The following is a 527,590-nucleotide window of genomic DNA, read 5'->3' on the forward strand; positions in this document are numbered from 1 at the left end:
AAGCCTTCAAGATGAAAATATATACATAGACATGTATAAGCAAACCGTTATTTTAATAGATATGAAATGACTTTGTATTATGAAATTTATTAAAAATTGGTTTTTTGTAATGTAGGGATGGCAGATAATTTTTTTTTCTTTGTGTGTCTAAATTCACGTTTTCATAACTAAAATGGCTTTAGAATATTAATAAACTGAATAAATAATTAATTACATAAGCAATTTATATCTTAGTATAAAATGTTAAAAAAGTCATACATATTTTTACATATAAGGAATTGAATATTAGTGCCCAGGGGTGTTGCTAGCTATCATAATTGTTCTTCTTTTTTTTTTTTTTAGGGGAGTAAGAGGGGGCTTAGCCCAAAAAATTATCACATTTATAATTACTTGAATAAATAGCTTTATTATATATATACCAGCAGAGGGTTCCCGCGTTGCAGGGATATATAGAGGGTAATAGAAACAAAGAATGAAGGTAGAAGTAAAGAGAAGGAGAAAGATTTAGAAAAAGGAAACAAGTTTTATTTTTGGTACAAAATAGGCTCTTCATGATCTCGGAGATCCAATAATATACCATAGGAACATTCTTGGTCATATATACTTCAATTTAGCAAATTTTAGACTGATCTGTTTGACCATTTTGGTTTTTCATATGTGATAACACCAAAAACAGACTTATAAATATATGTAAGATGTGATAAAAATTGGGGCTAATGCTTTAGCCTCCAAAAAAGTGACTAGCGACGCCACTCCTAGTATCACAAGAACTGTGTTATCATTAATTAAGTACAATAGTAAATTTAGACTACTTATAATTTGTTACTAATTTTCTGGAAAATTATTATTTTATCGGGTTTTCTAACAGATATTAAGTTTTCGATTCATATTTTTGATATATTACTTTTACCTTTTTTCTATATTGTTTTTAATTAATTTGAGCAATATCGATTTAATCAAAATATTTGTTTGATATAATAACTGTTTTATGATTGGATAGATTGATCTTAACTTTCTTTGAATTGACAGAAATTTACTAATTCTATAGTACAAATTGTATTGTAAACAGTATAACAAGATTTGTACAATACAGAAGTGATTGTTTTTATTACATTATCAATAAAGTTATTTGTCAAAATGATGACTATGGTGGTTCATATGCCAAGCCAATTATTTTGATTGATTTTTAAGCGTGAGTAATATAAAATTTCTATTTAAATTGTACATTTTTTATTCAGTGACCTTCATTCCAATTTTTTTTTTTTACATTAAAAGGATTGTAGATAAATTACTTCTTTGTTTGATAATACCAAATATACTTAATTTATCTTTACTTGCCTTTGATTGGACAAAGTCTTCGTGGTTATTCTTGATGGATTGACGTGGGATGGAAACCTAAATCCATTGTTTACATCAGTGTTTCTTAACCAAAATACTTTTATAACCCAATATAAGATTTGAAAACAGATACTCCGTGATTAACTTTTTTTTTTAAATATTTTATATTTTCTCCCATATATAGCGTACTATTTCCATTAGAAAATAAATTATTAGACTTTTTACACAAGGATATTACTAAATTTTTGTGTTCACAGGTGGCACTGAAAGAAATAATTAATAAATATATTATCAAAGTTGAAAACATGATATTGTCATCGCTAGTTGTCTTTGTTAATGAAACAGCTTTTAGCCATTTTCCTTGTGAAGCCTTAAGACACGAACTCCTTGCAACTCCACTATATAATTATACAAACTCAAATAAAAGCGTTGTTATGAAACCTACTTCCATAACGTAGTGGTTTGTCAATCAAGATGGACTTGCCAGTCCACTGCCATCGGCATTACATACAGCTACTACCGCTGAACTTTTTAAAAATACGTCACTTGTCATAATAGATGTAAGCATAAGAATGAATGGAGCTTCAGTACCTATTATGTTATTGAGTCCTATGTATAAGGTGTGTAATCCATCAAAAAATTAGTCAAGTTCTTTTTGGAAATAGGTTTTGTTAATTTTGTGGTAAACCACTGGGAAAAGTACTACATTATTTACTTGGTTTACAAGATACATAATAGAAGACGAAGTATCATAAAATATCATGTAAGGTGACTTGTCTATAATCTATGTCCTTCCTTATCTCTAATCTACTTTATCCAACATTGTCATCACTATAAGTGAGTTAAAACTTAAAAGTTCAAATCAAATCAACATATTTCTTCAGACGATAGAATCTGTTTAACTAGTCAATTTTATTAAGAATTAAACTGTTATTACAAACAAATTTGGTTCAATTATTTTGATTATTCTGTATTTTAAACTAGAAATTAACATTTGCTATTGATTAGAAATAATAACTGATACAAAAACTTAGAGAAAAATGACATTTTGAGATTAAAAAAGGAAAATGCTCAAATATATTTTATTATTTTTTCCTGAATTAGTTATTATATAAATGTTTTCCTTTTTACAGCTGTAGCACATTTCTCCTCACCCTACTATAGAAGCACCATACTATTCAATGTGGCCAACGCTTGCTCAAAGACAAATTCCGTGAAGGTTGTCCGAAAACGGCCATTGTGCCAAAGAACATTGATGCCGGGCGTGAAATGATAATGCAAAATCGTCATGTGCCATACTGTGAGATAGAAGTATCCTTGGGCATTTCTTCCACCAGTATACATTCGATATTGCATATACACCTGGCTGTAAAAAAGATTTGTTCTTGTTGGATCTCGCACGATTTGATAATCGCTCAAAAGAAGGCTCCTGACGATTGGTGTAAAGAAATGTTGAAAAAATACACGTGCAGAGCTTCAAAAGACGTTTATAAGATCGTCACAGGTGACAAATCATGGAAGAAAGAAATTCGAAGAAAATGGTCGCCTGTTTCTTCGGCAAAACTGATCATGCGGAGACTGTTCGACTTAAGTATCGTAGGACGGTCAATTCCGAGTGGTACATCACAATTTGTTTTCCTGAAGTCTTCGAAGAAATACGAAAAAACAACTAGAGAAGACGAATCATTGTTCACCATGACAATACAAGTTCTCACATATCGGCTCAAACCAGCGCCTTTTTGACAGGCTAAAATGTCAAATTGATGGGTCATCCACTGAACTACTCTGACTAGGCTGCCAATGACTTCTGTTTATTCCCGCACATCAAGAAAAAAATGCGTGGTTAAGATTTGTCGTCACCAAAAGACGTTGTTGAAGCGTTTAAAAACCTTCTTTTTTTTTTAGTTGTCTCAATCGGAGTGGAAAAAGAGCATCAACAATTGGTTTTAGTGCCTACAAAAGTTTTATAAATCATGCTGGAGATTACTTTGAAAAACAATATAACCATTTTTGATGATAATATTCGCATTCCGTGTCAAACAAGGACTTACACTTACAGCTCCCGAGCAACCCCTTATTGATACTCTGCGTCCTTCATGAACACACACACTAGTTATTACTTTATACTTAGATGTTTGATATATTAAATATCAATGAAAACAGCTTAGGAAAATAAAAAACTCAGATCAGATTGCCAACTAGAAAAAACCTCTCCCGCTTTATAGAATATACTTTATACAACTCTGGGTATAAACAACATTTTTTTCTATTTTTTCGACAAGAGTATATTTACTGTTAATCTCTTCAATATTTAGTCCATATAAGATAAATAAAGGTACATAAATGATAAAGTGAAATAAATTTATCGCACTTTCATCTTAGGGGATTTAAAAATAGGAGAATGTTGTTTATAATTAAAAAAATCGATGTATACTACGAAACATGACCACACTGGAGTTGTAACATTATAAACCTAGGGTGATTCCTTATTGATAACTGATTGTGAATGTGTTTTCCCCTTTGTATTTTATTCCATGGTGAGAAGATGGTATTGATTAAATTTACAGCATTTATTTAATAAATGCATTAAAAGATTTCCCTAGAAATGGTTTCACGCTAAGAAAAGTATTGAGGGTTAAATAATATAATATATTTATAGATGTACCCCTCTCATATTAAGTATATATATTTAATATATTCATCATAAGGTTATTAAATTGATAAGTATATAAATCTATATAATTCAAATGAAAAAAGGTTTAAAGAAATATATAATAATAAATATAAAAACTGTTGTTTGAACGTTCAACATTAAGTAAATACGTAAGTAAACATTGCTTTTTGAAATCCTAAGAATTCATATTTTATAGGTATCGTTAAATAATAGTAAAGGGTTTTTATAGAAAAATATTACACATAATTTATATTGTTTGTTTATCTCATTTAAGACATATTAAATTTCATTAAAAATAACTATACAATTAACACTTTGTAACAAAATTCAGTTTTTGGAATGCTTGTCGGGTAAAAAATATATTTATTATTGTAATTGAAACCATAAAAAAAGAAAATCACCTCTAAAATTTTCAATTGCAGTAGATTTGGCCTTTAAAAGTTTTTTTTATAACTTGCGTTTTAAGTATAATTTTAAGATCAAATAAATATATAAATGAAAATGTAAAGTAATAACAGTTGATAAAAAATTATACTAGCATTTAAAAGATGAATATTCATTATGATATTTTGGATACAATTCCTACAAAATAGGTATTATCATAGAAAAATCAAGTAAAATGTAGGAATTTAATTGGAAATAATTTTTTTACATTGCATTATATTATAGCTTAAACTAAAAAATAAGTCTTAAATTATAACTTCAAAAAATTGCCGGTAAAAAAAGCTTAGTTTTGATTGATTATTTTAGTTTCACCTATATTTCTTATACAATACAACTGTCAGGTTGCGTGAAAATATTTTAAAATCAAATAAAAATAATTCAATTATTCGACTAATTCTTAGAAATAATAAATTCATATTATAGTGGCAGGAAAAGTTCTAAATTAAATATATATGAGTCGATTAAATGACTGTATCTGTAACTAATACTAATTAAAACAGTGGATATGAAACATATTTAGACTAGGATTAATATTTTTGCCTCTAAAATATTAATTACTTATAAGAATATTTTTCATTTAATTATATCTTTGTAATGTAAATTATATATCTGCTGTTAAAGAAAAATAGAGATTTGCCACAGTTTGGTGTTGCAATTGTCGCCAATCTCCTCTAAATGATTTTTTTCACAGTTGATATGTGTAGTCAAATAATTTCCTTGTACTATTAAGGTTAGCACAGTAAATTTAGACTTTTCTTAATAGATTATACTGATATTCTCATAACTTAATACAAAGTACTCACGCAGTTGAAAATAGTAACACTATTTACTCTTTGTCAATTGAATTAAGACCTTTTATCAACCTTTGTTTAAAAAATTTGAAGAAAAAGTTAAGGATAATTAATTTGAATTCAATACTAATGTCAAATAATTACTTTATATTGCCACAACAAATAATATTCTATTTTAAATAATTATTTGAAAAAATTTAGTATGTTTTCAAACTTTGATGCAAAAGACATGAGTTTAAGTGATTTTTCTATCTTTAACTTCAAAATCATATGATAAATAAATTTCATATCAACCTTTTCAAACGAAAAAGTAAAAAAAAAAGTTATAAAATCATAGGGTAATTTAGCCTTTTTTATATTTTGTATACTATTAGACTATTTTATTGTTACAGATCAGTAGAGACACTTTTTATACGTAAAACATTTTTTATTATATTTATTAATATCAATGGTACATGTGGATTTGTACAGAACTTAAGTTAACATAATTTGAATACCTAGGAGGAATTACGTTATACTAACATGAATAAGGGTGTTATCTTGAGCTTGGACCTTTAAGACAAGAGATACACCAAAAAACAATCAAACATTTTAATAAGAAAAGAAAAATTTAAATAAAACAATCATATTCTAAATATTTCAAAACATAGTAATCAATCCATTTGTCTCCTTCGATGAAAGTGCCCATACCTTCTAAATTAGTGATGTATCAAGCTGAATCAATTAGTCTGTATTTGATTGTGGCAATAACATTATTCCAGGAATCACTACCCATCCTTTGTATTTCTTAAGGAGAATAGTATATCTTTTACAGAGGACAAAACTATTGTTCTCAATTTTTCTTTAATAATCTCTGTCAATATTTCAACTTATTGGAAGTTAGAGGTTTGGCGCTGAAAAGAGCGAATAGCCCAATTTTCATAACTTTTTCGCCATTGCTTTGTCAACAAGCTGACCAAAAGTATTGTCTTAAGGTATTAACATTTTCCACCTCCATATTAAGAGAACCAAATTCAAGTAAAAAGGATACCTGAGGACACTAAACAAAAGCTTGCAAAATATTTTGTTAAAAACTTTCTACAATCATTAGAGAGATTGTAAATAATTTGATTGAGATATAAAAGTGAAGAAGTTAAAATAATACATTCGAGATTCTGTTTAATCACTCCAAATAGTGAAATTTTTTTGAAGGGCATTAACAACTACTAAGGCCTAATATTCATAGAAAATAAAACCAAAATATTAAGATCAATCAAAGTTATAGTACTTCATACCCAACTTACAAAAAAAAAATATAAATATAATGTAAAAAATAATAATCTGTAACATTGAAAATCCGACACAGAAGCTATAATTATACACTCGTAGGGGGAAAAATATATGTGGAACAAGATAAATTGAGGGTAGTTATCATGAAATACAAGAGGAGAATAAAAAAATGATCTCACTTCATCCATTATAATCCATAAGAAACAAAAAAAATACAAGAATGATAATAATTGGCACCAAGGTTACATATTTCTAAGGATATATATATGTATGTACAAACGTGTACAAAGTCAGCAGAGCAACTTAAATGAATGATGTTTGGTTGAAGGGGAGGAGTGGGGGCTTATTGGAGAAAAAAGGGCCAAAGTTCAGAAATGAAGTACAAAGTAATATATAAAAAATGAAAAAGTTTTCATGGGTGAGAATAAAAAAAAGAGCAGTCATAGTAATATAATCTTGAAGGCTTAATTAGAAAAGTTTATAATATATATATACATGTTTTTTTGTATTTTTTGATGGATCAGGTATTAAAGTTGTATGTACAAGCCCTGTGTAGGTTAGTCAATATATAGGTAAGTATATGTATAGAATATATTAAAAAAATATAACGAAATGATTGATTTAATTCACGTGAGAAAAATCATTTAGTAAAATATATTACATATTTGTATGAATGGTAAAATTATATATGTATAAACCATTAATATATATATATTTTTTGTAAGCAAATAAGTAAAATTCGCTTTTTTATAAAGTTCTGAACAAAAATGAACTAATTTATCATTTTAAAGAATAAAAAAACATGTATACAGGGTGAAGCAACATAAAATAACTTTTTTCATTATGTGTAACAATCAAGCTTTAAAAGTAATAACGGAGTGAGCATGTTTTCATTCATGAAGTAAAATTATAAAAATTAGGAGAAATACAGTTAATTACTGTCATACATTGGAGTAGTAAAGAACATGCTTTTGTTTTCAAAAAAAAAAAAAAAAGTTGACAGAGTATCTTTCTAAATTAAACAAATTATAATTTAGTATTTGAGTGTTTGTTATGGAGATTTATGACAATCAGCTCAATACTTGAATTTTTAATATATAAAACACAATTTATTTAACTCATTTTAATTATTTGAAATTTGCAGAATTTTTATAGACGAATAATATCACTGACTAAATTGCAAAAAGGACAAAATCCCCTATGATCATTATAAAACTTTAAACCCACTTCTAGTATTCCTGAGAGTAGGTAATACTTAAACCATTTTTGTGCCGCTGACAAATATTTGTTTTTTTATAATTTTAATGCTACCGACCCCATATCTTTTTATTTCTCTCCTCTCCAGGTATCCCAGAAAAGGGGAAATGGTTGGCTTTTTAAAACATATTTTAATTTCATGAGTAGACATCAAAGAAGCTCTGAAAGGGAATAAAGGTCTTTAGACTACACTAAATTTCGCACGAAAATGATGTTTCGCCATCTTATTTATTAGTAGGTTAGAACCCAGGACATCTGTTAAGATTTCTAAAGAGATTGTATCTACTTCCGTGAGGCTCAAACGTTCTTTGATGGGTAGCTCCCAATTAAAAGATAACTCCATCATTTGAGTCACATCTCTCGTTCCTTTGCATCTTTCATGCGCTTAGAATAGGAAGCGAGTAATTTATATATTCTACCATAATTGGCACATGGATTTTCTAACAAATAAAAATATCTTTTTTCTAAGAAAATTTTGAGGGTTTCACACCAAAACTCTTCATTGTCCCATATTTTCCTTATCCAAAAAAAAATCAAAACCTTTCAGATCTCTGATATACTCAATGCAGATAAACCTCCCGTATTTATTTGTCCGTGCAGCCTCTCATATGAAATATTTTTCTTTTTCTTTAGATGGAAGAAGGAAAACTCTATCTCATTTAATTTTTTTGTTGTTCTCTCATCCTATGTAGTGACCAACATTCTCTGTAAAAAGTAATAGTTAAATCACTTGAAAAGTGACATGAATACTCCAATTTCTTCTTCATAATAAGTAGCCAGAACACTCCATTTTGCTCTTAATTAGTCTTAAATAATGTATACATGTATGTACACCAACGCCAAAAAAGTATAAATAAAAGAAACACCAAAAAACCATAATCACATTTACATTTTTGTAACACAATCACCGAGTGGAGGTTAATTGCAAGAACCATAAAAAAATGAGAGAAACTTTTTATCCATCCCTTTAATTACAATAAAATATTTTCTAACGATAGACTAATGAACCAAGTTGTATATAAAGGTATTTATAGATTCTCTATATATCTGTGTGTGTGTTACTAAGACGATGCAGGAAATAGATTCAATATATATCACGTCTAATCGAGAAAACTTCTTATTTCTTGATTTTTTTATTAAATTAAAAGTAAAGGTGATTTATGATTACTTTTTGTATACATTTATTATTATTATTTTTTGTTGAGTTCCTTCATTTTTAGCATGGCGTTATTGATAAAACAATGTCAAATTATTTTAAAAGACAATGTGAGCACATTTCTTGTGCTCATGAGACGACCTAGTTTCAGTGATATTTCTATATTTAACAATACTCGTTTATTGTTCCTCAAATGATTTATATAATTGGTATATGGCTTGATCTATTACTTTCATAAGATAAAGTATATTTATTGCAGTAGTAAAGTAGATTAGTTGTGATGTTGTATCTAAAAGAAGTTCATACCTTCTGTAGCAGATCTATGAATTTAATTTAACTTATAATTTTAGATTATTCACTTTTTTTGCAACATATCTCAAGAAGGCAGGTTTGGCTTGTTTTTTTGTATCACCATATACCATTGAAAAAAATTATTCATGATAGTGTTTCAAAAGCTATATTGGATGTCTTATTATTTCTTTTGAGGGGGGAGCTGAAATTCCTGTTTGTCCAAAACCTCATGCTATTATACAACTAAAAAGCTTTATTGTGAGTGGAAGAAGCTTAAAAAAGATAGAAATCGTACATCTAAAACTCATCAATCGAATACAATTACCTATAAGAGTAAACTGGAAGATTTATTTGACAATGCACATAAAAATAAACTCATTCTCATGAAGAATTCATACTGGAGATAAATAATTTATTTTGGCGAAGAGAGAGAAAATACGTCGCGGATATATTGGCGTAGAAGAGAAAAGCCATACTAAAAAAGTAATAAAACAGCAAAGAGGCCAGATATAGAATCCAAAAGGCTAAAAAAAAACGATAACATCTACTCAAAAAAGAATTTATTCCTTACCAGGATAGTGACGAAGAAAGACTTTGGTAGATAGTGATAATTATGAAGTACATTACAGATCACAAAAAAAGTCAAATATTGTAAGTCCTGAATAGCTCGATCAATAGACAGAGCAAAGCTATCTGATTGAAATGCATCCTTTTTACCTGCATCAACAGTTAAAAGTATTGGCAAAAGTATTCAAGATTTCAACATAATCAGATCAAACGGAGGGCAAGGATACATGAGAGAGATATAATATACAGTAACTTGGAAAAAAAGTTCTTTCATAAATCTCCTTTAACTTTGTATTGGGATGGCAATGATTGAAGGTCCTCACAAAGAGAAAAATGGTCAATCGTGTACCTATAATTTTATGTGGATCTAGTATTAGTCTACTTCTAGGTGTTCCTAAGTTGGCCTCTGGAACTGGCGAGGCCTAGGCAAAAGCTATTTATCAGTTGCTAGAGAATTGGAATGGCAAACATTTGCCGAGAGCCCTATGTTGTGATACAACAGAAAGCGACACTGGGAAAATCAAAAGTGAATGTGCACTAATTGAATCAAAATTGAAAAGAAATTTTATATACTTACCCTGTCGACATCATGTATTTGAATTGGTTTTAGCAAGTGTTTTCTCCATTTGTATGGTCCTCTCATCTGGGCCTGATATTCAAATTTTTAAAAGGTTTTAGAAGGAGTGGGAAAAAATCGACAAAACGGATTTTAAGTCGGCAATGACTAATTATTTGAAAATTATTTCAGATATGAATGACAGTATAATTTACTTTGCTAAAAGACAACTCCTTAGTTTTCAAGAAAGAAATGACTATAAAGAGTTGTTAGAACTCACTATCATTTTTCTTGGAGGTATTCCTTCTCGAGGTATACACTTTATTGCACCAGGAGCTATGCATCAAGCTCTTTAGATGAGCAAGGCATTGTACACTCTCAAGAGTTATTTGTTTGGAGATCAACTCAAGCTCACTGCTAAGGAAATTAGGGGCATCCGAAATATTTCTATTTTTATAGTGAAAATATATATCTGAGCTTGATTCACAGCTCTTGATGTTATATCAACTCTACGACAAGATCTTGAATTTCCGTTAATCTTGAAATTTTTTGAAAATACAAATTCAGAAACTTCAGAACCCGCAAAACAAAAAAAATTCAAGGCATCTGTGGTATTGAAACGATCATAATATGGTCATGGCATTTTTTGATCCAAAAGTGTCATGTCAAGAAAATAGAAATATGGTCAAAGCAATTAAAATTCGGAAATACCCATTAATCCATCTAAAAAGAGTAATCATATCTGCTAATAGTTAAGAGATAATAAAAGAGGAAGATAAAATTTTCGAAAAAAACGTCAATTTTCGAAAACATTAATTTCTTAACGCGCCCACTAAAACTTTTATTAAATTGATCCAAATTTGTCATTCATTTATATTTACCAAATGCATATTTTAAGCTCATGACGTGTCGTGTACATGAAGAAAAAGTTTGCTCCTGTCTAATTTTTTTTTTTTTTTTGTTAACGCATCACATATTTTAGAACAGTTGATAAACTATTTAAAAATGAAAGCAAATAAATTTAATATTTTGTTTGAAAACTCTTGCAAGTTTTCAAAATAAATACAATCCAGATTCAAATTACAATAACTGAAATAACTTTTCGTCCTAAGATGTTTAAAACATTTTTGTATATAAGTTTAGTGTTATAACAATAAATTATAATTTAATTTATGCGCTTTTAGCTATTTTATCTTAAGGTTAACCTGTAATACATTTAGACTAAATTAGTAAAAAAACCTTATTTGTTTTAAAACAACTTGATAAAATTATTTTTCATGAAATAAATGGTGCTTTTTACCTTTGCACCCTCCTTGCAGTGTTGCTCACTAAACAATACATAATCGATATCTTTTAATTATCTTCCAAATTGCTTTAATTACCATTAATTTACTAAAAACAAAACAAGTGATCTGTAAAGTTTTTATACCTGTCCAAAAACGCTAATCTGTTAAAAAATACATTTATCTTTGCAATAACAATTATGTTTGTATGATCTTTAGATCAATGTCAAGGAAGTACTTATATTGTTTACCAAAATTAATTGATTGCCCAAAACAGAACTGATTTCATGATATCCTTAATTACAGGACAAGATTAATGTAATTATTTTTTCGAATAAAAGAAACCTCTCATACTAGAACATTAAGATTATTCTCTGTGAGCATTAATGCGTTAAAAATTGGATATCAGTCCTTAATATCTTATGAATCCATGAGAATATTGTAAGAAAACTTTTTATATTATATTTTTATAATTTGTCAAAGAGCTAATGAAAATAAACGAAAAAAATCAATAATTTAATGAAGTAATGAGTATATGTATTGTGTTTCCACTTTTTTCTGTTGTAATATTATTTTATGGTAAAACGTCAAATTTTGAGTTCTCAAATGCTTGCTGAGGGCACAAGTGTCACATTTTATCGTAACTGAGATGCACAACTGAGGAAGTTCTTTGATTCCGACAAAGGGCTTCTTGTGCTATGGGATTTTCTGGGTATCATTTAAGTGATTGGAGACTCTTTATTGATTGCTCAAAAAGAAGTTTAAAGTGTGTTTTACTTCACAATGGTAACATATATGGATGTATCCCTATTGGAGACTCAGTCTCCATGAAGGAAGAGTATGGAATCATCAAAATAGTACTTGAACAATTGAAATACTTCGATCACTAGTGGTTAATCTGTATGGATTTAAAAATGGTGAACTTCCTTTTGGGTCAACAAGGAGGTTACACAAACCCTTGTTTCCTTTGCTACTGGGGCAGTAGAGCTGACAAGGATCACTGGGTTAGAATGGAATGACCATCAAGGCATACATTGGTACCTGGAGGGAAAAATGTCATTAATGAACCACTAGTTGATCAAAAGAACATCATCCTTCCACCATTGCACATCAAACTCAGTATTATGATGCAGTTTGTAAAAACTCTTGATCACAATGGTGATTGTTTTCAATACATATGTTCAACCTTTTCGAGTCTTAGTGATGCAAAGAAAAAGGCAGGGATACTCGACGGACCCCACATCAGACCATTACTCAGGGGCATACATTTTATTAAGAGGATGACCACTGTCGAATCTCGAGCGTGAAGTGCATTTACTAATGTGGTGCAGGGTTTTCTTGGGAACAAGAACAACGACAATTACCAAGAGATTGTGGAATAACTTTTCCTTAGTCTACGAGAGCTTGGTGCAGAATTAGCATCAAACTGGACTACTTACACGGTTACCTAGACACGTTGCCAGACAACCTTGGAGATGTTAGCAACGAACAAGGTGAGAGGTTCCACCAAGAAATAAAAGTCATGGAAGATAGATATCAAGATCGTTGGGACTAGCATATGATGGCTGATTACTGCTGGAGTTTGATGAGGGATCATTCAGATGCTCTACATAAGAGAGCGTCATCAAAAAGGAAGTTACCCCAAAAATGAACAAATATGTTTGTCTACAAACAAAAATAAACTGTTCCTGCATCTTCTAGTTTGACATAACATTCTAAGTTTGTAATAATATTGAGTTTTGTCGAATATTTAGTACTTTTATGTTTTGTATATTTTTTTGATTTTGTATGCTTAAACAAAATTAGATTGTTATGTCTTATATTGAAAAATAAAATAAACTCTTTTAATCAACCTATAGTTCAAAAACCTCATGTGATAACCAACAACTAGTGACGCATTGAAATCAACAGCCAATATGCAATTAAAATTACAAAAAACAAAAATAATGTATTATTTTTCTATTATAAATTAAGGATTTTTGGTATGTGTTGTAGTATTTTTTCCTCACCCTGTTATTCAAAAACTTGATGTGATAGGCAAAACCTAATGACAGATTTGGAATCAGCAGCCAAAATGGAGTTAGATTCACTTTAAAACCCCCATGTAAGAAAAATTGTGTTGGCCAGTGTTATCCTTTGATAACCTGTTTTAAATATGGAATAAAAGCAAAAGTGCTGGAACCATAGGAACCATGCTCCCTGCCCCCATATACTTGATTAGTCTAAATATAATATTTTCATATTGTCATTATAAGTATTTGTGACTATGACGTTACTATTAATAATCGAATTTCTCCCCACTTCCAAATACAATCCGGGGATGCTCGAATATGTATGAAGAATTCCCGTATATAGTGCTCCCTGATGTAAATCATTTACATTTTTTGATGTAGGAAATAACAATGTAGTCATATTTTTGAAATATTTTAGTTGTGTAAACAGAATTCACTTTATATAGTGATCCCTGATGTATATCATATACCATTTTTTAAATAAGAAATAAAAACCTTGTCTACTAAGGAAATATTGCAGGTGTTTGCATATAAAGCATCGAACGTGTATACAGGATGCACTGTATATACATAGTACTCCTGAATATAAACCATGAACATTTTTTTTCTAAGAAATAACTATGTAGTCGTATTAATGAAATATTGCACGCTTGTTCATGTAGCATTGAATATGTAGAATTGTTTCTATTTTTTTGTTATTGCTCTCTTTTCTATATCATAATATATATGCATTATATTTATATGCTAAGAGATTAATCAAATAAAAACACTTTTATATTTGAAAACAAATAGTTTTTTTAGTGACCTTAGAGACCAGAACTCATCAGTAATCATATCATAGTTTCTTATGATGATTATTTCATTTTTGAAGGAAAAACATGAGATATGATATTAATTTAATTTTTTTTTAGGAGTTATCTTCTTTATAACTAAATCAAAATATGTATTTTAGACAAAGCTTAAATACTCCGGCAATGCAGGTACCACTTCTAATAATCAACATCTTTTTTTCTTGATTTTCAAAGAATATAAAAATATCAGTATATCATAAAGCAAGGCAAACAACACTTGACCTGTTATTACGTGACACCAGCACTCTCTAGCAATCTATACTTATCTATCCTGAATATGTCGAAAGATTATTGAATAATAAAAAAATAGGCTATACCATATTTTATTGTCAATATAGCAATACTCCTTCTGGGTCCAAGTCTTGCTATACATATGTATTTTTCATATTAAGTCTATTTTTTTAAATCTACCATTTACATACAAAAATAAATAAATGTCAATTTGAAGCATTGACAGTCTTGAGAAAATCTTATAAAAAGTATTTTAATATACGCGGGACTATTTATCCAGTTTCATACATATACGTATTTAATTTGAAAATAACTTAATTTTATTACAAAATATGCCTTAGTATTGATAATGATTCGATGCTTATTTTGTGTTCAAATAATTACAAGTAAAATTTACATAACTTAAGTTTCAAAAATTGTTACAAGGTTTAAGCAAAGACAATTAAACGTACTAATAAAATAAATTAAGAGCAATGTGTATCTTATTGACACAAACAATAACTTTGAGCTTAAATTTTTATTTTTAAATAACACAGATTATTTTTTATCAAAATTATGTCCAGCGATTATATTCCCAAATTAAAATAGTGGAAAAAATATTACGGAAAAAAAGTTAAAATAGTTATTATATTTAATTAAGAATTCAAAATTTGATATATAAAAGTGAAACACAACGTCTAAACCAAATTAATATATAGTTAAAAAAACAAAAAAAACTTTGTTTTTAAATTTGTGGAAACTTGTAATTGAAAAACTTTCATCAAAGAACTCATATTTTTTTTTGCATTTTTCATTGACATTTTTACTTAAAAATCAAATCCTAAGATTAATTAAAAATTTCTTCATTCAAAAACTATGGAAAACAGTTATAAGCTATATTAAATTATTTACAAAAATTTAAAGATAAATGATGTCAAGCAACTTTCTAAAAAATTTAAAGAAGTCTGTAAAGATATATTTTAAAATATTGATATGACACAAACAAAGGGTTACCCGGCATTTCTTGGGCGAGTGTTAAGGAGTTCTTAAAAGTCTTAAAATATAGCACCTGTATATTATATGAAATGTACTATTATAAATATTTAAAAAATGTATTATGAACTTCAAATAACATACTAACATATATGCATAAAAATATGTCTATATGAGAAGTCCGTCTTTTATTTTCGTAAAAAAATGTCAAATAAAAATTGTCAATGAAAACTGCATAAAACTGTTTTCAATTTATTTTGCAAAAAAATATTTAGCAGAATTTATTAGCATTGTAAAGAAAAATATAAAACTAACGAGACTTTTTTCGTACATGCAAAATCAAAAAGGCATAAAGAATAATGTCTTCAAAAAAATAAATCTCGATAACTGTTTCATTTTTGAAAATATTACATAAATAATGCAATAATATTTTCTGGAAATTAAAATGTTGAAGTTTATAATCTTATATTATATAAAATGTTATTAGCCTTTATGCTTTAAATTTTTGTTCTTAGACCAGTTTTAGATAGAGTAGTAAGTCCCCTCTATTATAGTACGAGTCTAAGTCGAGCTAATTTTTATTTTGAAACTTCTTTTATTCTCCTTACATGCCTCTTTGTACCATCTAGTTGCAAAGAAAAAAGCTCATACCCCCCCCATTGATTTAGCAATATAGACAGTTTTTGATAGTTATAATAGCGTTACATTTTTGGAAGAAAGGTACTAATAAAGTTGTTATCTTCTAATGTTAGAGCATAACTGTAATGGTGGAACAATGTGCTAAACCCGTTCGATAAGTGTACACAGTTTATTATTATTTTTTTTTAAATCCTAACTCAAGGCAAACAACAGTTAAATTGCCAAGGAAGGAGACCACAACTATAGAGTTCCTAAAGTATTTTCTTCTAAAAATTTTTAGAATATTTCCCCGCAAAAGATACTTCCAAAAGTTCTTGAGTTATATTATTCCAATTCCACTCAGATCTCAAGTAGTTGTTATTATTATTTCAAAATATTTCGTTAGCGTTGAAGGTCTAGGAATTTCATTAGTGTTCCATCTATCTCTGAATAAACTTTATGATCAAAATTGCATATATGTAAAAGATTAGTTACTTTAATAATTATATATGAGTTCCATAATTGTACTTTCTATCATCTATAAAAATTGAGAGACTTTACTAACTGTGCAGTTTTCTTTATCCAGGATGAAGTATATTAATTATTAGATATCACTGTATCTCTCCCTTTCACAACATGAAACATATTGGTTCTTTATTTAGCACATGGGGTAGATACTGAGTAGATGTAATCATTGTTTGATATCTGTCCTTATTTTTCTACACTAATTATCAGGCCCGACAAAATCTCAAATTAAGACAATAGCCTCCATATTTCGGATTGATTTTATTCTTAGAACTTTTCCAGTGATTATGATTGATATTGTATCATGTGGATAAATATACATACTTCTTCAAACTTTTGTTGTCTTTTAGACGTAAGAACAAGGAACCCACGGGAATAATAAAAATAATTAAAACTACAGAATCTCATTGCTTAAATCAACGTTCTACTTTGAAGATTTTACAGTGTTTAATGAACCAAAACATGTATTGGAGTTAACAAACATTTTCATAACGCTCTTATCATGAATTCTCCAAAACTTTTTAGGGTTTATGAAAGTAAAGATATGAAACAGAGTCAAATGCCTTTTCAAAATAATGGTAATTATAGTACAATTTTTAAAAATGTCGAAAGTTGTAGAGTCTTCTTCAGTCTTGTTACAATTACTTTTGAAAAAACTATGTATAATGTGTTTTGGTGTATGGACCTGAAGCTCTTATAATCTTCTTTTTTTGGGTATTATAATTAGTTAACCATCATTTATTATGTAGGAATGTAATCTATTATCAGGATCTATTCAAATATTTCCTTTAGTATTGGTGTAAGTTCATAAGCATAAAGCTGATATAATTCATAACCAAATCCTGGTTAGCCAGTATAAATTTACTGGCTAGCCAGGCTTTTTATTGTATAAAAATAATTTATTTATCGGACAATTTATCCAACAAACAATCCAATGCTTTCTGGAGAATCAACATGAATATAATTAGAAAAGTTGACTTTTTTTTTTGTTATGTACGCACAATCTTAGCATATGTACATTTATTGGTAGTACTTAGTAAACACATAATCACTGCTCAAAATAAACTAATCAAGATTAAGAAATTGAGGAATCGAAGTTAAGTTAAATAATTTGATATTTTTTTACGGGAAATTGAAACTTTGCATAGTCAATTCTGGAACAAGAACCAGGCCGATGTGAAGAATCCTACTACGATTATAAACTATGTATATAGTGTGTAGGATCTTTTGGTAAAATAAATATCACTTGAATTTATAACACATTGTATTATATTGAACCCTATATTCAACAATTCAAAAATTCTTGGCATATATAATAAAAAAAAAATATATATATTAATTGCAATGTCACAACTTTACGGAGTCTGTCAAAACCCCTAATTGGCTCAATATATTCCTGCTATATTACAACAAAAATTCATAGTTATGCTCAACTATATTACTTGTATGTATAGTCAAAAATTATGGTGGATATTTTGTTTAAAAATTCATTATTTATACATTGCTTTGACAGAGACAACGCCCAATTATATGAGAATGAATTAATCATACTTTACATATTTTTTTGCAAGGTTATACAATTCATTTATTTCAATAGAAACTTGTAAATTAATAAATATTATTTATGAATTTAACCTATAAAATTATTAAAACGCAGTTTTTATAGAAATCACAACAAAACTTATATTTTTTATTTATAGTCCATAGCCTCTTACAAAATTGTTTTTATGGAAATATATCAGACTATAAGGATTTTGAAAAGATTTTTGGTCGTAATATATTCATATTTATATATATATTCACTTACAAAAAATTTCTATTGCTAAGTGTAAATACAGTTATTTTTCTTTGTTTGAGGGATTTAATCTTGTCTATGTACATAAGTATATAATAATGTCAAAAAAGGAAGTATCTAGATCAACTCCACTGTTGTGTACTATTATGGTTTAAATGGCATCATAGAAATAGAACAACTATCTATTATATTGATTGGATTTTAATTACTTTTGTTATGGTTTGTGTTTTATTATAAAGGACAAACTATAACCATCTAGGATCTATCAAATATTTACAGACTGATGGCATTTAAAAATCCTATATCCTACATTTAAACATAACTCGGATTGCATTCATTTATATTTGTCTATGTGATGAACTCTACGATCCCCAGTTTCAAATTACAATAACTTGAGATATTTTGGATTTAGAGGCATTTTCATGCCCCCACATAATATTAAGAGAACAGTGATACGATATACATTTAGTTTGTTACTTCAGATTGGACGATCAAATTTGAAGGTTACAATTACGACACAGAAAATTGGACCTAATTTTTTTATTTAAAATAAAAAATAGAATCGCGTGATTATTCTCTTTTTTAATATGTGTGTATCACAAACTCAGATATTGCTGCAGATTTTAACTTGACAGATTTTCTAGGGAATAAAATAGATTTTGTCTTTTATTCATCTATTTATTGAGCAAAGAATTAAGTAAAAAATTATCTCGTCCCTTTTGACTGAAATCAGGTGATAAAAATAGTTTGTACTTGAGAAAACAATGTGCACACCAACTTTAACACCAATCAACAGAAATTTGGAACAATGCAACATTCAAAAAAATAGCCAAGAATATCTTGAGGCAATCAAAAGAAGGTTTTTTTACGTCGAGCGAAAGATGCTTTGAATACAAAATCCGAGAAAATACTATCCGAGACTCTGGAGGTTACTGTCAAGTATCTTAATGACGAATGGGGAATTCGCTTTTCTGTCAATGTTCAAAATAAACAACCGATCATATTTGTGGGAATGTGAATATTTATTTAAAATATTTGGGTCCGTAATTAAAATGTATAGTACATTATTCAATAAACAACAGTGTATTAAGATTTCCTCTCTACTTCATATAATGAGAGAGTTGATGCAATTATTATTAAAAAGCAATAAATAGTTATAAATTACGGCAAGTAAAAGGAAATGACCTCATTGGAATTTTACATGTTGGTAATCTTGATACAAATGTTTTATTGAAGAATTAAACTCTTTTTTTAGTTAATCGACCAAACTGTTATTTCTAAATATTTATTTTAAATATTCTTGATTTTGCACTATTTTAAAATAGTCTTTTTTTTTTTTCGTTTGTCTGCATATTTTAACGAGTTATTTTTCCAGTATATTGTGTTATATTATAGTAAGATTGTAAATGTTTAAATGCATGCTAATAAAGGCCAATAAAATAAATTATTATCTTCTTTTAATATTATAATAGATCCGTTTGCAACGAAGACATCCCAATATGAAGGACAATAGGTAGCTAGAGGTAAGAAACTCCACCAAATTTGTAAATCAAATCTAGGTAGAATAAAAATATTCAAAATGATGGGTCAAACTTCACCTCGGACGCTCCCTATAACCACTTGCTGGCAGAGGAAAGTAGTTATGTTCCTGCTGTGATTAAGATTATTTTTCCGTTTAAGATAATGGTGTTTAGCTTGATCATAAGTGCCGGCTCACATGTTAAAGTTCTCAATTTGACCTTCTCGATGTACTTGGACCTTCTTAAAAATACTGTGATGCCGTGGTTGGAAGCAACATTCAGATAAAAGATTTATATGGATTTATGACTAAGCGCCTTGTTATTTTGCAAAAACTGTCATGCATTACCTTGACAACCATTTCAATGTAGTTATTAAAGCTGATGAGTGCCCTTCCAACAGACCATACCTTAACCCGTCTGATTTCTAGTTGTAGTCAGAGCTTAGAAGTAAAGTAAACAAACATAGCTCCTTAAGATCCTTGAAACTCTTTGAGGAGAGGAAAATATTCGCTTCAACAAGAAAGATGTAATGACGGCCTGCTCAGCTTTTATGTCCTGTTAACAGTTGGTGATCAAAGCCAAGGAAATGATATTGAATGATACAACACCATATTGTTCAATTTAAATTTCATCTATTATAAGTTTGTTCTTAAAATGCCATCAACTATTGTTTAAACTAACTTGAAAATATTATCTGTATACTTCTGCCCACGTTTTTATTTTATATATAATTCATATTACTTTTAGAAAAAGTGAGTTGGTTCTTTAGATTTGTTAAAGAGGTAAACTCTTTTATTTCAGGGCTCATTGCACATATCTTTTATCTTTATTCATTATTCATGGACTTCAGAAATATTATTACAACAAATTTAAATTGCAATAAAAAAATTAATATTAGGCTAATAATAACATAAAATATCTTGTTATTTTTTCCTTTCAAAAAAAAAAAATAATAATCAATAATAAAGGTCCTAATCAATTTTATAATAAATATAGCAAATAAGGGAAATATATAGTTTTTTATATGAGAATGCTACAAAAATCCTTCTTATTTATTTTTTTATGATTATTGCAAATAAAAAAAATTATTATTTTCACTGTTGCGTTTTTACATCTTTTTAAGGTGGATAATAAACTTAAATGTAAACAATGTTTAAAAAAAGGAAAAGTTGGTACATACACAATAAAATACCAAACTCATTTATTTTATGTTTAGAAACATGAAATAGGATATTTTTAGTATAATAAGGGATTTATTTGTAAAAAGTAATGGTTGGTTTTGTTTGTTTTTTTCACCACGTTTTCCTCTTTTTTTCTGATTGCCTAAAGGCATTGCAAAATATTATGTTTTTTATTGATTCTTTGAAATGCATTATGTACATATATCTTAAAATTGCACACAACTCTAATAAATAAAAATTCAAGACCACTTTGCAAAAAATATAAGATTGAAAAAATTACAGTAGATTGCAGCAACAAGTTTTAAAAAAATATTTATTTGCATAGCACATGAATGCAATGTACTATTCATCTTTTTAACAGTATGAGCATTTAATGTGGCGTTATGATTCTTAAAAAAATTGTCTTTTTGAAAGAAATGTTGAGAACAAATTAAAAAAAAAACCTCATACATATACAAAAAAAAATATAATAAAAACCTTTAGATTAAGTTTTTTTAGATATGGTTGGATTTTTTTTTTTTTTTTTTTTGTGTAATGATTATTTCCACCAATATCTTCATCGTATCTCTCAACCTTTTTTAAAAAACAAAATGAGAAAAAAGGCCCAAAAATATGTCAAGGCACATCATAGAAATAACTATAAATTTCTAAACTGTATTACTGTTAATTATTTTGTAGTTGCAAAACTTTTTACAACTTAACAAATATTATCTGAGTCCAACGCATTGGCCATTAACATTGACTACCACATATACCATGTGTGCACAATTAGGACTCAAGAGGCCAACAGGAGAAAGATATCAAAGAATGACTCGAAGCAAGACCTCTATAACCTTCTAAAATTAAAAAAGCTATAAGAAAGATATACAGAAAGAAAAGTTTGTCTTGATATTTACCTATAAACACAAGTAAAAATATATGGAACATTCCAAATCAAATTGCTACCAAAAAAGAAAATTATAAGCCCCATCCACAAGGAAATTTAATATATAGTGTCTATCTTCACAGTCAAATTCTAATATTTTTTCAAACAGATTCAATATTTAAAGCTGTTTTGGTGCATTTACCTATAATAAAATGTTATAGTCGATATCTTTTGTTACAATATTTTTCATTGATTTTGACCGGAATAAACAAAAAATTGCCTTGTTTAAGATAAATTCAAACTCTACTTTTATAGTAGATCTTAAAAATAGAAAAAATTTGGGAAGGTTAAATTTAGGTTAACTATGGTATTAAGAAATATTCATAATGGTTAACGAAAGAGTAAGAAAAACAACTTATTCTAATACGACAACAATTCTCATTTTTCTGTTTTGAATGTGATTCTATTTATTATAAAAATGTACCAATACGTTTTTAGACGAATTTTACAATCTTTGGTATGTGTTTGTTATTTTTGATCGAATTTTAATTTTTATCATCAATCGGACTAACTAAAGGAAATCCCGACCTAATATTTCCATGGCCTTTATGAGCAATCTAAGATTAACGGTTATTATATAGCAAATATTAATTTTCATAGCGAACTTTATTTTAAACTAAAGTAAAATTTATTTGTTTTTCATAAAACTATTCAAATTTTTTATTTTTTTTTCTGAATTGGACCAGTTCTAATTTTACTTATGTAAAAAAAATTATTTTCATCACACTATTAGTAAGAAAATCTATAATTTATATACAAAAAGAATAAATGATTAGTTTGAAACATATCTTTAAACATACCTTGACTATTTAGGCTATAACAGTACCAACAAAATTACTACCATGAATACAAAACATTTGTTGGTCTTAAATCTGCATAAAAAAGAATCATTTGTGATGGAAGTGTCTTAAATAAATTATGTAAATGAAAATTTGTATCCTAGAAACTTGTTAGACTGTTTTTTTTTTTTTTTTAATAAAATAATTTGTAAAGGAAATCATAAAAGAAAAACAGTTTTACAATATGTAATTTAAAATGAAAAATTATCAATCTCTCTTCGCAATCTACCCACCATTCTGTCCAATCAAATATGGCTTCCACAGCATTCAAATCGTTATTATAGTAATATTTTTGATTATAAATAGTAGTTGAACACACACTAAAACATTCCTAGTCATCATAAATACATATATACAAAACAGTTGTTAAATAAATTTATTACTCAACTTTATATATATATTTCTAACGCCTATTCGTTAGCATAAAAATGTTATATTTCATAACATTATTATTGCTACTTTATACTTATAATATTTTTTATCGTATCATTGTAGGTATACTGTACGTTTGCATATGTATACATACTTCTTTATCATCGATATACAAAGAAAACATCCGTAAATTATGACTATGTTTGAATTTATAAATCACAATAAAAAAATGAATATTTTTTATGTGAAATAGATAAAAATTTATATTTTATATGATTTGTATGCTTTTTATGTAGGAGTACACATGACCATAGCACTATAATATACGTAACTAATATATTACTAAAGGAACTGAGATAAATTTTAAAAACAAGCTTGAGCTATAAAAATATTTTTAATGACCATTCTTTATATACTGATTGTAAGAAGGAAAATCATAATATTTGGTAAAAAGTTCTTCTTCAGTTTGACTATTTTCATCAAATTCAACTATATACTCTTTTAAGACATTAGGCTTAAATAAATTAATTGCAATATTTAACACAATATATATTACCGAAAAACCACTTCAATCAATATGATAAAAATGAAATATGAATATAATTTGTCATATTAGCTGTAATATAAATATTTCACCTTTTTCCAATAGTGCGTTTTATTAATTTGTATGTGGCGTAGTAATGGAGCAATTGGTATACTATGGATAGTGTTAGAAAAATTAGATTTCGAACAAAAAAAAAGTGATCAGACAATTTAGTGATTGTTAAAATAAGTATTGTTTGTGTGCGCGTCAAAAAAGGCCACCAGCAAAGATAATATATGCCATATTTTACAGTTTTGCTTCGCTAAAGGCAAACACATTATCCAAGTGGCAGAAAATGTTTATAGTGTCGATGGTCATAATATACAAGAGCTATTCACACGCAATTTTGGTTTAATAGATTTTTTTCAGTAATTTGGATAATAGAAATTGTTGAGTCTGACCGTCATGTAAGCACAGTTTTCATGGGCATACAAACTCTTTTGTAATTTATACTTATATATATTACTCAAAAACAAGTCCTATTCAAAATAGAAAAATACTGCTCAAATTGAGAATTACAAAAAATAAATCACGCCCGTAAATGCAAATCTATATATTTACGTAAATTAAGCGTATCTGATATAACTATTTTTGGGTTTTTCCCCCTAAATAGAGCCTCTCAAACTGTGGGTGTGGTCTTGTGGCCTTCATTAAGGAGGAATAAAAAATGTATAATAAATATTAATTTCAATTCCTATTATTTACACTGTGTAACCTAAATTTAACCTTCCCAAAATTTTCCTTTTTTTAAGATCTATTATAAAAATAGAGTTTGAATTTATCATAAACAAAGCAATTTTTGGTTTATTCCCGTCAAAATCAATGAAAAATATTGTAACAAAGATAACAACAAAATAATATGATTGTATAAAGATAACAAAAAAGAAATAGGCCATAATAAATGTTCAAAGATAAAAGGACACATTTATATAAAGTATTTTATGCAGACCATTACATCATTTATTCAAATTTAAAAATTACAAAGTGTATATTTGACTACAAAGCAAGGAAATATATTTCGCACCACATAATAATAAATCAAATAATTTATGAGCCATGTTTTTTAACATAAAAGATTCCATATTAGCTTTTTCAAGCATCAAAGACAAACATAACTCTTTCACTTTGACATAAACCACTCAATGAAACAACGTCAAATGATGACTAATCTCTATATTTAAGTACTTATTATTATTAATATTTGACCGCCAACTAATAATAATTTACGATATATTTACAAGGATTTATTGCTTCCAATGCTTAATTCTTCATGCATGATCTTCCTCTCTATATCCGTAGGCGTATATTCTAATGAATATTTATAGTATTACGTATGAAGCAGGGTTTAATTTTGTCGGGAAACATAATTTTAAAACGATAGGATCCTGTTCGTAAATATATATTTTAACAAAACAATGTTACACTTTTGGATATTTAAAACAACATTTACTCTTGTTATCTTATTCGAAAAAGATGTTCTATTAAAAATAAAGGGATTTCATTATGTTACATTAAGATACAAATTTGAGTATTTAGTGAGTTGATATAAATTGAGTGAAACATATGTTTTTTTTTACAAAAAAGAAAAAAATATATGAATGTCGTAAAAAAATATTTAAATAGTAACATTTTTTTTTACTTTGAGCCATCTAACGATTCAAAAATAATTTATTTCTGAATCTGAAAACAGTATATAGTGCTTCCTGATGCATATCATGTATAAAGGAAAAAAGGGATTATAATATATAGTGATGAAACCCGTATGTATTTCGGGTATGTTAAAAAACCCAGAAATCCAAAAATAAAAAAATTAACATTCCTTAAAGTAATTTACGTATATTTGCCTTAACTCTATATAGTAAGGATGTCAGAACTTTAAACTCAGTGATTCAGTGCCGTTTGCAGGTCCTCCAAAGGGTGAATAAGAAAATTGCTATGCAAAAATTAATTTTATTAATTAAAAATTTAATCCACACTTAATTTTGCGAAAAATCATTATATTATTTGTGTTGGGTGAGGAGAGCAACGGGAAGGAATTAGATGCTAAATACCCTGTTGAAAATTACTCCTTGAGCGTAGTTAGTATCAAAAAGGTAACCCTGACAATTTAAAAAATGTTTGGAGGAGAGCAGGATACAATCAAAAGAAAATAAACAAGAAGATTAGAAAGAATTACTCGAGAGGAGATGAAACTCAGAACTCAGGAATTAAATAATAAAGGCAATTTCTAAGGAAAATATAATGACCAGTCTAGCCCTACCAGTTTATTTGTAGTTAGTTAGTTGCATGTTAATAAATAACCTGTATACACGTTTGCACTCACTCGGTCCTATCTTTCTCTGGAATATAATAGTAGATCCTGGCGAAGAGCCTGGATATCTAATTATTCATCATTTTAATAGGTATCTAAACATGACAGAAAAAAATATCACTGTTAAGATTATCAATTCCAAAAAAAAAAAAAAAATGGGCCGGTTAAAAAATAAATACGATTTACATCATTAATTATATACAAAGGCACTCTTTAAAATGAATAAAATCTAGCAGGCTTTTAGTTCAACTCACATTTAAAAGAAAAAGAGAGGAGTACTTTATATAACATTTAAAAAGATGAATGGGACTTAAAAATATGTTAAGAGAAGAGCTAACGAAATGTCAAGACTTAGATTGTTAATATTATTTTTTATAATTGAAGAAAGAATGTCCAGTATTAAGTGTGAGTGTGCTCATGAAAAACGTAGAGTAACATCAAGGGTTTGTTGGGTAGACAGCTGATATATTATTAAAAATGTCGAGTACTACTGTTAGTAATAAATAAAGTGAAATGTGAGGGTTTCTTTATATATTTTATTAATAAATTATAAATTTGAAGATAGTCTGACACATACATTCTCAATGTATATTCATATAATATTTATTCAATATTGTGCAACTATATTTTTTTTTTAGATAGAGTTCATATTTTTTCATTCTTTACCCGATCCAACCTGCAAAAAAAACTTAAATGATACGTGATGAATAAGCTAGTTTTTAATTGAGCTGGGGGTTTGATGATAATTATGAAATACACAACACGTCCCACGGGATAAAAGTTAACTCGCTTTGCACATATCACTAGAGTCGTAAGAACTTTAACTGTAGGATGCTTCAAGTATTTATTCGAATTTTATTTTTTTAATTTTATTATTGCTTGTATAAACCAGATTAAAAATTGTCTATAGAACTGTGAATCCTTTTGTGTTTAATGGTTTGGTCGTGATATTATGCACTTTGTATGGTTACGAGATAATATAGTTTTTTGAAGGGCTTAGTCTTTTATTTTTAACTATTCCATATTTACAACTACCATACTCTTGTTTGTGTTTCAATATATAATTTAAACATTAGTGCTGTCAAATATGAGTATGGTCATAATTGTGATACTTTGAAATCTACATATTCTGTCAGGGGGAAGGCACTAAAGTTTAAGAATAAATTATCAAAAGAGTTTGTTAAATAATTTTGAAATGTAAAGTGATTTTTTGATAAATATTACCAGTTTATTTAAATGTTTTGTTATTTAACAAAACTATTCTTCATATTTAAGATGTTTTGTCTATTGTTTATAGTTTTAATGAGTTAACACAATAAATTTAGAACTATCAACACCAAGTCTTTCAAATTACTTATTGATTTATTTTTTTTGTATTCAATTCGATGTATATTTCATTATTGTGAACATTTCCTAAATCATTTAAAATTTCACTTTTAAAATATGATTAAATAGAATGGGCACTCGGTAAAGTTCAAACCTCTGCTTAAAATTATTTCTTTAAAAATTAACATTGATATCTCCTAGATGTAGTTCGTTAAAAATGTGCAAGTTTGACCCCCTATGGGGACTTCAGATCTTGACATTGTTTGTATTAATATAATTATTTAGTGCCTCTATTATACCCACAAAATGACACTAATTTGAGTGATGTATTTCAATTTGTTCCTAAAATATGGTGGATCATATGTTTTTATCGATTAAATTTAACAATTGCACACATATATAATCTGCCTACAAATTTTTATCAAACTCAGTTTTTAACTGATTCTTTAATCCTATTTTCAATCAATTAAACAAACCAATTCTAAAATATAGCCTCCTTTCAATTTAGTTGCAGAGGCAATAAAAATTACATACTCCAAGTCAGTTGTGACTAAATGTAGTTTTAACAACCAAAACTATCTTTATGACAGCTCTGATTTATATGTCACTAGCAAAGAGTAACCCGGCTTTGCTCAGCCTAAGGAAGGAGCGGGAAATCACATTGACAATGGTCAATGTAATTTCTAATTGATCGTTGGACCCCTTCACTACGGGCCCTTGTATATTATAAATTTATATGAAATTTATTGTTATAAATTTGTTAAAAAAATTGAGTTTTTTACCAATATATATGTGTAGTGATAACGTAAAAGCAAGCTGGGATTTTTTGATGAAACAGAGAAAAACGTATTATAAGTTTTTTACTTTAATGTTACACCAAAGATGATTTTTTAAAGAGTCAAATAAAATATTAAAAAAACTGTCCAACAAGTTATTAATATAATTTATATTTGTTTAAATGTCTACATTGATATATTATTTACAAGTTTAGTCAATTTCATCTTGCGGTATTGGAACTTTAAATCGAACTTTGATATCATCAATATAATCCATTTCAGTTAGTGAAGTATGCTCGTAACAAGCTCATTCTTATTTATTTTCGTTATTCTCGCAATGTGAATACTTACACACTCTTCTTTAATTATGATTGTCACGTCATGATGTCTCAGTATCTATTGAGAAAAGTATTCAGCCTTACTTTTATGTTATCGCCGCACATATGGATGAAAAAGTTCATCTAGATAAGTATACATCTTTATTTTGCTTGTCAAAAAATCACCAAATTGAAATTTGCGACAAAAATTGCAAAAAACTGTTTTGCATTAATTTTGAAAAAAAATTGTAAATTTTTATTATTAGCATTGTAAAGAGAAACAAAAAAAACACCAAACTGTTTTTCGTACTTGCAAAAGTTATAGAGAATAATATCATTAAAAAATAAGAGTAGATAGTTAGTTCATTTTAGAAAAATTAAGAAATAAAATGTTCTAGAAATAAAAATACGATATTAGACAGGGTCTGCCAACCATTGTATGTCCAAAATGCATCATTTTTTGGCAGTTTTTCTTAGAAATTTAAAATTGCCGTTTGATGAAAAAAAGAAAAAAAACAAAACAAAAAATATTAAGAAAAAGTAAGATATTTCAGTTAAAAATTCATATTTATGTGCAAACGAATTTCCAGACAAATTTGTAGAAACTTTATTTTAAATACGAACACAATATTTATTGGAAGTCCATTTTTTTGCACCTGAAAAAAAACATCAATTTTCACTGATTTTTTTTTTTTTTTTCTGTATATTTCTTTTTTTATTTGAATAAATCTAAAAAAATTGTTATTCTTGTAGTCGTTTTAATAAAAACGCCATTCACTTTTTGATTTATAACTCAACCCCTTATCCAGTCTCACTGAGCTCAGTTTTTATGTTTTGGGTATAGAATAACCCTCTCTTAAATGATCCCCCCACCCCCAAATCATACCATTGTTTTTATTTGACCAGGTTCACAAGAGAGAACTATGCAAAAATTCAGCCTCCTAGGTAAAATAGTTTGGTTACTCATAAATGACACAAACACACACAAACTCTATTATATGTATATACATATTATGAGACTTGTTATACTTTTATGGATATTTACCAACATTTATGTTGTTATTTAAACCATAAAACACGAAAATAACGATTTAAATTTTCAAACGGAGTGCATTTTGCCTTTTAAGTTTTTTTTTAAATCACGTTAATTAGTATAATATAATTTTCAAATAAAATATATATCGAAAAAAAAAATTAAATTATTAACAAATGATAAAAAACAGTCCAGCATTCCAAATCATGAATACAGTTTCTACATAATTTGTTAAATTATACAAAAAAATTTGTAAATGAAAGCTTATACTTTTATCTATTGCTGAAACTAAAGAATAAACGTTAAAATTACAACTTGAATAGATTGGGTTATAAAAAATCAATTTTGATGGATTTTTTTTTAATTCTACATACTTTTAATTTTCTTACACAATATGTTAGGACGTCAAAACGCAGACTGTTACTTAATGCTCCTTTTCTCATTACTATGAAAAGGTTTAGTGATCATTTTGTTTCCACTGTTCTTCTTAACAAAAAAAATCTATCATTTTTTCATTATGAGCAACTATCAAGCAAAATGGCAGTGCATCTCAGATCTCCTAGATGCTGGAGTTGATATGATGAAGACTACGGACATTGTTAAGTGTTGTAGCGGTCTGGTTTTTAAGTTGGCTAGGATGAAAAAAATGGAAAATACCTCTCCAGGAGATCAGGAAGTGGATTGTACAATGCAAAGAGGGATACTAAATTCATGTTCAGTTTGGAGAAGTTAAGATCTTGACATTGACATTAAACTTTGATTTTGGTGAAAATTATATTTAATAAATTTATATAAATTGAACAACTGTCAGTATATGTATGAGGGTCTTTAGAGCAAAAATTACGAATGTTTTCATTTTTCCTTAGTTCATTCACAAATTTAAAAAAAAAACTTTTTTTCGCATTAGATGGCAATAGTTTTTTTATTAAAAAATTATCAAAGAAACAAACACTCCTGCACCTAAAATGTTCGGAAAATTCAGTTGTCAATTTGGCATGAGCATACTAAAATATATATATTACCTACATGGATGTGTGACAGTCTGTAGCTTGGGCGAGGAGCATAAATTATTAAAAAAAGTTATTCTTTCTTATTTTTAAATGAAATAAAAATTCACTTTGAATAATATAGTTATATTTAATGTAAAATAGTATTATTGTTTAAGGAGCTGTTTTATTTTGTCGCAAGAGAGTGCCATTTTCTGTGGCTTCGTTTACAAATAAAAAATATTTTAAACAACGCTAATTGCTTATTTTAGATGCTATTTTATTAGAAGGATTACTTGGAGGAAAATGCAAATGCTTTTATATTTTCTTTATTGGATAATGGATTAAATTATTTGAGAGGTCTAAGAAATTGTTTATTAAGGTTGAAACTTTGTAAACCCTCAATAGGCATCAGAAAATCCTTTGGTGCAAACAATTTTCTATAATTTTACTGACTCCTTTTTCGACCTCATAGGACCAATTCATAAATTTGAAGACTATATTATATAATGTGCTCTAATTTGTGAATTAAGATTTATTTGTTTTAGTTAAGAAATATATACCTACATACAATTCATTTATTCCCATTCTAATTTACATAATCTAATTCCACATAAAATACCTGTATATAATGTTTAGGTATTCATTTATCAATCAGTTTATCGTTTTTGAATAGTGAACTTATTTTTTTGGGTCACAATCTAAGAACCAATTTTTGCCCTGTTTTTGATTTACGAACTGTAACTTATGTAACAGATTAGACTTCATATGACGTTATTCTTGGTTGATGTTCACAATTTTGTTACACATTGTGGACGTCATCAACAATTCATTTATAGGATTGAAAGATCGAATATCGTTAAAAGACCACATTCATTAAAATCATAACGTTCTTAGACCGATCCAGTATTTTCAGACCGAAACTCATCCCTAGTATTTATGTTGTACTACAAGGAGAAGCAGCTTTATTACAAGAATTTTTCTTTCTTTTTAATACATTTTAGATTATATAGGTTAGAGGCATTACAAAAATTACATTAAATTTCTTTTAACGTCTGTTGGGGATTTCATTTGCCCTCAGAGGAGGGGGGGAAACAGAAGAATTACCATATATGTATGTATAATTGTATAATTTCATACTTAGACTACTACTTTTCATGGAGTAAAATTGTCGTAATGGCTTTTATATCCATTATATTGTACTTTGCGTATCTTAGTTACAAATAAAGTAAAGGTGATATAAGGATCTGGATGTTTTTATATGGTAATATGTTCACAATATATAAATATGAACGTATTGATGATATAAAGTGTACTAAAATCAAAAATAGGGACATATTTACATCTTCGAAACTCTATTAAATTAGGAACAAAGATACACAATAATTAATATTAATTATAAACTAATACTTATATACGTGAGTGAACCAATTTAATCTATACATATTTATGAAAAGAAATACTAGAAAGAAACGATGCATTAATATTTTAATTGACAACTCAATATAAATACTGGGTCTAACAACTTAATCTGGACCCTCAAATTTTAATTCGATTGATTATTTTGTTTGGAGCTACCATGAGTCAAAGATCAAAAGATATACTCAAATTACAGAGTGTTAACTAACGGCTAATTGTCGAAACAGGCTCACGAACTTCTTTTCTACATCTGATTACTTATCAAATCTCTGGGTCTCCCGGTTTTTCTTTTTTCTTTTCCACTTAATTTAATTAAACATATAATATTTCCAATTCTCTTGCTTATGTTTTTTTTCTTTGTATGATTATTATTTAGACGTCACCTGTTTTCTGTAATCCTATCACAAACTTTTATGATTTTCGACTACTCTGTAAAGAGTTGTAAATATGATATTTCAGATGTTAATACAGCATTAAAAAAAGAAAACAAAACTAATAATAAAAATAATAAAATTTAAAAACACTGTTCATGTTGCAAATAAAAAAATGTATATCTTCACATTACCAAGAAGCCTCTAATCCACTCCATCATCATGGAATAGAAGACTTTCGATCAGGCTTGTGTTGTATGGCTTACAAGTGGTTCACAACTCATTTTTAGACTGTTATTGAGATAAACATTGACTGCACGGAGTTCGTCATATTTTTAGTAATTGTATTGTCTCCTCAGTTTTTGTTTTTGAATAAATCTTAAAAATAACCATTTTATGTTCATTTAAAGTAGATAGATCAAACCCACTGGATCTTGTTGTTATGTATGCAACTATTAGGGCTGATTTGATACATGTGTGTACCACAGTTTGGTTTGGTACGACCCTTCCGGTTCGGTACTTTTTACTCTCAGTGCCGTACGTAACTATATATTAACATATTAAATATTTGCCTATTAAAAGAATTTGGTTATATTTATTTATTAGCTTTATAGAATATACATAACATACAAATATTAATAATCCTGAAACAATTGCGTTGGTTATTATTTTTTATAAAAATTGGCGATTTATGGAGCATAAATACTAGTACGTAAAATGGCTTTACAATTATGAAATAATGCTTCATTTAAAATAAAAAATTAGAGTATAATAGCTTGACAAACATTCAAGAAACACGTTTCATGTTTAAACTGTATATTTGTATTTATCAAGGGGGAAATAGCTTGAAAGGGAAGTATTTTTACAAAAAATAAACAAATGCACTTTTGTCTTTCTCCTTCTTGAGACCGTAAGACTAAGGGTATATGGGATAAAATAAGAGAATAATAATATTAATTTGCATAGTTTTATATCTTTATGTACATAAACGTAATGCAAAGTCGTGAAGGTAATGATAATATCTTCACTTAGCTACAGTCATTTAAGAAAATGATGCACATAGTTTTAAAACTTCTTTTTTTTTTACTTCTTGCACGGATGCAATGTAAAAAAATGCTTAATAAATGTCATAGTTTCAATTCTTCAACCACAATAAGTGTGGTGAAAATAAAAGAATCGTTTTTATATGGAAAAACTTTAAAAAGAAAATAATGAATGCCAAACTGATCCCTTTATCATTTTATGCATGAATGTACGTATGCATATAAATGTTAGTGATAAGCCAATTGCATTACTATTTTTCTTTAATATTGCCGAATAATACATTTATATAATGATTTTGTGTATATTTGAAGAGTCCATATATTATAATAAATGTGACGTTAAATTAAATGTCAACAGTCATTGATCTGTATTAAGCAGTCTTTTTTAAACTTTTGAGTGTATGCCTTCCTCATTTTTTTAATTGATTCAAAATTTAAAGAAGTTTGGAAAATATATCCTTGTGTATTTTTGTAAGCCAACTTCATTTTGACAGAAATGATCTTGTGGTGAACAAAAAGGATAGTACTAGTGTGACACATGTTAATAGGCCACTCCTATAATTAAAAAGTAACAAACAAGGCTCATTCAGTCCAAAAAGTTCATTGGTTCCATGAATTTATATAAAAGTTGCATTAATTTATTCGCAAACAAGAAAAATTTACTTGTATTATGCTCAGCACTTACTTATCAATCAGTTTTTCTTTTTAATTATATCTTTCACACTTTGGTGTAGCTGTACTTAGAATACAAATTCCAGAATCTACCAGAAAAGACTTTTGAATTAGACTAGACGCTGTTATTGACGCCAAAGATGATTACATTGAATTAAAATATATTTTTTTAGCACGTAATTTAATTTAATTGCGTTCAATTTAAATTAAAGAAACTTATTGATTTTTAAACAGAGGAGGAATCCTATATATATATATATATATGTACGGTGAAAATTTGACGGGCTTATAAATTTCTTTTTTGTCTAATTTAGAGCTAAAATGTTTATTTGTGTTAGTAAAACGAAATTACCCCTGGCATTTCAGATTATTTTAATTTTATCTTTCGTTTAAAAAAATTGAATCATCGATAGTTTAATTGTTTTAATTTTTAGTTTGCAGCATCCCTTTGAAGAACACACGCCAGATTTCAGCCAGATCAGTATATTCGTTTGAATGCCTAATATAAAAAAATCGACCGATCTGGATAACTGTTGGTTTGTGTTCTTCCAAGTGATGTACTAACTAAATATAACCTCGATGAGCGTCAGTTGTGTAATCTCCTGGACTTTTCAAACTACCCTCGTCCATATTGACCAATTGTTAAAATTCAAAATCGAATTTGAAACTGAATTCAGACTAAATAATCATTATTTTATTCAAAATGGTAGTATTGTATTATTGTATGTATATATTTACAAATGCTTAGCTAGAATGGTATTTTTTAAATTTAACTAAAATTAAAACAAGAAATTTTTGTTGATCCAAGTAGCGTTATACTTGGCCGATAGCACATAAAACTATATAGAACCGATTGCCATGAAATTTCGACAGATGTCTTTTGAAGATTGGTAATAATTGAAAATAATTAGAAAATGTGCCGTCCATGTGTGAAGCCCAGGACTTTTCAGTTCATGTGATATGTACTTTTATGAATAAAAAAGGGCTTTGTATTTCATTTTCTGGAAGTAAATAAACTATAAAATGCGTATTTGCATCAATTTCCGAAAAATTATAATAAATTACTTTGAGACAGCAAAATTAGACCCATAAATAAACGTGACTTTAAGAATATACTAATAAAAAAAATACTATTTTTTTTCAAAAATTATCCCTAAGCTTAAAAAATATATTACAATAAATTATGGAAAATGGAAGTAAATGTGTGAAAGTTAATTTTTTTTTTCTGATGTTAATTTTAAATAATGGCTTATATTATGCTATACACTTTTATACACATACATACATACTTTTAATAGGAGTTGCTACAAACATACATTCATTTATAAATACTCAAATATTTGTATCTCTCTCTCTAAAAATTAATTGATATTCAAACAATGTTTTGAATGAAAAAAAGTTTTTTTTTATTTAACTCAAGTTTGTCATCATTTATCTTTCAGTATGTACAATATTCATGTGTTGGACTTTTTTGTTTTTTTCGGCTAAAAAGTTAATATCAATTTAAATCAAGAAACTTTTAACAAAATATTTATGTTTATAAGCTTTATATAAAATAATAGAACAAGTCTAATAAGTATTTTTATATGGAACCTTGATATATATTTTGAAAACGTTTTTCATAATATAAATTAATTAATGTTTTGTCTAAAATTATTTTTATTTCTAAATATTCACAATAAAGATGAGCAAGCAAACAAAAAATTTATCAGGCCTGTGGAGTTGCTGAAATTTCAGGCCGAGCCTAAGTCCAACGTGCACTTCAATATCGATTCCCTTGTTTGACTTGAAATTCAAGATCAAGTACCGAGTTTAATAGTTCTCGAATCTGTCAAGTCAAATACTTGGGTATATATATGTATACGTGTATTGTAATCTGTAATCTATGGACACAAACGAAAAAAATATGGAAAACAATTATCATATTCTGCAAAGTGTTCCGTTTACAAAGTAGTTGTGCAGATCGTGGCGGAGGTAGCAAATACTCCAGAGATACCATGGAAGACCAAAATTTCGTGCAAATAGCTTTTGAACACGAGTATAATCAATGAAGTAGTGCCTCCGTAAAAGAAGCTATTACATCAGACCTCACTGTGAGTATTTGCTCGATGAATACCTTCAAAAAAAATCCCTGAGATCTGAATGTATGAAATGTTGCTAGAAATTTTCAAAAATAATATGAGTTATAGAAACTTAAGTAATATAGTTTTGATTTTCATAAGAACGAAAGGATGTAATTCAAAACAAAAACTTTTCGTTTCAATTATGTATATTTACATGTATATATATTTGATTAGATAAAATAATTTATAAAAAATAAGTATTTACAGATCCCTGCTTGCTCGTTAAAAAATAATTACATTTACATTGATAGCCTCTAGTCACTTAAACTGACTGAATTCCATAGAAGAGAACAAACCTTCGACACTCCCTTGTAATGGTGTTTTGACACTAATGTGCACATTAAGTTACGAATGCCAAGGAATATTTGGAAAAATCTTTGTTTATGACTTCAAAGGCTGTTTTTTCTCAAAGGCAATGCCCATTCTCAACATTGATGATTGCATCCTTCATTTTATTTTTTTCTTGACCTTAAGATAAATTTTTAAGGAGTACTCTTGCAACAGATTGACAAAGGCCTGAATAAAAAACTTTTATTAATAATACAAATCAGAAGGAAGGACTCGGGACTCATACTAAATTTAGACGAGTTTGAGGCGTAATAAAACATAGCAATTCTGAAAGTCCGATCCCCAGCCTTGGTTGTATCAGTATCTAATTTAAAAATAAACAAATTAGCAAACTACCACTCTTTTGACATTCACCGATACAAAATATAATCATAAAGAGAAACATTACTTATTAGTTGAAAACACAAATTTCTAGATTCTTTATCTGCAATGCGTACTTTTAACTCTACCTCTAAAATTCACAAGTGATTTGGAAGGTTTTATCGTCATTTCCAGTCAATAATGGTGTATATATATAAATATCATAAATATTTAAATATGACTCTTCTTTGCTCCTAACGATAAAGAAATGTAAGGTTACCCGAGATTTAGTCATTAACAGTTTATGACTTTCTTGATGTAATATTCAATTTATCATTAAAAATTTGATTTATATTAGTACATACATTTTCTTATACTTCTTATTACTTTTATAACTATTGAACTTGAAGTATATTTTTTTCTGTCTCGTATTCGTTACAACAATTCTTATTGTTTCAATAAAATATTATTGAGATAACAAATAGTTCACTGAGTAATTATTATTGATCAATAGTAGACATTAACTAAGTCTATAGTATTAATGTTATGTTTTATTAAAAGTGTAGCTATACATTTTGCTTAACTTGTTTTGGAATAGGATTTTTGCACTCATCATCAAAAAAATACAACCATTCCACGTATATGCTTCAAAAAATAGAAATTATAAATTCAATAACTATGAAAATATTACTTCCAAAAAAAAAAATATGATTCAAACAAAATCAAATTCAATGCATTATCTTCAACCTATATGAGGAGTTATTTTCTGTCACTACGCCATCCGTATTATATTACTGATCCCTAGACTAATCCCCAAATTTTGTTACTTGATTACCTAAGAAGTGAGATTTTAAAATATATAGCTTGTATCAATAATCTTTGAAAGATAACATGCACTATCAAGTTACTCCACAACATCTCTCGAACTTCAAAAGCAACAAAAACCTAGAAATGTATTTAAAATTGTATAGTTATAATTCCTGGCTCGAGCATTAAAAGTCTGTCAAATACTAAATCATGTATAATAGTGCACTTACTTCGATAAATAACTATTTCTTAAAAAAATTAGATATTGATAGAGATGGTATTTCATTTATATATTATACAATCATAAATGTAGCAAATATACACCATCAAAAATTATGAAATTCATTATCACTTGGTAGAAACATTATTTCAAATGTTCAAAGTTATTTATTATAACCCATACAAAAACTAGAGATCCCTTGCATAAATGATAAAATTATCAAACAAAATTTTATTCTACAGTATTCACCTTTGCTTTTTTATGAAAATCTTGAAAATACTTTTTTTATACATATTGAGCTACTATCAATATGGATACGAATTTAAACTAATAAAAACCACATCGTAAATCCTACAAATGAAATGAGAGATATTTTATTATAATAGTCCATTGAAGATTGACAAAGTTAATAAAATTCTACATCTAAATTATAGCTATTTCAGAGAAGTTGAACCCCGAATCATACTAAGTCACTGGCTCAGAGTTCACATACTTTAAGACAAAAGAAAATAACTCGAGTAAGTTCAAAAGTTCATGAAACAAACTCCATAGCATCCTTGCCAGAAGGTAAAACCTACAGAGTGAAATATTAAATGTATCCAAGATATTGATATGATATACTGACAAATAATTCAACTTATCATTTCCCAAGACTGATTTGAAAATACTGATTTAGGATAATAATTTTGAAACTTGTGTTCATAGCCTATAAGGAAGGTTTCTCTTTTTAATTTCATTATTTATTATAACATTTAGTTTTGTTAGTTAAATATTTATTACTGCTTGTCATACATACATAAAATAAAATTGTACAAATATAAGACAATGAACAGTACCCGCAATTGGGTATTTGTGCTACTATAGTAGATTCTAAAACCTAGTTTACATTAAAATTTTGCTCAGTAATATTTTTCATTTTTTTATGTTTCATAAATTTTAAAATAAGAAAGTCTTTGTTTTCCTAATTCAATGCTTGAAGTCTCTCGTAAGATAGGGTGGGGTATCTATTGATGGGATGCACTTTGCAATTCCATACATACATTGCAAGATGAGTTTTTATGTCTTTCCACTTGCTTAGGTGGGCTAGAAAGATCCATGTCCAGGGTAGACTTGTACAATGAGTCTCAATTTTCTCTTCCAAGCTTGATACACTTCGACATCGGCTTATGAAGTGTATGTTTCATACTTTGATCTTTTTTATATTGGTCACACAAGTATTGATAGAGGAAGTCATGAATTACCTTCTTTATGTAGTTGGAGGCGTCCCAATAGTAAACTGATTTTGACTCTCGGTACCTTTCTTTGCAAGATGGTCTGCAAATTCATTTCCTATAATGTCAGAATATCCTCAGTACCCTTTTAGATGTATATTTTTCTCACTTATTCCATTGAAGATGGTTTCTTTACATTTTAAAACTTTTTACTGGTAGTTAGTTGATTAAAGATTGCAGCAATTGCTGATTGGGGGTATGGTCTGATTATTAAATTGTTCAGTATTTTTTCTTTCGTACTTGAGAAGAGCTTCTACACCTTCTCTTATGGCAAAAATCTCTGCTTGAAACACAGAAAGCCATTTATTGAAAAGTTGATGTACAACCTTTGTTGATGGACCATACCGCCCAGTGTTTCTGTTTTCGTTCTTAGACCTATCAGTGTAGATGATCGCGTCACTTGGTTGATCCATTCCGACTTGTATAAGTATTTTATCACTATAGGACTGATGCCCAAGACTTTTTGGAAGATTACCAATTCCATCCTAGGTATCACGTAAGAAATACTTCGTTCTCCATTTTGATTTCGTTGCCTGTTCCTTTATGTATTTGTCCAAGGGAGCAATACTCATTTTTTACAACATAAGGGGGAGGATTAATGTCAAAGATGTGGCTGTCAAGGCATAGCTGTTTTGTTACATCATAATGTAGCTACATAGACAACTTTCAAATAATTTAAACTAATTCAACAACCCCATGCCTCATGAATACATTTTATTTGCTTTCACGAATAAAAGTACCTAACTTGTATACAATACACGTAATTTATGTAAGATTTAAAAGACAGGATTTACATTTATTTGTGCAAAACTCTCCTGTACTATGAATTCAAAGGCCAAAGAAAAACAATATTACAAGTCAATGAACTAGTAGAAAAAAAAGACAAACAATTGAGGTAATCACGGACAGGTTAAGAAATTCAAGGCAATTCGCATTATATCGTGTCAATAACTATTCGTTGACTATGTTTCTGGGAGGAATTAAAGTTACAAAAGTTCTAATAAAGTTTAAGATATAATTCTGCAAATCATGTGATAAAACAGTTTTTTAGTCCGTTTTATATATCAATATTAAATTATCCCAAGGTTTTAAGTTTTAAAAGCACATAAAACGACGGAAGAAACAATATTTTTATATTTAAAATTGCACCTATACTTCAAACAATTGTTTGTTTTTTATATGAAGAAGTTTTATGAATAAAATAATGAATTGTCTAACTAACTCCTTGGCTATTTTTTTAAAGAAGAATGTCACCTGTTTTTTGGACTTTATCCATCATTTTAATTAAATACTCTTCTTTTTTTATGTGCCCTCCTTATTTTGCAAAATTGAATCGTTGAGGTTTGAAGGTATGCAAAATTACAACAAAAAAAAAGTGAAATTGTTCCGTGCCAAATTTTATTCGTTCACGATGTGAGAACTCCCTTAATATCCCAGTGATAATACATACATTCTTAATATTTAGTTATAAAATCAATATTTTGATGCTATACCATCATAATATTATTTCCTTACTATTTTCAGTCATGAGTATAAAGTATTTATAGTGGCATAACCTTTGGACATGTAATAAAATATTTTTTTCAAGTATTGTATTCTTTGCCAATTTGTAAGTTTTTCCACTGAAGAAGAAAATAAGAGTATATAATTCAAATAGTATACCTTTTTTTAACAGTGAGAGACATTATATGAACAGAACAAGAAATTCTCTGGAGCTAGAAAAATGCTAAGTATCACCCCAAAACAACATTCCTATTGTCAAGCATGGGGTCGACACAATATATTTTGGTGGATGTCCCTCTGCTTATGGTAAAGGACGACTTCTTCCTACGGAGGGCAGGATTTACTCTCCTCTAGTATATAATGGGTGACAACCTCCTTTCGTCAGCGCAGAATAGCACATAATTATTTTTTTATAAATGGTGTATAATAGAGTAAAGGGTTGTACCATGGTTCGGTTCATTACGACTCTTACAGTTTGGTTTGTTTTTACCCTCTGCAGTGTGCCGTCCCAGTCTTAATGTATTAAATAATATTTATTTACAAAAATAAATCAATTAGCTTTAGTAAAAGAGGTGACTGAATAGAGGTGAGACTTTTCTATCAATTTTAAATTTAAACACATACATACATACCTACAATAGAAAAATAAGGAATCTAATATACACTCACAAAATACATTTTATATCAAAGCATAATCCTTTTTAAAGCCTTTAATCAAAAGAAAATTAATTAATTTATCCTTCAAAGAGAGATAGAAAAGAAGAGGAAATTAATCCAATTGACTAAATAACCCTTTATAAAATCCTTCCACTTCTTCAGATTAATTAATATATATATTTACAAACCTTATAGAGGTATTGTACGTACATATATGTATATAGTTATATTTGTTTAAAAAGAACATAAGGGTAAAATGCTTTGAAAATCAAAAGTACACATTTAATTTCTGCATGGCAAGCAAAAAAAAAATGCTTTTCATACATATTATCTTCTACTATCCATTCTTATTCTGTCTTTATATATATATATATTTACATATTTATATTGGTTTAATTGAATACATTTACTTATGTGCATAGCTAGGATGGGGTGAAATGTTTGCATTTTAGTTTTCACCCAATAACTCTTCAGATTCAAATATTAAAAGCTGAGGACCCAAGACTTTCAGTAGCATTTAATTGAAATTTAATCCCCGTTGTTTTTAATTACGAGGCTTGAAAATGCAATCAAGCGGCAGTTGAAACAAAAATAAAAAAGTTTTGTATTCATTTATTGTCTTTTTTTGTGTAAAAATGTCGGAGTAACAACAAAAAAGGCAACGGTAGTGCAAAATCCATTGAGCAGGTGTCAGTGTCAAATTGACTTCAAAGATATTCTTCATCTCTATCTGGACTGCCTACAACATCCAAAAGTCAATAACCGTCATATGCAAGAAGAACAAAATCTTATTAAGCAACAATATGGCTGACCTTTGGCCTGCCACTATGTGACCCTCATTCACACCTGATCTAAAACCCTGGGACTTTGAAGTTTGGAATTTTTTGGAGAAGAATGTCTACTGCACTTATGCTCCAAATTCCAATTAGATCCGAGCTGCCATCATGACAGCGTGGTACGCCATGAAAACGGCCCTCATCGCCAAGAGCTGTCATTCTGTTTGCAGTTTTCTCGTAGCCATATTTGCTTGTGAAGAAGGGCATATTGAATAAATAAAAAATAAAGCTACGCATAGTATTGAATCATATCACCAATTGGTTTTGAGTTGTCTTTTCTTGATTCCATAAAAGTATGTTTTTGTAACACGATATTGCCAATTTGTGGTACCTACTATGCATTAAATTTCGTTTGAAATATTTAAAAGTTGTTCATACTGTTTTCCCTATTAAGTTGTCTAATACTAAGTTGTCCCTATTGAACTGTAAAAGTTGAATCAAATTTATAGTATTAGTTAAATGTTTTGGGGCAATTAATACCTTAAATAATATTAACGGAAGAAGTCATACTATTTATAGTTCCGAAAACTCTAAATAAAGAATTAGATAAAGCTATATATAGAGTAATCTAATCATTAATTTTCAGGAGCTATTTTTTTCCATAAACAAATTAGTCTACCCAAAAAAAAAAAAATCCAAAGTGGGCCTACCGACTTAATATTAAAATTGGATATAAAAGTTGACACTGTCAAAAATATAAGTAATATGCTTTAAAATTGATTTCTCCGTTTACTTCACACATATCTTTAATTTTATTGTGTCTTTGAATTAAGATATTGCATTTTCCTTGATATAAGATTAAACATTGGAAATTCTTCAAATTGTTAAATTGATCTTGTTTCTTTCTTTTTAAATTGACTTCTACATACAACAGAAAGGTAATTAACAATTTTATCAAAATTTAAGTAAGATTTCTTGAATGAAAATAACTTATATATATTTTTTTTAATATCAATACAGCCTAGGTGTAACATGTGGCTTGAAGAGTCCTAGGCTTAGCAAAGATAACATTTTTTTTTCCGATAAAAATCGGCTTTTTATATTCAATGCAAAAATATAAATATATATTTTTTCTATTATTTTAAAATGTAACTAATCAAAAATTAAGAGTGAATAGTTTTGTTTTTTGGAGGGGGGGACTTAAGTACAACTTTATTTCAATTTAGTATATCAAGAATGATATATATAATGATGTGGTAAACTCACACTTAGTGCATAACAGAAAAGGAAATCCAGGTGTTAAATTATTATTTTCTAGGGATGTTTCTTTACTTCGAGGAAATCATGAGTTTACTTCACCTTGTAAATCTTGCGCGACAATCTCCTTCCTTCAAATGAGAGCACTAAACATAAATTATGTTACTGCACCCTGTATATAGATTAACCGATTTATATTTGATAGAATATAGAAATTGTATTATAATAAAATATTTTCTTTTTTCACTACTGGCCGTGATTTACTTTTTGTAAAAGCAAGAATGAAATTAGCCTTTGTAGCTTATTTTTATAAAAGTTTGGATTAGTTTACTTGTATTCTTTGTATATATATGAATTGATATCCTTTTTTAATTTATAATAGATTTTAAATTTTGTAAATAAGTGTATAAGCGTTTAAGGTCTCAATTACAATGGGCTTATGTTTATATATATGTGAAGCCATCACACGAAATTTACTGCTAAAAAGTATGTGAAAGGAGAAAAAGAGGTCTTTATATTTCTAGCTATTTTTGTTTCAGAAGAAAAGAAAACACTATTCTTGCAACATGAAATTCCACCATTTTTAGACAGAAGTTCTAAAAACCCCAATGGAAATTGTGTTGCTTAAAATCTTTAGTTTTATTTGAATGTATTTTTTTAAACGTATATTGCTTCAGAGGATCTGTACTGCCTATATAGCGTGAAGTTATATTATAAGGACGAATAAAAATTTATTTTGGTAACATTAGGTTCTTAACCGGCTTATCTGAAATAAAGTAAATTTCTGTATTGTTATATTTTAAACCCTTCGATGCCAACCTACATGTGTGCGCGTCTAAAACTGAACACTCTAAAATTTTTAAAAATAGTTAAATAATTTTGTAATTTTTAAAGTGGTTGACGAATATATTTATTTTACATGAAAGATGATAGACTTTAGCTGGTCCTTGGACTTGCATTCGACTCCCAACAGTATCCTCTTTAAACACCCAAACACTGCAAAGTCAAGCGGCAAACAATCAGGTCAGTGAGGCGGCCAAGAATTCTGATCGAAGAAGGCTGGAGTCTCGATCTGAAGGAACTCTTGACTAAAGTTGCTAGTAGGGTAGCTGACACCATCCTGCTGCCACCACCAACTGTCCCCGTATGTAGCCCTGGCCCTAGGGAATACTTTCCCCTTCAAGTATTGGCAGTATGTCTCGGATTTAAGCCTCTCGTGGTCCTCTAAGAAGATGAGATCACATTTTTGACCGTCAGACGCAACAACAACCAACATCAGAAGGTTGGGGCAGTGCAATTCCTTGCACACATGCATCATCATCCCTGCCATCGAGAGACTCTGCCAGATAAAATCCGGTGTCGTTGGCCACCATCTCGCCTAGGCTGAAGGACGTCTCATCACTGAACAAAACGACGTCATCGGCTGGCTTTTTCTGAAGCTTGTTGAGAAGAATCTTCGACCTTGTGTTTTTCCTTGTCTAGAGGCTTGAGGGCTTGACGAGGGGTTCTCTTTTAGACTTTAATGCCAAGATCTTTCTTAATTAGCCGCTCCATGGTCCTTCTGCTGACGTTAAACTACCTGAAGAGGCCGCTGACGGTGGCCTTGCCTCTCTTGTCCTCGACAAACTTTTTCACGGCAGCAACCATTTCGTCCAACCTTCGAGGGCTGGACTTAGATCTTGTGGTCGCCGCAAAAGTCCCTTTGGCTACGACGCTGTAAACAGTGGTGCCTTGGCAATTTCAATAGGGGTGTTTTTCTCCTCACGGAAAGTTCCAAAATTGTGACTTGACGTCTTTCCATATTATCGGCTTTTGGTTCACTGTTGCTATTCACATTTTGATGGAGTTTTTTTTATAACTAGTCAAGACCCTTGCCTCGAAGTATTAACTGGTTGCAACTCAATAAAATCACGAATATGTGCATGGCGTAAAATTTAAAGAAGTGTTCAGTTTTATACGCGCACACCTGTATTGATATAAATAATATAATTTCGTCATGACTTCAGTAATTTTTTCTTTATCAATTAAAAATCTCTCTGATATCCAAACTTAGGAGCATGGAGATGTCACATTTTGTATTGTAGATGTAGAAGAAGGACGTAGAATTGAAAAACCTCCCGAAAATGGTTGTTGTTGTTCTCTATGGCCGTGGGATCCAAAAAGAAAACAAAACTCCTTGTTTTAATTGGTTTAATTATGTATGTGCTTCTTTTCGGCAAGATCAATGCCTAAAAACGTCTTCTTTTTCTTCATCGAGTCATGACACTTATGTGTTTGGACCTTTTGGTGCCCTGGATAGGGAAGATGAAAATATCAAATTCCAAATTAGCGGACAGGGAGTTTGTCTGAAAACTGCTTCTTTCCTCATGTCTATGAGAAAATCTAGAGTTCAGGAACTTTACACTCATTATTTGAAATATAGGTTCACTCCTACGCAACATAGGTTAACTGGAAATCTATTTAATAACCCGTACAATCGAAATATTAATCATAGAAAAGAAGGTATTTAAATTTTTCTGGAAAATTTAATAAAGAATCATGGTATTTTAGTACCTGCAAAAGTTGCATTTCATTATGATCTTAAAGCAATTCGTTTCCCAAATGATTGGAATAGGGAATTTGTACATAATAAATATAAACAATCATGTTTGGATGAAGGATACGATAAATATTGCAGAATATAACCTTTTTAATCGTCATTGCAAGACTGAGTGTCGTGACTTAGGTATGTTAAGATTTAAATATTTTTATTTTAACTAAGTAACAATGATCATTCCTTTATACGAAAATAAAAAGGAAAAAATAATACAAGGTACTATGATGAATATCTAAGCAAATTGAACTCCTACACTACTCCCCATAGACGATAGAGTGAGTAAAGAGATCGTCTAGTTAGTAATACATAATAAAAGGCATCATAAAAACATTGATAAACAAACAAATAGTCGGAGATGTTGGAAGGATACATGGAATTCCAAATCCAGGTCAAAGTCTATCCATCCAGACATTGTCAGTTCTTGATTCAAAGTCCAATTTATAGTAACGATTGTGCCACCTCCTTAAACGGGCCCAAGAAAATTAGAGAAAGAGACTCTTTTATAGGTTTATTTTTAATAAAATAGATTTTTTTAAATTGTTTGTTAATGGGTCCTTCATTCAAGTGTCTCGGAGGAATGTTTGTTATTTTCTCCATTGTTTTAAAGAAATTTTCAACGTCAAGGTTGCCATAAGTACAGGTGGACGCGTTAAAAAAATTAAAGGCCATCAATCCTGAGCGGCCTTTGAGTAATTGAAAAGGTGAATATTTATAACCGGAGTCGATTGGTACTGAGCTCCTTAATCCCCATAAAGTTGCAGGAAGTGCATTTCTCCAGTCTTCTTTTCCTACCAGCATTCGTACTACTAGCCCAATCTTAAAGGATCTGTGGAAACGTTCTATCAGTCCATTGTACTATGGATGATACAAGGTTGTGTTCTTGCTGGCAATCCCCAGTGTCCCGCTAACACCAAATTCATAATGAACTTGTGAACAGTGCCAAGGGGACGAGTCTTCAACAGTGGAAATATGTGAATTGCTGTGTTCTTTGGCCGCAACACACATTTGCGTCAACTGAGTGGTACTGAGCTCTCAAGCACCCTTGCTGGTCTTTAGGCACATTTCTGATGAAGGACTCCCGTAGTAAATGATGACGCAAATCATTGCTGTATTCCTCGTCAAGGAGACGCTCAACTTCATCTATTACTTCTCCAGGGGAAAATTCTCATGAATGGCACAGCATATCATAAACTTTTTTAACTTTATCTGAAGGCGGGAGACCATATTTGTATAAAATTGCATTTTTTGCAAAATCATACATGAGTCCTTTTTTTTAATAAGCTATTAAACAATATTTGGTCCGTTTTTCATTGATCTTCCTCATCCAAAAATCCAGCTCAATTCTTCCAAACCAATTTTCCAGATCCATCTCCGATAATTTTGGAAGACGAAGTTCTGCTACAGCAAGAGTTAAGTTGCTGACCTCTTCCGCTTCGTACTTTTTGTTCGATCTGAGGGACATTGTCCGCATGGTGTTGACCATTAGAATGATATTTTTTAGGAGGTTTTTTAGGAGGCATGATATCACGTCGGGGTCACCAATGTTAAGATTTAAATATCTTTATATGAAAATAAAAAGGAAAAAATCTTTCTTGTAATTACCTCACATATGTAGAATATAATATAAGACGGAGAAAATAGGAAACATTCATTTCATGTAATATTCTTTATTTTCCCTAAACACAGTCTTTAAATTATGTTTGGCTTGAACCAATGTGAATTAAGGACAATATATGTATCAATTATGTTCTAAGTAACTACTTTTTCTGAAGACCTTTTTCATCAAAATTAAAACTTTAAGCATATAAATATATATTATAGTCAATTACAATAATGGAGTGAGAATTGAAACTCAAAGAATTCAGTTGAATTATTATAAAAGAGGGTCCTATGAAGGTACGCAAGAAGTCAGCTATTATTGCTAAACAAGTTTTGGCTCTTCTTGTCTGCATGTGGCTTTTAATGGATTTCTTGATGTTGTATGCAGTTTGGATGGAATCTGTCTCTGCAGCCTTTTGGGCACTGAAACAGGCATAAAGGACATTGTACATGCGTTCGCTTTTATTCTGTTACTTTCACAAAGTTACACTTTAAGACATGGGATATAAACAAAAAGCATATTTTGGTTCAAAATTCAAAACCTCATAATTCAAAATAACGGGGGAAACTCATAAATAAATGTTATTTTAAGCTTTAGGTCCCCACTCTGTATAAAGTATATGGATTATATATGAGTAGTTTCGAAATATTTTATCTTTTTTATTCACCCTTTTTTAATTTTGTGTATGTTCATATACTCCAAAAGACCCCATGTAAAGCTTCACTTAACCCATTTTTGAGTATGTGTGTGGATTTTTATTGAGTAAAACACATGTTTCTAAAATTTGAAGAAACATATACATAACGTACATCCTTATCAGCTCATTCCTTAATAATTGAAATAAAAATATGTCTGTACATTTAGGTAGTTGATCAATAGTTTAAATGATTATGATCAAGACCTATGATAATGTCAGCTCTATGACATGATCTCAATTTTTTGTTTTTAAGCAAGGCATGGAAAAGTAATGCTTCTATAAAAAATCAATCATTATAAGTAGGGATAATAGAACCATAAATCAATTTTATGGATTGTTAAACCATCCGTTTTAGATCTTTTCCATTTATAAATGTATGTATGGATATTAAAAGAGTACAGAAGAAACTCTATTTGACCTTTCATTGCATTAAAAAAATACTACGAATAAAAAAACATATTTTTTTGTATATTGGATCAAACATTGTGAATAATAATTTTTTAATAAAAAATAATTCATACATCACACGGACGTCACAAGGCAGAAAGAAACCCACTTCCAAATTAATTTTTTGTTAATTTATTTTTAAGAAGTCATGATTCATGGCCTTTAATTTTTTTAACGCGTCCACCTGTACTTATGGCAACCTTGACGTTGAAAATTTCTTTAAAACAATGGAGAAAATAACAAACATTCCTCCGAGACACTTGAATGAAGGACCCATTAACAAACAATTTAAAAAAATCTATTTTATTAAAAATAAACCTATAAAAGAGTCTCTTTCTCTAATTTTCTTGGGCCCGTTTAAGGAGGTGGCACAATCGTTACTATAAATTGGACTTTGAATCAAGAACTGACAATGTCTGGATGGATAGACTTTGACCTGGATTTGGAATTCCATGTATCCTTCCAACATCTCCGACTATTTGTTTGTTTATCAATGTTTTTATGATGCCTTTTATTATGTATTACTAACTAGACGATCTCTTTACTCACTCTATCGTCTATGGGGAGTAGTGTAGGAGTTCAATTTGCTTAGATATTTGCTCATGATCATTAAACCTAAACACTTTTGTTTTTTTTTAAATGATGAAGTTCTGTGAATAATTCTTATTTAAATGAGAAAAAATACCAAAATAAAATTATAACTTTTTGATATTATATTCTTGAACTAAATTTAAAGAAAACGTACTTATTTTTTGCGAAGTTTTGAAGAGGAAAAAATCATAAATCCACTTGAAAGTAAACTTAGTCTGAAGAAAACTCATTTGGATTTTAAAAATATGTTAAAATTTCATTGGAGGATAATTTTTTGTCTGCTTAAAATAAATCAGTATTGCTACTGAGCTAGAAACTTTTGAAGAAAATTACTCTTTTGAAAATGAAAGAACTATAATTAAGGCATTAAATAATATCCTTTGATTTCTCAATATATGAAAATTGACCCTTTATTTATCCTTTCACAAAATCTGCCTCATAAATTTCAAAAGAATTCTTTTTCTATGTATTTGGTCATCATTGTTTTCTGGCCTTGCAAAAAAAGCTGTATAAATTACCTGTTTTTTTTGTTTTTTTTTGTACCATGATTGCCTCACATAAAGGAAAATCTAAATTGCATTTAATTTAATATCAGCCATAAATCAAGTTTATGCATCATTATGTACTTTGTATATAATAATTGTGGCTTTAAAGCAATTGATTTTTGTTGTATGGAATATACCTGGCTTTTTATGTTTTGAGTTAATAGTATGTGGATTAAAAATTTATAAATGAGTCTTATTTGTTTGATTTTTTACCTCATTAAAGGTCGTTCACAAAATCATGGTGTATATGAATCCCTTTAGCTATATGCAAAAAAGGGAAAACTACTATTAAATTCCTGCCTAAAAACACTTATTTTACCCTCTTTTAGTAATCATACTTTTTATTTAGCTGTTAATGAACTGGGTCAAAAATAAATCTCCAAACTAAAATGTGTTTCATTACGTAATAAACAGTTAAATGATTCTAATAATTACGTTGTTAAATTTGTGATTTTATAAGTTAAAACATTAAATTTTTATTTTTGATAACAATTTCTATGAGCTCTATTATTTATCTTATTCAAACTGTAGGAATTAAATAAGTGTCCATAGGTTTTAATGAAATTACGTGAATTACATATAATAATAACTACAAAATTACTTTTATAATTCTATTTATTAACTCTATGTTACTTTTCTAAAAATCCTTACATGAGTTCTTCTCTGAAAGTACCAAATCAATATTCAACACATTACGTTTCACTTTTTTAAATTAATTGTAAAGTTGGATAAATAAAAAAACTGCATCAAACATATTAAAAATATTTTTTTCTTTTTAATATTGCTTTAATAGGTGGGATGGAGTTGCGTTAATTAAGTATAGTTAAACATTATAATATTAAAATTGCTCCATTTGACCTAGGAATTGTCTTTGAAGTCTATATACATCATGTATATTTCATTTTCTAAAAAGGACCGCTGTATGAATCTACGCACATTGAATTCAAGAGAATAATTTCTCTTGAATGTGTTATTTATTTATCTACGTATTGTATTGAAAAGTATTGCCGATAGAATGTAGATTTAAAGAAATAAAAAGTCATTGTTATAAATTCCGGGTGCATAATATCCCAGTTCACTACGGGAGGGTTACATATTATATATAAGTAATGTAGAATAGTGAACTTTCTATGACGTCAATGATATAATAAACCCGAAGAGACGCCATATTAAAAGTATAGTTTCTTATACATTTGATCTAACGAATAAAATAATTTTCAAAATATGAAAAAATAAACTAATTATATAATTAATGCCTTGAAGACAACGGACTTCTAGGATAATGTTGTAATGTAAAAACACTTTATTTTTCAAAAATAAAAGGTCTATAAAAAGGGGGAAAGGAGATTGAACTTCTTACGTTCTCACAAAAGTACAACTACTTATGTTTTACAATTATAAAAATGGATTGTATATTATAATAGTTTATTGCTCAGTTGAAAAGCAACATAATAATAAAAAGTGAGTAAAATAACACACAAATAAAAAATTCATTCCTCAGTGAATGAAACACATAATTAAATTCATGTTGGAATTTTCGCAATTAACTTTATTGCTTGACATAATTTAAATATATTTGTTGATTAAAAATGTTAAATATATTTTTCAAACACTTTTTTTGCACACTCTGAATATTAAATTATTTAATTAAGTGCTGCTATTTATTTGTGCAAATTACTTATTTATGTTCATTGGTTTTAATGAAATAAAATTTAAGCAGGTACATAAATAATATTGCACAAAATGTTTAGTATTTAGCATAAATGAGATGATACTGAAATACTATGAAATAACGTCTTGAAGCAACATATTAACCAATAAATGTTTTTAATAAACTTAGGGCATTGTATGGTGATCAAAAGATCGTAAAATCCAATGAACAAGAACCTCCCAATTTTAATTACTTTTTATTCTATCGAATAAATGTTTGAACTTACCATGTAATTATATACTTCTCAACATAAAATAATCTTGTTCAAGTCTTTTATCAAATCCCACTTAGATCTGTTTGACTAATTCAGTAATGAAAAAAACTAAAAAAGATACAAAAACAAGACATACAACATGAGGCCCAGATTATAAAATTTAATATCAAATTGTTTTAGTCATTCATTGCTTTCATCCTCCAAACTATAAGTGCTATGTCCATATTTCAGAAATTTTTGTTGTAAAAAACTATTATTATAGAATTATTAGCCAATAAATCTTAAATAATTTGCATATTACGTGCATATTAAAACTTTTAAATCAAAGAATAATTCGTTTAAGTAGAAAGTGTTGAATAATTAGTTTTTACTACCACTTGATACCAGTGATCTAAAAAGAAATTCGTCTATAACTCTAAATTAGCTAGTTATCCAACAAAGCCAAAAATTGAATAACCAATAGAACCTCAGTAGATCATCGACAACGCGCTTGGAACAGGTGATTCTCTTAAATTCAATGTGTGAACGTTCGCGCCCAGGTATATTTCCTAGAGAAAGAAATATACTTTATTTGTATGTATTTCACCAAAAGATTCCAAGGTTAGATGAAGTAAATATAATACTATAAAGTTTACTAATACTTAATCAGCCCAACTCCATCGAACAAATTAAAGGAACTCAAAAAAAATAACGAAATATCATGATTGTGTAAAATTCTGAGTATGCTCAAATGACCAAATAAAGAAGTGAACAAAATCTTTGTCTGGAAGATAATCATTTCACAGAACCAAATGATAATTTTATCATTCGTGAACATTATTATTTAAACTAGGGTCAGTCCCAGCCCCTTTTCAGAGTTATAAGGGGTTGACGAACATACAAACTCTTGAGACTCTAACCCTTACGAGTGGCTCTGCAAAAGGACTATCAAGCTTTTTAAATATTGAAAATAACTCCCCAATAAATCATAGATGTTGCTTTCCGTTTTTGATGAGCACACTCACACAAAGTTACTTAATACTTAGATATTATTTTTTTAAGAATGAAATAATAATGATAACAACATGAAAAATTAAGAAAAACATTATTACGGTTCCCAAAACAAAACCTACAGCTTTAAAAAAAAATTATTATTTAAAACCATATATATATAATGAATGTCCTTTATTTTATTAAATAACATGCTGAGCTCAACCACATGCGGTCGTTGCTAAACGTAATCTAAAGTATGAATTACTATACTACATATATGGATGATCATAATCTACGCAACCTCTGAAGCTTACCTTTTCAGTTAGTTATTCAAAGGATGTTCTTTATTACTGTTGTGATACATAGGACTTTAATAATGTCATTAATTATATATGTGTGACTCGTAAAAAGTAAAGGAATCAGTTCCTGAATAGCAGCAAGTCTTAGAAAGTCCTTATTTCTTCCTCAAATCACAAGGCAGATATGTAGCTCCTTGATTTTCGTCATATGGGATTCAAGATATCAATTTTTCTCCAAGACACTAAGCGTATTTACTTAGTTATGCATGTGTTCGCGTCTAAAACTGAACACTCTGAAATTTTTAAAAATAGTAAAATAATTCCGTAATTTTGAAATTGGTCGACGAATTAATTTTTTTTACATGAAACATGAGAGTCTTAGACACATGTATATTCAATATGACCGCCCACGTTCTCCACTCCCAACTCCAGCCTGGACCGGAACTTGCTGCATGACTTGGCGATGAAGCTCTGGTCGAGGTTGGCTCAGGCATTTTTGAGGGCAGTCCTTGGGCTCATATTGGACTCCCGACAGTATCCCCTTTAGACACCCAAACATTGCGAAGTCAAGCGGCCAACAATCAGGCGAGTGAGGCGGCTTTCTTAAGCTTGTTGAGAAGAATCTTCGACCTTGTGAGGCGTTTTTCCTTGTCTACAGGCTTGAGGGCTTGACGTGGGGTTATCTTGTAGAACTTAAGGCCAAGATCTGCTGACGTTGAACTCCCTGGAGAGGCTGCTGACGGTGACCTTGTCTCTCTTTTAGGAAAATTAGTGCACGAGTTTGCAGATTTACATACTACAACGTAAATACATAGGAATATATCTTTATAAATGCAGGTTGAGTTTCAAGTTATCAACATAACCGTATGGAGATATATCATACTCTATGACTATTTATATACGGCCTAATAAAGTAATATGGATTGCCCCGTGAGCCGAAGGGAGTTTCCCTTACCACAAATGGAATAAGCCTGTCAATGACTCCTCCTGAGTCATTTTCCTTAACCCATCAGTGCAAACCTTACTTTTATCCCTTGGCCATGACTCCAAAGGCTTTTAAAATCAAACATTCATATGGAAACTGCTTTCCTCATTTCATAAACTGTTGATCCCATCATTGACTCGGCATAAGCCTCCTATAAATATATTTTATGATTCGGAATTTCTGGATTGATAATCTCCTAATTATATAAATTCGACATTTCAAAGTTTTCAACTAGTATAGAATTAAAGCTTCAGTAAAAACGAAAAATCCTATGCTGAAGAGTATTTGTGAACTCCTTAACTTGAAGTATTGTATTAAGATCATTATTACATTTCAGATTCAGTGATTCTGAAATCTTCATCTAAAATAATAGACACTGTGACTGGTCAATTTAATTGTTATCTAAAACTTCATATAGTAATTAAGAAACTTACTTTGACAGTGATTCATCCATATTTCAAAAAATTTATGTGTTAATTTAGAACCCAACTACAGTGAAATCTAGATACCTATAATAAACAAATTTAAAATTTTCATTTTAAAAACGTTAATATTGCATTAATTTAACTAAAAACCAACTATTTACATAGTCTGTTTTAAGTAGTTTCTAGTTATTTGATTTTAAACTGCAAAACCCATATAAATAAGGATATTTGTTCTTAATATATTGATAATTATTTTTTATACTTTTATTATACAATTTTTAAAAGCTGAAATATATTGTTAAAATTTCTTATTGGTTGTGTTTGATAGTTATTGTATGATAAAAAGCTGTTTTATAATTGAATTTTTTAAATTATTATATAAAACAATAAAAATTAATTTATTTTTTTCAGCGAATGGTGTTTCACAAGTTTGTTTGAACATATATATTCTGTGTGAAAATTTTCGTCTTTGAAATGAATTTTAATTTTTTTAACATATTAAATACACTATTTTCGTACTATTTTTGGGAATGATGTTCCTGTGCATCCAAATTTAAATAATAGAACTTCCGCAGTTATGTAATTTATTTCCACTTGATATGGGCTGTTATAGAAATAACAAAAATCTTTATGCACAGGACTCAACTTAAAATTGAAAAAAACAAAAAAAAACTCAATCACTTGGTTCATTATACTAATCATATGATTACACTCGAATAATAAATGTTGGGATGTCTCTAGTGATTGTTGACAGAAGAAACATGTTCTCTTTTCAGATGTTTTACCAACTTACTACCCAAGGTTAGTAAGTTGGTAGAACCACTCTGTACTTCATCCAAAATAATGAATAGTCTGTCATCCTACTAACCCCTCTAATTATCTCTCTGACCGAGGCATTAAAAGCACCCATATCTTTATTCTTCCTTATTTGATCAATAAATAAATTTTATTTTGATTTGCGTTCTCAGTCTATTGTTTCTTATTATTTTCATACAATTAAAAAAACTACCCCTAGGGCCTTACCATTTTTATTAAAAACCTCTCCCAAGAACGATATCTTTCTTTTGATAAATGTATCCAATATATGTATGTGTCCATTTATTATTCTCAAAATCTGGTCCCTTCTATTCCATTCAAGGTTTATATTTACTATCAACTAATTTTCGATCTCAAAATATTAGAAAAATTGTTGGGTGAGGTCTTCTAAAATGTATTTAAAAAAGATTAGTAAATTTTAATTTTTAAATCTTTTTACTTTTGCAAATAAATTGACTCCATGTTCAAATTTAAATACAAATTCATTATAGTTATTATGCTTCACAAATTTTTAATTTAGTTATTTCACGTAAATTTAGTTTTTAAGTACAATTCTATTCTACATTTAAGTGTAATTGTATTTACTAAAAAATTAAGAGAATTATTAAAATAAACTTAATAAGCAACTAATTTCAATGTTATAAAATTAAGCATAAAGGGAATTTAGAAGATTCATACGGATACTTATGGTCAGTTATATTGATATTGTTTATTAATATTTACATTATTTTTAAAACCAGAATATTCCAATGTAAGACTTGTAGTTCACTCCCTGTTTGAAAATTCAAATACAACTGTTTATTTATATCATCATTCAATGTATTTATGATGGACTATTAAAGAGTTTACATATTTGTCCTTCTTTATTATTAGTAGAAAAAAGTGAGGTTTTGTGGTTTCGTTCACTTTTAAAAAAGCCACTCATCCAAGTATCTAGGAATTCCTGTCTAAAATTCAAATCATTATTTTGTATATTATATATTTTCTCCCTTTTTTTTTCATTTGCATATGACGCTTTGAGCCATGGCTACACATCCTTGTTGTTGTTAAAAATGTGTCCTTCCCAAAAAAATAACCATACAAACTTTGTTTTATAAATGTAGACATCCTACTTCTTTAGATATGTACTGTAGAAATATTCTCCATTCTTTATATTGGACAAATATTTGCAGAAGTTATTCCACGTTATTATTAGTTTTTGAAATATTTGTATAACTTTAAGTTGATGGCTTCAGTCTACTCAACATCCTGGAAAAAGTGGACTCGTGAATTTAAGACTATCAAAAATTATACAAATGTTTGTTATAAATAAAAGATAAATGATTAAAAATATTAATTATTTACCAATATAAAAATATTAACTTTTGTTACTTGTAGAAGCAGATTATATAACAACAAATTAAGTTAAGTTAATTCTGAAGTAAATTTCTGAACAAAAATCTTTATTTTGTTATCCTACAAGAAAAAAAACCCCAATATTCTTTAAAAGTTATTTTCGAGTGTAAATATAATGGAAGTTTAACTATTTATTAAGCTATATTTGGGTAAGAGAAGATCATATTTTCATAGTTTTAATATCTCCTTAAGTTGTACATATTTGATAGTATTTCAAAAAGATGTGAGGTTAATTAAAAACCAGTCAACGACATTGTTCAATGTCAGTGTTTAGATATTTTTTTTTGTTCTTTTTATAACTAATGACCTCCATTTAAATTGACATTAAATAACTATTATGATTATTAACATTGATCAATTCTTTATCTATGACATAGAAAAAATGGGTTTTGATTTTAGAGATGTCTAATAAAATACATACATTGAAACGAACATAAATGTCGCCACTTATATTGATTGTATCATGGAATTCGAGAAACATCCAATAGTTAAGCTTACTTTTTGTCTATATTTTCCCTTTTAAATTAATTGAGTAAAAAATACTCAATTGAGTGTAAATACAAACTCACGAAAGTAAATGCTAAATTATTGGACGAAAATCTGAGCAGCACTCAAATGACTGTTACATAATATCTACATAGCATAACGTTCAAAATGGCTGAAACTTTGGTGAGCAACTGTAAAAAGATGTTAGATAGATGTGACTAGCTTTTAAATTTATTTGTGGGGTCATCTTTACGTTGAGGTCGGAAAACTTTTCAGATCAAACTTGTAATTTTTTTTTTTTTTTTGTAATGGAATTTTTTGACAAAAAAATGCGAAATTTTGCATTACAAGAATATTATTTGCTTATGAAATAAAAAAAAAATATATAAAAATATGATAAACGTCTCTTCTAATTTAAAAAAATGAAAAATAACAAAACATTTCTTTATTTTTTTGAAAGAATTGATCTATACATCCAAAAGTATAATAGTTTAATAAATTGAACATGATAGGAAGAGGACATCTGAAGTATAGATGGGGATTTCTTCCCTACAGAAATTCATAAACATCGTTGGTGGTAAATTGTTTGCATAATATTACTTTGAAAGAAACGGCATATTTGAATGTACGTAAAAACATGTATCCATCTATACAACTTTAATAACTCATTCATAAATATGGATTGTAAAATTAACATTATAAAATATTTAATGGATTATATTTTATGATTTATTGGTTATAAACATTTGCTATTTTTTTTTTTTTTTTTTTGGAAAAAAACCAAATTAATAACAATATATTTAAATTAATTAACAATTATATGCATTGTAAAGACAAATTGGATAACTATAAGCCTTTTCACGTGGCATCCCTCTTTGAAAACTTTCCACCTTGGATAGGATAAAATATAAATTCTTTGAGAATTGAAATTTAATAAACAGTAAAAACATTTTCCTTCAAAAAACTTCAAAAATATGTCCATTTTGTTTAATAATCGTATTAATAACATTGCCTTACTTAAACATGACTTCATTTTCAATATATTATGCAAACTTGGACATAATTAAAGATGCTGTATAGATAAAACAAGAAATGTTACTGCATTTAAATTTATAACAAACCAAAAGACAATATTTTTGGATGTTCTATATTAATTTTGTTTAATTTCTCTCCTTTGCAGCATTATAATAGAGTTTTACCGTATAAGTAGTGACGTAAATCGTGTGTATTTTTTTAGGTGATCTTTTTTATTTTTGGAATGGGTAACTGAAGAATGAATTTACTTTTGTTTAGCTATTCTTATTATTATTTAACTCTTGTGTAGTGACTTCCTTTCCTATTACATTATATTCAAAACCTAATCGAACAATTGTGTGCGCTCATAAAAGACGGAGATTTGCAGATTTGCTGCACAAAATATAATTGTAAATTCTTTCTGGACTCCGAGTAGAATTGAGAATCGACTTCGAAGTAACTCTTGCCAACGTCATTGTTTACTTCCTTCTTCCTCTCCTCCCTCGTCATAGCTGATTGTAGATAATCTAAAGAAATATCATGACAGCTAAGCTGCTCTCCTCTAAAATATTCTTCAAATTGTGAGAGTTAACATGCTGTTTTTTTGGATTTTTTTTGTCTACCATTAACAAAATACACATGATTTTTATCACAATGTATAAGCCCAGTCTAATCAAACAAGTATCAAATAGCATTACGAATAGTTTAATCTATCTTTATAGATATACTAGTAGTAGTATCCAGCATTGATTGGAGTTATTAGGTATCTACGAACAGACACAGTGTGCTTTAATAATATAGAAGATAACTGCTTCAGAAAACCTCACTGTTTTTTTCCGTTTTTATGAGCAAACTAACACGTAGTTACTCAATACTTGAATGCTCTCACCTCAAGAATGAAATGATAATAATAACAGCTTAAGAAAAAAAGAATAATGGTGAGCCAAATAGTAATAACTGACTCAGCTTAAACTACACAAGCTTATTGTTAAAATGAGCCCACATATGATATTTAAGATACACTAAAAATGACTTTATATAATCTAAACATAAATTTATACCGAAAAACCTCGCCTTATTAATATATATATATATATTTTATATATAAAACATATAGGTGTATTGGTGACTTCTTTTTTTTTGTGAAAAAGTAACAAAAATGCCTTACATTTTTATGAAGAATCTTATTTATTTTTTAATTCAGCATCATTATTTAAATATATTTGATTTAAATATAAACATTATTGTTTTGACTAAGAAATACCAAAAAAGTTGAAACAAATATATTTTTCTACATTAAAAACCAAGCTCTAAATATTGGCTTATTTCATATACGTATGGATAAAAAAACATGGAGAAACTATACATTACAAACTTTAGTAAATATGTACTATCACAAATGAAAAATTAATGGTAAAAATATTTATGTGTACAGTGTCTTATTTTTTCTCTGAAGAATATTTTTGTGTTTTTCAGAGGTTTTCATTTGTCTTTTCGAGAAATTAATGTTTGTATTTTTGAGAGTAGCAAGTTTTATACTTTTTTCATTGAAAAAAAAAAAGATTAATTAGTCTACAGCCACATGGTATAATTATAAAATAAATGTAACTGATTAAAATATACATATATATATTATAGAAATTGATCTCATATTTTACGGTAATGAAGATTAAGTTTTTAGATACAATCTACAATTACAGAAAATGAACACAAAAACAATCTTGAACATAAATCAAAAATAGAAATCTACATTGTATTCTTTAATTCATAAATCCATAGAATTAGTGTTGTATCTATCCTTATTGATGACTTACGACTAGAGCCCTAACTAGTTCTGTTCTGCATATCACTCCTAAAACTTATAAATATTGGTCCTTGATGACGTCAATCAACTTATTATCAATATCAGAGTAATTGCAGCCTAAATTTCCTTAATATATACGGAGTGGGATTTGTGTTTATTTCCTCTCTCTCACGGATGTTTGCAGCTGATACTATAAAACGTTATGCGAACTAAGCTGTTCTCCTCCCAAAAATTCTTCAAATTGTCAGGATTAAAGCAATAATTGTGGTTTTATTTTATTTTTACATACTGGAAGGACATAGAATTATGGATCACTGATTATAGTTATATTTATTTAATCCGAACTAAAAAAGAATATTGCTGTACTTGAAATTGTTAAGACTAAAAGCATATAATCAGAACTAGATGTTGTTTTTATTTTTCAATATTAGTTTTAATTTTATATCTAAGTATTAAGCAATTAAAATCTAAAACAAATGGAATAATACCATAAAAATAATTAATATTTAATCGAATGAGATAAATAATTCATTTGTTTGTAAGCCTCAAAGGCCATCTGATCCTTGTATAAAATTTAAAATATTTTTTATATACAAAGGATTATTCAAATTAATTCTTTCATTGATATGAATGGTTTTTTCTAAATAATCTATAAAGTTTTTATTAGTACATAAATTATATTTGTTGACAAAGAAAGTAATATTATAAATAATAATAAACTCCAACAGAGTTATTATTAGTCTATTGGCATCCCTGCTGAGGTAGGCATCGACTAAAGAATTAAATGCATTCAAATCATTTATGCTTAATTTTTGTGAATAATACTTTCAGTTTTGAATTTTCTTGAACAACAAGAATAATTTTGTAAATGCAATAAAATAAGTATTTTTATTACAAACAGTGATTAATTGAAAAGTAAAAGAATAACTATAAAAATGGATGTAAGAGCTGAATCTTTTAGTTTTTTTAAGGAAAAACTCTATTGAATTAATTTATTTGAATACTCCTTAATCAAGATATCCAAACTTGCTACACAAAACATATGAATATTGAGAATGTACATTATTTTAAGAATCAACTGTATTACAACTAAAAATTTATTTTTATTGACCTGATTATTGAGTTCTCCATTAGTAAACACCCTCTTTATAACACGGTTAATAAACTGGATAAAAAAGATACTAGAACAATAAACCTATTTAATCACATAATCAACAGTAAACGGTTATTAAATTACATCATTTTTTTTTATATTCATTTTGAACTATTCTATTTATTTTGCACTAGCAAATACCAACTAAAATGCTAAAAATACTTCTATGAATACACGACATTTAAAAAAATCACCATTTTAAAATAACCTTATCATAAATTCGGGGATTTTAACATGATATAATGTATTATTCTTATTTTCAAATACTAGATTTTTATTTCTATGTAATATTCTTTACATTAGGCGAATTTTGAGAATCTAATTAGCACCCAATAGTTTTTATGAGGTTGCGTACATAATATAAAATAATAGTAACAATTTTACCTTTTTGTGGCTACCGTTGTACACCTCATTCCTCAAACTGAAAAAAGAAGAATGCAAGAAATCAAAAGGAAAAACAAAAAAATTACATTTGAGTTACACAGTCAATTTAATGCACTAAACCACCACTTAAAATTCCTAAATATACAAATTTATCCTAAAACAATGCATTATCACAATAAATAAAGAATTGTAAATAATTATATTTATGTTTCAGGATTATACATAAAAAAGAATTAGCGGTAAAATGCAGATTCAAAAGGAATAAGAAGCATTTTTATACCTTTCGAGTTGTATAATATACCATTGGGTTAAATAAACTAGAATTTTTTTAATTTCAATTTTCCTTCTTTCAAAAGAGGACGAAATCATTTTATACACAATAAATACAAATGAATTTTATCACTGGAATGAAAATATACGGCTTTAATTTTCTATGTATACAATTTTTTTATAAAGTAGTATTATCATTACTAATTATTATCAAAATTTTATGGTATGGCTTATATATTTTTCATTTTATATAATTAATAATAAATCAAAAATTGTTTTTCTTTTCACTGTATTTAATAGCTTTTTTTTCTATTATTGGCCTTCTTTATGGATAAAATATTGTAGCGAATATCATGAATCTATATTTGGTTACCATGAAAGAACCGCTAAGATACTATATTAGTGCAAAAAATCGGATATCGATGGTATATTTTGAATTTAATATGTTTTTCTTTTTTATCTATGGTTTTAAATAAAAACAAACAAACATATGTATTCATTCAAAAGCCATAAATATTAATGTACCATTCGGTACTATAATTATCTATATTTTTTATCCAATAAACTATGTTTGCTAATGGTAGTTTTGAAGATTGAATACACTCAGAATGAACCATCAAAGTAGTTTTACTATTAAAACGAAGCATTTTCACGTCATACATGTAACTTTTACCTTGCATTCTTTATCCAAAAGTAAAAATAAATAAAATAATAATATATATGCAAGATGTTGCTAATACATATGACATTTTATTGCAAACATTAATCATGGATATTTCATTTATTTATAATTTATGATGAAATACGTTTTAAAAGCTTCTTATTCATATAAAAAATAATTAAAAGTAGTTTTCTTTCATTTCTTAGTATCAATTTTATGCTTAAATAAAAGTAATAAATATATTTTATTCTTGTTTCAAAATATGATTGTTTTTATGTGCTTTATGACAATTAAACTTATCATCATAGAAGAAATAGCTTTGTTAAAACATTTGAAAGTATTCATGTCCCCCTAATACGAACGCTGTGCTGCCATTACTGGCTGCCTCTGTGCCAGATGCACAGATGATTTTTCAGTTTAAGAAGACGCTGAAACAACCTATTTATGATTATGCTAAGGCATTCAAGGAGTCTGATGGGTCGGGAATACCAGCAAGTTTGACTCATAATCGTTTTGGACTTATAAATTTTAATAGATTTATGGTATACATGATAAAAATGAATGTATTTTGGCGTCCTAGCTGACCAGATATGAACCGCTTGGAAAAAAATGTAAACAATAGATAAACTGTAGATAAGGTTTTTGCAAAACCTTTTTTTTTTTAAATATGGCCACTGTCATTATCAATCACAGTCTTTAAATGTCGCCTGAAGGCCATGGAGGAGTTGATGATAAACTTTTTTGACAAGTTGCCCCATGCAGTTACTAAGGAGTACTTCCGTGAGTCCAAATTTGGGTGTGAGGCCATGTTGATTTTCCTCTCCAAAGTACCTCATATAGATACATGCAGTGTGTTCAAATCTGGTGAAGAAGGGACCATATCGTTTTGGATTAGAATTGAGCGATACTATCTGCTTATAACTTTTTGCACTCGGTAGACGTGTGAGATGGAGGCTGTCCTTAGTCCACAGGTAGTTTCTCTTCGGATAGTTGGCCTTTATCCATGGCAAAATGGTGTACCTACTAGCCTTATAGTAGGACTCCTGTCCGATTTTCGGGCCACTCTAGAAAAAAAAGGAGGTATCTTCTTTCCATCAGAGACCACAACGCTGAGGACCTTTGTTTTGGCTGGATATTTGGTGTGGTTTATCCCTTGGACCTCTTCTTTTGTTTTCTTAAAAACCAGGCTGTATAGAGCACTAAACAATGTCCATAATCTTCATCACATTAATCCATCATCTATGAGATCTGAGATGCGCTGACTTTTAGCTTGTTGCTCTCTCATTATGATGAAATTATTAGTTTAGTTTGTTTATATAAAACGGACGTATGAAACAGAATATCCAAAAATAATAACTACCCTTATCATAGTAATGAGAAAATTAACATAAATTAACTGTGCACGCTTTACTGCCCATCCCTGTACATTATCCTTGATTTTTCGAGATTAAAAATTTCCACCCTGTAAATGAACATTTGTATTATACAAGAAGTTTGTATAAGTTTCAACCATTAAATGGGACGGCATTATTAAATATGGATTTTTTTAGTATATGTGACCAAAATATAGCAATGATTGGATTGATAAAAATATAGTTGATATATTAAAGGAGTAATACTCAAACATTGATGAAAATGACTGATTTAATAAGTTATGTCGGACTTTATAAATTTATAATGCCCTCAGTTTTATTAAATGTAAATATATAGATACCAAATAAATAATTATAATAGATCAAAATGAAATTATAGTATTTTATGCAACGTTGTTAATTAAAATGGTAGGTTATGTAAAACTTTCTGAAACACAATATACGAGTATATAAAGTTTTTTACAAGAAGGAAAGTTGTGGTTTTTTTTAATACTTTATCCTCAAGGAGGTTTGAGAAAAGCACATCTGGTCAAGAGTTATATGATGGTGTCCAGTAGTATCTAAAAATGGATAACAGGAGGAGAAAAAAAGTATCTTATAAATGTCACATAACTTTTGGATAGGGAAAAAAAATGAATAGAGGAAAAGTTTGAAATGCCCCCCACATCATACATACTCGTATATTTTATGAGTATATACATATAATATACCCACGTACACACGAATAGGTAATAAAGACATTATATCCATCTCCTTGGGTTTGTATGTGACTTGGTGTATCTGTATAATTTATACTTACTCCTGTCTTGATCAATAAACTTGTATGTTTGTATTTGAATGATATATGTAAACAATCACAAGGCATGAATATATGTAGACAAATTGTGTGCGAGTAAGATTTTGATTTTGTTAATTCAAAATAGAGATTATAACGAAGTTATATATTATGAACATTACCATAAGTTTTATCATTGTCACGTTGTTATCTTTAACGTACCACACAACCTTTCTCCCCCAAAAAATGAAACCAGAAAAGCCCCTAAATCAGTTAATAGTTAATCAAATAAGTCAATCATATCAATTATTACTTATTTCCTAATAATCTTTGTCATATTATTTATCCACAATTTAAAAAAAAAAGATATATATTGAAGTCCTAAATAGTATTTTATTCGATGTTGTATTATAATATTGCTTAGTAATATTTTATTAAATACATAGCTATACATTTCTATTTATATATTCAAATAATAACTACGCAATATGTATGGTGAGGGATCACCAATAGAAATGTATTAATGTCCTTTTGAAAAAGGAGCATTACTATAGTGGTTATTACTTTGTTTATTTTCCAAAAAGGGGTAATTTATGAAATAGTCATGATGTATCAAGTAAGACGAGGAAACTGTCAGCTGACAACTTCAGCAAGATAACACCGTCTATTAGTAACAGCTCAAGAGGATATAGTCGATATTTACGGGACCTGAGAGTTGTTTCCAATTTTTCCAACGTAGCCTTCCAGTTTTTTGAAAGCATTATAGAGCCATGAGTTTAAGACACTCTATACAGGGTGGTCTATGGAAATTAGGGCACTTTACAAATATAATGTCAGTAATATTACAAGTCTTTAACAAATAAGTAGAAATAAAACTTTATTTGTTCCCATTTTCCTTGAGAAAAATTGTTTCTTAATGCGCTCAACCTTATCTAACGACACTGTAGATACCTTGTGGACACTCTTATCACTCATTCTCTCCCAGTACTCATTCATGAAGGTGTTCAGGGCAGCAATATTTGGGTGGCAGATGGCTTAAGTCAGGGATGGTTGGGGTCACATTGACTTGGGTCAGAAGTCCAGCCTGTTGCTGTTTTCACATAGGTGTTTCCCGTATGGGCAGGAACACCATCCTCCTGGAGGACAACTGCACGGCAAGGGAAAGAGTAGAGTATGTCCTTGAAACTTTTGAGCTGGTGAAAAATGTAACTGGGAGTTATTTCTGCCCAGAGAAGTGCAAAACTCTTAGTCTAATAAAATTTTATATTTATATTTTAAATGATTGACTCATATTTTGCTAATAAAAAAATAGAACTTCCATATAATTCACAAAAACACGGAAGTTTATGATATATTTTTTGTTCACCTGTGGATTTGTCAACTTATTTGTCTTATAAGCGCCCTGAAAGTTTATATGTAGAATTAATATTAATTGTTTTTAAAACAGTGGTGCTTAAACTTTGTACAATGAGTACCATTTAAGAAAATATAAAGATCTCCATCTATTAACTTTTGCATTATTACTAGTTTTAACATAATGTTATGCAACAAATTGTTCTTTACTGTTTTTACTGTCAAAATATTTAAAATATTAGTGAAAGGTTAAATATTGAAATATTTCTTAAAAATATCCTAAACATTGATATATTTATTGTATCTCTCAAAGTTTCCTTTAATAGGAGAAGCACTTTGAAATTATTTATTTGATGGCATAGAAATTCTCTAACACACTGATTTACAAATTTTTGGTACGCATACTTCTAATTGTATGCGTTTGGCCTATAATGTTACATGGAAAAACGAACGTCAAAGATAGACACCATAAGTTTAATAGAAATACAAGGTTAGACAATCATGTAATCGGGCATGCTCGAATTTTCATTGTGATTTATTGTACCGACTGCTTGGCCAGACAGATAGATAGTGAGACACCATGCAAACACTCATAGTCTATGAGGTCACTATTACTAGAATTTTCAATTTGATATTTCGAACAGACTGGTGGGCAAGAAAAACAGATTTTGACAAAACACACAACCCCTCAAACACTCAAACACACGTCACTAATAAAATTGTGGAGGAACTGAAACATTAATCGTACACGCGTGATGGTATAATCTTGTATTTCTATTAACCTTGGACACCAGCATAAAGAAAAACAAAATAATTTACCGTTTTTCTACAATAAAGGGTACACTAGCCAGGCAGCTGAAAATCTGAATAATATTTATAGTTGTTATACTCTAAGAGCCAATTACGCATAATTTTGGTTTCATCGATTCCGTTTCGGTAATTTTGATTATCAGAAATTCAAGGCCAACTATAGAAAATATAGACAAAATCATGGAAATGTTCGAGTCCGACTGTCATGTAAGCACTGTTTTTATTACCAAGGGGATAACTATATATAGGAAAAAAGTCCATAAAAATTAAATTTATTTTTACTAATCCAAATGTTTCCAACATTTTTATAAAATAATTATTAGAACAAGATGAAATCAATATCTCACTTTCGAAAAATAAATTAGAGTGGTCGATTAATAGATATGAAAAGATAAATTTGTTCTGATATATAAAATTATATATTACAATTTTGCAGAAAATGGGTTTTTAGGTAGAATGCTTATAAACTTAAACAAATCTGGAGAATTTAAATCAATTCTCCTGTAATCTTCAATCCTATAATATATTATTTTTTTAAATTATCTATCAGAAAATACCAATGGCTGAACTATATCACTGATAAATCATCACTATATTTATATAGTATTGTTTTTATATTTATTATGTTTTATTATAAAAGGGTAATTTTTTTTAAATATTTAAATCAAGTTAAGAATAGTATAAATTGTATCATTACTCCTAATTTGATGACTTTATTACTCTTAAATATTTTTCAACGGTTTTATTGCCTTATTTCGTGATACTTAAATAAAAAATTCCACCCAAAACTTAAGTTATGTTTAACTTTCTTTTCATAAAGAAAATTAAAAAAATATATTAATTATAGCTTTTTCATTTCTTAATTGGTCATTTTTTTTCGTTATTTTATTAATTATCAAAAACATTTCGGTTAATAATTTGAAAAATGAATTCATTATTATGAAAAATTATATTATTTTTAATTTGAAAATAAAATTTATACAATGTTTTAGAAGAAAATAATTCATCACAAATATATTAAGTTTATTCTTCATTGATAGTTCAATCAAATCTTTACTATTCAATCACTTTTTTTTCAAAAAAACAAGCCATCTCAAAGTACTAATAAAGTATTTAAAGTAATATTAATAGGTAGATTTATGAGATAGATAAAAAACATTATCAGATATATATATATATATATGTGGGTTTCACCAATGCACTTATAGTCTAAATAATAAGCTACTTAGTAGTTGGGTACATCAATTTAAAAAAAATATTAACAATCTTTTATAAAAGGGCGTTTTTGACTCATAAATTATCTTATTAATAGTTATATCTTGCTATACTAATAATAAGCTAATTTATGAAAGCAATTATATGTGAGTCATTATTTATATAGAATTTATTTTGTGTAAATTGGTTTTAAAGACTCAATATTTGGATAATAATAATTTGCAATTAAAAAAAAATTATTTGAATTAGAAAATGTAACATATTCTATTTTGATACAATCACAATTTAAATTTAATGAATAAAATTTAACCATCAATTTGCAATTCTAGGTTGGAACTATTTGGGGGGGGGGGTATATGTTCAATAAAAGAAACCCATCTCACTCATTGCAAGAACCTTTTTAATGAGTCTTTTGAACTCTTTTTGACACTTTTGCCCTCCCCCCTACAGCCCTGATGCTTACCCCCTCAATTAAACCTTTTGGTGCTTGGTGCATGTAGAGGGGGAGACCTGCAGTGTCAATCATTCAAACACAGAGGCCCTCAAAACCACTGTCAGCCAGGACTGGTACACCATGACATCTACAAGTCATCATTGCCGTTATGAGCGGCTACATTAATGATTAAGTGAGCTCACACAAACACCTATTTATAGTATAATTTTGTTGAAATTCTCTTTAATTAATAAATTATATCTTGTTCAAGTTTTAAAATTCAAAATGTTGAAAATTTAAACGACAACTCCATATATACAATTCAATGCCAGAAAAAATAATAATATTACAAATAAGTACAAACACATGGCTAAATAATGCTAGCAAAAAGGTTTAAAACGCTCTACAAACATGCAATCTTAATATTAACATTGTGATGCTCTCTATATATATGGTTCTAGTACACTTTGTCAAAACCGATTTTGTCGAACAGACAAAAAATAATAACAAATACATCTGATAATGATTCATGTTCTATAATATAATTAATAATTATGATTTCCATTTATTATTCTTAAATTTTGAGAAATGATAAGTATTTACCAGGAATTGTAATAATTAAGTGTTTATTAATTTATCATTAATTCATTTCAGATACCCTCTTTTCATTAAATAATTTAAAAGTTCATAATTTATCAATTTAGCACAAATTTAGCTTAATCAACACAATATAAACCGTGCACAGATACCTTTTTACCGAACTGCACTAATGCCTAAACAAAGTCTGTTCTTTTTATTATTATGTAAATATGATTTCTATTCATGTTATTTCAATTTTAAAAGATAAAATTGTAAATTACTTAACACGAATTGCATTCAAATAAGTTTTCATTATTTAATAACTGACTCCTTTTAAACTGTCTCTCTTCATTTAACAAATTTTCTCCTGCTACTTAAGTTGACAGTTTTCATGATTTTTGTTTCAGATGTAACAATAGCGGCTCAAGCAAACTGTTGAAGAGTCGCCATAATGAAATAAAACGAAATTAATTATTCATCACATATTGCAGTTCCTGGAAAATACTTAATTAATAAGCCAAATTTAAACTTAGGTTTATATAAACAGAAATCATAATTGTATTGCCGCGTGAATCAACATACAAATATATCCTTATGCAAAATAGGTTTTGCCAAATTGTCCGCGCATGCTACTTGCACATAGGTTTTAAAAAAATACTTACAGATTACCTTAGATCGTATTATCAGAATCGACCATCGGATTAATGGTAATATGTATTTAAAGTTGAAATATGTAATAGATTGAAGCAAACTTCAGAAATTGTGAGATGTAGGTGAGACTTCTCTGTTAATATTAAAGTTGTATTTTGATTTTGTGTTTTTATTGAAAGTAATTTCCTTTTTTTAAATAGGTATACGATCTTATATGTATATATTTATATGGGAAAGACATAGTGGGAGTCCAGAGATTACATAAACTCACGTCTCATAATTTGAAAAAAAAAAAAAATCTTTATACAAATTAAATTGATTCTCTTATCAAATCAATGGTCTCTCTATACAAATATGTATATAACCCCATCTTGATTCCCCAAAAAAATATATAAAATAAAACGTAAATTCAATTCTACCATCTCAATAAAAAATATTTATTTTGCTCCGTTCAATGCAACAGATACTACACCAACAATAAAAAGATAAATGTAGCATTAAATTATATAAAGGGGGAAAATGGAGATAATCACTCTTGGTGGTCTTAAAAAGGGACTACGGGAGAGGGGTTATATCATTAATTATTCTCACCAATGGTTATTGAATGTATGTACGAAATACTTGTATGTGAAAATAATACAAAATGTATCCGCCATGTGGCTCAAACAAATAAGGAATCACTCCGAAATGGTGATATTATCAAAAAAAAAATATATATATATATATATTTAGATTTACATACAGGGTATACCTTAAATACTGTAAATTGAATAATCGCATATAAGTTTTTTATTTATTTCATTAGTACTCGAAAATTTTGCCTAAATCCTACTGAATATCATAGCAATAGATGACCAAGGAAAACTTCAAAATGGTTAGCAGAAATGACAACCTTGAGTCTATTAGAAATTGCATCACAGTAGGCACAGGCAATTTCCCTGGAAATGGGGCTCAAATCCCTAATTATGGAGTCTTCCAGTACATCTAAACTAAGATTGTGCTTCTTGCATAGTTCTTCCAAATTGGACAAGATTTCAAAGTGGGATTCAAATTCGGAATTGATAAAATCTTAAAGTTATTGCTCCAAAAGTTGAGAAAATGAGTATCTTTCCATTTTTTTGATCTGTTTGTATGTGTAAAAGTGAGCCCCATCGTGATAAAATCTAAGCCTCTTAACTGAAATGTGAATTAGCTCATGGTTAGAGATTTTACTCCAGGATGGTGCCCACGTGCAGATTCAAACAATACTTAGTCAAACTATCATCAAACTGTACAAAAAGTATTATTTTTTACTAAATCTTATAATTATAACACTATTTGTGTAAATCGATGGAACTTATACAACCTAACATACACATTATTAAAGGCATGTATTTGAAAAATGATTGATTTATTTTTGGTATAATTCTTATTCGTAAGATTTAAACTTAATACTTAAAAAATTTGGGGTGGCATTAAAATCTTTTTTCCCTGAAAACAGTGTCTCTGTTATACCCCTTGTTTCTAGAAATCTTGAATAAATAAGGTTTTAAATCCTAAGCCTTTTTTAACCTACAAGTTTTGTTGGTGTAGCAGTCTTAAATAGTGTTGTCTTTTTTTTGCTGTTGTTTTTTTTCCTTAAGCTATCATCATTCTGTAATATTTGAGGAAAGAACATATAAGTATGAAGTGTAACTACGAGTAGCTGGGCTCATGAACGACAGAGTAAATATGTGAAGTGAAGGGGGTATTAACACAAGTTTTTGACTAACTCAGATTTGATTAGAGGATCCAAAACAGAGTAATTTCTTTTTATTCCTAGCTTGATAAGGAGTGGGACTTGAGTTTATGTCACTCCTCTCATAGATGCTAGCCGCTAATGTAATAAAACATCATGACAGCTAAGCTGCTATTCAACAAAACATTATTATATTTTTGGAAGTGTATAAATCCTTAAAATTTTAGCTTTTGGGATATCTGGGATAATATGAGAGTTTTTTGGTTTTTTTCACCAACATTTTTTAATCAGTTACAGTCAGGAAGCTATAAATTTTAGAGTAGATGTACTTTCATGTTCTACATTAAAAATTATTGACACTAATTTTAAGCACACAAAATTATAAAGAGTTTAAGGGTGTTTTTTAAAACTGCAATTTATATTACCCCATGCTCAGGGAAACAAAATGGTTTAATGTTTTTATTTAAACACCAATTACTTCAAAATTCATAAAGAGTATTATTTGATTCATAAAATGACTAAGAAATCACATATAATGTGGGCAGCAAGATCTTGTAAGGCTTAATAACGACCAGACCTCTTATTTTGCAAAGCTTGACAAATATATGATAAAATTTAAAATTATGCCAGCTCTGGATGCATCTCCTACAAAATGAAGATTTGGAAGCCTCATGACAATATCAGAAACGTACACAGTGCCATAGCAATATTACCTCAATTAGTGGGTATCGTATTACGTCACAGAGATATTTTATATACAGGGTTCAGAAGCAAAACGTGGACTAAATGATTGATTTTCTAAAAATGTCAATAATTTTTTATTTTTTTAAATAATTTTGAAATTTTTTTTACAAAACTTCACTCAAAATGGACACCCTCAGTAGCAATCACTGCCTCCACACTGCGGCAGGAAGCCTTGCATGAGTTGATTATGAACTTTCCGGACAAGTTGTTCCACTCCACAATGGCTTCCTTCAGGGAGTCCAAGTTCGGGTCCGATCATCCTCTCTCCAAAGTGCCCCACACAGCAAAGTCCAACAGGTTCAAATCCGGCAAATATGATGGACATATGTCCTTGGGCCAAAAATCAGGCATGTTGTCGGCATAGAACTTCTGGCATTTGGCCGATGTGTGTAAGGGTGCACCATCTTGGGTCCACACATAATTGTCCATTGGGTAGGTGGCCTCGAGCCATGGAAGTGCGGTCAACCTCAGTACCTCGTAGTAGTCCTCCTGCCCGATTTTTTCCCCGGCCTTAAAAAAGAAGGGAGGCAACTTCTTGCCGTCGGACGCTACGATCCCCAGGACCATTGTTTCGACTTGTACGGAACACCTCCTTTACCTCCTCCAGTGATCTCTCGGGCCAACAGTCGTTCCGACGGTAGTAGACCTGGTCCACGGTGAAAACCTTCTCGTCAGAGAAACTTTTTACGTTTTGCTTCCGAACCCTTTAGTTTATTATATTTATCATCTTAAAATTAATGCTTATTACCAAATAATTATCCACATTGTATTCTATGTTAAATATTTTATTTTTGTTTTCACAACAAACTCAATCCATTATTAGTCTGCAATTAAAAAATCTGTAAGAAAAACAGAGAAAAATAATAAATGCATACCGTCTGCACATGGGTGGCACAATTAGTTTAAATGCATTATGGGCAAAAGATGATGTCATTTATTGTCATATATAAAAAAAAGTATCTCTAGAATGAAAAATGTAAGTTAGAGTTTCTCATATTTCCCAATTACCTCCTATTTTATAATCTTTATTTGATTTGAGAGACTTATATTGGACCTGATATGACAATCAAATTCACTTTAAAGGTAATTTGCAGCACCTCAAAAGGGTTAATTAAAATAATTTGCTGATAGAAACTGAGGGTAATTAGTCGATGATTACAAACGTTAATACATTTTTATTTTGTAAAAACATAAATTCAGTTTTTTTTTTATGGTATCATGCCATTTTTGTAAACTACGACAGCAGTTCTTTCGGTTAGTCATAAAAATTAGTTTTATATTCTTCGAATAGTGTTAATTTTTTCTTAATACTCTTTCAGGAAATAAATTGTATTTGTATGTACAAAATAATCAAATAATAGAACAATTTTTTGTCAAAAAAATTAATTAATAAAAGTTTAAAAGGAAAAAGCCTTGGTGTATGAAATAAAAAAAAATTAAGATTTTTAATTAAAAAAAATGTACAACAACGAATTGACAAAATACAAAGAAACATTATTCTTTTTTTAAATCAGAACTAAATAGTTGGAGAGAAATTTAAAGTATTTAATTTGATATTTGATGTCGTGTGAGTCGTTTTTAAACATTTTATATACAAATATATTTTTTAGGGTTAGAAATAAATAAAAAAAACGTATATTAATAATTATATAGTATTTAAACATATATTTGTTTCGAATAAAAAAATAATTCATATAAATATACAATTGTTTCATTTTGACTATATTGAGTTTTTATTGTTTTTTTAAATTTAATGGTGTTTACTGTTATGATTTAAAATACATAAAAAGGTGATGAAATAATGGATATTTCGATAAATCTAATTGTGGAATGGAGACAATATATTGTGACCTCTGGAAGCCTTTGCATATGACATTGTCTTGTGTCCGCTTTATAATCCCATTTATATGCCCGGTATTTAAAGTTGCTGTGTTGCAGCATATAATAATAAAATTGTTCCAGGCAATTGCTATGTTAATTTGGTAAGTATTAAGCCATATACCTTCCTTCAGACACTAAAATTCAAATTAAATAAATTAGAAACTGGATGTGGATATATAAATATATTAAAGTAAAAGATTAAGTATTATCAAAACTTGAATAATATGCATAAACTATAGACATAAAACTTAATACATGTTAAGATTTAAATATCTTTATTTTAACTGAGGAAAAATGATCATTATTTTATGCGAAAATAAAAAGTATACAAGGTACTATTATGAATATTTAATATCATCTAAACAAGTCTAACTCCTACACTACTCCCCCTAGACGACAGAGAGAGTAAAGAGATCGTCTTGTTAGTAACACACAGTAAAAGGTATCATAAAAACATTGGTAAATAAACAAATAGATCCTTCTCCAGTTGTAGATCTTTTGCGTCTTAAAGTCGGAGACGGGGGAAGGATACTTGGAACTCCTAATGCAGGTCGAAGTCTATCCATTGAGACATTGTCAGTTCTTGATCCAAAGTCCAATTTATAGTAACGATGCCTCTCAATCCCTTTAAACGGGCCCAAGAAAATTGGAGAAAGAGACTCTTTCATAGGTTTATTTTTAACAAAGACGAATTTGGGTTTTTTTAATTTTGTTAATGGGTCCTTTATTAAAGGGACTCGGAGGAACCTGTGTTATTTTCTCCATTGTTTTAAAGAAACTTTCGACGTCGAGATTGCCAGAAATAAAGGTGGACGCGTTAAAGAAATTAAAGGCTATGGATCCTGAGCGGCCTGTTAGTAATGGAAGGAGTGAATATTTAGAACCCGAGTATATTGGTACTGAGTTTTTAAATCCCCATAAAACTACAGGTAGTGCATTGATCCAGTCTTCTTTTTCTTACAGCATTCGTGCTAATGGTCTGGTCTTAAATGATATGTTCAAACGTTCTATGAGTCCGTTGGACTCTTTATCATACGAAGTTGTGTTCTTGCCTGCAATCCCAAGTGTTCTAAAAACACCCATCCATAATGAACTTGTGAACTGCGTTCCTCGGTCAGACAAAATGTTTTCTGGAACTCCAAACCTCGAAATCCAACCACTCAAAAAAATATTGACTATTGTCTTTGAGATTATATCTGGAATAGGTATCACTTCTGACCACCTTGTGAAACGATCCATAATAGAGAGGGCATAGCGCTGTCCCTGAATTAGTGGGAATGGACCGATTATGTCTACGTGAATAAAGGAAAGTCTTTCAGATGGAAGATCGAAAGAAGGCGTAGGTTTTGATGTCTATAAAGGTTTGGTTTTCTGACACGCTAAACACTCTCTAGTGAAGTGTCTGACATCTGCTCGCAAATTAGGTCAAGCATAAGAAGGTGAAACCCTCCTTAACGTTTCTTTGAATCTCGGATGATTGTCGTTGTGTACAGAATGCACGATTCTTTGACGCAATTCTAAAGATGACACAGCCACACGGAATGTGTCAGCATTAACAAAACCACCAAGTAGGGTTCCTGCAATGTATTTAAAAGAAACTAAACTTAAGTAAATTAGTATCCTGTTTCTTTTGATCCTCAATTATATCTTCGATAAAGGTTGGGCCTATTGTGATGTTATTTATACTTCTAGAAATAATGTCTGCAGTATGATTTAATTTTCCAGAAACGTTTTCGATATCACAATTGAATTCGGCTATAAATGCAAAAAGTACGGAAAAAAGAAAATGTTTGATGCTTTCTTTAACACTTAATAATTCCCTATCAAACGTAGAATATTTCTGTTGTGTCGTTGAAAGAGCTCTAGACCAAAAAGCTAGAGGTTGCCAGTGTCCATTTACCTTTTTCTCGAGAACAACTACCATCCTTGTATCAAATGCATCTATCGTCCGTGCTAAAGACAAAGAACTATCTCTGAATGCAAGTTGTGTACTTTTAGACAAACTATTTTTAATACATTGAAAAGCGTGTTCATGTTCAGTATTCCAATTAAACTTACCATTTCTCTTTAACAGGGGGTATAAATCAACTGTCCATTGAGACAATCTTACGATGAACCGAGAGTAATATTGTGCTATGCCCAAAAATCTATGCAGCTCATCTTTTGGTTTTGAATTTGTTACTTTTTGGATTGCCTTTACCTTACATTCTAGAGGCCTAAAATCTTTCGATGAAATAAAATGTCATAGAATGTCGGCAAATTTCATGAAAAACTCAAATTTTTTAGGGGAGAAGATCATACCAGCTGTTTAAGTCTTTATAAAACCACGTTCAATGTTTTCCAATTCTCATCCATCGACTCTGAAGCGACAAGGATATCATCAAGGTACACAAACCCATTAGAAATTCCTCATAGAATTGAATCGATGAGTCTCTGAAATATCGGAGCAGCATTTTTAAGACCAAAGGGCATCCTCAAATATTTATATAAGCCAAATGGCCTGATGATTGCAGTTTTATTTATAGAAGTGCTATTCATAGGTACTTGGTTATACACTCTGTGTAAATCCATTTTACTAAAACTGTTATACTTTTTAGATTAAACACCAAATCTCTTAAATTTGGGAGGGGAATACCGATCGAGGTCCGTCATCCTATTTAATTGACGATAGTTGCTGCACATTCGCCAGCTTCCTTTGGGGGTAGGTAACGACGTGAATAGCGGAAGAAAAATTAGAATAAGACGATCGTAGGATTCCTTTCTTCAACAAATCGTTGATTTTGTCTCGTACAAAATTTAACTTCTCACCATCTAACTTGCGTGATTTCGCAAAGCAATGAGTACCTTTCGTCTCGATAAAATGTTCAACTCCGTGAGCTGGATAAGTTTCAATGAAACTTTCATTATCATAGGCATCATTATGTTTCAATTTGATTTCTTGAGTCTTCGATAGTTCTGAAATGAAGCACGGTTCATGTCGGAATAACTTTTTATTGAATATATCAACTCTAAATCTGAAATTATATAACAAATTTGCACCCGAAATTGGACAACCACATTGCACCGCAATAAATTTCCATTGGAAATCTCCTAGATTTTCCAGATTGAGACTTAAATTTGTTGTACCAATAACATCAACAAGGGCTCCTCCATATCCAATAATAATAAATATTTTTTCTCGAACAAGACTTATACATTTTGTAAATGGAATAACAGACACTTGCGCTCCTGTATCTACTAGAAAGTTAATTAAATTTGAATTGTCTTTCACGAAAAAGAAGTTTGATGATTTATTTACATCCTAGGTCCCGTGCAACCGACGGCAATTAAGTTTTTTGAAACTAGCTCCTGAACAGATAGTCGTGTTCATTCCAAATTTAGAATGATAATAGCAGATATATTTTTTCTCGTTAGATTTAGTAAATTTGGACGTGTTATGAAGAGGTTTTTTGAAAACATGATTGATAGGAAGCGAAGCAGACGAGTCTTCAACAGTGGAAATATGTGAATTGGTAAGTTATTTGACTGCAACACACATTTGCTTCAACTCTTCAACTGAATGGTGACTATGCTCTCAAGTACCCTTGCTTTTTAGGGGGCATGATATCACGTCCGGGATACCAATGCTAAGACTTAAATATCTTTATTTTAACTGAGGAAAAATGATCATCGGAGATACTTTATCCTAAACAAGAGGAACTTGGTTTCTTATATATATAGTGATGGTAATTGAATGAAAATGAATCCTAAGAAGAGAATCAAACCAAATTATGACTCCACTTCTTCCTTGGGTAGTAATATATAACACTATATACTACAATTATGTATATATTCATTGGCTGAAACTATAATGTTATCGATTCACTTTCAGATCCAGATAAAAGGCTTTTGATGTAAAATATGAAATAAAGATATTTTAAATACAATTTGATACTACAGCATGATAAAGTTATTGTCATAAATTTAATATGTCAAAAAAAAAATAACACATTTCAATAATTGTTTCACTCCAACTGAGATAATTTGTATTTTAGATGTGCTTTAAATTTTACAATTGCTAAGATCAATAATTATTTTATCTAAATCTATACGACGCGCGGTATTAAAATAATAATTATTGATATTATTACTTATTATAGTAAATGACGTCATGAATTTGACATTAAAATCGTACACAATATTAAAATAAAATTGTTCATTGGCTAGTACATTCCCATAATATATAGGGTCACTTTAAAAATACAAAATCGATCAAAAATCTTTGGATATGCATTTTTTTTAAATAGATCATTATATTGTATTTATTTTTAAAATTTCGTGAACTTTTTTTGAAAAAAAAAAAAATTGAATGGGGGGCTACGGCTAGGTGGTGGGGACATTTGAATTTTTTTAATTTTTTTTTAATTTAAATTAAACATTAAATCTTTTTTCTAAAATATAAGCCATCATATTTCTTATCAGTATGGATGATTAATAAGTCATAAGGTTATGAAAAAGTGTGTCGTTTTTCATAATTCTTCAGACTAAAAATGGAAATTTGTCGAGTTCAGAACAGGAAATAGAATCAATAAAAACACTTTTATTATCATCAAAAAACTTTTACATAAGTTTTGTTTACCCAACTTTTACTTTGGTGAATGTTTGAAGAGTAAAAAATGATTCTAAACGATAATAGTCTCGAATGCCAATAATCCCAGTGAAAAAAGCTAAGATCAGTTTTGAATTCTGCACTTAAAGATAACTTTGGTTTTTGGCATTAATTCATTTGTACAAAATTTGTGTTCCCCATTGTTATTTTTTTCATACTTAAAATTTGGCTGTGACGAATAAAAAAGGATAAAACGGCTTAGAAAATTAAACTTTTAAATATTTCATATTAATTATTTTTCATTTGTTTTTTTCCTTTGTTATACTTAATTATTTTGTATAAAAATGGCTGAAACATTGAGATGAATAATAATAATAAAAAATTATAAAAATACCAAATTTAGGGCTGTAAATCCTAAGCTTTTTTTAGCGTGCGAATATTTGTGGGTTTCAACTTGAACAATGTGTGTTTTTATTTTATCAAGCTTTTATTATTTTAATCTCGTTCTTGATAGCAACTAAGCATTGAGTAACTACGTCTGAGTGTGGTAATGAAAAATGTAGATAAAACTGAGTATTTATAGAGGAGTTGTCCTTTATTTTATTTTTAAAAAGTTTGTCTGTTCTCCAACGCCTAATAACTCTGAGTAATGCTGCCCACTACAGTCAATAACATACTAAGGTCTTGTTTATTCAAAAATGTATTTTCTAGGATAGATATAGGGGAAACAAAAATGAATAAAGATGTAGTTCTAGTAACAAATGTAAAGACGAACTTCTGATCTTTTATTGAATGACATATTAATCCTGTTTTCCTTCCCTTGAGCTTTGAATGATATATATTAAACTCATTTGAGGCTGGTCATTCCACCCTTGAAGCATCCTTTCAAAATTAATGGTTTGTAGTTTTCCCTTTGATGACTTAATAGATTAGTTAGAAGGGGTTGAAAATTAGGTTGATGTCTAATGGATGTAAATGAATGTCATTTCTTTCTTATGAATGAAAAAGGGGTAAGTAGATCTTTTTTTTTCTTTTTTGAAGGGTTAAAGAATAATGATACTGATAAGATAAGTTGAATGGAGTAAAAACACATTGTTTTTTTGGTTCTTTTCCATATCTTTGGGGCTTAAAGAATACTATATTTGTACTATTCTAGTGATTTTATAGAATTATATTGGAGGATTAAATAAGGAATAAAGTCATTAAAAATTAAATATATTTTCAGATTGAAAATTTGAGTGTACATTACACAACAATTTTTCGGGTAGCTACTACAGTACAACACTCATGGCACTCTAACATAAGGGGGGGGGGAATTATATATTAACTTTAAAAATAATTTTAAGTACCTTCATTGTTAAGCAAAATCAATATTGGAAAAATATAAAGCCTTATTTTTAACGAAAAATAGGAAAGCTTTTTGTTATTTTCCCGTAGCACCTATTGTATTTTGTTTCCAACATGGAAAAAGATTTATATATATATATATCGAGTGGTTTGTATAAATATGGCTGTTATGTTTAGTGTATACTTAAAAATGATGCATTCAACCTTATCAAACCTATAAATAAATCAAATGACTACACATTGGAACAATGACAAAAATCTTACAAATCTGTGAACATTTTTAACCCAACTCAGGTGATGGGTTAATTTATATTATATTTATGAATATCTCAATTTATATGTAATATTTTTTGAATTATTTTTTTCTGTTCCTGGTAGTACTTTATATCATATTATACATTATTTAAAAAAAAATCATCATTACTTGGGTGACACATTACTAAACAGTTTATCTCGAATCGAGAGTGATAATACATTCAAAATCTTGGTGAATACTTCGTAAAGTTTAAGATCTAGATATAAAATTTTATTGTTTTAAAAATTTTTCTTTTTTTTTCCACAATAAAGGTATTATAAATCATTTTTCTACCAGTTATAAAAGCATTAAATGCTTTTTAAAAGTTCCCGGTCCTTCGTCCAACCCAAATCTCATTTCAAAGCGTTAATTTTTTTTTGGTATTACTTCTAGAGTACCAAAAAAGTTTGCTTTAACCATTCTTCTGATGAAGATAGTAAGGGATTTTTCAAAACACTCAAGTTCTTCCATACAAGGTAATTTACAGGTGTGCGCGTCTAAAACTGAACACTCCTTTAAATTTTACGCCATGCGCATATGCGTGATTTTATTGAGTTGCAACCGGTTTATACTTCGAGGCAAGGATCTTTACTAGTTATAAACAAAGTTCCAGCAAAATCTAAATTGCAACAGTGAAAGAACAGCTAATAATATGGAGAGACGTCGAGTCGCAATTTTGGAACTTTCCGGTCGGGGAAAAACTCCCACTGAAATTACCAAGGTAAGGCAGCCGCACCACTGTTTACAGCGTGGTAGCCAATGGAACTCCTGAGGCTACCACAAGATCTAAGTCAAGGCCTCGAAGGTTGGACGAAATGGTTGCTGCCGTGAAAAAGTCTGTCGAGTACAAGAGAGGCAAGGTCACCGGCAGCGACCTCTCCAGGGAGTGCAACGTCAGCAGAAGGACCACGGACCGACTAGTTCAGAAAGATATTGGTATTAAGGTCTACAAGAGAACCCCTCGTCAAACCCTCAAGCCTGTAGACAAGGAAAAACGCCTCACAAGGTCGAAGATTCTTCTCAACAAGCTTAAGAAAAAGCCAGCCGATGTTGTTGTTTTGTTCAGTGATGAGACTAAGATCTGACGTACTGGGTGTAGAAAAAGTACAGAAGTTCATGATGCTACCCATCCACTCATGTACAATATTACATGTATGGGCCAGAGCCCCGTCCTGCTGAAATACGTACGGGGCTTTGTTGGACTTCTTCATGATCTTAGTGATCTATGGGACCACATTCCCTTCAATGCCATCAACTAGTTGGCCACGGGTATCCGTTATCAATAGGAAACCCAATTGGAGGCATTTTTGCTCCAGTTGATGCCACAGCCCCCAACATCATCTCAGAGGCCGGATGTTTTGTCTTGGCGACTGTCTTGATGCTGCTGACAGCCTTGCCAAAGTGTACACCACGATCATTTTGTTTGTTGTAGACGAGGTGAACGGTAAAGGTATTTTCATCAGAATTAAGCCGGTTGCTGTTGTGCTTCAGATCATTCAAAAGTTGTTGATATCGCAGAAGACGGAGTTTTTTTTATATTGGGACAGAAGCGGCCTCTCAATTCTTCTAAGATACCTTTCTCCAGCCTTTTGGATGGACTTGCCCACAGTAGACCAATGCACTTTTTTCTTCTTGGCGTACTCTAACCTCTTCATCCTTGAGTTAACCTTGAAGACCTCCAGATGTCTTCAAGCTTCAATTTGGTGGGGTTTCCATTCTTGGGTTTCCCCGTAAGGTAGTCTCCATCAGCAAACAGATTTATGACCCGACAGACTGTGGCCTTATTGACGTTTAATGCCTTTATGATGTCTGTGGTGGTCCTCCAGTGCAGATTAAATTGCCTAAGATGGTTTTTCTTGCATCCATCGTGACAAATACATAAATTTAATTTACAGCATGTGCATCAAACAAAGGCTAGAATCTAAACTATTCAAATTAATCCGAACTTTAAGATTTAATCAACAACACCCACTGAATGCTGTAATTTTAGTAGGTCTCATCGTAGAACTGGTAAATAACTCCTTAAACTTAGCTGTCATCATTAGAAGGCCAGTCTGTTTATGAGCAAGTACAAAATTTGAATTTATATAACCCATCGATAATTTTTCGACAGTTTTATAAAATAAAAAGTTTAAAAATATATATTTTATTAACTTACCATGAACAAGTAAGTTGGTAAATTTATGAAATCTTATACAGTTGTAGAACAATATGACCGGTAACTTTACTGTGATATTTTTTGCAGTCGGTAATTTTTCTAAAGGATATTTTGTCGCAAGACATATTCGGGGCATTTCTGTGTTTTTATAAAATAAATAAGGATTATATAATAAATAAATAATCAACAAAAAGGAATAGTTGATGAGTTATATTACCGTTTCGAGGAGCACAAGCTCCAATCACAAAACTTGTTATAGTGCAAAGTACCATTTCTGTTGAGAAATTCCTGTTAGTCCACTCATATGAACTTTGTTCAATTATAAAACAATAAGATTTGTCGTACTTATAACTTTATATCAACATCACGTGGTAGTTTAAGCAAATTCTTCCACTTTGCAATAATATTTGAAATACCATAAATTGATGGATCGGATATATATATAGAATTCAAAATCAAAGATAAACAAGAAGAATGATAAAATTCATTAATCAACAGTGGATAACTTTTTAACTAATCTGATATATATATAATCGATATACAACAGTAAAATTTGAACAGATATTAAAAAAAGGCGGCAAAATTATAAATGGCAAAAATGTAGGCGGCAAAATTATCCGTGGATATTTTTTTTGTGGCAAAAATACCTAGAACCGTGAAACAAATATACAAATCTGTTAAATAGAAATTAAATATATATTTTTTTTCAAATCGTTCACCGGATGCGGTTTTACACATATAGTATGAAGAAAATTCCAGCATTTTTTTTTCTTTTTTTGCATAATTGTAATAATACCTACTCAGCACATCCATTAGCCTACTTTCAAAGGAAATCCTTAACAGACGTATATCAATGATTATCTTCATCCCTACCCAAATATATATATGCTATTATCATTATGATTGATGATGCCGGCAAATGGATATTTTTTTAATCAGCGAAATCTGGTGAATAGAAAAATGATTAGTTTGATTTGTTTTGGAATGATTATTTTTGTCTCTATTACATTGATCATAATATTGTAGTAAAAAATATTATTTACTTAGGAAAGGAATTCAGACCTTAGTTCTAAAAACGAAGGGCGACTTTTTTTTTATAAAGACATTATCCAAATAAAACTCAGTATTTATTTAGTTATATACTGATATACTATGTAGACTGTCCCTTTTTTGTCAAAAAAATAGTTCCCTTGCACTAACACCCTTTTTGCTTTTAACACTAATAAAACTGACTTTGGCAAATTTTGAGACATGTAAAACCATTATTGGAGAAGTGAAGCCCATGTTAGTTTGGAAAAAGTTCTCTTTTTGGGTCATATTAGGGACTTTTTAGGATTCTTGTACCGTTCAGCGAGACAGCGACAGCGAACAGTTGAAATTCAATTATTGCAAAATAAGGAAAATCTTTGTAAAGCGAACTACATTTTATGGAGTAGGAGGTGAAGAATCTCGACTCAATCGACAAAAATTACTCAAATAAGTTTCGAATAAATTATATTATAAGTTTGTACTCTATATTTCTATTTATGTTAATAATAAAATTGTGTTTTAATGGAATTAATGAAGGAAAAATTGTTAGTGATTTACTCAATGAGAAGTGATCTCCTCCTTCCTCATCCTCAGACCACAGATCGACTCCGAGCAATATACTTTATAAGAGGCAAACGCACTTTTTTTTCCTTTTGAACTTCCATTTACTTTTATGATTTTCCGAAGTGTCAATTGTCCGAATATTTTGAAAACTCGAGATCTTCAGCTTTTTCTCCAATAATACCATATTCTTCGTATTGTAGAGTAATTTCCTAATTTTTAAAAAGGTTGATATAATTTAACTTCAACTATCCCCTGTCGCTGTTTACAATTTTGAGGTAGGAAGAGAAAGTATGACGTGTATTCAAACTTATAGAATGTGGCCCAATATTTTTAACTAATAAACCAAACACTAAAACATTTAAAATTGCAAATTTTTACTCTTATTTATTGGAAACGGTATAAGAGGCCTCAAAATGGACAATTTTGTAAAAAACATATAATTTTTTATTCTAAAATTGCAAGGAGCTCACCAAAAATGGTGTGTGAGCACTCAAACTTTGCTTTTCCAGCTGAAAAAGTATATGTGCAGGAGAAGAAAAATAGTAGCCCAAAAACGGGACAGTCTAATACAAACGAACAATGTACCCGTGTGTTCATATATTTTATTCCCTAATTAGACACAAAAACAAATAATAAGGGCGTGTTGTAAGTACAGTCCAATCTTAGAAATGAAGATATTTACCTACCATTTTCTTTGTTCTTTTTGTTTGCTTGTCTACAACTAGGAGCCCCGAATATTATTTTTTTATACCAAATATATTCTGGTGCTTTATTGTATAGACAGTTTTTGGAGTGAAGCGGTTTTTTTTACTCTAATATTTTGAGTAAACTTGAATATTAAATCTGTTATTTGTGAAATGACTATGTTGTGTGGAAGTTGTAACAAGTAGAATCTGAGTGTAAGTATGAGAAAAACTAGTCTGAATGTAAATCTCCGTCTAACATCGCGGCTCTAGACAATTGGCCAACAAACCTTTCTGCCGACAGGGACCAAAGAACCACATAATTATTTTGGACATTTAACCAAAGGACGATTTGGGAAATTTTACCAAAAAAGTGATAATAAATATATACTGATATATGAGATTGTATATTTTAATTCAATTTAAAATGAAAGTATGTCAATTAGTTATTGTTTATATTCCATATATGTCATATAGGTATATTAATTAATGTTATTTTGTCAAAAATATTTTTTTATTAATTAATGAGCATTATATAAACTATGTGTTTTTTTCTAATATGATAAAAGGAAATTTGAATAAGTTATTTCATTTGGTATAATTGGTATTTATCAAAGAATATGAATATTACAACTCTATATATTCTTTCAATGCAATTTACTAATTAGAATGATAATTCGGCTAAAACTACATTTAATTGTAAAACTAATATTATTGTAAATGTATATAAAATATATATACATATTTAATGACTAAAGAAACGGCTCTGAACCAACTTATTCTACAATTCATGTCATTATTTAATTTGGTTTATTTTGGTATGTTTGGGTTGAACCAAATCTATGGGAGGTTTCAGGTATTCAACGATTTCAGGTAAAGATTCAAAATACATTCGAATCACACTAATTAATCGTGACCGGTTAGGCTCTGTGCAGTATCGCCCTGGGAAGTTCTGCCCTAGGAAGTTTCACCCTCATACATTTATTATGGAATAAATGGATCTTCCACATATAATTTAAGATCTTCCTTTACTTCAACTTGAAGGTATCTGTAATTAATTATGCAATTATGGCATTTGAGTCATTAAATGAAATAATTGTTGTTTCTTATTATTATGAATTCGAACCGTTTGTTATGTTCTATTTTAAAATATATTAAAATTGAATTTAATGCGCTTATTTTACACTACTGAATGCAAAAACGCATTGCAAATGACTTCAATTAGGGGGAGACTAATTTAAAATCTTAAGGTATATGTGGAAGATACATTTATACTATAATATATAACTGAGGACAAAACTTCCCAGAGCAGAACTTACCAGGGTGAAGCTGCCGATGCGTAACATCCTAGAACCCTAATTAATATAACTATGCTATATATAGAATATAAACAACACCTCTTTATCATACTATGATTTTAAATTGCATTAAAATATGCCATTACATCTTTCAATATATTTAATAGTATTTTTCGGCCAAATGTCCCAAATGGTCCTTTGTCGAAATGTCTAAACAATATTCAATCGGCAAATTGTCCACTTACGTAAAATCATAGTCCTTAAAATTAAAACCATTTTTGCTGTAAAATACTAAACCTTTGACCTTTGGTTTTTATCTTTTCCATTAATGTGTCTTTAGTAGGTAAGATGGAGTTGTATTAGTTCAGTATATTCAGTGTTCGACAGCCACACTGGTCTGCTAGGCCGTCGCTAGTTAAAAATAAGTCTGGCTAGTACAGAGTGGCCTATATTTAGACCGTTTACCCATGCCATGCCTTAACTTAAATACCTTGGGTCGTCGTTGACTAGACATTGAAACTAAATATGATGGGTTTTTATACACAGCTGCTCACAATAAAATTTAAAAAAATACATTATAAATAAAAAATAAAAATTATTATTAAAATTTTTGGGAAAAAATGTCTAAAATCCAACACTATCCACAAAAAATTAAATGTTTTTAAAAAAAGAAATTGAAATATTAAGTTTAATTTAATCTCTCATAAATAGTAATACAGGTGATAATAATAATTTTACAGTTAAAATATAGTTTTTATGGAATCGCCATAGCTCATGGACAGCAAACTCGGGAGTTATTTTCTTGAACTTAATGTGTGTACGTTCGCGATCAGGTGATTCCTAGAGAAAGAAATTTAATTTATGTATATGGATTTTACCGAAATATTCCTAGGTTAGATGGAGTAAATGTAAATATTTTCTTATACTTAATCAGTGCAGCTCCATCTAACAAATTAAAGGAACATTAAAAAAATAGATATATACATATAGTTTTAGCAATAGTAGATCTTTTGAATATACACAGTTTTGAATAAAAAAGTGTTTCCATTATTTAGCCTACTTGATCATTTTTCTCTGCGTTCCACTTTTTCAAAGAATAGACGCTAAATGAAAAAAATATTGAATTTAAAAATTTGGAAACTGTATTTGGCCGTTTAAAACCGTTATTATTTTGATATTTTATCCTAACTTAACTTGAACATGTCAAGATTTAGATTTATATTAATTCAAGAAAGAAAAACTATCGTACCCATTTTACTTCATAAAAAACATATCAAGCATAAGCTGTCCCAGAATTAGTTTTAATGACTAATCTCACCAATTTTGAATTCTAGAATTTACGGCAATCATATGGAACCAACTATTTCTTTCTAATAGAAATTAGTTCTTGAGTGTAATTTTGAAAACTTATTTTTACCAAAACACTACTTGATGAGTTATTTTGTTTCTCCATCTATGTTAAACAATTGACAATTTAAATTTATTTTCTACATGGTTATCTACAATTATAAAGAATATAAAAAGGTGCACGTGCCTTTCAATTTTCATTGACTATATTCACTACTCATTTAAATAAAAGGATAATCTATAGATAAAAGAGGAAAATCATTTGTCTTAATATAATATGTATATATCAATAAAATGAGTAAATTGATAAAAAGTTTCGATTTATTAAATATGTATACTATTTGATGGTTATATAAATGTACAGAACATTGTTCAGTATCAAATACCTAAGCTTACTATATATAAACTAAGATAGTACCTTATATAATTTTTAATTATATGAGTATTTTTGGTAGGCATTTGTGACAATTTTATTTCATAGTTTGAACTTTATAAGTGTATGTATGTATAATATACAATAACTTTAATTTCATGGCTCAATGACTATTCAACGATGTATAAGATATTTATGTTAATTTATATAGAGAGAGAGGATAGTCTACAAAATATGAGGGTTTTTTTTAAAGAAAATGTAAATTATTAGACATTACCCTTAATCATTTTTTCATTAAAAAAATGATTATAATGATTAAGATACAAAATGTTGCAAATTATAATATTGATCATTTATTTTAATTAAAGATTATCACTAGCCCAAGGTTAATAGAAATACAAGGTTATACCATAACGCATGTACGACTGATGTTTGACTTCCACAACGCTTTTGATATTGACATCATAGTAAATGAGTGGTTGCGTGTTTTGTCCCAATATGTTTTTCTTACCTAGTAGTTGGTACTATAGATTAAATTGAAAATTCTATCAAAAGTGACAGTATAGACTATGAGTGGTTGCGTGTTTTGTCAAGATCTGCCTATCGGGCCAGTAGTCGGTACAATACATCAGATTGAAAATTCTAGCAATCCCGATGACGTGTTGGTCTAACCATGTATTTCAATTAACCTTGGACTAACCCAGTAAAATCATGCACATGAAAAAGATTTGACATTCTATTAACAAAATTTATTGTATCGCTGCTAAAGCATAAAAATACCATATCATGTCACATTTCAAAAAAGTGAGATATTCAACATCTGTCAACGAAATTGATGGGATTAAATCTATGTGACCTCCATACTATGGGATTGTTGGAGCGTTTTATGGATGGAGATTGTTCAGCTGCAGTGACATTGAGAAGTATTTTTTAGAGAGTGATAATGATGCTACCTGGTACTCGGCCTTCGGAGCATGAAACTGGGGGCGAGGTTGGTGCCCCGCTATGGGACCACTGCCGTTTTAATCATTGACTCCCTACGGTCGTGTCTGCTACTTCCTTTCCTCGGTGTGGTTGGGGAAAGAAAAATCTCCCATCACTTAACTGTATGCTATAGGTCTTCCCACTATTAAGAGGATAGAATGAGCGTGAGGTGTAGTTAATCATGTCTTAACTCCGGTGATCCGGATTGTTATGGTTTTCGGATCCATGAATTTATGAAGAGACTCCAGGAATGTGGATGTGGTTCCTCACTTCCCATCAATCCTACTCTCCAGATCAAGATGTATTTTTCTTTTGTATATGTGAGTGAATTATTTTGGTAATTTTAATTATTGCTTTAGTCACCCGTTTGGTGTTGCTTGGTGATTGAGGGGGTGGTGTTAAATTCAATTTAGTATTATGTATTTAAATAAGTTAAAGGAAGGATACTCTGTGATAAACAAGCAAGTTATAATAGTTTCCTTACATCTCTTAACTGAGGCGGAATTTTGCAGAAAGGTTGTGCTAGAAAACTAAAAAATTCATAAAAACTTTTTTGTAATATTACAAAGATGGATAATAGTATCTTCAGGTATCACACATCGATCAAACAGAATAACCAAGTGCATCAAATATAAGACTTAAATATAAAGGACAAAACTACTATTTTTCGAAAATAAATCAAGACTCCTCCTCAAAAGTCACTTTAACCCATAAAGAAGAAAAACAAATAGGTTATGAATGTAATTGTACATATCGTAAAAAGTTTTGGAAAGAGTAATGGCTCAACAAGAAACCCTTTTATGAACTAAAGGTGAGTTACCAAATATATTATGGATGTACAGAATATATTTACACGTGATACCTGCATAATGTATATTCAGCTTATTTCTAAGATGTTTAGGTTATAATCTTCAAACCTCAAAAACTTTTATTTTCTAATTGAATAGGTTTTGTCATTTTTGTGAATTTGTATGAATGAAAATAGCATAATAAATAAAATTTTAGTAGTATGAAAATTAAACACGTTGAATTTTCTCTTCCTCAAACATGGAACATTTTATACCCTCCATGTAATAAGATTATTGTCGAAAGCGTTGTGTGCAAAAACTAACAGGTCATAATACTTAGTCAGCAACGGTTTCAAAGATATTTAATTTTCTAGGGCAAGAGTCTAGAATAGACTTGAAAGGAAGTATGTGAGCCCGTGAGTTACTCATATTATTTCCAAATTTAACAGGAGAATAGGAGGAGTTGATCTATTGGATGCCATAATGGATGTCAAATAGCAATTATACAAGTAATTATTATTTGTCTTGAAATTTTGTTTATTTAAATTTAGTGTCTTCAAGACACTCAAATAATAATTCACTTGTGAACATAATTAAATATATATTAATAATAACCTCTTCACTCGATCAGTACAAAAACAAAACTCTTTTATTATTATCAGTACTTGTATAAATTAATAATAAAAAGGATGAAGAAACAGATCATCACAAACTGGTAAACTCCAGAAAGTTTTATGATAAAATAATAATAATTAAACGCACCACATAAATACAAAATGAAGGTAAATAATTCAAAAATATTATTAACACTCAAAATTTGAAAAATAAAGTTTCCATTTATTAAAATAGGTACAATGACTGATATATTTTAAGGACACGGTAGAACATAGGTGAACTAAAAAAATATCCATAACTTGGTGTATAAGTGATATGAATAAATTATAATTTAAAATCAACCAGTAATTAATTAAAATATATGAAAGATGAAATCAAATAACATCTTTCATAAAATAATATGTAGAATATAAGAATAATAGCATATGTTAACCCATCACGTTTCAATTTCTTTAAAAAAAAAACCATCTATTTATAACCAAACAATAGGGCCCTTCAAAACATCTATGGATCTGTAATTATGTACACAACATAATACACATAGGTAATTTTATAAGAATTATTTATAATAATCCGGATAAATTTATGTTTAAAAGCAAGTAATCATTAATTCCTTGTTAATAAATTAACTTTTTGTGCATTATAAGCTATAAAAATGGTGAGTAGGTTTAGGTTATTTTAAATAAACTTATAGTTATACATTTAAAGAAAGTTAAAATCGATTCTAAGACTCTTTTGGCGAGAACCTTTTTGCCAAAATCCAAATTGCTGAATAGCATATTATAGAACGAAAAATGTATATATTTGAGGTATGATTCACTTGCAATATTACGAGTATGTAACTGATTCTCATTCATGCTACTCCAATCATTAAAAAAAAAGTTTAATTATTTGCCATGAAATACAATGATTAAGTATTTATTAATTCTTAATTGATTTATTTCATTATCAAGATACTTCAACAGTTGATTTGAACCGCTATTAGAACCGTTGTAGCGGTAATCATGACAATTGTCCAACAATTGACGGCGTTACCTTGCTTACACAAAAATATCGAGTATATTTTCTTGTCACCTATTGATGTTTGGATTTCTTGGGTAACTACTTTTTGTATTACTTTTTGCAGAGACATCTGTTCCTTGTATAGTATAATTTTCTGGTCCACTAACAAACATATTTTTTGAATTATGGAGTCAGAAACTATACTTAATAAATGAAAACTAGATAATTCCATAATTGCATAGTAATGCAGCATGAATCATCATTGAATATATTTATAATTATTTTCAGTTAAGTCAAATCATCTTTATATTTGTATTGATCAACAATATGGATGTATAATATTCAATGGGTTGTCACAGCGTTACATTTCTAAAATAAAAATGTACCTTCTATTTTGTTGTCAAGTGTGAATATTTCTTTCCCCCCTCATCATTGTTCTGAATGTTGTTTTCTTGAATTCGAATTAGATCTTTTTAAGAAGTGAACCATTCCTAATAACTATTAAATAATAAATTTTATTTGGGAAGAATTGGCAAACTACCATTTGATTTTAGGCCTATATGTTCTTCCTTTTTATAGGAACGGTTACATGATACAATAAAGGTAATGACGTGTTCTGATTTCCTCGAGTAAAATGTGATTTTTGTTATATACAAGTGGTAGTTCCCGGCTTTACCTAGAATTTTAGGCGTTGATGAACATATAAACTTTGCTTTAAAAATATAAATGATAACTCCACAATAAATTCTAAATGTATGATTTGATGCACCGGAGAGTACTTCAGCTCGTTCTTAACCTAGTCTAATGTAACATTCACTTTTTTTAAATTTTATAAAAAGGAATTTCCTCTTTCTTCTTTTTTAATATGAGTTGACCTACACGCTTGTGAAATTTTATTCATTCTTACATACCGTTCTTATCAATTGAATACGAATACCATCTTTTTTCTTTTATTTTTAATATGAATTTAATATTTTAATAATTATTACTTAGTCCGGCGTTACCTCACTAACCCAAAAATACCCCATGTATTTTGTTGTCAACTGCTGATTCCCTCATTTCTTGTGATATGTCATGGCTATTTCATAATTTCTTTCTTTTTTTATATAAATTCAATGTGTTTAGTTATTTTATTCTTATGCTCCGTTTCCAAAAAAAATATGAAATATAATTTCTTTCTGATTGTAGTTAATTTAAAGATAAATTGGCCATTTTATTATATATCTGGATAAAGAAAACAAAAATGAGTTACTTTCAACATAGATTCATGCAAACAGACAGACTTTGCTTTATTAATATATATATAATTTTTCTTTTTTTAAGGAAATAGAAAAAATAAACCAATATGTGTTTATAGTAAGCAAGCTCTTCTCAATTATTGCACTATTCTTCATTTCATAATAAGAAGTTATTACTATTTTAACGAATTTGTACTCAACCAATCAATATTCAGAACACAAATAAGGAGCGAAAGTTGTATGAAAAACAATAGGAAACAAAATAATATACTTTAAAATTGTATGTGAGTAGGATAACACTCTGAGAGTATTAACTCCAAAAAGATCCTTAGAAGTTATTTGTCAAAAGTATTACATATAAGTTTCTGCAAAAAAATTTACTGAATTGTATTTTTTTCTTTGGAATCAAATAATTAATCTTTTGAAAATATAAAAAAATCCAGAAGTAAAATCAAATATTAGTCCCTAGAATTCACGTTGTTAAATAGAGAATACTCATAATAATTAAGAACAACGAGGTTATTGATTGACTACCATACAATGTGTGTGTGTTGTTGTTTTGTTTTTGTATTTTGGGAGGGAGGAAGTACGGAAATTCGAGGAATGACTAGTTAAAATTTAAATACTTATACTTATGTTGTAATTAATAATAATAAATTGATTTTTCTATTTATTGACTTGAAAATCCGTAATTTCATAAATATTTCGACTAAGCAACACAAAAAAGGTAATTGGTTGAATAAAAATTCATGAAACAAGCCCAATTGAACCGACAACTTTCTAACTCTATTTGGAGGAAAGGTTGAAAGATACAAGGAAAATTGCTCTGTTTAGTAAAGTAACACTTTAGAAAATATATTTACCAAGACATTGGATTTTGAAACAAAAGGTACAAAAGTAATAATCAAATTATGGAAGGGTTCTTTTTCATGTTTATACTATAAGAATCTATACTTTATAATTTTTGAAAAATCCTGGTTTTCATTTTCTGGCCTTCTCTTATCACTCGTTTCCAGATACATGTCCGATTTGGAGTGGGTATATTTTATATTCCTTCTCATACAGACGTTATGTGTCTTATGGGTCGATATATTATTTGTGTACATCAGTAAACTTGCTGTTGTGATTTCTGATCTTGGTTTATTTGACTTGTATTGCAAAGATGAAGACAATGAAGAATAAATTGATTCTGACTCAGGCAAATAATACTCTTCCGACTCAAATTCATTTTCATTAGAAGAATAAGTTTAAATTGCTGGTCCATGTTGTTTTCTTGGGTTTAATAATTTTAAAGGTCCCTCTTTGACCGTAGCATTACTAACCCTCCCACTACTCTTAATCTGCCTCTGTTAGAGTTTTCTTGTGTTCTGAGCATTTCCATTCTCTATTTACGTTAATGACATCGAATAATAGAAATAGTGAAGTATTGAATTTTGCAAATGAATTCTTTTTGTTCTTAAGACTGGGATCAATCAAACAATTGATTTTTCCCCGAATAAGAGTCCTATTAGAGAGAAGGAAATTAAGAATTTCATTTCAATGCAATTCTTTATCTGTGATAATAATTTTCACTCCATCTTGTCCTTTTACCTACTAAGTAGAAAAGTGCTGGTCCATGTTGTTTTCTTGGGTTTAATAATTTTAAAGGTCCCTCTTTGACCGTAGCATTACTAACCCTCCCACTACTCTTAATCTGCCTCTGTTAGAGTTTTCTTGTGTTCTGAGCATTTCCATTCTCTATTTACGTTAATGACATCGAATAATTTTTCATATCTAATATTTAAACGATATACAACTACAAATTAATGTTTAAAATATATATGCTAAATAATTAATCTATTAAATAAAAAATCTTGTTTATATTTTTTGATATAACAAGTTGTTATATTTATTGTATCACGCAACCTCTTCTCTGAAAATAAAGACGAAAATAAGAAATAATATAAAGAAATTATTTTTAACTATGAAATAATTATTCAATAACTGTAGGAAATTTTGAAAGCTTAAAAACAACTTTTTTTTATTCATTCCATCAACGTCCAGAACACTGATTAGCAGAAAATCAGCCGGAGCATTGTCATTAATATATTGTATTTATTATATATTTGGTAACGTAGTGATTTCATTTTTAAATATTCATTTTAAATATATTAGATGAAGTTTTCCATAATATTTCTTGCTAATTCTTCCATTTTTTTTTTAATAACGCCTATATCAATAACCTATTCAACATGGCGTCACTTTAGTACATCATACAACATGTGACATCAATGAAAATGTTTTTTGATGGTACTTTTTTATTACAAATGATTTGATAAAGCCATATGGCTGCATTATATGAATGTGACTCTCAGGTTTGTTTTTTTAATAGTTTATATTGCCTTTGTATATATATTTTTCAAATCATGAGATAAGTGTCTTTAAAAGTTGATAATAAATTATATAAAATATCATTATGTAGAACACGTTTATAGCTAATTAAATTCATTCTACCTAATATCATAAAAACAATGTCATCAACAAATAATTTTTTCCCATCATCATTTTATGATGACACTTGAATTTATCGGAGAATATAATTTAATAGAACAACTAACTCTAATTATGGTACAATAAAGAAATTCTTAAATAAGGTAATATAATATATTTTCACACAGACATGCATGTTTAGATTACTATTTAGTAGTCATTGTTTTTTCTTAACAAACAACGCTTTATGTGTAATTTAAATACAATCTGAAAATATTCAAAATTATAGTGCTTGGTCGAATTCAAAATTTGGATGATTGAAATCGATATGACTTTAAGTAAGGTGATGATACTTATATTTTACTTTGAGTTTCTAAAATGTGTTTCGAGTTTGCTATGAAGAAACTACCTAAATAAGAAAAATTAGGTTGCTGTTAAAGGAGATAAACAAAAGGGTGGTATGAAAAGTTTCCGACCTATAAGTGTAGATGGCAGCACTCATAAGTCACCTAATCACACAGAAGGTAAATAAAAATATAAGGTTCGATCATCATGTAATAGAGCTTGTTAAAATTTTCAATCTGATGTATTGTACCGACTGCTGGGCAAGACAGACAAATTTTGACAAAGAACGTAACCACTCATAGTATATGACGTCACTACAACTAGAGTTTTCAATTCAATGTTTCATACCAACTACTATGCAAGAAAAACAGATTTTTACAAAACACGCAACCACTCATTTACTAAGCGTGGTGGAGGTTAAACATCTGTTGTGTATTGTGTAAAATTGATTGAAATCCCTGAGGTTAAATCGGAAGTTCGGAAATCGGGCTCAATAATGTCTGAAAAAGAAATTCTCGTTTTTTTACATGGAAATGAGGGCAAATGGATCCCGGAATACAAGTGAAAGATATTGATGTAACTCCAAAAAAAGATGTTACAGATGAGGGCGTAATTGAATTCGGATTTTATTTAATTTTTAGATTTTATCTTAGATTAAGGATATATATATATACATCAAAGTATATTCCATATAAATTAAAAGAAGTTTCAGCCATTTCGGACGCACAATTGTTATATAACAGTCGTTTGACTGAGTTGATGTGAATTATTTGTGAAACTGGAAAAAATTGAGTATCACTTTGTTAATGCAGTTTAGGTACAATAAATCAGAGTTTTGCCGCCAAATAATTACTTTAGATGAAACTTGGATAAGCCATTTTTACACTGGAAACAAAAATACAGTCCAAACAGCAAAGACTTTCAAGTGAAGAGGCAGGTATAAAGAAAATATTCCAAAAACATAATGAATCAATTCTGTCATAATTATTGAACTCTCTACACTTTAATACTATTTGTATTAATCGAGAATACCAAAAAAGGGGTAATGAGTAATGAGTATATCTGCTACATCATAATTAGTATTGTTTCCTTTCCTTAAAAACTATTTCCCCAGCAGATGAGAAGACTTTCTTACAAGAAACTGAAGTTACGGGTATTGATAAATTCATATTGATTCTTAAATAAAACATAACGTTCATAACATATAAATATTCCAAGGGACTTTGTCTACGTAGTTAAAACTATCAGTTATAAACTGTAAGAGTATGAGGTTTTATAACTATTTATAAATTGTATAATAGTTATAATCTGTAGATGCCTACCCTTTGTTATGAATAATTACATAAAAATATTTATAAATTTGGCGCTTTCACTATGGTATTTTTAATAGTTATTTATAAATGGGGATTTTGCAGGAATAATTAAGTATTCTTTGATATCAAAAATAAATAACTAGACACTTGATTACTCTAGACTAATATAGATATTTCGAGTTTCCGTAGTTTGAGTTCAAACTATGTACAGTTTTTCAAAATATATTTTGGACAAGTTCGGGTACTTTACAAAAAAAAATCGTCTTTACTTATGTCAAGTATTTTCCGAGTTCGACTAAAACTCGAATCCAACTCTACAGATATACATTTTCGGCAAGGCTTAATGACAAAATATACACAAAAAACATAAATATGATAGTTTTAAAAATCCAATTTTTTGACAGTTTTTGTTATCTTGATTGCACATTTTTTATCTTTACTTTTTTCATCTTGATATTTTTCCTTTCTATTAAACTCTTTTTTACTAAACTCAACTAACGTAAATATTAAAAAAAAACATTTAAATGTCTCGTGTCCGTAAATTGAAACAAAGGCAATAAGGGAGTAAATACTTTATGAATGGGGGCAACACAATAGTGTAATATTTCACTAAGGAGGGATATGATAGGATGTATAAGTTTAAAACACATGTTTTTACTTAAGGTATTAATTGGTCGGTTAATTTTTCTTCATGCTTCACTTATTTAAGCCATAAATGTGTAAAAGATCCATACTACCTACCTCTATGGTTCATTTGAGGAGGTGATCTCCTTCAGATAGTCTTAGATGAGTTTGATAAGTTAGCTACACTTTACGCCCGAAAATTATTTGTGTGTAATGGGTAGAGTTGTAGAAAATATGAACTGTCAGTAGGCTAAAGAAAATAAATCAAAAAGTGTAATGGTATCTCTGACAGTTTGAAAAATGTTTGGGAGGGTATTATATTAATTACGCTTTATTAAATTATCTACTACTCGCTACGAGAGGAAGGAAATAAATGAAAATAAAACTTTATTTGTATCAATGACATAGATCAAAACATTAGTGAGGAGAGCTCAAATTTTCGAGTAAAATAAATAAAATCACTCGAACTTTTGCTCATTTATATAAATTTGTATTACTTTTTCCGTTTCTACGTCTTATAAGATAACATCAAAAAATTGAGAATTGAATAATAATTTAGAAAAAGACGATTGAAGTTATTTCTGAAAATAAGATATTCCTTACTGTATCTGTGGCTCTCTACTTTCCTTTATTTTTAAGTTTGCCTATCATGTAGCTGGCCACTCAACAAAAACGGGGACGTCAGTTCCCTCAAAGACACATCTAGCTCCTTCGATTGTAGAAATTACGTTGGAAGATAAATCTTTTTTTTTTGTTAAAGTTCTCAAAATCTCACGCAAACATATGCTCAAAACTTGAAAACCCTGTGTTCAACAAAATTACAAATCTCTAAAACAGTGGTTCCTAAACCTATTTATATTAAACTAAGTTTTTTGATTTGCCCCTTCATATTACTAATGCCATCTAAAACATAGAATATTTGTTTGTAGCCTGACTGCCCCTGCTGGGTCTGGCCTCCAGATCCCCCCCGAAACAGCCTCTGGACGATTTGTTTTAACCATAAGGTACATGACCATAACTTACACCAATGTGTAGTACAATATCAGGACATCATAAAAACCAAGACTGAAAAAAAAAAAAAAAATTACGTCAGAAACTTGAGTACAGACCCCAATAAACAATAAAAACCCGTAAAAATTACATCTTTTTCACCCCAAAAGGTTCATGTACAAAACTTGCATCAATATATAGTACTATGTCAGAACATCATACAAAAACAAGACTGACAAAACAATTCCATCCCAAAAATGGGGGCCAACCCCCATTTAAAGTGCCCCCAAAACGTTTATTTTATGGTTTATTTCAACCCATAAAATAACTGTTTAGAACTATTTCAGGGCATTATAAAAACCATTTTCTGTCTGGGCAAATTAAATTAGACCCCAAAAAGTACCCCCCACACACACTCACACACAAATTCAAACAATATTTTGATTTAGTCATATCAAGATATTATAACAATCTCAATTTAATCCTATTTTCAGTTACACATTGTATTATAAACTTTATAGATACATATTTAAATAAAAATTACAAATATGTTTGCCATAGATAGTGTGGATTTAACATCTCCTCTTTCACTTTCCTCCCTAGTATTGTATAATCGTCAACATGCACTTAAAAAAATAATCAAAATAAATATAATTTCATCAAGATCATTTTCTAAACAATGTCACTGATCAAGTTACTAGTCAAAAGTTGAGAAGATGATAGCTTGGCTTGTTTGCTACAACAGATAACACTCATTGCCAATTCAGGAGATATATGCTATAGCCATAAGGTTGTTAATGGAAGAGTCGTTAGAAGTATTTGTCAGCATTGGTTTTTATGATTTCCAGACATTGTACCATATATTGGTGCAATTTTTGTCCATGTACCTTATCGTTAAAAAAAACACAACTCCAGACGCTATTTTCAGGTGGGGGGGGGAGTCTGGAGGCCAAACCTAACAAGGGTGGTCAGGCTGACAAAAAATATTAAATGTTCTAGGTGACATAAATAATGTCAAGGGGTCAAACCTTCAATACCTTATGGGAGGAAATCTTCCGTAGCAGGCTCCCAGACTAATTAGCACTTAATATTATCTGATTTGCATTTATTAATTTAAAATGAATAATTAAAAGTAATTTGAACAATTTGCAGAATTGCTTTTAGATCTTATCAAGTACAAACGTTACCTTCTGGTTTATACACTGAGAAAGTATTTTCTAAAGGTGGTTAATTACTTAAGTATAGATGATAAGTGATATTTGGACCTTCGTGAACTATTCTATTTTTATTCACTTCCATCCTTCATTTTACTCAAACATCTTTGCGTCCATCAGTGAACCCACCTTAGGGAATAAATATCGTGATGGAAACCAGATTTACTACCTAACCTCATCAAGGGGTTTAATAACATTTTGAGTCTTCTTCAATACATTATCGTCTCTTCTTTATTTATAAAGCACGTGCCTTTATGTGTATCTCCACCAAATCATCAAAATGCTAATAATAAAATATATTCAACTAAAATAGATAATTAAACTAATTTTTTATACCTACATAAACACATGAGATACAATCTTCGATTAAGATTACGCAAAATCCTATGACAAAAATTTGGCTCAACAATTAGTTTTAATAAGTGTTTTTTAAAGGATGAATTTAGGGATCAATTTTGAAGAAGTATCTACTTCGGGGGTCGCCAACTTTTTTAAAGCTGAGGGCTACTTTAAGATTCCCAAAAGGCTTGAGAGCTACCACCTCCAAAAATATGTATAAACTAATCAAGAAATCAAAAGCATACAATATTTTTAGAACAAGTCCAGCGGGTGACTAAGACGAATCCAACAAGTGCCCGGGGTGCCTTAATTATTATGAATAACTAAGAATAGATTTTCGTGTAACTCCTTAAATACGGTTAAATAGAGTCATTAATAGCCAAGGTTGTGCCCGGTTCAGGTTCAGCAGTTTTATCGTTGTCAGTTCTTTCATTTCAATGGTTTCGGTCTTGATTCAGCTTTATTGGTCTCGGTTCAGCTTTATTGGTCACAGTTCAGCTTTATCGGGCTCAGTTCAGCTCAATCAGTCTCGGTTCAGCGCTATCAGTCTCGATTCCGGTATAAGTTCCAGTCTTTGGTTTCTTTTTTACACAATCTCAGTTCGGTAAGAGGTACTCAAAACATTTGGCGTCACTAGAAACCTTATACACAGAGTGCATAGTGCACCAAGTTCCAACCGGGGCCCCAAAAACTAAAGTTGCTTAAGACAATGATTGTCAAAGTGAGGGCCCTGAGTGGAGGCTAGGGGAGGGTGCAGGAACTTGAAGAATTGAGGATTACTTTCAGTTTAAATATACATAGTACACATGTTTCGTGGGGGGCTTAGCTAAAAATGTATTAGTGTAGAGTGGCATTGGCATTGCAAAGTTTGAGAAACTCTGACATAATAAATACTATAGTTATTATAATATAGGCCCCTCACAAGCTTAGTAGCGGGCCTGGATAAATATTCTACCCATCCCTTCCCTCTTTTATTTCCACCGTCTGGTGCCTTAAACACTATTTGGAACCAGGATACATCTTTATCACATTGGCACGTAAAAAAATCATTGGAAAACGCTGCAATTGCACAAAAAAAATGTAGAAAATTCACTTATCGATCAAAGTTAATTTATTTTTAATAATATATATTATATTATCTTTATATATTCTATATAGGAACAAAAGCACAAAAACTGAGACAGATCATCAATATATTACGGTCTTGGTTCTAATTTTTGGTTTCAATTCTGGCGTTTCAAGAACCGGAACCGCTATACCGATAAGGGCACAACTTTGGTAATCTCAAAATGAAATACTAACATATGATTATTATTTCTAATTCTTAATATATTTATTATTTCAATTTCGAAAATAAAACGCAAGCATTCCAAATCTTCTCAAAGTACTATCAACGACATTTTATAATCGAAAGTTTGAAAATACTGACATAGTTGCATCCTATTCATATTTTATCAATGAAATGTATATAGGGGAGAGTGAGGATACTTGTTACGAAGGAGATATCTTACACTGCCAATAACTTTAAAAAGTAAAGTTATCTAACCACCCTGTTATTATACATTTGAATGTCTTCCTTTGTTTATCAAATCAACATAAAACCTGGGTTGCGTAATCCTTATGGTTATAGATAACTCCGACATTGAAATTTTTTTACAAAAAGTAAACATTTTAGTTAAGTGTTTGGTGATATATATTTCTATTATAAAATATGAGATTTTAATTTAATTTTATTAAATGGCATAGTCTAGCATGTAGTTCAATTAATTAACATGATTTTTATATATTATTTATAAGTCATAATATTTAGCTCATATAATTTATTCTGATTCCAACACTATGGAGGAGACTTGTTACATCCCATTTTTACTATAAATACTCATACTATATATATATATATGTGTATATTAGAATTAATTATGTTTTGTTTTATGTGCAATTTCATGTTATACTTTAATTATCAATCATTTTAAATAATAATTATAATAAATTATTTTATTTTTAACTCTTCTCTATTTCTGTAAATATTTTATTTGTTTATCTAATTTATGTTATCATATGTATTTACTTAACGCTGACAAACTGTAATAAAGAGTAAAATAAATGCTTAAATATAGCAAATAGCAGTTTTTACATGTTTTCTCCTGGTGTTTCAAGTATCCTACTTTTGGTTAGTTTCGAAACCACCAATAAATGGCTATTAATTATTACCCTACAGCAAAAATACTTTGGAATTGTTTGTCTTAGGTAACTACGTATGTCATGTTGCCCGGGCGTTGAATTATCATTTAAAGTGTGAAACTTATAGCAGTTTTAAAAAAATTGATTTTTTTGTAACATTTTTCCTCATTCACCCCTAATAATTAGTAACTATTATCTAAGAAATAATTAGCAGTCAGGAACAAGCGAAAGTACAGAAAATCTACAATATGGTAATGGACAATTCATGAAATTCTAGACACATATAGTACTTGTACGCATCTTACAAGCAAATAATAAAAAATGAGTGGTTGATTAAAAAAAAAAACTCCATCTTTTATGAATCATGAAGAAGAAAAAAGAAAAAAAGCTAATCTGCATGCGAGATTATTTCATGTGTCTAGAATTCCTTGGCCTAGTTTGGTAATTATAAATACATCCATATGTTATAACTTTACGTTCTAGAGTCGACTAATGTTGAAAGTTACGCAATATTTTCAAAAAAAATATAACAACAAAACCTCCTTTTTCTCTGATAATTCCTAATTTCATATATTTTTTATTATTATTAATTTTATAATTTCTACAAAATAATTAAAAGAGGTAAAATATAGACAGCTATTTGATCTGATCAAAATTGGACCAAAAATTAGTTAACAGGAATCAAAAAGGTAAAGGGTTTTGGATCCTCTCAACACAAATGTTGATCCAAAAGAATTTCAAACATTGTCGGCGTGACCGTGAGGACAGTCCAGATCATTAAGGCGGCCGAGGAGAATGGAAAATGAGACAAAAGGAAGGCAGGAAATAGAGGAAATTGTTTGAAGTGAGATGCAATATTTATCAAGTCCTTGGAGGCCAAGATCAAGGAAGATCCAGCAGCATTAATGTGCCACTTGGCTAACGAGATCACCATTAGCAGGGCATTTTATGATGATTTTGGCGTTAAGAGATTTGTTAGGACTCCAAGACATCTCCTCGCCGAGAGGATGAAAGCTAATGAGAGATGCAAAAAAAAAGTCCTTCGTTACTTGAAGAGTCATCCGTCCACTGTGAAGATCTTCTCAAAGAGGAAGATTTTCACATTCGTCCAGGTTTTGAACTGCAGAAATGACAGATTTATAGCAGGATCACCTGAAGAAATTCAGAGCACCTGCAAGACAAAACATCCGGCCCAAACAATGTACTTGGGAGTTGTGGCCTCTGATGGAAAGAAAATGGATCACTTTTCCTTCAAACTCAACCAGAAAATCGGAGCTAAGCCTTAGTATGCGGTCCTCAGGTGAAAAATCTTGCCCTGGCTGAAGGTTAACTATCCTGAGAACAACTATGTATCGACCCTAGACGGTGCACTCAGCAATATGGCCTTGAAGATACTGAAATTCTGCATGAAGCACTTTGTTGACTTCTTGGACAAGACATTCTGGTCCTCTTCCAGTGGTGATCTCAATCCCCTCGACTTCAGTGTATGGAGCGTCTTAGAGGGCAAGGTTGGGAAGACGTCATATAGAAATGTGCAGGGGGTCAAGGCTAGCATCAAGAAGCAATGGGTATGCATGTCCGCTAATTATATTTTGGTAACCTTTGCCAGGTTCCAACTTCATTTGAAGGCTGTGATAGAGGCTGGAGGCGGCCATATTGAACCATTCTTGCCAGGTTTCATTGCTAAAAGTTTTTCGATAACATTTTTTGTAATACTTTTATAATAATAAGTTATTAAGGCTTTGGTTTTGCTTCTTGATGGCGGAAAATTTCCCTGTCGCACTCTGTATATCTTTATATATATCATTTTGTTCGATTATTGACGTAGGGAAAAACATACGTACCTTTCCAATTATATCAAAAAATACCGGCATTCGCATTTTGAAGGTATCGATATTTTTCCTATCTGATTCCATATTAAATTATGCCCGATTTCCACATCTCACGTTCATGTACATAAATATTACGTTTTATTTAGGTTCGTAGTTCTAAATATACTGTTTCTTCAATTACATGGCTCTTATTCTGGATCTACCTCTACAGAAAATTGCAATACGAGAGCATATCCATAAATATTTCCTAAGGTTTATATTTGTATCTTAAATTTTTATAATATAAAATATAATTTATAATAACTGGGTCAAACTGGCCTGTAATACTTTGTAGAAAATTCATTTTTATCTACAGTTTAAAGATAGATAATAACATTTGTTTCATTTCCATAACTTTAAGGTCTATTTAACACAAATAAAGAAAATTCAAGTATAAAAAAATCAATAAATGTTATTTTTCGTAGTTTAAATTTGAAACTGGCCTTTTGACCCATAAGACGCCACGAGGTTTAATATTATATAAACAGGATAAATTACTTAGCGGTGTGGCGAATTACTCATGAGTCTAGCTTGAATCAATAGTGTTGTTCAATTCAAAATTATTGTCACAACAACGTTAATGGTATTAAACTTGGTGTTCCACAAGGTAACTTCTATTTCAAGTTACCTTGTTGCTCCAGGGAAAGTCAAATATCTCGTAATTTATATATTTTATTGTCAATTGACGATATTTCTTCTTCTTTCTCCTGCTTAATGTTCTTAACGTTTATTTGTTTAATTTATTTGTTTAGTTTAATTTTTTGTTTTGTTTAATCTCTTTTAAATCTTTCAATAACTATATTTAATATTAATTAAACAGTCGGAAGAATTAGCTAACTACCAATCGATTTTGAAGGGTTTTTTATTTCCTTTCAGATGGAAGGCTGCGTGATACAATAAAAGTAACTTTGTGATATATTATGCGTGTACATGGAACTTATTATCAAAAACTTTACACATTATAATCTCTAAGCATCAACAAGTCTCTCTGTCTAAATAAAAAGGTTCTATAATATAAATTATTCTTGTTTGAGGGAGAGAAAATACTACAACATAAAATTTTATGCTTCCAAAATTTATTATATTATAACAGTTTCACAATAAATTATAAGCAAGACACATTTTTAATCACAAAAACATATTTATTTTAATAAATTGAGTTGTTGAGGATTAAAAATTTTAGATTAAGTTTCATTTTTTTTTTTTCAACAGAAAATCAACACAAAATCAAATATAAATTTGCCATCAAAATGAAAAATAAGTACTCATGTTGAACTCCAATGAATGTATGCATAATTTATTTCTTAAAGAATTATGTTCCTCACATTTAAAATACTAAATACCTAAAACATATGTTTGTTTTATAGCCTTTTAATTTAAAGAAAATAAAGATATCCAGCGACTTAATCTGTGTATTGTCTAATATTCTCTAAAATAAATTATAAAAGTTTAGTATGAAAAATAATTTACTAATATATATATAAATACTATATATTTTTTTTCAAATAAATTTGTTTTATCTTTTATTAAGCATCTTTACAATGTCAATGCTAGCTTTTTTCATTTGTGGGGTATTAGCAAGCTAATCAAACTTAACTTAACTTAGATAAGTTACCTTAATTAACTTTTAACTTAACTAGTTAATTATTTAAACAGCTTTATTTTAACTTAACTATTTAATTTATTTAACTGCATTACCTTAACTTTAACTTAAATTGCTTAAGTTAATTAGTTAAAGTTAAATTTATTTTTTTATTCTCAGTTAAAGTACCAAAAAACTTCCTTGAAATAACCGTTAGTTCTCCATTGATTGAGTTAAACACTGTGTTGACACTATTTGCTTTATCAAACTTTGAAACTGGGTCATTCCACACCAACTTGTTTTTATATTATCTCCGATATTTTTATAATTTTACATTTAGTTTGAAATTCCATAGAAACTCAAAAATCTAAAATTTTAGCCTTCTTTGACCGCCATTTACTTAGTTAATTTCTCTTGGACTGTTTTTTTGTTTCGAAACAGAAGTTTTTGGGAGTTTGAATCTGTATTTTTTTCTTGATCATTCAATAGGATGTAGATAAAATCCCAACCATAAGAGACCAACAGAACAATCTTTATTATTATGCCTTGATAAATCTCTCAATGGACTAACTTAAATATTTATTCTTTAATATTCAAATTATTTTAACTTAACTCACTTTGGGTGAGTGAATTTAACATAAAGTACTCTAAAGTTAATTAATTTAAACTTAACCTGTTTACAAAAATGAAACTCAAATTTAATTTAAAAAACTTTTAATTTAAAAAACATTCAACTAAAATTATTAATATCCAATAAATCAATCTAATTAATTGTGAAGTAAACAACTAATGCATAAATATAAACATTATTTTACAACTGCAGATAACACAGTTTTAAACAATACTGATTTTGTATAATGTAGTATTCGGATTTATTCCGACACCCCAAATATTGTGCTATTATTTCCTCATACCACGATTTTTTATATTATCGTAATAAATTACAAAAATACTATGTATGTAGGTAAACAAGATTTTTATGTTACTAAAAAAGTCCCCGAACAACCCAAATTGTTCTTGTCCCAAAAACTGTGATAAGCGGGTACCCCATTCATTATTAATATTGTGTTCTTTAGCATAAATATCAAAATGTACGGAACAATAAAACATCACTAAACCTCAACACTAGGTAAAGAATAAAAAAATAATACCTTAACATACTAAAAGTAATATTATGTACTCATTTTTGTATACATACATGTATGCATTACTAGTTTTCCTCATTAGGAGGGGGACTAAGCCCCCCTCTAGAAAGTAGCTAGTGTAGTTTACTGCGAACACTACCAACAGACGGAAGTAATGGACCGGAGCAAAGCCAATAAGAAGACCTTCAGATTGGGGGTACAATCATAACCTAAATATATATTCTGTAAGGGATTAATACTAAAAAGGATGTACATAGGTATAACTACTAAAATATATAAACATGTAAACTCTACTTAATAAAAAGGTACATTACTATCTATTTAAAACAAATCCCTACGTCATGAGATAAAAGTAAATAAAAGACAATACATAACAGCTAGCAAAGTCACTGCTTAACTCATTGATTACTGAAAGATCGATCTATCAAGAAGGCACAGATGGTGTTTTATTTGTGAGAAGGGAAAATGAATTTCCACGTATCCCCGAATTCTACTGTTTTATTTATTGAACTTTAACAAAATGGCGAAATGAAAAAGTAAAACAAATTTATTTTGAGGCATTCAATTTTGTTAGTAATTATAACAAATAAAACATTCTAAATAATAATTTCTTGATATGTCCATATATTAAGATAAGAAAATTAAGAAACTTTTCAGTCCTTCTCATGTTGTTTCTATAACTGAATCTTACCCAGGAGTTGACAATCGCCTATCAAATAGATATGAACGTCCTTGTAGGTCATGCTATTGAAATTGTACTAGGTGCACAGAATCCCCTTCAGTGATTCAACCGACAACTGATTCCTCTCCTTGGTGATTTGGAATTGCGGCAGTGAAAAAATTGGCTCTACATTGTGAGCAAGGGTTGCAAAAAACAACAACAAAAAAACAGTGTAATCTTGAGCAGCTCTGAATAAAAATATTTTACTTTTTCAAGAATTTGGTCCACCTATGGTGTGTTTGAAGTTCACTTAATTTTTCATCGCTCATACTTCTCACAATGAATTTCTTAAGATTGATGACCTGATCGAAGCGCTTTGCAAGATGAATTGCCAACCCCTTTCCAGCTAGGTGCCAGCTAGGCCTCAACATCATTCCTTACCACATTAAAATGGAAAACTCCTCCATGTACACCATCCATTTCTCTAAAAAACCAAGAAATGTACTGTACAGACCCTGTGTTCTTCAGCACCGAAATGGTCACACTTTTGACCAAATCCATTATCCATCTTTCGTCCTTGACTTTAAGAGGCTGTAAATCTTCTGTTCATGAAGCATGTTGTGGACCTTGTCAATAATTTTTTTCCCGTCCACAACTTAATTGTTCTCCCTCTCCATCTTTTGAATGAGCGTCTAAAATATACACATGACAGAATACATTTCCATATGTCAATCTCGCTGAACATATGCCTCGAAAAAAGGCTGGATGTGGCCCAGGACCTTGTATTAAAAGGTATTAGAAATTTGTTGATTTACTATGATTCCGATTTTTCTTTCTGAAATTGGTTAAACGAACCGATAAGTTGTTTAAAAAGCGAACAATTTAGTTAACTAAACGAATTCAAAAAAGTGAACGATTTCATTAACTGAACGAATTCTAAAAAATGAACGATTAAAGTGAACCAAACGATTAAAAAAGGTGAAAGACAACAAGCCTGGGGTCTATGCAAGGGTGTCTGCAGGGAAAGTGTTCAAAATATTCTTTCAATATCTCAAGTACACTAAGGGCTACGCGTACCCCCATTTGAGAACCACTGCTGTAATGCATAAATGTATCCTTATCATGAAGACATATACATTTGCTTATCATGAAATACTCAATGGATCTTGGATAACACTTTTTTACTTTGAAGCTCCATTGACTCATGAGTGGAGAAGCGAGAGTGAATCACTTTTCCAGTGTAAACTTCTATGAACCTAACAAAATTTGGATGATTCTCGAAATGGGGTGTAATATTTCAGTGACTAGTAGCTTGGAATTGTTTATATGTAGTAAAATTGAAACATGACTTGTATATAGTTCGATATTCCTCTTGAAAATTTGGTTTTTAATGTGCTGTTCTATTTTAAACTTATTCAAAGCCTTGATCCCATGATTTCAAAAACGGCATGACAGAAATCTAAAAGAATCTTCTGAACTCAATATATTTTTACCTAAATTATCAACGATTAAATAATATATATAGTCAATTTACTTACCCTTTAACGATGTTATATAGATAAAAAATATTAATGAATTTTGAAATAAAGCAACCTTTAATAAATTTTGAAATAAAAATAATAATTTATTAATTTTAAAATAAAATAACATTAATTCTTTTTACAATGAAAGTCTCTTTGAATAAACACAATTAAAAAATTTGTTTGTAAATATATGTAATAAGCGTATTATATGTAAACTATTATTATTATTTTTTTTTTGAACATGCATAAATGAAGATAATAAACTATCAAATTAACATAAGATCTATTTTTTACTAGTACAGTAAAAAAAATTCATTAATGTTTTTATCAAACTCTGGTAAATATGCTATTATTTATATAAGTTGAAATAACATGTTTAGAATTTTGTTGTTCTCGACGATGTCAATGAAGTTATTTTTGGTGTTCTTTATAATATTAAATTCGTTTCTTGGAAAAAACAATTTTGCAATTAAAAAGAAATATTTTATAATATTTAACAATTTTATGATATAGCAATAACCTTTAGATAATTATTAATGATTTCAACGAAAATTATTTAATAAAAACGTGTCGATGACTTAGGATTCGATAAATTAACAGCAATTTGTGAATCCATAGAATCAACTCTCTCTATGTCTTTTTTCTAGAACAATGACAGCTAAGCTGCTCTCCACACAAATATTCTTCAAATTATCAGGGTTACTACGTTAATTTTCTGTTTCTTTTTTTAACATAGCGGCGTGACATATAATATTCATCAATGATAAGATGTAAAGTTTGTATTCAACTATTAATATTCTGGCAGGCGAGTTACAGCCTCGTAGTATGCTCATGTAAAAATATCTTTAAAATATCGTTTATCGTCTGCCTTGTCACGTCACAACATTTTGCTAAGCTGTTATCATAATAATTTAGTTCATGAGTAGTTAACTTACTTTCCTACTACATACAATTATATACAAAACCGGATGAAGCATTTGGGGTTTCTTATAAAATACATAGAGTAACCTTCAGGTTTTATTTCTTTGCAGAATTATAGGACTTCAAGATGTCATGGCCTTCAATTATGAGACTATTTGTGACATATTTGAAAACATTATATTCTTCCTGATGTCATAAATTAAATCATAATTGAAAGCAACGCCACCTTTAAATATAAATAATGGATATTTTCACAAATAAAATCGAAAAAATTCCAATAAGTCATAATTTGTATTATAATTTTTATCTTTATTTTGATTTTATTATTAAATAATTTTCCCAGGCCACCTGTTGAAAAACTCTGCAATAGAGGGATATAGATTTTTAATAGACAGTAACGAATCCTATTTTTACTTATAAATTCTTAAATTTATTTTAATAAGGAAAAAGGGTTTTTATTGCTACAGAACTTGTTTTTTAGGTAAATGATCAATTTCAAAATAATGCTGTCACATGAAAACTCTTCTTCTTCTTCTTAAAAGAGAGAATGAGGAAAATGGAGTACAAATTCTTTTACTCTTCTGTAGTTTTTGGCATTAGGATATCTTCACATTCAAAGAGCTATTTTCTTCTCCTTTTTCCTCAAAAAATATATATGTGAGGGGGAACAGAGAAGAAAGAGAAGGTTCTGTGAGTTGGCTCTCGCACAACGGTTCATTGAGACACTTCAAAGACAGAGGCTGTATTTATGAAATGCACCATCATGTAAAGGTATTAGGTAATAAGGATCTTTATGAGATCATATAAAGTAAAATAATACGGATTTTTCATGAATGGTAGATCTTTGTACTTGTATTAAATAATTTTGAATTATTCAAATGATACGAAACATTTGTTGCAATGAAATTTGGTAATTTCTTAATCGGATTTATTGATATGATTGAATACATTATTATGTAGATGTGTACCCTAATTATAACCTTTATTATAATTATCAACTTTTGATTATGGATTAGAAGAAAGATGTATTTATTTTATTTACATGATAATTGGAATCCATCAAGTAGCAAATTTGCTTAAACTTAAGTGGCAATTTTAGAATATTCCTATGAGGATAAGTGGATATATGTGATGTGTCACAAAAACCAAGCTTGAACAAAAATTTAAATAATAGAAAGTCCCAGTATATTTTTTTACTAAATATATACGCACAATACAGCCTAATATTCATAGAAATATTAATATTTCATAGATATATTTGAGTCAATTAAAAGCTCTGTATTCCAATTTGTGGGATGACTTAAGATGACTAATTGTTTTAAATTTAGTTTATGACTTTATTTGATTCAATTAACATATATATCCGCCGATAATCAAATCTATCATTTTCTCATTCTATTATGGTAACGATTAATTTTGCTATTCAATTGTTATATATGGAATGATAAGATTCCCCAACCCTGGAAGGAGTCGACTCTACTCTTTTGAGGCTTAGGTTGGTTTTGTGTTCTTCTTCGGATAAAGTTTCAATCTGTCATTATTCCAGTAAATATTACAATTCGCGCATCTCTTGTTGAGGATAAAGTATCACGAATCCCTTTTTTTGTCTTAATTCTTAGAGAACATGGAAGAATTTCTGTCTTTAATGAATGAAAATTGATCTAAGGATATGAAAAGCACATCTAAATTAAAAATGTATGGCACTCAATTTATCCAATTGTTTGTGTGTATTAAGTTTGATATGCTTCAATGTTAAAATAATAACTAATGTACCATATTCATGGTGTGATAATTATAAGTTAATTTGTGATCAAATAGATATGTGTAACTTTATACGATGAAAAGACTTTTTCCATTTCTCCCATAGATATATATTTGATCTAAATTAGTTAAAAAATTAGCCTTTTTTTTAACATTCATAAGCCGAAAATAACGATCGAAATCTCTAATTTGATTATTTATAACTTATTCCCGAAACAAACATTTTAAGGGCCTTTGAAAAATAATTAGTTATTTGAGATTACCAGAAATGGTCAATGGACTAATACCAACTATGATCAAAAGAAATAAAAAATATTATATTTCTCTGAAATGGAAAGGTAAACCTATAGTTAAATAGACAAAACAGTTTTACAAATGCCAAACTTTTAAAATAAAATACAGCTAAGATAAATATAAGGCACCTGAAATCTTTGAGGGCCTGAAACCTTCTCATAGAGTTGGCCCCAACCATACGTACATAAATTAACCAAATTGGATATTATATGAGTTTCGAATAAATTTATTTAGGGGCATTTCTGTCGTCCTGAAATATGTATTTACATTTATTCAATAAATTCATTAATGATGGAATTAAAAATTGACAAAGGAATGTACATTAATAATTATTTACATGTTAATGAAATTGTAGTTGGGTTCTTATTCTGAATTCAAATGAATGAATATATAGAGTATTAATATTCATATTCTTTGATAAATATCAATAAATACCATTCTTATTAATTACAAACGTAGGTACATACATATGTATTTAAATTTCATTGTATCATCTAGAAAAATACACATAAAAATTCGTATTAGACGAGCCTATAATAAGTCACTTATTATGGTCCTAATAACTGGACTTAATACATGTAGGTTTAGTTCTGTTTGGACAATAAAGAAGGTTTATGAAGGTTTTCTTTTGCAGAGTAGTTCACATTAACAAACCTTGAGTCTAAGCCAATTCGCAACTTTTCTCAATTCAAGCCCAATTTAATCGCCATTTAATTAATTATTAATTAGACTTTAATGCGACTCGAATCCCAGTTGCGAGTACCAAAACTTAATCTTTATTTGTGCACATGGCATTGAAATTTTTTCCGATTTATTCTCAAAAGTATTTAAAATATTAACTTTGTCTTATAGTTAAAAGGTACGTAACATAAAAAAGAGTGTGCAAAAGGCTTATTTTCCATCCAGAAACTGCATTTATATCAATTTTAATCAAATATCTAATGGAGTCTAAAAATAAATATTGAAGTTCAGTGGTGAACTTTCAATGTTTCAAAACTGACGAAATACATTTTTCTCTCTTTTTCCTTAAAAGAAAAAAGAATGTGAGTGATTGACAAATTTTCAACTGTTTTGTTTCTCTTTCAAACAGGATATCAGAATAGAAGCAGAGCTCAGTTTTTATTTTTTACAGAAGGAAGAAGGAGACCGCCAATTGAAAGATATCAAAAAAGGAATCACTTTTTTAACTTGAACTTTAATTTATTTTATGAAATATCTTTAGAATGAGGTTAAAATTTAATCAAATTTGACTTACAGACCCCAGTTAATTTATTTAACAATTTGCCTAAATGATATAAGGGTACAACTTATATAAAAAACACTGAAACATTTCTGGAAACTGTATATATTTATAACTGATAGGGATTGACCATAAATACATAATTTATTCTTCAAAATTAGAAATTTAGCCTTACGAGAGTTCACTTATTTCGGGCATAACATGTTCATATTTGATCGGTAGTACAATCTGAATATAATATTTTCATCAGAAAATAGATTAAATACAAAGTTGAAATTTTTTCGAAGTGTTCCTCTAAAAAATAAACTTTTGTATTGTAGTGTTAAAAATCCCCAATAAATTTAAAAATATACTTTCAAATTCTAAATTTTTTAAATATTAATTATATATCGATTTTCTCAGTTAAAGAAAATGTCTGTTAAGCACGAAAAAACATCATATTTTGTTACAATGCATATAATTTATCATTTTTGATTATCTATAAAAATCAACTTTAACATGTTGATTTATGTTCAAATCCTACTAAATTTCGTTGGAATGAAAGGATTTAATCAATATTGAAGCAATGGGAATAATATATCCAACTTTTTTAATTAGAATTACGCTCCATAAATATGATTGTGATTCACGGAGCCATAATTTTCTTGATTAATTTCTGTTCATTTTGTAACGATTTTTGAAAGATTAAATGTGCTTGATTTTGCCCTTCCATTGAAAATAGGAAGTAATTTTAGGCTCTGGAGCCTATCATTGGCTTAATTTTCTTTTTGTCCTATAATATAATAAATTTAAGTATAATTTCAATATTAATTTTCCCTACACTAATGTTATTTTAAATGTAGAAAGTTCTCTTCCTTATAGTGGTAATTCATTATCTCTCGCTTATCACTAGATAATATCAATATGATCTGTTCAAAATTTCTACTGTATTGCAAACTTCAAAAGAAAATTAAATAAATACCATTGGATAGATCCTCCTCCACCCATCGTTCCCATTCCTTGGAATTAATATTATTACATTTGAATATCCTAGCCACATAATTTCTGATCCTCTCTTCAACATCATGTCATATCGAAGAAATATCGTATTTTTGTACCTCACTAGTTGTACCGCTTCTCTTATAATCGTAGGATCGTTCATTGTGCAGATACTTCTTTACATCGAAGTCTGTGATAGTGAATTTTGACCTCATGAATCATCGTCACTATGCTCAAGAATACATACATTGCTCCAGATCTTCTACGAATTCATTGTATAACAACAAAGGAGTTCCATAATAAGACAAAATAATCTACTGAAAGATACAGTGAGGAATAGAAAGAGTTAATATCCTTCTTTCAATGCTATTTCATTGAAATTAATGGAATAATAGTCATTTTATTCAAATTTGGGGTATGAAATAAGATACCGAAGAATTATAGCTATAATTTAAAACCTTTATTTAATTTAAGAGACTTATGTTGACCTCAATATGGCCTTTCATACAATTTATAATTTTAATAGCGCGACAATCAATTATGGTATATTTAAGTTCACTTTGCAGTACCTACAATGCGTTAATTAAGATTAATTTGTTAAGATAAATTGACAATAATTTGCCGAAGAATAAACACTTAATTTTTTTAAAAATCATTCTAGTTTGATTTGTCTTGATGGACCATATAAATATACGGCACATATACAAAATGTGAAGATATGAATCTTTCCAAGGTATTAATACAAATTCAGAGATCATGGCTCAAAAATGGTTAGACTGGTCACTCTTTATCATAAAGGAATCAATTTCTTTCAATCTTCATTTTTTCAAAAACTATTTAACTAGTTACTAATTTATACATTCTTCTTATTATTATTTTTATTTTGCCCCGATCTGGCCTGGTCAGTTTTAAGATGCCAATTTCGACTATGGATGAGGGACTATAGGGGGGGGGCATTTTTTAAAACTCTTTTGGGTTATTTCAAATATTTAATTTTCTCAATACATTTTAACAACGACGTTAAAATATTGATATTTAATTTTTCCCTCTTTTTTTTTCTTTTAATAAGGTCTTTAATTATAATGCTCATAATGTATATCGTACATATATATAATTAAAACAATATAAAATGTTTGGAAGAATTGCGTTACTAAAATAAAAATTAAATAAGCATTATAGCTTAAAATGATACTACATAACCAAGACGTAACAACAATACAAGTATTGGCTATATAATTAATAATAACAAGGATAAAAGAATGTAAAACTGGTGATACATTTCTCAATTGAAAACGATGTCGTCATCATAAAATGTTCAATCGGACGATCCTCTTCAACGTCGAATAGTATCGCAGGGAATCAGAAATACGATACCAAATCGCCTCAAGGGCTTAGACACAGCAGCTACCATTCAAGTTTGGGATTTTGAGATAAAAGCAGAATATTTTGCGGAGGCAGATATAATTATTGACCTTAAATCTTGTCTGCAAATATTTCCACACTTAGTTAGCTTTGATGCGATGAGAACCTTGGCACTTATCAAAGTAAAATGTATGTCTTGACTTTCGTGTGACAATTTTCTGGATGATAGACCGAAATGAAATCAAAGCTTTAATTCCCGCATCAGGGCCGTCTTCATGATTTTTTTTTTCACAAGGAATGGCCTTTTTTAAATAAAACAAATCCTAAAATTGAATTGGTTGTAGTCCCCTGTCTAGAATTATACGCCACTCATTATCCTCATATCATAACAAGATTATGGATATTCATCTATAAAATCAAGTTAACGATGAAAACATCAAGTCAGACTTTAACTTTGATCTCACAAAGATGCTTATTGCATGTAATATAACCTAATCCATTGCTAATCATCCTACGTTCAAAAAAATTATGGAGAAATACAAGGGTAAATTCTTCTTTTCCCGAGGAACCACCATTAATTAATGGAGGATATTGGTAATGATGTAATTTATAGAAATACCCCCATTGTAAGTTGTGAAGTTAAGATATTTTTCAGCCTGTTTAGAGTCATCCACACCAAATTGCAAAATGAAACTCTCAATTTTGTACCATCTAACAGTAAGTATTCATTTTTTTAAATTTAATAATAAAATATGATTATATTTTAGCTAAAATTATCAAGAATTATGATACACAACTCCTTAAATGACAAAAACAAGTGCTTAAATGGTCACAACACCGGGCGTAGTAGCTTTGGATGGTTCGCAACTAGTTTTTCTGAGATTTGTTTCTTCACTTAGAGACTTGGGTATGATCATTAGGTTTTCCAATATTACATAGTCAATAAATATTACTTTTTTATCCCTCAAGAATTAGCTATGGTTGATAAGCTCCAAGAAAAGGTGTTCAGAAAACTCATAAAAGGCAAAAAGAGCTGCTTAAATGGTTACAACAACGGGGGTAGTTACATTGGGTGTAGCCTTATAATCAGCAATTGTGCGTATCCTTCATGATAATAGTATGCTGTTATACAAACATAAATAACGGGGGGGGGAATCTTTTTTGATTACCTTAATAAGGAGTAATATCACCGGACATTATTATTTAATTAGGTTTTGCAATGAATCTTTACGATGGATTTAATTCCAACATTTTTTTAATATAATTTATTGTCCCAATTTTATGATTTTTACATTTACTTTATTATTAATAACTATTTAGACCTCATCGATAGAAATATATCTATCCCTTGCACAATTGTATTTAGCAACTTCCACATTAGGAAAAAAGGGTAATGATGATATTTTTGATTAAACTCTATGTCTGGCTTGTGTTTAACACTTAAAGTTAAGACATATTTAACTGAATTCATGTCAGAACAAGAAAATATTATTTGGATTAATCTTTATTTCAATATTCTGTATTTATAATTTATTGTTATAATTAGTTAATTGATTACAATTGTTTAATTTTATATATTTAACATAAATGTATGATGGTTTATTTTTTAGTATGTAGATTATAATTAATTTAAGCCTTCTTTTTAAACTTGGAACTTAAAATATATTTTGAAATACTCTACTTTGTCGTTTCATTAGTTATTATTCTGAGGATGTGGTTTAGTTCATAATGAATTACAATTTCATGGAGTGTTACGTTTTCAAATCTACCATAACGGATAAGAAACGTTTAAGTGAATTATAGGTATTACATCTTCATTAAACATTTTGCTAATAAATACTTTCGTTATACCCTCAAAAATCATAATAAAAAAAAGCAGCTGATAATAACATCAGTATTTTAAATAATGATACCATATGTCTTTCTCCCCCTTCTCCCTGCACGCCTTTTCTCTACAGAATTATCAACTTTACTAATGATATAATTTTATGCTGGCGTAGCATTTTCAAATATATTTAATTAGTATATATTCATATATATGGTTTTATTAAGGAAATGAATCAAGATATGATCATTAATAGATTGACAGGCCTAATTATTTTTCTTAAAACCTAAATGTTATACAACGGCTATACTAATAAACTATAATAATTTGCTTTAAAATTGTAGCAGCTTAATTATAGTGAGATACATTTAAAGTTCTTAGAGTCCTTTAGGATACACTATATTTTCCATTGATTTGTTCAACATTCTTTTCTCTCTCGTCTTCATTCACGACGTCAAAGAATTTCCTTTGCTTTTGCTCCAACTCCTTAGAAAATGAGAGTTTGGTCATGATGCGTGCCATCTAAAGAGAAAAATAAGAACTAAAAACATAAAACCTTAACCTTATATAAATGAATATTGTAAAACTGAATCAAATAAATAATTACAAAATTAAATATATCGATAAAAAATGATATATAAACAAACAGAGGATTTTTAAATTAAAAAACAATTTGCCTCATTTTTAAGCTTTTGCTCGTATTATTTGCCACTAAGACATTTTAGCTTTTTTCAAATTTTATATTTATCTCTCTACAATAAAATTGAAGCTTACAATTATAATTTTTTTTTATAATTTTACCCAATGCTTCAGGGTGACAAGAAGGAATTACTTCGTCTAAAGTACTTGGATTGAAGTCCAAAACTTCTAACTGTCAGCTCAATGTGCTTAGACTTGGTAGAAGAAATCCTTGTCGAAGTAGTATCTCGTATCTTATGGTACCACAATCAATTTGTAGCTGCAAGGAAACCAGATGGCGATATTATTTGTATTATTGCACAGATAACGTAGCTGGTGATCATTTAAATATACGATGAATTACCTCATTCATATCGTTAATATGTATGCATAGCTATGACCAAAAAACAATTTGAGTCAATTCTACCTAAAGAATGAACATTCGATGTGACATACTCCCATAAATTAGGCTGGAGTTTGTGTGGAACATTCTCGTACATCAGGCTTGAATTCAATCGTTTGAGTAGCGTCATTTTGAAAACAGGTTCAACTATTAAAAATAAAATTCAGTGTTAGTAATATATATTTACAAATTAAATTTATATAAACAATCCGTACATTTTATAAGATCATATGATATCAATACAGTACCTGTTGAATTGGCAAAGGAGCGTTCAAGGAGTATACAACGTCCTGGTTTTGTGTCATTTTCAGATGAAGGATATTCTTCTTCTACACAACGATTGATCAGGTGACTATATAGAATGAAGTGTTTATCTCGGTTTTGCTTCTTCAGAATAGGAACATTTTCTGGGGATTGCACCAGGTCTTAAATGCCTCGTTTTCGATTTATTGAATAAAAAATATCTTCATCTTTGAAGTAAACAGAACATAGAACATGCGACCCTTTCGGGTCGTAGTTTTTCTGCCTCAAAACTCGTAATCAAACCTTATTTTGGTATCAATCTTTTGAAAAACAAAAAAAAAGATATATCCGTGCCAGGAAAATGCTTATTCTGGCATTCAAAAGCAGCACAAGCCATGCATTTTCACCCAAAAAAATAATAGTCTTAACTTTTGTTATAATAAGTAATAGTCTAGGGTTTTAGAGGTATGTTTACTTGAATCAGCTAAAGTTAAGCTGTTGATTTTTCAGACTCTCCTATTCTAAGTATAGAGATTCAGTGGCACTCTTTTACTCAGTATAGGAAATACTGTATATCCTCATGTTTCTTTCTTCTCTTTTTCCTTAGAAGAATAAGCGAGTGAGTGAGTGACAAATTTTCTACTGTTTTGTTTCTCTTTCAAACAGGATTTCAGAAAAAAAACAGAGCTCAGTTTTTCTTATTTTAGGAAGGGAGAAAGAGACTATGGAATTATTGAAAAAAAGAATAACTTTTTTTTATCGTGGACTCTCATTTTTCTTGAGATAACGTCGTTATCATTATTGTATCGAGAAACCTTTCCTCCAAAAAGAAACAGAAAAAAGCCCGAAATTATTTGGTAGTTAGCTAAATAAATAAATCATACCAACTGCTATTTATAAACTTGCATACTATCACTGTCATCTTATTTCTTCGCCATTTTTAAAATAAATTACATATTATTAAGATCTACATAATATTTTATTCGATACTCTGTTATAATATTACTTATTAATATTTGATTAAAAGAGTAGTTATTATATTATTTCTATAAAGAAATAGCAAAAATTTATTCATACAAATAATAAAATAGCCAATCTATTTATTATTTAAACGACGAGGTATCATCAAGAAATTGTATTGCTGTTCTTTTAGAAACGGAGCAGAAGTAAAGAATAACCTATTACTTTGTGTATTTATGAAAAAGAATAAATTATGAAATAGCATCAAGGGAGAAGTTAGAATCGACAGCTGACAACAAACTACATAGACTATTTTTGTGTTAGCTATGTAACGCCGTAAGATATAGCTTTAGAATTAGGTTAAAAATTTAATCAGGTTTGACGTATAGACCCTAGATAATTTATTTGATAATCATGTCTTATTTATATGATTTAAGGCTGCAAATTATATAAAAACACAAAAACATTTCTAGATAATGTATACACTGATATTTGATTAGGATCAACCATGATTACGCAGTATATTGGTCAATAATTAGTAATTTAATCTTACAGCAGTTCGTTATTTTGCCGTATAACATGTTCATACTTGCCCGGTAGTAAAAATTAATCATCATATTTTGATCAAAAAATAGACGAGATATAAAGTTTATTTTTTCGAAATATTCCCCTAAAGAATAAACTTTTGTGTCGTATTAGTAAAAATCTCAAGCAATTTATATTTTCAAATTCTAAATTTTTTGTGCATTATTTATTTATTAATTTTCTCTTTTTTTTAAGCTCGAAAAATTAAAAAAAAATAAATATTAAAGTAATTGTCATATACACTATTTTTTTTCAATTGCATTTACCCCCATATATAGGATTTTCTTAATTGATTTCAAATTATTTTTCTCCGCTTTCAAAATATGAAATTGTATTTAGTATGTAAGAGAATGTACAAATCTTGGAATACCCGCTGACCAAACCCCATATTTATTATTGTTATTTAAGTCATAGATCACGAAATAGCCTTTTTTTTAAAATAAAAATTTTAGACTATAATTTCGATACAGATCCATATTTCGAAATGAAATAACGGCATAGATGATAATTGAAGTTAATTACAATGGGGAAAAAATCTAGTATTGGAAAAATCTACTAATTTATTTTATACTATTTATATTCAGGGTATGGCAGCAAAAACGCAGACTGAATAGATGGATTTAGAAATACATCCATAATTTTATATTTTCAATAACAGGTACGAAAATAATGTTAACAAAACATGTAGACAAGGTTTTTGCAAAACTTTTTTCGCTCAATATGGCCACCTTCATTATCAATAATAGCCTATACACGTCGTCTGAAGGCCATGCAGGAGTTGATGAGTCCTCCCATTCAGCCACTATGGATGACTTGAGTGAGTTCACATTTGGATGTGAGGTCCTGTTTGTTTCCTTCTCCATAATGCCTAATATTGAAAAATCCAGTGGTTAAAATCTGGTGAATAGGGGCCATATCTCTTTGGATCAGAATCGAGCTATCAGCGCAGAACTTTTGGTACATGGTGGACGTGTGAGAGGGTGCACCATCCTGTGTCCATACTTGGTTATCCTCCGGGTAGTTGGTCTTCAACCTACTACAAGATGATGTACCTGAGCAATTTATAGTAGGTCTCCTGGGCGATTTTCTGTCTATCCTTGAAAAATAACGGTGGCATCTTCTTTCCATCAGAGGCCACAACACCAAAAAAACTGTTTGGCCAGATATTTGGTGTGGTAAACCCCACGTATCTCTTCTTTTGTTTCCGCAAGCCAACGGTCGTTCCAGTGGTTGTGGAATTGATCAAATGAGAAAATCTTCTTGTCTGATATTATTTTTTTACAACTGACCCATTTGCCTTGACCCGTGTGATGATTTTCTTGCTCCTCTCGATCTTCCTGGCTTTCATGCCCTCTGTTAGAAGGTGGGGTTCTTGTGAAAGAAACACATCCCAAATTGTACATTATAACCCTGCTGATGGTCCTAGGAGCCACTGGATTCATTGGCTTAGTGGGATACTCCTTTATATTTTTCCCCGAACTTAACAAGAACTTTATTCCCTCTTTAGATCATACCTTCCACTTCCTGACATCCTGGAGAAGGCTTTTTCCATTTTTTCAAAAAACCAGACTCCTTCAACACTTAACAATCTCTGTAATCTTCATCATATCAACTCCAGCATCGTAGAGACTGAGATGCGCTTCCTTTTTGCTTGTTGCTTGCTCATGATGATGAAATGACTGTATCATTAACATAGTTTGTTTATGTCAAAAGGACGACTGAAACAGAATATCAAAAAATAATCAATAAATATTTACATATTAATTTGAGAAAATACAAACTAAGTTCATGTTTTACTGACCTACCCTGTATAAGACACGGAATCCATTTATATACCTGATTTGTTGTTGTAAAAGGTGAAGCCCATGGTTACCAATGGGGAGCCTTACATCTGGCAACAAGACTCAGCTCCTTGCCAAATCTCGAATCATTTTAAGTCTGGAATGGCGGTAAGATAATTTTAAAAACTTCATCTCGTCGGAATTTCGACCTCCAAACTCGACGGATATAAATCCAACGATTTTTTTTTTGTTGGGCTCGATCGAAAAATAAAGTAACCGAACATCTTGTTACACCAATGACAAACTTACCCTTCGGATCAAGAACGAACTCCAAGATTTGTCTAGGGACCTAGTGATGACGTCCTGCTAGCACTTTTGGCCTTGCATAAAGACTTAAATGAGGTTGTAGGTAATTTAAAAAAAAAAAAATTTTGGCGGCACAGATAGCTTGTGGACCCTGAAGATATCCTTATAAGCAAATCCAAAAAATATATTCAACTCTTTTATTATATAAATAAATAGTTCATTAGAACTCTTACGTAATCAAGTCATAATAAATTATGGCTTATCTCATAACTTCAATACACTTATGTATACCAAAAAATATAAATTTTGTTGTACATATTTCAAAAAGTAGTGAGTCTGAAGTCATTTTATTAATCACTTAAGATACTTGTCACCATATTTGAATATAATTCTGGTGGGATTTTAGGATTTCTATATCAATATTAAATAAATAATTTTCCAATTACACTAAATCAGGGGTCGGCAACCTATGGCATGCGGAGGCATATTCACTAGCACGCGCAAATTAGAACATATTCCCGTAGTTTGTGTGTATTTTTTACCATTGTTGTTGAGTGTGGCACACTCATTCATTAAAAATGTTAAAGTTGGCACTCCATGTCTCAAAGATTGCCGGACCCTGTACTAAATACTTACAATGTGACGAAACTATATGTATATAAAATCGATTGTTTTAGTATCCATTGACCTTAAATAATACATTAAGTACTTTTTTTTGTTTGAACAATTATAATTATTTTACTATTTGTCAATTGTAAATAATGGTCCAATGCACTGACTTATGTATTAATTTATGTGTTTCATTGATTTAAGTTTTTGTTTTTATAGTTTAACCTTATAATATATTTCATTAATATTCACTTATAGCATTAGTAACCGGAATTATCCGGAGTTATTATGGGTTTGCATTAAAATATAGACGATAACATCTAATAAATTCTCATTGATATTCCCTGTTTTTCATGAGCGTACTCACATGTAGTGACTCAATACTTGGAGGATAAATGTTCTCGCCTCAAAAGTGAAATAATTATTATATTAGCTGGAAAAAAATCATAATATGATGCTTAATTGATGAGACAGGAAGTAATATAGTCTTTCTAGGGCTACCTGGGAGAGCCGTAGCTACACACAGACGATGCTACATGTAAAACGTCTGCAAAATTTTATAAATATGGAATATATATACCATAGAAGATCTGGAACAATTCGTGTATTCTTATTATCCAATCCTGTTGAAACCTTTTAATCTTCTCAAATTGTTATCATTTAGATACTGCATTCCAAATCCTTTATTTATTTCATTAACATCATCTGAATTTTACGAAATCTATTCGAAATTAAGCATTATATGTATTGATTTGGTCCCGTTTTGCTTTACCTTTCCGGTCTATCTCCACGTCTCTCCTTCATCAAAAAAGGCGTTTCTCCTATTTATACTAAATTAAAAGGTTGTGAGATTTAGATTATATGAAATAACTTGGACGTACCTTATAAAACGCGAAATAGTATGTATTTTTCAAAATACATGCAGTGAACAGACCTTAAGGCTTTTTACTTTTTCACTGGAAGACTCCTTCCGATTACTATAGCCTTGTATCTTTTTTTCCTCATTCTTCCGTGATTAGCCAACAATTTTGGTAAATATATTTTTCTCAAATCAGTTAATAAAAACTAGAAAGTTTTGTTTTGCTTACTCATCTATCTTATTGAATGAGTTTGAATCAGAACAAATTGTAAGAAATCCTTTTATTTTCTAATATTCTGTGTATAAATTAATTTATAAATAATATATTTTTTATTATTTTGTCTAAGGAATATAAAAAAAGTTAAATCTGTATTATTTCTATAATTGTTTTAATAATTTCAAACACTATAAAAATAACAATCCATAGCCCTCTGAAAATAAAATACACTAATTGTAATTTATAGCTTTTATACGTTTAGAATATGAAGGTAAAGATTTGCTGCTCAGTACTTGAGGTTTCAAAAAAGTTATTAGACTAATTATCGTAATTAATATAAATTACTTCGGCTCTCCTAAATCCGTTTTTGGAAATTCATTCATATTTTCTCTATAAAAAAATAAATGTTATTTTTATGGATAATCAATTTTTGTTTTATTTACTGAGTGTTTTCTTCATCTTCTGGAAATTCCTTTATTTTTTTACTCCTTTTTTTATTCTTGCTTTGTAAATACATTTGTATCCATTTGGAAAACATTTTTTTTTCTTCATCTATATCGTTAGTTCCATTTATTTTTTTAGATGAAGGAGGGCGTATAACATCGTGGCCATTGCTACTACTATTCTCAAGAATACTTTTTTGATCCCTTTTCGAAATAATAAAAAATGAGTGGATTAGCTCTATTCTATCAAATTAATGTCAAACAAAAGATATTTCTTTGTATGTATTTATATTACAGGGCTCTGCAGATAAATTGGGAATTTTCCATTTTACTATATCCTGCCGCCCATTTTGAATTTACCACTAAAAATGACAATCTGTTTAATGGTCAAGGCCATAAGAGCTCATTGCTGTGCAAAGCTTTTGAACTACTTGAAGCGTAATGGGACTTGTAAAGTCATTGTGCACGTCGTGGATAAGAACAAGTTTGTGGTGAACGCGGATATTAATCTGCATATTGCAAGATTCATCCCCTGTGATCCGACTGATGTTCCACCAATTTTGTAGTTCAAGACTCCCCGAAGGCTTGTATCACCACAAACTGCAGGATAATCGCAGCTGGTTATGTAATCAAGGCTGCCGAACGATTTAGGGAGATGATCACTACGATTATTGAAACTGGGGGAGTTCGCATCAAATGAATCAAAACACAAGATTACTACCAACCATTTCACAAATTATCATAAGATTTGATCAATAAATTACCATGCTATAAATATTATAATTTGCCAATAATAAATTACTAACTTATCTACAAAGCCCTACATATAATAAAATCTCTTGATTACTATTGCTATTACTTTTATTTTATGTTGCAACTTTGCAGCCAAAAATAAATAGAACAAAAGCCAAAAATTAATTGGCAGATACCCATTTCCCCCCCATATAATGATTATTCAATAGATCTAGTAAATGATTGATAGCTTTACAAGAGTTAATTCTAATTCGACGCATCACCATTTAGAATATTGATTAAGGTGAAGAGAGCAGAAACATAGACAGTTGATAACAAAATAGGATATATTTAGGTGTTAGTGAGGAGCGCTGTGTACAACTATTAAAAACTAATAAAAACAGCGAATATTATGGTGAAAAAAACAACAACGATATTTAACTTAAAAAAAAAAATATTAACATTTTTTGACAAAATTTTGTTATTATTTAATCAGAAATTCAATTTCATTAATGCACAGATCAAATACCCTTTTAATCTAAATTTAAAGCCCACAAAAGACTTCAATTGAGGTTTCAAATAAATATCATACATATTGATTCAATTCTTAAGTCCAGGTATTAATGGTTAATAATAATAAATTATTTTCCTTTTTTCATATACTCTTGCTGTCTATATAAATCCTTAAAGTTATAAATATTTACCTCATACTTTCATCTTTGACGAGACCTGTGATGATATGTTACAAAAATATAAAGTTAATTCATAAATTGAATTTTAAATTATTTTTTCATGGCTTAAAAGAAATCATTAACTTTTATTGAAATTTTTTATTCATATACTACATAGATATATATATTCCTTAAAAAACCTTAATAATAAATTTAAAAAAAAAAAAAAATTGTGTTAACTTTAGTCTCACATTTTAGAAGTTGATCTATGTTCAAATGATCATTTTTCTGAGTTTCGACGAAATGAGAGGATTTTATAAATTTCAGTATTTCAGATTTCCTTTTTAAATATAATTTCATTGTCTGCACTAAAAGATTTTCATTTCTAATATCCTAAATTTAGCATGTTACTTCGACCAATCTTGGATTTCACTTTCCATTTTTATTCCAATTTGGCAAGATAAATATTTTGTGATTTTTGATAACTCTTTGTACACTTAACATATATGTAATGCTTATTTAGCAAATAGAAGTTATTAAATTCGTCCCTTGGAATGTTTTTCATTGTCTCTTAGATAGAGACAATCAAAGAGTCATTGATGGCCTGATATATTCGATTTCTTTTTTGATTCAACGTACCCTAAACAAAATAATCCATTGGATTAAGTTCTAGAGTGTTAGGGGGACTATACTTCCTTCCTAATGAATACCTATTAGTGCTAGCACAGCCACTTCAGCGACCTGTCTGAGAAATGAAAATGTGCTAAGTATTTTTACCAGACTAAAGGTTGATCTCCAGCGATTTGCTGGACTAAAGGCAGTAAAATTAAATTTCCTCCAAAATCAACATAAATCATCGTAACAGCGTAAGGCTATTCCTCCTCTGTAAATTCAATCATCTTTATATCTTGAGCAGCTGTCGCCATGATGCTCCTAACTTCACTAAAGATTGTTGATACAACAACATTTATGCCAGCAAAAAAAAAAAAAAAAAAAAAAAAAAAGAAGAAGAGAGACGCCATCAGAAGGCAGCATCATTACTAAACAAGGGATTCGTTTAAAAAAATACAAAATATAGCGATTAGTAAAGGAAAAACGATGATTATTTATCTTTATTTTGTTCATTATTTAATAAGTGGCAGAAGAGTTATTATCTCCATCTAAAAGATAAATTCTCGCCTATCTTTGCTGTAAATTGATTTAAAAATGCATAATAAAATAAATATTTATTAATTTAAATATAATTTTATAATTTTTCCTGCACTAAAGCAATTTTAAATATAGGAGCAATTTTTCTTCTTTGTACCAGTAATTCACTTTATCCTCCAAAATAACATAACAAGCAGCTGATATTAACAAGAGTTTTTGATACATTAATGCTATAAGTATTGCTACTGTCTTCTCCTTCCGCGTTTACATAAATCCCATCCCTAATAATTACAAAATCCCAAGTGCAATCAAGCGGCGATTTGATCTTAACGCCTTGTATTATAAATCAAATTTTTAAATTATTGGATTTTTTCCCTTGTCAGATGGAGTTGCACTAGAAATTAAGCATAAGTAGGAATTGTGATAATTCAATTCAACTATCTGACATAGAAAGAATCTTGAAATCAATATATACATTTAAAATCTATATTTCCTTCTCTAGGAGATACCATAATTGGAACATACACACACTGATTTCAGGCGAATAACTACTCACGAACCAGTTGTCCACTCTCCTATGTTCCTCTACATCCTTTTAACTAAGAGGTAAGAACAAAGTGTTGGAATGAAGACCTCGTTATCCATATTTTTAAAAGTAGTGAGGTTAGATTTTTTTATCCGCTAGGGGCATTAAGTATACCTGAATATTACTCTTTAACTTTTAACTGAATTAACTAGGTAAATTCTGGAAAGGGAAGAAAAAGTTGCATACTTTAAGACGAGAAATGATAGAAAACCATAAAGTGACGTCATTTATGATATCATATAAAGTGATATCTTGCGTTGGAAAATTGTATCAGTAAAACATTAAGTGCATAAGTAAATCTTACCGCGCCAATTAGTGCCCCCAAAAACCAGCATTATATGCAATCAATGTTGCATTATTTAAAAAAATGTTTTAAAATTTAACGGCTTTCATAAGCTGTATTATTGATTGCGATACGTCAACAAACAACGACAATAGACAAAAAAATCAACAGATTGGAAATCTTCTCCACGCCCATTACTCAGTAAAGGTCATCGTGGACATTGTGAATGGCTCTGTTGTTAATAGGAGTAAAAGTGGTTGTGAAGCCCTGGTTGGATGCCAACTATCCCTAAAGGGGATTACTGTTGGCAATATAATTCAAAGTCTGGCCATAACACTGTATGCATAATAACAAATAGTTGTATGGAAGTATTTATATTTGAGCCATTTGATGTACAGAGTGCGAGAAGGAAATTTTCTGTGTCATTAAAATTAATTTGTTAGCGTACATTAAGATTTTATGTAACATTTTTAAGAAATGCTAGGAAACATGTGTTCTTTTTCCTGCACATTGTTTTATTTTGATCAAAATCGAACGTAAAATGAGTGAACAGGAATCAAATAGGCGAAGGGTTTTGGATCTTCTCGATGCAGGTGTTGTCCCAAAAAGAATTTCAAACATTGTTGGGGTGACCTTAAAAACAATCCGGAAAATCAGGGTAGCCAAGAAGAATGGGAAAGGAGTCAAAAGGAAGGCAGGAAGTGGAGGAAATTGTTTGAAGCGAAATGAAATATTTAAGTCCCTGGAGGCCAAGATCAAGGAAGATCCCTCAGCATCAATATGCCACTTAGCTAACGAGCTCAAAGGGGACGAGATTACTATCGGGAGGTCTGTTCATAATGAGCCTTAAGAGCTTTGTCAGGACTCCAAGACATCTCCTCACTGACATCATGAGATTAAGGGGTTAAAGATCAAACAAAGAGTCATCTGTCTAATGTGAAGATCTTCTCAAAAAAGAAGATCTTCAGAGTCGACCAGGTTTTCAACCGAAGAATGACAAATTCATAGCAGCATCACCTGAGGAAGTCCAGGAGATTTTCAACATAAAAAATTTGGCCCAAACAACATGTTTGGGAGTCGTGACCTCTGATGGGGAGAAAATGGATCCCCTCTTCTTCAAACCCAACGAGAAAATCTGGGCTTAGGCCTAATATAAGGTCCTGAGGTGGAAAATTTTGCCCTGTCTTAAGACTAACTTTCCTAAGTACAACTATATGTAGACCAAAGACGGTGCCCCCAGCCATACAGCATTGAAGACACAAAACTTCTGCAAGGAGCACTTTACGGACTTTTGGGACAAGATCTTCTGGAACTCTTACAGTCGTGATCTCAAACCCTTCGACTTCAGTTTGTGGAGTGTTAAGGCTGGGAAGACATCCCACATAATTGTGCTGGAGCTCAAGGCCAGCATCAAGAAGCAATGATCCAACATGTCCGCTGATTATATTGTGGTAACCTGCGCCAAGTTCCAAACTTGTTTGGAGGCTATAATAGAGGCCGTAGGCGGCCATATTGAATAATTCTTGCCAAGTTTCATTGGTAAAACTTTTTCAATAACATTTTTCATTATACTTTTCAAATAAAAAGTTATAAAGTTTTTGGTTTTGCTTCTTGATTGCGGAAGGTTTCCCTGTCGCACTCTGTATATTGTCGACACCAGATTTTTTAAACTTATAAAATGATACAGTTTTATAATTTTTTTTATACGAATGTGTTTCACATTTGCTGACAAATTACACTCAATCATTTTTGATAAATAACTAGAAATATTATCTAAAAAAGATATGTAAGTATCTGTATTAATGAATATAAAATTGTTAAGTCACCAAGTATCAGATGAATAATAATTAAAAAAAATGCGCAAAACATAAAAACAGTAAATAATAGGAATAAGCTGTTATTCTTTTTCTTCTTGCAAAAAACTTACAATATTTATAGTAAAGCAGCAAATAATTTCAATTAAGCTTCAAAGTACAATTTTATGTCAGTTTACAAACTAATAATATGAGTACAAACTTACTAGATTCAGCATTATATAATTGTAGAAGAGGAATTATCAACATTAGCTTGAGTAACATTTTCTTTGTAATATTTTTATGTAAATGATTTAGTCATTTCATTTTTCTCTTAAATGAATTTAAAACAATATTCATTTGTTTATTTTAAACAAAAGGAATATTGAATATAATTGTTGATAAACTAATTCATAGTTATGATGATAGAATCAATATCTAAGGATTTTTAACTCTTTAATGACGGTGGTCCAATAGACTATGGGACCTATTTCAAAAAATATATATATCCTTTAAATGAGTAGTCTACCAAAAAAAAAAAAAAAAAAAAAAAAAAAAAAAAAACCCGCTAATTTTACGATGGAAATAAGTATGGCTCTGTGTAATATGTCCTTTTCGATAAAACTTAAAGAAGAACATAACAATTTTAAGATTGTTCAAGAGAGTTTGGAATATTATATTCCTGGGGGTTAATTTAGTTCTAGGATCATTGGCAGAAGGACAATTTGCTGAATGAAATTTCGTCGAAAGACAATTTGCCAAAATTTATATTTCGCCAAAGGACCATTTTGGACATTTGGTCGACAAATGAAATTAAATTTTTTGATATTTACAATTGTATATTTTAATTCAAAATATAGGGATAGAATGATAAATGGGTATTCTTCATATGTTATATATGTAAATATTTATTATAACAAGAATAAAAATAAACATACATGACAGTGATTCGAATGGGAAAAAGTGCTTATCACTTCTACAGTCTCCTTTAGTAATGATCATTAGATTATTTAGGCAAAAAATCCCGGCATCTTGCATCTTTGACTGATCAAAACTTGGAATTGTAGAAACAGGAGTTTTACCAGTAACAAATGAGAGCAACAATACAACTTTATTATCATGCTATTGTACGCAGGATACATCGATATCATCAAAGCTCGTAACCATCTTGGTAGACAAACCTTTAAGATAACGTGTTTGCGCGGGTATATATTTATTTTGGAGCCTACATCTAAGCCAAAAAAGAAAATTAGGTATTACTATTACGTATATCCAAAAATATAGTTGTAACTACACACATATATATATATTGCAAAAAAGTGATAGGTCATACACACCATGGCCCTACCGGTGGGGTGCATCCTTTAGTATAAATTACAACTTTATTCATTGAATATATAAAATTTATCATCAACCGTATGAATACTTAATAAATATGTACGGATATAAAGCTCTGAATGTTGGGTTTCCTGTCCTCAATTAAGATGTTCACCTTTTTATTTTATTTTTCTTATACAAATTCCTTGAAGAATTTCTATTTTTTTCCTTTTCAAAAATAGAAAGTTGGGAGAAAAGAAAATGAACTGATTAAAGAAAAACCTCCTACCAGAAATATAAAATGTAATTAACATTCCTCCAAAATGTATTTCTTTTCATAACTTCTTTACAAAAACCAATGCTTTCTTTTATTCACAAAATCTCCTATTTTAAAAAAGATGTCTCATTTTGTAAATTAAATAATGGAAGTTCATTATAATTATGACTCTAAGGTATTTGTAAAAAATGTTTGAGAATAATGTTATATTTAGGTGAAAGTAGTCGAAAGGGACAATTTTGTATTGTTGTTGAAAAAAAAAAGAATGGTATTACTGTGTTCTTAGATTAATAATTATGAAATAAAGTATGTAAAGAATAACTAATATAATAGTTGATCTCGTTTTGGCTTTAACTTCTAAAAAATAAGTTTCTTGCAAAATTAAAAGATACCTTTTACGTTAGTATAATTAATTTTCACAATAAAATTGTGTTATGTCTAGAGATATTTTAAATTATACAAATCCTTGCAAGCATAAATTTAAAAGAATAGTATGTGTTTGTAAGTTTTAGAGACGACATAATATCTACTGATTGTGATCACTACGTAAACTACAGTGCTGCTTCCTAACAAATACGTATGAATATTCCAAATAGGATTGAACAAAGCTATACACCAAGTGACAAAATGAAGAGTACGTGGTCAATATTTGTTGAAATATTTTGGCTTGACAATAAGTTTTTGATTCAAACGAATGCCAAACAGAAATAAATAAACCGATTTGGCTGAAAGTTGGTGTTGTGTTCTGCCTAGAGATTCTTCTAACTAAACATAACCTCGATATGTGCCAGTAGTGTCATTTCTTGGACTTTTCAAACGACCCTTCTATAACTCCCGAGCAAAATCTCATTGTTACTCTTCGTCTTTCATAAAACCGCTTTTGCTTTCTAGGATATGTTTTATACACCTCTATCTATAACTTACTTTAACTCATTCATCTTTTTAAAATAAATTAACAAGCTGAATGAGACAGAATGACACATAATAATGAAGTTCTGTCATTCTTGCTATTATAAAAGCAACATCTTGTGTCAAAAAGGATACATTTAATTAAGAAATCGACTCTAGGTAACAAGCGCATTTTGTAACTTTTTTTAAGCTTTGGGGAAGAATAATTAATAATGGTACTTATAGCTTGCAGGATAGCATAATATAGTTTGTATTAAAATGTATGCACATTTCGACTCCTGTCTCTGCTGACCCCTTTCTTACATCTCTGACAACTACCCAATTGTTAAGAAATAAATAATCAAGAATAGTTTCAACAAATTTTTTGAAATACTTTTATATCAATTTTTTTTTTTTATTTCATTTTTCTAAGAAAGGAATTCAAGACTATGGTCTGTTTTTGGAAGATGAATACATCGTCACTATTATTTATTTGTATTTTTGAGAAAATATGTATAATTGTTTCTGCAGATACAACATTTATCTGAGAGAAACTTAAAATGATTATAATTTGTTACTTATTGACATATTTAAGAATATTTAGAGACCTAATTATTGAATACTATTTTTGAAGTAGGACAACCAATAAATGACTAGTAAATATTCAATGCTAAAATAAATATTGAGTAATTAGGAAATACTTGCAAACCATTTTGATATCACTTTTATTTGAAAAAAAATATATATAACACTAAAAAAACGGAATATTGGAGAAACTAAAATAACCCAGAAAACCTTTTAAACAGTCGATTATTTTTTCATTTAATGCATATTGCATACGTCTTTTAACATTTTCTTTTTAAAATTAAAAATGTATATGGTGATAATGAAACGTTCGTGAACTTTTCCTAGTGGTAAACACATTTAAAGCTATTTAAGACAGTTAAAAACAATATAAGAAGAAAACCCGATAATCTATTAAAAAAAATAAAAACAGCCATAAAATCCATGGGACCCTGATGGCCTAAGTTAATTTATTATCAGTAGGATGAAAATGTAAAGATGGTCTAAAATCTTTTTATTTTTTTTTGCAACGGACCATAATACAAAAAAAATATCATTTTTAATCATCAATACTGTAATAGTCTTATTTTGAATGTAGATTTTTTGACTCCATGGGGAGGGGGAGGGAGTTTAGGGGATCATAGCATTACTCTTTTCTATCCAACAATGCATTGATTGTCCTGAAATACAAACAGAAAGTTACAAGTACAAAATGAGCTTTTTGTCATAATTGAATAATTAACGCCACATCTGTGTATAAAAGGATTTATTTTATAACGAAATAACCTTTCTTATATGGTATGTATAAATTTAATAAAATCTAATTCAATTGAATACCATAAAAAATTTTGGCATTCAAAAAATATTCTTTCCTCAAATATTATTTTGCATTTGAGGAATTCATAAGTTCTTTGAGACCTTGTGGATATATTCATTGTTCAATATTGCTTTTGATTGATGATTCTTAAATAAGGTTTCATTTTCCTTTTGTTGTAGAAATTTAATATTTTGTCTCTTTTAAACAGTATTTTTTGCTCTTCTGACGGCCCATCCCAATGATGATCCTTAGAAATGATAGCTGCATACTTCTATCAGTACTCAATCAAGCATGATAATAAAGAAAGTAACAAAAAGAGCAATAGACAATAATTTCGGCCTTAGGCCGCATAAAGGCAAATAAAAACTGCAATGCCCTCCTTTAGATGTTCTTGCACAAGTTGACAAAATTAAAACTTTGCTTTGGCCTTGAATGGAAAAGGCGTTCTTCTGATTGCATTTACCTCCAGAAACATACAAATTATCTTTATAATCTAAATAAAGGTTAAAAGTATAAAGCTTTAATAAATACATTATTTTTGCATGAAATGAATGAAATCTCGCTGTCTCATAATTAAAAAAAGAAAAGAAGGTAGGAACCTTATCCAAAATTTAACGAAATGAATGTTACTCTAGATAAAGTTTAGCTAAAGTACTCCCTGGCTCCTGTAACCATATATTTTTTCCCCCAAATGTTATTATTATTTAATAAATTATTCAGGAAATTATGTTTAAGTATTGAATGAGTAGCTATTTTTTACCAAATTAAGACAAATCAGTCTTTTTCTTTTTTTAATCTTTGGACACTAGTGATATTGGCTCATATTCCAAACTCTTTGATATAAAAGATTATTACGGCCAATCGTTATGACACTTTATCAAGGAAGTCTTCGAAAATATAATTATTACAGTCGAAAAGCGATTATGAAGCGAATAATACATCTTTTATTTAAGAACTAACTCCTCGGCTACAAGAAGAGTAACAAATTGGTATTTTATAAATATTATTGCTGGCTATATATCAAACTAAATTAAGGCATATCAGTCTGTTTGTTCGGACTGTATTATTTTTGTTATCTTGGTCTATATTCAAAACTAGTTTATCTAAAAGATTATAGCATACAATCTTCATACCGCTGTTTGAAGGAAGTCTTCAAAAGTATATTCATTACAGCCGAGGAGCGATTTCGGACCCTTATTAAAACTAAAAAATTTAATGATTTAAGAAATATAACCAAAATCCTGCAAGATCTAATTGAAAAAGAAACATTTTATACATATATACCTAGCCAATTGTTATAATATTAAAAAAAAGTCGAAAATATTGCCGAGTGCGTTTGAAGATTTGTGCAAACCTTTCTCGAAAGAGACGAACAGAGAAAGGAGGAAAGAGAAACAATGTTCGGACTTGTAAAAGTGCAAGTACTCATTAAATTGTCAACACGTGTCTTGATTATTTGTCATATTTATTTACTTAATTGTATTACATCCCAGTAATATTATTTTAGTTTATTGTGTAAAATTCACTTAAGTATTTAATATTAAAAAAGTAAATTCGTTTTTTTTAAATTTTATAGTTATTTTTAAAAACTAATGTTTAGGTAAATATAATAAAACAAAGTTTTAACGACTATTTTATAAAAATAACACTTTCAAATCATTAAAGGATAACGACTATTTATCAGTCGATGCAATCAGTAGCTGTAGAGTGTAGATGAATACCTTAGATCTTTCCGTTATATTTTGTTGTAGTTGTGGATGTTTTGTCTGTCTGCTCTTTCCCTTGAGTGTCACTTGGTTTTCTAAGAAATTATTGTAATGTTTGGAATAACAAGGATCCTCAGTAACAGTAGAGTTGTTTCACATGTCTAATTTATGATGGATTTTTAATGTCCCTTTAATTGGATAGATTAAGTTCACTGATTAAGCATAGGTAAATATTGTAGTATTACATTACTTCCATCTAACTTAGATATATTTTGATGAAATCCATATACATAAAGTATATTTCTGTCTCTGGAAATCACGTGGGCGCGAACGTATACACATTAAGTTCAAGAAAATAACTTCTCCTAAGCGCGTTGTCCAGATGCTACGACGATTCCATTTTTAAATTCAAATAAAAACTTTTTATTATGTATATTTCTTACCACCAAGCACTATGCATGGAACGTTAAAATTACAGGATTCAAAGGGCCTTGAGTAATTTAGTCCCTCCTTTACTGGTTACTCGTTATAAAGGGTGACTCAAAACGAGCAGTTTTTGGATTGTAGAAATAAAACACATAAAATATTATATTATGGTCAAAACTTTATTATGGACCAAAAAACAATCCTTTACAATTATTTTTAGAAAATAATACCCTTCATATGTTGGCCTCAACTGGCCTTTAAAAGGTCCATTCTTTCGTGCCAAATTTTCGATGACGCGTTCGAGCATTGTGTCCGGAATCTCACGAATAACTCGCTCAATATTTGCTTCCAATGCTTCAATTGTCACTGGTTTATCGCTGGTATGATATCACACGATCTTGGTGGCCAATTCACCGGGGTAAAACGTGAAATTTATTACTCACCAACAGGATGTCCAAATAAGTTCATTATTACACGCGCTGTGTGGCAAATGGCACCGTTTTGTTGGAACTTAATATCGTGGAGACCATGTGCTTCAATTTGAGGTACCAAAAGGTCTATTACCATGGTGCGATAACGTTCGTCGTTGACGGTAACGTGTTGTCCGGCAGCGTTTTTGAAAAAATATGGGCCGATGATTCCACCAGCCTACAAAGCACACCAAACTGTGGTATTCAATGGATTAATGGATGCTCTTGATACCATTCGGGTTGCTCTTCACCCCAAATACGGCAATTTTGCTTATTTACGTTGTGATTGAGCAAGAAATGTTCCTCATCATTGAACAAAATTTGGCGCAGAAAAAAAGGATTTTCTTGGAAACGTTCAAGAGCCAATTCACAGAACACACGACGCAAACAAAGGTCTGGCGGCTTTAATTCTTGCACTAACTGTATTTTGTATGCCTTTAAACCCAAATCTTTCTTTAAAATGCGCCAGGTTGTTGCATACGACAAACCAAGTTGTTGAGAGCGGTGGTGAATCGATTCTTCACGATCTTCGTCTACACTCTCGGCTAGGACTGCAATATTTTTTACGCTGCAAGCTGTACGTGGCTTACCAGACAACGGGGCATCCCAGCAAGTTGCTTCCCCTTCAAATTTTTCGATTATTCTGCGAATTGTGGATTCTGAAGGTCGATTATGTGGACCATAAGTTGGCGTAATTTGCGAAAAACTTCTTTCACAGAATGCTGATTTTCATAGTACAGTTTAACAATTTGTACACGTTGTTGTTGCGTATATCTTTCCATGAAGAATTGTAAAACAATACTGAGTAAAAATGACGTATGAATTTGACAGAACTCGCGTGCGCCTGTCAAAAAATCCCTACTGGAAAAAACCGCTCGTTTTGAATCACCCTTTACAACCTCCTGAATGTTGGGACTGTTTTCGGCTACTATGTCCGAAAAAGGTATAAAACCCACACCCACTAAGATCACTCACACCCCCTCATTTACACCCCAAATTTTGGAGCTCTTCTGAGGGGATGTGTCTTTTATAATTTTACCTTGCCTATTTAAAATGCATAAGAAAATAATAGAATAAATAAGAATAATTGATTTATGTAAACATTGTAACTATTAATTTTTGTGAAATAAATGGGGGTGTTCAGAGGGGCCCTTCAAAGTAATTTAATTAAAAGCAGTGGATTTCATCACATTTTGAGCCCGGTAGTAGAAGAAATAGCCCGAAATTTGAAGGAAAATAAAAGGGTTTTTTAGGGTTCCTTACTGTTAGTTTTTGTAGGGGTAGTTGGGTGGGAAATGTCTGGATTGAAATGTTGATGAAAATATTTTTCATATTTTGAAATGAAATATTTTCCGGTTGACGTTTTGTTGGTCGATATGTTGTCTGTCGACGTTTTGACCTACTATCAATATATATCACATAAACAGTAATAATGACAATATATCTTTTAAGTTGAACTTGACATTATTTAAAGATAATATATTTAATTTTTTTATCGTGATAAATATTATTAGAACAATCAAAATTAACGGAGAAACAATTAAAAAAACGAACTAGAAGCTTAAAATACATGGAAATGATATTCATTACATAACAAACATCTGTAAACAAATACTGTTATTTTTACAATTATATTATTTTGAATCTATTAAATACACAAAAGTATGTGATTAAGACATAACATAAGCAATTTTGATATTTGGTATATGATAAAAAATTTAATATGAATAATTATAATTATAATCTGTCGATAAGAAATATGACACTACACAATCTGGGGTTCAGTCTAGAGAAGCACGTCTGGAATATCCTGACACATTTCCAAAGGAACCGTTTCCAAACTTGATGTGACATATGTCATAAGATGACGAGGACTAGATTGTGTACTACAAATGGATTCACGGGCTTGTCGTCGACTTCTATGTACTACGCGTAATATATCATCTGAGGATCGTGAAACGAGTACAAGTTTAGCAGCTTCTTTGGCTAAATATTGACGCCGATGATCGTTTTCGTCATCTTCCAATCTCTTATTCGAACAGGAGGATGAACAACAAGAGAAGCATTCCTCATCCTCATACTCTTCATCTTCTTCTTCTTCTTCCTTAGGCTCTCCCAAAAGAAGATTATTTTCCTCTCGAAAATGCTCGCCCTTGCTTGCAATCCAGGAAGGATAATCATTGGCAGAAGGAGATGTGAATGAAGGAATTTGAATTGACACATTTGAGGTTTGAGGAAGATTACCCTTTTGTATTCTTTGGCGATAGGACTCTGATTTATCTTCATCATTAAATGTGATCTTTTTAGGCCTTTCGAGCTGACCATTTGACTGAGCTTGGTTTCCATTATTGGTGAAAGATGAGTTTGTTCCTGATTTCTTATTTGTGTCATCCATTGAGGACATCAAGGATTTTGAATTGTCTGAAATATTGTAAAAAATATTTATGATTTAAAAACAAAAACGGTATTTGCACTTACGATTTACTTTCTTATCGGTCCCTATCCTTGAGCTAGTATCTACTGCTTTTACTATACTGTTATTAGTTTGATTAAGATGAGAACCGGCAGAATGACTGACATTACCACCTATCAAAAAGAGTAATTTAAACATTGGACAAAAATATCTGTTAAGAAAGTATTCAAAAAATAATTGAAATATATTGTTCAGAGGAAATGATAAATTAACCTGGACAGATTAAGTAAATTAGTTCATTATGTTGTGCAAAAAATATCTCTTTTCCTTAGGAATAACAATACTTGTTGTTATTTGATGGATACAATGTTCTTTTAATGAGAAATTTTCGAGGGTTAAATTTATTTTGCTCACATAATTATATATTGTGCCCAGAAAATGATTTGACATCACTATAAGCATTACTTTAACGTAAATAATATACATTTATAACAAAATGCCAAAATTTTGAATTACACAGAGAAAACATGTTTTGAATTTATATATTTTCACTATGCATCTTTTTCAGGATTTTTAAAATTCAATTGCTAACTACTTTGTTACAATAAATTAAATAATTTAATTGTAGTTTTTTAAATATTCCATAATATTTAAACATCACTGTACTACCTAGAACTAACAAAATTCTCATTTTAAAGACACTAATTGATTTGTGAGGCTCATCTGTATTTTTAATATTTGATAGTATTCTATTGAAAAAAAAAACATATATTTTATTTTAAAGTACAAATAGTCCATTTTAAACATTAATACATTTCTGTTAATGAGAAGAAAAAAGTATTAATTATCATATAGTAGCTATTTTGTAAAAACAATCACCATATTTTTTAATTAAAAAAGATTCGAAAACATTGCAAAAGTAATTTATATCTATATTAATAAAGCAAAGTTTGTTTCTCGTCTGTATGTATGAATGTCTGAATGTATCAAAACCTGTCCTGGGTGAACTTCAAGCTACATAATGTATATCATTAACATATTTTAATCTAAGAAATAACTATCTAATCGTAATAATGAAATATTGCTGTAGAGTGCATGTAACATCAAACGTGTAAAGAGGGAGCACATGTAAATCATATAAATATTTGAGATATAAGACATAATAATGCTGGTGCGTGTGTATAACAATAGTATTGTTTTAGTTTTTTCTTGTTATTAGTCTCTTACGGAAAGTATATCATGATTCATGTGGCTTTTCAACAAATGTTTAAATTTGAATTAAATAGAAAGCCGGCATGTTAAAATAAATTCTGTTTGTTCTTATAATTGTGCGCTCTCAAGACTAAAGTACTTATCAGTCATCCCAACATATTATTTTTGTTCTTTTCAAACTCTTATTATGGTTATTTCTTTCTTGAGGAAAGAGTGCGTATAAATAAATATAAGTATTGAGTAGTTACGTTTGAGAGTGCTCAAGGAAAACAGAGAGTAACACAGAGGATTTCTTGGAGAGTTATGTTCTATATTATTAAAGCAAAAATTTTCTCTGGTCAGTGTCTAGTACTCCTGCTATTATATATATAAACTACACATACAAATAAAATAAATACGTAAAAAAATACAGATTTCCTATGTGTGTTAAAAAACAAAATTGAAAATTTAGTAACCTTTAGTGACAGTAGACAATTTACGTACACTTCATCAGATATCAGTGATGCTTGCATTTGAAATATAGGAAGAAATATAATTAAAACTGTCAATACAGAGGACTTTCGAACCATAACAAAAATATGTATCCCTAAGTAAGCCCTTACGTCTTCTGTAGAGACTTTGAAAACAAGTGGATACATTTTATCAACATAACATAGTTTTGATCAAAGCAATAACTACAAGTTGTTTAGGTTTTACAAGACTGATATAAATATGTGTATTTATTAAAATATGCTAAAGTGTCATACTTACTGACAATACTCGTTGCTACTTTTTTGTAAGCACCAGAATTCATGGTTAATTTTCGAACATTTTTTTCAGGCTGCAAGGAAATGGAAATTATAGTACAATTTTTTTGATTACTTAAATAATTATTTTATGACTTATAGAAAAATATTCAATTGATTTTATATATTAATTGTAGCACGTTACTCTCATAGATTTCCTGATGCTGTTGAAATAAAAATGGAGTAATATTGTAGAAAGTAAATTAGGTTTCACCATTTGATTTTGACCTTTTACCTTTCCCCGTGAATATATCAACTGCAACTGATGGAAACGCTTTTGGCACCTTCGGACCTTGTATGTGAGGTTCTAGCTCCAAACTTAAAAATAAGCTTTGATATTGCTTGGATTAATGGTACTTTTTGCTCGTTATTTTGTTCTAACTATTTTTCGATTGGATACGTCTAAATTTTGTCAAAAGTTCTTCCTTGATTCCTTTAGATTTACAATTATTCTATTATTAACTGTTACCAATCTTTCGAATATAGATAATTCGTTTCGTAAATTCAAATAAATCTTTATTTCTTCTGGTATCTTGGTAAAATTTTTCCCAAATCTGTTGATAACATATTTTACTAGTTTCTGATAACTTTTATCATCTTTCAATTTTAGAGTAAAACTTGACCTTATCTACAATTAAATTATACTGGGATCTAAAAAACTTTTGAATTTTATCCAAAACATCGTATACTTCTATCGTAGAGTCATCCGGTATTCCCATTGACAATCTTACTTTTTCCCTCATATCCATAACCAAAAATAATCTTAAATTTGCTAATTTTTTTCTTGTGGGAAATTTTTAATGCAGGCCAGTTTCCTATAGTCATCGACATATATCCTCCATTTAATATATTCTGTGAGATTCATCTTTCCCCGTAATAATCCAGGCTGTTTAAAAAGAATTTCAGCAGAATTTGGTATATCTCAAGCAACACTTTCTTTACATCCAGCTATTACTACTTTTCTCAATAAATATAAACTGTCTACCAGGTTGTATAAATCCTCACTGTCTTTAATCATAGACGTTGTTTCCACTACTTGATCCTCGTCCTCACTTTTAAATTCCAGTAGCTCAATATCATCATCCAATGCCCTTAGTTTTAAGAGCCACTTCTGGTGATTTATATCCAGGGGTCTCAAGGTGATTGATCCTCTCATATAATTGACCATTCTTGAGCCATGACTTTTGTACATACCAACTTTTTTACTTTGTAATAATGAATTCCTTATTTTTCAGGTCATCCTTATCTCAATCTTTCTTCTCATAAACTTTATTCTCCCGAATAACCTCAAGCACATTTTTTGTATCCTAACGGCTGCAACATTTTGTATATGAGCTGTACGTATTTATTATATACTTACTAATATATTTATATAGGTAGATATATACAGTATAGATATTGGAATATTCATCATGTGAGATTCAACCCAACCTCTACATCATATTAATATACATTTATAATACTAAATACATAATAATGTTTAAAAAAAAACAATTAAATATTTTCTATGATACAGTTATTTAAAAAATATCGAGTACACTGTATCAGTTTGCTGAATATCATACTTTATCTTTCTATCTCGAAATTGGAGAAAAGTTGAAATTTATTTATCTCAACGTTTTAATAATAAGGACGTCACATCGTAGAAAAAGTTGTAGTCCTTCCCATCATGAGATGTGATCTCCTCTGACCTCATTCCTCAGCCCATGGATCGACTACGAGTCCTTCCCCCCTTATACTCCATATGACACAAAACTTAGAACCTCCTTCACATTAAAGGACCCTAAATCAACTTTCATGATTTTCTAAATCGCTAATTACCCCAATTTCTCAAAAAGTTGAGATCCTTCTTCTCCTAATCTAATAATGTATTCTCTGCTTCACTAAGCGAAGTTGTTTTAGTTTGAATAGGTTGAAATGATTGAATTTCAATTATTCGCTTGTATGCAGTCTACAATTCCGAGATAAAAAGAGAAATCACATGACGTCCGGGCAAACTTAACACACGGTCTGAAGAGTCCTATGTGTCACACATAGATGCTCTATTTTTTTTTAAACTAATCTCATTTTCACTAAGTACCCATCTTCAAAAGAGGGGTGTGAAAATTTCATTACAATTTGTTCTTTAGTTTGTCAGTTATTTTGCTAAGTGCGGTGCTTCTTTGTCATTTCCAAAATAATGAATCTTTGGTGCTTTAATTTTACATTACTTCTTGATGAGAAAAAATATCAAACAAGCTAAGCAATGACTTGAAAAGTGTTAAGGTAACTCTGCTCTATAAAGCAAATCTTAAAAATATAAAAAAATTAATAATAATTTTAAAAAGTCCAATTTTGAACGAAAATAACAAAAAAAACACGTGTTTTCTTTTCTAAGCCTGGAACTTTTCACCCCATGTGTTATAAGTGTACCCAAAATATGATACATTTTTGCTAGAATATAGTAATCCGAACTGTTACATATGTAATTTATACTTACTTGGAAGACTATAATATAGATTTTGGGTGAAAATAAGCATATTAGTGTAACATAGGCGCTTAAGGAAATTGATATGCACATTGTCGTTATCTGAAGCTGTAAAATTAGTTATATTAAATAATTTTATAAAATAGTAATACCAATAAATACATTTTTTTATGTATTTCTTACTTTGAATGAGTTACTCGTTCCAAAATATATAACTATGAGTGCGATCCAAATGATGCACGTGGTATACATGGTGAACCCAATAAATTTAGCTTCATTAAAATTTTCAGGAACCTTTCGTGTCATGATTGCGTAGTATGTACAAATTGTGATGAGTATCATGTTGTAGATTTGAGATATCAAAAAGGAGGAATCATTCACATTACATTTGAGTATCACCTAAGAAAGAAATTAGTTCAATTGTATTTTTAATTTTTTTTACTAAGTGTTGGTTAGTTGTTCCATTTAATAAAAAAATCATTTACGGTTGGTTCGGAAAAGTTGTCATTTGCTGAGAAAATAACTTATGTAAATGTTCATTTTTATACAATGCCTTCTTAAGTTCGCACATCTCGTTCAAAGTTTGAATAAAGAACAAAAGTTCTTTATTTTTACTATAAGTATAATCATATTGCATTAATCATTATTTTTCGTAAATTAATTATGCTATACATTATTCTAACCTATAAAAATAATTAATTTAGGTTGTTCCTAAAGCTACCTTATTGAGCAAATAGAGAGAACAACATTAGTAAATGTTGATCTTTCTTCCCTAAAAATATACAAAAAGGATGCGCCATATACAGCTATCATTAAATTTTGTTAATTTTTTTCTCTTTTTTTATTCCTTAGAACGATTTAAGAGAAAATACTTTTTAAAGATTAAAAAAAATGTCTATCAGAAATATTTTATACAAAATAATTAAATATGTCCTCTTAGTATCTTTATTGACTAAGTAAAGAGTTTTGACTTTTTCATAATTTGTTTGAGATGTGCAACCTAAAAATGACATTTTTTTTGCATTAGCCGTAATTGAAATTCCAAGAAAGTTGTAAATCAAATTGCTTTAGTATACATACATCATGTCTTTGAGGATAGACTTTGATGGCGGCAGGAAAAGCTGCAAAGATCCAAATTAAAGTAGCAAAAAATTGCAGTGAAACTAGGACTGAAGTTATCATGAGTTGAGATCGGGGCGATATATAGCTGGGACGACGTGCAGACGTTGCAGCTGAATGAAATATTCGACTTATACGATTCGTTTTGGTTAAAAGGGCTCCATAAGTAAAGCTGAATCCCATTCCAACAGTAAATCTATTTTAGAATAAACAGTATGTCTATAATAATAACATTAGCTTTTTTTCAATATCTATTAATTCCTTACACTGGGGAATCCTTTTCATTTTTTTATTTTATACCACCAAGCAATATTGCACAAAACAATATATACGAAATATTTTATAGACATTGATTGAGAACATACAATACACAAAAAAATTTCCTTTTTTTATATAAATTTATGAGCGTTTTATTAAAATTGCAATTTTACCTTTATAGAAAAAAGATTATCCTTGTGAAAAATAAAACATCGAGAGTGTCTTCTTTAAATCAATTTAAATTGAAAAAAAAAGATTCAAATCAAACGAGCAGCGAAAATATGTATCTACTACAAAATAAGAGGATGTTAATTTTATGTCACAGTTGAAATAATAACATTTAATATTTTGCGATTTTTGCTTTTAAATTATCTAATGACTTCAGTAGGAAATACTTTTTCCCATATCCTATGAACTTAATACCAAACAGGGGCGTTGCTCGCTTTCATCATTTTGGTGGCTTAGCCCCAAAAATTATCAACCGTTAGATAATTACGTATATAAAGGATTTTAAATTAGGCGTTGCAAGGGATATATAGAGGGAAATAGAAACAATGAATGATGGTAGAAGGAGACAGGCAGAGAGAGGGATGTCAAAAGACACAGAAGAGACATATAGAAAGAGAAAAGGGAAAGAAGGTTTTATTTTGGTCAAAAGCAGGCTCTTAATAACCTCATTGGACCAAAAAATATAATAAGAACGTGCTTGGTAATTTTATATATCTACTTACTTAATTTAAGACTAATCTGATCGATCATTCGACTTATACGGAGGATTAAGCCCCCTCCCACATAGGGGATAGCGACACAGCAGTTAACAAGTAATATAATACATCGGTCAATAGGTCCCGGCCCTAGATAGGCATACAACATTTTTGGAGAAATCCATTTTTATTCCTCTATATACTCTCCTTTTAGAACGATACATCATTCCAACGTCTCTATGGCTTTTCGATAACACGGGTGTAGAACAATTTATCGAGACCTTGAAAATATGCCTCAGTTTTGACAATCACTTCCTCATCTGAGCCAAATCTCTTTCCACGGACCTTCCTTTTGAGCTCTGCAAAGAACCAGTAGTTGTTAGGGGGCAGATCTGGAGAATACGGTTGGTGCAGTAGCAATTAACACCCCATTTTATCAATTTTGAAGCAGTTTTTATTGACTTGTGACACGGTGCATTGTTTTTGTGAAGGACCCCTTTTCTTCCTCAATTGAAATCGTTTCTGGGTAGTTTGGGCCTTCAAACGATCCAAAAAGCCGATATAATAGTCGCTGTTGATTGTTTTTCCATGTTCCAAGTAGTCTATGAACAAAATTCCATCCGAACCTTAAAATACAGAGGCCTTGAGCTTCCTAGCCGATGTTTGAGTCTTTTAACACTTTGCACAAGTTTTCTCCGTCTGCACACCACTCTAAAGACTGCCCTTCTAATTTTGGAGTGAAGTGGTTTCATCCATTGTGATGTACCCACACAAAAACTCCTTCCTATTTCATGCAAACATCTCCAAATAGCTCTTTGAATTATCTGCTCGTTGTTGCTTTTGCTCTGGTGTGAGCAAACGCGGCATCCATTTGAAAAACAGTTTTTTCATATCCAAATGTTCGTGTATGATGGTGTAAACACTACCTTTTGATAACTTCCGAGTGTCAGCTATCTATTGCAACTTCACATTGCGATTGTCCATGATTTTCAGGATTTTTTCAAGGTTTTCCGGAATAACCGGCTCATTTGGCCAAGCAGATTGTTCAACATCATCGGTGTCCGTACGACAACATTAGATATCAGCAAACCATCGTTTGACGGTTTTTTTCCGATGGAGCAGAGTATGAATAATATTTTTCAAGTAAGCTTGGGCTTGAACGGTGTTTTTACCAAAAAAAAAAGCAGTGATAAATCAACACACAAAATGCTTTGAATCCATTGTTTTTAAGAATCATAAAAGTGGCGTCACTTAAACCACTGTTACTTCATATAACCTTTTGAATGTTTATACTTCCGAAAAATATTTTGTTAGTTGCGCCATCCGGTAGTTAGGCTTGGGACTTATTCACCGATGTGTTATTCAAAACAGATCAGAGGACTACTAGTATTGGGCCATGGAACAAAAAAAAGGTTTCTTAAGCTTGATCTAATTTTCTTATTAACATTTTTTTTAATTTTCTTTAAGTTTGTCGGTGGTAAATTCTTTAAGTTTGCCCGTACGTCATACTTTCTCTTTCTATCTCGAAATTGGAGACAACAACAGTGGATAGTTGAAATTCAATAATTGAAACCTTTCAATTAGATAATCATTGGAGTTTCTACTGTATATTTATATTAATGTTTGTTTTTAGTAATTTTGTGCTTCAGGAGTTAATGGATTTGATGACATATAAAAATTTTCTCTATGCTTACTATTAAAATCATCATGTAATTATAGTGTAATGGTTCATCGTATGTCCAATAAAAAGTCGAATTGTTTTACTTCTCTGACCTCATGCCTCAGTCCTTGGATAGCCTCTGAGTCTCTCCCCTCCTGGAATACTTCACAAAAGACAATCTTTCAATCTCATCTACATAAAGAGGCCTTCTATTTACTTTTTGTGATCTTCATAAATACTTATTGTCCAAACATCTCGAAAAAGTCGAGATCCTTCTCTTTCTACTCCAGTTATATATTTTTCGATTTACAAAGTTATTTACTTATTATTATAAGGCTGTAATAATTGAATTACAACTATTTACTTTTGCAGTCTCCTATTTCGAGATACTAAGGTAAAGTATGCTTTGTCCACTAAGCTACCACGCTCCATAATTTCATAACTAATTACAATAGACGAAGTCATTGATTAAATTGACTTGCTAAAATAGCATAACAAATAAAGTGTTGTGAAAAGGACGTCTATGTACTTTTTAGAGGATAAATATTTAATTTAGAAATTTATAGCTGGCTTGCCTTGAAATTTATTTATCTACACCTTATAAAATGTTACTAAATTTTAATTATCCATTTTAAATTATATACATATCTGTATAGAGATACAGAGATTATAGAGATTCTAACGGGTTGTCATTGAAACCTGAACACTTACTTATTCAATAATTAGTAAAGGTTGAGTAATTAAAATTAATTCATATTTCGATATATTAAAGCATAAACAATTAGTTATAACACAAAAAGAAATCTGAGCTTTTTCGCTTACATTTTCTAAATACAAGCTGAGAAAATGACACTCGAACGTGATCGACGAATTTACATTCACACACTACAAGCAGTTGACCTTCTACGCCGTTTGCAAGTCCAAAACGTTGGAAAAGAAGAAGGACTCAGTCAAAAAAGCCAAACTGGACCCAAGAACTTAAATAAACGGCTTGGGTATATCCCCTCAAGTCCATGAGGGCCCACACAAGAAATCTCGGGAGTTCACACCCAACTGTCCACAGAGCTATCGAAAAAGGGGTTGGAAAGAGCCATGTGAGGGCAGAGAGGCCCAATTTGAGACCAAAAATGAAAGAAACCCATCTTTTCAATGGAACGAATCTTTTGAATGAGTCTTTAAAGTACTTTTGAACTCGTTTTTGACATTTTTGGTCCCACTACAACCTTGATGCTAAATCCCTTGACTACAAATTTTGGATGTATATCAAGGGGGAAGGCCTCCAGTATCTGTCATATATACACCAAACCCCTTAAAGCTACTGCCAGCTGGCACTGGGACACCATAACAGAGGACTGCATCTGCAGTGGGTGCCAAGCCTTTCGCCACCGCATGGAATCCGTCATTGCCGTTAAGGGTGGCTAGATTAATAATTAAAACAGCTCAGACACACATTATTATTATATATATTAATTTTGTTGAAATTCTTTCGTTAATTGGTTATAATAAATCTTGTGGAACGGAAACATTTAAAGTGTTCAGATTTTAATGCACCAATTGGTATGTTATAAAAAAACTATCATGTGCTTCAAGCTAAAATAATTGTTCAATTTTTTTAATATTAGACTTTGATATAAACTCTTTTCAAAATGTACAGCTAGTTCAAAAGATGAAATGATGGTATACCATTCAACTGTACCTTTGCATGGTTAATGTTCGTTGAGATTTGAGGCCGAACACTCGGTTCAACAAAGTGAAAAAAATCTTACAGCCAGATAAATGTGTTTTTTTTGCGGTCTGGCATGGAGCAGAGTCTTGTTTCCTGACAACAAGGTATCTTCTAGTTTCTCCCAACAAAGTAACAGTCCAGGTTAAAGACATTTGTAATATCAAAATTGTTTCGTCCGGTGCAGACTGCAGCAAGGACAATCTGCTTTTTCCACAATTATGAAAAAATAGTTAGTAAAGCGATGCCAAAAATTATGGTTACCCACCATAACAGCAAATAACGTCCTACCTGCGGATGCACAGCTGTCCCAGTTCTCAAAACTCGTAGTTAAACAGGGACCGCTCCCTGTATTGTGATTTTGAATTAGTCTATGTATATCTTACTAAAAATTTTGGCAAGTACATTAATTCGTATTTCCCATTGCGTTAACTTGGTTTATGGGATAAATAAATTAAAATGTACAGAAAACTATTTAATTACAATTTTGTATGATTTTTGAAATTTTTCAATTTCCTTGTGTATAATCTAAAAAATAATAAGATTTTTTATAACAAAAATACTTTAATCAAACAAAAATAAGAAAAAAGTACTTTATTTAATAATATTAATATATAAGCAATATAATGATAAGACCGTTTACTTTTTTATCAATAGTCTAAAAAATAAAAGGAAAAAAATATTCTTCAAAATAAATAATATATAATTAATTAATATTTAAAATACCCGACAGTATTTTTCTTTTTTTTCACATAAATAATGAATGTAGGAAAATAATCAAATTAGAATTGATTATTTTGAAATACATTTTCAATTTTAAATGAACAATGCTATCAAATATATAAAGCATAATTGATTCATTTTAAGATTGACAAATTGGCCAACATTTGGTTAAGAGTGTGTAAAATATAATTTTAATTAGCTTTTAAAATTCATTTGTAACCCTCTGATAGTGTTACCCTAGCGGTGAGTAAAATAGATAAAAAGAAACTTAAAAATAATGCGTATTGAATTGCATGATAAAAAATTGTATCATTATATTAATTTTGTCGTATCATTTTATTAACTATTTTATCCATTTTGGACTTGTAAATATTAATTAAAATACTGATAATACTTTTATGAATATAGGAAATCCTGAATAAATAAGTCTTTATTATAAAAAAATCTTTTTACATGAGTTTGGGGCTTCAAAAAAAAATAGTTTTCTATTTTTAAAAGAAGAAACATTACATTTTTATTATTAACTTTAAATTTCTATAAAATATTCAATTTTGGGAATCAAATTAGTACCCATAAGCTTTTATTAGATTGCTTTTATTATTTAAAATAATAACCACAATATTATATTTTCTCAAAGAAGGAGAATCCAAGAAATCAAAAAGATAAACAAAGAAACTACTTTTGAGCAAAGCCGTGAATTAAATTCACTATATTTCGGTTAAAAATTGCTGAATATACAAATAAATAGCAAGGAGGGATTAAATAATATCCAATTTTGACTAACGGAGGGCATACTAAATAGTTTATTTCAATACTCAAATTAAATATGATTGAGTATTGTGATGTAACTTATTTTGTTATTAGCTAAATAAATAAATTAAAAAAAAAAAGATCTTAATACAATTTAAAGAATCATCTATATGCTGAGGTTTTGTTGGAAAAAAAATATACTTTTAAAAAAATAAGAACTCGGCCTTTCTCCAAAAATATCAAAACTGAGAATTTTTTTTTCTTTCTGGAAGTTTTAAAATTGATAATTATCTGAGACTAATAAATTTGTTACAAAAAGTAAATACATTTTTAATTACAGGGCGTTAAAACCAAATTAGGGTTTGTGTGTGCGGGCAATTTTTTTAATGATGCAGCTGTTTGACGCGGTATTTTTTAAGGGCAGAAACGTTTTTATATGAAAAAAACTTTAGTGAAGTTTTTTGGCATCATGGCGATATCTGCTTCATATATAAAGAAGGTTGAATATAGAGAATAGGAACAGTGTTGCGCCGTGACGATGATTTTCGTCCACAAGCAAATTGAGTTTTCAGAAAGTTGTGCTGCCTTGGAGTCAGCAAATTGCTGGAGATCCGACTTAGGCCTGAAATGACTCAGGCCCTTTTCATGTCTCAGACAGGTCACTGAAGTGGCTGAGCGAGCACTTCCTTGGAATGAAATATGCCTCCCTCCCAAAAGTTTAGATCAAAATTTTGTCTGGGCTACGTTAAATCTAAAACAAATTGAACATGTCATGTCATCAACGATTCTCAGATTGCCTCGTTCATGGAGATAATGAGTAACATGTCAATAAACTACCACATCAATACTTGCTCCTCCTTCTGGAATCGTATCAAGGTTGTGATGTAAATGTGATGCTGGAGGTAAAGTAATTAAATGAGCTCTTTGTTAACACTCATATGTACAATTCAAAGCTAATTTTCAAATAAATCTGGCGACAGTTGTAGCCTCAGTGACAATTTAAATATTTTTTTTATTCACTGTTTTCATCTTAACACCCTGTATTCATTATGTGTTTGTCCATCATTTTATGTCATATATATGTTACATTCTAAGCTAATTTGGAGTAAAACTGGGATTTACTAAAGTGTTCAAATCTCATAAAAAGCTAATTTTTGCTAATTTGCTTGCAACACATGTTCTTTTCCTTTAATATTTTGTACCATTATTTATCAAATTAGTTGATGTTATTGTACATCAATTTGTTGAGTTGACAGGAAAACCCCTAGAATTGTTTTTAATAAATTTATTTTCTTCCTTGAATGAAGTTAATGCTTGTGTATAAAAAAGCCATAGTAAAGAACAGAAGATTATTTTTTACTTAAAACATTGTCAGCAATTTAAGTATTGTTTACTTTGTTAATGTGCCATAACTGTCAAAATACTATACAAACAGTAGTAAAGCATCCTATAACTTTGTCAAAAAAAAACCATAGTTTTCAGAATGTAAAATTATGATTTGATGAACAAAGTGGGGAGCCAAAACATGCATTACTATTTATTTACAATATTATCCCATTATTTTAAACTGTGAAGTTTCATTATGAACAAAACAACAGCTGAAAATAAATAAATAAACGTTTGTAAGTGTAAATATGTAAGAGCATCAACAAAAAAATCAACGCGTGTTCGATTTCCTCCCCCAATGGAGTGTCAGTACCAAGAAGGCTGTAGAGACCTTTAGCATTTCAATTCAGACTGCTTAAAAGATCAAGAAGTCTATAACAGCCCAATATACCAAGAAGAGACAAAACTTCTTCAGAAATAATAAAGTTGACTTTTGGAGAGCCTTCATCGGCGTGTCGAGAATGTTATTGTTATTAAATCAAAATTAGGTGCGGCAGACATTTTTTCACAAAGTTGTTCTAAACTTCAAAGTCTAGGGAGCTACAGTCAGGGATGGAGGAGGGCTAAATGGAGGCAGGCTAGAAGTAAACCATGGCTACCAACTGTTTTGATAAGTCTAATAGTAATAAAACTATGTTAACAGTGCTGAAAATATGTGTATCACATCAATATTAAGAACGATTTTAATTAAAATATTTTGCAACTTCATAACCCAGCTTTGTATAGTAACACGCCTTGGAATAATAAAGTTTTTTCTACTCCCTAGACCATTTTATACAGAGCTTTTTAAAATACGGAAGGATCAGTATATTCGTGTTCAGTAATATTAAATGTACCTTCAACATTCTTTAAATTACATATATATTCATCGATACTCTTATCAACTGTAGTGTTTATTTTTAGACGGTATAGGTGCTTTATGTAGTGACTAGATGTCTACGTAAGTATTACAATGTATTACTTTCATAATAAGACCCAACAACATGAATTACAAATGTTACAATAAACATATTTATTAGTCAGCGAAGGATTTTAGAGGATTATAAATATATATTTGTTATCGAACTTATAAGTTTTCAAATTACATTTGTTTCTGAAATTTGTCTTTTTTCAAAGAGTAAAACAATATCTTATTAAGAAGTTATGTAATATGATCTTTGAATTAAATTATACTTTTTATTTGCTATATTTGTATTTTAATATTTGAACCATATTTGATCAAAATTATAAATTATTATAGTAAAAAAACATTGAAGTATAAGTAAAGTAGAATTTATTTTTCCATTTATTAATAGTACATGTTAGCATGAAACCTATTATCCAACAGACAGGATATAAACTCTGTTACTAAACGTTCATTTTGAAAAGCATTTATAGGATTTTTATGGATAAGCTTTTATTAATATCTATTTATATTTATATAAATAGATATTAATAGACTTAGATTTGATAAAATATTCAATTCATCTCTAAAAAAACACTCTCATTTACATGAAAGGATTAGGAAAGGCATTTTTTTGTCAAAAAATGGGAATGCAATTTGATGAACTAATAAATGTTTCTATTCAAATGCCATAGGAATATTTTGAAATAATATTTTAAAAACAGAGCAGTCAATGCTCTATATAATTTTAGGAAAATAAAAATTGTAAGTTTAACTTTATAGAATATAGCAAATTATTTGTAAAATTATTTGGTTTTTTATGTGAAGAATATATCTTTTTTAATAAAAACCACAAATGATAGATTTGAAGTGAAATTATGTATAGAATGGGGACTCAAAACTTTCCGTAGTATTTAATTACGATTTTATTCCTGTTATTTTTAATTGCATGATTTCATTTCATGTAAGCAACATATAAAATAAAAATAAACAAGTTTTGGTTTATTCAATGTATGTAACGGTAAATTTTTGGATTCAACGAAAATGGCAAAGCATGTGCAATCTTCTCCACGACTGTGTCGATGCCGAGAAGGCTGCAAATACTTTTGGGGTTTCCATTCAGACTGTTTAAAATATCAAGAAGTCCATTACAGTCTTTTTCAGCACCATAAAGCCAAGGAGAACCAAATCTTATTCAGCAAAAATATGACTGACTTCTGGTCTGCCTCAATGTGGTCTTTCTGCAACCTTGACATAATATATCTAAACTTTACTGTTTGAGTATCTTGGAGAAGAATGTCTACATCCCCTATTAATTCAAATTTCGATTCTCTCAGAGTTGCTATCATAACAGCGTGGTACTCCATGGACACGGACTTCATCGTCACAAGCTCCAATCTGACTCCCGATGTCTAAGGGCTGATAAAGTTTATGAAGGAGGACAGAAAAAATAAAAACTATATGTAAATATACTATTTAAAGATTTCACTAATTGGTCTTGAGGCAACTTTTCTTGATTCCATAAAAATCCCGTTTTTCGTAATATAATCTTACTCTATGTTTGGGTCCCCACTCTGTTTACTTATGTTTATTCATTAAAAATTATTGAAAAATTAAATTTTAAGTACATAAGACAAATAAAAAATACTTTTATATATAAGTTATTTTTATATTTAGACCAATGTTATACTGAAATGACAAAAAACGAATGCAAAAATATTAGAAATGCAAAGTTTAAACTTTTTTTTTTTAAATAAAATAATATTAATTAAAGTACTAATCATCAATTTATAATATTTATGGTATTCGCATAATTTTTTATATCCATAATAAATATTAACTTTTTTCAATAATTACATGTCAATTCCTTACTAAAATATGTACTAGCAATACATACATATTAGGTATATAAATTATGCCTTATCAGAAACCATAAATTGTATATGCACCTAAAAACTTCTGATTAATAGATTTTAGTATGTGCAATGTGCCTATTCCTTTATATTTATTTAGGTTTTTTTTTTGTTGTATAAAGCTTTCTTTTGATAGTAAGATTAAGTAACATATATGTATTGATATCACGTGAATGCCAATTAAAAAATAATATATAACATTGTTTGTATATAAGTAAGCTATTGAATAACATAATTAAAAAACGTCATAACAAATAATTATCTGTTGTTAAGTGTTATTTAACACCCAGGTGAATAAGGTGTTGTTTCTGTTGTTGTTTTTTTAAATTAATTAATAAGTCCTTAAAAAAGCTGGTTGGTTATTTATAGCTACATAAACATATTTAGTTATATATTTTAAACCAATTTTTCACTTTTATATACATACATTTAGAAAAAGTCAAACAACTCATTGGTAATTATAGATTTTAACAAGTTTAGATTTTTAAACTGTACTTGAAATATCTTTTTGGTCAAGTTTAGAGAATAGTTAAGTTACTTTTTTGTTCATTTATAAAAATGAAATCCAAATTTTTGTTTAATTTTTTTTTTATATCAATGTTTATTTCTATGTAAATAAAAACAGTGTTTACATGACAGCTGGACTCGACAATTTCCTTTTTATATCTACATTTTTTACTATTTGTTAAATGGATATTTGATATCAAATTTAAAGCAAGGGAATCGACTAAACCAAAATTGTCAAAAATTGGCTATTATTGTATCAGAACCAAAAACAATATCTTCATTTTCACCCGCCTGAGATGCATTTTTATCATTATGAAAGAAAAAATTTTAAATGTTGCATGCATGCTACAAAAAAATACTGAGTCAAAAAATCATACAACGAATGAAAAAGTTTTTTTAGTACAAAATCTTATCATTCTGACACTATATATCATAAACTGATTGCACTTATATAACACGAGATATACATTACTAGAGTCATATTTTGAAGAAAAAAAAAACACACAATCTGTTCTTCTTAATAATAAACCTTTTGTGAATCCCCGATGAGGGAATAAATCAGTCCTTAATAGAGAAAAATATAAGAGCAATAACTAATCAATAAAAAAACTATGTTTTATTTTTGTAAATTAAGTTCTACGAAAGGCAGGCATTGAAATTTTCATAGACTATGTGTCAAGTAAGGAGAAGTTTACATATAAATAAGATATTAATTCAATTTTTGGTAAATAGTGACATTTGACATTATTTGCTCTTGGTTTATATCCCTTATGTAAAGAAACTTTTATGTACTTTTACTCAGCAAAAATTATAAAATCAAATTAGTTTTTAATAAAATAATATAAAGTCGTTCGGTAGGTGAAATTTAATAAACAGGTTAACAAAATTAAAAAATAAAGTACTTTGTATCAGGAATTGAAATCAGTTCATTAAAATAATTTAGAATCTAAAAACAGTAATAGATAAGGTGATCTTACAATCTCAAAAGTGAATCTCTAGAGCCTCTTGGTAAGTCTTTGTAAATTTATTATTACTAATTATCATATTCAGAGACATTTTTCAAATTATACTTGATGCGGAACACTCAATTATTCCTATTTGAATGTTTATGCAAGTTATGTTTAATAGTAATCCTACGGATATGTATTAACATTAAAATGAAGGAAAAAATGTAACAAGATAACAATTAAATTATTTTTTATTTTTTAATGTTTAACACTCCAAATTTAAATTTTAAAATTATTAGCCATCAGTTTCTGATGAGGGTGCGTGTATTTTATAAAATATAACTAAAATTTTGTAATTTTGTACAACTACACCTGTAGTTGTAGACCTCAGTGTTCACATTAATATAAAGTATAATTCCAGAAATCAAAAGAAAAACATTGGAGCGACTTTTCGGCAAAACAGTTATTAAAAATCAGTAAATCTCGATAAAAATTGGTCAAATATACAAATACATCCTGAATAAGGGATTATCTAAATAAGTAAAGAATTGCATGCAATTAGATTGAATGTTTCAGAAACATGCTTATAAATCTCGTTAAAAATAATATCTGAATCCACTTACAGAGGAATAATTGGCACTTTGATTTGAAACTATTTCTTATTGAATGTATTAGTGAAATTTATTTTAAGATAAGGTGTAGTGATGCACAAAAAAAATATATAGTGAATAAGATAAAGATTTTCCAGGAATGTGGCATCATATGTGTATAGAATGTTAATTATTTTGCGTAAAATGTTAAAATCTATTTAAAACATATATATACGACTTTTACTGTTTATGCATATGTTAACCTCTGTTTAAGTTATTCATCATTGAAGAAACATTAATGCGTAAAAAAGTGCAAACTTTTATTTTGAAGCCGTCGGATCTAATAAATATTTGTTTATATCATTGCCCTCCTTATAGTGAAGTAGTTAACATACTATTTGCGTAATATATCATCAATGCATATTCCTATTTATATATTAATCTTTGGAAATAACATTGACCAGAAATATAAAACTGTTCCTTAAATTTCTTAATTGAAAACTGATTATCCATTGAGGTTAGTTTAATTCTCTTTAATGTGTAACGAAATGTACAATGAAACTGTTTATCAGATTGCTTATGAGTTCAAAAAATTTAGTTTATATATTTATATTTTTGATAAGTGTATCTTCTTCTATTGTTATAATTATTTTAATAACAGAGATATATTCTTTTAAAGTATTTTTAATGTTGATACAGGGTCTTATAATTAAGAGTTTTTGTTTAAAAGTAACTACTTAAATAAAATGATAATCATTATTGCATTATGAAAACAATATCTATCAATTATTTTAATATATATCTATGTATTTGAAAGTACTCACTTTAGAAATAAAATAAAATAAATACCAGGAAATTTAAGCAACAGAAGTATTTCACAAATTTTACAAATTCTGATTACTGAAATTGAATTAAAATTGTTGTATTTTATATTTTAAAAATTAGAAAATTACCCAATATTCATAATTCATAACAAAAAAACTTGAAAAGTTCAATTACAATTAGTTCAATTTAAAAAATAATATGTCAATGCAATTTTTGATTTTGACGGCAGCATACGTTCCTCACTACTCCAATAAATGATAGTAACTGACTTTATTTCTAAAACAACTTCAGAATCTCGTTTCTGGAATGAAATTACGCCGATCTGACTACTATTAATACAGCATGATTTCTGCACTTTATAAAAAAGGATATTATTTTGATGCATCCTGTATAATATACCGTTTTGAACAATAATATTACTTTTAAATTAAAATTTAATTATCCTATTCGACTAATTAAATCTCCATACGAATATTTAAATTTTATAATTTAGCATTCATTAAAAAAAATCTTTATATGCCGTCAATTAAATATAAAATGCATTTGAATTGGAGGGCTCTATGAATACTTATCTCACCATTATTATATTACTTGCATAATTTATAATTAATTTTCTTTTATACAGCCAAAGGTATAAGTACTATTATAATTATATGAAAATAATATGATAATAAATTTTTGCAAATGCTCCCTGAATTTGTGTATTTTTCCAAGGCTGTTATCATTATTCTTGAAGAGAGCGCATAAAAGTATACAGTAATGACTAATGCGTGAAAGTCAAAAAGTAAGACTTGGGATTCATTGAGTAGTTAAAAGTCCTTGTTGGACTCGAAGTATAATTGAGGATTGACATCGGAGTCATTCCTGCTCGATACGTAGAGGAGTTTTTACTTTTTTATTTCATTGCTGCCCGCTGCTAGTTTAATGAAACGTAATGTCAGCCTTGCTACTCATCTCCCGAACATTCCTAAGTTGTCAGTACGTTAATTTAAAGGTTAAAAAAAAAAAATAATGGTAGATTATATTATTTTAAACTATATATGTTTATGGCTTCATTGCCCATTTTTTAAATGATATGTATCAATGATATCGTTATAAAAATGAATTAAATTTTAACATAAACTACAAGATAAATCCAATTGAATATTTCGAATAAAATTGTTCTGCCATAATTCCTTACATTTATTTTTTTGTAAAAAGACACAAAAATACAAAAACTGAATATTAATATTATGAATGCCATAAATTTTTGACAGACTACCATTTGTGAGAGTTATTATAAATTTTCTTTAAGTATTTTTTTGACAAAGTATCGATGTGATCATTCAATATTTTACATTTTGTTCCTATCTTTTTTTGACATTTAATAAATCATTTTTCACCTTTCTTAGATGTGTGTAATAAAATGTGTGATGTATTGATTATTGGTTTGACTATATGTTACGGCGTCACGTTGCTAACACAAATACACACATGTTTTTTATGTCAACTGTAAATTACCTATTCTGACTTGATACGTCATGGCTATTTCATAATTTATTATTTTTGACGAATAAACGAATTAATAAGTTATTTATACTTATGTTCCGTTTCTAAAAGAACCGGAATATCTTCATATCTTTTTGATATCAAAACCACAAGGTTAATTAGAGAAAGCATTCATATGGAAGATTAGAAATTGATTATATTACCCTTTCCTGATTAATATATGTTATATACTTCTAATAAATTTTTTCATTTATTAATTAAATTAGAAAATGATTTTTTTTACTATTTTTTATCTTAAGTACTTTTTTATATATGTGAATCATGTATAAAAAATAACTTATTAAAAGGAAAATATTAAAAATAATATAGCAATTTATCAATCATAATTTTTTAAGCCAAGAAAATATAATTTTATTACTCTTTGTCTCTTACCTATAGACTCAAAGACGAATGGATCGATTGAGGTGATATTTGGAAATTCAGTTCTTTTGTGATAATGCTCAAAAAATAAAAAAATATATATATATATTTGCAGCCAAAACGTACGGGTTTTGTTACATAGAATTTTCTTAACAACTTTTGTAAAAACTTATTTTACACAAAATAAAAGTCTTATTGAATTAAATCTTTTTTTCTAAATTTGAGGTCCATAGTTAGAAAAATATAACATAAATTATCCAATCCATTGTCATATAACATTTTTGTATTGTTAAACATACATATACCAATTTTTACACGAGTTGAAACTCCCCTAAAAACTCCTTTATATAAAATGAAATAAAAATTTATTTATATTTGCAAAACAGTTACTTATTTTTATTAATATTACCCCAATCTTTAGCATAAAACATCCTTGAAGCCGACATGTAGCTACAACATAATTGCAATTTCATAAAAGTCTTAAAATTCGTTTGATTGTCTAGAATAAATCCGGTTTTAATTACTTAGTTTGGACAAATTTATAATTATTACATAACACCACATTGGACAACCGATTTCAGGTCTCAAACATAATTAAATGTGGAGTAATTTGCGTTCAAAGAATGTATAAATTTCAAATTATGAAATTTAATTCAAAAAATAGTTTATTGAAACCATAAACTGACTTAAATACATCGAAATAATATAAACTCAGGACCGAAATGGTAATTTATTTAATTATTTAAGATATTCTGTCAAACCATTTTATGGCAATAATTATATTTGACGGCAATCACTCTTTTCATTAACTCCAACACTAAGTACTTTTTTTTAATAATTTAAAATTCTTGCAGAACTCTAAATTTGGTGGAATCCATTTTGGTAGTATAGTGTAATTATTTGTGGAGTTAAATACATTCAAATAATTTGCAAATTTAAAATTATGAAAAATTATTTTCTGTATAATAAAAATTAAAATCATTAAAGGAATTTCTTAAATCGCCCCAATAAAAGCACAAGAGCTAAATTGTAATTATTTTAATTTAATAAAGTATTCTTTAAAAATAATTTTAGCAATATTTATTTTTTGATAGCAAACGCATGTTCTTCACTACTCAAACTTATAATAGCAACTGACTGTTTAAAAAAATTAATAATCTCGCCTCTAGAATAAAACAACGACTACCCGTCTATTACTTCTACTCCAAGTTGCTATGTTTTCTAAAAAAAATGATGTTATGTTGCCCCACCCTATGTATTAATCGTATATTACGTGAAAAAAATCAAAAATTTCCCCACATGAGGATTAAATTAAAAATTTGTAAAAATATCTTTAATCTAATCATTTTTTGGAAATATATAATTATACAACCTAATATTTGAATATCAATGGGTAAACAGATTGATTAAAACATAATTATTATTTCAATATCAACGTTAACATTGATGCATATATAAGAGGCCTATTCATACATGCTGACATGGTTGTACGTAGGTACATGCCTAATTAGGTTTCAATGTTGCAACATAATTCAAACGGAAAGTTTTCTGCTAATATAAACATTTTTTCTTAGTTTTCAACACATGTAGAATAAATACAATGAAAATACCAGCAGTTTTTCTTAGATTATTTGAGAAAAAAAAAATGCAATAAATTAAATGTATACACTTTATTGGCATACATTTGTGTTGATACAAATAACTTAATTTCCTATTAAATAAATGTGGTATTGCTTAATATAACAAAATATATATCCATGTAAATCCTTTTTTTATAGCATCACATCATATTGATCAATTTTTCTTTTATTTTACATCAATATTATTTGATATATTATTTTGTATTGATGCCAAGTGTATTTTTAAACTTTAGACCAATTTCAAAAAATATTCATTTCAATATAAAGAGTTTTCTTTTAATTTTATATATCTTGAAACATGATTTTTTTAAACTTTTTTTTTACAAGAATAGTTAAGGAGTATATTTTGGATATATAGATAAATTAAAAATAATTTATATCCTTTAATTTGTTGAAATGTGTAAATCAGTTTTCAATATGAGCTCTGAAGGGTTAAAACATGACTGTTTTTTTTGATTTAATTGGTGTTGAAAAACTTTAGTATTGACATTTATAAGTGTACGAGAAATATTTCATAAATTAAGCTTTCATACAATTCTCAAACCACAAATAAAGAAATTTTATTTTAATTTTAGATCTAACTTTTTTAGCCCATTCAAAAACTATCAAAAACTTATATTTTAACTAAATATTTAAAAAAAGTCAAGGGCACTTCTCTTTATTTTTTTCCTTGTATAAAAAAATATTCATTTTGAACTGTCGTTTGCTAACTTTCATATTTTTATCAAATTTCCTTTGTTTTATTCTCTCTTCTTTTTTTCTTCTCTCAACCTTACAATCTCGTTCTAAAAAAGTTTGCAAAGATACATACCAACATGTAGTGAAAAGAATTCGTAAAATATAACGATTTTTATTCTCTTATTTATGTGAAGTGGTTGTTTGTTAGTCAAGTGAAAAAAATTGTTACCAGAGCCACTTCTGGAGCCATAAGAACCTACATGAACAATTTCAGTAAACACCATTCATTGGTTTGGTTGTGATTCCCGGACACACACGTATGCACAACCATTCGTATTTAATATATAGAGAAGAGAAAGATTGTAGTATTATATGCAACAACTATTAAAAGTAAATGGATGTATTTTTTTCTCCCTTTTGTGACTTGAAGCAACACAGTACTAATGTTCGATACACTTTTAATGTTAAATATACAAACAAATATATTTATGTATACAAAGAGTATAACAATGCCATTTACTTCTTTTGATCTATCTACTTTAAATTAACCTAAAAATTGCACAATCGATCATTACAGATATATTTTACTCAATATAGCCTCCGTTGACCAAAATAATAGTCTCGATGCACTTGCTGAACTAGATCCCGATCTAAATACTTAAATTCTAGGACAATAGAGTCAATCTGGGACTTCTTTTTTGTATAGGGACCTCTGTTGACCATTGAATCAATGTATTTTATCAGATTCAGGTCGGGGTGGCTAGGATGCCAAATACCCTTTGACACCTAGTCGTAGCATTGCATCAGGAGCCAATCCTGAGTCGTTTTGGAGGTGTGGCAGGGCATTTGTTAACCCTTTTCCTGTTAATTCCTGTCATCTTTGATACATCAGTATTGATAATATTCAAATTAATGTTCACCACAATAATGACTGCAGCGCACCTACATTCTGCCTTTGGAAATGTAATAGGGTTGAAATCTTCTGTTGTTTGTTACTCCATAGTGGGGGCTTGGCTACTAAATGAAACATTAATCTGTATATTTTACCACCAAAAAATTATTGCACCATTACGTAATTATAAATGGTAGAAAAATCATGAAATCAAATGCGTCATATTTCGTTGTTACAATCTACCCTGTTTATGGGACATTTTCAAAACAAAAATCAGATTTTGCATAATGTAAAACAGAAAAAGTTGTGAAAACACGATACAAAGATATTTACTACAAAACTCGGATTGAAACATAAAATAACTCATAAAATTCATAGTGTAAATGGCTTTTTAAAGGATTTAGTTTATCTATTTATGTTTTTTGGTTCAAATCACGTTTTAGTAATAAAAAAAATATTTAAACTACACTTACTTTCTTATCTGTACAAAATTAATAATACTTAAAACAATATATCCTACCTTTGAATGGTACAAATGATGATCCCCGGAGGTGCAATGAGAATAAATGTGTTTAAGTAACAAAGTAGAAGACCACTGAGTATAACATATGACAATTCCCTTCCAGACGCTCGAACCAACGGAGTATCCCTATACTTTATAAAGATACAGAGGGTAGCCAAGGTAAGGAGAATTCCAATAGTAGATATCACAATGGGTATAATAGCGTAAACAGTTGTCCAGTCCATATACTTTTGTAAATATAACAAAAATAAATATGTTATGATCACATTGGTGTTCATATTTTTACAGAGAGAAAAAAAAAAAAATGTCACTCTTGTTGTAGACAATGTCAAACACAAATATAGTCCGTCAACACAAAAACAGACTTTTATATTTTTCAACAGATTTTTTTCCATTGCAATTAATTATAAATTTAATTAATTCTTCGAAAGAGGCTTAAACTTCCACTAAAGAATCAAAAGAATTATCTATCACACTGATTTGAAAATTAAAATAATGTTCATTCATTTGGAGGACCATATGAACGCCAAATGAAATCTCATAAATCAAATACAAGCTTAATATTATATACGTAGTTAAACTTCCTGAGTACAGAATTCCATATCAGGAAGAAAAAAAAAGAGCAAATAACTACACTATGCAACAAAATGTAGATCTTGGAGCGCCCGCAGGTTCAAATCCACATTTATTATTGTTATTTCAGCAAACGAACATTAAAATAACAATTAAATCTTTTAACCTTTAAAACCTTATTTTTAAATCAAGTTTTTAGGTTATAACTATGATTCTGTGCCATATCGACATGAAATAAATTTATAGATGAAAATCAATGAAAATAACAAATTTCTAAAAAAATTTTAGCGTTTGAAAAATGAATTATTTATTACTTGATCTTGTTTAAATTCAATGAAAAATGTACATAACCACCCAAAAAACGAGTAAAATGATGGATCTTACACAGAAGCAAATATTTTATTAATTTATTCTTCAAGTGCTTTATATCCTAATTGAAAATATAGAATAGATCCTAAATTTCATCTTAAAAGAATTGCCTTTAAAAAAGGTTGATTTTGAATTATTATTAGCACATTTAGTTTTTGGTATTTATTTAGAAATTTTCATGAAATAAGTTGCTTAGGTTGAGTTAAATATAGATCACAATAATATTCAGGGGGTGGGGGAAAGTTTAATTTTTTATGAGTTCTTAACTAATATGATTAATAATTTAGATGTAAGTAGCTTTCTTACTCTAGTTAGAAATAGTTTTTTTGTACATATAAACTTATATAAAATACTCTGAAATATGCACATACTAAAATTAATGAATTCTCTTTCTGGGCCAGTATAAATAAAACAGAAAAATTGATATGTTTCACATTATTATTTGGTCAAATGATCCCATTTGTTACCTGTCTCTCTGCATTCATATCAAGAATGAATTTTGTATCTATTTCTCTTTTGCAGAAAATACAGATCCTCTTTTCATAAGTCTAGCTGTATATACTTCAAAAAGTAAGAGTGCTGGTAATAACACTGTACTTGAACCAGTAAAGCGAAAAATCCATAAAACCCACTTTCTAGACTCCTATATTTTAGTATAAAGGGATTTTCTAGTCCTCTCTTGTAATCTATCTAACCCAAACAGACCGTCTTAGTGAACTTTTACACCAAAATCTGTCTCAGGCATTCATTTTCTATTCCTATGATAAAACAAAACGGACAGTTCCAACTTCAAACTACCCCCTTTTCTATATTTTCCTCCACCAAAAATATCTCCCTCTTGAGTCTTTCTGTAGGATTAAAATTTGATATGTCATAGACTTCCCTACAAAATCCATTTTTTTCTAAATCGACGTTTTAGCTATGCACGTAATCCTTACATTATCTTCTACAGGTTCTTGCCATTCCATTACTATTTGCGTCTTAATTTTCATCTCCCAGTTTACATGAGAGTTCTTATTCCTAAAGGGACTAAAATCATCGAAATGTTGCATCATCTTGGCAGCTTCAGCCCGCTATGTCTCTGTCACACTGAAAATTCCTAAATCAAGATGTGAGTTCTAGAATTTTGCAGGGGAAGAAATCCAGTACATTCCATAAATTTCACGGAATCATCAAAGTACTTTAAAAGGGTGTTAAGAAGTTTAAGGAATATTTATCATATTTGTTAATTTGCGTGTTTACTGTTTTTTTTTGAAGATTGATTTTTAGAATAGTAGTTGAAATTCTAAACCGGAGCATTAAGTATAAACTATAATGTTTATATATGTACTTTGACAAGATTGCTCCGCTTTATTTATATATGTATGTTCTATATAATATATAAACCAAACAAAGAATGTAGAAAAAAATCCAAATTACTCCGATTAGGCCTTTATATATTCTAATGGTACTTATTTTTTTGAAAAATCTTACTCATTTTATTCTTTATTTTGGTTGGAGATTGCATTTCTGTTGGCAAACAACAAATAAACTTTTATATTCATTATTTCAGGTTCACATTGAGTAATCATTTAATTATTATGTTAAAAGGGAACAATTTATTTGGTAAGTTGAGTACACTATTGTCATATATAATATAATGTATAGTATTTATTTTTTGATATTCAATATGTACATAACAGCTGGTCCATTGAAATCAGAACACTAACTAATTCAATAAATAATGAATAGATACTCCGATATATTAAAAAACAAACAATTAGTTACAAAATATTACATTGGTCAATAAGTCCTAGGCCTAGCTACTAGATAGCATCACTAATAAAATATTTTTTGGAAGTAAAAAAATTCAAAAGGTTACTGTCGAAGTTTCATGACATTTGGCTTATTATTTATCGAGTTACAGTGGTTTAAGCGACGATACTTATGTGAATCTTAGCAATTTCGTGTGTTGATTTATCATTGCTTTATGATGAGGAAAACAGCGTTGAAGCCCAATGTAGGCTTGAAAAATGTTTTACATACTCTGTCCCATCAAAAACAACCAGCAAACGATGGTTTGCTGATTTCAAACGTGGTCGTTCGGACACCAGTGATGCTGATCAACTTGGTCAGCCAAATGAGAAAACATTGAAAAAAACTCTAAAAGTCAGCATGAGCAATCGCAAAGAGATAGCTGACGCTCTGAAGTTATCAAAAGTTTGTGTTTACACCATGATACACGAACATATGGGTATGAAAAAACAGTTTTCCAAATGGTTTGCCACGTTTGCTTACACCAGAGCAAAAACAACAAAGAGAAGATGATTCCAAGATCTGTTTGGAAATTTTCAGCCAAAATAAGAAGGAGTTTTAGCGTAGGTACGTTCCAATGGATGAAACATGGATTCACCAATTCAAACCAGAATCAAAACGGAAGAGTGCTGAAGTCATCCAAACACTTAGGTCCTCAAAGCACTATAGGCCAGCTGTAGGACGTCATAAAATAAGACTATATCTGCAACGGGTACTAGGTCTTCAGTTGCCGTTTGAAAGCCATCATTGCCGCTAAGGAGGGTTAGATTAATGATTAAAAGAGCACAGACACACATTTATTTTGAGTTCTAATTTAGTAGAAATTATAGTTTTAATTAATAAATTATATCTTGTTGAAGTTTAAAATTCAAAGTTTTCAGATTTTAATGGAACATGTTATAATAAGTCGATTTTTGGTGGAAGAACGAGCAAAGTAAAGATATGTCAAATTTCCCAATGGACCCTTCCCTATTGTCTGTATTGTTTTTGTGATTTTGTGGAGTATGATTTCATAGTTTTGACTTTGTGAAATACTTCATTTAAAATTGACGTAAAGACTCAACGACAAACAATACCGGCAATTAGAAAGATGTATAGGACAATGAGGCATATTTTTACTTTGCCCCTTAATCCACCAAAAATCGGTTTAATAACTCAAATATTCTTTAGCCTTTTAACGGAACAATAGAAAGATATAAGTTATTTATTAATATAACCAAATAACTACAATTTATTCATAAAACTATAATTCATTGCATTGCATTGTATACTTAAAGTACTTTATTATTTATTTGTAACCATATTGTCTTTGGAGCACAATGAGCTTATATTTTTCCAAAATAACTCATTTTAAGAGTGTTAGTACCCATCTGTTTCAAACTATCTTCCTACATAAATATATTTATATTTAGTCTTTTTCATAAAATAAGGCATATGAGTAGTATATATTTTAATAAGCACATGTATGTACATTCTCTCCAAGACAATATATGAACAGAGTATTAGGCGTTAATAGCCCCCACTACAACTATTCTGTACAATGTATATGTACATATATTAGAGTAACTTCATTCTCAAAGTAATTTGTGTGAAATAATGATGTTAATTTTATAGTATGCTCATTTCATAAAATGATGAGTTGCTCATATTTTTTTATTATACAAAGAGAAAGTAATAATAATTTAATACAATACGTATTTTCTTGCTTCAATTTACTACACCATGACCTAAATAAGCTATGTACAGGGTCCTTCATCTAAATTTCAACATTTTTGGAAAATTACATAAATACAATCATTTTTTCTTTAATGAACAGTTTTAGCCTAGAACAGAACGTTTGCCCAGGAGTATTTTTACAAAGCTTAGCCTTAAGTAAGCTTTAGGAGTGATTATGGCAGCCTTCAGTTGGTCGTTTGTTGTGTATGGAACTTCGGAAAGCTTCCCTTGGGGGGGCACAAAAACACCAAAGTCCAGAGACTTTCACCATGCCACTTCAGCCTTCAATGATGCCTTTAACTGCTTCAAGCAGTTGTTTTGACCTTAATTTAAAGAGGTTACCGCCCATCACTTTAAAAATGGTAATTTTCCACGCGCGGATAGCTCCAGAGTTGCTCCATATTGAATTGTTTTTCTATTTACAACTTCATAAGATAATTGTTTACAATAAGGAATCAAGGTTATACATCTTCTCACTTTTATGTTACTATGTATATTTGGTTTTTAGAACCGATTGATTTACTATATTGATATTTATATGTTATTCAGCATATCTCCTTTCATAAGCAAGAACTGTCTTGTCCTGCCGTATCTATGTTGCAACACACTGGAAGAGAGGTGCAGCAAACATTATTCTCGAAGATGCCTTTAGACTGCAATGCCCAAAAATTGATGTCAGAACTGGAGGAGGGCCACATGGAGGTAGGCCTGAAGTCAACCATATTGTTGATGCAGTAATTTTTCGTTATTCTTGGCTGTGTGGGCCTATAATTTACTTCTTGGTGTTGTAGGCAGTACAAATGAATATGTCGTTTGGCATTAACACTGGTTGAGAAGAGATCGCTCACCCGTTGCCTTTTTGTTATTGATCAGACATTTTTACACTTCGAGAGACATGGGATATCAACATAACATGTTTGTTTTTGTTTTAACTGTCGTTTAGTTGCGTAATGAAAACTCTTAATTTAAATAACAAGGTTAAAACTGTTATTGAATGCTACTATAAGTATTGGGTCTCGGATGTATATATGCCAGAAATTTGTGTTTCAATGTTCAAAATCTAGATATTTATGATCCTTCTTTGGTTATCATTGTTAAAAGAAATAAAGTAAATTAAAATTTTTCCAGTATAAGTAGACAAGTTCCAACTACAACATTTGAATTATTCATATGTACAGTACAGATAGGTACATAGAATATAGTCTTTTGATATAAATGTGTAGGTAATTACTGTCTGGATTTCTCTCTACAAAAGTATATTGAATTACCTGAAGTTCCAAATCATAACATAAAGACTTGTTATTATGAGGCCATCGGCCATTTCCACAATCTTTACAAGTGAATTCATCCTCCATATACTCGTAGTCTTGACACTTTTGGCAAATCCAACAACATGTGTCACCCTACAAAAAAAGAAAGAAAAAAATATCAGAAAAAGAAAGAAGTCTTTGAGGGAGTCAGGAGTCCCAGTGGTACTGCAAGAAATGAAAATTTCAAAATTTCATTATTTCTTCTTTATCTTATTAACTCTGCCAAGTTTCATATAAAATTGAGGTGTTTATTTTTCTGGACACTATGCAAACACATGCATCAAATTAAAAATATATACTTAAATAGAAAAAAAAATCTTGTAAATTTTTATTTATTTTTTAAAAAAATTTATATATGTTAATTAACTTTTATTCAACCTAAACATAAAAAGGAATTTCATGTCAAATTTCCTCAAATCTGTTAAACGTTAGAAATAGGCGGTGATTGTAGGGAGAGATTTAGCCCCTTGATCCTCGATATATTTTTTTATATCTCGGTACAATTGTATTTCCACTTATTATTTTACAAAAATATTTGTTTTTTTAACATATTAAATATACTATTTTCGTAAAATACTTACGGAATGGTGTTCCTGTTCATCTAAATTTATATAACAGTACTTGTATATTTGAAGTTATGCAATTTATTTCCACTTGATATGGGTAGGTATAAAAATAACAAAAATCTTTGTGCACAAGACTCAACTTAAAATTGAAAAAAACAAAACAGAAAAAAAGTCATTCAGTTGGTTCATTATACTAATTATATAATTACACTAGAATAAAAAATATTAGGATGCCTTCAGTGATTGTTTATAAAAGAAACATGTTCTCTCTTCCGATGTTCTAGGATATATACTATTCTAGGTTAATAAGATGGTCACCACTCTGCACTTCATCCAAAATAATGAATAGTCAGTCATCTTACTAAGCCTTCTAATTATTTCCCAAACTAGCCATTAAAGCCGACCATATCTTTTTTTTTCTTTATTTGGTCTAAAAATAAATTTTGTTTTGATTTGTCGAATGAAAGCATTCTCGGTCTATTGTTTCTTATTATTTTCATACAATTAAAAAAACTATCGGTAGAGCCAATTTAGTTTCTCTTAAAAACAACCCTTTTTAAAATTAATTCTCGTTCCAAAATCTCATTCGCCGAAAAATTCATCATTTTTATTAAAAATATATCCCAAGAACTATATCCTTCTTCTGATGGATGTATCCTAAATATATACCAATCTGCTATTTTCTAAAACTGGTTCCTGCCATTCAATTCTTTTTAAAACTTTCTCCACCAATTCCCTATTAATTACTTCATATATTTTCCGGAATGGGCTTATATCCTTATTTATCAGTATAACTTTGCATGCTCCGTTGCCTTTCTCTCCCTCTAATGCAGTGCCCATTATTTAAAAAAATATTTGGTCCAATTTTTTAGTGCATACGGAATCCTTATCAAAAATTTGTCCGAACCATGAAAAAAACATTGTTTTCCAAAAATCTTTAAATCAAAAAACCAAGCCTGCCTAACTTCTTGAGTAAATTAATACGAGTCCAAGATATCATTACAATTCTTCTTTCCGGTTCGAAAAAATTATCACATATTTCGTCAATCTTCTTGCATAAAATATCTAAAAAAATGTGTCTGTTTCAAAATATGAGTTTATTTTATTTAAAATAACTCATATTGAATTCCGTTTTTTAAATTCCTGCCACTATATTCTTGTTTACGAAAATTCCGTACCTTGAAGCTGTTTTTTGGATCTTTTACTTTATAACTTTAATGTTTCAAAAACATTACTTCCATCCAAAGCTATAAATGTTCCTAGTACTTTCATCCGAGGTGTACCATATATACCATTAAAATGAGAAAATTCTTTAAAATCAGCCATTATCTGTGCTTTTTTAAGATTAATCCTTAATTTTGGTTTTTTCCCGTTGCCCTCTGAAATATATAATGTCTGGTTAAAAGAGGTCTGTACATCTTTTTGGCTTCATGAATAAATCATATTAATTTCATCAGCAATAGCTTCAATTTTATTTTATATCCTCCCACTTTTATAAACTTTATATATTTTGATACATGGATTTCCTCAGCTAATGGATTGTAGGCAATAATAAGTAGAGCTGGGAGATGAAATTTCCTTGACGGCATCCTCTATTCAAATTGAAATTATACTATATAAGGTAATAAGATCACAAAGACTTTTTTCCACCATTCTTAAAAACTTAAATTCGAGCCCGTGCACAATTTTTATTATCCATTCGTGTGATATATTTACTATCGAATGCTTTCATAATATGACTCGTCCATACTTTGGAATTTTTTTTAGTTGCCTTTGCAATAGAATCCTTAAATCATCTGAACATATATTCCATGACTTTATCTGGAACAAACCTGTTTTGTGACAAGTTAAAATATGAGGGAAAACCTTTCTTTATCTCATTACTAAGGTTCCATTACAGATTTTATACGACATGTTGAGCATAGTTAAATGCCGAAGGTTGTCTTTAGATCTTAGATCCTAACCCTTTTTAGGTGTAAGAATTAGTTTTGCCATTGAAATGTTTCTCTCAAAAAAACTAATTAGAAATACCTTCCTTGAAAGCATCTTCTAACAACGGGGAAAGAAGTGTAGTATATTCCTTATAATATTCCATTGGAAAGCCATTATGTCTAGGGAATTTTTTTTAGTCAATGCCCTAATAAATGTTATAATTTATTCAACACCAATTTTCTCTTCTAACGACTTCTTAAAAACTCATACAATTTTATAAAGTTAAATATATCACCATTTTTAACCTCGCCATGAAAGTATGCTTAGTTAAAAAACCAGTTTATGCATGACTTTTCATGATAGACAATACAGTCTCTGCACCTGTACATTTCTTGATAAAACTTGGTAACCATTTTGGTCACATTCCTTGGATTTGTCTTCACTCTGCCACACCCTCACATCTTTCCACTACCTATATTTCTTGCCTTGACTAGGAGTAGGTTATCATGCCTTGTTTTCCTTTCCTCGATTAATCTAACATCTAGTAAGTTAGTTAATAATTTATTGCTGTTTACCATAGCACATACATACACAATAAAACTAAACATATATACTGCAAAGAACAAGACCACACAAAGGGGTATATGTGCTACTGCCGCAGAAATTGATCTGAAGTCCTACTTAATTTTATAGTTACTATCAATAATTAGTTTAATTTTTTTTTTACATTTCCGAAATTTAAGAATACGAAGATCTTCCTCCTCTTCTTGCATGGCTTGGTATCTCTCTAATGAGTGCGATGGATATCTGTTAAAAGAGAATTCTGAAAAACTAACCATGCATGTAAATTATTAGCAGTTGGAATACATGCACTTAGTTATGACCCATGTTTATATACCTACTTAGAGCGAGGCTTTATGTTGAGCCGTTACTGGGGTAAGGCTCTGTCATTAAGGCTATTTGAGATTTTCTGAGTTTTAATTCAGAGTTAGCTGCTTTGTAGTGTTGAGTGTTGATATAAGAGCAGCTAATAATTTTTTTTTCTTTTGTTTCGAGTTTGTCCAATAATAGGGGTTCGGCAGCCAAATCGAAGAACATATTCATTTGGGACTGCTTTTTGCCATCACGACTTTTAAATATATAGCCACTTTCAGGGTGAAGTCAATAGCCTGCAGATTTTCAAATACTGTTTGATCCTCATCAAGGTGTAGGATTTTTCCAATCTGTGTTATTTCAGATTTGGTGAGTTCGACCTAACCTCTAACACCGATTGGAAAAATCCTACACCTACAGTAAAAAGTGGTGATCTATGTCAGTAATTACGCTACAAAACAATACCTACGAAGGGGTATCTTGAACGATACACCTCTCTTGCCAGCATTGATGGGAGAGTTGTATCGTTCAAGATAACCCTTCGTATGTATTGTTCTGTAGCGTAATTACTGACATAGATCACCCCTCTTTTGTTGGGGTAGCGGTGACCCTCATAGTTAGGTAACGGTTTTTTGGAGGATTCTGTGGTGGATAAGATACGTATATAGTATGTGTCTATTATTTTTATTCACCACGCAACTCAAAAGAAATTTAATCACCATTTTTTCTTAAAATGTTGATTTCTGTGGTCTCCTTGGCAATTTCTGCATATAGTAATTTACTCTTAGGCTACAATTGGAAAAACTTTTGTTGATCAACCGACTCCTGCTTTTAATTTTGAGGCCTTTTGGATGGAAAAGTTTTATTAAAATAGCCCTCCCTCTTTCGTTTATTACTTCAAGGGCCTTGATTTTCAGTTTTTTCATTCGGAGAGAGCTGCACTTTCTGATTATTATCCTACATGCAGCAAGTTTGTTATTTTTGTTATGAAGTTCCCTGGAACCTTGTTTTCCCATCTAGAGATGTTCTCTTACCCCACTTTTTATATGTGATGGTCGCCCATTTCAGGTTGACGTTATTTCCATTTTTTTGGCTCGGTTTTATTTATATTATACTGTTCACTTTTACTTTTCGCCATCGTCAAAGGCTGGGTGACAAATGGGAAAACATGATCCACTCAATTAGAGAGTGTTTCTTACTTCGAGAAATGCCCCTATTATTTTGCAGAATAAAAAGAAAAGATCATTTTCCTAAATTTCGATTTAAAATCAAGATATTTGTGGAATAAATATGGCTGATGTCCAATTCTGGTTCAGAACAGGAGGAATGTGCACTTATACAACTTTTTAACTTAATAAAAATTGAAAATGAACTTTAAATCCCTCTAAAACGAATTCAACTCCATGGAAAAACGAGTGAACTGTCGATAGTATAAAGGTAGGAAGTCGACTCAATCGAACACCTAATTTAATATACTCCCTTCCAGAGCAGTCTATAATTAATTTTAATGCATGTTACAGCGATTTTATCCTATTTATGCTTAATTTGTAAAGAATATCTTGCATAATATATTTAAATTTTGAATGAGTGATATCATCATTCAGTAAGCCCGTATTAAATTTCCAATGAACCTTGGTATGTTTTTTTTAAAATCTAACATTGCTAACATTATAGCACTATGATCTCACATCTCAAATACTATCGTTTCATAATCGAATATAATCGGAATTAAATCCTCAGATATAAGGAAATAGTCAAGCCTCGAACTCACACTAACATACTCCCCACTTCAAATAAAAAAAGAATGGTCAATTTTTTTAATTTTTATGGGTGCATCCCCCTGATTTCTTTTACTTAATATATTTTTTAATTCTTTCTTTGCATACTTATTGTTAGTATTCTTGTAATTTAATGTATCTCTCTCCTGATCAAAAGCCAGATTAAAATCTCCCATTAATATTACATTTTCATTATTTTGAAGAGTGACAAAAACATAGAATCCATGAACCTATAAAATGACCGATCATCCTTATTAGGCCTGTAAATTGATACGATTTTAATATCTCTACCCAGTACCCTTCAATTTATTAATAGGATAGAGTAGTTACCACTCACGTCCTTGGCTAGGCACATAGGCTTTAATTCCCTTTTAATCATTAGAAAAATTCCCTTAGAAAGATGATTAGCCACTTTTTTAATGACAAAGATCAGCAGAACATTGTACCCAGTGTAAAAAAGAATTATTTGAGTTCATTTCCAACATTCTATTTTCGCATAAAGACCCAAACAACAAGAGATGGTCAATTGTTTTTTATGCTTACTTTTGTCCAAAATAGAATAAACATTACCTGAAATTAACTTTAACTTTAAACTCTACATAACAAAAAATTGGGGGTGGGGGCATACCTTTAAATGATGATTTCTTAAATACACGTAAATAACTTATCTGAATAAAAATATTTTTATGCTGCCACACTTCCGATATCTAACATTTTTTAATATTTTGGATGTTCTGTCACGGTTCTGAAGAATTGGATGCCCTTTTTCTCTTCTTCAAAAGTCTCTAATCCTCTTATAAGATTATTTACAGACTTTATATTGGCTTAAGTTTTCCTCGAAAAATCTGATCTATTTCTTAAAACAATCTTCCAATCTTTTCTTAGGGGTCGTCCTTCGGGACTAGAATTATTTATGTCAAAGATTACCCCTGATAGTTCTTCACTTGTCTTCATAATATTAGTGCATTCTACGTTTCTTTCATCTTCCAGAGATTGATCAATCTTATAAAGCTTAATTGTAGATTTAGCAGTTTTTACATATTCGACAACTGTTACTTCTTCTTTGGTAGAATCTTCATCAAGGTTATGACTACTGGTATTAATGGGTTATTTTTCTTTTTTTTCCCATTCATTTCACCTTCTTCTTTATACTTAAGGTTTCGTTAGTATCCTTCATTTCTGAGATACATTTTATTCTACTAGGATTCCTAGCTCTCTCCTGAAATTTTCTTCAAACTCCCAATATGGAGTGTTCTTTATGCCTATGAACAAAGTTTTAATATGTACATATTTAAACATTTCAATTACTGCACTTCTTTCATTTTTGAAGATAACTCAACTTTTATAGAATTCACGGGAATAATTGCGGGGAGATTTGATTTAATTTAATTTATATTCTTTATATTCCAGCCAGCAATTTGTTAAAATTTTCAAGAATCTCCTTTTTCTCTTCATCTTCGGATTCTCTTCTATGGTTGATAATTCCTATTTCTCCAACCAAATCTACTCAGGATCTTTTTAAGAATCCCAACATTTGTTTCTGAGCCAATATTTAAAATCACTTCTCAGGGGGTTTGAATTTCTCTTAATCCCTTTAAGCCTCTTAATATAAAACCAACATCTTCATTTATTTTAGTTATGCCAAAAATATGTTTAAATTTAGTAATCATGTTGATCAAATTTTTTGTTTTATTAATAATATAACCGGCCCAACTTTTACATTCATTTCATCCTAAATGAGTTTAAGATACTCAAATATTTTCTTGTAATAAATCCTGTAACTGTATTTCCTTGACTATCCCTCTAACCTAATTAAAAAAATTCCAGAAAGGTTTGTCATTAAAATTTTTGTTTCCTTCAGTTTTTCTTCCTTCTTTCATTGTTTTGAATTGTTCTTGACAACATCTGGCAACGTCAAAGTGTGACATATCTACATCTTATACACTTCACGACATTTTCACTTTCTTATTAATACCGATAGTCTCTTCTTTTTCGTTTTCCTCCTCCGATGAAATAGTATTTTTCATATTATGATTCCTTTTTTTGAATCTCTGTGATTAATGGGCTCAGGGGGCATTCTGGAAAATTTTGTGATACCATTTTCTTAGTAACAAAATCCCTCGGTTAACTTATAAAACACTCTAAAACAATAATTTTAAACACAATGCACTTAATCGCACATCTATCCATTTCAAAAAGAAAAGCGTATGCAAAATTTCTTAAGATTGGTATATTTATTACATATGAAGGATATTATCACAAAAATGATTTTTAATATGGTATAATAGAAATTTTGAATTCTTCTTTTATCTCCAGTAACATGCAAAGCTATATTTTATTAATGGGCATAAAAGTTTTGTCTTTTCAACAACATGTTGCAGGAAATCCTCATCAATGAAGAGTCTAAGTATATAGTATTCAGAATATGAAAAAAAATATTTCATTGACTATAAGATAAAGAGACTGATATTTTAATAATATCTCAGGGCTAAAAATATCTGCGGTCCATTGAGTCGTAGTGTCTTTTTTCATTTTGCCTGATGTATTTATCCTGATAATTCTTCGTCCTCATATCATCAAGAGCAACTGAATTACAATTATTATTCATAAGAGTTAGACGAAGTATATTTTAATTTCCTGCTAATTTATTGACAGAAAATCTGAATAAATATTATCTTGAAATATGTTATGCTCAACATGGATATAAAGAAATGTATTACCTGAAACAAATTTATATAAATCAATGTTATCAAAGAAATGTAAGAACAAAAACGGTTTTAAGCTATAAGAAAAATACCACTGCAATTAAGAGTAATGGTTGCATAGTGTGCAGAAAAATGGTCAGTAAAAATTAGAGGAATATAATTCCTTTATGAACCTATTTTTTTTTTTTGCACATTTTTGATTAATATTAATAAATTTGTGTTATCAAATACATTTAAATGAATTAATTTAGTTAATTATGTTGTTTAAAAACTCATTTTGTATATGAAGTAAATGACACTATGATGATATATTAAAATGTATTGCTTATTAACTCCAAGAGTAATTAAAAATGTATGTGCCCTACAACTATTTATTTAGTAATTATCATTTTTATGGGGTCAGAAAAGAATGGAGGCCTTGTAGTAATGAATGTATCCTTATACATAAGGGAAATTTTAAAAATACGTTGATAACCACTAATTTTTTTGTGTACATACCACGTCAAACTAAGTCTTTGGAATATAATGGATTTATCTGTATCCCCTTCAATTTATTTATTTTCAATACTTTAGGTAGATATATTTTAATGCTTAATATTGATAACATAATTATTTGTTTGTCATCCATCTCATAACTTTTGGGGACTTTAAAATGGGTGTTATCTCATAAAAACAGAATAGGTGTGTTTATTTTTGAGATTAATACTATATATTGTTGTAGATATTTAGCTTGAAGTTAAAAGCAACATAAAAATGATTGAATAAATTGGTAATATACAACTTTTTTTAAATATTAATCTTTTTTTTTTTTTTGGCTTGAAAATAATTTTATCAAGCGTTTTTTCTGATATTTACTCATACTTACTAACATGGCTGTTTTAGATGTTAAAAAGTTGCAATTTGACACATTTTAGTTGAATATTATATCAAAATATGTTTTGTTTGTCTGTTGCAAATGTGTGCAAATAAGGATTTAAGGGTAAATATGGCCTTTGTATTAAACAATTTATGTATTAATTGTTTGCTTGATTATTACATGGATCTTATTATTAAAATATCCAAATTTAATATTTATACAAGATTACTCAAAAATAGAAAGCAATTATTTAAATTTTTATATGAAATAATGTGAAATCATCAAAGATTATTAATTTATTATGCTCACAATACATAACATTACGCTTAGATAATCTCGATAGGATCGCGCTATTTAACAAATTTATTCGTACAGTCCTTTGCAAAAGTGTCTCAATTCATAAAATTTTGCTTAAATAATGGAAACATCGTTCATATAAACTAATTGAATAATGTAATCGGCTATTTTGCTGAAATGTTTGAAATAGTTAAGAAATGTATTTATAAAGGACAAACCCCAATTAAAAAGGAAGATAATTGGAAAAAGTATTTTCATTATACGACAATAATTCTGTTAAGGAATTAAATAATGAAAATGGGATTAATTCCAAACAATTTCCTAAGAAGATTGAATTTTCACAAATATAACACATTTTGTTATAATAATAAAATTTGCCATTAGGAGTGTAAAAAATCTCACACGAATAATCAAATTGACTGCCGGTAAATTCATTATAAGAAAAAGAGGAATAAAAAAACTTAATGTAAACTTGAATAACCTGCTTGTAATTTTTTTTATTTTTTGAAATTTGCAAAAACCTCTAAAGTCCAAAAAATAAGTATATCTCTTAAATATAATCTCTTGTTGATGAAGAAACACTTTTAAATTTTCCAAAGAGCCACATTTTATCTCAATTTTATTTATAGAGATATTATATATTATAAATCATGATAATACATTTTGTTATCGGACAAGTATTATGAAAATGAACTAACACTTCCGTATATTATGTTTAGATAACATCAAAATGAATATTTTCATGAACAGAATAGTTTATTAAACACTAGGGGAGAAGGGTGATATAGATTAGACATCATATGATGAAATAGATTATTGTTTTATAGCCAGACATAATTAGCTTCCAATATACCCTATGGGTCATATTTAAGTTTACACCTAAAGAAATGCTTGCAGCTCGAGTTTTGAGAGGAATTTTTACAAAATTAAGGTTGTATGAAAATCATTGCAATTTATTTTATTTATCTTCAAAGACGACCAAATCGAAGCCAAAATAATAATTGTGCTAGAAACGTTCACACACCAGAAGAACTAAACCGAGGTTGTTAATAGCTTCACGAATAGACAGACAGCCGTATAAGGCAATAAAATATGAAACCAAAGAAAGTCTGAGCAATATAGGAAACAAGCAGATAGAACATAGACCATGATTATGTATGACAAAAACCGCCTTTCTAGAAATTCGGCGAGTTCGGTATGGCCAAGAAAATGAATGTGAGCAAGGGTAGGCTTTGAAGAATAATTAATGATGACATGGGAGAAAAATCAAAATCAAGAAGATAAACTTTATTAAAAAAATAATAATTTTCTATGAAGCGTTATTATACAAAAATGTTTTTAATAAATAGTTTTTTTTTAAGTAATGTGTCTGAAATACTAAGGTAGCCTAGATACATTTTTTTTTATTCTCTTCAAGGACTTGTAATAAGAATTAAAGCTGTTATTCGTCAGTTGTCAACAGTCTACTGTATAGTTTAATGAGTGCCACTCCTCGTTCTGCTTGGTCATTGATAACTTTAAAAGCATAAATTATTATATGGAATTTCTTATAATCATAGTTAATTGTCCATAACTTTGAATGGACATATAAAAACTCTTTTGGGAGTTTCAATATCTGAATGATATTGTTTTAACAAAGTCTTCTATTTTTATAGATAAGTGTTTACTTTGAATTTTGGTCTTGTTTATTCTTATTTTTCAATCCAAATAATTTTTTCTTTTTGGATGCCAAACTGACTCGACTATCAAATAGAGTAAAACTTATGCTATTGATTTCATCAATTCAAATAATTAAATGGAGTTTCTGAGGCTATAAGAAAGGATATCCTTGCTTTCAAATATATTTGCAGGATAAATATTCAAATTTTCTGATATCCTCGTTTCTCTTTAGAAGTAAATTTAAACTACTATTTTAATAACCAAATTTATGAATTATACAACACTCCAGACATTCAAAGAGTGTGACGTATTAGACTGGGTAACATAAATTTAATTTCACGGTTTTTAGACATATTAAGAATATTATTGAAACGTCCAAAAATTATAAATAATTATGTGTCGGAAGAATGTTCCTTGACAAAAATGGATAATTTTTTGTCGTTTATCTACAGTGTGATATGATACTTCATTCTTTACAATTACATGCTCATAATTAGTTGTGACTATCGTTTGGCAGATTTTTCTATTCTTTTAGAAAAGTAGCACCACGGGAGAAGAAATATCTTCCTTACATACTTTTCCCAAAAAACTTAATATTTCTTTAATAGTGATATTTAATGATTCCCAGATACTCTTTTTTAATTCAAATTGATAAATAAGCAAAAATCACAAAGCCTATTATGATGAAGGCAAATTATTTCCACTTTTGATTTTTCCATAGCTTCTGTCTTTACACTTTAAGGCTACTTTGGTTGAAAAAACTACAATCCAATATACTTTTGTTCATTTATTAAAAATATTCCAGTATTATTTTGCCTTTTTAACTTTGCTCAAATTACCATCTGTGGTAATTGACTTGAAAGAAAACTACAAAGTATGGCGTAGTATTATTTGTTAATAAATATTCTTCAGATAATTTAATCAATAATTTTAGTACGAGGATAGTCCTATACCAAATAGATTTAAATTTTGAACAAAATTACTCCAGATGTGCATATGAGAAATAGGGAGATTGAAAATTTGGGACACCTATGAAGGACCGATGAATGAAGCTGATTTTACACCTTGAATAAAATAGCGACGCAACCAAAACTAAGTGTCTTGTTTTGCATGAGGGAAATACAAAAACGTTAGACCCAACATAAGCTAAATGTTTTAATTTTTTATTCGACTATTTTGCATTGTAATTGAAATTATAAACATTTTTTTTTCAGAGCAACATGAATATTTGATTAGTAGTCTTAGAAAAATTATAAAACACAAAAAGTTTTATCTTGAACCATTTTGAGGATAATCAAGAATGAAGTCATTTTTCTTGAAAAAAATGGCAGTTTTCGAAACTTTGAGGTCGTTAAGCTACCTCTAAATATTGTTCAATTATGCTCAAACTTTTTGAATTGTATTTTATTATCAAAAGGAACAGATTTTGAAGAACAGAAAAAATATTGATTTTGTAAGCAAGCTAATCAAATTACTTTAAATAAGCTATTCATGTAGCAATTATTTTTAATAACTTTTCATATAGTAAAAGCAAAAAAGCAATTTAATTCTTAAATTACTTTCTAAATGATTTAAGTACCTTATTAAACTCGAATGACTGTTATATTTATCTATGTATTATGTGGATCGTCGTTCTTGCAATTTTATGTTTTTTTCCTTATTTACCCTAAGTTAGACAACATCATACTTACCATGTAAATACTCATCAATTTTGACATGGTTGCGTGTGGTATATACAATAGCAGCATACATTAGTAGCAATGTGTACTTCTTACAATGAGAAAAAATAGGGTGAAAAATACTTTTTAGCAAACAAGCGATAAATTATGAAGCAAAATAGCTACATGACAACATGCACGGCAGAACTTTTGAATTGAATGTGTGTCGGAAGACAGTACACATTATGTAAATGTTCTTCAAAATTAATTTTTGGTCAGATGATGTAAATAAAAAAACGAAGTTTACTAATTATAAAAGAAAAAAAAACGGTTAGTGGGTGTTCCTCTTTTTTCTGTTCATTATTTAATAGGTAATATGTACAATGAAAGGAAATTTAAAAAAAATTTAAAAACTAACCAAAGGTACGAATAATTCCAATAAAATCAAAACTTTGCAAACAATTAAAAAATATAAAATCTAAGTTTTATATACTCTAAATGTACGTTTTTAGTGAATACTATAGATGTACAGTGATAAATTGTTTTGAAACATAATTAAAAGCAATGTTATCAAATTTGGTCTACAGAAACTCACAAATCTTTACTATATATAACATACTTTTTAATTTAATTTTATATGTATATTAAAATATTGATAAAGAAGCTGTTGCTTATAAGTTAACTATCAAATCATATGTTAAATAGGTTACATGTTGTCCACATATCATATGATACAGTTTATTTATTTTTTATTATGGACAAATATACAGTGTTTGAAAAGTCTTTGCCCATGTACAAAAGATGATAATGAGGTTGTACTAGAAAATCTTCAGAATACTTATTTATTATGTATTAGATTTCCACCAGCTTCAATTACAGCCTCCAGACGAGGTCAGAAGACAGTATATACTTTAGCAATCTAAGTACTGTACATCCTCGTTGAGTGGGACTCCACAAAGGTTTTGAGGTTAGTGATGCTGCTATGATGGACTCTACAGACTTTGTACTCAATATGGCACCATATTGATAAGTCTGAAGGATTCATATTTGGGGACTGAGGAGTCTAAGCATCTTTTGGACATAAATTCATATTTTCTTGGTTCCAATTTTATTGGTCTACCACATCTAGGCCGATCCATGAAGCATTCTTTATTTTTTTACAAGCTTTCTGGCCTTTTACACCGTATGATAGTTAACCTTCAGATAATATGACTGTCGTGGACCAATTTGGGAATCTATAACCTTTTTGCTTTTTTAAATAACAATTAGTTTTAATTAATGTTACAACACGTTAGCTAAGAAATCCAGCTTGAGATGATATAAATATAAATATTTGAATGAAACTATACAAAACCTATGAAATGGTTGTCATATAGGTGGCCAAATACTTTTGAAGGTCCAGTATAATGAATAATTAACTAATTAATATGCTATTTGAAAGTGTGATATGTAAATTTTCTTTTAATTAAACAAAATATACTTTGTTTTTCAAAGTGATTACGTAGTAAAATCCTTCGTATCTGAAAATTAAGTCTGGTAGTTGGAAAGAAAATTCATGTATGTGAAACACATTTTGGAACTAACTTGATCGCAAACAATCTTTTGAAAAAATTCATGAAAGATTTTTAGACATTTTGAAGTCATTTCAAAAAATATATTTTTATTTATTAGAAAATATATACAAATAAATTTTTCAAAAAGGGTTAAATCTTTTTGAAATTCAATGACCAAAATTGAAAATAATTAGTACGAAACATTTTTCCCCCCAATCATTTTTGTCAATTAATAAGGAAAATGGTATTGTTATATTTTACAGTAGTATAAAATAGTCATTAACTAATAAATTATTGATCACTTATTATGTGAGTATCTGTTTTATATGTTGTCATTTCAATGACCTATTTTAAATCGATATATTTATATATATATATACAATGATTTTACTGTCATGTTTTTTTACTGCATCAGGAGAGGGAGAAATAAATAACTTGTCATCACTTTATCTGCTTGCAAAAATAAATTGCTAAAATTCTTTTTTATTTACAAGATATCAACTTTCAATTGATTCCGTATAGCACCAGAAATTCATTTCAAATACATTACAAATAAAATAGACTAATGGACCAAAAATATATCTTTGTTTTCTATGAAGTTATAGCAACCACATGTCATTTATTTCATATTATAAACGTTTATACTTAACCAATTTTTATTATTTTTCAAATAATTATTTACAAAAACACAATATAAAAAATTAGTTTTTGCAAACATATCATTTTTTTTTAAGTTGCATGAGTTAATGTTCACTAATGAGTATCATAAAAAGTAAAAACCTCCATTAGTAAATATCCTTTTAATAAAGCCTTTATTGAACTCGATAACAAATAAACCCCAAAATAAAATGTACTAGGTTACGTAATTTATGGATATAGAACGATTAACATAATTACGTTATTTAAATTTTGTATTATTTGTTTACCTATTCCATACACTTTGCATTCGTAAAAACCAATAAAAATACTTGTATGAATATTAGACATGGTGAATAAAATAATTCTTATATGGAGATAATTTTTAGAAAATGAGTTGGGGTTTTCAATAAGATATTGTTATTTTTATAGAAAGTACATTAATTTTTAAATTATTCATCAATTTTGGGAATCAAATTAGTACCCATCAGTTTTGATGTGATTGCAAATTAAATTTTTTCACATTGAAAACAATCTAAGAAATCAAAAGATTACATAAAACAACGAGTTTTAAGCAAAACAATTAATTAAATTTACTAAGCTTCCATTAAAAATTGCCAAATGTATGAATAAATCCCAATCTAGTTATTATAAAGATAAATAAATAATTGTATATAATTTGATTTAACTTTTAAGAGTAATCTTTTAATATTCCATAATACACAACATATCATGGCTTGTATAAGTGAACCGCTGTTCAAAAAGCTGCGTCATAAGCCATCCCCATAGCTTCATTGAGTATCAAGAACCTTTGCTATTCACACAACTCCAGGGGTTTTACTATTTTGGTATTCCACTTAGTTTGTTATGTAAAGGTATGTGTAACTTTAGTGGTGGTTTATGACCGTTATGCGGCTCCTATGCAACAGGAAATTCATTTGTTATTAATACTAAAATGTAAGTCAAAAAGGTGAGCAATTTGAATGAATGTGATGAAATATGTATATATCAGGATGACAAGTAAAGATTTAATAAAATTTACATTAAAATTGTGAATCCTATTTAATAATATTTGAACTACTCTGTTGTATATTGCATCTAAATTTTATCACTTTCTTCAAGATAGACATAAATAAAAAATATATTTAAATATACTTTTTAACATCAAGTGTAATATTTTCAGATAATCAACTTTTTGAACATACCTAATATAGCTAATATTACCTAAATATTTTTACTTAATATATCCTAAACATAAACAGATTCACCAAAAAAAATTCTTTTGTAGCATGTTGTGCTATAATGCCATTTGCTATTGTTGAGAATTGGAATTATTTTAATGTGCTTCTTGTAATAGTATAATTATTCATCACTGTTTTACACTTAAAATCTGTTTATGAGAAAAAACCAGAGTATTCATTTTTTTCATTATAGCATAATCTAAAAGTTTGAAATTTTAATTGTAATTATATTGATATATTTTAGTTCTTTTTAAACCAATTATGTATTTTTGGATATTCATATAGTAATTAATAATAAAATGTATATTTGACGAAGGAAAAAGCAGATATGTAGAATTAGATAATCCAAGGTATCTTATTTAACCTTTAACAATGTTTTAACACCTTATTTAACGATAAAATTCCAAAGATGTTCTATTTGACACCATCACATTTTTAAAATCCATTTTTCCATAAATTTAATCTGAACTAAACTTTGTTATTTCATGACACTTATTAATTTTTTCAACGTAATTATTATTATTTTTTTTAATAGGTTAGAACTTTATTTTATATACTGTTATGATTGCGAAGGATGCTTTTTATAAAATATTATCTCACCAAATGTCCAAATATACCAAGAGTTGATCAAATATGACATTAATGCTTGATAGATTTCTAATTATTGACCATCTGAATATTGTTTTTATTATTCTCTTAAACTGTTTTCATTATCATCTAACTTTTGACGAAAGGACATCTATTTATAAGGTGTAACCACGAGTGGGTGTGCTCATGAATGACATTGAGTAACACTGATAATTAATTGGGAAGTTATACGTGAAAGTTCTAGTTAGACACAAAGTAGAATTGAGATTTGATAATTCATATTGTGTTGTTGGTATATACGGATTTCTGTTAATTTCTTTATTCTCATAGCTGTATGGAGCAAATCTAATAAAACACCTTGATAGTTCAGCTGATCTCCTATGATAAAATCTTCAAATTTTCAGAGTTGCTACGTTATTTTTCGGTTTTTTTTTTTTTACATTGTAGTAGGTTATATTTTATACAGCTCTAAGTATACTTTTGTACAATATTATACCACCATATTGTTATTACTTAACCATTCTTGAATGTAAAGTATAGATTCAATACTATGTCATTAGATAAATTGACCACATAAAAGATCAATCAAGATATAAAATAGTTAATCTGACTTTAAAGGTTTTATTTTTTTGCCTAGTAAAATTTTTTTCTTTATAATTTTGGTTCAAAACTTAAAAAAAAGTAGATAGCAATATTTTCCTTAATATATATAGTATGAACTTTTTTTTTACATTCTTTAAGCTCAAAATAATTTTTTGATAACAACATTGAACATATTACATCATGTTTCATTTTATAATCAAATGTACAAAAATATAAATGTTGTCTTACTATAAGTTAGCTTAGATCTTTCCTAAAAACATATTATATCATGCTTTATGATGTCATTGGATTAATATTTGCCTAAGTTTTATCATATAATAATTTTACAACAAGTTTTGAGCTCCCTTTTAAAAAATTTGGTAAATAATTGTTTTATCTCTCTATTAGGAAATATTGAAATATCCTTGATATATTTTGTGTGAAACATACTATTGTTCCATCTTTTATGTAAATTCTTAATTTAGCATAAAATTCATGCACCTAATGTATTGGAAATGATGTTTAACTATTTTCTCAGTTACTAACAAATTCTAAAATTAGCTATGAATGTTTATCTAACCCCAAGAATGAATTTGAAAACGGTAAATAGAAGAGGATCTGATATGTCTTATTTTGTAGGAAACATATTTTTAGGACAATTTATTTGGAAATAATATATACATTACATTACACTTTAAAAAGGTTTATCTCTAAGTAAATTTGCTAGCTATACATATACAGACAAGAAAATAAGTTTTCAATCTTGATTATTGTGTCAATTTACCATTGACAAACTCTTTATAACTTTAATGGTAGGTTTTTTTAGTAGTGAAAATATTTTATTTATAAGAAAAAAGGGTTGACAGATAGAAAAATACTTGTTTAACTCCAAGAACAACATTGCACGGTCAAGCACGGGGTGAAAACATTATGCATGGGGCTTTTGTTCTTCAGGGAAATCTTGAGCAAACGACTTCCTATCTTAGTGGCGGGTACTGAAAATTGGTCGTGTAATGGGTACAACAATGACCCAAAACATACGACCATATCTTAAGAAGAAGTATATTAAAGTCTTGGAGTGGCTTAAACATTCTCTGAACCTCAATCCCATAGAGTACAAAATATTTGCTTGAGGCAGTTAAAGGTACCATAGATGGCAAAAGAGGCAAAGTGACAGTCAATTTCCTTACTTGTGAATTTGACAGCAGCCATACTGCCATGCGACGCTTGGTGAAGCTAGATTCAGTTTTAATGCCTTCAAGAGAACTTCTTGTTTAGGTTTAAAGCCTTTGGATTGAGTAAAGCGTGTTACTTGCAACAAAATTATCCTCAACAAGTTTGAAATCCAAACCTCTTGGCCTCCACAAAGCCTTGTCTATTCCCCCCTGGACTTTGGTATTTTTGGGGATCTCAAAGGGAAGCTTTTGGAGTCTTATACAGAACAGAGGAACTACCGGAGGCAAACATTATCACTGGTTGAGCCAATCTACAATCAAGCTATGTAAAGAAATGCTGTGCAAAGTTCCGCACCAGGCTGGAACTGGCCATTAATACAAAATGTGCGTATATTGAATATAAATAAAGCGCCTTTTGATTGTGTTTATGAACTAATTTTTCCCAATTTGATTATATCTTTTGAAATTTTAAAAAGTGTTGCATTTTATTAATTAATATACTGAAATATAAAGAGATCATCAGTAATTATGGGGTTGGGAAAATAATTTTTGGGGATGTTTATTTACTATGATGAAAACATTCGAATTTAAGTTTTTGATGCAATGGTCGACCTACGTAAACATAGAAAGATAAAAATTAAAGCGAGGGGAAAAGTATATCTTGTAATAAGAGGATGAGAAAGATTTCAATTTCTTTATCATAAGCTAAATTTATTATTTCATATGCTAGTTTTATACTTTTTTTCTCACATAAAGAGAGTTTAAAAATGAAATAAACTTATCCATATGCAAACTGTTACTGAGGATTAGTAAACATTAAAAGTTTATGACATACTCATACAGGTGTAAGAGTAAGCAACAAAAGTAAAATATAGTTTAAATATAAATACACATACATAATATGTTCTGTGGAGAAAATAAGTATTTGATTTCTCAAAATCAGAACAAATGCTGAATCGAAATATAATCTCCCCCATCTTTCGGGACGAATTATATTTAAATTCCGGTCTGTTAAAGGTATTGTGATTGTCCAAGCAAGTTCGAGTAAAGATAGCAGTAATAAAAGAGTGGCAATTAATACGGACACCGGAAATATAGACATTTCCTCGACAAGAAGGCCCAAGCATGGGCAAGGCATACAAACTTATAGGTAAATGTATATTTTTAAGACTTTACCCGTCTGGGGACACCTGAAAAACATTTCAATACTACAATAATGTATTTATTCATGTAATATGATATAGTTGGGTATCTTTTCTACTTTTATATTTCCCTTTATTCAGCCCTGCAACGAAGCCACTAACTTTATTTAGTTAAGTAATTATGTTATAAGACGGTGTTAATAATTGAGGAATGCTGGCAACGCCGCTTCACATGCAATAAGAATACTAAAAATAATAATCAATCACATATAAGAAATTAAAATGAACTATTTCACTTAATCTTACCGTACTCATAATCATAATTTCCCCAATTTTACAAGGAAGTGAACAAACAGATTTTGGATACTCATTTGGACCAACTCTTATTTCGGATGCATTTAAGTTAGCTCTTGAGAGAATTGGATCTGTCCACATTATATCACTGACATTCATTTGTAATTTGTGATACCATTTTCCAATAATCTGAAATGAAATATAAAAATAGTTTTTTATTCCTGTTTAAAAAAAATATATATTATTCAATTTTTATTCAAGTTTGAGCCTATTAAAAAAATAGATTTTCCGTAAATAAAGATTTATCTATTTGAAAACAATTTATCTTATTTTTTTTTCAACATATGCATAAATAGATATTTTTTGTAAAGATCATTTGCTTGTAAAAAAATGGTATGCTCCTTCAATATTATCAATAACATATTTTTTCTATAATAAAATTATTTCTTTTAGAACAAGAATATATCTTTTTTTTAAAGTATTATATATGACTCTCTAAAGTGTTGATGAAAAAAATATTACAATTGTAAAAAACATCTATTTGAACTTATCTATAAAACTTTCGTTCAATCATTTAGGAAGTTGTTGAAAGTTTTTGTTAAAGAAAATCCTTTTCTATAGAGCTATAAATCTTCCACTAACATATTTTTTTGTCAATCTAGTTCTAAGACACATATATCTGTTCACTAAGCTCAGCTTATGTATGTATATTGGCAACAATTATTGTCGTGTAGTTGTAGTTGTTGTTAAAGTCTGTGCCAAAACTTATTCAACAACAATATGACAGACTTCTGTGGACTCAATGTGGCCCTCCTCCAGTCCTCACCTCAACTGCATCGAGTTTACACTTTGTGGTGTCCTGGTGAAGAATGGCTGCCGCATCTCCCATCTGAATATGGATTTTCTCCAAGCCATTATCGTGACGGTGGGTAGGCCAAGGACACGGCCTTTCAACAGTGAAGGAGGACATATTGAATACTAAATGTAGCTATATATAATGTTTAAATGTATCACAAGTTGGTTATGAGTTGTCTTCGAGTTATTTTTTCTTGATTCTATAAAAATCACATTTTTTCGTAATTTAGTTATGTCGCTCCTAGGTTTGGGTTCTCAATCTGTATTTTTCAATAACATGATTTTTATGCTTAATTCGGATTATATGCAATGACAAATTACAGGTATATACCCAACTGAAATCAATAAATCTTATGTATCCTATTTAAGTTCATGAAAAAAATATTAAAACTTTAGACACCAGAAAGGAAAGAAACCTATCTTCACATTTACAAAATTATTTTGAAATTTTTTTTTGACACTTTGGCCCCACCCACCAACAAACTTTATGCTAACCCCATCGCAAATAAAAAAATGGGGAAGCCCTGCTTTATCCGTCATCCAAATACCGATGTCCTCAAAGGCACTGTCAGCCAGTATTGGTACTCCATGAAAGATGATTATAATAGTAGAGGTGCCAGTCCTTCTGCAGCCAAATGGAAACCATCATTGACACCAAGGACGGCCATATCAATGATTCAAAGAGCTCAAACTTACATTTATTTAGAGTATTAATTTTGTTGAAATTCTATAGTTAATTAATAAATTATATCTTGTTGAAGTAAAAATTCAAAGTGTTCAGGTTTAAATGAACCACTGGATATAATAAGTACACGAGGATCAATGTAAGAAAAAAGCTATTGAATGAGATAAAAATAAGTTATTAGGAAATAATATTAGCAATATTCCTGTTTAGGCAATATAATTATTTATTCGAATGTAATAGGTTCTAAATCAGTAGTGGTACTTTAAAATAGAACTTTTTTTTATTACAACATGGAATATGATAAGTATAAGGAATTATTTTAATTTTACAATTACTCCGTTTGAACTAGGAACTTTCATCAAAATCCATATATTCTGTATAATTCCTTCTCTAAGAACGACCAAGTATCACACCTACACAGATTGAGTTCAAGATAATATTGTATCCTGAGTGATTTTTCCATTGAACTACGTCGTTCCGGTAACCTTTTAAGTCTTCTATCCAAAGAATACGGAGTGATGGAAGAAGAAATCGGGCGAACACCGTAAAAATTGATTTTTACTTTGACTAATAACTTTATTTTTTCTTTCATTAACAGCTCGTCTATCATTTATGAAATTTAATTTCGAAGAAAAAAATATGTGACTTCATACCGGTGAGAAAGTTCAAACACGTTTCAGTGAGTTCTTGGAGATACTTCAAATTATAAACACCAGGATATACATCTATTTACCAATACTCAAAACAAGATGAAGTACATTAGTGATAAGTACTTTTTCTTTAATCCTTATTTGAATGTAAATTTCGCAGTCCACCCTATGATCAAGTCATCCAATTGACTTTAATCTCTTGTTGCCACCTGTTGTCGGTGTCTTAGAGATTTTATTTGAAAATTTGATTAGCTGGGATCAAATTGAAAAGAAAAGGGAAGTATGCATTTTTCAAAAATTACTTTGTGACTTTCTGGGACACACTAAGAGCCAAACCTCGCATAGATGCACATTATTTATGAGATCTTATTGTTCCTACAATATAGTAAAAATCTTTATGTTTTGTACAAAAATATTTCAAAATACGGATGACACACATACAATACAAAAAATATATATGTAAGCGAAAAGAGTTTGTAGGTAAATGCATTGTTAAATTTATAAGAAAGACATTTTCTTTTTGCAAAGATGTAATGTACATACATATTTATTCTTTAACCAATTTTTTTCAACGAGTGTTTGAGAGAAAGTAATACTCTAAGAAATTAAACAGCTTAAAAAGTGCAGTTTGAATAATCTGTAGTTATTTATTAAGTCCTCGGACGTGCAGTGACTCAATGAAACTAATAAGTTCATATAATTAAATGGAAAATGCATGTTGGAGGGAATCAGAATTGTTGTTAGTAGTTAGTAGATATGTGTGTAGATAACCAAAAAAAACTGCAACGATTACATGGTTATTTTTCCAATTGTTTGAAGATTTTGAGATGTTAAGTTATAATTTTTTGTCGTTTTCTGCAATAAATGGTTTGTTATATACAAGGCAGTGCCCCTATCGGTCTAGCGATTCCAGTTATTAAACCACTAGAACGGGAATTGACAAAGTCGAACCTAGACTGCAAAATATTGCTTATCGGCCTCAGTTCTTGTGCTTTTGTTTCTATATAGATTATATTAATAAAATAAATTATATATTATAACAAATAAATTACCTTTAATCAATAAGTTAATTGTCTGAGTTTTATTTCGTGCAATTGCAGCTTTTTCCGCTGATTTTTTTACATAGCAAGGGTGATACAGTTTTATTTAAATCCCAAATATCTAAGGGCTTCTTATGGATATGAAAAAGTGGTCTTAGGCACCAGACGGTGCAAATAAAAGAGGGAAGGGGTGATGTTACATTATGGATCCAGGTCCGCTAATAAAGCTTCTCGGGGCTCTATAATATGATGACTATAGTATTTCTTAATCCAGTGTTTCCCATACTTTACACTACCAAGCCCCCCTACACTTATACATGTTTTCTATAAAGTTCTATATTTATAGGTTTTGCATTTGAAATTGTTGACGCATCCTCTACAAAATATCCTTCCTTCAATGTGGCAAAATGACTATATAAGAGGTAGTGTTTTTAATATTTCGCATATAAACTATGAAAACATCAAAAATGGGGAAGAAGTGCTGTACAATCGATGAAAAAGATTTGTTCCTAAGATAGAAAAATACCTGATTTTATATTATGAAATTTTAATTATTATTTTAGACTTATTTAAGTAAATTTATTGACAAAATTTGAATAATATTTAAGGAATAAAAATCAAATGATTTTGTTCCGTTTAACTCTGAGGTTAGGAAGGATATAACTTGAATTCAATTACATATTTAGCAAATCAATTGGTGGTGAAATATTGATATCCATGTACCACTGGGCCTTTGCTAAATTATAGAGGTCTGTATCAAGGTTATTAACATCAATTATAAAATAAATAGTTGAATTTTGAACAAAATGTTCACATATTTAGATAACTGTCGCAGAGTTGACAAATAAACCGACTCATTATATTTTTCCCACCAATACAGTAATAAGTAAAGGATTCAATATTATGTACAATTCGAAAAAGTACTAAATTTGCTTTTTGATTTGGAAAATATAATGCAAAAAATTTAAGAAACAAGATTAATTGGAATTATTGATTTGAAAAAATGTATACATTACTGGGTGATTAAAGATGGCTTCCTTAAAAATGATCCCAAATAGTCATTATAAAGTTTTGAAGTATGTTAGTAATAATTGAATGAACCAGTTTAATTTAAAAACAATTATTTTAGACTTCAATATCAAATGATTTTAGAAACATTAAGTTTTTTTCTAATATCCTTGTTCAATAAAAAAAAAGGATAAAGGATATTAGTTCTCTGAGTTTTCCCATTTAATTCTCAAGTATTTAAATCTCAACTTTAATGTCTTTAAATATCCGGAAATTACAAATGAAGTCTTACTAGGATATTCCCCGCGACAAAATATGAGAAAAATATTTAAGACCTACAAGTACACTAAAGATATAACCCGTAAACTACCTTCCACCTTAAAAAATTGAAGAATGTTTGGTGAAAATCAGCATGTCTCTCATGACTTTAAAATAGATAAAGTACAAGCAGTTGCTGGAAATAAACAAAAACCACATTCTGTATCTAGCAATGATATAGCCAGAAAATACTCCATTGTGGATTCCCAATTCTACTCCAACTCCAAAAGAGACTTATAACTTGACTATAAAACCTTAGTGTTACTTTTCCGCTTTTATTGACTAATGATTACTTAATACATATATGTTCTCTCCTCAAGAATTAAATAATAAAACATTCCTATTTATGTAGCAGCTATAAGACGTCGCTCCCTCTGACATTATCATATTATTTTCATCTATAATATAAACAATTAAAAAAAATATATATATGAAATATTGATTTCATTTTTGTGTGATTAGACAAATTTTATAGGAATTGTCATAAGAATAACATAATAAATAACTAATTTTTAACTATCAAGTATGTATATTGCTTTTATTTCTCTAAAATAAAAATAAATACTCCTATGTTTTTTTTTTTTTGGTAAATAATTATAACTTTGTACATATTTATTAATCAGTATGACCTTCACGGCCTGTAACCACCAATTTTGACTTTGGGCAGAAATTAATACAGCTGCTTTGGATAAAAATTGGACTCCAATTTGACTCATGTCGTCTTCATAGAAGTCTTAAGCTGTTCCTTTGTTGTATATTTGACAGCAAACAACATGCCCTTCATCTATCCAGGGCTTTGCAGATAAAAATCTGCATTTCCAGTGTTTAGAAATCTTAGGTATCATTGTTGTTGTTATAAGTACCGTCAATCCATGGAAATATTTTTTCTTTGAAGTACTTGATATATGTGGCAAAAATGAGCCTCTTCCCTAGTTCCAGGAAAAACGGATCACATTTTGGCAATCTAATCAAACAACAGTAATAACTTCAAGGTTTGCAAAAAGGTATTTTTTAGCAATCTGGATAAGTTTTTCATCATCAGCACATCCATTTGCTTCAGCAAGGTAGAGTTTCTGCTCCATTTTTTCAATTATAAAAGGTTTATTTAATGATCAACCAAAGAAATATATATATATTGGTTTTTATAGCTGCTAGATAGAGAGCGAAAAAATATTATAAATTGCTGAATCGAGAAACCTGAAAAAAAACCTGAAAATCAAAAGTGTTGCACTTTACGTGCACAGACCTGAATTTTAAAAAACTTAATATTTCTTAAGTTCAAATCTATTTTGGTTTATAGTTTTAATGACCGTTTTTGTATTTTACCATTTTAATAACAATGTAGATTTCAGCCAATGTCGTTCCAAGATCTGAATTGTATTATACCATCTGTTTTTTCTGTATATCATCTACTTTCTATTTTAATTATAATTTATCCTCAGAAAAAAGTATCATTGTTGCGATTTTTAAATTAAATTTGAAAAGTTTACAAAGTAAAACAACTAATTTTGTACAAGCAGTAGATATATGTATTTATAAATATAAATGTAACAGACTGTTTGTCAGGCAAAAATTATTACAAAATATATGACTTTTTTTTAATTTTTTCCATCAATTGTACCATATCCTCAACCTCTTCCAAATAATTCAACCGTAAACAAATGAAGAGTTATTCAATAATAATTTCATACTTTTTTCAAGTTGCTTTACTGTACTTTTAAATTTTATCAAAACAATGTAAGTAAAATTACATTTTTTATCCCATTCCTTAAGGAAGAATAAACATTAAATGATTTAGCTTCTGTTGTGTACTCAATAACCATTGATGATTAAAATGATTGTTGTTCTACTATTTTAAACTAATTAAAAACGGAAGTTAAATTTTCTTATATTACAATATAACTAATTATTCAATTATAAAATTAAACCCTTAACGGATTGATCTATTTTTCAAATCCATGCTGATTTATTGGGGAAACAAATTTAAAAAAAATACAGTTATCTTTTTTAAAATAATCCCACCCTTGAGAATACAAAAGAAATATGCTTGTCCTGACTCCTTCAGAGATAGCAGTTCAGCTGTCAACTTTTGTAGACGGGAGGGGGTCATCAATTATCATCAAGCTCCTGCAAAAGAAAAGTTATGACAATATTGAAGACTAAAGGATATTGGATGAGTGAATGTATAGATCCTCTATAAGGCTAAATCCATGAATCCCTTTCGTAATTCCCCATTGAAGTAATCAAGATCATGGGTTCACATCGATCAAAGAGCCCTTGAGCAACCATTTTGGATCGTAGTTCCTGTCTAATATCATCTATCATTTTTACAGCTTTTATTTTTTCTTGAATATATTTCGAATGTTTATCTTTCTGAGCATTCTATTCCTAGCCTAAACTCGCAGAAATTATTTTTTTTTATATTATATATTCTTTCCTTCTAGACAAAATATCACGTTTGTCACAAAAAAGAAGAAATTGAAAACGAGATTTATGGAGTAACACATGTTAAAGATTAAATGATTATAGAATATCTATAAAATAAAAACTATTTTTTTTTCAGTTAGTTTTCTGCAGGAAGTTTATTAAGTCACTTTTTTGCAAATATGATTATTTGTCTGACAGTTTTCCATATAAAATTCTGCTTTTAAAAAGGAGAAATAGATAAATTACTTAAGTTCTATTGAATGCCAAGAGAAAAAATTAGATGGTTTTGCATGCATAAAAATTATAATATTATATATTAATTTAGATCAGGCAGATAGATAGAATTTTAAACTTTGGTTCAGACAACTTAAGGGTGTAACTATATAAATGGTGTAAATCTTAAGAAGGGGGTGTTCATTGTAATGTTTTAGAACATCTGGGGGAGGGAACATGTATCCTGCAGTTTTCGGCGAAGAAAGTGGAATACTTGAACGACAAGTAAGTAGAGATAAGACGATTCGTAGACCTAGGTCCAAACTACCTGGATACTTTATAAATAAACTTATATTACCCAAAAGATCCGAAACCAGAACCGGTTCGGGGAGTTGAACTTTTTACAGATTTGAAGAAAGATCCAAGGAATTTATTGATATTAAAAACCTTAATCCTGGCTTAAAAATAAGATATTGTCTATATTGAACGTAGAATCTTCATTTATATCGATTAACGTTTGGAGTGTCATCTACATAAACAGTTGCATCGTTAACGTCGTTACCTCAATTGTATCACCCAATCTTTCCTGCAAGAAGAAACAAAAAAACAGCCCAATATCATGTTCAATAGTTGGGAAAAATACGCTAACAGCTTAAAAGAGTTAATCATAATTCAAACAATTAATTATTGTTCAGGGCATTCATTAGGAGAAAAAATGCAGGAAAATCAACAGCTGACTACAAAAAACACTGTATGTATATTTTTTGTTAAGGAGGTTATTCTATGTTATTGTTAATGTGTTATATCAATAATAATAATAATAACCATTCATTATGTTTTAATTGTCATAATATTGGGGCATTCATTGTTTGGAATCAGTTATTTGTGAAAATGTAACCATTGACCAGATCCGATTTTATTACGGTTCAAACATCGAGTAAATTGTTCATAAAACTCGAAACAAATATCCGTCTAATTTTGGTTTTGGATCGGGATTCAAAATTTTAGGTACTCAAATTTACCAAAAAAATTATACTTAATATCCAAACCGACCCGAATCTGAGAAAATGAAGATCCCTCCTATCTTTAAAAGTAAATAGTTTGATAATATTTTATATAAATAATTGTCTATATAAAGGGCGTTAAGATCAAAACGGCGCTAAGGTGTACCTGTGATTTTGTTATGATAAGCTGTCTCATGGCGTCTCTTTTTTTGCTATTATCAACAAATTTCAGTAAAGTTTGGGGCATCATGACAACAGCTGCTCCAAATATAAAAAAGATTGAATTTACAATCGAACATATCATGCCGATTAACAACAATCTCATTGTCTCCATAAAAGAGATAATGATCAACACGGCAAGGAACTACCATGCAAACGCCTGTTTTCCCTTCCAGACCTGGATATGGAGGCAGATACAAAAAATGAGCTCTTTTTCAACATTTTTATGTACAGTTCAACCAAATTTTCAAGCAAATCAACCTACAAATATGGGCTATGTACAAATTCTTTTATTTTTTTAGATTGTGCCGATTTGATAGTGTAATCCTGTATATTTTAAGTCTTATACTACAAATGAACTACATCCACTTACCATAATAAATGTTAAGTTTTTAATGGGAATGGACCGATTATGTCTATAATTCAGATGGAGGATCATAGAACGACGTTTGTTTTAATATCCTGAAAGGGTTGGTTTTCTAACACGCTAAACACTCTCTAGTGAAGTTTCTGACATCGGCTTGCAAATTAGGCCAAACATAAAAAAATGAAACTTTCCTTAACGTTTCTTTGAATCCTGGAGGATTGTCCTTGGGTGCAGAATGCAAGATTCTTTGACGCAATTCTGAAGATGACACAGCCACACAGAATGCGTCAACATTACCAAAAACCAGCAAAAAGGGTTCCTGTATTTTATTTAAAAGAAAGTTTAATTTTAAACTTAAGTAAAGTATAATTATGTTTCTTTTAATTCTCAATTATATCTTTAATGAAGGTTGGGCCTATTGTGATACTATTAAGGAAGAATGTATTCAGTATCATTTAATTATTTTGTCTTGGTGTGCAGGAGGGATTGTGAATGTCAATTGCAGTGATTAAAAATTTATGATACGTGAAAAATTTGAAAACTTGTCTATCTAATGTCCATAGAAAATGTTTTATGCTTTACTTAACACCTAATAATTCCCTATGAAACGTAGAATATTTCTATTGGGTTGTTGAAAGAGCCCCATACCAAAAAGCTAAAGGTTGCCAGTGTCCATTTACCTTTTGCTCGAGAACAGCTTCCATCCCTAAATCAGATCTATCAGTCGTCAGGGTTGAAGATAATAAACTATTTCTGAATGCAAGTTGAGTACTTTTAGACCAACTATTTTTAAAATTTTGGAGGGCGTGTTCGTTTTCTGTATTCCAATTAAACTTTACATTTTTTTAAACAGGTGGAACAAAGGAACTGTTCATTGAGGTAATCTTTCGATGATCTTATAGTAACATTGCGTCATGCCCAAAAATCTATTCAGTTCATCTTTTAATTTGGGAGTTGGTACTTTTTGGATTGTCTTTATCTTACATTGTAGAGGCCTACAACTTTTTGATTAAGTAGAATGCCCAAGTAAGTCTACAGATTTCATGAAAAACTCAAATTTTTCAGGAGAGGGATATCATAAGAGCTTTTTATTAAAAACAATCATACTTTTTAGCTAAGCTACCAAATCTCTTAGATTTGGGAGGAATACCGATCAAGGTCCATCAACATTGATAATTTCCTAGATTTTCTAGATTGAGAGTTAAATTTGTTATACCAATAACATCAACGAGGGCTCCTCCATATCCAATAATAGGCGACAGTTTTTCTCGAAAAAGATTTTTACATTTTTTAAATGGAATAACAGACACTTGCACTCCTACATCTACCAGAAAGTTAATCAAATTTGAATTGTGTTTGATTTAAAGGAAGTTTGATGATTTATTAACAACCTCGATCATGTGCATTAGCCATTTAGTTTTTTGAAACAAGCACATAAAAATCTCAACAGGTAATTGCCCTCATTCCAAATTTAGAAAGATAATAGTAGATATATTTTCTCTCATTAGATTTAGTAAATTTGGACGTGTTATGAAGAGGTTTTTTGAAAATATGGTTAATAGGAGGCGAAGTGGACGAGTCTTCAACAGTGGAAATATGTGTATCACTAAGTTATTTTGCTGCAACACACATTTGCTTCAACTCTTCAATCGAATGGCATTGTGATCTCAAGTATCCTTGATATTATTTAGGCACATTTCTGATGAGGGCTTGCCTAAGTAAGTGGTATCGCAAATCATGGATGCATACGTTTTCCAGAAGACCCTCAACTTCATTTATAACTCCCCAAGGGGAAAATCCGTATGAATTGCATAGCAAATTTCCTCAGTGCAGTAGTCAATTGCTTGGTCTTTTGTAGTAAAAATAAGTTCAAGTCCTTCCGACTTTGCCTTATATTTTGATTCTAAAATCTATAAGTCTCTGTTTTTCTTTTGGAACGAAGAAAATTGGACAAATATTTCATTGAATGTTTTAGGGGCACTTTGGGAAATAGAAGCTTGGGGATGATTTAATTTGGAGGTATTTTGAGTTTTTTTGGAGGTAGATTGAGAAAGAGAGATATGAGGGGCATTTAAGTTTGAGGTATACAGAGAAGAATTTATAGGCTCAAAAGCATTAAGCGAGCTAAGGAATATTATTACATTCGCCAGAGAATCTTGCCATCCTATTTTTATCGAAAGTTTCTACAATTTTTATATATCCTTAAGACAATCCGTTGAACAGCAAAGTAAAACAAAAAATCTTTTGATATTCCATATCTTGATTCGCATATTTCCTTCAACTTTCTTGAAGATTTCATTGCATTATAGTTTCTGGATGTTACATAGACATAAAAAATGTGTACATTTCTGATATCCTCGCTTGACTCAGGAAAGGAATTACAATGCTGACCAACAAACGTTCTAGCAATTCCAGTCTTTCCAGCCACTTCTTAGAAAGATACATCGTTCAATTATATCAAACCCTTTGTAATAAACGGAAAAAATCAAATTAATTCAATTTAAAAAATAATTATGATCCTAGTTTGCGGATGACTTGAGGGTCAATAACCAATATAAAGTATGGTGAAATTTGGATAGATAATATGTAAAACCCTAAAACTTACGTAGGATGTATAAAAAAACCTGCAAGTTAACTGGACAGACTCCGAACTATCTGTGATAAGAATTTGAAGGCACGGCTTTAAATTACGAAATAATATGGTTGTATCTGACGGAATTGAATAGTTCTTTGTGCAGTGATGTGGCTGGGATCTATAATTAAACGTTAAACTCAATAAAATTAGGATACTTTTGCGAAACTTTGCCAAAATACAGTATTCAAATAAAAAATTGGTTAATCATTCGATAATCAAACATTGGTTGAAGAACTGGTTTGAAAATGAATCATATGGTAGAGCTACATAATTCCCTTGTGAAAAAATGTTCAATGGATGTCTCTCTTCATATTTTTATGTATGAATATATTTTATTTCGAATAGTTCAATTATAACATACTAAGAATACTAAGACAAACTTGCTAATTTGACTTTTGCAATTAGAAACTGAATTTTAAACACATCGTGATGCTTGGGGACGTTTCAATAATCCATTAAGAGGGGCTCAAGATCACAAAATAAGCTCCAAGAAGTATACTCTCCACCATTCCAATAATGAACATTAAATTCATTTTTTTATACAATGTGTTATTTAAAAAATAACTTTCACACAATAACATGCCTTGGTTCTATTTTTCACCTTAAAATTTATAAATAAATGAAAAAATATATATAGTTTGAAGGTACATCACTCCATAATAAAATAATAATTAAATCTTTTTTTATCTTTAACTGAATCTAAAAAATACTTTGTAAGTAAACACAAAAATATATATATATATGTTAAATAACGAGAAATTGACCTGCTCTTGTTAGTATATCAAATTTCTAATTTTTGGATCACATCGAAAAGTCATAGTTTGTTGAAATAAAAATAAAAAAGAACCTGAAATAAATTAATATTTTAAAACCAATATAATATTTGCTGCTTGAAAAAATAATTTTCTTAATGTAATATACTATCAAGCCTTATTAATAGCTCATAAATTATTGCACTTGCTATCTTGACAATAAATACATAAATTTTCGGCAACAAAATTTATTTATTATTTATTAAAATTTTATGTAGCAAACTAACACTAACAATGGATGATGGTTAAAATTGGTTATTAACTTCAATGGAGACGTTGGTTTTTCAAATAATCAGTTTAAATTATTTCAACAAAAATAGGTTATTGTTAATAACTATGAATAAATAACAACATTTTGCAATAACAACTACAAAAAATTGAAATTAATACTCAAATTAGGACATTCCAAATATCCCTTTTTTTACATTATTTTATAATTGTCAAACTATCAAATAATATTGAGGACCAAAATTAAAGTGTGGAATTACGTAAAAAAAAAAACTATAGAAGGACAAACAATGATTTGAAAAGTAGTTGAGGAGTTAAATATTTGTAAAAATTTAAATAGTTATTACTTTTTGCATTTGTTTGGAGCATTATTTGAATACCATAAATATATTAGTGAGTATATTCTAAATCTACTACCCAAAAAATTAAATTCTTGAATACTATCTATAGTATCCGGCATTGCCGGTAGGCGTCGATGTACAAAAAAATTTATCTTAATAGTATAGTAAAGAAGTACCTCAGAAATTCTTCGTTTTTATAAGTACAATCTCACTCCTCACTTACTTACTCAATATTAAAATGTTTTTCCTCTTTAGAGTTATTAAAATGCAGCTCACTTTGTTTTGTCTCCAATTCTTTTCAGTTAGAAATTTGTATTCGAGATTTAATGAATTTAATTAACTTTTTGTGTAAGAATCATTCCTTTATTTTTCCATTTAATTTATTGGATTATTTATTTTTTCAATGTGAGGACTGAGATGTACTACGGTACCTCAAAATTTTAATATTGCAGCTCTTATTTTATATAGAAAACGCAACTGCATCAAAAATCCACGGTTTTTAAGTTGAATTCCAATATCCCCAATTTAGTAATAAAATTTACAGAATTTCTTTCGAAAATATATAATAAATCTTAGTGTCTATATCATGCAACAATTAATGTTCGATAGAATAATTAAGTATGAACAATATGATAGGTGTTATTATAGCATTTGATTTTAGTAAAGCGTTCGAATCTATTTATCATAGACATCCCTTTATTCTGTCAAATGCTTACTACAAAATAGTTTTTTTAGTCAAATAAGGGCACTTATAATAAATGGGACTTCTACAATCACATTGGATGGCCTTGAAAACAATAATGTGACTTTATTTTTTAAATAATTTTACGAAGAAATTTCCAAAAAAATCAAAATTATAACATAAATTTGACATTCAAATGATATCTATAATTGCTGTTAGCTCAGATCACACATTAACAACGTGTCCGAAATCGTCTCACCAGCTTTTTTACCACCTCATTGGGTAAAATCAACATTGTTTTCCTTATCCTAGATCTCAGGGATCTTGTGGTGTTTGGGGTATCTTCATTAGAAAAACGTTTAAAATTGTTCAGGACAAAATAATTTGAAGGGTTCAAATCCAGTGAGTTAGGAGAAAAGAACTCGGTGCGACGTACATCCATTTCTTATAATCAAGAAAAACGAGTGTTTTTTTTTTTATGGTGTGACAAGGGGCCGCCCCTGTCTTGCTGGTAGATCCAAGATTGGTCTTTAATGATCCTGCACATCCAAAGAAAGACTTTGTTTCGCATAACACTAATGTAGACCTTGAAATTGACCTTCCGGCCCTTCTTGAAGATGAAAGGTAGTTAATGTACCCACTCCCGCTAACAACGCCAATGACCATAACTTGCTATGGGTACTTGTTCCTATTGATCCGAGGAAAGTTATAAAGACATTTTGCAAAGCACCTTTTGTTCTTCGAGTTATGTTTCTATGTTATGAAAGAAATATTTCTCGTCTTAGAAGTAAAATACAAGATCTTTCATGGAAGACAACCTTGATCAAAGCCTTGTTTCGGTTATCGCTTTTATCCCTGTTAGGTAGGGTTAAAAGCTGTCCATTGCGACGTGTATAGGTGTGATACTGTAAGTAATCAATGATTACTCGATGAACAGGTGAATGGGACACTACGTGGATGGTGTCATTGATTGTAATCATCGATTGGCTCGGATTTTCTTTGTTTATTTTACACAACAAAGTATGACTTTAGACGTTTTTCTCCACATCCAGGTAACAGAGCTTCCGAGAAATCATCGTCAAAGGGTCCTCACTATCCTGCTTGACATGCTTTTTTTTTTTTTTTAATTTTGGATGAATAGAGTAGTGTAATTGACCGCTTTTGCCAAAAACGACTTGTCTATTTTACCATTTATATTGAACAAAAGTGCATACAGTTTTTGTTATTGATAAAAAAGATGTTGTCGTAAGTAAAAATAATGAGTAACCGCATTTACTCTCAATTGTTGTCGATTTGTATTAGAACTGTTTGTAAAGGGATGTGATAAAGTCAGAGAAATTGCAAACGTTTGAAATAACTACCCTTTAGATTTTTCTACTAATTTTCCCATAATTATACTTCTCAACATTTATTGGTTGAATTATAATTAGTTTATCTGAAGCTATGAACAATTTACAGCACTTATTGAATAATAATTTCATTGTTGGCAAGAATTGGGCTAACTAACAACTGTTTTTGACGGGGTTTTTTTTCGGAAAAAACGACGTGTTGGATATTTATAATGTATCTACAGCTAACATATATTAATGAGTTTGATTTCATGTTTGTAAAAGTAAAAAAAATATAAAAAGTCTTAACGTGTAGGGAAATCATTTTATTAGATAATAATATTTATGAAATAAAAAAAACAGAATAAATTATTTTCATTAAACAACTTTTTTTTTCAAAGGAAATTTTCCAAAAAACTTTCCTTTTTTGGACAAACATTAATTATAAAGATTAATGAGCACACTTCTTAGATACAATATATAAAAGTGAAGATGATAGATTTTATGTGTAACAAGTTATCAAAGCATCAAAAAAATCTTTATTATTACTAGATACGGATATTTTGTTGAATTATGTGCTTGTTAAAACTTTTAAATTAAAGTTACGAATGACTTGAAATAAATAGTATACAACTCTTCCTATGAGAAAAAAAAAAATTATTCCGTTGATTCATAAATAAAATGGTAAAACTATCTATTTTGAAAATCATAGTTTACTTTTGTGCCAAACTGAAAATGTAATTTTTTTAATTCCAAAATTTGGCTTTAAAGATCTTTCCACGATTTATTGACGCACGGTCTATAAGCATTTCATCATAATATGAGTAGTTTTATAGCGGAATATTGATAAGATGTAATAATCTGATAATATCATATTTAAAGAAAATTATTATTTGCATTGCATTTTTGTGCAAAACTGATATAGTTCTATTTACTCATTTATTGCTTAATTTTACCTTTACCAATTGTTCTTTCATTTTATGAAGTCCAAAATTATAAACAATTAGGCTGTAATATACAAATCAATTTCTTTTATGACAATTATTAGAAATATATTAACTTTAGGTAGCAGTAAAAAATGAAATTTGATTATGTCTAAAATTTAGAAGCTTTCAAATTACCTCAATAGGAAATATATTAAAATTTCGTTAAACAAACAAATTTAGAGGTACTGCAATGCTATAAAAGTTTACCTTTACAAGTACTTTCGTAAATTTTGGAGAAAGCGAATGTATTCATATTTTCTTTATTCGTTAACGGACTATTAAAAATAGAGAGTGTTTATTCTTTTGAATTGAATGTGCTTAGGCTCGATTCACTTCCAAAGTTTCATTATTCATAAAATATTCATTTGTGAATAATGTATATTTACTTAAAAGACAATTCCTAGTTCAGACAAGGGTGCTTGTATTCCTATAAATATATTTATACATAATCAATACAACTCCATCTGAACAATTCATGGAAAATGTATGCAAAGAATCAAGTTATAAATTCGATTTAAACGGAATCGTTTTTATTTAATGATAAATTGGTTAGTTAAGTACTTCTAGAACGAAAATGTTCCAAAAGATTCCTTTTTTTTAGCATCCCAGGATGTTTATTTTATCTAACCTTTACTTTTGTACCAAAGATACATTATATATTTGAGTCTTGGATATTATATTCACCTACTCCCTTCAATGTGAAGAATAAATTTTGCCCTCCTTGGTCTGATGAAGCTGCACCATATAGGTACAGGAACATAACCATTATATATGACCCATGAAATATCTTTGAAGTCTATATACAGGGTATTGCAAATGTTTTGAGACAATTTGTAACAGTTAATAACTCAGCGTATACTACATCAATTTGATTATTTTTCCCTAGGCTATAGACCGACCCCAGAGTCTTCTCTATAACGTAAAACTCATAATACTAAAATTTATTATCATATTGCAAGAATGACAAAGGCCAAAGATTACATCCTTTTTTGCCACATAACCATCCCCAAACATAACCCAAATGCAATCTTTTACCCTCTAATGGAGAGTCTTGATAAAAGTGATAAGCTCAAAGAAGCACTCAGAAGTTGTTGCCCATGAAGCTTGACTACTGAAGCTGTAGTCATGTCTTTCTACGATCCCGAAAAGTACCACTCCTTACATCTGATCTTAATCTCCTGAATTATAACATCTGGTGGCAAGTAGAGTTTCAGCCCTATACAATCTTAGAATCAAATGTTGAGGCCTTAAATGACTCTGGCAATGAGTAAGGTCTCCCATGTTTTGATTTATACATCAAAAATAGTTCCTACAAATTTGCCGCCACCTGAAAGCCGTTACTGCTCTATACAGTGATCATATTCAAGATTAGTAATCCTTAACATCATTATTATAAATCATACTTTCAAAAATGTTTTGGATATTAAAAGTATAAAAACTTATGAATCACTGTTTCATGTCTTCCTTTTAGTTACAATACTTTTTCACGACCCAGTACAATTTTTCTATTTTAAGAGCGACTAAAAAATATCGCATTGATTTCAAAAGAATAACTTCTTCTGCGCGCGGCGTTCACTATGCTATATCTTATTAAAACGGGATCTATTAGTTACTTAAATTCATTTGATAAGTATCACAACCTGTCTATTCTGACACTTTAAATTTATTTCTTTTAACAAATTTTAATAGGTATATTGACTATTATATTGATGTTGTAGGTTTATAAAATACATTAAATTTTCCTTTTTTTTTATCCGGTCTAACACATTTATTTCTATTTATAAATTTTTAAATCTTAATATTTTTGAATAACACATGCATTTCAATTATTTTATAAAGGCAATAACATTTAATTACATGTGACTGTAATTTTTGTACAATATTTTCTTATTATATAATATATGTCATACGTAATATTTATTACCTTGTATACAGTGTTGTTGTCAGGATTTCGTTGATAGTTATAAATCATATACCGAGCAGGACCATCACCTTTATCATCAAATTTGACTGTGCTGTTGACCATATCTGAAAGAATCATGATTTAATTATATACCTTTTAATAACAATCCACATGATAGTGAAAGTTCATTTTTTTACCGATTACAAATAACACTTTCCCTATTGTTTTTTCGATTTTTTTTAGAAAAAACAGATAAGAACCTTTTTTATTTAGATAATAAATCCTATGGAAATTGAACTCAATAATTTATGTTATAAAAGAATCAATTAAATATTTTTAAAAGTATTTAGGACTTTTTAATAAATGATAGTCTTTTAGTCAATAAGTTATTGAATTATTCCTATCTAAGGAGACCCTTACATAAAAAAAATCATAAGTCTATTTGTGATATATTTTAAATCGGGTATTTCGAACGCTTTGTAACCAGGGAATGTTCAAAATGTATGTACGTAAAGCCAAAACTAATAACTCTATCCAAAATTTGTTAGAAAAATGGTACATACTTATTTTAAGATTTGTGTGTATTTTGATTGACCCCCAACTGAAACTGAACTATTAAGGACAGTTGTAATAATATATATTTTGTACTTTATGTAAGTATATTTTTGCATGATTAATTTTTCATTAAACCTTTGTTATGAACATCCTTTCTATTAATCGGTTCATAAAGTCACCCCAAATATAGAACGTATTTAATTGCAATATAAATAGTTTAAAGATTATAATTATTATTTCAGTTCAATTTTGTACTATTTTATAACTATTCCTTCCATTTTCCACTCGTAAATATCAATTAAAATACTAAAAATACCTCTGTAAATACAAAATATTGAGAAAAATGTATTTTTATTTTGAAACAATCTTTATAAGATTATATTTATATTACGAAGATATAAATTGTTATCCTAATAGTCAAAACATCAAATTATATTTTAAATGAAATATTTGTAATATTTTACGTATTTTGGGAATAAAGTAAGCATTCTTTTAGTCCTATAAGCTTATAAAGTTATCTACTTGATGACGTACCTTCACTTTATTACTTATTTTTTAAACAAGCTCTAGTACTGACAGTCAGGAGGACCGACAGTTTTAAGGAAATATCCTAAGGACTAATACAGCCAGTCTTAAGACTGGACTGGGCAATCCTATGTTATAATTTTGTAGCTACCGTTCTACACCTCAATTATCACATTGAAAAACAAAGGAACGACTTTTAAGCAAAAAACACAACTATTAAATCTACTAAACCTCTATTAAACATACGAAATAAACGAATAAATCCCATATATGGCATTATCAAAGAAATAAAAATAGTATATAATCAAATTTAAAGTTTCAGGAGCATACTGAAAAGTATTTAATTAAAAATATAGATTTAAAAGAATAAAAAGTCTCACGGTGTATAATATCATAGCACGCTGACACAGGGTTTCAATTTATTTAACTATTTAAAAAGTTATGTTTGTACATTATATAATTCTTTTTATTAGTTGGTTGCCCTCGTTTTAGACCAAATTGGTTGCCAATATATATTAGGCCCCTGGTATGAAAGTCTATAACAGACTTTATCAATATTCACTTTTTCTTATTAAGTAAATATTATAATTAGTAGAAACACAAGTTTATGCGTTTCTAAAAACAAAAATTGTTAAGAAATTAGGGGTTTATGAATATTCTTGACCAAGTTAATTAAATTGATCATATATATATGATATTTATATCAAAGAAATATATATAAGACAAAAAAAACACGTTCAAAATTACTTAAAGTTCCTATTCAAACATGGAAATATAACTCTGTTATGTATTTACCCTTCTTGATCCTATGGATCTCTTTCCCCATTTTTCTTTTAATTGTTATCATTACTTCATTTGTGTATTTTATTCATGACTTTGAGTACTTTTTTATTTCTTGATACAAATAAGCTGACAATATTTTTAATATCAGAGTTATATGATCAGCAATAAAATCCAATTTAGAATGGGCAATATGGTGAAACTTATTTTTTAAATTTGAGAAATGTTTAGTTGAAAGGGTCTAAATTTTTTCCTTTTCAACTAAAGACATTGTATACAAATTTTGAACGTTTTTAAAAAAATATTAAGAGGTAGCTCAACGGATCCAAACTTTTGAAATTTTAAGAGTTTTTGCAAAAATGAGTCTTTTTACCTATAGATCATCTAAACACTTCGCGTTACAACAAATCTTAAAATACAATAACTTTAGCAAATAAATTTGCATTCAAAAATATATTATATTTTTTTTCACTCACATTTTGTGCTGTTTGGTCAAAAAGATCAAAGACTACCGTAACTTACATTTTTCGCTCAACGTCCATTTGATGCTCGTTAAAAGAAATGATATTTATATTAACAATTTATTTGATCCAAATTTTAAACAATGGTTAATTTATTACTTGAAATAGAAAAATCAGTTTACTTTACGGTAAATTTGACCTTTTCTGAACTTTTAATGATCTTCTTTCGAATAAAAAGACATTATACAATAAATTTATTTATTAATTCGTAATTGAGTATTAAGAAATATTTATTGCATTGATGGTACTCTTCTTCTAACTTTTACTTCATCCGCAAGCCCAATTAATCAACTACTAAAGTAATTAAACCTTATTTTATTTGAAATTGAGATAACATTTCTGAGTACTGGTATTTAGTTCTAATAGTTTTTAGTTCTAGTGATGTTTTAAACCTACTACTTCAACTGATATTAAAATGATCAAAAGATTTTAAGAAAATTGGCCATCCATTAATACATATAAGTATGATACTGGTATTGAAAATCTGAAAATAGCTAGTCTTGTAGAGGATGTACGATAAAAAACCCTTGATTATGTGAAGAAATGTATGAAAAAAAATCTATGAAGATTTCTTATATCTGGTAATAATAATCCTTTGATGATGTACATTAGGGTGGACCAAAAACCAAAAAGTTAGAAAATCAAATATAATTAGTTATATTTCAATATTATGCATAAAAATAAGGATACAAACCAAATTTCATATGCATGGGAATACGTTTTTAGCTGCCAAACCGGGATTGAAGTATCAATGTTTCATATTATTTTATAATAATTTATTTTTTAGCATAGCATGGTAATTCCAAAAAGTCAATTTCAATAGTGATTAAACTATCATATTTTAAATTGCTATCTATCTTAAAAGAGTTTCAAAGGTATAAAAAGCAGGCCCTTGAAGATTTTCTGTACCCATAGGAAAAAGGCATACAACATGTGAAACTTTGCCAATCGTAATCTTTGTTCCAATTTCAGTTTATCTTTCTATAAAAAAGTTATAAATAATTGAGTCCAGATCAGAAAAAAATGATATCCAATTTATTAAGCTATATCGGAAGGTCATGTTTTGGATGAAGTTGCTTTTAAAAATCCAGGAAGTATAAATGATGCAAGATTGTTTGCTACTCCCCATAAGATTCTACGTCTGTATGCTTCTAAAGAATCTCCTTTTGATAACTTTGTATGTCTGGTAAATTTTGTAATGCTTGTCTATACTACTATGTGGTTCACCATAAAGAAGAAAACATTAGTAAAAAATGGGACAAGGCATATATTTCAAGCAATAAAATTGATTAAAAATCAAGAAGAAAGAGTTCAAAAAATTGCTCTACCAGTTATGCAAGGAAATGCTTATTTGTCTCATGCAGAAAATGTTCTTTTCAGTATGATTTGTGATGATGGACCTTAGATTCGAAAAGCTGCATGGAAAAAAATCGATCTTCACGAGTTATTCCTTCAAAATTGTGCCCTAGAGTGGTTAAAATATCTTCGTTAAATTTTAATTGCAGTCAATATTATGAAATTATTGACTGGATCAAAGTAGAAGTGACTGAACCCCCCATTACAAAATATTTATCCTACGCTCAAATTGATAACAATATCAATAAGTAAGAGCTGTTCATTCCAGAAAAATATACATAGCATACTCAAGCTGTCAAAAGGGCTTAAATGAAATGAAAAGGAATGAAAGAAAATTCAAAATATTAGTGTTACTTACGCTGAGTAGTTATTGTTATTCTTCATATTGGGAAATATGTACAAATTATAAGTTTACCTTGATTGGTTCTCATAAAAACAGCTGTCACCAGCCCTTATTTTATATTGATTGGGACCTTAAATAAAGATTACACACTGGGCTCCTATATTTTACGTAAAAGTACGTACTTAGGGGAAGTGGTTCTTAATACCAGCACTCGCTGGAGTAATTGTATTAATAGAAAGAAGTAAAATTTTGCTCGTCAAAACAAATACAGGTATTACTATATAAAGTCAAGAAAATATTCGTTTTTGGATTTATTAGGGCCTAAAACCTAAAATCGTACTCAATTTTATTTGTTATTCAAATATATTTTTTTATCTAAAACTACTTCTCCATATGATTTGAAATAATATACAAAAAAGTAATTAAGATTTTTTAATTGAATACTTTTTGATATAATGAAAGTCAACATTTTAGCGAAAATTCAATTGAGTGTCGGCAGCTAAAGAAATTATTTTTCAGTGCTGAAATTTTGCATACTTATTTTCAACAGTAGATATCAACTTTTTATTACTAACCATTTATCAACTTCCAAAAAAGTTGTTTTACCGCCCTAAAATGGACCGCACAAATGTAATTCATCGAGTTATAAAATTTATGTAACCTGGTTGCTTTACACCACGTCCAAAAGCTATCAAAAGTTTTTATACTGCCTAAAAATTTAGATGTTACTATCATAATTCCAATTGACAGACTAAAGGAAGGAGGATTGCGCAATATTTTTATGTTTATAGTAAGTGTTTTTCCGAGCCTGGATGTCTGCTCCTCCAGCCTTAAGTGCACCTAATAATGACTTGAATTAATTTAAATCCCTCCTTAAATATTCCTCTATTAATTCAGTCATATCAAATCTAAACATAAAAAAAAATCAAGAGCTTATCGTATATGTCTGATGAATTTGTTGGATTAGTTCTATTTGACAGTGCATTAAGTTCAGAATCAAAAAGACAGATAATAAAGGCCATACAAAAAAAAAAGTAATGAAACTCATTGAAGGTCGGTTTTTACTCTCAAATAAATTAATATACAAAAACTTGAAAAATTTTGCTATAGAAAAATTAAAGAAACTGTTTCAATGTCTGCACCTCTCAGAGAAATTTCTTTGAGATGATTCTGACTTATGGAATGCTCGATACTACTACCGACAAGCTCTTGATAGTATCTTCATTTAACAATTGGTAATGGTCCTGCTGTGCGTGGAATCGGTCTCATTAAAGAATATAGGGGTCTACTAATATTTGATGAATTGTAGCTCCAATTTTTTCTCCAAAGTTGTGGAAGATAATGGAAGCTTATTTGTCCTTAATTCAAGCAAAAAGCATCTTTTAAAATTTTAATTTAGAAACATTTGTGCAATAGAAATTAATATCACTTTATTACGATATATTTAAAATTTAGAAGAATAATAAATTAGAAAAATATATAAAAGTTTTATCATTAAAAAAAACAAAAACAGTTGTGTTATTTTTTATGCTTACCATATAAGAATTTTCCTTCAAAATGATAATTTCAACTACAACTACCGCATAATAGTTTTTAATTACGACTACTACGAAAATTTTGTAAATATAAGATGAATTTAGGTTATATTGGTTTTTTTATCAAAAAAAAAATCAAATTGATCATAATTTAACCTTCTCTGACTACTTCAAGTAATAAATTGACTCTGGCTAATGATTTTAGAAACCATAATTGTTAATATGGATAAAATTTCTTTGAAGAGCAGACATATATCAAAGAATACAAGTAATCCAATTCATGGCCCTTTTGATGATTAGAACAAAAGTTACCCAAAATTATAAAATAATTTCGATAAATTTAGTTAACTAATTTTCTTGTAATATAAAGTTTATTGTAACACAAAAGGTTAAGTTGATATTCAGATCTAAACAATAATTTTTTTGTAGAAAATCGTAATATTTCTTAACTTTGGACCCGTTGAGCTACCTTGAAGTATTTTTCAAAACTGTTTGAAATTTATTTACAATGTCTTTCGCCTAAAAGGAATTTTTTTTACCCTCACAACTTAACATTGTGTTAGAGGAGAGATAGAATAATGATAATGGAATTTCATTTGAATAAAATCCAGTCTATTTGGGAGATGATGTTCACAACTCAGTAATGAAATAATAATTTCACTTGCTAAGGAAAAGAAAATCCTTCTTCAGATTACTAATTCAAAAAAAAAAAAAAAAACGGACCAACTAAAAAATATAACGGATTTTCATCATTTGTACGTTTGTAGAATTAATTATTATATTTTATTCCTCCACAATTTATTTTTCAGTCTCTCAGTCCATTTGGATCATAATTTGGTCATTTGTATCTAGTGACTTCGTGAGACGCAATAAATACAATCAATATTACTCATATTTTTGAATTACCAATTTAATATAAGCGGATTCATGAATGATAATATAATCATTTTATTTTCTAGTCTTAAAAACAGTAAGTGGATGTATGAGTCAATGTTTTGATTTACTTTTTTAATTGGTGTACTTTAATCATATTTCAGTTTTTGGAATAAATAAATGAATGAAACATACAGCATATAGTGGACATTAAGTAAGTCTACTGTATTAATTTCATATTTTATTAAAAGTACAGCTGTAAAAAATATCTTTTTAACCCAACGTAGCATATTTTTATTTCAGATTTATAAAATTTTCTTGCTGAATTAAAACAAGATAAAATCAAAAAAGAAAGGTTCAAAATTTTACAGGGACTTTTAAAAAAAAATTCAAAAACACATGATAAATCTTTGATTGAATTGAGTTAAGATACATTATTAAACTTTTTAACTCTCTTTACCTGATACAATCATGCCACTTAGTACGGAGTATCTCATTTTGATATGTTTAATTCTGTATCTATTATTGATAACATTTAAAATTGATTATATATTCTAGGCTTTAAATTAATATCAGCTGTTAATGGTCCTTTGTGTACCTTTAACACTAAAATAGGTAGATAATTGTCATTATTTATTTTGCATGGTTTGCCAGAAATTGATATAACACATGGATCCATTATATTATATATCAACAAGAAAATATAAATATATGTGGGGGTACACAAAAGAGAATAGCATAATAATAATTAACCAACTTAATTAATAATGACTCGTATAGATTTGATGGGTTTTAATTAGATTAATATCTACAAATTCATTTTCTTTCTTTTTTGTGTTACGTATTGTATTTTCTAAATATCAATTTAATAATGTTAGATTTTTAAGACTAAAAAGTAATATTTTTCCATATTTTGTGTACATTTTGATTAATTTTTTTGTATGTTTCCAATGTAGTCTCACTCCAATTTTTCCTCATTTAAATGTTGTATGTATATATATTAATAACCTGGCATATTTTTATCTTATTTACGGTTGTATTTCGTATCCTATTGAAAGAAATATATCATAAATAAAATCAGAAAAAAAAAAGTCTTAAATAATACCTTTAGTATAAAAAACCAAACAATTTAGTCCATATAATACAAATATATAAACTTTTTTTGAAAACTAAACGATAGTTAGATAGAAAATAGTATCTCAAATGTTTGAAGCGAGAGGGTCATCTAAAAAAAAATCCAGTTTCAACTAATTGTTCCTGGTAATTCCGTAGAAATGGCACTGCCCTTAGTTGTATTGGTCCTTATTTAAATCTAAACTGGTCTGCACCGAATAAGTAAGGATTGACACAACAAACCCTTTACTATTCATATTTTTAAGGTAAAGATAAGGTATATGCTATAAATTATGCAAATCTGAGATATTGATTGCAAATTTATTGTATAATTGACATAGAATGTGTATTTTCTGGGAAATATGAACATGTTTAGTTTCATTAAGTCATAATTGCAGACATAGATATATTGGAAAATGGAAGATTAAGAGCACGCTATTTCTCAAATTGACGGTTGAAACGATTTATCAACCTTTTGTTAGTGAACTGGGATATCATACACCTCTAGATTTCAGTTTTTTATAATACCTTGCTTATGATTTATTTGTATATTTAGCAATTTATGATAGAGGTTGAGTGAACTTTATTAACTGCTTTCCTTAAAAGTTTCCTTTTGCTTTCTTGGATTCTTTTTTTTTAAAGTGATAACTGGGGCATACAAAATGTAGCTATAAAATTATAATATTGTAGCTATTATTTTAAATAATGCATGCAACCTCCTCAAACACTGAATGGTACTAATTTAATTACAAAAATTTAAATAAAGTGATATACATTTCATAAACCTTTTTTTCAAAAAAACAAAATTTAATGTTTTTGCTTTAAAAACATCAAATTATATTTTGTTGAACACCAAACTCAATGTAAAAAATATTATTCCAAAATAACAATGTAATTTACTTATTATTATTTTTTTTTTACATTCATACAAGTAATTTAGCATTTTAGTTGATATTTTCGAATGTAAATGTGATACAATATATGAAATAATTATACTTAATTTAATTGACGTAATCATTATAATTGTTAAACTGTTGATAATGTATTTAAATATGTCCTATGCTTGATATTTCTTTTTGAAAAGTATATCCACTACTGGAGCGTTAAAATACCAATTTTATTCATATAAAGTTATATAAACATTGAAACCTACCTTTAAAATCAACTTTGAGTAAATAATTTTTATAGAAATCTCCCCCCTTTGTAAGCTTTCATAGCAGGACATATCCCTTTCCAGTGTGGACAAATATCTGACTTCAACTTATCTAATGCATGAGCAAAAGCATAGACCCCATCAATTACAAACTGCACCTTTGAATCCTGTTCATATCCTTGCAAATCCAACAATCTATGTATATTAAATATTTATTAGATTTTCAAATATAGATTAATATTTTGTAAAAATAAGGGAAAAGAATAAAACTTCCTACTGTTTTGAACTGAAATAGTTTTAAATTATTCATATATTTATTGATTTTTTAAAAGCTCTACTTCATTTCTATAATCTATTTGTACCTTTGTTTAGGATCACAGATGGGTAAGTTACGTTTATGCTTGGGAACCCATCCACTTCTTCTATGTTTTCTTTTAATACCATCCATTTTGACTCGACAGTTGAACATGTCCTCCCAATAGTCTTTGAACCATAAATTACGAATGTTTGTCTTTGGGGTAAGGGTGTTCATATACTCATCAAATCCTTTTATTTTGTTTGTTTGGAATAATAAAAAGATATTGTTGTTACATATTTAAAGAAATGAAAACGTTTGTGTATAGCAATTTTTAATTACATGAAACGATATTATTGATAAAATATTACTTCTACATTTTAGAAAAAATGATACAAATATTTTAATTTCTTATTGATAATTTTTACAGATGTTGCATATTAAATAATAAACCAAAAATGTTGGAAACATAGTGGTTAATATAGTCATTGTACAATCATAATAGACTTTGTAACATGGCTGGAAAAAAAGGAAGAAGTACAAGATCTTAACATAATATTAAATACTATATTCCCTGTTGGAAGCACATACCTATTTGATGAAATGATTTTAAAAAATTTAGTTAATTGTAGGCATTAATTTAGAGTATCACTTTTTTAGTGTAAAAAAATATTAATGTACGTTAATAAAGAGGGAAATGAAATAACGGATGACTTATTTATATAATCTTATCTATTCATAAAACTCGTGACACTGTTTCGTATATAAAATAAAGCCATACTATTTTAGATCACAAAAAAATCCCCAAGAACCCACATATTTTTTTTAATGCAACTCAATACCTCTAAGCAATTTATATTATTAGTATTTTAATGTTCTTTTAATTAATGGTGTTCCATCATATTATTTTGTATATTATATAATAAATTACAACACATGGGCTGAAAAGTCCTGGGCTTCACATATGGATGGATTTATAGTTTGAACTCATCACATTTTCAGTTAGTACGAACCTTCAAAACACACTTGTCAAAATTTCATGACAATCTTTGTTTTAGTTTGTGAGTTGTTGTACTAAGTGAGACGCTAATTTTATTATTTTCAAAACAACAGATCCAAAACAATTTCGTATTTTAATTTTACACTGTTTTTTGGTGCTAAAATATACCTTTTAAGCTAACAATGCCTTGAAAATTGCTATGGGACTCCGATTCGCGAATAAAATTAAATAATAATAATAATTTTTAAAGAACTAATTTTGAACGAAAACACCTTCTTTTTTTTGTTAAGCCGGGACTTTTTAGCCCAATATATATATTTGTATATATGAGGGATCTAGTGGTTGAAGTGTTTAAACCTGATAGTTCTAGTTTTTTTTTGTTTTGTGATGAAGAACAACTATATTTCAATTTATTGTATCATGAATAAGATATAATGAAGAGGTAAACTGACACCTTAAGTATTACACAACACACACACCAACATAATATTCTCATAAAAAATCTTTTTATGTATCTATCAATAATTTTGATAATGATAATGATGTTCTAGTAGATTTGAATGTGTATGTCCGGAACTTTTGAGGTAACAAAACTAATTTCTTTTTGATTAGGCCAATTTAAAAATATGTCAAATCCGAATATTAATTTTGCTTGTTAAAAATTGGGATTTGAAGAAAGAAACAGAAAGTTCTTAAATTTGATATGACAATGGAATTATTGAGTTATAAAACCATCAAAAAAACTTCAAAAATCTTCTAGTAATAACAATTATTTTCCAACTTAAATGCAGACCGGAATATTTTTAAAAATTGATAAGATGTAAAGTATAAAAAAAATAAAGTCAATAAAAAATATCTCTAAAACGGTTAAATATATCTTAATTATATTTTATTAGGTCAATTTTTGGTGGAGCAATGGGCAAAGTAGAACTATGTCTCAATGTCATATGAACTTTTCCTTATTGCCCGTATCGTTTTTCGTATTTAATGTAAAAGAGAACCGATGCAATGAGGAAATAATTTTTCCCCCCTATCACCTGATTGGCTAATTTTTTTTCTGCATTATCATTTGATTGCCTTACAAAATTAAAGAGTGAATAGAAAATTAAATATGAAGAACTGTGTGAGGCAATAGTAGGAAAAAGGTTTTATACTTCAATTCAAAGTTGAGCCTTAAGTCTTAACTCACGAATCCAAGTGAATTAATATTTTTATGGAGTCTAGTTCAAGTCCTCAGAAAATATAATATAAGAGTACCTTAACTTATATCCAGCAAAATAATTGAAATCACTGTCAAGTACAAGTCGATTCGTGTGTCTTAGCTTTTGAGTCCAAGTCAAGTTTTGAGTTTTTTATTTTCTGATCAAGTTAAGTCGCAAGTCTTGAAAGAGGGAATTGATCAAAGTCCCCATCTCATTTATGAGGTCACTAGCATAAAAAAAAAAATCCTCAAGACTTTCAAAAGTAAGCAAAAATGGATGCTAAATCGTTTAATTTAATTTGATGTTGGACCACGTGAACTTGAATTTTCTGGTTTCTCTTTAAGTTGAAGAAGATAGATAAATGTTCTGGAGTATTTTGAGATTTAATTGCGATGTTTCAGATGTTATTATTTACCCGTATATATTTTAAACTTCAACATTGTAAGATGTCGAGACTTATTTCGGGTTTACATTCCATATAAACATGTTTAAAAAATCTGAACTAGATGAATAATGAGCAAAGATGATTCTATTTTATATTTTCGTAGATATTTAAATCATAACATAATACATATGTAGTTACTCATACAATTGTTATAATTTTTGTATGATAAAATAAATATATGCAGTAAAAGTCAATATATTTAATCTTTATTGCAGAAGTAATTCAACATAATATTTAGTCTAAATTAAGTTTTTATTAAAAAATATAATCACAGGATCAAAATAATTAGAAAATGTATATACAATTACCTAAAATTTACAAGTAATTTTTAAGTGATTTTGCATGTTGAATAAAATATAATACAAATAAGACTGAGAAAATATGTACAAAATAACGCTGAATCTAAATTGTTGGGCCTAATTCATGGAGGATCTGAGTATTTCCTCGTCGAACTTTTATGCATTCTGAGCTATCAAGATGTGAATCACTTCTTTACAGTTGGAACAATGAGAACATAAGGCTCCTGAATTAATGAATCCGCATCTCAACAATGAAAATAATTTGTAACGTATATTTATAGAATGTTAATGCAATTAAACCATGAATGACTTCCCATAATGACGTATAAAGATGATACCATATAATAAAGAAACCATGCAATATAAAAGGCTTTAATAATGGAATGAAATGTAAGACACTTAGTTCCAAATATTAGATAATTATAGTTATATGAAATTGGAGAATTGAACATTTGAAAACCATGTTTGAAAGTCTAGGAGCTTACAACAGTTGATATTTTCCTAACGGCTAGCATGATGAATTAAAGCGGAGTACTCCAGAGATATTTCATATTATCCTTTACTAAGATTACAAATTTAGAGAAGGGAAGAAACAAAGGATATTGGAATAGGAATATTGTTATATATATACTTATTAGATGGAGAATATCTCATTCTATTTCGTACAACAAGGATGATGACGTTTCGTGAATGAATAAGGCAGAGATCAACAACATCCTCAGTATAACTAGGCGAGTAACTCACAAAAGTGACGCAATCTGGCATAAGGCATTGTTTATCCAACAGATATTGAAAAGGGGTAAGTTCAAAAGAGATGAGACCAAGTGGAGCTATGATTTCATACCTCGACTTTCCCCCAATGCTCCAATGCAAAAATTGACCTTATCAATGAAATATGGTATCAAAATTAACAAATTTACTTTTACATTAAATATTCATGTGCAAAACTTGTACTTTAATGTTTAAAGAAGTTCTTGCCAATGGTTTTTGTTTCTGAATTTAACTGTATGGACATGAGGTTGACGCAAGAGGTGGAGGGGGAAGGGAGGCCATAAGCACTTTAATTTCTTAACATTTACAATTTTCATATATCTAGGGATATCAATAGGTTACATTACCCAAATAGTGTCGGTTTTCCGGGGAAATAATTGGATATTAGTATTATTTAATGATAAATTTGTACTATTATTAATTATCTCAATTTTTTTTTTTTTCAAAATTTAATTTTGATCTTTTTTTATTTTAAATATACTCTTATGTCATATTTTAATAAAGAAATCCATATTATATATTAAATTAGAGAGATTATCCTGAAATTCGAGATAATAAATAAAAAAATCTAATAATTGTAGTATTAAGTCCTAAGCATAATGTAATAAGAGACAAGGTCCCAGAAAATGAAAAAGGTTTGTCACTGAAGATCTAGTAGCAAGATTTTTATTTTGGGCCCTTCACTTCCATAAAAAATTGCGCGAAATAACAATATGGAACAGCATTTTTCCTTGCTGCCTAAAACTTACATTTAATCATATTATTTAAGCTATAGGAAGCAAAAAAGACAATTTTATATATATTTATTTAATCACAATTTTAGCGTATAATTTTGATTTAATATTGATTAGATATTTTGAAGCGAAATAACTACATATAAAAACATAAAGGGAATATAATTATTTCATAAAAACATTATAGATAAACATGAAAAATAAATTAGAACATGACTGAATGTTCTAAAATCATTAATAATGAAGTCGATTATTAGACTAATTGTAAGGAGATTAACTCGGATATAAATATATTTGTTATTCATTCTATTTAATTAGTATTTACTGATTAAATAGAAGTGGATTAATTGAACTTATTTATATTTAATTTTGCAACTTTTAACAAAATCTTTTTTATGGTGTATTTATTAAAAGTTGAAAGTGAAACTGAGAAATTGTTAAAATATTTCAATAATTTGTTATTAGATTAAATTATCACCAAAGTCGTTATTTTACATTAAAATATATTTCTGAATCGTAAGTATACTCTAAAAACGTGAGTTGTTAAAAAAGAGTCAAAAGGAAAATCTATTGCAGATAAATGTTGACATGGTTATTTTCGTGTTCTAAGTCTTAAATAACAGTAATAAATTTAGTTTTAGTATTTAGACCTGAGTTTTGTTGCATAGTGTAATCTTTCTTAATATTTTTTTCTGAAAGTATATACAATGATTGTCCAGATTTGATACTGATGCACACTTACACTACACAAATAACACTTGGACATATGCATGTTATATATTATGCAGCAATATCACTTGAAAAAATCACAATTCCATTTTTTATCTTTGAATTTATCTTATATTTTTGTAATAATAATTTAAAACTTTACAGATAACTATATACAATGATAGGTGAATAACTCAAACTTTGGATAACCAGTCAAACAATCAAGATAAGTTTTTTAAAATGTATAGAAAATTTTTAACTTTTTGTTATCTGGATTCTATTAATCTGACTGTTAGTCCATTTAATATTAAAAAAAAAATTATAGATATTGCTTTATTTAATTACTTTATGTAGCAATTTATAATTGTACATGTTGCATTAATTTTAACATGGGACTTTATACACACGTAGATATTTGAAAAAAACTAATTATTCCTTTGAATCTACATTTTATCAAAAAATTTGACGTAAAGTATTATTTTCCCACTTATTGTATTGTACTAAAATGAAAAATACAATATAAGTAATGTTACTGTATAGCCTTTGAAATACTACATAATTACAATCTTAATGCGTATCTTTACTGGATCTCTCTACTATTCATACCAAACAAAAGAGAAGAAAAAAAATCTAAACTATCATTTGGTAGTTAACCAATTCTTCCCAACTATGGAACTAATAACTAATTATCTAATAATTGTTAAAAATTATACATAGCTTGCAAGAGCTAATTCCAATCAAACTTACCAATGTTCAAAAAATGAATTTGAGAAAAATAAGCAAAACATCAACAGTTTACAGCAAAATACACTGTATATTTTTGTATTAGCGAGTACAACATAGTATGAGGCGTACTACAGTAGCAACAAAGTTTTAATATTGTAAGTATTTCTTTTATAATATACGCAACCTCATATTAAACTGAAGTGTATTTATTTGATCACCAAAATTCAAATAAAATAATGAAAGAGGAACAAAATATGTATTGTTGAAACCACTAACTTATGTTGCTAAGATTATTTTCAAATAAAGATTTATTGTTTCTCAATGGGAAATATTTGTACAAGTATTACAAGCAATTTACTTGATATTTACATTTGAGTGCAAAATTGATGGAATCGTTAAAAAAAAATTATACACAGTTTATATGTCGTAATTACTATAATCGTTTAACTATTTATCATAAAATTGAATATGTTTTATTTTTGGGGTTTCTAATTTACCAAGTTCACTAGTCTCATTATCAAAAAAAAAAAAAAAAAAAAAAAGAAGAGAAGAGAAGTGTTATATAGCTTAACAGAATGTAGAATATTATTAATATGAACTAAAACTTTCCAGATTATACATTTTTTCGTTTATACGTAATCAAATAAAAGGCTTTGTTATGATATATGCATGTATGTTAAATGATAAATATGGTTTTTATGAGTGTCAGTCAAAATTTGGATTTTCTTCTTCCGGATTTGTAGAATGTATTTTCAAATGGAAGTGTACGTATAAAACACAAAAAATATTCATTAAAATATTCAAAACCTAAGCTGAATTGTATTTAAAATGGTAATGTAGTTTCATAAAATATTTATCACGATATCGTGAAGCTTGGAGCTAAATGCTTTCTTGGCGTAGACGTAGATTCAAACTTTCAGGATCACTACTTGATTATATATTTTATCATGGTAAGTAAACAGGTTTTAAAACTGGGCACTTACACATAAGGTGTAAAGCTGTATCTATTTTTGAATTGTAGAATTGTATGGTAAAGGTAAATATATTTCTTTATCACTGAATTTAAATATTTTTGTTTGGTTTTATAGTTCGAAAAATTAAATTACATTGTATAATTCCATAAGTTAAGTGGTTCACCATCCTTAACGTAAAGCTCTTCAAGACTATTTTATTTCCAAGTTTTCTCATAATGGTAAATTTATCCAATTATATAACTATCAAATAATATATATTCTATGTGAAGTCAGCAAATTGATTTTACTCTACCGATTATCCTAAGAGTATTTTTTAATATAACCTATTAATTTCATTATATTAAAGTTTATATATATCCTTAATTTTTTTTCTAAGATTTGAAACTAATATTTATAATTAAAATTCACGTTTATATATCCTTTTAATAAATACAAAATAATTTTATTTACATATCTATTCAACAGGATTATAAACACAAAATATTTTGCATAGATTAATAAGTTTGTAAAAGTGTATTTAGTTATTCAACCTTCGATAATGATCAAAAGAGGCTTTTGAGATAGGCTTTTAATACGTAATTTAAATTGAGTTCAATAATATCCAATATGTTAATGTTATAAAATAATAATTAATATTCATTTTCATCAAAGAAATAATAGTTTGATGTTTAATTAATTACAAAAAGTATAAAAAAGTATATAACCAGTTACAATGAAGTTTATTGTACCTATCAAGTTTTTGAACAAATTAAATGTTAATTTTTTATAATAGTTATTTAATTGATTATATTGTTTTCACTCATAATAAGAAATAATGGATTAAGTTTTCTTCGACTCAAAAAACTTCTTGGCTTGAATTAAACCATAATGAAATGTTTAATGAAGCACTATGTAATTTATAGATTGTTTTTGAGAAACTGTACAAGGTAGTGTCGTTTGTTATAACGTTACTATAGTGGTTTAAAAGTACTGACAATACTTTACTAAACTGGTATTGAAACCATTACTTGAAGTTACCCTATTTCATAAACAATGAGTCGCAGATGATGTATTCATTCAAACTTTTTACCCTAAGAAATAAAATTGTATTATTTTTTTAAACAAACAAGAATAAACATTTGTTTTTATTGAAAAATTTCTTTCATTTCTGAGCTTGCCTCACTGTATACAAAAATCCTGTAGACGCCCCTATAAGTACTTGTAATTGCTTTTAATCTGGGACATCAGTGTACCATAAATTTAATATGGGCTTATTCAAAACCTTTATTCTCTATTTTTATCTATTTACTATATGTCAAACTCTAATAAACTAGTAATAAAAGTTTTGTTATTTACAATATCATCATTTTTCCACATTTGAAAAAAAAACTCCTTACCTTTTTATTTTTGAAGGAAAATCTACCTTAATCAAAAATACGTTTCTATATAAACTAAGACATTTATGTTTTAAAGTAGTGTATGCAACAAAAGTTATCTATGCTTGAATTCTTTGTGACATTGGTGTCCCTCAATTTATGAAAGGATTTTTTTTATCAATGACTCAACTGGTATATTATAATTTTTTTCCTGGGTAATATCAAAGGTTGTGCTGATTATATAAATACATTCGGTTGAATTAAATATAGCTGATGGAAAAAAAGGCTAAAAAAGTTTAATTTCAAATAAATGGTAGTCTTACAACTAATTTACAACAAATAAACTGGACAAAATATTTGAATAGTGCAAGATAATATATATTTAAACGAACTTTTGTTGTAACTTTATATGTATTTTTATGTTAACTAACTCATATAAATTGCTTCAAAAATATCTCCTGTAAATTTTTTAATAATTTTTTAAAGAAAATAGTTAACATATTTGGTTGTTTAGGCCAAATTACTTCGAGTTTTATGCAATAGTATTCTCCATAATTATTTTGTGAATAAACTATAAAATAAAAGTATTCATACAAAGAATACATATGAAATAAATAATTATATATAATGTGTATAAAGTAAAAAATATTAAAATATATACTAAATAACTTAACTTATATTTTAAAAAAAGACCCAAATCAATTGATAGCTAGGAAGTTCATTCCCACTGTTTGACTATTCTTTATTTCATAGTAGAATATGTTTCACAGTTTAAAAAGATCAAATTCAAATCTATTGACTTATGAGTAGTAGAAATATTAAAAGCTGACAAAAAAGACTGACAATAATTTAGACACATACCTACAACTAAGTTCTTTATTTGAAAGATTAAATTTATTCTATAACTTGTACAAAAAGGTTTGAAGCATATATATTATATTATTCACACATCAATTAAATCAGTTTTTTCGTTTCAAATAGAAGATGTTTTGAGGTATTTTTGTGAAAGGTAATTGGTAGTATATACGCACTCTATAAAAAAAATATGTTTGTATTTTTTTATTTACATATAATGTATGGTATCTACATTATCATTACAACCAATCTGTTAGGAATACCATATCTGTATACTTATTTAATATTGAACTTTAGTTTGTGAAGTAGGCTAAAGCATTCACTTAAATATTTTTAAAATCATTTTATTACATGATAAATAGTTTACATAAATCTGGTATTTAAATTTGTAATATTCTTTTATTAATTTTATCCACTTTAAACTCGTAAATATCAATTAAAATGCTGAAAATACTTACTTGAGTTCCAAAACAATGAAGAAAGTACATTATTTTTCTGAATTAATCTGAATAACATTAGTCTGGGCTATCAACCATTTATAAAAAATGATTATTTTATTTAAAACATAATATATTAATTACGGTTTGACAACAAAAATGTATACATAAATTTTGATGTGCTTGAGTGTGATATATAAAATTATATCTGATTTTATATAAGGTATGTTTGGAAATGGATAGGGTTGTAGCGAATAAGTCGGTTGATAGTTTAATGCCTCCTTTATTGTAGCCACAATCGTTCTATATTTAGCTCCATATTATTATTATTATCTAGTATGAGCCTGGTGTTTTCATTAGTATTATTAATTATAGGAAAAACCAGTTGTATCTTATATTACATATAACTAATATGTAATTTTAGACTCTCTTTGATGTTTGACTTCATGGTCAACAGTAGCAATGCATACACCTTAATTTGGAAAAAAAAAGATAAGAAGATAGAAAAGACAAAAGAACAGCTTAAAAGCGTTTTAAATTTCCCAAATCTTGATTAGCAATGGCACATTTTACGAATACTTACAAATAAAGGATATTTTTAAAACAACAAAATGTGGGATTTATTCTAAAGGATCATTTAGGAGTATATGAAAATGTTTTGGGGATAATATCTAGTTGAAGCAGTTTGAAGAAATCTCATTTATTTTTGGTACATAAAATCTCCGTTTAATATTGAAGGGTTAATGGTGCGGGGACATCTTATATAAGGTGTCCTTTGACGAAGCTTTTCTGATTCATATAAATGATGTAAATTAGAATTACTTATAATCTTGGATTTAGTAAACGAGAGATTATTTTAATGCATATATTCTATAGGTAGATAAATCCTTGTGTAACAATTCATTGCTAACGAAATCTAGAACAAATCCAAAACTCAAATGTTCTTAAATAATTCTTCTAAGATTAGAGCAAAAAATAATCTCATTTAATATAAAACTCGAAAGATTACCCTAAAGGCCACGCGTTTAGATTCTTTTACAGTTTCTTATGTTATATTTTTAACTATTATCCGCTATTCGCATAGTTCATTGGCCTAACAAACCTCCAGAAAGGCACCTGGAAATGGAATACATCTCTACTTGGATCTGAAGAATGTTAAAAAAAAAAGAAGGAAAATATCGAAGATCAAACAAAAAGAATACTCATGAATAGACAAAATTAAAGGGCCCTGGAAAGTAAAAAAATAAAGTTTCAAATATAGAAATTGAATTGTAATTGTGAACCTTTCACAAATATGTACCTGGAGACTATTGTAGAGTATAAAAATAAAAGCATTATGGTACAACTAAGATGGAAAATGGTTGATTTTAATATAAAAGGTGAGGGTTCATTTATACCAAGAGAAAGCTCATTCTTTAGTAATAAGCTATCTCTCTAAAGCTAGGAGTACTTTCTCCTGAAGTTTCAAATAATCAAATTAAAGTATCAAAGGAAACACAACGAGAAATATATATTTTTTAAATCTTTTATCAAAATCATTTTAGGACCAAAGACCTTGAACTATCATAAACATAAGCTGAAATCTTTTGGGACTTTTTTTTTTGCCTCTAGTGAATACAATAGTAAACTTGCTTCACTAGAAAATAAATGTTATACAGGGAAAAAAAAGAAAACAATACGTTCAGTAGTTTTGTATATTTTAAATTTAGAATAAATGGTAGTTCTTTAAGTATTAGTTTTAAAATTAGTGATATAAATTAATTTCATTCAGGGCTTTACCCAATGCCTATTCTACAAGTTAAAGATAGACAAAAGATGAATATTCAACTATTTATTTTCAATAAGAAAACCTGTAAAGAAAATTTAGTTATTGTTAGATTTATTACTTATATATATATATACATTATTTACATAATTATGGCTAGGTACTCTCTATAATTATATTAATGACAATTATCATTTGTGGAATAAATATATTACAAAAAGTTGTAGGAATATGTAAGTTCGGCCCGTTGACACAAAGAAAAATAGAATAATTTTAATCAAAAATTGAGTGTGGATTACATTGATACTCATCGACAAAGTATCGTCGATTTCAATTTATAAATTTATCTTTTTAACCCTTTGGAACCTCCACAAATTTGCTTCTATTCTTGATTTTTGTTCAAAATTGTGATTCTGTTGGGTTACCACACACATATATATATATGAAAATCCCAATTGTTTCTTTTATGCTTGGTTTTAAATGTATTGATTGTAATACAATGGATACATTATTATTTCAATCGCTTTCGAAATTTTATATAAAGTTAAAATTAATTTACAGATACGTAAAAAAATAAATATATTATGTTAATGCATAAACATCATTAGGTCTTTTCATTACTTAATTGAATTAATTCAACAATTTTTTTGATTAACTTACAAAAATTCTCCGAATGACAAATCAATTTCCTGGGTTCTTAAATTAAGTACCATCGTTTATAAAATACAGGGAATAATTTATTCAAGATGTTGCAAAATGAAACACATTCCAATGTATTTTATATGTGGCCTTTTTAGATATCTGTCTCTTTTGGCAAATTTCTCTGTCAATGGTCTTTAACTCGTACTTTGCAACTTGTCAATATATTTGAATTATAATTACCTAACAGGTGTACTAGACAGAATCTATTTGAATATTATGCAAATATTAGTCCAGGCCTGGTTTATTTATTTGTATTTATTGAAATTTATGAAATTATTTGATATATGACACTTAAATTTGTTGGAAGTGATGTGAACCAATATTTTATGTAAAATTGTTTTACAATATTAATTCATCTATGGAAATAATTATACAAAATATAGTTTTAATGATAATATATTACAATAATTAAAAATATGTCTTGTTAAGACCTCTAAACTAATTTAGTTGAGATTAATTTACTAAAAAATTATATATTTTTCTCCATGACTTAATTTAATTATTTTTGTATTCTGTAGTTAAAATGGATGAAGAAATTACAAAAATGTTAAAAATTCAAATAGAGGAATAGGGAGTCCATTAAGATTGGATATCATGAATTATAATTGGTTTTTATGGAGTAAAGTTTACCCAATTAACTAACTTAAAAAAATAATGTTCAGAGCATTAATTGATCTAGTTTTATATCATACTTTTTTTTCAAAATATAGAATTAATAATGTATTTTATAAAAAATCGGAGAGATGTCTAAAAGTATAAAATTCCCCAATATCAATTTAATTAAATATATTTTTCATTCATCCATTATAAGTACTCAATATATTTTATTCTAAATTTAATTGATGTTAATTAATAAAAAAATATATTTGCATCATATAATCAGACAATAGTCAACCATTTTACATTTGATTGCTTTTGTTGTTTAAATAAATAAATATATATATGAAAAAATACATCCAATTTTTTATTTTAAATTAAAACATAACATTGAACAATAATACAATATAAAAGTAATAAAAAAATTGAACTAAATTATAATGTATAAAATAATAATGCAATTTTTAAACATTATTGTGAAAAGGCATATATGCTATTTCTATATAAAAGTCACACTTTTGTATTCTGTACCACATATAATATGGATACGAAATTTTTAAAAAATTGAGACGTTGTATCTATAAAATTTTATTGTACATTCCAGTTAATTGATTGATTTTTTTTAAAAATCAATCTGGGAGCCTACTAATTTTGAAAGATAATCTAATGTATTTTAAAGATTTTACTCTACAAACCCTTTTAAAGTAAAACCATAATGCATTTCTTGTGACTGTAGATTTTAAAAGAACTTTTGATAAATTTTCGAATTTGTAAAAGAAATGATTTCGTGATTTCATCATTTGAATGGTTGGTGCTACTTTAACAAGGTCTTTGACAATTGTGGAATATGAAAATGAAAGTACACCCTTTGATAATAGACGTGGAGTCAAACAAAGAGATCTAAGCTCAACTTTACTTATTATTTTGTGTATTGATCCCTTAACCCAACGAATTCACATGAAGGATGGTGTAGTTGGTTTCTCTAGTCTTCGTATCCAGCTAAAGTGTCTTTATAGTGTAGATAATCGAACGATGGTTTTCATAGGAAATCCACTACAAACAATAAAATCTCTTAAGCAAATAATGAGTTTTATTAATAATCTTCTTTAATACAATGTTTTAGGAGTAATTTTTTTTCTTACTTTCCATAGTTTTTATTTTCATCATTTTTTTTTTCTTGCAATTTTAAGGTCCACCCTCTTTCAACCCACCCCCATTGACATGTGTGTTTGCTTTTATATAACTCCTTTTTAAGCATGTTATTCGTATTGTACTATGGATTTCATCAATTATTTAATAAATACACAAATGCCTTTTGAAAAAAAAAAAAAAAAAAAAAGATTAAAAATCGTAATTTAAAGAAAGAAAATGTCGTTTGGAAGATGTTTTGAGTTGGAAGGTATATTATTTTGATGGAAAAACGGAAGAAAAAAATGTTCGAAAAGATTATGTTTTTCTTCCCCTCTTCTGCCTTATACAGACACTGGTGTTCCGGAAAATATTAGTAAATTTAGATAAAACACAATAAAACTATTTTTTAAACTTTTTTGTATGGTAAAACTTGATAAAAGCAGGACCACAACAACATTTTAATACCCCTCCATTCCTTTTGATGTTCAAAGGCTTTATAAATATTTGTTGATAAAAAAAATATCGAATAGAGAATTTTTTTTTGAATTACTTTAAAAAATTGAGTGCAATAGTAATACATTGTAAAATCTTGCTGAACGTACAAATTCATCTCTTTCTCTCTATTTATAATGAATTTGTGATTAAGTTGTATTTAAATTTCCAAAACAATTTTGTAAAATATTCTAATATTAAAGTTATCTCAAATTATTTGACATAATTTTTTAAAGTTTTATTGATAAAATATAATTTTCTAAAAAATATCATTTAAAAGTTTATCTTTTAGTAATAAATAAATGTTTTTGTTGCTATTGATTATATCATATATCAACATCAATAATTTTTATGGAGTAATTAAGTACCTTCATTTTGTATTCCAACCTGTCTTTCTACATTCAATTATCGTTTTATGGCTCTATGTAGACATTGTTTATACAACATTAATGATTCAATAGTTCAAAAACAAAATTCGTAGCTTTAAATATTAATTAAGGTATATGTATGTACATACATAAATACAATGTACATTAGGGTGCCAAATTATTGATCGTTTTCTAGAAAAGTAAAAATGTAAAATGCATTTTTTTTTCACATAAGAATATAGGATTTAAAATGTTTAAATAATATTTATAACTATTTAGGTGTAGTTCAAGGGTCCAAAAGCTTAGAATTATGGTTTAATACAATCTGTATACTTAACAGGTGATTAATTTTTTTTTAAAATTTAGTTCAGTTATTTTAATAACAAATATTTTTCATATGCTTAATCGAAAAGATGGTATGTACTTTTCTAAAAATATTCATTTTTTTAATTATTAAAAGAATAATTTCGAGTATTAGTTAATTTGAAGTTTCTTAATATTTTCATATTTAATTTATTTATTACTTAATATTAAAAAAAAACATAAGTAAAAAGTAAAATGTACCTTTTTTATGTTTTCTTTTTTGAGTTTGTACTTCAAATACTTGTAGAAAATGATTTTTCATTATTTATTTGGCTATTTATTCTTGTATAAGAACAACTCCTCTTTTCAACAAGAGCACTACTAAAATTGAGGTACTCCATAATTTTGGCTTTAAATAAGTGAATCTAAGAAAATGTTCGAACTTTGTAAATCGTATTTTTTTAATCAAAATAACTCCAAATTTTACTTTTCAACAAAAAGTAAAGTAGATGACGCACTAATATACATGTGTAGGTAGATATATACAATGTCATTATCACCATATTATATCTCTAATTGACTTTTATGCAAATTAGTTTATTATATAGACATATACATTATACATATTTGCAGTTATTTATTATATATTCATTTTATTTCACTTCCTTTTATTTAAATAGGTGTATTAAAGGAGCTCTCCCGATGGGGGGGTTTTACAACTACGGGGAGTTTCTTTGAAATCACATATTCAATTACTCTTTATTAAAATCTTCATTAAGATATAAATAATAGAATAGCCTAAAAGCTAATTCCTACGTATAAAAGATTTACTCAATGAACTAAGTCCCTGAAATCAATCCCCGTAGGTTCGACACCTGGTCGCTCCTATAGATGGAAATAATAAAGTTAAAATTATATTTTTAGATAAAGTTGTAGAAAATATGATAAAAAAAGGACCTATAGTGACGACGTAACTCTGCCACTTTGAAGAATGTTTTGGAAAAGTGCTGTCATGATGTTTTATTAGATTAGGTGGTATCAGCTATCGGAGGATGGAATTAAACACAAATCTCACTTCGCTTTTAGCAAACGCATAATCCAGAATTACTCGGCTGTCACGGGACACCTCGAAGCTACATAAAAAAGGTAATTCCGATTTAAGCCATGAATGCCCTATTCTCTTAATAACTTGCTATCAACGAAAATCCAATTTCACAATGTTTTTCTCGTTGTTATTAGCAAAAAACTCGGATATTCATTTTTCACAGTCTTCTATTGAGGGCAAATCTTTACCCCCAAGTGCGTTGGTCATAGACAGAAAAAGGTGGTAGTTGTGGACATTTTTTCATAAGGGTTTTATAATCAATTTATAGCACCGGCACAATGATAGGACGGCTAACATGAGGGTCTTTCATGGTATTTTCCATGACTTTATCGATATTTTTGGCAATAGTCCTGCCAGTGCGTGACGCATCGTTCATCTCCGCTACACTAGAACGAGATCGCTCTAAACACTACTGTGCAACACGAAACGTATAGAATATTGGTCCTGTATACATTGCAAATTTTCTTGGTCGCTTTTGAAGCGTTTTTCCCTTTTGGGTAGTAAAAATGTATAATATGGAGAATTTCTTTCTTTGAGACATCAATACTCGACGCACCATAATTCACGGCTGAACTGACCAAGTGCAATACTGTCCTCAAAATGTTTGTATTAATCACACATACCTTTACATACCGTATCTCAAAATCCGATGTGACCAATTATAAACAAGATATATTTCGTTTAAAGAAGAAGGCGGGAAATACGAAAAACTTTTTATCCATCCTATTACATATGAGCATTCCATATTTTTTACTGTTTAATATATTGACCTTAATTTTGTATGTCAGAAACATTAATACTAGTACAAAAATGTTTATTTATACCAAATAATAAATATAAAGTACTGGAAAGGCAATGCGGGCAGGCCAGAAGAATAAACAGTCTTCTTTTGTAGTGCGTTAAACACCTGAAATTCAGAACAAAATATATATATATATATGTATTATTAAATATTTACCATTAACTCTTGTTTATTTTATAGTGAATAATTACACTGTATAATAATTTATATTACATGAATATAGTCTTATAGAGCTTTATCTAAAAAATCAAAATGGTGTGTTTAACTGCTCATATAAGCCGGGGGATAAAAAAAGTTAGGGAATTCTAAGTTTTTCCAGATTCCCAGAACTTTAAACCTTCTAAAAGTACAATTATCTGTTCAAGTAACTTAGAAGCTCCATGTTACTGAGCGACTTCGCCTAAAAGATGATGCTATTCAAACCATTTTCAATGGAATTCCAGAAATTTTGGAAAAAAAAATTCAGCAAAAGAGTTAACGACGTTCTACATAAAAAAAAGGTATGTTTTTCTTCACAATAATTAGGATTATAAATTAAAATTTCATACCAATCTAAATAATCCATCTTAAAAATGTAGATATTGTAATTTTAATGAAATCAATGACGAATGGGGGAAAAAATTGCTAAAATAAACTTTGATAGGCAAAACAAGAAATTATAGCAGCAAGAATTACTACAAAATCTTCGAAACAATGTTGTTCTCAATCATTGTTATTCCTTTGGTGATGTTAAGACACTCAAAATGAAATGCCTGGAAAATACTACCGGCAAAACACATTAAAAACTTGAATTTTATTTACGCAAAAATAATATTATAGAACGAAAGTACAACTTCAATAATAACATCCTAGATTACTAAACAATAATTAATATTTTAATTAATAAATATGTTTATAGAACCACAATTTAAAATATTATAACAAAAATAAAAATAAATAATCCATAAATGTCAACACTTTACTACTTCATTCGGGTAGATAACTTCATCTTCTTCTTTGTTTCTCCTACTCTTCATTTAGCAGACGTATATCTCTTCTAGTTCTTTTATACAATTCATACTTTATCAGTTCAACTTAATTTGAACAAAAAGGAAAAAAATCAATTGGGTATTATTTATTACGATATATGCCTTGCAAATGATTCGGTATATGTATCGATTATAAATTACGAACAAGGTGAATTTAATTAAATCTTTCGAAAGATGAAACTAAATTACGACAACGTCATAGTATATCCTTTTTTTCTTGTTTAACTCCATACAGTATGTAAAATCATTGTACTTATTTGTAAATATATATTAAATAATACACGCCTCTTACTTGCAAAAAAGAAAAAAAAATCTGACATTTCATACATAAATATAATTGAGTGCATAAAATATATTCTTTTTTCATATGAAAAGATAAAATTTCAAATTCATTTTAAATTATTAAATAAATAAAATTAACAGTAAAAATCTGTCTCATGTACCCATTATCAATAATGGATAATGTCATCAGCCAATATTGTGATAACACTTAACTGCGAAAATTATTGGATTTCACAAAAAGAAAAGTTAATTGTTTTCTAAAAAAAAGCCGGATATAATTCACAGTGAAATTATGTAAGCCTTCATCGGCCAGCTCCAAATATGCAACTAAAGTCCCACAGGTAGATACTAGTATGCCTAAAATGAGGGCAAACAATGACAATCACCTCAAATATAGCTTCAGTACCGGGGATGCAACATGCCCCCTCTCCCTGTTTAGGAGGCACATGCAGTATAAAATTGTCAAAACAAGAGATGGCTCCATGCAAACTTAAACACATCATTATTTTCAATTTGTATTTTACTCTGTTTATGACTGTTTCGTCTAAATAAACAAGATATTTGCGTTGAAACTATAGTGGTGTCATTTTAATTATAGATTGAAGTTTTATGCACATTCGAAAGATGCCCTATCTGAAAAAAGTTGGAGAAACGCTACTCGAAAGTCTACAAAATTAAGTATCCAACTATAGTTTTGGATTATGAATTCACAAGTATATAAAAGGTTTATTTATACTTCATTTACATGAATTAAACATATCGATATTAACCCAATAAATGAACATTTACCTATTTTGATAGCTCATATGTAATATATATTACATAAATGATTTATCATTAACTAATAAGTAGATTTACCTATATGTCATTATTTAATCCTAGCACAAAATAGTGCTAAAACAATAAATAACTTGATAAATTATGACTGCGTTTTCCGATTGTGCAAGTAGGTAAAATACATTAAAAATGAGTTATGTGCAATTTTCTACATAACTATAAATCATGACATGCCCCCCCCCCAATTCCACCGTGGTTAAGATACCACTGATTTTATGTACCAACTTTAAGTTATTTAATCTATTGATGTTTTGCATAAGCTTTGATTTTATAGATTTGTAATGTGTTTTTTTCCTATTATTTGCAATAAATCAACAGTTAATAATAAATACTACCATTTCATGTCAAATTTGTTGAAACAAGTATTATTCATTACTTTGAGATATTAACATGGTTCATGGGTTAAATATTAATAAATATTTATTGCTTTTAATTTATAATAAATACTCATAATTATTTTACTAATAATAATTAAGAGGAAATGAATAACTAAAAAAATTTAAATGAACGATTGTAAAACTTTAAACATTATTATTAAAATTTACAAAGGAATAAGCAACATTTAGTTTATGTATCTACTCAAATTGCACTTTAACATATATTATCACTGTATTATTTGACTATTCAACTTTCGTTTTATTTACATCTCTAATTATGAGCTTTTATAATAATAATATCATTTCAAATTTTTGATTTTTGTAAGCTAAATATATTTTCAAAGGATCATATAAAATTTTCATTAAGTTGTATAAAGATGAAATTAATATTACTTGTCAGTAAGTTAAAGAAAAAGGAACTTAAAATGACATTTCAATAAATTAGCTGCAAGTAGCTTTGAGATAAAGAAAATAAACACAAACCTCACACCGTATATTGCAGTGATAAAGGTCGAAAATACTCCGATATCGATCCTCAAATCTACCTTGAGTTTAACAAGGACGTACAATTGTAACTCCACCAAAAATCTTCTGAGTTACGTTTCGTTTTTCATGCTCTATGGATTATGTAATACATAGTATTCTCTCTTCAATAATAAAAGTTAAGTGATGACAGCTTTCAATAATAAAAAATCTATATGTAGGTAGCAACAGCAAAAAGTTGAGTTCTCTTCTATCATAATATTATTTTCATCTATAAAGTTGTATACATATATAGTCAATGAAATAGTCTATATTTTTAACCTTGGAGAGTAACCTTAAAGATTTGTGGCGAATGTTATAATTGTAAGTTCTTGAGAGACTCAGACTAGAATTCAAGATCAGAGTGATTTTTGCCAACATCCTGGATTACTCCCCCCTCCCACCCGTCTCAGGTGCTTGTAGCTGATCTAAAGAAACGTCATGAAAGCTTAGCTTCTCTCCTCTAAATTATTTTTCAATTTCAAAAACTGCTTCCGATTAGCAAAACTGTGTAAATGACGAATAGAAGGAACCTTACGCTGTAAAGCAAACACTTTCACAACATTTTTAGAAATAACGTAGAAAATAAACCAAGGAAATTCAGATAATTTTTAACAATAATAAATTTGAAGAATGGAAAAAAAAAATTATGAAAATAAAATCCCTTGTTGACTTAATTTAATTCTTATCTATAAACTTTATAAATAATTAAGAAACTTTCTTTTAAATGGGATGATTCTCTCTTTATATATTTTAAACAGTTTGTATACATTAATCTTTCATTCCATAGAATACAAAAATACTAAACCAATTTCCTTCCGTAAATAACATGATTTTTTAAACTTTTATTTCTTTTAAATTGTGTGTTTTATACAGAACGGCCAATGCCTTATAATGAATTAATTCATTTTCTTTAAATATATATATGTTTTTTTTTTCACTTTCTTGATTGTATGTATTTTGTAATATACATATAAACATAATAGATGAATAAGTTTACGATCTACAAAAACTCTTTAAAGAATTAATAACAATAAGAGAATAAAGAAATATCCTTTGGAAAAAATGTTTTTGTTATATCAAACTCTATGTATTTGAGTACATATATAAAAAAATATTGTTAAAGTGGACATCACTAAAAAAACATTATGGTATATTTGAATATGGTAGATATCTTTTGAGGGCTTTTTTTACACATACAAAGTTGAGTAAGGTGTATTTGAGTCAGATTAAAAGTCAACCATATCAGATTTGCAGGACAATATATTCTCATATAATTCTCTTCAGTTAGTATTTCTATATAAGACACACATTTCCAGCTAAATTTTGTATTTAATTAAGCAATTACAGGAATTAGGTTAATTAAATTAACACCACATAAAATTGTTAATTTTTGGAATTAAAATCACCATCAAAACGTCTTAAAGAATTAATAAAGAAATTTTAAAGTTGTTTTATTAGTAAGCACAAATAAAAATGTAAACATTTATTATTTTTAAACATTGAAAATATAATTATTTATGTAAATATACAGGGGTCAGAAGCAAAACGTGAACTGAATGACTGATTTTAGAAAAATGTCAATAATTTTATTTTTTGATGAATAATTTTGAAATTTTTTCTTTCAAAACTTTTAAATACGACCTTTGTGAACATGTTTACTCAATATGGCCAGCCTCAACAGCAATCACGACCCCCAGGACCATTGTCTGGTGATTCTCCAAGCCAACAGTCGTTCTGACGGTTGTAGACCTGGTCCAGAGTGAAAATCTTCTCGTCAGAGAAAATTTATACTGTGGATCCATTTGTCTTGATCCACGGACGAACTTTATAATTAATAATTTATGGTGGTGTGGGATACTTGTGAAAGAGGACAACACCAAGTCCTCCTTCACAGCCCTCCTGATTATTCCCTAGTCCACCTCCAACAAGTTAGAGAGGCAATTCATGGATTTTGTAGGGTCCGCCTTGATTTTCTTCTTCAGGTCCCCCCAAAAATAATAATCCCTTTTCAAGTTGTGTCCCCTACTTCCTTCTTTCCTTGAGAGGTCTTTTTCATCCTTTTTCATCTTGGCCACTTAGTAATGAGGCTCCTAAAGTACTTCACAATTTTTATAATCTCTACCACCTTAATTTTGGCATCCAGAAGGTCTAATGTCCTCTGCCTTTTTGCTTCTTGCTTACTCATGATGAAAGATTTGATAAATGCTTATTATTGTTTACTTATGCAGAAAGGACAGGAAATATGCAGGATAAAATCACAAAACCTCCCTATTTTAACTACATAATTTACCTTTATTAACAGTCCACGTTTTGCTTCCGATCCCAGTATATACTTACAGAAATAATTATATTTTGAATGTTTAAAAATAATAAATATCTATGAAAGAAACAAAGATACTTCAAAAATCGGCTACTATATCAATCTATAATTAATTGAATATATGGCCTATTGTTTTTTTTTACAAATATTGTATCTTTTAACATGTGAGATATTAGAGAGTGTTTATTTTAGGAATATTAATTTCTTAGATTGAGATAAATTTAGACTATGAGTATATTTTTGTAATTTAGATCACAAAAATTCTTCAATATGAGCAAGTTTCCTTGTTTGTTTTTTTGATACGTTGATAATTTTTTTTTAACCGCGACAAGAAGATATTTAGAATAAGTATTTTTTAGAGTGCCAGTTTTTTGTTTTAGGCAACCTAAACATTGTATTTTTTAACCCATTACAGATGATTGGTTGACTAATTTATAAATAAATATAGTAATATAAGTTCAATTTACATAAACATTTATTGATGAATTTCTGTTTAAGATGTCGTCCAGAATAGTTGACTTAATATTATATAAAAAAGAGAAGTGTATATTAATTACTGATATTCTATTTTCTTAGGCAAAAAAAGAAGAAAAAAAGTTGAAAATACGGATGTGAACATGACAATTTCTCATAATGTTTATAAATATAACAGGGTATTGGAATAGTTGATATAACAGCTGTCTATGGATGGAAAGTTATATGTTTGAAAGGTGATGTCACATATTAACTTAACGGTAGTGCTTCCGTTATTCTATATCAACCTTATTTATATGTCCTCTGTAATATTGACCCAGTGTCAATCTATTTTTGAGAGGAACAGGAAGCAAAAGCTCAAAATACGACAATGACCTTAATTTTATTCTGTCTATCTCTGAATAAAGGTGTTACAAAGGTTCAATGTGTACGATAAAGGCGTAATTTTAGTGTTACACATGTAAAACTGGCCTTTCAAAAATCATAAGAAAAAATAATGATTATACTGGTAATTATGATACTTTTTCTTGAAGTTTTGTTCACGTACATAAAAAATAAACATCTATGAATATGATTATTTAACTTTTTCATTAATTCCAATAGTTTAATATGAAATAAGTGTCAAATTCAAATATGTACTTATGTTCTACATCTAAAAGCTACTGATAGTAGCAAACAGTTAATTAATTAACTATATCTTATTTGGGTTTCATGGATTTAAAAAAAAATTACGACTATAATTCTCTTATTTGAGCCATACACTATATCTTTAAATTTTTCTAGCTGTTCTATATAACTATGGTCTGTAATGGATTAAAAATAATTTTTATCATCCCAAACAGAATTTATATTCGTGAAGTCAACCTTATTTTGCATGGAACTAAAATAGTTTAAATTATCACAATTATATCCAAGTAAAATTCATATAAAAAAACACTTAAAATGTCAAAAGAAATATGTTAAATGATATGAAAAAAAAAAAATCATACGAGTTATGACTTTTTAAAAGTAATTTAAGTATAACAATTGGCTCGATCTATAATATTTATAGTATATATGCTGTTGAAATAGAGTATATATTTTGGGTTTCACAAAAATGACTAAATATAATACTTTATTTCGGGAAACAACAATTACATTGCAAAAAGCAAAATCTAAAAATGCAAAAGTAGAATGTAAAATTGCCTGTTAGTATGTGATCTGAAGTGGAGTGATACATTTATTAATTATATTTTAATAAATATTATGGGTGTATCTAATCTAAAAGTTTTTAATCATTTTTTTTAAACCCTTCGATTCAATTTGGAAAAATCAATGCTAACAAATTTTTTGCATACACATAACAAAGATATTTATATTTTATACAAAATTCCTTTATTTATTATTTCATTGCAATTATTACATACAAATGTGAAATTAGGCTTATCTGAAATTATTTCCAACATAGTATTTTGAAATTTTTTTATCTTTCTTAATATTTCCTTTTTTTAAATCCATTTAAATTTTTTTTCAAAGATAAAACATAAAAGTGTGTATCCAATTTTTTTAATATTAATTATGAATGTAAAGAAGGAATCAGTTTGACCGAAATATGATGAGTAAAAATACATAAACTGGAGAAAGCAATAATGTATACATAAACTTCTTAATAATAAATGATAATATATAAATTGGGATATTTCTCTATATTAATATTTAAATGATAGTATTTTATCACAAGAGTTATGAAAGACTAAAGGGATATATACATCTACACAGATAATAAAGATAGAGCACTGAGTATATTTTATACATTTATGGTAATTGGAATAAATTTCCTTATATCTAAACAGTTTACCTACAAATAGTAAAATGACACCAAATACCAGACTTATTATTGTAAGAGATATTTTACCTATTAGAAAGAATAATTGGATATTTAATTAATTTTTGCTAATTTCAAGAAAATTCAGACTCGCTAGAAACTATTTAAATATATAAGGAACGACCTTTACTTTACAGCTATTTTTTAAAATGGATTTTCTACTACACTAATCATCCAGTTCTTATGAAAAACAATGACTAATGAAAGCTAAATAAATAAAATTGGTACTCCTCCGCGATCGTAGACATCTGTTTGGATTCTGTGAGTGTGTTTTTCAACTGTTCCCTATATAAAAAAGTCCATAGGGTTGAGGCCTAATGAGATTGGTGGGCATACAAAAAAAAATCTGACAACCGAGTAAACTTTTTCTTTAGATTGTAGCTTTGAAAGACTAATAAATATAGCAAAAGAAAAATTCAAGCCTTAAATTGGATCTGTAAAACTCAATTTGATCTCAGTCGCATAATTAGTTATGACGTTATTTGCTTCCTTTGGCGTCCGTCCGGAACGGAGGAACACAATAATTGCCACACAACGTTCCTATTTGGAGGATATCTTAAGGATTTTGTATTTTTTATTATATAGTTTTGTGACTTGAATCTGATGAGTGCACTTTCACAGACATAGATTTCAGTGTTGCCAATATGTTGAGCTCTAAACTTATTCCGGATTTAAAATCCCCACTCTTCATATTCAATCATTTGGTTTTCTTTTTCAATGTGATAGACTGAAACTACACACACTCGTGGCTAAACCTAACCTAAAGTCATATTCATTATTTTGTATATCTACATCAATTTTCTGTACTTTTTAACATAACGTGCAGAAATTAAATTAGATACGTTTCGATAAAAATGAGTACTCCCTGACAACAACCTTTGTTATATTATTTTTTTTTTCAACTAAAGGAACTCATAATTAAATAATGAAATAGGAAAATCTATTAATTTTACTTTTAATATTAATCGAAGTTAAATATGATTTTTTTTAATGAAGAAATTAGTCTAGTTAATAAATCTACAAGCATACATACTATTTACCTTTGACCATAATTCTTAGAGTATGTCTACATACTCACTGGACACATATATTAATTACTTATACATACATATTCTATATACTGTTTGTAATTGTTTATACATTAATGTACTTGTTCACTCCCCGGAAGAAATCATTTTTTTACAATCTATATATGTATTAAAAACCTTATAGAATACCTACTCACAATGATTCAAAAATTTATATTTACTCAGCTAAGAGGATGTATTTTTATACATTATAATTAGATTTCTGTTTTTTGTGCAATCATCGTGAAAAACATTAATACTTTAAAAGTACTTGGACGCTGCAAAACAATTTAAATATGTATATTAGGTTGTCCCAAGATATAAAAAAAAAAAAATCCCAAAAATTTGAAATACATAATTCTTACTTTTTTTATTTGATCTCAGCTACTCAAATATGCAAACAAAATTATCTAAGACAACGATAACAAGTGCCGACGAGAGCTTAAAGTAAATTTGATGACTTGTTTCAAAGGTGGACTGATAAATTTACATTCAAACGAAGAATACACCAAAAGTACTTATCATATATGTATTTTAACTTATTTGACATTTAGTATGTATATACATGTATGTCTATTGTTTATAACTTAGGTCGTCTAGTTTGGAGTAATTTAGTAAGACATGTTTCAACTTTCTCCGGTCCACCCTACTCTATATAAAGTGATAATGTTGAGTTATCTTTCAGAATTGATAAATAATACTTTTTTTATTCATCATAATAGTATTTAATTACGTCTTAGTATATTTTGAAGACAGTGAGGTTTTATATATATATTTTAAATTTCAAATTAGAAAAATGTTGTGACCTTTTTCGATTTTAACTTCAAAGACAATAACAGACTAGGAGTTCCAAGATAATATTCAACCCGATTGATTTTTTTTCTAATTTACATCTAAACAAGTACAAACTTATTTGAAATGAACTAACAGCTCAAAAAACAATTAAGAAATATTTTACTCCAAACTTAGTAGCTGCATTAATCGGAGAAGGCCAATAAAATTGATTTTAAAGACAAAGTACTGGATGTTGTGGCTTTACTTCGGGACGGAAAATTACTCCTTGCTTTAAATAACTGGAAGATGAAAGAAAAAAGTTTGCCGATTGTCCTCACCTATGGAAAGCAATCCTAGACTGGGAACTCAAAAAAATGTGCGAGGTCTCTGCAGTGATAACACAGCTTCAAATACTGATCGTCTTAGTGGTACTTTTATGCTGCTGGAAATAAAAATTTGAAAAATAAATATTTTTATTTACTAGACGTCCTTATCTTCACGAACAGATTTTAAAAAGTGTATTCGATGTAAAAAATCAAAAATGTAACAACAAGTCCAAATATTCCTTTCTTTCAAAAATTGAAAGATTATTTGAAAAATATAGATTCCTTCAAAATATACTCTTTACAATAATTAGTACAAAATAACTAATATTTGATATAGAGTCCTATTATTTATCAATTCTGAAAGATAAACTCAACATTATCATTTATTTGAGAAAGGTGGACCGAGAAAAGTTAAAATACGTTAGATTGAATTATTTAAATATACTTCAAATTAGGAAAAACAAAAGTTTTACACAACATACATAAATTTATTTAATAATAGTGAACCGAGTTAAAATATAATTATGATATGTACTTTTTGTGTATTCTTTATTTGAATACCATTTTCCGGTCCACCCTACAAACAAGTCATCGAATTGACTTTAAGCTCTCGTCAGCACCTACTATTGTTGTAATAGAGATTTTTTTATTCATAACTGAGTAGCTGAGGTCAAGTAGAAAGAAAATTAAGGGTATGCAATTTTGAAAAATTAATTTTAATTTTATGGGACACCTTAGTGTATATATTGACTTATATTTAACAACCAACAAAAAAAAAATTAAATGGATTTTCTTCTAAACTAGATATCCAATTTGATTAAAACTAGTACTAAATGAAAGCTCATTAATAAAGAAAAAATATTTTTATTCATTATAATCGTCATTGGTTGAATAACGGCCTCTACTCCACCTCGGAAAGAGGATCATGCCCTTATAACAGTGTTCTTTAGTATTTCCAGAATTTCTCCCGGATTTTGGGATTTTGTGTTGGCAATCTCTCAATAGATTTTTTTTTTAAAAAGAGGATCTGTAGCCGTGTTGATCAACTGCAACCACATCAAGAAGTTCCTGATATTTAGTTCTAAAGAATTTGGAGAACCAACATTTTATTAAAAAAATATTACTACCAAATCAGCGGTCTTTGCAGTGTTGCTTTGCTGTTGGTTCATAATCACTTCCAGACTCTTTCAGTTCCTTCTTGACTCTCCAGAAAAAAAAACCTGTCCAGTTTAGAAAAGTTTGCAACATCAATCACATCAAGGTCAATTTGCCTGTGTCACGATTGTGGAAAGAATATTTAGTTCCTCGATGCCATTTTTTTAACTACGCCAAACACCTATCGCTAGCCGGCAAAACAAAAAAGAATATCTTATCTGTGCATGCACTCAAGTTTCGTTATTAAACAACGGCTGCACTCAGTATAGTGATATGTTACGTGCAAAATTTGTCATTTGGTACTCAAGTTTTTTAATGAAGTAAACAAAAAAAGAGACCAAAAACTCGGTAGTGTAACTAAAATATGAGTATTTACTTGCAACGCATCATAACTTATAATTCCCTCTTATTTTATTTTTTGAGTGCATTATTGCATTTTAATCTTCATAAACATTTTTTTTATTCAGACTCAAAAAGTTTTGCATCCACACAAGAAAGAAGTAAAAATGTTACTGTATTTTATAAAATTTATTATTTATTAGAGAAGGGAAAAACAATAATTAAAGTGCACTTTTTTAATAATTCTTTAAAAAATATGATATTTTAATTGAAGAGTTCTTTAGAATTAAAAAAACATCAGTGGATATATACTTGTAAATTTATGTATAGTCCCATTCTATTTCTAATAAAATTAACCTTTAACCACCATAAAATTCTCAAATTTTTTGGAAAAAAGAATTATCGTTCATTACTAAAAAAAACAAAAAAACTTTTGTGTTTTATTTCTTTGAGAAAATCAGTCAAAATTGAAATTTGTTGATTGATTTAAAATAAAAATTTAAGAAGTTTTGGTTAGAATGTTGAGAATATTTTTTCGTCAATGTAACTGAATGACGGTTTTTTCGTAATGTTTATATAAAAATAAGGTCACTAAATTTTATTTGTAACTGTTCAAAAACCCGTTGGTTTAGTCATTCAAAATGTTTGCTTCACTTTAAGATTATGAGTTAGAAAGTATCACTTATTTTGTTTAATGATCAGTTAATTATATACAAGGTGTTGCGATCATATCGTTGCGTATCTCCAAAAATTTAAATTATGACTGAGGCAACATTTTTTAGCGGATTTACTTATAAAATTGCTTGAATTGTACATATGAATGTTGAAAAAGAGTTCATTTGATTTATCCGTCTACAACATCAACCGTAACCTTGATCTGGCCCAGGCGAAGGACCTCTTGTTTGGCATGTTGGTCATTTTCTCCTTAATGGAGGATATCCTAGAGTCCTTGATGTTATGTTATTGTCGATTTTTTTAGATTAAATTTAGCCAATAAATAATCAATCGTATTTATATCCAGATTCCTTGGAGGCTATATTTATTTCCCAATGAAGTCATAACAGTCCAGCAGATGAAAAATCTGTGATCATAATTCTACAAAAGAGCCTTACAAATCTTTTTCATGGCTTGAATTGGGACGCCAGTCACATATGAAACCTCCCAATTTTCAATTTATATTTTTCGGTGAACAAAAATCATTGTCACGGCACAATGCTTTTCCTTCTCTGTAAATTGAATCTTTATTTGATATCTACAGCAGCTGTCGTAATAATTCCCACAACTTTATAAAATATTTTTGATATAACAACATTAGACAGCTACATTGTAAAAAAAGTTCTGGTGTACGCAAGCGCTAATTTGATCTTAATTTCCTTTATTTGCAATTTCATTTATGAAGTTTTTGAGCCCATAAAATTTTCAAATTGCTCAAATAGGGGATTCCACAACTCTTGTATAAAATAATATAGGTATTTCAATAAAGCTGTAATTAAATATGATTTCTTCAATATGTATAAATTAGTAGTCACTAAATATTTAACCAATAATTAGACCCAAACAGCATTTTCTCACACAAAAATATTTTTTTTTACAACACATTGGTCTTGATATATCGTTTAAATTTTTATATGTTGAATACATTTAATATGGTGTTGATATTTATACATTCTGAAATTAAAATTAAGATGTTGAATGATATTTTGAATTAGTTATAAAAGTTACACTTATGTCGATAGCAAATATTTAGAACAAAAAAATTTAACTTTTGTATTTTAATTTTAAGGTCACACATACCTTTCAAGTACTTAGTTATTTTGTATGATTCTTGTCTACTATTTAATTGTTAAATCACTGAAAAAAAATCCAGTTTAAGTATAAGCCAATAATTGTTAAAAATATATTTCTAATAAATTAATTGGTAATAACTTTATTATTTATAACATATTTATAGAAAAAAAAAATAGTAAATTTTTTATGGTATTCATATATCTTCTGATAGAAAATACATATATTCCTTTTTATATTTCTTTCCGGCAAAACTACCCTCTTTCAATATCTTGTAGCTTTGTCCAATGAGTCATTATAAATAACCTATCATCTTTCTGAAGTTTATCAAAACTAACACTTTTCCATAGAATGATGTACCTTAATGAAAAACACATTCCTGAGAATTAATTCTAAGATTCGATACAGTGTTACTACTGGAGAAGAAAATATGAGCTATGTTTACTGGGTCATGGCAAATTTTGAGACACTTTTCTACTCAGCGTATACAAGAACAGTTTGATCCCCTAACCTTCTTCTATGGAAATGTTAGAGTTTACTCTTTTAGTTTGGTTTAAATTCAAAACATTATAATGAAAGTTAAATGTTGCAAGAACAACAAAGAAGAAACCTTGCCTGCCACCAGAATGTTATTGCGGTCAAACATAACTCAACGCAAACCGTATACCGTGTCAAGGAGCATCTGGATTAGGGCGAGGATTTCAAAGAAGCCCAAAAAGTGGAAGTACTAGAAAATTGACTACTTACGCTTTTTTTTAAATTTTCAGGAGCAGTCTATGAGATACATTGATGTAAATATCTGCTGTGTTAAGGCGCATCAGAATGACTTGTGGTATATCTCTACGAGTCCAAAAAGTACAACTCCTGACAGCAGAGATGGAGAAAAAGTGCTAGAAGCGTGTAAACATCTCTTGAATTAGCTCTTGTTTAAATCTTGGTTTTCCTAATCCACACATCTGAATCATAGTATCTGATTGTATTTAAGTATAACGTCAGAATGATGGGACAAAATTCTTTGAATATTAAATGTATACAAAATTATATATAATTGTTGTTTTAAGTATCAACCCTTTGCACAAGCTGGTATTAACTTTAAAGACAGTCCCTAGGTCTGATAGAGTATTTGAAATACTATAATGTTAACTTCTATTTAATAAGTATAACTCCTAATTAAATGAACATTGAAACAACCACCATTTTCTTTGAACCCAATATAACTTGAGATTGATTTTTGCAATACTAATTACTTATTATGCCTTGAAAACAAATCTGTTTTTTGGATTTGTCATATGATCCGTCAAAAAAAAAAAAAAGCAAGGAAATACAATTTTCCTCAAAAATTTCCTTTATATTAGTTAACTAGTAATCTTCCATGTCTATAATTGATATATCTAATTAATTTGTTAGAAGTACCACAACTTGCAATATGAGGTTCGTAAAAATACATGGTTATGATTAAAAATATTTACAAATAATAATACATTTTATAAAAAATGTTTACATAAAGCTAAAATAAGCTTAAAATTAGATAATATACTATACAACTAATTTTATCACTTATAGAAATTTGATAATATAGTCAATAACTGACCTTAATATGTCAATCATAGGCTTATGAAGAAAAAAGCTTTTTCTGTTTTGTAAGATTTTTTGGTTGTTGAAGCAATATAAATTTAAGAAATCATTCAGTGTTATGACAACATAAGTAGGTAATTAGTACATTTTGTATACCTAATATACATATATTAGTTTATTAACTAATTTACTTCCCCTTCATCATAATAATCAGATTCTTAATTGGATAAAAATATCAAAATCATGAAATAATGGCATATTTGTTCTATATTTTAATTAATGACATAATGAATGTATTATAATCTTCATTCAAAAGTTGATCATTCTACTTAACATAAAATATGGAATCTGTAATAATTTGTAAAAAAAATTAATTTGTTCTTTCGATAAACTATATATTTTGTGAAATAAATATTTTTAAGCTAACCCATTTTTTGAAGTTGGTAATATGAAGAATGAATTTTCCTTTTCTTTGCTCTTGTCAAAATTATTTAATTACTAAATTGTTGTTAACTTCCTATCATACTAATTGAATGTTCGTGGGTGCTCATAAAAGACGGAAAGTAACTTTAAGGATTTGATTATAAGTGAGCCCTGGTTGGGCACAGATTACAATTAAAGATCAACATCGGAGTAATTCTTGCTAATGTCTTTGTTTAATTTCTTCTTCCCCTCCTCCTCGTCACAGCTGATTTAACTTAACGCCATAACAGCTAAGATGCTCTCCTCCAAACATTCTTTAAACTGTCAGGGTTATGCTGATTTTCGGTTCCTATTTTAACATGCTCAAATACACAGGATTTTCATCGCTACCTATGGTTTAGGAGGGTTATCTCTACCTCATTATCCTTTTTTTTATACTCCTTTTAAAAGAAAAATTATTTTAACCAATATTATCTTGGCAACTCAGAGTAAGAATAACCAGGAAACCTCTCAGGGTAAAAATATATTATGTCTGAAGAGATTAGAAAATTATGATACTCAGTGGTTTTGGTTTATCAATGATTTAGATTGATTTTGTGACGAAACATTCGTATATACATATGAATTTACACCTAAAGAGACTATAAGGGAAAGAGGCGTCATATAACCAGAGAGTTTTTTCTTATTTATAATTCTGATTCGTCTAAAATTATGTATATGCGCTTTTTCATCTCTGGCGTAGTTCATTGTTAAATCACATCTAATGACTAAGATTCATCTAATCTAATTTGATACAAGTTAACATTCTGGACAGGGTTATGTATATAGAAACATAAACTATTAATTATAACTATAGTTCATAGTATCTTAATCGATAGGGGTGCTCTAGAAAATCATAAAAAAATCTACGAAAGGTTTTTATATTATATATTTTTTAATCGAAGTTACGTGAATCCTAATCATAATACTTGTACATAGTTTTTGTTACTATTTATTTCAAGGATCTTGTTTCCTCTACCTTTTTCTCTCTTTATCTAGACCCAGGTTTAAATGAATTCATATATTTTCATAAAAATATTTTAATCCATTTGTGTATTTACACCAATGATAAACAAAGATATTTATGGCATAACATAAGCTGATTTAGAACCTACGAATTTTTCCTAGGTGTCTTCATTAACTGTTTGAGTAAGATTCAAAACTATCTCCCCTCTAAAATTATGTAAATCCTACATATAAACACAAGTATATGTCCAACAATTAAATTGATTTATTTCGTAATATACATATATTCCGGGTAAATAAAATAAATATATCCTCAGATTATGTATTGATTTATTCATTGTCCATATTCAAAATATTTTTTTTACAAGAACGTAGAAAATTATAAGATACCGTATAAAGGAAGCCAAACTGATAAACATTCCGAAAAAAATATATATATATGGCTAGTCAACAAAAATTAAGCTAGATTTTTTTTTCTCAAAATGGATTACAATTGTATTTGTCGGCGAATTATCGTCAGTTTCTATCAACAAAATATTATTATTTACCCTTTGCAGGTACTGCAAATTACACTTAAAAATGATAAATTGACATTTTTTTGAAAGGCTGTAGATCGGAGCCAATATAAGTCTCTTACATCAAACACAAATTATAAATTACAGCTTTTGGTCAAAACTTACTCAACTAATATGAAAAAAAACCTATAACTGACTCAAATATGTCCATGAAATATTGACCTATATGTATTATTATCTATTTGAAGTAACAAGAATAAATTGAGATCTTGCTCAAAAAAAATTTATGTTAATGCATAAATTTTTATGTAATAATTTTGTAATACTCTGTTCAATCCCAGACTCAATATACTTACAATATCTTGTGTCCAACATATTTTAACCCCACTTTTTATGTCATATACTTCTTGTCTCTTCTTTATTTTTAAAATGGTATTTCATTATTTTTTGAGTTATTAATAAATTTAATTTTGAAATTTAAATTCTCAAAGAATTATTAGAGCGTTCTTCTTATTTTTTTATCCTTTTTATAAATATGAATTCAGGTGACGGAATAAGATTATTAGGATGTCTTAGTCTTTAAAGAATATATCGTTGTTGATAGTGTATTAATTAAGAAATGATCTATCCTCTAAGGTAAATTTTCTTTTTTCCATCACCTATTTTATGTTATAAATTCTCAAGTATAAAATATTATGTAAAAAGAGTATACATTTTTTTTACTTATGTTTATAGTAAGTAATATCTGTTACGACTAAAAAGAACAATTATAGTTTTTTTTGCCAAAAACATCAATTTTTAAGATTTTTTTTGTATGTTCCCTTAATTAGGATTGGTGTTAGTTAATGAAAATGAGCAAATATAATTTTAGCATCATTTTTCTAGAAACTCCATATCTTGGTAATATTTTGAGAAAAAAAATAATTAAGTAAACCGCCAAAATACAACCCTCTAACCCGAAAATAAAATTTTCAGTCATGAATATGTATTTTTTAATTATATTTTTTGAAAGTAATAAGAAGAAACTGGAGAATATGTGATCTTTAAAGCCTTTTTATACTTAAACCAATAGTAATAAAATATTTTTATTTAATAAAGTGTAGTTTTTAAGTTATATAATAAGGTCAAATTCTTCTAAATTTAAATTGTAGCGTGTCCACTATGGTGACCATTTTTTAGAGAGATCCGTCAATTCAATCTTCTGTTGTACTTTAATAAAAGTTATGCTTGTGGTGTTTCAGTCTTCAAATGGCGTTTTTTTACCATTATATCAGTTTGAAAATGACTTATTTTACCGACATTCTCTATTTGTGAAGGGAATCAAAAGTTTCAATTTATTAGTTATGTTACTGATTTTAATTATTTTATTAATGTTCATTCTTTCAAATGATACATACGAATATTATACTTATTTATCATTTTGAAAAAACAGACAAACAAATTGTAGCGCAAAAAAACGGATTCTAAAGGGATTAGAAACACTGTAACGACTTCCAAATCAAATTAAGTATGTATCATAGCTTAATCTTAAATTTTTTGCAAGTGGCTAAAGTAATAGAAATTACTATTTAGTGGACTGCAAAAATCAAATGTACATATAGTTGGACAATTGATAATAAGGGATACTGTTTATTAAGTAAGATAATAATGAAAATATTAAAGTCATTGAAAAATAATTCAATTTTGTAGCAAGGTATCAAACTTCCATGCAAATATAATAACGAGTATATTTCATTTTCGAGGATTGATTGGTTGTATATATAATTTCATTTCCCAGAGAACATATAGATTATTTAAACGGAATAGTGTACAGTAAACATGGATATGCAACAGAAATCCCGTTCAATAGTACAACACAATGAATTCTGACTTTTTTTGTAAATACTTTTTTATTTAAAAGCAGCCATACTTTTCATTTGTAAATTGATTACTCAATATTAACAATTTTATAAAAAATTGTCATTTCTGTATAGTTTCAACTTTGTATGACATCACCATCAATTGATGCTTTGTCTAAGAAATAATTTATTACATTTCTGAATTTCTTTTGGTTAAACAAAATCAATTATTTGGTGATATCAAAATCTTTATATCCAGAGACATAGGTTTTCTGTCGATGGAACTATTCGATCAGTTTGAGAAGAACAATTACTTACACAAATATGCTTAAATTAATTGGAAAGCTGGCTGGCTTGGAAATATCTAGGATATTTCAAAGAATAATTGTTTTCAAATCAAAATAAAATTATATCATTTTAAGTACTAATTTATTTGCAAACATTTGGGGATGTTGCTAATCGTAAGATAGATTATATTAAATAGACATCAAATAATAAATGTAATAACTCGATAAATTTAGAGAAAATCAACTCCCTCAAATAACAATGACAGCAAAAATTACTTGGTAATGCCTATAATTTGAGAAAAATGAACCAATATAAAGGTATATTATCTATAAAATATAAATGGGATATATTTTAGTCCTATTAACGTACTATATAACGTTTTAAAGAATTATTGTCAATAACATTATTAGTATCTTAGGATATTTATTAATAAAGATACTTTTTGAAAATATTTTTACTTCTTGGAGTTGGTTTATGCTCCTCATGGTACAATATCTGCAGTTAAATGATTATGACAATATCATCTCAAATCAACCATGTTTCAACCTCCATAATATCATGTTTTCTAAAAATAAGTATTATTGTATTAACGTACGATATATAAATAGGGGAGAGCTTTAAATAATTAAATAGAACTATATCACGAATTAATACGTGTATATAATCTATTTATTTCCACAATGAAATTCTTAATTGAAGTTATAATTGATTCAGTTCAAAATTAGTAAAACATAAATAATGAATGTGTATTAATAAACATTTATATATATATATGAAATATGTTTGCATGTAACTTCTGGCTTGACAGTTTTATTTCATGTTCAGAAAATTCATTCATATACATTAATAAAATTCCATCACGTAATATACATATAACAAAAAGTGTTTTAAGCTTTTGATTCTGGGAATGAAAACCCCAGAAAATAAAGATATTTAAGTATAAAAAATTATATATAAAAAATAAATAACAATATGCGTCAAAATTTAGCTCTTGAAACACCGGCCAGCTGAACTATTTATATTTAAGCCTTAGAAAACGTCTACGTCAACTGTTATAAGGTTGTTCTTTTCACTTTTTTTTACGAAATGTGTCTAGTCATATTAAAATATAGTGAAATGAAGGATCATAATTGGAAGTAAATTTTTTTTTTTCATATCCAAGGTAAAACTGAAGTAAAACTTTATACGACAATTTGAAAAACTTTGATGTATGAAAATTTCGCTTTTGATAAATATTTTTAGTTTAACTTCTAATTTTTATAAGAAATATTTTATAATTTAACAATGAAAGTTGTTTAAATATCTTCTTAAATAAAATATAATTAAGTCGATAAGTTTACTTAAATATAATTAATAAGTATATTTCAAATATATTGAATATGGAATGTATTTAACAATTCTTAATTATTATTACTTATTACAATAAGTCAACTAATTTACTTAATTACATTCAATTTTGGTGAGTTTTTCGAAACAATATAAATCATATCTGTTAAATGGTCTATTACAAAATAAATTGGTTGACTGAAAACATCAATCAGAAATTGATCTTTTTTATTCAGCAAAACTTTTGAATGTCTACTATAAGAATTATTCATTAGTTTTAACTATAATTAAAATAACTGAAAAGAATATGCAAAAATATTAATTTCCAAATCACTATGGCAAAAACACATTTTGTAGGAACTGTATTTAAGATAACTTAACACACTCTTTATCCTTCAAATACTGGAATATTTTTATCATTTGTTCTTTCAGTTATTGTTTATCTATATATCATTTCACTTCATAATATGGCCATGAATCGAAATTATACTCTAAAATCGGGATTTCTGAAAAAAAAACTTATATTCCAAACTTTCTGTAATTGAAATTTTTTAATAGTTTTTTTCGTGATTTATGGCTTAAATAACATTAAAAAAGTTGGACTTTTGCCAGTGAGCGAAAATACTGTTTTATAGTGTATTAATTGATAAAATTAATATTATACTATTGGACAGTTGATAAAAACCAAAGGTACTACTAACGTTGTGGGGATATCATTTTGACTTATCAGAAAAGGAAAAGGGATCATTATTTTTTTTTGTCATTTTTGGAATTTAGTTGTTAATTTTCTGAAAATTGTACAATTGAAGAAGTATTGTGAGCATTCCTAATTCTCAATGTACTTTTTAGAATACATTTTGATTAATTTTGGATAAAAAAAATGAATTCAAGTTTTTTCTTACACTATAAATTAATAAGGAATAAAATTCAAATATAATTATTTTAATAAAAAAAATCTATTTTTTCAAAACAATTTTTTTAACCATTTAAAAAAAAATTGAATTTTACAAGTACATTTTGTAATATTTTTTTTTCTTTTATTGTTGATATCATATGTATATATTCAATAGATTAGTAAGTGTTTAAAAAATATTTACAACCTAAATAAAATGGACTTTTATTGAACAATATTCGTTTCTCCAAATAATATAAATATACTAAAAATAAATTGTTCATTAAGATGCTTCTATGAAAAATTATCTCGGTTCGTAAATATTGTAGATAGTATGTAATTTATTACAACACCGATAATTTAAAAAAATAATGACCTACCTGTTAATTTTTTAGATTCTAACTCCACTGTTATCGCACCAACAGCAAAATCTTCTATTCCATCAAGCACTGCGGCCTGTTTACCCCAACCATCCGATGCTAGCCAATAAAATCTTCTTAGTGATGTTCCTAATAATTTGCGTGCTGCTTTGACAATCCCTCTGCAAATACAAAATAAATATTAATCAAATTGTAAATTAAAACGAATTAACTTTTTGTAAAGATATTTATAAAGTATTGGACACAATTTAAAAGTCATATAATTTTAAATAGATTAAGTTGTTATTTTTTATCCTTTCAATCCTTAGCCAAGTTTGAAAACAAATAGATAAAAATTTTAAAGTTTTGTACGAATGTACGGGATGGAAACTTGAAATTTACAATTTTTACAATTTTTATATAATTGCTTCAAATTACAATAAAATATTTAAAAACATATAATTACGACGAACGTTGGTTAAATATTTATTCCATTGTGCTACCATCAACTGTGACTATAGTAGTATAATATTTTTGTAAGTAGACAAGTCTTGTGTATGTAGTCTGTAGTCTGAATCCATGATAATCCCATGTGGCTTCATACATACCTTCATCTCAACATTCGGTCAGAATAAATAGTCAAAGGGCTTTGCATATGGGTGCAAGAGTGGCAACTTTGTTTTTTCATCAAAATTGAATTATGTGGCCGTGCCTATAGGAGCTCCACCTTGTTGCACTAAATTATTACCTTAAGGAATTTTTGGCACCTAAAGCAGCAATTTGTCTTGAAAGACTTATATGTAACATCAGCATTCAACTTGTAGCCTTCATGTCAATCAAATAAGGGGTATCACAATCCCATTTGATATTTCAAAATCCAAATCCATGACTGATTCAGATTTTTTTTGTGGTGGTGATAATCCTCTCAGTATCATTTATCTCCCTAAAACTTATCATCTGTCATTAGGACATTTATAAACTGGATCTACATTAAATGATTTTTTTTATCTGAATAAATTATTATATAGTTGGTATAGATTTAAAATAATTGAGAAGTCCTTCGCAACGTTAGAGATGTGTCTTTTGTATGATGTTTGTAAGGATAGACCCCTTCAACATTACCAAGTCGTTACCATGGAGTTGTTCAACTGTTTGATTATTCGCAATGTATGAAATTCCCAGAAATTTAGTAGTATTGACTTGGAAGGGTTCTCTTAATGCTTTTTAACGATTTTTGCCTGAATAATAAGTTTCCTCCAACAACCAACTTTCCATACGAAATTATAATCGCATTCAAACTTATTTAATGTTGTAGACAGTCTTCATGGAGTTTTGAAATTAAAAATGGAGTATGACTTACACAAATAAATGTAAAGCTTGGCCCTTGTTTCCCAATATGTTGATATTTTCTTTCGTTATTGAAATAGAGTTTATATTTTATTGAAATAATAAATATGCGGGATTTTTCAAGTCAGTTACTTAAAATCTTGCATTTTTTGAGGGTGTAAATTTCAAGCATGCACCCAGTATATGATCATGTGCCTAGACTTTAATAAAAGAAAAATGAAATTCTGTTCGTAATTAGAGTTAAAAATAGAAAAAAACCCCAAAAAAAAACAATACAAACTCTCTCATCAGAGAAAGAAAAACTTTACAAAATACTTTCTAATAATAAATACATTTTTGTGAAATCAAAATAATTGCTCTTCTTTAAATAACTGTTAATAAATATTTTATTAATTTGATACTCTCAGTTATTATTCCCCAATATGACCCTTTTAAGTGATTGTACAAAAAGATGACAGAGTAACATACATCAATTACAATTTTATCATGATTATGAATTATTTAATCCAGATATTTTGCTTCTTTTTCTATTTTCATCAAAACTAAGGAGTTAATTTGAGACAAACTATCAGAAGATCTTTTTATTTGACTAAACTGTGTGCTAATATGTATATAAAGTCTTTGAGGCAATAAATGTTAAATAAACAAAATCGTTTGATTATATTTATTTCAGCCAGTGGCAAAAGTCAAAGTCTATAAAAGTTGACTCTAAAATGTATGGAAAATATATAAAAATTAGTTTTTGTTAAAATTAATACATCTGTACAGAGTATATAACATTTTTAAGAATAATTTAAAAATAATGCAATAAATGCAAAAAAATATGTCAATTTAAAAAAGAATAAACTACAAATCGCTTGACGTCAGCCTCACATCCCTGATGAAAGTATTGAGGTATTTAATTCCAAAGGGAGACCGATCTATAATGAAAACTATGCTTTTAGATTTTGCAAGGTATATGATGTTGTGATCAGAGAGTCTCGTTTCGAGAGGCAGCTTTTGTCTGTTATCCAGGGCAGGACAGATAGGTTTATCTTTTTGTTTCAAATTAGATGTAGGTTAATAACATCCTTAATTGCACGTCTATGATACAAATTATTAAGTAAAAGTCTTCTTATTTCTTAGGGATAGTTGTCTTAATCTCCCAATGAAGGAAAGAACAACATAAAAATAACATGTTCTTTTTCCAAGGACTTGATCAAATATTCTTAGGAAGGATTTTAGATCCCAGATACGTACATTAAGATCAAGAAGATATATGTAAAGTTTTCACCATGAAAAAAGGATTTCGTTTTCTAAAACTTCTTTTAATTATGATCAAGTTTCGATTAGACTTCCTTATAATGTGGTGTATGCATATGCTTCTTAAATCTCAGATCGCAAAATATATAAATTCCTAAGTCTAAGTAATCCTCTACCACCGTAAAACATGGATAGATGGACTTATCGAAGGCAATTTTGCGCAATAAACGGAAAGTGAAGCCATGTTATGAAACTAAAAACTTAAACTGTCTTATTTTATCGGAAACATTTTGTTACCTTTTGGGCAAATTTGGGGTTTTAACAGTTTCAAATGATTTACTAACAGAGTAGTGAGCAAATTACGGTTAAAATTTATTGATTAGTGATACCCTGATTAAATTAACAATACATTTAGAAAATGACCTATTTTTAAACTCTAGCTCTTATATTTCAAATGTAATACGTAGAAATTTTTATTAAATACTAAGTTTTAAAAAACAAAACAATGATAAAAGTATATACTTTAATAACACATTTAAAAAAAAAACATCTCAAGATAATATATGTCCTCCATATTATTATCCTCAAAAGTTAACCCGCTGGGATTTTGTCTGCATTATATATATAGATATTTTTTTAGATAATAAATGGATAAACTCTTAGGCATCAATTTTTCAGCTTAAGTGAGTTATATCCAAAAGATGTGTCTCTTTATAACAAACAAATGCACTTTATACCAAAAATATGTCGTATAACTTTTCGAGTGTGAGAAAAAACTCATTTTTTTATTATTTTTTTGATTATATAGTTAGTTACTTTAATACCGACAGTAATAAATTATCACAAAAAGTCTCACCCCATCAATTTACGTGTTCTACATATCAAAGTATAATACACATGATAAATGATGAAATTTTATTTGTGAAAAACATTTATAAATATCATTTTATTTAAATGGTTTCGAATATGTCTTGTGTTTTGAAAAGCATATAAGATAAAGTACAAATAAAACTATTATTTTTAATCTTTTTCCATCGATTTTTATCTCCTTGACAATCAAAACAGTGGTTACATGACGGTCAGGCTCGATAAATTCTATTATTTTATTTACATATTCCATATGGCACTCAAAAAATATAAAACTTTCAAGTATGCTTTTTTAGTGCAAGATACATATTAGTAAAACCATCAATTGTAAAAATAGTTTCTTTTTCTACACCTATTATTTTGTATTTCAACGATTTTTAGTTTTATATAATTTTTCTTATTTGGATTTTACACAATATGTGAAATCAAATATCAACAACAAGCTACACTTTTAAAATATGGTTCAATTTTTTTTTTTCAAAACTCTATATTTACTAATTATGGTAGTTTAACAAGAAAATATTGTTATATATAATTTGTTAATATCTAATATAGATATGATTTTACCAAATAAAATTGGGAATACGTTATTTTATAATTTAAAAAAGATTTGAGAACCAAAAATATCAATCTTTGATAGAAATTTTGTATATATACTGTTTTAAATGGCCACCAATCATTTGAAAATTTTCTATGCTATTTATATTTTTTGAATATCTGACGTGAACATAATTTAAATTTACAAGATATCTTATATTTTGGAAATAGACTATTCATTTTTTAAGTATCACTATTATAAATTATGCAGTATTTAAATAAAATACATGCATATGAATGGATAAATAACACAATGTTTCAGCCTGCAGACACTCCAAGACCTTCATTTTGTTGCATAGTGTAATCGATATAAACCTTCATTGATTTTTACAGCTTTGATAAGGTTAAATAAAATAAATATTACTATTTTACTAGACTAGTACTCTTTTATAAATAAAATGCCAATAAATTTCGTTTCTAATAAGTTACTTTGCTATTAAAATAAATAAATAACGACCTAATCGAAACAAATTCATTAAGAAATTTGTTTTATTTTTATTTTAATATACTACTAAATTTATAACTTAGATTATTTTTGTATAACAATTTGTGTAATTTATTAAAAAAATAAGGAGTAGTAAATTTTTTTTATTATCCTTTCACATGTAAAAAATTCCCACTAAAGATCAATAATTTAAATTATCAAAACAAATCAATAAAAAACAGAGTTTTTTCAAGTTATTTGAAAAAAACTTCAAAAGTTTTAAATTTATTAAAAGGATAGGGAATCAATCCCGTTTAAAAAATAAAATGTAAAATATATCTGGTGTAAAAGCCCATTGTTTCTATGTATCTTGCGATTGTTTTGTTTAGAACTGTAGGAAAAGAAGTCATTTTTGTTCTACAACGGTAAATAATCGTGGGTGTCTTTGCAACTATTGTATCGACTTTAAACTCGTTCTCTCCTCCCATTTTAAGGGCAATGACGCCTTTAGATTTATGATAAACCTATTGGTATTTATATTATCTACCATCAACAATAAAGGTATAACTTGACCATATAAATGAAATAAGTGGAACGAAGATTTAACTGCTTCTTTATAGAAAAAACATTCACGTTCCGCTTTATTTGACTTGCTGGTGTATATCGAGGATGTCACCCGACTGAACCTAAACCCCTTCTGTGACCATGTTATAAAGGGGGTTGAGTGTATTACTTCTGGATTGATTACTTCTACTTCCATATTAAGTTTCTTCCAGCGTTTTGCCATCAAAAAGCTTAATTGTAATTTTATTTTTATTTCGATCATGATTTTTTTCCTTTCCACTGAAAAAGTTCTTGTAAAGAAGGGGATTGGCGGATCTTGTTGTAAGAAATTAGAAACACGGATCATGGAAGTAACCTTTGCGTGAAGAATCCAGTTTGTAATATTTCCTGAAAATCTTTTCAACTCGTCTCATGAAGTTCACATGGGTTTAAGTTGAGTGGTTCATCAGCACCTAAGGCAATTAAAGTACCAACGACTGAGAAACTAGCATTCTATACCAGAATTACCCAAGGTCTTTATTATTTTAAAAGCTTTGTTCTGTCCAGAAAATATTATGTCAGAGAACTCATATCTAGTTGATCTATTGAACACGTATTTGATTCTTTTTGCCCAAAAGTTTTCGCTTTTCATGAGTCTTTCTAGCCTGTTAAGGTTAAATATTTTCCAAAATATTTATGTATCGACTTAATCCAGCCCCCAGCTATTGAGTAAGGTAATGAGGCGGTCGTTGGAGATAAACTGTCGCTTTTCTCCCCAGACAAGGTATATCTTGGAATAGTATATTATGATGTATGTTTTTTGTTTTTTTTGGAAAATGGTGTGTACATCAAGAGATGGACAATTTTGGGAAATACCAATTTGTCCTAGATTCGGAGTTTTTATAATTTGTAATATTCCACGAACTATATCTGTTGACTTTCTTTGTCATCATCTTCCCAATTTTTTGTAATTCTCTTTAATAGTGTGCTCTTGGGATATCAACGAGACCACAACGCCAAGGAGAGTACTTGAAGATGCGTGCCAAAAGTTGGGAAATGACGTTTCAAGCTTGCTTTTTAGAGAGGTGACTAATTCTGTTTTAGTTATATTTAATTTCAGTCTTGATGCCCGTTCAAATTCAGCAAGTTCATCTATGACATTTTTTAACGAGATTTGTATATAACTTTGTGATCCTGTTGTAAAAATTGTGAGATCATCTGCATGTAAAAATTTTTAATTAATTTGTCGTTAATTTTTGGCCTTTCACGAGATGATTCGAATCGATTCTGCAATAGAGATTGTTAATTGCAATCAAAAACAATGAATAAGCGAGATGATCACCTTGTTTTCATCCCCTTTCTATTCAAAACTTCCCCTTCACATTCAGTAAATCAAGTCTTGAGAAAGAGTATCGAAGGACACAAGATATTATATTGATGAATGATGGAGGAATACCACAGCTGTACAATTGGCGATAGATTGCAAAAGATGGAAAAACCAAAATATTGTCAAGTCGTCCTTTAATTCGCATTGAGGACTTTGTGTTACATTAGCAAGTCCTTTTTGGGGTTAACTGATTGAATTGTAGGACCCGAACTTATAGATAAGAATCTTTTATCACTTTTTCTAAATTTGTTGCGCTTTTTTATTAGATGATCCGTCGTAATTGCTGGCTTCCCTTTTAAAGTTTCTTATGACATTTAAGTTGCCCATGCCGACAATCTGTCTCTCGATGGATGAGTGGGTAATCAATGTCTCTGAGAAATAATCATTAGTATCTTAGTTGAGACTACATATAACAAACAGATCTGTGCGATGAGAAAGAAAGTCAATCCCGATTACCACGTAGTCTGGGGCTGACACCTTGATAATGGGTTTAAGTTTCTCCCTTACTTGAAAGTTGTGAATCAGGCTTAGAAGCTTTAGAAATGAATGCAACATGAGAACATGGAAACATATTATAGAAATTATGTCTGGACTCAGAAGTTTACATATTGTAATTTGTTTTTTGCCCTTTTTGGACAAGGCCCAGAGTTGATATTGTAGGATAAAATTGATGACTGCATTATATTTTTCTTGTGTATTGTTTTCTCTCGATTTTTTCTTCAAAAAGATTTCCCGAGGAGATAGAAGGATCTCTTCACATGTTTATTTTGTAATTTGGGGTTTTCTTTGTTGGGCCTTCAGGTTCCTTCTGTAATACCATTTTCCAGTCGTTCCTGACTGGAATATTTTTTAATTTTCAGTCTTTTGGTCAGCAGTAGGTGAGATTGGAATAGTAGAACTTTGAGGTACTCTATGTGTTCCCTGTTGTTGAGTCGAGTAATAATTTTGTTCTTCTCATTTTTGATTTTCAACTGGTGACAATCCTCATCCAGTTAGTGGATGCACTTCTTCTTCTTTTTGGGCTTTGTTACTTTCGACCAAACGAGCGGCGTTCGCTTCCTCTCTTGCTTTGTCAATGTCTTCTTTTTCTTCTAGAAGATCACAATCGATTACACTTTCAATTCTTATAGAAAGACCAATCTTCCATCTAAATTCGGTTACATATTCTTCGAATGTTGTTTTATTAAGGTTAGAGCAGCAACTCTACTTTTCTCCCCAAACAGGTACAATTGAAGGGAGCTTCCTAAAAGGTTTTATTTTAAACTTTAGTCGCCCAGAAATAAATTTATTGAATCTTTTAGTAAGCTACTCTTTTCTTTGTATTTGGGTATCAGAGGTATCACATAGTGTGACACAGGTTCGATTTTTCCAACTACAGTCCAAGTTCAATTATATCTTTAATTACACGTAGTTTATTAAGGATGCTTATATAATTATAGAATATATATTCTTCAATTTTCGCCGGTCCTTGAATGTGCTAGAATCTAAGTAAGACGTTTATCGTTGCTTTCAAGGTGATGATAATGAGCCCTGCGCCACTGTTAAAGTCGTTGATTCTTAATATTTAATCTTCTTTTAGAAGTAGTCCTACTAATACCTTTATGTATGGGCGAACATCTTGGATAAACCCCGTAACAGTTGTTCCTTTGATATCGTTCCAAACGATAAAAATATTGCTCCGGGTAGGGTAAGTATTTATTTTTTAATCCAACGTTAGACTTATTTGGGGTATATGAATAAGATATTTTAACAATTTTTTTAACATTTTCCGTGTTCGCAAGACGGGATACATCGTATTTACTTATTTCTTCTAATTCTTTATTCTTTCCACTACTCAGTCCCTGCGTCGCTTCTTCTATCTCAGTCGCTTTGTATATTACTTCATGTCAGTCCTTCGCAGGAGAGCAGTCTGTAGGTTTTGATTCCATAGAATGAAGATAATAGTTGTACAAGAGATGATTAAGCACAGGTAAAAATTTAAGACAGAAGAGAAGAAAAGAAAAACACGAGTACGTGTCAAGACCTACTGAGTACGAGAAGGGGAAAGAAAGAATAGATAAAAAATAAAGAAAAAGGGGAGCTTGTCTTCTTTATGAATAATACAATATCCTATATCCTACTCCTATACCTCAGGATATTGGCTTCGTAGGGCCCTGAATATAGTTTATCTTCTGTATGAAAGCAATTCACTAAAGTAAAGAAAAACACATCTATACTTTTCAAAAAAAAAAAAAACGTACGTCTGGTTAATTCATCAATTGGTAGAAGTACATATTCATGAAAAATATATTTAGAAAAATATTTCAAAAGAATTGAACATGAAAATCCAAAAAATTTGTTTTGCAATTTATTAAAATAAGACTTGTTTTTAATTTACATTGATAATACACATTTTGAAACTTAAAAAATTTATGAGGCAAAGTTTTATCAAAAAATTATAACTGAAGATATAAAACTACATTTGTTTTAATAAAAATATTATGTTGATGATATTACGATTATAAATTGATTATTAATTAAAGAAATAAATATCAAAATAATTTTTTTAATCTAACTGAATTATTCGTTTTGATAGATTGACATAAGCTGTAATTTACTGCAGACTAAAATAAAAGTTGTACATTTTTGTTTAAATTTTAGGTCCTATACATAGAAAACCCGATCTTTTTTGACCAACAAAACAAATTTGAGCTCTCTAACGTAAGTACAAGACAATAAAGTGACACTTGAACTTGATGGAATAATTTTTATTCACGCACTCCAAGTAGTTGTGTGTCTCAAATACCACCGTCTACCGAAACGTTGGTCAAAAAGAAGGGCCTAGGCCAATCCCCACAAGCCCATGAGGTCCGAAGTAAGAGATCTCAGGATTTTAAAAAACTTTTCAGAGAGCTAATAAAAAAGTGGGTGGAAGGGTGGGGAAACCATTTTTTAAGGCATTTTCTAAATGCCATGAAACCAAAAAAGAATAAATAAGACTATTTTTATAATCAGGGGATCAAATTCTACAACAAATAAGTTAAACAAAAGTAAGAATTTTTTTATTTTGTTAGAAAGTGCATTTAGTGTAACTACTTAACATACATTTCTATGTTTTTATATATATAAGAAAGTATTAAAAAAAGTTAGATAACCTACATGAACAACTTTTTTTTCAACAATTACGTAACGTGTTTCAATGTGCGGGTGACATATCTAATAAAAGTATACATCATATACTTTTCAATAATAAATTTATTCTACAAAAATATATACCGTCATGTATCTGTTTGCTAATGTTTACTTAAAAATGATCCAAACAATCCTCAAAAATGTCATTATTTGGAAAACAGAAATGGAAGCATTTCCATGTTGATATTGGTTTAAAAAACATCCATCTTAATGACAGAAAACAATAATAAAATGTATTCATGTAATAGATTCTAATTATTTGAAACAATTTGAAGAATGTTTCGGAGAAAAGGAACATGAGAAGAAGAAAATAAGACACAAATCCCCCTCCTTATCTAAAAAAGATAGTGAGAGGAGTTATTACTGCAATGTCAATCCTGAATTCTAATTTGAGTCCAATTTCGGTGTTACTTCCTTTAAAGTAACCTTCTGTTAGGAAATATCATTTTGATACCGTGATTAGAGAAAATGATAAAAAATAATCCCAAAAAATAAAACGTATTTATTTATATAATACACAGTTAAACGATATTAATTATTACGTCATTTCAATTTGGTAAAATTTATTTTACAATTTCATCAATTTTACACTAGAAAATATGAATTAAAATTCTAGAAATACTTGTTTAAACATAAGACATTGAGAAAAGAATCCTTATTTTAAAATAATCTTAAAAACATGACTTATTCTTAGAGGAAAAACATTTAATTTCTATTTTTTTAAACAAATATCTATGATATATTCATTACTTTATGTACTATATGTACTTTATATTTAAGCCGTTTTATATATCTATTATTTGGAGTGTACTGTGTAATATTGTCCCAAATAAATATATTGGGAGGGAGTCAGGTAAATTGTCAATAAATAGTTTTACATATACTAAAGTCTTCTCCACCCCTTCCTTCTCTCTCTCCTCGGTCTGCTTTAGTTTTCAATAATTTTTTGTCACATGACGAGGTTCAATATTTAAAAAAAAGAACATCTCTATCCAGAGCATAGGCTTGTTGGAACATAAAACCCACACATCAAGGCGTATTTCTAAGGTTGTTGGTGTCTCTGCATGAGGCCAAAAAGTAACATGCCTTACAGAAGAGATGGTGAAAAAGCGTCTGGATTTTGTTAAATTCCTATTCAATTAGCTCTTGTTCAACTCTTGGCCTTCCCAATTTGCCAATCTGAGCCCCCTGGATTATAGTATTCACAGGTCTGCAGAATCTGACACACAAATTTTGATCCTTATTAGGACTCTGACAATGAGCAGAGGCCTAGCTGAAACTCAATTGCAGATAGTTTGCCACCCCGCAAGCCATTCTTGCAGTCTGCGATTATTATTTTCAAATAGGGATTATTTATTTTTAATTTTAAGTGCTAATTTAATTTTAGTAAAAGTAGAAAAGATTATATTAAATATAAGTCTAAAAATACATGTCACTATTGGAAAAATTGAAAGACAATCTACTTCTTTAATTGTCAATTCCAGCCAATCCTTTTGATTGACCTCTATATTTTGAGTAAAATGATAAAATATGAAGATGAAGCTACATAATCACGGCACAAAAGTAAACACTTGCTCTTAATGCTGTTCAAATTCATCAGAATTAAATGATTTATAATTCAAATCAGGACTAAAATATTGATGATATAATAAAAATCACTTTACGGGATAAAATGTTCATGAACACTTAGAAAACATTAAGAATCGTCTTTAATCAGAATGGCAAGTAAAACTTAATCACTAAAGGGGGAGCTTATTTTTTAATTTTGAGAAATATTAAATTGGGAGGGTGGCAAATTTTTTATTTTAGGAAAACACACCATATATAAATTCTGAAAAGTTTTGAAAAAATTATTTAGAAGTAGCTTAAGGGCTCCAAAGTTTTGAAATTTTACGACTTTTGTAGCGTTACAACAAAATTTATAAAACAAGAAATTTTCTTATTTAAATTTAAACTTGAAAATATTTAATAATTGGTCAACAAGAGAAAAGATTCGCATTACTTTTATTTTTTGCTATATGTCTATCTGTCCACTTGTAAAAGTCCATATTTACTACACATATATTTGGATATTTCCCCAACACAGATTAGGCTGCTTTATTATTTTTATCTCATAAAAATATATAATATATGTACATTAGCAAGATTTCTCCTTTTTCATGGAATTTGAAATAGAAAAATACCTTCAAGCACGGAATATAATTGTCTTATTTGTATTATTGCGCAGAAACCTAAATTACCAAACTTCATTCAAACAGAATTTAAATAAAGCGATTTAAAAACTAGATGGTTTGTAGCGTGTTAAACCAATTAATTTTTAAAAACAAATCATCTATTACAGGTAATAATTTGGAAGACAAATATTTTAGATATCTCTTTGGATTTTCAACATTTGAGTTTAAAAAAATTGTGTAGTTTTTTTATCTATTTAAGCCACTACGAGGTTATCAATGGATAAAAATCATATAGAATTGTAAAAATTAAATCCTTCTTTTGTTTTCCAGACAATTGTAATAAAATTCAAAAGAGTATGTTGAATGTCACCATCAATCATTAATAATGAAATGTTTGACATTCAAACATTTTATAGATTGTCCAATTACAAGATCAAAATCTAGCAAATTATTTTGCAATTATTATTTATAATAAACAATCAAACACTGATCGGAAATATATACAATAATCGAAGAAACTTGAGTAATTCCACATTTCGAACATAATTTTAGTTCGGAATTTACGGATACTTTAATTAATTACTGTTTATATTTAGTTACTTTTAGGACTTTCATTTCGTTATAAAAAATAGTTAGGTAGTTTTTTGATTATATTCCAAATTTCCGAGAATCATCTAAATAAAAAAATTATAAACTTTGGCATAATTAATAAGCAAAAAATTAATTATGAATGAAAAGTTAATTGTAATTATCTAATATTCTTTTACAATTAATGTTAAAAAATAAGAAAAGAGTGGTTTTATATCTTTATAATTATATTATAACTCTAATGACTGTAATTTGCTAATGAATTTACGATAAAGCAAAAATACTTGGCACTATATATCAAGCGAATTTTTGTGATCCGTTGCGTAAAAACTGACGACATTTTGTTATGGAGCATTAACATGGTTGACCTCATTTTCCATAAACCATGCTTTAAATTCACGATGCTGAAGAAAAAACTTCCTATTTTGATAGCTCAAAATATTAAAAACTCTCTTCATTATTTCATCGTATTTATTTCTAATTATTGTGAATAATACTATTTGTCTTATCCGATCCTATCACGGATATATTTTTAGAATAATCAGAATAAATACGAGAGATTTCCACCAAGGTATGCGCAAAATACAAATCTATTTCTATTCTAAACTTGGTAAGAAGTATCTTAAATAACAATAACTATATAGGAATACCTCTTCCCTTCAAATAAAAAACAAATATTAACATGTCCGTATGTGCGATCCAATATCGTTTTTCCTTTTTGTCTTCTTCCCCTGCATCGCGCGTTTACACTTAATTTATTATACAAACAATAAATACTCATAATAAATTAACTAAGTTGGAACACGACTTTCTTTTTCGGGTTCTTTCGGAGTCTTCTTCTCTTGTGGGATTCGATATGATTTGACGAATGTTTCATCTTTCTTTATGATTTTTAGGAACTTCCTATTCCTCACATAAATACGACAATTTTCTAGACGTATTTGGTAAGTTCGATTTTGTCTTTTAATAATCCTTTCCAATTATTCTCATAATTTTGTTGCAGGATTCTGTATTCGAACTCGACTACCAGTATCCAATGTACATAAATCCTTAGTACTGGTGTCGTAATAGAATTTGGATTTATTGAGGATGTTATGCAATATATTTGGAATGTCATGAACTGATTTCTTCAATGCACTACTTTCTGGTCAAATTTATAATCTTAGGCTCTGTCTATGAACTACTTGTTTGGGAGAGTATCTGTACTCGTGGGATGTATTTCTATACTCTATTAGCCCATCTATAAGCTCTTCCGAATCGATTGTTTTTGTCCCACATTGATTAAGGATGTTCTTCATATTTTTTCTGCTGCTTCGGACATTCCGTTACTTTGAGGATTATAAGGACTTGATGGAGACCAAACGATGCCATTTTTTGAAAGAACTCTTGGAAAATATTGGATGAGAAGACTGCACCTTGATCTGATCTCTGATTCTTCGGGTCTTTTTTATATGACAGTGTATTTTGATAATGAAAGCATCCACACATACCAGGTAAGACTTTCCGTTTAAAATAAACAAATTTGTAGACATGGACTCAAATATTTAGTTGTATTATGTCATCAGGATTTAAATTTCTATTGGCATTGTCAAGGCGCTTTTCTTTAACAAGTTTCACAGTTTTCAATAGGCATATCAATTTCATTGTTCGTTCCAGGCCAGAATATTGACTCTCTCGCTCTTCTTTTGGTATCTGTCATTCCTTGGTGCGACAAATGTAGTTTAGCAACGATGATTTTTTGGAACAAAACGTTCGTGTTACTTTCAATACTAAACCGTCCTCAACAGCTAAGTCTTCGATGAGTTTTTCGATGTTCTTTATTTGTGTTTCAAAAAATATTATTGGCGTACCTAAGGTTATATTCAAAGATTAATTAATTGAGATATTTGATCTATTTTGGTAATCTTTGGAATAAGGAGACGAGTCTATCTTCACCTACGAGTTTTTTCGTACCTCAGGTCTCACGTTGCCTAGGACTTTTCTTCTTTTTATTAAAATCTACTGAGTTAAATTAGAACTGCCAACTGCCACATGGGTTATCCGATCCTATCATGGATATATTCTTAGAATAACCACAGAATAAATACGAGAGACTTCTACCAGGGTACGCGTGTATTACACATCTTTTTCTATTCTAAACTTGGTAAGAAGTATCTTAAATAACTATAACATATACATGTAACTTATACATATATATATATACCACTATGATACTGATACTATGATCCATGTATATCAGAACACTTTGAACTTCAACAAAATATAATTTACTAAGTAACAATTGAATTTGAACAAAATAAATATTAAATATAGATATGTGTCTGAGCTCTCTTACTAACTAATGTTGCTTCACTTAACAGCAACGATGGCATACAAGTGGAGGCAGAAGGTATGGCACCCTCCACGGATGTAGTCCTCTGTTATGGTGTCCCAGTGCATGCTGACAGTTTCTTTTACTGGCCAAGGTGACATACACTGCAGGGGTTCTCCTTGACATACACCCAAAAGTAGTAGTCAAAAAGGCTGGTATCAGAGCTGTAGAGGGCCCAAATGTTTCGAAAAAGAGTTGAAAATACTTATTCAAAAGAGTATTGCAACGGAAGAGATGTGTTTTTTATTCCTGGTGTCAAAAGTGGCTCTCCACCCTCACAAGGTTCTTTCCACCCATTTTTTTATAGCTCTCTAGGCAGTCTGTCTGGTATGAAACCAAAGGATATCTTGTTTAGACCCTCATGGACTTCACAAGATTGACCTGGGCTGTTTTCTTTAACTTATCCACGTCCACTTTGGTTCTTTTGACATCCCCCTCTTTTTCTTAAAACGTTGGGGACTTCCAGATGGCGTGGACGATAGTCCTAGAAACTGCTTGGAGTGCACAAACGAAAATATCTCTATAAAGTTTAAAAGTACATTCTCCACTTGCACATAAGCTAAAGAACTCAGATCTGTTTTGTTTTGTAAAGAATTGTTTATGCTTTAATTTATCGAAATATGAACCAATTTCAATCTTTCAACCTTCGTTTATTGTTGAATTAATAATTGTTTATATTTCAATAGACCATCTGCTGTCCTTGTGTATGAAAGTAAGTCAAGATAAACTGTCTTCATTCTCACTCCTTGATAGTGCACTATCCGTAACTTATTTTCGTCGTAAGAATTGAAAGTTTATTAAGAAATTTTTTATTTTTCTAGAAATATATTCATTCGTTGCAGTTCCTTGTAATTGCAACATCGTGGAAAATTCTTCTCGCATGGATGAACTGTCAACGTCAAAAAATCGGTCAAATATTGCTAGTTGTAATATGTATATATTATCTACCGATGCATCAATAAAAATGGATAAGTTTCAGATTTTGTCAGTTTTCAAATCAGAGTTATTTTATGCTCTTATTAAGTGTAGAAGTACGCCGTGTATTTGTATTGCTCGACAAAATAAAATAAATCGTTTGGGTATGTTGTTATCTATCAACATTTTCTGCGAGCTATAAGCGTACATCATTTAACTACATTGTTACTGTTGAGATAATTTTTTTTTCTCCTGAGAGGAATTTCTATAATAGGGCTGTCAAAAAGTAACAAAAATATAAATTATCAAAATGGATTAAAAATCTATTATTTTTGGTTTTCTTTTAAATTAATGTGGCATTACTTTTCATTTTTCAGCGAATTTTTAATGTACCTCTTTCTGCAATAACAAATAATGTCAAAATAAAAGTACTGAGAACCTCTGCATTGAAGTCATAGGAGCACATGTGTAAAATATTCAAAGGAGCAAGTTTAACAAGAAAGAAGAGTTCGGCTCAAAGAATTGTCATTAAATCTAATAAAGGCCCCTCTTATTGAGTTATAAAAAACTCAATAATTATGGGAATGTTTTTGTAGTTGGTAGTTACTTTAAACTTAATTAATTTGATGATTACTAATTTATCGGCAAAGCAGCTGATTAATATGTTCATCCCTGAATAGAAGATAATTCTGTAACATTGAGTAGTTATGGTAATGAAATAATTTGAAAATAATCATCCCTGTCTTTTACTCAATTCTAGTACAAAATGTATACTACAAATTTATTCAATTTATTTAAGGGAAAAAACAAGAACATAAATTCTGTTAATTTTTCATCAATGAGATATAAACAATAAGGGTTTAATATATGCATGGAATAAACATTGTAGCAAGGCTATAGTCCGTAAAGAAATATATGGTAAAAAAGCAATGTAAACATTAATTTCACGGTTCTAAACATATATTTGAAATGGATTGAGTTTGCCCTATAAAGGTAATTTTTTTTAGTGCAACAATCACGATGCCTATCATCTTAACACAAAATTTTGTAATTTGGGAATGTTGTCGATTCTAGAAAATTTTAAGAAAATAATTATACATCTTATGTTGATTCTTGATATCCTACCAAACTGTTTTGATGTTAATATTGTTCGGAATTTTAATAACATCATTAATATAAGAACGTACGTATTGGTTCATTCTTTAAATTGGTAAATTTATGCAAATTATGAGAAATACATAAATTATACATTCTAATTTTTTGCTTTCAAAAAAAAAAAATGAAAGTAATCAGGTTAAAATTGAAGGAAAGTAACAAAGGTTTAGTTATAATCAAAAACACTTTCCAAAATGATTGGAAATCAGGAGTTTTTACCAGGAGCAATAAAAAAATTAAATTTACTTTTTTTAAATTTTATTGATATCCACATCTAGGATTGTAAATTAAAAAAATAATTTTGTTGTTGTTGCCAAACTGAACAGTGTTCATTTTTATTAAAAGCTTTATAGTTATTTTTCATTTTTGACGAGGGAGGATTTAGGAAAAAAGTGTTTTTATTTATGTGTGTGCATGTAAATGAGAGATTATAACAAAAAATAATTTGTTAAGAAGTTATAAGCTTAATTGCTTTTTGGATAAAGAGTACAAAACGAAGCTGCTCGCACCTAATTATGTAAAACGTCTTGACAACTAAGCTGCTTTAATATGAGACATCTTAATTGGTCAATATTAACTTGTTATTTTTTTTCGAAATACCAACTATGCTTATGATCATGCATGAAAAAAATATGAGAAGGAATGAGGGAGATGCATTTGTAGTTGCTACCTGAATTAATGTTTATTTTTTATTTTCCTAAGCTGGGAAGGACGCCATTTGTCAAAAGTGTGATTAAAAAAGAAATATTTTGTTGCTAGTGGTGTGACTCCACCTGAGAAGGAGGAGTGTATGATATTGATTAAGATGGACACGCAGCTTCGGATTCTGTGTTGAATAATTGCATTCGTATGCTTCACCGCGTAGAATACTTCCTGGACCTGATAAACAATGTTCTATAATTTGAAACACTCCTTATATGATGGATAAGTGGCGATAAGCCAACATTCCACATCCAACATGGGTAAAACCATTGGGCAAAACTAAAAATATGAGATGTTGTCTCTATCTCCTTCTTACAGAATGAACATTTTCCATCCTCCGGAATTGCTCTCGATTTATTGGTAAAAAGTGAGAATGCTGCCAGCCTGTACCTAAGCCACTTCTGGTGAGAATTGCTGAAGGGACTTTCAAAATTACTCATGAGGCTACTCTTTTCCTTCTCTTCTTTCTTTTCTGCACTAGAGCGGAAGGGTATTTCACAGCAAGGCTGTTGCAAAAGGCTTCTCATATAAATTTTCTGGAAGCAGTTTCTAGTGCAATATACAGGTGTGCGTTTCTAAAACTGAACACTCCTTTAAATTTTACGGCATGCACATATTCGTGATTTTATTGAGTTGAAACCGGCTTATACTTCGAGGCAAGGGTCTTGACTAGTTATAAACAAAACTCGAGCAAAATCTAAATAGAAACAGTGAAACAACAGCCAATAATATGGAGATACGTCGAGTTGCAATTTTGGAACTTTCCGCTTGAGGAAAAACTCCCACTGAAATTGCCAAAGTTCTGAACTGCAGCCACAACATCATTTACAGCGTGGTATCCAAAGGGACTCCTGGGGCGACCACAAGATTTAAGTCAAGGCCTCGAAGGAAGGCCGAAATGGTTACTGCCAGAAAAAGTATATCGAGGACAAGAGAGGCAAGGCCACCGTCAGCTGCCTCTCCAGGGAGTTCAACGTCAGCAGAAGGACCATGGACCAGCTAGTTGAGAAAGATCTTGCCCTTTAGGTCGACAAGGGAACCCCTTGTCAAGCCCTCAAGGCTGTAGAATAGAAAAAACGCCTCGCAAAGTCGAAGATTCTTCACAACAAGCTTAAGAAAAAGGCCTCACTCGCTTGATGTTCGCCGCTTGACTTTGTAGTGTTTGGTCGTTTAAAGGGGATGCTGTCGGGAGTCCAATACAAGTCCAAGGACCATCTGAAGTCTTCCCTCAAGAATGCCTGAGCCAACCTCGATCAGAGCTTCATCACCAAGTCATGCAGTAAGTTTCCCAACTAGGTAGGAGTTGGTAGTGGAGAACATGGGCGGTCATATTAAATAGACATGTGTCTAAGACTTTCATCTTTCATGTTAAATAAATTAATTTGTCGACCACTTTAATAATTACAGAATTATTTAACTATTTTTATTAGGGAAAGTATGAAATTCCTCAAAACGATGTCACTTGAGCGAGTTGACCAACTGACGTCATCTCTTTGTTTTTGAAATACTCATAACGACTTCTCAGACGAGTATTATTTTATTCTTGAAGAGAGAATAAATATAATCAGTAGTGAGTAAAAGACATACATTAACACCAAAGATTAGTGGAAGAGTAATAAAGGTAAGCAAAGAAGGGATCTGTGTAAGTAAAAAAGGAAAAACGGTTGATGCGTGTATTTCCATAATAGACTTAGAGTAGAATTGAGGATCGACATCAGAGTAATGCCTGCCTTTCTCATTGCCAGATACAGAGTAAGGTTTGTGTTTGTTTCTTTAATTTCATAGCTGCTCACAGCTTATTTCATCAAACTTCATGAAAGCTAAGCTCCTCTCCACACAAACATTTTTCAAATCATCAGAGTAACCACGTTAATTTTCAGTTTCTATCCTTTTAAAATACCGTTGGACAGTATTAATTTCATCTATGGTGATGACCTATAACCCTATGTATAGAGCTTGTTTGTTCTCTTGTTTGTAGAAATACAATGGTAATATTGATGAAAGCTTATGGTAGTTAATTCCTCTAATCTATCACAATTACAAATTGTATATGTATTTGAAGAATATGTGCATAATAAATATATACATTGTAAATTTAGATTGATGGTCTAATCTTTTATGTAATAAGTTCATGTATTAATGCAGTAGAGTAAAGGATAATCATAAAATGAATATATTGGAGAGCAAGCCTTTCAAATTTTCTTTTGATATCATGCAACCAAATATATATTACAGATGTTGATTTTGATCACATTTTCTACGAGGGGATATATAACAAAAATATTAACGAACATATGGAAGCCAAACTAATGGGTTTTGACAAAAACTTTTTTCAAATTATTTTTCAATATAATCTCCATTTCCCTTGATAATCTAGCCCTTGCACTCCACTTACTTCTTAAAAGCTGTCGTATAGTCATCCATAGCGGTGGTTTTGCACTCCGCCTCCCACTCTGTCTTTACATTATTGCCAGTATTGATGTACCCACCAGAGCTCCTTTGGTATTGCAGAATAAGAAGAAATCCGTCAGCAACAAATTTGGTAAATTGGTGGCATGATCAATCAATCTGATGGACCTTACATTGATTAACTCTTAGCATTTCTTGTAGTGTAACTGCTACATGTACAGGAACCCCCTCTTAAATGTCATGACAGATTTTTGGCCCTAAAATATGTCGTTAAACTAGATATTACCCTGCAGAAATAAGGTGAATTCACCTTGGTTTTAAGTGGAATATAATGTTGATAGATGAGCTACTGGTTTTCAAACGAATTGATGACCATCTACATCTTCCAGTTGTCCTGCAGCTTGAACTTGATGTGCCCTTTGAGCCCCTTGGCATACATATGTAAGGTAAAAAAAGGTACATTGGTGTCATCCAGGGACAATAGAGGCGTCCTTGTCTCAAAATAAGCCATTGCAATTGAATTCTTTCCATACAATGGGGTCGATTGTTTTGAAAACCATCTTGCAGCAAAATTAGAAATACCAAGATCATCCTTCATAATTCTTTTTAAGTCCCAGAGAACAAATTAAATGCAAACATGATTTCACTCTCTCTCCATCTGCCACCTTCAACAAAGTTCTTCAATGCCTCTATCATTTTCTGTTGTTGATGGTTCTCTTTAAATTTCGGAACCGTTAGTCTAAAGGGTCCTTTCCGGCCTTAATATCTGCCTAAAAAATTCACTGATGCTGAGGGAATAGTCACAATGAGCAGCCTTACACAATTGGAAACAGGTCTTGGCATCTTGACTAGAATTGACATTCTCCACAATAAAGTCATGAACTATTGCCGTTGTCAATAAGGAAGAAATGGTGGGGGAGGAGGGGGTTATGGAAATATGCTTTTTTAATTTACCACAGGTGGAAATGTGGTAAAAGTTATGCCGATTTTTACAATACAGTAGTGGTGGCTGAATATCACTAAATTTTGGGGGGAAAAAATATACAAACTTCTTAGTTTTACAGGGAGCAGATGCATTAAATTTGTGTTAGCTATCCCTTAGTGGGTACAATGACTTAATTCATGCTCAGCATATTTCATACTAAGATATCCTTAAAAGTTCATTTCTACACTGCAGAATTGTTGTCTTTGAATACGTAGACACATTTTAGTGTACAACAACCAATTTATAAAACAGTTAGTAAACTGGATAAAAAGAAAGCTCAAACATAATATATATTTAATTACATAATACATATAAATGAACTATAATAAAAACTACATCATACAAATGTTGTCTGATTTATTCGCTATTGCAACCATTTGAACTCGTAAATATTAATTAAAATGCTAAAAATACTCGTTTAAATAATATATGTATTTAAAAAAAAAAACATTTTATTTATTTATATAAGTTTATTAATGTGTATCTCACGTTATACAAATGTGATAGCTTTACAATAGATGTTGTTACAACTATACAATTATAAAGTTATTGTATTGTTAGACTCAGTATTGTTTGAGTGTACGTCAAAGATGAACACGGGCAAAGACAAAATACGCAATATGGTACAATTTTTTTCGGTGAAGTTGAAAATGCAAGCAAGAAAATCTGATAATTATTTATGGTCATTTATGGTTTCATTGATTCTGTCCTGGTATTTTTTATGTTAAAGATGTACCACGTTCTAGAAAGGTAATTGTCAAAAATGTATATACAATAATGGAAATGTTCGATTCCAAACATCTTGTAAGCACTGTATTGATTTCAAAGGTGATAAACATTCATGGAAAAAATAATGGAAGTAAGTCTTTTTGCTTATAAAAGACACCGAGTAAATAATAATCTTTATTTTAAAGTAATCTTAACAATATGAGTTTAATGTTTCACCTAGATACAATTTGAAAAACATACAATTTAAGAAAACTGTTTAAAAAAAACTAGTATATAATTCATTTATAGAAGACTATAAATACACATTTTTTTACAGTGCTGTGGAGTTTTTAAATCGATAATATTATAACTTTGTGTCTTAAATAAAAATGGAGTATGTTTACAAAAAAAAATGTGTTGTAATAATTATGGATTATTTTTGAATATGTTTAAAAAAACATGTTTTTTTTTCTTTTTTTCAGAAAATAAAACAACTAACTAAATTTTGGATCTCGCATTAGGATTCCCTAAATTTGACGTTTTTCATCAAACATATGCAAAATGATATAATTCTCATTTTCCAAGGTCTAAACTAACTAACTAATAAAATAACTTTGATTTTGGACAATGGATATGCCTGCCACAAGGGGCATTTAGCTTTATTGTTGAAGTCATTTTAAAAATTTTGCAAAATTCGGGATATAATGCCATTGTTTTCATTTTACCTACTAAGAAGTTTGTGCTATTACATTGAAAATAGTATCAAATGAAAGCTAATATATATATTTTTTTTTTAATATGGATGTGAACAAAGTAATATTTTTGAAAATTTTAACTAATTTTTATTGACCAACAGTCATATTTTTTATGAATGGAAAGGTTGACATCATATGATAAATAATTTCATTTCAGAATTGTTACTTTTGATTCACATGTCTACTGAGAAGACATCAATAAATGATTAAATAATAATATATATTTTCTACTGAAATTGATGCTCAAATTTATAACACATATATTAGTTCAATTAGAAGGGTTTGAAAATAATTATTGACGGAGAAAAGCTTCTGAGAGCCAATAAAAGGTACAATGTTTCCATAAGTCAATAATATAGTAGCAGAAGTTGGAGAAATTTAAAGTGATAGAAACTCAGAGAACAGTGAAACCTCTGGTACTAGTGAGGTTCAGAATACACTGAGACAGCACAAATATGTTCATCAAAACCAAGTACAATACGATTACACTTTCCACGTTCAACAGTAAAGAGGCAGCCATACTACAGCTATTATAACTGATTTATTGAAGACAAGAGTCGCGGATCTTATGTCAAAGCTAGATAAATGGCTTCAAGTAAAATAGTCTAGATTAGTTCACACTACTCTGTGATAAAAAAATTATAAGGGATTTTCTTGGTGAAACATAAATACCATAGCGAGCAACAGAGTAATCAATATGGGTACAGCGAAGCTAATTGAAGAAAAAAAGAGAGAAAGTTGTTCTACTTCAATTGCCGTTATCACATTTGAGAAGCAATAACTGGAGGTACATAGAAGGCTGTTCTAGGCAAATTATCTTGACAATCCAATGTTTAACAACTTGAATAAAATGTGAGAAAAGTTGGATAAGGAATGCCAAAAGTTATTGGGCAAGTTGAAAAAAGCTTGAAATAGAAAATGACAACCACAATTTCCACGTGAGCAATTTCTTTGAGAATACAAGTCTATGGGCACATAGCAAAGAGGTGGAATAGCTGTATCATTCGGCTTGTTGATAGTACTCCTCAACGTACCCATGGGGATAAGACAGTCGACATTCAACAAGGCTGCTTGACGGTAAGGAACACTAACAGCATTAAAATGCTCACGATTTCCAAAGAAATAAAATACAGACAGGACACTGTCTTCAAGCTGAAGAAGATGATAAAGTTCCTGGCTTTATTCTAGACCATCTAGTTCGTGAGCACTACATCTATTTCTAATGGACTTACCTATGACTTCCAGCTTATGAAAAACTTGCTAAAATACAAGAAGCATAACTATGAACTGTCAACCTCTGATGTCAAGAAATGAACAATCACAGCTCAAACATTTATGAGCAATAGAATTCATCTTTGTACAATAACTGAGAATTGTTTCTTGCATCGAGTTGTAATAGGGAACACTGGAAGTATCCGGATATCTATCACATAAACCTAATTTACATATTGTATTCCAGAAAGAGAGACCGTCTCATACACTCTGTGGGAGTGTATAGTTTTAAAACCTGTTTATTCCGCTCTCGGAGAGTTGTTGAAGGAACACATCGAGGACTGCAGGGGAAAAAATGAATTTTTACACCAGCTTCCAGTGACAAAATATATCATCACGCTGTGATTGTAAAATTTAGTTCTATATCTAAGCCATGAAGGTATTCGGCTTTAAGCTTGACAGGTGGGTGAAAAATATTAAAGAAGACTATTCTGAGATTTTAAAAATGGTTAGGGGTCAGTTTTGAATATTTTATTACAATTTATGCGTGTTTATATGATTTTATTATTGTATTGAAACGTACTGTAACGTGTTTGTATGATTTTAAAATGTTTAAAATAACTGGCATTCTTTAGTTGAAACTTTATTTTTTTTTTAAATATTTTCTCGAACAAATAATAAGACAATTAAAAATATGACATGATTTAAATAAAATGAATATATAAAACGTAAGTTTGGTTCTTGAAAAATTAAAATAACAAAGTTGGAGATATAAGAACATTTTTGTCTTTGTTTTCTATTCATAGAAATATTACTTATAGTTATAAAAGTAATTCTTTAAGAATATTTCTATTTATTTGATAAAAAAGTTTTTCTATTATGTTTTGTCACGAAAAAATAACTTTAGTCAAATCCATTCACTTCATTCTTAAGGTTAATCTCATACATAAGTATATAATAAATACCTGGCATCCTCTGCTCTTGTAAACAAGACGATGGCTTTCGCATTAGGTTTCTTTAAAAGATTCTGAACAACCTCAATGAATGTTTTTTCATCGGATGAAGAAGGTACTTTTTCTGCAACAGCAATGCAAATATTGCGATGAGATGCCTCACGTCGAAACACATCCATCCCAGATTCACCTGTTTATATAAAAATGCACTTCAATTTAAAAATATAAAAGTGCACTAATGGTTGACATTTTATAAAGTAAAACAAATAAAAAAATTGACTTATATTTTTATATAAATACATTAAAAAAGATAAAAGAAGTTAACGCCTTACCATAGGAACCTTCACTTGCAACAGTTGATACATAACTCCAGTTGAATTTAACAACAATATCAACTAATGCTATTGCCTATTAATTTAAAGATATTAAATAAGTTAGATATTAATGAAAAAATGTTGATAAATCTGTGAAAACATACTTGAAAAGTATCAGGTGGAACAGTGCGTGCAAACATTTCATATCGAGATTTATCACTTAATTCTTTTGCGGTTGAGGCAGGTGATATTTGAGGTATGGAGAATAGGCGTAAAAGATTTGCAACTTGAATAGAGACTGATGAATAAGAGCCACCAATGACGCCCAGTACTGGACCAGTTGTATTGAATTTGGCTCTAGGCATTTCACCACTCATAACACACTCGTATCTAGTAATATAATTCAGGATTATTAAAATTCATTTGCTTATGCATTACAACATCAGCATTAAATCTGTGAAAAAATAGAAAATCGCAAAGAGTAACCATTTAAGAATTTTTACCTATGATTTTGTAAAAAAAGGTATCAAAAATTTAATAAAATAAACTTCTTTGAGGTATTGATTCTATTTTGAGAGTTTTGTTTTTGCCATGGAAATATAGCGATTATAACAAAAAAATGGAAGTACATCAGAAAGGCTTTTTGAAAAGCAGGAAAATTTTGATATATCAAGCAGTATTCAATGTTCGATAGATTCATTGAGTTAGAATAATAGGTTCAGTACTATTATTACACTTGATTTCAGTAAACTGTTTCAGTTTATTTATTATCGACAAATAATTTATTCTGTCAAACAATTACAGCCCCCCTCGTTTTTTTAACCAATTGAGGGCACTGTTATTAAATGGGACATCTACAATCACCTTGGATGGTCTTGAAAGTGTTTCAATTCTTCTTAAAAGGAGCTGCAGACAGAGATGCCCCGTGGCTCCCCTTTTTTTATTGCTGCAATCGAGGAATTTGCCCAGGGTATTTTGCCCAATAGTGTGGAGCTAATTTTGTAAAAAAAAAGCATCTTTCAAATTGACAATTGTTGATTATTTTGCAAAAATATACTGTGTAAAGTTTATCATTTTCTTCTATACTTTATAATTCACCATTTATAATCATATCTTTCCTATGTCTGTTTTATCCTAGAAAAAAGAAACAGGCATAGGTAGGCTAATTGTAACAAAATTCATGTTTGTCGCACTAGTTAATGTTTTAGGAGTATACTAAAAAGTATTTTTGATAAAATTTTGTTTCAAAGGAATAAGAAACATTTCATAAATCCTGGGGTATATACATCCCCCCTTCACTAACAGAAAGCTATTGATAGAGTACATTGAGACAATAGCGATTATCGATAAATAGTTATACAAGATAATAATTGTTTTTCAATGTTACTGAATTCAAATTTAAAAAACATTATTTGATTAATGATGTTATAATTTCCATCGAGTTTATTATTTAAGGTTACACAAATATTGCAATTTTTAATAATAATATATTATCTCTTTTTCCCCTGGTTTGATATATATTAAGTTGTTGCAACTAGTGAAAGTGTCAATGTGTCTATTCCCCCCTACCAACTACTTTTATGATTCAAACACTAATGTAAAAAAAGGAACATAAAAAAAATTACACTGAAGTTGTAAATTTAGAAAATATGTCTCAGTTCCAGATTGAGTGAGCTCACCAACAATAAGGAGCAAATATAATTTAACACTAATAGTGGGTTGTTTTATGAAAGTGCTGAATTACTACAAGTAGATACTTGCTAGAAACTACGAGTGCGTCAAATTACCTACGATTTAACTAGTCCCTCATCCATATATCATCTATATTTTAATATATTAAACATACCTATTCACATCATCAAAACTATTTAGAGATGTTCGAATGAACTCAAGTGATTGATTTAGAGCATAAGCATCTCTTCCACATGTGTCCAAAATGTTGACTCCAATACGTATATCTCTGCAATAAATTAAAGTATACATAATAGTTATTAAAAATATGATTTATTTAAAGGGAAATCACTCGACTTTTTGTCCTTTAAATATATATATGAAAAAAATATAAAAAGTTTAATTCCTTTTTCAACGAATGAATTGCTATTTGAAAAGTTAAAGTTCCACTTGAACAAATATATTTAATAACTTATTTAATTGTTATAGCTCATATAAAAAAAATCCTCTTTAAAGTTTTTTAAATATCTTATTTTACAACAAAATACTTTTTTGAGTGTGTTCTATGTCTCAGAGTTGTGTATGTGTACAATCGATTTTAGTACATTTTTGAGAGTATATTTTATAGCAAATAATCATCCCAGCGAAGAAATATGGTTTCGATTTTAATTATTAAATGATAAAAATTCGATCTAAGCTGAACAGTTAGTAAGATTTTTTAATAACATTCATTAAAAAAAACTATTTTTTTTTCACTCACTATTAAAGTTATCAAACGTCATAAATGAGATATACAAAAATATGCTTATTTTACCGGATAGTGAATATATAAGTCTTAAAACACTTCTTTCATTGTATTTTTGGAGGATTTAAAGATTTTAAATCATTAAGCTTAGCAAATTAATGAAAAACTGTTTTTGTAATCTTTCAAACGAGAATTTGGCAACAAATAATAGGTTGGGAAAAGTAATTTCATATTTTCCCCCCTTTCTTTTACATAAGTATATCGTGTTTATTAGTGGTTTACATTGGATCATAGGATAAATCGTTGTAAGGAAAAAATAATGCCCAACAATCTTTTAAGTCTAACCCACCAATGTTAATAGTCAAAACCCCAAAAATTAAGACACAAAAACTGTTTACTCTATAAAAGCCTGCTGGTGGAAGTCAAAAAGTATTTACAAGATAGGTTATTTTTGACTCAGAAGCATAAATAATCCCCCCATGGAGAGTTGTAGAATTCTTCTGAATGACCTCAAACAACAACTTCACATAACAGTGCCCAGACCTTAAACCATTGAAATACAACATATTGAGGTAAGTAGATTCCAAATCCTTTCATGTCCGCAATATTAAGTTTTTTTATGTTGAATTCACTACTTTTTGATAGACGTTATGATCGGCAAGAACATCTTTGATTAATTGATTAAAAAGGAAGAAAATGCCATGGGTATGATAGGACCAATTTTGATGAAGTGAATTTGAAGAAGATCATTTTGAAACTTGGGCTGTCTTATAAGACTTTAATCAGGATAATGAAAGATGGATTATCCTTTTCGTATAAAATTATTTACAAGTAATGTTCCAAATCTGTTGACAAAATGGAAATAATCTGACGAGTAAGTACTTACGAAAAATCCTATTTTGAGAAGGGAAATAAATTTACCGGCTCCATTGTCAAATAGACGAAACCAAGCAATCAAAATGAAAATTGATTATCGACTTATTTAAAAATAGATTATAAAATACACTAAACTTCGACTAAATTTGCAAGATATACATATAAAAGTCCTACTTAATACATTTTCAAGTAATAATATAATCAAATAAATTTAATTAATACTGAAAAGTATTAGCGATTAAATGTAGATCAAAGGAATAAGAAGTATTCTTATAGATCTTGGAGTATATAATATACCTATTCACAAGCAATGCGTTAACTAAAACCTTCTATTCTTTGACAATTTAGTTAAAATTACTGCAAAATATCTAGTGATATTCACAATAACTCAGCAGATTACCTTTTTCTATTCATTTTGTGATATAGAAATTAAATAAGATGGTTTACCTTGAATTGTAATTTTAATTTATTTTTGATAGGGAAGTTGCTTTTGTGTAGTTATATTATTTCTATATTTAATGAGTAACTGAATATAGCTGGCAGTAAAAGAAAATAGTGCTGATAAGTGCTACAGACAATTCAAAAAACTTTGTGAAGGAAAGAAGCCTTTAGGACTTGTTGCAGAGTCATAATTGAATGTCCTTCTTGGACTCACAGTAGAATAAGGATCAACATTGGAATAATAATTGACAATATCCTTGATTGATTTATTCTCCCTTGCCTCTTTGGTCACAGATGATTGTAGCTCATCTAATGAAATTTCATAACAGATAAGAAGTTCATCTCCAAACATTCTTTAAATTGTTAGTGTTCCCACCTTGATTTTTGTTTTTAACCCAAAATACACAAAATTTTCATCACTATGTATTGTCATTGTACTGATCGAGCTGATCCATCAAACTCCATAGTAGTGTTGTAACATTGTGCGCAAGTTTCCTTATTACGCTCTAACCAAATAAAATATTTTGATATTGTTCCATCACTTATTCAAATGAAGGTGCAACTAATATTTTTCATTATTGTGTTATTTAATATGCACTTAATATGTTGCGTGTGGCAAATTTATGGAATCACAGTTCATTAGAGCTAACTTTAAAGATTTATAAATATAAATTATTTCAAAAAAAAAGTGTTCTACATTCAAAATGTTTTTATATTTATTTTTATTTTTAAGGATAAGACACACTATTTTTTTTATCAATTAACTAAAAAGAAAAAAAAATCCACTTTTTTGATATGATAAATATCCATGTTCCTACTATTTGTTAAATAAAAATTGAAAGGCTACTTATAGAGTCAATAAAATTATCAACATCTATCGATTAAATTATGTACTTTTTATAAAGGAAATAAAATGACATGATATGACACATTTTCAAACAATATTCATTATATTAACAAAGACGAACGGAAAATAAAGTCAGAGACTTAACGTTGTGTTAGCAAATGTGTAAACTATGATGATATTAGACACGCTAACTTTTATGTCATATATTCATATCAATTTTTAATATATATTCATACAAATAGGTATAAACTTATGTAAATTTGTATAAAAAAATATTTTAAGTTTTATATTTAACAAATTTCATTTAAATCTTCAACTCATATAAAGAACTATTTGGAAGAAATGGAAGGTAAAGAAAAAGTCATTTTGACTGCTTCTATCTCACTTAACCTAATAACTCTTAATATTTTTCTTATATATAGTCTTAGCTGTAGATATGGTTTAAGTTCTAAATTTTTTTTTACTTTCTTTCAAAAACTCAGATATTTGCTTGTCAAAAATCCAGGAACAATAATTCTGTTCGCTTTAAATAAATACACCGTACGATTGAGAAATACAAATTTGTTTGCCCAAGTTATAAAATATTTATGAGTTATTTAGTTTTGCTCATCCAGATTTTCCTTATTTAAGCTTGGATTCTGTCGAATTAAACTTTTCAAAGTACTTGAAAAACTGTCACTATGGGGAAATTTTTTATAAGCTATTAGTTCGAATTGTTGTTCTAATGTTACAATTCTAGTCATTTAAATATATATTCATTCCACTTTAAAAAAATGCAGAATGACCCAGTTCAAAGAAAACGGAGTATAATCTTTTGAATGCCAATAAATAAAATACGAAAAGTATGAAACTAAAAAAAAAATATTTTTATTTTTAAGTTCTAATATTTCATTTCCATGTTCTTAGTCGACCTTTAAATATTGATAATGAGGTAAATCAGGAACACAAATACTTTAAGTTACGAATGGTAAACTTGATAAACTTTCTTTTTAAAGATTTATAATATAATTTCCTCATCAACTTATGCATATTTAGCATGTAGATGGAAAACAAATACTCTTTTATCGATAATGTAATCTTATTTCTTTATAAACTGTAGTTAGCAAGATTTGGATATTTCTGTACTATTTATTAGAAAATCTACAAATATCAAATCATTAAATTATTCATTTTAAATAAACATGATTATACTATGTATGCGCCTATAAAATGATACTTTTGGATATTGGTCATTAGGTGTCGACAGTTTGACTTCATAAACCGGTCCAAAAATCTAAATACTTATTTCGACATGTGTCAACTTTTGAAAATTGAAGAAAAACGCTTCACTAGCCAATCAAATGTATGTGGAAGCTTAAAAAATGTTTTAAGTAGATCATAGTGCTTCAGGTGGTTTGAAAAATTCCAAGGAGGTAAATTTGATGTGAGAAATGAAGAGAGCGCCCGGACATCGAAAAAATTTGAACACTCCGTATTGCAAGCATTGATCGATACAACCCGATCAAATCGTTAATGGTGATCGCTACCAATAACAATTTGCGATTTAAACCATGCTATACGCCAAAAATGCCAAAAATATGAAGCCAGTCAACACAAGGTAATTCTCCTTGATGACAACGCACCACCACATCGCTCTATAGCTTTGTTAAATCGACAACTGGGAATCTTTTGCCCATGCAACTTACTCACCAAACCTGGTGCCTTCTGATTATCACTTGTTTGCATCGATGGGCCACGGACTCAATGATTTACGTTTCGATTCTCACACTGAAGCAAAAAATGGAATTAATGGCTGGATTGCAGCCAAAGACGAACAATTTTTTTTGGAAGGCATTAATAAATTGCCTGAAAGATGGGGGAAATGTGTGGCTATTGAATACGCATACATTAAAAATCCAATTTTAACCCATTTTTTCATAATAAACTTTCAAAATATAGAAAACAAATCTTATTTCATAGCGTCATACCTGCTATATATTTAGTTCCATTAAAGGACGTGCCTTTTAACCTTTTGATTGAGCCAAAAATTAAATAATTTTATCTGATAATTGATCAATTGTATTTGAAAGTCCATATCTGAGCCTAATTAAGTCTTTTAAACCAAACAAAAGTTATAAACTATAGCTGAAATCATTGAATATCTAAACTCATCACACAAATTTGAATACAATGCCAATAATTGGATCAAATATGTCTATAAATATTGAATTATAAGTATATATTAGGTAAAAAATTAATTGGGATTTTCTTAATATTTGTTCAACATTGTTTTTATATTGATATACCATATCTGAAGTATTTATTAAATTTTTTATACCCAATACTTACTTAAGAAGATTATCGTCGTTATTTATTGTATCCACAGCATACAGCATTGCCTCCAGACGTTGAATACCACGGTTATAAACTTTATGACTACAAGGTATTTCGGGTCTCACGGATTTTTCATGAACAGGGAATAACCCTCCTAAAAATAAACATAATTTTTAAAGATTAAACCAAGTTAAGTTATATTTAAGAAATAAAAGTAAACACATAGTTTATTCTTTTCATAAAATCCTATACTGAAAAAGAAAAATATTTTCTTACATATAAATAAATATATGACTCCTTAGATGATAGAGGGGAAGTTTCATGTTCATATATAGTTAAGTATATTTGTACATAGATAGTTATTGAACAAATATTAATATAATCTGTTTATTTGACAAGGAAAGAGAAAAGAGAAAATTAGGGGAAGGAAGTATATAAGAACGTGAAATCGAATCTGATAATGTAGGTATGGAGGGTACGTTGTAGCTTGATCTGCCAACATAAATACGGAAGTCGCTTTATTAGTCTTATTGACATAGCAATGTTTTTGATAAAACCAGTCAAAAAAGAACATTTAAGGTCCTAGTTAGATGCAATCATTGAGCTTCTTTTGACAGGTTCATTACGATTCTGCAACTCGATATTTTCCATCAATCAAATCTAAATTTAAGATTTTTTTTTTTTTTTTTGACAATATTTATAAATTAAAATTGTAAATCCCAAGCCTTTTTAAACGTCCCACTTTTATTGTGGATGGCAACCTAAAAGTTATTTATATTATTTTGTAAAGATGTTAATTCAATATTCTTTATTATTCTTATTAACATAGCAATGCAAAATATTAAAATTTCAAAAAAGTACTGAAGATCTATGTGCATTTAGTGTTATCTCAGTCCTTATTTCGGACATAAGACAACAGTTACGTTTATTTCAGTCTCAGTCCAGTCCATTTCAGTCCTGCGTATCCCGTTCTGAAACGTTTAAAGTTATGTCTTTGATGACGTCACATAACTGTATGTCTTCTTTTATTATCAGTTCTAGTACTGACAGTCCGAAAGACTGACGGTACATAGGACTGATCCCAAGGACATTTGTCCGTCCTTAATACCGGATTTGACTGAATAAATAAGGACTGGTATCATACTAAGTATATTCAATCATTAAGTTAGATTTGACGAGCTGATTACGAATCTATAATTAGATGATTTTTTTTTTTAAGTCAAATCTGTTCTTGAGAATTTTTGAAATTGATTTAATGGTTTCTGCGTGAAAATTTATTATAAAATAAACACATGCATAAGCAATAATATCTATTTCAACTAATGTGACGTGTTCTCTCCTCAAGAATGAAATAATTAATATTGGAGTTATAGAAAAAAATATGTATATGCTTTGATGATTGATGATAACTTTTGTCTAAAGAGCGCTCACTAATAAAAACAAACAAAATTCGTTTTTACATACTAGCGTTTATATATAATTCAAATCTAAACATAATCTGAAAATACTCACAAATTATAATTAACATAAGAGAAACAGTGCTCTAGTTTTATGCATAGCCCTGCAATATTTGATTAATACGACTACATTATTATTTTTTGATCAAAATGTGTTTATGATTTACATTAGGGATCCCTACGTACAATGCATCAACGGAAAATCAATATGGTAGGCCTGGGAATTGAAATAACTTTTTGGAAGATATTAACTAAGGTGTCATGACGTTTCCTTAGATCACCAACACGCAGCTGTTATAAGGGAGAGAAGGAAATAAGTAAGGACATCGGCAAGAATTACTCCTATGTTACTCCCTAACTCTACTCCGAGTCCAACAATGAATTACAATAATAAATTTGCAACAAATCTTCAAGGTTATTCTTTGTCTTTTTTAAAATGACACAAATATTCAATCAGGTTTCGAATATTGTGGAAAAGGAGTTAACTCCTCAGGCATTAAACAATAATGACAACAGCTCTGCAGATAAGAAAATTTACTCTTTAGCTAGCAAATTCAAAAATATAGACACGCTAAAACTACTTCCGATTTTTATAAATACTCTTGAATAACGAAGAGTAACGCTGAGGATTGGTTGGGTGCTATAACATAAGTGTAAGTCCCTAATGGTCATGGAGTAAAATTGAGGATCAAAATCAGAGTAACCCTTCCTTAGTGTTTGCTTGTTACTCAGTGAGATATGTGCTTATTTTCTTCAATTAATGAAATGTCATAACAGCTAATCTTCTCTCCTTTGTAAAATTTCGTCTTTATAACATATCAAAATGCTTACGATTTACAACTCTATGATTCTTTGAAAAAGGTGATACATCTTAAATCAAAATTAAGGTGTATTTTTTATTTGACGAATTTTATATAGATTAATAATATGGTATGGTACATTAGATGCAATCATCCAATTCATAAAAAAATTAATTTAATCGTTTTTAGAGTTTTTTGTGGAATTAATAACGCATCCGTTCATTATTTATTTAAAAATTGAATAAATAGACTTTAACTTTTTAAAGTGTTTATGCTATAAGATAATTTCGTTGAGTGATAATTTCAATTTTTTTTTTCAAGTTTTACTAATTACACATGGGCTCGTAAATTTATATTGAAACCACAACATATATCGCAGAATTTTAAAAACTTCAACATCCTAAGAAATGTATTGCATAAGAGCATTTAATATATATATAACCTTAACTAGACCATCTAGAATCATATAATTTTTGGACAAAGAAAGATATATGTTCTTTCTTATATATCTTATATGATGAAATAACTCAATGTAATTTTATAAAACCTTCAAAATAACTAAAAAGAGTATCTTTATTGATCCAAATCGATAAAAAAAAACTATATACACACTCTGTAGACGTAACATTTTTTACGAAAGTTTATGAAAAAGGCATCTACCTTATACCTGAGGACATCAGTGTTTTTTGGGATCTTAAGAAGATTCCTTGGTAATCAGGAAATGATGGCAGATAAATTTAAATTGCCTTCTGTCCAGCTATTCACCTGCACAACCTGTTGGCTGGGGTGTACTGAAGAATATTAGAAGGGTACCGTTGTGCCTAGAAACACAGCGGTAGTAGAGTTTTAGCTGTATTTTGGTCGTGTACTTCATCTGAAGAACCTGAGAGCCAGGGTGAATTTTGGATATTTGGAGGGTTATATAGTTAACCAAAAATACTCAGATCATAAAAGAAACTGTTATATATTCATTCCTACCTCAGTTCTGAATGTTTTAATATTACATTGGTATACATTACCTCAATTTAGGTTGGTAATGTTAGTTATTTTGCATTGTAAGTTTGTTTTTGAGAGATAAAATAATTCGACGTCCTTTTGGGTGTATATTATTAAAAGAAATTGGGGGGGTTAAATATGAAGATATTATTAAATTATTTCTAAAGTATAAACCTTCCCTTTCAATATTTTAAAGAATTTTCCAAAACAAAAAAAATCCCCCAATTTTTTCAATTGTAGAAAATATGGCGAAATATACCATAAGATAATATTTTAAAAATAATTGGAAAATGGATTTATAATTGAGTTCAGAATTGGAAAATATATGTTACTTTTGAATCAGACCTTACGTATTAACAAAGCAATTTGAAAAATTGCTCCATTTTTATGATTACAAATTCAATCAACAATTAAATCCTCAGTTTGTTTATTATTCAATCTGTAGAGCCAATAAAAGGTTGTTGTTTTCCACAAATGCAAAAATCCATCCAATTATTGACTATTTATATATATTAAATTAAGATTAATAAAAAATTAAATTGGAGTCATGTAAAAAAAAAACAAAAAAACTTATCCCTTGTTTCGTCTTACGGGTCAAAATAATCCTGTCTTCAAATTGAACCAACACAAAATACCTCTTATTGATATTTTTCGGATTTCAAATTACTTGATGGCTCATAATTAGACCACAACATTAGAAAAAGTACTTATACTCTCTGTCCAAAATGATCAATTTGGTCTTCACAAGAATATACATTAAGAAACACCAAAATAATATTAATGTATATTCTTGTAAAGACAAAATTGATGATTTTGGACTGAGAGTAAAAGTACTCTTACTTTAGCATCAGTCGATTTCTAGCTACAAATATATTTTTAAACGTAATATGCATGCACATGAACATTCCCCAAAAGTAACTGGTAAAAAGATCTTCGATGAGGAAGATTTGCAAGATACGAAGTTTGAAAACAATTTATCCGATGAAAATGATGTCGATGAATACTCGAAAAATCCTCACATCAAGAAGAGATTATTTTCCTGAATGTTGTATTTTCTTGTCAATAAATAGTAAGATTGAATTGCCCTTATTCACAAAAATATAAACGAGGTACCCATTTAACTCATAAAAATTATATATTGACCCACAAGATATAACATATTCCATTTTTCTATTTGTTAGTCCAAATAATGAACGAATTATTTTGGAAATGACTAATTTGGAAGATTTACAAGATATCAATCCTTGGTAATACTAAACTTTCAGTTTACATTGGATTATTGTCATTGGAAGGTCTTTATCAACCTTGTGGTGAGACTACCCTATTGTGTTTGAGACACAAAGAGCCGTAGGGAAATTTTTAAGGGTATAACAACATTAAAAAACTTCACGACTTCCTCAATCACCTTTTATCTAATATTCACTTGTATATTAATATTTTATTTATTTATTTCGAAAAAGTAAAACGTTTTTGAAAAAATTGCATATAAATAAGATAATCTTTTAGTTTCAAATGACAAAGGTTTCATATTCTTTTTTATCACAAAGTAATATTTTTTTGTAAACGTTTTTTGCTAATATAATGTAATGAATACATATTACAATTACTTTTTTTATTAAAAAAAAAAATAGACATTCTTAAAGCTGTCATAATGGTACTTTTATGGATAAATTACACTGATACAAAATACCGTGCTCATCTTTTTATTTTATAGGTTATCCCTTGAATTACACATTTTAGATTTTAAATAAATAATATTAATGTAACATAAGAAAAGTAATATAATTAATAGAATAGATTATTAGAATGAGTGACTCTTAATAATCGCCGTCCAACAAAATCATGCTTTTTAACGTACTTTAACAGCATATGCTCAACTTGGTACAATTTGATCCATTGATTCAAATATGGCTTTATTTTTTCTCTTTTAGCCTCGTGGCCTTCAGAAAAAGGCAAGACATTTTTTCCTATTTTTCAGCTTCAATTTGGTTAGCGCTTGGTGTTGAAGATATAAATACATTATATGCATGAATGTTAAGGTCTAATGTTAAAAAGATTGTAGAACGAGTTTTAAAATGTCTGTATCATGCGTATAACTCTAGTTATGATTGTTTTAAATTAAAAATAGGTGATTTTTATTTAGATGTTCCTAGCATCATGAATAGTACATTCAAAAAGTTTAAAAGTATCTCATTTGAAAGCTGAAAGTCTGAATTTAAATTAAAAAAAAAAAAGAGAGCTTCACCAAAAACGTTCTATATTGTTGTCAATTTGAGAGAATACTACGACAATATTTTAAGGATATAAATCATTTTTGAATTGATCACATAAGAAAAGTCCATAAATTTAGACTTCCTTAGCTGGAAGAGAGAAACAAACACAGACAATGAAAGAAAAAGAGAGATAAAGAAAGAAAGAGAAACTAAGAACTAATGCTTTGAAATGAAATCCCTCTTGGATCTTGAGATTAGGATCCTGAATTCTGGATTGTTTTTCGTCAGTGGAGATAAGTGTGCTTTTATATAAGAATCCTTGGCAACGAAATCCCCGCTCAATTGTCTCTTACCAGTAGGATTATATTTTGTGAGGATTTTCTCCGTGGATTACCTTGAATGTATGATTTTTGGAATGCCTCACTCCCTACGGGTCGTCAATGAGTCATCAGGTTTTTCCATGGAGCTTAAAATAAAAATGTATGGATGTCTAGTACAGAATGCTCATAGTACAGAATAAAAAATTACATTCTTAATTGTAATATCAGTTCTATGATTTTTTTAATAATCTTAATTTATCTTGATGTATCAACAGAGTTTTAGATATTGTTGAATTTAATAATATATTTATAGCCAATGACAAAATGGTAATGGTGGAATATTTCATGCTATTGAGTTAGAAATGTGTTTAGTATATGTTTTATGAAATTAAGACATAATGAATGAATGTCTAGGTAAGGGATGATCTAAGTCCTGAAGAAAAGTTAATTTCTTTTTAAGTCTTCATTCTATAATTGTGCAATGTTGAAGCCACTGAATTTGAAATATGTTAAGTATAATGTGTAAATTTCTGCTCGAACGAAAATAAAGATATTTTATATAATTTGTAATTTATATATGCTTTATTTATCAACTTTTATAAATAAATCTACATTTGAAGATCTCATTGATACGAACGAAATTGTTGCTTTGATCGAGACTTACCTCTCTTCACAAGTGCCTAGAAAATCAAATTGAGAGTTTACACTGTAAGTATTTCGTCATTCTGAATTTCTTGGCAATATTTTTCATATTTTTATTCGAAAGGTGTGAATTTGTTTGGTCTCAATATATATCCAAGTTAGCATCTACGTCCATATATTAATGAAAGTTGCTATAATCAAATTATTTACCTTCATATTTAAAATTTAGAAGTGGGGTTTTGGAGTAATATATTGTGTCTGTCTTAGATAAAGTTACTCTTAAACAAATTTTGAAATCAAAGCCAGCAAGCCATAGTATAGACTGTTATTTTTCCATGACAAAAGTAGCAGGTAGTACAAAAACATACAAAACACACTATAATATATCCAAATTTGAAAATGAATGGTCAATCTGTGGAGACATTAAAGTTATTGCACTTTTGCTTGGTACGCGAACTTGGCTAAACTAAATATTGCTATTTTTTTTTGTGTGTGAATGGGATAGCCGAGATAGGAGCATCCCTTATGATGAAGCTTTGGACAAGAATGGAGAAGGATTTGTACATCTGAAAGAAATGTTTCCCAAAATTGGCAATGCAAAAATAAAAGAAGGCATTTTTATGGGCCCACAGATATGAAAACTAATGACAAGTAGAAAATTTGAAGGAACCCCTCTATCTTAGAGAGTGCAGCGTGGCTTCCATTAACAAAAGTGTGTCAGCAGTTCTTAGGAAACGTAAAGACCCACAACTACAAAGAACTTGTTCGAGATTTCTTAGTATCTTACAAGGCTTTGGGTTGCAACATGAATCTAAAAATACTTCTCCTAAGTTCTCACATAGACTTTTCCCCAGAAAATATTGGAGATGTTAGTTATGAGCGCGGCGAAGGTTTTACCAAGATATTAATCTTATGGAAAAAAGATATCAAGGAAAGTGTAACACCTTAATGTTGGCGTATTATTGCTGGGGACTGGAGAGGAATCTTCTCAGCTACAAATGCAGAAGAAAATCCTAGTCATGTAAATTATATTACTTATATACTACCACGAACACGCTATCTTAAATATGAAAAATAGCTTAATTACGTTAAAATTTTAAACTAAAACCATTTACTATAAACTATAATTATGTAATAGGTAAATTCGTATTGTAAAACCACCGTATATTTAACATCCTTTGTTGCTTCTGTCGATTTGATCAGAACATTAGCACCCTGCACTTTCTTCGGACACTCTTGAAAATGCAACATATAACTATTGACCATGTGAAGATACTGATTTAGGTAAATATAAAGCTATTTTTCAAATGTTTGAGACTGTGGTTTATTTAATGTCATTGCCATTGCTAACTTGCCATGTTACTGCTTCAATCATAAAGAAAATGAAGATTGAAGATACATAGTAAGATTAACTCTCTCATCCTCTTTCTAATTCCCTGTTTTAATTCTTATTTAATACGCGTTCTTCCTTTTTATGTTACTAAGTGATACATATCACACACATATAAATTATTTTAATTATATAAGACTAGGATGTACCCGTATTATTTATTTTATCATGCACATACTAAGAATTTGAAACTTGCTAATCCGCGGACAAACATACTAACACGGACTATAATATTAAATTGTAGTACATAAAATCGTTTTAAATATGTTTTATACTAAGACAAACTTGCTAATCCCCGTGTCGGACGGATACGTACTACAATATTATACAATAGTAGATTATATTTGTGTAAAAATACCAAAAGTAATATACATCGAACTGAATTTCTTCTGACTTAAACAAATTCCACTATAGAGACGTACTTTTGACGGAGTCTGGGGCATATCCAGACAAAATAAAGCTTAGCTTCCAGGGACAGTTTACAAAGAATTCCATACCACACATGCACACAGCTCCATTGACGAAAAACAATCTAGAATTCCGAATCTTAATTTCAAGAACCAAGAAATATTTCATTTCATAGCTTTAGCGCTTAGTTTTTCTCTCTTTTTCTTTCCTTCTCTCTCTTTCTTTCTTTCTCTTCCACCTAGGAAAGTCTAAATTTATGGATTTTTCTTATAGGATTAATTCAAACATGTGTTTACCCTTAAAATATTTGTCGTGGCCATCTCTGAAATTGACTACAATATAGAGCTTTTTTTGGGAAGCCCTTTTTTCAGTTAAAGTTCAGACTTTCAGCTATTAAATGATATACTTTTAAATTTCTATATAAAAAAGATTATTCGGTTTTGCTTTTCTTATCTGTCTTATTATTCAAATGAAACAATGCAAAAATTATTTATAAATATGTATTTGTTCTTTAGAAAATATCAAAGGTGGGCATATTTGATAAGGCTCTAAACTAAATATTTAGGAAGAAGTTACACTCTTTTAAGTTATTCGAATGTAATAGAACGAATGAATATAAAAACTATCGGCTTGTTTAGCTCATCAAAAAAATGAGAGGTGATAATATTTATATAAAGAAACATAAAATATATTTGAAGCTAGGAATTTAATTAAACAGTTAAAACTACATATAGACAAAAATAAAACTATATATATTTACATATTTTACTTCTTTTGAAAAAAGAAAACATTCTCCAAAATATATATTTCTCAAAAAGAAAAAGAAAAGATAGGTTTATTTTCAATTTTAGTTTCATAAAATATTTTATGATGGATCACAAAAATATAAGGCAAAATAAAGTAATATATGACGTCATAAATTATTTTGTCTTGTAACATATAATTTATTATCTTAAACTTCCAAACGCAGCATTCGATATACTGTCAATGACTTTTGAAGTATTTGAGGCCTATTTCATTGACAAAATTGGTAACTTTATACTTAAGGTTGATTAGTTAATTCGGCACCCATGTTTAGTGAAAAATGCTATAGATCGAAGAAAATAAAGTACTGCATTAGGTGGGCTGAAAAGCTTACAACCTGACAAATAGAGGGTTTTTTAGAATTAAGTTATATAATGTTCGTTCAAACTTCAAATGATAGGTGTATAAGTTTGTTAGCTGTCGGACAATTGGTTGGTCAGATATAGAATTGTGAGTTAAGCAATTTTTTTATTGTTAAAAAATGAATAATAAATACTTTTGTACTTTAATCAAGTATGGCTCCTTAAAGAAAAAAAAGAAGAAATATTATTATAAACAATGGTTGGTTTGATAAACATTATTCTGACTCTGCTCCAGAGAAATCAACCAGCGATTAATTTATATAAATTATTTGATAAATTTAATCAAGTTGAAAGAGCGTCGATGATCAAACATCACAATAATTCACATAATAATTTTCAAGGATCGTAAAATGAATTTTATTTACATATCATAAATGAATATTTTTGCAAGTGAAAGCTGTGTGGAAGTAGGTGACGCTTGAGCTTACAATAGATATATAACAACAACGGGTTTATGATTTGGATTAATTTTTGAAGAAAATTTCTCTAACGATAAGAATTTCTTAAAGAGTATATAACTTTGAATAAAACTTGGATCCATTGATACACTCCAGAGTCTAATCAACAGCCATCCTAATGGACTGCACGCGATGAACCTAATCCAATGCACGGAACGACGCAACAGTTGGCTGACAAGGTTAAGGGATCATTATTCTGGGATGTGCATTGTACAATGTGTATTGATTACCTTGAAAAGAGGGGGACCATCAACAACGATTATTACATAGCATTATGAGAGCGATATGTGTATGGACTATGTACTTTGTTACAAATCACAAAAAAATGATACCAAAATTACATGGATTAGACTACAAATTGTTTCTCAATCCACTGAATTTACTCAGTTACTATTTCGTATGTGCAGACCTCTTCTTGCCGAAACTGAGGCCAATTTTAGGACTAAAGGGACATCATACAATAAATATAGCACTTGAAAATTTTATCGCCCTTATAGGTAATTACATTGAATAAATAAATCCAATTTCGCCAAATAAATGTATTTCCCTATGTTAGCCAATTAATTTTTCGTCCAACCTACTATGTTACTTCGTTTAATTTATTTGGGCTTGTCGTTCTAGCAATCAGTTCACTTTTTATAGTAGTCACTGCATTTGACATAAATGAAATATAATTTTATCTTTCTGAAATTATTACAAGAAATTAAATTAATGAGATATAAACTTTTAGTTATTTTTCTATATCTTGATTTAATTACATATTGTATAAACTACGTGCTATACATTTAATATTCGCTGGTTCTATGTATTTCATACAACTACTTTATTAAAGTTGTTTATCAGTACTTAAAACAACCATTTGGAGGATAGCCAATTATAATTAGTACATATAAAATATATAGACAATTAAATTTCTCTTCTTTATCAATCTATGGTTCTACTTATTTGAAAGTTGAAGACGTAAATTGATTATATATATGTTTAAAAGGCAATGAGAGTTTATATTTGATTGCCTTGTTTTTCGGAAATTATTGTTATTTGAACAATTATAAAGTTGGATTAATTAATATCATTTGACAAATATTGTTTTTAATTACACTTTACAATATAATATGTTGTTATGGTAGAACCACTGAATATATCATAGTACTTTTGAAACTTTTTGAGTTACTGATATCCACTGAATCTGAGATATTTTTAAAACATCTATTGTTCTTTCCCTCTCCCTTATTAAAAAAAAATATTGCTTTTTTTTTTATTCCCTTTTTATAAAATATTATACATTACCACGGAATATTAAAAATTTCAGCAATTCACATCAATAAATTTATTTGTAAACCTAGCGATAACCTCGGACCCTAAGCATAAGCAACAACTATTCAACTAGTTGATTATTGAGTCTATCTGTAAATAAAATAAGGTTCCTTTGTCCTCAAACTTGTTAAATGATGAAGGAATGAGGAAATTCATGGACTTATTTGAACGTACAGAGTGGAGAGCAAAAAATACTTTTGAAGTGATTATTTTATGTTTGTTGAAGTTTTAAAAGGAAGTTGATGAGATGACCAACTAAATAGTCATGAAAATTGATGTATGAAACGAAAGCTCCAGGAGCCCCAGTGCCATATTTATCACGTGGCTAACTTTTGGACATTTGTGAAATAAATAAAAAAGGGTTTCTAACCAACACAATGAACAATTTTTCATCCTTCTCTCTCTCTCTTTTGAAAATTTAGGGGTGAATAATGAATAATTCGCCATTCTGTAGCAGAAAGATTTATTTTAATTAGAAGGGGGTTCAGAGGAGTTTTCTTGAGCCCTCAAAAACATTTTCATCATCTAGGTATCCAAGACGTTAGAGTCTTCCCTTAACTAAGTTTTTTATTGAAGGTTCCTTTATACGACATCCATTCATAATCTTATAAATTTGCTTCAACAACACGATCTCCAAAAGTATATAAAAGGGAGCTGGAGGACAAAATATGTTCAACATTAATCTTTGATAATCTTATTAATTCTGTTAAATGGTAACTCTTTATGCAGTTGGACAATAGAAGTAAACAACAGGTTTGCAAATACAACTACCTTTCCATTAAATCTTGGATTATAGTTTAGGGGTTTATTTTATGCCAAGAAAGGGATAAATTATCCAATAGGAGAATTCTGTGAGCGATTAATCTCCTTCAAAAAAGTTCCCAACTTAACAATTGTCTTACACAGTTAAAAATATGAATTTTTTAATTATTTTGTTTTTGTTTTTTTAATAAGATTGGATTTTATTTTCTTATATAATTATGTTTTATTAAGGTCTTATTTCACCAACTTCATGATTATTTCAATCCCCCCCCCCTCTAATGGGATTCTACCAACATTAATGTATGATTGTAAATAATATTTAACTATAATCAGTCAGATATATTTCTTCAATTAAATGATAATGCTTAATATTTCCCATTTCAACCAAATATTACTTATCTGGTATTTTTTAGTAGCATGGTTAAAAAAATGTAAATTACATGCTTTTAGTTAGAAAGTCTTGTTTTAATCATTAAATATCTATTTTCTCATAGTTTTTAAACTGTGCTTACTAAGAAAATACTGGATATGAAGCTTTTTCGGTAGACCTAAGTGCAGTGCAACGTAATATTTTTACGTAGAAAATCGTGTGTTAATCATTACAATATTGAATGTAGAGCATGTTTTTAGATATATTAGGTTTTTTTTAATAAATATATGTGAGTATTTTTTATGTTTATTTTCTGAGCATTTTTACAATTTTTAAATATGAATTTAAATAATGGACTTGTTTTTTCGTAAATTATGTATGGAATATACAAATGAATTGATATTGTATGTAAGATCATTGGTTAAATTTTGGTTAAAAAAAACTATTTTTTTAGGATTTTTCTGTAAATGCTTGATATGAAATAGGTGCCTGTATAAATATCTTACACGTGCTACATACCACACTCTAATCAATACACACATAACAATACTAAAATACAATAACACACCAGCCCCTTCTTGAGGAGTCAATTGTAAATATGGAAGGTATTAACAATAATAATATCACAATTAACAGATTTATCCCATTTGATTTTTCTTGATGTCAAGCTTAAGTAATCTTCCCGTAATCATCAACTGTACAACCGTGCCTGGTTTAACTCATCACTTTGTCAGTACATCTGCAATAATATGTTATGTTTGTATTTTTGTGATTTATCGAACTCATTTAAATTCAAAAACTTTCCAGACTTGTTATCAATGAATACATCAGCTTCAATTCTGGAGTCATATACTTCCCATATAAATAAGCTTAAAGTTTTTATATTTACTCATGCAGGCAAACAGTACTTCATATTGAGATTATTTAACCTTTTTCCTACACATGTTAACTAATCTGACATCTTTTAGAGTTGGAATTTTACTCACATCCTTAATTGTGGAATATAGAAAAAAATGTCCGTCTTGTCATCATTGAAATTTAGTAAAGTTTTCCAACCATTTGTCAAAGTTATTTGGCTTCATCACTTGTTAAAGAATCAACCTCTCTTCCCTATCTATCCATTTCCTCATTTTGTACATAATCTATGTTATAATTTTGATCCATTAAAAGTCCTTCTTATCTTTGCTTAATTATCGAACCAAAATATTTAAATTCATTACCTAACATATTTCCCACATCAAAATAGCATTAATTAAATCATTTTGTATAATTGATGACATCCTGATTAAATTAAGTCATCAACATGGATTATACAAATACAAAAAAAAAAAATCTTGATTTTTGTGCATTACTAATGCAATTATAGGTGTTGAATTCATCCATCCAAATTCTTCTAAAGATTTATTTACAGTAAAGTACCAACTTCTCGAAGCATTTCCCAACCCATATACTGTTTTTCTTAATTTCTATATAACGTTCTCTCTCTGTTCTCCTATTTTTAAAAAAAATTATCACGTTCTACTTTTTTACCTTGTGAAAATGTATTAGTAATGTATAGTTTTCGAATTTTCCACTTCAGTTTCGCACTAATTTATACACATAGTTTTGAAGCCTCCTTATTAACTGTTGGTGAATCTGTATATCATTGCTCTTCCTCTAGAAAATATCTTACTACAAATGTTGTCTTAATTATTTTAGACCAATCTTCATTTTTCTTCCCATTAATGACCCATCTTGTAGTAATTATTTCTTGTTTGTTATCATCAACTTCTTCATTAATCCAATATTCCAATTCTGACATCCTAGCTTGATTAATTACTTCAGTATTTTGTTCATCTTTAAGAATCATGACAGACAAAAACATCTCCAAGTTCCATACACTTTTTTCCTGAATCAACCCTGCTTTCTTTTATTTTCAATCCCTCCCTTCGTCCGTTTTCAAAAACTTTTACTATTTTATTTTGATTATTCAAATTTTCTTCAATAATAATTCATTTGAATAAATGTATCATCATTTCACGATCTTGTGATTGTCGATCATCTGTCCTCATCATCATATCAATCCCCACTTTTTTAATGAAACATAATCATATTCTCCACTGGTATCGTTTGCTTTATCTTCATCAACCTTCTGATATTCAACATTAGAATCCTCTTTGGTATTACTCTTTTCATTTCTCCAGTAGATTTGTCAGAGTATATCGATAATACATTAAGATATTTAGGATACCTTTGTTTCTTATTTTAAAGTAGTGTCTAACCATTACAATTGTAAGAATAATCAAAAAGTCAAATGAAAAATTCCTAGATTGTCAGATTTGATACTAAAAATAGTTTTCTACTATTAGTAATAAATTCCTGATCCACGTTTCAGTTTCTACTATAATTAGATATAGAACTTTAATGTTTTTTACCAACTTTTCTAATTCATTAAACGCTTTTTAGATTTTGGGTCAGGATGGAGTGCGTAGAAATGTACAAACAACAAGTATTTATAGAGCAAATATTTTATCGCAAATTGCCCAAAGAATAGTTATGCTCCTTTCAATGTAAAACCTGGAGACACATTTATATTTTTTTACGGATTGGGTGAAAAAAAAAAAGATTTTAGAAGGCTGGAGAAAAGATTTTATGGAGTTTGGATTTGTGTCAAAATTCTTGTGGAAGGGCAGTCATTCGTATTTTTGGAGCCAAATTAAAAGATTTAATATGATTTGTAAAATTGAATGGCGAATAAAGGCCACAGATCTACTAAAAAGTCTTTTTGTCTTTTACCTCCTTTAAATCAATCAGTCTATAAAGGAACTTTGCTCCTTTAATGAGCACCGGGTTTTTAGAAATCTAGTAATTTGCCAGAAAAAACTAGTATAAAAAGGTCAAAAAATATTACCTCTCAACGAGGAAGTGTGAACGCCTCTATGCCTTTTTTATTTATTTTCTGGGTTAAAATCCAGTTACATTTGGATGAATTATAAAGCAATAAAAAAATAAAAACCCAAGTCTTACCTAAAATAATATTTCCAGTTAAAGTAACTCCTCTTGTTGTGGTTTTTCCATCTATCCCTATCCAAATATGCTTCATTGCAAATATAGAAAGTATGCAATAAGCCCATTTAATAATAGAATATGTCATAGTGGTTGCCTTTTTTTCTTTAAGTTGATGTTACTTTTGTGTATAGAAATCCAAAGAATCATGCCTGTAAATAAATAATAATAAACAAATATTGAATGTTTGTAATTTTATGTATTTACAAACTTTTTTAAATTTACATACAATATCCAAAATAAAAATGCATACAATTTCCCAAATAATTGCAGTCAAACATGACAAGTATATAATTTATATATCTTTTTCAATATTTTTTTTTTTCATTTACCTATTGAAAAATGTGTATGATATTATCTAACATTTTTTGGGGGTAAGTATACGTGTGTTTCAGGTGAAGAAAAAGGAAGGAATACTGTTTATAGGGCGTGAAAGCATCAAAATTAATCATTTTTATTTCCCTAATTCAAAAGCACAAAAATTACAATTGAGTTTCCCTTTCTCTGGTTGATACATAACTATAACATTTATATGCCAAACACATTCTAATATTAAATCATTCTTATTTTTTGCGACATAATGAGTACCTAATAACTGACAATTTTTCGTGAATGAAAATAATTAATTTTTGTTCTATAGTTTTAAAATACGATGATGTTTCTTTGACACATATAATTTTATTGTATTTTTACGTCGTTTTGTATTACTTAAATTTACAATATCAAACCGAGAAATTAAGTTATTACAACTTTAGTATACAAAAGAAGCAAAGAGGAATAAATCCAAACTGATCAACCAAAGAACGAGTAAATATGGATTATGGTTAATGTCTTACTATCATTGAAAGGTAAAGATATTGACTTTTTAAAGTATTGAAAATATATTGATTGTGAGATGTGGATGATTAAAATAATTTTGATTTTATTGAATTCATAATATAACGTTAGAATGTTAGTTAGAAAAGTATTTAAGGATACAAATGATCAAACTAGATTGCTAGAAAAAAGCACTATTTAGTTGCAAGAGAGGAAATGCCTAGTTTGTCCTTAAATATATAAACTAAAAAAAAAAAACCTAATGTTATACATAGCAAAATGAACCATTGATTATAAAAAGATATGGATGGATATCTGTAATATCCCGTTACAAGCATAATCAAATAAATAAAAATTAATTATTTTATTTAAACTGAAGGGAAACACTGGCATATATTTGTTTAAATGTCAATAAACATAATTGAGAGTTCGATAGGAAGATGTTTATTGGTATAATTGAAAATAAAAATAAAATTATCAATGATTTCATTATTTTGAAACGAACGAGTATCAAGTACCTATGGAACAATTTTGTGAAAGTAAGTGCTAATTTGTACACAAAATTAATTGAATTCCTCCATATATAGCTTCAAATCTGATAGAGTGAAATCTCCTGCTTAAATCTCATTGAATATATATTTCCATGGAATTAATGCGTCAAAATTAATACATTGTAAAAAGATTTGTAAAGTGCCTGTTTTTTAATAATTTAATTGATTTTCGACAAGGAAACTAAAAGAAAAAAGAAAACAATAAATTCATCTTAAATTTATGTATATCTAATTTAATATATGATTATTTTATTTAATTTAGTTTTTTTTTCAAAAAATAAGCCAACCTATTTGGTTTATTTTGAAGTTTTATTTGTATCAGAAAACCCTATTATTTTATATTAGATTTTTAGTGATTAAACCCATCTTTGGAAACTACAATTGTTTATATTTGGAAATTTAAATGATCTATGATACTTAAACTATCTTAAATGATTATGTAATATTTCATTAGGAGACGTAGCAATATAAATAATGGATTTTTATAATCAATTACTTTTTGAACGTCAAAAGAAATAAATTAAATGTTAAGAACAAAGAGAAGAATGGAAATACAAGCTTATATTATTGTAAGTTGTCTTATTAAGATAATTGCAATTGTTTAACAATGTCTAGGTACGAGTCAGAACATACATAATAAAGTTTGTGTGTGTATTTTATAGGTGCCCACTCCCTTGAACCTAGGATCCTGAAATTTTGCATGGGTACATAGTTTGAAACTGTTTCAAATAAAGTGTGATGTTGCTTATACAGATCATATAAGAAGGCCTTATCCTAAAACCCACAACAAACATTGTTTTGGATCTCAAGGAGACAAGATAAGAAGGTTGAGTTATAAATTAATAAGTGACTGGCGTCTCAAAATACAACTATACAAGTAAGGCGTTTTTCTAATTGTATTAAAAATAAAAAAGTTATTTGTAAAAATGGAATAAGTGAAAATTCCCTTCTTTTTTTTTTTTTTTTTTTCACGGAAAACAAACTGGATTTCCAAAAGAATATTGAATTCGTAGATAAAATTTTTCTGTAAATTCGTTTGCATATAAGTTAAACACATAAAAATTGATGTTTAACTGAAATATCTGTCATTTTTTGAACAATTTTCAAATTTTTTTAATAAACTTAAATTTTTAATTTTAAGAATAAATGCACAAAAGATAAATTTTGGACATTTTTTTTTTAATTTTAAGTATTTCAGTTTTTGGAACATTTTAACAAATAATTTTTGCAATATTTATGAAAATGAACCATATATCGAAAATTATTTTTTAGACAAGATTATTCTTTTTCATAACTTTTTTGATTTTGCAATTACGAAAAAAACATTGGTAGGTTAATGTTTCTCTTTACATTGCGAATAAATGGTATTGCTACTTGTTTGTAAAATGAGTGGAAAACAGTTATTTACCATTTTTTCGTGAATTTCGATAAGTCAATTTCTTATCTACACAAATTATTTTTTGCATACATATTGGTATGTTATTTGAATCTTATAAAACGACTTTTTTTAAATTGACAATAATACATTTCACATAATATACAGGTGCTATATTATAACGCATTGAAGATTACTCCCACGCTCACCCGCGCCAAAGGGTTCTAAGCATTAGAAAAGTTGCATTGACCATTGTCAATGTGTTTTCCTGTTCCTTCCTTGGTCCAGTAATGCTAGTAAAATTATAATTATGCTTAATATAAATAAACATTATATTCTGGAGAAATCCTGAAATATTATATAATGGAGGGTAATTTTTGTAACAATACATTTTACTGTAGTAAATAATTTTATTTTTTATTTTCAAAAGTTAAAAAAATATCATTTTCTAAAAAAAAAGCAATTACTATTTTTCAACCATGACACATGTTGAATATTTATAAATTAATGTTTATAATCGACTAAAATATGTGTAACAAGTATAAAAATATTTGTAAAAAGAAATATTTAATCATCAAGGATAAACAATTTTTTCATGCATCGTTTGTGTATAATTTATTTTTCCTATAAATCCTCAATTAAGTTTCCTTTTTAAATTATTTGCATAAATAAGTAGTTAGATAATATTATTAATATTTAATATACCAAAGAAAAGTTCTTATTTTTGTCTTTCCATCCCAAAAATATATTTAATTTTTTTTTTTCAATAAATTCAGGTAATATTGATTATTGGCTATTGAAAAAGTTTTTCAAGATTTTTTTTATGTATACTTCATTTTATATGTTCCTTTTAATTGGTGAGATAGAGTTAAAATGATTAATTTTAGATAATTGAAAATCCCCTGTATAAAATAGTAAGTGAATGGGATATACACTAAAGCAAGAAAATAAAAAGTGTTGTAATAAAATAAATAACAGTTAAATGATTTTTAAAATTTTATCGTATAAATTTTGCAATTGTAAATATAAGTTTAAATTTTTAAAAAAATCTTCTAAATATTCTAAATAAAATGAGTTTGGGTTTTCATAAATATTTAATATTATTTTTATAGTAAAAACAATATTTTTTTTGATAAAAATATCTATATAATGCTTATTATGTTTGTACAAACTTTATAAATCAAATTACTCACTCTCAGTTTTTTGGTGAGGTTCCATATATTAGAATAGGAATAAACAAATTCTATGATAAATAGGGCCAAAAATAATTAAGCACTATTACTATTACATGACCATTTTTTTAAATTAATATAAATTATTATTGATATATTTGCAGGCTGCACTGAATGAAGACGAGGGCTGTATTTGACCCTGGGCCGCCATTTGCCTATCCCTTCAATAAAATAATGGCCAAAATATTATAATTTTGTACTATCCTCGCATCGTAAATAATAAGATACAAAGAAATCAATACGACAATCAAAGGAAGCAAAAGTAAAACAAATTCACATAAAATCGACTATAAATGACTGAATATACGAATAAATCCTACACAAGACATCATAAAGAATTGTATAATATTGATTTAATATTTCAGGGGCATACTGCATTTTTTGTAGGTAAAATGTTAATTTTTTATGGAATATGAAAGATTTTAATAAATATTGGGGTGTATTTTATCGCAGTTAACTAATGGAACAGTAAGTAAACGTAAACATTGGTTTATTAAATCTTTTTCAACCGATGTGGGAACTAACTTTCAAATCTGTAAACATAATGCATATTTCCTACTCACTAGTAGCTCTTTTTTTTTTTTTTTTTTCTTCTAGAATTTATGTATCTTTTGTAGATTTCAACTAACAATCGTGATACGTAAAGAAAATATTAAACTCGATTTTATAAATATATATTAATAAATAAGTAAAAATATTTATTCACTTTATTAATAATTAATATTATATTGATATTAAGTCTTTTACGTAAGCCAATATTTCTTTGGAATTACTACAAGTGTATTAAATTATTTTCTTTACCATCTCATCCAGTACTAAAAATTATGCTGTTTTTATTTTTGAATATGATGTATTGTAAATCAACAAAAAATATATTTATATTTTTTTGTCACAGAAATTATTGCTATGAGTTAACCTTAAAATAGTTTTAAAAATTAAAAAAAAAACATTTTTAAAATTGGACAAGGCTTCCAATTATTTTTTTAAATCGGACAAATTGGTCCACATATTAACTTAATGGATGTTCTAAGTACAAGTACTTTCCATCAACTGGTAAATACTATTAATCACATTGTTATATACAAATCCAGAAGATGACATTTTTGCTTAATTTATTTTCAAGAAAATAAAATTCTACAATTTTTAGAGTATTTTTGTTACTTTCCTGCAGAGAAGGCCATCCATTACTACTTATTTTTACTGAAAAAAGAGTGAAGAATATATAAATTACACATATGTAATCTTGTGAAAAACTAAAGTAAACCAAATCAAAAAGAAATAAACAAAGTGGGGAGTTTGACTGGGGCGGTACATCTGTCAAATGATAACGCAGGTGTCCTAAGGCCAGCTTAGTGAAGACAGAAACCTCACGTAGAGCTAAAGGGAAAATGTTGGCTTGACCTCTCCCTCCATAGAGTAGAGATTGGGATAATGTGGATGCGATGTAAAGGTTATAAGTGAAGTACATATTTTGAAGAAATCTCACAATTATAGGTCATTAAACATTTTTATAGAGAGGTAGACGATAAAAAAAGGGACAAATACATACATCGAAGCCGAATAAAGGGTGTGCTCTAACATCTGCGTAGTTTCCTTATTATATCTTTGTTGATAACATTTATATATCTCTAATTGTTCTTTGCCTCTCTTTTCTTACAATTACAATTCATCAACTTAAAAAAGTTTTCTCTTTGTTAGACGTTTCCATCAACAATTATAGAAATAAACTTGTAAACGAACTTTTATTATATTTATTTTTTATAACATTCGTTTTCCTTTAAAGCGCCAAACTATTACTTTGCTGCGATATTTGTAATTTGAAGGTAATTAAATTATCGTTTTCAGAAACCACTAAGTATGTTTGAACAATTTGTATTATTAAAGTAAATATTTAAAATATATACACAAATATACAAGGGCCTAAAAATAAGCTTAACCATATATCAGAATAATCAACTTTTAAAAATGATAATTTTTCTTAAAATTGAAAAGTATGTCTATATATAAAACATAATTCCTAGCTTTTTTATATACTCATACTAGTTAATTCTGTCTTTTATGGAACATAAACTATAAATACACCCATCTAAACCATATGAAGGATGATAAAATATTATTATTCGTAGTTAGACTTAAGACTGTACATTTCTTGTTATCTAAGATTTAAAAAGCAAATTCACTACATTTTAAGAAAGGTTGATCAAAAACTTTCTGATTACATCACTAAAAAGCTACTAGTTAGTTTTGTGTCGTTTTTTCCTTGATTGAGAGATAACAACAGCTATCCATGCCAAATCAAAAGATTTGGCCTACATACTCAATACTATAAGTATATCATGAAGGATTTTATTATGCTCCATCAAATATCCTCTTCATAGATACTAAACAAAGGCTACCTCCTCCACAAAACTCTCTGTTCACAACACCATCTACAAATAAAGACATTATCAAGAATAGTTTTTTTGTAGATTGTTTAGTCGTTAGAAGTTTATACATCTATGCATTCGTAAGGAAAGTAAGGCAAGACTCAAGTGATTTTTAGCTAATTATGTTTGTGTCCCATATTTTATATACATATTCACATTTTCAGATTATTATTATTTTTTATTCCCACCTTAAGTTATTTTAATATTTTTACCTTAGAAATATTACTTTTATTAACAATTATAATTTTTATATTTTATAAATACTAACTATAAAACTACCACTACAGTCCTTGACTATCGCTGGAGGCTGTAATAAATAAACCACGAATAATAATCCTAAATAAGTGGATTAAAGTCATAATAAAAGTTTGCATAGATTTTTGGATGTTAAACCTGAAATTACGTATCGCTTATGAGCGCTGGATATGGAAATTGGTCTGTAGTTCACTTAAAAAATTGATGCAATCCACAAACAAAACGAAGTGGTTAATAAAAAAAATTATCCTTGGCCGTATAAAAGTAAAACAACTCTCTAAAAACATGTCAGTTCGCAAACTACATGTGAGACACAGTCTTATGGATGATTTGTAACAAATAATATGGCATTTATCTTCAGCACCTCTGCGTTTTCTAATTCGCCTCTTAACTTCTGATAAATAAAACTATACATTTTTAAATATGTATATATATATTCAATTTGGCAATGGGATGGATATAATTTAATTCCTAAACCAACTTTTTTATAGTCAAAATTGAACTATTTTACTTCTTGAATAAATAAAATACATTATATTTTATAATATATTTGAAAATTCAATTATCTATCTTTTTTTTTCTATATAATAATATAGCAATATCAATTAATCTCGGGTTAACATATGATATATAAATTTATGTATTAAGATTTCTTATTCAAAATGTAATTTTTTTAATGGATGGTAATTTAATTAAGTATTGTGTAATTACAGACAAAAATATATGTAGGTAGTTTATATCAATCTTGTGTTTTATAAAATGAAAAAAATGCTGGAGTTTGATTTTATCTAATGCTTTACTTCAAATTATTTTAACTAAACTAATAAAAGTATTGTTGATCAATGATTCTGAACATATATATATAATATTTTATGATTAAAATCATATGATTACATTACTTTAACTTCTTTTTAACATCGTAAGGGATTTTCTACAAGATATCTTGTTGTTTTTGCGCTAGACGTGATATATTTTCTTTAAATGAAAAACTAGGTAATTTCTTAAACGGATAACTTAATATTTCAGGTTGACAAATTAGATTAGGTAGGTACATCAATGGACAGTGAATTCATTAAGCTTAGGAATTTTTTTATCAATTAGGATCCTTGATCTGGGTGACTTCAAATTCGCCATAATTATTCTTTTGAAATTGAGATATCCGCCTCTCCAAAAGTTAATATATGCTACTTTTCAGGAATCAGGGCTACCATATTCTTCTTATATAATAATAGTTGTGAATACTTTACAAAAAAATATATATATTTTTAAATTTGCTTCCCCAAGAAATTGATATGCATTTGAAAAATAGATTAAACTATTTTGAGGTTTATTATGATTTTAATTCTTCACTAGTTTTGAATTTCACTCATTTCAAAAAATGTATATTTTCTCATAATGTATCAGGGTCTTTGAGCATTAACAACTTTTTGTTATGGTTTTAAATAAAGAAAATCACTTATATCCATTGCTTTTGAGAATAGGCTATGAATTTAATATCATAATCCGGAGTACCAGGAGGTGATTAAGTATACTGTGAAATTCCAGTTACATCAACTATCACGATAAAAATTACTATTGGTAATATGACTTAATACTTGGCCATTATGTCATAATAACTAAAACTTTGTACATGGAATATCTCATCGATTTCTGTATTCCAAACTTGTAGCCCCGTATCACTGGACTTCTTCCCAGTGAACTATGAAATATGGAACTATTTTTAGTCCCCTACCGCAATACCGCAAAATTGCAGTTTTTGAATTGTATTTTGTTTCAAAATCTGTATTTTTTTTTTGTTTGAATGTTTCAGACAAAAGAAAAACGTATAAAAATACTTATTAAAAGAGAGTTAGTCGACGGAAAATGAACAAAAGATAATTATGCAGTGGGCACAAAATAAATGCTTACATTTTGAAAGCAATAAAATTGTTAAACTAAATTATCCGATTGGTTTTTACATCAATTTCCTTCCACATAGCTGATAGCATTAGTTTGATAGTTTAGCAGTTTATCACATATTCATATGTACTTTACAACACCCGACCTAATTAGCTTCATTATGCTGATAGAACCGTTGCAGTTTGTATTTACGTTTTTTTAATTTACTATACACGTTCTTATAAAATTCTTCTGAAATTCAAGTGTAATTAGAGACCATCAAACCAGAGGAATGGATCGGAGTAAGCTAACAATTGAAAAAAAAAATACTCCTGTTTTCATTTTTATGCAGTAAGGAGGAAAAAAAAACTGAATTAAATAAAATGAATTAAATGAAGGTGAGCCGAATTAAAAAACGGTAAAAATTGTATATAGTGTAATTTGTCTTTTTATAATTTAAAATTCACCATGTTAACATTTCCATTCTCCCACTGTATACTGCCCAGATTTTTAATAAATTATTAATTTAAATAATTTTGAGAAGAGTATAACAGTTTTTTGTTTCAAGTTAAGAGGAAAGAAGAAATCAATAAGTTTTCTAATAATTATCAAGGGAAGCTTAATAATTGTTTAATAATGGTTGTCATGATCCAAATTTATTCTTTGAACTATTATGAAATATTTATCATCTTATAAACCAATGCATTTTACGTGTAGATTGGCTTTTTATAATCTAATAATTAACTTATTCATTAATTTAATTGACTTGCTACTCCATTTTTTAGTTGTTGTTTTTCAAGCTGATTGAATTTTTGTTTTTTATACTATTAATAAAAAAAGTCGTAACATGTATGCATATAATACAAACCAAATTTTTTTTTTTTTTGTACGAACAAGGATGTCAATTATTTATGAAGAAAACAAAAGTAACTGAATATTAATGTCTTTTTTTTTCAAATTGTTCCATGTAAACCCAGCACAAAAACGTCACCAATTTATTATCATTATCTAGTTTTCTTCCAGTAAAAAAGCAAATTTGTAAAGATTTTTGAGACAATCTATTATTTCTTTATAATTTAAAGTGAATTGATTGCTACACAAAACAGCAATGTCATTATTTTATTTACGTTCCTATGTCATTAATATTATATCTGTTATTGTTTTTCAATAAATGATCAAATATATTTTATAAAACATGAAATATTTATCATTTCAAAGTGACTGCACAAGAAATTGGTCACATGACACAAAAGTATTAATTTAGAGGGATAGAGAAACAGAAATGAGGGCTTTCCTATAAAAATGCTGCTGTCAAATTTATAATTTCCATAATTAAGTGATTTTAAATAACTTTTGATTTGGTTTTTTTATGAAATAAATAAAAGAATCTGCCTGATTACAGATTATTCTCAAACCATTAATACTCAAACAGTCTGTACTAATTTATACATTATTATCTTTTGTGTACCTTTTCTTATAAGAAAGAGGTCACAAATAAAGTCTGGATAAATCCATTACATAGTAATTAAAAAACAATTAATCTTTTATTTTATTTTACGATAATGGACTTTATCAATTTATTTCAATTAATTGCTCTCATTAAAAATAATTAAGATACTATATAAAGTAGATTTATTGTAGCTACCAAATAGTTCTACCAATCATAATTTTTTCTTTGTCTTTTTTGATATATATTTATAATCATAGATTTGTTATCTAGTAAGATGTCTTCAATACTATACACAACGTTAAATTAGATTTATGTCTATCATTAAAAGTTTCCAAGCAAAATAATGAAAATTAGTTTGATAAAGAGACTATCACACTGTAATCTTGCACCTTCTTTGTGTAATTACAAAAAGGAACTATGTAGATGTATATATTACACATATTTCAATTGACTATATCCTACCACCAACAGTCTAAATTCTATGAGTTATCAAGAAAAGAGCTTATATTTAGCACAATACATTCAAAGTTCAAATTTAGTACGAATAATAAATCAAGGTTATGAAATTATTCTGACAATTTTTTATCAGAATTGTCAGTACAAATACTTGTAATATAAATGCAAGTATAGTACCACTTTAAATGTTTTTAAGCCACTAATTAGGCGTGGATGACGCTTCACACAAAAAAATTAGATATTTTGTTTCATGTTATTTTTTTCTAAACTAAAGGACATGTCACCCATTTAGTTTTCTTAATTAATATTTCCTTTTTTTTTTGCACAAAAATAATTGACAGCTTCTTTTATCTTTACTTTTTAGAATACATAGCTTCAAAGCGAATAGTGAGATTTTTCATAATATTAAAGGTAGATTTCATATTTTTTGATGGATTTTTCCCTCGATATATATAGGCATAACTACAGGTGTATAAAAAATGTTCTAGAAAGCAGAAGTTGCTATTTTAATTTTGTAATCTGAACAGATTTTTTTTTTATGAAAGCTTTTGTCATTATTATTTAATTCTTAAAATCAGAACTTCTAATTACACTATCGAACAGAATCACTTTTTAAATACCGTACTCCAACACCACTGTAGAATTGGAGATCCTGATTCCAAATATGGCCTTATTTTTTCTCTCTTAGCCTCTTAGACTGTAAAAAGTGTCATAATTTATTTGATATTGGAATTTTGAAGGTTCAAAGCTTTTTAAGCGCTTGGTACTGAAGATACGGATAAATTATGTGAATGTGTCTGATGTTAAAAAGTTCTATAACCATTTTTAAAATGTCTTTATCATCAATATAACGCAAGATATTTTGTTTAAAAAAGAAAAAAAGGTGCCATTTATTCAGAAGCTCATAGTTTCAAAACGATTATAATCAGAAATTTCAAAAGTATTTGATTTAATAGCAGAAAATTATAACTTTAATTATTTTTTTCTAAAAAACACTTTGTATTGTTGTGAATTTGAGTTGTCTATTTTGGAATTGATCTCATAAAAATATACATCCATATATTTGCAAAGAATAGGAAAAAGAAAAGAAAAAGTGGGGGGGAAGGAAGGCGGTAGAACTTAATAAGTGTTAAGTTCTTCTTTAGAGTAGGATCGGGATCGGTGTTCATCAATGAAGAAGACTGCATGTGTGAGAAGCAATCTCTGTGAAAAAAAATTCCCGCTGAATTGCATCTGGCCAATAGGATTTGATTTTGAGAGGATTTGTAGAGAGGAATCGCTTGAATGTCCGTTATTGTTTTTTGTTTTTTTGAGTACCTCACTCATGTCGGGTCATCAACGAGTCATCTTGGGTCCATGGAGCTTGAAATAAGCATGTATGAGCGGTATAACTCCAACTTTTAGAGTCAGGGAAAATGATAAATCTCTTTTCTGAGTTGAATCTTAGAAAGGTATTGATGGATGTGATATGCTGCTGAAATTGTAACCAACTGTTCTTTACCTCATTAATGTTGAGGAATCTAATCATCATCGGAGAAGGAACCTTTGATATGTAATTTCAAAATTTATATATACCGGCTTTTACTTGCAAACATTACAAAGTTGGAAGATCTTACTTTGAATATCTACCCTAGTGAGTAAGAAATTCAAAAAGACATACATTCAAGGAAGTCCTCGGAGTTAATCCTCACAAAATTCAATCCTTGTGACAAGGTAAGTTCAACTGGGGTTTCATTACCAGGGATTCCTTCCCACACATGAACTCTTTCCCATTGATAACATCGATCCCAAATTCGAATCCTACTCTAAATAGAAATTTCATTTGGATCTTACAGTTCTACCGCTTCCCCATTCCTTTTTCTTCTCTAATTCTCTTACTTTAAGCTATGTTATGCAACTATATAAACTTTTCTAATGAGATTAATACATACGTAGAGACATATACAAGATGATGTCCGAAATATCTCAATAGACAATACGGTATAGCAAGAAATAATTCGCATGAATTTAGGGAACGTAGATTTGAGTCCCAGCCTCTCCTATAGAACTAAATACACATTGTGTCTATAGACTGAAAAGACAATTCCTAGCTCAGCTTGAGTAATTCTAATACATATTTATAATATACGAGTATATTATTAAAAATTCGTTGTGGACGTGCGTACCAACATCAAACAAAAGGTAATTTGATAATCGAATCAGAACTATATTTAAAATTTTAAAATGACGGTTTCTTTTTTATTAAAGGAGTAACTTTAAAAAAATACAAAATGGTTAATTTTTTACAAATGAAATATTAATGGTTCCATAGAAAAGAGAGATTAAATTTTTTATGGTGCATTTGTATTATATTTGGACAAAACATTATAATTACGTGTGTATATAAAAGGAATGTATGACAGCAAAAAAGGTGTTATATTTTTCACCAAATTTTTAATGACTTAGTACCTTGCTTTTGGTATCAATAGTACACACTAAAATAAAAGTTGGTTATTTTCATTTTGACCGTTTGTTATAGGCCTTTATTTTACAATATAATATATAAAATACATCATAAAAATTGGATTTACATTGACTAAAAATATAAATAAACATTGTATTTAAAATGCGTTTCAAAAGACAAAAACCTATTTAGTTAGAAAATTAGACCAAAATCTATACAATAAATATACATAAAAAAACCTACAACCAAAAAGTCAGAAATCTAAAACTGAGTATCTAGGATTGGCCTATTTAAAATTTTAATACACTTTGTAGAGTTCTCCACAAAGTAACGTAAAATATTTACCGCTATATCAAACGTCAATCTATCGTCCTTAGAATTTCCAAATCTAAAGCCATGTATATTGAAAAAACCCAATAATTATGTCTCTTAACTACATGCTATCTATTTTTTCCTACAAAGTCAACTTTTTTGCAATGTAGTCTTAGTGTTAAGTATAATAGGCCTAATTGATTTAGTCTTGTTTCTAAGGAACTAACTTACTTTTGGTTAGCCCAAAAGAATTATGGACGGGATGTGGTTTGACAAGATGTTTATATGTCCTTATATGTTCGAACGAAATTTCTCAGTTAAAGCAAAAACGAACATTCAGCAAAAAGTTTGAACAGCTAAATTGAATACATTATCAAAGTATTTGCAATAATAACTAAATATTATGCAGCCTGTAGCCTCTTGAAATTCGGCAGTCTATTTCCTGCCATCAGCAATTCTTTTAGTGGAATTCATTGAAAGGATTGTCCATTTGTGCTTTAAACGTAGAATACGGAGATATTTTCTGTAGACAGTGTGTTGCTGCTTTCATTAGTATAGATGAAAAAATGAGATATCCCTGGTATGTAAAAAAAAAAAAAATAGTCAAGCGGAAGGTTATATTGGATAAATTATGATAACTGGGGGAGACATCATATCAGAACATGACGTTTGAGGCTTTTATAAAAGGAAATAGAGAAGGTGTTATTGTTTTATTGCATTATCTCCGAAAAACATTTCTTTTTTTGTCAAAAATGGAACAAAAAAAAAAATCAAATAACTCAAATACCTACAGGGTCCACCAGTATTCCAATTCTGTTATATTAGCTATCTGTTTGAACTTTAATTGATACAATTGAAAGGTACAGAGTATGCCATTTCAAAAAAAAAAGTTTTACTTTAAAACATTGACCCAAGAGTAAGTATATTTTTTTTTTACTGAAAACTACATTAAGTCTTCTCAATTTCTGGTCATTATCTTTCCAATCCTCTCTTCCACTTTGGCACACACCTCCTTGATCTTGGATGTCTCCAAAATAGGGATCTAAGCTCTTCTTATATTATCCTTGACACCCTAAAGTTCCTTGATTGAGGGCTTCACACGTTCCATGTAGAACTCGGTCTTGTCACAATTGTACTTAAGGGTCCTGACGGTATTCCGAATGGGTTTCATGTCGTATCCAATAGACTTATCGATTTGGCAGTCACTTTTCCAAGCTTCATGTATAGACCTGATGACTGCACAGCTGGCCAATTCACTGATTATTACTATTGAAATCACAGGTGCCATATATAACATGACCATAATCACTAAAATGCTAGCCGCGGGAGTAATTTTGGTCATAGAGAGACATGCAACGGCTTTTTAGAAAGCTAATTATTTTTCTTTTAATTAATTATAGTTTAATTTGCATCAATTAGCATTTCTGTCATCATAAAATGATCAATGAGCACTTTTAATAGCCGAAATGTATCTAGCTTAGTTTATGATTTTTTTTTTCTAAAGTACAGCATTATTTTCCCCTTGTATTTTGGGTCATTTGTTTTTGTGCAATATTTTTTTGATTCTATATTCAATACTTCCAATGCACATAATAAAACTGTTGTGGGCTATTAACAAAAAACTGTTCTGGTCATTAGGGTAGTCCTCCTTTTTTTACAATTTTAGTTGTTATTTACGATTTACTCACATATTTTAAAGGTTATAAAGGTAAAAAGATCCTTTCATTTTAAGAAAATTGAAGAAGTGGCATATATGTTAAAGAATATTATTTCATAAAATAAAAGAATATATTTGACTTAAAAAACTCTAGTCCTGAATAAGTCATAAAAAAACTGAATATGAAAATTAATTTACCAAATTATTTTATATTGTATTTTTTTTAAATCAATAAAAATTATATATCTTTTCTTCAACGTTGGTTGAAGTATTATCAGGGATATAGGTACAACCATTTTTTTAATAAAACAGTAAAATGTGTATGAAATTCAATTTCCCGAATATGGGATAAAGAAATTTACATACGTATACATATACTAAATAATTTTTTGGTACAACCGGATTGTAATTTCTTATATTATGTAATATTTTGAACTATATATTCTTATATAAAGCATTAAAGAAACTAGAGGAATAAAGTTTATATGTACATTTTTTAGTTTTCAAAAAAACATGCATGCACTTTCAAACTCGTATTAAGGTATACCACAAGATAAATTGAATTAATGATCGAAGCAGGTTTTGTACTTTAGAACCATTCAAAAGTCGGAAAAACTAGCTGTTTCAGCCAGTTATGTATTTAAAAATAATTAAAAAATGAAAATAGCGGTTCAAATAACGAAATAAAAAGATAAAATTAATGTCGTAGCAGTAGCATTTATTTACAGAAAGACAGAAATGTGGGGAAACCATTTATTTATAAAAATGAACACATATTTTATTGAGTAATTATCAAGAGAGTGTCTATAAGTCTATAGAAAGTTAACAGTCGTCTAAGTCAGCTTAAAAAAGTGAATATGAAAAAACTGGTTCATCTATGACGTCTATTTAAACGTTCGTAATCCTAGAAAAAAACTTAATTTTTCAATAAAGTTTTTTTTTAAATTTTCCTACAAATCCATATTATAATATAAAAATGACATTCAATCAATAAAATCGCCGTTGTCTTAGACCCTTGAAAACATCAGACTTGTTAAAATCTAGAATCTCAGCTCAATTTAATAACTCTTATTATGACAGGAAGTCCCCATAAAAAATAAATTCTTCTCTCAATATTCGTCTATATAATTACCAAAGAAGGTAAATGGTCTAAATCCTCGTGAGTTTAATCAAAAAGTAAATTATATATTGGGAATTTATTTCCTTACTCGCTAATACGTTTGAATTATCAAAATAGGGATAAATAATTAATACGATTCAAATGTAAACAATTTTCAATAGCCTAATTATTACTAACGATAGAAATCCAGTGTATTTTTCAACTTGGCAATTTTCTTTGAATCGGTAATACGAAGAATACATTTTATTTTCCTCAGTTGTTATCTCACTCCTGAGTAGTGAATTCCCTTTTTTTAGTACATCCAATTAGTTTCAAAGCCTGATTGAACATGCGTATGTGTTTATAAAAGACTGGAAGAGAGCTTGATGATTTATTTCGGAGTAGTAATTGTAAGTCCTTGTTTGGCTCAGAGTAGAATTAGGCATCAGCATCAGAGTAATTTTAGCAAATCTCTTTGCTTCTATCCTTCTCCCTTTCCTCCATTGTCACCGTGGATTGTAGTGGATCTTATTAAACGTCACAACAGATAAACTGCTTTCTTTCAAAATATTCCTCAACTGAGGAATATTGTTTCAACTATCAAGGTACCATTTTGATTTTCCGCGTCTTTTTTTTCAAGATGCCCAAAATACGTAATTTTCATCAATAATTATAACAATCCAACATAAATAGGGTGCACACGTACGATATATTTGGTTACCTTCTTAATACTAAGAAAACAATCCTTATCATCTAGCATGGGACTAGAATAATTATTTTTTCGGTTTTTTTCTTCCCTAAAAAGAAAAACTTACTTCTTTGCTTAACAGGGCAGATGTTCCCTCCTCCAGGAAATCTTTTCCCACAACCTCTTTTACGTAGAGCAGGGCACTAAAAATAGATAGGTAATGGTTCTTCCAGCAGGACAATTACCCATAAATAATAGTTTAGGTAACAGGGAAGTCACTCCAAGGGAAGCAATTTAAGGTTATAGAGTGGCCTAGTCAGTCTCCGGACCATCACATAGGTAATATTTATCAAAGGACAAACTTACAAAATCTTCAAGAGATCAAATACTTATTATATATGTAAATATTAACTTAGTACACTAGATAAGATTATAAAATCCATTTAACAATACTCCGTTTAACTCTAATTTGATAAGTAAGGCTCTTCTAAAGTAAAGTGTTTCATTTATAGATCCTAAAAATAAAATAAATATTCACGTATGCCAAAAAGATATGTTTTTAGTTCGTAGAACTTAGAGTCTTGAACAGTGTGTTGTATTTGTAAAGACAAATTCATAAACTGATTAAAGTATTACTGTTTTTCAACTCAGTTAAATACTGAGTATAAAAAAGTTGCATAAACTAAACTAAATGAATGTTTTAATATGTTGAACAGATAGTTCAATTCGATAGATATGTGAAATAATTAACGTATTATTACGCTTGCTTTAGTTATTTTAATAAAAAAATAATAATAATGCACAAAGGGTAATGTTAAACTTTTAAATAGTGAATTAATTTTTTACCATTGACTATTAATTTTTTTACATGTATACGTTGTAAAAACATTGATAATAGTTAATGGTTCAGAATTGTCTTAATTATATTTAAAGAAAATTAACTACAGGTTTCACTAGTATGATGATAACTTTTTTTGTTATCTACCATCGTTAAATATTGCTAGTATTTAATTGCTAAATTAGTACATATTTATATTTTTAAAGAATATATTACATATTTAGTGTGTCTACATAAAAATAATCTTAAACAAAAAAAAATATCAATTTATCATTTTACTTCATATTTACAAATAGGGGAATATTTCATAGTCATATTTGACTCAATTTTAGGGGTTGTACACAACTTCGTAGTATGATTTCAAATAACTTATAATTTTAGCTATAGTTTAGATTTTTTATGTTATTTAAAGTACATATATTAATCCCCATATGGCCTTACATATAAAATCGGTCAATTCCTCATTAATTTTTTGTGATGATCAATGTTGACTATTTTATGTACAAATAAAATTAATCAAAAGTAACGTTAGTTATATGACAAATACCAAGTCCATACCTATCTATTGAGGTAAATAAATCAGTTTTTGCAATAGTGATTTTCACTTATAGTAACATGGCGATTATCATCATCAACGATAAAATATACCCCGACAATCCCTCCAGCATAATATTCGCACAAAAAAATATTATTTTTGGGATGCCATGATGTTTAGTGAAACAGTTGTAGATTGCTGCCTGACCAATACCACATACATATATTGCTTATTAACAAACCATTGATCCAAAATTGAGCTTAAAATGATTTTGCAAGGTAAATGAGTATCAGCTTTGAACGATTATTTGAATAATTAATTTGGAAAATTGATCAATCGTATATTTGTCCATCATAAAATTTATACTAATGTATTTTATAATGATCAAAGAAAGAAAATAAATATGGCGTCGTTTTTTCCATAACAGAAAAAATTGATGTGACCCTTTTAAAACCCTTAATTATAATAATATGTTTCTTCAAGTATGTTATATCACTAATCTGAGCATTACCAGGTTAATAATGTTATCCAATATTCAATGTTCAAGATTGAATTCATTATTATTTTTGATTTTAACATTGTGGTAAAAGTTTCTAACTAAGGATACTGTAGTGAATTTAAATGTTAATACATATTTATCATAATTTAGAAAACTGAACATGAAAAATTATTGACAAATATAGATGCAGTACTAACAGCTGTTATAATAAGGTGCAGAACCATAGTATATAATTTAATTAGTTCCGATAGTCTGTTTTTGTTGATGTTCTGGAAGTTTCCGTAAACTGAAAAATGTTACAACATGATAGCTAAGAAAACTCGTGGCTGATTTGCTTTGCACACAAGTGGCCTCGAAAAAAGGTGTGGACATTTTTTGCGTGTCCTTGGCCACTGTCTACAATCAGGAAGGCTCTGGATGAAGGTAAAGGTATGAAAAGAAGGGATGTATTTAACAAAAAAATTAACAAATATTTAGTTGCCTGTATCGAAGCAAAAACCTCCTCGATCTCCATGGGAAAGTTGGCGTTGCAATTTGCAGTTGAGTAATGCCCATCAAGACTTAGTCAAAGGAGATATGTGTATGAAATCACATGCACTAACTACCTTACACATTTTGACGATTACTAAAAAGCCAAGAGGTTAGAAATGTGCCAAAGTGCTAACTGAAGCATTATAGATTTATTGTTAAAAAAATTTCAATAAAAAATGTTTAACAGCGGGTGCTGTTGTGAATAGAAGAAATGACGAATACCTATTTTAATTCCATAGAAGATTCTTCAGGACAAAAATTTTCTTTCAAAGAATGGTTTTTGGAGTTATGGTATCAGATAAAAAAATATGCGACATTTTTCCAAAAAATGGAAGTTAAAAAAATATAAGATTGGCTTATACACCTTGTAAATGGAAATAAAAAACAAAGTTATTTTGTAAATATCTTAAATTTCAAATATGTTAGATTTAGATACATTGTCAACTATCCGAAACAAATTTTAATTCATAAGTAACTAAAAAATTTGAGATATTTTTGAAGGACAAATATCAAAGACGAGAGTGATATTATATTCCCTATTAAGGATTAATACATCCATATCAATAAAGTAGTTTCATTAATGACTCCAAAAAATATATATTTAAAGATTTGAATAATACCAAGCTACGCAGATTTTGCCACGTAAATTATAGGTGAATGGATATAAATGCTTATTTTATGACATACTTTGATTCCGTTTACTTATTTGCCATCCAATAAAAGATAACACAACAAAAAAACCAAAAAATCTAACCTGGGTCGACACGAAATACTTTAAAATAAATAATAAAATATAACTTTTTTTATATATATTGTTAGTACTAAAATGTTACAGGAACACTAATGAATATCAAATCCATAATGGGGAACGAAAAAAAAGTTGAAGATTCTTTTTTTGCAGAACATTTAGGCTTAAGTCTGTTAAGTAAGGCACCACACTAGCCGCGGGACACCTTCAAGGGAATGTTGTCTCATTTTCTCATTAGTGATGTTTCAATGCATTAGGATTGAGATTCTTGAGAGTGCTATCTTACAAAATGAACCAGTTTTTTTTAAAATCCATCAGATTCGAATTTGGAGTGGATGGATGCTAAAAGTTAGGGAAATGAGTATCATACCATATTTGCATCATATTAGTTGTATGAGAGTAAGTTCCATCCTGTAGAAAGGTATCTTAACTGAATTGGGGATAGGCATATGGCTGGATAATTTTGACGAAGATGATACTCATGTACTCAATGTGGTTAATTTTGTCACCCTAGCACCTTACCACAGCGGCTGATAGCCATTGACACCATCGATGACTCTGGATTTTGCATCCAATATATACTACAGGGTGAGTCAGACATTTTATCGACAAAAATCTAATCATTTTGTTGAGTTGAATAGAGACTCAATAGAAAAAAACTTTGGTATTATTAAACAATCTTAGGAAGCATGGCACATTTCAACAACATAAGAAATGGCTTGCCTTTCTTTTCTCTTCCATTAGAAAAATTACCAACAAATCTTTTAAGCCAGCTTTGTTCATAATTAATCAATAATTTGTTAGAAATTTTTGACAATGTGATCCTTAACTTCTATAAGTATTATCAATTTAATTTCAAGTTGTATTTTTTCAGTAATAAGGGTTACATCTTGTATAAGATTTGATATTTTTTTTTTATTTGGAGGGGAAGGAGTTTCAAACGGCCCAAAAAAGGCTACCGATGCCATTGTTCCTGTAAGTATTTTAAATATTTAAACTACTTTGAATACTGAGGTATTTAAACACCTCATCTTCCCTAATTGGTATGGGGAAGACATGTCAGAAAAAAGTCCGTTATTGGTTCTCTAAGCCACAGTAATGGAAAAAGTAATATCGGAGTTTAAGTATCAATGTCTCTTTCAATACATTTTTATTTATTAACTTCATACTATAAATATAAGTTGACATAAAAATGAACAAAAACTACTCCAATCTTCGAATAAACTTTCAAATGTTAGTCAATAGTAATCCTTTTTGCCCTTTTTTCTCACTGTACAAACCTTTAGGCCCACATAAAAGTAATTTGAAAAGAAAAACTATTTTTGTGGCATTGTCAGACTCTTATCAACAAACACAAATTGTGAAGTGACGTGTGTATTATACTATGAAGAATATGTATAGTTTTTGTACATGTTCATAGGACTATATACAAGTCAACATCCCATCTTATACAATAACTATTTACATATTAAATAAAAGACCACTTTTAAATGAAAATTCATTTTGATAATTATAATTGTATCTCTTCTTATAAAAAAAATGTAAAAAAAATCACATATTTTTTTTTCTTTCAAAATGAGGTATGAATGTGTGTCAAGATGCAAAAAGATATAATTAATTACATTTTGAACAGTAAATACAATATTTTTGTGTACATTGTACACGTATACATACCTATAAGAATACATTCTATTATTATCGATAAAAAAAATATTTGCTTCTTTTTAAGGGTAAAATGTTGGATGCATCTCTTCTGATTATATTCATAATAAGTTATACATTTATATAAATATTTGTTTGTTAAAGAAGTTATATAAATAAACACAAATGCTGTATTAGAATTGTAGAAAATATGATCGAAAACAATTTCCTTGAATCTGATGTACTGAAGCTGTTTTGTATTTCATCAATTGCGTGAAACTTTTTTATATATCTATATTGTCTTAATAAAATCGTAAATATGGGGGTTTGTAAAAGGGTTATAACCTAAGACATGGAGCCAAAACTCCTTGACAAAATAAACTCAAAAAATAATGCAACTTTAATCACATTTTTTTTTCACAATTATGACAAACGTAATTTTGTGGAATCAAGCAAAGTCTACTCGAAACCAATTTTCAATATGCTTAAATGCTATATTTATTTATAAAAATGTCCTCCTTCACAATTAATAACAGTCTCAACGCACCGTCGAAACAATTGGAAAATCTTGACAATTAAAATCATATTTGTGGCCTTGATGGTAGCTCAGAGCGAATCCAAAATTGGTCGAATGGATTTGCAGAAATTTTTCTTCAGAACACAAACGCTGTAACGTCGAGGGTGTTGAAATCAGGGCTGGATGAGGACCACATGGAGGCAGGATACAAGTCAGTTATAATCTTACTGCATAAGTTTTGTTCTTCTTGCTATATCTGCGTTTAATTGACTTCTTGATATTGTAGATAGCCTGGATGGAGATGATAACGGTCTCCTTCTCAGTACTGACAGTCGTGCAAAGGCGATTTCAAACGCAATGCCCTTTTTGTTTTGTCTCCAACATCTTAGTACTTTTGGTGTAAGAGTAAACCTGTTTTTTTGTTTTTGTTAGTTTAAGCTGCTGTGTTATCCAATTCTATTAAGGATATAATCGTAGAATAGTCATGGGAGACATCTATATCACTACACGCGTATAACACATATATTTTAAGTTAAAAACAGTAAGGCGTATCTTAAAAAATAAACAACAATAAAAATATATGAGGTTGTATGTTCAAACTTATTTATTTCCATGAAAATTAAATCTAATAAACCAAATTGACAATTGGTGTAATCACAACTTCAGAAAAGAAATATCAAATAAATAAGAAATTTGTACCACAGAGTATAATGCAACTTCTGTCCCGGACTAAGAATGCTATGAAGAAGGATAAAAAAGGATTCACATTTGTTTTATTTTATGCATTAAACAAACGGAAGCTAGGCAATCCCAAGCGTTTGCTGAACAAGTTAAATCATCCTCTAGAACTATCCATGATATAACACAATAGATGATTGACCATGAGTCCAGTTGATGTAACAAAAATACAGTAGACAAAATTTCTGCCTAACGTTATGATGATTGGAGCATTAAGCTCAGAAGGTCACATAATTTCACCATATTTACCCCCCTCCCCAATAACCTCAAGGTAAAAACTCCATGCCACACTGCGAAGAAAACGTTGACTTAGTTGTCATGATTTTTCTTTTACTTATTGGGACCCAGTGTTTGGTCTCCAGGCTCACCTGACCTCAATACCAAAGATTTCTTTCTGTAAAGCACATTTGAGTGACACACTAACAGATAATTCTACAGTACAAAATCGGAAATGACGTTCAATAAACGGTAGAAGTTCCTGAATTTGCCAAAGGAGAATGTCATCAAAACATTCTCATTTTCCAAGGTCGAGCCGAGACCGATATTACCACCAAAAGCAAGAATAATAATTAACATTACATTTATTTGATTTACATTTCATTTAATAATGTTTTTTATTTATATCAAATGACTAATTCAGGAAAAAATATATTTTAAAGGGAATTGTGTTGGTTGTAAAATAGAATTTGTCATATTGAACAATCAGCTGTATAATTTTTAGGAGAATAACTCAAATGTTTGTCCTATGTCAATAAATAAAGAATATTAAAGAAATAAAAGAAACATGAACAATTTTAAATGGATTTTATTTCATTTGATCAGAGCCAGTTTCATGATTGATATTACGTTGTCAACCAATCCCAATATTTTCCTTTTATCTACATATTACTTTTTAATCTTTTTGACCTTCAAAAATAAAAGTTACTTCCTCCATACATAGGTAGACATAATTAAAATATTATAAATATAGTAATAAAAACAAAGTTCCAATGTCAGATGACTAAATTACTGTTACCTTGATTTATTTTTAACAAACTTTGTACCTACAAAGCTATACAAAATGGTAGACTTATTTAAGTATAACTTTATATTCTTTTATCGTTTTTTGTAGTCCTTTCATTTTTATCATCATTTTTATTAATCACTCGAAAACTTTTTTTTTCTCTGAAGATTAAATTAGACTATTTTTGCTAATGAAAAATAATAGTTTTTTCTACCTTGAAGGCATTCAAACTACTATTAATACTAATTTATGTAAAGGAAGAAAAGATTTTTAAATTAAAAATATATACATAACTCAAATGTAGTATAAAGTAATTTTATCTGTGTGAAAAGGAAGCAATAATGCACTTTGTTCATTGCAAAAATAAACAAAAAGTTTAAAAATACACAAACATAGAAAAAAAATGATGAAGCTTAATACAGGCTGGGGAAAAATAAGTTCTTTTTTTTAAATGCAGAAGCTGTTAAGTTGTAAAAATAGTTATAAGAACATTGCTCAAAAATTGTTTGACATAAAATAAAAAAAAATAAAAAATTGCAATTTTGTCCCTGAGTTCTAATTGGTACAATTTATCAAAATTAGTGTATTGCTAGAACTTTTAATAAAACACATAGGATGAGAAGTAACGGGCGTCACAAAGAAAATATGTTTTTTTTTCGTTCAACATTGTAGTTATTTTTTTCTGCCATATGAAACAGAGTCCACTTACCACTTTTAAAGCTATTATTGAGCTTGACCATTATTATGTCACCTCAATTAGCAGTGAAATATTAATACACACAATTGTTTTTGATCTATTATTTTGAAAATAACAAGAGTAGCCCACACTTATCAAAATAACTTTTAAGTTAAAGAAGAAATTGTTGTGAAATTTTAACATTTTTCATTTGAAAGTTCGTAATAAACTGAAAATGAGGTGAATTAAAAAAATAGCACATTTGGTACTAGAAAAATCGTATTTTTTTAAATTTAAAACTTGCAAAAAAAATTAAAACAAAAAAGGATAATAAGACTACAGATATAAAATTAAGATAATTTGTTCCACTGTCATATAATAATTATTATTTGGTTCAGTTTGTCCAAATTGGGGGAAAAAGCTGGTTTATTCTGGGAAATCAACCTTTTTAAAATCTTTACAAGACCATAAATTAATAATTCAAATTCATCAAATTATCGTCCACAGCTATAGAAAAAAATGTATGCATAGTAAATTTTGATTTAAAAATGAAGTATTCTTCCCAAACCTCTTCCTGTAAAAATATTTAATAATATCGAAAAAATGTAAAATCAATTGTGTATTTAATTATGATGTATAGACAATAATGATAGGTGTCACATATCTGATATAATTTTTTTTAAAGTGTAAAGACCAAAACGTTACATGTTTATAAATTATTATGAAATAAAATTAAAAATTTCCTACTAATGGAAACTTGTACTATTGTCGTTTGGGAAAAGAAAGTTATTTTTTCTCAATGTGTACTAAATTGTAATTGTAATTTTCAGAAAAACAAAAAAATGATCTTAAAAGTTTTTTTTTATCTTGTTAGATTTTGCTACGTTTATAATGGTCATACCAGTGTATTTATTTAGTTTCGTTTTTTACTATAAGGTTCAAGTTTTCTACAAACAATGGATGAGTCACAATTTTTTGTGGACAGATTATAGCATTACAAGAAGCAAACAAGCCATAGCTTTTGCGATCATTTGTAAAAAATGAGTCCCTAGGAATCATGAATGAATTTGCCCAGCTCAACTTATCTATATTCTCAAAAAGTACACGTAATAAAAGATAATGAGACTTTTTATATATATATTTTACTTCATATTAACAAATAAATCTCAAATTTTCCACCTTTGCCCTACACCAGTGCTAAAAAAACTGTAACAAGCGTGCCACTAGTGAGACACATAGAAATGGCGTCGTGAAAAGTTGACAAGTAATTTTTTATCATGTTGTGGAAAAATGAAGGCAAAAGTATATTCAAATGTTTAATGATGAGCTGAAAAAATTCAAATGAAATTTTTCTCTCTCGTGTGTGGTGGAAATTAGGCGGAGCTTAGTGATGTCACCTCCTTGTTGAGTTGATTGACATGTGTTGTGTTATATTCTACTGCCTTCCCTTAAAAACTGTATCTTTCTGCGGTAACCGTTGTGAACTGTACCATATTTCAATTTCCATTTATTATTATCTTTTGAAGTTTTAACGATTTTTTTATGAATGTAGAAATAAACTACATATAAGTAACAATTCTACTCAGACTTGTTTTGAGATAAGTACAAAATAGTATACATTTTTATGTGAAAAGACATTGCAAAAATAATCATTTTTAGCTGTTACAAAAAAAAAAGTGAAGAAGAACGTGAAGAGTACATCACACTAGAGCTAAGAAAGATAAATACACATTCCAAATTTTTACTGAGATTCGAAAGTGATAATTCAGATTTGGTGTCTGCATATTTCAGTCTTTCATAGAATATTGTTAAGCATGGAAAACCTTTCAGTGATAGTGATTGTCTTAAAAGTGCTTTGTGGACTATGTATCTTTTTTGTTTTATGGATTAAAGAATAAAGACGCTATTATGAAGCACTTACAATAGTTGCTTATTTAAAGACGAAAAAAAAAAAAAAAAAAAAAAAACACTGTTAAAAATTGGGTATTGGCCATGAACACTAATATATCGAGTAATTTATGAAAACACTTGGCTAGCTGTGATTTATTTTCAATTTTTTTGGATAAAACTACTGGTATCGCATTGTCAAGTTGACTTGCAATATTTGCCAGATATTCTAGTGGTCATGAATTATGAAGAATTGCTTAGTTTAAAAACTTTTGTCTTCAAATACTACAGCCAAAGACATATACAAGATTGTCGTAAATATGTAACATGAAAGAAAAATAGATATGTCAAAATTGTATGGATAACAACAGATGGTACTCCCAACATGGTTGCCCCTAATATTGGATTTGTAAAGCTTTTCTCAGAAGTAGTAGGTCATCCAATTTTACTGTTTCATTGCATTATATACCAAGAAGTACTGTGTGTTAAAATTGGGTTAAAAGCTCTCAATAATGTGACATCAATCCTCACTAAGGTAGTTAAGCTGATATTAGCACGAGCATTACTCAAATGTAAATTCAGTTTATTACTAAACAAAGAAGAATCCTCTTATAATGGATTGTTAATGTACGTTGTCTAAGTAGAGGAAAAGTTTTTATAAGATTTTTAACGATTTGTCGAATGTTTAAATGAGATAAAGCACTTTCAAAACATGAAAAATAATAACTATTTTCACAAGTTCGATGATGATGCCTTGCTCAGTACTAATATTTTTTTACTGATCTATCAATGCATTCAAATGAATTAAACGTTAAGCTTTGTTGTTTGGGATTATCATCACTTTTGTAAGTAAGCTTCAATTTTTCAATGTGATTTCAAAACTAAAAGTTTCTAGTACTTTCTGAGACCGAAAAATAACCGCAAGGAATTGAGCTGTCAAGATCAAGCTATGGGGATTTGCTGAATAAGCCTATTTTACGTCAGTATTAATAAATCTAAAAACAAATTTTCATCAAGATTTGCACATTTTCGGAGACTTGAAGATATTCTACTTATCATAGAATATCCGGAATAGGCAAATTTGACCAAACTGAAAATATGATTGAATGGCTAAACATAGATAATTTGGAAATTAAGTTAGTGGAATTATAATCAAGTTCCATGAGGAAACAACAGTTTATCAGTCTTATGGGCAATTTGAAGAACATGAGCAAGACAATTTATATGGATCCTGTTATTGTAATCAAACTGAATAATTATTGTATGCATGGAATAACATTCCTCAAACGTTCAAAAACGTTAGGGTTAGCCTCCTCTGCGTCAGGCACAAATACTGACGAGTTGGTGGAGGTTTTGACGACACAATTGGGCGATCCTGATGGATTGGCCACCATGTCCTTATAGGTCGGGGAAGACCTAATGACCTGGATCTGCTCCCGAGTCATGTCGTGGTTAGTATAAAGCAGCAGGCCCGTAATCTCGCTGGACAAAAGGGCTGGGTCCTGCGAAAGGACTTCAGCCTCCTTCTCGGCGAGGCTCATGGATATATCCCCAATGAGTCTTGTCCCCGAATTAGAAGCGGCAGCTTCTAGATCAGCCATGACCTCTGAGACCCTTTTTTATATAGGAAAAAGATAAATAAGATAACTGATAATGCTAATGTTTTAATAAAAATGACACATTATAAATCTGATATTAAATCATTGACAGCAGGAGTACAACATCACAAAATAAATATAAAATTAAGTGAGTTCTCTCTTTTTTGATATATATTTAGTTTTTTATTAACTTTATTATCATTTTTTGTATACTAATAGTGTTAGTTTAGATAGTGTAGAAATAATAATAATTTAAAAATATAAATTAACCTATTACCGAATAAATTTTCGATGCACGTATTCGTTATATATGACATGCTTATACCATAATAATTGACAATACCCCCCTAGGTTGTGTAATAATATATACCTACCTAAAATTATTAGTCATTTAGAAGTGACAACCCACAAGGAAAATAATTTATTTATTTTTACTCACCAATTGAAAATTTTTACCATCACTGTTCTAGATGACAGTTTTTTTTTTCGAAATTGAAATGTATTAAAATGCTATTCGCTCTTTTCCTATAAGTAGTTTTAGTTGTATCTACATAGCCAGCCACTCTGACGCCCCAAGTAAGAATGGTGATTGTGACCTCTTAACTTTAATTTGATGACATTTTTTTCCTTACTCCATATAATATAATTTTTTAGAACTACCAATATCATTAATGCTCTTAGAAATTTATTTGTATCCTATATGTCTAATGTATAGTGCCTAGTTCGAAATAATTTGGTAAATGACTTAAAAACTATATTAAACTCAAAATGAACTTCATCGATATACTTTATTGTTATTAAGATGAAAGTCGTACCATTAATTAATTAAATTAAAAGGTGTTATGATTATTTATCTAACTATTCAATTATTAATTTTCTTATATAAATTTGGTTTAACACTAGAACGACGGATAGTTACGAACCCCCTTAAACGACGGTGGATATCAAAAATGATACCCATTTATTTTTTAATATTTGTAACTGTTAGTGGTTGATAAAATTAAAAGTAATGTGTTAATTTTTATTTTCTCCGAAGATTGATTATTTATTTAAAAAAATAAACATACCTTTTATAATAACACATATAAAGAACTTAGCAGTTTTTACAAGTTACAATTGTTTTTTCAGTACCAATACAAAGCTTGCATAAAATCTCTTACATTTACAACAGGTTTTGCTTGCTATGCGCCGTGATTTTCTTGTACAATTGACTATACACCAGCTTCTATTTTTAGTTGAGCAGTTTGATTGTTATTGAAATAATTGATTATTTTCTTCTATATCATCCTTTGATTCATCATCTTCCCCAATAAGTTCGATAATCAAATTATCAAAAACTGGCTACGAGTTATTTTCTTACCAGTCACTTCTCTGTACAAGATAACAGCATTTACACCAGCAAAATCCAAAATATTATAAAAAACTTGTAAAGGCCATCGACGAGAGGACATTTTGGTGGAATAAAGTCTTGCCTCACTTCTGCTTGTCTAATAACCTTTTACTCGTTGACAAAAAATTGCACTGCTTTTGCAGCAAGCTACGTAGTTTTGCCTACATGATTTATCTTACGAGGATAGAGAATGGAACTTAGCTGCAGACATTGCCAAGTTTTTCCCTCAATGGTAATGCGAGTTCTACTCAACCATTAAATGTTTTGTAATTCAATACCTGATGATGAAGACAAGAACATCAAAAATATAGTTATTGTTTGTTAGTCTGTTTTAAACTTTATCATTTTTATAATCTATGGACCCGTATTTTGTACTGTTAGACTTCATTATATTATTATACAGTCTGTAAAAAATATAAGTTATTCTTATTGAAGGCTAAGTTTTGATCTAAGGGATAAACTATAACGGTTATTTATGATTATTTTTATCAAAATTCCTCTTCATGTATTTAATTACTATTTTAATCATTATTTTTTTCTGTCTATTATATTGAAAATTTCAATAAAAGTCCAAGTTAAAAAAAATAAAATATTAACCTTGATTTTCTGATAAGCATTTTAAAACTATAAAATTTATTTTGAAATTTTCGTTTGGAAATTTAGTGTTATACTTTGGACCCTTAAAGTATAATATTTCAGTTTTGACTCCGGAAATCTTTTATCTTTATTGAGCATTCTCTAAATATGATACGTATATTAAGGGGAACTAGGAATATTTCGAAAGTAGCCCAATAAAATTGCCAGAGGAAAAAGCTAAAAATTCTACCAAAAAGAGCTTTGAAATAAAAGCAAATGTGAACAAAGTTATAAATGTCATTAAAAAGTTGTTTTTAATGTTTTCTTGATAAGCCATCTTAAAGAAACAAAATAAGGTTTTTTTTTATGAACTTGTGAATGAAAATAAAAGATGAAATTTTTTTTGGGAAAAAAATATTGGAATTTGTTTCTTAATATTAAAGGTAGATTAACCCTTTTTTGATAAAATAAATGAAATAAGCACACTTGCAAAAACTAAATTTTCTGCTATACAAATCTGCGTTGATTTAAGTCAAATTTGAAGAGCTTCATATGTTAAGATATAACTTACTTTGTATGTTCATAGCTAAATTAAAATTAGGTTTTTTTGGGTTAATATTCTGCCTCGGGCAAATTTCCAATATTAATTTAAAAATATGAGGAGACCAATTTTGTAGGAGTATCTAATTTAAACTAAAATTTTTATTTGTACATTTTTTATTTCCTTATATTTATCTACTAAGCAAATAAAATTGTTTTGGATATTCTATATAAAGATCTGCTAATACATATATTTGCTAAAATATAATTTCTTCATTGCATACAAAGTTGCCAAGCCCTCATGAAAGAAAGCTTTAAAATATCTTTTTTAAGTGTATCTTACATATATTGTTTAGCTATTAAGCTACATAATTATATCCTCGGTTAACTGTTTAATAAAGATCACTGCAGGAGTATACATTTATATTACATAACCGAACGGTTTTCTTTCTTTTTTCTTTTAGTTTATGAGGGTATTATCATTAATTACAATGTACATGGAATGATAACGACCTATGTTTGTAATGTATTTATATGCATATATCTGATTTATCTATGTAATAACTTATATACATATATATAAATTTACCATGTATATGTACGTATGTATATATTAAATACTGATTTATGTCAATGGGAACCAAAAGATACAAATAGAAATGATTATAAAATAAACCATAACATAAATGTCAAAGTATATTTTTCTTGAAACACGAGCAACACTACATTTATATCAGAAATACATCAAAGGTAAATGGTGTTAAGATCAAATAGAGCATATTTGCCCCATCGATTATGTGAAAATGCTCTTGTCTGACGATGTTTCTTTTTTTACCGGCAGAAACAATGTTATATCAATAAAATTTAATGAAGTTAAGAAAATATAATTTATTAAGGATTTGTACCGTAACAATGATTTTTGTCCACAATAAAATGGAATTTTCAAATCGGGAAGTATCGAATCGTATAAAAGACTAGTAAAGCCCTTTTTGAGACTGGACTCACAGACAAGTCGCTAAAGAGCACAACTATGACGTTATTTGAAAGGCAACGTGGCCCCCTTTTAGTCCGGATCTTAATTTGATGGGTTATTTTTTCTTCAACTGTCTTAAATCGGGACATAAACTGGACATATCATGGCATCAAGAACACTCTGATTTCCTCCATCAAGGAAACAATGATGCAAGAAATTACCTTGTCAACGCCTTCTCCTTCTTCTGGGCCCGGATACATCTAACAATGGGGTTTGTGACCATTGTGAACAACATTCCATAATGAAACGCTATCCAGGAAAAAAAGTTAGTAAGGGAGCAGATGTCTGGAACTGTAAATAACGCACATAATGATTTTGCACTCTCCTCTCATCATCAGCTATGCTATTAGGTATATTTTTATGTAGCCCCTCTGGAAAAGAGTGTAAAATGTTAATAGTCGAGTAACAAAGTACATAACTAAGGGACGTCGAGCTAATTACTTTTTAGCCCTAATAATGGAAATGTATTTAGAAGGTACCAATACATATGCATTCTACAATGCTGTTCCAATAAAATATCAATTCGTGTCATGTTGTTTGATGTAGACCTATATGTTTATGCAGAGAAGGATATCAGTATTTGATCCCTTGTCAATTCTGTAAGTTTGCCTAATGACAAAGTTTTTCTATGGAATTGAGGTCTCAAGACTAGGTAAGCCACTACGTGACCTTATTGTGATTCTTATTTAGCAGCTTATTTGTTGATACGACCGTATGTTTAGGGTCATTGTCGTGCTGGAATACCGATTACACAACACTCTTTTATGCCCTTGAAGGATGTTGTAGAACAAGATTGATCCTCCCTTCCCTTTCGTGTTTTACCTTTAACGGAGAAACACCCCATACATACACTGTATCCAACCCAATTTTGATGGTAGATATAGTGTTTTTTGGTGTTAACCTTAGCATTTTTCTCCTTCCACACACTGTTTTGTTGTTTATATAATGTCTCTTACTTTTAAAATAAAACTTTTATTAAAATTCTGGACTGTTTTTTATGGGCACACTAACAAAATTTAAGAGGGGTCAAACACTTATTTTGTTCATTATATATATGTACATATTATGTAAATAGATATAAAACTATTTATTTTTTATATATTAAGGAAATGAATAATGTAATAATATAGTCTCAGTACTTTTTAATCTTTTCGTATTTTTTTTAATTTTTAGATGGTATAAGATGCTATTTTTTAATTTTTTATCATAAAATTTATACTACTTCTCTGTCTCCAAGAAGTTACAAAAAAATAACATATCTGTTTCATAATTTGTTTTTTTGTTAATATGTAAAGTATCAAAAATTTCTATAGGCATACCGGCATTACAGAAAGTCCAGCAAAAGTTTTTAAACTGAATCTAACATTGATTATAGTACTTAAATATGCATAATTATTGAGAAAGTATAAAACAAACTTATTGATTAAATATTATGTTCCTTTTTATTTCTCAAATCTGCCGCTTGGGGTGGAAATTACCTTCTCAAATGAATCTAAATGGATGTGCATGCGGTTCTTATGTAGACATTAGGTATTGCATCCATGCCTTCTCAATGTCTGTCCTCAGCTCTGCCACAGACAAGTACAGATTATTGCAAGCTTCCATTTCAATTTGTGCCCAAATGGTGTAATTTAAGGGATCGGTCCGGTCTGAAAGAGGACACATCTCCTTTTGCTGCCTCCATTTGTTTGGAAAATGTTGTTGGAGTTAGCCCAATGTGCAGGAGATTTGCAATCTTTTGAAGTAGTTGTTTATCACAGAAAATTTCTTATGATTTCAATGTTGTAACTTTTATTACATTTTTAAATTCATTTTTTTTAACCGCTACTGCAATATGCTAATATTTTAGATTATTGTGCTAAGTTATGTATGTCCGAGAACTATCGACCATGTAAGAATATTTAATCATAAAGTAATGTTGAACAAAAAATGTCTGGATAGGATTTTCAATTTTTTTCATTTAACAAAAATATTTATAATTTATGTTTTTTAAATTTATTTTCGATTATATATTTATAAAATAATAAATTTGAATTGTTTTTATTATTATGTAATTTGGAGTAAAATAGTTTTGTGATACGCACTTTTTATTTGCATTTTTTTTCATATTGGTCTTTCTAAAAAAGTTTTTTCATACATATTTAACGAGATACTTTAGTAATCTTTTTGTCAGTCAAATGTAATCAAAAAAACTCAAGGATATGTTGCACAAGAACTCCACCACTCAAAAGACTCATATACCCTTTTATTTTTGATATGTTAGTTTTCTAAAAAATGAATTAACTTCTAATACCCAAAGTAAAATTTTAGTAAATTGAAGGGTTTTTAAAGTTTTAAACAAGAAGAAAGTATGTTATCAAACTTTAACAGATTATTAGAAGTAACTTAAAATACTTCTAAATTATGAGGTGGTATTACAAATTATGGTTATATACAATCAAAACATATTCAAAACAATTCAAAATATTTTTAATAGAATATCTTTTATAAAAAATGTGATTAACATGTGAAAATTTTATCATTACTATATTTATTTTGACAATCTTGTGAAAATGGAAAAACATGCCTAATATTTATATGACATCTATAGAGATTCTCTAGTCTCTGGTGACAGATCCATTGTTTAAAAATAAATGTATTAGAAATAATTCTGTTGAAATTATATCAAAGTAAGTTTATTTTTAGATTTGTTTTCACAGTTCTTTTATACGTAATAAATATACCGAAATTAATGTTATGGTTTAAAGTAATTATTTCATATAAGAACTTTCAATAGTTTCCATTAAAAACGCCAGATGAAAAATATAAAACGCTAAATATCCTATTTCATGCAAATAGTGTACTCTAATGGGGAAAGCTAAGTGTCATTGACTTAAAATTTGAAAAAATGAAGCGCATCAAAATAAAATTAATAAAATACATCCATAAAATTTACTGTATAAAAATAATTGAAACTAAAATAATTATTTGTAATCAAGAGTCTGGGTTTTAAATTCTAAATCTTCTAAGGAATGAATTTAGAAGCTTTTTATAGTGGAGTTATACCCATGGATTAATTTTCACTTCTTTTTTCGCTTATGATACAGGACGTGTCATCAGCATTAGGGATTTTCTAGGAAAGGCTGGTATATCTAGTTGGGGATTCCACTAGAATTATTGCTAATTCGTAATGGTATATTGGGTAATTATTACCTTAGAGATTAATAAAGCAAAATCAACATCTTTAGACTTCTATGGAGACTGCACCTTCCTTTCAGATAATCCAAAGAGTACAAAATCTTTGATTACATTTAAAGGTCTATTTTGCAATCCCTTGATATTGATACAGATGAATCTTTTTAGAATTTCAACAGCGTTGCAATCCACAAAGGCATGCAGTATATTGATAAAAATTATCCCTCAATCTTTGCATGCCTTAATGATATTTGATACAATTGGCAGAGATCTGAAATTGAGCGGTAAGTTTTTACCATCCGAAATATACAGAAGAAAAGATAAAATTATTTTTCTCCAATTTGTACCCCTTTTAACGAAATAGTAGATTAACCATTATCTAAAAGAGCCCTTCCTGCAGGATTAAAAAAACTTTTTGATGATAAGTCTCTTAATAGCTTTATAAAAGGACAAAGTTTCATCAAATGGAATCACTTACTAAAATTAACTCCAATAATACTTTCATATTTCTTTCTAGTACTGACTGATTCAATAGCTGCTTGGATGTTCAAGAAACATATGTAATTTTCCTTTTCTTCAAGAAACCAGTCTGAGCCATTCCAATATTTTATATATTATGGGCTCTATTTGCATAGCCAAAACACCCAATAAAATTCTGTAAGAGACATTCAATACGGTAGTCGGCCTCACGTGATTTAAATGTCCCATTTATACTGTTACTGTATTATAACATCAACACTCTTTACACTTTGAGACACCTGGCTTGCATTTTCATTTTGTTACAAGAAAAACTATAAAATATACCTTATTTTCTCTTAACTCGTTAAATAGTTGACGCACACTCAAACAAAACTGGTTTTTTAGTTCGAAATCTTATCTTTCTAACGTTGTATAGTTTAAAGAGCCCCAACATATACTAAGCAAAATATACATTACGAAATCCATCTATTGGCAAACAATTGATTTATTTTTAATACAGTTATTATATGAGCTTTTTGTTGAGTAATATTTTTGTAAAAATTATATTTACTATTACATCTTGTCAATAATTTAACTAACAGTTTACACCCTAAGAAAGTCTTAGGATTTTTTTTTAATTAAAAATATATTTTTAAGTACAACAAACTTCAACTTATGATTATGATAATTCGACGTTGTCTGAAAACAACTCCAATTGTGACATTATAAAGATAGAGTGACAAAATACAAACTGATGTTGTTTGAGTTTTAAATAATAAGAGAAGTAAGCAAGATGATTTTATTAATGATACATATAAAAAATAATTTATGTATAAATATATATTTATATGATAAAGGCGTTGATAAAATGTGATTATATATATATATGATTTTTGTAAGGTTAAAGAGGTTTTTTAATTGTTTTGTTTTCTCTTCCTTGAAACCCATACTTCATCATAGTTTTTGTGGTGAACAAGGTAATTAACCAAAAAAACTATTTACATATAATCGTTTCCTAATTACATGTTAGACATACCAAAACGACTCTGATTTTTATTTCTAGTATTTTTCACGTAACGAAAGTTGGTCCTTTTAATCAAAGAACTTCAGATAAAATTACTAAATTAAATGGTAAAATTTAATGCTAAATACATTTAAAAAAATAAACCAGGTCCCTCTAAGAAAAATATACGATAAATCAAGTCTTATTTCTAAGAAATGGGTCTGGAGGGTGGCAAGCAAAATATTTATACAAAGATTGATATTGGATGACAAAATGAGGAAGGGTGGTCGAATGGATTATTTGATAAAAGATACGTCCCTGCCCTGAAGGGGCCTCAGTCTCATCTAGGAGAAGGACTTGTACTACTCTCAAGTATTTGACCAACAATTTATATTAAGATTTTTACGGACATCAAGTTTAAACCTAATTTGGAATGGAGGATATTCATCACTGAGTCTTCCGTCTAAAAGATGTTGATGTTTGGTACGGAATACTCCAACGATTCAGTAGTATTGCATTCCATGGACTGAGCAGCTGTAAAAAAAATATACAGAGTAAATCACCTGTGTTTGATTCAAATAGTACCATAGATGCCATCTGCCGAAATGGAAACAAGAAGTCATTCTTTAAGAACTTCCAAAAACAACTGAAAGAGCTTGAAACGATTTCTGTCAATGAGGACGTTCTTACATTTCAGGATATGGTTCACAAATCGATTCTGAATACAGGAAGATTATACTACCCTCTGCAGAGATTAGAAAAATGGCATCTTCCACTTACCCCTTTCTGTCTGAAATTTAATTCTGAAGTTTTGAAATATCTTGTTGCGTGTCTTATCAAAAGGAATACATAAGGAGCTAAGATTTTTTTTCAAACTTGGGAGAGGAGGATTATGCATTCTTTGAAAGATGTTAATGACGGTCGATTAAGTATGATTAGTTTTGCTTTAATTTATAAAGACGTTGTCAAACACACTTTTGCTTCCTGTCAACTTTCCAAACTTATAAAGGATTTTGTATTACTTAATTCCAAGTATCTTTTAAATTTTGAGCCAAGATATTGAGAAGCATTTGTTTTATTTTGTATTTCTTCTAACATGAAGTTGAGCTCAGAAGAGGAAAAAACAAATAGTGTGGATGTCAGTAATTGTAAAGCTATTATTGCTCAACAGCTCCCTGAAGATAGGATGATTGACGAAAGAAATCTAACTACTATGTTAATATCGTCTGCAACTAGATAAACTGCTATATCCATGTGGATTTCCCAATAGCAATACTCGTCGTGGAATTATGCTCCCGAATTAATTAAATATTTTCAATGATATCATTTGGGTATTAATGTACTCTTAGGATGTTTATTCGGCAATTTAAAGGAAAGAAAATACAGATTCAGTTGGACTTTTCATTTAATATTTTATTAATACGAGTTGTTTTGCTGGGTTTTTTTTTCTGTTAAGTACATTGCGTAAGAGTATTTGATTATGTATATATGATCATGCGAAGCTTCGTTTTTATTAGTTTGATTATTTGATTGTGTTAAGGTTTTAGGTCTTTTAGAAGGAAATTAGTTTATAACTATAATGTTAACTGATGCTCTTTATACAAACGCAAATGTGACCAATTTTTTTTTTTTTGTTCAAGATAAGATTTTTATGAATAATAAAGTAAATATAAAGTAAACGAAATATATTAGCCCGTTCAAGCTCATTTAAAAATAATAATATTCTCATTTTAACAACTTATGCATTATACATAAATATTTTTAGAGTTATTTCTTGTATACTAATTGGAACTTTATATAAAATTGGCATTTTTATAAGCGTAAAATAATAAAACGAAAGCGATGTTGTTTTCAAATCATGTTTAAAATAAGTATGTATTACTTAATTTTAAAAATGTGGACATACAAGGAGAGATAATTCCATTATTTCAAAGAACAATAAAACAAGTTATATTTTTGTTCCATAATGAACCATAAGTTTAGTTTTTTTTTACACAGTAATATTAGACAAGTTATGTCCCGTAATGCCCATACACTGAATGTATAGAACTCCAATACTTTAACATCTAGGGATTTTTGTTTTTCTGTTCAAATAATTTTTTATTTAGTTATTGTTTTTATACAAACAAATCACAATAAATGGACAACATGTTTTGTGTAAAATTGGTTTTAACAAATTATAAAAATATATATTTTAGCAATTTTTTAATGCTATTAAAAATTTAGGTTTTTGTAAAGTAAATCTGGTGTTAGATACCAAATTTGGACAAATCCTAGAAATTAAAAAAAAAAATTTAAAATAGGATCAGATTATACTAATTTTAGCTATTTAGAATTATTATCCGTGAGTTTTTTGCGTTTAAATAATTTTGACAATTTCAAATTATGAAAATAAATTTAAAAAATTAGTTTTTGGGTATAATAAATTGAAGCAATAAACGGATTTTCACAATTGGCATCAATAAAACTCAAGAGCTCAATTGCAACTAATTTAGCCTTATAATATAATCTGTAAAATCATTTTTTGGCAATATTTATTAAAAATGGCAAACGCACGTTCCTCGCTGCTCCAATGCATGAAAGTAACTGAGGGCATTTTACTATGATAGAAAAGAAAGTTAGGTTGCAGCACTCCCATAAATTTTAAGGAAACAATATCCAACGAATTGAAAATTATAAAATTGTATTATCACATAACAAGGATATTTATTTTTATAAGATTTGATGGTATAATCTTTCAACTAACATAATGACGACATTGTGTAAAAACCTTGAAGAAATTAAAAATGATCTCAATCACGAATATAACCTTTAAACTTTTAACAGATCCTCATTTGGTATTTAGAATTTTATAAAAATTCACGTTTTTAGGACATTTTTACTATTCAGAGTTATATTCTGTTGTGAAAGAACCATATTAACTGAAATCAATGATTTATAAGATATATTTATACGATAAGATGTATAATAAAATTCAAATTAATAATATTTTGTGTGTAAAAATTTTACAAAATTATTTATTAAACTTGAGAACCAGTAAATATATCTCCAATTATATTTGATGTTGCTTTCTAGGACCAAGTCCTTGAAGGGGGTCAGAATTATGTGTAAAAATAATCACAATTTTTTTTTTTTTTTATTCCTTTGTATCACATGGGCTCAAAAGTACAGTGTTTGTACATAGAGGGAGCTTTTTTATCCAGCTATTTTTCAGTTAGTACTAATCCTTAAAAGACGTTTCAAAATTTAATGACTCTGTTTTTTCGTTTTTGAGTTATTGTGCCAAGTGCAACGCTACTTTTGTTTTTTACAAATAATGGATGAAAAAAATTTGATGTTTTAATTATAAACTGCTGCACGATGAGGAAAAAAACACGTTCAAGCTAAGTAATGTCTCAAAAATGTTATGGGGACTCTGCTCTAAAGGACAGTAAAATAATAATTAAAAAAATGTGTTACAAAATAAGGAATTGGTATTGTTTATAAACTGATATTAGAATTGGCTAAACTTTTGAAATCGGTACATTTCTAGGAAACATTTTTTGAATATTCCCTTTTTAAATCAACTTAATTTTTACATTCAAGCGACTCCATGGAAAATCTGTTTGTAATTCATATATACAAATTTATTTCTTTTGTTATATCAGACATAAAATTATCAATCGAAATACGATTTTGTGTGATAAATTATAAAAAATGGGGTAGCATCAAATCGGAAAAGTATGTATATTTTTGATAAAACAAAGATATTAATAAATACCATAAACGTACATTGATAAGTGGCATTATTTAAGTGTATAATAGTGTTACCGATATACTGATTAAATTAAGATAATAATCTCGTTTATAGTCATTGTACTAGATATTTATGGAACAATTAGAAAATTAAGGCAACGTTCAACAAATGAAAACTATATTATAGATAATAATAGTGTTACATTTTATTAATCAGATGTTTCTAAAACTTAGATTTTATGCTGTATATGAAGAACTCATCCAATGAGGAGATTAATTTTTTTTTACAAATATCATATGTAGTTTGTAAACAAAGCAACACGGAGTGGCCCCGTCTTGCGGCTAAATAATACAACTTTCTGAATGGTAATATTATTTATTAAAAATATATCTATGTTAATTACTTAGAAGGCTTTCTGAAAAATATTATGAGCATGTTCCACTTTTTCTTTATAACCCTCACATTAAAACAACAAGCTAATGAATGGCACTCCACCTTGCATATAATATATATTTTTAGTTTGCTTATGCACTATTACATTGTAAGCCCTCTTTGAATTCCATGTATCCTTTGAATACTCTTACAAAAGTAGGCAGAAGTATTGATACAAAATTTTATAGCTTTATAATTTTATTTGTTTCATAATCGAGCAGAAGTTTTTTAACAATAATAATTTCCAGGAATAATAACTGGACAGTTTTTACTAGATATGGTCATCTGTAGCTTTAATCACGTAGTTCAAACAATGACAGTTTTCTCTTTAAACCGTGCAAAAAGGTATAGGTGCGCTTTTTGGCTTTGTTGGGACCGCACAGAGCATGATTGATACCATTTCTACCGTTTCACAACAATGTATGTACACTATGTTTTTTTGTACTTTGTGACACAGATGGCATCCTTTGCGTCGCTTCTTCTGGACCTTAATTTTGGAAGATTGAAAGCAACCGTATTTTTTAGTGTTGTTTATACATGAATTCGCTGACAGTTGAAAAAGCCCGTGTAAAGAACTTACCGGTATAACAAAACCTGTGTGTATGTGTCCTGCATAGCGTTAGTTGAGTTTTTCTGATTGAAAGTAGTTGACTCTATGAATTTAAGAATTTCATAAGGATTATACATCTTCACTTACAAGATACCTTGAAATGTCAAAACTTTACACACTCACAAAAATTTATGGTCAATTATTCTTTTGTAGACGAGGTTTCATGTAGACATAAAAGCTTGTCAAATTAATGACATTTTTTTTTATAATATACTTTTGGAGGAAAAGTATTGAAAATACAGTAATACCTATGGCTAGATATTTGTTTTTTTGTAAGAGTGTGGGGAGAAGGTGGGAGCAAGACATATGGTGTACCCGAATTATGAACTTTGTTAATAGCAGGTAGCTATTTTATGATTTTTGATTCAGAACATAAATTTCTGCTTCTTACAGAGAAGAATCTTTTACATTTATAATAATATTATATAAATTTTATTTAAATTGTTATATATTTATCTTATAATGAATTTTTAAATCAATTTATACCAAAGATAATCAAAAATACTTCTTTTGGAGGAAGATGCTAAGACACACGACTTATTAAGTGATGAACACAAAAGAAGAAAGAGAACACACATCCAATGTTTTTCCTTTTCCCATCGCTATACTTCATTTTTTCTTGACACACATCTCCCCTCTTTACCCAACCCTATAATCAAAGTTAAATAATAAAAAAGTTGTGATTGTTGATATGAAAGAGATTGAGAAAGAGCGAGCCAAAAATAAAAATACTTTATTTTTTCGGTAAAAAGTGGTTACAATGGTGGGTGGGAATTGATTAATATGATCCTATGTGTAGCATCATCATTGCTACGAACCATCAAACTATAAATTATTAGATCCTGTGAACCACAAAGCTTTCATCTGTATTATTAATATTTAGTATGACCATGTAATTAAGTTCTTCAATAATATCTCAGTTAATTGTATTTTCTAAAATATTTTCAATAAACATTTAAAATCATTGCATCAATCTTTATTGACTCACTAGCACGTTTACATAGATTTATTATAATCTTTCTCATTTTTGTGATTAACCATATGAATATGTTTACGCAAAAGAAAAGAGTAATAAAAAAAAGTACTAGATATCTGGAGATTATCAAATAAATGAGTATATATAATAAACATATGTTTTCCTCGATAAATCATGTTTGCTGTCATTCATCATTAATGTGACAACTGTTTTTATGTACGTACATTTTCACTCAATCATATTAGAAGGAGGGTGATGATATAAATAACTTTAGTCTCAATATATATTTTCAAAGAACTATTCTTTTTTTTATTTTTAAAAATACTTTTTTATATTACTTGTACCATTTTGGTCAATCTTTTCAAATTCCTCCAAATCTTGATGTAATCTTCCAAGGACTGGGCTTTAGTGGTGGCTGAGAGGAGGTGAGTTAGGCCCTGGATATAAATGGTGAGTCCAAAGTCCAATTAAGCCTGATTCATCGTCATTGTGATCACGGAGCAGTCCTTGGCCAGCTTCAATATGGGCTTTTTTGGAGTAACCTCAATTAACCTCTTCAGGTCGGCCAGAATTATCAATGACCTCTTCTTGGGGATGTTGCCCACTCGTTCAGGTGCTTTAAAACATGGAGTACTCAGAAGAGTTGATGATGCTGAGGCTCCGTTTCTTTTTCTATCTTATTCAGTAATAGCTAGTTTTTCAATCACTTCTATGACTTTTGTTAATATTTTTGCTGCAAAATCGGAACCAAATGGTTGCCAAGACTCTCATTTGTTTACTCGATGGTAATGTTCTTGTTAGTCTTTTTAATAAAGGCAAACATTTTGTTAGATGTATGTGTTAGACCCTGTAACGGGTGGCCCATGTAGCAGTTGCATTTTGAGGTACTATTTTTTGACGTCTGACAGCTGTAGTAACATTCTCATTGTTTCTAATATTTTGTAAAAGATCTCCGGCTTACGAAATGATTAAGTTTACGCTCAAAGAAAATTGGAAAAAACTGAAGACTTATTTCCAAAATGGAGAGTCTTCAAACGAAACTGCAAGAAAATTACGTCGGTCGAAACAAAGCGTCTTCCAGGCAGTTTGTTGATAAATCTGTGAAGCGTGTGCGCAAAACTGGTTCGTTAATGGATAAAACAACGCGTTCCCGTGTTTGTCCAGTGCGCTCAATCGAAAACATTGCTGCTGTTGCAGAAAGCGAAAAAACGAGCAAGGAGCGGCCGTTACAGTCAATGGTGAGCGCTATCGGGCCTTGTTGGAAGATTTTTTGTTTAGCCAAATGGGAAAGGAAGATATCAACGACATTTGGTTCCAAAAAGATGGCGCTACGTGCCACACAACCAACATTACAGTGGATCTTTTGCACACTGTCTTCGACAATCGCATCATAAGCCGAAACGGCAAAGTCAACTGGCCACCTCGTAGCTGCAATTCGACTCTGTTGGACTATTTTTTGTAGGGAACCGTCAAGGATAAATATTGTGCCAACCATCTAGAGACGATTTACGATTTGAAACACGAAATTGGAGTCGCCATTGCAGCTATTGAAGCTCACACAATCGAAAATGTATTAAAAAATTGGATCGACAGAATGGGCTAATGTAAGGGCAGCGACGGCAGTCATATGAATAAAATGGTGTTTTATTATCAAGCCGGAATGTTGAGGAATTCAAATAAAAAAAAAAAATCTTGTAAAATATCCATCTGTCTTTTTTTATAGCACTATCAAAAAGAAAAAGTTTCGTGGGCCACTCTTGACATCTATTGTTTTTCTCATATGGATAAAATAAAGGAAAACGCAATGAAATCCTAATAGACCTTCAAGTGTTTGCAATTTAAATTTAGATAGTTATGACCATATGTAGTAGAATATCAATATTTAGAAATGGGTTTAAATATAACTGTATATCAAATGTATATTTGGGTCTTTTGTTACTGCTCACAATTAAACCCTTATGAATAATATATTAAAAAGTGTTTTTTTATTAATAATATCGTTATTTGTTTGTATATTTAAAATATAGGTAGCGTTTAACAGGACTAGTATGTTGTAGAATATGACGAATTCATTCAGTATATTAAAGTAAGTGAGTAGTATAAAATTCGAATGTTTTATGCCAATTTTTTTTCTTTATCATAAATGTTCTAGAAAGGACTTGCTTTACAACTTCAAGTAATTATATAAATATAAAAAATAGTTAAAAAACGACACATATTTTGGATAATGCTTTAATTTAAAATTCAAATGGGAGCTAATATTTAAAACAAAACAACGTTAAATTCTGAAACGCATATATACTTAAAGATTATATTAAAGGACGCAAGAGTATGTTTTATTTGATTACAAATGGACTATTTGTGCTGATGTTATGTAATTTTTATACTATAAATCATTATAAACAACTTAATTAACTGAAAAATCAATTTAATTATACATTGTGGCCACTTTGGTTATTTTCTTTTATAAATTTATTTTTGTTCAAATTAGTCATTTGTGAGTAGAGAATATTCTTCAAAATATAAATTACTTGTCATGGGTCAAATATTTTTGTTCCATGGTTAAGACCTTGTCTAATATAGTGAGTTTATATTTGTCATAAACATGTGTTATTCTTGTTTCTTATTAATCCACATTGATTTATATTCAATTATAATATGTTTAACCCTTTAACGGATTTTACAGGGGATATTTTCAGCAACCTTAGACTGTACCTTCTGTAAGTTAAAATCACGTACATTTTGATAAGCATCAATTAGAGTAACCTTAAAAATAAAATGGAGTACATCATTGTGGCTTTAAAACAGACTTATTTATTGATATATAATTATGTTTTTAAATATTGTTCTAAAGTAATCCAGATTTATCTAAAATCAAATCCACAATAATACCTCAAACACTGTATATGAAAAATTAGATTTTTCTGGGACTACAAATATAAATGTGCTTATTATGGGGAGCGAGGATGTTATATCTAAAGGTGTTACCTGTTGTTCAAGCGGCAAATCTATCCAACAATTTGGAATTGTGTTGGAAAAACTGAATTTGACCCAACATACTTTATGAAAAAAGTCAAAAAGATAAATATCTAGAAAAATTAAAACTGCCAAACGAGCTATTTAGGAAGGGGTATGTTCTTGAAAAATGTTCATCAACTGATAATTGTTATATAACTTAGCGGTAAATTAGACAGGAATATTTAAAATTACAGGGGGATTAAAAAATATTATCTTAGTATTATTTTCGAAAGACAAAATAAAAAAATTAGAGATACCAAAGAGATTTTGTAATGGTTATTTAATGAACTCTCCAGAAGGTCTCTTTTCAAATTGATTTTGATTTTTTAAGAAGAATTAAGAGAAAAAATATTCGATAGATGGTACATATGGAAAACAGTTCAGACTTTATATTGATATTATATCTGTCAAGGAATCTCATTTTTGGTTCAAACTTCCAAAACAATGTTAACATAATAAAGTATTCAAATTATGCTCTTGTACTATTATTGTTGTTCAACAGTTTAATTTTTGCTAATATGAACATTAAATATTCAAAACAGAATCCTTATGGAAATAGTGAGAAAAAAACATCATCTCAGAACGACTTTTATAGCAGTATGAAGGAAAATTTAAATCTTTCACAAACAGTCCTAGAGTTGGTTTCAGTTAGCCTATCTGGACCAATTGCACCAATTTGTAATTTTAAAATGACAGAAGATTAGATAACACCAATTAGAACACTCTAGCATAATCAACTCTAGAGTTATTCACATTCAAAAAATATCAAAAATTTCAAATTAACAAAGCACTACTCTGAGATATTTTGTTTTTCCATTTTGACATCTGACTAAATATAAAAAAAAAATATAATATTTTATTAGTTATCTAATTTCTTGCATGAGAAGATAGAAACTTGTTAATGAAGTTAATTTTTATTCCAATTAATGTGCATGCCCCTGAATATTTCTAATTATTCGTTCAAGCATACACATTTTTAGTTCTTCAAAGGTTGAAAAGGCCTGATTAATACTCTGTTAAAATTGGTTTCTTAATTCTTAATTTTTTTTTTTTGATGCGATTTAAATAAGTAAGTTATTTTTTATAAAGATTTCGGGCAACATTGAAATAAAAATAAGCAATAGGAGAAATTTAATTCAGGATTAATTTATTTTCTCCAAAATTTTATTTTTATGTAGGATAATCTATCCTGAAAAAAATGAATCTCAATGGTCAAAAAGACAGCTATACCAAATATTCATTAGTAAAATGAGTTAATCCATTTGTGACAATATTTGTTTCATGAGGTTCTTTTTTGAAACAATTTTATTCTTTTGGAGCAATAGTTTCTTAAGCACATCAACAATGTTTAGTTGCAAAAAACACTTCAAATTATGTTCCTTATATATATAGTTATTTCTGGACTTTAGAATTTGAGGTGTCTTGGAGAAAAATGTATACCACACCTTTTATCTAGATTTAGATTCGTTTGAGCTGCTGTCATGACAGCGTTTTACGCCATGGACACGGTTTTTGTCTAGAGCTGTCAATATGTTCACCGGCGTGTCAGGGCTATTATTGTTTGTGAATGAGGACATATTGAATCAGAAATATGGCTAAATATAGTTTTTAAAGATATACCTAATTGGTTTTGTGTGTTTTTTTAAGACTAGATTTTTAATTTAGGGATGCTACTACTGGAAGTATTGGGTCCCAACTCTGGAATGTTGGATCGGTTTAATAAAACTAAAAAGATGACAGTCGTATCAGTCTGGTCTTAATAAAAATTTCAGTCCCGGGTCCAGTATTTTTATGGCAACTTTAACAACTGAAATGACGTAGTTACTATCTATGTCGTTTCAGCTGTTCGCCATAGCCGCTTTCAAAAAAACAATATAGCTTAAGTTTAAAGCAGTAGGTGTCTGGTAAGAACATCTCATTATACGTTCTAGCTTTTATATATTATTTTCTTAGTTTTTAGTCTTGCTTGCTAGCTATGAGTAAAGAATAGCCAGGACCATAGGACTTAATGACTAAGGTATCCGTACTTTGGACCGTTGAAACGTAAAAAAGATTGAATCGTTGAAAGACTGAAATGGGGGGAGGCTGATTAGGTAATCAATCCTAAAACTGTTCCAATAATTCTACTCTGTAATGATGATTTACTGTCTTATTTCACATTGATGATTCTATTTTGATTATTCATAAAACTAATCAACGAAGCCCATAATGGGTGAATCGGAAAATGATTCAAATCAAATATATAAGACAAAAATTATATTTTATGATTGTTCCTAACTTATAGCTTTGCTCTAATCTTTTATCATAAGAGTGTGAAATAATAAAAAACAGAAAGGATACGCTCTAATCTGATGTATGTTTTTGTTAATCTTCCATAAGAAGAGGAAATCGGTTTATATACATACATATATGAAGCTGAAAGAATTATCCATTATCTATAATGTACATACATATATTCTGTAATTATAACAATGTTTGACTTAAATGAAAGAATGAACGGTGCCTAATGGACAAAGCATGAAAGGAACTTGTAAATGGAAAGAAAATTATATAACATAAGGAGATATATACGATGAATTAAAGAATGAGCGATGAATTGTCAAGCAATCTAACAAAATGATTGTTTTTTATTCAAATCATTAAAAAAAATCAAAAATTATTATTATATGTTGTTTTAAGTCATTTACCTTAACATATATTTTTTATAAAATAAAACTATTCCCAAATTTTTAATTTTTCTACATAAGACAATTTTTAAGTGATCATTATGATTATGTCATATATTTTTTTTAAACGACTAATCCAATGCTGCAAAACAAATATTTTGTCTTAATAAATTTTTAACCTTAATAACATAATATTTCAAAAATATGTATAAGAAATAATTTCCATGTCGTATTACTTAAAAAGTTTGATTTTGAAAGTTAAATAATTTGATTTAATACGTACCTTTTTATTTGTACAGTAGAAGAAGAGTTAAATAACCTTTTCCTTTTGTTGTCTCGGCTCATAAACTAGTAATTTCAGTTCGTTTCCTTTATGAAAATGTGCACTCTCTTAAATTGAGGCGATTATCATCCTCTTGGATAAAAAATGTGCTTAAAAGTAGTTTGTATACATAGATGTATTCACTAGTAAATTGTCTTAATTAAGGTGGTTGTATTTATTTCATATGGAATAAACAAAACATTATTACATTCACGAGTCATTCTCAGAATTGATTTGTTTTATACGACTCTAGGATATTTGAGTCACTTTTATCAAGTCATTCGTCTAGACTCACAAGGTGGGAACTATGACTCACGTTTTGGGACTATAGTTTTGTGATATACTAATTTTAAAGAAAATAAGTCATATGTTTTCGAATGGATATATATATATATATACATAATTGCTGTTGTATAAGTATCATTGTGGAGCTGTTTATTTTGTTTGACAAAAATATATGCAAAATGAGTGTGACTGTCGACATGTATATAAAAATTGGCTAAAAAATTACTTTGCATTAATGACGGTTAAATCACATTTTAATATGTAATTATAATAAAAGTAAACATAAATTTGGCAAGGGTATTTTTCAGGGAACAGCTTGAATTCATTTAGATCCTTTCAAAAAGTATAATTATTTGATATCGTTTGCCAATATCTGTGGGGTTATTTGATTTGTAAAATGTAACATGATAAAATAAAAATAAATGATGAAAAAGTTAGTAGCAGACTAATAAATAAGGATGTGCATCCAACTTTGTAAATGAACTGGGTTGGTAATCAAAAAATAAATTTCAAAAAAATATTGTTTGAAATATAAACTGTAAGGATCAATTAATTGTTATAATACTTTAGAAATTAAACTAATCAAATAACAGATAATGAAATTTTAAAAATAAGAAATAAGTTAATTAAGCTCGAGTAATTATTGTTTACTTTTTTTCATTGGAAGATAGAAAAAAAATGTGATATTTGATTTTGTAAGTTAAAAAAACTTCAAAAAATTTCAACACAAAATTAAATTAATTATTTGTCGAATTAAAAATCTAAATTAGTTTGAATAAATGCAGTTGTTACTAAATCTGTGCGTATGGTATTGTAGATATTTTTAGTTGTCCGAGATATATTTATATTGTTATAAAATAATAGCTCTCCGTAACTCATCTATATTAACTGCTAATTGCCATAGTTAAAACTAATCCCTTTATCAAATCTCTAAAAGATGAAGCAAAAGAAAATGAATGGAAAATATGTAACAAATAGTTTTTAAAATTTATTCCAAAAATTTAAAAAAGTCAAGAACAATTGACATGGAATTTTAATAACTATATTTTGTCATCATAATGAGCGGGCTCCCTTGTATTGAGCTTCTTCAAATACAACAAAAAGCAACAAATTATTAGAATATTTCGAAAAAGCTTAGATAGTTTTACGTTTCTCACAGAAAAATAGATCAATTTCTATTCAAATTGAAATTGTGATTTTTAAATTGAATTTTGTAACATTTTCACTTTATATTACGTATATGTCTATGTATAGTACATACCCATGAATAGCTTATATTGAAAACAAATGTCATTCAATAGCATATATTTTGAAGAAGAGATAAGAAATCCTTAAACTTTTTTATTAGCAAATAAATACAAAATAATTTTTGGGATTAAAGAACATCGTTATGTGTCATTTTATATACAAAAATAATAATTTAATTGTTAAATAATTTTTACGTGATCTAAGTCACCCTATTTAGTCATTAATTGACCACTCTATATATAATTGTAGACTACTAATAATAATTGTTAAACAAAATAAACACAAAATGTAGATAATATATAAATAAATATGTCACAGACAAAAAAAATAATGAAATAATATCGCTTAAGGTCAGTTCGTTTCCCTGACGATAGAATTCGAAGGAATAGCCTATCTGAAGTAAAAATTATGTTTAAAAATGTATATATTTGGTTTCGGGAGGTACATGGTTTTTTGAATAGAGAGTGTCGTTTTGTGGAAGAAGTAGCCTTTGTTTAATATACACAGTCGGGGAGATTGGTTTATCTTTTTTTTTTTTTTTTGGTAAAGTGAAATAACTTCTTTAATATCACGTCAAGAATACTGAGTGATGAGGCCAATTCTTTTAATTTGCCATAGATAATTGTCATTTTCTCCTTATGAAAGATAAAACGACAATAACCTAACTTATTCTTTTTCCATCGATTTAATCAAATATTTCCTGGAAGGATTCCAGGTTTTAGAACCGTACATTAAGATCGGGATTATTAAAGTTTCACCATGAACGTAATTTTAAACTTCTTTTAATTATTCCCAAGTTTTGATTATTTGTCCTTATAAATTATATATATTACAAGGTGGCTTTAAAAAGTAAGATGACTTTGTATTTTTAGGGAAAATATATATCTATTCATCAATATTTATATTGTCCCCTTCAAAGTAATCACTCTCAGATACAATATACTTGTACCCACACTTTTTCTAATCCTAGAAGCACTTCTAATAAGCACTTTTAAGTGTAGCCTTTAGCACTTCCAGCGATGCATTTTTTATATATTTTAATATTGTTCCATATATGAAAAAAAGTTTCGTATTTAAAAAATTGCTTGTATTCATGAGATATTCGCGAGATAACTTTTAGCCTCTATATGGGTTTTATTTTTAATAATTATACAGTTCAATTTGCTCTCACATCAATTATTTTATAGATTTATAATTTGTGTGTGAAATAGGATATCGGAAGTCAAAAAAGTAGGCTTTAAAAAAATAGCTTACGCACTATAATGATAAAATAAGAATTAAGAAAGTACGGATAGGACTAGCTTAAAATGTACAATTTCTTTAAATTTGAAAAAAATATATATACGTAAACTTAAATTCAACAAAATTTATTCCAAATTGGATCCGGTAATTAAAAAATAAATTCATGGAATTCCGGCTCAGGAAAAAAAATCCTGGGAAATGAGAAACCCTAACTCAAACTTTATATGTGATTTATGAAGAAAAAGAAATATTAACGGCATTTTTTCCAAAACTCAAATTTTTTAAAGTTGAAAATAACATAAGACTAGCCAATCAAACTATTAAGAAAATGTCACCTGTTATTAACATTTATCATAATATTCATACATCTTCAAATAGATTTATATGAAACTTTTGTGTGGTTTTTTTCCCCTTATGTACTGGATTATATTTATTAAATAGATTAATGATATATTTTTCTAAATACCGAGCATAGTATTTGCTTTCAGCAACTGAATGGTAATTAAATGTAACCCCGAAGAAGTATATTCTCAGAGAGAAAAATAATGATATTGAGTTTCCAAAAGTATTTTAAGATGAAAGGAATCATTACTTTCTTAAAGAAGCGATGCTCCTTATATTATTACATTAAATAAAAAAATTATTTGCTAGACCATCCAAAAACCACTACATTACACATTTTAAGAACTTTAAAACTTTATACAGTGTAAAATTTAATTGTGTTTGAACTTATTATTTTTTATGGATTAATTTTATAATTACAAAATAATAATTAGACTAGAACAATCAATTTAAAAAAAATAGTACACTTACCAGTAAGGTCATCATTCTGTGTCCGGTTGATGTGATTCAAATGAGTATTAAATGGTCATTTGGAAACTCCTTTCTGTTCACTTCTTTAAATTTTTGAAATATTAAGAACATATTACAAATGTAAAATTGGGAAGAGGAAATGGAAAATAAAATGGAGATTTTGGTGTTGAGTATATCCTTATTACATTATAATTTAGAGAGAAAGGATCTTCTAAGATGTGTTAATATTTATTTATAGATGATTAACGTTCTTTTGACGACTATCTTTTCTCAAATGGTGTTGACAGTGAGTTATTCCATTACATATAATAATATTTTTTTCTTTGTTTCTATAAATATACTATATGTTGCCTCTTTCTCGGTGAGTCGTAGTATTAGTAGCACTCAAAAATGATTTTGTACTACATTTGAACACGTTCCTCTCTCCCTCCCTCACTCTCATAAGTAAATATATATATATATTTTTTTTTTTTTGCACGAAGAGGAAACAGCGATGTAAAACATAGGAAAGTGGTCCATATATGAATAGTGTTGTAAATCCTAAGCATTTTTTCGCAGTGGATTTTCTTTTTTTAATTTCGACAAACTGAAAAGTGTTTTTGTTTTAAATTTTGGAATAATAAAAAAAATCTTTTTTTATTATTATTGAGCACAATTTACTTAACCCACATAAAGATATACTATATATTTACTTTTTAGCTGTGGATTCCCGTGTTACCTATTCCCAAATAAACAATTTTTGATAAATAAACAAAATAATAAGTTATACTTTGAAAAAAAAAAATTTAAAGAGAAAAAGAGCTCGAGGAGAGGGCGAGAGCAATATATATGGTACTACTGAATTATGACTTATGTTATCTGCATAATAAGTGTTTTTTTTTTATATGGGGGTGGGAAGAAAATGAATTACTGATATAAAGAAGAGGACCTTCTATATGTAAAATATCAAAAAATCATATTTATAAATTTCTAAAATTTTGCATTTTTAAAATAATTTATACAAAACATAGGTGAGAATGTTTTCTATGCCTAGTTTTTTCAGTACATAAATGTCAACTCAAGTGATCCTATACTGATGCATCTTTCCAAAAGGACAGGAATACTATTTATACTTGATCCTTTGTCGTATATGTATTGGACATCTTATTATTTTTGTGAAGACACTTTGGCAAATATAAATAAGTAAAAATGTAAAACTACGCTTGTACTAATATATTACTAGTTAGTAATATATTAGTACATATAAAGTACTATGAAGCACTTTTATCTGTATAAATATATATTGAGTTAGGGAAAAAGTATTTTTGTATTTCCCACTCTTTTTTTCGAATTAAGTATGTCTCTTTCATTGTTAGTTCCAAAAGTTCATAAGATAAGGCTGCATTGTAAAGGTGTGAGTGTATACTATTAACCCTTTTGTACAGTCATGAGCTTGTAGTGAATTATTGTTCGTCGAGTATGGAGGTCTCAAAGGAAGAAATTTGCCATACTTAATATTTTTACTACTTGAAATGGAAAAACGCGTCGAAAGCGACCAAAAAAATTTGTAAAGTATGGAAGGCCAAAACTCTTAAAATCTTGTTGTGTCCAACCGTCGTTCGAATGGTTTTATTCCCGCTCAATTATGAACAACTCGACCGTTTGAAGATGCCATTCGAACAAAAGTGGCCAGTATTGGTGAATAGGAGATAACAAGACATCATCAAGATAACACCAGGCCACACATATCTTTGGTGGTCACGTGCCAGAAGTTGTTATGCAACTTAAAAGAAACAATAAAATTAACAACGTATGAGGAGAGAATATGCCAATGAATAACGTAAAGTTACTCGTAGGATTTAGTGGGGAAGTTATAAGTGTGTATCGTTAGAATTTTGGGCATGTTAAATAGAAAACTGAAAATCAATATGGTAACCCTGATAATTTGAGGAATATTTTAGAAGAGAGGAGATGAACCATCATGACCTTTCATTGGAAGAGCTACAAACAGCTGTGTCGATAGGGGGAATGGAAATAAAGAAGGAAATAGTCGAGAAATACTCTGATGTTTATTTATAATTCTTATCTGAGTCCAGCAAGGACTTACAATTCTAATTCTACAAAAAATCTTTGTGGTTACTCTTCAACTTTTAGGAGCAATCACAAATATTCAATACGGTTTCGTATAATTATATGTTGTAGGAAAAAAAAATTACTCCTCAGGAATTAAATAACAATGATAACAGCTTAAGGAAAATAAATAACTTTTTGGCTTGCCAATTAAAAAAAATAAAAAAACGAAAAAATTTACAATTTTCAAAATATTTGTATGAGTGAGGAAAAAACGTGGAAAGAGGTTACATCATCATTTAAGAGCTGTCTGAGTTGAATTGAAATTTAGCAAGTATATTTTTATTCAAAAGAGATTTTTTTTGTTCATGTAAATTTTTTTTTTGTAAAGTATAGAGCTAGACTGAAAAGGGTTGATTAACTTTATTCATTGGGTAATATATTTTTTTTGTTGATTTTAATCAATCACAGGACTATTCAACGTTCAATTTATCCATAAAAATATCTTTTTGTATTGCAGACTATATTTTTTCTTTCGAAATTTTTAGTATTCTACCCGTTATTTTAACATTTATACATATTTACATTTATAAGGAAGGTCCGGTAAGGAGTAGAATGCTTTGTAAATTGTTTGTATACACAATTTATATTGAAAAAATCTAGATATTGTCCCAGGGGGAAGGTATATTTTGTTAATATGTAATATAGAAATCGTAATATTAACATATATTCTCCCCTATTTTCTCTGATGAAATTGAACCAAGTCAATATTCCGTTTCAGAAAAAATGTTTCTCTTATCCGCAGTAGATTAAAAACTTGACTTTTTAATAAAATATTGAGATGAGTCTAAAAAAATGAATTTACTAAATCCATGATTAAATTTTAGGCATATTTAGTAGATCAAGAATGTCAACTATTTATCTTCTTTTTTTTTGTTTTGCAGATAATATATAGTGTCAGAGTCTTTTTTATAAACTCAACTAACAGTGTAATCAATACAATTATTGTATGGGCTATATGAAAATTATAAGTAGTACTCAATGTCGATGTTAATTTTTTTTTTTTTTAGATAGAAATCTTTCTTAACTGTAATGGTTATTGATGTTTAATAAATAAAAAATTCCTTCAAATATGTGTATTGATGTTTAGATGGCATTTGTAATATGTAACTCCAAGGACTCTAGTAAGCAGGACAAGACACTGCGCTCACGTGTTTCCAATTTCGGTCTTTGTTTGTTCTATATGGAATGTCTCTTTTAAAGTGTTTTGCTACAAAATAAAGAGTTGTTAAAAGTATTTTGCTAGGGAAAAGCATCATAATCATAAAAATGAGGCTATATTTTTCTAATAGAAGGGGTATTTTATTAGTACTTTAATGAAAGTAAACATTAAATACATATAAAAAAGAAAAGGCACTATCAAAAAGTACAAAGTCAGCCAAAGTCTACAAGTCAGAAGATTTTAATTGAAATGTAGCTTATTTCTATTAGCTTCTGAATTCTTAGCTGCCATTCTCTTTTTTTTGTTTAAAATCGGATGTCATCATTCAGTTTATCACTTAAATTTTTACCCATGATATTAAACAAAGCGAATTGAATTATTTGAAGAAAAGCTGACGAGCACTTTACTCCCACAACGGCCATAATGTCAGAGTTTAAATTGTTCTCCATCCTGTCAATGAATGTGGCAACAAATGAAGCTTTTATGCTGCCAAATAAACTGTCTTTCTCTTCATGAGTAGCTGTGATGTAAAATGACATGGAGTGAGCATAAAGGCAGGAGAGGTAGAGAAGGTCGGATGGAGTCGACAGCCCCCTCTGCTCATTATGTCGATAAACTCTTTCAGGTCTACATGCCGATTGGTTGGGCTATGGAAGTTTATTGAGTCCGGAGATGTGTCTCTGATAACCATTAACTCTTGGCATGATGTACGGCTGATTTTCTTCTTCAAAGAAAACCCAATATACTCGGCAACAAAGTAGAAAGCATTAATCTCTACTTTACAAGCTAGTTCCTGAAAGTCATCTGGTTGCCAGTTAGTCAAAATGAGCTCAGCTTTTACCAGGTCTTCGTCCAGCATAGCTTTAATTTCTGAAGTAGTCATACCTGAGAATTTAAAAAAGTAAAATATTGTAAGATATTATTATACTGTAAAAATAAGTAATACCTAAGTAAAGAGCTTTCTATTAACAAATATCTTATTTACCTGAGAATTTGACAAGGCTCAGAATACATATCTTGTTCTCTGTTTCCAGGATCTGTCTCACGCTGATGCAGTAGATACATCCACTTAGCTGTCTTCAAACTTAACTAACTTGTTAAAAATGTTTTCCCATACCTCTGTTTGATTCAATTCTTCTTTTGCTCCCAGAAAGAAAGCTAAATTAATGGGTTGAGTCACAGTGTTGACGTGCCTTCTTAGGTGATGTGTTACACTGTCTTTTTGTCGATCAACACACCAGAGGGGTACATTTTGAATGACATATCTGTCTCATTCTTGATGCTAGCTACTACTTGGGGGCCCAATTTATCATCATGGGATAGCTTCAAAAGGGAAATACTTGGTTTTGTGACGAAGATGAAGTCTGATGGAAGTATCTTCTTGGCCAATTTGTCACCAAGTTCTTCCACAGAGAGGACTGACTCCTCAATCAAGAGTTGAAATTCCAGATGAACACAGATGGCTCATCACACCAGACTGTTGTGGCTGGTTGTCATAGCCGTTCTAGACCCTGGAGCACAACACTTAGTGGGCATGATTGGAATTACAAAACACAATACAGATAGCGTCTAAAAAGTAACTAATAGTTATTTGTTATTACTTATTATCTTACCAAACACGTTGCATTGTTTTGTTTTTCAATAGGCCCATGTTGCATGCGTATTGGAATTCATGTTTGAGCGTGCCCGGTCCTGCTTACAGGAGTCCTTGGTATCTCGCGTTATATAAGTGCGATCAGTCTACACTAAATGACAGTAGAAAGATTAGATTGTGCACTTAAAAACTTTATACACAGTTTTGGGATTTTATTGTTTGAGTTCGCATCAAAATTGGACATCAGAAAAAGTACGCCATATTTCATGGTTTGACATCGATAAAGACTAAAATACAAAACAGGCGGATGAAATATGAATAGTGTTTCTAATCCTGATACTATAACAGCCAATCCTGCACGATTTTACTTTTTGCTGATTTTGTTTTGGTAATTTAGATGTGAAAGACGTAATGTCAACCATCAAAAATGTAGTTTAAATAATAGACAATACTTGAGCAAAAATACCAATACAATTTGTTTTCTGGATATGGCAATATATTTACTCTATATTTTTTTATTAAATGACTTTCTAAAATGCATCATCCATCTCATAATTATTTATACATACAAAGTAATTGCATGTGTTGTAAAACATCTTCCCTCCTCTAAATAACAATATACTTTTTAATTTGACTTATTACCAATTATTTTTCAAAAGTTTAGCAAAAAAATTCTTGTGAATAGGAGTATTTTTTTTTAAATATTTGCGAATAACCTATGATTAAATCAGTTTACAAGTATTAAATTTTATTTAAGAAATATAATTCATTTTTTTCACTTGACATCTTCTCTGATCCGATTATTGTATATATTTAAATAGTTCCGAAATTAATAAAAATAACAACAGAAGGAAGTTTCTTTTGTCAAGAGAAGATTAGAAAGACTGGATTTGAACAAAATGGTAAAGAATTAAACCTTAAACAATATTGAAAAACAACTAAAGATACCGATTGACCACTTCTTCTCTATTTACTAATAAATCAAAACAAAATGTAGAGTCTAGAATATGCTCATATTTTTAAGAAAACATTGAGACCTCATTCCATTTGTTTTATTTTTGCTTCAAAGTGGCCCCCGTTGTTAAAATGGTGGATTGTATTAAAAATACTAAAAAAACTTGAAAATTGAATATATTATTTCAAAAGTCCAACAGATTATATTGTGTTAAAAATAAACTTTTCTATTCCACCAAGGTTGGAAGAGTATAAAATCAATTTAATGGATATCCTAGAAACCATCTCTACCCAGTTGGCAATTACAGGTACCTTAAGAGGTCCATTTTTAAATATTATATTAAGTGTTTCATATTTATGTTTGTTTAAATTTGAAATGCTTGCAATTGTCTAGCAATTATTATCTTGACGTCTGATCATACACACCGTTTACTTAAACAAAAACACGCTAAAATTTAATCAAAAACATATGTAGAATAAAATAAAATTAACATATCACGCAATGATATAGACAAAAACTTGTAACGAAAACACTGAACTGTAGAGTTTGTCTCTAAAATGAGAATCTGCTTTAAAACACGAAGGTAAAGTTTCACAACGGATGAAACACTGGAGATGACATAGTCCAAGGAAACACTTTTCTTATACGAGATATGTTGAGCCTTTGTAATAGTTCCATTAATAATATTTTCCTTTTTTCCAGAATAAAAGGCTAAAAAACCATACTTTTTTATATTATAAAAATTAAAATGTTCCTCTAAAAGTTTGCCGATGGCGTTATAAATTGATAGGATCGCCTTGCATTCAAATAGAAAATGTCTTGTCCTTGGTTAAATAGTAATAAAAAGTAATCTAGTGATAGATTATTATTATAATGATATGTACCACAACTCAAATATCTATGTTTGTAAGTAATAATCACCGTTAGGTAATTATTAAATCAAATGAAGGACTGTTATTAAATATAAATATATATATAACAATACGTCAAATAAATCATTAAATTGGTTTCACATTTGATGGCTAAATTAAAAAAATTAAAAGAAAATATATAGAGATTTTAAGTATAATATCAATTTTAATGGTGTTTTTTTATAACTCAACATACAGCACCATAGTAAATGATCATACTTTATGATTCTAGAAAGTGCTAATAATCTGAATATGTTGAAAGAAACGGAGATCTATCCCATCCTACCCCAATTATTTATTGTTCACTTTCCTTCTCATAGGGAAGTTATTTCCTAATTAATAAAGAGGTTCGATAATTGAATTTCAACTTTCGACATTCGTAGTTTCTAAATATTTGAAGTTTGGGTAAACTTATACAGTGTATCTAAATATATATAGAATTTCTGTATTCTGAGGTTATCTATAAGTTTTTTAATATTTGATAAAAAAGAAGCATAATGAAAAATCTAATTTTTCTTTAAAGTTTTATTTTTTTCTACTTTTTAAACTGTTAACTGCTTCATTAACTAATATCAATAATATATGTATTCATATGGGGTTTTCCTACATACATAGACGAGGGATAAAATAAACTGATTGTGATCAATTATTTATGGAAAAAAATGTTTGCATAAAAAATTGATCATTCAGAATCAAATATCATTTAAAAAAGTTGAATATCAATTTATTTATTTTAAGTAAAAAAAAATGTTTAAAATAAAAGTACAGTAAAAAAACAATATTATATATCAAACTATCGATTCAAATACATAAAATCGTAAGTATTGGCCGTTTTATATATTTTAGTTTATTTATAACAAATCCTGTATATAAACCTCTAATTAATATATGCAGTTGTCGTAATGATGGTGTTGTTATTGGAGAAAGGAGGCGGATTTGCAGGGAAATTGATAACTCATGATTAATAAGCCATTACCATACTACTACGAAAAAATTAGTTGAAATCTGGACTCTAGGTTTGTTGGTACGGTTAAAATCTCAGTTTCAACAAAAATGTTGCTTTTATGCTTAGTCCGTTATTAAAATGTTTTTGACGTTTTGAAAAATTTATAGGGTCATTACTTTATCATAAATGTACATTTGATAGCTTATCATTTTCAAGTTTGTCCTGAAACATTAGATGGGATTATATGAATTTTTTACTTACCTAGATTTAGGATTTATTCGTATAGGAAGAAAATTTTTGTAATTATCTAGTGAACTCAATTTAGAAAATTAAAATGTTATATTGATCATTTTAAATAATACATACAATCTCATAAAAAACTGATGAGTACTAATTTGATTATGAAATATATATAAAATTATTAACATTTCATGCATATTTTTATCAAAAATATAAATTCATTGTATTTGCAATAAGAATAACAAAATACTCGTTCAAACTCTAACTTCAGGTAGTCAAAATTATTTTAAAATTAGAAATGTTTTTTAGATGTCTTATATAAATAAAATAAATTATATCAATTTTATTGATATCTGCGAATGAATAGAAAAGTTAATAGAACTATACAAAATTTAAATTACATAACTATTGTAATTGTTTATCATGTAATTAAATATGTTCTATATTTAGACCATAAAATTTATTCTTGATTGTGATAAAATTGTGAACTGATGTTTTATTTCTGATTTTTTTACATTACAATTAATGGTAAGAAGATAGTAGGACAATTTCTATTAACTAGAAGAAAGCCAAAGATAAATGAAATAATTTTTTTGGAAAAAAATTCTACAGTGATAATTTTTTTTTTCAAGACAAAAAACGACAAAAATATCCATTGGAAAACTTAATGACCGTTCAAACATAAAAAGGAATTCAAATATTAATGACAATTTGAGAGCAATATGTAACAAACTATAACCCTTTAAATGATTTTTGTCGAAACATAATTGAATTTTAATTGTTAACTTTGTTTTTAGTTTAACTTTTAATTTTCTTGCAGAATAACAAATAAATAACCAATGTCAGATTGTGTGAAAGTATTCTGAAATTAAATGTAATTAGGTGGATTATTTCACAAACCATCATAAGTAATTAATATTTTAGAGGTAGTGAAATTAATCAGAAATGTCAAATGTTTTTTATTGGTATTTATAATTGACTTAATTATATTTAACCCTTTACAACCCATACGTTAATGAATTTACCACTATATATAAGTACGAATTTTATAATGTGCAAGGATAATTTATAATTAATTTTTGTTTATCTGTCGTCTGGTGTACTTTACTTAATATTAAATTTTTAAAAAAGTATATTATATTTACTGGGTTGCTGCATTACTCAAGAGCCTAGCTCGAACTAGGTGTGCTGTTTAAATAAAAATGATGACTGCCAGAATACATATATATCCCCTAAGGTGTAAGATTTACATATTTAATTTCTATTGGAAACATTTTTGTTATCTTTGATGTTGCTTGGAATCCATTTTAAATTATTTTTATTCCTTTTTTACAGTTGTATTTCATTTTGACATTAGGTAAGGTAAAAAAATAATCTCCCACAAGTAGGGTGAGCATAGTGATTTATAAGAATATATTGTTTTGATAGGAAATATGTTATTGTAAACAAAATTTTGTAAGAGATTTTTCAAAGATATTTCTTTTTTTAGGCAGTAGATTAGAATAGAGATGAAAGAAGTTTATGACCTGACATTTCCTGATAGCATTTCTAAAGGTTATAGGAAGAGTTTATCTCTTTGATATAATAATAGCTGTCTATGAAGTCTATACTAATTAGATGAAGGAAGAACTGGTGGCCTATACTTGACAGGTCCATAATGCTTCTGATGTTCAGGGCTAAAGACTCATGAAAGTAAGAAACGATATATATCTGTCTTGTTTATTATTTATCCGTCATATTGATCCAGTATTTTTTTTTTTAAGAGAATGAGCTTGTAAAAAGCATGAGAGACAAAATTGGTCTTCTTCTTTATAAGTCTACCCCTCAGTTATGACGTTGTAAAGGTCTAAAGTGAAACTAAAAGGTAAAATTTGGGAGTTTTAGATATAATAATTGGCAATATCTATCATTGTTTTTATAATTATATCAAACAATATAATTTTTGTTGTTAATACTAATGATATTTTTTATTACTTTTTTTTGGTAATGTTAATACAAATTAACATATGTGAAAACGGTTATTTAATTTTTTAAATTAAATCCAATAAGTTAATAAAAAATTTATCCAAATCCAATCATAATTCTTACATAATATAAATGCTACTTAAAAATGCGATAAGTTATAAGTTAATTAATTAACCAGAACCTATTGGGGTGTCAGCGATCTTAAGAGCCTTTTTTAAATACATATCTCTAATATTTGAAATATATTCATAAAAACTTTGTCCCAAAATTGCTTCTAACAGCTCTAAATAATTATTGCTAGTAATGGATTAATTTATAACTTTTTATGCAATCTTTTTTTTTGCTTATTTATTAAATATTCATAAAATTTGTGGACAATATAAAAATTGAAAATCCTCGAAATAACTTGAAAATTAAAAGAAGGATTGAGTAAATAAGAAAAGTTGTTAAAAAATTTAATCAAATAACTGAGAAGATTTTAAAATTCAAATCCTCAAAAATAAAACCCAAATTGGTAAAGCCATTTATATAAGAAATATATAAATAGAAATTAAGTGTGAAGTAGATCATTATTTGAAATCATACTTTCTCCATACAAAGGACAATCCGATTGAAACAAAATATAAGAAATAAACAATAAACATATCCAACCATCCAATAAATTTGATAACAAAATTATTATTCAGATTTCCTTAAATGATGAAAATGATGGAATAATTATGTAAAAACAACTCATATCATAACAAAAACTTGCTAATAGAAAATATAAATATTATGGACATGTTGCTCACCTGAATTCCTCGCAAAAGTTCCAAATATCGCAAAGTTTCTCAAAAACTCTAACAAATCGAAATGAAGTAATAAAAGACGTTACTGAATGTCTAAAAGAAAAAAAAGACAAATCGAAGATTAACGCTTAAAACAAAAATTATCAAAGTTTAATTAGATATACAAGATGCTATTTAGTTAAAATTGAATGTGGGAAACCGTATTTATAAAGAGATATGTTACATGTTAAAGAATAGCCATCAAAAATAGTTACTCATCTCACAAAACGCTTGAATCAAGTTGGGAATTTGATACTCTGATTTCACTTGTTCATTAAAAGAAAAGAGGATTGATCAATCTTTAGTAACTATACCAAGTATGAAAAACATGAAGAATTTTTGTCGTCCAATGTAGGTGTAGAACTATAAATTCAATTGAATTCATAGATGTATTATTAGAATAAAAAAATACACCGCCTGAGTGTGAATACTCATATAATTAAATAATTAATGGTCCAAATACTTGATAAATAGTCCCAAAAAAAAAAGAAAAAAAACCATAAATTGTATTTTAAAGCAATGGAAGAATATGAAGATAAAATCATATTATGGGATCCCAATAAGTTATTGGACATAGAATAGGAAATCGAGTTATGCAACAAATTTGAAAATGTAATTTTACAGAAACTCTGAACATATAACATCTATTATGAAAATGGAAAAGTATATTAGAGGAGAAATAGTTCTTGAAAGTTGTAAGCCAAAGTAAAAAAATCAAAAAAACGACACTCAATATACCTAATTAAAAAAAAATCGATGCTACCCAATTAAAAAAGTATCATTTACTATAACTTTAACTGATATTATTTATTTACTTAAGCTTGAAGGAATAGAGGTATTTGTATATTATTTATATATAACTTCCGCATATATAACAATATATAAATGTAGGTTAGGGTGACCATAAGATTAATTTTTTTTGGAAAAAGTAAATGGCACTGGTTAAAAAATGGTTACCAATTGTACAAATTACTTTAAAAAGAGTTTGAACTGTTTTAAAAAATATTTAAAGGTAGATCAACGGCCCTAAAGTTTTGAAAATTTACATTTTTAAAGAAATAAATGAGTATTTGCTTCAATACTTTCCATATACCTCAATTACCGATTTTTGTAACATCAATAAACTGACCCTACTAAATTGACAATAATATATATTTTATAACTTTTTCCAAAAAATTCAACAAATACCTATATGTTGAAAATAATGTAAACTAAAATAGATTAGAATTTTGATTTATACCTTTTTTATATTTCTTTAACTTATTGCAATCAAACTTTTGAACTGATTAATATGAAAATTTGTCATTACGTTTAAATCACACTTTTTGATACCATGACTTTAGTGACCTTTTTATGATCTTTTCACTGAATGTGCCCTTTTTAATTCAATTTTAACACATAAAACTAGCAATAAAAATCTATATAATACTAGTTGAATATGGCATCCACAAAAGAATTTATTGTTTGCATACATTTTTGTAAATATTTTCTTTATGATGTATCAAATAAATTATGACTTTTACCTTCTTATTGCAAGAAAGCTTAGGGAGAAGTTGACGAAAAGTGTCCATGATTGGAGTTGATAATAGCGTCGTAGCAAAAGAATCGTAAGTTTTCTTTAAAGAAAAAAAAAAGAGGCAGCAAAACAGAAGGTAATCAAACATTCTTCTTCAGTAACCCCTAAAGCTTATACTTTTGATAAACAAACTAATGAAATTATAGATTATGAAACTGAAGAGAAAATACCAATGTTAATCCAAAAGATAGCAAACGAAAAAAAAAATATTATGCCCTTGATTGAACAAGAGAAACCAAACGAAAATCAGTTTTTATGTTATCAGAAGTAACGTAAAGTCTAAACCACAATGTTGAAGAACTTTCACTTAATAGAGAAACAATTCGTCAGAACAAAACTAAACACAGACTCAAAAAAAAAAAATATATCAAGGCAAATTTCAGTACAAAAGTTTATCTTGTCTGTTGAGCCATTGGGACGAAAAACTGATTCCAAATCTAAATAGAACCGAAAAAATTGTTTTTGGTAGTTTCAGGAAAATGAATTTATAAACTATTATTGCTTGACAAACTTTAATTTGTGACATAAGATGAACAAGCCAGTGTTGTATTTAAAGCAATTAAAGAATGGGATATTAGACACAAATCAAAGCAATGACTTCTGACACTAAAAGTTCAAATACCGGCAAGAATAATATTAATAGTCATCTGAATAAAAAATTACTAGGACAAAAACTTCTTCCATTTGCTTGTAGACACCATATAATGAAATGAGCTATTGGGACTTTTTTCCATGAATGTATGGGTGTCACATTGTCACCAGATGTTCTTTTGATCAAATTGGTTAAATCCAGAACTGCAAATCCAGAGATTGTCAGTCTTTTGGAAGGGATACGAGATAGTAATAGTGAATTGGCAAAATATAATCTTAAAAGAATTGATTTAAAGAGCCGAAATAGAGAAGTATATGAACTTTTCTTTTTTTCATTTTATTTAACATAAATAATTACTGTTGGTAATCACAATTTTAAGTTATAATTAAAAGAATATAACGTACTAACTCATTTCCTAACAATAAAACATCAATCACTAAATTTTAAACTTCAAAGACTTCTATGTGAAAATATTTAAAAAAAAACAAATAAGAACAATAATAATATGACATTATGAATTATGTCTAGAGAGTATTTTAGTCTATATAGTGCTACATGGCTGAGCCGAGGAAAAATAAACTATATCTTACATACCAAAACCCCTACAAGATTTCATTAATATGATTATATTTTTATTTCATAGATCCAAAATATGTACTTGAATATTTATTCAAACATCAATACATAAATTTTGCCTCGCTAAATTCCTCTTAAGATTAATTAATGTTAGTTTTAAAGAGTTTCTGACGGTAATCATCAAGATATCTTGCAAAAGAACAGATGTGTAACTCAATTCAGTAGAGTTGTATCAACATACTGAATACTCAAATTGTATATCATGGTCGTATAATGGAATGCTCTAATTCCCTTAATGGAACATCCTTTTAAATTGAAGAAAGCCCCAGTAGATGTTATTATAAATACCCAGGGGTAAAACTTTACTTATTTCTTAAGATTATAAACAGTATTCCTATTATAAATACATTTGTAGTATCTCAAGTCTTGTGTATGGAGTACTGCTTTATAACTGAGCAAGCACATCATTTTGGAAATACAACAGTGATACAAAATTAATGAACAACTTTTACTAAATAAAATTGGATCTTCTGAATACAGACTAAAATAATGCTTCCAATCTCATTTATAATTAACCAACATAAGAGAAGTTAATTAATTATAATTAATGAGATAATCTCATTCAAACATAAAGTATTGTGAAATTAAAAAATAACTTTTGGTCAGTAATGTCGACAACCAGTATTATAAGGGTTCTAAATAACTTATTTATCAATAGATTTTATACTTAGTTAGTTAAGAATTTATTGTTGTTTACCAAAGTACATACATACATTACAAAACAATACATACATACGGCACGGAGCATAACCACACAATGAGGTGCTACTACAGCAAAAGTTGATCTTAAGTCCTACTTAGTTTTATGATTAATATCAATAATTTGTTTAATATCTTTATACATTTCATAAATTTACGAAGATCTTCATCCTCTTGATATAAGAGCAGCTAATCATTTTTTTTTCTTTTATTTTGGTTTGTCAACCAAATTGAAGAACATATCTATTTGGAACTGTTTTTTGCCATCACGACTTTTAAATATATATTTGAATTTTTTCCAGAGTATTTCACACCTGCTGCTTGATTTAGAAGGTCTTCTCTTGGTTCATCTGGCATTCTGTGGTCCTCAGTAGCAGTTTCTCCTTGGCCTTTGGAGTATCTTTACAATTATTTTTATAAGTGCCAGCATCAACACAGACATTTATAATTTCCTCTGTGTAACTACACTATCATATAGAATGTTTGTTGTTTTTAGTTGATTAGACTTATCAACACAGGGTTCACAATTTTCATCTTGATCTATCACCTTTTCCACAATTTTCCTCACTTTCTTGAGTTACGGGCGCATTCTGAGAGTCCTGAAAGTGCACCTTCCCTGAAGCAGCCCCTTTTATGGTAAAGTAAATAGCTTGCAGATTGTCAAATGCTGCTTGATCCACATCAAGGTGTCGTATATTTTATAACTATTTTATTTCAGATTTGGTCACTTCGATCTTACCTCTAACACGAAGGGAGTTAAATTGATATGCAATGTTCTGAACAAGTATCTCATCGCAAATGCTTCCTGTGACCCCTCTGATGAAGCCAGTAAGACTTTTCTTGGCTCTCTCATTTTCTCCACCTCTCCCCAAAAGGCAGGCAAGGGAGGTGTATCGTTCAAGATAACCCTTTGTATGTATTATTTCGTAGCGTAATTACTGATATAGATCACCGCTCTTTTGTTGGTGTAGTGACGACCTTCATAGTCAGATAAGGGTTTTGTGAAGGATTTTGTGGTGGATAAGATACGTATATAGAATGTGTCAAGTATTTTTATTACTTTGTTCCACTCAACAAGGGAGATGTGATCACCATTTTTCCTTACAATGGTGATTTCCGTGGCCTACTTGGCAATTTCTTCATATAAAAATTTACGTTTAGGCTTCGATTGTGGAAACTTTTGTTGCTCAGCAGACTCCTGCTTAGAGCTTTGAGGCCATTGGGATGGAGGAGTTTCGTTAGAATGCCCCTTCCTCTCTCGTTTCTTACTTCGAGGGCTTGATTTTCAGTTTTTTCATGTGCAAAGAGTTACAGTTTCTGATTATTATTTTTTATGGAGTAATGCTTTTTGACTCCAAGTTTGCTATTTTTGTATTGAGGTTCTTTGGAACCTTGTTCTCCCATCGTGGGATGGGCTCTTGCCCTGTTACCGCACTTCTTGTAAGTAAAGGTATCCCATTTCAGGGCCATGGCATTTCTATTTTTATTTAGATATGTTTCATCAGTATTATTAATATCACTTTCACTATATATAAATGAACTTTAAGCCCCTCTAAAACGAATTAAACTCAAAGACAAAACAAGTGACGTGTTGATAGTATAAAGGTAGGAAGTTAACCTGGACTTTATATTATATGAATAACAAATAAGCTATCACTATCTTTACTTTCTAAAAACATTCCTTTTGCAATGGCTTTAATCAATTCATAATAAAGGATAGTTCATTGAAACGCTCACTATATTGTCTGGCCTCATGGTGTCCACCTATAAACAGACTTAAATACAAACATACACTGATGGAGAGTAAGTCCGGTACGCATGCCACTTTTCGAGTTCAGTTTTTCATTACATATGTTACCTTACGTCAACATACCTCGCCTTCTTTTAATCAAGAACAAAAACGTTGTGCACTTTTATGCTTTTTGTGCCATTTAATGTAAAATAGAAAGCGCACTTTTGGCTAAATTGATGAGGTGCACTACTCGATTCGTCCAAAAAAATCTGAAAACTTATTGGGCACGAGCGTGAGGACCTACTGACGCTGATTACTCGGAAGCTTTGTGACCCAGAATAGTCCGAATTCATGCTTTCTTGAGGAAAATGAAATAAGCAAAAACAAAAACGAGAAGAATCGTGCCCAGTCGATTAATGTAATCGCTGACAACCTCAATGTTGCGTCAATGAAACTGTAAATCACGGCATCAATTAAGACCTACAATACCACAGCTATGCACATTGCAAGGGATAGGTTTTAATCCCGTCTAACAGGGCGAAAAAAAGTCACCCGAACCAGGACATTGATCTGACTAAAATAGAAGTATCATATGAAAGATCTTGTGTGGTTTTTCTCAGGAGATAAAAATTTCTATCAAATCCAGAAACATATCTTGAGGAGCAATAAAACTGTTTGAAAACAGTCCTTATAAAGCCCCTAGGATCATGAAGGCCATGTATTCTCAGCATATTATATTTTTTGGTGTTGTAGGCAGCAAAGATTACGTTATGCCTCCCTCCGAGTAGACCCTGAAGGTCAACGCTAAGGTCTACATTAGTGTTTTGCTCATCAAAGTCTTTCCCTGGATCTGACGCATCATGTAATATCAACCTTGGATCTGGCAGCATTTATTGCATGATAAAAAATGCTGTCATAGGAATAAAGAAAAATCGATGATGATGAACGCCCCACCGAGTTCTTAGCCTGCTAACTCGTAGAGTTGAAACATTTATACTGTTTTATTAAGTAATGTTAAAGGAATTTCCAATAAATGTCCCAACAGCAACTCAAGATTCCTAAGATCGCGGATGAGGGGTATTCTGGACTTTGCTCAATCGGACGGCCAAGAAGGCAGAGGGACGTTTCCTTGTACATTGTGAAATTGTGGTACAACCAAATGCAATCTTATTGGTTGGATGCCAAATTGATGTTACTATATTGATTTTGTGAAAATTTAATTAAAGTAGTTAATAAATAAAGTGAGTAGTATTCTACTTTTTTTTTCTTGGATTGCGACCTTTTAAAGGATCCACTTTTTAGTCAGATATAAAGAATATCCCTTAGTTTATATTTAATTATCTCTGATGAGCTCTTTCTAATTGGAGCAACTGTTTTCGTGGAACATAAAAGGACATATTAACGACTCGCCAAACCTCATCTGGGCCATAATTCTTTAGGAGGTATCCAAAAATAAGTTAATTCCTTTGTAGAAGGCTAAAAGCAATCAGCTTTAGCATCCTGAACTCTTTTGTGGAACGAAGCTGACTTTAAATGAAAAAAAAAAAAAAAAATGGGTAGCATTGAGTTAAGAGATATACTTCAAGATATATGGCTTTATATTAAAAAATCATAAAGGACGATACATCGAAGTTTGATATAGACATACATATTATAATGTATTTTATAGATAACTCTAGAGAGGCACATTCAAATTTTATAATACAATATCAGGGTCATTAATAGGCATAAAATAAGACAATCCTAATTTTTGAGTTTTGGGGTATTTATGTTTTTCTTTATATATATATAATTGATGAGTTATTTTTTTTTGTTTGAATGTTTATTGTATAGATTTTTGTGTAATTTTGTTGCTCATTAGATTCTTGTTTTTGGAAATATTTTTAAACTACGCCCCCTTATTAGGACGGGTTAAGGCAGGGATGTCGATTTTTTGATTTTTTTTTTTTTTTTGGGGGGACATATAAGGTTTAAGGTATACCCAAAACTCAAACACAATTTTTTGCAGCTGAAGGAGACCAGATAGGGGTTATGGAATATGGGATTAGTAAATACAAAAAAAAAGTTCGAAGAAATTTGTTTGGAGATTAATTTGAATATAAATTTGACAAATAAAAATTGATGTTTAACTGAAACATCTGTCATTTTCTAAAAAATTGGTTGATTTTTTTCATTTTAGTCCTCTTTTTTCCCTCATTTTTTCATCAATTTTCAGTTTATTAAAAAAAATGCAGCAAGCTTTAGCCATTGGTGCTTTATGCACAAAAAAAAAATGCGTTGCAACATATTAAATGGAATATTTCCAATTTCTGGAACATTTTATTATATAATTTTGGCAATATTTGCAAAAATGACACAGTTATCGAGGGTTATTTTCTCGACAACATTATTCTTCATCACTTTTTTGTTTTTGAAAGTACGAAATAATATTTGTAGGGTTGTGTTTCTTTTACAATTCCAATAAATGCTATTAACTATTTTGTTGCAAAATTAATGCAAAAAGTTCTTTGCAATTTTCTTCGGGAATTTCGATTTGGACATTTTTAGAAGTACATAAAGAATAAACTTCTCATTTAGAAATATTTTTAGATGCATATATGTTGGTACGTTATTTCAAGTTTATAATACGTTATTTTTATATATATTAATAATATTACTACTTAGGTTAGAAGAGACTAATATAAGAGTTTTTTTTTTTTTTTTTTTTTTAGGGGGTGGGGGGAGGGGACTGTTGACGATGAAACTTGGTAGATTACCTTACTTAACCGGATAGATATAGTGTGAAAATCTAAGATAATTATATTTATCAGGATAATAATTATTAGTATATGTAGTATATAGAAGTATTTTCTTAATGTTTTTTTAATTTCCTCAATTAATTTTCAATGTGATTTTCTTTTCACTCCTTAGACCAGGTAATCCTTAGCTTCTAATACATAAAATTAAATAAAGATTAAAACAATATCATTTTTTATAATAATTTGTAAAGAAAGACCTTAAAGAAAAAAAGAGGAAAAAAACTGATCCTGGAATTTTCTATTTATGAGAAGCTGATTAAGACATATTTTTATTTGTAAGTGTGTATACACATTTTTTCTGTGTATTTATATTCCGTTTCATATCTGTCCTTCCTCAAGTTTATTGATTATGATGTATTTTTCGAGCATATCTTCAATTAAAAACATGTTTACCCCAAAATTAAGGAGATTTGTTTGTATATTTACTTACCATATATAACATACCTATGTAAATATAATATAAATAGAAGCTTATATAATAGAAACCAATCATTAATATATTTAAACTATCAATAAAAATGCTCCAAAATTCAATTTTTCATATTGTTTATGAAATTTGAAAATAAGGTAAATTATTGAAATGGATTTATTATATATTCAGATGAAAATTTCCATCAATATTTTCTCTACCATTCCAAATTTTGAAATATATTAAATTTATAAAAATACCATAGTTTATTTCATATTTCGGAAAGTACCATGTGTATAACAAAAAACTGAACAAAGGAAGCATTTGTTTTCCCTTCAAAATTAGTTTTATTCATCCATATAATTTCCATCAAAAGCAACACAATCATTTAGGAGCAGTTCTAACATTTCAATACCATTTCCATATAACACTTTATCTTTTGTCTAAAAATAGTCCTCATTTTTAGCAATACCTTTTTCATTGGAGCAAGATTTCTAACCGAGAATAACTTTTTTCAAGTTTTCAAAGAGCCAAAAGTGGTTGGGAGCTAAATGTAGAGAGTAAGGTGGTCTCAGAAGTAATTTTAAGTTCAATTAATGTAGTTTTGACATTATTTTGCTTTAATTGTAACATGGTGCAGTATCCATGTAAAACAACACTTTCTTTGTCTTCCAATGATGCCGTTTCCCACAATTTTGTCCTTTCAAGCCTTTGAATGGTTTGAACGGTATTTATTTACTTCAAAGAAGAAGTATAGAATTGAAACACAAAATGATTTTTCATCTATTGTCTTGAAATAACAAATAAGTAGTATTACAATTAGCACAATAACTCACAAACAAAGGAAATAATTGTAATAAAATTTCGACAGTTATTTTTGAAGGTTTACTGAAAATGAGATGATTAAAAAAAATGCATGATCTATGTTTGAAGCCCGGGACTTTTCAGCCCTGTGTTAAATACTAAATATGAATATGTAGTAATATTTCTGGTTTTCACCCTAAACTACTGTTGAACAGAATCCTGATGATACTTTTTGAATTTCGGGATCCCAAGAAATTAGGGGATCCTGCCCTGAAAAGATAAAAACCTTTAAAATTTATGTATTTTTCATTAATTATAATAGAAAAAATAAAACAATTTTGCCCTTATCTAGTGAATTGGGATATTATAAACTGCACGATTTATAAAAATGCTTTTAATTCTTTTGAATCTACATTTTAACACAAATACTTTTCAGTATGCTCCTAAAAGATTAAATCTCAAAACAATAAATTCTTTATTTTTTTGGATATATTTTTTTATTACAATCTAATTAACATTTAAAGTTGTAAAATAATTAAAATACATACTAATCTTGAATATAAGTATATAATTGACAAACATTAACTTTTTCGGAATTTTGTACATACGAAGGATGTTCCCTTCCCCCACCCTCCATACTTATTTTTCGTTCTCCCACACATCCTCATTCAGCGTGTGCGTACGTACGTATGTACGTAATGGTTTGTTTTCTTGGAGAGCAGATCAACACTAACTTTAAGTAGCTCAGCAGCGTTTAAGTGAGTTAAAGAATAAAGGAAATGCGACTGCATTGATAGCCAATTACTCGTAGTGAAGATAATTTTTACTGGCACAATCTTATGTAAATTATACATATAAAAATAGCTATAACATTCTCATTGTATTAAATAAATTAAAAGTCCAGCTTTTTTTCCGTTAATTTAAACTGGTCGAAAGCCACTTCCGCTTTTATTGGTGAAAGGTATACATCTTTTAAACGTGCCGCAGAGGTAAGAGCCTGGAGCTTGTATATAATCTTTGACGTCCCTCGCTTGAGATCGCTAGTATTACCAATAGAGATTGAACACTTTTGCATTTAACACATCGTCCACTTTGTCGAACTCAAAATTATTTTTAACTTTTTCAAGTAGATATATGGTAATCTGTTCATTTCCTTCGTTAGAAGCCCCTAGCCATATAGATAGCCAGTATGCTCTTCGTGATTTAATTGCACGCTACTCATTTCTCTCAGTGGGACCACTGTAAATATGGAACCCTACTTATGGGGACATTCTCCTCCAGGATAAGAAAAGGAAATGCCTCTGTAATTTTAAGTTAAATATTCCCAAACCTCTATGTATCTTGGGATTGAACAAATGGCTTGTTCCAGCCGTTTTTGAAAGCCGACCAAATTCAATTCCTTTGTCCCTATAAGTACAGTAAAATATTTTATTATATGGTGTACAGCTCATGATGTGGTTTACTCTTGGAATTAGTACTTGATACCAACATTTTATGTTATCGTTTTTGCTGGAGATGATAATCCCAGGATTTTTGCTACTTACACTAGATGGAATGAACATAAATATCAAGTAATCGTTCTCATATTTGGAAGCATCTGATTTTTAGATGTATTCACCCTTAAGCCAGATAGTCTACGAATATTTCCGACCCTTCTCTCAGCCAAGACGCTTTGGCGTCAATGTTGCTACCACTAAATATGACAGTTCCATCATCTGCAAACCCCAGGATTGTCACATTTTCTCCTTCAATATTTGCACCCCTAATCTCGTCACCTAACATTTTTTGTAGGCGAGTGACGGCTAAAAGAATAAACATATGACTCACACTTACTGTCGGACTCTTTTTAATGATGATAAGGACAAAACCAATTTATATTTAATATTCAGTTTTTAGTCATGTTATTGGTTTCCAATTTTTAATCCCATTCCTGTATTTATTACTATTTTTTTGGTATTAAAATTATATGCCCCCTTTTTTGATCGTTTGAGAGACCTGGGAAAATTTTTTTTTGAAGAGTTTTGCAGAGCATATGATGAATTGTAGAAAATGCTTGAAAAATTCAGCTGTGAATCCAGATATACCTAGGGCTTTTTAAGTAAATTTTTTTTAGTTATATATTCCCAGATTTCTGAGGGAGTAAATCCGTTTGTCAGATCCCTTTGCTCTTTCTCTGAAAGACCATTTTCTTTCACAATTTTTATCTCATTCCCAACTTCGTTCTGGGTGCATTAATGACACTGAGTATATCAACTCTTTTAGATTTTCCATGTTCTTTAAAAGATCTAAATTTTTTTAATTTATATTTTCATTTAAAGTACCGGTTCTAATATGTTAATTTGGGTAATACCTTGTATAGGGTTTATTCGTATATTTAGTTATTTTTTATTGGGTTTGTGTAAATTTAATTAACTGTTTTAATTAACAGTCGTTGCTTTTTATTACTCTCTGATTTCTTAGAGTGTTTTTTTTTAATTGTACAAAATTGTAATATAGTAATATTTTTTATAATACACTCAACCACATCAAAACTGATGGGTACTAATTTGATTCGCAAAATTGGCCTAAAGTAACGAATGCTATAAAGATTTTTTATCAATGATAAAAAATAAATATTTCTAATATAATAAGAACAAATTATATCTTGTTGAAACCCCAAAATAATGTTGTTTTAAATTCAAAATAGATTTTTTGGGAATGCTTTATATTCTTAAAGGTATTTTGAGCAATTTAATTAAAATTTACACTTGTAAAATGAATATAAAAAACTAATTATTCTTATTGTTTAACTATTTATAGTTTAATTAAAAACAACAAATTGTTTTATTTAATTATTCTTATAATTCGTAAATAGATTAAATGAATTATGACCATTATTTAACCATAAAATTAAGTAACAATTCAAAAAGTAACAAACAATAATTTCTTAAATAACTTTTGAAGTCTAATAATGAACATGTTAACAAGAAAGAATAGAAAATAAAAATTAAAAATATGTTTTATAATACAATAATTTAGTTAAAAATCAGTTTGGGAATCCAGTATTTTGCGTAATTTTTTTTTTTTTGTTAATTTTTTGTTGCTTTTTGAACTTTCAGAAACTTGTTCTTGATTTATTGGTTATTCATTGTGTATTTGAGTACTTTGTAGTAGTTTGTATTTTGTTTTTCTTTTTCTCTAGAAAACGAAATTTTAGACTAAAATATTTATTGATATCTGTACGATGTAACTTTTCTAAATGAATAAAAAAAAATCAGCTTGGGAATCTAAACGACTGGGAACTAGTGGAATCTGGGTTTTTTCTTTCACATCCAAAAAATTTTATTGAGCCTTTTTGTCCCAGTTGCACCTACTCGAATTAAATTTGAACAAGGAACTCATGACATCTTTGCATTTAAGCCGACTTAAATGCAAATTTGACTTTCAATATCAATAAGTAAAGATTATCCTTAAATCTTATTTTAAAACAGTGTTAGTGTACAAATGAACAATTTAAACATTTTTCAAAATCAAATGTCATCCCATTTTTCTAATATAATGTATTTTTGACATTGTAAATGCTCACAAAAAATATTTTGCACCTCACTTACGAATCATTTTGGTTAAAATGAACTTTAATTTGCTGCAAATAAAGTTGATACATAATTGGTTCAATAACACTGTAACATAGATAAATGATTCAGGAACAGCATATGCTTAACTTAGTAGAGTTTAATCCCTTATTTCTAAATATTGCCATATATTTTCGTTGTTATCCTCATGACCTTCAGAAAAGGCAAAGTTTTTGTTAATAATTCATACTATATTTTATACACTTAAATATCGAAGGGATTACTTAAAATATTTAAAAATATCAATATTTTATGAATTTCAATGTTAAAGCTTCGGGGTAAGACTAAATCACAATGGCACTTAAATTGAAAGAAAAAAATTATGTAAAACTGATAAATCAATACTATTAGAGAAAAAAAAGTACGGCATTTAGAATAAAATTAAGATAATTAATCAAAAATACTAAAAACAAGCATCAAGTTTTAAATTTAAGATTTTCTTAAAATCCTTTTTGAGGCCTTTAAATGTTGCCTCGAAGTTGAAGAAATTTATCTAATTTATGATCTCTCCAAAGTCTACAAATTATTCACCTGAGATGGAACTTTAATGGAAAGTGCATCATATCTTGATGTTGCATGATATCAGCTCCTAAGAATGTAACACATTATTATTAGTAATTTTGTTTACAATTTAGCCTTTAGAGTGTTTAAGAGTACATGACTTTCATTGGAATTATGTTTGTTTTGTAAAGCCATAACTTTGCTATTGTTAGTTTTAGCAATGTTCTAATCCTTTTATATTTAGTTTTATCATTGACTTTAAAATACCTACAGCAGGACAATCCAAGAAAGCAAATATATTGTCATTTTAAATTTTATCACAATCCTTGAAAAGCATAAAAAAATTAATTGTTCTGCAGAGATTCGGAATTGAGCAGTAAACTTTCTGCCATCCTTTATTTCTCTCCCATAATTTAATATCCTCTTTGTCCAGTTTTGCAGGAGCCCTAATAGCTTGATATAATCAAAACAATCTTGTAAAGGCATAAAAAACTTAATTATTTTGCAGAGATTTAGAATTGAGTAGTAAACTTTCTGCCATTCTGTATTCTTCTCGGAGAATTTAATATCCTAACAACTTGATATGATCATCACAAATTTTTTTCTATACAACATATGAATTAGAAGTTGACATTTTAAAATGTCAATGGCAAGCTATAACGTGTATGTTTGCTGTTCTCGTGAGGCGAAACTACAATCTTCTATCCCCAAATTGTACTAAATAATGAATATCATGAACGATAAGAATTCCATTATTGATTGTATATTTCTCTAGAGATGCAAGATTTTTAAAGTAAGTGAAGAAAAAAAGTTTCCTTACATTATCCAGGGTAATATCTATTAATACATATCCCTGATATACAGACTTGCATTTTTAGAAGATTCTTTGTACACTAGAGCAATCCTCGGAAATTGCAAAGAGGTTTGAGTTCGTGAGATCTGTTCCTAATATTTTCAGATATTTTTATGTTCAAGTGCTTTTTAAAGCTCTTTTTGTTGAAGATTAGGATAAATTAGGAGAATATATTTTTAAAATTAGGGATCGGTGCTCATCAATAAAGGAAATTGCATGTATGGGAAGGAATCCCTGGCAACGAAATCTCAATCTTTTAAGATATTATAGAATGAAGGTTCCAAAGAATAATTAATAATTGCACTATGGCCATCCCTACGTTAGACATCCATAAATTATGATTTGAATAATCCATACGTATTTCAAGCTCTATGGACACAAGATGACCCATTGTAGATCGATAGTGAGTGAGATATTCATAAAACATACATTCAAGGGAGTCATCAGAGCAAATCATCATAAAACTAAAGGGCCATGGGCAGTTTAGTGGGTTGCAAGGGATTCCTTTCTAAACATGCTCTCTTCTCAATTATGAAAAACTATTCTAATTACGAGATCCTATCCTAAAGAGGAATTTCATTTGTCACTTTTAGGTTATATTGCCTTCTTTTTTGTCTCTCCATTTCTTCCACTTTTCTTTTCTTTTTTTAAGCTATGGCATAAAAATATATGGACTTTCCTTAAGAGATAAATTCAAAACTTGAGTTTTTGAGGAAACCTTTTTTTTTAAATTAAAGTTCAGACTTTCACCTATCAAATGAGAAATTTTTAAACTTTCTGTATATATTGATCATGAAGCTATGAACCATTGTATAAACAGCACTAATTGTCATTTTTAAAGAAAGATAAATTTAGTTAAATGCATGATAAAGACATTTGAAAATGGTATATAATTTTTTAACATCCAGCTTGGAAATATATTCACTTACCTTATCTTTATCTTCAACTCTAATCCCTTAAAAAAGATATGAGCCTTAAAAATAGCCAAATAAAATAAAATGGAATTGCCATAGCTCATGGAAAGCACGCTCGGGAGTTATTCTCTTGAACTTTATGTGAAAATACGATTGTGCCCCGGTGATTCCTAGAGAAAGAAATATACTTTATGTATATGGATTGCACCAAAAGATTCCTAGGTTAGATGGAGTAATTGTAATACTGTAATGTTTACTTTTACTTAATCCGTGCAACTCCATCTAACCAATTAAAGGAACATAAAAAAAAATTATAATAAATTTTTTCTGAAGGCCATGAAGCTACTTAGTTGACCATATGCTGTTGTAGAGTTTGTTGCAATAACATAAATTATTACCCTAATAATAGCTTTTATGGTTATAATTTATAACATACTATGTGTTATTTTCTTATATTTTTCATTTAAAAGAAAAATGAACATTTAAGGTTATTATAACAATACAATCCTCCTTGTTTTATCCATAATACGTTGATGCAAAGCGCCTAAGCAACGAAAAAACTAAAATGAATAGCTCCAAGATTATTGCAAAAATAATCGATAATATGTCTATAATAATGAATAGATGTTCGACGGAGGTACACAGAAAAAGTCTCATTTACCTTTGATTATATAGTGATATGGTTTGGGTTAACATGGACCAAGATAATTTAAAAAAAAAAAAAGGTATTTTTGTGTTAATTTAATGTATAGTGTGTCTATGAACACGCTACGTCATATTTCTGTTAATATTTAGTGACATTAGGAAAGTTTTACTCAGTAAAAACGCCCAGAATATTTATGTTTTTATTTCCTTTATGAAATTTCTTTTTTGCTAAAAATATACAAATTGTCTCATTTGTTCTTAGGCAGGAATTTATTTATGAAATTGTTTGATTTTTCGTTTTTTAAAAAAAAGGTAGTAAAATTTCTACTAAATATGTTTTATATGCTTTTTTTATAAACAATATACTTTAGTATTCAAAAGTTTCACCAACATCTGTCGAAAATGTGAGAAAAGTAAGAAAATAGACCTTCTACATATATATACTAGACATTAATATAAAATACATTCATTACATCTGATCTCAAATAGCGAGACTGTCGAGAGTGGAGTTATTTCAAATGACAAATTATTTCGTCGTCGACCTTCTGATCAATAAATAAAACATCGAACAAATCATCCTGAAATTCATTGAGGAAGGTATTTTCAAAGGACATTTTTGGGTGATGACCCACACATCCATCTATACCACAAATTTATTGGAAAGATTTTTGGCAATACTTGTCTAACGTAAAAAACATTATCTGAATTGGATGAATGCAGATTGAGATACATTGCGGCAAAGCCTAATGTCACACCTTATTTTCATATGTAGTTCTCAAAGCTGGCATTACCAACGAGTGGATAAAAAATCCTAAAGGTGCTATCATTCGATATTTTACTGGTTCTGCTCCAGAATCGAAGCTCTGATCAAAATTAATGAAGGAAATATTTGTTTTTCTTTATTTAAAAAATATCCATTGTTTTTTATTCGCCTATAAAATTTAAATGATCTGATTTTTACAATTTTGCTTCTTCAAACTTTATTCATTAATATACATATTTATGTAGTTTTTTCATGAATTTGAGATTCAGTTTTCAAATATTATGTGCACCTAATAAAAAGAATACCTTTCTTTTTTAAATTATGTCATAAAATATTAGTTCCTTGAATTGATAAAAGACACATTACTGTTTGAAATTTTATTGTCTGCATATTTTTAGAGACAAAATAAAAAATAAAGATTTTAATAAGATTTTTAATTACAAAATGTATAAAACTATTTACTTACATGTTATCTTTTTAATCAATTTTAAGAAACTTTTTATCTTTGTGTTTACGTTCAATAACAATACTTTAAAAAAAAACTTCCTACGGTATAGTTACTTTGACCAACTCATTCATTCTGAAAAGATTTTTGTATATATAAAAATTCGTTTATTAAAATGGAAAATTAAATATCCTACATTGAAATTTCAAAAATGAAATACTATTTTGAAAGCCCTACGCCTGATGATTATAGCAATAACTGTTTATTCAAGGTAATCACCAAAAATTTAGTGATAAGTGTATTTCTCATGTGGAGTAAAGGCTTGACAAAGTAAAAAATATAAAAGTAACTAATTGAAGCAAAAAATAAATGTTTACAAAGTTATTTATCATCTTCAGTAAGTACGGAGTGTTAGTCCAAAACAAAGAAATCCACAGGCCAGAACTATTTAGCAACGGTGTGTCGCATTTGCTTGTCAACTGTCAATCCCTTCAAGAACATCTTCTAGAACAAAGAAAGCTATTTTCAGTAAGTATTTTACCGTGAAAGCTTTTATTGTTTCTATATATAAAATTAATTATACTTATTGTCTATTCTTATTATTTTGATTTTGTTAGTTAGAATAGATTACATTATGGGTTTTTTTATGAAATATAATTTTTTGTTTTTTCCCTAGAACAGGAGGTAGAAACCAATTTAAATTGTTTTAATTATCGTAAATTTATGTTTTTGAACAGCGTATCACAAAAAATTAAACTTAAGTAACTATATCAGTGCCAATTTAAGCAATTTATATTTTTTATTTATCAGCTATTGTTTGAATCGATTCAAAGGTTACTCTTTCTAAAACATATAAATAATGACAGCTTGATAGCCAATTTTCCACATTTCACAGAATCACTCACATCAACTCACTCAAATGACTGTTAAATAACAACTGCGCAGCCAAATTGGCTAAAATTTGATGAGTAACTGCCAACAGATGATAGATAGATGTGACTAGGTTTTATTTGCAACTGCTGTCATCTTCATGTTGAGGTCGGAAACTTTTCATACCACCTTTGTAATGTAGATGGCGATTCCAGACATCGTGATTATTGATAATTGTCACTTACAATTTAACATTGTAACAGTATTATGAGTCTTTACTGCAATACTTATCTAAAAAGATTATTCAGATCCGCACCTCCAAAAGTACATCCTCACGATGACCCGCAAAATGCTGATTAAATATTTGTGAGATCACATGATTAGAATCCGCGAGATCATTACCCAACATAATATATGGTTCAACCACATTTTTATTTTGAAGAGTAGAAAAATGAATTTAATTGGTGAGTCTTTTACTTTTTCTTGTCTGTGAATATGGTTTTAATTAACTTAGGTTCTGATAACAAAAACACATGTTAATTATATTTTTCATATATAGTACTGAACCACATCTTTAACTTGTGAATAATGTTTATGAAAAACAAAACATACAAATTTTTTCCTTATTTTTCCTTCAAATCTCATTGTAAATACTATCTTAGGGGTTTTTAATTCCCTCACACAAAATAATATGATGACCATTTTTCAGAGTAACGTTTATTTACAAAATAAATTTTGTATAAGTTTACTAATTTTTATATTGTTCGAAATCTTAGGCGGAAATAGCCAAAAAAATACATCTTCTAACAAAAAATCAAGTAATATAAAGTTTTAACCATAATGATCATTTTTTAATGGCTGCAATCAGCCATTGAAGTTGTGAATTTTAAAATTTAAAAAAAATTCTTTCATAAAAAATAGTCAATTAGAGTTAAAAAACTTATTTAAAAAAATGTTTTTGATTAATATATAATCATTAAAAAAATATTTTTTCGCCTAAAATGATTGTTTCTGAGTCAAACTGTAAAATATTGATTTATAAAATAAAGTGTACAATGTTTTGAACTTTCAGGTATGACATAAGATTCATACTTTGTTTTAAAGGGATTTTTCAAAGGGAAATAGGGTATATTTTCCAAAAATTAATAATATTTTCATTAAAATGGATAGTATTGTTATCATATGTGTATTGATGACTTAACGACATGAGAATATTTAAAAAATGTTGTTTTATTTATTTTGTACTGGTTTTGACTTTCTTGTATGGGATTCCACGAAGAGGAATACACATTAAGTATATCAGAAAACTGCACTATATTATGTGGATGTCATAAGGTAGATACATAGCGATAATATGCACTTTTCACTTGGAAAAAACATTAAAAAATTTATATATATATTATACATAAAGTTTATAATAAAGATATCTATTATTTTATCAATAGATGGCTTTGTAATGACAATTTCGCCAGTGCAATCAGTTTTAGTTTTTATTGTAGCAAAAATATAAATTGACATTTTTGAAAAATAGTTTGAGCTCGCGTCAAAGATGGACATCACAAGAGAGAAAATACACAATATTTTTCAGGTTTTTTTTCAATAGATGGCTAAATTAATGTGTATCTTGCATTCTATAATTGAATCAAATTTTGGCTTGATGATGTAAGAAAGATAAGATTTCATACTAAAAAAGAATAAGACAGTTGTTTGACTCTTTATTATTTGAAAGTGTGTCAAAGATGGAAACAAGCAAAGAGATAATACGCCATATTGACATTTTTTTTTCCGAAAAAGGGTGGAGCACAAGAGAAGCAGCTAAAAATATAATATTTTAATGACGAATTATTCGTCATTTTGGTAGAAACCGTTCCGGTAATTTTGATGTCAAAGATGCACCAAGTTATGGAAGGTTAATGGTCCAAACGGGTTTATTTATTTTTGGTTGAATAGATTAAGTGTTTTCTCTGGTAATAATTTATATAATATAATCATATTTTTCAATATAATTATTACTTAGTAACTTAGACTAGATAAGATACTTTTTTTTGTCGTTTTTTTGTTTTTATTTAAGAAATCTTTAATCAAAAGAATCTCAATAAACCATTTCAATAGTTTTACCATGTATAAGTAAGCCTATTGTAGCACAGTATACAACATAATAATCCACACATATGATTATATATTTACATGAATAATTAAACAAATATCAATGAAAACGACACATGTCAATAGCAATTTTCATATAGGTACACACAATAAGCATTTAGTTTTATTACACGTTTATACATTTTTTGAAATTGGAATAAATAAAATTTAAGTTTTCATCTTTTCATAATTAAAGTATCATTTTTGAAAGATTAGTAGATAGTTGGCTTCTAAAGCTGTTTTTGATGTATACCGTGTAGAAAAATAAATTCATATTTTTTAAGGAATTTTCTTCTTAATATTAATTCTTCTTAAGTGTATTCCCATTAATGTTGATGTCCTTGGCAAACAATACAGCTATTTTGATTATTTTATCCACATTTTCTTCAAGTTGATTTACATATATAACATCAAAATTACCAGAACAGAACAGAAAAAACTAAAATTGCGAGTGATTCGCAGTTAAACTGTGATTGTATCAATACTACAAAAAAATTTCAGAGGCTTAGCTTGAATTTTCGACTTTATGGAAGGAAAGCATTATAATATGGTGTATTTATTCCCTCTTCTAGGTGTCCATCTTTGACAGTATTGAGTCAAAAAATCACAATATTGACAAAAAAGGTTTTTTTGCGTAAAATCTTTAATCTTACAAAAACCATACTTCGTAAGCCCATCGCACTTAACCATCGCAATATACACATTATCAAATCCATCTAGCAGAGAAATAACAGGGAAAAAATTGTTATCAAATGCTTCTGCAAAAATTGAGCAACATACGCATTGTTTCTATAATTATGTAATAGCAATAATACAAGTAATTATGATTTTTATTCTGGAAATTTTGTTCATATCAATACAAAATGAATCTATCAGAATATGATATTATAACTTTTCAAGATTTAATACAAAAATTAACTAGCTAATATGTATCCAACCCCTATATATCTTCTTACATATTAATGTTATTGATACTGGCGATAGGTTAATTAGTTAGCCGACTCCTATCGGAATCCCCAGCATCTCTCAATATTTTTTTCATTAAAATAATTATCCTATTTGAGTCATAAATGTATGAAATATATCACCAATTTTTTCTAACTGTTCCAATAATTAGAGCTAGTAATGGGTTAAAAAAAAGTAAAATGTAATATCTTCTTTAAAAAGCAAAAGCTAAATTAATTTATATATTCAAATTTTTGTTGTAAATACCCAAATACAAAAATCATATTATTTTAATTTTTCAGAGAAATGTGACAATATTTACAATATTTTCCAAGTATTGTGAGAAAGTAACCCCATTCTAATTTTTTTTTTTTTAATGGGGGGGGAGGAAATTGTTTAAAAATGTTAACTTTCCAAAGTATTGAAAAAATAGAACTCTTGACGATAAAAGGCAATGTAAGTCAAAATAGATCACTTTTCAAATTAATTATTTTAGTTGCACACATAATCTATCAAAAAATATAAATTACCTTTCTTCTCAAATGATTATTTTTAACAAAGAATGGCATATAGAATATTGACGTACGACGTAAAACGCACGTTTACTTTTTTTGACCATGACACATTAGTACCAATTGATTATTTAAACACCAAAGTTTTCAAATTTACTTAAACATAACATATTTCCATAAATAATTTTTTTTTCATTACTTTTTGTGCTAATGAAATTGATATTTGTAGCTGCATTCATCGGATTTAATAAACAAATAAAGTGCACCTCAATGCGTAAAAATAACTTTTTTTTAGATACAGTTTTTTTATCTCAATAAATTTTATATTGTAAAAGTCAGGGAATATGCGTTTGAGACTTATTGATCCATTTTATTTAAACAAAATTTCATTGAAATAACTTTTATCAAACATAAAGAACACTTTTTTTGCGTTTTCCACTTGTTCGAAGAAAAACTGTAAAATATGGCGTATTTTATATTTACTGGTGTCCATTTTTGACATGCACTCAAATAATCACAAAACGGTCTAATTGGTTTTTTAACACCATCTAGCGTAAACCAATTGCACTTATACAACGCAAGATACACATTACTAGAGTATGCACGTTTTAAAAACGATGTTGTATATATATTTTATTTATATACAAAAAGCTTCATGTTCACACGATAAAAAATCTTAATCCAAGCCAGTTTGAAATGTTGATGTATGGAATTGGAGTCTTATTCATTACAACTGGTAGTATCCGGCATTGGCTAAAATACAAACTTTGCTTTAATAATATAGAGGATAAACCTGCAATAAATCCTTGGTGTTAATCTCCGTTTTTCATGGGAACATGTAGCAAATCACACGATACTTAGTATGCATTATCTTTTTCAGAAATGAAATATAGTTATAAGAGCTTGAGAAAAAAATAAGAACATGATTTATCTCATTGCTGAACCTTTGCTCACTTAAGAAGGTCTGTCCTTTTTTCTTTTTTTTATATGAATTAAACCAAACACCTGCGAGATTTTATTCACTTTTACAGTGTTCCTGTATATCAGGCTAAATCATTCTATTTGATTTATACTGTACTGGTATATGATTTACATCAGGGGCCACACCGTCAATACTTTCAATGCATTCATACATGAACACAGATAAACTTTGCTTTTATTAATGTAGATCCTTAGAGTAGGAAAGTAAGCACATTGGGCGAGTAAAAACAAACTCTTTTTCCTCAGGAAATCCGATTCTATCACCTTTTTCAAAAAGTATTGCTTTCGCCGCAACAGAAATTTGGTATTTTGTGGATGTAAGCCAAAACGGATAAATATTTTGATTTCTACTCAGAATATGTGTCCTTAGACTATCTATGACATATTTAATCTTACTCGTTGCTCAATCTGGCGTTAGACATTTATATATGGAGGGGCATGACATAAAACTCCAAATTATAATATATGTATTAGTTAAAACAGTAAAGTTTTTCACTTTTCTGGGTGACACGTGATTTAATCATTTAATTTCCATTTTTGGTTACATAAATTATGTTGATAAAGGGGTCTGAATTATTTTTTGTCTTCAAGTAGTAATACAAATATTTATTCGATTGAAATTTACCTTTTTATTTACTTAAAACTTGCATAAGAAATTATTTATGCAATATTAGTACATGAAACTGTTTTAATTTGAGAGTATGTGATAAATATTAGTAGATATTTATGGTTTATTTTAAGTCATTTTCAACGCTTCTTTGCATATTATCCCTTTCATTTTTATAAAAATAGGCCTGAGTTTGTATACTATATATTTTATACCAATTAAGTGCGTTCTCCTTTTCCTTTGTTTACTCGTTGTCCTAAAATTAAAAAAAATCCGTTTTTGAACAATTCCAGTACATAAGAAAATTTAAATTACCATCGGAAACTTAACTTGTAACTGCTTCTGAAAAAATTATATGAAAAATTAAGATATAATATATTAATGAGAGTACCTGAACTCGGAGTTATGAGGTGCCTACGAACAGACAAACTTTGTTTGAATATATGAGCTTACCTTAGACACATAGGACAAAACTCCAAAAACATCATCAGTATTTGGCTCTGTTTTCATGAGGCCACTCACACGTAGTTACTCAATACTTTGATGTTCTCTGCTCAAAAATAAAAAATAATAATATCATCTTGTAAAACAAAAAAAAAATCAAAAACGTGATGATCCAGGGAGTATTTTAGTCTCTTTAACGCTATCTGGCTAAACTTTAGCTACAAACGATTGTCAAATTAAACCTAACATAAAGTCACTTTCATTATGTTTAATTGTATATAATGTATTTTTCCTCTATGTTTAATGTGGTGCACGCTCGATACTACATGTAAAACGCCAGCGAGATGGTATGATTAATATGACTACATTGTTACAGCCTGAGTCTCATTCTCTGTTTTTCATGAACATTCTCAAACATAGTTACAAAATAGAAATATTTCATAAAGCAATTAAAATAGCTTCATAAAATAAGAGAATATTGTTGATGTTGTCATAAAAAAACAAATTCGAATGAATAATGCTTAGTATTTACAACCCTCTTGTTCCCCTCTTTTTTTTTTAAATTTTACACACTAAGTTATAGCTACAAGCGCTCTTTCCTACAATATTACTTCTTAAATCAAGTAATCAAACTGTTCTAAAGTTGAGCTCAAAGTTATATGCTTACTAAAACATTTCAACCGCATATAATCTTTCTTTTTGTACTATAATTAACCTGCATATGACATAAGTAATACATCCAACAAATTAACCTTTATATATTAAATAAATATTCAAAAATGACTTGACAGTTAACTTCCACGCATTCTAACAATATTTTCTTTATTTATTTAGACCATTTGAATCATGAACATTCAAATATTTCAAGTTCTGAATTATTGGATTTTATATTTTAAATTTTTTCCCCTCTTTAATGAAAATTATAGATAAAGTTATGTTATACTTAAAAGCCACATTAGTTAAAAAAAAAGTTATAAACACATACTTCCTTTAAATTTTGAAAACTTTAAAAAAGCAAAAAAGAATGTTACGTATTTTACACAAAAATGTTAAATATTACATTTAATATATTTTACCATGACTGTAGAAAGCAAAAAACTAACTAAAGTCTTAGAAAATCTTATGCAAATATTTAAAGCGTGCTCAGTACTTTTGCTTTAGGCTATATTGCCTAAGGACATTCCGCCTATGCCATTTTTCTTCTAAGATATTTTATCATAACATTGAAGAAATGATGTTATACGTCGTTATGGTTATTTATTTTTTTAAATTCAATTGATGTGTCCTTTGCAATTCATAATCAAAATATGAAATGTTTATCATTACAAAACGCATTTAATGTGTTTCTTCTGTTGGAATAATGATCTAAGTATGCTTTTCCCACATATTATACCTGTTCGTCAATAAATGAGTCTTTTCAAATTTCAATAATCCATTATGTTTAATGAAAATTGATTAACGGAGAAGTGATAAGCACATTCCAATCGTTGTCGAGTTTGTTTATTTTTATTATTATACTAATTTGATTACCTAATTTGATTCTGCATTGAATCCATTACATAGTGAGATTTTAATAGTATATATGCATTGACATTTTGGGTCCTAATTCCATCATTTTTTCAACAGAATACAACCATCAATAACATTAATTTTAAACCCGCAAAAAAACAATAACTAACCTTAAACATTTTATAAATCCTTATATGTTAAGACAAAATATCCTTAAGATTAAATGACTATAAGAAAAAAGAGTTTTGGGTTAAAATAGTTTTGTACAAAAGTACCTAACACTGCCTATAAAATACAAAAAACTATTTTCCAGTATTTGTCTTTCAAAAAATCCGATATTAATATATGTTTACAAAATTATTGTCGGGAATATTATCAGTTTCTAGGCAAACTCAAATAGGGCATAATGTTCCTGTCAAAACGATTTATAGGGAGAAAAACAATTGCACCATTATAAATAATTATATTTTTTATAAATATATTTGAGACACTCTTCTGATTAAAATTTTTTTGTAATAAATGAGAACCACCCTCTTAAGATATTAACCTTCAATTACTTCAGAGACTGAAATATCTTCTGTGTATAATATAACTTTCACAGTCTACAAAATTTAATATTTTTTCTCCATATGTATAGTTTCATATGGAAAATAAAATTATGTAATACTAAAATGCCTATTTAAAGTTTTACTCACATAAAGGATATGCAAGACAGTGTGAATTATGAAAATTGAGGGATGATGCCTTTGTAAAGAAAATTACCCAGCTTCGAAGTAAATCATTTTTTCATGTCAATTTATGTACTCACTTAAAGTTTTAAGATAAAACAATAATCGTATTTACATATAACTAGGGTTCCGCGGCAGAAATTGTAAGAATGCAGTGTCCCGCAATCCTATGTTTTAACAAACAAAATCAATATAAAAAAGGCTTCATATAATTTTCTTTTAAGAATTCCAATTTATACTGAAACTAACCAATTTATATATTTCTCATGAAGTATTTTTAGTCATTAGAGTTGAACTCCTATTTTTGTCCTTGGTTGAAATCCTTCATTGGACTATTTGTTAACTTTTTTCTTATTATTTAAGAATATTTTTTTTAAAACTTCGGTTATTTTACAAAGATGTGTTTGTAAAAGACTGATTCTTTTAATATTTTGTCCATTTCACATAGCTATTTGGTCATACTATGTTTTGTGTTTTTAATTAATTTATAATAATGAATAAGTTTAAATGTTTTCTGTTTAACTTTTATACATCGTTTTTTTAGCCAAACTCTTTTTAAAAAAAATATTAAACAAATGCTAAAAAATATTTATATTCCCACCAATTTGATAAATATTTGAAAAAGTCTGGAAATTTAATTGATTCAAGTGAATAAATAATTAATTCAAATGACCAAATTTAATAGATGGTCATCAAAATGGTTACATTCATAAAAAAATTATATTATGAACAAACTTCAAAATTTCGAATTTTAATCTCAACTCTTTCAGAGTAAAAAATAAAATTGGAATTAATTATTTCTCAACTGAAATGATGAATGATGATAAATTATATTAAATCTTAATCTTTCCCGATCGTTAGTCTCTCTTCTAGAATAATAATTGCTCACTTTTTTCTACGAATCAAAAGATTATATATCATTAAGTATGATTATAACTATACCTTCTTTTTAGCCAGATATCTATGTTTGTGCCTTTAAGAAAAAATAACTAATTCTTAATAATTATTCTAGAAAGGATATGTTTAAATAAATAATGTAAGCTATGTAACTATCAAATTTGAATGTCAGTTATTGAAGATGATCTTATCTCTGGAGATACAAATTCAAGGAACTTGGAAGTTTAATCCACTATAAATAAACAAACTTGAGGCCAATAACAGAACTAAAAATTAATTAATTGAAACTAATTGAAGTACATAAAAAATAGAATGGATATTTTTTCAGAAGTTGATGACTTATTCATAGAAGTATTTTTTTCAGTCGTTACTTATTCATTCCAGTCCGTTAGATTCTTATAACCGATCCTATAAGTACTGGGGGTCATTTCTTAACTGTCAGTCCTTGAAATTTTCCTACAATGTCTAGTAAAATATGTATTATGAGCATTTCTTACATATTACCTTCATTGACGTTATGGAGGATCAATTTTACCTTCTGGAAGTACAGCAGCCGTCGTGTCTAAATAAATATGGACACACCACTAATTAATTATGAACTCCATCATTTTCACCTTAAATTTAATAAAACTGTTTTCATTCTGTTAAGACTATATTTAATAATGAAACTTTTTATTTTGGGTTTATGTTGGGTACCTAAAGTTTGTGTAATGTAATGAATATTTTATATACAGGATAGGGCAGCAATAAGTGGGCTCCAGAGATTAATTTAGAAATACATCACTTTTTTCCAGTTATCAATAATAGGGGAAAAATAATGTTAACTATACATGAAGACAAGATTTAGAAATACATTTTTCGCTCTATATGGCTATCTTTATTATCAATCATAGGCTTGACACGTCCCCTGAATGCCAAGCAGGACTTGATAACAAACTCCTCTAACAGGTTGTCCCATGCAACCACTATTGGTACTTTAGTGAATCCAGATTTGGGTGTGAGATCCTGTTAGTTTCCTTCTCCAAAGTGCCCCATATAGAAAAGTACTGTGGGCTCAAATCTGGTGAAATAGAACTGAGACATCGTCTTTCTATCAGAGGTCATAACACCGAGGACCATTGTTTGGGCCTGATGTTGGGTGTGGTAAACCATTTTAACTCTTCTTTTGTTTCTGTAAGGTAGAGGTCGTTCTAATGGTTATGGAATTGATCAACTGTGAAAATCTTCTTGCCCGATTAAATTTTTACAATGAAACCTTTATGCATTTGAGGATTTTCTTGCACCTTTCGAATATTCCGCCTTTCATGCCCTCTATCAGAAGGTGTTGTGGAGTCTTTGGAAAGAAAAGAATCTAAAGTTGGGTTTTATAGCTCTCTTGGTTGTCTTAGAATCCATAGAGAATTAATCGACCTAGTGGGATCTTCCTTTATATACTTCTCAGAACTTAACAACAACATTTTATCTCTTTTAAGTTATGCCCTCCACTTCCTGAGATCCTATGATGATCTTCTTCATTTTATTTCATCTTGGCCAGCTTAAAAACAAATCTCCTAGAACTCTTAACAATGTCCGTAAGCTTCATCGCATCAACTCCAGTATCTAGGAGATCTGAGATGTTGTTGTAAAAAGGACAGTGAAAACAGAAAATCAAAAAATTATCATTCAACCTTTTCATAGTAATGAGAAAGTAAACATTAATTAACAGTCCACGATTTGCTGCCCTATCCTTTATAAAATAAAATTCTAATGTTTTGACTAAAATCAAAACTGATTATATCTCGTAGAGCCCAAACAAAGACAGTTATATTTATTTTAAAACAGAATTATTTTCTTTTTACATATGCCTTGAACACATCGAAGGATTTTATGCACTTTGATTAATATTTACGTATGCCAAACAGATAAAATAAAAAATAAATTTTTACAGATTTAAATAGTGCAATTTTTTTTATGTTGACGGTGTATTGTTATTTAATTTTTTAAACTTATGTTAAAAAGGATAGTCACTTTTGGAGGAATGAAATTTCTATAAATTTCAATAATTGAAAGAGAACAAAAGGTTTGAAAAATGTATATTTAAAAAAATACAGTCACTTAATTAATCTTTTATATAATTTATTTTATAAGCATAGAATAAATTAAAATTTATAAATGTATTATACTTTTCTGATTTGATTGACAGGCCAATTTATGAATAAACTGTGTGTAATTTTTTTTTTTTTAATACATTTTTACTCATTTTTGAAATTAATCCTGATTCTTCGTCAATATCCGACTTTATTCTCGAAATAAATGCTAGGCAAGCTATTAATTACTTTCTATAATTTTCCCTTTTACTTAAGATGTTTTGTGCTAGAGAAAGACTTTATTAGAAAAATATACACTAATTACTAAACTATTACAAAACTTCTTAAGAATTTATTTTTTAATTAATTTTTAACATATATTCTTCCGTTTTTCATTTCATTTTGTTTGATTTTCTACAAAAATGTGATTTCAAGGTGCTAACTCGAATAATTTCCATTTATTTTATTAGAAAAACTTAAATAATGTATACGCTATTTCCAAACCCCTAAGATATTTCACAAATCATTCATTTATGTTATTTCACGATAAAAATAGTCTAATATTGTGATAATAACATAAATTTGTATAATTCTAATATAAGGTCTAGAAAAAAAAATCAATTACTTTTTTTTAATATATATTTTTTTTTAGAATCCAAAAATGTTTATCCCTTTGGCAATCAAAACAGTTCATATGTGACAGTCGGACTCGACTTCTTTGATTATTTTATCTGTATTTTTGACAATTGGTTTTCCATAAGGTAATGCATTCAAAATTGCAAGTAATTAACTTTATTAACAGTATTCAATTTTTTTGCTGTTTCGCTTATATTTTACCCTAATCAAAGAAAAACTGTCAAATAAAGCAAATTTCTTATTGTTGGTGTCCATGTTTTACGTACACTCTAACAATACTGAGTCAAACAATCAAAAAAGGTCATTTCTTAGTACGAAATTATATATTTTCAATGTCATTTTGCGTAAAATGATCGCACATATACAACACGAACACAAGCCATCTATTAGAAAAATAATGTATTTCTGTAATTTTATATACTCTATATACCTTAGGGAATTATGTAAATAGTTAATGGGATATTATTACGAAAGTATAATAGTTTCTGACTAGAATATACTATTGGGTAATTAACAATGTAAATATTAAAACAATGAGTGGGTTTATTTGACCTAACCCCAGACGAAAAAACACAATATAGGGATGTTGTAGTGCTTTTTCAAATTGGATGATATCTTAATGGATAATATACACTGCTTTTTGGAAAAGCCTAAATACTAGATTATTTAAATAAATCTACAGGGTGTACGATTAAATATGTGGGTCAGGCAATGAATATTGAGCCATTAATAACTTTTTAATACAGTTTTTGTTTTCATCAAACTTTGCAAAATCTGAAACTATGACAGGCCTTGGCAATTTTTTCAGAGAGTTATAATTTCTACTCCCTCGTAATGTCTGCATAAAGTGAGCCGAAGTAGCATTAACCCTATGTTGAAGGATTTCCCACCCAAAATAGTAAAAATGATTCAAATCCTGAGACAAGGGAGCCCGTTACAGAAAATTGTATGAAAGTTTCTAAAAAAGGTCAATATTTACTTCTTTGGCCTTCTTTTTTCTTTATATCTTTTTATGAATTTTATCCGCAACTAGCTGTGGAATTTTCTTCAAAGGAGTTTTGGCGTCAAGATAAGCATCACACTTAATCGGTTGTCTTTCAGAGGCGCCATTTTTCAATCAATTTTTTCATCAAAGAAGAACAAAAAGAAACTTTATTATCAACGCTTTATTTCATTTCAAGAATTCAACCTCCAATCAAAAAAATGAAAATTTAAACACAATTTTTTCAACTGAGCATTTTTGATTCTTATAAATTATTATTATAAAACTTATAAAGTCAGAGACATAGGGTAGTTCATTTTTTTATAATACTAAGGAAAATTTTATAATATTGAAGAGAGGAAATTTTGACAGGAATCCAAATTGTGGTGCACTTTAAAACAATGCCTAAGCGTTTTTTAAAAGAATATATTAACCTAGAGAGACGATATACAGGGGTTTTGAAAAACCTTTGCACTGATTTAAAACATTATTTAAGGGTTTCCCATTTTTTTTATAAAAAACAAGTAATTCAATATCATGAATGAGAAAAAAAATGTAATTGCGATTTTATTTCGTACTACCCATCCTCTTCGGAGTTGATCCAGATCAATAATGTGGCGAAGAAGACGTTTATGACCTGTCATTAAAGGCAGTAGAACTGATATTGACAAAATTCTATTAAAGAATGCTCAACTACATTAAGTATTTTCAATAAACCTGTCAAATTTAATCAGGAGAATGATTTATTAAGTAACAAAAAATGCAAGGATTTTTGAAATGCCCCGTATAACCTGACAAAGATCACTATATACTGTAGTAGTCGTCCTTGTTAATATCAAAAGAAGGGGGGGGGGCATTAAAATTAAAATCAATTTTAGTCTTACTTTTCAGATGTTAACGAATCTTTTACGCACTGTAGTAAAAAAAAAATCGGTCGGAAAATCCCAGTGCTATAAATGGAAAAAAAACATACTTGATTTGTTCTCTTTACTAATTATTGTTTACCAAATTAATATAACAATTTATTTATTTATTTCGACAGACCATCAGAATGACCAAAAAAATAAAGTACACACTTACTTAAAGTAAATATATGTATGTATGTATAACTTGCCTCACTGTAAACATAAACATTTTTTTTTGTTTTTTGTTTTTTTACCCTTTTTTCTACTTACAATTACCCGGAATAGAAGGGCTATTAATTATAACTATAACTACAAACAAACATATACAAAATACTTTTAAATGCTATGCCTATGACTTACATGCGGGTAGATAATATTTTTACAACTAAAAGTAATATCCCTTTTATTAATTTTTGTAGACTGTTTTGTATCACATCGATTCATCTATACATTGTACCTATTTATATAATCTTATTATGTAGATTGTTTTATTGTTATCCTTCTATGATTGTTTAAATGAAACTAAAGGTTTATAAGAAAAAATGTCTGGTCTGCCCTAAATAATATCTGGAAATAGTTATCGGAGAACTGGTAACGATATCCCAAATTTTTATTGAGTTTATCTAAAACTAAAATATTAATGTACTCAAAATTCAAACTTTCGCAAAACGAGGTTAAAAAATTCTGATTGCTCTGATAATTTTGGCGCAATCAATGGAAGCACATTCCCGAAAATGGAAGCACATTCCTGAAAAGTTGAAGCAATAAAATCAATCAATGATAATTTTTTCCTGAACCCTCTTTTCTTGTGACTATGCTTTTTTCCCAGCCTCGTAATCTGCTCAGATTTTTGAATTGACTGGCTAGAAATGGTGACAATATTTCAGTAGGGCAAAATTGGCTACAAAGTAAATCTACTACTTTGCATTCCTCTCCGAAATCTATATATCAATTGACCTCAAACCAATGCAAGCTGATACATTTTTTAGTTATAAATCTAATGACGTTATTCCAATTATATTTTGGCCCTTTGTTTCGATACAATATTTGGCAAAAAAAAAAAATACTTTTTGCTTATAAATCCTGTATACCCTTATGGCAACGCAACTTCCAATGAAGCATACTAAATCACAAATTTTATCTCGTTCAGCTAAATCCACACCATCTTTAACAATATGAAAAACATTTGACACGCTTATTTTCATATTAAAGTGAAAGGTTGAGTGTAAGCTTTAAGTTAGTTGGGTAACATTGATTCAAAAAAGTATTTACAATAGAGGAGACCAAGAAAACACCATCATCGAATCGGCTTGCACGGGATACAGACCAGTCTACATCCAGAGGATACTCAGATATATGGAAGGCACAGTCTGGAAAAAGGAGGGGGATATATGTAAGAGAAAATCCATCAAGTTCAAGTTGATTTATATGAATATTAGAGGATGGTTTTTGCTCTTAAAAATGCTGCTCAGACATTTCAAAGAATCATTGATTCAATTCGACAAGGAATTCCAAATGTGTTGTGTACCTTGATGATATTCTTGTAGCTTCAGAGTCAATGGATAAGCATTGGAAAACGTTGAACGTGGTTTCATCCAGACTTAAAACAGTTTTGATGATTCTCCCCCTAAAAAAATCTGCGTTTTTCATTAAATCAGTAAAGTTTCTTGGGTATTATATTTCATCGAAAGGTTTTAGATCTTTATAATTAAAAGTAAAGATAACCCAAATAGTACCAACTCCAAAATCTAAAGATGAACTGCATAGATTTTAGGACATGCCACAATATTACTCTCAGTGCATCAAAAGGTTATCTCCATGGACAGTTCATTTGTGCCTTCTGTTAAATAAGAATGTAAAGCTTACTTGGAATACAGAGCATGAACACGCTTTTTTACCCAAAAACATAGATATCAATATTAATTCAACAATCGGACTAATATGTCCAAAAATGAAAACTGTGTCAACTAAATATAGCTTTTTTTTACTTTTTTGTACAAATTAAGTGCCTCGACGTCTTTTTCAAGTGAAACATAAAAAACTGTTTTTTTCAAACAGTGTTTGAACTTAGTATCTAATTTAAATTCTGAGGTATATTTAATTATCAATCTGATAAACTAAGTTGCTCTTGACGTTTTTCCAAAGGAGGCTTATTTATGTGTGTTTATTTTTCCGGTACCTTTTTTTTCACTAGCGTTTTATCTTTAAAAAAAATTGATGGAGCCAATAAAAACACTACCAAATGATGTGTGTTGAAAAAAAAAAAAAATATGCTACTTGAAATAATTTCATTTCCTTCCCTATTTCATCTCTGTTTCCCTTTTTCTTTTTTCCGTTATCATATTTTGTATAGAAATTCAAGCAATTTTGTTATTTAGAAAAAAAATAATTGTTAAATTATAAAAATGTCTATAGTTTCCTTGAATATAGTGTTTAGATTTTAGTTTTTTTTAAAATTTGGAACCCTAAAACTATTTGAATTTCATATATAAAAACAGACATTATGGAAAAAAATTCGAACTTAGTCCTGCTTTAATGCACCTTGACATATAACAAACCATAACTTTTTAAGAAATAAAAGAAAAATATGCTTGTTTATTTTTAAATGAAACAATTTTTTGATTGTAAGAACTATTTTACAACTTTTTTTCATTTTGACAAGTAATCAACATTTAAAAATAGCAGTAACTTCAGTAAACTATTCTTTAAAAAATATTGTACATTAACATTATTTAAGAAATATATATAGAAGGATCGAAAGCAAAACATGGACTGTTAGTAAATGCTAATTATGTAATTAAAATAGAAAGGTTGCGTGATTTTCCTCTGCTTATTCTCAATCTCCTGTCCTTTTTGTATAAGTAAATAAAATAAACATTTTCAAATCTTTCATCATGAGTGAGCAAGAAGCAAAAAAAAGCTAAGGATATAAGATCTTCTGGATGCCAAAATTGAGGTGGCAGAGATTATGGACATTGTGATGCGGGAGCCTCATTGTCAAGGTAGAGAAGATGAAAAAGGATGGAAAATACCTCTCAAGGAAAGAAAGAATGGGGGACACAACTTGAAAAGGGATTCTGACTTTCTGGAGGACTTGAAGAAGAAGATCAAGGAGGACCCCAAAAATCGATGGATCGCCTCCCTGACGGGTTTGAAGTGGACAAGCGGACAATCAGGAGGGCTGTGAATGAAGCCCTGGGGGTGTCCTCTTATATAAAGACCCCACGCCAAGTGTTGAAATACACTCGGTAGGAAAGGAGACTGCAGAGAGGCAAGAAAGTTCTTGCGTGGATCAAGGCAAATGAATCGACAAAAAAAAAAATTCTGATGATAAAATTTTCCCTGTGAACCAGGTCTACAAACGTTGGAACAACCGTTAGCTTGGGGGATCACCAGAGGAGGCCCCCAAACATCGGTCGTGGGGGTCGTGGTGTCCGACGGCAAGAAGGGGCCTCCCTTCTTTTTTAAGGCTGGGATAAAATCGGCTGGGAGACCTACTACAAGGTGCTGAGGTTTACCATACTGCCATGGATCAAGGCCACCTACCCATAGAACAACTTTGTGTGGACCAAGTGCACCCTCACACACATTGGCTAAATGTCAGAAGTTCTGCGCCAACAACATGGCTGATTTTTGCCCAAGGACATGTGGCCATCATTTTCACTGGATTTGAATCCGTTGGACTTTTCTATGTGGGGTACTTTGGAGAGGGAGACTAACCGTAACATTCATTGGAATATGGACACCCTGAAGGCAGCACTGCAAAGGAGTGGAACAACTTGTCCGAGAAGTTCATCTCAACACCTACAAGGCTTTGTGCCTCTGGGTGGAGGCTGTGGTTTCTGCTGAGGCGACCATATTGAGTGAACATGTTCAAAAAGTTCGTGTCTCAAAGTTTTGTTAAAAATACTTGATTATTATTATTCAAAAAATAAAATTATTGACATTTTTCTAAAATCAGTCAATCAGTCCACGTTTTGCTTCCGAGCCCTGTATATTTACCAGTTACAGAATAAACCTGGAATGCACGATCTGTAACATATACGGTGGACTTTAGACTCCTACTCGAGCTAGTTGATGTGAAGGATTGAGGGTGGGGGCAGAAATTAATTAAGAAGTCAGTAAGAAGACCCCTACAATGCTCCATACGGAATTGTTGATGCTTTTGATTCAATAATTGGGTGTTCTCAAATCTTTTTAACTTTCCCATAAAAGCCATGACCATCTTTGACATAGTATGATCTCAGCCATTTATTTTGCTGCTTCCGGCTGTGGATATGGTCGAATTTACCTTAAAAGAGTTTTTCGTAGATTTTGGGGCTAGTTTGATGTGCTTTCAGTTTTGAAGATGCTCCTAGAATCTGGAAGATTTTTCAGGTACTCATAAACGTGAGAGATAGTATGGGGATTGACCCAGAGCAACTTGACCTTGTCTGAGGTGTAATGCCCAGCGTTAGTGATAATTGTACTTCCAACCTTTTTGTTTTTATCTTTCACATTGTACCTTGCTATGTACTTAGACTGAAAGCAATCTTATCTGCCCCTTGGGCTTATAAACAACATTGAATTGAAACAGGTGTAATGATATTTTAAGAGATATGTTTGTCATATTACAATTAGTGATACTTTCTTTACAATCAAGATATTTCATGCATAAGGTTTTCACTGAGGGATAGTTTAACATATTTCCAATAAGTATAAAAAATGAGAAAAGTACAAAAATGGAATTATATAATGAGGTTCAAAATCAGAATAACAAATTACTAATCCTACTAATTGTATTCTGAACTATGAGCTAATTGTAAGAAACAAAAAGATATGTACTGTAGTTAATTTAATGAAGCCAGCTGCTTTATTCAAAACTTGTACCTGAATCTATTTTCTGAGCATAGTAATCTCGACTTCGATTTATAACCCAGCTTATAAAAAGGGCAGTACTTCAAAAGCGTCGAACAATGAGTGCCTATTAATTGACTTTTTCTGAAAAAGTAAAAAAATGAGGGTTCAAATGCATTCGTTTTGATAAAAAAATATTATTATCAAAGTTTGTACAATTTCTTTGAATATTTATATTAATGGGTAGCACATCTGCATGGAAGCAGAACCCGACTCTGAGGAGGGGGGTATGACACCCTCCGAGTCAATTGGAAAAAACTAAAATTTAGGAAACCATTAGGGCAATGCCATCTGTCTGTGATGGAGTAATTCTTCAAAGAGAAACCAGATTACTTGGGGTTCGCTGGGAAAGTGGACAAAACTCAGGCAACAACCGATGTATATTACTGTGAATGCAATTTACAAATATGCAGCAGCAATGTTGGAGAGATCAATAAAGGCACATTGTTGGAAAATTCACGAAAAGTGAAAAAAGTTTCTAAAAAAATGGATAAATTAAGTTTTGCAAATGTCATTGGGAAGGGTATTCCGGAGTGTAATCCTTTCATTTTGGAAAACAGAAACCCAAAAGAGGAGGACAAAGTTAATAACGAAAATGGCTGGAATATGATACGCCTATTTTTATCAAGAGTAGGAGACAGAGAAAAAATTACTCACAAGGAAATAAGCTATAGTAATGCAGCTACCCTGTGGACAGACGTTTTGAAAATGAACCTGCGGGATCTTGAATCAATGTGTCCAAGATTACCACACAGGCCCCCCTTTACTTCTGTCAGAAGAATACTAACAGATGAAATCCTCCTTAAAGTCGATCTTCCATGTCAAATAGAACTAACGGATCAAAATGGCAATAAATTCACTGCCAAAGTTGAATCCAGACAGCTCATGAAGGCAAAAAATGAGGCAATTCCATTCGTGATTAGAGTCCCAGAAGTAAAAGGGATGATAGCCCCTGATTAAGTCAAGTACTTTGTTGGCCTATTTGCAAAAGTTGAGTCCCACTCAAAAGCAGCTCAAAGATTGCAGGATAGATTTGAAGCCCTAAGAGCTGAAATGGTGAAGGATTGGCCTAAAGAGATAAGGGACAGAGTAACAACTTTACACCTCATTATAAAATTTTGCGTGGTGTCTTCCTGAGTTTGATAAAAAAAATTAAAGTTCTTCAAAATGATTTCTGATGGGGTATTGTGTACGGTGATACTCCAACCGATACGACTGATTTGAAGATGACCCAATTATTTTGCACTCACACGTGAACCACTTTAAAAGTGAAAATACCAAGATACAAATTGCTTTAGTTCTGTAAATCAAAAAATCAGTAACAGTCAACATTAAACAATCAACAGGTATCTATGTAATAGTCATCTGTATAAATAGCTTAACCAAATTGATGATGAACAAATTTTTTTTAATGTTTTTTTCTTAATCACACATAAAAAGATTTAATATATAAATCTTTGTAAATTAAACCCTGTTCAACCCCATGTCAATAAACTAACCTACCTACTTGCCTAAAGTGAAGATCGCTTAATACATGCACCAACTACAAAACAACTTTAAAATTACTTTTCCTCAAAATAATTAAGCAAAATTCTTGCATAATATCCAATGCTTCAATAGAATGCTTATGGGTTATAGTTACTCCAAAATATTACCAAAGGAATATGTCAAATTAGTTATACAATGTCACGATATGGCTTTATTGAACTGATTAAATTATCATAAGTGTTCATTTGAATTGCAGTAATAAGTGTTCATTACAATTGCAGCAATCTAAGACAAATTAATTGGCTAATTCAATCTCCTCTTGATGTAACACCCTGAAAAATTATTAATCACATTGAATTGTCATATGTGTTCACCCAAGGCGAATTAACTGGCTAATGTAATCTCCCCTTCCCTTTTCACTTTTAATAGTAGAATTTTAAAAACTATTGCTAGGCAGAAAAAGAAACGGGGGAGGAGGAGGAAAATTCAAAAGTTTAATTTTTATATATAAGATAAATATGTTTGTTTCTTAAAAGAAGGTTATAAAAAAGGACATCAAGATTATGGTAATCAAAAATGGCAGGTTTTTTTTTTGTTGACATATATAAAGTAAATATTTAAAATTTTTGTAGATATCAGTTGCCATTCATTGGCTGTGATACGCAGATGAACGGATAAATAGCAAAAAGCCTAAATTTTATTTAAAATTTTTTATTTTTCTTTTAGACCCGTAAAAAAAGATTTTTTTTGTAATTTTTATAAAAAAATAATTGATAGTAGTTTAACTTAACTAAATTCGTTACTTTGACTAACATGCTGTAATGTGTAGTATATGAATGATATTAAACCAAAATCACGTTTTTTCCCACTTTTGGGCCGTTCAGCTACCTTTCAATATTCACAAAAATTGTTCAAACTTTGTTTATCGAATTTTTTTATCAAAAGGAACACATTTGAACCCTAATTCTTTTATTTTTCACAAAAAGGGATTTAATTAGCTTTATAATCTAGCCATAGCTAAAGAAACTCTAAAGAAGACGCGAAATGCCGACCAAAATAATAATGATTCAAAAAACATGGAAATACGACAAATATATTTACACAATCACACAATTTCAATTTTAAAAAATCGCACAAATCTGTATAATGGTAGGATAATTAAATGTTTTCACTGTTCCCGTTTTATCCTGTTTTGTGGTACGCCTCTTTATTGTAACATCATATGGAAACATTATACCGATGACTATAGTAAATTTGTATGTAACTGTCTCCTAATCAAGTGTTATTGTATGTGAACAAGATAACATCCTACTCAAAATGTGTTATTATAACTAATTAATTCTCCAACATTTTAAGGAGCTGCTTGTTTTTCCTTTAAAATTGAGCTCTCCCTTTTATTTGGAAAACAAAAGAGAAATAATTAATCTTTTTTAGTACATTTCCTTTTCTTTCCATTACTGTGCTTTGTTGATGTACTTCTAGATATTGTATTTTATTTTCTGATATTTAATGTTGTTCATTTGTTGAATTACGGGAATTGAATTACATAAATAAATAAACAGCGTAAGAAACCCCTTAATAGCTTAAACATTTCTTATTAGCAATTTGCTTGAAATAATAAATAAAATACTACATACTAATCAACTGTTTAATACCTAAACTACAAGATCTAGACTGGGTGAGATTGAGGTTCACAGAAGAAAATTGAAACAAAGACAACATTAATTTTATCTTTATTATTATTTTTGGAAAGACGAGTATTTTTTTAAAATTCTAATTGCAACGAAGACCAATCAATATTTACAGGATGTACCCTAAATACTATAACCAATGTTTAAAGCCATATAACTCATAAAAGCTTCGAGATATCATTGTAAACATTTCCGTGATAAATTTTTGATTAATTATCAACAAAGTTTATGAAATCATTTGTTTATCATTCATCACTTACGAGCATGGAAGGCAGATGTGATGCTGTCATTAAGCTTTAATAGTGTCAAAGATTATCCTCGAAGTGGGTGACTATAAACAGGACGGATTACGAAGAACATCAAAATCATAAAAAACAGTATTCGGTGAAATCCAAATCGAGCCTGCATAAGAGTAACCCACCAAAGTCAAAATTAATAGGACGTAAAAACCTTATTATCCTAAAGAAAGTATATTTCCATGGACAAATTCCCACGTCAAAGAAGATACTTAAACCTATTCACAAGATGATGCTCCTTCTTATAAGTCCAATATAACACAAAGGGGTGCAAGACTCATCTCCTTAGATTTTGGAGACGTGTTTTTTGGCATCCATCCAGTCTGGATTTGAACTCCATGGATTTTGGGATTCCATCAATTTGAGAGGACAGGCCCTGCAGAAAACCTCATTTAAATTTGGATGTCCTAAAATCCTCCCTAATTGGACAATGAAAGAACATTCCCTAAGAGATGGTTCGTTCCTTCTGCAATACCTTTCCTTACAGACTCAAGACTCTGATTTCGGGAAGAAGATACTATTTTAAATAACTTTTTGTCACTTATTTAATAGTAAGCTGTACTCATTTAAGATCTTATATATATATATATAATAATATTAAGAAATAAATGTTCCCGTTCAATTACCTAGCGAAAAGTGATTTTTAACCCATTTTAACACAAAAAAGTATTTAACTCCATGACAGAATCCAATGTGAATTAGGAAACAATTTATCAACTAATTATTATTAATTGAAACCCAAGGAGGATGTTTTCATCAATGTATCTAACCTCAGATTTGTTATTGAGCTCCAGGCGGTGGTTAAAGCCTGAGTATACTCTATGGATGAACTCAGAGCTCAAGGAGCCCCAAGCCTTGCTGATGGAGATTTTCAGGCCGCAGGTAATGTTGTGGCATCTCCTGTACCTAGATGTATTATATGTTAAGGTGTTGTGGTATGGGCTCTGCTGCAGCCAAAAGTCATCTGTCCAGAATTTTATTTTATTGACCTGGAAAGACTTATATTTTCTTAGCAGTGTTGTTAGGTTCTCCATCTTGTTGTAAAACCCGCGGAGAATTGCTAACGATGGATTTGATCGATAATAGAACTTTGATGTCCATTATTTTGACGTACTCGTCAACCTTCAGCCTGTATCCTAAAGGACCTACGAGGAATTCTGGCCTTCCTGTTGGATGCAAACATTCATAACACGAACGCTGAAACAGAGTGTTTATTTTGGTAAGTCATATCAGTGCTCCTCTGCTATATCCCCAAATGTCACAACTTGATCTTTCTGCCGGTTGAAGTATGGGTCAGCAGTAAATTTTTTCTCATCTGAAAAGAACAACAGAGGTTACCGAATATACCGCACAGACTTTCCTCCTGCTTTGTTTAGAACCCTCAATAACGCAAATACGGAATACGACTTCTTTCTGAAGGCCGACTTCAGGCAGTTTACAGACAAGGAGGGGTTCTTGCCTGCTCGTGAAGAGTGGCTGTGCTCCTCGCCGACCTTATACCTCGTCAATACAATATAAATCAACCGCCTGGAGGTCCCCGTCTACTTCCAGATGCCTTTCTAGAACAATCCTGTGCAGATGAGCACAGCAATCTCAATCTTCTTCTAGTCCTATGGACTCAAGGTGGCGACTAAGACTTGAAATCTACGACAAAACTCCGAAATTAAACTTATTTTTGTGTCCAAAATTTCATATGTTTGATCAAAATTTCAATCTATTTCTTATAGATCTATCTCTAAAACTAGCGTTAGTTACACTTTGTGAAACATTTGTTACCAGTTTAACACATATTTCCACTGATTGCGTGTGACAAGGAAAATCAACAATTTCTTCTTTCTGGCCATGATTTGAAAGTCGTTATTGTAGATATTGTAGAACTGGTGGTGCTACAATTTTACATTTGTGCCGTACAATAATCTCGGTGTAGTTTTTTACTTTAAAGTTTACTTTTAGTGGTCTGAATATTCTACTTTTAGTGTTAATTTCAGTTTCCCTAGCTTTTATTAGTCTTGCAATCCCAACTCCCGAATGTGGTCCTGCTCTTCAAACAACATAATAACGAGTTGGTTTTCTGGGTGCGCAAAAAAAGCATTTCTTTTAATAACAGGGCCCACGACAGACCTAAGATTTTCTGTTAAAAATCTAAAGCAAACAATCAGTTCCAAAAAAATTGATAAGTCCCTTCTTAAAATAATTTTTTCTTGGTAAGGAACTACACTGGCGCGTAGATTTTAAGCCCGTAGTTGACAAGCACTTGCAATTTTTCAACTACCTTGAGTGTGGCAATTTTCTAGGTTTAGAGTTTGGCACCTCAGGAATATAGGAACCAAGTGAAAGGCTTGACATATATTATACAGATATTTTTGATCTATACTTAGTTGATCGACCACATTCTTCGGCAAATAGGGCAAATTACTAGTCACCACAGAAAAAAAACCGACAGTTTCATTTACAGAGCCAACCAATCGTTTTCCAATTGGTTCAAAATTTTCTTTTGGATCCGAATTGCCAATATTTAAACTCAAAAATAAATGTGGAAGGTATAACTCATTGGCATAAATCATACAAATGCACCATTGTAATGGTCTCTCTAAATATTGAATCACACCACCTTTCCAACTGGTGTTAGTTGCAGTTCTGTCATATCCAACGTAAATTATGCCATCTAAATTCCAACCTTGTCTCTGTAATAAATTTGTAATCGAAGTAAAAATGGCCCTACCTGTAACACGAATTGTCATTGGGTGTCCCTTATAAAATGATCCAGGTTCTGTTGATACTGAGATATGATCTTCTATAACATCTTTGCAATGGTAACAGTCCCCTTTTTTCCTATTAATCAGAGTTCTGTGTTTTCGTCCATGAAAGTAATTACTTGTAATTACAACTCCTCTAAAAAGCTTCTGAAGCTTGTACACGAACTTTAGATACAACTCTTTGAATATTATTTTCATAAATCAACAGAGTTGAATTTCGACAGAAACTCCGCCAAAATCAGCGAAAATTTCAGAAGCAACAGCAGCAGCAAATCGCAGATTATTATTTAATAAAATTAAATATAATAATTAATGTTACGGATCGATTTTGATCAAACTTGGTACTAAGATTATATATGGTCTCAGTAAAAGTCCATTACATTTTTGTGAGGTCAAGGTAACACCAAAAAGTGACCATAACCGGAGGTTTTGTGCTCTACCAAATGTTTGTAAATACTTGTTTTAATCATAAAACAACTCTTAGGATTCACTTTTGTATTATTTTAGATTATTATCACGGTTTAAGTATGTAAAGACGTAAATTTTTACAAAATTCTGAAGAGTGGTAAAGTGCAGCAATAGATGCACCATTTTTTTATTTATATTTTCTTAATTTGTGTAAAATTACGAAAAGTTTGATGCCACTTGTGTTTGCATGGGTAAAAAATATATTAAGGGTACACCCTAATATACACATGTAGTATTCACATTATGGTATGTTTAATAATTTACAATCAATTTACTTTTTGAAGTAAATATTCATATTTCGACCGTGTAATTGACTTAGTTGTGGGTCAAATTATGTATTAAGAATATATATATGCATTCTGTAAAAACGGTAATGCTATTAACAGAATGTACATATTATAAATTCAACCTTTTTTTTTTTTTTAAATTGACGGAACTTTTGTTTGCTCTATAATGTTATTTTGTTCTGTTTATGTGTATAAAAGGAAATTGTCACATAGAGTAAATGACATATTTCCAAAATATTCATCTATAATTCTACTTTTCTTATAGTAGCAATATACAAGAAACATTTGCATTTCTAAAAACCACTTATTTTTTAAAGAAAAGTTTTTCAAACTTTGAATCATAACATTTCTGTAATGCCGTTAAAATGCAGTCACGACTACGTCTCTCTTTGAAAAAATCCACAGTAAAAGTTTGACAAAAAAAAATGATACAAATAGAATTATAAATCTTTTTCACTAAAATCACTTAATGCAATTTTTTTTTTGATGCATCGGTTTATGTAATTACAAAATCTTTAGAACTGAAGCTGAAATTTTGTTGAAGTGGTACACTTCATTCTATTAAAATGATCATTTTCTTAATTAAAAAAAGATTATTCATTAATCTCAACATTTGATATCGATTTGGTAGTTAATTAATGGTATTTTAATAGAACGACGTACAGTGTGCGAGATAAAATTGGGGAATTGACTTTAAATTAATCTGTATTACTTTAAGAAAATATTTTAAAATACTAGGTTTTGTAATTAGAAGTAAGACTATTCCAGTTAATAAATAATAGTAAACAAAATATCAACTAATATCAGGTGTCAACATGGAGGCAAAAAGGCAAAGGGTGCCTGAATTGCTCTAGGTCCATGTGAGTATCGAGGAAATCATGAAGGTTTTGGAGTTTTTTTACAAGATAAGAAGTATGGTGGCTTTCAGTCAGAGCCTTGAGAGGTCCCTTGGCAGTAGTGGACGTCGTAAATCGGGATCATGGAGGATGTGGACACTACTTCCATCAGAAGTATGATCAAGTCGATGAGACAGCATCCAAATGCCGTTATCAAGAAGTGATATGGCGCCTTTAGGCCTAAATTGAAGTATTGGTAGAATTGAAAGGAAATTATTTTAACAATGGATAGATATATCAATAAAGAAGTTGGTGATACAGCCTCAGTGCTGTACTCCTTTTCATTTTTGGAAAAGTTTACCTTATTTATTTGTTATAAAAAAGTCCACAATTTTACTTTGCATATTGAAGCTGTATGGACAAGCCACTTGAGAGTAATTATTTTCAATTGCTCCATGTACGTAGGTTCGATTCGCATTTGCTCATTCAGAAAAAAATATATATTATGCACGTATGGTATGCACGTGGAATCTCAACAGATTATTCAATCGTAAAAAACAAAAAGACTGAATAGGGGCTATTTTAAAGGAAAATATTTTGAATAAAAACCAAGAAAACATCGAAAATAGCATAGAACTTCTGTGTTATTGACTAAAAAGAGTTATTGCTAGCGAAGAAAAATGTCTGATTTCATATTTTAAAATTATTGTTTATATTAAAAGACTTTATTACGTTATTTATATTTGCACTTGAATGAACTTAGAGTAAGACTTAATTAATAAAAATTAAATTATTATGACCTTTTAACTCTGAGTTCAGGAGAAACATATTCATTGGTTAGTAACGACGATACTAGATGTGCAAATTCACTTATATTTAGTTACAACGACATCAATTTTAGTCACTAGAATTCAACAGAAACTATTATTTAAGTATGACCAAAGATATCTGTTATTTATGGTATATATATTTTATTTCTGAAAGAAATTAGAAGATTTGGATTATCTAATGTGCAATAGAATTTTTATCATAACTTTTACCGAAAAAAATCCCCATAAAAACTAATTTATTAATCTAATTAGAAGTGAACTGTATTTACTATTTGTAAATCATTGGCCGGAGTAATTATTTGTCTACAAACAGACACACTTGCCTAAAATAAGGTGAAACATAAATCTCCAACAAATCCTTTGTGTTACTTTGTTTTTCAGTAGCACAATCACACTTTGTTACTCAATACTGTACTCAATATATGTTCACTCCTCAGTATTGAAATAATCACAGTTAGAAAAAAATATATATTGATCAAGTTGTCGACAACAACAGCAAAAAACTTGCACGCTACAGAATGCTCAGTATTAACAGTCCTAAATATACGTACTCGCTTTTTCTTTTTTTATATGAGATAATGAGCCACGGAGTTTTTGAGTCTCTAAGCGCTGCCTGAATAAGCTTTTGCTACACACACGCTAGTTTCTAAGCCTCATCGAAAGTCATATTAATTATTTTTTTGTTTTTATTTGCTTGTTGCTAAAAATAAGAGATCTTTGCAAGCAAACAGAAAAAAAACTAATTTTCCTTAATTCATATGTAATCAGCTTTATCTATACTTATCTATCCCCGGATTTATAAAAATGTATTATTCTTTGTTATATTATCTCTGCTATCTTTTAATTCTGTTGTAACTACGGATCTAAGTGAGTTTGACTCATTGAAAATTTTTGATTAGTAAATTTAAAAAAGAATATTTACAAATAATACAATAACTGATTTGTTGACAACAAGCTACCATATTACAGGATAACTAAAGTAAATAAAAAAAATTCTCCATATACCTGGTTTCATTTATGGTTAAAGATAAAAATAAACATTTTCCGTATGTGTACCTACAAACTACATTTTTAAAGATGTCAATAGATAGAATTTCCAATTAACCTATATATTTTTTGATCAACTTGAAATGATCTAACCAAACCAATATAATTATATTTATTACAGTACAAATTCACCTTGTCAAGCTTAATAAAATATAACCATATATACACTGAATGTTATAGGAAGTCTGGTTGATAATTTCATAAATATATTACATCGGCACATTGATAAAAAGCTGTTGTTGCTATCTTTCAAACGAGATATTACATACCATTATTTCACACTTCTGGACAAGGATCAAAACAAAAAGGTAAGAAATTCCAACTTTTATCTGCACCTTCAATGATATTGTCGAGCAGTCAGGGTCAATAGCCATACAATCTACATTTTTAGAAATTTTCTGGAAGATGGGTCATATTATAAGGATTGTCCTTGAAGTGATAAGCTACTCAAAAAGTGCCGAACATTCTTTAGAGGCCAACCTGGCCATATCCATGACTAATTTCGCAAAAAAAAAAGAAGTCCCTAGACTGGTTTACCGTGCCAAAGGTGGTAAAGGCTGCAAGGGAGAAGTCAAAGAGGTTAGAGGAGCGGTCATTCTTTACTCAAAGGCCTCAATAGTTCAATATGGTGCTTTAAAGGAGTCTTCATAATTCCCACAAATATCAACCTGTGGCCAACCGAGATCCTGAATCATAACAGACTGAATACAACATTTGGTGGCAAGTGATTTCCAGATCCTTTCAAGTCTGCTACAACCATATTATTGACCTCAAGTCCTCTGTTATTAATTAGGGGAAAGTTGTAGTCACAGCTATATCTCCAATGTGTGTGCGGCAATTGGGCCCAACTTGGAGGCCATTATTGACGCCAATTGTAAATAATATTCTTGTTAATACGGTGGGGATTTTAAATCTGAACAAGTTTAGTCCTCAATATCTTGGCAACCCTGAAATCTTTGCATTGAAAGTGTGTTCATCAGATTAAACTATTAAAAATTTGTATAAGTAAAATACAATTTTTTTGATAAGTCCTACGAATAGGAACATCAATATTATTATTATTGTGTGCCTCCGTGGCTCCCAAAGAGTTTTTTTTTAAGTTACGAGACTTCCCAAATCAACTGTTTACAAAGTTGCCAGAGCTTTCAAAGAATCTGATAGGTCGTGAACACCTTTAAGGACACTCATACTTATTATGAATGCACAAAATGTAATCCCGACCTTCTGAAGCAAAAATAAAAAACAACAAAAAAACATGGCCTCTTGCTCTCTGGATGGGCAGCTATGTGTAGGTTGTCTTGTAATTAAAGTACAATAAACGTTATCATACCACTATTGACTCCTTGGAGGATTCCATTCTGTAGGAAGTGACGTTTATAGATATGGAGTTCCTGACCAAGGCCTGTACCAGGTTCAAGGAGAGTAATTTTTTAATTTAATTTTGAGAAATAAATTGTTATGTTATATATTATTCATCCATTTTCTGGATTTACAATTCCCACCCTGTTTATATTACACAAAGCCCTCCTTCATGTCTACTATGTCAGAGTTCATTTTACTTCATTCAGACTTTAATGAAATACAGCATGCAAAGTGGTGCAAGACTAATTAACTACCCAGTATATACTATTGTATTATATCATTTTTGTATGTGTAATCATGTACATATTATGACTCTTGTTGATATCTAGAACAAAATATCTTTATTCATGTTGTGTATCTACTTGCTTTTACATGAGGAACAACAACTGAAAGTTAGAATAAAAAAATATTTGTAAAGAAACTATTGTAATTTATTGGAGTAGCTTTGTGTGTCTCATTCATCATAGGAGAAAGTACATGAATGTCTTCAAAGATACACAGAAGGACTTAGAAAGATAATATTATACCCTACAATTTTTTTTTTGTTCCTCTCAATGTATGTATTTTATATCATGCAAGGAGTGATAGAAATTTATGTATTTGGGGAAGTGAGGTGACAACAATAATCATATATCTATGGAAACACCTAAAAGTATTTTGCTTTCGAATTAAATATAAATATTTAGGTATTTAGATAGAAGATTATTAGATATTTTGGCCATTCTATTACACCGATATCGGAAGCATGACATTTATTGATCATAGCAATAACATTTTAGCAACTAAGAGTAGGAAGGCTCTTACAAACCCCTTCTCTGAATGAAAGGATGCAAACCTACTAATAACAAAAAGAAAAAAAATCCAGAACGAAGTCAAAAAATCAAACAATTTGAATAAACCAAACAGAGAATGTATAAATATATATTATGTATATGTATTTTATGTTTTTAATTTATTATATTTTGTACAGTATCGTATTGTTTTTTTTAAATATTTTTAGTTATTTTCATCTATTAAACTATTCTAAAAAATGTTAGTGGAAAACATTTTATTATAGTAGATGTATAATTTATTAGTGCAGAAATAAAATGTACTCGAGAGAATAATATTCGTAATCAGTCATACGCTAATCAGTAATTATTAGAGGATTTCTGATTCCTTAAGTTTTAAAATTATAATGGTATTCGCATTTTTCAATTGAATTTTATTGAAGTTAATAAGTCAGGAATATTTTATTTCTCAAAAAATAACGTAACAGTCCCTAAGAACTTTGATATGTGATTATGGTAGGAGAATAAACGTGTCTTTCAATATCAAAATTAGAAGTTCATATTATCTTTGAGAATTTAGAATCGTCTAGAAAAATATCTGAACCTGATTCCTGTCTTTATGCGTAATACTATGAAGAATTCAATATACTGAGTTTTTTGTTTATTTTAAGTATTCAATTCAAGATCATTTTGATTATTACTTTTATTGGATAGATGATTTTTTATTTGTGTACTTATTTACCCCTACCCACCCTACTAGATTGTTGTTCCTTTTATCGTCTTTGCTAAATTATACATAGATTATTTTTTTAGTGTATTGTCTCAGATTTTATTAGATTAATAGGCGACAACGAGTTTGATATCTTAACATGTTTTTCTTAATTTTAAAATTTTATTTTCTGAATTTTGTCTCGCATTTATTATTCGCTTATTTTATTTTGTGCTTCCTTTCTTTTAACTTAAATTTATGATTTCCAAATTAACTGTTTTATCACCCATGTAAATTATATCGGTGGAAAAGAAAAGAGAATACGTATTATAAAAATAGCTCATAAGCTGAATTTCATGTAATTGTGTGAGACGAGAGTGGCTAATGTCCATCTTAAAAACTTATTTCCATCCGAATATGAAACCTTTAATGTATCGTCTAGAAAAAAAAGGCAACCAATCCTTTGAGGAACATAATTTTAGCTGTAACAACAGTTCTCGAAACTAAGGTAGTGGCAACCGATGCAGATAGCAACTAGGCAATTCTCAATCTGAATTAGAATGGAAAAAAGTGAAGGTGATTTTGTTAAATATAACAAATGAAGACAATTCAGGATTTTTCAAAAAATGTTATGCCAAATTTTTTTCAAATGATGAAGTGGAAGATATGGATTTAGTGTCGAATGGAGACGTGAATTTGGCCATCAACAAAAAAAACTGAAACGATGAACCATACGAAAGAAAACAGCAAAAAAGCTAGAGTAATCCTCAAAAAATATTGGAAAAGAGAGGCCTTATTGATGTTGCAGCAAGACTAAATGAAAGTCCTGTCCATACATTTTTCGCTAAAGGCGGAAAATAACGGTGTGAGTGTTTTAAAAATTTACTATATATTTGTTACATCAAGGATTATCTCCAACAATACTGAATATAAGGCAATACTTGGAATGCAATCTGATTACAATTTTATTATTGCCATATCCATCATGAAAAGAAAAGAAGGAAACTAAATGTGAGCCTACACTTGGATGACCAAACCAATACTAAGATTCGAAATATCCTTTCAGAAATAAAGAAAAACCAAATAAAAAATGCATCACATGCCTTAAAACTTTGACTAGACTGTTGCAGAAGAGATATGATAAAACTTGGAGTAAGAAAGAACACAGAAAGGAAACTACGTAAATAAAATCAGAAGGGAAAAAAAGAAAAGTGGAACCCAAACTTAGAATTCAAAAACTCATTTATGCTGAATGGGGCACTCTTACAAGAACAGATCTACGAATGATAAAGTAGGAGCAGGTCATTTTTAAGAGGATAAGGAAATTAGAGATAGGAGAAATGGAAAGGAGGAAAATAAGACTACTATTTTGATGAAAATAGGAATGAAGTCAGCGATCATGATAAAATCAGTAAAAAGATTGTAGATTTCTACCAAAATTTATACTACTGCCGAACATGCTTAGATATTGATGATTACACGTTGTGTTTCTGAATTGCTCATGACGCAAATATGAATCCCATACTCCACAATGATGATACTCTAAGCAATGGCTTACACCTTCTATTGTTGTATCTTTGTAAAAATTATTGAGAAGCAGAAATAACAACTGAGAAAATTCGAGACTACATTATGAAATATATAAAAAAGAATAAATTGCCTGACCTTGATGGATTTTCAATGTAATTTACCGGAACCACTGCGACATTATTTCTCCTTTACTAAAAAAAAGTATACCAAGATGTGCAAGGTAAATGTAGTTTTGATAAGCACATTAGTTTACAAACTCTAATGCGAATCCCCAGGAGCGGAAAAAATCCAAGATTTATTGAAAATTTAAGACCTCTCACCACTTAGGACACAGCTTATAAAATATACAGTGACATCCACTCCAATCGACTCCGTAAATTCTTGCCACTTTTGATCCACAAGGAACAAAAAGGATTCATCAATGGGAGACACAGAGAGGATTACATTTGGGAATAATGAACTCTTTGGATAGAAAAGAAAAAAACAGAAAACATCGTTGTTATGCCAATTGACTTATAGAAAGCTTTTGATAGTATTTTACACAAACACATCATTAAGTGCTTGAATAGGTACAGGTTTGTAAGTAACTTCATTTGAATGATTGATATATGTTTAGATCAGCTAATAAGGAAAATAGTATCTTCACATTGAATGAAAGGTATAACCATAGACAATCTCCGCCACAAAAGAGGCATATGTAAACGATATGACAACTTTATATTCCAATGTAGCAATGGAAATTTAAAGCTCCGTTGACAAATGATGAATATCATCCAAGGAGCTAAACTCTACTCTAGACTGCAGATCAACATAACAAAGACTAGTATCTTATCTGCTCACATCTTTGAAGAATGATAAAATAGTATATTTCTCGAGGTAAAAATACTCGGATCTACATTATCGATAAACTCATTAGTTATTGATAATGATAAAAGAAAAAATGAGAAAACTGTAAACAAAGTATACCAAATTCATCAAAAACAATTTTCCATCAGCATTCAAATTTGGAATTCACTTGTTCTTCTATAAGTAATTCACTTCCTTTGGGTTACCGAATTCACCGAAAACCTGTGAACAATGAGCAGTGCCAGCTGTTCTTTATACATAACAGGGAAAATTGAATCAAATGGAAGATAATTTCTGGTCCAGACATTTATGGTGGTGTAAGACTTTAGTCAATAAAAACAAAGTGGAAATGTTTGATCTTTTCATGTTTTAAAAGACTCCTAGACGTTGACTCTTCACTAGTCGATAATATAGTCAAATATAATCTAAGGGTGGTTTTACATTCAATGAAGTCAGAGGGAAAGGCACTTGAAAAATATTAGAAGTCATTGGATTTATCCATTCCTTCTGGATCTGCGTAGAAAATATAAGAAAATTTTGACTTTGAGAATCCTTCAGCTAATGAAATGACAAGAGCCAAATAAACAGAATCAAAGATTAAATTACATTTATAACACTTCAATCAAGAAGAAAGTGGACTTTTTTGGCGAATTTTTTTACCAAACTACGATTTGTCTTTACCTGAAGTTTTAGAGACGGAATCAATTGTATAAAACATTACTTTTACAAAAAGGGAATTAGGTAATAGAAATTGTTTGTTTTTTAATTTTATGAGGTGTATAGAAAATAAGAATACCCAAATATCAATTTTTCTGGATGAGGTCAAAGGGCACTTTTGAAGCATATAGAGAGAAAGGGGATTCACTTGGTTAAACAGCGTCTACATTCGCAATAATAAAAAGTATATCGAATAGATTTTTCGATTACTCTTTGTATTGAATAAAATTCTGCATAATCACCAATATTCTCACAACAGGTGGTATTTGATAGATCTCTGGAAGAGAGGATATGCTTCTTGTGCAAGATTTGTCGAGAAACTCCAAGTCACTTGCTCGCAGAATGTAAAGAAACAATACATATCCGTGTTAAACAAAAAAACAAAAAATTGTTTAAGGTAATGATGTAAAATAGTCAAATGATCGTGCTATAAATATTTTAAGAATGGTCAATGTTTATTTAGTTATTATTTGCTCTGTCATGTTGTTGAAGTAAGTATAAAAAAATAATTATCCTCATTGCTTTTGGAACAGAAAAAAACGTAAGGGAATCTGAAATGTGTTTTAATTATTTTTGTTTCCCATCTAGTGCAGCTACTCTTTAGGAATTTAATCTGTTGTAGGGATTTATTCTATTATGAAAGAAACATATTTTCTAACGGTTAAGATAAGATACGTAAGATTTTTATTCCCTTTTTCTTATAGGAAATTGTTTAAAACCAATAATACCTTAGCAATTACAAGTGAAAATATTTACGAAACATCGTAGGGCAAAAATAAGTTGTACCAGGAGATAAGATTAGCTCGCAAATGACACTTTTTGGCGGAAAATTCGGATATATGCCTCAGCGCCCATTGTTTGAATGGGTTTATATCTTTTCATTTATAGTGTACGAGGCAAAATTGTAGACTTAAATTTCAATCAAACTGGATTACTTTCGGCTGAATATTTTAAAATGCTAAGATAGGTTATTAAAAGAAGGGACACTTCCTGTTAATATTTTTTTTTTTTTTTTTTTTTCAGAAATCAATAGCTGTCAGCATGGAGGCGACAAGGCGAACGATGTATCCTTTTTCCGCACCAAATAAGTGTCAAGAAGCACATAGGGAACTCTAGGAGTTTTGTTTGCAAAATAAAAAGAATGGTGGCTTCAGGTTATCTTTGATTATCTTGCATTTTATCAAATACACTATGCACTTCCTTTTTTAACTTCTCTCCTTGAAATTCAATTGACAAAAAATATATTTTTCAACTTCATTATTACCGTTTTGAAAGGATATACGTTCGTATAAAACATACATACTATGTTTATTCGTATTTCTTATTTTTTTGATGACACCACTTATAATATTGTTTGTAAAAATATAAAATGTATTTTTGCAATTTTACAAGGAAAATGCAAGTATATTCATGTTTACTTTTTATGTTAATTGATTATTACTTAATCAGACAGATACTTCTATACCTAAAATGCATATTTACAAGGCCCATAAACTTTTGATTCAGCAACAATTTATATTTTCATCGGAAGTATTCAATATCGAATGGCAAAACCTCGCATATATACAACTGGTGCAGAATACTCAAGCAAAGAAACAAAGTTTGCTTTTCTGGAACATAATATTCCTGAGCTAGGAGGGAACGAATTCCACAGCCATTAGTCCTCCATGGGCAGTATTTGGTGCAACCAGAACAATCAAATGCATTGGTATGTAACACTAACTACAAGAGAAAATAATTAGCTTTCAAACAAGGCCTAGCAAACCCCTTTATAATCAATTGGCAAGAATTTTAAAAAATTTGGTCATTTTCGTATGGGACCTATGATCCCCATAAGCAACAATGCCTAAATATGGACAACTAACAAGTCTTTCAGGGTATGTATGAGGCTGGAAAAGTGACAAAACTAAAACATTGTTATTCTTACTTAAGCGGTAATCATTATTTTTTTATACAGATTATAGTTTCTGCTTATTTTCTTCATCTCATAGCTGCTCGTTTCTAATTTAATGAAACGTCATGACAGCTCAGCTGCTATCCTTCAAAACATTCTTCAAATCGTATGTCTGATTACGTTTTTTTTTAATATTCGAGGGGTGTATGGAGGAAAATGCTCATTTATAAGTTATATTTCCATTATTTGTTAACCACTATTAAAACTCTATTTTGAATTGTAGTTTTAGTAAACTGAGTAATTATTATTTTATAAAAACTGAATATGGCAAGTCCATCTACAACTAAAATGCCCATAAAATTTAGTTGGCAGTTGTTCACTTCTAACAAAGGGTAAATAAAGATAGTTAAAAATTCATTAGTTATAAAAAAATGTTTTTAAATACATATATGTTTTTGTTTTGAACTTGAGAAAATTGACTTTTTTTCTTTAGGAACTTATATTTATTTCATTTTTTGTGATAGCCTTGCAATTTTTTGGAATAAAGTTTTTTGAATGACCTCTAACATTGGAAATATTGGAATTTTTAACTCTTAAATCCTGTGTTGAACTTTTTTTAAATGAAGAAAGAGTCATAAAATATGTTTATATACAGGGTGCAGAAGCAGAGATTCCTCTCTTGTAATGTATGGCCATAAGGCCGTAGAAATATTGGCGTGATAAACGTAGTTTACTTATAAAAATTTAATTATGAAGTTTTTATTTTTTTAAATAAAGTCAGTTGCAATCATATTTAGATAAGTAAGGAACGTGCGTTGCCGTTGAAAATAAACGTTGCCAAAAAAACAGTTTGAAAGAATATTTATAAAATTCAACTAATTGCAATTTAACACCTGTGTCATTAATGCAGTTTTTTTGAAAAATAATTAATTGGTTAAATTTAGAACGATTTTTTCAACTCATTTTTATAATTGAAAATCTTCAAAATTCGTTGCATGCGAATAACTCCACAAATTATGTTATAAAACAAATAAAATTGGTGCCACTTTGGTGTTATGCAAAAATTAGTTTCAAGTTTTTCTGAATCGGGTAATTGTTACCGGATTTATCGCGCAAAAACTAACATTTTAAATACCTTTAAAAAATTGCCAATAACAAATTACCTAATTAATTAATCCTACAGAACTATAAATAGAGATACGTTTTTTTGTAACTATGCATCGCATTGTTTGAACTAATATCAATATAGCTTCAATATCAAAAGTTATTTAAAGAGAAACAAAAAAATGAAAAATTCAATGATTATCAAAATACCGATGTTCGGTGTATTAAAAAAAGGGGGACTTCACCTTTCTGATGTGATTTTCAAAACTGTGCAATAAAAAATTTTAATTGTGTTCTACCAATATGAAGGAAAAATAAATGGTCTTGGATTTATAAACTTTTTTTATTGTCTTTTGGAAAAATACATTCTAACGCTACACTTTGTATGTACATTATTTAAAAAATAATTACCATATCCAAACTGATGGTTATTTTGTCAATAACGCAAGGTCTATTCTAATAATTTGATTCTACAAATGGGAAACAACCCGTGGACTGTAGAGATTGCTTTATAAATACTTTCTTAAAAAGGTGGTGTGAGGCACTCATATATCAGGAAAATCCCAAATTGTCCTTCTAATTGTCTTATCAGCCACGGAGAAGTTGTTGGTGAGGTGATTAATATATTTGGTTAGATTTTTCTTGATATTCTTCTCCAAACTCGACAGGAACTCAAGACTTCACTTTAAATTTTGCCCTACACTTCTTGTTTTTCTGAAGAGGTATTTTCCGTCATTTTTCCTGTTAGCTACCTTGAAAATGGGGCTCTTAACAATGCCTATAATCCTCGCCAACGGAACTTAGGATTCTAGGTGATCTGAGATACACTGCTATTTGGCTTTATGCTTAGTCTTGATGGTAAAATGTTTATGACAGTTTGTTCTTGCACTAAAGAAGGTTGGGCCAATAATCACTAAACCAGCCTATATAAATCAGGAAATTAACATAAATTAAAAATTGACGTTTTGTTGCCCAACCTTTTAAATTATCAATATTTTTTTTTAAAACTAAATCTTTGATATTTTTTTAAAATAAGCTGTCTTAGATGGTGGTGTATATGTATATGTAAAAAAATATAATATTGTATATGAAATTTCTACTATATAATCCTCTCTGACACTTTTATGTGATACAAAAACTTAATATAGTCAGTTGTTTTCAAAAAGTCGTTTAAAGTTAAATATACGTAAAATAAATGTTTATATCTTTATAATAATAAAAGCTTTTATTTCCGACCTATAATGTTCCTTCATATCTGAATCGGGGATTTGGAAATAACCCTTTTTAGTTTTTACAACTGAGACTTAACTAAGATATTGTTTTTTGAAATTGAATAAAATAGTTTGTAGGTCCGTTTAAATTACAATATGTTTATTAAAATATTCAATAGCCTGCTGAAAAATTCAGTAATTTATAAATACAATTTCTAATTTTTTTGGATCTATGTTCTTTGAGAAAGAAATAGTTTATTTTGCAATTATTCAACTAGATTTGATCAATTTCAATTTTTTATATTATAAAAACACATCGATTTGTTTATTTTGTTTATTTAAAATTTGATTATTCAATATATTAATTAACACACCTTTATGTTTTGTAAGATCAACGTTGATCCAATTTACATTTTCTATTCAACATTTCGCCCGTTCAACATTTCATCCTTATACTTTTCCCTTTCACGCGGTGGTGTTCATGATGTTCTCCATCGGACGTGAGAGCAAAATCATTGCAGTAATGTTGAAAGTTCCTGAATCGTTCGTATGTATAGTGATGGGGTCAAATTATTGAGGCTGTAGCTTCTAGAAAGGAACATTCCAGAAGGCTTGATCTGAATTGAGATTATAATTAATTGACAATCTCTAGAAGATGGTGAGCAAATGAACAAAAACCGTGGGTAGTCCATGTGAGAATGTTGAATCATCACTTACGATGATTAAAAATGTTTTAAAGAGGAGAAGCATACGATTAACTGAAGGACAAGCATAAAATAGTTTTCAGAAAAAGTTATTAACTCCTCCCGAAAAATAGTTTTTTTATCGTGTGGTTACTCGTACCCTTCAATTGTCAGATTTTTTAATTAATGATACACTTTGCTACTTTTGCAAGGAAGAAAAAGAATTGCTCATCTCATACGAATGTAAAACACTACGGGCAATATATGATGCACTGACAGCAGATCTAGGAGTAATTATTGGAAATCCATTAGAACAGGAGAATAGTTTTGTCTTCACATCAAAAAGTAAGCTCAAACAGTATGTAGTGGTCTTAAAACTGCACTATTGCTTCTATGTAGCAAGGCAAAAAAAAAAAAAAAAAAGAGAATTGGTACATGGTATTTCAAACATATTTAAATATTATTTAGAAATTTTAACAGACTAGGGTTTTGGGTTGTTTCACTTTTTGATACCATCATCTTATTATTTGTTTTAATTTATATGATTAATAGACTTTTTTTGTATTGTCGATAATTTTAATACTTATATATTGCTATTATTTGAGTACCACAATAAATTGCAAAAAATGAATGTTCTTAGTAAAATTATACCTATGATAAATGAAAAATGGAATATTTAAAAAAAAATCAATACTTGATATCACACCTTTGTTATCAAACGTCATGCTATTCATATTTAATTTTGTGATAGAGAGATGATATGTTTACATGATGATTACCCTAGTAGCAACCGGAAAATTGGAAAGTCTATTTATTTATTTTGTTTGTACCTTTACAAGTGATTATTCAGCATTTTATTTAAAATAAAGACATCCAATGTAGCAGTTTTTTTGAAGAATATACATATGAAATAAAATGCCTTTTAAATTAAATTAATTGCATTATATAAATAAATAAAATAAATGCTTAGATATTGCTGTGTTTGAGTACAAATTGGTAATACTACCTCTTATAAAGTTTAAACTAAGTCATAATGTCATTAACTTATCATCCAAAAATAAAGAGAAAAAGGCCCAAAATCAGTTGGCAGTAGTTGGCCAATTCTTTCTAACTTGGAAATTATTGTTCAATAATTGTACGGAATTGTTCCCGCCTTAAAAAGACCTAATTATACTGATAACATCGACAGCTGATTAAAAACACTTTGTAAATTTTTGTATTAGTGAGATAACGCTGTTATATTATGTGTATCGTTGACCACTTGGATCAATTTAAACATTCCATCAATGACTCTTCTATCAGGAAACAAGTGTTTAATTTCGCTTTAGTCATTAATATTATTTATTGAACATTGTATGTGTATTATTATATTCATTAACAAGTAGGATGGGAGTGAATACCACTTTCCTTATCTGAGGACTTCGTGCTTAGGTTTTTAACATGTTGACATCCATTCTTGTCATTGTTAATTTACAGGAACCACTGATATTATTGAATTAATTAGTGATGATATGATTCTTTATTATGTTGTTATTATGTCACCCAGAACATAGATTGCTTAACATCCGAATAGGCACAAGCCATATACCTCGTTTTTAAGAACGTATAAAATAAATAATAAATAATTCTTCTATTACACAATATCTATTCTATTTATATTTATCATGAATACAGAGATAGGGACTTATCCGATCCTCATTTGTAATCTAAGGAACCAATCGTGGAATTATGGATCGTGTAGTGAAAGATTTTCTTGAAAAATTTCACTTTTTGAAGGTGAAACTTGAAAAGTACACTTCAAGTAATTATCAAATATGATTCAATTCTATAATGTATATATAATGTCAATAATTACTATCTTGGCTGAATAAATCAATATTCACACTGAAAAAAAATTAATTTAACTACAAGAGCCCTAAATATTTCCACAACAACAACATTTTATAAAAAAGTACAAGTCCTATTCTATCCTCCACTCTCCTTTTACGGTAATGACAAGTTGATTAGCTATTATATTACCCCACAAACTATGAATGTATATTTCTAAAAATGTAAAGCACAAAATTGCACCACATCTTAGTAACTTTACGATCCCATTTTCCACTTTTAAAATATCTTCCATTCTAGTAAAAGACAAATTTAGTTCATATTCACGAATATAGTAAAGGTTATCTTATATAATATATATATGAATTAATTATTTTATTCATTACTTCTCTACAGGTGGGATATCAGTTTTTTTATCCTAGATGCTAGGAACGTTGATTTATTGTAAGGACTTAAGTTATAAATCTTTATTAACGTCAAACTATTATGTATAAGAAAATTGCTAATATTATATGACTTGTCATTGTTTTTATTAGAACCAATATAATTGCTTTACAAAATAAAACAAAGTATGATTCAATTCAGTCGAGGAAAGAGGTAATTTTCTATTCAAGATTTTCTTTTATTCCTTTCAGATCTAACTTTTAATTGCAGATCGTTTCTGATTATAGTGGAAGGATCTTTTATTAAACCACATTGAAGCAAGCCATTTTTTGATGGAATATCCATAACATAGTTATGAAATTGTCAGTTCCTTCGTAGTTGATCATATTTTTATTTCATTGGTGAAGCAACGTCTCTTGATCAACGTGTTTTCATCTATTGATAAATTCATAATAAGTAATTCATGATATGATCTCCCTTTTATAATTGATAAAAAGTGTTGAAATAAGTGTATTTTGATTTATTTACTAGATAAGTATATGTTTTCGGTTCATTTTGCAAGAATTTATTTGCAGAAATGCGTCATTCTCTCCTTACATTAGAGTGGGTGCTATGAAACCCACTTTAACCAAACCAAAATCCGAACTGATTACGACATTTATTTAGAAATAAGTAATAATATATTATTTTGTCCAGACAGAATTGGAAGGGCTGCTTCTGGTCAAAGCTTCGGGCCAGTAATAGAACTCCTCCAAAAATGATCAAAACTTGATGAAAAAACAATTAGTCCTACAAGTTTGTATGAAAAAAAAACTTATTTTATAAAAAAATCGATTATTTGGTTAAAACATGTTAATTTTGTTCATTCATTTATGTAATCCATCTACCGTAGCAAAAATAGTAATACTGCGTGCGTTGAGAGCAATTTTTTATTTTTTTATTTTTTTCTGTTTCTCTCCAGTAATTTAAAAAAAAAATGAAACTAAGATAAATGGACATTTGGCATATGTAAACTGTATTTTCTACATTAAATACGTACATAAATTCAGTGGTTAGTTTTAATTGAAATACATGTCTATACAATGAAATTAAATTAACTAGATTTACTCATTTGGAGCTAAGGTTGTAAAGTGTGACTTTTGAAAATTCTTAGATAATTTGGACCTGGAATCATGAATCATTAGCAATCTTAGATGTCTTTTCAGTTTAATTGTTGTTACTTTGACTTCTTGAGTAGTTGTTGCTACACATCTTTCCACATTTTGTGAATGACAGGGGATATCAGGTAGATCCAAATTGTCTCCTTCTACACTGTTCAAAAGTTTGTTTTGTCAAAGGTTAATGGAGGTTCATTTAGAAAACTTTTTGGAATTGTAGATAAGTCTACTAACTCCGAATAACTATTTGGATTTAGGTTCAAGTAATCCTTAGGTCGTATGTATTGCCTTATTTATCCTGCTTCTCTTCTTTTTCTATCTTTCATTTTTATATTGACGACATTCATTCTGGTATCCTTACCCGAATCCAGTAAAGCACATTAAATTGTATTTTCTGGGTGTGCAAAGAATGAATTCACTTTGAATGAAGTTTCAACAAGATCTTTTTCCATTTTTTTTTATGTTTATTTGGTTGACTTAAAGTAAAGAAAAAGTGTTTACAACCATACTTTATATGAGGATACTCCTTTATTTGAAAAAATGTTTGAGCATAATTATTAAGAATTATGACGACACATCTCTTAAGGTCTTTTGATTGATTTCTTGTTTGGGATGTAAATCCTCAAGAGAGTTATTGCTGTTGGGATCTATCTTGCATTGTGAACTGTCCCTCGATGTTTTTTTTTTGAGAAATAAGATGGTAACTGAATCTGGCCCATTTTGAACAATTCAGCAAATTTCCGTGAAGTACTTTTGATCTATAATAAACTTTTGATTTTGAGTGTCATTAATTATTGTAACACATCTTTTTATTGATTCAAATTTGATTGGATCCTTATGACAAGTGAAGTTTGATACAAGGGTTCCTAATACTCCTTTAAAAGTTATTGGTTCATTTAACTTTTCATCATAAATTCAAAAGCTTTTTGAAAGGTTCATTGAAATTCATGGAAATGAAGGAGACAAATATTCCATTGTAATGGAGCATTTAATTTATGTTGCCGAAGTCGAATAATACCACCTTTGTGCCTGTATTAACTGCGGTCCCATCACTACCAATAACTTTGATTGATTCAAAACTTCTAGATTCAGCTATTAATGAAACCAATTCATTTGCAATATACTCTGCTTGTCCAGAAATAGGTGAGAAATGACTTATATTTTTTGCTCCATGTTTCAGGCTTTTCTGATCCCGGGAGACATTTCGTAAGATCTTGTAGCCCATCAAACTTGATACATACAAAAAAAAATTCGTCATTTTTTTGTGAATTTTAATTTCATATTTTTGTATTTGCTTGCTGACCTTCGTAACTTTATTAGGCTAACTTAATTTCTTATGAATGGAGGAACTAAGTCTGAGCTTCTTTGAAAAGTTGTGATTTATGTAGAAAATAAATTCTGGTATTTTTCTGAATCTTTCACAATTATGGTGTTTGATTTTAAAATAACTAATTTTCTAATTTTTATAGCATCAACATAAATCAAAAAAATATCAAAAAGTTGCGACAATTTCTTTGAAAACTTACCATCATATTTATCACTTGATTAACTTTACAAATTAATCTTTTTTGCACAGTCTTTGGTAGCTTTTACAAAATGATCAACTTTTTACTTCAAGTATTTTGTTCTAGTAATAGGAATGATTGCCCTCTCCAAAATACTCTTGATATTAAAGGCAATTATTTCAATGATTTGTAGAAGTTATTTTTTAGATAATTTTGCTCCATTCGGATACTGATTTTTAAGATACAGGATCCATTTTATTAAATCTAACTTACTTGGCAAGATATTACCCAGTATATTACTGAAACTCCCAAACGAAAAATGTTTCTGGAAACTCCTTGTTCTTGAAGCCATGATAACAGTAAATAATTTACATTCTCTTAAGTTACTTTTTTTGAAGGAATCTAGAAGTTTCATCAAACAAAGAACATATTTTAACAACACAGTAAGTAAGTAATGTTATAGTTAGTGTAATTTTGATTTTAGAAAACTGGTTGAGATCAGCATATCGCTTTATGTGCAGGGACTTACGTGGATATTTGAGTACTTTACCAAATATAAAAAATACATTTTTTAGTTTGAAGGCGCAAAATCTTTGATGTTCCTATTCGCTCTTAAACATGTAACAAATAGAATTGTTTTTTTGCATACACTTCCTTGCAAATTATGCTATGTATATTGTACAAGAAAAATAAAAGCATTTCCACTCCTTCTTCTTTTTGTCAAAAATAAGAATTTGCAGTATTACTATATTTGCTACGGTACATGGATTATATAAATGAATTAACTAAATTAACATGTTTTTAACTAAACAATCAATTTTTTTATTAAATAAGTATTTCTTTTCATACAAACTTGTAGAAATAATTTTGTTTTTCATCAAATTTGGATCTTTTTTGGAGGAATTATCTTAATGGCCGGAAGCTTTGAACGGAACCAGCACTTCAAACAAAATATTGCAGTGTATTCTTACTTATACCTAAATTCATGTCGTGATCAGTTTGGATTTTGGTTTGGTTGAAGTTAATTTCATAGTACATATATATAAAAAAAGGATATTTGCCTAAATATGTAAATTTAATATCAGGAATTTTAAACTTATATGAGGGATGAAAAACATTTGTGTGGATTATTCAACATGAATTAGTGCATATTTTTCCTATTTTAATGCAACAAATCGTTATTGTCGCCACTAATTAAAATGAAGACACTGATATTTCTTTAATTTCAAATTGATGTAATAATTTCTTGTGACAGCAAGGTCAACATTTAAGTGCTGATATTTATTTATTATATTATATTCAGATATGAATGCTGTATATCTTTAATTGGAATAACTAATTATTACATTGATCACTTGATGTAGAGTAATTCACCTATAAAGTAACATGTTATAATTAACTTATAATTTCTTGTTAATTTCTATAAGTATTATTTTTATTTGAAAATCCTATCATGTATTGCTTGGTATAAATTATATTTTTTTTTCTAAATTGATTAAGGTAGATAGGAAAAGTTTGACTAAAGCTGTTTATTCTAATAATTGCATCTTGTACGGTAACGTCCTCTTACTTAGTCTTAAAAAAGCTAACAAATTTAAAATTTTGCTTCATGTATTTGCTCTGCAACCACGCAATGAATAAATTCATTTATTGAAATCTTATTTGTTGGATTTTATATTAGAAATATCAAGTTTTTCTCAATTATTAAACTAAATCCAATAACTGGAAAACCTCAAATGAATTAACAATAGTTATTAATCAATAAAAACAATATAAATATAGTTTTTAAATCAAGATAATAACTTATTATCTTCTCAACAAGAGAGTTATCATTTCACTAATTTTGTGTAATATGTTACCTACAGAAATTGAACTTAATCTTCCATCCAATATATTCTTATTTTTGTAGGTACTTAATTGATATCTAATTTTTGTTTGAGATCTGACTAATTTGAAATATCATACTTCTCTCAAAAAATGTTGCACCCTTAAACCTATTTCATCATTTTTCTATTGATGCCTCAACTCAGCCATTGACATCCCTTGTTTAATTGGCAATCCTGTTGTTAATCCTAGTAATGCTATATCACCTTTTCTTAAGATAAGTCTTTTTAGTTTTTCATTTGTTTATTAAGCTATTATTTTCAGATATTTAATTGATTGATATAGGGGATTTCCAATCAATTTACAATTTCCATGCTTTATGTTGAAACTTCATCAAAAGAAGTTCTTATTTTATTATCTTTGAGCTTTCGACCAGATGTTTACCAGTGTGAGAACAAGAAATCACACAATTGTATTGGATATTAAACGTCTAGGAAGAATAATCCGTTTCTCTACAAAATAATATTTATAAATCTAACCTATTGACAATAATAGAATACTTTTTAATAACTTATTGATTCAATGGAGTAATAGTTATAATAGAAAGACTTCGTGATTTTAAAGTAAATAGTTTATCATGATGTTAAGTAATCCATACCCAGAAGCGTCCAAAATCTTAAAGAGTCTTGTTCTGTAAAGGAAATAAACAAATAATTGAGAATAATTCTCAAAAAAAAAAAAAATGCGACCTAACTGCCAATTGTGTCATCAATGATGACCTACGATATCTCCGCTTTGCACGTTGCAGTGGCAGCTTCTTACCCAGACAAATAGGGAGAAACGTGTCATCTGAACAAAGGCTTTGCTCAAGCAAAAAAGAAGCCTCCTATGAAAGATCTTACCTGGTTCTACTCAGTTGAGAAAGTTTTCTCCCCAGAAGCATAACTTGAAGAGCGATAATGGGGAAACAGTCCTTATAACGTCCCTAGAATCATGTAGAACAAATACCCACTCCAAGTTATGGCTCTTGGCGTTAGCTCCTTGGGTCACGTAATACCACACTTCATCTTCAACCAGGGCCAGAAGGTCTATGCAAAGGTCGAAATCAGTGATTTCAAACCTAAGTCTTTTGTAGATCTTTGTCATCATGAAAGACCTACTTTGGGTCGGGTAGTATTACGGCGCACCTCGTCACACCAGCAAAATAACACTCGATTTTCTTTATGCTAAGAATTTGATGTACGTGATGAATCCACAATTGAAAAATTTTAAAGTTTTTGAAAAATTATAGGTAAAGCTGCTTTGATAAATTTTGCTTTCTAAGAAAAAAAAATATCAGTAATAACCCTAAATAAAAAATCATAGTTTTTTCGGCCATCAAATTCAAATAGGATGAACTACTACAGATATAGTGCTAATTTTGAAATATAGCTAGTGGTTTTTTCTGTCAGAAAAAGATTGAACAGAATTATTTTTTTAAATTTTCAGTTATTATCATTATTCTAAGCTTTTTTTTAAGCACTTAGTGCCGTAAATAGAGATATTTGGCTTGAATATATTCTTATATCTAATACTTAAAGACTTCAAAACTATTTTTCTAATGTTGTTATTGTATTTAGAGTTAGTGTTTTATTTGTTTGAATAAGAACGTTTATGTTTTTTCTTTTTTTTCCAGAAACTTATTTCTCCATGACGAAAAAATCAAAAATTGTACAAAAAGTAATTTCTATATTGGTTCCCAAATAAGCAATTATTTAATAACAGGTTAAAAAAGAAATATTCCTTAATAATGGTTTTTTTTTATTTCAGATATGAATCAGTTTATCGAGATATATATTATCGACTATCTAATGGATTTGTTGAGGAAAACAACTCGTAAGAAAATCCATATTTTGTTATTTATGCATAAAAATATGCTTAAGAGTACATATGGGCCTAAAGCACCCATATTTTTGTATTATACGTGTAGTAAATTGCCTCGTATTTTAAAGTTCATGAACAAATTTTTCTATGATAAAAAATTACATATTTATTGTTTACTTAAAATTGTGTTGCTTTTTCTTCTATATCTCTTAACTCATCGACCTTGATTTTTTTCTGGCTTTTCTCCAATATTTAAAAAATCATATTTTATTATTCATAGTTTTTGGTTTTTTCAAGTCAAGGTTATGTACAAGATTAATATTTAACATTGCATTAGAATCGACCTTAGATTTTAAAATTAAAAATGAAGGAACACAAGAAGAAGAGCTTTCCCACCTGATTAGTATTCTTGATATATCCTGTTTCATGGCCTAAACATTCAAGTTTTATAACTATAAAAAAGTGGTTTTCATTCATTTAAAGGAAAATAGTGAACTATTGGATGTCAAATAGGACTAACAAATAAAATAACTTAAGCCTCGAAAAATTTTCCCTTGATTTTATAGTTTTATTATATAGAAATGAGCAGGTAAATTGTGAGGTTTGGTGCCTAGTTCTAGGAAAATTATTTTTGTTCAAATAGGTAAAAAAAAACATGGATCAAAGGAAAATGTAGGGCAATGTCAAAATTATTTGTACGGACAAATGCCTCCTGCAATCGCAAAGTTGCCATCATACCCCAGATTGACGGTCTACAGGATCTGAGACAAGTTGAAGCTAACCGGCCATTCCAAACAGAAGTCCCATAAGACAAGAAAATAAATCCCATGCTTCTGTTGGGCCTCAAACGATCGATTGAGACAAACCTGCAAATAACAACAGAGTCTGCACGAACACAGTCCCAAGGGCGGTAAAGACAGGACCAGAAGTTACACGTACAGCGTCTATACAACTTTTATCCTTTTTTGAATGAGAAGGAGCCATTTTTTGGGAATAACATAAATAAATTAATGACAGTTCATGAATAGTCTATATAACTTATTTTTAAAAAACTTCAGTCGACTTCCCCTTACTTTATAAAAAAATTACTTTTCGACAAAACTAACATATTTCACCAACAAAATAATGCAAAAACATTGTTTACGTTTACATTTCCTCATATTTTTAATGAATTCTTAGAAATTGTAAGTACTAATGCTGTATTAAATTTTTAATTCCAAAAACATTTGTATCTCTTAATTTCAATTGTCGAGGTCTTATTGAAGTTCAAACTTATTTTTCTTGTGCCACAAAAAAAATGGAAAATTAGGCATAAGATATCAATTTTCTCAAAAAAATTAGAGATATTTTTTTTTAACTTTTCAAAATCGATCAATATAGCCATAAAGTAATATTCAACATCCCTAAAAATATTTGGTACAATTTGGACAACAAAATCATGTCTTTACAAGCGTAAACATCAATAGATTAAAAATCATTATTTGAATTAATGTCCTAAATGGTCCTTCAGTGAAATTTCCGGTTGGAAAATTGTCCTTCGGCAAAATGTTTGTATTGTAAAAGGTCGTCCTGGAATGTATCCTCCAACAAAAATATTTTATGTCAATAATCCACTCACAGAGTTAAAATACCCAAACTCTTTTCCTATAGCGTAGAAAATATAGTTTATTTTAAAAAAAGACCTATTGGTTTCAATATGGCCTTTCAAATAAAATCTACAAATGTGGGATTTCATTATTGTGACAATCAATTTTAACTACTTTAAAGGTAATTTGCGTTGCCCTCGTGTAGTAAATTTCAATAATTTGTGGATGAAAATTGAACAAAATTTGTCAAAGAATACACATGCCCTTCATTTTGGGTCGCATATGTATTTTCATCCATAAATGGGAAAATATCATTTAAGCAACAATTATCCGAAGAATATAATATATAATAAATTAAAAATATGTGTTTATTTTATAATTAAGAAATTAACATTAATTAATGTTGAGACCACTTTAAATTTGCAAAAAAAAAATATGATAAAGGTATATATATATCTAAATTAGTGATTCTCAAACTCTGGTATATAAAGTTTTCCATAGCGGTATGATATTTATCAATATAGTTTGTCCAAAAATATTAAATAAAAAAGTTTATGAACGACTACTGTGACCGGAAAATACGCCCCATGCAGTTTAGCCTAGGGAAGTTTTGCTGGGAAAAGAGGAAGAAGGAACACATAAAAATAAATTGTATAAACATAATCAGTGTTGCAACGGGGAAAACTTTAATTTTACATGCTCTTAGTCTTTTATTCAAGAAGTTGTTAAACTTTTTAACATGAGTGAGTTTTTGTATTCATGTATGGCTTGTTGATAATTTTTTGGCTTGAAATGTTTAAAATTAAATAGAATGACACTTGCAACGATCATCATAAGAATCTATTTGTCTTATCCCTAGTAAGAAGTGTAAAATATTCAATTTCTAATGTTCTGCAGCTAAATCAAAGTACTCTTTTTTCAGCTTTTTCTAATCATCATATCTCAAGACGGATTAAGATAAGGGACAGCCTTAGCCTAAGCTTTCCAAAGTCATTTCTGTGATTGCAAAAAACTTAATCAATCTGTCAAGGAGAAAAGGCAAGGGTTTTTAGGATATTAATCTGAATTATTCTACTTACCATTAAGAATAAGATTTTGTGCTTGGTCAAATATTACCTTATTATAATATAATATAAGTATACAAAATAAATCGAATATATTTATTTTTTTTTGCACAACCATTGAAAATGAACTATCAGTGCCGGATCGAAAGAGAGGGGATCATGGAAACCCTCTTTCAGGATACCAGTCTCGTTTAAGATAGTTCTTACTATTACCTAGATTGGTTACATCTGTTTCATCATCGTGGAAGCATCCCCTAGCATGGGTATGCAGTACTTTTGACGCTCAAAGTCTTACTATTTACATATTATTGTAGCATTGAACACAAGTAATAGAATAAACAATATATATGTACATATCTTTATATATTCTATAAAAATATTTAAAATAATAAATAGAAAAGTTAATTTTTAAACAAGAAAAAACAAGTGTAGAGCACTTATAAATACAAATATATATATGTATTATATGAAACATCCGAGTCAAAGTGATCCAAAAGTTCATCTGAAGATGATGAGGAAAATATAGATACTTTAATGATAGTTGATAAATGCAAAGAAAATACCTACACCTACGTACTTAATACTTTTGCAGTTGTTGAGTAATAAAATTGAAAACAAGGTTTGTTACGATTTTATCAGAAGTATACATTTTATTCATTAAGACTTACAGTAACAATTTTAAGCTTTGTGTCTCCAGCTATTGTTAATTTAATGACTCTGACTAGATGGAGTTAAACATTTTTGATGAACAATATTCGAATCTAAGTCATCTGACAAGTTTGTTTTATAATCAAAATGCGAGTTCTATTTAGATGATTTTATAACTGGACCATACAAACTAATAAAGGCACGCATTTAAAAATAGATTATTTTATTAATAAAAAAAACTGCATTAGAGTAGAAAAAAGTAAATAAAATCCATAACATAAAAAGAAAATATCAATACATTTTCGTAATTGGAGTCTAATGTAAACGATGCAATTACATTTCAAGACCCAACAAAGAAATGAAAAGATGTGTTTGAATTTAAATCCTACATTTCACATTTTATGAAAATGAATTAGTTCCGAACCAATTTTAGAACTATATTGATTGTTCGAAATAGGTGAAGTCAGAAGAGAGAAAGATTCATTGCGTTGTCTCATGGAGCCCACGTTAAGATGAGCAGTGACAACTCTTGTCGAGAGCTCTTATTCGAGTTGCAGATGTAGGAGTTGAGAGGCTCTACAATCCGAGAATCCGAGCATTTTTCCAGTGCTGGCTTTCTATATGTAATTTACAGAAATTGATATTTAGGAAATGCGTATGTACTGTCCTTGATGTGAAGAATTCAAATATAAAGACATTATAATCATTAAAGTTTTTTAACTGAATTATTTGTGCACTTAAAAAAGACAAATAGTCAGTAATTTTAATACTGTTTTGTTTAGAGAATATTTAAAAACATATACTTTGATTTATTAATCATATGATACTATATTTTAACAGTTTTTTTATTTCGATTCTAAATGTCTAAAAAAATCATAATCTAGAATAATTTAATAAAAAAAATTTACTTAATTAAATGATGAAAATATTTAAATTACATACATTTGAATTAATTAAAGAGATTCAACTTTTTCTTTCGTATATATTTCTTATAATTTATTTAAATATAGAAAAAATAGAGGTCTTGCTTTAAGTCAGTCTTTGACATTTGTCTTCTTCTGGTTTCCTGAGTCCTAATTGTCCCATCTCTATTTTTGAGAAATACTGTGAGGAAACTGCTGTTACCATTTTAACAGTCCTCTCAAAACTTTTTTTTTGTGTAGCACTGGCATTTCAACACTTTCAGTGGCGTATGGGCGAATCTCTTCAACTAAGAAGTTGCTAAGGAGCAGATAAGAGGAGGATTTGACACTCCTTCTGACCAGTTGATCAGGGCAATGATGCTAGAAGCCTCACTGCTTATAGATGGCGTTTTTCTTATCCTTACAGATAGGCTACACGGTTGACTGTTTGGTCCACTCTCTTCAATGATTGACAGGATTCATTCTACCAAAAATGATTCTAACAAACTATCATATAGCCCTAGTTTCGATCTGTAGACAAATCTTGAATAACCTCATGACACAGTTTGAGTAACGGCGAGTCAAGAGAGATTCGGTGAAAGTTTGGTTTGATATCCAAGCCAATAACCAAGTCTATCAGCTTTACTATTGGTCCAGAGAATCCCTTATCAGATAGATTTGGGCCATCAAGCTAAGACGGGGTAAGGGAAGTTAGTTAGTATGCAGACTACACACTCACCATACCAGTTTTCTCCCAAACTTAGTTTTCATATAACTCCAGTATTTACACCAGTGTTCACATTTGTTGAGTCCCCTCCAATGGTCATTAATGTTTTATCAAAACCACTCTCCTTTAACCATTTAAATAAAAACTTTCCAATTTGTGCAGGGTGTGATTCCATCTTTTTTGTTTTCTTTGGTGTACAGTGGAAAAAGTAATTACTCCCAGTCTCACTAACAACACTTGTACTTACTTGACCCTACCCATAAATGCCCATTGGTTCAAGAGATTGTCTCGTCTTCTCTACACCTCTTCTCAAACTCGTTTCTCATCTCTTTCATCAACTTCTCCCGCACTCTTCTAATCTTATTTTTCTTAGTGATTCATTATACGTTAATGTTTTATTTAATTAATTCATGATTCTATTAATATGTGTGTTACTAATATAAATTCGATGTAAATTATGTTATAATAAGTTTTGTGTATGGATTTATAAAATATTTAAAATTTAACTTATTCTAATAATTGGGCTCAATTATGACTTTTATCATCACCAATTATCATCAAATAGCAAATATATTTAACTTACTTTAAATTTATGATTAATATTTCTTTATATTTGAACTCTTAATATCAAGGACAATAAATATACATTCCTTAATATGAATTTTTAATATAAAAGTACGACCCAGCCTAGTAAGTCAAATCAAATCAAATGTTGTAAAGGTGTGAGTGGATACTACAAAACTTTTATGGACAGTATTGCCCTTGGCCGGTTCAGTCGTTAGTATTGAGATATTAAACGAAAAGAGATGATATATTCTACATTTTTAATACCCATTTCTTTAGTGGATTGTGAATCGAAATAAAAAATAGATCACTTATGTCCATGTCAAGCGATATAATCAAAAGTCAACAAATTGGCCAAATCAGGATTATTGCTAAGAAGGTGAAACTGTGTGTTTGGTGAGATTGCCAATGAATAATTTACTATGCGCTGCTCCCCTACGGGAAAACGCTCAATTTTGCAATTTTCTGTGAAGAACTTCACCATTTGAAGCTGGCAATTGAACAGAAGCATTAAAGGACTCTGTCATTAGATTTAGAAATTATTCAATATTCAATTTTCTTTGACGACCACTCCTGGAGATTTCCTTGAGATTCTAACTATTATCCAGGCATACCATAACAAGATAGACAAATGCAATTTATCCATATTTGTCTACATTAACTGCTTTTGAAGAAATTCAAGAGACAAAATAGATTGTTATCTTTGGCTTTTTTTTTTGCGAAATTATAACAAATTTTCATATTGTGAGTTAAACGTATGCCAAAACAATAGACTTTAGGCTCTGTGTAAGAGAGAGAAATAATCAAAAAATTAGATTTAAAGGCTGTTTTAAAACTTGCTTTGCCCACAGATATGCATAAATTTATGTTACAATAAATACAATCTTAATTTATCAGATGTACTTAATACAGAATCTTGAATGTGGATTTACATATCAATTCGAATTAAAATCTAACAATTTATGATGGAAACAAATTTACATACCTAAAGTAACATTTTATCAAATTCGTATTCCTTTACTGAGGAATATATTAGTTTTTTGGTTATAATATATATATTTGAAATAAAAATTATACAAAATGAGATTTAAAAAATATTTAGTCCCTGTAATAATTTTACGTGAATTCACAATATATGTTCTTGTTCCGGTGATGTGCAAAAAAAATTAATGAATTTTTTTACAGAGTGTATAAATTCCTACATGTTTATCTTCAGGATTAAAAAATTACATTTCTTGGAAAAATAAATTAGCATGCAATATTTGTTGTGCCATAAAGTACTCACAAGTTTTTGTAGACTAAGACATCCAATTCAATAGGCAATAACTTATATGAAGACTATTTTTGACTAAGAACTTTATTCTTAGACCCGCAAATATTAATATAAAATTAATTTAATTCATCTTCCTGTAAACTTAACCAGGCAGTTTCTTTTGATTTTAGAGGTCCTTGTTAGAATGGCTTTACTGAAGATAAGGAAGGGACATGTTACTTTTTTTATGAACACATTTTAGACGGTGGCTGACTTATGAGATCGAAACCGTATAATTGATAAAATAGGGCAAATATCGAATATCTGCATCGTATTGCTATTGCAGAAAATTCTTTGAAATTTTGACATTTTTTCTGATATTTTATTTGATTCAATCAGAAGAAAGAAGGTAATGGAAAGAAAAAAATTAATGCACAGAGATAGATGAATGAATACGGTCAATTGTAAAGACCTATGTTCTTCTTAAAAAGATTTTAAGCAACAATCGTTTGTAACAAGGCATGTGGGAGAGAAGGAAATAAACAACAATATTATTATATTAAAGTATATTATTGAATGGTGTATGTCCCCTAATAAAATACAAATAGTATTAATTGTCATAATATAAAAATTAAGTTACGAATATTAATATAATATATAAGGTGGATATAACAAATCGTAAATAGAATGGATGTAAATTAAATGCAAACTATAACAATTTTTGCAAGAGGCTGTAGATGTTCATTTGTTACATGGGGACGTAAAATCATTTACATAAATAAAAATATGTCACCAATATCTTAGTCTAAGGGAGAGATAGTCTTAAGTTTGTTCGAAATACATAAATTTTGCGGGGAAGAAGTTGTTTGTCATATTATACAATGAACTCTTATTTGAAAGAACATTAAAGGATGATGTATACGAAGGAGATCAAATTGACTGGAGTCCGGAAGTATAGAGAAGCACAATTAAGATTGTTTGATACCGCTAATAATATATGTAAAGTATATATTAATAAAAAATATTAGAAACGACACAGAATAAGCAAAATAGTCTAAATAATTTAGTACCAAAGGGGTTTAACGCAAATACAAAGTCAACTGAAGTCAATATATATCGAAGAAGAAGAAGACAAAGCCGTAGGAGATCGTAAAACAACACTCAAGAAAGATATTGTAGACAATGAGGTTTCCAATTTTTTCATAAGAATGGGAAAGTTTGCTTTTCATAAACTGTCGAATGCACAAGATGTGGTAAGAAAGGCCACTATGCAAGAGTATGCAGGTGTCTAAAAGAAAAATCTTTTCCCATCATCAACTTTATTCAAAAATTTGGACTGAATAAATTACCCAGCGATGTATTGAAATCCATTGAAAATTACTTCATATATAGTAGCTACATAAGACAGTGGTGCAATTCTATCTGTCGCTGAAAAAAAAAGTTTAAAGTAATTATCGATTCCATACCAATTAAAAGAGTATTGCTTAAAATAGAACTTTAACTTAAATTACTTATTGATTTACACATGAAGGAAGAGAGATTGTTGTATATTATTAATATATGTATAACTTCCATAAAATAACTGTATATAAATGTATATTATATTCTGTAAATTTATGCAAGACAAAATATATTGTTATTTTATTAGAGAAGATCGAACATATCATAACAAGACGTAAACTCATTACTTCTTAGTGGCCATAAAGGACAAATAGATATCTTTGGCACGAAATATAACAAATTTCGTGATAAAACAACGAAATAACAAGTCATTTTAATAAAAATAGTTAATATTTACGTTTTGACAATTAAATGTTTACAAAATATTCATTCCAATTGATAATCAATAAATCCATTAATTTCTTATAGTTTAGTTTGGACCTCCTTTTCTTATTGATCATATTCCTCATACTAAAGACTCTGTCATCTTCATAATTGACAATTGGGAATATTTTTACATACAAGGCTTTCACTTGTTGAGAGTTCGTTTGGTTTTCTGTAGCCAGGGTTCTTTTGAAGCATTTCTTTTAATTTGATCTTGAAAAGCTCAAACTTTAAATCTTAAGTCAGATTTTCAACAATGGTCAAGCTTGTAAAAAGAGGCAATCTTTCCTAAAGGGCAATTATTGCAAAAGGTATTTGACAAAAAATTTCCTGTTTAAATATGATTTTTATCGTATGGAAACATTATTCTATTATTTATTGTGATCTCCTGGTTAATGGCAAATGTTCATGAAGGTTATTTAAATACTCTCTGAAGAGGTCAAAGTATTTGTAGTAGTACTCCACTGCTTTAACTCAAGTTCCCTATCTTGTTATAATGGGTGATGGAGGGAGGTGAATTTCGTATAGCAGTAAATACTAGCTTTCTTCTTCCAAAATTCAAAAACATATTCTTCACATTGGAAATAAGTTTGTTCGTTAGAGGAAACTTTTGTTGAGTCATATCTGCAGCCTTGTGTAATCCATGGTCAACACATGTAATGTGAATCAATTCCGGGAAATTTTTTAGAAGTTCTCCTGCTTTGAAACAATAAGAGACGGCATCAGTGATGAAAACTTTATGTCTACATGGGACAAAATCTTCTCCCAATAACTTATAAACTAAGCTTATGACGATGTTCTTTATATCGTTTGCCTTTGTAATCTCAATATCAATCAAGTCAATAAGGTAAGGTCAAATAAATGTCCATTGAAATGTCCAATCAAAATTGCTGTCATTGACCTCGATTTCTGATCTCTTGTCTCATCTAGTGCAGCGAAAATGGCCTTTTCTTCCACCTCTCCTTCTCCAGGTCGATGGGATAAGTTTTTCGAGTATAATTTTCAATAAACTTGGAAAAATTAAGATGACCAGAATATTTAAAGGGATCTTACACGACACAAATAATTTTGCTACGTCGAAATTGACATACCGTTTAATTCTCCTTTGTCTCCTTGAATCTTGTGTTTCCTTCAGACTTTTAAGCTGTTGGTGTGATAGGAGGATTTGAAGTGGCGGATTACTTGCCATGAATAAGAGATGGGTACAAGAAACTGCTAAAACTGCAAGACATACTTTTATTCTCTCAATCATCACACATCAGTACGTCCGTTGTTGGAGAACCTTGAAAAAAGGAACGTTTTCTTCGGCAAAGGTACCAATGTTTTTTATTACTTATTTTACAGAATATCTTTCAATCAATGAAATTTACTCCTTTACAACGATTCCAACAACCCTAAGCATATCAAGAAAAAGAAAAAAACAACACCCTCTTTAGCACTAAGCGCTTGCTCATACTGAGCATTTTTTTTAAATAGCGCAGCTTAACGTACCTTAAACATATTATATAAAAAAATAACTACGAACTATGATGTTAAAGAACTGAAAAGATAAACATTTTAAAAAAATCAACAAATCCAGGCCACTACATTCTCGTCGCACTAAAGGAATGAAATCCGGCTTTATTTGCGTTAATTCAAACTCGTCAAGAGCCACTTCCATTATTCTTAGCAAAAGGACAGACACCTCTGAAACGCACCGTCAAGTGCAAATCCAAAGTAAATATGTTAAATTATCCGACAGGTTATAATATAACAATGTAACTCAATGGACAATGTGCATGGGGGATATTATTCTGCTGAACTCAATATGCGGCGTGGATTCGATACTTGGTCGTTTCAGATGGAATAAATTTAATACTACATTGTTTAGTTATGGTATGCTTAATCCGTACAACTCCTTCTGACCAATTAAAGGAACATAAAAAAATATCGCAAATTAAATTTTCAATTTTTGTCAAAATATCTCTTCACGGTACAACAATAAAAAGAAAAAAAATTAATTTGTTTTAAAGTACCTTACATTCGACAATTATAAAAAATATATTTCATATTCGAAGATCGAATAAATTAATTAATTAATAGTATGTATTAGAATATTCTTTTTCTGATTCACATCTCTAGTCCAGAGAGTGAATGTGAGCAATACGAAAAAGACATTATGGTATCTCTTGTATTCTTACCTAAGGCATTATAATGAATGTATTAATTCAAGCTCGACACCAACTCCAAGGGTTAAATAAATTTAAGAAGAGGTGAATCCGGACGTGGTATATTTTAAAAAGAGTATATTATACAGTTTAACTTACATAGGCGGGATAAATAATATAAGAGCTATGCCACATGCATGTGACCCGGCCCACGGGTAAAAGGGCAGTGACCATGCAAATTATAAATTTGGTTGTATAAAATTTAAAAGCTACACAATTTTAAAACTAATATATGAAAAAATTGACAGGACAATTTAGTATCAAACTAGTTTGGAATATTCGGATCGGACTGCAACAAAAATATTTATATTTACTCATTAAAATGACAAAGCCTGTAAATATATTCTTCAAAACTAAATAAACAACCTTTTGCATTTTTGAATTAACATTAGTTGGAAGACAATTTCCTTTCATATTTATTTAAATGTACAAACATACATATATTTTGTTTAGAATGAATATGAGCTTTTGTTTTGCATCTTAACTTAGTTTTTTGATGTTTTAATTTAAAGAAACATATCAAGTGGTAATACATATTCTTAATTTATCATAAATAATATAAGATTCCTTAAATTTCATAGACCTTGTCAACCGGGACAAAAGTATCTCTTATTTTTATGTAGTTTCATGCCTAGTTTTGCGGCATTGCTCGGAGTTATGATGTGTGGATGAACATTCCTTCATTAATGTTAAAGATTTGTTCCCCCATTTTAAATTTTTTACTATGAGTGACACGTTGAAATTTAGGTACACAAACTGGTTGCTAAATTGTTACTTAATAGACCAAACCGTTATTCGATATTCTGCATAATTTTTTTTTTTTAAACAGACAAACGTTACTTAATCAGCCATTTAGAGTATCGCACCATTTCATTAACTGTATTTTTAGGGATGTATAAAGTTTTCATCATAAAGTTGAGCACATGAAAAAAAAAATTTATTGATATCTTTCAAACGAGATATTACTAAGAAATATTTATATCACATGTGGACAAAAATGTTGAAGATTGGAACTTTGATCTGTACCACCCATGACCCTCGGACACTATCAAGTAGCAAAACCCAGACCATCTACCGCTTTGGAAGACAACTGGACAACTATTCTGACCTCCAGTATCGTCTTCGAAGCGGTAGGTTAGTCATCTAACCCTCAAAACTACCAAAAACTCTTCTGAAACCAGTCCAGCAATGTTCGTTGCCGAATGAAAAAAGAAGTTCCTAGACCTTTCATTGTACTGAAGATGATCAAGACTTACCGATGGAAGGCAATGAAATTTAAAAAAGAGGCAATTTTCGACTCAGGAGTATCAAAAATTCAGAATGGAGTATATTTTGTTTATTACCTCAAACACTATCCCACAAAACTAACTAAAACATCGAGTTGCAAGCGTAGTACAAAGCTTCCCCAGTCAGCCAAATACACGTTGTCAACCACAAGTACTTTTTGAATATTGAGTGGAATAAGAATAATTGTAGCTATATCTAACATGTATGTATGGTCTTGCAGTCCAACTTGAAGGCTGTCAGTGCCACAAATGGAAACCAAGTTTACAGATAATGTTCCCGTATATATATTGAATAAACTTTTTTTGATGCCTAGTAGTTGGAGTTCATTTTACTTTATTTAGATTAAAATTAAGTACAACTTGCAAGATAGTGGAATACTTTTTTACCACCTAATAGGTTAAAAATACATCCCAATTGAAAATCGTGATCTTTTTGTAATTGTAACCTTAAATTTTTTTTTTATAAACCAAAGATATTATCATTATTCTAATCTTTATTCTCGAAGGGAGAACATATAAGTGTAAGGTAATCACTGGTATGTGAAAGACGAAGAGTAAGACTGAGGATTTGTTTAGAACTTATAAGTGTAAGTTCTTCTTAGACTCAGAGTAGAGTTTAAGATTGAAATCTTAGCAGTCCATGTCTATGTATTTACTATTAAGTAGTGGGGTTTGTTTTTATTTCCTTGTTGTCATATCTGCCTGATTCTAATCGAATGAAACTTCATGACAGCTAAGCAGCTCTCTGTTACTCTATTCATTTGGTTATAACTATTATGTATATTTCTTTCTTATGTACATTTTGAAATTATAATAAATTCATTTACACCTATAATACATAATAACATGGCACAGTTGCTGAAAAGAATCTATTCCCAAGTATTTGGGTTTTAAAAGTGATAAATGTTGAAAGAGTGATGTAATTGATACAGGACAACTACTAATTTTCTACAAACACTTCTACAATTATATTTAGTAGAATGGTATTTAAAAATGGTTACTACCAAAGTGATTGAAGGATTCCCCCTCCCCTTGTTCAATACTCTTTACAAATAAAAAGATCTACAATGAAATCTTTCTTAGTTTATACACTTTTACATTTGAACTTTACATACATTTATTACATTCATTAAATATATAATTAATTAGAGTTAATTATATATATTTGAAAATCCTACTTATATCCTCCCTTATGTCCTTATGAGATTAGTTATTATTTATTTGCTATAATGGATGTGAATATAGACTTTTACAAAAAAAAACTTTTACGGACACAAGAACGCTGTAACAAGGATAATTTCAAGCTATAAAAGGTTAATAGATTTTATGGATAAATGGCCTAACCATGAGAGTACCAAAATTATAATAAATGAGATACAAAAAACCCAAAGTTATTTTGTATCTTTACAAGAAGCTGTTCAAGGATAGTTGGCATTCTTCTAAAGATAAAGTTCTTATGGAAGAAGTCACGGAAGACTTGAATACTTACTCGAATAATTTAATAGAAATAATTGGCCTTCCTATTGCTCTAAAATCTAGGTTCAGAACATCAATACAAATCTCCAGGACTTCATTACAAAACTCATGGAGTAAACAGTTTGAAATATCAATATCCCCATTCACACATCAAGGCAGCTGTGACAGATTATATAAAAAATGAAGTACCACATGATAGGAAACTTTAGTAAATTTGGTTATTTTTAATTGGAAATTTCCACTCCCAATTCACTCAAAAAATACGAGTGCCAATTTTAAAAACTCTAGGAAAACTCCATCTCAACTCATATATTGCTTAGATAATTATTCGAATGATTTGAAAGCAATGAATAGTCCTCCGATGAAAATACAACTCAAAAATGGACCTGTCATATCCTTCAAATTTTTAACTCCCCACAAGATTACGATACACAGATCCACCTCTGATTTACAATAAAGTTCGTAGGATTTGAATAACCAAAATTATACTGAAATCCAAATCAACGAAGTTCAACATTCGAAATCACGTGCTCGTTCAAAATAAGGTAACCTAACGCTGGAATAGGGAAGGATATGGCGCTCTTACAAATTCACTGTTGATAGAAGAAGTTACATAAAGAATGGGGAATTTCTTAAATTAAAACCTACAATAAAACCCAAAAATAGTGTACCTTAAATAAAAAATTTATTATTTTTGCATGTGTTGTGCTCTATATATATTTCTTAAGGGGCGTGTTACTCTATTTACTTGTTTATTACTATTAAGTATATTTCTGCCTTACGTACATATACATTATAACATAAATTCAGTTACATATACACTACTCAATACTTTCCTAGTATATATTCTTCAAATTGTCAGGATTAGCAAGTTAATTTTCAGTTTCTTTAACTTTTACATACCGAGAGGTTATATTTCATGCAGCTCTATATATATTCCAATATTACTTCTCATAGGTGGTACTAGACTAGTAACATCCATTGAATGACCCTAAGATTATATTTGTCTTTGGATAAGCAGACTAGAGTACTATATATAGTATCCAATATGTGGCAACAGTCTGTAGCTTGCTAAAAATATAATATACTCAGAATAACTTTCACTCTACTTTTTTTATAAGTATAATATATTATATTATTATTTATTATATGTTGTTATCGTGGCACATCTATCTTTGGCTTTGTTTACAAACGAATATAAGTTAACAAGCCCATTGTATTTTTGTCAGTGCAGATTTGATAAGGTCCACGTATTTATGCTACAACCTAAATCACCATGATTAAAAATAATTGTCATTGTAAGAAAACTTTTATGGGAACGCTTCTAAAAAGTTGCTATAACCTATTCTGGTTGAACGAAGCAATATAAAAAATCTATTACAATCGAATCCATCTGAATTCGAGTACATTATATTTATTAAGAAATATTTAGTAAAGAAACAGGAGATGAAATAAGAATCGTTTTAATAAAATCTTAAAATCTATATTTATTTTTGTTGTATAAATAATATTTTTTTTCAAAATAAAGTAAATCAAGGTCAATACGTGTTTATAATAATTAAAATCAATTTGAAAAGGCTAAGTTATAAACAAAACTTTTACATCATTTCACTATTTCTTTAAAATTATAGACTTCTTCGTATTTCCTAAGTAATCGAATTATATATTCAATTAATTATTAATCGGGTTAATTGAAAACAAATAAAAAATGTTTTTATGGAAAGAAAAAATTGTAACGAGCATGAATTGAATGCATATAAAATTAATAACATATTTGCTAATATTTTAAATTTATAAAGAAAATAAACTAGTATAAAATTTACCTTATTTTAATTTATGTTGTAATTGAAAATTTCCCATTTGATCTTATTGAAATTGGATTTTACTTTACAACCTATAAACTATCGAAGTCCATCTATTATAGTCTCTATTATACGAATGCTGTTTTTACCAAGTTAGTAAAATAATAATTAAATGAAATTTTTGTTGTTATTTATATCCAAAAATCGATTTTTTTAAGATAAAATTATAATAGTCATGAAACCCAATATACCTGGAATAAAGACGGCATTTATGCCTTAACAAAAATGACTCTTTTTTTTTTTCTAATATAACATAGAATCACTCTTGTAAGGGTTCCATACTATATATTTTTTTACCTCTTAGCGTTCTATTCAGCTTTAATTCATTAAGTAGAAAAATATGAATTGCGGTTACAAGCTATATGTAGAGTTAAATTGGAAGGTTGAGGTAAACTTTCCAATAAAAGTTTAATTCAATAAAATTATATAGCTGGAAATATTTTTAAATTTAGAAAGAGTTATTGTTTAGAAAGAATTTGGAATTATCTAGAAAAGTTATTTTTCTTTAATTTTTACTAGGTAAAAAAAATAAATTAACTTTGATTCATTTGTTTCAAATAAGGTGTTAGGAATTAGGAATCCTACTTCTAGTTATAAGGTTGATTGATAAATAAGAATTACGTATAAAATAATTTCATTTGTTGCAATTTATTGGCATTTGGTAAAACCAAACTCCAAAAATTATTTTTTTTAACACCACTTCAATGCATTTGTTCCAGTTTAACACTCAACTACTTTGCAAAATACCTATATAAACTGACCAATTATAATTTTGCTTTCAAAGATGCAAAGATTTTAACGTCTCCAAATATGATTTTTAAAATTTTAATTACTCGATTCAAATTACTTAATATTATGTATTTACAAAATAACCTTTCAAATTATTATATCCCTTCTTCATATCTGTTAAATTAACTTCAATATAAATCAAGTACCTGTAGAGTAATTCCTTAAGACATTTATATTATTGATACAGAGGTTAGTATTTTTGAGAGTTTTATTTGTTATAGCAAGTGGGGTACCTGGAATATCAAAAGTTAAAATACAACCCGAGCCGTTATCAAAAATATTTTTCTAGATTTTGACAATTTTTTTGGATTAAGAGAATCTTTATTGTATGAAGCAACTTTTCCTCGAAAAAGAACCAGAAAAAAAAACTCTAAAATCCATTGGTAGATTTGATTAGTTATTATATTGTTTCTATGAAGAAATAGCCAAAATTTGCTTCATAAAAATAATGAAATGACCAATATATATACTATATAAACGACGAGGGATCTACAAGAAATTGTATTCCTGTCCTTTTGGAAACGGAGCATAAGTATAAAAGACATTATTACTTCGTGTATTTATGAATAAGAATAAGTTATGATGTATAATACTTGGAGTATTATACGTTCTAGCCACATACCTCCTATTTTAAACGTTAGAGTTGAAATAGGTTATGATAAACCTTGACCGTTTGAAGTGATGTAGAGAGCAACTAAGGCATTTAAGGTGTTGTAGTTATCATAAAAGACTGATAAGAGCAGGGCATAGAACTGTTCTATAATTAGTACATTAGACCGATCCAATATTAATATGTTTGGATTTGATTCGATTTTCGAATTTTTTGTTCTTGATTTCATATTAGTGGAGTTTTTATAATTTTAGTATTTTATCAAAGTAAAAGGCATTAGTGCACATTCATCCTTGCATTAATATTTTAAGATGGACAAAATGAAATATTTTTATTTGATGTAGCGAACAGTTTTTGGACATATTCGTTAAATTTCATATTGAAGACCCTTTAAATGACTACAGGCAAGTTCTAATATCATACTTTTATTCAAAAAATATTTTTAATGTTGAAACACCGGTAGAAGTATAGTTATTCATATATATTTATACATGGAGCAATGTTTCAGATAGAACAGTATTGTCTTAAGAACTTATAACTTATATTATCTTATTGATATGTACTATAACTATTAATTAAAGAGGCAAGGAAAAGTTGCTACATAATAAGATATATTTCAAAAAGTAGCAAATATCTTTTGAAAATTCAAAATTATTTCGGAGCTCAAGTCGAGTAACAGAGTCTTAACTTTCAAGTCTAATTCAACTATTGAATCTTTCATTATGTGACACATGTCGGATTGCAAGTTTTCAAAATATGAGCTTTAGTCCAAATCGATTCCTAAGTCTTAAGTCTAACTCTCCAATTCTGTTATTGAAATAGTGGTATAACATTGTAAACAAACAATGATGTAAACTTTAAACAAAGTTCCATGGATTTTTATATATTTGTTGTAGTAATAAAATCCATTAATTTTAATGGATTTTTTCCATTAAAGTTTATCTACTTGGTAATAAAAACAGTGATTACATGACGGTCAAACTAGACAATTTCCACTTTTAAAGTAATAAACATACTATAATTTAATGCATTTTCATAGTTTTTTATTTGTTTAATTTTGATGATCACATAAACTGAAATGTACATCAAAGAAGGAATTATTAATTTAATTCATTATTTGTAGAATGACCAAGATTAGATCAAAAAGGACAATAATATTTTACGTTTGGTGCTTTGGCATTAGAGATCTCACGACACCTATTTTTTGACTTCTGTATAGTGAAAAATATAGAAAGTTAGTTAATAAGTGTATTGAACATTCCTTTAACGTTATCCATGTCCATGGAAGAGTGGCGGGTGATGACATCTTCCCTCCAATCAAACAATTTTAAAATAGGTGATCTTATAAGTAAATTTTACATGTTTGTTAATTAGATAATGAATTTTACAGTGAATAAATTGACTGGGAATCCAAATACTAGTAATGAAAAGACAGAGATTGAATTTACTGGAAATGAAATTACCTAGCAACATATAAATTTAAGTATAGGTACAATATTTTCACTGCACTAGTACTTTTTTAAATGTTGAAGATCCATTCTTTATAGAAGTAATTCCTTTCCACCATCCAAAATAATTTAACAAGGCAACTGTTATTAACAAGGTTTTTAATTCAGTTGTACCATAATTCTCGCTCCCAGCTTCTCCCCATGACATTTTTTTCCTTTCAAAAATGTCAAATTCAATTATAAATAGTGAAAAAATCGTTTTCTTTGTAGTTGGCAATATGAAGAGAGAATTTTCTAAACCGAAACTGTTATCATTACTATTTAATATCTGAGGAGTGAACTTCCTTTTCTTCAACATTCAATTATATTCAGAACCTGATTTAACATTTGTGTGGGCTCATAAAAAACGGAGAGTAGCCTTGAAGATATGTTGCAGAGTTAAGATTGTAGGTCCTTGTTGGACTCAGAGTACAATTGCAGATCGAAGACAGCATTCCCACTCAACAGTTTTATCTTTATTATAACTAAACATAAAGATCTAGACATTGATGTATATTTTTCTTAAGTAACACAAGGGAACAATTAGAGATTTTGTACAAATGAATGGAATGCCTATAATCGAATATAACTTTGAGCGCAAAATACAAAACTGATCTCAGTTTTCCTTTCAGTCGTTTGAATTCTGAAATATCTTAAATTAGAGTTATTAAGGACTTTTGTCGTTCAGAGTCTTTTATTATTCTTAAAGCAATCACTAAAGTAAAAGTACGTTTAACAAAATTTTCTAAAAATAGTGTTTTTTATGAATCTTTATCTTGTTTTGAACATGACATATTTCCATTTTTAGGTTGAAAAATGTTGAAAAACGACGCTCTTCTAAGGACTCTTATAACTTATTAATTATCTGTAGATGTAAGGAATATTATAAAAAAAAATTATAGATATTTTATTTTTTTTTTTCAAATACCTATTTAAAAAATATGCAATTCCAAGGATTTTTGTTCGATTTTTTAAATGATCCAATTTTTTATGGGGTGTACTAGAAAAATTAAAAAAAAATATTTTAATATTGTATACAATTTGAATGTCAATTTCATGACGTCATACTCCATAAAATATAATAATAATTAATATCACAACACCACGCTTCTCATAAAATCAAATCAAATAATTTTATTTAAATATTAAAAATGTATCTCTTTACTCATTCGATTCTGGAATCCCCTTTCCCAAGGAAGTAGTCCACTCTACTCCCTTATATAGCCTGGTAGTTTTCTTTGGATACATTTTCATCCCTTGTAGAATACGGAATCCAAATATCTCTTGAGTTAGATTTGGTCTTAACTCTTGCAGAACATTCACTTATCCAGGTCTTAATGAATGAAAAATGATCTTAGCAACTGTCAAATTTACAGCATATCTAAATATAAAATTTATCGCAGTTATTAATTTTTACTTATATGTTCTGTCTTTAAGAATTAAAAGGTTATGAAAACAGCATTGGAAGTTGGAAAAAAGCTAACACTATCTCAGACATGTCTTATATATCTCTACTTTTGATTCAAACACAATGATTTATTTACGTAGCCATATCCCAGAATTTTTAGTGTACTAAGTCAGTAAGTCTTGCACAACCTTTTCCAATGTATTTTTGAGAGTTTTAATGATAAAGGTGTGCACATTAATTAAAAGTTGTTGTTCTTAGATATAAAACAAAATATTACAAAAAAATATATGTCACTTCTGGACAAAGATGTAAAGGAAATGGTTGTATATTGCAACTTTAATCTGTGCAGGCCATGACACATTACAATCTTTTTGTTTACATCTTTGTTCAGAAGTGATATGTATTTTTTTGTAATACTTTGTTTGAAATATAACAACAACCAATTCGAAATAAAGGCCCCTGATTAATTTAAATTAATATTAAAATCCCAATCCCATTTTATACTTTTTTGGAGCTATGGAAATATGTAAAGTCAGCTGTTTTAAACTTATGAAAACTAATAAAACAGCTGAAAGAAAATTACACTTTATACAGGGTGTCCACGATAAATTGGAACTACTTTAAACTTCATCCAGATCCATAATGTGGATTATTCGGGGTTAAATCATACTAATATAAAAGGTTGCGTGAACAATACAGTATAACTTCCACCCCAATTGTTTTGACATCAAACAAAAGGCATCATGGAACAAGCAAGGAGAGACGCCATCCTCGAATTGGCTCGCGCGGGGCACAAGCCCTCTGCAATCTACAAGCTTCTTAACTACCCAAGACCACGTGTACCGGGTCATCAATGCCTAGGAGAGTGAGGGGAAGGTCTGCCGCAAGTTCCACAATATGATAAGTGGCCGAATCCGCACTCCCAGCTTCCTTGAAGGCCTCCTGAAGTCCATGAAGGCTTTGCCGGAGACTTCCTTGTCCAGGTTGGCCAAGAACCGTGGAGTGAGCCAGCAGCTGGTCTCCAAGGCTATGAATGAAGACCTTGGGTACAAGGCATACCGAATGGCCAAGCAACACATCCTCACGGCATCCATGAAGGCCACCAGGCTCATTTACGGTAAGTGTCTCCTCAATGACCTGAAGAGCCATGGAGGAAGAACCATCTTCTTCTCTGACAAGAAGAACTGGACTGTCGACAGAACCTACAACGTCCAGAATGACAGGTGACTTGCCAAGGAGAGAGAAAAGGTCCCTGCAGTCTTCACCACAAAGTTCCCGGCCTCCGTGATGACCCTGGGTGTCATCTGCAGCACCTGTGAGTTGATGCCTCTTTCCTTCTTCAATCCCAAGGAAATGGTTAACGCAATAAGGTATTGCGAAGTCATGGAGGAGTTCGTCATCCCCTGGATGAATGATACGGCCGCTGAGAGGTAGTTCATATTCCAACAAGACTCAGCGCCTGCACACATCGCCATGAGGACCACTAACCTCTTCAACTCCCACGACATCACTTTCTGGGATCGCAACACCTGACCCTCCAACACACCCGAGCTCAATCCGTGTGATTACTAGGAGAAGTTGGAGAGGGAGGTGTGCAAGGTCAGCTACAAGAGCATCACGCCCCTGAAGTGCTCCATTACGAGGGAGTGGAATTCTGTCGATTCCGCGAAAGTCATCAGGGCATGCAAATCCTTCTGGGGCAGGATGGAGAAGATGGTGGCTGCTGAGGGAGGACATGTTGAATAAATTTATTGTTTAATATCATGTCTAACTTTTTCATATTAACAAATACACACCAAATTCCATTTTTATCAAGCAGGTTGAATATTAAGATGATTCCAATTTATCGTGGACACCCTGTATTTGCTTATTTAAAAAAGCGAGCTGAGGATGAATGATGAATAAAAAAGGACTAATTAAAAAAACGGCAAAAAAAGGAAGAAATAAAAGACTTACTAGGAAAGTAGTCCAAAACTGATTTATTATCAACAAACATATTTACTTAAAATACAACCTAGATTAATAGTTGAATCATGAATACAAATATTTCATATAATATATATATTTATATCCTTTGTAAAACCTTTTGTCTCAATTAAATTTTGAATCTAAGAGGTAACATTTCCGATTAGAATATCCGAAACATTTTTGGAGAATAAAAACAACAGCAAAGAAGCATTAAGAAACACATTTATTTAGTCTCTCTGTATAATTATCTTTCAAAAAATATGAATAAATAAATAAGATAAATCATATTTTGGATACTTATATAACTATCCCAACTGTATTAGTTATTTCTGAAATATTATACATTAAAAATCAAATATCAAATTAATTGGCAATTTATATAGCATCAAAGGCAAAAAAAATACAATAATTTAGCTATGACAAGCTAGGATTTATCAAATACTAGCAGTAGTGCCCGGAATTGCTTTGAGTAATTAGGTGTCGACTAACAGACACATTTTGCTTTAATAATTTAAAAGATAACTCCAATAAAAAATCAACAATGTTACTCTCCATTTTTCATGAGTACACTTACACGTAGCTACTTAATAATTAGATGTTCTCTTCTCAAGAATAAAATATTAGTAATAACAGCTTGAGAATAAAAGTTTAATTGACGTGGTGAGTTAGGAAGTATTTTAGTCGTCTAGAACGCCTACCTGCCTTAGCTTTAGTACAGACAATCTTTCCTTCATTTATATAATTAAGATTTTTCTTAAATAAATAATATTTATCCATGAAATTCAATACCACGCAGGCCCTTCTTTTATGTCAATAGAATTTCTTTATTATAAATACCTTTAGTAAGATAGCAAATAATATATCAGAATTTTTAAAAAAAATCTGCTGAAGGTGCATTTTAAGAAATATATTTAACATTATATTTGAAAATTTCTTCATCAGATTCATGGATTACAAACATAAATATTAATTTAAAAACAGTCACATCTCAACAACAAAATATGCATATAATATAAGCTAAATAAAAATCAATAAAATAAAACAATGGGACATATATCCATTTTTATTCCCGTCAACATAGACATAAATACATACACAACAAACATGTCACTAAAATACTAATATGTAAAAGTAAGAACAAAATTGTATTTAGGCTAACCCCTAGCTTGTTTCTTCAAACTCTTTTTAAAACGTTTTAGGATCTTCGGCAGTGTCAAAAAATGTCTAGATAAGTTTGATGGATGTTACCTAATAATATCAGAAGCCCAGTCCCAAGCTCGTTTGATCTTCTTGAAAATTGAAAATACCTCTGTAAACATGAAATTACCTCTTTCAAAGATTTCAGAGCATTGTTTCTCCTAAAATACATCTATATTTTCTCTCAAAATGTTTTTTTAACATTAAAAAGATACAAGACCATATAAACATATATTATGTACATATAATAATATTGATAAACATAGATGAAAATAATATTATAATGAAGAGGGCACATCTTTTTGTGGTTGCTATCTGAATATAAGTTTTTCTATTTTGATAAACTTGAAGAGAAAGCATATAACTTTTAAGCAGAAAGTAGTCACTAGTTCATGTACGATCAAAAGTAAAACTAAGGATTGGTTATTGGTTTTTGGACTCCGAGTAAAATTTAGGATTGACATCGTTTTAATACCTTTCTACATAATTGCTGAAGTCCTTACGGTTTTTGTAGTACGGAAACTTTCCAATGAAAAAAAAAAAGAGAAAAAGGTGTCCAAAAATCAATTGGTAGTTACATCATTAAGGCTCAATTCTTCCCAACTAAGCAAAAATGAATACATAATAATTGTTGAGACGTGTTAAAAACGTAACAAGAGTTAATTCTATTCGAAACATCGAGAGCTGACAACAAAATACTATGTATATTTTTGTGTGAGTTAGGTTATATCGTGTTAATGAGCTCTATTAATATCTGGAGTGGACCGAGGCTCAATCATTTAAGCTCAAAGAAAGTTATTTTTTCTAGATGAAAATCAAATGGGAAAACCTAATTGACTTTGTACAATATGAATCCCTTCTAACTTAATCAGCATCAGATAATCTATTTGAAGCAACGCCCTACAATTATTATATCTTCTATGAAGACAAAAAATTTGAGCTGAAATAAGAAGTTTTTCGACGAAAAAAAACTTACGTAAAGTAAGTTTTTCAACCTAGGAGTGCTACAAATATTATTTTTACATCTTTCTACAAGTCAATTACAAGAAAAGTTATCAAAAATAAAGTTTAAATTGAATATTATATCTGTAAAAGTTAGGAATCATTTCATTGGTAAAGAATATACAATAAATATAACGTAAATCTTTAATACAGAGTTTAAAAAAAGGGAGGACTGAGATGATTAATTATGATTAATAAATTAACAATATTAATAATATATTAGACAGTATGGTCTACTTTCATTTCACCACTAAGTAATATTAATTAATTTGGTTTTATATATTGATAGCATAATTAGTAGTGTAGTGGAAAAAATACATTCTTTTCTGCGATGAAAGTAAAAAGTTAATTTATAATTTCCTTTTCACATTCACATTAAGATGTAAAAAATTATTTTAAAAACCGTAACAGTGCAAAGAAAAAATTACCATAATAAAATAAACCCTAAATGTAAATAATATATATTTACACTCGTATAAATGTCACAAAAAAAAGGAATTAACTAAACATCACTAAAGATCTGCCTTACTTCCCTGGCGAATGCATGAAGGTATTGAATTCTACAGACAAGTCGAACTGTAATAAAAATTATGCTTAAAACTTTCAATATTTTATTTTGGGAAGTAGTTGGTGTTGTGAGCAGAGAGTGTTCTTTTGTGGAAAAAGTAGACTTTATTTAGTATCTAGGGTGGGTGGATAGATTTTTCTATTTGTTTAATATTCGCTAGAGTAATATATCCTTAAGGGCACGTCTTTGAGACAAAGTGAAGAGGCCAAGTCTTTTGATTTTACATTGATAGTTGTCGTTCCAATGAAGGAAAAAACAAAGCAAACTTAGCTTGCACTTTCTCTTAGGATTTAATAAGGTAGTTTCTGGAAGGATTCCAGATCTCAGATTCGTACATGAAAATCGGTAGGACATAAAGATTTACCATGAACGAAAAGTTACGGTTTTTGAAGCTTTTTTTAATAATTCCCAAGTTTCGATTGACCTTCTTTATAATGTAGTGCATACCCCTCTTAAATCTTCGATCATAAGAGATGTAATTCTTAAGTCTCAGTAATCATCTACCACCTTAATACTTGGGTGGATGAACACTTTTTTGGGGAAAGGAAGTCGGACACATTTTTTAACATTTATAAGCATTCTCCAAGTAACACCCCAGTTAATAAATTTGGTATAGACATCTCAGACAGAGTTTTAATCAGAGTAGATTATTTTTTTTATCATCTGTATATTATAATGCATCTTCCGAAAAATTATCCACTTATCCTTTAATGTAAATGTAAAAGAGTGGGGATCCAAGTACAACCTTGCAGAACAAAAGAAGTAACGTCACTAGGCTCAGAAATAGTGGAATTGATCACAACACTATGTATCCCATTCGTCAACCAGAAAATAAGCCACTGTAACAACCGACCCTTCATACCGATGTTACACAGTTTAAAGAGAATTTCCCCGTCAGGGACTTTATCGAAAGCCTTCTGAAATCAAAGTATTAGTATAGTATTTTTCGCCCTTTTTTAAACTAAATACATCTTTTTGATTATTGGTCACATCGGATCATACGATAAGGCGTAATAATATTCCAGACAAAATGATTGTGGTAATTTTGATTGTGAGACAAAATAATTGTGGGTAATATGATTTTGAAGCAAATTCATAATGAGCAATTTAATTATGAGTAATTTTATTGCAAGGCAATATTATCGTGTGCAATTTGATTGTAATTTATATTATATTCGAACAATAAAACACTTGCACCATAATACACCCGGTCCGCGGATTGTGCAGGTGAACTTCTGGTAACCAAGGCATGTTATTTTACTTCGTTGCTGCTTCCTTGATCATCAAACCCCCCTCATAAGACCCCCTTATGTACCCCAGCCTCGGGCTGTGCAGGTAAACCGCTTGTTACCTATGGGCCTTGGAGTATTATGAGACATTACATGGGATTGACCTGTTCAGTAGTGAATTATCGTGCGTCGTGTATGGAGGTCTCAAAGGAAACAAATTGCCATATCTTACTGGTTTTACTACCTGAAACGAAAAAACGCGACGAAAGCAACAAAGAAAATTTGTTATGTATACATGTCGATACTCTCAGTGAGTGATGCAAAACTGTGGTTCCAGCAATTTCTTTCTGGTGTAGTGGAGGTGATTGATGTGTTCCCCTATGACCAAATGCTCAATTTTGTCATCTACTGTGAATAACTCGACTTTTTGAAGCTGGTTATCGAACAGAAGCGGCCAGTATTGGTGAATGAGAGGAATCGTATTTCATCATGACAAAACCAGCCAACACACATCATTCATTCAGAAAAGGGGATGATACATTTTTATGCATTCCAACTACAGTGTGAGCCTGGCACCTAGTGAATACTACCTGTTCTTGTGTATGGGCAACGCATTTAGGAGACAAATTTTTCCTCAATCAAGTTATTCTACGATATGGACGAGGACTTCTACGAAAAAGGCATTATGAAACTGAATTATCTTTGGCAACACGTTATCGAACAGAACAGGGCTAAAATCAGATGATTGTAACACTTCATATAAAACATTGAAACGAAACGAAAAATACAAAATTACTTATTCCCGGACCTATTATAATCAAAACAAACCATTTTTGTAACACTTGATAGCATCTCATTAAATTATAGTTAGTGGAACAATACTTAATAAAATAATTTTATATAGTAAATCATAGTCAAAATAGAGTTCGGCCAATGGAAAAATTTCTACATTTATATAAATAATTGCGGTGTTATTATTTAGTTTTTTTTAAATGCATTTTTGGGTTATAATTTATTCAAAAAATATACCAAATGATATAATTTAAAATATCATTTAAAAAAATACTAGTAATGTGGAAAATTCTTTGAATAAGCCACTCAAAGATACACCTTCTTCATTTTGATATAACTCATCTGCTCTATTTGAAAATGTAGGTCACTGTGGATGAGAAGGCCAAATGGAACCACAGAAAAGTTATTGTGAAGTTGGCCGACGTCAACTATTACCTCTCACTTCATACATAATAAGTTTGGATGGTTTTTCGTAATCGTCATGGAGTGATTTATTGTGCTTTAGCCTCCAATCATTGCTGAACTCTGTCACTCAATATGCACCTAACTTTCACACGATAAATACTCGTAATTTGATATTGTATATCACTATAAAAAAATATTATAATTCTAAATACTCGCTAATCTGTTTGAATAGCGTTGAGCAGCTTCTACTTTATACTAAATAATAAGAAAAAAGGATGAACTGGTACAGAGAGAAGGAAAGAGAAAGAAGAGCAAAAAAAAAATTGAAAGATATGTTGATACAGGAAGTTTATAGGTGGATAGCTAAGAGGAAGGGAATTGTACATCCATTATTCTTTGAGGTTTGATTAATACATAAAGTAGGGAGTACCAGTTTGCATAATATATTAAATAAAATTAAGATTTATCAATATGCAAATAAAAGAAATAAAATTAATGCAATACAAAGTGAAGGATATAGATAATGTTGATCAAATCATTTTGAAAAAGAAACGTCACTCCTAATATCGTGCCTCTCTTACCGGGAAAATGATGATTTCATTAATTTTTATGATTGAAAAGAAATGAAGAATGTAATTTTTTACTGTGCAGTGAATATTTCTCGTTTACTTTTATTGAGGAATAAATCCTTCAATTGCAAAAATCTTTTTAAAAAAAAAAGATAAGATCCCTGAAAAAATAGACAATTCTAATTTTTTACCGATTCAAAAGATAGAGGTGGCCTGATTTATTATCCATCAAATCTTGTATTTTTGATTATTCTTGCTTCTGTAAAATTAAAAGAAGAAATTGTATTTCGGGAAGTAAATCATTCTTTTTTTCTTTTAAAAATCCACGGGAAATATTCATAACGTGTTATTCTAATAAGATTGAAGAATATGATGTTTACATTGTTTACTTTCCAAATTTTATGAAAAAGGTGATTATTTTTTTTAATTTATTGAAGAAATTGCCAAGAAAGCTTTTAATTACACTTTGTATCTTGGGTGAATGACAATGTACACGAGAAAAATAAATATGGAGCAAAAAAAAAACCTAGCTGCCAAAAGGCAAATAAAAAAATTATCTTAATAAAGTTTTGAATAAGAAGTTAGTGTCTTATATTTAAAAATATTTGATTTTTATTGTTAAATATATTATCAATAAATATTTCAGTATATGTAGCTTTTATGGTAGATAGTTTCAGTTCCACTATAGTTATTTAGTGAAATATAAGTCTAATGGTCTCACCTTCCTGCCTCGGACTTTTTTTATTAATTAACATGCCTACTTAAGTCTCTTTTAAAATACAAAGAGAGTAGACTCGATAACGATGTTTTTCTTTACTTAATACACAGAAATCCTTTGAAGACCAAAGCACATTTATGAAAACACTCCATCAAGCTAATATAATATACTGTGTTGTAGTGGAATCCCCTTTTTCTGAAATTAAGTTCGTCTAACGATTCCAGGATTACTCTAAAGTCCTTATGCTATCTTGTCCAAGTTGAGTGGATTGATGAGACTCAAAGTGGAAGTCTATAATAAAATTAGACAAATAGGACAGCCCGGTTGGTAACCAACTTGATAAATATACATGGAGACGATATCTAACACTTTACATATAAAAATATAAATTCCCTATTATGTAGGGATACCATAAAGGACAAAAACTGAGTGAAATGTCTGTTACACCGTTCTGAGATCGTTATTGCCTCCTTATTCACTTAATATACATACAAATATCTATTCACCCACGAATCGACCTCTTGCCATGCACGCAATACATCATCCATACCATGGCACATAGATCTTCAGATGGGTATGGTACATATATTTTCAGAGTCCAATCCTCAATGCTCCGAGTCCGATATGAGTATAAGTACAATTTTAGCGTATAAAATGTTCAATCTAAACTTCAATTTTTGTAATTTTTTTGTAACTGACATGTAAAAAGTGTTAAAGGTAATATATGTAACACTCTAATGTTGAAACACTTACTTTTCGCAAGATTTTTTTTAAGGTCAAAAACTTTTGTATTTGCATTTCAAAAATGTTATCATTGTGGAGGATATATTAATTGTAGCACATAACTGTACATAGATTCTCTAAAGGTGGGTTACCACCATAGAGCTATTACCATATGTATATTCTCTATGGTTACCACATCTGTCGAGTTTTTGTAAGTATACGTGCATAATTTTGGAACAGACGAATACAATTTATATTTTTAAGGACTGTCAATACTATCATCCTCAACAATTTTCTTCATTTCAAAATCAATAGGTTTTGTGACACGTATATTTACTAAATCTAGATAGATGTGGTAACCCACCTAGATGATGAAGAAATAATAAGTGTATACTATTGTACAAAGTCAATTAGGTTTTGTTTTGGCATTTGATTTTAACCCTAAGAAACATGAGGTTTGATGATTGAGTAGTTGACGAAAAGAAGTTGCGTGAATTTTAAAATACGTAAATGTCGCGTTTATTTTATTTATTTAGGTAGTTCATTTAAATTTGTATATAAAATTATCCGTTAAATGAGTAATTATCTTAAAGTCATTTATTGTTATTAATTAACTTTTTTTTTATATTTGAGCTGAGTCAATGTGTGTATACTTATTATAACAAAACTTGTATAAAAACTTATTTTGAAACAAATGCCTATACCATTATTTTCTTTTTTTAGAAACACAAACATATTTTCTCTCGAAAAACAGCCTATATTTGTTTTAACAGTAAAATGATACAATAGCACATTCAGATTTATGATCATCACTAAAATATATATCTTTTTTTTTTTTCATAACAAAGAAAATCCCTGTTTAAGTAGATACTAAAATTTTATGAGCCATCTCGTGAATAAGGATATAAATTTGAGTATTCTTGATAAAAACTTCTTAAATATAGCCTTTTTTTCAAATTATCCTATGAAACATGGAAAGCTGTTAGGTAATACATACGTTTAAGATAAAGCTACCTTTTAACATAATGTATGATATAATTATGATTGATAGTAAGCACTTTTCAATTCTAAAATAATACGTTCATCAGGGTTTTTTTTTTTCGAAACGTCGACTATGTGATTAGCTTTTGTCTAAATTTAGTTTGTTAGAAAGCTAAAATGTCCCACTTGAATACGGCCTTATCCTTAGAGATAATATACGAATTGTGATTTCGCAGAGCAAAAGCAAGTGAATTTTTTTAAAGCCGAAACTTAGTTTACTAAAACAATAGAAAATATAATTATTTATGCTACAATAAGTCAATATCTTGTATGGAACTACCCTAAAATTTTATAAAACCTGAAGGGATCTACAAAGAAAAATTTTATGAATTGTAGAATACAGTTAGACAAATAAAATATTTAAAGCGCCCTCTATGTTTTTAACATCCTTATATATAACTACTACAATTTGAATGTTATTACTGAACTTTACTCCTTTTTACGGTATCAACTTCATCTTTACATATTATACATTAGCTTTTTCGATTTTCCAAAGCTGGAATCATTATTATTTTATTATTGAAAGAGAACAATAAGTATGAACTCAATAGTTGTTATTTATAGTAAATCTGAGGATTTGTTGTGGAGTAAGTGAAAGTGCTTGTTGAACTTAGAGTAGAATTGAGGGTCTACATCGGAGTAATTCCTCCATATATTATTAGTATATACGATGTTGGGTTTGTGTTTATTCAAGTTATCTCGTAGCTGCTCACAGTTAATTTAATTAAACATTATGACAACTATGCCGCTGTTCTCTCAAAACATTATTCAAATTATCAGGGTGACCATCTAATATTTTGGTTTCTTTTTTTTTCATACCGGCAAATAAACTTTATTTTAATCTATGATGATCACTTGATATATTTTAAATCTATGGCGATACCTCATTAACGCAAAAAATATACAATATAATTTTTTCCCCAAATGTTTATTTTTCTACTTCTTTTCTCGTAATCGGTGTTTCTGAATTTTGATTGGTTGAATTAGATTGAATTTTGTTAAGCTGTGAAAATTCCCATCAATGATAAAATAATTCATTCAGAGTCGATAACTACCAACTGATTTTGGACCTTTTTTCTGTTGCGTGAAACAAAAAAGTTTAAGATGTGTGCTATGTCCGTTTTGAGTAATATATATATATAAAGTTGAGGCAAAAAGGATCTTCTAAGGCAGTCTAGTTGGTATTAGTTGACTCAGCTGACGTAGTGACGTAACAGTTGCGGTAGTTCAGATTGAAGTGAAGTGCACTAATTTGGATCTGTTTAGCTAACATCTCATTATCTCGAGGTTCAAAGAGTGTTTGTGCCATTACCTGTTTTCCCAATCCACGGGATGCCCAGTATTTTGCATTTTCTCAGAAAAATTTGATGCTCTAGCGTCTTTGGATCTCAGTCTGCAGGAGAAAAGACCCAATGAATATTAAGAATACTAATATTTGTGATAGGCATTTTATATCCAATGATTTTGAGCGGGATCTCTAGGCTGAGCTTCTTAACTTAAAGGCCAGGAAGACATTAAAAAGTTATGCAGTCCCCTCACTCTACATATATTCCCTTTCCTTCTCACAGTTCAGTTGACCCAAAATCATCCAGAAATATTCGTAAGAATACTAGCAAACGGAAAGAGCTTGGTAAATAACGATTTGAAGCAAGTAAGGTCTAGGAAACCAGTATGGACTCGGAAACAGGGACTGATAATGAAGGGCAAATTGAAATTTGTTGGAGGATCAAGAGACTATTATTGATGCCAAACGCTATTATAGTGAAAAATAATAACTTCTTTTATTCAGTTTTCATTTAGCAATGTTTTTTTTTTTAAATCAGATGTTTTTTTACGAGAAAATTAATTATTTTTTAAATAGTGTTGGTTGTTAAAGAGAGTTGGCATCCTGTATTGTGACCTTCAAAATATGATATAAGTCCAGTATCTTAATATATTCAAAAGTGATGGTCGATTAGGCATTTTCTTTTGCTCTTAGATCTTATATCTTAATCCTTGTTATTTTATGTTATGAAGAGTCTTTATTAAACCTACGTAATGACCTCAATTTGATATCTGTGCTTAATTATGCTCCAAAGTTATTGTCGATTATATATATTTGTTTTACTTTTGTGCTAGCTTGACCCTTGATCTTGACCTCTCTAAATTTAACAACACTTTCCGGGACCATATAAAATCTTTGTTCCAAGTTAGATAAAAATTGATTTGTAACTCTTACCGTAATTCTTGTGAACAATAGACAAACAAACAGAGGCAATACATAAAAGTTGCATTTAACTTCGTTTCAAGACAAAAGTTTTTCCAAACAAAATTGTATTATAATTATTGTGAGGAATTTTTTTTCCAATCCATATTGTAAATAAAAAATACATTTTACAAATGTTTTTAGAAGAAAGAGTCAGGATAAAAATATTTTACTGATGATCATGTTCTTATATGAAATTCCCTTTCAAATATTATAACTTTTTTTGAATTTATTTTTCACTTAGATAAAGTTTAATAGCTTAGGCATCTATAATATGGTTGAAACCTCTCCATGCTCCGATTGGCCAGTTTCCTAGGGGTATTATTGGATTGCTATTTTTTTTTTATTAGAAGGGTTCTTTGGATGTATATTATGCATTGGCAGTGGTTTTTAACTATCCCACACACCCCTGGGATTCCAGCCAACCCAAAGGCTTTGAACTAGTTTGTGCTAGTGTGTTTGTAAACTAATATGTTTACATATTTGTGATAAATAATATAAAGCGAATTGATTATGTGTGATTATTCATCCTGAATTTTAAAAAAATATGGCCAATTTTCTTAACTGGCAATTTTCTCTATGGGAATCTTCCGCGGGTAATTTTCTTCAGGGCAGTTTCCCTAGTACTATTTTATTTATATAAGGGAATAGTGACGCCTATGGTTACTGGTGATATCCTCCCTTCTTTCTATAAAGGCCATATTCCCCTCTTTTATTTTTGTCCTCCCTAGTTTTATCTTCATACAAATATCCCATCTTGACACACTAAAAAAAAATTCAGGCAAGACTAGACAATAGTATTCGTTAGCCATGTTTTTTTAATGACGTATTAAAGACCCAACAATTTATATTTCTGTTTCGTCAGACAAACAGAAAACTTTTTTTTTAGAGAAAATAGATACGTGGTGAAACAAAATGCAACTTGACACAACTACATGTGACTAAATGAAATGTTTTGTCTTCTCTTCATTTCGTTTAAAAAAAAAAAAGGCTTTAGGATCATATACCTATAATAAAATAGTCTTTAATTTATCGACTGAAACATTTTTCCTTCTACCTGAGATAATTATCATTCAAGTAGATCTGGGAATTTGTAGCAAAAGGGCCTCCAAATAAGCTTTAGAACAACAAACGAGTACTGTCACGGTCAATGTGTTTTGTATTAGTTTCAGGGCTAAAAAACATTGATACTTTTTCAACTCCGAGTATTTAAAAAAAATTTGTTAAGGGCAGTTCACCTCCACTTACTAGTGGGTTAGTTGAGTAATTTGTATAGTACTATAAAAAAAAATTCTGCCTTTGTAATGTGGAGGACAGTTTTTCTTTCTCAGAATTTGGGGGTTAACCTTATCGAAAAAACAATTTTTATATAAAGTAATAACACTGATAATTTAGTAATGTATTGTTTTGAATTCGTCAGTACCAGGGCTGTAGACTCCCTGAAATTTCAATGCTTGCCTATATCCCAAGTCAGACTTGAACTTCAAGACCAAATTTTGAGTGCGACATGGAATTCAGGATCAAGGCCTGAGTGTAAAGGGAATTTCATGTTCAAGTGAATCGAGTAAGGTAATTATTATCTGCAAAACTAAATTTTTCATTTCCAGGATAAATACTATACCTAAAGACAAAACAACAAACATGTTTTTACATATCCTAGTATGCTCATAAATAAAGAATTTCATTCAGACAATAATCCTTCTTTGATGCCCTCTGGTCAAATATAATGCATTTTATAGCAGAGAACACTTGTTCGACAATCACTTGTGATGATGTTGTTGACACTTATGTGTAAGCAAGAGCACAAACGTTCAAGGAATACAGGGAAGGAACTTTAAGTTTGGGCAAATACTGTTTTACCTCGGAGTCGAGGTCTATTTCCGACATTTATGATTGCATACTTGAATGCTATTTTTCATGAGTTAGGGTGAAAGTTTTGTCAACTTTTCTTACGCCTCACTGACGGTCCTAAATACACTTTTTTATAAATAATATACTCCATAATGAAGAACGTACACTAAATTTAGACGAGAACATATTCTAAGAAGATATACCAAAACAGCTAGTGCATGAGTCAGAGCCAACATCCCTGGTCAGTGCCCTAGTACCAGTATACTTATCAACACAAAACCAAGCAAATATTTTTCACTACTGTTCCCTATGTCTTTAATGTTATGACGGATAAAACTTCTTGACTGGACATTACACAAACCGATGTAAAGTTGTTGAATTACTAATCATGCCACAATCCTTACATGTATTATTAAATTCTATACTATTTGCAGTAAGCTGACACCGCTTAGAACTTTTCACCGTAGGTTGATATTTGGCCACTCCTAGAGAAGGAAATATACATGTGACATGAATAATTAATTCAATTCAATATGTAAGATAGATTATTCGTATTACACGAACGTCTACTGAGATCTAATTCGTACAACTCTATCTGGCCAATAAGAAAAAGAAATGTAGCTCCCATATAATATTGATTAATTATGTCCTCCTTTATACGCAATAACAGCCTCAATACGCAAACAAACAGATTGACAGCTCCTGGCGATGAAGGCTTTATCAATGGTGTGCCATGATATCAAGATGGCAACTTAGAGCGAATCCAACGTTGAATACTCTGTGCAGCAGATATTTTTGTCTGAGACGCCTCATATTACAATGTCCTGTGTAATCCAATGTAAAGTTCAATGAGTGTAATTATTTTTTTGAAGATTCTCAAAATTGAGTGAAATATAGCAGATACAAGTATTTTGGTTGAATAAGTAGTAACATCTTGAGTGTTAAATAAAATTACTTGTATGCAGTTCCAAATGTTTCTCGTGAATTCGCTTTTTAATGCTTTTTACTTTTTTTGACTTGACCCCTCACATATAGGAAAGTTTATCTATTTTTAAAAAATCTTTTATTTCCTAAAAATGTTTATCCCCACTAGAGAATGAAATACCCTTTTGATAACTGTTTTGTTAAAATGAGGGATGTATCTTATCGTTAATAATTAATTTTATCATGTGCTTTAAGTATGAAGGGTGTAGTACGTTCCAAATTATTAAGAAATTCTTATTACTTATCTGTAAGAAAATGAATATAAAAAGTAGAGATGTAAGGAAAGTGAGACGAGTATAGGAACAGGTATTTTGTAAGAAATATGATCTTTTTAATATTAGTTTATTAATTGATCAATAATATATCATTTATAATCTACAAATTTAAATGTTCTTTTCTTCAACCACAATTTATTATTATGAATTTAAACTAGTCCATTTGTAAGTTGTTTTTTTTTGAAAATGTTGAGTTCTTATAGAATTAAAACATACAACGCCCAATGCCCTTTATGTTTTGAGAATTCAAGTTTTTTTCTGAAATATAAATATTGAGTCATTTTTATGTCAGGCTAGAGTTGCTTTAAAAAGTCACTAGGACCGCAACATCGAGTTATATAAATTATTAATTTAGCTCCAGTAGGACATGAATTACGAAAATTAACAAAGCAGCAAGATGGCTAATCAAGTCGGTTTGTGCCGATTCCTTCAAATTTGTAAACTTTTCTATTTCTTTTCTTTTTTGAAGAACATAATTTACCACACTATCATAAAGAGAAAAAATTCTATAAAAGTAGGAAATCTATATATATTATCTATTCTAGTCATAACTTAAAAGTCTGACAAATTTATTGACTTTAAAACTGTGATCTGAGTATTCATGCTGAGATAATATTTGTTATTAGGTCTCAATATTTGTGATAATAAGAATTAATATAACTTCTATATTATTTGTATTTTGTTAATCAAGTATGAACATACGTATCTATAAAAAAAAAGTAATAGCTTATACACACAAAAGGCAACTATTCAATTTATTTCTTCCTGGTAGATTTTAATTTAGTCTAATTATAATAGAAACAGTATAAACATTAATCTTCTGATACAAAATATTTTATGAGAAAAATATATTGATTCACGTATTAACACTCTCACAAACTTTGCATATTTATGTGGTCTATAGGAAATTAATGGATCTGTGCATGTATAGAAAGCGAAAAGAATAATATTATTAAGTTTGCAACCCCAATTTTTTGTTCTACAAATAAACTTTCAAAATAATATTTAAAATGAACTAGGTATGTTACAAAAGAGAAAGTGATGTAATCTTTTTTCTCCCCACGTATTAAGTTGCTCAAACAACAAGTCGATAAGAAGTTTTGTGATGCAGAAAATGCCATAAATATGGAAGTCTTTTAAATCCTAATGACTTTTTTTTTTTAAATATTAAATAAAAAATTACTCTAATAATATTTTAGAGGGTTTAAACTATATTGTCATTGCAAAAATTCAAGAAAAAGTCGCAATTTACAGCTTCATTTAATAACTTAAAATGCCCTCCGAATTGGCTTTGACGTTCTGAGTCAATAATGCCCCTTCTAATTAATAGATAATTTTATTTTTAAACGTGAGGAAGCTGGAACATTTTTTATGTATTAATGAAAAAATATAAAAATGGATTGAGAGCATCAGTTTTCACGAGATGAAATAGTTTGTAGTCGCTAATTAATAGAATATGTGATGACCTGCATATTTTTGTAGCAGTTTTGGGCAAAAACTCACCCTTTCTAGTTGACAGATAATATTTTTAAAAGCACCTAATGAAGCTTGAATATTTTTTTATTCATTAGTGAAGAAAATATATAAATTAATAGACGAAATCCGTTTTTATGAGATAAACAAGTTTGTTGTCGCTAACAAATAATAGGATTATTTCTTTATCTTTAAATTGGCCTAGACGTTTTCGGCCAAAAATGAGTGTCAAGTTTGTGTTATGCTCATTCTTTTCGGGTCACTGATCCTCGTACAATTAACATATAGGATGGTGTAGGTGTCGTGATTTGAACTACAACAGTCCTAAATGTAGAAGGACATAATTTGAGTAAGATAATAATGTCAAATTTCCGTGCTTTATATTTAATACGCCAGTCAGTCTTAAGAAACCAGTTCTTAGTACGAGCAATTCAAGGATAAGACGGATTAAACTTTTGACCACGAATCTCTGGATTCCTCAGTGAATAGGCAATGGATTTTAATAGTTGAGGTATGTATTGGAAGAGACACACTATATACAGGGTGTCCACGATAAATTGGAACTATCTTAAAATTCAACCTGCTTGATAAAAATGGAATTTGGAGTGTATTTGTTAATATGAAAAAGTTAGACATGATATTAAAAATAAATTTATTCAACATGTCCTCCCTCAGCAGCCACCATCTTCTCCATCCTGCCCCTAAAGGATTTGCATTCCCGGATGACTTCCGCGGAATCGACAGAATTCCACTCCCTCGTAATGGAGCACTTCAGGGGCGCGATGCTCTTGTAGCTGACCTTGCACACCTCCCTCTCCAACTTCTCCTAGTAATCACACGGATTGAGCTCGGGTGAGTTATAGGGCCAGGTGTTGCGATCCCAGAAAGTGATGTTGTGGGAGTTGAAGAGCTTAATGGTCCTCATGGCGATGTGTACAGGCGCTGAGTCTTGTTGGACTATGAACTCCCTCCCAGCAGCCGTATCATTCATCCAGGGGATGACGAACTCCTCAATGACTTCGCAGTACCTTATTGCGTTAACCCTTTCCTTGGGATTGAAGAAGAAAGGAGGCATCACCTCACCGGTGCTGCAGATGACACCCAGGGGCATCACGGAGACCAAGAACTTTGTGGGGAAGACCGCAGGGACCTCTTATCACTCCTTGGCAAGCCACCTGTATTTCTGGGCGTTGTAGCTTATATTAACAGTCCAGTTCTTCTCGTCGGAGAAGAAGATGATTCTTCCTCCATGGCTCTTCAGGTCATTGAGGATACGCTTACCGATGGTGTGCCTGGTGGCCTTCATGTATGCTGTGAGGATGTGCTGCTTGGCCATTCGGTATGACCTGGACGGTCCTCATTCATAGCCTTGGAGAACAACTGCTAGGTCACTCTACGGTTCTTGGGCAACCTGGACAAGGAAGTACCCGGGGAAGCCTTCATGGACTTCAGGAGGCCTTCAAGGAAGCGGGGAGGGCGGATTCGGCCACTTCTCATGTTGTGGGATTTGCGGCAGACCTTCCTCTCAACCTCCCTGGCAATGAAGACCCGGTACACCGTGGTCTTGGGGTAGTTAAGAAGCTTGTAGATAGCGGAGTGCTTGTGTCCTGCGCGAGCCAATTCGAGGATGGTGTCTCTCCTTGCTTGTTCCATGATGACTATTATTTGTTGTCAAAACAATTGTGGTGGAAGTTATAGTGTATTGTTCACGCAACCTTTTAAATTAGTATGATTTAACCCCGAATATCCACATTATGGATCTGGATGAAGTTTAAAGTAGTTCCAATTTATCGTGGACACCCTCTACAACGTAAGAGCCCCTTTTAAATTTATATTTTAATTTTTGTTAGACTTTGTAACATACCTAAATGAACCTACCTATACTGAACTGAAGTAAAGCACCCTCCATCCCGCCAAAACCTGACATAATGAGAATAATATTTTTTAATAATTTAATCTGAATCTAAAATATATGTAAAGTAAATTCAAAATATATTTTTAAAAAATCGCTCCGATATGTTGATTAGGATAATTTACAGAACCATATACTATTTAAGCATAATATACCACAATTTTACATATTTTGTGAAATTTTCTCACCCTTATCCCTTTATTTTTTAACAAAGTTGTTGTAAAACATTGAAGAAGAGCACTAGATGATATGATATATTATTTTGACCTGCTATTTATTGTCGCAAAATTTTATTTTGATATAATATGTAAGTTAGTTAATATTTGGATTATGCACTGGACATGGCCGGGTTGGCCTCAAAAATATGTTTGGCAGTTTTGGGGATGAACTTGTCTGGCCTAACGCTTTATGACAATCTTTCAGGCCAGAGCTCTATAAAGGCGCCTGCAAGCGTGACGGATAGTGTGGCGACTGATCCCAAACTGCTTCACAATGTCCTAGATATCATGGCTGACTCGGATCAAAGTTGGAATCTACAATTTTTTTGTTTCCATCTTTGTCCAGCAGTAAGATATATTTAATAGCAAAATCTTGTTTGAAAGATAACTAAAACAGATTTTCAATTTTGAGTCAACTTGATAATTGAAACTTTCTACACTTCCCAAAAATACAGTTTAAGATCTGGTAAATAATTTATTCACCTACCTGAGTATTTGTGAAATAAAAAATACTCTTGAAAATATAAATTTTGAACCAAATCCTTCATGTAAAAAGCAACAGCTCAAATATTAAGTAAAGGATACTTTTTCTTTCTATTTATAAAGTCAAATAATTATTTTATAAGAAACTCATCTAAAACAAAGTTGACTACACACGCAAAAAATACAAAAAAAACAAAGTGAAGTACATCTGTTTCAAAAATGTACTTGTACGAAGTATGTCTAGCATGATTGAGATCCCTTTTTTCCCTTGCAGTCTTAGATGAAGGCCCGGGGAAATGGATTCATACAAAAGAACAAGAATTCCCCCCCTCTCCCAATAAAGAAATTCCCCCTTTGACTTTCCCAGTAGTCAAGAAGAGGAAAGAGGGCGCGAGGAACATACAATATGGAAGAACAGAATAAGAGGCTACTGAAATGTTAGTTAATTTTGGATGTTATTCAAAAAAGGATATCAAAGAGTGGACAAGATAAGAAATTCGTCATAGGTAATATCCTTATACTCCTTAGTTATTTTTATTACCGTACATATTTAAATAATTAATTATTTATATCCGGAAAACAATCATTTCCATTGTGCTATGAACTAGACATGCTGTTTCGTTTCACACCCATAATTATGCACATATTTGTTCTAGAAAAAGAGAAAATAGAAAGCTTGACTAAATAAAAGTAAATTAGACTAGTAACTTTTTGGGAAATCTATCTAATCGATTCCCAAAAAAGTTTTTCTACGTTTAAAAAAAAATCATCATAGAAGTACGTTAAAAATTACTATCAAAACTTTTTGCATTTTTATTACTTTATTTATTTAATTAAAAGTCCAGTATTTGTCGAATTTTTGGGTTGTACTATAAAATAAGTAAAAATTTAGGTTAAAATAATTTACTTAAAGCAAAATCGATGTTTTAATCCTACTTTAGATTTTAATGTATACTGGAAATTTCAAACTCATCCCAAATTTTACCATTTCGAAAAATGAACTTTATGGTTTTGTATATGTAGTTCTGTACAATTAGCAATTATATTAATAGAGATTGAAAAATATTAGTATAGACACAAAGGATAATGTTTATTTTTAAGCTCTCTGTTAGCGACCATCCTTTTTTAACACAGTTAGTATACTTGATAAAAGAAAACTTCCGAAAAAATATATTTTATTACATCATGAACAAATAAACAATTATCATTATTACGTCATATAAATTTTGTATCATTTAAAACTATTTCATCCATTTTTATAATCGTTAATATTTATTAAAATGTTCAATATATTTGTATGATTATAAGAAATCGAGAAAAAATACATTTAAACAGGAAATAATTGATAGTTCCTATAGTAAAAATCTTAAATTAGTAACTTAAAAAAAAAATGTCTATTCAATATTTGAAACTACTTTACACATATTTTGTTGACCAAATGAGTACCTTTTAGTTTTTGATGCGGTTGTGTGTATTGTATAGATACATTAAAACAATATAATAATTTTTAGCAAGCGTTGTACGGCTCAGCTCTGACATTGAGAAAAGTAAAATTGAAGAAATGAAAAGGATAAACAAAAGAAGGTTTATAAGACAAATATTTAATTAAATTAACTAAACTTCGATTAAAAATAGCAAATATAAAACCTAAACAAGAAATTGAAGAAAAAATAAATAATCGTATATTATCAGATTAAATGTTTTATGAGCATTATGAAAATCAATAAAATTTAGATTCAAAGGAATAAGAAAATAAATTGGGAGTGTATATAAAACATTCTAGTCACTATCGGAAGGTTAAATTTTTTTCTTCACGAATTCAGCTTTAGGGTTGAAGCAAATAGTCTTCTTTTTCAAAATGGAGGTTTAATTACTACTCTTCTTAAAAAAGTAGAAAAAGGAGGAGTTATTCAAAGAAAAAGCAAGACCCTTACAACATTGTATTAATATTGTTTTTTCACTAGATTTGATCATTTAACTATAAATCAGCTCATTTCTCAAATCAAAATAAAATTTTGTAAGAACTAAGAATATTTTTGTCACTCAATGATTGCTTGAAATCTTTTGTAGTTATGAAAATGTTTTATTATACATTTAAACCACTCAAAGATTGGTTAACATCTATTAAAAATATTCAAAAACTTAAAGTTGAAAATTCTGGAACGAAAACATACATCGAATATAGTTAAAATATTCGATAGTAAATTTTTATCAGGTTTTTGTCAACTAACCTAACTGGATGATGAATCTTACATTTTTATCAATACCGTACTTGTAGCTATTAAATTGTAACAAATTTTGTCTAATTAAAATTGTGGAAAGAAAAAAATAAGTTGTAAATTTAATAAAATTTGATATATTGACCCAAGCCTCAAGTACCTTTAAAATTAGATATTGTCTCTAAAATATATATTTTTTGAATTGACTTGTGAAATTTTAATACATTGAAATACTAAAAATTAAATTAAAATACATAGAAAAAAATAATCATATTCAAAACTATGAAAAACATTGAGTTTGTTAAAGATAATCAATTTTTTTAAGTAGCTTATATTTGTATTTATATAAATGATTCCGTGTAAGTTTACTTACAAAGACCCTTTTCATGAAATTTGCAATAAAATAAATATTTAATTAACTACCTTATTTATAACGAGTGTTCTTTTATAGGTTTTTATGAAAAAAAGATTTGTATGGATAATTGTCAATAGATACTATTAGACCCCTTAAGACTAACTCTACTTAAATATAAACTAGAAGCGTATGTTGTCACTACATGTAATCTGAACTTTTAGCTCCGTTTAAAATCAAGCCGTGCTATAGAAAATGGGGCTCCCTGTTTATTTGCAAAAAAAAAAAAATAATGGCAAAATAATAACTGACTCTCAAAAATAAATATCCAATAAATTTTCATATTAATTATAATACTCCATTTCTATAAGATTAGAATGCAACATATAAATTATTTTCCCTTTTATTGGAGTTTTATGACATTTATGATATTATCTAAGTAATTATTAATATATTATCTATGGGTTTTTTTTCCTAGTATAATACCAAACAAGAATGGTACAATTTGATCATGGGTTACGTATTTAAGGATCAGTATAATTTTTAATAGCCTTTTTAATACTTTGTTATTCTTGCTCTTAAACTATGCATACTCCAGGAAAAAAGGTATAGATAATATCGTATTGCACTTGCATATTTGTTATAATACCAATGCATTTTATTTGCATTTAGGTTATTAAGCATAAAATATACGATACATGATAACATTGTATACAAGACATACATACAGAAATGTCAAATAAAGTATAATGAAATAGAATACATAAACAAAAAAAATTCAAACTATAGTCATAATGCCTAAACTAATTCCGATAAACATTAAACGTCTACAGTTTTTCAAAATTATGTCATTACTTATCCAAAAACTTTTTACCGCCCTCTTCCATGTCAGCATTTGACAATTTTTTTTTCAGAATGATTACGTAATTTATGTTTGAAATACCATAGGTATTCAAAGGGACAGAACAATAAAGAAGTGTGTAGAAACAGTTTATGGAGATGAGCTGGGTATCTGACAATTTTTTCATTATTCCGTATCCGTACCTCCGTACAAAGAGTTTGTGTTGTTCAGAAGCCGTACCTTCGTATCATTTTTCCAAATAGTGGTTTCGTATCACGTATCATTTTACTCTCATCTGTTGTACAATTGTTTCAAGTGATAGTGTGTACCTAATACAACCTGAACACTTTTCTTCAGAGTTTGTGACAAAAGTTTCTTATTTGTTCTCTTTACAGAAGCAAAAAGAAAAAGAAAAGAGACAATCATTTTGTTCATGCCAGCTCTTAACACTACATCAGTGTATATTAATTCAATTTCTATTTTTTTTAAATTGGATAATTTGGAATAAGTAAACTTTATTTTGATAAACTTCATAAGTTGGGCATGCTTTGAGTCAAAATTAACAACATCAGACAAATAAGCAGATCTATGGCAGCTTGCATGTTGCCAAAACTCCTCTGTTAGAGTTATTTATTGAGCATGCAACTTTAGCAACACCATTTACATTTACCCTCCTATTTATCAGTGATGTGTTGCGAGTCAACTAGGCTCATTGAGCTACTCAGCCAGTTTTACTTGATAATAGTCATGTACTAAAGCTCTAAAAAACCTTACTACCGATCACAAATTTCAATTGTTGGAGGTTTTTACGTATTATACTAATACAAATATAAAGAGGTACAATTTGATAAATAACATGTAATATTTGATACGAGCTTAAATTCACTTGAGTCCGTTTCCTTTCTTTTTTTCAGATGGTGCCATAGGAAATAGGACATAACAGGAGTGCGTTATAGTGGACCATCTGACAGTATTCTTATTATTATCGAAGCTATAATTGTTATTATTTCATTCTTAAGGAGATAACATCTAAGTATAAAGTAATTAATAGAGCAACTGCTTATGAAAGACAAAGACAGACGCTGAGGATTTGTTGGAGAGTTGCAAGGGTATGTTCTTGTTGGACTCGGATTAGAATTGAGGATTAATGTCATAGTCATTCCTCTCTATGAAATTAGTAGACAAGAATTGAGATTTGAGTTTATTTCCTTCCTTTTATAGCTGCTTTATTGTAGTAAAACGTCTTGACAGCTTAGCTGCTTTTCTTCAAAATATTTTTCAAATTGTTAGATTTACCATGACATTTTTCATGTGTGTTTTATTTTTTTTGGATATGGGTAGGTGATATTTTATTCAACTTAATATACTCTTCAATTTGATAGCAATTAACAAATACCCCTTTAAGGTTTTGTGTCATTATTCAAAACTATTTTGTTACAATGTCCAACTTCAAATGATAGTATAAGAAAGTTGTAGCAGCTGGTTTTTATATTGGGATCTACGCCCTTGTTTCTATATATGTTTATGTAAAACAATTATCTCATGTAATGTGACTTTTTATACTTTTTTGAGACAATGTCGCTTTATGTTTTGGAACAAATTAACTTAATTAAATGAGCAACATCTTCAACAAAATGAAACGCAATGCAGATCTTTTCATAAAGAAAAAAAAATTTTTTTTTAGCCCAAAATAAAAATGTGTAATAGAAAGTACACACTTAATATAAGATAAAAAAATCAACTTTGAATAAAAAACATTTGCATATCCCTTACATTTTTTGATAAGTAAATGTGACATTTATCAAGATACTAATAAAAGATACAAGTGGGGTTATTATATACATAATTAATCCCCTAAGGGCTAAGTAATTATTAACACTTTTCGATTTTCTATTCAGAAGTGTGAACAGATGAAAAGATCTTTCTGAGATATGCAACATATGAAGTCTCATATGTTAATATTAAAGACAACATTTATCTAAAAATGATGAAAATACTTCTTTCCAAAATAAATCTTACATTAAAATATCCAAGATTATTTGTGAAGTTATAAAAACTATAATTTTCCGGTAAAGAAAATAAAGCAAAAAATAACGTTGTAACCCTGACAACTTGAATGACGTTAGTTAAAAGGAAAGGTTTAACATTAATAAAGTTTTATTAGACTAGCTACAAGTAGCTATATGAGGGCGAGAAAGGAAATCATCACAAATTTAACTCTGTATCTACTAAAGACTTTTAAAGAAAGAACTACTCCAATACTGATCCTCAGTTATACTCTAAGTTCAACACTTATAAATCCCTAAAAAATACTTAGTGTTACTCATATGCATCCATGAGTACTTTAGTCTTAGATGTTACTTTTTTAAGAATTATAGAATATTGATAACAGCTTTGAATAAAACAACACTGCTCAAATTGAAACTTTAAAAAGTGCGGCACTCATTTCAGTTCATATTTTACAATTTTAATTATTACCTTTAATTTATAGCTTTCATTTAATATATAAGGCTTCATATGTCTCTGATCCATCATATTACTTTTCCTTAAAAATCATCCGTAATTCCCGCTAAATAAAAGATGTGTTCTAAAGGGTTAATCTAAATAGTTTTATATAAAATGGAGGATAGTTTATTGTAGAGTACAATATTTAAGAACCAGTTAACTTTGGGATAAACAATTGCAATTTTAGTATCAAGAGAATCATTTTAATACGTTCACTCTACCACCTCCCCATTCAAAAAGATAACAAATTATATCTCAATTATATATGTTGATTATACAATATTTATATTGGAGATCCTTAATCGGCTGTTTTTAATATACATGAGCGATAAATTTCATTATTCGGTATTCAACTCTAGTAAAGCTTTTACAGCCTTAGCTTCAAATTCCTTGACTTAAATATTATATTTTCATTATGAACATTAGGAATTAATTTAGTGTATTGAAATAAATTCCGAATGACTGCATGTTCTTTTTTATTTCATTTGGGGAATAAAATAAAAACATGTAGATAATTGCACTATTCATTTATATTAACAAGAACGGACAAACATAGTGTTTAAAAAACGGATTTAATTTCAAAAAAAGAAAAACAATCGGAAGGACATTTCGGGAAATATTTTAAAAATAAATAAATACTTTTATAGCAAACCAGTATTTAAAAAAAAAATTGAAGTAAAGTTGGTTAATATGAAGCTCAATAAAATACCTTTTTATTGAAGTTTATAATTTAGTCCACCATGCAGCCATTGTGATAAAAAAAACTACAAATATAATATTGTTTCTAATAAAGTCACTTATTTTATTTATTTAATATATTTAGTTAGCTATCTGTACTTTTGACTGAGTCCATATATTGAATATAAGTTTTTACCATCAGTTTTATTTCCAGATGTATTCATTATTTGATCTATGAAAAAGTAACCACTAACAATTTAGTATCTACACAATGTACACATATGTGATTTTTGACGTTCCTTTTGGAATAAATTATTTTTCTCTTACAAAAAAAAAAGATTTTGTAATTATAAAATTTGGTTGCTGAGTATCTTTCAAAATAGATGACTTCCACTAATATAACATCATATGAATACGTTTTATTATTTCTTATTAGTGCTTTGATCGTTGATTTACATAAATGAAAGTATAACTTGTTCAGCCGTGAACATATATTAATGATATTTTATCAGTTGGGTAGTGTGACGCATATTTTAGAACAGTTTTTCTCTGGTTTTGGAAGAAAATATGAAATATGTAATGAAAATTGCTTTACACAAAAGTGTTATTCTTTTTATAACAAAGTTCACTTTCACTGCCACAAAACACTGAATTTTTAAAAAAAGGGTCATTTTAATTATAGCATGTTCTTCAAATTATGTTGTTAAAACTGTTTTCAAAACAGATAACATGATATTTAAAATGTCAAAATAGAAGAAAACAATGGAATAGAATAGATAAAACTTTTTGATTTTATTTTATTTGGCTACAACGATGAATTATTTATAACTATTTTGCAAATTTTCATTTGCTTAATGCATAATTATTATATGAATAAATTAATAGGTAATAACAGGACTAGAACCCTAGATAGTACAAAAGCACGCAAAAAAAAGTTTAAAAATAGTAAAATATACTTAAGTATTACTAGGGTTGTAAATCATAAGCATTTTTAGTGTGCCATTTTGTTGTTGTTGACAACAAGAACAGTAGTTTCGTATTTTCTACTGATTTTATCATTTCCTTTCATTTTTAAGGGGGTGTAAAAATAAACTATCCTCTTCTACACCTGTACAGGGACGTCGGAAGTAGGAATGCAGCACCGTCTCTTTTTTTAAATTTTTTTATCAAAAAAGAAAAAAAATGCTCATGTTTTACGCTGATGATTTGTTGTGGAGTCCTCAATCGACTTAGAGTATAATTGAAAATCAACATTAGAGCATTTCTTGCTAATTTCTTTGCTAGATACAGAGTCTTTTATTTCACAGATACCTGCAATTAACTTAATGAAAACCTGTTTTTCTTCCAAAATATTCATTAAATTTGGACGCAGAAAAAATTGTAGGGGTAAAATCGTTGTATATATTATCATTGTGAGACAAAATTCTTATGAGTATTATCATCGCGAAACATCATTGTATGTAATATAAATACGAGTAATTTCAGCGCCAGACAATATTATTGTATGCAATTATATTATGTTCAGACAATCAAGCTATTGAATTATAAAAAAATTCGACCATAGCCTTCCTGGAGCATTATACACCCCTTTTAATATCCAAAAATACACCCCAGTCCTCAAATTGTACATGTGTAGTGCTGGACCCCAAAAGAATTTAAAATCCCCAACCGCCACGATTGTAAGCATCAACGATACCTTCCAATATGTTCTAATACACATGTACCACGGCGGGGCCTAACGCCAAGGTTTGATGAAAATTGGTTATACATTTGAGATAGTTTTAAGGCTGGCGTTAAACATGAAGATATAAAAAAGAAGAATTTAAACTGCTTTGGAGCCTAGCAGCTCAACTTCAGAGTCCGTGGGCTTGGGATTATTACAGGATATTAGAAGAGATCCCAGATCCTCGGAAAAGTTACAATGGTAGAATTTCACCTACTTTGAGGTACAGTAGTTCACGAGCACAGCCTCTGAGTGAACTATGAACTAACTTACAAATATATTGCTTCGTCATGATATTTACTATAACAATTTTGTAATCCAATGATAATTTATACCGAAATTTTACGCCGTAGAGATGTTACCTCCACAAATTTGCCGCAAACTTTTTAAAGTGAACGCTTTTTTTTACATAATGTAAACCCTTACAATTTTCAAACCTACGTATTATGCGTAGATATGATGAAACCAAAATGTGTTTCTAATTCATAATATATGTGTACAATAAGAAGACTGGTCCCATTAATCATGAGTATGTTTTAACTATAAGAATATAATCAAAGTTACGTAAAATATAATTAAGGATGTTATTTTCTTTACATGTCAAAATGAATACATACTCTTTTATCTATTTTCCATTCTTTCAAATAATTAATGGCGTGTATAAAATAACTCTAAATTGTAATTTGTTTATAAAGATGTCTTAAAAGCTTCATAAATTTATAAATATTGGATTGTCTTAAGAATTTAGAGCAAGAGAAAGCTATTCATCAGTTGGAAACACAAGAAATTTTTTAAGAGTAAACGATTAAGTAAACAATGGTCATTTTCATCTTCTTTTATTAAAAGCACTTAGACAAATCCTTAAGAATTTGTTTATATACCTCATTGAGTCCAATAGATTTGCTTCTGTTTATTTTATTTAAAATATGTATCGTTTATTTAATTAAGTTTGTATTGGTGCATTTTCATTGGCTCTGTTGGATCCATCAAACCAAGCAACAACTCAAAAGATCTAAGGTAACAATGGTTTGATTAAGGCTGTTAATAGATATATAGTACAGAAAACGTGGGAAAAGTTACACAAATGTAAAATTATAAAAAGATTTTCTCTATTGACCCAATTAACCACTTTTTCCATATCTATTACTGCAACTTAAGCTATCAGACAGAAAGTCGTTCAAAACATATATTTTTTTTTAAATTAAACACTTTTGAAAAGTTCTAATTAAATAATAGAAAAATAGTATTTGACCCTTGCCTGAAATTTAAAGAATTTTGTTTGAAGAATGAGATTATTTGGTCTTAATAAGTTATTGTTTTGGCCTTTCGGGCATTGTTCTACGGCAAATCCGAGTAAGATTATCATGCAGCCTTAAAAAACCTATTTTGTAAATTTTCTATAAGAAGTCGTTCCCAGACCTGAATTTAGTTGAATAGTGTTATAGGTTTAATTTTTTCCCTCTACTCATGTCTTTCTTAGGGATGATATATTCGTAAAAAAGCATTACAGCTTTATTCTACTAGCTCCCTAAAAATGTCCTATCCATTTTCATCTTTTGATCAAGGTTGTGTAATGTGTGAACATAATTTAGATACAGGTTTTTTGTTTCATTATTTTTTCAAATGTCTTTAGTTTATTTCTTTAACGATTCTTTAATCTCTCTTTGTTATAAAATCACAGCTACATTGTTAAAACTTGAAATTTTGTTTTAAATTATCATTTCTATAATATGTAATCACTCCTAAGAAAAATGATTTTTAAATTTGATTTTTTTAACTTTTTTAGCATGACGATAAACAATGCCATAATAATAAGCCTTAGTGAAAATATATCATAACCCGAATTAAAAAATATCGCTATTAAAATAAATATACTCCCAATGTTCTTAAGAAATGTTTTTTTTTTGTTTTTTTTTTGTGTGTTATTAGCAAACTCAGAAAAAATACAATCACATGTCTCAATTAATATTAGTAAGAGTAATTATTAATTTGAACTTTTTTTTAAACTACAACAATTATACCAGAAAATAATAATCATTAAGGTAATAAATTATATGTAAAAATAGCCCATATGATATGGTAAATTTGAATTACTTTGTGCATAAATACTATTGTGGAAATTATACTTCTGATAGAAATATAAGATACCTAAGTCTGATTGATTCAGTTCTTCTAGTCTGAGTCTCACACACACATAAAAAGCGTGGAGCGTATTAACATTTTTAATGGCAAGTTTATGATACAGAGTGATGAGGCCTAGTATTTTGATTTGACATAGACAGTTGTCGTTCTCTCCCATAAATATGGTATGCCTGTTAAATTCCATCACATTGGCTGACAGGTATGACTACCGTATGCTCATAGAAAACCAATGAATTCATTCATTCTAGGTAACGGATATTTAATAATTTGGTATATATTTTTTGATTAAATGTGGATTTTAAGCGCCATATTAGAAGTTCATATATTTTTCAAATGGGTTTATTTTAATGAACCGCATAAATTGTCAATCCATTACTTACAAAATTAGTTAATTTAAATTATATATTTCTTCTTTTTTTTCAGTATATTTTGATAAATGGGTTTCTTCTATATGAATGATTGAATTTTTTTCTGACAAGTAATTTGTATATTTATAGAAAACCTCCAACTCGATTCTCCAAGTACCTTCAATAAAAAAATACTTAAATTTACACACAAATATCTTGATTAATTGCTGTACGAAGGAGAAATAAACATAACCAACAATAAACAAGTTAATTTGATTAGAAATAAGTTTATTTGGCATTTAGTTGATATAAAAGTTACATAAAGATTTAGAAAAAAATAATTCATATTTTCAAGCTTTTTTCCCTTCGAAGTCATTATTTATAAAACCCATCTGGATGGGGCTTATTTATGTATTCAAATATCTGATTTTTTATGATTTGTTTGATTGGTAAAACAATGCGTCTAATTAGTATTCTCTCAATTAGTCTTAACTTCCGTCTTTATATGATGAGTGTTTAAACTAAAATTGCAAACACTACTTTCAGAACCTTTAATATAGAGCGTTTTCATCGTTATAAAAGTAGGATTTTTTATTAAAAATTTTTTTATCTGAATATAAGCTATAGGCAACAATTTTGTAGTAATTAATCAGTGACGACAGAAAAGGATCTCTATCACATTCTGAGTAATGAACGTACATATTGCTCAAAATACAATGTATTACATATGTATTCAAATATCTGGTTTTTTTAAGGATTTGTGTATTTAAACAATGGGTTTTTTTTATAAGGGAGGCTTCAATTTTTTTTTTTTTTTTACATTATGGAAAAAACGACGCCAAGTTTCCTTCTTTTATTTGACATTTTTTTATTGGTCATAATGTAAGCAATTTTATTTAACATTCAATAATTCAAAGAACACAATAGGTTACGAAAACAATTAAAATCTTGAGAAAAATGACCTAGTAAGAAAAAACAAGATTATTATACAACATTTCAAACAACAATAGTGAAGGACTATAAGTAATGCTAATTTGGTTAAAATATTATAATACAATTTCACAATGGGCATAATTCTAGTAATGTATTTTTTCTTTGATAGTTTGTAATGTATAGATAATATATTACGCCTTGGTTATAATTGCATCGATTTTTTCGTTGTTCGAAGTAGTTAAAAAGTCTTGTTTATGTAGTTGGTATTTAAAATTTCTTCAAGAGTTTTCGAATTTCATTATAAGTGATATCTAGGATTTTACAATCCCACAGAATATGGTCAGTCATTTCTGCTGTTGTTTTACCCAAAAATCAATTAGATTTGCTATTTTTAAAGTATTTGCTAGCAACTTCAAGGGTACCCAAATAAAGCTCTATATTTTAACCCATCTCGGGGGATATCAACAATTTATTTTTTAATTGCTTGATTACTATGTTTGGGAGTTCTTGCAATATAACGACCACATAGATAAAAGATAAAAGGAGTAAGAGTTGCGCTGTGTAAATATTTTATTAGGCTTGCAGTAGTTAGCATGCTAATTTTAATTATAAAAGGAAGTACGGGTGTATATTTTCATAAAACTGATTCATAAAATTGAAAAGCCATTTTGGTTATCAAAGAATTTGGACAGACGACATCCGCTGCAATTTCCGAATCACGACATGTAGTACAGTTCACTTAAAATGTGACTTTTACAGGGATCTCCCACTCCAAAGATAGATCAACTTTGTTGATGATGATAATCCCCACGTTATTGTAAATGGAAATTACTTTTGCACCAGGGTAACATATTTTTTCTGGCCTAAATTGCCGGGTATCGACTGGGCAAACATGTGGCTTAAACAAGAAGATGCCACTTGTAACACAGCAAACGTTCTAATCGATTTATCGCGAAAAAAATTTGGTGATTGTGTTATTTCGAATAATAGACCATTTGATTGGCTGCCTCGATCTTGAAATTAAACGCGTTTGGATTTTTTTCTCTGGGGTCGCATGAAGTCAAGGTTAGATGAGCTCAGAGAAAATATACGCAAAATTTCTGCAATATCAGTCAATTTATTGGAAAAAGTTTTGAAAAAATGGGTTCAGCGATTGGACTTCTTTAAACGTGCTTGTGGTGGTCACGCTAGACAAATAAATTGTAGTACATATATTTTTACCTTATAATTTGTACTGGAATAATAAATTTGGCAAAAACTTTATCTGTTGTGGCTTATAATTAAAAAAAAATTGAAGCACTCTTAATGAAAACCCCTTTTATTGTTATCATGTATATTATGAATAGATTCATGGTAAAACTCTACATTTATCTAATTTCGATTATGTTTCTCTTTTCTTGTCACAGAATTGAATTATCTTTCCGCAAAGGAATTCGAATATGATTGGGTACGTATAATAAAAACACTAAACTGTATCCTTTATTATTTTTATTCCTTTTTTATGACAAATTTAAGTCATGAAAATACTGTAATTCGATTTTTTTTATATATCAAAATTAGTATTACTTTTTCTATAAATAACTTATATTAATCAGATAATCTACTACATACAAAAATGTAAAAGTTGTGTGGTTACAGCCTTTATTTTTTCGGTTTCGTCTTATAATTTGACCTATCAGTCCTTTGGACAATCCTCATGACGGCATGTCCTTCGGACTGTCAGTAATATACTGATTAAAAAATAAACAAATATAGTTGACTGATGTCATCCGGGACCGAATTTTTTAAGTTTTAGGACTAAACTGGACTGAACGGAGCAGGACTGCAGTCATCAGGTCTAGATAAGGACTCACACAACATAATGTTCAAGTCTATTTTGAATTATTGTCGACAAAACAAACACATTATATGTTTTATAGAGTAATATACAAAAATTAAATAATTGGCTGAAAACTCAATATTTGGTGATAATGATTTGAAATTATCGTAAAAATTTTACACCCTCATATAAAGGAGGATTTTTTTTGTATCTCACAACAATTACTCAAAATAGACCAAGAACAATGGTTTTTAATTAATTAGGAGTTGAACAATGACCTAATTTTACATAAATACTATTTTTTCACTTTTTTTTAATGTCATAGATACATAATATAAAGAATCTCATAGTCTTAATTTGGAGAGGTTCCATATAAAACATAGGACGTCATCTGTAAGATCAAAGAAATATATGTTTATGTATGAAGATATTCAAAGCGGAGGAATGAATTTTAAAATTAACAGAAATGTTTCAAAATTTCTTACCTGCTGTAACATTTTTCTATAAACATTTAATAATGTTTTAAAAACGCCTACCATTTATGTACTATGGAAATATGCATTGTGTCGATCAAAATATATATCAAAGAGTATATATATATTTATACTATGTAGATATATATTTCCAAGGAATAAAATGCAACGCTTCAATAGGTAGAATCAAGTTTTATTTGTTCAACTCCCCTAAATTTATAGTAGCTACCTTAAAAATATTTTATTGGAGTTAAAACAATTAACATTGAAAACAGTAATATGAAGCATAAAATACACCTGTAAATTATATATTTGGGAAATAAAGCTGTTTTTAGAGCTAGTGCTAGGATTTTTATTTTGTTTCAGTTTACAGACTTACATTATCTAAAAGTAGAAATGCAATCCAATCTTTTCCAAAATTAATAAATAATTTAGTTCATTTTCAATCAAATAAAAATTTCTTTTTTTTGATAACCTATTCTTAACATTTTTGGATCTTTTTTTCTAAAATGCCTGCATATCTAAATCTTTTTTAAGAGAACACATAAATAATCAAAAAAATCCGATTCACATTATCTGTGATTAGTTTTTTGTTGGTCCTTATTTAGGACTGGAGACTGCAGCCTCGTCCAGTTAAATCCTGCATATCAGTCCTAAAACTAATAAATTTTAGTCTTTGAAAATGTCACTCAACTTCATTTCCGTTTGTTTCAAGTCAATTCTTAAGACAGTCTTAAGAACTGGCCTCAAGAAATGAGAGGAATGATCCTATGACAGAACGAATAAGTAAGGATTGACTAAACCCTATCTGGTTATGTAATATATATTTAAATATTTCTAGCAACATAATTTCTAAAAATTTAGGGATGTGTTATACATTATTAAAGGTGTATAAGTCATATCCTAGAAATCTAGAAAGGTTGTTCCTAGTTGGTATTACGAACAGGATTTTTTATTACACAAAGCTTTCTTCATTATTATTTAATTTTTGAAGACAGAACATCTAAGTATTAAGTAGAGTGGACATGTTTGTAATGAAAAAACTAGCCTTAAAAATTAGAAAAAGGAAAGATAGATGTTGTATGTGGTGTTTATTATAGACTGGGGTTTCTTTAGCTTCCAAATAGTCAATCTAGACATATAGACAAAAAAAAATAGCCTTGTCCTTATGAGTAAGGTGAGCAAGCACATTTTATGGTACCGCATTCCTTTTTTGCACTCTCAATATCGTATTATCTATAGCTCAGCTTTTATAATGCATAGATATAGAGTCCAAGAACTTTATGTGGTAAAATTTTAGACGTAAAATTCTTTTTTAAGGCAGACTTTGCCATACATATATTCGATTTTAGTTAATAAATATAGCATATACTATCATTTTATATCTACCACCCCCATCAGTCTTCTAAATTCTTGACAATTAGCATTGTAATTCAACATACAAAATTCGAGAACAGTATCTGATGAATTCGATCAACTTTGGAGGAGAAAGGAGTTGACAAGTTGTTTAGGACTTTCCAAGACAAGCAATTCACTCGACTTGGTTACCAGTCTAGAACTGTAAATGGCATGCTTTTTTATTTCAACGAGCTCAAAAATCGTTTTGTTAAGCCAATGAGAATCAAATATTACCTTATATTTACACTCATACAACAGAAGTGTTTGAAAGAGTGACATTACAATAATGAAGACATTTGATCATAGAGAGACTGAGAGGACGAAGAAATATCAAGACGAAGAAAAGATTTAATGATTTAGTTTATCTTGTTAAAAAAATGCAAAGAACATAATAGTCATTAATTACAGGACAAGAGTTAAATGATTTGATTGTGAATAATGCTTCTAAAGAATTGAAATTAGTAATGAGTAACCCATTCAAGAGACGTAATGACTAGATTGGGACTCTATAAGCCCAACAAAGTCACCAAAAAACACAATGAGATACAAACTCAACACCCTGTTGGATCCGATACGTAAAGCAATATAGATAATGGGAATGCTGAAAAATTGCGGTGCTATAGCTGCAGAAGAACCAGAAGACAATAAATACCATCAGGAGTGAATTCCCTTATCTCAAAATAACATTTTGGCAATCATGTGGTACATTTGTGGTCAACTAAAGTTGTACTCAGGGATTTTCTTGGATTGAATCGTGGTTAGTAACATTTGGTTAGGGTTAAGCATAGGAATGACCGGAAGTAAGTTCGTATTAAAATAAATGGTATACATGATGTTCATAATCAACAAATATTAAAAATTCTCAAGATTAAAGAAGATTTTCCAGTAATAAACAAGACCGATTAGCAGTCATAATATTGCCATCGATTTTGTAAAAAATAATATCCAACAGAATTGCTCTGGTTTATTTTTATATAATATATAAACCAAATAAAGAAAGATAAGAAAATGACCAAAAATTTATTAAATTTATTATTTATATTTACAAAGTATGCAGCAGAATGTGGACTCGAGACATGGATTTAGAAATACATCAATAATTTTATACTTTCCATAATAAGCAAAAAAATAATGATAACAAAACATGTACACAAAGGTTTTTGCAGAACTTTTTTCACTAAATATGGTCACCTTCATTATCATTCATAGCCTTTACACGTCGCCTGAAGACTACGTAGGAGTTGGTGACAAACTCCTCTGAAAAGTTGTCCCATGCAGCCGCTATGGATGATTTCAGTGAGTCCCTATTTAGGTCTGAGATCATATTGGTTTCCCTCTCCGCAGTGCCTCATATTTAAAAGTCAAGACGGTTCCAATTTGGTGAGGAAGAGGGCCATATCTCTTTGAACCAGAATCGAGAAATGTTATCTGCTCAGAACTTTTGACACTTGGCGGAATTGTGAAAGGGGCAACCATTCAAAGTCCACATGTAGTTACCCTCGGGTAGTTGGGCATCAGTCATGGCAAGATGGTGTACCTAAGCACCTTATAGTAGGGATCCTGGCCGATTTTATGTCCAGCTTTTAAAAATAACGTAGGAATCTTTTTTCCATCAGAAGCTACAACGCCAAGAACCATCGTTTGGGCTGGTTATATTGTTTGGTCAACCTCTTGAACCTCTTTTTTTGTTTCAGCGAGCAAGTGGTCGTTCCAGTGGTTGTAAAATTGATCAACTGTGAAAATCTTCTCGTTTAAGAAAATTTTACAATTACTTTGATCCACGTTATGATTTTCTTTGAACTCTTGAGCTTTCAGAAGCTCTGTCAGAATGAGGAGATGAGTACTTGTGAAAGACTAATCCCAAATTGTACTTTATAATTATCCTGATGACCATAAGAGCCACAGCGAAGTCGTTGGTGAGGCGGTTAGTAAAATCATCCTTTATATTCTTCTTCAAACTTAATAAGAACTTTGTATCCCTCTTTAAATTAAACACTCCACTTCTTGACATCCAGGAGAGGTATTTTCCATTTTTTTTCTCATCTTGGCTAACTTAAAAACCAGGCTCCTAGAGCATTGAACAATATCTGCAATGTTCATCACACTAACTCTAGCATCTATGAGATCTGACATGTGCTACCCTTTTGCTTGTTGCTTGCTCATGATGATTAAATAATTAGTAATGTTTGTTTATTTAAAAAGGATAGCGGAAACACAATATCAAAAAATAATCAGTAATAAGAAAATAAACATAAAATAGCAGTCTATATTTTGCTGCCCTACCTTATATACGTATTTTACCAAGGCTTAGAACCTACCGAACCGCGGTGCAAGCCTGTAACGAACAACCCCTAGTTTCTACTCTTCATAGAAGTTGATATATTTTTTTTCAATATGATAGTTGGGCCAAGTTGGGCCAAGTTGGGCCCATAACACTAAGGTCTTGTAGTCTTTCATAACTAATTGTCAGGCCTAGTGGAATTTCCTTTTTTTATTTTCACGAGGAATTTTTTTCCTTGGAGAGGCCTCTGATTTGTTTTTAATTGTTTTACTGATTTTTTAAAAACCATGTAAACTCCTCCTGTGAACTCGTCTCTCATATACCCACAGTGGTCTTAGTTTGCCGTGTGAGATGAAAAAATTAGACCCAAATCATATGTCTTTATTTTGGGCTACAACCTGACCTAAATGCTCTGACCGAACCAGTTAAGAATTGCATTTTTAGTATGAAAATAATAAATGCATATTAACATTATACATATATTTTTGCAGTTCTGGTGTTTAAAATTTATTTTTTAATACTTGTCTACAGTTTTTTTCTACATGGTTTACTTTATATCTATACTTTGTATCGGCTATTGATATTGCATTTCTTAATTATTCATTATATGATTATGGGTTATTATTTTTTAGCATTGTGTGAGACTATAATATAGAATATACATATTATTGCGTAATATCTTGCATAAGGCAGCAATTTGATTCAGATTGTCCCTGTTCAATTGAGTAGCTGCTCACAATACCAAATAAATGAAATTTATAAATAGAAGATGTTAGAGAAAGTTGAAGTAACAAACCTCATCCAACCCCTTTTTTTATTATTTTCATCTAGCTTTGCCTGAGACCCACTAACTCAAAGATAAAAATATAAATTCACTGGAATTATGCATAAAAATACTGGCAACTACAATTTATAATTTAAGACTGTTGATTTTAATTTGATATTGTAATAATAAATTATCCGCGGCTTGCCAGGCCCATTCATCATTTTATGAAATAGGGTATTCTACCTGAGGTAAGATTGTAATCTTCTATGTATTTATTCATTTCTAATTGTAATTGCTAAATATTTTGATTAAATTCGGGACCTCACGCCGTTAAGAGGGAAAAAATACAGGCCACGTTCCAACAAAACTACAAACTGTATTGTTAGAAAGGAGAAGTGGTATTATGTCTAGAAAGTGCAAGGTTAATATAAATTCAAGTTTATGGCATCATGTAATTGGACTTGCCATAATTTTTAATTTGATACATCGTACCGCATGTTGATCAAGACAGACGGATTTTGATGTCATTGACTGTAACATCAGTACTGTAAAAGTAACATTCAAAGTAGGTGATATATAGCTACTCTTAGTTTATACCCTTTCATGATACAGTTAAAAGCGTGATAGAAGTCAAACATTAGTTGGAAAAGCTTTATGGTATGAACTTGTAATACAAGATTATGGGTTGTATTTCCATTAACGTTGGACAGTAGCCAGGGGCATGATATATTATCTGACCTATAATTAACAAATAATTATTTACATGCAAAAAGGTATGTCTAAAAAATTTACAAAATAAACTCTTCAAATTGTTGTCCATATTTAATTAGTGCTCTATATGTTAGCCCCCATCTATGTAAATAATTATACCCATAATCAAGAAAAAAGATGTTATAATATTCGAAAAAAATAGTCAAAAGTCAACCCCTTCCAGACAATAAGAAAATTAAAGTCAAAATAAACAACGTTAATATTTTCCCCACGTTCATTATTCATTTCTTTTCCATTCTACGTGCATTTGTTTACTAAATTTTCCATTCAATGTTTAAGCCTGATAACTGAGTATTACAACAGTGATAAGGAAAATGATAAGTGGTAACGTTAGTTGTGAAAACTTCTTTTTTTCGAGGAATCAAAGGCTTATTTAAAAAAAAAATGGACCATACAATTTGTCATAGTCTCAAAAATCATTTTGGTTCAACTTTAGTTTTCAGTTCTAAAAACTTAATTTAAAAATATCATAAAAGCATAAGTATGAAGCAAATTATTATATCATTAAAAAAAGACTTTTAAAAATTAATAATAAATTTAATTGTGTGTCAACTTCCCCACATTTACAATACACAAAAAGCCCCTTTAGTAAGTATTCAAAATAGAGTTATGCCAATAAAAGTTATTTATAATTATGAGTTGGGTATATGCATACATGTAATTTTATGTTTGCAACAAAATGCATTTTTCACATACACAAACATATTACTTTGCTTGTTCCCTCTAATCAAGTTTTATATACTCTTTTTTATTTCATATATATATAATGAATAGAATGCAGCAGACATTTGTGTTATTCCATCAAAAGCGAATCCAAGACCGTCAAAAAAGAGATTTAATCGTCGAAGCATTTCGACGAGCAGACAAAAATAAAGATGGACAACTCTCGGTGGATGAAATATTAAGTATCTATTCCGAACATGGAATAGAAAATGTGAGTAGGGACGATATACAAAGGCTTGTAGACGAAGCTGATAAGGATGGAACGGGGGAATTGAGTGAAAAAGAATTTATTAACAGCTCCAAGGCTTCCTCAGGCGTAAGTTGCGTGATTATAAATAGCTCAATGGTTCCGTTATATTATTATACTTTTCTAACTTCTGATAAGTATTTTTTTTATTCAACCGATATTATAGGTTATGGAAGCACAGGAAGGGAAATCCCCCAATGAAGACGAAAATCAAAATACGTCTCAACAGAACGCCCATCATCATCATCATCGACAAGGTAAAAAAGCTGAATTAGCTTTTCGACTCTTTGATAAGGATAAGGATGGCTTTATCACAAAGAATGAAATGGAAAAGTTATCTAAGAGTTTGACCAAGGAACAAATTAACAAAGTGTTTGCAAGGTTTGATAAAGATGGGGATGGAAGACTCAGTTATGCTGAGTTTCGAAAAATGATGAATCAATAAATTATATAAATTACACAATAAATTATAATAAACATAAGTTAAATTTCATTTCTAATTAATAATGTCTCATTTCCTTATTAAATAATTTACAGCTAATCATGTACTTTTTTCTCTATTTCATAGTAATTTAAGATTTACATTTCATAATATGATATAAATATACATTATATTAATCTACTGTTATTTGCTTAAGTATAAACAATCATAAAAAATCCATGTAAGTTCTGATTTATTACCTTTAATCATAATTTTAATATTGCCAATCTTAGCATAAATTTTTTTGAGAATCTATTTTTAATCTAAGACCATTCCAATCAAATATATTTCACATATAATCGTATGTAATTTTATTCCAATACTATATTATTTTAAACTTTTATGTCTCATTGGTTGAAAATCCATATAAAAATGAATTTTTTTGATGTCTATATTTCACATTTACTTTCATGTATATATGTAAATAAATATAATTAATTATGCCTTCAATGTATTGTTTCATATGCATGCTTCATTAATAAGTCACATTTAACTATGAAGAAAAACTTATAAACTGTACAAAATGTATGAAAAATTTGTTCCAGCAAACATGATTTATATACAGTTTAATATATTATAAGATCTATGCAAAACTGTCTATTCTGAGTTATTTAACCAGGTTCTCAACATATTTTAAGGGGATTTAAAATAAGTAATAAATAAAATATTCAAAAACAAGGGTTGCGACTTCATAACTTGTATTTACATTAGTTTTAAAATTAGAGGATTTTTTTTTTAATTTTAATTTCTGAGTTTTTCTATATCTTAGGATCATGGTCCATATTTTTGATTTTATTCTTCATAAAAAATTTACTCAAACCTCAAATCCCTTAGTTATCTTACATTAAAATTATGAATGCTATGTACCATAATTTTGTAATTCACAAAAAATAATTTATATTTGCTTGATGGTTTGTGAGTCATATCCAAGACCTTGTTGGTTTGGATCAAGACTTTCATAGGAATAGTAACATCCCTATTGACATCTTAACCTTGATTTATTGAATACAAGAGGTACGGGGGGGGCATTAAATGATATTAAATTGAGCAAATGCGATATAATGAATTATCCTTTCAAACAAATATTCCTGACATATTTCAAAGTTAATGAAAGTTTCCCTTTTGCTTCAGCTTTATTCCTTAGATAAATATATTAGGTAATGGTTTATCTACATCATTCCTATATATTTTGCTACGGATTACTCTAATTTAATTTGTATCTCAAGGTTCTTTGACAAATCTCTTGGTTTCATTTTCTATAAGCAATTCTGAAAGATAATAATAATAATAAACTTCATTCAAAAATACATATCAAGTAATTAAGTTGAAATAATAAAGTCTATAAATTTCTTAATTAATCAACAAGAAAGAATATAATTATTATAAAAGATAAGATTTAAAAGTTTTTATTCTATTCCAACGTCAAAAAATTTGAAAATTAGTGATTAATAGAGTTGATTAAGTTTGCTTTCAGTTAAAAAATGAAATAGCTTAAATTAAAACGTAGGTTACGTATTTAATTGATTGAGGCTCTTATAGACTTATTTATCGTTAATTATTTTGAAGTAGTTTCGTATTTACATAGTCTAATTCATCATTCAAACATTGCTTTTTAATGATAAAAAATTGTCAAAATACATATACCAATAATAAGTAATCATCTCCTGCGAATTAATCCACTTTACACTAGTTATTTTAATCACAAAATTGATTTTTTATTCGCTTTACGTGTCTATGCATAATACATACCACCGTTCAGGATAAGACGGCCTCTTACCAGTGCTGTTACAGAAGAAAAATTAAATAATTCGTGTAGTAGGTATGTTGCAAGAATACATGGATAAGTAATTTGTTTGATTACCAATTAATCGGTAGATTATTTATTAATTTTCTAGTAAACACTTAATCCAGTCAAAACAAATTTGGTAAGCGACATTTATATTTATAACATTGTACAAGTCCTAAATATTTTGTGTTGCTCTTAATTTTCTTATAATTCTTTTAAACCTGAATATAAGTAGCAATAAAAGTATCCCGAACAGTTTTATCGCCTCTTTTTACCAATAATTACAATAAAAAATGTAATATTTAATACTAAAACGTCTAGATGGTCATTTTGACTGATTTGTCCTAATGATATACACCAAATGGCAAAATTAGTCGTATATTTCAAATCCTTTTTCTCCTGCAATATGTTATTCTTTATCATATCCAAAATAACGTCACTCTATCATTATCTGTCATATTCCCTCATGACCAATACAACTATTAGGTCCCATCGTAGAATTCACCTTGTTAATTCAGTTGAAAGGGCGAATTCATAGAGATTACAGGGGTAGTTATAATTAATACAGTCGACGCACCTAGCAGACCAAAAAGGAAACGACTATCTATGGAGAGGATAAAAATTTATCACTTGATGTATATTCAGATTTTAAAATAACAATTTAGTTGTTTGTATACAAAGGTGCAATGTATATAGTGCTCCCTGATGTTTATCCTGTATATATATTTTTTTATATAAAAAATAACAATATAGATGTATTAATGAAATATTTTGGCCGTATGTATGTAGCAATGATTCTATTTCTTTATGTTATCCTATGTATATCATAATTCATATAGATTTACTCTGTTTGTTTAGATTTGAGTAAAAAATAAACACTCGTATGTAAAAATGAATTAACTCTCGTAGCATTTTGTTTGTAGCATACAGGGAGTACTGCTTTTGATTTGAATTTTTTTGTTAGTTAGTGTTTTAATACTCAAGTACTTATTAGTCATAACATCAAATTAATTCATTTCAATGATTAAATTACACATATAAAGGACGCTTTATCAATACTAGAGAGCGCTCTGGTGGATTATTAAGTAACATGATAATTGCCAGGAATTTAAGCTCACATCTACCAATAATGAAAACTAATCATGTCATTGAATGAGTTGGATATACTTACACTAAAACATATATGTATATTACAATCTAAGATTAAAACATTATTGGCTAATTTATCTAACACTATAGTTACTACCAATCTTTTTAGATTCTCTTAAAAGACTGCGTACAGTGTGGAAATATCTATGTATTTTAACGATATATAAAATTACTGCCGTATCCATAATAAAATAATAGTTATTAGCAAAAAAAAAGGACCGTATAAGTAAGCAGTAGAACAGAGATAAGGTACGAGGAAAAAAAAGAAGAAAAAGACACTTATTTACCTACAATACAACTCCATCATTCTTACTACAACGGTATCCAAGCTGATGCATTTCACATATTACATACATATAATTGCTAATCAAAATCAAAGGATTTAGGGATTTTATATTTATTTTGTATACCATCATCTGAAGAGCTATGAAAATAAAAATGAGACTAGACAGGAGAGGAAGGGGGATTTTGTGATGTTTCCTGTGTGCATTTGAAATCATATATGTATGTATATATAAAGATTTAGAAGCAAATATTCCATGTTAATTAAGTTTTTTTTTAGTTTTCTCCTCTACATTTACCGAGTGGTGTATTAAATTCTTAATACTTTGAATTTTAAATTTCAACAAGATATAATTTACTAATTAACAGTAGAATTTCAACAAAATTAAAAGTAGATTTATAATTATTATACAATCAAAAAGATGCAATTATGATGTATTTGTTTGTGTCTAGTATTTTTTTTTTTCTCATTTTGTGTGTTTGAATAGCTTTTTAGGAATTAAAGAGCATTTAAGATGCAGTTTAAAATGTAAAATTGACATAAGTTATTTACTTATGTTCTAAAGGTGCGTAAAAATAATTCAAAATAGACTATTTACTCAAACTATTACTAACTGTACTCTATATTTAATCCCGTGGTTCCCAACTTGTGGTCCTCGACTTTTAATGGAGTCATGGTACCAATGCCAGTGGGTCGTTAATTGATTTTACGCCGAATGTTTTTTTTATATAAATAATGCTAAAAACATATTTATTCAGCTATATTAATTCATACAATGGACCTAAATGTAACTGTTCACTAAACCACTCAACAAAACGTCTGATTCAGTATTACACATGTTTTATTTTTTTGTTGTACTACCACTGTAGCTCATACAACCAGTGTTGCCAAATTAGCAGATTTCCAGTTAAATTTGGCTAAATTTTGAAGCATCAGGTCAAAAAAAAAAATATATATATATGGTGAGATTTTTTGTAAGAAAATTAATAATATTGTGTCAATGTTGATCAAGGTTGCTGGGAAGAAGTCAAAGAGGTTTAAGGAGAGTCCATTTGATTCAAAAGCATCAACAATCCTTATTGAAGTGTTATAAGAGTCTTCTTAATTACCTCAAACAACATGGCGGTCAGGGGATTTTCTTCTCTGAGAAAGAGTTTACGGAATGTATAATTACATAACGAATTAATAATTTATAATTCATAATTGCAATTTATGGCAGTTTTTTGTACAAAAAAATTAATATACATAAATATAAGATATTTTAAGAATTTGCTTCGTTTCGTGATTGCTAATTCTAAAATGGTTCACTATATTTGAAAGGTTTGAAACCACTTATTTATTCTTTAGATGATAACCTGAAAACTTTATTGGACCGTGAGGCAACAATAGGGTTGAATAGAAGGAAACAAATTATTCCGATACATTAATATCATTAAATAATCTTCACATATCTTGATTGCAAAAAATGTACATATAATTAATCCGTTATATAACAAAAAGACTTAATGTCTATGTTAAAATACATAGCAATCAAAATGATTATTATTTTATGACACCACATGAGGTGCAAATTAGTGCAATTATTTAGAATGGAAATGTTCTTATTAAAGGATTTGATGAATACAATACAAGATTTTTATGAGCAATCTTAAGAAAAAACAATAAAAGGCATCTGAAAATAATCAGTGCTTTATTTAAATCTTCAGAAAATTGCAAAATGTATTGAATTTCAATTACTTTCTATAATATTTATATGTAGGAGAACAGCGTATTGTTGGGTAATTAAATGAAACAAGTTGCATTGAGGAGCAAAACGCTTATTTATCTACATAATTGCTTGTTTTATATTTAGTGATTCCTTTTATTTATTTATATATTTATTTTTCGACCTGGTCTAATGATGAAAGCATGTAAAGGGTGACTTATAGTCAGTTTTTATAAAATATCAAAGTTACCATTTTTAGGATGAGTAAAACATTTAAGATTAGAATATTAAAATTTAAAGAATAACGTAGTATTGCAAAGAACAAAATAATATGATCCCAAAATGGATGGAATCGACATTGCTCATGGACAACACGCTAGGGAGAAATTGTTTTTTAAATCAATGTGCGTAGGCTGGCACCCAGGGCATTCCTAGAGAAAGAAATATAATTTATGAATATTCATAGGTTAGATAGAGCAATTGTAATACTATTATGTTTACTTAAACTTAATCAGTGTAACTCCATTTAACCAATTAAAGGAACACAAAAAAAAAGCCAAAATGTAAATAATTTATATATAAATATGTCACAAAAAAAAGAAAATTATCTTAAAATTGCTTGTGATCAGCCTCAATTCCCAGGCGAAAGCATACAGATAAAGAATTCCATAGACTTGACAATATATAATAAAAACTATGCTTGAAAATGTGTATTTTTGGGTTTGAGAGAGATTGTGTGGTGAACAGAGAGTTTTGTTTCGTGGAAGAAGTGGCCTTTATTTAGTATACAGGATGGGGGGAGATAGGAGATCGTTTTGCTTCAAAAACTGTGGATAGAGAATATAAATGGATAGAAATATATGGGTCGCAAAATTTTGACATCCTATATATTAAATCTGAAGAAAATGTCCAACTTTTTTGTAAAATCTTCCCATAAAACAAACAAGGCTAAGTAAAAACATCACATCATCATAGATGAAATAAAGGGTGCAGTTTTTTGTTGCTGCTACCGGAACATATTTTTTTTTCAATTACTTTTATTTTTGAAGAGAAAACATGTAAGTGTAAATTAATCAGTAGTGTGTGAAAGATGATCAGTTACACTGATCATTAGTTGCAGAATTAAAAGTGTCATATCATAAGTAGATACGGGAGTGGGGTTCGTGTTAACTTATTTCATTTCATATCTGCTTGCAGTTAATTTAAAAAAATGTTATGAGAGCTGAACTGCTCTTCTCCCAAACATTCTTCAAATTGTCAACGTACTTGAATTTTGATTACCAGAAGTGTTCTTTGATGCTCAGGGAGCAGTTGTCAGCAGGGTAGCATATTATAAGGGATTATTGGTGCTAAGAAATGCTGCGATGTAGTGCAGACTGCCCTGAGGCCCAGTACCTGCACCTGCGTGTATTTTGGGATATTAAGAGGATTAGTTGATGCTCAGGAAGAGTCTGCGAAAAGACTTAACTTACCTCGGACCCAGCAGCTAACTTGCGCATCCCATTGTGCTGGTGTGTATTATAGAATATTAGAAGGGTTCTTTTGTGTCTAGAAACGTGGCAGTGGAAAATTTTAAACTCTAATTTGGCCCAGTACTTCACCTGCTCAACTTAAAAGCCAGGTTGTATTTTGGTATATAAGGAAGTTTCTTTGATACTCAGGAAGGGTCAGTTTCTGACACAGAAATAGAAACTACTTCCTCATCTCTTGAAAGATGAGTGAATATATATTTGTATACTAATACTCAAACTACTTAATTTCTAAATTTCTCGGGCAACGCCGGGAAAATCTACTCTAGTATACTCCTAACAAAAACTGATCATTCATGCCACAAAGTATTGTTATAAGATGAATGACTTGTTTCCATTACCAACAGGGAATGAGGCATGATGATACATAAAACATTATAAATCCTTTCCCTACATAATCCTTTCAATCCTAGCTTAGACTTGTCATCCCTTCCCTTGATGACCCGTAATAACCAACAATATACTGTTCTTCAAAAATAATTCAATAGAAATGATGGATATGTCATGTTAAGGTACTTGAAATGACATAACTATTGTCTAAAAATATATATAAGGTACTTATAAACCTTTTACTTATTGATGATGTCCATCAACTTCTTAATGTCTTGGATCCCAAAGCTTGCAGTAGCATGTAAATTTTATGGAATCAAAAAAGACGACTCAAAACCAATTTGTGATATGTTTAAAACTATTTTTTTTATTTAATATTTCCTGCTTCAGATGCAATAAAACATTCTACACGCCCCCCCAACAGTTTTGCAAATTTTTTGAAGGCTGTGCCCATGTTTTATACCGTTTTCACAATGGAAACTTAGAGCACATTCAAATTTGGATGATAAGTGCAGCAAAATTTCATTTTCCAGACGCCCAAAAAATCCAAAGTCTAGGGGGGTTGAGGTAAGGGAAATTGAAGTGTAAAATAGAAGTATGCCAAAGAACAGCCATATTGTTCCTGCAAAAGTTTTTGTTATTTTTGGAAGTATGGGGTGGTAATTGAATCCTTGATATTGTAGACAGTACATATTGAGATGCCAATTCTCTCTGCACCTTTCACGGAACTGACACCGAGATTGTAAATATGATTAAATTTTTATTAGTATTTTATTTTTACTCCAATATTTTAATACTAAGATACATGAGATTAAATAAAACTTGTTTATTTTTGTTACACCTGTGGTTTGGTTTTGTAATGAAACCTTTAAATAAAAATAACACATATCCTTCCTTGGTATGATAACTAGAGATGTGAAAATGGTCGTAAAAAAGAATAATTTGGTAACTTTAAGAGAAGACGTATAATGTACTGACAGAGATCACTATTTACACACTTGAACCCCTAGATTCCTAATACCACTAAGCAACAACATTTTTCCCCACTTGCTAAAACCCACAATTATTATTTTTTATTTACCCCAAAGAACACGAAAATTACCATTAAAACTTTTAATTGGAATGACTTTAAAAGTTTAAAAAAAATCATGTATATAGACAACAACTTCGATTTAGAGTCATATCTCGAAGTGAAGTACCTAATTATATATTGTGAAAATAAAAAGGTAATATCAATTGTTAAAAGACATTCAAGAATTCAAAAAAATACAATATTTATTAAGTTATCTTGAATAAGCATCGATCCATTTCAAAGATTACAAGATTATCACTCTGTCATCACCATCACTGATTGTAATAATTTTTTGAGTCCGGATGTTTATAACATCAAACAAACATAACGTGCGTCATTTTATTTTTATTAGATGTGCGAGGCCCACTTGGCAGTCCCTCAAAATTTGGGCACCTTCGAAAGACATTTCGAACTTGAGTAAGCCATAATTCCATTTCGACTAGATCGATTTCACTTTTTTTTTGCATTAAAAATTGAGTGGGATCTCGATGGGATTAACTTCATTCAGGCTTATAACTGGAAAAGGTCATCATCCCCATAATAGTAAATTCCATCTTTTTATTTAAAAAAATATATAATTGTGTGCTATCCTTTCTAATTTTTAAATATTCATAATCATATCATATATGTATTTGTATAATTCGTCATATTATCAAAATTGTACAACCACTTTGAGGAAAATAGTGTTGATGAATTACAATTTCAGTTTTCGATATGGAATGATAAGTCAAAGCTTACTTTTATAGTATTTCTTCTCGAAAACTTTTATATTGCTTGATTTAAAAAAAAAAGACGATTTATATCAATAGGAATAACTACGCGATGTAACAGTTTATATAAATGTGATTCCAAGTACAAATCAAGATAAATAGAGATACTACGTACATATGGATATATATGTAGCAATACTATAAGCTTTTTAAGATCCAGAAGATACCCCAAATCTATTTTTGGTTCTGTAAAAGTTCGAGTACCCCTAGCCGGTCGATTCTCCAATCTTTTTGGATAACATAAGCTAGCTTATACTATACCCGGGTACTTCGGATCTGGCTCCAATGCCCTTTCTATTTTAGTTGTTGGCCCTTTGTAGCCCTTTGACGAATTTAGCACAAGACATACCGTTTTCAATTTCTACTCTTTTTTTTGCAGCAGATGCGATAGCTCGTCTTGAAAGGGATAATTTCATTAAAATGCAATCCCCCCCCCCTTTAATTTGTGTTCACGGTGATCTAGAAAGCAGGAATTGGAGAGTGTTCTGTGTGTTTCCCTTAAAGTGCATCACTCGCTAGCTTATATTAATCATAAGTGTTTTAATGGATTTGCATCCCACTGAACGAACCCTCGATGACAAGATGTCAATAGATGACTGACAATAGATGGTGATATTACGTCCAACACCTTCTCTAATAAACACAGAACAATAAGGTTGTACTTCCACATCTCGACATTTGCTTGTGTAAAACACGGAATCCATATAGGCCTATTTAATTTACCGTTATTCCAAATAATATTTTTCACCATCTCTATTCAAGCTAAGTTCGAATCAATACATAATGTAAAAATAAAAGAGAGATGGATATTCAATTCATCCGTCCTATACGATGCAGAATGCCGTGAGGAAATTAGAGCAGTGATCTCCAATGTTAGATTTAGTTAGGATATGGGGAAGGAAGTGTCAGAATAAATTCGAAATATGTAGTAGGAATAGAAAAAAAATTGCTATAAAGTACAATTGTGGGAGGGCACTGAAGAAAAAAGCGAAGCTCATAAATCTTATTAAGCTAGGATTGGAGATAATGGAAGTAGTCAACTGATTAGTGGTCTCTTGAATGACAATTATTGTGATACAAAATCAGAAGATAAGAAAAGATCGATAGAACAATTTATTATTATTATGTCAATACTAATCTGTGTATAAATGCTTAGAGTTTTATATATTTGCAGTTGTCCTTATAATTATTTGTCCCTGTTAATATTAATTCTCTTGTTGCTACCTGTGTGGCGTGAATGTATATAATAACTCTTTTGTCTTAGTTGATTAAAGGAAGTCTCAGTCAAAACAATTATTCTCCCGATATCTTTTTATATTATCACAATCCAACACAATTTAGAATTGGCGATAAAATGCCCTCATCATGAACACAGTATAAGATATGGGACGAGATATTTGACACTCATGAAGTGGTTAATTACTACAAATAATTGTACAGATGCATGGACTGTTAATTGCAAAATTGTAGATGCAATAAGAAGATGTGACAAAAAAGATAAATCTCTTGCCTTATCAGGCTATGATATATCAACTTTATGCTGATGAGCTGGTACCGATTCTACAGGAACTATTTAACTGAATACTGATGATGGGTTTGTTTCCATCATATATGAACTACTTATTATAATAACCCAAAAGGAAAAAAAAATAGGGTTCAATAAGGAGTTGAGGCTATTCATCCACCAATACACATTATACAAAGTTTTTTTTACATGTAATTCTGGAAAAACTTCAGAACACATTGCAAGATACTGCGCATAACTCCTAGTGAGGATTTTTAGCTAGTCTTGAATGATCTTCCTCATAACAGGGATATTTTTTAGCAATGATGATGCATATAAAAATTTTTAAAATGTAAAAGATACGACATGACCTTTTTTCCGCTTTTACTACGGAGCTTTGTTTAAGACAGCAGTTCTCTAAGATAAAAGTTGTATCGATAAGAAAACTATGTTGTGAAACATCATTACCACTGATTAAAAATATTTTATAGAGGAGAAACATACAGTTAACTGAAAGACATGTCTTAATAGTTTTCTAAGACCATTGCTGACTCCTTCTAAAAAATGGTTTTCTTACCGTGTGATTATTGGAACCCTGGAAGTGTCAGCTTTTTTAAGCAACAACAAACTTTGCTACTTTGATGAAGTGAAAAGCAAGAGACAATATCTCACAGTCTAAATGAAAGTAAAACACTGCGGTCATTGTATAACACATTGGCAGCAGAACTAGAAGTGGTGTTTGGAAGGCTAATAAAAATGACAGGATTTTTTTGGTCAAATATCAAAAAGTTAAGTAAACCTACATGCAGTAATCTTAAAGTTACAGTACGGTGTGTATGCAATCAAGGCAGATAAAATGGAAATTAGTGCATCTATTTTAAACATTGCAAGAAATTATTTAATAAAAAATTAAATACTGAAATTGATACTGGTTAAAAACAAATTTAGTAAGTACTTTAGGTGACATATAAGAAAAAATTAGATAAAAATACATTGAAACATTCATAATTATATGATTGGTAATTGAATTAACCTATCTCATATAATGGGTTAAATCCATGTTTTTTTTTACTATTGTATTAAAAATCAAAGGAAATTACTAATAATTTGATAAAATAAAATATCAAATAGACTTAAAACGTCTTTGTCCTCACAAAATAATAATAAGATGTGCCTAAACTATAGAGAAAAAAAGGGATTATATTGCTGCAGTCTTTATATGTAACTATAGAACTACTGAGTATTTAACTTAATACACCAATATTATGAAGTGCAGCTTTCTTTTGATTAAGGAGATTTTATAAATCGATGCAAGTATCTGATATGCATGTATGCATATTTAAGTAATGAATAGTTGAATCTACTTTAGATATATCTACAGGGTGCACAAACTATTTATGGCATCACTTTTGTGCACTCTCTTTCACCAACAGGAGCACTTAGGCAGGTTTTTTTTTTAGATAGCTTGTTACAATTTATATCAGATGGAAAAAAATCGAATCAATTGACGAATTTGTTGTTCAAAACATTTGGAAAAAGACACAGAACCCTACTAGGAACCTAGAAGGAATTGGCTCCCTGCCATACCTCGAAAAAAAGTATAAAATGGCTTCAATACAATTTTCACGACTCCATCTCGCTGGACATTTTTTTCCTCAAAACTCGGCAGATCTGAATCCAATGGATTTTTGTTTTGGGTGCGATCGAACGATAAACCAACAAAGCCCCCTGAAACAACAAATATAATCTTATCAGTCGGGTCAGGAAGGAATTTCTGAATTTGTTGAGTTACACAGTGGCAAATGCCTGCTTGCACTTTCGGCGTCGTAAAGAAACCCTAATTGACGCTGTGGTTGATTATTCTAAATAAAAGGAATCAGAATACATCAAGTTTTCAGCATTTGATTTTGATTTTAATCTAATAAATGGTAGGAGAGAAAATTGTGTTTGACATAAAAAAAATCCTTTCACGGTACAGATAGCTTGCACACCCAGTAGACACATTCATGGATTTCCTTTAATGAATAAGAAATATCAATATATGTAAAAGAAAGTAAATTCCATTTTTATATATTGTATTAATATACATAAACATTAATCATTTTGCGTCTAGTATTCAATTAAGATTTGCTAAACAAAATATAACTTTTTCATTTTAAAAAAATAACCGAAACTACAACATGCAACAAAAATTATTTCAATATGTAAACTTAGAGAATGATTAATGAAAAAATCAACGAGAAATTGTGACATATACTAATTTATTTATTTTGCAAGGAAAAAACTACGTTTCTATTTCACTTTGATGTATGTATCTTATAAAAGCTACACATATTCTCATAAAATAAATCAATACAAACCACTCAAAAAAGTCTTGTCCCTGCTTCAAAACTTTAAAATCTAATGGAATTGGTTTGAAAATTTAGCTTTATGTTAGTTAATCTTTTTGAATACTACGTGTTTCCCAAATATTTGATTTAAAACGATTTGGTACACTTTATTGTATTTGGGGACTTTTCCTTCAAGAAGAGAAAAATTAATTATGGGTTAGACAGTTATTTACTATTATTGTTCATCTATTTAGCAATTTTTAATCAAGTTTTAATGAATTTAAGTGACTGTTCTGCTTTTTTTCAATGTGAAGACAAATGGATACGACGGTAGCTACAATATTGTGATACTTCAGCTGTTATTATTGAAAATAAACGCACCCTAATCAAAAAGTGATGGGTACGAATTTGATTCCAAAAATTTGCTTAAAGTATTGAATATTTCACTAAAAATTTAACTAAAAAAGAATTGTTTTATGTTTTACTATAAGTATAATAAACTTAAACATCTTGAAAACCCTAATGAACCAAGATATTGATAACTATGCTGCAACACTATCTAATTATGATTATGAATATGTTACCCTAGTAAAAAAAAAGAAGTTAATTACGAGCTATGATTAGCAATAATTAATTGTTTATAAATTAATAATGAATTGATTCATCTCATTATGAAGATCCTTCAAGAATTCGCTCGAAACATTATTTAATCCATAGTAACAAAAATCATGAATAACATAAATGAAAATCATAATTAAACATTGTTACAGTAGGAATCATAATAAATTATATTTATTATTCTTTTAGGTAACTAATTATTCATAAGAATAATTTATTCGGCTAAAAGGTTTTCAGCAAAGTATCCTCAAACTCAAATGGAGTAATATCATTATAAATAAATTCTATTAAGTTATCATTTTAACATAAAAGTAATTCATTTTATATGTAAAAAAATAGAATTGCCAAAAATCTGATGTGCTACTTGGTAGTTAAAAATTTGATAATTGTTTCACTACACCACGTAAAAATGATAAAACAAAACAAAAAAAATTCTACCACTACTTATGGTAGTTTCAAATCTAATGTATGAAATGCTCAATAATTAGTACAAATACATATTAGTAATGAAATACAACAGTTTTGAGAAAAACTATTCCAATTATGGAACGGAACATAATTGAAAATTAGCTTTAAGTAGCATTAATTATTTAAAAAGATCCAAATTTTGGTTAAAAGTCACTTTATGTAACGCATTTCTAGACTATGATTTTAGTAACTGCTCGGAGCTGAAACAGATCTGGAAATAGATTAATGAAGGACTTTGGCAGATTTAAAGTATGTTTCAAACAAAAAAAAATAGTTGTATGGTTTTAGTGGCACGACTAGAAATCACAGAATCACATCAAATTGTAATAAACATTGCTCATTTTATACTTCCCATTCAGACTTTTATATCTGAATCTAAAAGTGAGTTGATGCTGTCATAGTTTCAACCCTTGAATATATTCATTGTTATATATAGATGAATAGATTCCTACTCTCGTATAAAGCTGAGCTTTTTGTCCTTAGAAATCGGAATTAAAGCATCTCTTGTGAAGGATGCAGTATCTCAAATCTCTTCTTATGTCCCAATTCTAAAAGAATAGTTTTTCCGTGTTTAATTAATGAAAATCAATATAAATACATTTTTTAGAAACTATAAATTTATATTTTGTTTCACCATTTACTCAAATTATTTGTTATGTTATCTTTTATATTTTAAAATTTAAGATTATAGCTTATTTAGAGGGATTCTCACGGGAGCATGCGGCTTGAAGAACAAGAAGCTTAAAACTGATGAAATTGTTTTTTGGGAATGTTTTTTGGGATGCTTATTTAGAAAATTGAATAAAAATTATGAAATTTCAAATTCTTATCATGTTTTAGGAGATACTATAGGAGTTATTGTTTAAATATTTGAGTACGGTCTCTCCAGCATCTTTTTTTGTCTTATATAAAAATAATTTGAACTCTTAACTTTAAATTTGCAAAAATTGAAGCTCTAGGCGTGTAAAAAAGGTTTTTTTTTGCCGAATAATACATACATGTTAAAAAAAATAATGTAAAAAAACAACGAAGCCCTAGCACAGTAAGAATGACTTTATTGTTTAGATTAGTCACAAGAAAAAAAAAAAAAAAAAATAACAATAGATGAGATGGAAGACAGATATCAATATAATATAATAAATACTTCGGAAAATCTAAATGCAAAATCCTAAGACTTTTCATCAAGGATGCTAAAGAAGATCTTTTCTAATACTTTCCAGAGCAACCATGCAACAGATTTCTTGGAGTTCGTACACCCGGGCTTTCAAAAAATTGAGGTAAATTTTTGCCAGGATCATTTTGTTAATAACCTTAGAGCAACTGATTGAATAACCTTAGATCGACCTATTTCATTATTTTATGAATACTATCACAACGACTGACTTGATAATTTTAGTAATTCTATTCTACGAATGATTTGATCATTTTATGAATAAGCTCATTAAAGGATCTCAGAATTTTCCAGTTAAAAAGTATGAGTCTATTACTTGGAGAAAAAGCCAAATAAATATGTATCAAGCTCTATAACCTACTTCAGTGAAGCTATTTGAAGAAAAACAACATGAACACGTTGAAGGAAAAAGAAGGAACAATCCCCTGTTGTCGTTGATACACGACAAGATATTCTTATACAAATCGCATCTGAACACATAATTTACAATTTATTTACTGTATTGATAAAAACTTAAATTTGTGCTTTTTATTTACTTGAATTTGGAATCCCAATTCTCAATCTACACGAAAAGTTGCCCACAGAAAACTTTACACAGGCTAAAATATATACTAATAATAACAAAAGATTTTCATTACTGACATTTTTCATTAAAAAAAAAAACTTTCGCATGTTTACTAACGCTTAAAACTTGAGCCTATCCTGTAAAATCAATGGTGCAAAACAGCACCACCACCACAGAATTTCAATTTTTTAAATACAGCTTCTGAATCACCACGAAAAGAAAATAGAATCACAAGTTTTCATAAAAATGTAGCATGCTTAAAATGCCGGAGGTAACCCCTACTAATGTATCATATTAATCTGCTGTTAATACCTAATATTTTGCTGTATGATTTTAGCTTATGTCACATCTAGTTTCTTAATTTATTCTATTAGAAATGTAGTGTTCGGATGAGGATATATGACTTGACATCGACAAATTCAAAATATCTATTTTATCATTTATTATTAATAGATCGAACATTTATCATTTTGTAAATCTCTGTAGCAATATTAGGAGTTAATAGGTTAGAAATATTTATCATTTGAACACAAAGATATCACAGATACATTACTAGCACTACAAATTATAATTTTGAAATGAATACATATATAATATGCGTCTATATTTTTATTTAATAGTTTATGTTAAAGAATTTCTTATATGACTTTTTTTGTATGCTAAAAATGTCAATACAATCTCCTTTTAAGCCTTAGCAACAACTTTTTTTATTAATATTACATCTTTATGAAATATGTATCCTGTTCATCATGAATATCACCAAGATTATTAGGAAAGTTTTCAAGATGTTTATGAAGAAAATGAACTTTAATACTTATTTGACATCCCATTGCTCTCTAGTTCTCCATTTGTGAATTCACAAACTTTATGTAGTTAGTTTTTTTTGGGGGTTTTTAGGGAATTTATCCCCATATTTGAAGAAAAAAAACTCTTCTGAATTGTCATTTTATTGATCAAATTTTCATTTCTGATGAGTTTTTATATTTTTGACATATCAAAATCAACGTATTTCAGGAAATTACTTTATCCATAAGCCATAATCACGTACCAAATAATATAATTCTTAGTGATCAAATTCTTGAAGGTGACAAGACATATCTTTTTAAATTTAAAAAGTCTGGATAATTTCTTCCTTCAACGTAGGCTTGATTTTCTGGAGGAGCTTAATATCTTGGTACTAAATTTCATCAATATGAAGGATGGGTCTTGTTGTTGAAAACATATTTGGTTACACAATATGACTTATATGTTAATACGTAAATACATATACAACTTAACTTATACTGCAAATGTCGTAGGCACTGTTTTTGATGAAACGAAAATACGAAAACTCCTTCGATATGTTCTTCAAGGATTAGAAGCAAAATAAGATAGAGGCAATCGAAGTAAGATACTTTTAAATTATCCTCACTCTCAAGAGATGTTCGTATTCATTACTTTGTAATTCACGAGTGACAACGGGATAAAAATTCATCGGAGAAAAACTAGAATGCTTAATAAGAGATTAGAGTCCAGTCCTTCCTGGGGGAGGAAATTCAAGGATCAAAACATTAAGAAATTCATTCACAATGTGTGGGGAATTTAAAAATTCAAAATACATTTGGAAATTACTTTTTTTAAATTTGGACGAAGCGTAGTATTATGCATTTGTTCTTTTTTTATTTTACGGTGTATGACGCCATTATTATGACATAGAAATAATAAACAATATTAAAATTATGTTTTTTATTTAATACTATACCCTATAAAGATATAGAAACCATTAAAAATAATCGTTAAAATCGAACCAAAATTCTTAGAAATGCATATTTTTTTTTATCCTTTTTAAATACAACATGGCATATTTTTCTATGATATTATATATAGCTATGAATGATGAATAAATTATAAGGGTCAAAAGAAAAGTGTCATTTTTCAGACTTAAACTGAAATATGTTGAATTCAAAAACATTATAAAGAATTAATAAAAACATTTTTGTAATAATTAAAAACATTTTTGTAATAATTAAAAATCTTTTTGTAATAATAAAAACAACTTTTACATCAGTTTTATTAACTATACTTTATTTTGGTGATTGTCTTAATGGTAAAAATGACTTTGAATGATAATAGCCTCAAATAACTATAATCTCAGACATTTTTAAGACTGGGGACCCAGACAAAAATTGAGATCAGTCTTAAATTCTGAACTCAAATGTAAATTATATAGTTGGCTTCATTTCATTAGTTGTAATTTTGACCCTATAATTTTTTCTCTGTGTACTCAATAAATATTTGAAAATTTGGAAAAACAAACAAACTTATGGTAGCTTGTCCTCTGTTTTTTTGTTATAGCCAACTGTTTACTATTATTTCGAGAAAATGTATTAATTATTATATATATATATTAAATCAATAATTTTACCAATGAAATTACACAAATTCCAAACAAAGTTTATATACGTAAAGACTGGTGTTTTATGTTATTCAAAGTAATCTTATGAAAATTAATTAAAGCAGCTGAAAGTAAAACACAACAGATCTTTGTTTATTTAAAAAAAACGAACCGTGATAATCATTTAATAAAAAAACATAAACATACGTTACTTACATAGGGAGCTGTCAAAATGTTTATCAACATGCGTTATTTAAAAAGAACCTTGTTTAAACAACAAGGTCTTGGCTGTCAAACCACCTAGAGGTTAATTGTCTCGATCATTTAGTCATGTAATAATACAATCATATATAGTGATGCAAATCGAGTGTATTTTGGACATGTCAACAAGGTAAGACTGACAATTTTGAAGAATTTTTTGGAGGAGAGCAGCTTGGCTCTCATAACGTTTCATTAGATGAGCTGAAATCAGCTGTTACAAGGGAGGAGGGGGAGATATAAATAAACCAGAACATTGGCAAGAATTCATCTTATGTCGATCCTCAATTTTACTCTGAGTCCATGAGTCCAACAAGGACGCAACAAATCTTAAAAGTTACTTTTCGTCATTGATATACAGACACGATTGTTCTATCAGGTTTAGAATTTAATCGTATTTGGTAGGAAAGGAAGTTCACCACTCAAGAGTTGAATAATAGTGACTATACCCCCAGGGAAATAAAATTCATTATTCAGATTACCATTTCCAAAAAAAGTGCCCAATAAAAATTACAAAAAATATACATCACCACACAAAAAAAAAAAATTAAATTTTTATTTGGTTTACCGTTGAACTTCTTAGGGTTCTTGAAATATTATTATTATATCAATAATTTTTATCATTATACTTAGGGTAGTGCTTTGCACACCAAGCCCTCTATTCCTGATATCTTATATTTTCATTCTGTAAATGTCACTATTATGTCATTTTTTTCTAACTTTTATAAACAAACTTTGCAATATTTTAAATACCTATTAATATTTTATGTATTTATATGCGAAAAATATATAGAGTTGCAAACTTAACAAAATTCGATACAATTATACGTCACCTTACATTCTTGGATTTATGCTGAGTTTTCATTATCTTGCTACGTAAACAAATATGTCGTATTTATTTCAATATATTTGTATATATAAGTTATTTTTTTCTTGTAATTTAAAGATGGAACTTTTTAAATAATTACAAGGAATAAAAATATATGTAGTTATTCTATATCCAATCTCGTACATCAAGACTATTTTTATCCCTACATAGCCATAGCTTTTACAGTTTAAGCATTTATATTAATATCTGAGCTACAACTCCGTAATTTTTTCATAAAAATATTAGATGATCAGTTCCAATGATATGCAGTAATGTTGTTTTAGATTAATGGGTACATATTAGGAAATTTTTACATCAAAGTTCTTTTATATTTCCTTTTTGTAAATTGCTAACACAAAATATGAGTAAGCAGACAAATTTAAATATCTAGAACATAAATGATTGGATAACGAAAAAAAAGGCAATTTATTCAAGAAAAAGTATAAAAACATCTCTGGGTCAACTACGTTATTAAGAAATTAGATGTTTAAAATATATTATACCTATATATTGTATTAATAACCGTTGCTCGGACATAATGTCAAAATATAAAATGTCCAAAGACTAGATATAGAAATACAAAACGTCGAACGTACAAAATGTCCCAGAGACAAAATGCAGATCCAACATCCTTTATGAGGATATTTAAAAAAAGAAAAAAATGGAAAAATAAAGAGATTTGAGGACATGATGCAATTCTAATCAATTATTATAAATTTTGTTTTATAAAATTATCTTACTTGCTTAACTATATATTTGTAGTAAATTTAATAAATATATATTTTTTGTTTATATATTGAGCTGTACTTATAACTATAGTTATCGTGTTTATGGTATTGTGACTTCAAGCTTGATGGAAATTATTAAGAACCATAAAAGCGGAAAAAAACTTTTGCATCGTAAATATGCATGCTCATTTGAAAAAGAAAATTCACGTTCCCCTAAGAAATCCCACATTCATAAGTAATGCTCAGACGTTCTAACTACTACTTCGTCCTTGCATCTAACTAAAAATGAGAGTTCTGCAGAAAGATTCAACAGATATTAAGCATATTCTCCAAAAATTAACTATTTTGATGTCTTAACTTTGTATACACACCTCTTAACTTACAGGTAAAAATGTCTCGCTCTGAATTATTTACTGTATAACAGCGTGTTTATTTTAAGTTCAAGATAAATTATATTTTATAAGATAAACTAACAACTTTTAATTTAATATTAATTAATTCTAACAATTCATATAAAAAGATCAGATAAAATAGAAAGCCATATAAAATGTTTTCTATATTTATTTAATTTATTAAATAACAGTATAAAAACCAACTGAGAATATGCAACAAATCAAAAAAGAGCTTCAAACATTTTAGTAAATATAAATGAATCTTAGCTTTGGCTTTACAGATATATTTTGTAGAAACAAAACTTTTTTTAGCGTCTGTTTTGGAAGTGCAAAATTAATATCCTTGAGGATGTCTCAACAGAATTGTAGCCCTAAATGTTGTATACAAAAGACAAGGACTGGCCTCACAATAAAACCAATGGGGGAGGGGGGAGGAAGTGGAGGTATAGAAAAGAGAAGCATCTAATATAAATAATCCAAATTGGCTTAAAGGTCAGTCTTTTTAAGGGTTATGTTGAAAGGATGTCTTTGGAATAGGTTATGTCAAATATTGTGGACTCAGGAATAAGTATTATGATGTTATGAGTATAATTCCTATCTTTGTTCCTATTTTTGCCGAGAAAATATATTATTCAGCAAAAAGATCTTCTCCATATAGGGATGAGTCAAAAATTCTTCAACATTACATTCGCCCAATACATCCTCTTCAAACACAGGATCTTACAATCCTTCCTCAACCAAGATCTTTTCACAAGTTACTTATAGGTAATGTTCGTGTACATACATACCTCTCTAAAATGATCATATTTTGTCTCTAGAAGAACATATTTATCAATATTTCTTTAAGGTTTCCTGCATATGTATTTTTTTTTTTAATTATTTATAAAACCGGGTCAAAATAACCCGTAAGACAATCTTATTAACAAGTAATTTTCAGCCAAAATGAAATAATAAAGATTTTTTCTTTTTCTAATGTTGAGGTCTATTTAGGATAAATCAAGAAATTTCAAGTCTTAAAAATGTTAATAAAAAATATTTTTTGAAGGGTAAATGTGAAAACAGCTGATTTTCATCTGTTAGACAAAACAAGGATTAAGAGAAATAAATTAATCAACTGGTTGAATTTTAACTATTCTTGAATTCACAAATGAAGTTTAACAAAACATCATGAAGCTTATCTTTTAATTTCTTAGAGTGAAGAGTTTATCTAAGTGTATCGACTATTGTGGAATAATCACTGCATTTTATATTGTTATTCTATAAAAATGGATTTTTATATGACTATTTGTTATTCGAAGTAGTTTGTGATAAAATGGCAATCATTGAAGAGGCGGATTCTTCCAAATAAATAATTTGTAGAAAAATAAATTTTTGATGGGGGATACAACTAATTATATTTTTTATATTCTTGGATATTGTTATCGACAAAACCAAGAAAAAAATGATTGCGAGTACGTTTTCTTCATTACAGCAAAAGGAAACAATGTTTGCAATCTTTATATTTACGTAAAGATTAATAAATACTAAATTAAATTTGTAAAATTGCAATATATAAGAAAATAAAAACAACCTTCCTTACATTTGTTAGTTTTTTTTTAAAAACCAAACCAATATTTTTTTCCCCTAAAAAGAAAAATATTAAAAATATAAATCTCATATTGTAAGATATCCTATGTTATTGACATTAATTTAATTAAAACCAGTTACAATTTTTTTTAAATTGTTATAATTCATATGAAAGAAAGAGTCCAATATTAAATAGTTAAATAATCAACTACTAAAATTGTTGAACTCCATAAATTTCAATCAAATTCTTCATAATCATTTGGAATTACAGATATAATCATTGATTTTAATTTCAAACACATACATAAATGGATACAAGGTCGATTTTATAATGACAACAGATTAAATTCCACTATGATTCTACTAATCATTATTTTTGAGAAGCCAAATGAATTGAATTTGATATTTTTTTAAACGCAAATTACATTCATATTAGCATATATATAATAAATGATTTTCAATTTTGTAAAATATGATATTTGGCGTTTTTATTTTGTTAATAAGGTGCTAATATAATTTGACAATGAGTCAAATTTTCAAAAAAGCAAAACGTCATAATGATCTTGAGTAATAGTGTTGAATTATATGAATCTATGTTTGTAGTAATCGATGCACCTTATTTTTGTCCTGATCACGCAAATACATGATTTTTCAATATGGAGTCTGGATTACACTTGTATTCATCAACTAATCATCATATAATTATGTAAAAAAAAAATTGATATTTGAAAGACTAGGTTCTGGAAAAAAACATAATATAATGGGGAGACGTAGCTGAAGGACTTAAGAAATTATTATTTTATTTTTACTTAAGAAATTATAATCTTGAAGTCATTTTTGGTAGAAACCCTCCTATAGAAGAATATATACATAGTGTTAAAAATCGTGTGTATAATTGGCATTTTAAATAAAAAGACACTGAAAATCAACATAGAAACCCTAACAATATGAATAATAATTTGAAAGAGATCAGCTATGGACAATGTCGGGAACTACCCCTAGTATACTAAATACAAATTTTCTTTTATTAAAAGAGTATTTAAATTCCTTAGATAGTTCTGCTCACCCCGCTCTTCTCTTCTTTACTTGAATAGATAGAGTTGCACTGATTAATTATGAATAAACATCTGATTTTTTTCATCTTTCCTCTGAACACGTCAAAAGTGAAACCTCAATTACAATTATTTGTTGCAGATTTAAAATTGTAGTTCCTATATGGACTATGAGTAGAATTGAGGATTGACATATGAGTAATTCTTGCTAATACGCTGATTTATTTCCTTCTCTTCCTCCTCCCTTGTTACAGATCTCCAAGGCTACTCTCTTTTATTTATAATCACAGGTTTTGAATATAATATATAGGAAAGGAAGTTCACTACTCCCAGAATTAGATGAAAATGACAACATCTATGGAAGAGTAAATTCATTCTTCCGAATCACAAAAATTAAACTCAATATATATTTAAGAACACTTACTATCGTATAAATTGTCATTTGATGTAATTGAGGTTTTACTTTTGACGTGTTCAGAGGAAATCAATCTAACTTAAACTATATAATGTATAATAAATGCTGTCAATTTTTTAGATAAATGGATAAACTGTCTGTAATGCTCAAATAAAACGTTTACAATTTTACTAAGCTGATACATTTTGTTTTTATTAATTAAACACATTAAATTGAATAAAAAAGAGCAATGAAAAGCTATGCAGAAAGTCGATTCACAATGGACTTCATTGTTATTTGCCAAGATTTTCTAGAAAATTTGTCTAAATTATTTTTGCTTAGGGAAAATTTAACTTAAAATATTTGTAAATATAAATTAACAGTTGTTATAAAAGTCGTGATGCAATTTTGGTTTTAGCTTTGACAAAAAGTGGCTCATGAATCTCTTTCTGTACTAAAATATGTATCAGTATTTTCAGTTTTGACTTAAAATATATAGCAATAACATGGAAAATGGAATTGATGAAGCTCATGGACAACGGGCTCGAAAGAAATTATTTTCTTGAATTCAGTATGTGTAGGTTCACCCCTAGGTCATTCTTAGAGAAAGAAATGTTCTTTATGTAAATGGGCTTTACACAAGATTCCTTGGTTATATTGAGTAACTATAATACAATAATGTTTGTTCATAATTAATCAGTGCAACTCCATCGATCCAAGTAAAGGAACATTTAAAAAAAAATTACATGGACGTCTGTATATTTTTTTGAGAAGGGAGGGGTGAGCAGAACTATCTAAGGAATTTAAATACTCTTTTAATAAAAGAAAATTTGTATTTAGTATAGTAGGGATAGTTCCCGACATTGTCCATAGCTTTTAGGTTCAAAGAAAAAACACATTTTGCTTTAGTAATATAAACGAGAACTCCTCAAGAATATCATTCTTACTCTGTGTTTTTCAATGAGAACACTCACACGTAGTTACTCGATACATAGATCCTCTCTCCTCAAGAATAAAATTATTATAATATTAACAGCTTGATAAAAAAATGATTTGATGTGCCAAGAAGTATTTAGCTTGTTACTCAGCCTCATCTTTAGTGACATTCATTATTGAATATAAAGTACTCCCCTTTTGACGCGTCAGTCAAGGTTGGAGTTGGATATCTTTATGGTGAGGATGCAGAATTGAATTTATACGATCACTGCGTGATAATATATTTTGTCATTGGAAGCTAATGCGATAATGCCATTTTTGTTCACTGAGTCTCCGAAGCATTCCTCTACCAGTTCTACAAGAGCGAAATAAACATGTTTTGAAACCAAACACTTCCACAGAAGGTGCGAAATTGTCTCTTTTTTTTAACTTCAGAAATAAGAATTAGGATTATTGGAATACATACAAAATTTCTCAAATGCTTTCAATATTCAAATTGATTAAAGTACTGTTTTTAATGCGTCAGTACCACTATAAGTAGTACCGGTATAACAAACAAAACTAATCGGTAACAATAATTTACAAAGACAAATTTAAACTATATTCAATTATGTAACATGTGCTCTATGTAATACGTTTCTAAAGTTGCTGGTGGAAACCAGAAAAAATATGAATTGATACTTTTCTTTGATTTAAAATTTTTATCCAAGACATCATTCATATTTGTGGAGCAAATTAAATGAATATATATATATGTTCGAAATGTTGATCCTCCCCGAAGTATTCAAAAGCACACAGAAACTTTAGGAAAGAATACTAAAAAGTCAAACCCTGCTATCTCCAATAAGAAAATGTCCTCTGACATATTGCAACTTGTATAAGCAAATTGTTAAGTTTTTTTTTATATTCCATGAATTTAGTTCTATGAAAGCTGTCTAAATAATTTAATAAGTCAACCTGACATTAAACGTATACATTTTGAATAATTTAAAGCGTCATAGACGTTGCATTATGTCTTATTGTCAAAGTTGTATGACATGGGGTATTATTATTGTTGTTAAAGGAGTTTAGACTTGATTTTAACTAGTACTAAAAGTATAAATTAACTTTTATTTTAGATTGTTTTTCCCCTTGCATACTTGCATATGAACTTCAATACTAATTACATAAATACAAATAAAATGCACAGAGGATAAATTTCATACAAAAAATACCAATAACTGCAAAAATAATGTATAATAAGGATCTACATATAACTCCTTGAAACAAAATAGATATAATTTTAATTAGTTAATATCATAAGTAACTAGATTTTTATTTTTATACACAATATATTTTTTGCTAATTTTCTTACGATGAAAATTTGTAGAGCAAAGTTATGTACAACCATAGTATTACCACTTGAATATTATGAATAACAGTTGTGTCACTTCGAAGCTAGAGGTGTAATTGACTCAAATTTTTTATTGGTATTTTTAAGTGGATGATGATAGAAAAAATTGAGAATAGTATTTTCTTTGAATGAAAGAGGCGTTACGAATTTAATTCACAAAAGCTGCACCGGTATAACGCTGAATTACTTTTCCAGGATATTCCTATTTCAAATTTATCGCTGAGTTAAGTTATTTGAATATCAAATATGTACTTATAAAGTTTGGATCGAGTTTTGATACTTTAGTAATCGAAATTAAAATTTTCGAGATTTAATACATTTTTGTTTATATATTTTCCAAAACAATCTCACCATTAATGGGCCAAGCTATGAAAAATATTGATGGTAGTATATTCAATGAATTATTTATCATAATTGTAACGTATTTAACTTATATAAATTGAATAGAGAGGGACTATCAGATTAAGAATCCTACAAAGAGTAGGTACAAATAGTTTTTTTTTGCATGCTTAGACTTCATAATCTTTCTTGTCCTTATCAAAGAGAATGTGATGTAAACGACATTATTCCATGTTTGAATGTAAAAAATAGCAAAAATAACTCATCGACATGAATAATATATTTCATCAGCATCATCATGAAGCAACTTTATTATAAGAGCAAACATATATACGTAATGAGTACATATAAAAGATATTATATGTATTTTTCCTTTAAAAAAAAAGATTAGTTGTCAAAAATAATTTATTATTTTTGACTTGGATTTATGTATTTAGTGTCAGCTATTCATCTATATTTTCAATGCATATTTTATGTTTTTTTACATAATATTAAGTTTTCAAAGTAACGCAACATTAATTACATTTATTTTTAATCAAACATATTTTATCTTTGATTGATGCAGAAAATCTTTTAATAATAAATTCTATTTTATATAATATTTATATGTAGTTATTCTTTGTTAAATAACTAGATTATCAATGTTCTTTAAAAATACGATCAATTCTCTATTATAAATATATATTAAATAAGAATCTATTTATTGTATAAATTAACATAAGGTAGATGTTACGTACCTTAAAACTCCTGGAATTTCATCATTGATATTGTAAAGATAATTACGTTGTTATTTTACAAATATGACAGTTTAATATGTATTTTTGTGTCATCAGTCGATTTTTTCATAATCTTTTTTAGTATCTATTATTCCATGCTTAATTATGACTATTGGTTGCACCATAGATTTTTTTTTGTGTGTAATTTTATTTTAAATGATAGGGACATCAATTTTGAGGCACTTTTGGTAACCCAAATAAAGGGATGACAAATTTATGTATTTTGGACATGTAAAACCAAAATTAATATAGTAACCATGACAATTAAAAGAATGTTTTTGAGGAGAAAAGCTGAGTTGTCATTATCTTTAATTATATGAGCTACAGTCAACTATTATGAAAAGGAAATAACCAAGGAAAACGGGAACAATAACTCCAAAGTCGATCCTCAATTCTTTTTTGAACAAGGAAATTCATTCTTTAAACAAACTAAGAAAAAAAGGACGACCTTAAAAATCAATTCAATTTTCATCATTATATTCATAAAGGTATACTTTGGTGCCACGACATATATTATTCGAAACATTGACGTTTCTAATTATTAAAGTGTTGGAAGCGTTGATTTCTTGAACTTCAATTATCAATTGTTAAGCTGTGGCCATATTATTAAATGAAGAAAAGACCAACAGTCGTAACCAATTTTGGTAAATACTAACTAATGGTTTATTGACATACTTTCTTCCGAATAATGATTCAGATAGACAAAAAAATTACATCTTGTTTTCTATAAATATACATCGCGGGGTTACTTTGTTGTTAACTGTTGATGATTCTCCTTCTTTTTTCCTAACCAATGTTCTGAACGTTGATGCGTGGAATTTGAATTAACTCCTTTTAAACTGTGAACAACTCCATAGTTAGGGAGAATTGGCTTACCAACTGATTATGACGTTTTTCTGCTTTTTTTTAAAATAAAGGTTGTATTATACAATAAAAGTAAAGACATTACACAGATCAATTCTTAATTATAGCAAAATAATCATTATGACATTCAAATGAATCAGTATATTGGATTATATGATGGCTTTATATCACATAAGCGGATATTACTTTTTATGTTTACAAAATTATACTTCCGACTTGTTTAATAATATTTTTTTGATTTTATAATTTGTAGTCCGTCAACACAAAAGTAATTTTGAATGAAAATCAAGAATATTGTAAATTCTCTATTTATTCGTGGCCACAATCATTTTATTCTCATACAAAGGACCACACCCCTAACAATAAAATTTGCCAAACCTTGCTTATGTCGTAAACTTTTAAGAACACCCTTATAAATGCCGATGAAGAGATGAAGACGAAACGACATTTTTTTAATGCTCAGAAGAAATAAAGACGAAACTTCATGCGACGAATACAATGTTTGGAGATAATGTCAATATGTAGAAGAATTTTTTTCAAAATTAAACCAATAAAAGGTTTGTTTGGTTTTAATTCAAAATAGCTTGTTCCAAAGATATACTTCAGGCAAGTGTAGGAGCTAGTGTCATATTCTTACATAGATGAAGTCATATTTATGATGAAGGCTTATTGCTCCCATTGAGGGGCCTGCATACCTTAAGGGCTTTTCAAAATCATCCAGAATCCCAATATAATAGTTGCCATTAACGTTAGTGCCGTTAGGTAGTTCATGTTGATCAGACCCTTAGAGTTGAACTAGGTTGATTTCGAATGATTGAATTGAAAAATAATAAGGAATACATAAATTAATACGTTTTTCTGATAAAAAAAAGATCATTTGTAAAAAAAAAAATTAAGTAATAGATGTTATTAAAAAAATCATTACAATTTCATGTTTCATAATAAAAAAGTCCTCCAAAAAAATTGTTAGCCTTGCTTTTATTCAAAATTATTCAGTTATATTTAATCAAAATATCAATATTTATAATATTTTTTAAAGTACAATAACTTAAAATAAAATAATTATAAACTATTTTTGTTAAATTTAAAAATATAGATTCTTAGGATATATCATTGCTATTATACATAATGTCTAACTTTATTATGTTTATGTAGACAAAAAATTATAGAAAAATAATATGGAATATAATTTTAAGAAGGGAATAGCAGAAGTTTTTAGAACGTTAATATAATTATTATTCAGTGGTAATTTGATAATGGTCTATTAACTCTTTGATTTACATTTTTTTTTCTCAATAATTTTGTTTTGTTTTGAAATATCTACATAAAAATTGCCAATTTGACGTTAAGTCCGTTTTACATCATGTAAGTTTTGTTCCTTATATGTATTATATGTTCTACATTTTGTCCATTCTAAGGTACGTCCTTCTACAGTGTGTTCCTCCAAATCGTGAACAAATTTTCCCAAGCTCAATTTGATCAAGATTCTCCATAATTACCAGGAGTAAGACAATGAAACTTTAAATATTTATCCTACTTTATATAAAGACTTATATCTGAAAGTGGGTCATTGGCCTTCATTCTAGGCATCCAGGCCATGTAGGTCTTTTAGATGTATCCCTCGAACATGATGTCAGCCTACTCCTTCTCCACGGCCAACTTTAGGTCATCCACATTAACATGGGAGATGGCACATGTCTTCCTCTAAATATCACCCAAGATTCTAAAGTCAAGAGGGTTGTAGTCTGTTTGAGGATGGAGGCTACATTGATAATGGCCATAAAATGGTCGATTTTGCGCTTTTGATTTTTTGGGCCATGTGCAATGTTGTTGTTTTTTTAGTTTTTAAATATTGGTAATGAGAACCATGGAGAAGAAGACTTTAAAAGATATCTCGTCATAACTCATTATGGCGTCTGGAAGCACTGAACACAGAAATTTTTGGCCTTTATCTCAGTTGTCATTATTCTCCTAAAGAATTATTTTCTCAGTAATTGCTTGTTTTTATTACTTTAGTAGTTGTTACTATTATTTTGTAACTGAATGTGAATCTATCCAAATGTTTTATTCATAATTTGTTTAGACAAGTTTTATATTTTTATCTTGTGACATTTAATCCTACTTCCGACGATCATAGTACTAAATGTTGTACAAAATAAGGCGAAACAAAACAAATTATCACAGTGTAATGTGTGCACATATACAAAAAAAAAATTGGTTTAATTGATTGTGGTAAATCATTTGATTATTAAGATTTTTGGATGTGAAATGAATGCAACCAGACATTTCAACTAATACTACCTCTGCACATTTTTTATTATATAAAAGATATTAAGTTTTTTATTACCTAACATCAACGTTGTTATTTTTTCATATATAAATGTGTTTATTTCCTTTCATATGAAAAAAAACGAGCAAGGTATTACCTTGATTAATTATTTTATTATACTTATTGACTTTTTAATGAAGGCTTCTCCTTTTTATTTATTTTTTAATTAAAAAAATTGTAAAAAGTGTGTTTTCCTACTCATACATGCACGCTGAAAGGAGATGATTATTCTAAAAAAACCAAATTTATGTATATTTATGTAATATATACATATAATTATACCAACTAGTTGGTGCTTCTAATATTCATAACTATCTGGAAGATACAAAACTGCTTACAGAAACTTTTAATGAAATATTGGAATGGGGCCTTAATTATTATAACTTAAAGAATTAAAAGTGATATTCTAAATTTTTAACTGCAACATGACTGTTGCAACATTTTCAATATAATACAAAAAAAAACACTTACACCTATTTTTTGTTTAATTATTTTACATCTAACAAAAAGAAGCTCTAAGTAAATTAACATAATGTGATGCCAAAATCCTTGTTTCCCCTTACAATAAGGCCCTTTTTGCATAATATTTTTATTTTTGAGTACAGAATGAGGACCTAAATGAATAAATTACAAAAAACTTGATTTTTATGAAATTAAGAAAAAATAACTCCAAACTAATTTTTGTTCTGTCTAAGCTGAAGTTTAGGTTCTTCTCCGATGTAAGGGAGTGTATGGACTCTTTTATGTTTTAGCAATCCGGATGGAAATGCCAAAGATTTGTAAGGAATGCAAAAAGTTTTTTTAAGAAGTATTCGCATCTATCATTTTTGCATGCTGTTGCTTAAAAGTAACTTTAATAATATATTTTAGATAAAATACAATTATTATCTATGTTTATAAATTTAATTTGTATTTACTCAACCCAAACTCATGATTCGTGAGTAACTTATATTTTGGCTTTCAAGTTTATAAAACTTTTTATTGTTACAAGACAAAAGTTTTAAGCCTATAAGTCCATCTTTTTAAAATTATAATATTCTGAAAATACTATTCTAAAGACACTAACATCTAAACTATGGTTTCTCACTCGAAATTTGCTGTAAGCAAGGATCAAAACCAGTTAAAATTAATTCATGGACACTATTTAGAATATTCAAGATACATGATATTCAAAGAAGTTAATTAATACGATTACAGGACTCCAAGTAAAAAATTAAGAATACTTTTGAAAAAAATTTACAAAATTTGTTCTGGGTTAAAAATAAACCCCAAAATAAAATGTATTTTATTACTTGAATAACATTTTTTTATTCCTAGTATTTTTTTGTTTTACTTTTTCGTTTCTAAAGAGGAGTCGAGAAAATGGATGTAGACTCCTTGAATATTTTAATAGCGTTCAGTATTTACAATTTAAAAAAAAAAACTTATATCACCTATTTAATAACCAACTTATTATTAGTGGATTACAATAGCCAACAAATATTAGGTCTGTTAGTGAACTGGGATATTTTACACCTTAAGATATATTATGGTGCTACTTATTCCTTTGAATCTACATTTTTCGCCAATAGTTTTCAGTACGCTCATAAAACATAAAATAAGATTATATACAATTATATATATATATATCTTGTATATTCCTCAAAGTTTTTAAAAATGTTGATTTTTTCTTAATAAATCTGGTTCCAATTCTCTGATTTGGAAAAACAAAAACGTTTTAAAATTCTTGCCTGAGACCAAACCTACTTATAGTAATTTTAGTTATCTAGCATCTGTATTTTTAGATTAATTTGCGTTCAAAGAACTTCCAAATTGTTCAAAAAAAGTTTTCTCTTTATTATAAATTAAAACGATAAGCTGATTTGTATAAATCGCACCGAAAAAACTAAAAACTGCAATTATTATATTTTATAAAATATTAAGTCAATTTTTTTATGACAATATTTATATTCAACAGCAAATGCATGTTCCTCACTATTCTAACACATTATAACAAGTGACTGTATTTGCAAAAAAACCTTTAAAATCTTGACTCAGAATGAAAATGTATGTGTACTGACATATTAATGTAGGTATGACAAATCAAATGAAAAATTCTCTTCAAACAATGTCAAATATAGGTTATTAAAACATACAAAAATATATTTTAACAAAAAAAAATATTTTTTTTCCAAAATGGTTGTTAAAATTTTTTTTTCCCATTTTTTGAATAACATCAAATAATGATAATATGGTTCTTCTTTTCTCTCTCTTTTGTTGTATGAATAAATTTACATTTTTTATCCTACTTTTATTCTTTTTTGAATGTAAGTTTTTTAGTTTATTTAAGCGTAAAATTTGATAATCATATATTGAAAAGTAAAATGAAAATCATGGATTCACAAATATATTTTATCGAAAAATAATAAAAGTACCCATAACAAAGTCAATTTATTAATGTATATTCAAAATTGGAAATTATATGTCAAATTTCTTTAAACAAACAACATATTTATAGGTTTAACTTATTTGAACATTTTGATAAAATTTGGAATATTTGTTATTTAAATTGAGACTTGATGTAATTTACAGATATTAAACTGTTTGATCAGGCAAAATAATGTATTATTATAGTTTGTAATAATTTTATCCAACATTAAGAAGCAGCTTAAAACAATTGAGCAGGGACCTATAGCTTAAAGTAGCAATATTTAATTCCGAAAAACATGATTTTTATAGAATCAAGAAGAGACAAGTCAAAACCTACTTTAAATATTTGTTTAATACTATATTTAAGTATATTTTTTATTAAACAAATTCTCCTTCACAAGTCGACGAACAGATTGGCAGTTCTTAATGATAAAGGTCATGCCCGTGGCATACCTGACTGTCATAATGGTAGCTTGGATAGAATCCCAATGAAGAATATATATGTGGCAGACATTTTAATCCAAGACGCCCTAACCTGAAAAGTCCAGGAGGTTGAGATCCGGGATGGAGGAGAACCACATGGAGCTATATTGTTGCAACATAATTTTTGGTTCTTTCATGGAAAATTATCCTTCTGTGAGATCCTGGGAAACAAGTTTTGAACTTTTATAATCCTAGAAAACAAATTTTAAAACATGGTAATCCTAGGAAATAATTTTTAAAGTTTGGGATCCTAGGAAATTATAAAATGATAATAAATAGATATATTTATTAAATATATACATACAACAGTTTAAAATGTATAATTTTGTTTTGAATAACGAATCTGTCAAATGAATTTATAATAATTTGAATATTTTTATTTAATTCCTTAACTCATTATTAAAATATATCGACATAAGATTGAGCCCATTGTAAATATGAATATATCCACACTATGTGATTTATTATGTGATAGTAAGATAATTGATGGTGATAACACTATGCAACTAAAGTAAGAAGATGTCGCAACACATATTTGTTTGGCTCAAATCCAAATGCACTATTGCTACTTATTTAAGCCATAAAACACGAAAATAAACTTTATAATTTTCAATTGCAGAATGTTTAAACCTTAAATTCTTTTTTTTAAATCAAGTTTTTAGAGTATAATTTGGATTCAAACCCTTCATCTAAAAAGACTTACATATATAAAATAAAAATCAAAGGAGATAATAACTGTTAAAAAATATTCCAACGTTTAAAATATTTTTATGATTTAGCTTGAATACATGTCCTATAAAATGGTTACAATTATGCTAAAATCAAGTAAAATTGAGGGTTTGATTTGGAAAATTATATTTTATTCAATACATTATATTATAGCTTATTATATATATAGCCTATATACCGAATTCATCCTTTTTACAGCGGGCATAAAAAAAGAGTTAATTTTGATTATTTTTGTAAGTTTAATTTTTAATTTTCTTATAGAATATTTGATAAATACAGATGAAAGGTTGAGTGATAATATTTTTAAACTAAATTTAATTAAGTCCATTTCTGACTAATTGTAAGAAGTAATCAATTATTTTAGAGGCTGGAATTATTAAAAAAATAATATAAATTAATTAATCAAGTTACTTACTACTAATCAAATATGTCACATTTGATATGTAAAACAATTTACTTTTGAATCTTCTTGCTTCTAAAACATAAACAACTTATTACAATGAGTCAAATGACCGAATTAATTATATTTTATGTTTGAACATTTTCGTGCAACTCACATAATAATTTAATTTATATTTCAAGAAAAAAAACCAAAAAAATTATCCATATTTTCTAGAATAGGAACTGAAATTATATGTAATTCTATGTTATTTGCATGTTGGACTGTGTTGCTGCATATAATCCGTCATTTATTCCAAATAAGTCGATAAAAAGTTTATCTCCATTATTATTCAATACGTATTCAACTTTTAATTTTAACAAAATTACTCATATTATGTAACATGTAAATGCAGTATTTCCTAGTAAGTACTTTATTATCAAACAATTGTCATAGTTTTAGAACCTCATAAAATTCCAAGAATCTCTACAAAATTTATAATTATATTTCTGAAGTATAGCAACATAACTTTAAAAATAAAACCTCAGAATCCCTTTAAAAATAGAGAAAGTTGAAAAAAAAAGAAGTCATTTTCAAATGGCTATTGAGGTCAAAAACGCCATTTCAAGACTGAAACTTTACAAACATATTTTTTTCATTAAAATACAGCAGAAAATCAAATTAACAGGTCACCCTAAAAATTGGACACCTTAAAATAAAAATTTAGAAGTAGTTGACCTTTTTTTGACATTTGAGGCTTAAATGGCCTTCAAACAGTACTTTTTAAATTTAAAAAGTTATATAAAAATTGCTTTAAGCAAATAGAGGGTTTTTTGGGGTGTAGGGGGATGGTTTTTGCAGATTTTTTTTTTTGAGAGTGCTTAAAAGATCCAATTGCAGTTGAAAAGTTCCCTTAAAATTTAATTTGCTCATTTCATGAATTAACACTCCCCCTCCTTATCATAAATACATTAATTACTTATTGATAATAAAAATTATGGGAATTATTCAGTAAACATCGATAATATTTTAGATATAAAATCCCAAACTCAATAAGACCATTTCTTTAAAGAAGTTCATTTTCCATCAATTATCATTTCAATGACCTATTATTGTGCTTTTTAAATTTCATTGAAAAAGATAAAAGCTTGATCATTTTTATCCTAAAATGACCATTAGAATATGTTTGTTCAATTTAAAACGAATGCAGATATAAGCAGAAATAACATGTTTAGCGAAAGTTTTACAAATGGAGTATTAGCGTACTATACCATATGTTATCCTTCATTCAATCATTTAAAAAAAAGACAGAGATAGCGCCATGTATCATTGTTTATATTTAATGCAATAGACGTAGAGCTAAAGAGCATCTTATTTCTCCAATTCATCTATTTATTTCCCTCCTATTTATTAGCATTTGTTACACATTTGTACCATTTCAATAAAAAGGGAATGATTTATTTTTTATAAAATAAATGCAAAAAAAAAAAAAAAGATCCTTCAGGGTTCAAGTGGATTCTCTCTCTGACATTTGTAATGTAAAGTTTGAATTCGAATCAAATATTATTATTTTGAATTCATAATATTTGACGTGACACTTCCAAAGTCAATCTTATGTCATCTCTAAGTTGGATTATATAATGTTCGACATTTAATGTTTAACATTACGTAAAACTGGAGTTGTTATTTTATTTGTATTTTTTCATTACCATATAGTTAATATTTAGAAAATTTAACATCGAACAACTGTCTGGTTTAAAATCTTTTAATCCTCCATAAAATGCCTTCAAATCTTTGAATAAATTACTGGGACTTTTTAACACCCCAAAACAAAATTTAATTAAAGACTACATAAAAATAAAAAATCTAAATCAATGCATGTATATTGATCACCAACTGAAGGGTTTTTCAACTTCGTATTTCGTCTACATACGGACAAAACTTAAAAAATATTAGCATCATTTTTTTAACAAAGAGACGCATTGTCCTGAAGAGTAAATTACACTAGCGGCAACAATATTCGATTTACGAACAAATGACTCAATTCAAAGGAAAAATGTCCTTCAAGCATTATGTGCAGAATACACCCAGAAAGTGGGGATTCAAATGGCTGTGTAAGTGTTGCAGCAAAACGAAACATATTTATGAATGATGAGATTTATACCTGAGGAAGAAAGAAAATAATTAATATGGATTTGGAGAAAGTGTTGTGCTTGGACTGTCTCATTAGCTCTATACACTATATTTCGATAATTTATTCAGTTGTTCCTAATTAATTAATAAATTACACGAAAATGGATTATATTGTATTGGAACTTTAAGAAAAGATATAGAAAACATGCCAACTATGATGAAAGACAAAGATATGAGTTGAAGTTAAATTGAGCTAAAATAATATAGTAACGGTAAAGTGGTTTGACAGTCGTGGAGTAAACTTTATTGGTACGAGTTTAGAGCTCTACAATCAAGTTTGATAGGATTTTAGAAGAATAAAAGGGAAAAATACTAAAATAGTGTTCCCATTTCCATCCATTATAAAAAATGCAACCCAAGTATGGGAGGTGTTGATATTCTGAATCAAAAGACTGCTATTTCTAGATTGGATCGAAAATTATTAATGGGTCTTTATTATTTTTGGTTTTTTTTTATCGCTTGGATATTTGTGTTGTTAATTCACACATTGTTTACAAAAAAAAAAATCCAAAAGGAATGGTATTTTTGGATTTCAAAATTATTAAAGTAAAATCACTTATAGGTAAATCGAATAGTTTCGAATAAATGCGAAGCTTACAAACAAGTCATACATCAAGACGATACCTATTCCTCTCCCCCTACTAACAATCATATCGAGGGGAGGGAAATGTAGAAATGGCAATAATAACAAAACAGAAAATAAAAATCTTATTCAATTTAAAACATTCAAAGTATTTTATATATTGTTTTACACAAAAACAAGGAATTTTTTGGTGTTTATCATGTTCAAAATAACTGTTATTTATTTAATATTATAATTGACAATATATTTATTTTAATATAGAAAATGTTGATGATTCAGAAAATAGTTATAAGAATAAAAAATAATTTTTTGTCTAAAATTATTTATTCGTTTTTATACCCTACAGGACCCAAACATATCTCGAGACCTAGTTATCCAATACTTGTAAATTTAATAAAAAATCTGTTTTTATATCCCATAGAGTAACAAATATCAAAAAGTTAGATGAAAATCCCATCAAGGACCTAATGGTCCCAAAAAGGTTATTAAAAATGTTTTTCCAGATTGAATTACCATATAAATCTTTGCGTCTTATTAAAAAGACACTTTATTGAACTTCTATATGCTTCTATTTTCTTGATGAAATTAACAAATATTATTTAGAACTAGTCTCTATCAATTGAAATTTGATTAACCCATCAATAATTAAATAATTGAATTGGAATTTGTTAAGAGGTTTTGTGATAATTTTCACTTTTTCATATAGTTTTATTCTTATGCTTATTTGATAAAAAAATCAGCATCTATAGTGATAAAAAATGCAGTTATAAGCGATTTTTAAGTGCAATATTTTTTCTAAGTTTCAAACTAAAAATGTTTATTATTTTATAGATATTGAGGAAAAACATTTAAATATAAAATGTCTGTGTTCCTGAACCACCTTGAGTAAGTCAATGATTTTATGGATTGAGTGTGAGATTAAGGATCGACAATGGAGTATTTCATTTTTTTTCCTTGTAACGGAGATGCACTTTTGTGTATTTCTTTTTTCCTCATAACTAATTGCAGATAATATAGTCTTCCGTTAGTTAACATATTTTTTATAACGCACATAGAGAGCTTGGTAAAGAAGAAATCCCGAAAATTTAACTTATTTAGTTACATGATACACAGCTGAACCATTATAATATTTTAATTATTTCAATTTCTTATTATTTTTTAAACTGCTCCATCTAATTGAATCATGTAAATAAAAATTAACATACTTGTATATATACAAAAATGAAAATAAAATAAATCCAAAATTGAACATAATCTTATAATATTAGTTCCTTGTTACAAAAATATATAATTTGTTAGTGTTATAGCAAAAAAATTAAATATATAAAAATTCGATAAACACTTGAATGAATTATTTTTTACTCGATGCAAGTTTTGCAAATCAAATTAGTACACATCGGTTTTTGATGAGGTTGCATGTAAAACCTTAAATAATAGCTGAAATATTATAATTTTGCAGCAGCTACTGTTGTACATCTCAGTCCTCACATTGAAAAAAAAAAGAAATAAAGAAACTTCAAAGAAAAACAAAGGAATGACATTTAGAGGAAACAATTAATTAAATTCACTAAACCTCTATTAAAAATTGCAAAATATACGGATAGATTCTAAACAGGAAGTATATTGGTTGTAAAATATTGATTCAAAGGAATAAGAAGCACTTTTATAAATATTGGCTGTGGGGCGGGGGGAGTTAATATCCCAGTTCTCTAACAGAGAGTTAAGGAAACGTCATGATAACTAAGTTCATAATATCCCAAACATTCTTTAAATTGTCTGAGTTATTCAATTATCAGTTTCATTTTTTTTTTTTTTTTGCATACCAAAGTACTTTACATCATTGTTTTACAAAATTTCGATTAGTTTGAACCAAAACAATTTGAAGGTTAGAATTACTCCTAAAATATATAGAAAATACCGAGGAAAACTGGATTTAGAATATTGAAGATAAATCAGGAATTTATTTCAAGGGAGAATAAAAAAAATAAGTGTAAATTAGAAATCCCATATGTTTCAAACTTGGCTTTCTAAACAACCCTTGATAATTTATAAGTAATGGGCGGAGGAAATTATGTGTGTTTAATGCATTTGTATCGTATAAAAGCGTATGCCATTAAACCTCTTCAAAAAATATATTTTTCAGAATTTTGATATGTTTCCGCATTTTTTCCTATGCTTTAAGATGTAAGAAGTTCGAAAATTATATTTTTAGGGATCTAAGTATGTCCTTTACGCTGACGCATTGGCCTTAAAGTTTTTCCAAAATCCCTTTTTTGATGATTTTGCATAGTTTTTGAACAAGAAGTATAGATAAAACAGGCCATTGAATGCCAAAAAGACTCAAATATAACCATTTTTGAATAATACCTTTTATATATTTTATTATCTAAGTATCAAGATTGTCCAGTACAATGAAGTTAAAGAGAAGCATTTAAGATTCACTCACCGTAGTAGTAAAATTGTAAACTCCCATCTGTTAATATTATTTTCTCTTATTTTTAGGCAAAATTTATGCAAAAATGTAATAATATTTTCAAAAAATCTTACATTTACCTCAACTTCTTATTTTTGAAAAAAATTTCTAATACCAATTTGAAAATTAGAATAATATACCTTTTAATTATTTTACATATTTTCTTAGACTTCTATTAATAAAAACGTGAAAATTTCAGGCAAGAAGTCATTGAATTAAGTTATTACTAAACTATTTTAACAACTTGTTTGTTTTCATTAATGAAATAAAATGTATGAAATGAATTGTCAAAAAGGATTTACGCTACGAATAAGTTACCCCCAAAAAATTATAAAATGTGAAATAATATACAAAATTGTTGATCATTTAGGATTATCTGACAACACTTTAACAGCCTTTGATTTTCCCACATGCCAGATCTGGCAGGGCTGACTTAGATATTTTGATTGTATCTATATCAACTACTCGTCAAAACAGGATTATCTCAAGACATAAAATTAATTAAACACACATGTCATTATTCATTGGAGATTATTTTTCATTTGCTGCACCATCAGGGATATCAAGAGATTTTCATGGATCCAACCCAGATTTCCTGGAGGAAACCTGTTGATAGTGCTAGTTATCTGCAGCTCAATAGGAGAATGCCAATTCAATTCACTAATAGATGTATTAGAGACATAAAAATTCAGGGATACGATTACTGCCGTGGTTTTTGACACTACATTCAGGAATAGTGGAATTCATAGTGGAAGCTTATATAAAACCAATTAGACATAAACTTATTTTATCTGGTATGTAGACAGCATATATTGAAAGTTGTTGTATGCTCAGTTTGGGAAAAGTTGTTTAGGAAAGTTCAGTCTTTTTTAAATCCCTGATTTAAACACTACAAGGACAAATGGGGTAGCCTGAATAAAGAACATGCAAAAATCCTAACTAATAAAAGGTTATGCCTGAAAGGAAAAAAAAAAACTTCATTATTTGGAAAGAATGCTCCTGTAAATAATTTGAAATTTTCCTAACCATGTTATTGTTCAGAAGAATTGACAACGATTTAGCAAAGGTCGTCAAGAAAAATCTTCATAATCACATGTGGTATTTGACATAGGAGTTGATTCCGTTTCCTCTATGCAGCAATGCTTTAGATGATGATCAAAACATTAATTTAACCCTGAAATTATATTCGACGAAAAAATCTGATAGCTGTAGAAAAGAAAAGCAAATAATATGTTTTTCGCAAAAAATGGCTAAATATAAGAGAAAATAACATTGGCAGATGGGAGTTTACAATTTTAGTACTGCGGTCCGTGCACCTAAATATTTCTCTTTACCTTCATTAAACTGGGCAATTTTGATACTTATATAATAAAATATGTAACAAGTATTATTTAAAAATAGTTATATTTTAGTTTAATGTCTTTTTTACCATTCCATGGTGTATTTTATCCATACTTTTGTCCAAAAACTAAGCAAAGTCATCAAAAAATTGCATTTTAGAAAAACTTGAACGCCGATGAGGCGGGGTATAGGACATATTTAGATCCCTAAAAAAATAATTTTCGAGCTTCTCACACCTTAAAGAATGGGGAAAATGCGGAAACATATTAAAATTCTAAAAATTTATATTGTAGAAGTGGTCTAGTATTACATATTTGTGAATGCATAATAAAAATAAATAAGAAACAATTATGAAAAAATTAAACCAAGGATTGATTTTAATCTTTATGTTATACTTTCAAAGATATTAATTTGTGAGAATCAATAAAATGTAATAAAATCCATACCTATGACATATTATCAATGTCAGGCAATGTGATACAAATAATTACTTTGTTTTTAGATCGATGAATAGTTC

General features: G+C 28.9%; 3 protein-coding genes and 1 long non-coding RNA gene across 5 annotated transcripts; 1 reads left to right on the plus strand and 3 right to left on the minus strand.

Moving 5' to 3' along the window:
• Positions 1–116,770: 116,770 nt before the first annotated feature.
• On the minus strand, positions 116,771–123,537 carry LOC121128663 (uncharacterized). Its single transcript, XR_005868237.2, has 4 exons — positions 123,447–123,537; positions 118,152–123,395; positions 117,911–118,067; positions 116,771–117,631 (listed from the first exon to the last, which is right to left on the minus strand). It is a non-coding gene; the product is annotated as an uncharacterized lncRNA (long non-coding RNA).
• A 262-nt stretch (positions 123,538–123,799) lies between these two features.
• Positions 123,800–129,766, minus strand: LOC121128117 (uncharacterized). The gene is made up of 5 exons (XM_071892941.1): positions 129,635–129,766; positions 125,630–125,654; positions 124,194–124,397; positions 124,096–124,140; positions 123,800–123,964 (listed from the first exon to the last, which is right to left on the minus strand). Exons 1-5 carry the CDS (start codon positions 129,690–129,692, stop codon positions 123,895–123,897), a joined length of 402 nt encoding a protein of 133 aa, XP_071749042.1. The 5' UTR covers positions 129,693–129,766; the 3' UTR covers positions 123,800–123,894.
• A 7,551-nt stretch (positions 129,767–137,317) lies between these two features.
• On the minus strand, positions 137,318–351,437 carry LOC121128203 (metabotropic glutamate receptor-like). The gene is given in 21 exon segments (XM_040723780.2): positions 137,318–138,293; positions 138,351–138,458; positions 140,248–140,317; positions 142,762–142,857; positions 142,933–143,148; positions 143,830–144,064; positions 162,376–162,605; positions 168,099–168,233; positions 187,688–187,864; positions 205,398–205,501; positions 214,131–214,179; positions 214,181–214,325; positions 214,493–214,676; positions 252,592–252,752; positions 277,088–277,265; positions 277,408–277,483; positions 277,554–277,779; positions 279,236–279,349; positions 284,298–284,436; positions 299,585–299,775; positions 350,996–351,437. Coding segments are annotated over 20 exon segments (3,405 nt in total). The 5' UTR covers positions 299,712–299,775; positions 350,996–351,437; the 3' UTR covers positions 137,318–137,658.
• A 115,166-nt stretch (positions 351,438–466,603) lies between these two features.
• Positions 466,604–487,527, plus strand: LOC121128418 (uncharacterized). 2 transcript variants are annotated; one of them, XM_040723997.2, is made up of 4 exons: positions 466,604–466,741; positions 479,382–479,422; positions 486,258–486,522; positions 486,620–487,527. In XM_040723997.2, exons 2-4 carry the CDS (start codon positions 479,415–479,417, stop codon positions 486,896–486,898), a joined length of 552 nt encoding a protein of 183 aa, XP_040579931.1. In that variant the 5' UTR covers positions 466,604–466,741; positions 479,382–479,414; the 3' UTR covers positions 486,899–487,527. The 2 variants fall into 2 exon arrangements, with proteins under 2 accessions (XP_040579931.1, XP_040579932.1); XM_040723998.2 differs by lacking the exon at positions 479,382–479,422 and having other exon boundaries at positions 466,614–466,741.
• Positions 487,528–527,590: the final 40,063 nt, after the last annotated feature.

The sequence above is a fragment of the Lepeophtheirus salmonis genome, chromosome 13 (assembly GCF_016086655.4).
Source record: "Lepeophtheirus salmonis chromosome 13, UVic_Lsal_1.4, whole genome shotgun sequence".
In the NCBI taxonomy this organism is placed as follows: Eukaryota; Metazoa; Arthropoda; class Copepoda; order Siphonostomatoida; family Caligidae; genus Lepeophtheirus; species Lepeophtheirus salmonis.

Coding starts and splice junctions, on each gene's coding strand:
- LOC121128117 (XM_071892941.1), bottom strand. CDS start 129,692: ATGTTACTCAAGCTAATGTTGATAATTCCTCTTCTACAATTATATAAT. Junction 125,655..129,634: donor ATTATATAATGCTGAATCTA/GTAAGTTTGTAC, acceptor ATATCATCACAG/GTCTCGTCAAAGATGAAAGT. Junction 123,965..124,095: donor ACGGATTTAGGAGAGCCGAA/GTAATTTATATT, acceptor TTTTATTTTCAG/AGGGCTATGGATTGTTATTT.
- LOC121128418 (XM_040723997.2), top strand. Junction 486,523..486,619: donor GCTCCAAGGCTTCCTCAGGC/GTAAGTTGCGTG, acceptor CCGATATTATAG/GTTATGGAAGCACAGGAAGG.